This window comes from Myxocyprinus asiaticus, chromosome 23, assembly GCF_019703515.2.
Source record: "Myxocyprinus asiaticus isolate MX2 ecotype Aquarium Trade chromosome 23, UBuf_Myxa_2, whole genome shotgun sequence".
Lineage (NCBI taxonomy): Eukaryota > Metazoa > Chordata > Actinopteri > Cypriniformes > Catostomidae > Myxocyprinus > Myxocyprinus asiaticus.
In genome coordinates, this window is record NC_059366.1 from 36,737,239 (window position 1) to 37,311,553 (window position 574,315).

The window sequence follows — 574,315 nt, forward strand, 5'->3', positions numbered from 1 at the left end:
AGGTCTTTAACTTAAAGAATACAGACAAGTCTTTAACTTGGCTTTCAAAAGGAAGTCTTAAACTGGCATAATCATACTCAAACATAGGCTAATCCAGTCCGGTGAAGACATTTCCTCAATTTCAGAACACAATAACATTCCTTGTACATTAATTGATCATTTGCTAAGCCCCTCCTTAAAAGTGCTTCTGACCAATCCTGTCGTAGCAACTGTTGCCCTGCCGCCATTACTCTGACATGCTTTTGCTATTTTCCAATGACAGCCTATGGAATTTATGTGTGTTTGAGTAATTTTAAGTGGGATTTTATCAAAATAATCAAAAAAAAATAAAATAATTATAAACACGTTGTTGCCAGATCATTTGTAATAGTGACACGAGTTACCCAGAGAGGATACATGCAGTGTTTTCTTTCTTTAAAAAAAAAAAAAAAATTGGGTAGAGCATACTATGGATTAAACTGTGTCAGACCTCATTCCCAAATGGACATATAATATCTGCAACTACACCTACATTTGCTCCAAGGTAAATTAAAGCTAATAACTGAACGTTAATTCATATATGTATTGATTCAAGTCATAGTAAAAGCGACAGTAAAAACAGTTCACAGCATCAAAATGAGCATGTTACGAGACGTTATAAACAGTGCTATTCACTTACGCTAATGTTATTAGATGTGTAATCACTATTCAATGAAGTTTTTCTCTTTTCAAGTACCTGTAATAATCATCTGCCTTGATTCTGATTTACTCTCTCCACAGTTTTTAATCAAATTACTGCATAATTTAACTATTTCTTTTACAAAAACTTAAGATAAATATGCATTACAATGTCACTCTTCATACCAGCTCGCGTAAAAATATGATCTATTCTGTTTATGAGAATATTTTGATAATATAATTCATTACAATGGGGAGTTCTGCAGAGCTTGTCAGAGTGAGCAACCATATCCAAGTGGGGCGGAGCTTAGCTAAGGGTCAATTAGGTGTCATAAGTTTAGTTGCACCTATAAAAGTAATTAATTTCAACACAGGGACCTGCTGACTGGAGGATAGCCACCAAAGTTCCTGCAGCCACACCACCCCCATTGGCTACAGCTGCTGATGACATCATGCTGGCCGCCAGAGAACTTGCTGCGATACCGGCGGAGGTGAATCCAGCCGCAGTGAGCGCCAGTGGAGCCAACGCAACTGCACCAGCTGTAATCAACATAAATAGCGCTGAGCATCCTAGTGAAAAATAATCTGTACCATTTAACATTTAAATCTACAGCACTACTTGATGAAAGAAAAAAGCTAAAACCATGCCTAAGTTGGTTGTTTTAAGCCCTGTACACATATGCAGCGACTTTATCGCTCGATGTTGCTAGTCTCTGTACTATGAAGTCGCTCCTGGGCGTTCCTACATCTGTTGCTCTAATGTTATTGGTGGACTGAACATCTGGCCATATCTTTAAAAATTGTGATCACAGATAAGATATATTTCCGGTAAAACCAAGATATTATATAAGAAATTTGTTCTCTTGTCACTAAAAAATTACTGTGGAGAGTGTTGTTACATAAACTACAGTGGTGCTCAATGCATGAAATCATTAACCAGATTAGCAATCTATCAATGTACAAAATCTACAACTCAAACCCACTCAGACTGCCAATGATTTCTAAAACTTCATTCTAATTTGACAAATAATCAATAATCTTGTCCCTAAAAATGAACATTCTGCAGGGAGAGTGATTTAACATGAACTGCACCAGTGCTCATTGCATCAGATTAATAATGAGATGAACGAACTTCCAATGTACGAATCAAACTCACTCAGACTGCCGACATTTTCCTTTCCATGGATAACTTTTTTTTTATATCCATGTATATGGTTACAGACAAGTCATACAGAACAGTGAAAACACTCATAGAAACTTTTCTCCTCTGTCTTGACTTGCCTGCAAGAGACAGGTGACATGAGCCTCAGTGAACACCTTCTTCACTCCTATTGGTTGTCTTTCCCGAAATTCGCTTCTCATTTGCATAAAGTTAAACTATTCTCAACTTTATCATGTCGCTCGCCACGCCCACATCTATTCGCCAGAAGTCACTGTCACTCATGTCGGTGGAAGTCGCCAGCTCTCATTGAAAATGAATGGGATCGTGTGGCTTTGTCACTGGAAGTCGCTGCATGTGTGTACGGGGCATTAGCTGCTTTTGAGCAGGGTTACAAGCATTTTCTGTATTAAGCGCTTCATTAGACAGAAGCAAATACTGAAAACATCTTACCAGCCCCAACTGTAACCCCAATAATGGTGAACAGTCCTGAAAATAAAAAAATACAAGATGAAACACAGAAAAGATTTTTATGGTGAATCTATAACCATAAACAAAGTACCATAAATATAAAAATAATTTTCTGTTTATTTTCAATTCTGCTCTAGCTTTGGTACTAGTTAAAACCAGTACCAAGGTAAGAATTCTAGTAAGAATTTAATTTCAGAACTCTGCAATTAAACATATCTTTAATTTGATATTTTACTAGTAACAATTCAATTGTAGAGCTCTGTAATTGAAATTTTTACTAGTAAAAATGCAATTATAGAGCTCTATAATTCAAATTCTTACTGGTGAAAAATCAGTTAGAGAGCTCATTAACTGAAATTCTAAGAAGTAAAAATAAAATTATAAGGAGTAACACTTGGAACCTTAAAAGATAATTTGGCCTTCCATATACTCGTACAAATGTCATCAGAGAGCTGTGTAATTGTAATTCTTACTAGTAATGTATATATATATATATATATATATATATATATATATATATATATATATATATATATATATATATATATTTTTTTATTTTTATTTTTTATTTTTTTTTTTTGTGGAACGTGAAGCGCTGTGAATACTTTCCGGATGCACTGTATATCGCTCAAAACCCCTGTAAACACAGACAGGTATTTCATGTACATGTAATTCAGTGGGGACAGATATATCGCTCCAAACCCCTGTAACCGCGGATCTTTATTCCAAGAATTCAAATGGTTTAAATGGCGCGAGTGTGTGATTATTTTAGCGTGTGATTTTGAATTAATCTACTTTGACAAACTGACATATTCAATTTCAACATCTGTTTCTAATAGCAGCAAAAAGAAAACAGTTCAACTGTTAGTGATGTGGGTTATCCATACACTTTTAGTGCGCATGATCGGTGACCTATGCAAATTCTGAATTAGGAGAACGCCTACACTACATGTCACATTTTTACGCTGTACTGAAACCCCTAGAAATAAGTGACTGTCGTTTGTATTCACCGATCTGTGGAAGAATGCTTATGTGCGCAGGCGCGTAGTGTTCCTTTACAAAGTGACAGCCGACTACTGGCCTGGCATGCATAATACAGCATTTTTAGTCGTTTTCGCGGATCCGTGTGAACGGGGATCGTTTTGACAATGTTGTCGTCTGTACGCGAAACTTTTCAAAAACTTAAAGGAAAAATGTTTCCGTTTTTAGTTCGTGTAAACGTACCCTAACTATAAAAAATGGAACATGCAAACATAACAGAGGACTAGTAGGACATCTTTTCGGACTCTGTGAGGAGATAAGCAGATAACATGGTCCTGTTTCTTTAGTTGGTGTTTGCTTTAAGACTATGTACACAGATTGATTCATGTAGTTAAATGGCATGGACAAACCAGCCACTGGATGATAACATGATACTTTTTGTCAAATTTCTGAGAGCTTAATTAGCTAAATTCTAGCAACAACATGGAAAAAGTCCAGCTTTATCATGTGAAGAGCAGAGGGCTCAAATGTACCTTCTAAATAGTAATGTGTCATTAAAGCAATCAGTCAATCAAGTCTGTGTTTAAGAGGTGCCTAAAACCCCCTTTACTGTTGTTAAAATGACTGTCATGCACTTTGAGTGGGTTATCACTTGTGTAAGACAGAGCCAACAGTGATAAATGCACCAGTGTTTGATAAATAATTACATGTATTAATAGTAATAATCACAATAAATAATTCTTCCACAAAGTAAAATAGTTAATTATCCCAACTATAATATATTGCACATGGTGTCAGTGGACTTAGTGCATTACGGTAGAATTAAATTCGGCTTCAAACAAGGCACATCCAACCACACTGTGAGAACACAACAGTCATGTGGGAATCGTGTGATCCAGGCAGGACGAGCTGATGAAATAAACGATAAGACTGCGTAACCTTACGTCAGGGTTATATGCATGCAGGGTATTTGATGTCAGTGTATGTCCATTTTCTAAATGACTGGCGCAAGCAGTACGTTTTTAAAAAAAATTTTTTATGTAGCCACAAGTCTAATGACACCTAAAAACACAGTTCTTACGTGAGCACTTGAACATTTATTTTATCATCTTCACTCATTCATGTAATGGAAGTCTACAAGATTTTATTTTTAAACTTTTCTTTCAATTAATATTTGTCACATGGTTATCTGTCACAAAGTTACATTTCCACAATCTAAGAGAACCTCAGACAATGACTAATTTTAAACTTTAATGACAGAATGCAAACTACTTCAAGCTGCTTTTTATTTTAAAAACAGTCATTATCATTAAGAGTTGTGCACATTATAACATGACATGCAAGGTGCTGCCAAATGCCTTTTGTAACATGTGACTGTGCAGACTTTGTGATAATTTGTTAAAAGAAGATCTTCAACAAATCAGCAGCTCCACCTAATATAGCACCCGTGGCTCCGCCCACAGATGCCGCACCCGTGGCTCCGCCCACAGATGCCGCACCTGCTGTAACCACCGTAGACATCCCAGCAGCACCTGATCAGGGAGAACATGGAAAGTCTTTAACTTAAAGAATACAGACAAGTCTTTAACTTGGCTTTCAAAAGGAAGTCTTAAACTGGCATAATCATACTCAAACATAGGCTAATCCAGTCCGGTGAAGACATTTCCTCAATTTCAGAACACAGTAACAGTCCTTGTATATTAATTGACCATTTGCTAAGCCCCTCCTTAAAAGTGCTTCTGACCAATCCTGTCGTAGCAACTGTTGCCCTGCCGCCATTACTCTGACATGCTTTTGCTATTTTCCAATGACAGCCTATGGAATTTATGTGTGTTTGAGTAATTTTAAGTGGGATTTTATCAAAATAATAAAAAAAAAAAAAAAAAAATTATAAACACATTGTTGCCAGATCATTTGTAATAGTGACACGAGTTACCCAGAGAGGATACATGCAGTGTTTTCTTTCTTTAAAAAAAATAAAAAAATTGGGTAGAGCATACTGTGGATTAAACTGTGTCAGACCTCATTCCCAAATGGACATATAATATCTGCAACTACACCTACATTTGCTCCAAGGTAAATTAAAGCTAATAACTGAACGTTAATTCATATATGTATTGATTCAAGTCATAGTAAAAGCGACAGTAAAAACAGTTCACAGCATCAAAATGAGCATGTTATGAGATGTTATAAACAGTGCTATTCACTTACGCTAATGTTATTAGATGTGTAATCACTATTCAATGAAGTTTTTCTCTTTTCAAGTGCCTGTAATAATCATCTGCCTTGATTCTGATTTACTGTCTCCACAGTTTTTAATCAAATTACTGCATAATTTCTTTTACAAAAACTTAAGATAAATATGCATTACAATGTCACTCTTCATACCAACTCACGTAAAAATGTGATCTATTCTGTTTATGAGAATATTTTGATAATATAATTCATTACAATGGGGAGTTGACAAGTCCAGACAAGTCATACAGAACAGTGAAAACGCTCATAGAAACTTTTCTCCTCTGTCTTGACTTGCCTCCAAGAGACAGGTGACATGAGCCTCAGTGAACACCTTCTTCACTCCTATTGGTTGTCTTTCCCGAAATTCACTTCTCATTTGCATAAAGTTAAACTATTCTCAACTTTATCATGTCGCTCGCCATGCCCACATCTATTCGCCAGAAGTCACTGTCACTCGTGTCGGTGGAAGTTGCCAGCTCTCATTTAAAATGAATGGGATCGTGTGGCTTTGTCACTGGAAGTCGCTGCATGTGTGTACGGGGCATTAGCTGCTTTTGAGCAGGGTTACAAGCATTTTCTGTATTAAGCACTTCATTAGACAGAAGCAAATACTGAAAACATCTTACCAGCCCCAGCTGTATTCCCAGTAATGGTGAACAGTCCTGAAAATAAAAAATACAAGGAGTTTAAAAATGATGAAACTCAGAAAAGATGTTTATGGTGAATCTATAACCATAAACAAAGTACCGTAAATATAAAAATAATTCTCTGTTTATTTTCAATTCTGTTCTAGCTTTGGTACTAGTTAAAACCAGTACCAAGGTAAGAATTCTAGTAAGAATTTAATTTCAGAACTCTGCAATTAAACATATCTTTAATTTGATATTTTACTAGTAAAAATGCAATTATAGAGCTCTATAATTCAAATTCTTACTGGTGAAAAATCAATTAGAGAGCTCATTAACTGAAATTCTAAGAAGTAAAAATAAAATTATAAGGAGTAACACTTGGAACCTTAAAAGATAATTTGGCCTTCCATATACTTGTAAAAATGTCATCAGAGAGCTGTGTAATTGTAATTCTTACTAGTAAAAAAAAAAAAAATATATATATATATATATATATATATATATATATATATATATATATATATATATATATATATATAAATTTTATTTTATTTTTAATTTATTTTTTTATTTTTTTGTGGAACGTGAAGCGCTGTGAATACTTTCCGGATGCACTGTATATCGCTCAAAACCCCTGTAAACACAGACAGGTATTTCATGTACATGTAATTCAGTGGGGACAGATATATCGCTCCAAACCCCTGTAACCGCGGATCTTTATTCCAAGAATTCAAATGGTTTAAATGGCGCGAGTGTGTGATTATTTTAGCGTGTGATTTTGAATTAATCTACTTTGACAAACTGACATATTCAATTTCAACATCTGTTTCTAATAGCAGCAAAAAGAAAACAGTTCAACCGTTAGTGATGTGTGTTATCCATACACTTTTAGTGCGCATGATCAGTGACCTATGCAAATTCTGAATTAGGAGAACGCCTACACTACACGTCACATTTTTACGCTGTACTGAAACCCCTAGAAATAAGTGACTGTCGTTTGTATTCACCGATCTGTGGAAGAATGCTTATGTGCGCAGGCGCATAGTGTTCCTTTACAAAGTGACAGCCGACTACTGGCCTGGCATGCATAATACAGCATTTTTAGTCGTTTTCGCGGATCCGTGTGAACGGGGATCGTTTTGACAATGTTGTCGTCTGTACGCGAAACTTTTCAAAAACTTAAAGGTAAAACTTTTCCATTTTTAGTTCGTGTAAACGTACCCTAACTATAAAAAATGGAACATGCAAACATAACAGAGGACTAGTAGGACATCTTTTCGGACTCTGTGAGGAGATAAGCAGATAACATGGTCCTGTTTCTTTAGTTGGTGTTTGCTTTAAGACTATGTACACAGATTGATTCATGTAGTTAAATGGCAAGGACAAACCAGCCACTGGATGATAACATGATACTTTGTCAAATTTCTGAGAGCTTAATTAGCTAAATTCTAGCAACAACATGGAAAAAGTCCAGCTTTATCATGTGAAGAGCAGAGGGCTCAAATGTACCTTCTAAATAGTAATGTGTCATTAAAGCAATCAGTCAATCAAGTCTGTGTTTAAGAGGTGCCTAAAACCCCCTTTACTGTTGTTAAAATGACTGTCATGCACTTTGAGTGGGTTATCACTTGTGTAAGACAGAGCCAACAGTGATAAATGCACCAGTGTTTGATAAATAATTACATGTATTAATAGTAATAATCACAATAAATAATTCTTCCACAAAGTAAAATAGTTAATTATCCCAACTATAATATATTGCACATGGTGTAAGTGGACTTAGTGCATTACGGTAGAATTCAATTCGGCTTCAAACAAGGCACATCCAACCACACTGTGAGAACACAACAGTAATGTGGGAATCGTGTGATCCAGGCAAGACGAGCTGATGAAATAAACGATAAGACTGCGTAACCTTACGTCAGGGTTATATGCATGCAGGGTATTGGATGTCAGTGTATGTCCATTTTCTAAATGACTGGCGCAAGCAGTACGTTTTTTTTGTTTTGTTTTTTTTTATGTAGCCACAAGTCTAATGACACCTAAAAACACAGTTCTTACGTGAGCACTTGAACATTTATTTTATCATCTTCACTCATTCATGTAATGGAAGTCTACAAGATTTTATTTTTAAACTTTTCTTTCAATTAATATTTGTCACATGGTTATCTGTCACAAAGTTACATTTCCACAATCTAAGAGAACCTCAGACAATGACTAATTTTAAACTTTAATGATAGAATGCAAACTACTTCAAGCTGCTTTTTATTTTAAAAACAGTCATTATCATTAAGAGTTGTGCACATTATAACATGACATGCAAGGTGCTGCCAAATGCCTTTTGTAACATGTGACTGTGCAGACTTTGTGATAATTTGTTAAAAGAAGATCTTCAACAAATCAGCAGCTCCACCTAATATAGCACCCGTGGCTCCGCCCACAGATGCCGCACCTGCTGTAACCACCGTAGACATCCCAGCAGCACCTGATCAGGGAGAACATGGAAAGTCTTTAACTTAAAGAATACAGACAAGTCTTTAACTTGGCTTTCAAAAGGAAGTCTTAAACTGGCATAATCATACTCAAACATAGGCTAATCCAGTCCGGTGAAGACATTTCCTCAATTTCAGAACACAATAACATTCCTTGTACATTAATTGACCATTTGCTAAGCCCCTCCTTAAAAGTGCTTCTGACCAATCCTGTCGTAGCAACTGTTGCCCTGCCGCCATTACTCTGACATGCTTTTGCTATTTTCCAATGACAGCCTATGGAATTTATGTGTGTTTGAGTAGTTTTAAGAGGGATTTTATCAAAATAATCAAAAAAAAAAAAAAAATTATAAACACATTGTTGCCAGATCATTTGTAATAGTGACACGAGTTACCCAGAGAGGATACATGCAGTGTTTTCTTTCTTTAAAAAAAAAAAAGAAAAAAATGGGTAGAGCATACTATGGATTAAACTGTGTCAGACCTCATTCCCAAATGGACATATAATATCTGCAACTACACCTACATTTGCTCCAAGGTAAATTAAAGCTAATAACTGAACGTTAATTCATATATGTATTGATTCAAGTCATAGTAAAAGCGACAGTAAAAACAGTTCACAGCATCAAAATGAGCATGTTATGAGATGTTATAAACAGTGCTATTCACTTACGCTAATGTTATTAGATGTGTAATCACTATTCAATGAAGTTTTTCTCTTTTCAAGTGCCTGTAATAATCGTCTGCCTTGATTCTGATTTACTGTCTCCACAGTATTTAATCAAATTACTGCATAATTTAACTATTTCTTTTACAAAAACTTAAGATAAATATGCATTACAGTGTCACTCTTCATACCAGCTCACGTAAAAATATGATCTATTCTGTTTATGAGAATATTTTGATAATATAATTCATTACAATGGGGAGTTCTGCAGAGCTTGTCAGAGTGAGCAACCATAACCAAGTGGGGCAGAGCTTAGCTAAGGGTCAATTAGGTGTCATAAGTTTAGTTGCACCTATAAAAGTAATTAATTTCAACACAGGGACCTGCTGACTGGAGGACAGCCACCAAACTTCCTGCAGCCACACCACCCCCATTGGCTACAGCTGCTGATGACATCATGCTGGCCGCCAGAGAACTTGCTGCGATACCGGCGGAGGTGGATCCAGCCGCAGTGAGCGCCAGTGGAGCCAACGCAACTGCACCAGCTGTAATCAACATAAATAGCGCTGAGCATCCTAGTGAAAAATAATCTGTACCATTTAACATTTAAATCTACAGCACTACTTGATGAAAGAAAAAAGCTAAAACCATGCCTAAGCTGGTTGGCTGGTTTTAAACCCTGTACACATATGCAGCGACTTTATCGCTCGATGTTGCTAGTCTCTGTACTATGAAGTCGCTCCTGGGCGTTCCTACAGCTGTTGCTCTAATGTTATTGGTGGACTGAACATCTGGCCATATCTTTAAAAATTGTGATCACAGATAAGATATATTTCCGGTAAAACCAAGATATAAAAAATTACTGTGGAGAGTGTTGTTACATAAACTACAGCGGTGCTCAATGCATGAAATCATTAACCAGATTAGCAATCTATCAATGTACAAAATCTACAACTCAAACCCACTCGGACTGCCGATGATTTCTAAAACTTCATTCTAATTTGTCAAATAATCAATAATCTTTTCCATAAAAATGAACATTCTGCAGGGAGAGTGATTTAACATGAACTGCACCAGTGCTCATTGCATCAGATTAATAATGAGATGAACGAACTTTCAATGTACGAATCAAACTCACTCAGACTGCCGACATTTTCCTTACCATGCATAATTTTTTTTATATCCAAGTATATGGTTACAGACAAGTCATACAGAACAGTGAAAACGCTCATAGAAACTTTTCTCCTCTGTCTTGACTTGCCTGCAAGAGACAGGTGACATGAGCCTCAGTGAACACCTTCTTCACTCCTATTGGTTGTCTTTCCCGAAATTCGCTTCTCATTTGCATAAAGTTAAACTATTCTCAACTTTATCATGTCGGTGGAAGTCGCCAGCTCTCATTGAAAATGAATGGGATCGTGTGGCTTTGTCACTGGAAGTCGCTGCATGTGTGTACGGGGCATTAGCTGCTTTTGAGCAGGGTTACAAGCATTTTCTGTATTAAGCGCTTCATTAGACAGAAGCAAATACTGAAAACATCTTACCAGCCCCAGCTGTAACCCCAATAATGGTGAACAGTCATGAAAATAAAAAATACAAGGAGTTTAAAAATGGTGAAACTCAGAAAAGATGTTTATGATGAATATAATTCAAATTCTTACTGGTGAAAAATCAATTAGAGAGCTCATTAACTGAAATTCTAAGAAGTAAAAATAAAATTATAAGGAGTAACACTTGGAACCTTAAAAGATAATTTGGCCTTCCATATACTCGTAAAAAATGTCATCAGAGAGCTCTGTAATTGTAATTCTTACTAGTAAAAAAAACAACAAAAAAAACACACACATATATATATATATATATATATATATATATATATATATATATATATATATATATATATATATACACAGTTATATTTAATGCGTTATAGCTTTATTAAAGTTGAAATAAAAAATATATATATATATATATATATATATATATATATATATATATATATATATATATATATATATATATATGTATACTTGGAACCTTAAAAGATAATTTGGCCTTCCATATACTCGTAAAAAATGTCATCAGAGAGCTCTGTAATTGTAATTCTTACTAGTAAAAAAAACAACAAAAAAAAAACACACACACATATATATATATATATATATATATATATATATATATATATATATATATATATATATACAGTTATATTTAATGCGTTATAGCTTTATTAAAGTTGAAATAAAATATATATATATATACTTGGAACCTTAAAAGATAATTTGGCCTTCCATATACTCGTAAAAAATGTCATCAGAGAGCTCTGTAATTGTAATTCTTTGACTATATTGCCAAAAGTATTCGCTATATATATATATATATATATATATATATATATATATATATATATATATATATATATATATATATATATATATATTTTATTTCAACTTTAATAAAGCTATAACGCATTAAATATAACTGTATTAAAGATGTAACGCCGGGGTGTTTCCTTTTAAGACGCTGGACAGGCAAGTTTTGCTTCAGCAGAGCGGCAGCTCCGGCTCCATTTATTCCACAAGGAGAGTGCTTCTCTATCAAATTCCAACTGGTAAACATTGTGGTACAGTCTGCTCATATTATAATATTGTTGGCTATTGAATGATAAATCGCTTGTAATGTTCTCATTTGTAAGTCTTCGATAAATAATTAAACGTAGATGCAATGTATGTTTATGAAAATTGGATACTTACCGCCCGTCATGATTTCGAAGATTTCGAGTGAGAACAGCCGAAGGATGGGAAAATGTTTTCCTTCACAAGACTGATTTGTGCTGCTAATAAATGTATGCGCTATGCAGCAGGGAATTTAGAGACGGCACCACGCCCCATAATATGAGGTAATGTGTTTTTAAGTATATACGAAATCGAAACCGACTGTTTCCTTGGAATCCAAATGTTGTGAGACAAACAGGCTACCTCCAGGGGGCGCTTGGAAGCATTGACGGTAATCAATAAATTAAAGATTCTACAGTTAGATTAGATGATACAGGGATACATAATAATAATAAAAAATAAAAAAAATCCAGGCTTATCCAGGCTTGGATGCTGTTGAACTGAGCACAGTCTCTGAATGAACCTGAGTTTTAGTTAAAACCTCTGGGGTTGGTCCTTTTTGGGAAACGAAACTGAAACCAATTAAACATATAACATGATAAGGACAGACAAGTTGGACATTTTTTGGGATTTCGTGAGAAGTGCAGAATTACATCCTATATATCTAAAATTGTCCTATTTCATTAGTTGGTGTTTGCTTTAAGACTATGCACACTACAGTTTCAGTCTACAATGAAAGTTAAATGAACTCTTTTGTCAAGATTACACAATTGTTAAACACATATTTGCATAGATTTCACTGATTGATTAATGTAGTTTTTTTTTTTCAATGTTTATCAAGGACAAGTGATCAGATCATAACACGACATGTTTCCTTCAATTTCTGAGAACTTAATCAGCAAAAGGTCCAGGTTTATCCTGTGAAAAACTACGATATTGAGAGATATCATAGATATTGATGGTCACCCTGAATGTGATTATTATTATTATTTTTATTTGGCCCTTATGTAAGCTTGCTAAACTGAATAAATTAAATTCATCTTCATAAATAAAAACTGTGACTGATATTATTTAAAGTTCATTCATTACAATGCTAAATGGTGAGTCAAGTGCATTGCATTGTGGAATACAGTACTTGGCACAATAAGCTTTTTTGTATACTACACATGCAGCAAATGTAGTTGGTTATCCAGGCATTCCGTGCAAACAGAAAATTGTATTACGTACAAAAAATACTTTTGCTGTATGTAAGATTATCTGTGAATGACAACTTAAATTTCAGTCTGTTCCTCACACAAAGCGATGTTATGACTTTGGAATATTTGGAATGTAGTGCAGTATTATAGAATACTTTTGTTGTGCTTTTTTGAGCTCAGCAGTATTAATCATCATCAGAAGGTTACACACTCAGCCTTTTGTGTTTCACAGATGAAATAACACATGGGGGTAAGTACCGGTAAATGACAAATTAATTTTCATGTGAGCCATCTATATGAATCAAAATGGAAACAGGAGAAACATGCAAGAAAAATCAGTCCTAATTAAAACTGGGATGAGAGTTACTTCTGGTGGTGAAAAGGCTCTATTGCATTGGAGATTGTGGCAGGTCCTGCAACAATTTGCCACATACACATCTACATAAAAATGCACAGTGTGTGTATAAGGAAAAACTGGAAAACATTCTGTTTTCATACTCTGAGACACTCGAAGAATACAAAATTTTGATAACAGGGTGTAAACTAATTATTTACAATTAGAAAGTATGTTGGAATATCATCTTCCCAGGACTTGTGCTCTTTCAGTGCTTTTTTGCTTTCATATCGTGAGGTGACTTCGTGATCTTGTTTAAATCAGTGATAAGAGACATCCTTTTTTATTTTATTTTATTATGCTTACAAAATAAGACTGTAAATTGCTGGTCCATACAAACACACACAAAGGTGCCTCTTAGAGCCTTCCATGACAGTTGCGAAGTGCTCATTTTTCAAATTCCTGAAACCTTAACCGTTGTGGACATTGTCATAATTTATTAGCAGAAGGACTTATGGCATAAGCTCTTTGGACTTCAAATAATTCCTCATCTTCCTCCCCTTCCTCATTGTCATCTTCATCCTTAGCTGAAGATGGATTTTTGGAATGCCCAAAAAAAATCTGCAGCTCCACCAAACACAGCACCTACTGCACCACCCACAGATGCCACAGCTGTTGTCAAACCTGCAGACAGACCGACAGCACCTGAGGAATATATATATATATATAAAAAAGAAGAGGATTGTGATAGGGAACAAGGAGTTACGAGGAGAATCACACAGGAGAGAATGAATGGCATTCCAAAAGGATGTTTATTTTGTCCATGAGGAGCAAATGTGCAAATAAATAGGTGTTAAGAGCAAATAAAAACAAGGCAATTTAAAGGTCTAAAAACTAGAACTGTTGGATAATAAAGCAGTACCAACTCCCCTCCTTCAACAATGGAGGCCAGAATCCTCAGCACTCAAGCAGTGCAAACAACCTTGTTTCTCCATGTGCTCCAAACACAATCAATCCATCAGCCATCTTGTCTAGCACCTCTAGTGGAGGCAGGCCTATTTATACACAATGTCCCTGCCTCTGCAAATTGGAACATACCTTTACTTTTACATAAAATTAACTCTCACCTTCCCAATTTGGAATGTCCAATTCCCAATTTGCTCTAAGTCCTCGTGGTGGTGTAATGACTTGCCTCAATCCAGGGGGCGGAGGACAAATCTCAGCTACCTCCACGTCTGAGACCGTCAATCCACACATCTTATCATGTGGCTCATTGAGCGCGTTACAATGGAGACATAGCGCATGTGGAGGCTTCATGCCATCCACTGCGGCATCTACGCACAACTCACCATGCGCCCCACCGAGAGCGCACCACATTATAGCGATCACGAGGAGGATACCCCGTGTGACTCTACCCTCCCTAGCAACTGGGCCAATTTGGTTGCTTGGGAGACCTGGCTGGAGTCACTCAGCATGCCCTGGGATTCGAACTCACGAGCTCCAGGGGTGGTAGCCAGCATCTTTATCACTGAGCTACCCAGGCCCCCTTCACCTCCCCATTCTCTCTCTCTCTCTCACACACACACACAGACACACACACAGACACACACACAGACACACACACACACGTTGGTTTAGCTATCCTTATGAGGACCCTCCATAGACATAATGATTTTATACTGTACAAACTATAGATTCTATCCCCTAACCCTACCCCTAAACCTGACCTTCACAGAAACCTTATTGCATTTTTACATTTAAAAAAAAACATAATTTAATATGACCGCTGGCTGGTCCCCACAATGTAGGTGATCTCAGGTTTTACTATCCTTATGGGGACATTTGGTCCCCACAATGGAGGTTAAATCTACACACACACACACACACACACACACACACACCTCATCTATTCAGATCGTAAAACCTAACTCAGGCCCCCACATAACAAGTCATAAATCTTACAGATTAAAAACCGCGCCAAAATCAAACAAAGGGAGTCGAAAACAGACTACAAATCCCATGAAGCCTTGCTCACTAAAGGATCGAACTCTCAACTCCTATTGGATGAGGCACACGACAGAACGCACCTCAACCATGACATCATCAGGAGTAGAAATACCTCTGAAATGCTTCCGGGATTTGCTTCCAGCAACTTTGCTCGCCGTGCATAGACACAGCTCATCGCTGCTTTCAGGTGTAGCCTCATGGCACAAGGAAGTAACGTACGACTTGAAACTGTGGCCATACATCTCCATCTCGCTGGATGAGTTCAGATTACTCTGTGTTCCACCGAACACTCTAATGGATCCGAAGGAGACTGCCGAGCAATCCGCATCTTCATCCGTTTACCTGCAGAAGTGAAGAGATAAAAGATTTCTCTTCCATCTTCAATCAAGTCGACATTGCTGATTTCTCTGCCAGCCCGCCGAGAATCAGCAGCCGTACCGCCCGCCGACAGAGCGAGGAAACGGCCTCCCGAGCCTCAAGGAACCGAGTCGGAGTTAAAGGACGGATGAACAAACATTCTGCATCCTCATGCGATTCAAGTAAGAGGTTTACGTCTGGGCAGAGATAGAATATTATAGTGTGTAATTCTTGTGTATCAAGATTATTGCTTGTACAGTTTATGGACCACCGAGTCCGCTCATTGCGGCTAACACTCAGGGTATTAATTACCACGAATGAGATTTGCTATATTGTAGTCCAACAACATTGGACTGTTTTGCATTTCCGCCATCACGGGTGAGACCGGCACACTGAGTTTATCCATTAAAGAATCAAAGACCGCGGGACGGTTTACGAGCCGTCCACCGCATCTCTGAGTGATAAACTAACAGCTGCTTTCTCTCCCACAATCGCGAAATCTATAGAGTATATTTATTTGATAGCATCCCACCTACTCTTACCTGGATTGATCTTCCATTAAAAAAATTATTTATCCATTCCTTCATCCTACCTAACACACTTAATTTACTTAACCTGATCCCTACACCTTCCTTCCAAACCATTCGTAAGCCTTCTCAGTGTCAAAGAATATAGCTACCTCTGATTCTTTACTGCTTTGGGCTTCCCTTACTGCTGATTCAAGATTCAGTATTGGGTCCATGGCCCCTCTCCCTTTCTTATATCCACTCTGATATTGTGAAACCAGCCCTCTACTTCTAAATAATATGTTAGCCTCTCTGTAATCATTCTTTCCATGACCTTACACATGTGAGAAGTGAGAGCTATGGGCCTGTAATTATTCGGAATGCTCGGATCCTTCCCTGGTTTTCTAATGGGTATTACCACTGCCTCTTTCCAGCTTTTTGGTAATTTTCCTATTTCCCATATTCTGTTATACAAGTCTTTTCAGAGCTGTCAAGGTTTCCTTTCTTCTTCTTCTACTGTTTATTGAAGTTAGCAAACCAACTTCGGTGCATTACTGCCACCAACTGGACTGGAGTGTCGAGCGTCACAGATAAGAAATAATAATAATATAATAATAATAATAATAATAATAACAACAATAACAATAATTCTATATACATAGAAACATACATATACTGTACATATACACATTAATTACATTAAACCATGCACACCATTAAATTCTCTTGTCCAACCCAGTTGCTTTAAAATATTTTAAAATAGCACTGTATGCTTTTCCTTCCCCTCATGCATTTTTAAGCAGGCTATGTAAATTCAATGTGGTGTCACCCATTTAAATTAATCTTTTAATAAGCTCTGCTCTTTCTGTCCCATATTCACTACACTTTAACAATACATGCTCAACTTTCTCTGCTTGACCACAGTGATAACTCTGCCCATTTCATGTTTTCCTATAATGTAAAGTGAGTGATTTAATCCAGAATGACCTATTCGAAGTCAAGTGATTACTGAATCTTCTTTCCTGTTATTATAATCTATCCTCTCAATTCCTACTTGTTTCTGAATATTATAAAAATATCTGCCCTTAATTTCTCTATTAAATTCTTCTTACCATTTGTTATTAATGTATGCTTTAATTCTTCCTTTGATTTCAGCCTTGCTCAATGATACTTGTTTATCTATTTCTGTGTGTTTTAGGGCTGGTTTTGCCAGTTTGTCAACAATTTAATTGCACTCCACTCCCGCATGAGCTGGAACCCACAAAAAGGATATTAATACCTACATATTATGAATAGACTTGCAAGAATCTCATGGGTAATGTCCTGCCTTACTGAATTTTGTCCACTTGCAATGCTTGTCAACGCTGCAGAGTCTGTGAATACCACTACACTTGGAGGCTGAGCATCTTCAACTCACTGAAGGGCTAAGTGAATAGCAAATAATTCAGCTGAAAACACAGATATATGATCAGTTGTTCTTTCCATAAAACTGTACTGAATTTTGGGAATATACAGTACTTAGTAACAGCTGTGTGACCAAAAGAGGGATCTTTAGATCCATCAGTAAAAATATGCAGCACTGAAGCATACCCCTGGTCTAGGTGTTGTTGGACAATAAGCTCCTTAGGGACACATTTATTATATTTGTTCTTAATTTTATTTAGCAGCTGAAGATTATTGGCATAGGATATAGCCATGGTGACACATTTGGTATTACCACAGATGGGCTGACTGCATACTCTGTAATTCTCATTATCTTGAGCATCAGACTATCCAAAACTTTTAATCTTTCCAATTCCATACTCCCCACATGCTTCCAAGACCCTCTTAACTGGATGATTCTCATTATGTCCTTTTAAATTAACCCAATATGTCACTGACAGTTTATGCCTACGAAGATATAAAGGTACTTCCCCCATTTCCACCTGCAAGGCTGGAATTGGGGATGACTTAAAAGCACCACAGCATATTCTTAGGGCATGGGCCTGCACTGATTCTATCTTTTTAATTATAGATGCTGATGCATACCCATAAATTATACTTCCATAGTCCAGTGATGACCTGATTACTGCACAATATATTCTTCTTAAAGGTGCAGTATGTAAGATTCAGAAACCCTTGTTATTAATGACACCTGTGGCCGTTAAGTGAACTGCAGCCAGCTACCTTTTGCTCGTGCTCGCGCTCGTGCACACACTTCATAGGGATGTGAGCGAGCATCGACCAAAACAATGACGTAACGTACAAAGAGACTGAACGTGATCCATCGGCATCATGCCGACAGATGAGGTAGCATAATTAAAATTACACAGTTATGATTGTTTTACTACAAATTTTGAGACTGTATATTATATTTGACTCTCCAGTGCTGGAACAGTGCTAAAACAAAGTGTGGATATAGGTCTGGCTATGCGAGACTGTAGTTTGAAGGAATCACTTTTCTTTGTATGATACATTGACTGCATTTATACAATAGCCTATGTCGCCATTAGCTAGCTAGCCAGTTTTATCAATAGCTGTTAGCTAAATTTGGTGGATGAGGACAGTAGCTGTTTATAAAATAGTCTGTACATTATAAATATATTGACACAATTCAGTATTGATGTAATTCAGTATTGATGTGATTCCATCACAACTGTCATTTTGATATATCATGCGCTATTGTTTTATAATAATAGAATGTATATGTTTTCAGTATAACCAAGTTACATTACACTAATGAATGGGTCTTTTTGCATTATCTTGAACATTGTCTAGCATTCATTTAATGTGTTATTGTAGTTTAGCTAAAATTACACAGATCAATCCTGATGGCACTATATTTCACATGCTTTGCAGTTATGTAAGCTTACCTGTCCAATAAGAAGAATGCCAATTCAGGGTTCGGTTTTGATCCCCAAAACCGAACAAAGGGCCTTCCAGGAATCAAATGCCTTGCCGATGTTCACTCTAGTTTTCGCTCTACCACGATCACGTTCCCGCTTAGCCAGATGAGATTCAGTAGATAAAAGTTTTGTTTTTTTTTGGTTTTTTTGGCTTACTCTGAGTTTGTGTAGGAGTCGGTGTTGTGCTGGGAGCTGGCCGTTTGCTGGATTCCATCTCTAAGATAACATTACCTAGTGTTGCAGTTTGTTGTCGCTGTTGAATCGCGGAAGAGAAGCACTGAGGCAAGGCTCTCGGGAGCACGCATAAACATCAAATCCTTTGGATTTTCCCGGCAAAAGTGACCCACTCCCTTCGCATGAAAATCAGTCTACAGGCTTAAATAGGCAACCTAGGAAGTCCGGGAAGGGCTCATTTTTAAGTTGCATTACAAGCCGTTTACACATTGGCAAAAAATGGCGAATATTACATGAAAATCGTTAGATATTGCACCTTTAATGATGCCTGTGGCAGCGGGGGCGTGGTCAAGCATCTCTCCGGAGAGAGAGAAAGCGGTAAGGGTGCTTACACCTGAGTTAAATTATGTCTAACACCTGTCTCTAATTTCAGTGAGCACGGGGAGAGCGGCATAAACAGAGCCACACCGCAGGTAGATGAGAGAGAGAGCCTGGGCACCAGAGACCCGATTGTGAAGCCAAGAGTTTATTTTTGCAAAGTTGAGAGTTTATTTTGTGAAGTAGTTTGTGGATTTTTAGAGTGAGTTATTGAACAGCGTAAAAGCCTTGAAAGAGTGTGTTTGTTGCAGTGAGGAAAATAAAACGCTTACCTGAACCAGGAAATCTGCTTCTCGCCTCCTCCTTCCACTGAGAAGTGTTACAATGCCAAACATCTTAATATATTTATGCTTTTTTTTTTTTTTTTTTTTTTACACTTTTCAATAAGTTTTTTAGCATGTATTCTAAATGTTAATCTAGATTCCAACCATATACACTGCTATTTTATTACTGGGACTTGTTCTAGTTCCTGATTATATAATTTCAGTTTAACCTTTGGGACAGTTTCCTTTTATTGTGTGAAGAATATCACTTGAGTTTTAGTCACTGACATGCAGAAACTCCACTTATTAGCCCATTTCTCTACTTCAAACACTGCTGCCTGTATACTCCGTTCCACATGTATTATATTACATCCTCTTTTCCATATTGCCCCGTCATCAGCATACAGTGATCTTCTAATGACCACTTTAACATTATTAAAACCATAATTTATCATTATATTAAATAAAACTGGACTAGAAACACTTCCCTGGGGAGTTCCATTATCTATTGTATAAACCTTGCAATATTCTGATCCTACCCTAACTTGTACCATTCTTTTGAATAAAAAGTCCATAACCCAGTTATACATTTTCCCTCCAATTCCCATATTTTTAAGTTTTATTAATAATCCTTCTTTCCATAACATATCATGTGCCTTTTCTATGTCAAAGAACACACCTACCATAGTCTCTTTATCAGCTTGTGCTTTTTTAATGTCTGCTTCCAAATATAACACAGCATCTATGGTACTGAGACCTGTCCAAAATCCACTCTGATTTGGTGTAATAAGTCCTTTCCGTTCAAGTACATAATTTAACCTGTATATAATCATTCATACATAGTGAATTCTACATCTATTGCATCATCAGAAGGACACCTTTTAATCAGAACATCTGGATTCTGCCTCATCATCTGTTCTCTATTCCTTTTCATATCATCTGGTATATTATCATTACAATGTACTTTCACAAATAATTCTACCAACATTTCTGCTTTTTCAGTGTCTGTCATTAATATTCTTCCTACCTCTTTTAAGACAGGCAAACTCAGATTTTTATTCCTGCCATTTTCCTGATTGCACCCCATACTTAATTGATGTCTAGGTCCCCCCTATATTGCTACACCAGTATCTCCAATATTTCCTTTTATCTGCTCGAATTACCCTTCTTACTTCCACTTGTGCTTTCTTGCATGCAATAAAATCTTCAAATGTATAGGTCTTTCTAATCTTTTTAAATGCTTTATTCTTGTTTTGTACCACATTACTGCACTCATCCGTCCACCATGGCACTGCTTTTTCACTGCTTATAGTTTTTCTTTTTACCTATAACGTCTTCTGTCGCTTTATCACACATATTTTCTCATTAGACTCCTCTATTCCTTCTCCCAACTCCAACTCAAATTCTAGAAGCCTTACCTCACAAAGATACTTATATGCTTCCCAATTTGCCTTTTTAAACCTCCATCTAGGTACTATCTCCTTTATTCTCTCAGAAACATCTAAACCTATTTTACACTGGACTACAAAATTATCGCTACCTATCATATTATCTTCCCAAATATCCCAAACAGACATCCTTGCTATCCATTCAGAAACCAATGACTGTATATCCATGCGACACAAAGTCTAATTGAGGTTTTAACCATGTTTCTTGTATACAAATGAAATGTGGTTTCTGTTCTTTTTCATCCATTATTAATTAATAATTAAAATCAAGCCCATTTGCAATCAGACTCCTTGCATTCCATTGCATAATAATTAACACCATTATATACTTCCACATGGTGCATGAGTGTTTGTAATATGAAACTTGTTGTAACTCCCTCCACGTTCAGGTACCTCTCTGCAGCTTTGATTATCATTTTAATACTCTATAATGTTCAGCTCCTACAGCCAGCACACAAAGAGAAAGAGTTGTGCTTGCTCAGATTGGTAGCAGATTTTAACTCACTGAAACTGATGGGACACACCTGTGTCAGAGATGTGGCACATGTGGCAGTGTCTCATTTGGAAGGCTGCGTCCTTTTTGGGCACTCACAACCCACAATTCTTTGCTTCAACGGAAATGTCTAAAAACAAAATAACGCCAATTTGCCCGTAAATATGATGTTCAGACGCATGGAATGTTAATTCCCAAGATGAAGTACCTCAGTAGATGGGTGCAGAGTATATAATATGTACAATTATATTAATATATAATTAAAATAAAGTATTAGACTAAAAGTACACCTGTAAAATCTATTTTCTTTTCTCTTTACATCATTATAACTCTCCTAAAATGTACCTAATACATTTCCTTCTAAAGGGACTTTGTTCCCTTCTCACTCAAAGCGCTCGTGCTTGTTAAAGAGTGGCGTGCTGTCATAGCAACCATGTTACATTCCGTTTCCGTATGTCCTAGAAGGCTACCTCATTTAAACTAGACTTGTTTAAAGGAGGACGCTCGGTATACTGCAGCTTTCAAAGGATGTGTCCTACATAGCACGCAGCCTTCCAAACGAGACACAGGCTCATCAAAAAAATAAAAAAATCCCTGAGACAAGCAGCTCAACAGACCACCATTGGATAAATGTAAATGAAATTAATTTTATTAAAAATAAATGCATAACGAACATGAAATCAGACATAATGCTGAATGGGAGAGAAAATGACACATTATTTTAAGTTGATTTAATTGCGAGTGTAATACTACTTTTATACAACATTTAAACAAGTAAATAATATTGAATCAGTGGCGTAACTAGGGAGTGCAGGGTTGGCTGCTGCACGGGGTCCTGGGGTGTGAGGGGCAGGGGTGAAAAAGACACACATGTTGTGTGCATGCCTCTTCACGGTTTGACATCAAAAGCAGAGAATAACTCGATTATTTCAAATCTCATGTAAACATGGTTTTCTTTGTCAAATCTTTTAAATAATGGAAGTTAGCAGCATATTGGTTTGCATACTGATGGGCTCAATGATTCAATTACTCATTCATAACATTCAAGATGCTTATATTTCACAACCTACTGGCATAAAGATATAATCTGCCAAAATGGTTATAAAACAAATCAGTCAATATGAACAAAAGAATGAATGTCCCCACCAATATTTGCAAAGCCGTGAACACACACAAGCAGAGTGATACAAACAATGATGCATCCCAGCGGTGTTATACTAAGCAATCTTGGAACACCGCTTGGCCAATCAAATTTGAGGACTGGTGTTGTGCTGATTTCTGACTCCTTAGTATGGTTATGGTTAGGTGTAGGGGTGAGCTTTAGGGATAGGGACCAATGACTCCCTACTCAGTAAAGCATTCTAGAAGGTGATAAATCATTAAAGCAATACGTCACTCAAGGCTGTAATTTCAAGTGATTTTACCAATACTAAGGGGTGCCAAAAAACAAACAAACAAAAGCAAAAAAACTGGTAAAATCACTGTTACAGTTTGAGTGGCTTCACTTGTGTAAGACAGAGCCAACACAGACAAAATGTACGTGTTCGATAAATAAGGACTGGAGCAAGCGCTCTGTTTATTTGTCAGAGTTGTGGCTACATACATTTATTTTAAACTCTAATGACAAATGAAAACACAGCTCTTCCATGAGCACTTGAATATATCTTTTCAGGTATAATTCTAAGGTGTCTTACCTGCACTCATTCATGAAACTGGAGGGGGAAAACATCTACACTTAAGATTTGAACTTTTTTATTTAACTTCGACATGAGTGACAGTCACATTATCACAATCTAAAAGAACCTCGTGACAGGAAATACAAAATACATTGCTTTTATATTTAAACACACTTGTGATCCTTATAGGATGTGCACATTTTATCATGACATTAAGGTGCTGCCAAACTCCTTTTATAACAGTTGACTGTGCAGACTTTGTCTTCATTTTCAACAGATGCTCTTTGGACTCCAGTAAATTCCTTATTTTCTCCACCTTTTCAAAAAATTAACTGCTCCACCTAATACTGCACCTGTGGCTCCACCCACAGATGCCACACCTGCTGTAGCCGCTGTAGACAACCCAGCAGCACCTGATCAGGGAGAACATGGAGTTTTTAACTTAAAGAACACAAAATATCACAGTCTTTAACTTAAAGATTTTCCCAATGATGCCAAGAACCATACAAGTCAATCCAGTCCAGTGAAGTCTGTTCCTCAATCTCAGAACACAATAACATTCCATGTACATTAATCAGGTTCATGTCAATAATGTCTGTTTGATACATGTTTTCCTTTCAAGGCAATTCAAGTCTTCACAGAGAAATAGAGGGTACCTGCTGACTGGAGGGCAGCGACCAAACTTCCTGCAGCCACACCACCCCCATTGGCTATGGCTGCTGATGACATCATGCTGGCCCCAAGAGAACTTGCTGCGATACCGGCGGAGGTGAATCCAGCTGCGGTGAGCGCCCATGGAGCCAACACAACTGCACCAGCTGTAATCAACATAGCACACACAAATAAATAGTGCTAAGCATCCTAGTGAAAAATAGTACTGTTTAACATTTAAATCTAAAGAACTCACTGAAGAAAAAAACCCCAGCTAAAACTACTCTAATCTGGTTTGCCAGACCAACCAAAAAGTGCCCAAAACTAAGATTGAATCTGCTGATTCAATTACTTGACTATTATTTATGCTTACTATACATCTAACAGCACATGCCTTTTTATGGATTTCTCTTTACGGGTCTACTTATTGCTGCTTACCTGTTAACATTATATGTCAGTTTACTGCACTGCAATTCTTGCACAACCCATTTCCTTTTTTTCATTGCAATGTAAACACCTGTCAGTGTTCCTGAACAATGGCACTATTACTATTACCACAGTATCATGTCAGGTTTACATAGATACATGATTCCTCCCTTTTTGCTTATGTACACTAATTTTTTACAACCTGTGTCTTAGGATCTGTGCTGTTTACATATTCCTGTCTGTGTCTGTCTAAAATATGTCTGTACTGTCTATGTCCTATAATCTGAGCCTTGTCACAAGCATTTTAATGCCCAGTGAACCCTGTGTAATCTGTGCAAATGACAAATAAACTTGATTTTGACCCTGGTTTGACTGGTCGAGGTGACCAGCTAAAACCAGCCAACCAGCTTAGGCTGGTTTTAGCTGGGTTTTAATTTTCAACAGGGTGTCAAGCGTTTTCTGTATTAAGAGCTTCATTACACAGAGAAAAATACTGAGATCTTACCAGCCCCAGCTGTAACCCCAATAACGGTGACTAGTACTGAAAATGGAAAACACAGCGAGTTTAAAAACAGAAATGACAAAATTCAGAAATGACATATGTCATGTACAGTAGCTATAACCATAAACAAATGCACTTCCTATAAATACATAAATAAATGCTTCTTAGTGTCCCTTTCCTTTACTGTCATTTCTGCTTTAGCTTTTGTACTACCAATGCTGAGAAAACCAGCTGAAGCCAGACTAAGGTGGTTGGCTGGTCTTAGTGGTTTTAAGATGGTCCAAGCTGGTGCTCAGCTGGAAGGCAAAGTTAGCAGTCTGCCAGCAAAACGGTGCTCAAAACCCCCCTAAAAACAGCCAACTGCGAATATTGTTGGTTCTTTTATGATAAATCGCTTGTGATGTTCCTCATTTGTAGCTTGCTTTAGAAAAAGTGTCTGATAAATGATAAAATGCTAATGCGCTACTTACCACTCGACATTATTTCAAAGAGTTTAAATTAAACAACAGTGAGAACAACCGAAAGACACAAGCAGCCTTTTTCTCCACAAGTCAAGGTTTGTACTGCTATCAAATGTGCTACAGCAGACGTTTTAAAGACGGCACCGCGCCCCGTAGAATTACGTCCTGACAGCGAGCACGAAACCGAAACTAGGAATGGGCGGATAGAGACTAAAGTATAGATACTTCCGATACTGATGTGGTATCAAGAATAGATCCTCACATAAAAATATAGATTCTGAACTAGTGATCTCATTATTTAGATAACATGAATATTAATGCATCTGATAAGCTTCGAAGTGGAAAAAATAATTATATGAGCGAATCGTTGCATGGCATTGGAACTATTTTTCTTCCGCTCATCTTGTCGCACAGAAATGCAAAAATACACCAGCAGACAGCGCTCACCCTTTCAGTCATAGCGCTCGTTAAAAAGGGGAGGAGTGCTTTCCTGAGGTAATGACAGAAAAACAGCATCTGGAGTTATTCACACAAAGTAATGACAAACCTAGACATGACATGTATTATAATGGGCTTGTGTGACCATTTGTACGGGCTTATTTAAATTCAGAGGTGTTAAAACATTGATAATGATCTTTAATCCTCGTTAATAAATGATACCCTTACGAAAACTACCCATGGATTTACTGTAGTAATATTGTATTAACCATGACTGTTGAAACCACGACTGTAGTAACCGTGTTTTTTTTAATTTTATTTGTTTATTTAAATTAATTTATTGGCAGTAACCAAGGTTTTGATACAATTAACCATGGTTTTGCTACAGCATTACTGTAGTATGGTTTTAGAAATAGTAACCATATAATAATATCTTTGGTTAATTTTGTGGTTTTATATATTGCTTATACTTACTAATTTATAAAAGGTAAACAAAGCAGCCTGACAATTTTCTGCTTAGGTCTATAAATATATACAAAATTTAAGTAATAATTTAAATTACTAATTTTATCCAAAGAATTCGTAAAAAATAAAATTTATTAGAGGTATCGGTATAGGTATCGATATCGGCGATACTGGCCTAAAAGTACTTGGTATCGGATCGAAAAGAAAATAAGTGGTATCGCCCATCCCTAACCGAAACCTGCTACTTCTTCTTCTTCTTCTTTCTGTTCAATGGTGGATCGCAAACCAACGTGTATAGGTGCATACCGCCACCTACTGTACCGGAGTGTGTAACATCAGGGATTTACATACTGTATTTCAGGTTACATAAAAGTAAAATAAATAAATAAATAAATAAATAAAAATAAAATACAACAACTATATTTTACAATCTAATCCTGTATTTGTAAGAAAATGAAAGAGAGCTTTGCAGCATTCCCTCATTTTCTCACTCATCCCTAAAATCCCTTTCAAATTCCATTCACGTTCTAGTTCATATATCTTATCACGTAAGATGTTCCTCTCTAAATTATATTTACTACACCACATAATGACATGCTCAACATTTTCAGGAACATTACAAATGTCACATTTATCTGATACGCACTTTGCCATTAAATAAAGAGTTGATTTTAATCCAGTATGTCCAAATCTTAATCTTGAAAAAACCACTTCCTCTCTTCTACACTTCCCTTTATATGCCTTCACCTTAACTGATTTTTGTATGCTATAATAGTGTCTCCCTTTGGTATCTGTGTCCCACTTCTTCTGCCACGAATCCCTCACTGCCTTTTTAATTAATGATTTGGCCTCACCTTTTCCAGAGGGAACTTTCATTATTTCATCCTCATTTAATTTCAATGCTGTCTTTGCAATCTCATCTGCTTTCTCATTACCCTCTACACCAACATGAGCAGGAACCCAACAAAACTGTACATCAGTTCCAACTCTTTATATTCTCAACATTATAGTTCCAACAATAGATCATCTCTTATTGTTTCTTTTGAGTTCAAGCTACTAAGAGCTGCAGTAGAGTCTGAACAAATGACAACTTCAGCTGTAAATACAGATACTCTATCATTAATTCTTTTGCATATAACAACAATAAACTCGGGTATGTATACTCTGCTCCTACATGTTCACTCCCTGGGTCTTTAGATCCATCAGTAAATATTGGCATATAATTAAAATAGTTCCTTTTTACATAATCTTGAACCAAATATCCAGTGTTTTCCACATTCCTTTCAGTCCATTCTCTCTTCTGCTCCACAAGTTGCAAGTCCACCTTGGGCACTGGAAATATCCATGGAGGAACATTACACCATACAATATTTGGTCCATAATCTAACCTATTTAAACCAAATTCCTCAGCTATTGTATGAATATTCCAACCAAATCCTTTACCTTTTCGTTGTTGTGAATATTCCCAACAATCACACAGCACCTTTGTTGCAGGCTGTTCCTCTCCAGATCCTTTTAACTTAACCCAATATGCCAGTGACAACTTTGAACATCTTAAATATAATGGTAGTTCATCAGCTTTCACCAGTAATGCATTAGTAGGAGTTGTTTTAACTGCACCAATACTGAGTCTTAGGGCTCTGAACTGAATTCTGTCAAGTTTTCCCATCACACTCTTCGCTGCTGCTCCATATTCCATACATCCATAATCACTATATGACCGTATTAAGGCCCTATAAATATCCAGTAGTGATTGTTTATCTGCTCCCCATTCATAACCAGAAACCGATCTCATGAGATTCAATACCTTTTTACATTTTGTTCCAACCTGTTTAATATGATTCCTCCATATACATTTCTCATCAAACCATAATCCTAAATATTTGAACTCTGTTACCCTTTCCATACTTTGACCATACAATTTAAGCTGCACATTATCTGGCCTTCCCTTTCTGGTAAAGAGAATGTAGCATGACTTTGTAAATGACAACTTAAATCCCCAGCCATATGACCATCTTTCAACCTTCAATATAGCACTCTGAATGCTATTAGTCACATGTCTAATGTTTTTCCCTCTTTTCCATATAGCCCCATCATCTGCATAAAGCGAGGACCCAATATCTCTACCAACATTCATAAAAATATAATTTATAATAATGTTAAACAGGATAGGGCTGATAGCACTGCCTTTAGGAATACCATTTAAAATATTAAAATTTTCTGAAACAGCATCTCCAACTTTAACACGGAATGTCCGATTAGACAGGAAGTCTAAAACCCAGTTGTATAGCCTTCCTCCAATACCCATTTTAATCATTAGACTTTTTCTCCACATTGAGTCATACGCTTTCTCAATATAAAAAAATACAATAGTCATAACCTCTTTCATACTAATTGCTTTTTCTGCTTCATTACTAACTTTCACTAAGGCATCTACCATAGATCTTCCTTTACGAAATCCACTTTGGCATGGGCTTAACAATTCTCTTTGTTCTAAATAATATGACAGTCTACGAACAATTATCTTTTCCATCCATTTACACAAGTGCGATGTTAATGCTATAGGCCTGTAGTTTCCTACATTGGCTGGGTCTTTACCAGGCTTACCAAAATATAGTGCCAGAGCACCTTTCCAACTACCAGGAATTACGCCTTTTCTCCATATCTTATTAAACAGATTTAATATAATTTTCAATACTTTATCTGGTAATTGTCTAAACATAGCATAACATAGTTGGTCTTGTCCTGGGGCCGTATATCCACTTCCCTCTAAGGCCATATTCAACTCATGTAATGTTAAGTCCATGTCAAGTGCCAATCCATCACTATCCTTTTTCTTTGTTACATCAGTATTTGCTCTTAAAATGTCATCTTTTCATTGTTTATATATTTCTTCTAAATGACATCCACTATGTACACTTGCAAATTTCTTACCCAGTAGATCAGCTTTCTCCTTATTTGTAATTGCCAGATATTCTCCATCTCTCAGTACTGGGATTTTAACAGATTCTTTTTTTCCCACTCATCTTTTTAATCATTAACCAACAATGGCGAATTCTCAGGGCCAGCAAAGCCTTCTCTGCTGGCCTAACATGCCAAATAAATAAATATTTTTTTATCTCAATCACCTTTTTGCCTATGTATTTTTAATCGCTTTCCACTCTTAATTAATCTACAAACAAATAGAGAAAAGTGAAAAGTTTATCCAGTCAGAATTTATTCCTTGATGCTTACAAGCAAAGTGTGACAACTGTTTCACAAATGGCATGCCCGAATAAGCGGGTGAGTCTGAGCTCCACCCCCTCAGGCCTTCAGAATTTCTACAGAATCCCTCAACAGTGCAAATGAATGGGCAACTAAAGACAGATTGTCAGATTCATCAGCCAATCAGATTGACTTATTTGTTCTTGGTGGGTGTGATCTTTAGGATATGTCCCGGTCTTTTTATTTTTATTTTACTTTTTATTAACAGAATATAATATACAACAGTATACAGAAATATACAGAAATATACCAGAGTGTACAGAACATTAATTCCTTAATCAAAAAAGTAGCCACGAAAAATACTACAAGTCTTTTTTGCTTTTTTGTTGACAATATTCTCCAAACAGGTGCTGTAGTTCTTGATCTCCTGGAGAAAATGAATGCAATTTGGCTTGGACCCTGACCATTTCTTCTTATGTATGTGGAGCTTCCCCAAAATAATAAAAAGTTGTACAAGAAAAATAAAATGATTATTATTATTTTCATTGGAATAATATATATGTATCAAAATTATTAAGCTTGAATATCATTTTGGTTTTCCTTCTGATAAAATGTTCCATATCCACCCAAAAAATCTTAGAGTATACACAATTACAAAAAAGATGGACAATAGATTATTTTTCTATTGAACAAAAATCACAGGAATAATCAATATCCAAATGAAATCACTCTAATACACCTTTAGCTGGATATATACCATGTAAAACTTTGAATGTAACCTCTTTTACTTTATTATTTATACAATATTGTTCACAAATATTCCAAGCTTTAGTCCAGTTTCTAAATACATTGTTCCACAATGAACTTTTATGAGTAGCCGTTTCATCTATTATAATATTTCTAATATGTTTATTAGTACAGTGGTGTTTAAGGATATCAATATCTCCTATAAACATGCTGTCTTTAACATATATTGTCTCAGAAATATCACTTCCACAAGCTCTTACAAAATGTGTAACCTGCTGAGGTATGGCGTCAAACACAATAGCATACTCTTTTGGTGTAACTGAAAACCCAAATTTATCCAAGAATTCACTATAAGTTAACAAATTACCATTTGAATTTAAAAGTTGTCTAACTAACACAATATTATTTTCATACCAACTTTTATAGAAGAGAGATCTATTTTTATATTGAATACTTCTATTATTCCAAATAATATATTTATTTGGGGGAAAATTGTGCTTAAACACCAGCATCCAAGCTAATAAAGCTTGTTTGTGAAACTTAGCTAATTTCACAGGTAGTTTATCAATTTTATAATCACATCTCAACAAAAGATCTATGCCACCCAACATATCAAACACATACTTTGGAAATGTGTCCCACATGCTGTCCTTTTCTTTCATGAATTTAATTAACCAATTAACCTTAAATGTATTATTCAAGGTTTCAAAGGTAAGCACAGATAACCCACATTTACTCTTTTGCTTACATAAAATGTCCTTTATCAAATAATGTTGTCTGTTTCTCCATAGAAAATTAAATAACATTTTGTCTAATTCCTTGTATACACTAGATGGCATATCTAAGGCTAAAGACACATAAACAGATCTTGATATCCCTTCTGCTTTAGACAGTAAGACCCTTCCATTCAGGGATAAATCTCTTTGAAGCCATACATTAAATCTCCTTTTAATTTTGTTAATTATAGGTCGGAAGTTAAGCATACTGCGTTCATTCTCATCTTTATCTATGATAACTCCTAAATATGTAACTTTATGCTTAATGGGAATACCATTTAATTCTGTTAAATCACATGTTTTAAGTGAAAACAGTACAGATTTATTAATATTCATTTTTAGACCTGATACTGAAGAAAACTCTTTAATACAATTAACCACCTTTATTACTTCTAAGTCATTTTTAAGAAAAATAGTAGTATCGTCTGCCAGTTGGCACAATTTAAACACTTTTCCTAATACGCTAATACCTTCGAATTCTGCTCTTTTATGTGTAGGGCCATAATTTGAGTAACTAATAAAAACAAGAATGGAGATAATGGGCTACCCTGCTGTATACCTCGATTAATCTCAAATCTACTAGTTGTACCTGTTGTTAATTTGACTGAACTATTACATCCATTGTAAATAGTTTTAATAGCTTTTTGGAGGTATTCTCCAAAACCAAAATATTCAATACATCTAAACAGAAACTCATGACCCACGGTATCAAAGGCTTTGTAAAAGTCTATAAATAAAATGAATGAATCATTTTGTATGTAACAATTGTAATCAATCATATCTAAAATGAACCTAATATTATTACTGATATGTCTCCCAGTCATAAACCCTGATTGTTCTTCATCAGTAATTTCTTCCAGACCTTTCTTTAATCTTCTTGCAAAAATCAGAGAGGATATGTCCTGGTCGAGGCCTTCTAGCTGGCCTTGAGTGATGCAATCATGCTTTAAGTGACGTAATTTGAAAGCGAGCGTGAGATCTTGCTGATGAGTTGACTGTCATTACTGCCACTATCGCCATTGAGAAAGAGATCCTTATGGATTTAAAAACATGAGATGTTCTGCATGACCATGTGATTGCTTAATTTATTAATCAGGAAAGGAGGACTGATTTTCACTTCAAGTAAATTGGTAAGTGCTTTTTGATTGTTATAGCAACATCAGGAGTTTTCTAAGTGTAAATTAGGCTGCTTGAGCATTCAGTGTCGGATCAAGTTTTGAAAAGAAGTGCTGCGTTCCATTCAACTCGGAAAGTCAGATTTTACAACTTCCTGCTATGAAAAGTGCAATGGAATGCATCTTTAAATCAGAATTACAACTTGTAGGCTTGTGCAGAAATTCTCAACTCTGATTTCACCGAGATGCAGGGGCATGATGTCACACAAACATGTCGACACTCAGGGAGATATACAAAGTAAGTGATAAACATTCACTTTATTAAGTAATATCGATAAATGAGTTCATTTACACAATACTTGATATTAAAGCTTGTTTAACAAATGCTATAAAACATTATAATCTCTTTTGATAATCGTACACCTGAAGCACAAATGCTAGCACTGCAGCATTGTTTATCAGTTGGGTTTCTAGGAGACAACTCTAATGAGAGTCAAACCCCTGCTAAGCTAACGGGAGCGTTGCAGTTTTGTTTCCTTAAACGTCATCTTCCGAATATCGGGGAATGTAATGTATTTATGGTCGGAGATATCAAGTAGGAATATCCCTCATCCAACTTGAATGGAACGCAGCATATCCGTGTACCCTGATGAAACGAAATTTATTGCAAGCAACATTTAAATCGCAAATATTGTTAGATAGATTTTTCCAGGTATTATAGACCTCATCTGTAGATTGATATGTCTGTTCGGGAGACATTAATTTCACAAAACAGTCATGCTGCAGTTTAAATTAGACTTGCTTGAGCATTAAGTGTCGTTTCAAGTTCTGGCTTTCGTGCGTGGACGTGTTTTTAAAATGTCAATTGGTATTACTAGTTAGCAGCAACATAATGTATGATGCTCAAAGGCATAGGGTGTCTTATTCATTGTGAAACTGTGTTTTCTTAATGGCATGAATCACGCTGAAGTCCTATACTTTTAATGCACGGCCCGCCACTGTTAACCAAATGTCACCCAATTGTATTTCTCTGCCAATGGAGGAGCAGAATTGCCTCCATGCATTCTTCTTGGATGACTTAATTATTTTCCTTGCCCTTGCTTTCTTCCTTTGATAATCAATCAGATTATGTTGACTCAAATGATTTAATGCATGATTTCTTTCTTTTATAGCATTTTTACATTTATTGTTCCACCATGGAGCCATTTTCTTTTTCCCCTTCATTGTGCTCTTAGGAATACATGTTGATGCAGCACTGACAATCATGGACGTCATTGCTACTGCACAGCTATCAACCACCCTCCATCGATATTCTTTCAGTGGTTTCAATACAATATTCTTTAAATTTTTCCCATTCAGCTTTAGCAAAACACCATCTTTCTATTACATATTTGTCCTGTACATACATATCAAAATTCATAGAGCATAATATCGGAAAGTGATCACCCCCTATGTTAGTATCATTCTTTACATTCCATTCACATAAATTACTGATATTTCCAGAGACTAAAGTAAGATCTAAACATGAAACTGTATTTCTTGTAACATTCACTCTGGTACCTCTTCCATCATTAAGACAAACAAGTGATCTCTCCTCGATTAGTTCTTCAACTATTTCTCCATTTGTGTCTGTATGATCACTTCCCCATAGAGTATTATGAGCATTAAAGTCTCAACACCATATTTCTCTTCTGTCAACACTTTCTGAGATCACATGAAAAATTTGCATTGACAGCTTCTTGCAAGAATTGTAGAAACTGACTAATTTGATATCTCCTCTGAGACTACATATTTCTATTACTATACATTCATACTCATTTGGGACATTTACTCTTCTATATGCTAGAGTATCCTTAATAAATGTTACACATCCTCCACCTTATTTTCCAATTCTGTCACATCTAATAGAGCTGTAACCTGGTATTACAATTCCAAGTGTGGTCTTAACCATGTTTCTTGTAAACAAATAACATCAGGTATAACTTTCATATCAGCTACAACCTTCTTGAACTCTTGTCCATTAACAATTAATCTTCTTGCATTCCATTGGAGGATATGGAAACCCATGAGGAAGCTAATTGCCTTGAGACAGTCCATCATAATTAGAAGGGTTCAACATCTCATGAATCAGTTCAGTTGTAACTTCTTTAATCCCTAGTATCTCTATAGCTGCCTCTACAATTGTCTTGATTCTATCACTTTTTTCTTTTGTTGTATTGCCACATTCTCAGTCTTACATATGAAAGTAACAAAGCTGATTTTATCCACAATCAGTGTATCCTCATTAATCTTCTGTATATATGGATTTGTTTCTGTTTGTCTCTGGTTTGGTGTGAGAGGCAGAACCTATATATGTTGTCTATTCTCAGACTCTCTTGCACTATTTACCATAAATGTAGCACTGGATTTGGCTAGCTCATTTTCCTTCACTTTTTAAACTGCATTGGCATAAGATACCTGGTGTGTTATTTTATATTTCTGCACCTCTCTAGCTTGCCTTTGAAAAGGACATCATCCAAAAGCAGCACTGTGTTCACCGCCACAGTTGCAGCATCTGATTTTTGCTTCTTGACCACATTTTCCATATTCATGTTCACCTCCACATCTTGCACATATTTGCTTTCCTTTACATTGTCCTGCAGTGTGTCCCATTCTTTGACACTTGAAATATCGTAGTGGTGCTGGGATAAATTCTCTGACATCATAATTCAAATATCCCATTCTTACTCTTTTGGGCATAACATTCTCAAACTCAAGGACTACTGACAAGCTATCAGTTTTCACACCATTTCTTTGCGTTTGTAGTTACTACCTTTCCGCCTTTTGCTTCCTGGATTATCTCATCCATCTTCATTGCCAAAGGTACATCATAAATGACACCTCTAAGCTTTGCTGCATACCCTGGGATATGAGCACTGATCCTTTCTCCATTCAGTGTTTTCGCTCTGAAAAACGTATCTCTTTGCAGTTGATCTTTAGCAAAAATCAAAAGCCTCCTGTTACTTAAATATTTAGCGAACCTGATTTTGCCCATTTCTTTCTCAATTGTTTTCATCAGTTTAAGTGGGTGAAAATGCCCTCCTTCTTTTTTAAATGTTATCATCACTTTCCATTCAATTTTTTTTCATCCTCTATCCTCACACTTGTCTTTGTAGCCTTCACTTTTTGGCCATGTCACCCACCTCCAAACTGGAGGTTGAACTTCCAGAACTATCATTCCTATCTTTCCTCTTTCTAGTTACATCCTGCCATGACATACTTTCGCTATCTCCGTCCGTAGCATCACCCATGATAGTTACATTCACGGTACAGTTGTTGCTAATCTGCCAAATCTAACTCCGCTTTCTAAACTCTCTACCACCTGTCGCCACTCAGATTTCGCTCACTACACCGACACAGCCACGCCGCTTCGAACGAAACCTGCTACTGTTTCCTTGGAAGCAAAATGTCAAAAATCTTTGGCTCCCAGAACATTTCCAGAACAGAGATTTAAAAGGATAGTTCACGCAAAAATAAAAATGTTCTCATCATTTACACACCCGCGTGCCATTCCAGATGTGTATGATTTTCTTTCTTCTGCTGAACACAAACAAAGTTTCTTAGAAGAATATCTCAGCTCTGTATGTCCATACACCGCAAGCGAATGGTGGTCAGAACTTAGAAGCTCCAAAAAGGACATAAAAGCAGCATAAAAGTAATCCATATGACTCCAGTGGTTAAATCCATGTCTTCTCAAGTAGTATGATAGGTGTTAGTGAGAAACAGATCAAAATCTAGGATATATTTTATTATTTGCCCATATCAATTGCCTATATATACACTACCAGTCAAAAGTTTTGAAACACTTACTCATTCTTTATTATAATTTTATTTTTCACATTTTAGAATAATAGTAAAGTCATCAAAACTATGGAATAACATAAATGGAACTATGGGAATTATGTTGTGACTAAAAAAGTTTTAATGATTTAAAGATCATGAGAAACATTTCAGTCAAGTGTTTCAAAACTTTTGACCGGTAGTGTGTGTGTATACATATATATATATATATATATATATATATATATATATATATATATATATATATATATATATATATATATATATATATATGTCTTATTCCTACACCATTACAAAATTATCTTTGAGTATATTAAGCATAAACCTAAACTAATTTATGCAATTTAGCTTCTCAGGTAATTTTTTTAATCGTTTTTATGATAATTTTGTAGATCCTTAAAAGTTAGATTTTTTTCTTGGATGAAAAACAAAGATATGCTAGTGAATATGAAAAATATTTTTGCAGTGTAAAAGTCTTTGACATCAGCCTTTTTTTAAATAAATAAAATGTGCAGTATGAAAGCTTATCTGTTGTCTTGGATGGTATTTTCATAATATTTTACAGTACGATGGGATTGTCATTGCATTTTATGAAGGGATTCCTGGCAAATGGGGCAGTCAGCACATTTTATGCCCATTGTGTGCAGTGTTGCTTTGCAGTGGTACATTCGACTACTGAATTAGGGTTGCTCTGATACCAAAATTTTGGCTTTGGTACGATACCAGCCCTTATACCTCGGTATCGATACTAAATTGATAATTAGGCAACAAATAAAAACCTCAGATTTTGGATGAAATTACAAAGAAAATGACTTGATTAAAAGAACTGCATAAAGTCTTACAGATTCTGGGTTTTCCGTTTAACTTTTTCTGGATTCCATGTTAAATGTTTTAATTAAATCTTTTGATCAATACATGCAGCTTTAATCAAATGAAAATATAATAATAAATTTTTAAGAAACTAATTAATGTACAACAAAACATAACAAATGTCATTTTTGGTAAAATAAAGTGCTGCACAACAGAGCTTTACAGTATTGCTGAAAACATTAATGAAAAATAAAATAAGATTACCTCAGGCACACTATGGCTGAATCACAATATGCTGATATTCAGTACACTTTTGTGATATTGCTTATAGATGATAATAACCATAATAATCATAATATAACCGTTTAATATTATACTACTGTTATTATTGCTATTGTATTATTGCTAATTTTTGAATATTCAATTTGTATAAATTATTAAATGAATAATTAATACAATAAATTAAAAAATAATACTTTATAAATGATTTTATTTTTTTTGTCTTCAATTTTAACAGAGCTTTCAGCTTAGCGGGACTTTTATTTTGACAGACGTTTGACTTCTTCCTTTTTTGATGGGTTAATTACATCAAACTTCCCATTAATGCTGTAAACTCCCATCGCGACTCGCGAGCAAAAATCTCGGAGTTGCAGGATGGAGATTTGAGTGTTCACAACCTTTTATACACTAAACACACTGCATGAAAATCAAGCACCAGTAGTGTGTGTGAAGTATAGGTCTCTGTAGAAAAGTAATGGGTGTTTTCAAATCTGTGGGCATTTTCAAACCGGGATGGGCGTTTCTAAACTATCCAATGAAAATAAGGAATCTCAGTGTTTTGAAAATGCCCAATGATTGGGATAAGCAATTTTTGTTCTTCAGAGATATTTTATTTATTTATTTTTTTTAATTAAAAAAAAAAAAAAAAAAAAAAAATATATATATATATATATATATATATATATATATATATATATATATATATATATATATATATATATATATAACAAACAATACAAATACAATACAACATTTCAAATGCTAGGGGAGGTATAAACAATTAAAGAGTGTACATGCTTGTAAAATTCGAATAGTTTTTTGTTTCTTCGAGGGCAATATTGACTCAATATAATGCTTCACTTCATTTTTAAATACTATAAAACATGTTTTTTCCCTGAAAATGTACATTTATGAATGTGAAATTTAGCCATTAAAATAAAAAAATTTAATAAAATAAGTGCAGGTTTGTTTATCTTTGGAGTTTACAATAATACCTTAAAGAACATCTTTCCACTGTAATGTAAAATTTTCATCAACATTTCCCACAATAAAATCAAGTACATTTTGCCAAAAAAAAAAAAAAAAAAAGACACATAAGGGCAGTGCCAAAATAAATGAACAGCTGTCTCTGGCTTCTGCTTGCAAAAGCTACAACTTTCATCTATATCTTTTTTAAACTTGGTTAAATAATGTTTAGCAGGGTATATTCTGTGAAGGAGTTTAAAAGATACTTTTTTAACCTTGTTTGTTAAGAGATAGCGACTGGGCAGAAGCCAGACTTTTTTCCAGTCAACATCACTCACAAACTGACTCCAATATGCAATTACATTTGGTCTCGAAACAACATCCTTCTGGAAAAGAGCTCTTATTGATCTATTATAATTATTACAATGACAGGAGAAACATATTTTACCTACAAGGGAATGATTTGGTGAGAGGGGTGGGAGATGCTGGTAATCTAATCTTTTTTGCTGTTTAAACAACATACATATTTTAGAAGAAATTGCACCAAAGACAGTTGCAAATTCCCTTGGTGGTATGGGAATATTATATTTTGCCATGAATTCCTTATAAGTAAAAAGAAGGCCATCTGAATTAAATAATTGGTCCACCAAAACAATATCATTTCTAAACCAATTTTCAAAGAAAATAGTCTTTTTTTAAAAAATAGAATGTCCTTCTATTCCAGATAAAGTATTGGTGAGGTGAAAAGTTGTTTGTAAAAAAAAACTCCATGCTAGAAAGGCTTGACGATGAAATGCAGAAAGTTTCACAGGTATTTTGTTAATATCAAGATTGCAAACAAGGAAGAAATTTATACCACCAAGACTAGATAAAATATGGAGGGGAATAATATTCCAAAAAGATACTGGATACTTAAGCTGTCTAATCCAGTTGATTTTAAATGTATTGTTTAATGTAGCGAAGTTCAGGAAATTGAGACCACCATTTTCATATGAGTTCATTAAGATCGTTTTTCTTATATAATGTATCCTGTTTTTCCAAACAAAATCAAAGAGCATCTTATCAATCTCCTTTGATATTTTATAATCAACCTGAAGAGCCATAGCTGTATAAGTTAATCGATATATACCTTCTGCTTTGGAAATCAAAACTCTCCCTCTTAATGACAAGTCTCTTAAAAGCCATTGATTAAACTTCCACTGAGTTTTTTGGATAATAAGATTAAAATTTAATGAACTTCTATTCTGTTGATTCTTATTTATTGTAATTCCCAGGTATTTGACTTCTGTTTTGACTGGAAAGTTACAATAAGATGCCACTGAACATTCTTTGACCGCCATAAGTTCACACTTCTTTACATTCAAATAAACACCAGATGCTTTAGAAAACTCTTCTATTACTTTAATTGCGATGGGTATTTGGTTATCATTTTGAAGAAAGAGGGTGGATTCATCTGCTAATTGTGTTATAACTAGTTCTCTATCAATAATAGTCATACCTTTAATCGTACTGGCTTTAATATAATTCGCAAGGAGTTGACTTATTATCAAAAATACATATGGAGAGACAGGGCAACCCTGCCTAATCCCTCTAGACAAATTAAACCTACTAGATGTGCCAAACAACAATTTAATTGAACTGTTGCTGTTCTTATAAAGAGTTTTAATTGCCCTAGTGAAGAAATTTCCAAAACCAAATTTTATAAGTGACTCAAAAATAAACTGATGCTCTACAGAGTCAAAGGCCTTACAGAAATCAAAAAAAAGAATAAACCCATTATCTACATTAAATTCAGGATAATCCAAAATATCTAAAAATAATCTTATGTTGTTTGTAATATGCCTATTCCTCATGAAGCCAGATTGTGTTTCTTCGATAAGTGAATCTAGTACAGCTTTGAGTCTTTTAGCGAATATCAGGGCAAATACTTTATAATCATTGTTCAGTAAACTAATTGGACGCCAGTTATCAAGTTCTTCAGAGATATACATTTCTTTTGTGCTGCGTTTGTGTGTGCGCATGCGTGCGTCTGTCTCTCTCTCTCTCTCTCTCTCTCTCTCTCTCTGGCACTTCTCCTTCATTCAGTATCATGCAGCGAATGGGACTGTACATTATTTATTTAAATGACACCCTTCTGCTTTTTAATAATCACACTTGTCCATTTATTATTATTTTATTTTTTTAATTGTCAATGATTTCATCTCCAAAATTTCACATCTCATCAGACTTTGCTAATGTCAACATACTGTAAAATGGTACCGAAATGAACAAGATAATATAGTACCGTTTTTGGTATCGCAATATTTTCCATCCTTCTTCATTGTGAAGATGACTCAGCTGAGGTTGTACTTCCTTTGCCAGCTGAGGAAGGTCAACTTGCCACAGGAGCTGCTGACCGTCATTCTACTCGGCCGTCATTGAGTCTGTCCTGTGTACATCTATAACTGTCTGGTTTGGTTCAGCAACCAAATCAGACAGAAGGAAACTACAACGGACAGTCGGGACTGCTGAGAGGATTACTGGTGCCCCCCTGCCCACCTTCCAAGACCTGTACGTCTCCAGAGTGAGGAAACATGCAGGTAGAAACACTCTGGACCCCACACACCCTGCCCACTCACTTTTTGAACTGTTGCTCTATGGCCGGCACTACAGAGCACTCAGCGCCAGGACAACCAGGCATAAGAACATTATGGTTTTTACCCTCAGGCCATTTACCACATGAACAATTAAACTGCCTTCAGGACACCCATAGTGCAATAATGTATAAATATAATGTACATATGTAAATTCACTCATATTTAATTCAATAACTGTACATACCCCTACCTATATATATACAGGGTTGGGAGGGTTACTTTTGAAATGTATTCCACTACAGATTTCAGAATACATGCTGTAAAATGTAATTTGTAACGTATTCCGTTTGATTACTCAAGGTCAGTAATGTATTCTAAATACTTTGGATTACTTCTTCAGCACTGGTAGATTTTTTCACTTGTTTTGACAATAAAAACTCTGGCAGTACAGTAAGACAAAATACACACGTTAAAAATACATTCTCTGAAAAACCTAAATATCTTATGCAGTGTTGTTTCTAAAAAAAGATAAATCTAACTGATCTTGTTTGAAGGATTTTTAGATATTTTTACAGGAAAACAATACAATAATTATTATCAAGAATAAGATTTTTGCCCTAATATCAAAGATCTTACTAGAAAAAAAGAAATTATGATCCAACATGAATTTTCTTGATAAAAAGATACGATCGTGCCTGGTAACATGTGCATGTAAAATGGCTAGAAATAGCATTTTAGCTTAGCGTAAAGCTGACAATTTACACAAGGTTTATTTCTATTTCTTCTGCTCCAAACTTACTTCAAACGTACTTCTCTGTCTGCTCGTATGAATGTAACACATCATAAGAAAGTGTTTCACCGCTGTTTAAATGCACTTTGGATCGTATCATTCATATGTATAAATGTTTTCCATCTGAAAGGACTAAATATTTTATGAAATAAATGACAATAAAATGCAAAGTAATCTCTTCAGTAATCAAAACACTTTTTGAATGTAACTGTATTCTAATTACCAGTGATTTAAATTGTAACTGTAGTGGAATACAGTTACTTATATTTTGTATTTTAAATACGTAATCCCGTTACTCCCCAACCTTGTATATATATATATACACACACACACTGGTGGCCAAAAGTTTGGAATAATGTACAGATTTTGCTCTTATGGAAAGAAATTGGTACTTTTATTCACCAAGTCGCATTCAACTGATCACAATGTATAGTCATTAAAATGTAAAAAAAAAAAGAATTCTCATCAAAAAATCCTCCACGTGCAGCAATGACAGCTTTGCAGATCCTTGGCATTCTAGCTGTCAGTTTGTCCAGATACTCAGGTGACATTTCACCCCACGCTTCCTGTAGCACTTGCCATAGATGTGGCTGTCTTGTCAGGCACTTCTCACGCACCTTACAGTCTAGCTGATCCCAAAAGCTCAATTGGGTTAAGATCCATAACACTCTTTACCAATTATCTGCTGTCCAATGTCTGTGTTTCTTTGCCCACTCTAACATTTTCTTTTTGTTTTTCTGTTTCAAAAGTGGCTTTTTCTTTGCAATTCTTCCCATAAGGCCTGAACCCCTGAGTCTTCTCTTTACTGTTGTACATGAAACTGGTGTTGAGCGGGTAGAATTCAATGAAGCTGTCAGCTGAGGACATTTGAGGTGTCTATTTCTCAAACTAGACACTCTGATGTACTTATCCTCCTGTTTAGTTGTACATCTAGCCTTCCACATCTCATTCTGTCCTTGTTAGAGCCAGTTGTCCTTTGTCTTTGAAGACTGTAGTGTATATCTTTGTATGAAATCTTCAGTTTTTTGGCAATTTCAAGCATTGTATAGCCTTCATTCCTCAAAACAATGATTGACTGACGAGTTTCTAGAGAAAGCTGTTTCTTTTTTGCCATTTTTGACCTAATATTGACCTTAAGACATGCCAGTCTATTGCATACTGCGGCAACTCAAAAACAAAGACAATGTTAAGCTTCATTTAATGAACCAAATAGCTTTCAACTGTGTTTGATATAATGGCAAGTGATTTTCTAGTACCAAATTAGCAATTTAGCATGATTACTCAAGGATAAGGTGTTGGAGTGATGGCTGCTGGAAATGGGGCCTGTCTAGATTTGATCAAAAATGACTTTTTTCAAATAGTGATGGTGCTGTTTTTTACATCAGTAATGTCCTGACTATACTTTGTGATCAGCTGAATGTCACTTTGGTGAAATAAAGTACCAATTTCCTTCTGAAACAGCTAAATCTGTACATTATTCCAAACTTTTGGTCGCCAGTGTGTGTGTGTGTGTGTGTGTGTGTGTGTGTGTGTGTATAACAATAAATGGGTGAAATTAATAAAGTCTAATGTACTCAGTATGAGAGTACCTCATGGGTCATCAGGCTCTGCAATGTAAGCGTCATAACGAAGTATATGAGATAAACGACACTGCCCTCTACTGACAACTGTAGCACATTACGGGTTGTTTGCTGGTTCAGAGGGTCAACAGGAAGTACTACTTGTGTGTGTCCCACCGCAGATCCAAAGCGGAAAAGCTGTGGATTTAACGACGGCATTCCGTATGGCGCCTTACCACCGTAACCGATAATACAAGCCGTTCTCCCACTATGCGCAGAATCTTCGTTTACTGTGACACAAACGGTGAGTGTTTTATCTTGCAGCTCGGGCAGAGTGGGCGTGCACGAGCGCCGTCCGTTCAGCGCGAGGCCTTTCAACGCAACTCCAGACTCTAGTTCGTGAATATAAACGCGGGTCAAATATGCCTGCAACTTTATTTACGTTCAGGGGACGGTCTCGGTTGTAATACAAATGAATATTTTTTTCATAAAAGTGAGTTAAATACGTCCCGGTGTGCGCATAAGATGAAGGCAGGCTTGCAAAGGCCCCCAGGGCTCGCGGAAGCGTTTTGTGTGTTTGGGTTTGTTTGTGTGGAGCTATCTTAACGCCGCTTGTTGCTTTAGCGACAAATGCATATTCTACAAACTGTGGAACTGCTTGAAACAGCTGCTTACTCCGTCCAGAATGGGTTAAAGTAAGTGTGTGTTGTCGTTGTGGCTGTACAGGCCCGCATGCGCTAGCTGTCTGCACGTGAGTGGATCTGTAGTCAAAATAAAAACACTCAGTCACTTAGAGCAGTCTACTCTGTATGCATATTAATACGACTTTATTAATGCTTGATTTAAGACAGTGCATGAATACAAGACTGTTCTGCGTTACCCGGACAGTAATTTTGAATATGAAGTCTACTCTACAATGCATTTTGCTTTTGGCACCGAAGTAACGGATGGGCACTTTAACACCTGATGCCGATGTCTTAAAATGTTCGAATTAATTTGAAATCCCTATTCTATTAAGTTATTTCAGACAATTATTTCATGATGCATTGTTTTTGATAAGCAGTTGTGTGGTCGATTATTAATAATGCAAGTATATCTGTGTAAGGTTTGCAATACAGTTGCGTGAAGATCTCTTCATGCCAAACATGCCTCATTTTATACCACTATATATAATATTCTTGACGTTCTTAGATGATGCAATGTTAATTATGTTTATACATTTTGCCTTTTCTTTCAGAGCAAACAGTGCAGTGCAGGTATTCATGGATATAGTTGGTGGTTCATTCAACCATCTGATTCCCAGTGACCAGTTGGATGATTCTTTGCTGCTCGGACAGAATCTGGAATGTGAAGCAAGTGATGAGTTTGATCCAGGTCATAGTCAACCAGAAGATTCACTGAAGAACATGCTCAGTGATAAAGATCCCATGTTTGGATCTGCCAGTGACCAGTTTCATCTTTTAGAAAATGAAGATGTCAATTTCAAACTTGGAAGCTCGGCAGGTATCGTAGTTGTTTTCTTTCTCTTTTTTTTTTTTTTTTTCATTTAAGGATCATCGTATACATTATGTATTTCTTTCCCTATGAAGTCCACCTCTTATGTTTGCAATTTTTTTTGTACACCAAAACTTGTTACATTTTTGCAGCTTAGTTTCAATAAGTGATATTGCTGGACTGTGGAGGAAGTTTTTGTATGTTTTCAGAGTGCATGAAGCTCTCTCATTTGAAATTATCAAGGACAATTTGATTCCTTGATTTTTATTCGATTCCTTTAAGCATAAGCAACAAACTAAGCTTTTAATTAACTCCCTTGACCGATGCATTGCAGATGTCGATCATGACATGACAACAGGTATCAGTCAGAGTCCATCTGATGGAGAACACAGTCAGTCCAGCTTCTCACGGGGCAGGAAGAGACATGCAAGTCATCCACAGAGGAGACAAACAGGTGCACATAACGTGAGGGGAAATGAAGGGGGGCAATTGGGTTAATTAATTTGGATTGCTTTGAATCTGCTGAAGTTGCTTGCAGTCTTTGTCGAGTAAATAAAATGCTGGATATAAAGCGAGTTACTCGGCAGTAACTTTATTAGGAACTGCAACATAATGCATGGATAACATTGCAAGATTTACAGTGCTCAGAATTGCAATACCAAGCATTATTTTAAACATCAAGAATACAAAAGCTGCTTTGTGATGGATGGTTGCACATATATCAAGGTAAAGGGTCCCATCAGAGCTCAGACAGTTCTTAAAATAATAAGCAAAATATCAAATCACTCATGGTGCTTTCTCTATATCATCAGACAGATGATCGATGAAACAAAGACAGATTTTATCATGGACTGACAATCTTAATCAAGACATCATAAAAGACAATAATAAAAATAGGAAAAAAAGCTGTTCTGGAATCGAGAGCCTGCAGGCAAAAGCTCGGGTGTGTATTCTTCATATCCACCCACATAGAGCTGACTGAAGATGTTGAAGCCTGCCAGCGGTCCAGGAGATGTGCCTGTCCTTATCTTCTGCCCATCAACCTACTCGGTCCAACACACATCAGCTGCTAATGTATATACACACACACACATATATACAGTGCATCCGGAAAGTATTCACAGCGCTTCACTTTTTCCACATTTTGTTATGTTACAGACTTATTCCAAAATGGATTAAATTCATTATTTTCCTCAAAATTCTACAAACAATACCCCATAATGACAATGTGAAAGAAGTTTGTTTGAAATCTTTGCACATTTATTAAAAATAAAAAACGAAAAATCACATGTACATAAGTATTCACAGCCTTTGCCATGACACTCAAAATTGAGCTCAGGTGCATTCTGTTTCCACTGATCATCCTTGAGACGTTTCTACAACTTGATTGGAGTCCACCTGTGGTAAATTCAGTTGATTGGACATGATTTGGAAAGGCACACACCTGTCTATATAAGGTCCCACAGTTAACAGTGCATGTCTGAGCACAAACCAAGCTATGTAGTCCAAGGAATTGTCTGTAGACCTCCGACACAGGACTGTATTGAGGCACAGATCTGGGGAAGGGTACAGAAAAATTTCTTCAGCATTGAAGGTCCCAATGAGCACAGTGGCCTCCATCATCCGTAAATGGAGGAAGTTTGGAACCACCAGGACTCTTCCTAGAGCTGGCCGCCTGGCCAAACTGAGTGATCGGGGGAGAAGGGCCTTAGTCAGGGAGGTGACCAAGAACCCGATGATCACTCTGACAGAACTCCAGCGTTTCTCTATGGAGAGAGGAGAAACTTCCAGAAGATCAACCATCTCTGCAGCACTCCACCAATCAGGCCTGTATGGTAGAGTGGCCAGACGGAAGCCACTCCTCAGTAAAAGGCACATGACAGCCTGCCTGGAGTTTGCCAAAAGGCACCTGAAGGACTCTCAGACCATGAGAAACAAAGAGTGAACTCTTTGGCCTGAATGGCAAGCGTCATGTCTGGAGGAAACCAGGCACCGCTCATCACCTGGCCAATACCGTCCCTACAGTGAAGCATGGTGGTGGCAGCATCATGCTGTGGGGATGTTTTTCAGTGGCAGGAATTGGGAGACTAGTCAGGATCGAGGGAAAGATGAATGCAGCAATGTACAGAGACATCCTTGATGAAAACCTGCTCCAGAGCGCTCTGGACCTCAGACTGGGGCGAAGGTTCATCTTCCAACAGGACAACGACCCTAAGCACACAGCCAAGATAACAAAGAAGTGGCTACGGGACAACTCTGTGAACGTCCTTGAGTGGCCCAGCCAGAGCCCAGACTTGAACCCGATTGAACATCTCTGGAGAGATCTGAAAATGACTGTGCACCGACGCTCCCCATCCAACCTGATGGAGCTTGAGAGGTCCTGCAAAGAAGAATGGGAGAAACTGCCCAAAAATAGGTGTGCCAAGCTTGTAGCATCATACTCAAAAAGACTTGAGGCTGTAATTGGTGCCAAAGGTGCTTCAACAAAGTATTGAGCAAAGGCTGTGAATACTTATGTACATGTGATTTTTTTTTATTTATTTTTTTTAAAAAAATTTAAAAAAATTTTTTTTAATTTGCAAAGATTTCAAACAAACTTTTCACTTTGTCATTATGGGGTATTGTTTGTAGAATTTTGAGGAAAAGAATGAATTTAATCCATTTTGGAATAAGGCTGTAACAACAAAATGTGGAAAAACTGAAGCGCTGTGAATACTTTCCGGATGCACTGTATAATCTGATCCTAACTGTTTTTTTTTCTTCTTTTCTATATGACGTAAGTGACGAGTGATTCAAATTAAATGCATACAAACGCTCAATCAAATATTCTTGAAAATGAGGAACAAAAACATGATGTAAATACTGTTTTAGTCAGTTCCACCGGGATTTTGCGGCAGTTTTTCCTGATTATTGCTGCTCAAAATGACTGAATTCATTGCAGCTTTTCTCAAATATTGCGATGCAGTTTGCTGTATTTTTTGTTGTTGTTTTGCAGTAAAAACTCACAAATCATCATTGTATAGGTATAATTTGTGTCAATGATGGTGTAAATGTAATTACATGTAAATATTTTAGTGCACAATAACTGAATCTGCAGTTAGCAAGTAAAAAATAATAAATACAAAAATACTATACATTTTAGGTGAAAACTTTCAAGGCTATTGAAAGACCCTTAATTATTTTTCTTTTAAAGTTTTCTGCCTCAGACAATGCAAGAAGTTTTCTGAATTTAAAATTGACCTCCAATAAATCTGTAAACTAAAACAAAATTGAGGATTCAATAATCAGGCCTGTTGTGATTTATTACATTATCTGATACAGAAATCTGCCATATACAAACATAAATCTATAGTTGATGTTTGAGCATTTTTACATATTCAGATTCCACAAGTATTTGAAAAAAATGTTTCTTACATGAAAATGGTAATTGTTTTAAAAATATTTTGAAATATACTGTATGTTGCATATACAGTATAAACATGTGACATTTTAAAATGAGTGAAAACCACATATGAACATATATTTCATAAGTGTTTACCATATATTGCAATTTATCAGATCTGTACTGTATAAGCACTTCAAATTCTAATCACATTTTACTATCCAACTAAGGGATTTTTAAGTGAATATAGAAATGCCATTAACGCCAGGTTTTTGTGTTTCATTCGCCGCAGTCAGAGTGAAGATTAAAAGCTAGCTGTGATGTACATGTGCTGTCTGCGGTCCCGCGAAAGATTAGACAAGGATTTTGATAGTGAACGCAAAATGTTACGGTTTCGCTTAAATTAAACATTTGTGTAACATTAATTGTTCTTGGCCGTTGCAGGTTCATACATGCAGGGTTAATGACACGGAGTAACACAGAGGAGGAGTTGTGGTGGACATGCTCATACTCTGTTTCTGTGGAGATGATAGAATGGCAGCTGTCTGTGCAGTTGGATATTTCGCAACTGCTTCAAGATTTCGAGCATGTGTTTTGCCGCTGTCAGACATGAAGGAAAGTGATGAGAATACCTCAGATTCACGGGTTATGCAGAAAAATTTTGGAAATTGTATAAAATTGCAAGCTACCACAAATAATGCGGAGATTGCTTGAACCTGCAACAATTCTTGCGACCGCAAATCCTGGCAATGCGTTCAATATACATTATGCTGTGAGTGACTTACGGTTTTAGACCCATATATACGACAGACAGAAACAACTCAAAATTCCTTTGTCATATAGGGACAAAAAAATAATAATGCAAAAACACATTTTCATCATGGCCGGTAAGAACTATTTATGGCTAGTAAGTTTTTTCAATTCACTTGCTATTTGCAGGCATGGCAAAAAGTTATGGGCCCTGCTTGTTGTAATACAGCCAACAGCTTGCCTTTTATGTGTCTTAAAATGTCTGATTTATTTGGATATTAGTACCGCCATAAGGTTTATAGGTTTAAAGTCTGCCTGTAACCACAATTTTTGGCTCGAGTTATTTTGAAACCATATTTTTGCACAATTATCTTTCAGCAAGCCGGGGTAGAATCAAAGGTACACCAGGCAGGCGTCCAGGTCCTGCACGAAGACCAGTAGACAGGAAAGACCAAGAGGCAACATCTAGTGGAAACTCAGATGGAGAAACAGGCTTTGAAAAAAGGGAAGCCCTGCTTAGTCGTCGATTTGGACTCCATGAGGTTGACTCATCGATGAACCCAGTAGTTGTGTTACGCCGGTTAACCGTTACTGTGGGAGGCTTTAAAATTGAACTGCTCCCTGGACCATCACATTCATTTGGATCGTTTAACACAAGTGCCCTTCAGTCCCTGGGCTTCCAAGATGAGTCTATGACTGCTGATGTTATCGGGATAGATTTGGGGAAAAGCCAGGATGATAACACACAAGAGGTTGATAATTCCACACAAGAAGTTGTGGGGGAGGTGATGGTTGGCCAGCCTGGTAGTGACGAAATGCCGATGGATTTCGGACCGTATGTAAACCCAAATGATGTGCAAGACGCCAACAGCACTTCGCCATTCAAGCCCAGCATGGAAAACGCAGCACCAGCCGACACCAAAACGAATGACCAAATCAAGACCCAAAAGCCTAGCATGCAAAAATCTCGCAACAAAAATGGCACGGCGGTGCAGCCTGCAGTCAAACAGCTTTTGGAACACAAACAGACTCTTTCGGCTGTCAAAAACAAGCAGTCTCAACTTAGCAGGCCAGGTCTCTTACAGAAGGTATCCAGACATAACAGAGACAAGAAAATCCACGTGGACCGACCAGAAAAACTTCAAAGCCACAAAGAGAAACCTGCTAATGTCAGCTTGAAACGCCCTGGAGGGCCTCAATTTCCTAAATCACCTGCAAAAATACAGAAGACTCGAGATGGACCTCCTGTGCACTTAAAAGTTAGCCCGTCTGTCCCCGCGACTGTAGGGAAAAAAACATCCTCTGATTCTGGCCCTGGTGTCAAGTCAGTCCAGAATAAATCTCCTCACCATCCAAAAAAGCCACAGAATCCACCAACACCTGTAAATAAAACAAACCCACCAGTGACAAACAGCCAAGGAGATGAGGAGCAGGAGAATATGAAGATCAAGAAGCCAGAGAAGATCCAGCAGAGACACAAGAGTAGAAATTCTCGGAGTATCTCGATAGAGGAACCGCAGCTGTTTATCCCGGATAATGCCCCTGTGGTGAAGAAGGAAAGTGAGGGCGACCCTCCTCCTCCTGAAAGTGAGACTGTTTGGGATCCCAGCAAGCACTGTGGATTATGCAGGAAACCTCACAACAACAGGTATGTGGCTTATTTTTATCCTATAAGAAATCAGGTAGACTTTTTATAAAGGGAGAGTTCACCTAAACATAAAAATTTGCAGAATAATAGACAGAATGTTAGCCTGTCACCATTCACTTTCATTGTATGGAAAAAATATGTAATGAAAGTGAATGATGACTGATCCTAACATTGTACCTGACATCTCATTTTGTGTTCCAAAGTAGAAAGAAACTCATATGGGTTCACAATGACATGAGAGTAAGATTTTTGGGTGAACTATTTCTTTTAAGTTTTTATTTTTATTTCTAGGTTCATGGTTGGCTGTGGGCACTGTGATGACTGGTTTCATGGGGACTGTGTGGGTCTGGATTTGGCTAAAGTTCAACAGATGGAGGAGGAGGACCAGGAGTATGTGTGCTTGAAATGCTGTGCTGAAGAGGATGGGAAACCCGGTGGTCTGGCCACAGAGCAGTCGGACGATAAGTTATCAACTAAACAAAAACAGAGACCCCAGCCGTCACTCACTGCTGGTGGAATACGGCCCTTCAGAAAAGTAAGCAGGTCCTCTAGTACTAATGGACAAAGCAATATAATTACATGCATAGATAATCAAAACATGGACATTAGTCATCATAAATAATAAGAGGTAAAGTACTCACAATAAAGTCTTTAGTATCCTTCTATTTATTTATCAAAAGAGTGTACCTGACATGCATTAAACAAACCATAGACGTTATTTGCGTTATATAATTAGCTCTGCATTAGCCAGCATAACGTTGGTTTATGAATCAGATTATTTAATTCACACTGGAAGCAAAAACGGGATCTGATTTCGTTGATCCATATCAACTTGAATCATCAAATTAAAACATTATAATCTGAAATGTGTTTGGATCATTTGCATATTTGATAATTGCTTGTTTATAAAGTTGTCATATGTTGTACCTTTGCTCTTTCTGATTTAGCTTTTGATTTGTGTGGTAGCCACCAGCTTTCTTTCAAAGGGTTTGTATTTGTCATTTAATGTTTATTTTCCACTTGGGTATGAATGGGTCAGTTAGCCTTCACTCAGTGTAGGTGGATGTTTCCTCACACGTGTTCACACTGAAAGTTATCCACACTCACCTACAAATCTGCAGCTACCACTGATTTTAATTTTAATAAAGGCTCATATGGTAGTTTAATATTATATTCAGAGACAAAATTATTAATTTATATTTTTTATATAGGATATTGGAGAAAGACGACTGTCAGAAGATTCTGCATCAAAAAGTGGTATGAATATTTCCACCAGTTATTTTGTGTACCTGCGTCTAACTAAAATAATTAAAGGTTTAGCCTGTCTTGGCATTTTAAATTTTTTTGTAGGAGCAAATGTGAAGCATGAGACGAAGAAAGTGTCTCATGTGAGCTCAAAGAAACCGTCCACCGGACAAATCAGGCGGAGCGTTAGAGACTCGCTGGAGGAGATTCTTCTGAAACGGTGTGAATGTTTTGTTTTTTTGGTAGATTGCACTAAGATTTTTTAAAGTGAGATTCCTTAGTTGTTAAAATACAGCTTACTTGTTTATCCTCATCTCATCCTCATGTTTTAATGTCTCACCTCACTTGTAGACTGAAGGAATCCGATTTGAAGATTTCATCGGACAGGCCTGCTGAGCTGGCCAGAAAGACGGAGAAAGAGCTTTTTGCTCTCTTTCAGGGTGTTGACAGCAAATACAAAAACAAATACAGAAGTTTAACTTTCAACCTGAAAGATGCAAAAAATAATGTAATTATGTTCATTTTGTTTTTGGAAATATTATCTTGCAAAATAGATTTTATGTACTGCAGAACTTATAAACATTAGCAAAACACAATTCTGTGTTCATGAAAACTTTTCTCTTGCAGGTGCTATTCAAGCGCGTACTCAAGGGAGAAGTTTCCCCTGCTGATTTGGTGCGTATGACTGGAGAAGAGCTGGCCTCTAAGGAACTGGCTGCTTGGAGACAAAGAGAGAATCGACATGTCAGTAAAACCTTGTCATGTTTAGCTGCATTTCATAGTTGTAAATTTTATTTTATTTTTTTTATTTTTTTTAAACAACATGAAATGGCATTTGCAACCAAAAGGTCCATTTTGATTTTCTTGTTGTCCTTAAGGATTCTTATCAAATCGGAGGATTGCAATTGCAGTGATGCAGTTTTTGTTAAACCTAGTGTTGTTTCTGTCGGCAGACAATTGAAATGATCGAGAAAGAACAGAGAGAGGCAGAGAGACGCCCCATCACTAAAATCACCCACAAAGGAGAAATTGAAATTGAGAATCAGGAGCCTACCAAAGCTCCAGAGGCCATTGAAGTTGAGGTAAGATATGAGACTTCGCTACATTCTGAGGATCTCTGCTATGTTTTCCAACAAGGAAAAAGTGAAATGGCATTCTGAATTTTTCTTATATGTCCTCAGCCAGAGCCTGTGCTGAAAGCAGTAGAAGTGCCTGAGGAGAAACCCCCTGAGACTAAAGCAGAGAGTCCCAAGAAATCTGTAGATACAACCAGTCTGCACAAATCTCATCTTTTTGACCTCAACTGCAAAATCTGCACAGGTCCAAAATATAAAAAAGCTCTGCAATTTTTGGCCATGTGAATTTTTGGAAAGTTGTGATTGTGAGTCAATCATAAAATTACATTTTACATATGATTCTCTCAAGGTCGTATGGCCCCACCTTCTGAGGAAGCCGCTTCAAAGGTGGTGAAAGTGGCTACAACGGTTGTGAGGAGGCAGTCCAGTGCTGCTGAAGAATCTCAGTCCTCCACAACTACACCTACATCAGCACTGATTGATGATCTGTCTTTAAGAGCCATGGAGGAAGGTCTCCTAAATTTTTTGCCTGAATCCAGGTGAGATTACTAACGTGTCCTGCTCACCACAAATTTTCTGCAACGGGTCCCACGGTTATGGAAATATCATGGAATTTTAAAAGTGGAAATTAAAGAGAACTAAAAAGTCCTGGAAATTGTAAAATTGAAAGTGTAAATAATAAAACCCTTAAAAGTCATGGAAATTAAAACCCTGAAAAATCATGGAAATAAAATAAAAAAAGCCATGGAAATTTCTGTTGTATCACATTTTCTAATTCTGCTCCGTTCTAAAATATTTAATCCGCTAAAAAACTGCTCTTTGCGAGTGCAAAAGAATTTATGAATGACTGAAAAAGTCATAGAAATATTAGAAATAAAAGGTGTGGGAACACTGAAGCAAATTATTTTCCCAATCTGAGGTTAAGAAAACAAGAATTGACATTTAATTGTTAGAAATTGTTACAGTGGGGAAATACCTTCTGATTTACTTCAGATTTTTTTCCCACAGGTCAGATAGTCTGAGTAGCAAGGAAGATACAGCTACTTTCCTCAGCAACTTGGAGAAACTGTGGGGTGGCTTTGTTGATATGCATGCTGTGGCTAGGTTTTTAACAAAAGCTTATCCTGTCTCTGGAATTCTGGACCATCTAACACTGGTAAATGGCATTATAACAGTTGTAAATGAAACCTAAATGTGCCAGTTGGATATCTGAACTTATTAGAAGTATCTATAATTCTGTCTTCAGGATTTGCCAGACAACATCCAAGTAGGTGGACGTATTTCACCTCAAATAGTCTGGGACTATGTTGAGAAAATTCGTGCCTCTGGGACAAAGGTGGGAATGATTTTTATCCTCTGATTTCTTCCATTCCAAACTTGACTCATTTGTATTTGCTTTTGTGATTTAATTTATGTTTGTTGTTTTCAGGAAATTTGTATAATTCGTTTTGTCCCTGACACAGAAGAAGATGAGATCTCGTATACTTTGCTCTACGCATATTTCAGCAGCCGTAGAAGATATGGAGTTGTTGCCAACAACCGTAAACAGGTTAAAGACATGTATCTCATTCCACTTGGCTCCACGGAAAAAATACCCCACCAGATTGTTCCGTTTGATGGCCCAGGTAAGACTTTCAAATTCTCTGAAGGGTCATTTGTAGGATTTGATAAACTCTATGATATTAACTACCTTCCTCTTGCATTGTAGGACTGGAAACCAATCGTCCAAATCTTCTTCTTGGATTAGTCATTCGCCAGAGACCTAAAAGGGACTTTGGAGTAATCCTGCCAAGTGTTGTTAGTGATGCTCCAAGTTTCTTGGCTGAAAGCAAACCTCAGGTTAATGACAAGCAGAAGGCTTCTATAACACAAGATGTGGACCAAAGTTTTATTGGTGTTCTGGGGACCACACATAAAAAAGACCCTGCAGATCTGATTAAATCAGTTGTTGATGAACCAATATTGGATACGGAGACCGATGAGAATGTTTCTTTGCGTTTTCTTCCTGGTGTGCTGAAGTTGCCTGGAATCACCACATTCACCTCAAGTGACAATGTGAAGAGTGTCTCTACAACACCAGTGCCCAAGATGTCAACCGTTGATGGTGGAAATCATGCAGGAATTCAACCTAAATATACAAGCAGTGCTCCTCGACTTGACCGCTACGTAATCAAGAAAAAAGACCCCAAAACTGTAAAAACGGAAGCACCATCCAACTCAAGTCTGGAGACTAGATCAGAAGGGAACGAGAAAGAAAGCAACCCCCAGAGTGGAGTTGTGCTTTCTCTTAGTGATAAACCTCCAGATGTATCAACAGAGAGTTTCCTTTCCTCTCTCGCAACGGCCAAACCCAAAGAGGATTCCAGCAACACTAATGCAAAGAGTAGCACAGCTGCACCCACTAGTCAAGAAACAAATGAAACTGCTTTGTTAGATGTGTCAAAAGATGCTGTTAGTGACAGTTCAAACTCTGGCCCCAAAAACGAAACTGTTTCGAGTCCCACCAAGACTTTAAAGACACTTCCCCCAGGTATTTTAAAGAAAGGGTCTTCATCATGTGATTCTACTGATTTGAAACCACAACAGTCCGTAAGTAATTCAGAAACATCTCAGCAGAAAATTACACTGCAACCACCTCCTCAACCTGCCCTAGAGTGCAAAGTCATCGATGACATCCAACCCATCACCACCATCTCATCTACGGGCAAAAATGAAGGTCTCAAGCAGTCCAGGTCCTCCTCTTTCAACCCCAACATTTACAGTCCACCAAGCCAAGGTCCTCCACCACCTGTTTTCTCATCTTATCACACTGGTGCACCTGAACACCAATACCACCCTGTGCCGGTACACAATTACCCTCCACCTGCCAATCCTGCCCCATTTTTACCTCTTCAGTCGTCTCCACCTTTCCCATTTTGTCTTGTCCCTCCTCCTCAAGTATTTCCTCAAACTGATCCTCAAAGTCTCATGCTTGCTCCACCTTGGCCTCAAGCTGTACATCCTCCAACGCTACCTGGACCTCCAATGATGTATGAGACCCAAAGGCTGCCTGAGCCAAGCTTGCCGACCCCTTCGCCCTCTAGCAAAGATGAGAAGGGTTCCGACAAGTCATCCAGACGCTCCGAGGAGACCTACAGAAAGGAGGACCAAGACCGCTATGACAGACACCATCACAAAAGCAAGCACTATGACAGGGATAGAGAAAAACACAGGGACAGAAGTCACAGTCACAAAGACCGCCACTCGAAAGATGACAGGTATGAGAGGTCGAGAGAGCGGCACAACAGCAGCAGCAGTAGTAGCAGCAGCCATTACAGACGGGACTCTGATCACGAGAAACACAGGAGAGACTCAAGGGACAGGCGCTCGTGATTTTTATACTCAAAACCACATCCGTTTCTTGCCATGTTCCTTAAAACTCTGTAACACAGTAGATGGAAACTATTTATAAAGGTGCAAAATGATTTTTATATTATGAACCGATGTTAGTACCAGATTTTTAGTGGGTTTGTTTTTTTAAACGTGGAGGATATTTGTTGGTTTTTAAGTTTAATTTTCCCCCCACAGGCTTTCTTAGACTAAGCATGTCTTCACAAGCAGCTTGTCCTAATCAATTACAAGATTTTGGATATGATACTACTGTTACGCGCATAGTGCCATGAGGAAAGACATCCCATGGATCATGAGAACGGCTTCTTTTGCTTCACCATTTGTTCTACCATTTAAATTTTTCTAAATTGGCTTAAGTATTTTCTATGTTTCAGGTGACAAATTTCTTTGTACATTTTGGCTTGTCACACTAAAGAAATGTGCATATTCAGCACATTGTGTTTATGTACAGTTCATAATAAAATGTTTTTATTGTTAGTAAAGAGGCTGAAATGAAAATCTTTGTTTTTTAAAGAGGCTAATTTTTTTATTGGACCCAAGCATTGTAATTTAAAATAAACAAGTTCAAAGAAGAAGGTAATGTTTATTTCAGAATGACAAATAAATTGATTATGCAAACAATTTGATCAGGAGGCATAACATCTGACAATTACATAAAAAATGTTTTCACTGTAAAAGTGTTTAAAAATTATGGAAAAATATTCAACATTGCAACAACAGAGAAAGTACACACGTATGTAAAGTCACATGCTCATGCTGTTTTAAGTTCATGGTGGTTTGTGCATCTGAGGTTTTTTGCAGAACAAACATGCTCAATAACACTACAACACTAAACTTAAGTGTAATAATGGTCCCTCTACAAGAGGGACAGATATAAAAGTCTAGCTATCATGTGTTCATCTTTTCACTGTGTTTCACTTTGAGGTTTTGAGAATTTTACAAATAGTAAATAAATTTAAATTCTTTGCACTGTGATATTGCTACTTTATCTGTATTCGTAAAAAGACCCATTAACACATTTAGGGCACCTACACATTACCGCAGAAGTTCAAGTATGTGGGATTGCTAGGGAGGTGCGGAATACTGCCGTAGTTCTTAAATGTTGACTTGTTCACATTTTGCAACGGTGACAATACTTGATAAAAGTTTGTGCGCTGCCTTCGCTATATGGTCTAAGGTGCGCTCACGTAATCAAAGTTGTTTTAGCGTGTGAGCCAGATTTGACTGGGTGAAGAGGAAGATTTTCAGTGAATGAAAACTTAAATTGTGGTCTGTGCCTGACACAACGCCTGCTTAACTAACAACATGGCGCCAGTCTCAGCTGAGTTTATCTTAGTGAGAAATGTCAACAAAACTACATCTGGTAAGAAATCTTAAGTTTTTACATTGAAACCTGTTTTAGTCAAAAGATTAGAGTCTCTAGTTTCATCTGATATGCCATTTTGACATTTTTTGCGATTTATCGCGAAACGGCATGCTGTTAAACACAATGAATATTTGAGAGGACTATAGGACTTTTTCCCCCTTAGAAATCCTATATCCACTGTGCATTATCACATTGAGAAACAATAGGTTTATCCAAAAGCTGGAAGATGTTGCTTTCAGAGGCTTTATATGAGTTAGGATGAAAATAAGGTGCACTTCGAACTGTTCTGAGACCAGTGCAGACAGACAGCACACTGGAGGTTAAGACATTCACTTAATAGGGAACAAGGAAGGGAGAATCCTATAGCTTTCCTATGCAGCCAAGTACAATCACTCCTAACATAAGACCAAAAGTTCAGTTTCAAGCTGCAGATGATGTTTGCACCACTCAAGATATTCAGCAGACATGGGACAATGGTAATCATTACATAGATTCAGAATTTATAATGCAAAAAAATGTATTTTTTTTAACATGGTGGCCATTCCTTGTATCAGAAGTCTTCTTCTTCAAAAGCCGTATCCAGTGACATTGGCGACCATGTAATGCCACTCCTTCCTATCCTTTGCCAGTTGCATAAGCTTGATCTTATCCACACCTGTCCAGTTTGCAATATTCTGAAGAAATGTTCTCTGCTGCCCTCTGTCTCTCTTTCCCTCAATCTTTCCAGTTAAAAATAAATACTCTAGACCTTCTTTCCTCACACAATGGCCCAAGAACTCAAGTTGTTGTTTCCGGATCTTCCTAAGTAGCACCCTTTGACTGCCTGCTCTATTTAAAACTCTCATTTGTGGTAAGACTTGTCCAAGGAATATGTAACATACATTTGAGGAACCACATTTCTGTTGCATGTAATTGATCTTCCATTTCTTTTGATATCAACTAACTCTCACAGCCATATTTTTGAATTGGCATTACATAGCAGTCTAGTACCCTGATCATTGTTTCCATGGTGATTTTTAAATTACAAAGCAGGCTGTCCATTCTAGAGAAAGTTTCTTTAGCTATTGCAATCCTTCTCTCAATCTGTCTGTTGCACATCCCATCTGATGTTATCCAACTTCCCAAATAGTTAAAGCCTTTCACTTGATTCAGACCTTCTCCAAGGATTTTAATATTGCAGACTGGTGTTTCCTTTTGCTTTGTAACCACAAGGCATACCGTTTTCTTGCAGTTGATAAAGAGCCCTTTCTTCTCATTCTCAGACGTGACTTTATTCACTATTTGTTGGAGGTCCGATTCAGATCTAGCTATCAGGACTATGTCATCTACAGATCTTCGATTGTTTATCTTTATACCACCTTATACCACCACCATCCATCACTATTCCTGGAACTTCATCTAGCTTTCTCAGTATCCTCTCACCATATACATTGAATACATCCAGTGAGATCCGGTATCAGAATTAATTATGCTAATTTCTGATTGGTAAAATGCTTCAGCAATGGCTATCACTTGTTTGCTTGACAGTGCAGAGAGAACATTGAGATTTTGTTGACAAAGTAGAAAAAACATTTTAACATAAAATTAAAATCAAGTCAAATAATTTTTATTTGTATAGTTTTTTTTTATTTGTGTTTTTCCCAACACACATTATACCAAAGCTGCTTTACAGAAAATCAGCTGTAATGTCTGGCATTTCTATTAGGGGCTACTAGTTTCAAATCAAAAAGGGAAAAGAAAATGCTCACAGCAGTCATGCTCGGGTCTCAGGAGGTTATAATGCTTTTAAGTGCTTCTGGAGCTTGACAGTCAGTGGCAGTCAATCACATTCACAATATTTTTAAAGGGATAGTTCACCCAAAAATGAACATTGCCTCATTATTTACTCACCCTCATGAGATCCCAGGTGTGTCTGACTTTCTTCACCAGAACACATTTGAAGAAAAATAGAAAAATATCTTAGCTCAGTAGGTCCTTAAAATGCAAATGAATGGCGATTTCTCTTTTGAAGGTCCAAAAATCACAGACAGTCAGCATAAATGTCATTAATACGACTCCAACTGCTAAATTAATGTCTTCTAAAGCGATACGATCGCTTTTGGTGCGAAAAAAGATAAATATTTAAGTACTTTTTACTATAATCCAATGCTTCAGGAGATGGTGGATTCCAAGCGGTCTCTTGTGTGACGTATTTGCGTTACCATGGATACCGAGGTAATCTTACGTTCTCCAATCGATTGAGACATATAGGATATTCACTCAAATGCATCATTGTGAGTAAAGAAACAGTTAATAACAGATCTAAACCAAAATCAACCAAGCTACTGTACAGCGTTCCTCCTCGACTCTTCCGGCTGTGACACACGTACCTCAATTCTCGAGTGTTTCAAATGCCAATGTGATTATGTCATGCGCATTCAGCTGCCGACCGGAAGCATGATTTAGAGTTAAAAAAAGTACTTAAATATTTATCTTTTTCACACCAAAAGCGTTCGTGTTGCTTTAGAAGACATTAACAGCTGGTGTCATATGGATGAAGTTTATGCTGACTGTCTGTGATTTTTGGACCTTCAAAAGAGAAATCGCAATTCACTTGCATTTTAAGGACCTACTGAGCTAAGATATTTTTCTACAAATGTGTTCTGGTGAAGAAAGAAAATCATACAAATCTGGGATATCATGAGGGTGAGTAAATAATGAGAGAATTTTCACCCCCATCCTTGAGTTCCATAGATGGATAAAGCCACACTAGTTTAGAATGGCTCGAGGATGAGCAATGATGACAGTATTTTTATTTGTGAGTAAGCTTTTTCTCTACCATTGCCCCTGCAAAGTGTATCCCTTTTTATTTATTCTATTTTTGGAAATAATAATAATAAAAAAAAAGTTTACAATTAAAAAGCAATAGATTTTCCAGTTTGAGTGTGCCCAAAAAACAAACAAACAAAAAAAAACTTGAGAACCACTGCATTACAGAAAGCTTTGATTTGAAAGCATTTGATGGACAGGAACGTGCAAGGTCCATATTGAGGAAATGGAAAGAACCAGGCAAGTAAAAAAAAAAGAAAGAATCATAAATACAGTAAATTTGATTTCTGTAAACACAACTGTCAATGAATGCCAAGTGCCATCCAGCAGTTGTCACTTTTGCAAAAAATGTTCCTCTACATCCTTAAAATCAGTGGATTCGCTCTAGTGTGTAGGTGCCCTTATTTTGTTCTAGAAGGGAACATGATACTTAAAGTTTGAGACGACAATTATAAAATATGCACAGTCATTTTTTCTATTCTTCTCCTTGATAGACACCGAAACCTTCACTGCTTTGTAGAAACTGCAGCTGTCTGGTGTCTTGAAACAAGAAGACATCTTTAATGCTTCCAACAAACCCTCTAGTAAATAGACCAGATGTAACTGTTGCTGTATCTCGATTTAATTCAAATCCTCCTAAATAAATCACACCTTCATAATTTATGGCAACATACTGTTCATAGGGGTCAATGTCTTCAAAAATAACTCTTTCCTCATTAACATAAATCTCAATGGTTGTTCGGTTGTGAATAATTGACAGGTAATTCCAGTGATCACAGCAGAAAGTTGTGTTTTGGTAGACCAGAGGTAGACCAGTTCTCTCTCCAAGATTGACTGAAACCTTGAGATAACCATTATGGAGACCAACAGCTAGATGATCATCATCTTCACTCTCTGCTTTCCCCATCCATAAAATCAAACCGTCCCCTGTTGATATGGAGAAATTCAGTGAAACCTCAGTGTACAACAAATTTCTCGAGTTATACTTTGGGTCCTTGTATTTCAAATATGAATTTCCACTAAATTTCATCATCCTCAACGATACTTCTTGGTCACAGTAAGTTCCATTCCACCCCAAAGCACACATGCATGAATATGAAGCAGACATTACGCTATGGACGCAAAGAGAACCGTGTTGACATAGGTTGTCGCTGCAGTAAATGGACTGTTGGCACTGTGGACCGGTCCACAGCGGGGAGCAGATACACATGAATGAGGAAAGTCCCACTGGACGACAGTATCCACCATTCAGACATACCTTGTACCCACAGGCTGTCCCATCCCAGTCACCCACATTGGTTCCGTCAAGTGCACCAGTCTCTGTAAGGTCAATGTCATGCCCGTTGACTATGACTTCTCGAATGCCACCCGTGAATCCCACTGGGTCTTTCTCCATCGCAGTTGGAGATATTGCATTCAGGGAAGGCACGCCGCCAATAAAAATGTTTGTGCTGACATCCAGAGTGGTTGGGCCCTCTGAAGAGTTCCTTGTTATTGCCTCATTGTCTAGAATGAGGAAGCCACGGTTGCCTTCTCTCCCAGCCTTCAATGTGTGCCATCTCATGCCAGTTAAATCTACCTTATTTGTAGACTGTACTACAATGGTTTCATTCCCAAGATTATAGCGGAGCTGCACATATCCAGCTGATAGGGACACACTAAGAAAATCCCCTTAAGAAAAGGCAGAGAATACATGTTAATTCAGAGCATCCAATTTTGGGACTGTAAAAGTCACATATATTATACAGAGATAGACACATATTAAAGGAATAGTTCCCATAAAAACTTACATTTTGTCATCATTTACTCACCCTTATGTTATTATTTTAAGTATTAAGTCAGTCCTTTTTCAATGTTAAACTTTTTTCAAATGAACAAGCGCCAATGAGATTTATGAACTACGGCAGAAGGGATGATTGTGATCAGTGATTATCAGATTACATTTTGGTCTGTTCCTCACACAAAGCTTTAGTATAGCTACAGAACACTTGGTAGAAGCCTTCTGGACTACTTTTATAGTGCTTTTTGTCCTTTTAGGAGCTTGGCAGAATAAATGATCATTCATTTTCATTGTTTGGAAAACAGCGTCTTGAACATTCTGCCTCTGTTTCCTTTTGTGTTTCATAGAGGAGAGAAAATAATATGGAATTAGAATGACCTAAGGATGAGTAAATAATGGAAGTTTCATTTTTGGTGAAATATCCCTTTAAGAACGCCTACCACAAAATTGCATATATGCGAACAAACTCTCATGAACATCTATGTAGACTCGTTTAAATTTGGCTTTGATGAACATCAAGAATAAAGTATTTATTGACCATTTAAAGGAATATTCCAGGTTCATTACAAGTTAAGCTAAGTTGACCACATCAATGGCATAATGTTGATTACCACAAAGAATGATTTCAATTCATCTCTCCTTTTCTTAAAAAAAAAAAAAAAAAAAGCACAAATCGAAGTTACAGTGAGGCACAGACAATGGAATGAATGGGGCCAAATTTTGGAGGGTTAAAAAGGCAGAAATGTGAAGCTTATAATTTTATAAAAGCGCTTGCATTAATTCTTCTGTTAAAACTCATGCATCATATAAGTTGTTTAAATAGTTTTTACGGTCGCTTTAGGGTTTTCGCCGTTACGTCGTCATGGCAACAAATGGACACCACCTTACACAGAAAACGTTAGTGAGTGATTTTATCACATTCAAATCATGTGAGCATGCAGAATGTTTGTGTCTTGTGCCTATACCTTTGAAACATTTAGTATTTTAACGTTTACAGATTGGCCCCATTCACTTCCATTGTACGTGTCTCACTGTTACCCAGATTTTTGCTTATTTTTAAAGAAAAGGAGGGATGACTCGAAATTAATTGTTGTGGTAATCAACATAATGCAACAAATGCTATCGACTGAGATTAACTTGTATTGAACCCGGGAATACTATAATTTGTTGTAAAATACTTAGTATAATGTAGACTTTGAGTTTTCAGTTCAGATACTCTCTTACCAGATCGACTGCTCAGGTAACGTGCTGTGTAGAACAGGATGCCTTCTGGTGACAGTGATTGAAACTGCAGTTGCAGATGTGTTCTATGTCTTATGTTGACTGGAGGAAATGACATCCAGGACGACTGATTTCCACTGAAGAAAGGATCACTGATAGATACAGCTGCAAAATAATTAAAGAGAAAAATTAAAGCAACAAGTCAAAATGCTCCTATCCTTTGATGGTTGGAGAATTGGTTGGAAAATGAAGAGCATATATGATGTTTTGATACTTGTTTGAACTTTTCAAATATCTTAACATATTCAAGGCAACTCTTTACGCTGTCGGTGTTGCATATGTTACATGCTATTCTAAATACTATAATGATAACAACAATAACAATGTGTCAATACAAGCAGCACTAAAAAATAATTAGGCCTACATAATATTTTTTATTTTATTTCTCAGTCCTTATGTAAATACTGTCATGTGTATTTTGTTGGTTCATGTTTTTCATGTCTTTTATTTTGTAATTCTAGTTCCTGTTTCATGTTTTCATGTTTCCCTCCATGTTCTAGTGTCTTGTTTTTCATTGGTTGATTGTCTTGTTATCTTGTTTAGAGTTCTTTGTATTTATTGGTTATCCATGTCATGTGTTCTCCCATATCATGAATTTAACCCTCATGTTTTCCATGGTCCATTGTCAGGTATTGTTTGTGTTTATGTAACGTTGTAGGATAGTTCATGTCAAGTTTATGTTTTATTCACGTTTGTAGTTAGGGTTTATTGGATCTCACGTTTGTTAATAAAACTGCACTTGGATTCTTCACTCCATCGTCATCATCTTTGTCATTGCCAGCGCCATCCAATGTTACAAATTTTTGGATAAAAGCGTCTGCCAAATGCATAAATGTACAAATACACAGAACACTTTAATATAAAATATAACCAATTATTTAAATTAATATAAGCAGTAATGTCTTAATGAAAGCTAAATCAATGTTTTACTATAAAAATGCAGTTAATTTTAAATATTAAGTAAAAGAAAGGAAAGTGCCCGTTAAATCCTTTATCCTTTCATTTTTAATTTTCTAACTAACACCAAGTTATAACCAGGTAGACACAATAAAGTGACAAGCAATAAAAGCTATCTCTTCCATGTAAATCTGAGAGTTTGTCCTAACCAGCTTCGACGAGAGACAGCTGATGAGTTATAGGACGTGTTGTCGGTTGCTTGGTTTCTATTTCTGTGGCATTACGCTGCTAAGCTCCCCCCCTCCACAGTGAAATCTCATTTTCAAAAATCCTACTCCACTCAACTGTCCTACACATCAAATATATTTTGATTGACTATCATTGTGCTGCATCTCGTAGCATTTTTGCTTTTATTGTGGACTGAGAAATTACTTGTCACTAGAAACTTGTCGTGCCTGGCTAAGACAATGTGTAATTTACCTGAATGCACTTTTAACAGTAGGTCAGATTGGGTCTGGTCTAACCTTGCTGGCAGAAGTGTCCAGCAGTGCCTAGGGGACACTGGCATGTATATCCTTCAGGAAAGGGTACACAGGTGGAGCCGCGGGCACAGGAAGGCGGTGGGATGTGTTCAGCATCACAGAACGACACTTTCTCAGAGCACAGAGCACCTTTCCATCCAAACACACACTGGCAGCTGGAATGAACAGACAAATAAAGCAAGTTTTAAAATGTGACAGTCCTTGACTCACACAAAGTAGGGCACAAACAGGTTGTTGTTGAAGTAAAATGGAAGTTTCCAGTGGAGTCTTACTGCACAGAGGATCCAGAGTCCACACAAGTTCCTCCATTCCGGCATCTCACCAGGCTGCACGGATTAACGCCACACTGACCCACATTACGCCCTGATACTGGCCTGCCCTCTGGGCCCCCTGGGACATTAAACTTCCCATTGCGTCTCGTCCGAAACAGTACATCAAAAATGCAGCCTTTAAAAATAAAACATTGAGAAATAGTGTCCATCAATACATTTTCATATAATACTTTCCTCTAAGCCCTGAAAATGGCTCTCTTAAAATTTACAAAACCGTTGACAATGTGTGTAATCATTTTTGGAGCCGTCTAAAGTGTGTGCAAGGTTGGTCAGTGATATTAAAGTTGTTTGTTAATATTAATGCACCTTGAACTAACGATGAACTAACGATGAACAATTGTATTTTTAATAACTAACATTAACTAAGATTAATAAATGCTGTAAAAACATATTGTTCTGTCTTAGTTCATAATACCTTGTGGGTTTACTAATGTTAACTATTCTAAACGTATTATAAAGTGCTACCACTCTGTTTCACTCTCTTGAGCATGATTCACAGCTACGATAAAATACTACGTGTTCATAAGATATGACATTTAAAAGATATACTGAATATTATAATAACATGGACAAAAATCAGATCATATTTTCGGAGCTATTCATCCAAAAAATCAGAAAAAGGCTCAGAATTGCAATACCAAGCATTGTTTTAAACATCAAGAATAAAAAAGCTGCTTTGTGATGGATGGTTGCACATATATCAAGGTAAAGGGTCCCATCAGAGCTCAAACAGTTCTTAAAATAATAAGCAAAATATCAAATCACGCACGGTGCTTTCTCTATATCATCAGACAGATGATCGATGAAACAAAGACAGATTTTATCATGGACTGACAGTCTTAATCAAGACATCATAAAAGACAATAATAAAAATAGGAAAAAACACTACTTGTGAGATACCTTGAAAGCTGTTCTGGAATCGAGAGCCTGCAGGCAAAAGTTCGGGTGTGTATTCTTCATATCCACCCACATAGAGCTGACTGAAGGTGTTGAAGCCTGCCAGCGGTCCAGGAGATGTGCCTGTCCTTATCTTCTGCCCATCAACCTACTCGGACCAACACACATCAGCTGCTAATGTATATACACACACACACACACACACTATATACAGTGCATCCGGAAAGTATTCACAGCGCTTCGCTTTTTCCACAGTTTGTTATGTTACAGCCTTATTCCAAAATGGATTAAATTCATTATTTTCCTCAAAATTCTACAAACAATACCCCATAATGACATCGTGAAAGAAGTTTGTTTGAAATCTTTGCAAATTTATTTATTAAAAAAAAAAAATGAAAAAAAAAAAAAAAAAAAAAAATCACATGTACATGAGTATTCACAGCCTTTGCCACGACACTCAAAATTGAGCTCAGGTGCATCCTGTTTCCACTGATCATCCTTGAGATGTTTCTGCAACTTGATTGGAGTCCACCTGTGGTAAATTCAGTTGATTGGACATGATTTGGAAAGGCACACACCTGTCTTTATAAGGTCCCACAGTTAACCATGCATGTCAGAGCACAAACAAAGCCATGAAGTTCAAGTAATTGTCTGTAGACCTCTGAAACAGGATTGTATCGAGGCACAGATCTGGGGAAGGTTATAGAAACATTTCTGCAGCATTGAAGGTCCCAATGAGCACAGTGGCCTCCATCATCCGTAAATGGAAGAAGTTTGGAACCACCAGGACTGTTCCTAGAGCTGGCCTCCTGGCCAAACTGAGCGATCGGTGGAGAAGGGCCTTAATCAGGGAGGTGACCAAGAACCCGATGGTCACTCTGACAGAGCTCCAGCGTTTATCTGTGGAGAGAGGAGAACCTTCCAGAAGAACAACCATCTCTGCAGCACTCCACCAATCAGGCCTGTATGGTAGAGTGGCCAGACGGAAGCCATTCCTCCGTAGAAGGCACATGGCCTGGAGTTCGCCAAAAGACTCCCAGACCATGAGAAACAAAGACTGAACTCTTTGGCCTGAATGGCAAGCGTCATTTCTGGAGGAAACCAGGCAGCGCTCATCACCTGGCCAATACCATCCCTACAGTGAAGCATGGTGGTGGCAGCATCATGCTGTGGGGTTGTTTTTCAGCGGCAGGAACTGGGAGACTAGTCAGGATCGAGGGAAAGATGAATGCAGCAATGTACAGAGACATCCTTGATGAAAACCTGCTCCAGAGCACTCTGGACCTCAGACTGGGGCGAAGGTTCATCTTCCAACAGAACAACGACCCTAAGCACACAGCCAAGATAACAAAGGAGTGGCTCCGGGACAACTCTGTGAACGTCCTTGAGTGGCCCAGCCAGAGCCCAGACTTGAACCTGATTGAACTTCTCTGGAGAGATCTGAAAATGGCTGTGCCATCCATCCTGATGGAGCTTGAGATGTCCTGCAAAGAAGAATGCGAGAAACTGCCCAAAAATAGGTGTGCCAAGCTTGTAGCATCATACTCAAAAAGATTTGAGGCTGTAATTGGTGCCAAAGGTGCTTCAAAGTACTGAGCAAAGGCTGTGAATACTTATGTACATGTGTGTTTTATTTATTTTTTTATTTTTTTATAAATTTGCAAAGACTTCAAACAAACTTCTTTCACGTTGTCATTATGGGTATTGTTTGTAGAATTGAGGAAAATAATGAATTTAATCAATTTTGGAATAAGGCTGTAACATAACAAAATGTGGAAAAAGTGAAGCGCTGTGAATACTTTCCGGATACACTGTGTATATACACACTGGTGGCCAAAAGTTTGGAATAATGTACAGATTTTGCTCTTATGGAAAGAAATCGCTACTTCTATTCACCAAAGTGGCATTCAACTGATCACAAAGTATAGTCAGGACATTAATAATGTGAAAAATGACTATTACAATTTGAATTTTTCTTAAACTAAAGTGTTCTCATCAAACAATCCTCCACGTGCAGCAATGATAGCTTTGCAGATCCTTGGCATTCTAGCTGTCAGTTTGTCCAGATACTCAGGTGACATTTCACCCCATGCTTCCTGTAGCACTTGCCATAGATGTGGCTGTCTTGTCAGGCACTTCTCACACATCTTACAGTCTAGCTGATCCCACAAATGCTCAGTGGGGTTAAGATCCATAACACTCTTTTCCATTTATCTATTGTCCAATGTCTGTGTTTCTTTTGCCCTTACCTTTTCTTTTTGTTTTTCTGTTTCAAAAGTGGCTTTTTCTTTGCAATTCTTCCCATAAGGCCTACACCCCTGAGTCTTCTCTTTACTGTTGTACATGAAACTGGTGTTGAGTGGGTAGAATTCATTGAAGCTGTCAGCTGATGACATGTGAGGTGTCTATTTCTCAAACTAGAGCCTTCATCTCTTTCTGTCCTTGTTAGAGCCAGTTGTCCTTTGTCTTTGAAGACTGTAGTGTACAGCTTTTTGGCAATTTCAAGCACTGTATAGCCTTCATTTCTCAAAACAATGTTTGACTGATGAGTGTCTAGAGAAAGCTGTTTTGCCATTTTTTTTTTTTTTACCTAATATTGACCTTAAGACATGCCAATCTATTGCATACTGTGGCAACTCAAAAACAAACACAAAGACAATGTTAAGCTTCATTTAATGAACCAAATAGCTTTCAGCTGTGTTTAATATAATGGCAAGTAACTTAGCAATTTAGCATGATTACTCAAGGATAAGGTGTTGGAGTGATGGCTGCTGGAAATGGGGCCTGTCTAGATTTGATCAATAATGACTTTTTTCAAATAGTGATGGTGCAAATTTTTTTTTTTAATCAGTAATGTCCTGACTATACTTTGTGATCAGTTGAATGCCACTTTGGTGAATTGAAGTACCAATTTCCTTCTGAAACAGCAAAATCTGTATATCATTCCAAACTTTTGGCCACCAGTGTATATATATTGTATATATACAGGTCTGACCAATGACAAACAGTCATTATTTTGCACAGAAATTACACAATACACCTTTAACATGGTTACTGTATAAGGATGTGATTCTGCAGGGCACCGCTTTTATATTCCTGCAAATATAAACACACCTTCAGCCATCCATTTTTCAGATATCTTCCAAAGTGCACAGTGTGAATGTTGATCCTTGGATTCAGGCGCTCACTGACAATTGATGCCAAACCTGAGCCGAGATTATACTTATGAACAATTCTGCTGTTCCGCACCCCCAATGCGAAGAAGTCATCCCCACTGATACCTTCATAAAAAACAATAACACACAGAATCCAATTAGCTCATACTCATACATGTGGTTCACCACCGGCCAGCAATCTATAAATGAAACATTGTTTTGGAGCTGATGGATCTAACGCTCCAATTTATCTGCCCAATTATCAGGTGAATAGTTGCTTTCTCATCCTCTCTGATCTCTTTTTTTATTTTGTCCTCCACTGTGCCGCACAGCTCCCTTGACAATTGCTTCATTATTCACAGAGCTGTCTGCTTCTCTCTTTCCATCGATGAATCACCCTAAACTGTAATCCCGAGAGACACTCGCTGAACTGAGGAAGATTCATACCCCCTTACGCTTTTATTCAGCCACCTGACTTTTGATTAAACATGTCCGTAGCAGTGACGTGTCCATTAGCAGCCACTCAAACTGACCTTAAAATAAATCGCCAATTGGTGAAAATGGGATGAAATCATGAGAAAGGTTGACAGAGACGCTGTGCCTCACATAATCACAAGTTTCCTTTTTAAATTGCATTTTGGACTGTAAAGTTGATTTTTGCTAAGGATAAGGATTTCCTAATATGGAAAGAGTGCTTCTATATGAAAATAGATTTTTCTTTGTAATTTATATAATCTTTCCTGTCTTTTTATATGTAGGGAAACTTAGTTGTTGTCACAACAGCTTTATCTCAGTAACTATAAGGTTGAGTCAGCAGTTCAATTACATGTTTGTTTAGCAGTGGCTTTGTATGTGGGCTGAATATGTATTAGAATAGCCTATCATATATATATATATATATATATATATATATATATATATATATATATATATATATATATAGTATTTATAATTATATATATATATATATATATATATATATATATATAGGCACTTGTGAAAAATGTTGCATAGTGAGGATGTCTTCAAAGATAATGATATAAATAGTTTTCATTTATCACTTAATGTCATTTAAAGTCCAGTAAACATAAAAAAGCTAAATTAATATTCGGTGTGACCACCTTTGCCTTTAAAACAGCACCAATTCTCCTAGGTACACCTGGACATAGTTTTTCTTGGTTGTTGGCAAATAGTATGTTCCAAGCTTCTTGGAGAATTCGCCACAGTTCTTCTATCTATTTAGGCTGTCTCAATTGCTTCTGTCTCTTTATGTAATCTCAGACTGACATGATGTTCAGCAGGGGGCTTTGTGGGGGCCATGACATCTGTTGCAGGGCTCCCTGTTCTTCTATTCTAATTTTTTCTATTTGCAAAAGTAATGTTTGGGAGTCTACAATTTATATTTTCAATTGACACACTAAAGCTGAAGATATAAATAACCATCTTAAGACAAATGCTTTTGTGAAACATCTTATGTGACTTTTGCACAGTACTGTGTGTATGTGTGTGTGTGTGTGTGTGTGTGTGTGTGAAATATTCAGGCAAGGTTCAATAATTACACAATGGTGGTAGATTTGAACTGTGTTTTAGGACATTTTTATTTGTTGGCCAAAACAATGGTACACAACCATTTTATATGCTACCTTCTATATTCCTGCTGTTTATGAATGCTTTTGTGTTTCATAATTGTACAGTTGTTTAAAGTCTATACTGTAATAGGCTATTTAAAGGCAGGTTCCATTATGATAACTTATCCCATATAGTGTGACAACATATCTCACTATTGTTACAAAAGGTCAATGTGTGTTCAATTAACTGTATCTTATTTCATGGGCAATAACTGTGTAGTTTTTGGAGCCAAGACTTTAAGGTGCGTGTCTAAACAAAAATTTATTTTGACACATATAGCCCCGGTCTCCCCTATTTTTTTATTCTACAGTTAGTAAGATTGCCCTTCTATCATCTAAAATGCTTAGGGACCTTAGATATTACAGATTTTTCCCATATGCCAGAAAATAAAAGTCATCTCCCTGTTGTGTGCACAGATACATGGTGCTGGTTCTGGTCTTATGATTACAGCACAGTGAACAGGAGCTGCCCCATTAACATCTCCTTGTTGAGTGAAATAACTTTCAAACCTCACTTCCTCTACCATGACCTCTTTTACCCCACTGCTGGTGCTGGAAAAATGTTTACAGCCACACTGCTATGAATCCAGCTTACGTTTCCACACACACAGCTGGTATATAAAGCATTCTATTCTAAATGCTAAGGGACATATTACACAAGATTTCAGAATTAATCAGAATTGCAATTTGTTGACAATTTTAAACAATTAAATGTTAAAAGTGTTGCCTTGCACAAGTTTTCTTCCATTGTTTTCCCCGGACACATGAAAACGTGAGTTACACACACACAAACATACAGCTGGTATATGCAGCATTCTATTCTAAGTGCTATGGGACACATTGCAATCAAAGTGAATAGGCAGAGATAAATGAACAAATATAAGAAGATAGAAGAAAATATTCCCATTTCAACTCACCTTGTCCCTTTTGTCCGGAAAAGAGAATGAGGTTGTTTCTCAAAGCGGAGGCATTATTGGCGAAGGTAAGCTTCAGCTGGAATTCATAAAAATGGCTCATGTTGGGAACAGGGGGATAAGCCACATAGGATGAGTAACCAAATTCATCAAGTCCACTAAACCTGGGCCGAGTGACGTTGACAACTGCAGAGAAATATCAAATAAATACAAAAATGGGCAGTTTACGCATTACATGTCCATGAGTTTTCTTAGTTAAAACAAAAATGCATGTATAATGTAAAGTGCATATTTTAGCTGATCGCTGCCATTTAATAGCTTATTTTAAATGGTCCTGTGTTGTGATATATCATTTTTTTAAAGCAAAAATATTCCATGTAGTCTCTCAATAAAAATGAGCTTATAAAAGTGAGATGCATAATAACAATAATAAAAAAAAATTATAATAAAAAATTTAAAAATGCTATTTAATACATATACATATAAAAATAGTATTAAATGATAAAAAGCAAACAAATCCTCACTGTTACCCCACCAGATTTCTGTTAATCATGTACTATAACATGTATCTGATTCAAAACGAATAAAAATCTGGTGGTTTAGCCTAAAGGTTCCAAGTTCAATCTCGGGTATGGTTGCATTACCATAATTATGCCTGAAAAAATAATTTCAATCCAATGATCTCATCCTTGCTGTTAGTGCACTCCAAGTCACTTTAGATAAAAATAAAAAGCATCTGCAAAATGTCAAGTAACTTTACAAAAAAGTTACCAGCAGCTGTGTGAGAAAGGGCCACAAGATGGTGATATTGCATCATACTTTGTGCTTTTCGAATCCTATGCATTTTATTTAATACAGAGAATATGCTGCAACTAACAATTATTAGTGTAATTTTGTGCCGTCACCCGTTTTACTCTACAAATGAACAAAGTTCCACAGATATTTGCAAAATCTAAGTGCAATCATTCAGAATGTGAGAAATGGCTGTTGCTTTTAAAACATTAAAAGTATTTTAGAGACAGAAAATCAACCTGAAACTTCAACATTTCATCCCCTGGCCTATCAGCCATCACTCTGAGATTCAGCAGCTTAAGTCACATTAAGCATTTACACTCTTTATGCCAAAAATGTGCTAGCCAAAGTCTTTTCTCCACCCTCATTTTATCTTTATGAATTGTGCAGTCTGCAAACTCTCTCTGGAGAATTTCTCTAGGAAGTTCTTTCCTCTGCTCTTCCCTTTAATTATTGATGCCTTTTAAAATTGCACATATATTACATTGTTGCGGTTTATTTGCATATCGCCTAATGAAGGACTAGAATGTGGTTTTATCAGAGATGCTTTGATAGGACTAGCTGTATTCTTTTTTTTCTCTCAGTGTAGCTGATGGCTCTGCGTCAAGCCACAGATGCTTAATTGAGCTTTCTTGTTGGATTTGGAAGTTGTTATTAATAAACTGGTAATTAATAAACATTAATAAAATTCCTCTGAAGTCCAGTGCCATCCCGAACTGCTATCTATCTGTCTGTCTGTCGGTCCGTCCGTCCATCCCTCTGTCCGTCCACCATATATTTCACTTCAGCAATAATAACGACTTGCAGCACCGTAGTTGTATTGTTTCAATATTATCATTTTCTCTAAATGTAAACACTATTTTAATAATGGTTACAATCTAAATGTAATGCTAAATAAATATATACGTAAAACTTACTCAGGAATTAGTCTGGGCTCATTTGAAGAAGTCCAGTACATTCCAAGCTGAGTGCCGAGAGCCACGGAGGCCTTCCTACTAATCAATACCAATTGATGTTACCTGCTGTAATCAGCCTTTAAATTCAAATGTCAGTCCCACTCGGTGTGACACTAGGAGATTAGAACACTCTATTTGGCATCAGGCTCTTTGCTGTCTGATAGAGGGACATCTGGTGGCCCTGCCTGCCTGGCATGCTGTGCCAAGCGGTCTTCAAACCCCGCCACCCAATTAGATTACAGCAAAATAGAGGCAGTTCTTTTCCCTCTAAGCGCAGTGGAGGAGATGAAGAGCTATCTGTGTAAGCAGATATTCGACTTTAGCTGACTTAACACTGCAAGGAAAAGCTGGGTTAGAGAGAACATTAAGTTACACAGTGCTATAGTCTATGTCTTCATAGCTCTGCTAGTTGTGACAATAAAACAAGCCAAACTGCAGTAAGCAAATTCTGTGACTACATTTTGGAAAAAGCAAAAAAAAAACAAAAAAACAAAAAGCAAGTGCTGTGCGCAATAGATTTGAATGTCTTTTCTGATACCTGAAAACACCTGAAAAGGTTAGTGCATAAAGTAGAACAAAGTTAGCAACCTGCAGACTGGCAGTTATCCTTAGATCATTCATGGACAAATTCAACAAACCAATGCAACTTTTTTTTAGTGCAAAAACCAGTGTCTTATTCACACACCACCAATTTAACCAGGTGCTAAATGTCCTGAAACAGCCCTGCACCATCTTTATTTAATGATTCTGTTGTGGAGAATATTAGTTTTGTTCAGTTAAAAAAAGACCCAGTACAGTAAATACCAACATGGTCTCATAGAATGAATGTTACTCTATATACATTTTTGTAACTGACTTGTACGTGCCGCTTTCTATGTTTCGCTGCACTTTCCTGGTGAAATGAACACTAGAGGCGCTACAAGAACTGTGTGGTTTAAACATTGTCACTAGGGGTGGAAAAATACATTGATGCATTGCGATGCATCGATCTATTCAATAAATTTCGATGCATCGATTACGAAATTAAAAAATCTGTTTTCATTATAAATTAATACCCAATGTGTCCGTCTCAAATTACACTAACCTTCTCGTCAATGACATGCGGCAGCCGCGAAAATATATACAGTATATATATATATATATATTTATATATATATTTTATTTTTTCGCAGTGTGTGCCGCAAACAGTCCTACATGAAAATGCGGTTTCATTCTCGTGAACTGGCTTGACAGGCAGAGGCGTCTCCATTTAGCCTCCTGGCGCCTCTTTCCCTATCCCAAAATGAATAGGGAACTCACGGTTACAACATCCCGTGTTACTGCCTTTACATATTTTCAAAAATCAGGCTCTATCTAATACAAGTGAATCTGTGTGAACCCAGACTGTGTGTTTGCTGGAAATATCTGACTCATGGACATAAAAAAGGGTTGACAGGAAAACAAACTGCTGTGAAAAAATTCACAAATCAGATTGGTCAAAATGAGAGTGGTTTCAGTCTTCAACTTTTGGAGCTATTTGGATTAGAAAATTAAGAGTTGTAAAATTTAAACGACCGATTGCGAAGCAGAGGAATGTCATCCGAATTCACAAATCATGAAGAATAAAATGCAACATTAGTTACATGTCTACCACAGCACATAGCGGATTTATAGCCGATTGAAATCTGAATTTCTTTAGTGTGGTCTTTACATGCTACTAATAGAGTTTTTCATTCTATGACCCTGCTCCATTAAAACCTGGATCGTATCTGCCTGCACATGACATTTCATCTGTAATTCCTGGTTTCAGATTTCACAATGTATCGTAATTTTTTGGTAGAGAATCGTAATCTAATCGAATTGTCGTCAGAGCGAATCGTCACACCCCTAATTGTCACACAAATCACAAGTACATTTGCTGATTTTGACTTTATAAAAATGTATTTTTCATTCTATTATTCACCACATGCTATGTTATGATATCAAAACACTTTTATTTTAACGCATGATTTTAAAAAACGAAACATTTTAACACTTGTATTACAGACCCACCTACATATACACACTTATTCCAATACTGTTAGCTTACTTGATTGAGCATTGGACTTTGGGCTAGAAGGCCGTGGATTGAATCCAGCCAGAGATGCAGGAAAGTAAAAGTGTGCCAAATGCCATATCACTCTGTAGCTCAAGACTGGTTGCCCACTGAAGTTAAGCAGGTTTGAGCCTGGTCAGTACCTGGATGGGAGACCTCATGGGGAAACTAAGGTTGCTGCTGGAAGAGGTGTTAGGGAGGCCAGCAGGGGGTACTCACCCCCCAGTACAGTAATGGGGACACTATACTGTAAAAAGACACTGTCCTTCAGATGAGACCTGACTCTCTGTGGTCATTAAAAGTCCTGGCCAAATTGGCCCTTATCTATCATGCCCTCCTAATAATCCCCATCCATTAAAGGTGCAGTATGTAACAATTTTCATGTAATATTTGCCTTTTTTTTTTTTTTTGCCAATGTGTGAACGGCTTGTAACGCAACGTAAAAAATGAGCCCTTCCCGGACTTCCTAGGTCGCCTATTAAAGCCTGTAGACTGATTTTCATGCAAAGGGAGCGGGTTATTTTTGCTGGGAAAATCCAAAGGATGTGACGTTTATGCGTGCTCCGCAGGGCCTTCTACTGAATCCCATCTGGCTAAGTGGGAACGTGATTGTGACCGAGCGAAAACTAGAGTGAACATCGACAGGGCATTTGATTCCTGGAGGGACCTTCATTTGGTTTTGGGGATCAAAACCGACCCTGAATTGGCATTCATCTTATTGGACAGGTAAGCATGTAAAATATAGTGCCATAAGGATTGATCTGTGTAATTTTAGCTAACTTGATCTTGCCTGCTAACGCTGACGTTGAGCTACCTTGCTTCGTAACGTTCAAATAATTTCAACGATCTTCTCTATATATTAAAAGTCAGGTATATAGGATAAATGTAAGCAAATACTCTGGTTTCTTGATTGTAGTACAACATATGACAAACAAAATAAAATACAATAGCGCAACATAACAGTGCAGTGTAACGGTAAACTGTCTGGTATAGTTCGGTAGTATGTAGCTGTATGTGTGTATCAGTATGCTATGTTAGCTGATAAGCATTTTTTGTTTAGTCTCAGAGTTTGTAGTAAAACAATCATAACTGTGTAATTTTAATTATGCTACCTCATCTGTCAACATGATGCCGGTGGATCACGTTCAGTCTCTTTGTACGTTACGTCATTGTTTTGACCGATGCTCACTCACTCGCGTCCCTATGGAGTGTGTGCACGAGCAACAGGTAGCTGGCTGCAGTTCACTTAACGGCCACAGGTGTCATTAATAACAAGGGTTTCTGAATCTTACATACTGCACCTTTAATTGGCTTTATAACTCTCCTCTCTCTCCTCTCCACCAACAGTTGGTGTGTGATGAGTTTACTATGGCTGCCGTCGCATCATCCAGGTGGTTGCTGCACACTGGTGGTGGTTGAGGAGAGTCCCCTGTTCACTATGCACAGCGCTTTGAGTGTAGTGTCAGAAAAGTGCTATATAAATGTAACACTCATTCAAAGTGAAAGAATGAAGTCAGTTAGTGTGTGTTTTCTTTTTTTATTTCGAATTTGCATTTTAAAACACTATTGGTTAGGTTTAGGGTACATTTTTAGGTTAGGGGGGTATGTTTTACTAATTAAAACGTCCATCTAAAATTCACCTTAAAAAACTTTTACCCCATTTCGCTCGATTTTGCCGCCCTCCGCTGGACATTTCACTTGAAAACTGCAGCCAAACGTGTACTGGAGCATGGAATTTCAGTTTTGCAAAATGTTGCAATGCTCATGTAAATTTCATGAGACCAGGCTGGTAAATACAAAGCTCCTCTTTTGATTCTAAAAATGAACATTGCCATAGGCTTGTTTTTCACACTAAACACAAGATTTTTAAAATATTGTAGCATCTAGAAAGAGCGTAAATTTTATATCAATGGTGGTACAGTTCTTTTACAGTAAACCCTTTGAGTAACAAAAAATATATTAATTAGTATACTTACAAATGGTATCTGTTTGAAACAAATACAGAATCATGGATTTATTCAAAAGCATTTTTTTTTAGAATGCCTGGCGGACTAAGAATTTGTAAAAAATTCCCTAGCAACGCCCTAGTCATCACCCAAAACACTCTGACATTGCATAAATAATATAAACTTTAACTTATTATTTTATTGATTGTTGTGGAGAATCCAAAGGCAATTTGATGAAACACAAGAATTAGATTATTCATTAGATTTACAGTTTTTCACAGTTTTTAACTCTTAAAAAGGGTAAAAATAACTCGAACATAACAGCAGGGTTAAATTAAGTAATTTAAACGCGTCTTTTTTACATAATTTGCTCTTTATTCGCAAAGCTCAGGTCTCACATGCTTACATGGGTATTTAAGATATCTCTTAAATACATCTCAGTCAAAATGCACATCTTAGCAAATAAAATACAATGCTTTATAAATGTGAACAGACAGGACAAAACGTCTGATCTGTGTCAAACTATCGGATCTCTGCATTAGATCTGGCAATATAATTGCAGCCTATTTGACCTGCTGATGACTATTATGTGTTAATATTAATCAAACAATATTTACAGAAAAAAATGCTTACTTCATTGAGAAATAATTGAAGATTATATGCCATTGTTTTTATTTAATTTTCTAATATTTAAATTAAAGTTGACCTTTTCAAATAAAGGAGCATGCTTAATAGCATTATTTTTTGTGGTATCGAAACTGGTCTAAAGAATTGTTTTATTATGCTGCTGTCGGTTTCGACTACTGATATTCAGGTACTGAGACAACCCTAGCTGGTGCAGTTTATACTTCGTAGATTGCCTCCTCAGATTTGAAAGCCTCAGATTTCAGTTACTGTTTAGTAAGTTTATAGAGAGCAGTTAGCTGCCCTAATTGGAAAGCATTTCACCTGCTTGCATCAGGCATCAGTTAAACAAAACTAATGTGAATACATCTCAATCTACCACCTATGGGTTGAATCTCAAAGACAGGAGATGAGGAAAACAAACGTCAGATGTAACTATCGGCAAAAATAGAAAACGAAAGCTCGTTGGCTTCTGTTTCTTATATCACATCTCCATGGATACTGTCGTAAACCTCCATCTACACACAAACCTTGATGGGAGACCTACCTTCATCACAGAGGAGACCTTGCCTTCCGTAGGGGCACAGGCACGCTGCTTCAAGCTGCATCTGGGGAACGCATGTGGCACCGAGCGCACACGGGTTTCGCTCACAGGCAGTGAACTGGCACAGCTTACCGATGTAGAGCAAGGGACACACACAGAACCAGTTCTCTGCATCGCTACATGCAAGAAAACCAAAAAACGGGAGAAAAAAGCAAGAGATCATTAGGATACCAATGAAATGTACCCGTACTGCATCGTTAACTTCACTGGAGTTTGTGTAGAAAGCATAAATTGGGTAGGGGCACTGGGGGTGGGGTGGGGGGGAGACTCCAAAAAAGCAGAGCAGAATACAAATGAGAATACAAAGCAGAATACATAGAAGTTCTGCTGCTGAATTCATAGATCACCATCATGAATTTTAGACCAGTGGTTCTCAACTAGTTTTGCGTCAGGACCCAGATTTCACAATACACTTCAAGTAGCGACCCAACACAATATTAAAATGGTTTATTGTACAAAAGTAAATAAATATGTCCTTAAAAAAACAAACACATATTGACACCTATTCATAATTTATGAAAGCCATTTATGAAGGCCATCTGCAAATCCAGAGTTACATTATGCTCATGTTGATCCACCTTCGCTTTGATTAGAAACGTTCAAGCTAATGCCTGACTGCCAAGGTGCGATTCCATGAACGGAAATTTCCTAATTCCAGGCTTGATCCCCAAGTGAGAGGGAGAGGGTAGGCCTGCATGATAAGCAATATTCAGACAAAAACTTCATAAGCTACAGGAAGATGTAAAGGGTTTTCAAAGGTATAATATCAGATACAGGAAGCATTAGAGGAGTTTCAGACCTATAAATTAATAATGTGTTTTGAGCTCCAGCACAGCAGTAGAAATGAAATATTTACATTCTGTCACTTGGATTTGGAACCAGTGCAAGAGACTGATAAAAATACACACACAAACAAACACAAACACACATACCTGTTCGTGACACTGCAGGATATTCTGACATGAAAAGACTAAAGCATGAGAAATGTCTGCAAGGAAAATGTCTGCGTTTTCATATAAAATCACTGCTATGCATATAAATGTCACAAAAATGATTGCGTTATGTAAACAACATTAGATAGGACGGTCTGTAACCTTGCCACTCTGAAAGAAACTAATCAAGTGACCTTGTTTGTAGCATTTGCACCATTCCCAGAGAAAGACAGCGGACGGTTTGTCACTGCCATTCAGGAGAGCAGGGGGTAACACCACGGCAGGCGGTGAGATTATTGCCCCACATTATGTAGAACATGCAAACACATCTGTTTCTGTGACTGATTGCCCTTCACCAGCCATGCGAACTCAGACTGACGCAGAGAACAGTCAGGAGAAACACTCAGGTGGCTGCTGCATATGGTAAGCTCTACACAGCAAACTGAGAAAGATAACAGGGGATGTGTTTACCAATCTTGAAAAAGATCAAATCAGTTTTTTTATACTAAGCACAGGAAAAAAGTCAGATTTTGAATTTTGAAATAGCAGATCATGACACTTTATTTAAGTGTATTTTAAAAATTTTTAAGAAAATTTGAGATTTGTGGCTACTAGCTTTGAGGCCATCTATACGCTAGTGTACTACGCTACACTTGCTCCAATTGTAAATTAAAATGTTTTACTTTTTATGCAGAATTAGGCATTTAATATTTGCAATCTATGGGTAAAAAACAGGAAAAATAAGGGGAAAACCAGCCAACCAGTTTAAATCTTGTTTTAGCTGCTTTTTTATTTTTAAATATGTCAGCACAGGAAAGAAAATTGCATTTGTCAAACCCTTACATGGGTCTTTAAAGTCGTATGTAGGCCTATATGTGTAAGTTCTGTACCACTAGCGCCACCAAACTGACTTGACAAAATAATGACAAATACTGTAGATTCAAATAGATTTTTTTTCGAACACTCCCCCATGTGCCATTGGTCGATCAAACAGATAGTCCCGCCCCAAGCTCACGCCATTGGTTGAGCCAGTTTCGGTATCTTCCAGTTCAGGATGCTCAAACAAACAGAGCAATGTTTTGATAGTACCACAGAGCCACACAGTTTACTCTTTTCAGGGAAAATAACCTAACGCTGGGATAGGAGAAAGTATTTTAACAGCCAAAAAAATACACACTTCAGCTTTGAAGATAAAACTGAAAGTAATGGCAAATGCTGTAAAGCTTTAAAGATACATTGACCGCGTTTACATGCAAAACAGTTTATTCCAGGGTTTTTGCAGAAAGCGGCATTCTGAAACATCATGTAAATGAGAAAGATGTTTTCCTTACACCGTTTAAGGGATTAAGAGAAAGCGGTTTAACACACCAAGGTTTCTTCTGGAGAATGCGGCTTATATGGCCATGTAAAGGGGTAGTTCACCCAAAAATGAAAATTCTCTCATGACTTACTTACCTTCCTGGCATCCCAGATGTGAATTACTTTCTTCTGCAGAACACAAATTAATATTTTTATTATAAATATATAAATATATGAGCAAGGCCCTTAACCCTATCTGCTCCAGGGGCGCCGTATCATGGCTGACCCTGCACTCTGACCCCAGCCTAGCTGGGATATGTGAAAAAGAAGAATTTCACTGTATATGTGCAAAATGTATAATGTGTGATAAATAAAGCAGTAGGGCAGTGGTAGCTCAGCGGTTAAGGCTCTGGGTTACTGATCAGAAGGTCGGGGGTTCAAGCCCCAGCACTGCCAAGATGCCACTGTTGGGCCCTTGAGCAAGGCCCTTAACCCTATCTGCTCCAGGGGCGCCGTATCATGGCTGACCCTGCACTCTGACCCCAGCCTAGCTGGGATATGTGAAAAAGAAGAATTTCACCGTATATGTGCAAAATGTATAATGTGTGATAAATAAAGAAAATTATTAATTATTAATTATTAATATATATATATATATATATATATATATATACATATATACACACACACACACACATATATACACATACATACATATACATACATGCATACATACACACGCACACACATACATATACGTAGTGCAAATCTAAATACAAATCGGTTATGTGCAAGGGAATGTAATGGCAGAAGAGGTAGGATGTGTTGGATAATATAAAAAGCTCTAATAATACACAAGTTTTAACAGAAGAATTAATATAAGTGATTTTATAAAATAATAAACATCAAATTTCTGCCTTCAATAATGTGTATTGCACATTAATTATTGCTCAAAGGGGCAGTTTTAGCTGTTCATGAGTTGGATAGCCTGGGGGAAAAAACTGTTCCTGTGCCTGATGGTTCTGGTGCTCAGAGCTCTGAAGCGTCGGCCAAAAGGCAACAGTTCAAAAAGGTAGTGGGCAGGGTGAGTGGGGTCCAGAGTGATTTTTCCAGCCTTTTTCCTCACTCTGGAAGTGTATAGTTCTTGAAGGGGGGGGGGGGCAACCAATAATCCTCTCAGCAGTCCAAACTGTCCTTTGTAGTCTTCTGATGTCTGATTTCGTAGCTGAACCAAACCAGACAGTTATTGAAGTGCAGAGGATAGACTCAGTGACTGCTGAGCAGAACTGTATCAGCAGCGCCTGTGGCAGGTTGAACTTCCTCAGCTGGCGAATGAAGTACAACCTCTGCTGGGCCTTTTTCGCAATGGAGTCAATGTGGGTCTCCCACTTCAGGTGCTGTGAGATGGTAGTGCCCAGGAACCTGAATGACTCCACTGCTGCCACAGTGCTGTTTAGAATGGTGAGGGGGGACAGTGTTGGGGGGGGGGGGTTCCTCCTAAAGTCCACAATCATTTCCACCGTTTTGAGCATGTTCAGCTCAAGGTTATTTTGACTGCACCAGACAGCCAGCTGTTTAACCTCCCTTCTGTATGCAGACTCATCGTCATCTCGGATGAGGCCGATGACCGTGGTGTCGTCTGCAAACTTCAGGAGCTTGATAGAGGGGTCCTTGGAGATGCAGTCGTTGGTGTAGAGGGAGAAGAGTAGTGGGGAGAGCACACATCCCTTGGGGGCACCAGTGCTGATTGTACAGGTGCTGGAAGTGAATTTTCCCTGTCTCACAAGCTGCTGCCTGTCTGTCAGAAAGCTGGTAATCCACTGACAGATAGACGTGGGAACAGAGAGTTGGTGTAATTTAGTCTGGAGAATAGCTGGGATGATGGTGTTCAAAACCAAACTGAAGTTCACAAAAAGGATCCTTGCATATGTCCCTGGTCTGTCCAGATGTTGCAGTATATGATGCAATCCCATGTTGACAGCATCATCCACAGACCTGTTTGCTTGATAAGCAAATTGAAGGGGACCTAGAAAGGGTCCAGTGATGTCCTTCAGCTGGGCCAACACCAGTCTTTCAAATTATTTCATGACCACAGATGTCAGGGCGACAGGTATGTAGTCATTAAGTCCTTTGATTTTTGGTTTCTTTGGGATGGGGATGATAGTGGAACATTTGAAGCGGCATGGGATTTCACACTGTTCCAGTGATCTATTGAAGATCTGTGTGAAGGTGGGGGCCAGCTGGTTAGCACAGGATCTAAGACATGCAGGTGAAACGCCATCTGGGCCCTGTGCTTTCCTTATCCTTTGTTTTTGAAAGACGCGGCTCACATTATCTTCACAGATCTTAAGTGCAGGTTGAGTAGCAGGAGGTGGGAGGAGGGGGGTTACAGTTATACACTCCAATTTAAAATATGAACTACTGTCCCTCATGTCCGCATAAATGCCACGTACACTGGGAGAATCCCGGAGTTTGACGTAGGAGGGAAACCCCACTATTGCAGCGCAATTCGCTGCAGGTCACGATGGAAAGTTAAGCAAACAAACACAGCAACAATTCTGGACTATCTGGAAATAAGGCCAAGCAACAGAGAATAAAATAGCGAAGTCTTTCTTGGATCCCATGTTTGTTATTTACACAAGCGTCGCAAGAAAAATATGTTACCGTGGTATAGGCTGCTTACTGACCAAGCCACATGTATACGGAAGTAAAGAGAAAGCCGATAACACCATGCATGTAAACGGAAATGCCGCTTTTCAGCCTTAAGCAGCTTTCTCGCAATAAACCGCTTTCTGTTCATGTAAACGAGCTGACTGGTATTGACCAAGCTCTTAGAAAAATATTGTTGTTAAAATGGTTCACGGCTTTCAACCTTTATTCAATTATATAAAGACGCTGATTCAAATGAACTTGATGACCACAGAATATTATGTAAGACAGTCAAGAGACTGAAACCAAGAGCACTCGTCTGTGTTTGGGCAGAATGGAGGTGAATCAGAGATCACAGCTGCAAACCAAGAGACTTTGAAAAAAATCTATGGAAACTTTTCTTTCTAATCCATGTAACAGTCTGAAAGCCTGCTGACAGAAGTCTCCACTAAATTGGGTCAAACGCCTTCCTGACGCACACCTCTCCCAGCAGATATAATGAGCTGCCATCACTACTGACCATTTCTGCTGCAAGGAAAGTGAGCTTCTAGAAGCAAATGCGTATGAAAAATTTAACAAGGAAAGTGTTTGGCATGTCTATTTAAATAAGGGCACACCAAGCAAAGGTAAGCCGACAAAAAGAGACAGATGTCTCTAAACGCTGCTTCTTTGAAAGCAGTAGTCATGCTAGATACACAAGTCTTCATTAAAATACAACAAAAAAATTTTTTTTTTCACAATGCTGGCATTAGTAGCACAAAAATTACACACTTCAGCTTTTAATAGGTTATTTTCTTCATGTTTTGGTCATTTTTATAGAGCTAGCAAGGTAGTACTATTTTGATATTCCAGTTGGAGGTTTGGAGGGCAGTGAAAACAATGATTTACAGCTCTAATAATACACAAGTTTTAACAGAAGAATGAATATAAGTGAATTTATAAAATAATAAACATCAAATTTCTGCCTTCAAACCCTCCAAAAATTGGCCCCATTAACTTCCATTGTAAGTGCCTAACTGTAACCTCGATTTTTGTTTTTTTTGTTTTAAAGAAAAAGTCGAAAAGAGTCGAAATAATTTTTTGTTGTCATCAACATTGTGCCACAAATGCTGTCGATTGAGCTTAACTTGTATTAAACCTGGAATATTCCTTTAAACTTATACAATTCATTCAGCTAAAACTGCTTAATGTACAGACTCTATTCAAGTCTTTGTTTTGTAGATAGTGTAAGCATTAGGGCTACGTTCACTGCAATGTTTTTCAATTGTTTTCTATGTAAACATGCGCTAGACTTTTGTTTAAGCGTCTCGCACAAGAGTACCACATTTTTAGACAAGTGTCAAGTAAAAAATTACTTCAGCTCTTAAAAATGCTTCTCAAAATACCAGCGTTCTGTTTTATTCGTTGTACTGCGTCTAACTTTTTTTTTCAAAAACATTCTTCGGTCTGAACAGCCCGGCCCCTCAAGTGTGCTATATATTTTGGGTTTTTGTAAGCTCAGTAAAACTACTAACCCACATGCAGAGATAAAACAAGACATGCTAAGTGTCATAACAATGTCTAAGAGGATCCGTTGCAGCAGAACCAAAAGCTGGAACCTTCCCTAAAACTAACAATACTGCAATCACTAGTATTTCCTTCAGGAAATGCAAATCTAGTTTTAATATGTCATCATGTAATGCTAGTAACTGAGTGTAAACAAAGGTATTTTAACAGTGCTGACCAAAGAAGGCATTTTAAATCCAAAGACCTCACCTATAAATGTCACATGTGTTCCATGGCTGACAGGAGGCCTAAAATGGAGAGGCCAATCCTCCAAACGTGCTGGATTGCCTGTTTAGTGGGCCAAGCACTCGATTATACACTTGGGCAGGCGTGACACACTCAGTAAAAGAGTTTAGTACTCAGCTCGACAGCGGGGTGAATGATGTCGCTTTACGGGAATGAAATGAACGGCTGATGTACAGCTGTTCACTCCTGCCCTCCGCATGCTCGAGCTGTAACCCGGCGGAGGTGGGTAGAATCTGTCTCAAAGTCGCAGGATTACAAATGTTAAAGCCATGAATCACTGTCAGACCTGAACACTACTGGGGACTTTAAGCAGGAAGCCAGGTACTTCAGTAACAGCATCATGTCCAAGTCCACAGCTATATATGATCCTGGAAAAGTTTAAGTGTGCCAGAGAGAAAACGGATGAAGAGATCTGAGGTAAAACATCAGATGGAAATAGAGAGTAAGAGAATTCTGAAGAAAATGAGTGCTGCTTGCCTGCAGCAAAAGGTTGCCACAAAGGGTGTTATGGCTGTTTTAGTGTATTGCTATGCAGTTTCTAGGGTGCTCTGGTGGTTACTAGGGGGTTGCTGTGTGGTTGCTTACTGGCGAGAGTCAAAAGAGCCCATCATCAAGTCTCTATGATATTCTGGCTCCCTCCTTAAAAGTAAATCTATTTTATTGAGGGTTTGGAACAACACTGGGGTGAGTAAATTTTCATAGAATTTTAATTTTTGAGTGCACTCTCCTTTTAATACTTCGGGTTAGAGGTTTATTCAAATCAGCAATAGTAATAGTGATGCCTGCCTTAGCAAACCCCACAAATGACTCTGAGGAGAAGTGAAAGGCAAGGAATAAGGGAATGTGTTTGAGAACCATCTGTTGAGAAATTCCAGGCCTGCTAGCATCAGCTGCTGCTTCAGAGAAAATGCCAATTCTGAGCATCCGCTCATTTCAGCTAACTGGTATTTCCATCAGGACATCATCCAGGGCTATTATCCGCCTTAAATGAGTGCAGCTAGTTTGATGATTTGAAAGAAAATGTGGACTGTTGTCTACGTGGGACTGTGATTTCATGATGCAGTCTAAGTACTCTGAACATGACGTCAGAAAAGAAAAAGAAAGCTGGTGCTATAGTGGTATAAGTGCATACAAGATATCGACACAGCGTATCAAAGGAACGACATGATATCAAACAGAATGCTTGGAATACTTGTTTACATGAAATGCAGGGGGAACGCGGGGGAGAAGATACAGTAAAAGACGATAGAGGGACAGTCATTACTGCAGACAAAGATTGTTTAAAGAAATAGTTCAGCCAAAAATGAAAATTCTCATCATTTACTCACCTTCATGCCATCCCAGATGTGGATGACTTTCTTACAAAGTAAGAATTTTAGAAGACTATTTCAGCTCTGTAGGTCCTCACAAAGTGAATGGATACCAAAATTCCAAAAGCATGGGGGCCTGGATAGCTCAGCAAGTAAAGATGCTGACTACCACACCTGGAGTCGCGAGTTTGAATCCAGGGCGTGCTGAGTGACTCCAGCCAGGTCCCTTTAGCAACCAAATTGGCCCGGTTGCAAGGGAGGGTAGAGTCACATGGGGTAACCTCCTCGTGGTTGCTATAATGTGGTTCTTGCTCTCGGTGGGGAGTGTGGTGAGTTGTGCGTGAATGCTGCGGAGGCCTCCACACGTGCTATGTCTCCGCAGTATCGCGCTCAACAAGCCACGTGATAAGATGCGCGGATTGACGTCTCAGAGGCAACTGAAATTCGTCCTCCACCACCCAGATTGAGGCAAGTCACTATGCCATCATGAGGACTTAGAGCGTATTGGGAATTGGGCATTCCAAATTGGGGAAAAAAAAAAAAAAAAATTCCAAAAGCACATAAATGCAGCATAAAAGTAATCCATATGACTCCAGTGGTTAGATCCATGTCTTCAGAAGAGATATGATACGTGTGGGTGAGAAACAGATCGATATTTAAACCCTTTTTTACCATCAAAACTTTCACATTCTTCTTCTTTTGCTTTTGCCGATTTGCATTTTTCGTGCCTATCTCCACCTACTGGGCTGAGAGGAGAATTTATTGTAAAAAAGGACTTAAATATTGATCTGTTTCTTACCCATACCTATCATATTACTTCTAAAGACATGGTTTCAACCACTGGAGTCGTATAGGTTACTTTTTGCTGCCTTTATGTGCTTTTTTGAGCTTATACATTTTAGTCACCATTCACTTGCATTGTGAGGACCAACAGAGCTGAAATATTCTTCTAAGAACCTCCGTTTTGTTCAGCAGAAGAAAGAAAGTCATACACATCTGGGATGGCATGAGGGTGAGTAAATGATGAGAGATGTTTCATTTTTGGGTGAACTATCCCTTTAAATGCAAACCAACCATAGAGGCTGGACTCAGGGTCAGTGATGGGGCTAAAGTTAGGTATCGTAAAAAAAAAATTACATTTTCACGTATAATCAATTTATGATCCTTGACCAGAGCACTTGGGTATAAAGGACATCACCAAGGTGACTACAGAGCTAGAACAACAGACACCAGAGTGTACATGCCTGTGTGTTTAAACTGAAATAGGGGACACCGGGGCTAGTTGTCCCATGGGAAATTCTCATAAGGGCTATATCTCAGTAACTATGAGGCTTTGACTCAAAAGTCCAATGACACAACTGTTTGTTTCCTCTAGCAATAGTGTTGTTCGCTTCAAAAACCTAGTTCAAAACCCTCTTAAATTAGACTTTTTGTTAAATCTATCTTCTAAACTAAAATTAAAATCATAGTTTTTTGTTTGTTTTAGCTGTTGGGTTTAAAAGTGAACACAATAAAACCACTCTGAGGTACATTTAGGCAAGGGTCAGTGGTATACAGAAGGTAGACTTTAACTGAAAAGATGAACTGTGTTCTCAGGACAAGGGTATTTTTAATTAATATATACTTGATATCTTGTCATTTTATACAATTTATTAATGACAATTTCTATTGGCAAAAGCAATGGTTTCTTTTTTGTATTTTATCTTTTGCATGATGTCACAAAATGTCAAGACTGGTTGAAATTTGCAATAGTTTTTTTTTTTTTTTTTTTTTTTTGTAGCCAAGACTTTAAGGTATGTTATTATGCAGAAATGGAATTTAAAAAATAAAACTGCCTTGTGAAACACTGATCTCCCCTACGTGCTAAACTTGTACTTCGTTTCAATATTAAACACTTTAGATTCCAAAATGAATCACCAAATCAAAACAGTTACACAGAAAAAAGGTCAATTTAAAAACCTCAAATAATGTGTAATTATAAACTATTGGGTGTAGGCAACACAAAAAGCTGCCTGTGGTTTGCCAAAACATTCATGCACTCACATCCCTGCACTCAGGCTTGTGATTCCTGCTGTTTAAAACTCAAGTGAGCATCTTCACAGAATCTGCCTATCACTGACAATATTTACAAACTCTGTTCCATGTAGAAAATTGTATGTATGCCAAATATTGCAAGCTTCAGGGATGTTCATGAAAGAATGTTGATTGGGGCTGAATGCACTTGAATAGGAACTCCTCAGGTGACATGCTGTCTCCCACTCACCAGAGTCCTTTATCGAGACACATCCAATTAAATTCCTTTTCATTTATGGACTGTTTTATAGACACATTGAAAACATTATTTGCAGAATGCTGCCTATGAAAGTTGAGAAAGCTCTTTCTCCAGTGGAGATTCAAAAAGGAGTGGGGTTACATGGTGTATTGGTAATAAAAGTGTACAGCAGCAATTTATGCAATCATTTTGCAAATTTCTGTACCTGATCTGGGAGACAATGTGCATTTTATTTTTATTTTTTTTAGCACAGGTTGGCAGTTTAGGCAGTATGATGCATAGCATTAATATTAATGCATTGGTGTTAATGTTAATACAAGTTAAAGCATTGATGCATAGTTTTCATTAAATATGTTTTTTTAATGTGTTTATCCAATTAGACATTATCTCTTTGTTTTTCTTTTCTTTCTTTCCTTAAAAAATGTATGCTTTAAAGGAATAGTTTATTCAAAAATGAACATTCTGTCATCATTTACTCATTTTACAAAAGGAAATGTTATAATGCATAATGACAGCCTCAGTTACCATTCACTTTCAAAGTGAATGGTGACTGATGCTAACATCTCTTTTTGTGTTATACAGAAGAAAGTAAGTCATACAGGTTTGGAACAACATGAACGTGAGTAAATGATGACAGGATTTTCATTTTTGGATGGACTATCCCTTTAACTTTAAACAATTTTGACACTGAATTATTAAATCTGTTGACAGATGTAGTTTCATTTCATCAATTGACTGAGGCTGTTTCTGTTATTGATTATCGATTTTGCATCAATACCAAGGTACCAGGTACAAGTGCCAAAGCCAGAAATTCAGTATCGACCTAACCCTAAATAGCAGGTTATAACAGAAGTGACCCCATACCTGACACATGTTCCTCCATTGCGGCAGGGTTGGTGCTGGCAGACTGCTAAGTCACAGTTCTGAATATTTTGGCCTCTGGATGCTACACCCATCACATACAGCTCTTTAGAGTCGATCTGCAGTTCACGGATACAGCCAAAGAAACCAGAGACATTCCCAGTGTTGTGGTGCAGCTCTGAGAGAGATGGAACGCCACCCAGGAATGTGGAGCCGAACACCACCTGAGCGTTGGGAGATAAACAGTATGGTAACAACAATGATGCTTATTTTTGGAATGTTTTAGAATAGTAAAGTATTTGGGGTCAAAATGCTACCCATTGTTATATAATGTTTGCTACAATGCAGTTTATTCCTTAATATACAAATATATGTCATTAAGGCTTAAATAACTGTAGTTCCGGAATTAATGACCCTTAAACCCTGGACATTATACTGTAATTGGAGCTAAAAGCTCTAATTATAATGTCTTTGAAAAGACTTCTACGTTATTTAAACAACAACCTTTTGTTGTTGTATGAAGGCAGCAATCACTGCATGGATATTTAAGTCAAATGAAAAGAAATGACCATTTATTGCTTTGATCAAGACATAACACGTCAGCACAGTCTAGATTAATATTACTGTGTCCGTCTGAGTCAATCTTTGCATCTTAATAAATTGCTGAATTTAAAATTATAGCTATAACTACACCAGTTGAATATACACAAGGTTGTGTGGTGGCATATTCCAACGTAGAAAACATAAAAACCATTATACAACAGTTAGTTTCGGTCCTCGAATCTGATTGGACGAGAGACATTCCAAGTGTCCTGAGGTCTGGGAGCACTGGGACGGTTTACTGTTTGTATCACTCCGCTTGTATTTGTGGCATTCTAAACTAAAGTGTAACACTGGGCATGTCCGTTAATCATTGTTTTTGTATGATTATAGGGGTTGCGGTGTTACATCGTCATGGCAATGAACACTTCGCAGTGGGAGCTTCCAGTGTAGACAACATAATGATTATAATGGGTTCTATTGCTTTTGACAGGGTGTTAAGGAACGTTTCGGTTTAAATATATGTTCGGCACAATTTACATAATTTGTGGCATAATGTTGATTACCAAAAATATTTATTCAGAGAAAAAAAAATCTCGTCCCACCTTTTCTTTAAAAACGGCAAAAATTGAGGTTAGAGTGAATGGGGCCAAATTTTTTAAAGGTTTAAAGGCATAAATTTGAAGCTTATGATTTTATAAAAGCACTTACATTAATCCTTATGCTAAAACGTGTATTATTTCAGCTGTTAAGTTGTTAAAATCATTGTTTTTGCAGGATTATAGGGTTGTACATCGTAATGGCAACGAAGTTGTAAAATTGGATATAATTTTACACAGAAAAGCATATGTAAAAAATTTTAGCACACTAAAATCATGTTAACACATATATTTGTTTACATCTTGTGGCTATACTTTTGAAACTTTTGAGTATTTTAACATCTATGGATTGGCCCCATTCACTTCCATTGTAAGTGCCTCACTGTAACACAGATTTTTAGCTTTTGTTTTTTTAGCTTTTTTTTTTTTTTTTAAAGAAAAGTAGAGAAATATATGTGAAATAAGATGAAATACATTTTTGTAGTAATCAACTTTATGCAACAAATGCTGTCGATTGAGCTCAACTTGTATTGAACCTGGAACATTCCTTTAATTACCATATATTGGCTGTTTTTGTAGAAACTTTTCACTAAACAGAGACCAGCACTTCTACATATAACTCTATTACATTTTTCTCTAAAGTTCTCATCAATAGTGGTGATAATATGAACAAATTATTTGTCATTTAACGAGAGCGACAAAGCTTATTATTTATGGAACAACAATAATAACACAAACTCTCAAAAAGAAAGGCTGAGCATTATTCTTTAAAAAAATCAATGTGGTAATTATCTCCTGACTGATAATGAACAACTATTAATAGGAATATTAGAAGGTAGACTAATTAGTAAACCTTCCTTTGTAATAGCAAGGAATAATATGTGTAAAGGGGGTTCTGGGAAGTAAATAAGATGAATTACAATAATTCACAAGTTCACTGAAATTATTTAATTGATCAAATGTGTAGAAGCAGTTTTACCTCTGACACAGGCTCGTTCATGTATTTCTGCTGCCGATTAACAGTTCCATTAGCAACAGCTATTTCAATTATACAAAGCTGGCCATTGTCATTGGATGGCAATGCATATCTGCAAGACAGAGAGAGAGAGAGAGAGAGAGAGAGAGAGAGAGAGAGAGAGAGAGAGAGAGAGAGAGAGAGAGAGAGAGAGAGAGAGAGAGAGAGGAAGGAATACAGATCAAGAATGAGTAAGACAGAAACAGGGCATGGAATGAGGAAAATCTAATTTGATCATGCAACATTCACAATGAATCCATTTAAGCATGAAAACTACACAGATTGGTGAGGGGAGTTCTGGGCTGGTGAAGAGCTACTGCACTGAAGAAAAACATCTCAACATCCTTCACAAGCAGTGAAAATATACAGAAATGAATATGATCTTTTTGGGTTTCTGTTCCATCTCCATCCTTTTCTATTCTGCTGTTCCAGCAATATATTTCCTCAATCACATAAAAATGTCAGAAGACAAAACAATTCATTTTAGACACCTACTGGAACAGTAAAACTCACTAAATGCTTCAGAAATCTTCCCCACAAGCTTTCAACTGTGAACTTGTCTATATCCTGATCATAATAAAGGGATCTATGAAATATTTTGCTGTAGATGTCACTACCCTGTCTCGAGTTCCACCACCAACACATCATTTTCATGGAAACATACTTGCAACATACAAAAGGCCGGGGGCATTTTGCAGCTATATTTTGAGGGGCACCCGTGGCAGTTCCGCATATCTTGGTGCCCTAAACCTGATAAAATATGTCCAAACATATGTCCATATGTCCCACACACACACATTTTGGTAACTTAGCAATTCATTATTATAAGACATGTTAGTCTAGTGGTATAGTTTTCATTTAGCATGCAGAGGACACAGGTTCAAATCTCGACTAAATATGTATGTATGTATTTATTTATTTATTTTAACTTGACATTTCAACTGAACTTGACAGATCACCATGTAGTTGTATGGAAAAGAAAAGCCTTGACATTTCAATAATAATTTTACTTTCCACAGTTTTAAGTGACATGAAGGGTAGATGAAGCGAGACATTTCGGTTTAAAGCAAAAAATCTGCGTAAAACTGACTGCGTAAAGTGCGACTCAATTGGACTGAACAAATTTAGTCATGTGATTTCTGCCTTAGTATTTTAGAACACATCAAGAAAAATCAAAAGTAATTGGCAGATTATCAGTTCATAAATACTCACTTTTCACCCATTTCATCACACAGTGCTACCTTATGACATCAAAACACTTTTACTATATACAGCACATGACTTGTAAGGCGCTACATTTTTACATCTGCATTACTTAAACAACTTTACAAACTTCTTTGTGTGTGTGATCAAGTTACGCTGTTGCTCAACTGATAGAGCCTGCAGTGCAAAACAGCGTGGTATGAGTCCTGAAGAGCATGTACCACAAAATTTATTTTTCATCTCACATTTGCTTTTATGACACTTTTGGTTGGGTTTAAGTTTAAGGTTTAGGGTAGGAAGGATGGTTTTTTTTTTTATTTTAAAACTTTATACCTTAATAATAATATAACCTTAAAAACCTAATCTGTTTGGGAGATAATTTAACTCCGCGATTGCCCTCATGTTAATTTGCAACAGCCTTGCAGGAGATCTCCCTAAAGGCAATCAAAGCCCTACAACTTCAGGTAGCATTAATTGCAACACTGGGGAAGTTATGAGAGTCGCTCTGCATACATATTGACAAATTAATGCCCAAACGGGCCTTTGAGTAGGAAATTCAATGTGACTGACAGCCCAGTGCTCAACCAGTACATAATGCTGATTCAATTGTTCACAGAGACTCCTGCAACGACTGTAATATCCTGATACTAATCCAAGTAGTGTGATGTTATGAGGTACTAATTATTTTAATCATGGCATAATCACTTTAGGAGCATTGGACAGCTGTATGCATTTACAGGGACTTTTCATCTGGTCCATTGTGTTCTTTATGATGGCAATTTCAGTGTGGGTGGTAAATGCAGAATTCTGGGGTATCACTAGATTATTTGAACTTAATTTCACCTTAAAATTATAGCACGTTATTTTCAAGCAACGTTGTGGGGAATTTAGTTTAAGACCCAATGAATTGGCTGTACAATTGTTGATGTACAGTACTTCTTTTTGAAACAGGAAGTTGGGGCATGGCATATTGAAGGACTTTTTCTTGTTTTTTCTAATACCCTCCAGCCTTTAGTTTACAACAGCTGTGAACCATGATTTGCTACTTGTTTTTGCAGAGGCAGGTGGTAGCCTAATGGGGGAGAGAAAAGATAAGTCATTAATATTTTTGGCTTGTTTGTTTTTGTTTCCTTTCTGAATGTTAAAGAGCACCTATTATGGTTTTTATACATGCCTAATTTTGTTTTAAAGGTCTCATACAATAGATTTACATGCATCCAAGGTCAAAAAACACTTTAATTTGCTCATAATTTAAATTGCAGCATTACCTTTTTTTTCCCAGTGTCAAAAACGACTCGTTCAATGATCCGTTCTAAAGGATTCATTCTAAACTCCTCCTTTCAGAGAGCCTACTATGCTCTGATTGGTCAGATGTCCCAGTCTGTTGTGATTGGTCTACCGCTTAGTGTAGTGTTTGAGGGCGGGTCAAAGCTGTTCGCGAGCAGCCAGTGAAGACCAGAGGTGGGTATTTTGTTTCCAAATTACATAGGTTAGTAAAGGAAGTAAGTCTGGAATTACTAGCGATTCGTTTCAGGTGTTCAGAATCGGTTCTTTCTTTTGGGAGTCAATAACTCCATTTGTCGTGCACTTTGATTTTTGAAACTTTGCAGAATTTTTTACATTCACAAAAAGCTATATAACACACTACATGAAAGGTAATATTTGAAAAACCATAATAGGTGCTCTGTAATGCATTTATAAGCAAAAAATATAAATTTTCATACATTTTTGTAGGATACCAGGCTAGTATATAGAGGGCCTCAAAGCTGAAAGACATGGATTCAAAGCCACAAAACTTTTTTTGATTTCATGGGGTCTAAAAATAGAACTAAATTCTTATTTTCAGTTCTTATTAATGCTACCTCTCTTCACCAGACACAGCAGTTAAGTGCCACTCGCTGACATAGTCAGGAGTTTGTCCTTTTAAAGCAGGGGTCGGCAACCAATTTGATACGGAGTGCCATTTTTTATTTTCCTGGTCAATGGCTGTGCCCCTTCCCCATTTTAACTGTTTGTTTTTCATTACAAATGATATTATCAGCATAACAGTTTGAGTGAAAAACCTGCATGTGAATTTTCACAGAGCATCTTGTGAAAGTGCTTTAATGAAAGAAAACCTGTCCTTTTGTACTAAAAAGAAGCCTTTATTTTGGTCACACATTACATATTTTTTTGCATATATACAGTGAAATTTATTTGTTTTCACATATCCCAGCTAAGGTGGGGTCAGAGTGCAGGGTCAGCCATGATACAGTGCCCCTGGAGCAGATAGGGTCAAGGGCCTTGCTTAAGGGCCCAACAGAAGCATCTTGGTGGTGCTGGGGTTTGAACCCCTGACCTTCTGGTCAGTAACCCAGAGCCGTAACCACTGAGCCAGCGCTGCCCCCTAATGAGTTAACAGAGTTAATGTCACAAATTTGCTTATTTGATTACTGATCACGAAATTGTGAATCTTAAATATTTCTTATATTATGTCATACATTTTTCAAAATCAGACAGAGGAGTAATCACTAGCACGCAATCAACAGCGAGAGAGGAGCAGGCTATTTTATTTATATGAAGTTTTCGCACCTGAACTGCATTCTAATCTACATCTTGATGTCGTTCCTCATGATCATGCAGCATGTTTTATTCAGATGAATGGGAGTGTGACAAGACTCACGCTGCGTGTGCAAACCATTCGCATAACACAAGCCGATTAACTATTCAGCGCTTTTCAGTGAACCGCACCTGCAAAATCCTAAAACTTTATTTCCAGGTTTAATGTATATTTTGAATAGACTCAGATTTTTATCAGTTTTCTTTTTTAATTGTTTAATGTAATTTTGAATGTGACCATGGTTTAAGGACGGTGTACCTGTATGCTGGGTTGGAAATCTCAAGGATTAATAGTGGTGCTTTCCTTATTACATGACGTGTTGTTCTGAAAGCAAAAAGAAACAAAGGGAACACTGAATGTAGGCTGTCATCTGCGCAGCCTGACGGAAGCAAAGCGTGCGCGTTGACTCATGTGATTAACCGAAAGTGAAGCACTGCGCAATCATGAGGAAGGATTACATCAAGATGTAGATTGAAATGCAGGTGTGGAATTTTATATGAATAAAATAGTCTACTTCTCTCTCGCCGTTGCTGGTGTGCCAGTGATTACCCCTCCGCGTGCCATAGGTTGCAAACCCCTGTTTTATAGCGTTCAATCAAATGAACCACTGGCATCAGAGAAAGAGCGAGAGAAAATCAGATTTCACAAACATTTTATACAGTTATAACACATTACAGTTATGCTGTACAATGCAAACATGATGTTAAAAAGGATGGAATGCCACTTAAGATTTTGTCATTGGCCACACTTTATAAAATGGCTGCATACTACCAAACAGCAAGCAAAGCTATAGCAAACACATCTAGGCTCAAATTAAATCTCTAAAGGAACATGTAATACAGCAATCCAGTGTCTGGTGAGGCTGAGCATGTCTGTGATAATAACACAGTGATCTAACTGAGCGCTGGTGTCTTTCTTTCTGATGAGCTCTTGTGGACACATGAATACAGTCCCCAGGGAAGAGAATGAGCACACTAGTTATTTACAAAGAGAGACAGACACAATTCACTCATGTAAGATCTGTTGACATAAAAATTAGCATTTTAGAAATAAAAAGAGGGAAAAACATGTCCACACACAAATACAAACATACGATCAAAGTCAAGAGCTATGCTGTCCATGCTTAAAGACCCTGTGAAATCAAAATGGCAGTTTTGTGGCTTTTAGTCCATGTCTATTAGCTTTGAGGATGTATATATGCTAAAAAATATGCTACTGCGAAAAGTTCCCAAACTTTTAAGAGTCATAGCTAATGCTTCAAAAATGCACAGTCTTTAGCTATGTCCCAAATTATGCACTATAGGTTTTTGAATTTGAATTCTCAAAGTGTAATATCGTCCCAAATGGAACATTTAATGTTTTGTTAATACACGGAAGCATTCGCCGTTTAAAAGCTGACAGAAGTGACATTTCAAATCCATACAATGTGTTGCTGCTAGCCTTAGCATGTTAGCCAACCACAGTTCAACACTTATTATTCAAATAACGTATACAGCATATTCACACAGTGTGATGGTAAAGCATTCAACTCACATTCGTAAGGTGCTGTCTTCATTGAAGTTTCGCTAGTTGCCACATTCTCCATAATTTACAATTGTTTTGTCTAACCAGCAATGCAGTCAGATAACTCCGCCCCTTCCGCTACGTACAGCAAGCTGTGAACACCGACTGTAGTAAGTGTCCAACATTTCACACTCCGTTTTGACGGTTGATGAAGTGCATCATCCGGGTACTTACTTCTTTTTGTTGTATTTTCAGTGTTAACATACTACTTGCACTACTTACACTACAAAATGACATATAGTGATGCATAAATGTGCAGTTTGGGAAGCACCTTTTCTCTTCTGGGAAAATGGACCAAAATATTGATGACTCAACTTAAAATTTTGGTCCAATAATATGCTCTATATATTGAGAATGTTCCTCCCCCTTACACCACCTGCCACCAACCTGCAATAGCAAGTAGCAAATCGTGGTTCATGGCTGTGAAGTATTAGGAATAGGAATAATAGAAATTAGGAAATACATCAATGCAGGAACTACACTTGTCAAGCCATTTCATGGGGTCTTTAAAAACTAAACAGAACTGGATAGAAGTTCATTCTCCATTGAATGACTGTTTAAATGTGGTCAAGTTCATTTGTAAACTGTAAATGCTGAGCGGAGTGATCATAATAAAAAAAAGAAAAAAAAAAAAAAAAAAAAAACAACACCAGGGAAGAGAGCAGAAATGTTGTATTCCTGAGGTTACCTGCAAAGCACATTAGCACAGCATGGGCTTTGTTTCATCTGTGGCACCCTGCCTAATAACAGTCACGACTCTTACATAAAAATACACCTCATAAAAATTTTATCACCCAAAATAAACAGCATTTCCTTTGATTTAGTGCAGTAATCTAATGTGTAAGCTATTGTACATTTTTAAATATTCAGAAGAAATGTGGTGCTTCCCTCTGCAAAACTCACTGCTACAATAATGAATGAATTAATTTACATTTATATAGCACTTTTCTGACACTACACACAAAGCGCTTTACACAGTGAACAGGGAACTCTGCCCAACCACCACCAGTGTGCAGCATCCACCTGGATGATGCGAAGGCAGCCATAATGCGCCAGTATGTTCACCACACACCAGCTATTGGTGCAGAGGAGAGAGTAGAGTTAAGAAGCCAATTAATGGAAGGGATTATTAGGGGGCCTCAATGGGGGAGTTTGGTCAGGACACCGGGGTTGCACCCCTACTCTTTACGAGAAGTGCCCTGGGATTTTTAATGACCATAGAGAGTCAGCACCTCAGTTTAACGTCTCATTCGAAGGACGGTGCCTTTTTACAGTATAGTGTCCCCGTCACTATACTGGGGCATTAGGACCCACACAGACCGCAGGGTGAGCACCCCATGCTGGCCTCCCTAATACCTAACATCTAATACCAAGGTGGTGTGTGTGGTTGCTACTGAGGTATTTTGAGTGGTTCTAAGTATGTTGTTATTTGGTTGCTAGGTGGTTACTAATGTATTTTGAGCAGTTGGGCCAAGTCAGTTGATTCCACCCCCAAGTATCTATGACATTCTGTCCCTAGATGTGGCTCGGCTCCCTTCATCAATACAAGTCTTTGGGATTTTTTACCTGCTTTATTCTTTCAGAGTCTGAATGTTAAAAAAGTAATAGCACATGCATAATTTCAGGTAGTCTATCATTCACATCCATAGCGCAAACTGTGTGTGATAAGTTTAATAATTACATTTATGCATCTGAAAAAGCCTTAGCAAATTTCTCTAACTATTCAAAAAATCTCTAATAAAAGGCAAAACAAGGCAGTTTCTTTATTCCTTAACTTTATATTTAACAGAAATTACTGCCTCCTGCAGATTGTGGATGTAATTTCTGTGCTATTGTGCTCAAACTTGATGTAAATGTGAATTCTAAGAACTCAACAAGAGTTATAAATGCAGTTCGTTCTGTAGTTCACTAGAATGGATGCTGGGAGACGCAGAGCATTGCAGAGACACTGTTTGTCACATTACAAAACATGTATAAAGTGCTGGCAACAGATGGCAGTAAAACATCACGTAGTAGCTGAAGGCCTGCAGTATATACACACACACACACACACACACACACACACACACACACACGTACACACACACACACACACACACACACACACACACACACACACACACACACATGCTGCTGCTGCTGCTTTACTGGTGGATGTGAAAACAAAGCCAGAAATTAGAAAGGACTTTCTGATGGGTAACAGAAATACCATCAACAAAATTCTCTGTTGGTCTATGGATGATATACACATAAACATACATTCACGTATGGCTGGTGATTAAAGGGATAGATAACCCAAAAAAAAAAAAAAAAAACGACAATTCTGTCATCATTAATTCACCTTCATGTTGTTTCAAACCCAAATTACTTTCTTTCTTCCATGGAACACAGAACGAGCTGCTAAGGCGCGGTCACATTTTACCTTTGAATGGCAAAATTCCACAGGTGAAATACAGTCATCTCAATGGGAATCCATGTTATTGTGAATTTCGCACAATGTACTTTTGGTGGTGAAGAATTTCCCCTTGTGGAGTTCAAGTTTGGTGAACTTTGACAGGCAAATTCACCACGTTGACCAAAAGGAAGTTGCTTGGTTTTGTAGTTACCTCTGTGTGGGCTGTGCTTCGTTAACAGCTACACTGAATATTTCCAATAGACAAAGATCTTGCTTTTTTTTTTTTTTTACTTCAGTCTCCCAGAGTATAAAGTGCAGCATTAAATAGAGGCTAATTGGCAATAATTTTTTTGCTGGTTTCACACGCACTCAGCATCTCCCCTCGCCTTCGTTGCCCATGGAATTTTGCCGTGCAAAGGTAAATGTGACCGTGCTTTTAAGCAGATTGTTAGGGACTGACAGCCTCGCTTTGGGTGAGAAACAGATCGATATTGAAGTTCAATTTTTCACTCTAATTGCTTACTTGCTCATCCATGCAGCCTCTCACGTGACGTCAGCACGTTGGCATGTTTACGCAAGAACAGAGGCGATACAACCGGAAGTGCACCTCGATTTGTTTACAAGAGAACGCTTCATTGGTTTTGCTTTCATATGAACATGACAGCGAGCTTACGTCACGTGAGAGGCAGCATGACCAGGATTCCCTTATGGACGCTATTGGAGAGTGACTGGAATTAAGTAATTATAGTGAAAAGGACTTAAATATTGATCTGTTTCTCACCCAAAGCAATCATATTGCTTTAGAAGTTATTAATTTAACAACTGGTGTCATATGGATTACTTTTACACGACAGTCTGTGCTTTCGAGCTTTGAAGTGCTGATAACCATCCACTTGCATTGTATGGACCTACAGAGCGGAGATAATCTTTGTTGGTGTTCTGCTGAATAAAGAAAGTCATACACATCTGGGATGGCATAAGGGTGAGTAAATGAGGAGAAAATGTTCAATTTTGGGTGAACTATCCCTTTAAGAACTGTCAAACAGATCCACAATTCTTACTTTCAGGAGTGCATAAATGCTTGTTTTTACTGCACCTCGCCTAAATCAGAGCCATTACTCACATATTTGCCACCATGTCTCAATTATTGATCATTTTTATCAAAGCATCCAAACCATGTCAATAGTTCAAACTGACTGTGTCGTCAAAGCAATTCCATGGCTGGAATTGAAGAGCTCTCTTCCCATGCACATGCCCTTTCTAGAGCTGCGATAACAACACGTCAAAGGCTGCATTAAGGTTGGTGGAAGATAATGCCAGTTTCCTTGATCACCGCCACCAATAGAACAGAGAAAGACAGACGCTGCCCCTCAGAGTCACTCGACCAGCTGCATTGATTTTCTTGGATGAAGTGTCAAGCCTTTTTTTTGCATAACAAACTGATTTGAATGGCCTCAGTTATTTTGAGCAGCCTGTGCTCTTAGTCATGTCTGCAGCTGATCTTCCAGACCCAAATTAGGGGCGTACCCTACGGCTTTGAGACGCTCCTCCAGATGAGGTATTTCTGGGGTAGTCTATTTTTCTGAATAAAAATAACAATGGTTAGGGGCTGCTAGACACAAATATTACTGAAGAGTTTAGAGAGGACGGGTATATTTTAGACACAGTGCATGAAGGAACATTTTGCGGAACAGTAACTAACCAAAAGTAGCGACACTACTAACTTATGTACATTTTCAGTAGCATGACAGTAGTTCAGCAATTTTTTAAATAGCATAGGTTTTCCAGTAACAAGCTATTTTTTTCCAGCGACAAAATGTGACAAACGATACATTACTGTTGCTGTCACATTCAGTTGAGCTGAGGTCTTGCATTGGAAAATCTGATTCATTTTGGTGAATCAGTTTGTTTGGACGGTTCATGTACATAAACGACCATTTAATACACCGGTTCATTTCAGTCCATACACAACATTTTTGTCTATTGTGTATTTAAATATTTAATTAAACATCTCTGTGTTTTAGGCTCAATTATATAATTCCGCTTTTTTTTTCTAGTTTTATTGGTTGTATTAGTGTAAATTTATAATGCGTCACCCTATTTAAGATTCATTCATTCAAAAACCCTAATAGATTCTGTGCCAGATAACAACCTGATCTCAGAATCAGGTTTCTATATCTACAGTACACTTTTGCTAAATTATTTGTATGTGGCTCGTTGTACATATTGCAGTGTCCTGATGAAATAAACACTAGAGGCAACTCTTAGAACGACTTTTATTCCCTTTCACACAAATCACAAATTAAATGGCACATTATCATTTCATAACCACTTTTTGCTCTAACCAGCTACATTTACTTGCTTAATGGGGCTGTCTGGGTAATAATTTAAATAGCTTTTAGCACCACACAGTGGACATTTCCCCTCAGAACTGCTGCGATACGTGTAAGAAACCACATATCATTGTGCAAAATTTTTGCCACAGTCACATCATTTTCATGAGATCAGGCCTCCAGATAAATATGGCTCTGATTAAATTATCACTAATTCTAAGCACAATTTTCTTGTCTGTGGGTGCATGTGTGCAAAATGTGGGTGTTTTGTATGTTAATGAAGTGGCGCAGCGCAATTTTCTATTTTCCAGAGACGTTTTAAAACCATGTCTGTTTTCAGCGCAAAGTCTAAAGTCAGTTCCTACATTTGCAGTTTGGAGATTCCACCAACAGGTGGTAAAAAGTTCATGTCCAAACTCTGACAGTATAGTGGAACATCAAATTATGTCCCTGACAATCACAGTTGTAACCATTTTATGAAACAAAATTGTATGAGATTTGTATTAAACTATCTATAGGTCATGGTTTATTTTCAATAATTATAATTATTATGTTTATATTTAGAATTGTATTTATGATTCAGTTTGTATTGGTATTTATCCACCTGTTGTTGTAGAGTGATTTTTAAGTCACTGCAAAAGGGGCCGGTGGAAGACATTGGAGAGGGTAAAATGTTTAGATTTGGTATGATTTTTCTGACCACTTCGTTATTCTGATTATATTTTCATTTCATTTGACTTATTTTTTCATTTTCAATAAAATTTTCCAAAATCAAAAATGACCTGTAGAAGTGAAGTGCATGTCGATACAATCACTGTTAAAACTAGCCATGATTTGAGTGTCCTTAGATGAAAATGATCAATAATACTTGCACTCTCTATAAATTAACAGAGCCTACATCACATTTTCTATGTGTATAAAAGGAGCGTGTCACTGTCAGAAATATGCCTGACACATTGTTTGTTAATGTGCAAAAGAATGTAAGTCTACATTTGTATTCTTCCAATTCATTGCATACAGTTTCAATAACCAGAGAAGAACCTCTGAATTAAATTGCACTTGACCTAGCCCATCAGCGCTTTGAGTGTGTGATTTCGCCCAACCCACTTGCGCCTAGACTTAGCGCATGCGTTCACCAAAAAAAAAAAAAAAACCTTCATGGCCATGCCCATTGACTTTGAACGTATGACTTATGGCAGAGCACTGTGCTTAGCGCTAGCGCTCTTCAAATAGGGCCTGTTATATCACCTGAAAAAATATTTACCCCTTGAACAGCTTCAATGTACAGTAGTTAGCCACTTTTTGTTAGTAGCTTAGTGTAGCTCATTCTTTATTTAAAAAAGTAGACTGACTGTATTTTTGAACTACTTTAAATTATGAGTGGCGTGCAGCTTCACAAGTTATAGTTTCACTGGGATTTTTCAATGTTATAAGCACTAAAAAAATTATGCACCAAATTCAACAAATGCTGGACAGAATCTAGAGAAACAAAAATATTGATAGATGAAATTAACTGATCCACAGAGCTGTCACATTAAGATTGCTGCCTTATTTCCCCAGAAAAACAGTAGTTCCACAAGAATAAATGGCATACATTTAAATAATAATATCTGCTAGGAACTAGAAAGTTCATGTGTAATAAAGGAAGGAAAGCGATGCTGTGTAATGCTGTGTCCCACGCTTGTTGACCTTTGCCTGTGTGTGAATACAAATGCACTCACACACATGCACGTCCACATATGCATGTGTGCGTGCACACACGAACACACACACACACACACACACACACACACACACACACACACACACACACATACACACACACACACACACACATGTTGATGCAGCGATCATTATGAGGACTCTCCATAGACATAATGATTTTTATGCTGTACGAACTATAGATTCTATCCCCAAAACCTACCCCTAAACCTAACCCTCACAAAAAACGTTCTGCATTTTTACATTTTCAATAAAACAATTTCAATGTTTATTAAGCGATTTGAATTATGGGGACACTAGAAATGTCCTCATAAACCACATTTATAGCATAATACCCTTGTAATTACCAGTTTGTAACCTAAAAAAAGTCCTCGTAAACCACATAAACCTTCTTTGCTGTAGCGGGTATAACTACCCCAAACAAGACATAAAAGCCCAAATAGATGATTTCTTTGCAACAAGTGTCACCAAATAGAATTGCAAAAATATTAAATGCATACAATCAAGTTTCCTGAACACTAACCCTCTGCAACTGGTCGGACAGATAGTCCCGCCTCAAAGTCTCTCCATTGATTGAGCCAAAGTTGCTATGTCAGGCTGGTCAGGACACTCAAACAAACAGAGTGATGTTTAGATAGCACCACAGAGTCACAATTTAAGCTTGAAGTGTCACCTCCATGTCTTTGCGAGTCAGCAGGGGGCAGTAAGTGCAACTCCAGCTGTACAGCCAATGCTTAGCTGTACAACAAACTGACAGCTGATCAAAGACAGCTGGACGAAGCAGAGTGCAAGGGTCTCGAGATGCATTTTTTAAAGTTTCAAACTACTTGATAGAGTGTCCTAAAAACGCTGCGTTTATGGCTAGAGATGCTAAAAAACATTGTAACGCGGCAACCACAGTGAGACGCTGTCATGATATGGGAAATAAAACCAATTGTAGACAGTAGTCATTTAAATACTTCATAATAAAAAAGGTCACCATCCGATGCATTCTCAATATTTGGCCTGGTCAAGAACACATCTGGGTAATTTTATGCAATCTCTGTACTTGCGTTCTTGAGTAGTGGAATTAAACTTCCGTAGTGGATGATGATGTTGAACAAGTCCACAAGAACGTAAAAACACAAAAGAACGCTCAATGAGAAACAGCGTAACAGAAGCCATGTGCTAGGAAACAGAAAGAAACACAAACACAAAACCAAATAAATGGGTGACAGGATTGCGACACAACAATAAAACCATACAAGTGATGGGATCCAGACAGACGTGCCAAAAGCATCCATGTACATGTGTACAGATGGAATACAAGAATGTGTCCTGTGAGAATGCATTTTTTGTATGTATGGAATACCAGATGATCTGCTACATTTGTCAGAATGTGCAGTATCAGAATTAGAATCAGCTTTATTGCCAAGTATGCTTACACATACAAGGAAATTGTCTTAGTGACAGAAGCTTCCAGTGCACAAACAATACAACTATATATATGTATATGTGCTAGTGAGTGTTTTTATTACTCCACACGCGTGCGTGAATGCAGTGCTGCAACAGCTGGCTGATCATATCACAGACACGGAACAACAATACCCAGACTCACTTATTATTATTCTGGGAGATTTTAATAAAGCTAACCTCACCCGTGAACTGCCAAAATACAGACAGCACATTACATGCCCCACTAGAGACAGAAATATACTGGATCATTGCTACACAACAATAAAGGATGCTTTGGGACTCTCTGATTACTGTTTGGTTCATCTTCTTCCAATCTACAGGCAGAAACTAAAATCAGCTAAACCTGTAGTAAAGACTGTAAAGGGATGGACCAATGAAGCAGAGCTGGAACTACAAGCCTGCTTTGACTGCACTGATTGGAGTGTATTTGAGGCTGCAGACACCAGTCTGGATGAGCTCACAGATACTGTGACATCATATATCAGTTTCTGTGAGGATATGTGCATTCCTACTAGGACTTATTTAACATAAATCAATGACAAACCATAGTTTACAGCAAAACTCTGGCAGCTTCTTCAGGCCAAAGAGGATGCTTACAGAAGTGGGGAAAAAATCTTGTACAATCAGGCCAGGATCACACTGACAAAAGAGATTAGAATGGCCAAAAGAAGTTACTCTGAAAAGCTGAAAAAAAGTTTTCAGCTACGACCCTGCAGCAGTGTGGAGCGGCCTTAAAGAGACCATCCCCCAACACTGTAGGGAACCAACAACTGGCTGATGACTTGAATGTGTTCTACTGTAGATTTGAAAGGCACATTCTCACACCCCACACCTGCTCTGACCTTCACTTCACACAAACATCAACACCTCCTGCAACCCCCCTCTTCCCCCCTCCTGCTACTCTACCTGCATTTAAGATCTGTAAAGAGGAGGTGTGCCGTGTCTTTCAGAATCAAAGGACAAGGAAAGCACAGGGCCCAGACATTGTTTCACCCACTTGTCTAAAATCCTGTGCTGATCAGCTGTCCCCCATCTTCACACAGATCTTCAATGGATCACTGGAGCAGTGTGAAGTTCCATGCTGTTTCAAATGGTCCACCATCATTCCTGTCCCAAAGGAACCCAAAATCACAGGACTCAATGACTACAGACCCGTCGTTTTGACGTCTGTGGTCATGAAGTCATTTGAGAGACTGGTGTTGGCCCACCTGAAGGACATCACTGGACCCTTTCTAGATCCCCTTCAATTTGCCTATCGAGCAAACAGGTCTGTGGATGATGCAGTGAACATGGGATTGCATCATATACTGCAATATCTGGACAGACCAGGGACATATGCAAGGATCCTTTTAGTGGACTTCAGTTCGGCTTTCAACACTATCATCCCAGCTATTCTCTGGACTAAATTACACCAACTCTCTGTTCCCACGTCTATCTGTCAGTGGATCACCAGCTTTCTGATGGACAGGCAGCAGCTTGTGAGACTGGGGGAATTCACTTCCAGCACCTGTACGATCAGCACTGGTGCCCCCCAGGGATGTGTGCTCTCCCCACTACTCTTCTCCCTGTACACAAATGACTGCACCGCAAAGGACTCCTCTGTCAAGCTCCTGAAGTTTGCAGATGACACTACTGTAATTGGCCTCATCCAAGATGACGATGAGTCTGTTTACAGAAGGGAGGTTGAACGGCTGGCTCACTGGTGCAGTCAAAACAACCTGGAACTGAACACGCTCAAAGCAGTGGAGATGATAGTGAACTATAGGAGGATCACCTCAACACTGACCCTGCTCACCATTCTAAACAGCACTGTGACAGCAGTGGAGCCATTCAGGTTCCTGGGCACTACCATCTCACAGGACCTGAAGTGGGACACCCACATTGACTCCATTGTGAAAAAGGCCCAGCAGAGGTTGTATTTCCTTCGCCAGCTGAGGAAGTTCAACCTGCCACAGGCACTGCTGATACAGTTCTACTCAGCAGTCATTGAGTCTGTCCTCTGCACTTCAATAACTGTCTGGTTTGGTTCAGCTATGAAATCAGACATCAGAAGACTACAAAGGACAGTTCGGACTGCTGAGAGGATTATTGGTTGCACCCTGCCCTCCCTTCAACTACTGTACACTTCCAGATTAAGGAAAAGGGCTGGAAAAATCACTCTGGACCCCACTCACCCAGCCCACTACGTTTTTGAACAGTTGCCTTCTGGACGGCGCTACAGAGCACTGAGCACCAGAACCGTCAGGCACAGGAACAGTTTTTTCCCTCAGGCTATCCATCAAATGAACAGTTAAAACTGCCCCACTGAGCAATAATAATGTGCAATACACAGCTTAGTCTATTTATATTCATCCAACATATCCTACCTCTTCTGCCATACATTCCCTTGCATCTGTATATAACAGATTTGTATTTGCACATACGCATCTATCTATCTATCTATCTATCTATCTATCTATCTATCTATCTATCTATCTTTCTATCTATCTATCGTCTTATTGTGTATTTCTATATATACTTATATTTTCTATTCACTTTTTATTTTTATTCTATTTTTTTTAATTATTATCTCTGTCTTGTTGTTGTATTGTTTGTGCACTGGATGCTTCTGTCACCAAGACAAATTCCTTGTATGTGTAAGCATACTTGGCAATAAAACTCATATAGTATACAGCAGAGCGTACTGTGTAGAATACTGTTTTTCACAAAGCATTGCACTCAACTTGACCTTCCACTTTCAGTGTGACGAATGAACCAAAAGTAATATCAGCTACAATTTTAACCATTTAGATTTTAAACTGTTTTGGAACTCGCAGGCTAAACAATATGTCACCACCGCAGGCCTTCAACCTAGTTCAACCTGACCAGTATTAAACCAGATTAAGCAAACTGAACTTTGAAAAGCCTCCAGCAGTATCAAAGATCAACTGACCACATTTCAGTGTTCAGAGAATGTTGACTGCTAATAGCATACATTTTAAAAGCCAACAGCAATATTTGTTGCGTGCCTGATGCAGCGAGTATATTTACCCATAACAAGACATAAAAAGCCCAGGAAAGACATACTCGCAGTCAAACGAGGAGAAGAGGGCTGGACCGCTCCAATGCAGCACAGTCAAACTGCGTTCACAAAGTATGAATTAATAAGATCAACGTATGAATAAAAGATTGCTCTTCAAGTGAATTGAATACATCAAACATCCACAACAGTACATTATTCCCAGAAACGAGAAAAAAGAGGAGAATGAGGGGTGAGCTTCAGACTTTTCTAAAACTCAAAGGCATGCTTTGATGTCTGAAATCTAGATCATCAGTTTAGGATGAATGATCAAAAAGTTTTTGGACTAAAGTATTTCTTCCTTCCTTTCTTGAAGCCATGGAAGGAAGATGTGGTGGTAAGTTTCAGAGTTGGCCCATCCACTTGTCACTTGGTATGAATTTATGTGAGCTGAGTAAGATCAGATGAGATAGAAATGTATTGATCCCCGAGGGGAAATTTGCTTGTCACAGTGGCACTGTGTCACACAGAACTGTGCGTCATGGACTAGTAAACATGATGTCGCAACATAGAACAGTACCGTAACATTTATTTTAAATAAACACTATAATAAAGGAAATTACACTTGTAATACATCAAAAATAAACACCGCATTATCTGCACATGAGTGGATAACAGTTATTTTTATACAGTTATTTTTTATGGTTTGTTGTGGGGATGCTGCTGTTTTGTGCATGAAGTATGCTGCTGTATGCTAGTGTACACGGTACTCTTATTTAGCTAGTAATCAAACATGTACTGTGTATTACACATTATGAAAAGTTCTCAAAAGAATGGAGCAGGTCATGATCTACTGCATTTGACAAAATGTGCAAAAAGACAGAGCACACTGTGTAGGTTACTGTATCTCACAATGCAACATGCTCAACTTGACCTTCCATTTCCAGTGTGAGGAATGAACCAGAATAAATATAACAGTGAAGAACTGTTTTGCTTTTTAACTGTAGTGTTAAAAATATGGTAGCACTTTACCAAAATGTTGTATTCATTAACATTACTTAACGCAGTAGTTAACATGAACTAACAATGAACAATATTTTTTATAGAACCTATTCATCTTAATTAATGTTACAACCCCAATTCCAAAAAAGTTGGGACAGTATGAAAAATGCTAATGAAAACAAAAAGGAGTGATTTGTAAATTACATTCACCCTTTGCTAAATTGAAAACACAACAACTACACATTATATGATGTTTTACCTTGTGAATTTATGTACATTAATTTCAAATCAGAAGATTGCAACATGCTCCAAAAAAGTTGAGACAGGGGCAATTTAAGACTAATAACAATTTGACAAGTTAAAATAACAAGGCAATGTGAAACAGGAGATGTTAAACAGGTGAGGCAATTGTGTCATAGTATATAAGAAGCCTCCAAAAACAGCCTAGTCCTACAACAGCAAGGATCATTCGAGACTTGTCAATTTGCCAACAGATGCTTCAGCAAATAATCCAGCATTTTGAGAACAATGTTCCCCAAAGACAAACTGGAAGGATTTTGGGCATTTCACCCTCTACAGTGCACAATATAGTTAAAAGACTCAAGAAATATGGTCAAATCTTGGTGTGTAAAAGGCAAGACGAAAACCACATCTGAATGCACGTGATCTCTGAAAAAACATCATTCATCCGTAATGGATATAATGAACATGGGCTTGGGATTACTTTAGTAAACCTTTGTTAGTCAACACCATTCACCGCTGCATCCACAGATGCAAGTTAAGACTTTACTATGCAAAGCAGAAGCCCTACATCAACACTGTTCAGAAGCGCTGCCGACTTCTCTGGGCTCGTCTCATCTTAGATGGAAAGTAGAACAGTGGAACCGTGTTATTTGGTCCGATGAGTCCACATTTCAAATAGTAAAGTAGCAAAGGGTGAGTATAATTTACAAATCACTCCTTTTTGTTTTTATTAGCATTTTTCATACTGTCCCAACTTTTTTGGAATTGGGGTTGTAATTACAACATATACTAATATTTCTATAAATTAAAAGTTACATATGTTTACATCAGTTAATGCATTGTGAACTAACATTAACAAATGGTTCTTTAATAAATTAACATTAAGCAAGATTAATAAGTGCTGAAAAAATACTGTTCATTGTTAGTTCATTATACCTAATGCATTTATTTATTAATGTTAACAAATAGAACCTTATTGTAAAGTGTAACCAAAAATAGATTTTCCTTGTGGTCCCTTAAGAGGCGTTCACATATACAGTGACTTGTAACGACAAAGTGACAAGATGCAGCAACTACCAATGGCAGTGCAGACAGTGATCCACCACCCCCTGATGCAGTCAAGTAGGAATGGCCATTTCATTGTTTTAACTGCTGTAAGTGTGAACACCCCTGTAGTGGAAGGCAACCTTACAGAAATCTGCAGGTGCATTGTTATTGGTGCAGTGTTGGCTATATGTATATTCTAAAAAGTGTGATCCCAAGTGAATAAGTGATCCATAAGAAATGGTGCAACACGTCAAATTCAAATTGGCAAATTGGCAATTGACAAAGTTTTCATCACTTTTCGACTGCTGAACAGCTGCATAATTCTCTTAGCCTCATCTATAAACACTGACATCTAAAGTGCCAAAGATTACTAATGATTACTTCTGTTACTTTCAGCAGTTCCTGATTTTTCAAGTGACATTTACACTTTAACTGTGGCAATGCAAAAGCTGAGATGATGGCAATCACCACACAGAGTTTAAGATACTCAACAGCATAATTTCAAATCAAATAAGGTGTTGTACTGTACATGGGGAGGAGAACAGGATCACACAAACTTACATGAATGTCATGCATGGCCCCCAAAATCATGCACTACAATTAATAAGTTGAGCACTTGGTTAGATGATGTCAGTTGTGTCAGTTCCATTCTTTGTTGATGAGACTGCAAATGCCTAAAAAGCCTAATTGTGGCTGCACACACTCTGGGACATGACTGAGGACACTGGAAGAAATCAGTAAATAATTTACAATATCAGTCAAAGGTTTGGACACACCTACTTATTCTTATTATTATTGTTCTATTTTCCACATTTTAGAATAGCAGAAAAAAATAAATCACAAAAATGTTGAAGACTTAAATTATCTGAGAGATTTAAAAGTGCCGTTCTAACGCTCCTCTAACACAAGGTCCCATATTCCTTCCATCTATATTAAAATTCTGCTTAATGCCACTTGGCTGACCTTGATCCAGTTCCACGCAATGCCTGATCTCATCAGATCTTCATGGCTCCATCAGACCCAGAGACATGACCTCAAAATCAAAAGTCAGAATTACTGATATCGACAATGCCAGGTTTATTCACACCATCTGACAGGAGGAGGAGATTAGTGGTTCTGTCATGTGTCAGTATTAAAGGGTCAGGGACAGGGTGCATATGAAAATAAAGCACAGCAGGATATTAAGATCATTATCTACCCAAAGATGTAGGTATTAAGTGTAGATCAGGGGTTTTCAATCTTCACAGACCCAGGGACCCCACACCCAGATTCTCAGCCAATTGAAACACTTTGTATTACCTAAATGCAATTATTCCAAACCAGGGGAACGTGCACCCCAGGGGGTACCTAAACAGGTTCCAGAAGAAATCTAGACTTTGAGATTTAGAAGAGAGGAGATTTAGATTTTGCTTTTTATAAATATATAAAACAGAAATTACAACTTAAAAATATTAGGGCATTCAATAGATTAAACCTACTGATAAAACTACTGTTAAAACTATGACTATATTAAAAAGTAATAAAACTAATTGTGATTAATCTAAAAAAAAAAAAAAAAAAAAAAAAAATCAGCCTATGTTTCACACACAATATAGATTGTTAAATAGTGACATTAATTATATTATTATGAAAAGGAATGCTAACATAAAACATAATAGTTACAAAAATAATAATAATATAATTTATTTATATTATTATGATAATGTTAAATGATAGGGTGTAATATAAAAGGAGTAAAAAGTAACACATTTTTGGAAAAAAATGCATAAGACAAATTGCAAAAAATGCATACATAAGACAAAAAAAAGGTAACACTTAATTCACATTTATATAGTTAGAAATGTGAACAACTTTAATCATATAATTGAACAGGCTACATTGTTATATGTAGTTGTATTGTCATATAGGTACATTTTCTTGATTTTTCCCTGCCTGTTGGATTCTGCTGTTGTTGCGGTGTTAATACTTTATAACTTAATTTAAAAAAGCAATTTACAGTGTATTTGCAATATACTGTACAGTACATCTCTTCATGTGTTCCCAGGCAACATGATCACACGGAGGTCAGCATGCTGTTTCAGAGATCTGAATTTCCAGAACCCTAGGATCAGCCACATTATGCCAGCTCACTGACAAGCGGCATCTCCTATCAGACATTTTTGCTTTAGCTCCAGTGTGTTTACCTTCCCTTGTGGTGCGACCTGATGGGCATTGCGTCAGCAGAGTGTGAGACCCGGGTTCGGATCCCACATTAAAACCAGGAAGTAATCGCGTTCCCATAATCAGTGACGAGCACGAATCTGAGGCTGCATGCTGCCCACTAACATTATATTTATACTCCACTGATAGTTATGTTGAGGTCTGGAGTTTGTGTTGGGAGGTCCAGTTTATAAATAATGCATTCCTCTTCACAATATTACTGCTTGTATAGCTGAAAACAACTCCCTTCGCAGCTCGCTTTTGGCACACCTCCGTAGACATTACATCCGGAAAATGGAGCTCACACATGCCCATAAACCCAACAAAACTTACTGCTTTAGCCATTGGGATCAGTGTTTCTAATTTCCGTAAGCACAGACAGATTTTAGCTAAAGAAAATTCAACATACTGTTCCCGTTTTCACTGTGAGATCAGTTTGAACAAAGGGAATCAAACCAATGATCTTGGCATTGCTAGCACCGTGCCCTAACAGTATAACTACAGTAACACCATTTCTCCTTTCACCATCTGAATCAGGTATTTCTAATGCATTATATGCATAATATTTACAGTCTCTCAACATGTACTGTACTCTGCATCCAAAATATTATTGGACATTAATATGCCAGTGTAAAAGAATATATAATTCTGTGGAATATGCAGATAAAAGCAGGAAATCAGACATAGGGAAAGTGCAGATGGCACATCTGAAAATATCTCCATTCCTTCAGCCAGAGTACTTCATCAGACGACTAACAGAAGGAGATGAACCTTCTCCAAGCCCTTAGTTTTGAGACCACTGAGTCAAATAAGGCAGCATGAATATCTAGAGACAACTGATACAGGCTGGCAGACTGTTAAGTTAGAAGCACTTGGCATCATTAACACATCCCCTATGAGAGAAAAGCTGTTCAAGAGACCCATTAAATCTAGAAGTGAAAACAGCACTCTAATAGCCAAGGTTTGCTGTACACATTGGCAATTCTATTTGCAAAAGGAATATTTAGAACTCTAAAATTGATATTTCCTATTGACACACTAAAGCAGAACTTATAAAATAACCATCTTAGGACAAATGTTTTTGTGAAACATTTAAAGTGCCTACGACTTTTGAACAGTACTATACAGTATATAAAGAGAGAGAGAGAGAGAGAGAGAGAGAGAGAGAGGCTGCATCCAAAAACTGAAAAATGCTGCCTACTGAGGCCGTATACGAAGGTAGAATGAAAATAAGGTGCTTTTCAAACTGTTCTTAAACAAGTTTTTTAAGAGTTCCATTCATTTATAAATGCAGACTGATTAGGCAGCAAGTCAGCTGCCTACATTTTCGGATGCAGCCAGTGTGTGTGTGACAGAAAGAGAGTGAGAGAAAATTAAAGCAGATCAAAGGCCTTTTGTGGGTTTGTTTAGATTTGAATTTTGACAGTTGGAGATTGAATAAATGAGCATTGGCCTATTTCAACATTCCGACAATGTAAGTCTATTGACCTGTTTCAGTGATGTAACTTTTCCCCGCAGCTGCCATATTTGTGACCATCAGCGGGAGGAAACAATGGCGGTGAATGGAAAAAGACCCGAAAAACAATATCAAGAAAAACATAAAACATTTCTTTTGATCCATGCCAAGTCCCAGGAAAAGTTCATACAGGACTGAAGACAGCACAAATTTTACTAAATTGAACTTTCGCGGAAATATCAATATATTTTATCCACACTTCATCCACAGATGCAGGCACATACATACATGCATACAGTGACATCACATGAAACAGGTCAAAAGGATTTTTCTGATTTTTGATTGTTTGTAATTAATTAAAGACATAGCTATTACAGAACAAGCTAAAAGGTCTGTGCCGAGTTTGGTGGAAGTAGCTTAAAACATCTAGGTGTTACAGTCAGATATTTTGGTCTTTGTTTAGAGATTTTGAAAAAACCTAAACAATGTTTGTAGAATAACAGTATGCTGGCATTGTCAAGCCAACGTAATTAATGCAATTGTATTAAACAGCCTCTTGATAGTCAAGACAGCCTCTTGAAATCATATGTAAATTATTTTGGTATTATGTACATGCATGGTCATGAGTGCGTATACATTTTTTTTTTTAATAGTGCCCTGTTTGTGGCCTTACATATATAATCTATTCTGCCGGAGTGGTTCTGTTCTTTTAATTATAATAATTATGGATTTATACACTTATTGTGAAGGATAAAATACCAAACCAAATCAAGACACATTATTATGTGTTGAAAAGAATAAAGACTAATACTAAGCGGCATATTTTGGTGTTGCTGTGTGATTAGTTATAACCCAAGCCATATGTAAATGCAGCTTTGATGCCACTCCCATGACATTTACATGTCAAAACTTAAGACTGCTACAGTGTTCTACAATGATCTACAGAGCACACACTCATCAAATAGAAAGCCTAGAATATACCATGAAAGTGCTGCTGCTATCATTTATAAATGACAAGACACTAAATATTAAAAACCTGTGGCTGTGTTAAGAAGAATTGGTATAGAGAAGAAATAGGTATTTCTTCAACTATGGGCACTTTTAGAAAATGAACTCTCTTAAAAACCTTTCACACTTTCAATAGTTTATTTATTCTCTCCACTAAAAGTGTCTAACAGTGTAAAAACATGCATCACATTTTGTTCTGGAAAAAAAATCTCTTGTGTTTTGCGAAGGCTAATTTCATTGCTAGTATTTTATATAACCTAAATATACACAATTATTTTCATGCTTTTTGCATAATTTGACAAAATTACAGCTTAATACAGCAATATCATACAAGTAAGAGTGCTGTATGTCTGTATATCAGTGGCCCCTTGTGGTGCAGCTAATCAGAACTGTGCTGATATACGGACAAAACAGCATGACTGCAAGTGTGATATTGTTTTTATACAATAGTTCAACTAACAAGATCTTATGGCACAGATCAGGCTCTGCCATTGCTAGTTGAGAGATGCACCTAAGCCTCCTTTAATAATTTGAAAATGTCACTTTGGAACTAGTAACAACAGCTTGGGCTGTTTCTAACAAGTTATTGGAGTAAAAATGACTTGTGTGTGCATGTAAAAGAGAGAGCGACTGAGTGTGTGTGATTGCCTGCGTCTGTCGTGACTCCCATGCGGTGATAATCAGCAATGCTGAAACTCTACACTAGCTGTAGTGTGGTAGAAACCTGCTATCCGAGCGATCGTGGAGTGATGCTGCCTATCAAATATGCAGTCTCTTTGAAGTCGTCAGCAGCTTCATCCATTTCAACATGATTTTGGACTACTCCAGATTTCCACACATGAAGTGCATCGCAAGAAAGAATGATGTATTTGTTATAGGACTGGTATCAGTTTGGATACTTTGCTCATGTTCTTGTTCTCATTCAGATGCCCCAAAACCACAAATCATACAACTGAGTAGTAGAGCTATCATTATTCAGCGCAAGCGGGTTATTTTATTGAGCTAATAATTGATCATTTTGATCAAACTAAAAATGTTTATGCAAACAACAGAACAGAAACTATAATTGAATTACTGAAAAAGATTGAGTAATATCTTACATCAATTCATAACAGGAAAGTGTAATCTGATTCTGATTATTATGATGCATCACACCCAACACTATTCAGTAGCAGCTCTGTGTGCTTTGGAGTGACATCAAAAAGATAAAAAATAAATAAGTGAGTATAGCATTTCATAAAAAACACAGGCCTATGACAAAAAATTAAAAGAAGACACATCACTATTCCATTAGTGTATTCCATCAAGTGTTCTTGTTGAGTGAAATAACCTATCCTTTAGTAACATATAGGGGTGTATACTCAGTTTTTAAGATATCATTTCAAATTACATATCAAAATTCCATTACATTTAATTGAGTAAACTTTAACAAAAGTGAATGAATAAAACTTACATTTGTTCATGTTTTATGAATTTTATTTCGTTAAAGATTTCTCAGTTCAATATGGTGGAATTTTGTTAAGAAATTGAAATGCGTAAATCTTAAAAATAGACTAAAATATATATTTTTTAATGTATGCAAGCATGCCATAGAGCACAAAGTGTGATTAAACACGATGCAATAGTGGCAATCTAGTAGCTTCTAGCCTCTTTCTTTTATTATTATTACAGTAATTCGACTTGTGACACATTTTTTTCTGCATTTTCTTTCCCTGGACAAACCTGATCTATGCTCTTCACCGCCACATTTGTCTCCTTGGTAACCAAGTACACTAACGTTTGATAAAACATTGTTAGCGGCAAAATGTTGGTGCAACTGAGGTTGTAGTTTGAGGAAAAATGTATATTAATGTTTTCACACAATAAATATTGGAATGGTATTTGATTACCTCATTCTTTGTTAAGATTACCATATATTTCAAATGTAATAAATAATATTTTTATGATGGACTTTCACATTTTAACATCGAAAGTTGGAAGTTAACATTTTTTAATTTTGAAGTTAAAGTAAAGGTTGGAGATTTGGTATAAGATTTAATGTGGCCTTAAAGTTTGTAAGCTAAAACCCCTTAGACAATAAAAGGGCCCATAGTTGAAGAAACACCCATATATAGAATTGAAGGTCAAACTGCAATAAAAATCAACATATTTCTGTAAGCGTTTTTGTTTCCTGAAAGTGACAGCTATCTGAAGCTCACTTTAGTGACACCCTGGGGTGCAGATGATTAAAATGGTTTACTGTTGTGTTCTTAAGTTTATCTAAAGTGTCATCTCTGTTACTATCTATTAAGTGTGAGATAACCACAAAGGAACAGAGATAACAACTATTCTTATTGCTGGTCAAAATCACTCTTTTGCTCAAAGTCGTACTGTGAGGCATGTGAAAATTCAAAATCACTTTAGGTAATCTTACATAAATTTGTGATGTTTTTAGTATGAATTTTGTGTTTGACTAAACGCAAACAATAAGAGTACTAAAGACGTTATTAAAAAAAAAAAAGAAAAAAGTTCTGGAATTCTCACCTTACTGTAACAGGCACTAAGCTGTCATTCGCCACATTTTGATAAGCCACTGTACTCAAAACATGACTGGCACTGCAACCCAATCTGGCCACTGGTCTTCCATTCTGGAGGAACACATGGAGGAAGCGGTCTCCGAAATTCTGCTCCCGGGCTGAAAGGGCAGAGGGAATTTAAAGAGATGAGGAAGGTTTCACTCAGTATGAACTTATTATAATGAGATTTAGAGATGACCCGTTTCATATGTGGTCAGACACCCTGTCTCAATTATTATGAATCTCATACTGAAGAAGTCACTGAAACGTTAGTTCTCATCTCGTACTAATATGATGTATAAAAAAACAAAACAAAACAAAGCAAACAAACCCGGCAATCAACATTTTTACTTGTATTACATGTATAAGAGATTACATGCATTCAAACATTCAAAAATGAACATGTACACATTATATACGAATATGAATAAGATTAGCCTGAAAAATAAAATTTCATCCCTGCAACTTCACAACTCCTCTGGCTTCAACTCTGGCATTATACATTATCTCATTCTGATATAATTATGATCTTTAAGTTAGACATGCTTATTGTTTTGTTTGAATTTCTTATACATACAAAACAATAAATTATATATACACTGTGTACACAGCTCAAGCTGTCGCAACTAAATCAATAACTGTCGATTTGATTGCCATTTCCTATCCAAGCTTAAAAATATTGTGCTTAGTTGAGTTTCTCCTTGCTGTGACATATTTTGGAACACATCCAGTGGTTGCAGCTGCACTTGGCAACTGCTGCATCAACAACAGGTGTAGTTCCTCTCCATCCTTCTTATTATATGGTGGGGGGTGTGTGGGTTTGTGAACAAATGACAAAGTACTCCTTATTGTCCCAGTGGCCTTGTTACCCTGTACTGGGTCTAACAGAGTGAACGTCCTCCTGTCAATACCTCTCACCCATTCTGTTCACTCTTCCTCTCCTCGGCTGATGAGTGAAGCGCAGCGGGAGTTTGACGTGGCACTCGGGGGAAGTTTTGTTTAGAGCGGATGAGAGGCAGGTGTAACTCTGAGCGTTCTCCTGCATTCTGACGCATGTAATAGGCTTGTCTTCTGATTAACTTTGATCTCTAGAGTTTTTCTGTTTGTTTCTATTGGGTTTGCGGCTGGTACATATCATAGATTAAAGGCACAGCATCTTCTGCATACTGGTTGAGGGCTGATGCACTCCTGATTGTTATGCTACACATACAAAAAATCATTGGACTTTGGGGAGTTTAAAGGTGAAGTGTGTCATTTCTGTGCCACTAGCTTCATCAAATGGAATTGCAAAAATAATGACTGTTTTCAGACAGTTTCCCCCCACATCTTCCACTGGTTAAAAAAACAGATAGTCCCAACCTAAACTCACACTATTTGCTGAGCCAATGGGGCTCATTCGTGAAACATAAGCAGAACAAATTTCTGTGGATATCAGTCGTAAAACTATTCTTATGTAAAATATTTTACACTATATTGAAAGAGACAATTTCTGAAAGAATGGTTTTATAAAGAATTTACACCGAAATTCATTCTGCTTGTGTTTCATGAATGAGGCCCAATATTGCTGTATTGGGCTATTCGGCTCAAACCAAGACAATTGTTTCAATTGCACAACATAGCCGCTTTTCACTCTTTTCAGGTAAATCAACCCACAAATGGCTTACTTGTAGTTGCCTCTGCACATTAAAGGTGCTGTAAGTTATTTTAGACATTTTGCCATTTACAAAGCATAGAACTTTCACAAAGTATGTTAATAGCACATTATAGAAAGTTTTTCTTCGTTAACATTAGTAAATGCACTGACAATTAACTATATATATATATATATATATATATATATATATATATATATATATATATATATATATATATATATATATATATTTTTTTAATTTATTTTTTTACAGTATTTACAAATTTTAGTTTATGTTGGTTAATAAAAATACACTTCTTCATCGTTAGTTCATGTTAGTTCATAGTGAATTAACAAATGTTAACATATACAACTTTTTATTTAAAAAACATATTAGTAGTATGTTGAAATTAACATTAACCAAGATTAATAAATGCTGTAAAATTATTGTTTATTGTTAGTTTATGCTAACTAATGTAGTTGTTAAAAAATGTAACCTTATTTTCAAGTGTTACCAGTGTATTTTCTCAAGACACATATTTCTGTGTTATTTGTCACACAGTAGGGCAGTGTCACACGGTATTTTATGCATGGAATAAAATAAATAAATAGATTACAGTACTACACTATTTTTTCTCTAATATTATTAGTCATGTACCAGCAGTGTTTTGATTATCCTTTACATTTCACAGAAACATTTGTAAGAATTGGAATTATTCAGATAAAATTGACATTGATCAAAAGATATTTAGCCACAGAATAATAAAGAAGTTCCTAATAGCGTTCAGGCCAGGTTGGGAGAACATTTTAATTAAATCAGTCATTTTTCCTCCTCTAAAATTGATGAATCTGTCACAAGCCAAATGAGCGAGCTTACCCAAATGCTTTTTTCCAGTGTTTTTTTTTTTTTCATTTCATGAGGACCATGACAGGTAGAGACACAAGATAAACATGGTCAGACTGCCCATGTCAGGTGAGCTGCATATTATATGATAATCTGACAGGGTGGAAGAAAAATGAATTTTCTAACTTGACATCAAGAGCAATCTCATTCAAAGATGACAGTCCATCCAGCCCCTCCGCCTTTAGTGCCTACAATTTATAGACATGACTCATCTCACTATAAGGTTATTTAAATGTCAGGAGATTGTTAAGACTGCTGCTACTGATGTAATATGGACTGCATTTTATAAATTTGAACTGAGATTGGTAAAACTTTCAACAATGTTGACTGTAAATGGCCACTCCATGGCTGCAGCTGTAAAACAATCTTATTGAAAAAGCAGTTGACACTCTCTTAAGCAAATGGCGACGATTTTACACCTGTAGTGATGCCTGATGAGCACAATATTCAGCAAGCACATGAACGAAGTCATGTCACATTGAACCAGCATTGGACGCATTGGATCTGTATATGACCTGCTGTATCTGAGGTTTAGAGGTAGTATATGTACATCTAAAAAAATGCAGGTGCACAGCTACAAGTTGAAGTTCATAGAAATGAGTAGAGATGCTGGTGTTCCTTTGTGAATGTTTTTCACTACATCCGGTGATAGTATACTCCACCCACTTTTTATCTCCTCCTATAAAAAACTGTATATAACTTAGCAGGGAAAAGAATATCAGTATGTTTGATCTGACGAAGACCCAATTTGTGTCAAAATGCTGTCAATAAACTGCTAATAAACAGTAAACAGTAAACTCACAATAAACAGTGAGTCACACTGACCCAGAATCACAAAAAAACAATTTTTTTTAATACATACTCATTTAATTATAATATAATGTTAATCAGACTCACTCAATTACAGGTAAAATCCCAAAATACTCATTCATTGGAGTTTTCCCCAGTCAAGGGAGCGTATTGGTTTAGAATAGAGTAATTGAAGAGCATCATCCAGCAGGGTTTGCCAATTAGCTAATGGGATCAACCATCATAACTTGAAAATTCAACCCACAGCACATATCCTTGTCTGGTGTGATTGATTACACCAAGAGACATTTGCTATGTCATTAACATGTCCTGTGAGATGACTTCATTATTGGGTAAAGAGGTAGTTGGTCCGATGTTTTAATTTAGCGCTGAGGCTTACACTTCTGTGCATAGCCTCATAATTCAAGGAACCTTCAGTGTATGTAATCTGCAACAGGCAATGTTGTTGTCAATGGGAAGTCGATTATTCATTAATACACATTGACAGAGTGTGAGTTTATCAAGTCAAACTTTCTGTATCCTTTGGAGGTGATTGCTATTTTTATTTTTGCATGTGTGATCAGTGAATATGTCATGAATGGGATGTCACAATTAATTACTTACCTCTCAAATCAAACTGAAATTATTATTCAGTTTGATTAAATGCTCCATGTATGTATACAGCTGTTCACCTCAATCTTTGAGCAGGTAGCCATAGAAACTAAGAATTTCTAAAGAATATGTCACTGATTCTAAATTAGCACCACTAATAGAGTTCCTCTGTGTTCATGACATTTTTAAAGACCCAAAAAGGTTTCCATGGTAAATTTTAATACACTACACCAGTCTACACCTGAATAAAAAAGAAAACCCAAAATGAATGTATAGAAAATACTAATACACTGTAAGGTAAACCCCACTTGACATTAGCACATTTAATTATTTAAAGGGTTTTGTTGGTTTTAGTCCATGCCTATTAGCTTTGAAGCCATCTATATGCTAGTGTACTCTTAAATTTACAAAATGAAATGGACAAAAATAAACACAGTTACAGTCTTTCTCTTCTGGTAAAACAGACTAATCATCTTGCACTAAGGGGCATATTAAAAGTGTTATCCAGTAAAATGCTCTCTAGAATGAAAATTGCCCCCCTTATACTAATACCAAAAGCCACCAGCTAGTAACAGAAAGTAATAATTCATGGTTGTGACGTTATCTTAAGGCTATTAGCTATCTTCAATATTTCCCCAACTTCATTTTATTCAATAGGAAACATGTCAACACAGAAAAGGAAATGGCTTTTGTCAAGCCATTTCATGGGGTCTTTAAGAGCTGTGTTCTGCGACGAGTTTCAGATACTCACTGTAGAGAATAGTACCATGAAGTGTCTTGCTCGTCATTGTCAAATACACGGTCCTGCTGTCCTCAGAGGATTTACTCGCAAAGTGAGTATCTGACTGCAACAGGGACGTCAGAGGCGGCAACTCCAAGAAAGATGTACCATCAAACTGAGGAAAAAACACTGATGTATCTGAAAAGGAGAAAATAACAAAAAATGTACAGTAGCCTACTTAAATCTAAAATCCATGTAAGCAACATTTGTGTTTTTTTATATAATGGCAGAGTCGACAATTTAAAGGGATTGTTCACCCAAAAATAGAAATTCTGTCACCATTTACTTACCCTGAAATCACATTTTGCCCTCACTAGTTCATTTTAAATGATCTTCCGGTGTGACAAATTAATCTTTAAAAGTACAAGTATTCCATGTAGTCTCTCAATTAACATGAGACCATAAAAGGAGCATGCATAATAATGATAAAATACTGAGCAAAATTCTGTTTAAAAATTATTTTAGATGGAGTATACAGAAGGATGTCACACCGGAGGACACGTCAATTTTCGAAAAGCATTTAATGTCAACTAGCCAGTTACATTTTTTTGCCATCTTCAATTACTAAAATTCATAATATATAACTATGATGTCATAAAAGATGCATAAAATGCTGTTTAAAAGTAGTTTTACTTTCCAAAAGCATTTCATGTCAACTACCCATTACTACCTTTAATGACTAAATTCCATAACCTATAGCTTATTGAATTCTGACTTGAATTTTGACCGTATGTTGTGGTAAGACCTCCAGCTGAATGCACAGTCAAGAGTGGTAGCGTCTGCCAGACTCTGATAAATAGCCTACAAGCAAAGGCAGGAGGATGCTGTCAGGACCTGTACTGGAGCAGTGTTATCTCCCAGAGGGTGACAGACGACAGTGACTTTAGGGGAAGAGGAAGGTGGGTGTTGTCTTCTGTGGTCAGGATCTCTCTGCAGTGGTAATGATCTGTTAGCTTTTACACACAAGGCAATGTGTGCAATGTGACAATGTCAAGAGATATGTGATGATACTTCAACGGGGGCCGTTCACGGTGGATGTGTGTCACGGAGTTGCTCGTACAGCGCTCTATATACAACATACAAGGTTGAATCAGCAATATGCATAGGCACTTCTCGGAGAGTCAGTGTAAAGCAATTTACAATATTTCAAGCCTGTGGCAATGAAAACTAAAATATACCTAATTGACACTTTGATAAGCTCCACCCCCCGTGGTTATGGTTGCTCGCTCTGACAAGCTCTGCAGAACTCCCCACTGGAATAAATGGGAGATTGTCGTGGATGGTGCATTTTTTCATAAACGGAATGGATAATATTTTTACGTGGGCTGGTATGAAGAGTGACATTGTAAAGCATATTTATCTTAAGTGTTTTGTAAAAGAAATAGTTAAATTACACAGTAATTTGGTTAAAAACTGTGGAGACTGTGCATCAGAATCAAGGCAAACTATTATTATAGTCACTTGAAAAAAAAAAAAAACTGAACTATTTAATAGTGATTACACATCTAATAACGTTAGCTTAAGTGAACAGAGCTGTTCATATCATCTCATAACACACTCATTTTGATGCCGTGAACTGTTTATTTACTATCGCTTTTATTGTGACTTGAATCTAAACTGTTGCTCTCTGGCCAGTGCTACAGAGCACTGAGTGCCAGGGCATCCAGGCACAAGAACAGTTTTTACCCTCAAGCCATTTTCCTCATAAACAATTAAACTGCGTCAGGACTACCCCATAGTGCAGTAGGGTAAACACATATGTAAATTCACATATTTAATTCAATAACTGTACATATCCATACCTTGCACATACACGACCACTTGCACATGTACATACGCCATTTTGTTATATGTCCTAATATTTATACAGTATGCCTATTTATACTCTTACCTTGTTTTATATTCTGTGTCTCACTGTAATGTTCTGTGTGCACTTGCTTGTTTCTCCTATCACCAAAAAAATAAAAAATTCCTCGTGTACGTGTGAACAATTGGTAATAAACCTCATTCTGATTCTGAATCAATATATAAATGAATGAATGTTCAGTTATTAGCTCTAATTTACCTTGGAGCAAATGTAGGTGTCATTGCAGATATTATATGCACATTTGGGAATTTGACACAGTTTAATCCATAACATGCTCCTCTGCAGATTTATTTAAAAATTATTTTAAAAAAAGAAAGAAAAACACTGCGGGCATCCTCTCTGGATGTGACTCGTGTCACTATTACAAATAACCCGGCAACAACGTGTTTAAATCTTTTTTTTTTACTATTTTGATAAAACCCCACTTAAAAGAACTCAAACACACATTACTCCCATAGGCTGTCATTGGAAAATAGTAGTGATGGGTCGTTCATGAATGATTCGTTCATTCTGAATAAATCTTATGTGTGACTCAGAAGAATGAGTAGCCTCAGAGAGTGATTATTTCATTTTGTGTTGGCCACACATTGCATTGCGCAACCTCAGTTTGTTTGTTACATGAAAACCGCATAGGAGCTTTACAGGAAACAGAAATGATTAGTTCACCTTTCAACTCTTTTGGTCCGAATCATTCATTTTTTGTCATGTGACAGCTGTATATGCTATGCATTGCTCACACAGGAAACAGAAATGATTAGTTCACCTCTCGAGTCTTCTGGTCTGAGTTGTTCATTCTTTTGTCATGTGACAGCCGTATACGTCACGTGACAAAAGAATGAACGACTTGGACAAGAAGATTCAATACAGAGGTGAACTAATCATTTCTGTTTCTCATAATTTGTCCTTGGCTGCATTATCAATTTTTCCTTATTGGGACTATAATCAAAGTTTGCGTAAGTAGACATGTTGGGGGGATTTGGCTATTGAAAATGTAACATTTTAATTTAATTCAGCTCAAATGAACGAAATGATGAATAAAGATTTGCTCATTTTGCTGAATGAGACTAAAAGATACAAGTCAGTAAAATGATCTGATCTTCACATCACTAGAAAATAGCAAACATGCGTCAGAGTAATGGCGGCAGGGCAACAGTTGCTAAGACAGGATTGGTCAGAAGCACTTTTAAGGTGGGGCTTAGCGAAGGGTCAATTGACCAACTGAATAGACCTTATTCACTCTAGAGCCATCTTTGATTTTTAATGGGAATGACAACGAGGCTGTGTGGGATAGACATACAGTCTCTTCAATGGGCTGTACTGCAGTTTAAGTGTTTTTGGATCGTTCCGTGGACAAAACATTGATAAAATATCTGTCCAAGAACATTCAGTATCCAAAGAACTCTAGAAATCATGAGTTGGGAAAATCAGATGTGATCTAGGAGCTTTATAACACTTTATACAGTTCGTGCCATTGAAGAGATGGTAAGTCTATCCCTCACAACCTCATTATCATTCCCATAAAAAATAAAAAATGGCGCTAGTGATCTCATAATATGAAGTTCCTTACAGTTCTTTGACATTTTAAGTCAAGGGCGTCGAAGACACGAATACTGAAAATGTTTAATGATATAAGGGGAAAATATGCTTAAAAACAGTATTATACAGTATATTCATAATATTCTATTTTTAACTACATCAGGTAGATTTAATATGTTGTGTTGCATGCTATAGCTTGCATTTTATAGCAGTAGAACCATTTTTAATTAAGAGCGACATTGCGCTATCGTGTTTAATGTATTTTTTAATTTAAGTTTAAAGAGTTGCTCACAGCAATAATGGACAGGTAAAAGGAAAAACATTAGAAATTAAAAAAGAATTTCGCAATTGTTTCCAAGTTTTACTGAATGATTATTAGATATGATACTGGTTCAATGCAGGCAGAGTTTGATTGTGAAACAAGTCTGCAATTAAAACAAACCTTTCAGCGTCCAAGGCCTTAGGCATAACTTTGCGTTTGAAATGGCTAAGAGCCAAAGTTATCAAGCCAAGAGCAGTGAGTGAGTTTCCCTTTTCTTTGTCAATATAGTTGCTTGATTGATTTCCCCCAAATTACCTATTTCTTATGTAAATGTGTAATTTAAAGGCCTCTGATGAATGGAATGAGTAAATTCTACATGCTCCCTTTTGCTTCGCCCAAATTCTAGTTATTAGAGAAGCATTAGAGAAGCATTGTGCATGGGCACATCAATGTTTAACAAATGTATAAAACTAGGCCCTTCACGTTTTGTCCAATCCAGCCGTCAAACTAAAATGAGTTTGACACTCTTACTTTAAGTGTTACAGTAAATAGAAATAACAAACAAAATTCATCTTCTTCACTCCCTACAAGCAGTCTGATCTGGTTATTGTTGCAGATACAGAGCTTCGGATAATGATCCATTATGATCAGTATGATAAAGTGTTCGGGTATAACACTGTGTCCTCCTGCTTGTTACAGATGCTGGTTAGGCAAAGTGTTGACTGCTCACCATCCATCTTGAAAATAATGACAGCAAGAAACAGCATTTCCTTCCAAACTTCCAGTAGACAAATGAGTCGCTGATGACCCCTTTGAACTTATGGATTTGCATTTACATGACACAGAGTTCATTTTGTAAATAAACTACAGGTGTGCATCCAAATTCTTTTTAAACATTGTAATTTTTTAGAGATATTTTCACATTTCTCTGAATATTTTTTTTTCTATCCCCTTTTTCTCCCAATTTGGAATGCCCAATTTCCACTACTTAGTAGGTCCTTGTGGTGACACATTTACTCACCTCAATCCGGGTGGCAGGGGACAAGTCTCAGTTGCCTCCACTTCTTAGACGTCAATCTGCACATCTTATCATGTGGCTCACTGTGCACGACACCGCGGAGACTCACAGCACGTAGAGGCTCATGCTACTCTCTGCGATCCATGCACAACTTACCACACGCCCCACTGAGAGCGAGAACCCCTAATCGTGACTACGAGGAGGTTACCCCATGTGACTCTACCCTCCCAAGCAACTGGGCCAATTTGGTTACTTAGGAGACCTGGCTGGAGTCACTCAGCACACCCTGGATTTGAACTTGCGACTCCAGATGTGGTAGTCAGCGTCAATACTCGCTGAGCTACCCAGGACCCCATTTCTCTGAATATTAACTATTTCTCTGATTACCAAGTGTGTATTTTTTGTGTGTGTTTTCCAGTATAACAAAACTATTAGGTTTAATTACAGATTGCAAAGCAGCACTGTACTGACACTCCTCAAACATTCTGGTTTGTTTTCAACCCCTAACCTTAAGTATGAAACTTTCGCAATTATTTCAGATTGAACTACTTAACATACAAACACTTTTCAAACTTTGTTTAGTAGATAATTTCAGCCTTTAATGTTCCATCTATTTCTGTTTTTCATAAACTTTCTATTTTTAAGAAATATAAGATAAAATGTTAAAAATCTCCCATTGACTTACATTGATGGCACCGACCGTGATGATGTCATCGTAATATTTGCATTCTAAACTGCATTTAGTTCATTTTCTTCATCAAAAATGTATTCCTTGCATATATTTAACTATCTATAGTCATATTTACACTGCAAAGACTGTGTCGCATTACAGTATGATACTCTGATGTGGCATTCCATTTATGAAGAACCAAACCCTAAAACTTGAGTTTACCTAAAACTACCAAAACCTAATCTTTTGCTTTAGGAAATGGAAATCATCATGGTTACTTGGGTAACCTCCGTTCCCTGATGGAGGGAATGAGACTTTGTCGATGTAGTGACACTAGGGGTCACTCTTGAGAGCCCGAGACACCTCTGGTCTTTGATAAAGGCCAATGAAAATTGGCAAGTGGTATTTGCATGCCACTCCCCTGGACATACGGGTATAAAAGGAGCTGGTATGCAATCACTCATTCAGGTTTTATGCTGAGGAGCCGAGACAAGGTCCAGCCATTTCAGCGGGTAGTTCAGCGTTGCGGCAGGAGGGACACAACGTCTCGTTCCCTCCATCAGGGAACGGAGGTTACGCAAATAACCATGACGTTCCCTATCTGTCACTCACTCGACGTTGTGTCGATGTAGTGACACTAGGGGTCCCTATACAAAACGCCGCAACTGGCTGAACTGTGTTACGTGAACTGGAGGTGTGTGATGGGCAGACAACTGTGTGCCTCGTAGCCAGCACACCAGGTCGACACGTAACCTCCCCCAACATAGTTATGAGTGTCTGTGGCAGCGGGGGCGTGGTCAAGCATCTCTCCGGAGAGAGAGAAAGCGGTAAGGGCACTTACACCTGAGCTAAATTATGTCTAACACCTGTCTCTAATTTCAGTGAGCACGGGGAGAGTGGCATAAACAGGGCCACGCAGCACTCAGACGAGAGAGAGAGACTGGACACGACAGAGTCGAGCCAGAGCAAGGATTGTTAGTGAAAGTTTATTTGTGAAATCAGTGTGTGATAGGATTTAGCTTAGTGCTTAAAAGGAAAACTGGAAAGTGGTGTGGTGAAGAGGAAAAATAAAGCCTCACCTTAAGAAGGAAAACTGCTTCTCGCCTCATCTTTTACAGTGTCGAACGGCCCTTTGGGGACAAGTCGACTACCCAAAAGATAGAGACAGGCTAGCCCAGTCGTGGACTCTTTTACCTTTCTATTTTTTTCACTCCCTAAAAAAAAGGGGGATTATCCGACTGGGCCGACCAGGTCTAATCGGGGAGTGTCCCTCCCAAGGGGAGAACACCGTGGAGACCACACCTCGCCCAGGGACGGGGGGGATATTTAAGTGGAAAATACATCACATGGTCTTGCCGATCATGTGGAGAATTCTCATGGTAGATCCTACCCAATGGGGAGGAGTTACTACAAACATGGAGACAGTGGCAGAGGGGCTCTGCCCAAGGAAGATGCAGTTTGCCAACAAGGAAACGAATTAGCGGAAGATATACATTGCATGGGGTTACCTTATAGGCAACCGCCACATGTGGAGCACCTACCCCAGAACAGGGCTCTTAGTTAGCACGTGTACTTGGCCGGCAGCGAGTCTCTCCGAAAACTCGACTACCACAGGGCTTGGAGGAAGTCAACCAGGGAACATAGTTTGTGAACACTACTGGGAATTAATGGCGCAAGTCTTCAGCTCAAAGGAGGTGAAAGGTACTTTGTGCAAGTGATACACCCGGCTGGCTATCCCAGGCTTATCCGCTTGTATTGCGTGCCACTACCCGGGACGAAACCGGTTCCACCCGGAGGTTGTAGAACCTCGCAAAGGTGTTGGGTGTTGCCCAGCCCGCTGCTCTGCAAATGTCTGTTAGAGAGGCACCCCTGGCCAGGGCCCAGGAGGCCGCTACACCCCTGGTAGAATGGGCTCGTAGCCCTACCGGGGGCGGCACGTCCTGGGCGAGATATGCCATAGCTATGGCGTCAATGAGCCAGTGGGCGATCCTCTGCTTGGAGACAGCGCTTCCTTTCCGCTGTGCACCAAAGCAGACAAAAAGCTGCTCAGAGATCCTAAAGCTCTGCGTGCGATCCAAATAGATGCGTAAAGTGCACACCGGACACAGCAACGACAGGGCTGGGTCTGCCTCCTCCTGGAGCAGCGCTCGCAGATTCACCACCTGGTCCCTAAAAGGGGTCGTGGGAACCTTGGGCACATAGCCCGGTTGAGGGGCCCCAAGATCACGTGAGAGTAGCCCGGACCGAACTCCAGGCACGTTTCGCTGAGAGAGAACGCTTGCAGGTCTCCTACCCTCTTGATGGAAGTGAGCGCAGTCAGGAGGGCATGCTTCAAGGAGAGTGCCTTAAGCTCAGCTGACTGCAAAGGCTCAAAGGGGGCTCTCTGTAGACCCTGAAGAACTACAGAGAGGTCCCATTCAGGAACGAGGCACGGTCTGGAGGGGTTCAGCCTCCTGGCACCTCTCAGGAACCTGATGTTCAGGTTGTGCTTCCCTAAGGACTTACCGTCCACTGTGTTGTGGTGCGCTGCTAAAGCAGCAACGTACACCTTCAAGGTGGAAGGGGACAACCGCCCTTCCAACCTCTCCTGCAGGAAGGAAAGCACCGATCCGACTGCGTATCTCTGGGGGTCTTCCTATCGGGACACCACTTAGCGAACAGATGCCACTTAAAGGCATACAGGCACCTCGTAGAGGGGGCCCAAGCCTGAGTGATCGTGTCTACCACCGCGGGTGGTAGACCGCTTAGGTCTTCCGCGTCCCATCCAGGGGCCAGACATGGAGATTCCAGAGGTCTCATCACGGGTGCCAGATGGTGCCCCATCCCTGAGAAAGAAGGTCCTTCCTCAGGGGATTTCGCCAGGGGGGGCTGTCGCGAGGAGCATGAGGTCCGAGAACAATGTCTGGGTGGGCCAGTAGGGTGCTACCAGGATGACCTGCTCCTCGTCCTCCCTGACCTTGCACAGAGTCTGTGCAAGTAGGCTCACTGGGGGAAATGCATATTTGCGCAGGCCAGGGGGCCAGCTGTGTGCCAGTGTGTCTATGCCGAGAGGTGCCTCGATCAGGGTGTACCAGAGCGGGCAGTGGGAGGATTCTTGGGAGGCGAACAGGTCTACCTGTGCCTGTCCGAATCAACTCCAGATCAGCTGGACCACCTGAGGGTGGAGTCTCCACTCTCCCCTGAGGGTAACCTGCTGTGGCAGCATGCCCGCTGCAGTGTTGAGGTCAACCAGGATGTGAGTGGCTCGCAGTGACTTGAGGTGCTGCTGACTCCAGAGGAGGAAACAGCGGGCGAATTGTGACATACAACGAGAGCGCAGACCGCCTTGGCGGTTCACAAATGCTACCATTGCCGTGTTGTCTATCCGAACGAACATATACTTGCCCTGGATCAACGGCCGGAACCTCCACAGGGCGAGCAGAATTGCCAACAACTCGAGGCAGTTGATTTGGCAACGCAGCCATGGGCCTGTCCATAAGCCGGCGGCTGCGTGCAAACAGCACCCCAGACCGTTTTGGAGGCATCTGTCATGACCACGACATGCCTGGAGACCTGCTCTAGGGGAACACCTGCCCGTAGAAACATGAGGTTGGTCCAAGGGCTGAAGAGGCAGTAACAGACCGATGTAGTGACCACACGATGTGTCCCGTGGCGCCATGCCCATCTCAGGACTCGAGTCTGAAGCCAGTGCTGAAGCGGTCTCCTATGCATCAACCTGAGTGGGGAGGCCACCGCTGAGGATGCCGTATGCCCCAGGAGCCTCTGAAAGAGTTTCAGTGGAACTGCTGTTTTCTGTTTGAACTCCTTCAAACAGGTCAGCACCGACTGTGCACGCTCGTTCGTGAGGCGTGCTGTCAATGAGACTGAGTCCAACTCCAAACTGAGAAAAGAGATGCTCTGAACCGGGAGGAGCTTGCTCTTTTCCCAGTTGACCTGAAGCCCTAATTGGCTGAGGTGCGAGAGCACCAAGTCCCTGTGTGCACACAACATGTCCCGAGAGTGAGCTAGGATTAGCCAACCATCGGGATAGTTGAGGATGCGAATGCCCACCTCCCTTAGCGGGGCAAGGGCTGCCTCTGCGACCTTCATTAAGACGTGCGGGAACAAGGACAGACTGAAAGGGAGGACCTTGTACTGATACGCCCGACCCTCGAATGCAAACTGCAGGAAGGGTGTGTGTCGAGATAGAATCGAGACGTGGAAGTACGCGTCCTTCAGGTCTACCGCTGCGAACCAATCTTGATGCCAGACACTCGCTAGAGTGTGTCTTTGCATCAGCATCTAGGACAGGAGTCTGTGTAAAGCCCAGTTCAGTACTCGCAGGTCCAAGATTGGCCGCAACTCACTGTCTTTTTTCGGTACAATGAAGTAGGGGCTGTAATACCCCTTCTTCATCACGCCCGGAGGGACAATTTCGTCAGACGTACTGGCAGGTGGGGCCTCATGACGGGGCGGAGCCTGAGGTGCCACACCGTGTCGTGGCCGTGCTGAGTTCAGGGGCATCGAAGTACTTACCTGGCTCCTTGTGACCACCCCCGGAACAGCCTGGGACGGGGGAGAAAGAGGCCTGTCCTCATAACCCGTGGAGACTATCATTTCGGGGGTGGATTTGTGCCACAGCTGGGTGCTCAGTGGCAGGGAGACCGCCGCTGGAGCGCCAAACCTGCCAAATAGAGTGGTGGACAGTGGTCGTGATGACGGCCGTGCACACCGGATATGTGACCCAGGGAACAAGGAAATCGCTCTTGCTGAACTCTTGGGTACTGCAGCCACTTGGGCATGCAGTGCAATTAAATGCAAAGGTAACAAAAGATTCTCCTCCCGGCCCTCAAACGGGGGATGGAGTGGTCTGCTTACCAGCTGCAGAGCAGCAGGTTTCGTCATCCCTGGGTCGCCCATCTCAGGGGCATTTCGAAGCCTTTTGCGGGTTCTTGGCGGCCGCGAGATGGGTGGCGTCTGCTTCCTGCGGTGAGCTCCACACCGGGGCCGGGCCCCAGGGGCGGGCTGTGGCGGAGCTGGTGCAGTCACCGCAGGGGGATACCCTTGGCAACAAGCAGACGGGGTGCGGGATCTTGAGCCGTGCTGGGGCAGGATGTGCCGGATAACCTCCGTCTGCTGCTTCACCACTGAGAACTGCTGGACAAAGTCCTCGGTGTCGCCGGACTGCCAACTCGGGAAATGGGGGCAGCAAGGAACTGTGCCTTGTTGGCCTCTCCCATCTTGACCAGGTTGAGCCAAAGGTGGCGCTCCTGGACCACCAAGGTGGACATCGCCCGCCGAGAGACTGCGTCATGACGTTCGACACCCAGAGAGCGAGGTCGGTCTCCGAGCGCAGCTCCTGCATCAATCCTGGGGCGGAACTACCCTCGTGCAGTTCCTTTAGCACCTTGGCAGATTTGCAGGAGAGCCATGGCGTGCAGGGTGGAGGCGGCTTGTCCAGCGGCACCATAGGCCTTGGCCATCAGAGACGACGTAAACATACAGGCCTTGGACGGGAGCTTTGGGCGCCCGCGTCAGGTGGCGGTGCTCTTCAGGCATAGCTGCACCGCGAGCGCCTTTATCCACCAGAGGGATTGCCGAATAGCCCTTGGCTGCCACACCATCGAGGGTAGTGAGGGTGGGGAAGCTGAAAAATCGGGACCGGGCAGTAAAAAGTGCCTCCCACGACCTTGTCAGCTCTTAATGAAAGGAACGGGGGTGGGGCGTGGCTTTGAGCGGTGCCGCGAACCAATCATCGAGCCGCGAGGGTTCAGGGGAGAGTGGAGGGTTCCACCCTAGCCCGACGCTCGCGGCTGCCCGGGAAAGCATGTCGTCATCTCTGCGTCAGCCTGTGACTGGGCGACTGCAACCGAAGGGAGGAGTGCCCAAACATGAAAGACAGTGATCTTGACCATCAGAAGGCAAGAGATAACGAGCGCAACCAGGAATAACACATAATCGGAAAAGCATCTTTAGAAAGACGCGTCTTTAAAAAGACATTCCGTGTGTGCCGCTCTTTTAGAGAAATATACTCTTTTATTTCTGCTGAAGTGCCCAGGGGCATTCTCTGCAGTGCACCAGTGCAGAGGAGGGAGAAGCCGCTGAAATGCGCTGTCAGATCCAGCAGAGGTGAATGAACAGTCGTGGGAATTCAGCTCAGTGAGCATGACCGTCCGGCTCCGAAGAGAAAATCTGAATGAGTGGTTGCATACCAGCTCCTTTTATACCCGTATGTCCGGGGGAGTGGTATGCAAATACCACTCGCCAAATTTCACTGGCCTTTTATCAAAGACCAGAGGTGTCTCGGGCTCCCAAAAGTGACCCCTAGTGTCACTACATCAACACAACGTCGAGTGAGTGACAGATAGGGAACTAATGTGCTTGGATATATATATTCAAAAGACTATTGTCTACTTTCCTTATACAGTATGAGTATGAATGCAATGTTTCTATAAAACTAAATAGCACAATTTGCTATTTTCACTTCAGAAACAGGGCCTGTAATCATAGATTTTAGGGATGGACGGTAAAGCTGTTTAGTGGAACCAGAAAAATTGTCACACTCGTGTACCAGGATTAATCTATCCTGTTACCCTGGAGAATGTTGCTCCTCCGTTCCCCGCACCAAGTACCAACAGTGACAATAATTGTTGTGCCAAGCGGCAAAGTCTAATTTGACTCAGACTACAGGAAGAGAGGCTCCTCTGTCAAATCTACAGACTTGTTATAATAATTCTCATTGAAAATCTTTCTCAGCAAGTAAACAGCCTTTGGACTCCACCACATGAAGCACTCACTGCCATCACAGAATGAAGTTGGAGGCTCAGTAAATGGCCAAAGCAAATCAAGCATGTCCCAGCGCTCCACACAGGTTGGACTTCAGTCAGAGTGAGGGAGCCTTTCAAACGGCTTCTCGATTCCTTTCACTCAGCAGAAAACATTGCACACTCTCCAGGCTGCTGTTTAAAGGGGAGTTTTACGAGGGTGATGAACCGTGAGATAAGCACAGATACAGTCTTGACGGATAGACGAGGGAAAATAAAAGCAAAGGACTGGCTGAAAGAGGCAACAATGCCTTTTTGTTTGGCATCAGAGAGTAACTTTGATCCTTTAAACAGTAGACAATGCAGCTATTAGTGGTGAGAAAAGGGTAATTGATGTTTAGAATGTTCTTTTGCACACATGCATAGTTAATCAGGGCTCAATTATAAGGATTTTATTTTCTGCTGGCATAGATTTTACTTGCCCTGTCAACACAAAAAATAAAGATTACAAAAATATATAGGTCTATAATATACATTGTTGAAGAAAAACATTTTATGTGCCAAATAGAAAAATATTTGTATTTTTCATTTAAATTGACAAAAAAGCGTAAATTCATAAACATACTTTTGCTTGAAATCAAAGGCATACCAAGCTGATCACACAGGAAATCGACATGTTGCTTCCAAATGGTCATGTACCCTGAAATCGACCCCATTCTGCTGAATTACTGACAAGCGCCATTCCCCATCCAACATTTTGGAATCAATTCAAACATGTTTACCTTTTCCTGTGGTGCTACTGATAGCACATTATGCAAGTAGCCTCAGACACGTGGGTTCTGGTTCAATGGAAAGCAGAAAGTAATCGCGTACACATTAACAATGGTTAGTATGATTCAGAGTTTGCATATTCATTCTAAAATGAAATGTTTAGTCCCTGATGGTTAATTTTAGGGTTTGGGTTAGGGTTTAGAAATGCATTTCTGTTCACTGTATTCTGTTGCATTTCTGTTGACTACACATAATTTACAACTAAAAATACAACTCACTTTTGGCACCACCTTGTGGAAATGTTACCTCAACAACACTTCCAGCTTTGGACACTAAGGTCAGTGGTTCAAATTTTGACAAACACATTACAATTTCAGCATCAGAGCTTTCGACCTCCTTTCGCCAAAAGGGCGAAAATTTAGTCGTGGGTGCCTCATGCTACCCCCCGCAAAATGCCACCCTGGGCAACTGCCCATGTCTCCCATGCCTAAATCCGCCACTTCACCCTCCTTAAACCATAGTCACACTCAAAATTACATTAAACGATTAAAAAAGAAAACACAAACCCACATCGTGTTTTAAAAAAAATCTGTCTATTCAAAATATACATTAAACCTGGAAATAAAGTTTTAGGATTTTGCAGGTGCGATTCACCGAAGAGGGCTAAATAGTTGATCGGCTTGTGATGTGTGAATGGCCTGCACGCGCAGCGTGAGTCTCGTCACACTTTAATAGTGTTTAGCCTCCCATTCAGCTGATGAAAACACACTGCGTGATCATGAGGAAGGATTACATCAAGATGTAGATTGGAATGCAGGTACGAAGAACTTAATATAAATAAAATAGTCTACTCCTCTCTTGCTGTTGCTTGCTTGCGAGTAATTACATGATTACAATGACATAATATAAGAAATATTTAAGATTCCACACAATTTCGTTATCAGTAGTCAAATAAACAAATTTGTGACATTAACTGTGTTAACTCATTTTGTACAAAAGGACAGGTTTTCTTTCATTAAAGCACTTTCACAAGATCTTCTTCTTCTTCTTTCGGCTGCTCCCATTAGGGGTTGCCACAGCGGACCATCCGTGATCCGTATATTTGACTTGGCACAGGTTTTATGCTGGATAACCTTCCTGATGCAACCCCAGTGGCTGGGGGACTCTCAATCACTTTCACAAGATGCTCTGTGAAAATTCACATGCAGGATCATGATTATATCATAATCATCGGGTTTTGCACACATTTTTCACTCAAACTGTTATTTACTTTTCACTTAACTGTTGATAATATTATATGTAATTAAAAATAAACGATTAAACTAGAAAAATGCAAAATAGAAAAATTTCACAAGTGGACTCAAACTTCGGCAAATCACATAACCGACCATGTTTTTAACAGCCATTGACCAGGAAAATAACAAATGGCACTCCATGTCAAAAACGTTGCCGACCCCTGAGCTAGATAATAAATCAGTCGAATTTGCAAGAACAATTTTTAAAACATCACATAAATCCAAATGATTAAGTTTGCAATGCATAAAAACACAAGTACATGTTCAACAAATGAAGACATAGTGACTATGCAGCACTGGCCCTATAGGGCAAGTGACAGCCTATCAACTGACTGACCTGAAACTCTCTTAAACTGGCCCGAGGGGGGGCCTAGGTAGCTCAGCAAGTAAAGACGCTGACTACCACAACTGGAGTCACAAGTTCGAATCCAGGGCATGCTGAGTGACTCCAGTCAGGCTTCCTAAGCAACCATTTGGCCCAGTTGCTAGGGTGGGTAAAGTCATGCTGGGTTAACCTCCTCGTGGTCGCTATAATGTGGTTCTCGCTCTCGGTGGGGCATGTGATGAGTTGTGCGTGGATGCCGCGGAGAATAGCGTGAGCCTCCACACACACTAGGTCTCCGTGGTAACGTGCTCAACAAGCCACGTGATAAGATGCGTGGATTGACTGTCTCAGACGCAGAGGCAACTGAGATTCGTCCTCCGCCACCCGGATTGAGGTGAGTCACTATGCCACCACAAGGACTTAGAGCGCACTGAGAATTGGGCATGCCAAATTGGGGAGAAAAAAAAAAAACTGCCCGAGAAGGGTATAGCTGCAAGCATTGCTCTAAAAAGGGGCAGTTGCTCCAAACCGCCATTGAAGATACACTATATTGCCAAAAGTATTCGCTCATCTGCCTTTAGACGCATATGAACTTAAGTGACATCCCATTCTTAATCCATAGGGTTTAATATGACGTCGGCCCACCCTTTGCAGCTATAACAGCTTCAACTCTTCTGGGAAGGCTTTCCACAAGGTTTAGGAGTGTGTTTATGGGAATTTTTGACCATTCTTCCAGAAGCGCATTTGTGAGGTCAGACACTGATGTTGGACGAGAAGGCCTGGCTCGCAGTCTTCGCTCTAATTCATCCCAAAGGTGCTCTATTAGGTTGAGGTCAGGACTCTGTGCAGGCCAGTCAACTTCTTCCACACCAAACTCGCTCATCCATGTCTTTATGGACCTTGCTTTGTGCACTGGTGCGCAGTCATGTTGGATTAGGAAGGGGCCATCCCCAAACTGTTCCCACAAAGTTGGGAGCATGGAATTGTCCAAAATCTCTTGGTATGCTGAAGCATTCAGAGTTCCTTTCACTGGAACTAAGGGGCCAAGCCCAGCTCCTGAAAAACAACCCCACACCATAATCCCCCCTCCACCAAACTTCACAGTTGGCACAGTGCAGTCAGACAAGTACCGTTCTCCTGGCAACCGCCAAACCCAGACTCATCCATCAGATTGCCAGATGGAGAAGCGTGATTCGTCATTCCAGAGAACATGTCTCCACTGCTCTAGAGTCCAGTGGCGGTATGCTTTACACCACTGCATCTGACGCTTTGCATTGCACTTGGTGATGTATGGCTTGGATGCAGCTGCTCGGCCATGGAAACCCATTCCATGAAGCTCTCTACTCACTGTTCTTGAGCTAATCTGAAGGCCACATGAACTTTGGAGGTCTGTAGTGATTGACTCTGCAGAAAGTTGGCGACATCTGCGCACTATGCGCCTCAGCATCTGCTGACCCCGCTCTGTCATTTTACGTGGCCTACCACTTCGTGGCTGAGTTGCTGTAATTCCCAATCGCTTCCACTTTGTTATAATACCACTGACAGTTGACAGTGGAATATTTAGTAGCGAGGAAATTTCACGACTGGACTTGTTGCACAGGTGTTATCCTATCACAGTACCATGCTGGAATTCACTGAGCTCCTGAGAGCGGCCCATTCTTTCACAAATGTTGGTAGAAGCAGTCTGCATGCCTAGGTGCTTCATTTAATACACCTGTGGCCATGGAAGTGATTGGAACACCTGAATTCAATTATTTGGATGGGTGAGTGAATGCTTTTGGCAATATAGTGTATATGGAGCCCCTTACCTAACCCTTTCCCTAACCTTAACAGTGAGTGGAAGTGACGCCTCCCTTTTGGAGTTGGCACAACCCTCTTTTGGAGTAACCACGCTGCTTTAGGGGTAACCCCGCCCTCTTTTGGAGATTCTGCCCCCATTTGGAGGTTTCCGGCCTGCAGCTATACTTGACTAGCCCCGGCCCATCACAATTTTTGAGCCTGTTTATTGGTTTTACGGCTAGTATATCGCACAGAAACATAGACGCAAACAGTAGCATCTTTCTGTGCCATGTGCACAACCTTACTTGTACCAAGAAAGCTCGGAGGAATTATATAATACAGTGTCTACCTGATTATGTGGGGGGTGGGGGGCTACAAATGAGCCTGCTCTGAATATAGCAACCCCTTTGCTTTGCATAGTGCCCAGAGGGACAAATAACATTTCAGTGGATTACTTAATTATCTGCACATTAGCACTTTGAGAACAAATGGCAGAAGTGCTGTGAAAAGGCCATAAGAGTGCAAAAGTGCTGAGTGAGTTGTTGAGAGAGGTCACCGTTTGCCTGCCTTCCTTTTTTATAGAACTGTACACACTCCTTGCCAAATGTTTTTCAATAAATACATGGAAAAAAAAACAACAACCCGGCAAACTTTTTAAAAAATGTGATGGGTCTCTGCCAAAGGTCTGATCTTAAAAGTGATGTCATACTGCCTATCTAAATGTATAAGCAGATGGACAGCTGTAAATGTCTGAAAAACAGCCATACACCATATGTGCAGAGCAGAGCTCATCCTTCCTTTAGGGACCTTTATGTCTACATTATGCCCCCGCATTTTTATCTAATTAACTAAATTAAAATGGTGATTTAACTGATTTTTTGGGTGACAGCAGGGCTGGGCAATATAGCTAAAAAAGTAGATCTATAATTCTATATTTTTCCAACCTAGTCTCGTAGAATGAACATTACTATAACTACATTTTTGCAAACTGACTTTTGCGTGGTGCGTTCTACGTTTCACTGCAGTTTCCTGGTGAAAATAACACTAGAGACCCTACAACAAATGTGCGTTTTATTAACTTTCACACAAATCAGGAGTATAATGGCTGATTATTACTTTATAAAAATGTATTTATTGCACCATTACGCACACACTGCTATGTTATGATATTGGAACACTTTTACTATAACGCAACATTTGAAAAACTATACATTTTAACGCTTGTATTACAGAATGACCTACATTTACACTTATTCCAGTGTGATTGGCTTCTGCGGTAGCTCAGCTTATAGAGTGTTGGACTTCCAACTCGCAAGACCACGGGTTTAAAACTAGTCAAGCACGAAAGCTGACACGTGAGACGAAAGTTTCATAGAAGCGACTCGAAATGACGTGCTTGCTTCAGGAAATATGCTTTTCATTTCTCATTTTGCTTTTGGATGCTTACGTTTAGGTTTAGGTGTTTGTTTAGGGTAAGGTTGTTTAACTCTCATTTTATTTTAGATCATTATTGGTTAGATTTAGGTTAAAGTTTTAGGTTAGGGAGGTACTGTATGTTTTACTCAGTAAAAACTCCATCTAATATTTACCATAAAACCTTGTTTGATTCCAACACCATTTCACTGGATTTTGGCACTGTACATTTCACTGGGAAACTGCAGTCAAATATGTAATGAAGCATGTAATTTCATTTTTGCAAAAATGTTGCCACGTTCACATAATGTTCATGAGAGCAGGCTGTATTTTTTGCCCTTTTGACAATATTTAACTTATGTATTGAGGGTTTCAATCAGAAAAACACACATTACTTTCATTTACATGCAACAATAAAACAATAAATAGTAATATACAGCAATACTTACAGTTTCTACATATATTTCTTACTTCCGTGAACACTTTTGAGTGATAAAGCAAATTAACCATTGAATCAGTGTTTTTAACCAATTTACTTTGTAGTACTGTACAGATTGTACTGATTTGAATTCAATGAACCAAACTTACAACTCTAAAGCCATTTTTGCTATTTAAGTTAAAAGCAGAAATGCTCTTATAACAGCTCTGTCTGAATGCTCTCATACTCCTAAGTCACGAGACAAGTAAGGATTACTTGGGACATGCTATTTTGAAAACATAATGGCCAAATAAACAGCTCATCAAAATCATTGTAATATTAGCAATAAGGCTTAAATTTATATCACCATCAAAATCATTGCAAATTGTCCACTCAGGCCACATGTACATGGCCACATCCACACTAATACAATTTCGTTTGAAAACACATTGATTTCTCTACGCTTACGCATCTCATCCACAATAGATCAGTGTTTTCATTCACTGAAAAGTCTCATTCACTAAGACATTCGAAATGTAAAAGGATGAGTGTGGATGTTACCTTAAATGTGATTCCTGAGTTTGTAAATTTTCATATGATACAGCAACTCATTACACATATGTATGCTTCTGTCTATGGTCCTTGTTCTAGTCTGGAGTCTATGGCACATGGATAAAACACTATGGCTGCCTACATGCCATGCTGCCACCATTACTCCTTTCTCCTTTCACTACTTACAAAAACATTAGACCTCTAACTATTTTAAAGGAATTGCTACTAGGCTGGTTTATCATCTCTACGGACAGTTGTCCTTAACTTTGACATGCAACACTGAAGAGATTCAGTGTGACCCTATCACTCCCCTACCGTCATGAAGTCATGGACACCCCCTTATCTTCCTCACCCTTTCACCCTTTTGGCTGTTTTGTCTTGGCATGTTTGCTGATGCTAGCTGGTCATCAAGCATAATAATTATGAGTGGACTAAATTAAAGTGACAAGCAAGTCAGTTTATCTACAGCTGATAGCGATAACCTCTTACTGACCTATGATCTATTTTCAGAATCAGAATCAGAATGAGCTATATTGCCAAGTATGCTTACACATACAAGGAATTTGTCTTGGTGACAGAAGCTTCCAATGCACAAACAATACAACAACAAGACAGAGATAATAAAAAAAATAGAATAAAAATAAAAAGCGAATAGAAAATATAAGTATATATAGAAATACACAATGAGAGAATATATATATATATATATATATATATATATATATATATATATTCTACAAATACAAATCTGTTATATACAGATAGTGCAAGGGAATGTAATGGCTGAAGAGGTAGGATATGATGGATGAATATAAACAGACATCTGCGTATTGCACATAATTGCTCAATGGGGCAGTTTTAACTGTTCATGAGATGGATAGTCTGAGGGAAAATACTGTTCTTGTGCCTGACGGTTCTGGTGCTCAGTGCTCTGTAGCGCTGGTCACAAGGCAACAGTTCAAAAAGGTAGTGGGCTTGGGGATTGGGGTCCAGAGTGATTTTTCCAGCCCTTTTCCGCACTCTGGAAGTTCTTGAAGGGAGGGCAGGTGGCAACCAATAATCCGCTCAGCAGTCCGAACTGTCCTTTGTAGTCTTCTGATGTCTGATTTCATAGCTGAACCAAACCAGACAGTTATTAGAGTGCAAAGGATAGACTCAGTGACTGCTGAGTAGAACTGTATCAGCAGCGCCTGTGGCAGGTTGAACTTCCTCAGCTGGTGAAGGAATTACAGCCTCTGCTGAGCCTTTTTCACAATGTCAATGTGGATCTCCCACTTCAGGTCCTGTGAGATTGTAGAGCTCAGGAACCTGAATGACTCCACTGCTACCACAGTGCTGTTCAGAATGGTGAGCGGGTCAATGTTGGGGTGTTCCTCCTATAGTCCACTATCATCTCCACTGTTTTGAACATGTTCAGCTCTAGGTTGTTTTGACTGCACCAGACAGCCAGCTGTTCAATCTTCCTTCTGTATGCAGACTCATTGTCATCCTGGAGGGCACCAGTGCTGATTGTACAGGTTCTGGAAGTGAATTTTCCCAGTCTCACTAACTGCTGCCTATCTGCTAGAAAGCTGGTGATACACTGACAGATAGAGGTTGGCATAAAGAGTTGGTTTAATTTAGTCCGGAGAACAGCTGGGATGATGGTGTTGAAAGCTGAACTGAAGTCCACAAAAAGGATCCTTGCATATGTCCCTGGTCTGTCCAGATGTTGCAGGATATAATGCAATCCCATGTTGACTGCATCATCCACAGACCTGTTTTCTCGATAAGAAAATTTAAGAGTATACAGAAAGGGTCCAGTGATATCCTTCAGGTGGGCCAACACCAGTCTCTCAAAGGACTTCATGACCACAGACGTCAGAGCGACAGGTCTGTAGTCATTGAGTCCTGTGATTTGGGGTTTCCTTGGGACAGGGATGATGGTGGTGTGTTTGAAGCAGCAGGGAACTTCACACTACTCCAGTGATCTGTTGAAGATCTGTGTGAAGATGGGGGCCAGCTGGTCAGCACAGGATTTTATTCAAGTGGGTGAAACACTGTCTGGGCCCTGTGCTTTCCTTGTCTTTTATTTCCGGAAGACCCGGCACACATCCTCTTCACAGATCTTAAGTGCAGGTTGAGTTGCAGGAGGTGTTGATGTTTGTGTGAAGTGAAGGTCAGAGCGGGTGTAGGGTGTGAGACTGGACTTTTCAAATCTACAGTAAAACACATTCAGGTTGTCAGCCAGTTGTTGATTCCCTACAGTTTTGGGGGATGGTGTATTGCTTATTAAGAAGCCACTGCTTGATCCTAGAGAACTGGCTAATTACGGGCCGATTTCAAATCTAACATTTATGGAGTGCCACAGGGATCAGTTTTAGGACCTCTGCTTTTCTCCTTATACATCCTTCCCCTGGGAGACATTATCAGGAATCATGGAATAAATTTCCACTCTTATGCCGATGATACCCAACTTTATATTTCTTCTTAACCCAAAGAAAATTCACAATTCTCTAAATTAGCAGAGTGTTTCAATGAAATCAAAGATTGGATTGCCTGAAATTTCCTTCTACTCAATTCCGACAAAACAGAGGTACTAATGATTGGGACAAAACCTCTAAAAATAAGCTGCTAAAATATAATCTGACTCTCGATGGATGTACTGTTACGTCGTCTTCTTCAGCAAAGAACTTAGGTGCTATATTTGATACAAATCTGTCCTTTGAAAATTTCCAATGTTTGTAGAACAGCATTCTTCCACCTGAGAAATATTGCTAAATTACGACACATGCTCTCTGTTTCTGATGCCAAAAAATTAATTCATGCATTCATGACCAAAAGACTAGATTATTGTAATACATTACTGAGAGGATGTCCAGCAAGTTCAATAAATAAACTTCAAATGGTTCAAAATGCAGCTGCTAGAGTGCTGACAAGAACCAAGAAATATGATCATTTTAGCCCAATTTTATCATCGTTACATTGGCTACCTGTTAAATTTCTTATTAATTTTAAAATTCTGTTAACTACAAACAAAGCTTTGAATGGTCTAGCTCCACAGTACATAAGTGACCTTCTGATACGCCATATTCCATCATGTTCATTATGATCACAAAATTCTGGCTTGTTAATAATTCCAAGAATATCAAAATCCACAAAAGAAGGTAGATCCTTTTCATACTTGGCTCCTAAACTATGGAAAAGTCTCCCAAACACTGTTCGGGATACAGACACACTCACTCAGTCTAGACTAAAGACTTATCTATTTAGCAAGGCATACACGTAAATTATCCTTCAACTCACAATTAGGCTGCTTTAGTTCCCTATCTGTCACTCACTCGACGTTGGTGTCAATGTAGTGACACTAGGACACTAGGACACTAGGGGTCACTCTTGGGAGCCCGAGACACCTCTGGTCTTTGATAAAAGGCCAATGAAAATTGGCGAGTGGTATTTGCATGCCACTCCCCTGGACATACGTGTATAAAAGGAGCTGGCATGCAACCACTCATTCAGATTTTCTCTTTGGAGCCAAACGGTCATGCTCACTGAGCTGAATTCTACTGTTCATTCCCCTCTGCTGGATCTGATGGCGCATTTCAGCGGCTTCTCCCTCCTCTGCACTGGTGCACTGCAGAGAATGCCCCTGGGCACTTTGGCAGAAAACAAGAGAGTATATTTTCTGAAAAAGCTTTTTTCCTCTAAAAGAGTATATATTTCTCCAAAAGAGCGGCACACACGGAACGTCTTTTTAAAGACACGTCTTTTTAAAGATGCCTTTCCGATTGTGTGTTATTCCTGGTTGCGGTCGTTATATCTCAACTTTGGATGGTCATGATCGCTGTCTTTCGTGTCTGGGTGTGACCCACACGGAGGCAGCGTTTGTGGATGGTTCATGTTCTCATTGCGAGAACATGACCATGGCAACTTTGCGGTCGCGGCTTGCTTTCGTAAGAAAGTCGTCATCACGACTACTTTCCATGGGTTTTTTTCTTAAAGGATTGGCGCTCCAGCGGTGGTCTTTCCGCCCCTGAGCGCCCAGCTGTGGCACACAGCCGCCCCGATGTGGCAGTCTCCACGGGTTACAAGGACAGGCCTCTTCCTCCCCCGTCCCAGGCTGTTCCGGGGGTGGTCACAAGGAGCCAGGTAATTGCTTCGATGTCCCTAGACTCAGCACGGCCACGACGTGGTGTGGCACCTCGAGCTCCGCCCCTGCTGGTACGTCCAACAACATTGTCCCCTTGGTCCCCCTTGCGCGGAACTTGGACGCGTGGCTTGCGCTTTCCAATCCGTCGCGATGGCTTATCCGGACCGTCCGACTCGGCTACGCGATTCAGTTCACCAGGCACCTGCCCAGGTTCAGCGGTATTCACTTCAGAACCTGTCCCAACAGCTGAGATGAAGAAGGGGTTTTACAGCCCCTACTTCATCGTAAAGAAAAAAGGCGGTGGGTTGAGGCCAATCTTGGACCTGCGAGTACTGAACCGGGCCTTACACAGACTCCCTTTCAAGATGCTGATGCAAAAACGCATTCTGGCAAGCGTCCAGCATCAGGATTGGTTCGCGGCGGTAGACCTGAAGGATGCGTACTTCCACGTCTTGATCCTTCCTCGACACAGGCCCTTCCTGCGGTTTGCATTCGAGGGTCAGGCGTATCAGTACAAAGTCCTCCCTTTCGGCCTGTCCCTGTCTCCTTGCGTCTTCACGAAGGTCGCAGAGGCTGTCCTTGCCCCGTTAAGGGAGGTGAGTATTCGCATTCTCAACTATCTTGACGACTGGCTAATCCTAGCTCTCTCTCAAGACATGTTGTGTGCACACAGGGACCTGGTGCTCTCACACCTCAGCCGACTAGGGCTTCGGGTCAACTGGAAAACGAGCAAGCTCTTCCCTGTTCAGAGCATCTCTCGGTTTGGAGTTGGACTCAGTCTCCTTGACAGCGCGCCTTACGAACGAGCGCACCCAGTCGGTGCTGTCCTGTTTGAAGGTGTTCAAACAGAAAACAACGGTTCTACTGAAACATTTTCAGAGGCTCCTGGGGCATATGGCATCCTCGGCGGTGGCCACCCCGCTCGGGTTGATGCATATGAGGCCGCTTCAGCACTGGCTCCAGACTCGAGTCCCGAGATGGGCATGGCACCACGGGACACATTGCGTGGTCATCACGCCGGTCTGTCACCGTCTTTTCAGCCCTTGGACTGACCTCTCGTTTCTACGGGCAGGTGTTCCTCTAGAACTGGTCTCCAAGCGTGTCGTAGTCACGACAGATGCCTCCAAAACGGGCTGGGGTACTGTTTGCAATGGGCATGCAACCGCCGGCCTCTGGACGGGCCCGCGACTGCATTGGCACATCAACTGCCTCGAGTTGTTGGCAATTCTGCTCGCCCTGCAGAGGTTTCGGCCATTGATCCAGGGCAAGCACGTGTTAGTTCGGACAGACAACACGGCAACGGTAGCATATGTCAACCGCCAAGGCGGTCTGCGCTCTCGTTGTATGTCACAACTCGCCCGCCGTCTCCTTCTCTGGAGTCAGCAGCACTTCAAGTCGCTGCGAGCCACTCACATCCCAGGCAACCTCAACACTACAGCAGACGCGCTGTCACGGCAGGTTACCCTTAGGGGAGAGTGGAGACTCCACCCTCAGGTGGTCCAGCTGATTTGGAGTCGATTCGGATGGGCACAGGTGGACCTGTTTGCCTCCCAAGAATCCTCCCACTGCCTGCTCTGGTACGCCCTCACCGAGGCTCCCCTCGGCATAGACGCACTGGCACACAGCTGGCCCCCTGGCCTACGCAAATATGCGTTTCCCTCAGTGAGCCTACTTGCACAGACCCTGTGCAAAGTCAGGGAGGATGAGGAGCAGTTCGTCCTGGTAGCACCCTACTGGCCCACCCAGACGTGGTTCTTGGACCTCACGCTCCTCGCGACAGCCCTCCCCCCAGCAAATTCCCCTGAGGAAGGACCTTCTTTCTCCTGTTAACAAATTTTCATTTTTGGGTGAACTTTAACCAGTCGATTTTGCTTCAAAAATTACATTAATTTATTGAAACTTAAAAAAAAATAAATAAATAAAAAGCAAAAAAAAAAAAAAAATCTAAATTCAAATGACATTTCAAACTAAACAAAAATATAACTAAAAAAACAAAGTGGTAAAAAAATAGTATAAAACCACCTCCCCAAATTCAAACATTTTACCCTCTCCAACTTCTTCCACCATCCCCTTTTGCAGTGACTTAAAAATCTCTGTGATAACAGGTGGAAAAATACCAATGCAAATTAGATCATAAATACAAATGTAAATATAAATAATAATAATAATTGTAATAATAATAATAATTGAGAAATAAACCTTGACCTCTAAAAAGTTGAACACAAATCTCAAATTTTTGTTTCATAAAACGACTACAACAGTGATTGTCAAAGATGTCATTTGATGTTCCACAATATTTTCACAGTTTGGACATGAACTTTATTACCACCTGCTGATGGAATCTCCAAACCTTAAATGCAGGAACTGATTTTAGACTTTGCGTTGAGAATAGAGGTGCTACTAAAATGTCTTAGCCCAATGTCCTATTTCTCAGAAAAATAGAAAATTGTGCTTTGCACCATTTCATTAACATAAAATACGTCCACAGATAGTGCAACCACTCCCACCTCCACCCACTTGTGCATTGCATTTGTGCGAAAATGTACCTTAGAATTGGCACTCTCACAAAAATTTGACGTTGGTTATGGTAGTTGCACGTTGCGGTGCATGTAGCAAAGTCATGAAAATAGAGCTCTAAGTGCTCAAATACTTTTCGGGGACACTCTATGTCCCTACCTATGTCAAACTCATCTCTACACTAATGATCAAATATTAGTCCATAATTAGTAATCGTAGAATGTGAAAGTACTGATAGTTTTATCTGAACAAGTTTAGAAATGTCCCTTCACTTCTCCCACAAGAACTAAACTGACCTGTTCACAAACACATCACTCAATGTCTGGCACTGCACAAAAATAGAAATCTGAAAGAGGAATAAATGATTTTTAATTAATTTGAAGCCAGGCATTTAACTGGCAGAGCATCTGAATGTTACATCAATAAAGACAGATGAACTTGTTGCTCAGCAAATTAGCTCTTTATCTGAGCATTGGCTTATTGACATGGGGCAAAACATGGTGAGTCAGCAGGAGTTGGAGTAAAACACAATAAAAAGCCAATTAGCACTATGGAAGAGCACATTACAGTGAATACTGGAATGCTGGATTCACATAAAAATTCTGTTTTCACAGACAAGGTGCTGATTTTGATAAAAGGAAAGCCCATTGTCAGTTCAGAGTTGACTAAATTGTTAAAGTGTGAAATATTCTGCTATGGCAGCTCGAAAGGTTGAATGTCAGTCAATATCAATGGGACTTCTCTGTGTAAAAGACTCTCCCTTCACTAGAATTTAATATCATTCTCGTCTTATCCTGGCATGAGGCAGATGAGGTAAAATGAATCTGGAGAACACAGCTGATAGGTTCACCGTCTCATTTGTAGCAGAACTCAGAGGTGAGCAGATAGAAGGATCTCTGACATAACAAGTTGCTTATATGGATCTTACTTTAATCACATCATGAATAATTTAAAGTGATTCCTGGTCCAAAAGGAAGGCAAGCTTTCAATTTTGCTTCTGAAAACTTACAGTGCACATGCTTCTAACACTGTGCTTCTGTATTTTATTCAGGCAAAATGTTTGGCAGGAGATAATTTTCCACTTTTACCAGGCTGCTATTATGATATAAGAGGGAATCTATAATTCCAAAAGCTCCATTGTAAACTTGACCTCTCAGTAGGGAGAGGCTTTACCAGTTAAGGGATAAGGGAATTGAGCAGGGAATACGGACGTCGATAATACCTGGTAATAGGCATGTTGCCCCAGATGTAGCAATTTTAAATCTGCCATCTTTGCTAATTGGCACTTACTACAGATTAAAAAAAAAAAAAAAAAGAATTTTATTGACTAATAACTCTGGTGCTGTAGGAAAATGACATCCTAACATAATGAAAACACTGAATGGCTGATGGCACCAGAAAAAAAAAGAAAAAAAAAAAGTGACTATCCTAAAATATTAAATATAAGTCAATTTCATGTATTAAATTAGCCAATATGATGATTAATGAAATATTTGTGATTTATATATTGTTTAAAAATAAAAATGCATTAGAATACACGGCAACTTTTGAATGGCCATCAATGGAGAACAATGCTATTTATTCCCAGAATGGTGTAGTTATGGCATTTACCAACAAACATGATCACACAGGAAATTTACATGTTGCTTCCGAAAGTTCATGTACCCTGAAATCAGCCCTATTTTGTCAATTACCGACAAGCACCTTCCGCCATTAGACATTTCTGCATCAGCTCAGATGTGAACATATTTCCCTCTAACGTTACTGATAGCGTGTTGACCTGGCAGCCTTCCAGATATGGGTTCTGGTCCCATGGAAACCAGGAAGTAATTGCGTTCACATAAATGATGGTGAGCACGAGCCGGAGGTTTCATTTTCACTCTAAAATTAGATTTTTACGTCACTAATGGTTAGATTTAGGGTTGGGGTTTGAATCGATTGTCATTATATATTAATACCCGTCTCATATTACACGAACCTTCTCGCAACAGACACGGAGTGGAGCACGCGAGATTAAAGGGAAAGAAAGTGCACTGTGAAATAAAGAAAGTTTATGCAGCTTAGCTTACCCCACGGATGGATGGATGGATGGATACTGCCAAGTTCGGCTTTCTGTGTCATTATTCAAAAATGTTTGCATCTATTTGACCAACGTAAGTTGTTGTTGCCTTCTTCCCTGATTACGAGGTATTATGTTAATAATGCTTTTGTATCTCCATAAAATGTGTCACTTCTACATAAAACAGTTTTACTACGAATAGAACTTGGCTTAAATAAATGTGACTGGTGGCAGACATTGGTTGTGAATGAAATCACTCACTCGTTAATTCATTCTCTTTATATATTGAATGTACAGAATAGGGAGTGATTTCAAACTGTTCTGAAGAGAACTAACCAGTTGATTACAGTCACCTGTGATTAGTCAATGACATGCGGCAGCTGCAAAAATATATATTAAAAAATTATCTTTTGCGGTGTGTGCTGCAAACAGTCCTGCATGACAATGCGATTGAATTCTTGTAAATGAGCTTGACAAGCGGAGGCACGTACCTTAAAACCTGGATCGTATCTGCTTGCACATGACATTTAATCTGTGATGCAATAAATCTTAAAGTTACATGATATGCAAATCTATTACGCTTATTTCCCGTCTGTTTGTGTGTTTGCATTAAGTAATTTTGTTGCATCAGACATTATGTTATCCTTTATATCGGATATCTATTATGCATGTAAGATATCTATTTATACCACATTATGTCTACATATATGTAACATATTCATATCTATAATGCATATCATGGAGGCCTTATGGATTTTTTGTTTATACTGTAAATGCAGCCACACATATACAGTAAGCCAATCCTCCTTGGTCCTAAATACATCTGTGACTCTAGTGTTCAAGTCTGTGCTTTCTAAATTAGGAATATTCAGTAAATAAAATTATGAACCATCCCAAAATAATCAAATCGAATCGAATCGTAACCAAATTTCAGATTTCACGATACATCGTAATCGTTAGGTAGAGAATCATAATAGAATCGTTGTCAGAGCGAATCGTTACAGCCCTAAATTTTGGTAATCACAGACTTATTTCAGCAACTTTTGACCTACTGTCACCAAATTCACAGATACTTGTTAGTAATACACTAACAAGCCTGGCTGTGACAGGTAGGGAAAGAGGAACGAAAAGTCTCACCTTTCTCACAGAGGTGCCCAATGAAGTGTAGAGGGCAGTCGCAGAAGAAAGACGAAGCCCCACTGGGCAGAGAGACTGACCGACACACTCCGCCATTGAGACAGGGCACCGGCTGGCAAACAGGTGATGGCTGGGAAGGTGGTGGAGTGGTGAGCTGAGAAGGGTAATCTGTGGAGTTTACTGGTGGGTTGTGATGCCATGGAGACCTGAATAACGTGTGAGCAAACGAGGTGGCACTGGTTACACTTTCAATTTTTGTCTTGTTCTTTTTTCTTTTTTTTTTCTTTTTCTTTTTTTTTCTTTTTTATATATAAACATCCTTTAAACAAGACACCTTTACTTGTGACATAAGATATTATGTCTTGTTTTCAGAGAGATCGAATAAATTGAATATGCTTTAAAAAAAGACCTATTTGATAACTAAAAAAAAAAAAAAAAAAAAAAAACATTCCATTTGAATTAAGTTTATTTTTCTTACCCCATTTGCAAATCACCTATTCTTTATGTTTTAAGCATAAAACAATTTTATTTTATTTTTTTAAACTTGACAATGCAAAAATATAACCTAGTGATTTAATGATGTATTTAATCAGAAGAGCAAAGGACATATTAACTTCCTTCACATTCCTTAATATTGTAATTACATTCACAAAACACAGACGAGCCCCATTTGTAAAATTAAAACTATAAACCACTCTCACATGATCACAATATCAAGTTTATTGATGTAAAGACATTTAAAACTATATATCTACAATTGTGCTCAAAAGTTTGCATACCCTTGGAGAATTGGTAATATATGTACCATTTTTAAAGAAAACATGAGTGAGCAGGCAAAACACATTTCTTTTATTTCTTATGGGATTCATATTCAGCTGTAGGTTATAACAGAATGGCACAATCATAAAACAAAACATGGCAACAAAGAAAAAAATGAAATGACCCCTGTTCAAAAGTCTGCATACCCTTAGTTCTTAATACTGTGTATTGCCCCCTTTAGCATCAATGACAGCGTGCAGTCTTTTGTAATAGTTGCAGGTGGTATAGCTGCCCATTCGTCTTGGCAAAATGCCTCCAGGTCATGCAAAGTCTTTGGTTGTCTTGCATGAACCGCATGTTTGAGATCTCCCCAGAGTGGCTCGATGATATTAAGGTCAGGAGACTGTGATGGCCACTCCAGAACCTTCACCTTTTTCTGCTGTAACCACTGGAGGGTCAACTTGGCCTTGTGCTTAGGGTAATTGTCATGCTGGAAAGTCCAAGAGTGTCCCATGCGCAGCTTTTGTGCAGAAGAATGCAAATTGTCTGTCAGTATTTTCTGATAACATGCTGCATTCAACTTGATTCACCATGCCTTTAGAGCTCACACCCCCCAAAAATTCAGTGAGCCACCACCATGCTTGACAGTGGGGATGGTATTCTTTTCACTATAGGCCTTGTTGACCCTCTCCAAACATAGCGCTTATGGTTGTGACCATAAAGCTCTATTTTGGTCTCGTCACTCCAAATTACAGTGTGCCAGAAGCTGTGAGGCGTGTCAAGGTGTTGTCGGGCATATTGTAACCGAGCTTTTTTGTGGCATTGGCGCAGTAAAGGCTTCTTTCTGGCAACTCGACCATGCAGCTCATTTTTGTTCAAGTATTGTTGTATTGTGATCCTTGAAACAACCACACCATCTTTTTCCAGAGCAGCCTGTATTTCTCCTGAGGTTACCTGTGGGTTTTTCTTTGTATCCTGAACAATTCTTCTGGCAGTTGTGGCTGAAATCTTTCTTACCGAGATACCCGAATTTTCCACTTCTTAATAAGTGATTGAACAGTACTGACTGGCATTTTCAAGGCTTTGGATATCTTTTTATATCCTTTTCCATCTTTATAAAGTTCCATTACCTTGTTACACAGGTCTTTTGACAGTTCTTTTCTGCTCCCCATGGCTCAGTATCTAGCCTGCTCAGTGCATCCATGTGAGAGCTAACAAACTCACTGACTATTTATACACAGACACTAATTGCAATTTAAAAAGCCACAGGTGTGGGAAATTAACCTTTAAATGCCATTTAAACCTGTGTGTGTCACCTTGTGTGTCTGTAACAAGGCCAAACATTCAAGGGTATGTAAACTTTTGATCAGGGCCATTGTAATTTCTGTTATCATTATGATTTAAAAAAGAGCCAAACAACTATGTGATAATAAATGGCTTCATATGATCACTATCCTTAAATAAAGGACAGTTTTGTTTTTTTGTTGCATGATCAGTCATATTTTCAAAATCAATGCCAAAATTTCACACCTACCTACCTACCTACCTACCCAGTTTTAAATGTCATTATGTCAATAAACTTGATAATGTGATCATGTGAGAGTGGTTTATAGTTTTAATTTTACAAATGGGGCTCGTCTGTGTTTTGTGAGTATAATTACAAGACTAATTAAAAGATATAAAGACATATTCTTTCCATATGGACATGTGCCAAGAAGGTTATAAATTATGTTCTTGCATTTAAATGTGTGAAAGCATAAATTACTTTTCAGAGCTAAGGGGAAAGGCAATATTTTTTGGCAATATATTCTCACTCAAAACCGATCATATCATATGTCATTCAAAATCTTCATTTGTATTTTGCAGAAGAAAGAAATTCATACAAGTTTGAGACGGCATAACGGTGAGTAAATGATGAGAGAATAATAGTTTTTGTTGTGATATAGAACTATTTCTTTAACAGCCTCTGGTCATTATATGCTTCTGTTGTATGGAATAAGCAGCATGAACATTATGCCTAATCCCTTTTGGAATTCCACAAAACAAAAAGGCAAGCGGTTTGGAAAAACATGAGTATGCATAAATGATGACAGAATTTTTTAATCCAGGTTAACTATTCCTAAGTGAAATTTATGTAAACATTCATCATGATAATCATGTAAGAATATATGGGCCAACATCTCTGACTCTCCGACTTCCCTGCTTAACCATGTACAAAAAGTGATTTATTGTTGGACAAATAATAAAATGCACTATATCATGTTAAACAACCATAATATTCAAAACTAAACAAATAAAGCGTTATATAGTATGAGGCACGCCCAAAACAAAGTTGTCATTCTAAACAGTCATGCCTATAATTCACTCACCTCACCAGTCCATGGACACTAAATCAGGGCCCTAACAGCTCACAGAACAACCTGGAAATCTATGGGCTATATCATTCCAATAGCCCTGACTGATGATTCTGTTCTAATCACGAGAAACTGCCATATAAGATCGCACAAACTGACACATTCAATTGGAAACACGTTCATCACCCTTTTCCACTGCAATTCCAGACAGATGACAGAACAGGACAAATAATAAGAATATGAAATGACAGAATGAAAATCTATTTCATGTAAATAAAAACATGCATCTGTGTGGTCACCAATATTATGCTCTGTTCATGATTCATTTCCTACCGCTTTTGTAAAACAGACCTAGACGTTCTCTCCAATGAAACTCAAAATACAGTCAGCATGAATGCTTGCATTTTTTTTTTGGAACAATAAGACACAAACACTGGGGATCGTTAACCCTGCAATGAAAACTCTGCTGTCATTTACTCACCCTCATGTTGTTCACCATATTACTTTCTTTCATCTGTGGAAGACAAAAGGAGATGTTAGGCATAATGACAGTGTCAGTCACCATTCACTTTTATTGTATGGAAAAAAGATGTAATGAAAGTGAATGGTGACTGAGGCTAACATTATGCCTAAAATCTCCTTTTGTGTTCCACGGAAGATAGAGTAAATGATGACAGACTATTAATTTCTGGGTGAACTATTCCTTTAAACATCCCCAAAATCTCTCTCTTGATGAGCAATTTGCACACAGCACAGACTGTCCAGCCCCTGTGCACCCATGTAGTGCAGATTGTACAGACTGTGTTTGAGAGACTGCTGTGTGACACAATGTGGCAGAGCACTTGCTTTAATAGCCATGAACGAAAAATGACAAATAAAATTAAAACGGAAAAAAAATACACTTTTTGTTGAAGAAACAAAGTGAAAGTGAATATAATATTGAAGCCCCAGAACTGTATTAAATCCTGACGGAAAATCAGGTTCAATTACCTGCAGTTGTCAACATTGTTCCTGGTAATGGCATGGGCCATGCTGAATCCTCTGAGCTTATTAATTTCGATTATTTCAATGCAGCCGGTATAGTTGTGGAAAGGCTCGGCTTCCTGAGGCAAGAGAGAACAACAAAGTCTCAACAGAAAAACATTTCAGGCCTGAGGGTGAAAATGAAATACATGTACAAAGCAGCTATTCTGGCAGAGGAAAGCACTATACAACAAAGAGGTTGCATTTAAAGCAATGGTTGTCATTATTTACTCACCCTCAATGTCATTTCAAAACCAAAAGGAAAAGTAGATGGTAATTTATACTGTCAAACTCCAAAAAAAATAAAAAAAAAATAAAAAAATAAACACCAATAAAGCATCATAAAAGTAATTCATATGACTCGTGTGCTATATGAAGCTATAAGATTTTGTATAAGGAACACACCAGAATTTAAGCTGTTATTCAATGGTAATCTTCCCCTCTACTATAGCTCTAGTGTTTGGCATCAATGATGTCAACATGTCTAAAGAAGCATTTTTTATTTATTTAACACAAGCATAAATGAGATTTGTGAGCTTCAGCAGAGGGGAAGATAGTCAGCAATTAACGACTCACATTTTTGTCTGTTTTTAAATAATTAAAATATACAGTAGCACATAAGTTTTATTGACTACTTTTAAAAAGCAGCTTTTGACATTCAGCCTAACATCTATTTTTATGTTTCATGGAAGAAATAAAATAATACAGGCTCAGAACGACCGGAAGATGAATACTGTAAATGATTAAACTGTTCCTTTAACATACATGAACAGAACATACACAAGTACATATGCATTTATCTGACACTTTTCATTGTACAAAATGAAATTTAACACCTCAAATTCAACTGAATAATAATAATAATAATAATAAAAAAAGACAGTAAGATTTCTTTAAATGAAAAAAAAAATGGCCTACACAACATTACCAAATTGGTAAATTGCTTTAACTGTAAAGATGATGATGAATTAAAAATACAGAGTGAATAATTGCACTAGGTGTAAATAGTACCTGCCAAACAGAGTGGCTATTTGCAATCCAAAATCTAGTGGAAACACACACACAAAAAAAGAAGACAAACTGCACCCCTAGTGGCACTGCAGTGGCGTGGGATGTAACCACGGTGTGTATATTTTCATGTGGATGACCCGGGTTCGATTCTGCCTTTTGTCCCACTTTTTCCCATCCTTTTTATAAATCTTTTTTTTTTTTTTTTTGGCGGAAGCCATAGTTTTAATGCAATTAACCATGTTGTTACTAAAGTAATATGGTGTTAATACAGTAACCATGTTAATACAGTAACCATATTTTGTGGTTACTATGATTTTATCACAAAATACTATGGTAATACTATGGTTACTTTGGTAAAACCATAGTTAATTTTTGTAAGGGAAGGTTAGGGTTAGGGTTAGGTTTAGGACTAGGGTTTGGTGTAGGGTTTTTGCAGGACTTTAAATAAACACAATAAATACACTGTAGTGATGCCACTATACTGGATGTTTGTATTTAATTTAATTATCTACCACTATTTGCATTGGGATGTAAATAGCATCTGACCCACTTTGCACTTAGTGCAAATATGCTTTTTGTTGCTTTTTACACTTAGTGCACATAGACTATGCCTTAAAAATAAAACCTGTCTTTCATCAGTAATTCTGTGAAAACAGGAAAAGCATGTGGATCAAAACTTTGTGGTCTAGACTAATACATCTCAACATCTCCTTTTCTCTTGTTCAGTCTTTCAAGTGCCCGTGACTGTGACCTGCTTCAAGCAGCCTGCAGGAGAAATGAAAAGTGTGCCTGCTAGATTCTCAGAGCATTTCACTGTCAATATGGAGACCTTGACAGTTCTTTGAACACACCTGATCCACTTTTTAGTAACCTGAAAAATCTTGGAAAGTTCACATCCATTTCAGTTTAACTTAAGTTGGTGGTGTCTCTGCGGCAAGTGGTTGAGTCAATGTGTAACATGTCAACAAGACAAAACAACAACCTTTGGGTTAATTATTTAGTTGTGGGTTTATCAATAGGGTTGCCAAGCTTTTTGGCCAGTGAATTTCCATGATTTTCTATTACTTATTGTTTGTGAGCATGTTTTATTCTACACAAGCTCTAAACAAAAGCAATTTGTAGCCGATGAAAACTACAAAACTATACACTATATTGCCAAAAGTATCTGGTCACCCCATTCTTATGGACAGTTTAGCTGTTACAGTAATTTCTTTGAGGACAAGTCTTAATGCTACACCATACAGTTACATTCTAGAGAATCAACTCCGGTTTGTTGTGTCCAAATTAAATATGGTGCCTCCAGCACAGTTTAGATGTTATGATATTTGATGGCATAGTCGCCATATTGGATTTGGGTGCTGCAAACAGAAGTTGATCAATCATTTGATTTGAGAGTGAAAAAGGATAAAGGGATGCTCTCAACTGCCATTAACTAGCTATAAGAAATTATTTGAAATTGTTTAAAAATCTAAACTGAAATAAAGTCTAGTGTTTATGAAATCGGATGGAAATCTTTAACTACAGCTGTTAACTTTAGTTCTACTTCCATTACGAAAATAAAATTACAGTATATGTCTTTTCTTTCATTATGTGTCCCTTTAAAAATAATTTCATACAGAATCTGCTCTTACCTTATAAGGTGCGTAATGGAGAGGAAGACCTCCTATGAAGAGATGTTTGGTCCTCTGTAAACTCAAAGGTAATGTGTAATTACTCGGAATACTTCTGACAGTCCTAAAACCAGTAACAGTGACTTCACCCACACATGGAGCAAGATGTTGTCTGGGGGAAAACAAAGATAAAGAGCAAAAAGGTTGTGAAAAAAAAGATTCAATGTGATATATGGACAAATGCTTGGTTTTTGAGGCTACAACCGCTAAACCAAGTACTGGTATCATCTCTGTCTTGTTATAAACCAACATTCAAGGTCATTATTTTATGTATTTCTTCACCTAATGGCTGTAAATACACTAAATGAATCCCACAAATGGATTTTAAGGCAATTTAGTTTATATTAATGAGATGCATTTTCTTTGCCTTAGGAAAACACAATTATTTTAAGAGCTAAGCACCCCTAATGCTTGTTTATCTGTTATTATTTGCAGCTTTTTTAGTATTCAGACCAAAAACAGGTTATGCTGAATGACTCCTAATGACTGTGGCGTATCCATGGATGCGTGAGATACAGGAAGGCACTCAAAGGGAAAAAGGGTCCACCATGAATTCATTAGTCAGTACGGCATTTAAAATATCATGGTTTGCTTTTTAGCTCGAGAGCAAGAGCTAACAATATGCATGTGATTTATGGCCATGCCACGTGTAAGTAGTTTTATCTCTTTTATACATCAGCATATATATAAAAAAATATATATATCTGATACAGCTTTTCCAGATATCAGCATATCATACTGTGCATCTGATACAGCTTTTAAAAACATTTTGTAACAGAGTGCAACAATATCTGTCCACTTTAAAAGTATTTTCCCCATATGTTTTCTCCAAAGAGATTTCAAAGAAAAGGTCTGAGCTGACTCAAAACATTACAAACGCTGTTCGGAAGCATTAAAGTATGAAAATCAGACTGTGTACTTACTGTGTAATTCTTTGGTGAGGAAACTAACTACAGTACTTATGCCATTAAGCATTCAGAATTATATAATTAAGTCAGAAAAAGCACATTATAAAAACACTGACTTATTAGTCATTAATTATAAGTGTAAAAAATACAAAATATATTTAAATATATACTGAAAGTTGGTTGATAGCACAGAGACAGACTCGATTGCCACTGCTTCTGTTTCCATGTCAACAGGGACTTCTTTGATAGGTGGATATCTCTTCAGGATTATGGGTAATGCAGTTCTTTACCGGAAATTTAGTAATTAAGCACTTTTTTTCTTTTAATAGAGCTGAGATCATATTGGCTAATGGCTTAAACATAAAAATATATGTTTGCTTAACCTCAGATTGCTCATACCAAATATGTATTGAAATGTTTATTTGTTATAAAACCATTACTGTTATGTTTACAGTTATTACTGTAAATACTGTACACATATTTTATTGTCAGTTAAATACAAACTAACATGGCAGGCTATTGTACTGACTGTCACAAGTTCAATGTAAATTGTGCTGCAAAAATCTGTCAGCCAAACAAAAAGATTTGTTAGGCTCGAGTGCATCTATCACCTGCGGTTCATCATTTCCTCTTTTCGTTCTTTTAATGAAATCACATGTTTCTTGGACAGCCTGTTCCGGAGATGTACCCAAGTCTTGGGACTTTTCCAAAGCTTACTCTGCCCTTCCAAACAACAGGGGAGGAAAGATAATTACCTCAGTGTGGATTCTGGGCTAACTATGTGCAGCTGGAGAATTGGCCTACAGATGCTCAGCCTATAATGGCAGTACTCCCTCTCCCTCCAGCCCTGATATCCCTCTACCCCTTTTCTGGGGTTCAGAGAAGGCAATCTAGACTGATTTGTTAAGCCTGTAAATCGTGGGCCGTGGACTTTTCTGCTCTACTCCACACCTCAGGAGGACAGACCACCGGAACCCTAAAGTCTCCCTCCCTCTGCAGCAGCCAGGAACACTGTTAATTTAGAGGACCTCTACCAGAGGAGCCTGGCATCTCGCTGGAGAGCCATAGAGTCCTTAAGCAGACAGTTCCCCAGGAAGACACACAGAGATGCAAATTTGACCTTAAAAAAGCTTTAAAAGCTTATCATACAAAAGCTTGCCTTAAAAGCTTATCATACAGCACAGAATGGTCCTTTTCACAGTTTTTGCTTGGTGATACTAGGCATGAATGAGAAAGTAAAACTTAAAAGTGAAGTATGAAATTCCGCCACCATTAGCGTAATCAAATGGAATTGCAAAAATAATGACTGTTTTCAAACAGGTTTCCTGAACACTGTGTCTCTCATTGGTTGGACAAATAGAAAGTTTCAACCCAAATTCACACCATTTGGTTGAGCCAAATTTACAGTGTCAGTCTGGTCAGAATTCTCAAACAAACATGTTTTTATACTATGGGTCAAGTTTCCGAATGCTGACTAGACTGAATTATTGATGTGTAAACAATGATGTGCTTTTGCAGATAAGTTTCAACAGACGATATTTTTGGACTGGGATGGAACTTTTGAGTTCTAAAAGTTGCACTGTTTCCATACAACAGACTATTCTTTTACCAAAGGTGGAAAAAATTAAATTCCTAATGATACAGTATGACTCCTTTAAGAGAGGGTCTTTCAATCCTGCTTTTTCCCTTTTTCAGTCTTGTTTTGACAACTCTCTTTCACATTAAGTCTTTTGATAGTTGGCACAAAAATAATGACTGATTTGTGCAGCTGGTGAATCTTCTTGGAAGCTTTTCAAAATCTGTATAAAACGTACATAAACAGGCTGATGCACTCAAGATTGGGCTGTCTCTCTGGGACTCCGAATCTGATCAAACCTTTCAATGACTGTGTGACCATGCATTTCACTTCATGCTGAATCTCATGAAAAGAAACAACCCTAATGGGTCCATGAAACTGTGAACTGTGCTTCAAAACGTCTTTCAACAATCTTTCAGCTTTCAGTTTAAATACAAATCTATGGTTATATTGCATCCATTACAGGGCTGAAGAAATGTAAGAGCTGGTTGGAAGTACTCCCCCATTATGCAATCTGTAAATATTATTTTAATAGAGTGCACACTTCAGTCAGTGGTGCTTTCTCTGAGGGAAGGATTGAATTATTGGTTGAGAAAATAATTGAAAGCACAAAATTAAAGCATAATAAATAAATAAATAAAAGATAAAAAATGACATCAAAAAGTAAACAGTCCAACAGTGACACCAGCGGATACAGTTTCAGAGGGAGTCAGTGTTGCTTTTGCCTCCCTTGAGATCATTACGCTCTCCTTGAGGTGCATTGCCACCTTGGCAATGGAATAATGCCACCTTTTATGTTTGCAGTCGGTCAAATTGGCCTGAATGGGTCAAAATGGTGTAAATGGATGGACTAATCTCAGAGTAAACAACTAACCCACATGGACATCATCACTTTCGGTCACGTTCGAAACAAAATGAATCAAAAACTCTGAGTCTGCGACCACTATCGTAACAAATACAAAATATGCTCATTATTGTGTTACTGTAGTTATTATTTTTGAAGCGATGACAATGTCAAAAAATGCATAAACGTGATGAGACTTTGACATTACTCTGGTTTAATAAATAGTATAAAATGACAACCAGTAAAAATATTATAGTACTGGTTGCTTGTTGATAGTGTAAGGTAAATGGTGTTCTATATGCCTTCCATCAAATGGAACTGGAACATTTGACAAAAAAATCCCAAACTCAAAAATGTGCCTCTTTATTTAAATCCACAACACGCCACTGACATGAATATACAATTTATAACAATTTATATTGATAGGGCCTGGGTAGCTCAGTGGTAAAAGACGCTGACTACCACCCCTGGAGTTCGCTAGTTCGAATCCCAGGGTGTGCTGTGTGACTCCAGCCAGGTCTCCTAAGCAACCAAATTGGCCCAGTTGCTAGGGAGGGTAGAGTCACATGGGGTAACCTCCTCGTGGTCACTATAATACTATAATGTGGTTCGTTCTCGGTGGGGCACATGGTGAGTTGAGCGCGGATGCTGTGGTGGATGGCGTGAAGCGCTATGTTTCTGTAGCAACACACTCAACAAGCCATGTGATAAGATGCATGGGTTGACGGTCTCAGACGTGGAGGCAACTGGGATTCGTCCTCCGCCACCTTGATTGAGGCGAATCACTATGCGACCATGAGGACTTAAAAGCACACTGGGAATTGGGCATTCCAAATTGGGAGAAAAAGACATATACTGTATATCAATTATACTGATAGACTAATTTTTAACCTACTATCTTTTAAACTGTTTGGATGATGGAGGACAAAATTTCTTACCTCAAAAACGTCACATACTCATTTCCATTAGACACCTGCTGTGCTGTATTTATTCGCTGAACTCCCTCCTTTTGGTTACAAGAAAAGTCATACTGGAGGGAAAAGGGAAAACATGTCACATTTCACATTTATGCATTTGGCAGATGCTTTTATACAAATTGGCTTACAGTGCATTCAAGGTATACATTGTATCACTTTTTGTTCCCTAGAAATCGAACCAATGATCTTGGCATTGCTAGCGCCATGCTCTACCAGTTGAGCTACAGGAACTGTATGTATCAGTATTTTCCATGTTAATACTCTTCCCATGTAAATACAAGGCTTCATATTTTTAAAAAACCTAAAAAGTTATATCCAGTTTTAAAAAAACAAACAGATTTTCTAATGTAGTCTCAGACTTTTTGGACCTGCATATGCATGTACAGTTTTACCTGGAGTGTCCCTTTGGAAATGTAGAGTTTGATGAAAAAGACACCTCTGGGTACAGGGCCCTGATCCGAATAAAGCAGTGTTCCATCCCTGGCATTAGTCTGAAATCTTACTGTGACACTCAAAACAGCACCAAGTTCAATGCCTGCAAACTCCAGAAAGGAATTCCCAGAATATTTCCCAAAGATAATATCTGCAAGAGGGAAATATAGAGTAAGCAGTTATACTTAGTCAGCATGGCTTCACTCAGGTTGAAAAGTTGACACTTCTATGGATGTGTGACAGTATACTGATCCCAAATTTGCATAGCTATAAAAGAATTTGCTCATTATGGAGGTAAGTAAACAAAATCAACATATTTTCAATATTTAATACTATTCAATGATATTTAATACAATAATATTTCATCTTGGGAGCAAGAAAATGTAGCCTCGTGAGAATGAGAACATCAGAGAACATCTGTTGTTGTGTCACTTCAAAAAAAAGAGTGGGAAACTCCAGTAATATTATGAATAGTATTGTGGAAATAAAAAACTATATGAGAACACAAGTCAACAAGAATAGAGAGCTGCCTTTAATCGGAATACACTCTACAGAAAAACAGGGAAAATGAATTAAGTCTCAGATGGATGAGAAACTTTTGTGACAGTTATTTATATTACCTATTTTAATAAATAAACTTTTTTATTATTCAAAGATCCTTATTTCATTCTGTCACTGCATCTCTGTTAAATCAACTTTAGCAGACGTAAACCAACCTGGAGAATACATATGAGTGTCACATTATGCACACAAGAAACCAGCAGAAAATGTATACTCTCCCAAATGAATTCACAACGGTGAGGCAATATTTAGCAATTAGGCGTATATTGTTCTTCATGTTCAAAATAATATTGTTCTTCAAAGAATCACAGAGCTCTCAAACATGACTGTGAAATGTATAAAAATGAAAAATATATTATATTGCTTACATTTTAGAAGAAAAAAACAAGCATTAATAAGTATTATTTAATAGTATACACACTGCGCACAGTATGCAAATATTCGGTGTACATGGAATACATGGATGACCTACTACTTTTACCAAAATGTGAAGTTTACAGCAGGGCACACAGCGTGGGATACTTTATTCCATAATGCAATACACTCAACTTTACCTTTCATATCCAGTGTAATAAGAAGCAATATCTTCCATGATTTATTTAACACCATTTTCATGACTTATTATTTAATTTGATTGCCTAAAATCCAAAATAAACAAAAATTTATTTCTCACATAATAACTGGATGCCACTTGCTGAAGGTAATAAGTTCATAAGATGACAAATATAGTATGCTAACATTTAGTATGTGTTTATGGATAAGCTACACTACCTTTAGCAAAAGGCCACCTTTAGTTTAGTTTTTTGATAGTGACCTTCCATTTGGTGTAATAAGAAGCAATATCTTTCATGATTTTTAACACCTCTTCCTTAACTTATCATTTACTTGGACTGCCTAAAATAAACACATTTATTTCCAAGATAATAACTGGATGCCACTTGCTGAAGGTAATAAGTTCATAAGATGATAAATATAGCATACTAACATTTAAAATAATTATCATTGCATAATTATATTGTTTCACATACTATATTTTATAAGGCAGTATACACTATGCAGAATGCTGTAAGCAGCACAGCATTTCAAACATTTCACAATTTCACATTTTTGTCAATAACAACAAATTGTACCTTGTAAAATTAGCACAAATACTGTAGATTCTAGAACGTGTGCAAAGTAACAAAATTTTAAACATAAATATGCATCTATGAATAAGACCAAGATGTTTTCTTTTATATTAAATATAGCAATGCTAGATGTATATTGAAGTGACCCAGTTTTGTACATTTAACATATATTTGATGAAAATAGCTATTTTATTCTGACTGCCAAAATAGCAGGTTTCCATCTTATTACTGCAAAGAATGGAAAGTAAAAACAATAAACACAATATAAAAGTTTAACGATTTTAAAAAGAATGTTGTCCTTTGATTAAAAAAGTTTTTTACTTTTTATTTTTATGTAAAGACTAGAGTCATGCACTGTACTTTCATTTTACTGTAAGAATAATTTGAGGGGCTGTAAAAATAGGTGGATGCATTATATACAGCATTCAGGGAATTGAATTAAATAAAAAGTTGCACAACCATCTGTATCTTATTCACTAACTAGCAACAATCTAGTTTAACCAGGTGCTACAGCATTGCGCCATGCAAATTTACTCCATTTTGTCTTTCTTTTCTGCAGAAACAAGTGTCAATTTGACTTATTATAGATTGTGCAATATTTAAGTGCTATTTTCAGTCATTGCTATTTGTCTGCCGTAATAACCATTGTGCTATTACCACCTGCAGAAAGCATTTTAAATTGTATTAATCATTTACTAGTGATCACGGCAACAGTAATTCATCAAATGATGATTAAATGATGGAGAAGAGCATTACATCTGGGCATATATTTGGATGTGCAGTATAGCCAAGTGCACTTTCTGCATTTAAAATAGCCGATTCAGTCTGGGCCATGCATATTGCGATCACCAATACTTTTAGGCATGTTTGTGCAGTTTCTTGATTTGCATAACTCAAATGCTATAACACAAGAATTATTAATTCTTAGACAGTATCCCACTTAATGTTTCAAATGATACAGTCATTCAAACATCAAGTCGACAACATGTACAGTTACCATTAATCATATTTACCATAAATCATAAGCTCACAACCAGGATGTGTCTTTTTTTCTGATGGAAAAAAAAGAAGAACCAAGTGCATCATCAATGAGAGAAGCTTGCTTTGGGATGGTCTAAGAAGATTTCTCTACTGCATAAACCTCTTTCTGTCAAACCAGAGGCACCTCGTCCCTGTACCATGATGGGTTTTAGCACAAATGAATACTGTAACCCACATAATATTTGCAGTATAACATGCTTTGCTGTGAATTGCAAGCCATATACAGTACACTCTCCAAAGTGAGAGAAAGTGACTGTCTGAGAAAAATTATACCAGCTTATTACATGCCTCATTTTAAGCCAAGATATCCTTCTCTCTGTCATCCGTATCAGCCGGCAATTATGGGACATTTTCAGAGAGACTTGCACCATCTTTGAGATCATTTAGGGTACTGATGCGGACAAACTTAAAAGAGCGCCTCTGACTTAAGCAATTTAGCCTGAGCATTAGCAGTGGTCTGGAGTTAATGCCCTTCAACAGTTCCAATGAAAGGTCTCTTTTCAGGATATCATGCAATGAAACATACCCCATAATATGGTCCTATCTTCCCAGAGGCGTAGGAAAGATTTAGAAAGTGTGTGTGTTTAAAGGCATGTAAAGACATAATATAAAGTTACAATAAAAACTTCTAAAATAACAATTCAAAGAAACGCTAATGGTAAATATAGCATTTAATAAAATTTGGACATTTTTGTATCACTTTATTATACATGCATATTCTAGACCAGAATTGACCAAACTCAACTTCGTTAGAGAACTGCAGGCGGTTCGTGAGAAGTTCAAATTTTGTATGTCATTTGATAATAAAAAAAACTAGAAAGAACACAACTTAAAACAAGGGTTATATGGTTAAAACCTTCATTGAGGTTTATAGGCCTATACAGCTTAACTGTCTCTCTCCGTGCACTCCCAATCTCATGTAACCAAGGGTGAGAAAAAGGCACTTTATAATGCAAAAGTAAATTGTACTATGTACATTTTTTATACAACGTTATGATGTAACATAGAGTAATTACTGGCAGAGACTTCTGCTGGGTCTTACAACTGTTTTTATGCAGCTGACTACTATTTCCTAGCATGGCGGCCAAAACTCATAATATTTAATGTATAATTTTTTATGAATATAAATGTCCTTGTGTGACCCTGCGTCCTTCTGCGTGGACTGTGTGTTTTGTCTTCGCTATGCGCTATGCGTAATTTCATTTAATTTAAACCAACTGATCTCAGTTCAGAACACTGTGCTGTCAGTAAAGATTTAAACTATTGACACACCGAGATATGTGACAAAACAACATGGCGCCGATCTAAGCAGAGTTTGTCTATGCGAGAAACGCCAACAAAACTACTTCTGGTAAGAAATATTATTACGTTTTTACTTGGAAACCTGTTTGAGTTAAAAGACTACAGTAATTTGAAATGACATTTATCCTATATTTACAGTGCTTTATCACATTGAGAATCAATGGGTTTATCCAAATGATGAAAAATCTTGCTGTCTAAAGCTTTATATGGAGTTAGGATGAAAATAAGGTGCATTCTGAACTGTTCTGAGACCAGTGCAGACAGACAGCAAAGGTTAAGTCATTCACTAAATAGGGAGCAAGGGCGCAAGCTAAGGAGAATCCTATAGCTTTCCTATGCTGCCCAGTGCATTCCCTCCTAACATCCGACCAAAGGTTCAGTTTCAGGCTGCAGATGATGTTTGCACCACTCAACATGTTTGGCAGACATGGGACAATGGTAATCAGCGCTTAGATTCAGAATTCAGACAGTGTAATTTTGTTTTAACATGGTTGGCAGAGATTGGATGATGCTGGCCATTCCTTGTATCTGTTATTAATTATGCTAATTTATGTTTGGTAAAATGCTTCAACACTGGCTATCACTTGTTTGTTTGACAGTGCAAAGAGAGAACATTGAGATTTTGTTGCCAAAGTAGAAAAAAACATTATAACATAAAAGTCAAATCAAGTCAAATACTTTTTATTTGTATAGTTTTTTATTTGTGCTTTTCCCAATACACATTATTCCAAAGCAGCTTTACAGAAAATCAGCTGTAATCTCGGTAACGTCTCAAAAACATGAATAACCAACACTCCTGGAAACATAATAAACAATTTGATTTAAAAAAAAAAAAAAATATCTGACCTTATATAGCTTGGAATTATTAAAAATGTTACACTTTAGTCTCACAGTCCCAATAAGAGGACATACATTTTTAGGAAAACTATTTGCTCTAAAAATGTTTTTTTTTTTTGCATGTTTATTAGGGGCTACTGGTTACAAATCAAAAAGGTAAATGGAAAATTCACACAGCAGTAGTGCTAGGGCCTCAGAAGGCTAAAGAACCCTACTTTAAAAGCGCTAAGCGATACATCATAGGCACAAAGTCAGTGGGCCAAGGTGTTTTGGTATTTTCGTGCAAGCATGCACTAAGTCTAGCCGTAAGTGGGTTTGGTGAAATTGTGAGCGCAAAGTGCTAATGGGCTGGGTCGAGAGCAATTTAATTATGATGTTCTTCTCCGGTTATTGCAGCATCAGCGTCCTTTTATATAGTCCATTCCCTGTCAAGCACCAGTGATAAAAACAATGACAGCACATTCATAAGAAGTTGGTAATGTAAATGGGCAGTATGCAATGAATTAGAAGAATATAATTATTTGTACGTTCTCTTGTGCATTAACAGCATCCTTGTTGAGTGTAACGCATATTTCTAGTAACACGCTCCTTTTATACACATGGAATATGTGGTTCTCGTCAGGATTTGGAGGTAGGCTCCGGTAAATAATAGAGAATGTGAGTATTATTAATCATATTTATCTACTGACACACAAATAATGGCTAGTATTAACAGTGATTGTATCAGCCTTCCAGGTCAGGATGTGGATCGAGGGATGTTTTTTTGGGGGTTTTTTTTGCACACACTTCATTTGCTTTAAAAATGTAACTAATTTATTGAAACACAAAAAAACTTAAAACAAAAAGATTTCCAAATTCAAATAACATTTCAAATGAAACTAAGATATAATAAAAATGATGAAGTGGTTAAAAAAAAAAAAAAAAATCATATAAAACCACCTCCCCAATTCCAAACATTTTATCCTCTCCAACTTCTTCCATCAGCCCCTTTTGGAGCGACTTAAAAATCATTCTACAAAAACAGGTGAAAAAATGCCAATACAAATTAGATCATAAATACAAATGTAAATATAAACATAATAATAACAACAACAACTGAAAAATAAACCATGACCTATAGACAGTTTAACACTAACCTCACAATTTTTTGTTTCATAAAATAGCTACAACTGTGATTTTCAGGGACATAATTTGATGTTCCACTATATTTTCAGAGTTTGGACATAAACTTAGTTTACCACCTGATGGTGGAATTTTTAAACTGAAAATGTAAGAACTGAATTTAAACACTGCACTGAAAACAGACGTGGTTCACAAAAGTCTTATCACAATGACCTATTCCTCCGCAATAGAGCAAACTGAGCTTTGTGCCATTTCATTAACATCCAGTACACCCACATTTTGCATGCATACACCCACAGGCAGGGATGGGGAGTAACGAAATACATGTAACGGGAATACGTATTTAAAATAAAAAATATATGTAACTGTATTCAACTACAGTTACAATTTAAATATTGGTAATTAGAATACAGTTACATTCAAAAGTATTTTGATTACTGAAGAGATTACTTTGCATTTTATTGTCATTTGTTTCATTTAATATTTAGTCCTTTCAGATGGAAAACATTTATCCATATAAATGAAGCGATCCAAAGTGCATTTGAACAGCGCCAAAACTCTTTCTTATGATGTGTTACATTCATACGAGCAGAGAGAAGTAAGTTTGAAGTAAGTCTGGAGTAGAAGAAATAGAAATAAACCTTGTGTAAATTGTCAGCTTTATGCTAAGCTAAAATGCTATTTCTAGCCATTTTACATGCACGTTACCAGGCTCGATCATATTTTTTAATCAATGAAATTCACGTTGGATCGTAATTTCTTTTTTCTAGTAAGACCTTTGATATTAGGGCAAAAATCGTATTCTTGATAATAATTTTTGTATTGTTTTCCTGTAATAATATCTAAAAATCCTTAAAACAAGATCAATTCAAAAATTGTGCTTAGAATTAGCACTCTCTTGGACATTAGATAAGATGTTGTGTTGTGCTTAGTGCAGACATGAAAATAGAGCCCATAATGTTTAAATTATTATTAAAAATCTTTTTTCTTAGAATTAATAGGGGCGTGTTCCCATGTTACTTGATATCATTCCAGGTTATAATGGTGGCTTTATTACTTCTGTGAAAAGTCATTTTAATTGTTGAAAATGTAAGTTTTGGCTATATCATATCAATATATCAAATGTACATAAACAAATGGAATGACATATGTTTGTAAAATTATAAGGGAAATGACAGCATGATGGATAAAAACACATTACATCAGAGTAACAGATAACAATTATTTGTAGCACAGCTTCTGATTGAAATAGAAATACTAATGGTGAATTAAATAATATCAAATATGTACCGGTTTTGATAAAAAAAAATAAAAAAAATAAAATAAAAAAAAAGAACAAGAACAATAAAGGTTATAAAGGTTTGTTAAATTTAACAAGAATCAGAAAAATGAAATGCAAAGATGTAAAATGTATTATTTTACATTACTTATCAGGGGGTTCTTCAAATAAATAATTTAAGTCATAGGGGTTCAGCTGACAAAACTGTTATAGGCTGTTGATACACACATTCCTAAAACTTCTTTATTTTACAAAAACATTTTGAGATCTTTATGATAAAATAGGATTATAGACCTTACTGGATCTTAGAGTACATGAAAAGTTTGAACGTACTGTATAAGCATATAAGAATATATTAGCCTAAAAGCTAGCCTTCTGTTTCAGACAGACATTGTAGTTGTTGCTAAGTGTAAATATTAACAGTATGAGTGATCGACATCTTTATTGTATCAGACTTTGTGAAAATAAAATAGTTTATTGTGCACATTTGTGCTAAATGTAGTCACCAAAGTATACATGGATATAAAGTTGAAAAATGTAGGCCTAGCAAAGTATCAACATTCACACGACAATGTAAATCTCTTGATGTAATGTTAAATAATGGATAGAGGGTTTATTGCCTTTTTGCACAGTGCATCTGTAAGTATATACAGTGAATGCGAGCTTCCATGTTTCTTGCGACTGCACTTTCAGTATAGATTTAGTTTGGAATCAGGGATGGAACACCAGAAAAAGTGCCCAAAAGACACAAGGTATTAAAAAAACCAAAAAAAACAGAGCATGCATTTTGTGACTGCTGTCAAGATAAATGGACCCACAGCAGATAAAACCTTTTTTAATATTTGCTTGACTTTAAATCTTTATAATGCAGGCATCTTTTGATGTTCCACTGAAGGTCTCTGGGGAACTTTGGCAATTAAGTTGCTTGTCGAAAAAAAAAAAAAAACAGTAGGCTGTGCTAGGTCTTGCACTACATAATAGGACACACACACCTTAAAGTGAGAACTGTGACCAAAAGAATGGAGAATTATCGTGAAAAGAGAAGATGTGATCTCCAATTAATGAGGATGAATGCAGGGCAACTATGTAGCGTCTACCTTCTCCCTCCCCCGGTATTTCAGGAAGTTTTACCAGCACTGATGATTAGCCCTCTGAGCCTGAGCCATTCATTAATTTCAGATGCTTGTTTGGACTGATTTAAGGCTTTCATGCAGTCCATGATTGCTGCCGGGAGGCAAACACTTGCCTCATTAGCAGTTAACTCCAGTTCCCTTTTGAAACCTGCATTTCAGCTGCTAGCTTCCCAACCCGTTCTCATTCCCTATGTGTCCAATTTTGACGCTTATGCAGAAGCCATCCGCGTTTGCATGATGACGCCAAAGGTGCCTCCTGGCATCCTTTCCTTGACACAGTAAGAAACCCAGTTGTTTTTAACAAGAAAACTTTGGTGGCCATTATCAATCTTTGAATATTACTTTATGTGCCAAACCTCAATGTTTTATAATACTTATAAATATATTAGTGTGATATTACATTATACAATCATTTATAATATTTTAGATGTCCTAACCTAACCCCATTTCTAAACCTAACCAATTATCAACCATATAAAACGTGAAAGAGACACTTAAGTTTAGTAAAAATAATTTGATATACAGTACATTATACTATTGTATAGATATTTTTATGCACCCAACCACACATTTATGCCTAAACCTAACCAATTCTCAACAATATAAAAGAATTAACAAGTAGTCAAGTACAGTCACGATAATTTATTTTTAAAAATGCACTATAATAATATTCCAAACCATACAATTGCATTGTGTGAATAGCAGATTGAAACTAAAGGTTTTAATCGGCAAAAATATTCCCCTTCCATTAAGGCACTGTCACTCTGATTCTACCAGCACGTCTCATTCAAAACACTAATATAGCCGAATTTGAGCTCATCACAACCGGTCACAAGAAGAGAGCCAATGGTAAAATCGCTGATGAGTTGCTGACGTCAAACCCATGTCATAACGCTTGAGGTGGAAATTTTTCAATGTGTTAGAACGAAACTTGTGCAGGCTATGTTACGGTGGATGCTGAGTGACCGTGATCGGTGACTAAAAACGAACATTTGGGTTTGTTTTTCACATAAAATGATTGTAAGACTCGGAATACACCCAGAATGAAACGGGTCACTTCAGCAGTGTAGGATGTGTACAGAAAGATTAAATAGACAGTATACAGGGAATTAATAGCATCACGGACTTTAAAGGGAATAAAAACTCTGCCTTGAACACTGCTGCCTCTCTCCCGGATGAGCTAAATACTTTTTATGCACGGTTCGAGGGAAATAACACAGCCCTCGCAGAGAGAGCTCTCGTGGCCGAACCTACAGAGGTTAGTTCACTCTCCGTCTCTGTAGCGGATGTAACCCGATCCTTCTGACGGGTGAATATCCGTAAAGTCGCGGGTCCAGACGGCATTCCAGGCTGCGTCATCAGAGTGTGCGCAAACCAACTGGCTGGTGTTTTTACGGACATTTTCAACCTTTCCCTCTCCTTGTCTGTGGTCCCCACATGCTTTAAAATGTCCACCATTGTGCCTGTATCAAAGCAATCCAAAATCACTTGCTTAAATGACTGGCGTCCTGTTGCTCTGACCCCCATCATCAGCAAATGCTTTGAGAGACTAATCAGAGATTACATCTGCTCTGTGCTGCCTCCATCACTGGACCCATTGCAGTTTGCTTACCGCAACAACCGCTCCACTGATGATGCCATTGCATCTACAATACACACTGTTCTCTCCCACCTGGAAAAAAGGAATACATATGTGAGAATGCTGTTTGTAGACTACAGCTCAGCATTCAACACCATAGTGTCCTCCAAGCTTGATGAGAAACTCCGGGCTCTGGGCTTAAACAGCTCACTGTGCAGCTGGATCCTGGACTTCCTGTCAAGCAGACACCAGGTGGTTAGAATGGGCAGTAACATCTCCTCATCACTGACCCTCAACACTGGAGCCCCGCAGGACTGTGTTCTTAGCCCACTCCTGTATTCCCTGTACACACATGACTGTGTGGCAACACATAGCTCCAATGCCATCATTAAGTTTGCTGATGATACGACGGTGGTTGGTCTGATCACTGACAATGATGAAACAGCCTACAGAGAGGAGGTGCACACTCTGACACACTGGTGTCAGGAGCACAACCTCTCCCTCAACGTCAGAAAGACAAAGGAGCTTGTGGTGGACTTCAGGAGAAGAGAAAGAGAACACAGCCCCATCACCATCAATGGAGCACCAGTGGAGAGAGTCAGCAGCTTCAAGTTCCTGGGTGTCCACATCACTGAGGAACTCACATGGTCCGTCCAAACTGAGGCCGTTGTGAAGAAGGCTCATCAGCACCTCTTCTTCCTGAGATGGCTGAGGAAATTTGGAATGAACTGCCACATCCTCACACGGTTCTACACCAGCACTGTAGAGAGCATCCTGACTGGATGCATCTCCACCTGGTACGGCAATAGCACCACCCACAAACTCAAAGCCCTGCAAAGGGTGGTGCGAACTGCCAGACACATCATCGGAGGTGAGCTTGCCTCCCTCCAGGACATATACACCAGGCGGAGTGTGAAAAAAGCTCGGAGGATCATCAGAGACTCCAGCCACCCGAGCCATGGGCTGCTCTCACTGCTACCATCAGGCAGGTGGTATCGCAGCATCAGGACCCACACCAGCCGACTCCATGACAGCTTCTTCCCACAAGCAATCAGACTTTTGAACTCTTGATCTCTCACGATCAATATATACATCAGCACTGCACTTTATTAATCTTATTATCTCACACTGGACTGTCATAAATTATATTCTCTTAACAACACACTGGCAACTGACTATCAACCGACAGCCTGAATGTCAATACAGTACAATACAACCTACTGTACATTTTATATATACTATATATACTATTTTTTTTATTGTATAATGTGTATTATATATTGTGTGTATTGTATAATGTCCATTGTATGTTATTATTTGTATATTGTGTTGTGTGTAATTATGTGTATATTAGATTTTAAACTGTGTTGTGTAAATTTGATGTTTATTGTAGCTTGGTATATGTCTCATCACTGTCACGACTGCTATGTTGCGCAGAACTGCACCCAAGAATTTCACACACTACTGCACTTGTGTATATGGTTGTGTGACAATAAAAGTGATTTGATTTGGTTTGATTTGAGACAAATAAACAACAGATAAATATTAACAACTGTGAATAAATGCTGCTGATTTCAATAAAATGAAAATAATTCCCCCAACATATGTCACGATGAGAACATTTTACCCCAACGTATAATTAAACGATGCTAAAATTCTGATGCCATTCGCGTCAGTCAGCTGACATCTAAGGTTACTCATTGAAAACGCACTTGCCGGTTGCGTTGGAAACTGAGGCCAGAGGGCACTTTTGGCGTCTGTAGATTGACACGCTGGGCTCTTGCACAAGCGTCAGTTTTTGACGCCTTGGCAGTGAGAACGTGTTGAGCTTCCACTTGGAAGCTCTGGTTGGTGTATTCTGCTCTCTCTGGTTCTTCAACATTCAAATAGTTTGGAACTGGTCAATAGGAACAGGTGATTGCGAGCTCATTCAATGGTTATTACCGACAGAGAGCTATGAAAGGCCGGTAAGACACTAATGGGAGGACGTGAGGAAATCTCTAACATAAAGCTCGAATTGCAAAAAATACATCTGCAAATACTTTGAGAGCATTATTGCTTATGTTTTTAAAATGCTGACTCTGCTGGATCACTGCCAGTTGTTCTGATGAGTATTACATTATGGGATCTCTGTAAAGGATAGAGCATGTGAGTGTGTGAGAAAAAGATCAGCATTTTTTTCTTTCTTCTAATGACCATTTAAAAATATGCCCTTACTGTTGTTTTATCTATCAATAGTAAGCTACAGTAATACTATAATGGTAATGTTGCAAACGCCTAACTCCAAGTATTAAACTCTGATGCTTAAGGGACCATTCACACTGAATGCGTTTTGGCCACTGCATCTTTGACATTGAGCAAAACCACATTTGTTAGACACTCAGTCAAGTAAAAAGAACCAATCAAAATGTGTCACGAGACAACTACAGTACATTCTGTTCCATTCTTTGCGCTGAATGTATTCTAGCTGTTTTCTTGTTATACACAAGAACGCATTCACCCGAATGGCCCCTAACTTTCTCGATATTGTTTGCGCTAAGGACGTGAATGATACCTTAAATAATGTGGCTTGTTGAGAAGAGGTGTGCTATTACTTTGCCATCACCTGATTTTAGGGTTCCCACATCTCCAAAATCCCTCTTTAACCCCTGGTTACAGAAAACAAGAATTTTACAGTCATAGATAAATAAAGTCTACATTTCTCATTTCATACATACGTTAAATCAATTCTGAACACACATTTACTCAGCTATGTAAATGGGGACATACCATAAACTTTTATTGTTATATAAATTTAATTAATAATTGCTGTAGACTAACCTACACCCTAACCCTAAAAGAAAACTTTTTGCAATAAATTAAAAAAATTATAATATATATATATATATATATATATATATATATATATATATATATATATATATATATATATATATATACACATTAGGTTTTGCCACATTTAGCTCAAGTCTGGGGTAAAAATCTGTCCTGAAACTATAGCTAAGCATGGGCACACATATGCACAAGCACACCAAAAACATACAAGCAAAAAGAGGCCAACAGAAAATACGACAGACATGACATAAAACTCTCAGATTTATGAGAATCATAACTCATGCTAATGAGATACAGATTGAGCAGATTGAAACCATGATGAATAATGCAAAGCTAGTTATGCAAATAAATTAATGGTCATTTTACTTTATTGTCATATGATTTATGCCTTGTCTGTGTACCACGTTATTCATCAGCTGTACTATATACATCTGAGTTCAAGGCCCAGCCAAGCAGGTCTGTGGGCTCAGAACACTTCAACATGTTTGCAAGAGGACAGACTTTCCGTTTAATACTTAAGGATATCTTGACATCCTTATGAATTATTTATTATGTGGCCAGCAATATAACTAGCCTAACACTTCATAAAAACTAGGGCATGACATTATTATGATGATGAACTCTTTACAATATCATGTTTACTCCATGCACCAAGAGATGTAGCACAAAAACATGGCTCAATTAAAGGTGCTGTAAGCTATTTTTTTGCATGGAAAAGTATGCACAAAATGTTCCTACTCCCTTAAAGATATTAATGAAATAAGCATCCTGAGATATCTCACCGGTCTCTGTGGCAGCTGTAGACTTTGTAAACAGCAAACAAAAATGTGTCAGTGAACCGTGGACATTGACACTTTTCACGTGTCAGTAATTTTGCTTGTTCTCATAGAGTTGTATTTGAAGTGGATCATTGAGGCTATGATTCATAATTTTTGTCAGTTGAGGGCGCTATTGTGCCACTGTTGAATATGACAGCCACAGGAACAAACAATGCTGCTCTTTTGCACGGTTTTGGTCTCAAAATTATATTTGGAGGACGGGGTTTTGGAATGAGGGGGCGTGGCTAATTCAACAGCTCAGTCACGTGAAAGCTTCAGAATGCTAAAATCTTAAATAATTTTTGACAGTGTGTAGGGTAGTGGAAAACATACTGTATTTGTGCTCAATCATACTTTCTTCTGTGGAACACACCAGGAGAAATTTTGAAAACAATTTCCATGCATTTACAATGAATGGGGGCTGATGCTTTGAAGCTTTAAAATGGATGCAAAAGCAGCATAAAAGTATCATAAAAGTGGGCCATTGGACTGGTGCACTATATTTGAAGTCTCCTGAATTCATACAATAGCTTGTGCTAGGAACAGGCCAACATTTTCCCATTCATTGCAAATGTATAGAAAAAAAATCTTGGAAATCCATGGAAGAAAAAATTCACACAGGTTTGGCATGACATGAGGCTGAGTAAATGATGACAGAATTTTCATTTTTGGGTGAAATATCCCTTTAACCACATATGGTTTTACACAATCACATATTTCACAAAAATGTCCAGATGTCATCCTGGACAGCCTCTTTTTTTCACTTTCAAATATGATGGAATTCTAGATGAACTACCATTTGTATCACAGTTTCTTTGCATTACCAATGTGTTAGATCAACCATTTGTCCAGTCGTTGCATTTGGAGAGATGCGTCAAAATCACCGTGACTCTACTGCCATTAACAAGCTTTCAAAGAATTTCAAACTCATCTCTCTTTTGTTTCTCTTTGAAATACATTTTATACCCAGTGTGCTGAACAGGCAGATGAGGAGGAGGAGAGGACAGCAAAGAAAGAGAACGAGCAGAGGTATCATCCAAGTTCCTAGCTATATCTATTTATAGCTGCACCTAGGGCAGAAGATGTTTTTAGATTATGACCTAGATAGACATATTGATGAGATTCCGTTGGTCTATCTGCAACAGTTACAGTATATATTCCTTGTTCTAAAAAAATAAATTTTTACATTTGAATTTGAAAATGTAAGTGGTGCTTGCCTGTACAAAAGTTACCGTCATGATGCGATGGTGTTGTGGGTGGTTGCCAGGGCATTGCTATGCGGTTGCTAAGGTATTTGTGTGGTTTTTAGTGCATTGCTTGGTGGTTGCTAGGGTCTTCTAGGTGGTTGCTAGGTAGTTGCTTACTGGCCCAAATCAAATAAGCTCTATCCCAATCTCTGTGATATTTCGGTCCCTAGAAATGGCTCAGGTCCGAACAGTAAGACTACAGAATTTTTTTGTCCGTTTTTCTTCGTCTGCCAGACAAAACTGTAAATCTGATCGCTTAGAAGTTATAGCACACCACTCTTCAATAAGCCATATGATTTGTTTTCATTCATGTTCTTGTCTTATCAAGTGCCACTAATAAAACCACTGTGTGGAGACATTACTTTCTCAAGTTATTATTTTCTAAGACTAATGTTTGAGGATGTGTTCAGAAAGCAGTCTGACTGCGAGGCAATGAAATGAAAATCGGATCCGACATTAAAGACTCTGTCTGCTCATTAAGGTCTAATATTCTGCTCTCATTTTTTCCATGACAAATATTTTGACTCATCTGAATAAGTCTTCAAACGAATCCGTAGCAGACCTCATTGTGCAATGGGAAGGAAAGGATGGATAATAATGAAACTGAAGGCAGCTGCCTTGCTGCCTTGTCAGTCAGTGACTATATAAAAAGTATTGTATGATGGTTCCTCTTAAAGGAATATTCTGGGTTAAGCTCAATTGACAGCATTTGTAGCATAATAAAAAAAGCCAGAAATGTGAAGCTTATAATTTTAGAAAAGAACTTTAATTCTTTTGTTAAACTTGTGTATTTTTGAGCTGTAAAAATGTATAAATCATTGTTTTTGCAGTTGTTATGTCGTAATGGCAGCAAAGTAGTAAAATTGGCTATAACTTTCTGCAGAAAAGTTTAGAAACTAATATTATCACACTAAAATCATGTTAACACGCATATTGTTTTTGACTTGTGGCTATACTTTTGAAACAGTGAGCATTTTAACGTTTATGGATTGGCCCCCATTCACTTCCGTTGTAAGTGCTTCACTGTAACCCAGAGTTTTTTATTTATTTTTTTAAAAGTAAAGGAAAGACAAGTCAAAATTTATTTTTGTGGTAATCAACTTTATGCCACAAATGCTGTCGACTGAGTTTACTTGTTTTGAACTCGGAATATTCCTTTAAAGGAAACTACTTTCAAACTAACTTTAGAGATAACAAAGCAAATATTTAATGACTACAATGCTTATTTCTTGGTTGAAATGGAATCATATATAGTATATATATATTAAAAAATGGACGTTTATAAATTAATTTATATCTTTGAACCGCTCCATCAGACACCATTTTTATTTATTTATTTATTTATTTATTTTTTGGATTTTCTCCCCAATTTGGAATGCCCAATTCCCAATGCGCTCTAAGTCCTCATGGTGGCATAGTGACTCACTTCAATCTGGGTGGGGGAGGACGAATCTCAGTTGCCTCCGCGTCTGAGACAGTCAGTCTGCGCATCTTATCACGTGGCTTGTTGAGCGCGTTACTGTGGAGACCTAGTGCATGTGGAGGCTCACGCTATTCTCCACAGCATCCACGCACAACACACCACGTGCCCCACCGAGAGCAAGAAGCACATTATAGCGACCACTAGTAGGTTACCCCATGTGACTCTACCCACCCTAGCAACCGGGCCAATTGGTTGCTTAGGAATCCTGACTGAAGTCACTCAGCACACCCTGGATTCGAAATTGCTACTCCATCAGACACCATTTTTATTCTTTCCACCAACCCACCAAATTGGTTTATACTACAACATGATCTCATGAGAATTTGTATGTACTCTTACGTAAAATTTGGTTTGTAGCAAACGAACATTCTCTTACATTTGCATAGACACCGAAACGTACAATACTGACATACTGACAGCATCTAAACCTCATCATTTTGCTTATTAACACCTATAGAAACATACAAATGTTTACATGTACTGTTTGAATGGATTAATATTGAATAATTCATAGATTTATCAGTTAATTACATTTAATTTATAATCAGTGAGATTAGTTAAATGTCATCACATTTATTTAATGCAGCTGACATTATAATATGACATTTTAATGGGTTCATTCAGTTCTGTGTGATTTCTGCTGCCCTATACAACGTTTTAAAGGATTACATCACTTTAACCAAGACTAAACTTTAAAATGTTAAAATGAATAAAAACTCTGTAATCATTTAATCATTTATTAAGCATTTAATTTAATAAAAATTTTTATCGCCATGGGACACAAAAGGAGTTTTCAGAATATTCCAAAAAACAAAATAAACCACAAAAAGCACCACAAAACAATAATAAAATGTATCCATACATTTGTTAGCTATATTCCAAATCTTCAGATTGCTTTCGGTGAAGAACAGACCCAAAATTCAAGCCTTTTATTCAATGATCTCCATCTCCATCTGCCCGCTGTAACCATCAACCCTTGCTGATTTTGTTTTCAAAATTCGAAAACTGCCGCCTCAAGCATAAGGACCAGCGGTTTTATGGCAGTGATGTCAAATGCTCATTGGCTCTCAAGTGTCTGCGATGTATATGTTTGAATGAGATATGACAGCGCCACCATGTAATGCATCAGGAGAAGATTTACAGTGATTAATAATTTAAATTCTACTCGCCACCTCACACAATGCTATTGTATGCCATCAGGGAGCACATCACCCTTTGGACTACTTTTGTACTGAATTTTTCAGAATAAATTATTGTGATTAGATTTATCTGCCTTTTACGTGTTTTATATGCTTAATAAATAGTTAGGTTTAAGAGTAGGTGTGGGATTAGCGGCTGTAAAAAAATAAATAAAAATAATATATTGTAACAAAAATTATTGCTACTGTACATCAGGGGCAGACTGGGAAAAGAAAGCAGCCCTGGATTTTACATAGAAACTGGCCCAAAAGTTGTTGAGCAGGGGTGGGGGTGGTGTTGCTGTCCTTTTCTGCATATCGCGGGCCTCTTCGGCATATTGCAGCGCCGTTTTGCGGCCCTCTTCAGCCTGTCGCGGCCTGTTTGGCATAACGTGGTGGCCTATTTCAGCTTATCGCGGCCCGTTCGACCCCATTTTGCGGCTGTCCCACCGGGAAAAGTCCCAGTTCTCCCTATGGATAGTCTGCCCCTGCCGTATATTAAACTACTTGTTACATGTTTTTATATTTTTGAAATTGGGTTATGTTTAGAGGTTGGGGTAGGGTTAAGCAATCTAAAATATTTATAAAACAGTAAAAATGTACAAATATATTTATAATCGATTAGTGTATTAAAATATAGTTGTAATGGATTCGTCAATATTTTACATTTCTAAAGCTGTAAATATGGAAAACTTTTTATGTTTTAGATGCTTTCAAATGTCGTTATTGTATGTTTTAGTGTCTATCCAAACTTACAAACATGTACATTTAAAAATGTTACAAATATTAACGTACAAATAGCTACGTACATTAATGAGATCAGGCTGTGTACTAAGAAGACCAATGTGAAGTTGATTGTTTACGAACGTTTTTGATTTACTCATGTGAAACATAATAAATTATAAATGTATGAAATAGAAATAAGTTAACAGAGGAACACAGTCATCAGCTTGTTTTGAATGTGTTGTCCATATAAAAAATATGCAATGCAGTCCCACACAAAATAAGTATTTAACGTTCTATTAATTTAAATGAATAATTACTTTTAATTAATAATTATTATAATATAATTATAACATCAAGGGAAATAATTGACAATTGTAATTTTGTCATAATCATGCAACCCTAGTTGTGAATCTGCAAAGGGCCTGTTCAATGAGTCAATGTCTGATGATGTATTCATTCAGCAGTTCTGAGTTTGGAATAGAGTAGCTTCCTTGAGTTTTATCTTCCAAAAAAATGGCCTCAATTCCATCCTGTCTGGACAATCGGAGAGCGATTACTCAGCTCGTGTACCTCTCGGGCACTTGAGCAAAACTCATGTGGACACCCAGGCAAAGCTGTAGCATTTGCCTTCCACATGGCAAATTAATTGATTTCTGTAAAGTGCATGTTTGGAAAATCAACTGCACTGCTCCCCAAGGGCGCTGACTTACACACACTTTGTCTTTCTCAGTGGTGGCAGAAGAAATTAGTGTAGATGGTATATTTTGAGAAAACATACATGCAGTCATATCCAGGCACATTTCTCTAACCTCTAGAGATCTAAATGCAGTTTCTTTGTTTACTGCATTTTTCAAACTGCAGAGAGTTTTAATTCCATTGTGTTGTGCCCCCCAGGGCCACCGTATCTCCTAGCTTAAATGTCAAAATCATTCACACAGCATTTGCCAGAATCACATTTACCTTTATACTAGCCCTGTAACTAGCCTATTGATTTTGGGATCACTCAGAATAGTCGAAATACTGTTATGTTGCAGTACAGCTTTCAAAGATTAACTGTGCGATTCCACATTTTCTGTTATGTTTATTCAATTTGTTGAATGGAATCAATAAAAATTGTTAATAATAATAATAAAAAAAGGATTAACTGTGCAACATAAACTCAGCCAAAGCTGCAAGAATGGCATCTATTTCTCATTCTTTAACACTGCGAAATACATTATTTAGAAAAAAGAAAGATCTTTTGAAAATAGCTGAAGGCAAGAAGCTAATTCCAAATCAGTTGAGAAAGAAAGTGAAAAGTCATGCTTTAGGGAAATCTAAGTGTATTCATGGATTTATAAGTCTAAAATAACTTGCATGGGCTTTGCTTCACTAAATTTTCTTCAATGATTTGACAAACTTAGCCTCCAGAATCCATTTATTAGTCTATTGTCTGGAAATATTTGCCAGGCTTGTTCAATTTCCTAAGTGATGTGGAAATTTAGTGCTCAAGTTCCACATTTTAGCATTTTAAAGCACTGACATTTTAGCACTCTATGACGTATTCATTGTTACAAATGGCCGATTTGTGTCATACTTAATAAACATCATAAACCATAGCGCAGTTTAAGTTCCTAATTAGGCATAATTTTCAGTGAAATCTAATTGAGTTTGCTCAAACTACTGCTTCTTCAGAGAACATTAGTGGAACAAATGCTGAAAAAGCTCTTTTTATCAGACAAACCACAGATGGTGAATGTTTATCTTCCCAAACGTTAAGGGTTCCTAGATAATTTGGGAACATAGTGACACAAAATATAGATTATTAGGGAAATATTAAGGGAACAAACTGAATAAACATGTCAAGGACGGTTTGTTTGACATGATGTTTTGTTTAGTAAGTAATGTATCTGAAACTATTAATTGTCATTGTAACATAATAGTATCTGTTTTTCTTAACAGTGAAGTGTATAATTTCTGCAAATTTAGATGGGATAAGAGAAAGTATTTTAGATTCTATTCTATTCTATTCTATTCTATTCATTAATCATTAATTTGCCTTCATGCTCATCCAAAACTGTTGGTTATGAAAAATGTTTGGCTTTACTGATATCAAACCTAGCATGGTATTTCTTCATGCACCAATTTTTAATATGTAAAAGCATGTTTGAGACAATTTGGAAGAAAAAAAAAATTATACCTGTTTTGAACGTTGACGATTTTGGGTGAAATATTCCTTTAAGACTTGTAGGTGTTATTGGGCTGCTAAAAATGTACAAAAGTATCTACAGTAAAATCCAAAAGCATGTACATTTGATTTTTTTTCTACCAACCAGTTGGCTGCTCAGCATTCTGCAAGTTCTCCTCAGGTGCTGCAGTGGGAGGTGACTCTAGGATGGGGTGGATGGTTCTCCATGGCACGACTGAGATGGATGGAGCAGAGGGTGTGTCTGACTCCACAGGTATACAGCTGACATTGTTGATTCCATCGACACAGGAAAACGCATCAGGGCATGATCGAATCAAGCAGTCATCGTAATTATATTCACAGTTCTTCCCCTGAGATAAAAAAATAATAATACATTATTCTTTGAGAAAAGAAGAGAGACTTTTCTCAGAACATTTAACTCAAATAAACAATTTTCTCTATGTGTTTGAAATGCCTGCTGGGATACAGGATGATTTGAGTCTACGTGCAACAATGTTGCCATTACAATAATAAGAAGCAATGAGGGCTTTTAAAATCATACAACATTATGGTGAAAATGTACAAAGTTTGATGCAATGTGCTGAAATAAACACAGTGTACACAACTGGGTAGAGGACATTAGAATTCAAGCAGGGTGCAAAACTCAAATCCAGCTGATAAAGGGTGTAAATGAGCTTAAGCCCAGCAGCAGGAGCAATTATTACCAAAGCCTTCAGCTATGGCAGCACCTATGTGCACTGCAGTGGTTTAAAGGGATAGTTCTCCCATTTACTCACCCTCATGTCATCCCAGATGTGTACGATTTTCTTCTGCAGAACACAAATGAAGATTTTTAGATGAATATCTCAGCTCTGTTGGTCCATACAATGCAAGTGAATGGTGACCAGAACTCAGAAGGTCCAAACAGCACACAAAGGCAGCATAAAAGTAGTTCAAAAGACTCAAGTGGTTAAATCCATGTCTTCTGAAGTGATATAATATGTGTGGGTGAGAAACAGATCAATATTTAAGTCCTTTTTTAATGTAAATCTACATTTTCACTTATATTCAGTGACCTACTGGTAGGGACTGGTCAAAGGTGGAGATTCATAGTAAAAAAGGACTTAAATATTGACTGATTGATTGATTGATCACATTGCTTCAGAAGACATGGATTAAAGGAATGTTCCGGGTTCAATACAAGTTAAACTCAGTCAACAGCATTTGTGGCATAATGTTGATTACTACAAAAATTTATTTTGACTCATCCTCATTTTCTTTAAAAAAAGCACAAATTGAGGATCCAGTGAGGCACTTACAATGGAAGTCAATGGGGGCCAATTTGTGAAGATTAAAATATTCACTTTTTCAAAAGTATTGCAACAAGACATAAACAATATGCGTGTAAACATGATTTAAGTGTGATAAAATCGCTTGCTAACCTTTTCTGTGTAAAGTTATAGCCAATTTTACAACTTTGTTACCATGATGATGTAATGTCAACAAAGACTAAAATGACTGGAAAAATGACCATTTAAACAACTTTACAGCTCAAATAATACACAAGCTGTAACAGAAGAATTAATGTAAGTGCTTTTATAAAATTATAAGCTTCACATTTCTGCCTTTAAACCCTCCAGAAATTGGCCACATTCACTTCCATTGTAAGTGCCTCACTATAACCCAGATTTTTGCTTTTATTAAAGAAAAGGAGGGATGAGTCGAAATTAATTTTTGTGGTAATCAACATTATGCCACAGATGCTGTCTATTGAGCTTAACTTTTATTGAACCCGGAACATTCCTTTAAACCACTGGACTCTTCTGGATTACTTTTATGCTGCCTTTAAGTGCTGTTTGGACCTTCTGAGTTCTGGTCACCATTCACTTGTATTGTGAGGACGAACAGAGCTGAGATATTCTTCTAAAAAATATATGCTTGTGTTCTGCAAAAGGAAAAAAGTCATACACATCTGGGATGGCATGAGGATGAGTTAATGATGAGAAAATTTTCATTTTTGTGTGAACTATCCCTTTAAGACTACACCAGAATTATGGTGCAGCAAGCATTCTCTGATTGGCTGTTATTTGAATGGGTAAATGTGGGCTGGTCCCCCAACATCAATGGAGACCAGTCACAGAGACCAGTGTGATTTTCAGTAATGTCTGTTAATAGGGGCAATTTATGAAAGATATTTTCAAATACAGCATCTTCAAAATCAGTTAGCACCTTGAATTAGTAAAATTATAAGATTTAATCTGATAATAAGAGTTTAATTTAGTTTTTAGTGAATAATCTTGTCTACTGGCATTTGTAAATATTATAAAAATACAGTTCTGAGCTTTTTCAAAAATTATGTAAGTAATTTCACTCTTTAGAAGTACTTTGAGAAGCTGCTTTTGGGAGCAGTGTTGACTGATCCTAAAAGAAAATAGACAAATAGAGTACACATTTTGTTGTGACATCTCTGCTTCACCACTCTTGAAAATCACCAAACACCACTGGTGTGCTGGATACCATTCTGAGGACGTCAATCATATTAAAAGGCCATTGCAATATTGGAATGGAAACAAGTGGATGGCAAATTCTTGACAGGAGAAAGACAAACAGGATTGTGTCTCTCTCAAATCACCTCAGGGGAAGATGAAGAGCTCAGGGAGGAAGGGGGGTGGGTACTCAGCAAGACTTACCACAAATCCAGGCCGACAGAAGCAGGTGTAGCCATGGCCTGGCTCATTCTGGATGCACATTCCCTGGTTGCATGGTTGCAGTAAACACTCATTAATGTCATCTTCACAGTGCAGGCCTGTCCAACCTGCCAGTAACAAGAAACCAGAGTGCCACAGTGAGCACTCCCGAGTACACCCCCCAACAACCAACTACCACCAACCCCCCTCATATGGCTCTCCTTCTCTCCACCATCTCTGTTCCTCCCTCATTTTCCTGTTCTGGGAAGTATCATTATCCACACACACATGCATGAAGGAGGGAGAGCTGAATACATTTTAATACTATATGAGGTTTGTGTCTGTTTCAGTAGCCTCCAAGAGCAAATTATTCCCAAGAGGAGCATAAGTGATTTTTGCATGGTCATATCAAGATGCACGAGGTCTAGCCCTTTCATCACCCTTTATTTCTCATCTTTAGACAAAAGATAGTCAAGAAGATCACTTAAATAATGGGAAAATTTTAATTTGACAATGCATGACCACATTGCCATGAAATATTCATGAATATTTGCAGCATTCCCTATACAGGTTTCCTGCATCTTTGGACAAATCCTTGACTTATAAAGTCATTCATGATTACTGAAAAAGGATTTTTAAAAATTGTTTACAAAGACTGCACTCACAAAGAGTAATTTCTTGATGATTAAAGATGGGGTTTGTAATGTTTGTGCAACTTAAGCTATCAAACGGAATCACAAAACACTTTTTCAAACACTTTTCCCAAAAACATCCCCTGTCTTCCATTGGTTGGACAAAGAGATAGTCCCACCCCCGACCTCACACCACGAGTTGATCCGACATGCTGTGCCAGGGTGATCGGGATGCTCAAACAAACAGAGCAATGTTTTGAAAGTATGAACTTTTTAGGGAAATCAACCTACAAATGGGTTTCTTATATCATTATTTATTTATTTATTTATTATTTTAACATTGAAAAAAACTGCATCACCTTTAAATATTTTATAGTTGAGCAGAAAAATACTGATACCAGAAATTTAAAACAGATTAATTTCCAGTCCTGTAAATCCCCATTTGAAAATTCTCAGTTATTTCCATGTTTTCCATGATTGTCAGAAGAACCCTGCCTATAGGCCTAAAGCACAAACCTACATGCCATATTGATTGTAACTCATGCAAGAGCAAATGCATATATAGTCAATACAGTACATAACATGCCATGAGAGGTGAACCGGAAGGGGATAAGGTGATAAGGAAGGTGTTAAGATTTTGAATGTAAATACAAAAAAAACCATCATTTTTTTCTAATGTGAAAGCCTCACCTGGTCGACAGTGACATTGGTAGCCATTGATGAGGTCTTGGCAGATGGCACCGTTAAAGCATGGCTCCGAGCAGCATTCATTCATTTCCACCTCACAGAAATCTCCAACAAAACCTGGCAGGCAACTGAATAAAAGCATTACTCTTTTGAACATCATACAGAGAATCAGATTTTTTTTTTTTTTTTTTTTGCTCTAAAACATCTCTCAAAAGAATGGTGCGACTTTTTCTGCCACAGCCTTGAGTGCATCAAAAAAGCATATATTCAATAGGAAAAATATAATTAATGATGGACATATGGTCAGCTATACTTGTGAAAGCACTTGCACACAGATGGTGTGCAAACTGAGAAATGTTTCATTAACGGAGTGTTTGTTGGAATGTAGCGAATTTCCAAATATCTCTTGGAATATTTTTAAGATTGCTTCAATTACTTGACTGCACCTTAAAAACACAAGGAGGCAGTTCTGGACAATTAGACATGGTTAGCATATGGTGATCATACTGTGTATGAATCAGTGTTTTGTAGTCATGGTGATTACTCTACGAACACTGATAACTGCAAACATATTGTTTGGTACACTTGAACTATTTGAGAGATCCACCTCTAAAAAAACATTTCAATAATTAAAGGCAAATTTCAAAGAACATAAATTATTGATTGAACGCAGCTATTTAACAATTGAGCTTATTCATATTGTTTTAATTAATATGAAACTAATGCACATTAATTTTAAAACTAGCTAATTCTGTCAACGCACCAGCAAACCTGCAAATAAAATAAAATATGTGCAAATGAAAACTTGATATTTCAAGTAAGAAACATGGAGAACTACAAGTGTGACTAACATTGAAAAGGCTCAGCAATTAATGTTGCTGCTGGTTATTACAAAACAAAATATGAACAAAAAACAAAACAAAACAAAAATCTAAAGGAGTGAAAGAAACTGCTCTTTTCAAAGTGTCCAAAGCAGAACTTAAATGTAGTTGCTCACACATAAATAAACGTTCTTCAATGGTTTATTGCAGCACTTTAGGTTCAATAATGAACTTATTATGATTTGGCTATATGGTTCTTTGGAGATGTCAAAAGTTACCAATGTTACATTTCAATCTCCTAAATGGACAATTCATCCAAAAACTGGGCAGAACGTTAGGGACTGACAGACTCAGTCAACATTCACTTTCATTGACTGAGGCTAACTTAGGCCAGTTGATATCTACTTTTAAATTCCACAGAAGAAAGAAAGTCATACAGGTTTGGACCTTGATAAGCAAATAATAGGGATGTGAATCGATTAATTAGTTTTTTTCTGTATTAATTGCTACAAGTCGTAGTACCTGGTACATTAAACAAACATTAATATAATCACAAATATATTCAATTTAAACGTTGTCTCAAAGAACTTGCAAGATACTAGATATAATTTGTTTTAATGATTTAAATGTACATGTTAAAATGTTTTGTTTTTTCTACAGATACACTGTAGTAAATTCGACAAATGTTTTGAAGTATATTAATACATGCCATAAAATCAGTTGGTATGCTGTAATTCAAATTTGGGCAAAATCTTCTTCCGTTTTCCAGTGATCTTTTTAAATAGGATAAAATGGGCAGATACAATTCATATCAAGATTTATTGGCAAGAAAAACTTAAGTGTACATGGCCAATGCATTATTAGACACTATACATACAGATCTGAAACCTGAATGCTGACATTTAATTGGCTGAAGTTTAAAATCTCAAAAATAGAATTTTCTCTGTGTACCGCTCAGTCTCTACCGTGCACCTGCTGGGTCTCTCTCACGCGGTTTTGTTTTTGACACTGGTTCAGATGACAGTGACCTACAGTATGTGTCCACTGGCATGTGGTGAGCAAAGCTGAACAGGTGTTTTCAATTCATTCCGACAGGAGCTGAGTGCCACGCTCGTGAGGTGGATTCTCATTGGTTATAATAGTTATGAAAATGTAACTAGTTTTTATTTTTATTTTGTTTTGTGTTTTGGTTTTCAATTTCAGTTTCGCTTTAGTTTTAATGGCGCAGATCTATTTTTTTTTTTTTCCGTTTTTATTTTTTATAAATTGCTCTTAATAGTTTTTATTTAGTTTTAGTAGGCCTCTAGTTTTAGTTTTCATCTGATATAACACCACAAAATATCTGTAACATTTAAATATAATGATGAATTTGTTAACATTAGTTAACTACATTAGTTAACCCTTGTGCGACCTTCGGGACATTTTTGTCTTTCATTTTTGTTTTTTTCGATCATTTTGGCTGTGTTAATACCAACAGCATAAATTTAGCCAAAGGTGTGTATTTTGGGGGGGAATTTTGATATAATACACTGTGTACACTATATAGTTACACTTAGGACCTTAAGGACAAAAATGTCCCTATTAAAACAGCAATATTTGATCCCAGTGCCATTAAAGCATAAAATCATGAATTCTATTATATTATACTTTCATTCCGGAGCCCTGGCTTCAAAATGTAAATTTTTAATATTTTCCACCAGATGGCGCCATTTTTCTCATGTTTAGCCTATGGAGCAAATACATGCTTTTTTCCTATTTTCTGTTTGCTGTATTATAGAGCACTACAGACCAATTGAATAAATGATGCAGCTAAAATTGTGTGGGTGTGTTGGTATGGATGTCAGAGTGTGTTTTGTATTTGAAATTTGTGTGCGTGTGTGTAACAAAAAAAAATAATATTATGTAAACAAACGGGCATTTAAAGGGTTAAAATCCTGAAAGTGAACTTATATTTGGTAGTTTTGATCAGGACTGATCTAAGTCAGTGAAAGTTGAAAAGAATATTAATTTATTATATTTTTATGCAGTTTTTTGGCAAAGACATTTTTGTCCTCTAAGGTACTGAGTGTGATTTTTTATTTTATTTTTTTAAATCTGACACTGCACAAAAAATAATAATGCATCAAAATCAGTGTTGTTGCTAATCATTGACATATCCCAGACTGTGATAATCCCCCCCCCCCTCCCCCCCCAAATAAAAATAAATAAATAAATACATTTCCCCTTAGCATTTAGCATATGGGAAATAATACATTTTTTGTGGTTTTTTTTTTCATAAAAACTTTCACACTTGCAGGTGAAGTCTACATACTCCATGCAGTAAATCCGCTCCCGTATTTATTATGCCTGAGACATGCGTCACGTGTAATGAAGAAGCGTGCGCTGCTTCACACAATCAGTTTCTGTGCTAGAACCTGCAGCGAGACCAGCAAGTACTCCCAGTTTTAGCCTCAAGACGTGGAGAAAAGCTTTAGTGAAGATACAGTAAGTGGAAAAAACAAATACTGCATTAATTACGTACATTTTTTGAACATGTTAAACAGTCAACACTTAATCACACAAATTTAACGTTAAATTTCCCATCCCGAGTAAATAATAACAGATTATTATTATTATTTTTTTTTTTTTTGTGTGAACTTTTTTTACTTCTAATTTTAAGATCAATATATTGGTTCTGGTTCTTCAAAGCACTAGTACCGCTAAAAAAACTAAAACTAATTCATGCTACAAATGTAAGATCTCCATTTAAGATTACACATTCAGCCTACGGCTAAATGAGAGGCATATTTCTTTGTTTTTTTTTGTCATTTTGAGGCAGCCATAATGGCTTTCAAATCAGCATATCACCACTCAATCTGTTCTGAGTCCTTTAACATTATGCAAAAAAGATGGTGGCTGATATAAAACTGATTGAGCTCCAATTTTTTGTCTTTAAAATATGTGCTTTTGTCCATTACCAAATGAGACAGGCTTTAATCCAATCGGTCTGCAAGTGATTTCAAATGAGAGTAAACACAAAATGGGACATGGGCGTTTGTTTTTCATTTGAGAAAATCAATCCAATGAACCCTCATTTGGACACACAATGCTTTCTCATTCCACAGCTGTCTGTCTGTCCATTTATCTGTCCACCTGACATGATAAGAATTGCAAATAGCATTATTGCCCAGCTAATCAGAGCATCTGGAAAGTCACAGGATTTTTTCACATTAGAATATTGTCTTAGGAGGAACAGATAATGAGATATGTTATGTGTTGGATGGGTCCTTTTATGCAAAATGAGTAATACGCCACAATGCAATTTTAGTCCTACAGCTGAACGATAATGTTGTAGCAGCTGCTGCATAATCATCCACTCAGGCAACCTTACAGACCTTTGGAGAGAAACAAGAGGAACCAAAATGTGTATCTGGATAAAGTAAATGCTGTCCACAGGGCCCAAATTATAGTGACACGTGAAACAAAATCGTTAAACATTATAATAAAAAAGACAAGTTAATTCTAATCTATGCAGCATGTGAAGTCTTACTATTAAAAATGTAATTTTAACAGAAAAATAATGTAAAAATGCTACAGTAAAAACCTGTTATTTGTTTGTTTGCAAGATACTTTATCATAGGGTAAAAAATATTTTCATATATAATATTTTATATCATTTAACAGGAATACACAATATGTCATTTCACTGTAAAATACCACAAAACAAACTTTTTTTGGAAGTAAAAAGTGTAAATAGTATAATGTGAAAAGCATGAAAAAGCATTAATAATTTACGATAAAAATCTATTTTTTATTTAGCAAGACAAGGTACAATGTTAAAATTGTATCACCATATTATTTTAATTTATGATGAAAACCTATAACTTATTTGGGAACACTTTATTTTAGGGATCAGAAATTAGACAGTAATTCATGACTAATATTTACACTAGTAATTGACTAGTTATGGACTTGTTTGGCATTATAAAGTATTTATAAAGCTTTTATTGGCTGATTTCTTATTCTTGCTTTATAGCCCATTTATTGTATATTTGTTTTTGTCATAACAATGAATCTCTTAGCTAAAAACAAAACATATCAATAGGTAGTATGATGCAAAATACACAACCTGTTCTCACTCCCGAGGCATCAAATAATACTGCTTGTGCAAGAGCCTAGCACGTCAATCTACAGACGGCAAAAGCACCCTCTGGCATCTGTATCCGACGCACGAAGAGGGCAGTCTAAAATGGGACGTCACTGCCAATATTCGGATAGTACTGTGTGTGTTTAACCGCAATATGCTTTATTATACTTATAAATATATTAGTATGTTTATATTACACGATCATGTTGATTATTTCACGAATGAGGTTTTATGTTTAACATTGTTGATAATTGGTTTGGTTTAGGGATGGGGTTGGATACATTTTGTAACAATTATTTACATTTGCATTACACAATTTTTTAGATATTTTTAAGCACCCTTTACGCCTAAACCTAACCAGTTCTAAACAATATTAAAGACATAACATGCTGCCCCTCCATGAAGGCAGCATGTGGGAGCAGTATTGGATGGTGCTGCCTTCATGGAAGGGGGAGATTTTCAGTGATTAAAATCTTTGGTTTCACTCTGTTCCTCACACAATGCTATCATATGGTTTGGAATTATTTTAGTGCTTTTGTATAATTTTTATTTTAAATAAATGATTGTGACTGTACTTTTATCTGCTTGTTATGTCTTTAATTTTGTTGAGAATTGGTGCTATTGGAATTTTCCTACTTCCCACTTATTAAGTGGTAATTACGAATACGTTGTGTTCAAGTGCTTTGCTGTCAGAAAGAACAGGAAACATGGATGACGCCAGGATCATTCATTCATATTTCTTGAGGAACTTTTATTTTGACACCATAATACATATCACTCAGTTACCTTGCAGATGATAATGGAATTTTGGTTAAATACAAGCTATTTTTATGGTGTTAAAATGTACAACATGCATAGAATGGTTGCTGATATACGTAAATGAATATGACCAAAACGGCAAGCGCTAACAATTAGCTATATTTAGAAAATGAACAAATCCTGTCATTTACTACAGAAATTGTACTCTCCTCCACCATGTAGAAAGTTTAGGACTCCTCCCATCTCGGCAACATGGGTATCATCTAGAATTCCGAGTTTCCCACTTGAACTTTGACTTCGCTAGGTCATTCATGTGCTCTGAACTCACAATTACAATATTTCCAAGACCACCTGAAGGGCACAACACACCTCATTCAAAAGATACATCTGAAATTGTGCTCATCCTAATCGGTCACAAGACACGCGAGAGCCAATGGCGTTCGACGTCGCTCTGACACCTTCTCGTGGCAGCGATTTTTTAATTTGTTACTAGAACGAGTCGAGAGCTGAATGTGTTATGGCGGATGCCAGTGGACTGTGAAATAAAAACTTACATTTGGGTCTGTTCTTCACACAAAATATCGAAATGAATGGAATACATCCGGAACTGAACAGGTCATTTCAGCAGAACAGAATGTGTATATAATATAATGGATTAAACATTAACCACAGTAAAATAATACATGTTGCTGATTAAACATTACCACTGTGAATAAACATGGCTGATTTCAAACATAATAAAAATTCTACCCCAACATACAATTTGACAATGATAAAATTCTGATTCCCTTCGCACCAGTTTTTGACGGCAAACATTTGTCATTGAAAGCAACGCACTTGCCGGATGCGTTGGAAATTGACACCAAAGTGTGCTTTTGGCATCCACCTGTTGACGCGCTGGGCTCTTGCACAAGCGGCAGTATTTGATGCTTCGGGAGTGAGAACGGTTTGAAATACATCCTTTATAGGTTCTCAGTACTCTGTGTGAATGTGTGGCTTAAAGTATGCAATACATGTAGAATGCATTTAGTATTTCAACAAAGCAGGGAAGGTTAGGGTTAGGTTTAGGGGAAGGGGTTGGTGTAAGGTGTTTGTGGGATTCTAAATAAACACAATAAACATGTTGCAGTGATGCTCCTATACTGTATAGTAGTATTTAATCAGGGGTGCAAACAGCACCTATCACTGCATCTAATGCTATTTAGAGCAAAGAGGATTCTTTTTATTGCTTTTTACACTAAGCATCAAAAGTCTCTGCCTTCCATATTTATTTTATACTTACAAGATGCACATTCACATGGTGTAATGAGAACCTATAAAGGATGTATTTTGCACCTTACTAACTATTGGTATCTTTTGTTTTTACCTAATAAGTTAATTGTTAGGAAAAACCAAATATAAAGATGCTATTATGCAAGGCTAAGAAATCAACAAACAAGGGCATAATAAATACCTTATAATGCCAAACAAGTGTAACTAGTCCCTTACAAGTCAAATTATTGGTCATTAATTAATGTCTTATTTCAGATCCCTAAAACAAATATCAGTTTTGTACATTATGTAAATGTAACATTATGTTTTAAGTTACATTTTACAGTATGTTGTTTTGTTAATGTTTATTGTGTGATTTTAGTGTTGTGTGTTACCTGATGGTGTTTTGTCTTTGTTTGGGAAACAATGTATTACCAGGGTTGGGAGGGTTACTTTTGAAATGTATTCCACTACAGATTACAGAATATATGCTGTAAAATGTAATTTGTAACGTATTCCGTTAGATTACTCAAGGTCAGTAATGTATTCTAAATACTTTGGATTACTTCTTCAGCACTTGTAGATTTTTTCACTTGTTTTGACTATAAAAGCTCTGCCAGTACAGTAAGACAAAATACACACGTTAAAAATACATTCTCTGAAAAACCTAAATATCTTATGCAGTGTTGTTTCTAAAACAAGATAAATCAAACTGATCTTGTTTTAAGGATTTTTTTTATATTTTTACAGGAAAACAATACAAAAATTATTATCAAGAATAAGATTTTTGCCCTAATATCAAAGGTCTTACTAGAAAAAAGAAATTATGATCCAACGTGAATTTTCTTGATAAAAAAATATGATCGTGCCTGGTAACATGTGCATGTAAAATGGCTAGAAATAGCATTTTAGCTTAGCATAAAGCTGACAATTTACACAAGGATTATTTCTATTTCTTGTGCTCCAAACTTACTTCAAACTTACTTCTCTGTCTGCTCGTATGAATGTAACACATCATAAGAAAGTGTTTCACCGCTGTTCAAATGCTCTTTGGATCACATCATTTATATGGATAAATGTTTTCCATCTGAAAGAACTAAATATTAAATGAAACAAATGACAATAAAATGCAAAGTAATCTCTTCAGTAATCAAAATACTTTTTGAATGTAACTGTATTCTAATTACCAATGATTTAAATTGTAACTGTAGTGGAATACAGTTACTAATATTTTGTATTTTAAATACATATTCCCCTTACATGTATTTCATTACTCCCCAACCCTGTGTATTACCCACACATGTTCATTAGTCATGGTTGACAGAACAGTCTATTTTGATTAACTTTTGAGTCAAGTTGCTTTCATTTTTCATTTGACCATCTGTGTTATTATAGTGGTTATCAGTTTTGTTAAAGGTATAAAGCAGATTTTAGAAGTTCAAGCAGGTTGGTATATTAACATTTTATCAGTTAATGAAATATATGGTTATGTACAGTAAAATAAACATGCACCAAAAAGACATCCCGTAATACTTAAAACATTGTCAAAGTAATTTTACAGTGGATTCTGACAACAATCATGTCTAGTTGTTGTTTTTTTTTATTTATTTTTTATGTAAATGTAAAATATATATATATATATATTTTTCCATTGTTGTATTCACCTGCATGTAAAGTTAGCCCCTGGTCCATCCACGCACGTGCCTCCATTGAAACACAAGGAGAAATTGCGAGACATCTGCAGACACACATTCTGGTCAATGTCACAGTTCTTCCCGGTGAAACCGTCTGTGCATATGCAGGCATATTTGTCCAGAAGGTCCACACAAGACCCTCCGTTAAGACATGGATGAGTCTCACACTCCTAACATAAAGACAAGATAAATGGAGACCAGCTTTAGGATTAAAGTTCACTAGAATCTACTGCAAGGCTAATGTTGTCTATATACTTAACCAAACTTTAGAGTAAATTCCAAGGATTTGTAGCCAAACGTTTACTATAAATTATATGGTAAGCACTTGTTAATTCCATGATCATACCATTTACTGAGGGCACTAGTACAGTTTTTACAACATATGTCTAAAATTAATTCCATTTATGTGATTTAAAGAGGGTTGGATAAAAAGGATATGTGGTACATTAGTGATACTGTATATGCGATTCCATAAGGAATGGCAAAACCTTTTCAAAAGAGTCATTACAGGAGAACACAGCAGCTAATGATTTATTCCAAACAAGCCTCTGAGGTCCTCATAGCCAGCCAAGTATTTTGTCTCAGGGGTACATTTAAGGCTGTGCTAGGTGTTAAATTAATTAGGGATTGAAGCATTTTAATCAAACATTTGTACACGTGTTTAGATGATTTTTTTTTTTTTTTTTGGTTGTTATTCAGAAGAACAGTCACCACTATATAAAGTTTGTAGAAATTTACAGTATTCCTACATCTGAATACGCATACTTCTCTACAAAATTTTGGCAGTTGTTCTTAGAACATCATAGGTCAATGAACATACAATGCTAACATAGTGAATGTAGTATGTCTAGGGATGTACTGTATTTGTATACACACCTGCATACCCAAAGAATGTACTTCATAAACAATTGATAAGTTCTTCACAGAATTCAGCACAAATTATTAAAGTACCGGAATTCGGGCATGACAAGAGTCTCTCAGATATGTTGGGGATTCTGAGTTGTAGGTAATAAACAAAAAATGGTGGTAATATACAATCCTTAATTACGCTCTTTATGTCTAGAGGTATTTTACTTAAAAAAAATATAAATATACTCTTACAAGCAAATGGCACTGGCATTATTGGTTTCTTCCAGAACAGGATTATAATAGAAATACATAATGTAATAACATTATCACTGTGCCATATGCTGGTTTTTTGCAGTTGTTGAATCACAGTCTTTCGCCTTTCAGTTCTCAATTCTCTTCTCTTCTCAAGAGATTATTGTGCTCCATTTCCCATCTTAAAGCAAAAAAAAAAAAAACTACCATAACCTGACAAATATGTCTGACCTTTTCATCCTATCATCTTTGTTGTCATTGAAAGTTTAGAATATGAAACTAGGCCAGATATTGTATTTCAGGGGTCAGGCAGAATGAAGCTAACTATCTTTCTCTTTCTCTTGTTAAGTAGCTTTTGATGCCCACGTACTGTCATTTCTGACTAATTTGCCTTTGGAAACTGAGCATAATGTTGTAACAGGCACTGTTTTGCAAAGCTTGAAGCTTAAGCAGGAAATATGATCTTCAATATAAAGGTAGAACTGTACAAACTTTTTATTAGTTCCTGTGTTCAATTAATGAGAAAGCTCGTGCCCCTCTCCCCATTTTTAACCCTTCTGCATTGTTCATTTGAGAATCACACTTAAGTTGTTCGTGGGTGACCTGAATATATAATTTTTTTAAAGATACATAATTGACACTGACTACCACCCATGGAGTCGCAAGTTCAACTCCAAGGCATGCTGAGTGACTCCAGCCAGGTTTCCTAAGCAACCAAATTTGCCCGGTTTCTAGGGAGGGTAGAGTCATATGGGGTAACCTCCTCGTGGTCGCGATTAGTGGTTCTCGCTCTCAGTGGGGCACGTGGTAAGCTGTGCGTGAATCTCAGAGAGTAGCATGAGCCTCTACATGCTGGGAGTCTCCGCGGTGTCATGCACAACAAGCCACATGATAAGATGTGCAGACTGACATTCTCAGGAGTGGAGGCAACTGAGACTTGTCCTCCACCACCCAGATTGAAGTGAGTAATCGCGCCACCACGAGGATCTACTAAGTAGTGGGAATTGGGCATTCCAAATTGGGAGAAAAAGGGGATAAATGAAAAAGAAAAACAACAACAACAACAAAAAAAGATACATAATAACACTAATTTTAATAAAGTAAAAACACTAAAGTTATGCATTTTTGGTGGTGGGGGTGGGGGTTATGGTATTAAGACATTAAGGTAGAGTGTCAAAACATCAAAATATGTTATGCTCTGATGACATCTGTTGGAACAAAAATAACAATTATATGAAATTACAACAATGTCCAGTAGATGGTTTCAGTGCTCCATGAATTGGCTGATTTCTATTAGCCAATGTTGAAAAAAAAAAAAAAAAAACACTTAATTTCTAGATAATATCACAAAATATGCATTAGATATATATTTAGATATTATCAAAAACAATTACTTGTCAAATTGTAGCACTTTTTAAAGCACTTATGTTATGTCAGATCTTGATTTTGCAATGATGTTCCAATATGCTGTCAAACCTGACCATGCTATCAAAGAAAAGTAATTTGTAATTTATTTCAAACAACAAACATCAAAATTCTAGCATAATCTTCATATAGGGGCCAGACTCAGACTAAGATGTGTGTGGTATGTTTGGACAGGTTTGTCTACACTTGTGAGGGTCAAATGTCCTCATTTGTAAAAAAATAAAATTATATATATATATATATATATATATATATATATATATATATATATATATATATATATATAATATCCTAAATGGATCAAATGATGTACAGTAGATCTTCAAATCTAGTGATGTGCATGTGTTTGTATGATGGCAAGGTTTAGAGGTAGAGCTGGGAAATAGAAAATATCATTATCCTGATATGAAATCAGTGGAAGTCAATGAGATGTCCTCACTAATACAGTCAAACAAACCTGTGTGTGCATGTGTTTTCTGCATAGTGGATGTTTTATAGTCTCACCCCTTCATTTATGTGTGATTGTTTTCTGCATTGTGTCTGACTGATTGATTTTTTTTTGACAAATAATAATAAAGAAAGCTCTGTGTTGCAGTCTTTCCCATTCATTTTCTATGGCGGGTCAATTTTGACCTGGAACAACATGAGTGTACGTTTTTTTGTCACAAAGCCTCACCTCAATGAATCCAGTCCAACTTTTTTGGTGTGTTCAGATGGAAAATTTTGGAAAAGTAACCAAGTCTTGGACCACTCAGATGAAGGATACCATTTTAATAAAAAATAAATAAATAAAATAAAATGAAAATGGGTCAAAAATGACCCAAACAACAGTGTTATGACCCGAGTGTTAAAATATGTGCTAATGTATCTAATGTTTTTTATAGGGGTCATGACATGAGGAATTACATTTTCTTTGATCTTTTGATATATAGGAGTTCATTGTACTGTAAAAACATACTGTAAGTTTCAGAACTCAAAACTTTCTCCTCACTGCAAAAAGAGCATTTGTTGAAACAAAGCTGCCAAAACGCCTCGTTCTTTACTTCCTCCACATTGTGATGACACACTGTGGTAAACAATTGCATCTGACCGCCTCCACTACAACACATAAATGCCTACTTTACCTTATCACTTCCGAAGCCCTGCCCAGTAGCTGTGAGCAGTGAGATTGCAAGGAGAAAGCAGGTTAGTCAAGAGCACAGGGCCAATCATAACAGTAGGCATTTACTGTCAAGTCTTAAAGGAGAATGTCATGACCCCTTTTAAATTGTTTTGTTTGATTCCATTATTTTAGTTCATTTTTTTTTATGGGGGTCGCTTCAATAAGTGTACTATTTTGTCACATTTTCTTTTTTTAATTTCTACAGAGAAATGAGTGAAACAACAAAATCTGATCTAAACTGACCAAAACAATTTAACTGAAAATGTTGGAAAGTCACACAAATATTGTGTTTTTATAATCGATCATCACTTTCATAAATAAACATAAAAACTACAGATGCTGATGTAAGCAGGTACTTGTGGCAGGACTGGACAACAAAACGTAGAAAATCCTGTCAGTGGTGGGAACAGTGATTCTCAGCCCTTACCAAAGTAAAGTGTGCATCAGTGGTTTTGTAAACGAACTCCAGTTTGTGTGTTGCCGCAGTCTGTCCATATATGACAGTTTCCTGTCTCCAGAATGAAATGGTCCGGCTATGTCGTGGAGACTCACTAACTCTGTTAAACCTTGAACTTTTATTTCAATACAGCCTGAGGCCTCTTTAGACAAACATGGGCCTCTTCAAACTGTTCATTAGAGAAAATGCATATATTAATTTTGATTTATGATTCTATGACTAAATGCATCGCAGAATCTTGATGCATTGCTGCGTTTTACACTCGAAACAGTCATGTCTGCATCTCTACATTTTATTTATTTGTTTCGATATATTAAAAATATTACACCCCAAATAATAACAAACAATTTGTCATCATTTACTAATCCTCCTTTTGTACTGACCCCGTACTATTTTCTTTCCTTTATGAAACACAAAATGAGCTGTATACTGTATAAAAGGAGCACCATAAAAGTAGTCCATAAGACTTGGTTCTTGCATGTTACGAGACTGATTGCAATTTGGCAAGTTCGGATATACATGACCGCAAATGAGATGTGCTTCATTGCAATCATATGGAGTCCTTTTATAATGCTTTCATGGTCCTTTTTGTCTTTTTTGGAGCTTGGAAGAATAAATTTCCATCCATTGTCCTTATATGGAAAACACCAGGTTGTGTTAAACAATGAAATTTTTTTGGGTTAACTATTCCTTTTCCATTTCTAACTAGTATTCAGATAAAGTAAATATGTAATACGTGTTATTTATTGTATAATGATGATACTGAACACATACTAATGCTTCAATAATTCATGCAATAATAATTTACAAGCTACATTGATAACCTGAGATACATTCTCAGATACATTCTACACCAAAGCTCAAATCGAACATGCTCACATTAATGTTGATCTCACATCTGTGACCGGTCCATCCAACCTCACACTGACAGTTGTATGCATCAATTTCATCCAGGCAACTGCAATGAAAAAATAGATTGTTTATATGCTCTGACATCTCCAAACTCTGCATTCATTATATATGATTTATGAAAGATGATTTTACACATCGATGAAGCTCTAGCATAACAATCCCCAAACACATTTACCTGAGCAGTGAATCCTGACAAAAAGGCTTTATATAGCCTACATACACCAGAAAAGCTGGGCATTTAAAACCACAAGCTTTTATCCATGATTTTCATGTGTGACAATCTAGTAAAAAATATATATGGTGAGGTAATATTATAAATGTTACCAATTTACATGTTGTGTATGTCATTACAACTCTCATACAATCCTGCTGTCTTGATAGAGTCACATTGATGGTTAATTAATGTGCAAGTGCAACATTTACTAGACCGGGGGTCGGCAACCTTTTTGACATGGAGTGAATAAAAAATAAATAAATAAAAAATTCAGCTGTTTCATCAGCTGAATGGGAGTGTGACAAGACTCGCACATTCGCGCCATTCGTGCATCACAAGCCGATCAACTTTTTAGCCCTTTTCGGTGAATTGCACCTGCAAAATTCTAAAACTTTATTTCCTGATTTAATGTATATTTTGAATAGACTCGGATTTTTATGTTTTCTCTTTTAATTGTTTAATGTAATTTTGAGTGTGACCATGGTTTAAGGAGGGTGCACCTGTAGGCCATGCTGGGTTGGAAATCTCAAGGATTAATAGTGGTGTTTTCCTCATTACATCACGTAATGTTCTGAAAACAAAAATATACAAATGAAACACGAAATATAGGCTGTCATCCACGCAGCCTGACCGAAGCAAAGCGGGCGCGTTTCAACTTGCGCGATTAACCGAAAGTGAAGCACGAATGGCTTGCACATGCTGCACGAGTCTGTTGAGTATACTGCAGTCTCATCACATTTTAACTTTTTGTTTAGCCTCATGAGGAAGGATTACATCAAGATGTAGACTGGAATGCAGGTGCGGAATTTCATATAAATAAAATAGTCTACTCCTCTCTCGCCGTTGTTTGCGTTCCAGTGATTACCCTTCCGCGTGCCTATGGTGCCATAGGTTGCCGACCCCTGTACTAGACTGTACTTAAACAGCTTATTTCCCAGTTTAACGGCTTATGTCAACGTATCTTTTATCCTAAAACTCATAAAAAGTATTATGACTTTATAAAATGTAAAGATTGCATTTATAAACCTATCCATGTTTATCTTTACGAACTGTTGTCAACTGTGGTGTCTTTTTCATTTTTATGTTGCATCCCTAAGTTGATGATTACCTTGCTGAAAAAGCATCATAAATTGTTTTGCTGGTCTTAGCTGGTTTAAGCTGGTCTCCCTGACTAGTTGAAAAGTGCCGAAAACCCCTCTTTAGCTGTTTTTAGCAGGGTACAACTACTATTTTTACAGGATGCAGTCTACAACACACACTTAAAAATGACAAAACAAGTGTTTTCAGACAAACTGAGATGTCAGATTTCCAGATTTCACCAAAAGGTTTATCTATTATTGAAAGCATTAGCACTTCATTGTAAAATCAAATTATTAACTTGGTTAGATGCTTGAAGTGCAGCAAACAGCTGGTAATGACTAAATTATGTTGTGTTTACTGAGTCTTACTAGATTGCCAAACAGCTAATTGAAAGTAAGCTGGCAAGAAAAACTGTGAGCTCATTTAATTGTTTAAACAAACACACAGGTACCATGTCTCTCAGCATGGCTGTGAAGGCCATTAACAAACCTCTCCATCAAAGAGCTTGAAATAAGTACTGTTACAGCTCAGTAAGGTTAATGTACCTCCCATGAACACAGGGGTTGGTTGAGCACTCATCAATTTTACTCTCACAGTGATTGCCTGTGAAACCTCTGGAGCAAACACACTGGTAACCATTGCAACCGTCAATGCACTTCCCATTGTTCTGGCATGGATTAGATTGGCACTCATCAATGTTCAATTCACACCATATACCTGTGGGGGGAACAAAATCAATGCCATACAGATACATTAACATTGGGGTAGTTGACATAAAATATTATTGGGAAGTTGACAGATCCTGCTGTGTGACTTACCATACTCCATCTAAAACAATTTTAAACAGCATTTTGTTAATTCTATTATAGGGCTGCATGATTATGACAAAAATCGTAATTGCCCATTATTTCCCTTTGTATTGTAATTGTGATTAATTTCAATTTATAGAATTTAAATTACAATACTTATTCTTTATGTAGTCTACACTTCTAAAACAAGCTGAGAAAAGTGTTCCTGAATTACTTTATTGCTGTTTTATACATCAGCAAATCAAGTGCATAAATGGGCAACTTCATATTGGCCCTCTAAGCAGCATGAAAAACCAAACTGTTTTTTTATATTTTATAAAAATTAAGAGCACAGAAAGCAAGCAACTGACGTGGCTGTGATTGGTTTAAAAGCTAAACCGCTGAAATAAAAAAATAAATAATATAAAATAAAAAATGATGCAACAGGAAGAGACCTAAATGGAATGCTGCAATTTACAATTTTCACAATTACTTAATTGTGGCAGGTGTAATTGTAATCTAGATTATTTGTTCAATTTGTAAGTCGGGGTGCCAAGATATTTGCATTAAAAGTGCAGAACTCTCCGGGGAACCAAGAGGGCCTGGGACAATCAACATATAATCTCTGAGAAAATCAGCATAGAAACTTTTTGCAAAGACCATCTCAATCTCAAAAAACCCAACGGAGTGTGAAAAGATTCGTTGTTGTCTTTTCACATTTGTTCTCTCTCCTTTCCCTCGCTCCTTTTCCTCTCAGCTCAGAATCACCTTAAAACACATCTAAGCTTTGTATGTAACAAATATTTAATTATATGTGCACAGTTAAGCTGACTATCCATGTTTCATATCATTTAAAAGGTCTCAGTGCGACAGGTACTATAGTCTCAATCCCACAGCAGTAGACTTGGTCATAACAAAGATTTAGTATTTAGAGAAATTATGTCTCTGCTGTGGAGGTGTGTCTGCTTCAATGTAAATTACCACCTCCTGAGTCACTGAATCCATCTGCTGTGGAGGTGTGTCTGCCTCAATGTAAATTACCACCTCCTGAGTCACTGAATCCATTCATCCCCAAATCCTCATTGTTTACCCTTTTAGCCATTGATGTTTGTTCTTTCTGGATATTTAAGGAAAGCTAGCAAAAGCATTCAGGGAGAGTTCTGTAATTCAGATCTCCCACACAGGTACTGTGTGTTATTCTATTGCCAGGTATGTTTCTCTGACTTGCAACCTTTTGTATGTTCATTCTGATAATTTATGAACTGGCTTTGATTTAATTTGTATCGATTGATTCTCTGACGTAAAGCTTTATTCCTACTTGGCAAATAAATTGTTAAAACTTTGATTTATTCAGGATTTCTTTTGAACCCATTATTACAAATAATTGAGTGACACATGATGTCCTGCCGAATATCAAACACTAAATTATGATGATGATCAGATTTGAGGTTGATAGATTAGAGTCAGATCTATTAATAACTGGAGTCAGATCAAGTCTAAATGAAACCAAAGTTTAAGACGTAAAACCAAATATGCACTTGAAAAGATGATACCTGCGCCATCCAGTTGGAAAACGTCATCGGACCAGTCGATTGGCCTCTTACAAAGTAATTGTGCAACCCTATTCTGTTATTCTTGTATGCATGCAGCTTTTATTTCCTCATACATGTATTAAAGTGATAGTTCACTCAGAAATGAAAATTCTCTCATCATTTACTCATGCCATCCCAGATGTGTATGACTTTCTTTCTTCTGCAGAACACAAATTAAGATATTTAGAGTAATATTTCAGCTCTGTAGGTCCATACAATGCAAGTGAATGGTGGCCAGAATTTTGAATCTTCAAACATCACATAAAGGGATCATAAAAGTAATCCATAAGATTCCAGTAGTTAAATCCATCTAATCTTAAGCAATATGATAGGTGTGGGTGAGAAACAGGTCAATATTTAAGACCTTTTTTACTATAAATCTCCATCGTTGAACAGCACTGACCAGTAGGTGGCAATATGCACTAATAATGTTAATCAGCAAAAAAACAAAAGAAGAATGTGGAAGTGAAAGTGGAGATTTAGAAAAAAGGACTTTGATATTGATCTGTGTCACCTACACCTATCATATTGCTTTAGAAAATATGGATTAAACTACTGTAGTCATATGGATTACTTCTATGTTGTCTTTCTGTGATTTTTGGAGATTCAAAGTTTTGGCAACCATTCACTTGCATTGCATAGACCTACAGAGCTGAGATATTCTTCTAAAAATCTTCGTCTGTGTTCTGCAAAGAAAGAAAGTCATACACACCATGGATGGCATGAGGGTGAGTAAATGATGAGAATATTTTCATTTTTGGGTCTACTAAAAAACTATCCCTTTAATTGATCTACTATCCCATATTAATGCCCATGGTTGTGAAAATAAATGCTCAGCAAGCATATATGGCTGTGGGGTTTGGGTGTCCATATAATTTTGGCCATGTAAATGTTTTCTTAAAGTGGATTTATGACCAAGATGTGACCTAAATCCACTCCAAAAAAGATTCAGTAACAAATACCCTAATAGGTCATAATTTAGCCAGAAACACTGTAAATTCAAGAAGAGCCAGTAAAATCCAGAGGCGAGTAAGACTCTGTAGACACCAAGGGACAGGTTGACAAATGACGGAGATAAAAACACGAGCCAAAGAGCTGCGATACGAAATAGTAGACAGCCATTATTCTTCGCCTCTGTAACTACACAAACAAGCGGAACCATTTCCAAAAGCCCCAAGACATCTAAACAAAGAGCAAATGTGAGTATATAATTCATATGCTGATATTACAGGAACGTAAACCTAATTCATGCCTGACTACACAAATAATTCAGTAACTTCGGGCGACAACAAGGCCATGAGCTGCGGCTCAGGTCATACACTGACAATAAATTAAAGCTTTATTTCAATTACTCCGTGCTCAATACATGGTGAGCGAGAAAAGAAACATGCACTCCTGGTATTTGCTGCTAAAGAAGTTTTCAACCTTTTCTACTTAGCGATGTTCTTCACGCCGAGGTGTTTTGTTGTCTTGAAGACAGTGTAGATGAATAAAGGAAGGAGCTAAAACATAACAATGAGGAAGATCATTAACATCTTCTAATTAAAGTAGTTTTCCCAATTGCTCATTCACAGACCGTTGTTTATTCCCTTCATATTGACCTGCTGGTTAAGCCGTAATTAATTTATTTCCCTGCGGCCAGCCATCCACAAACAAAACATGGAAGTGTCAATGTATTGACTGGGTATGAATTAACTGTAAAAATCGTATTAATCCCAAACATGAATGGACATTTTGATATTCTCTCATGGCATGAACTGGAGTTCTCGGAGACATCCCAATAGTCCGATGGTGCCCTGCGAAGTGGACATTACAGGGTATTTGTGCATTTCAAATGATTCTATGCACACAAAACTGAGCAACAAGACTGTTGCTAAGCTCTTATCATGATCATTGGTCACATTACAGTTAAAATACAAATAAATCTTTTAATTAAACAAATCATATTCATTTTCATATTAAACATGGCAGAATCATTGTATGTCATACCCAAAACTCAAAATCTGCGCCATTCAACTGTTGTTTGTGTTTGATGATGTTGCAGGCTGTTCCCAATACTCAGTGTGCAGGGAGCAGTAAACACTGCGTAGGGGCCATACAAATTGGAAAACAGCTTTTGACACAGTGCTGTTTTAACTCCAACCGTCAATCAACTACTTTATATCTCCCTGCAACAACGCTATCAAGAAGATTGTAGATCATCGGGCAGTACGTGCCAGTCTTACTCGCTTGATAGACAAAACATTTACAGTGTCAGCGCTCCTAATGAGATTATACAAAACCCTCTTAATCAGCATTTCCTTGTCTGATTTGTCAAATAATGCACCGCTCCATCTGACTTTATAGAATATGAGAAGCCATGCAGGGGAGAGATTATAAATCTGTCGGGTTAATCCTAATGTTGGCTTTCTTAAGGGTGCTCACTGTACTTATCGGAGAGGAGAGAAAAGACCATATAATCTTCTCCTCCACTCCTCAATTACTTCTCTCTGCTGGAACTTTTCAAACCCACAGCGACTTATCAGCTTTTCTGTCCAAAAAAAAAAAAAAAGAAGTAGGGCACGTGTGGAAAAAAAAAAAAAAAATAACAAGAAAGATAAAGAAAGAGAAATAACCACCACAGAGAAGATGGAAAAGGAGAGAAAGAGCTCCACATATCAAGAAGACCACAGTCATTGTTTAAAGGAATAGTTCACCCAAAAATGAAAATTCTGTCATCATTTACTCACCCTCGTGTCATTCCAAAATCATACAGTATGACTTTCTTTTTTATACACACAAACACAAAAGGAGATGTTTTAATAAATATATCAGCACATATTTTCAATACAATGGCAGTGGATAGTGCCTCACTTTAAAGATTAAAAAAGTATCCAAAGGTATCACAAAAGTAGCCCATGCAACTTGTGCATCATATTCCAAGTGTTCTGAAACATACAATAGGTTTTGGTGAAAACAACCAAGAATGTAAGTCATGTTTTAGTGTAAATCTTGACGACCATTGTGCTTTCATGAGCACTATGAGAAGCTCGTTAACAGTGGCTCTCATGTTCATGTGAGAACTCGTAAGGATTAGTGCTAAAACTACCTAAATTCCTCATTGTTTCTCACCAAAACCAATTGGATCCTTTCAGAAAACTTGTAACATGAAGCAGTAGTCACATGGACTGATTTTATGATACTTCCGGGTACATTTGTAAGCTCAAAAGTGAAGAATAAGAAAGAATATTACACGGATCTGTGGAATACTCGATTCTGATTGGTCAATGGCACCATCTAGCGCAATACTCGCACATCCGAGTATTGCGAGCCATGTTTACTACTTCTCGGATCACTGTGCGATCTCTACATGTAAGCTAATAAAATAATTTACACTTTGTAAATGCAATGTTTCATGTGCATTTCTTTATTTATTTGGCAAGTAGTCTTCTAATGAGCTGGATGTAGACATAATTTCTGTACTCATAATTAATTACATAATTTCAGCGCAAACCAATGTTTCATGTCCATTTATTTATTTATTTTGCAAGTAGTCTTGTATTAGTCTGGATAATGAGCAGACGGTCATTTGCACAGAATAAACACCAACAGAACTCTGACGCAAACTAAGTGTTCAGCGATTTACTTCTTACATAATTACATTATTTCAATGCAAATCAATATTTTATGTCCATGTATTTATTTACTTGATTAGTAGCCGTGAAATAAGTGGGATACTGTACAGTCAGCCGGTTGTTATCGCAAAATAAGCAATTTGCAATAACACCCGGCTGACTTTATCACACATTATTTACATTATCCCTTACAAGTCATAAGGATTTGGAACAATATGAGGGTAAGTAAATTATGACAAAATGTTTCATTTTGGATAAACTATTCATTGCTCTTGCCAGCAGTAATTCATCAAATGATAATCAAATGATGATGAAGAGTGTTATAACTGTGCATACTGTACATACATCTGTCATTGGTCTGACACATACTGTAGATAGTCCCACCCCAAACTCACACCATTGGTTGTGCCAATGTTGCTGTGTTGGGCTGGTCAGGATGCTCAAACAAACAGAGCAATGTTTTTGAAAACATCACAGAGCCACAATGATTACACTTTTCAGGGGACAAGACACTAAAAAATTGCACATTTCAACTTTTAAAAAACTAAAATGATTGAAACTGAACTGATATGAACAGCAATTGAGTAGGTTTCCGAGCTTTGATGTTACATCATCAAATAGCACATAACAAACAGGCATTACAGTATGTCAATGGTTTTCTCTTCCTTTTTTCATGCAAAGCTCCCGATCGCAATGAAAAACGTTCTTCTGGATCCATGCACAATCACAAATAATGTAATTTCACCGAACGAGGCACATTATATGCCGTGCCTGAGCAACACACTATTTCATTTTAAAAATAATTTCGGCACAGATCAGCCATAGAGACATGACGGCAGGTTGCCGCATATTGCTTTTTTGTATCTTTGATTCTGCCTTCTTGAGAAGTTGCGATGCTGTTTCATGTCTTATTAGGGCAAATATTTCCTGTGAGCCCCAGTTGGTTGAACCAATCCAGAATATATCCTCTGGCCTGAGCTCTCGGGGGACGCCTCGGTTTCCTCAGATGAGCTCCGAGCTGAGAGGAAAGTAATGACTGGTACAAGGCAGAGTGGGGCCTGATAATAAAAGAGGTTTCTGTGGGAGTTAGGGCCTGTGTGTCAGCCCGAGCTCTCCCAGGAGTTTCTGGGCCTTTGAGATTTCCTCCTCTCCCCTCGGCAGGATGAGGATAAATTGATGATACAGTACAAAAGACAAATGAAATTAATCTTCAAGCTGGCTGATGGCGATTGAGATTTCATGTTTTTTTTCTTCTTCTATAGAACAGCATTGATATTGGTTTCTGTGAGAAAGTAAACGAATAAAAGTGGGGTAGAAACTTTCTGTACGCTCAAATACTCACTGAAACGTAAAATATCAAAGTGGTAATATATTGATAGCATCTAAAATGTAAACTTTATCAATTGTACATTTGTATAAATGTTTACAATTCCTTTCAGGTTCATTAAATATTGAATTAATTGGTTGATTTTATTGTATTTATAAAAAATGAGATTAATTAAACAAGATTAACGGCATCACATTTATTTTATGCAGATAACGCATATACCAAATTTGACATGCAACACTCATTCAAATGATTACAAATTTCTTGAGGTCCATCAAATATTGGATTCATGAATTCATTGGTTAATTTTACTGTACTTATAATAAATTAGATTAATAAACATGTTCGGCGCCATCACGTTTATTTTACGCAGTTAATGCATTTACCTAACTTGACATAACAACAGTTTTATTGTGTTCTGTACTGAGAAATTTCTGAAGACTGAAATATATCTACACACATTTAAATTTCATTCATACAAAAATTGCATGTGACTTCATTTTTATTATTTTATTGTCTCACAAATTTCCTCCATCATTTCTCATCAATTGAGAGACCAGCTATGGGATTGTGTCTGAACATTAAATATGATCACCTGCAGCAGTACCATCGCAAAGGTTTCAACGATACTTGTTTCAACCAGTCTTCAGAGGATTCGTTGTAATTTTCATGTCTCTAAAGTTACGTAAAAGGCTTTAAGTTATAGATACTGTCAATATGTATATATTGTACATTTTAATGTCTATTCAAACACACTACAAGGTACAGGTGTGCCTTTTGTAAAAATACATATGAATCCAAATGAGATCACATTGTGGGTAGACAAAAACAGTGGAAGAAACAATGAACGATAATGAAATGAGCAAGCGCTTGATTAAAATGCAGAGAATGATGAGGAGGAGGTGTTCAGTTAACTCAAGGTGAAAGCTGTGTATGCGGGTGTGCGTGGAGATATAGGTGGGAGTGTGCGAACTAATTAATGTGGTAAATGTGCTGATGAGCTATTTGTGTGTTCTTTCCACTGAGAATCTGTCAAGCTCAGGGAACGTGTAGACACGATAAGCCCTAGTTGCTCTCATTGATTTTGTGTCTTCGGCAGAGGAGATCGTACCTGAGAAGCCAGCACGACACACACATACGAAGCCCCCAGGTTTGTTGATGCACCCGCCATCATGGAGGCAGGGGGAAGATTCACACTCGTTAATGTCCAGGTTGCAAAACTTTCCAAAGTATCCGGGCACACAGTTACAATGGAAACTGGAAAAGCAAAAGGCAACAGGGCACATTGATCAAGCTGAGATAAACATTAATATTAATCATATTCTTACTAAAGCACAATTCACGTTACTGGAAAATACCAGGACAAGAAACGGAGAAAAATATCATGCTGATTTTTATGAGCTACAAAAACAAACTGTGGAACATGAAAGTTTGATCATTTCTGTTTAAATAATAATCCAATTTTTATTCCAACACAATTTAAGTCTTGAATACAAATAAGACTGTGCTCAGAAGCTCATATTAAATAAACATTAATATAATAGCTTATAAGCTTATTAAAGGGGTCATTAAATTTTCCATGTTCTTTTGACATATAGAGGTCATTGTTGTGCTATAAAAACATACTGTAAGTTTCAGACCTCAAAACTTCCTCCTCACTGCAAAAAGAGCATTTGTTGAAACCATGCAACCAAAATGACTGATTCTCAATTTCCTCCACATTGTGATGTCACACTGTGGTAGACATTTTCATCTCACATCAAAGCCTACTTTAATTGATCACTTCCGTAGCCCTTCCCAGTAGCGGTGAGCAGTGAGACGGCAAGTCAGTCAAGAGCAGAGAGCCAATCATAACAGTGGCCGTTTACTCTCAAATCTTAAAGGAGAGCAGCACCAAAACCAAGCATTTCTGACATAGGGTCAGTATGAAAAATGATGTTTTACAGCTATATGTGCAAAAAACTTTACTAATGTTATAATAATAAAAAAGGCATGCCAGGACCCCTTTAAGGGAACAATTCACCAACAAATGAAATAATTTACACAAAATTAGATGTTATGCAGAATGTTCGAGATACTCTTTTCCATAAAATGAAATATGAAGTTAATTTACACTTCCAAGCTCCTAAAAGTACACAAAAGCACCATAAAAGTATCATTAGAGCAGTGCATAGAACTCAAGCCTCCTGAAGCAATATAATAACTGTATGTGAGGAAAAGACCAACATTTAAGCCATTATTCACTGATAATCGTCCCCTCCACAAGAGCTCTTTGATCTCATTCATGCTTGTGTTCAATTAAAAATGGTGCCTTGAGACATTGATTCTTGCATGTCACATGGCAGATCACAAAACAGTCATTTGAAAAATTTGATTTTAGTGCCAAGGAACAGAGGAAAATTATCTGTGAACAATGGATAAAATCTCAGTCTGTTACACAAAGCTATTGTATGGATATTATTTTGTCCTTTTGTAACTTGGCAGTTAAAGTCACCATTCAGGTTCCTTTTATGGAAAACAGAAGCTCAGACATTCTGCCTAAAATTTATTTTTGAAAGAAAATAATACGGACATATTGGTCGATAAATGATGATACAATTTTCATGTATGGGTGAACCATTCCTCTAAGTCTCTCCAAAACTTCTGTCTAGCTGCACATTTTAAATCATAAGGTTCGGAAAAAGGGATACAGGAAAAAGAAAACTGAAAGGCAGGAGAAGGTCTGATTGACAGCACAAAGATCTCTAGTTTATCTCTTAATCATGACTTTAGCTGGGCTATCCTTGGACAAAATGATTGACAAGCTGATTTCTGCTTCATATATCCTGTCATCTGTTTAATCATAGAAGACTTGGCCAGTTCAGTGGCTCTCTAGGAATCTCAAGTTGCACATAATTTTACATTAATATGGCACTGTGATTTTTTGCAAGTTTGTTATGTTCGAGTGATTTCTCAACATTTTTTTTCTTCCTTATTCTGTTCGGTTTACTATGTCTTTTAAAGTGGTTTATACTGTATTATGAGAAATAAAATTTTCCTTGGTGGCCTTGATCACACTTTTGCCTGTACTTTCAAAACTCAAAACTTCCTCCCCTGCCCAGAAAGACCATTTAGTGAAATTTGTTGGCTTTTCTCTAGCAAAAGAGAGGCTCGTTATGAACAGCGGATGACTATTCACATTTAATGGAATGGCCCACACAGTCTCCTTTAAGCAGTAGGGACACTTATTCCTCAACACTAAAAGAACTAACAGTAAGTGTATAATAGCAAAAAACGTGTGCTGTTCACGGCTGTATGTAGCACTTGACGCTCTGCATAACCTTCTGTAGGATCCCAGCATTAGGAAAGATTAAAAAAAAAAAAAATTACATGCATCATTTCAGTTTGACTCTAATAGTCTGAGTGGAAAATTTCAGCACAGATTGTTTTATGAACCTATCGCCAGTGGTGTAAAGTAACTATCTTGTTACCAGTGCTGGTCCTCCCTAAACACAATATATGCAAGTTGTATAGAGCCCCTGATCTACAAGGGGGCCCTCATGCTGTCGAAGACGTTATAAGCAGTCAAGTACTGGTATTTGTTGCCATGCAAACAGGAGGGCTGCATCTGAAAACTGGAAAATGCTGCCTTCAGAGGCTGTATATGGAGGCAGGATGAAAATAAGGTTAATAAGGTTTTTTAAATTGTACTGAGACCAGTTTCTTTAAGAGTTCCATTAATTCAAAAACACAGTCAGTTAAGCTGTTAACTGATCGCAGCAAAGCAGCAGAAACATAAGGGTAATTTTTATAATATGTAAATATAAATGTAATGTCAACTATTGAGGAGGGGGTTGGGGGTTATTCTAAGTATTATAATGAATTATTTTGTTTCCATTTCGGACATGCGGTAGGTAAATGAGATGTGTAATGTAGATAGACCTGCCTATGGTTCCTACATGTCAGGAGCTAAAAAAGAAAAAGAAAACGATAGGACAATGAAACGATAAAGCAAGAAGAATGTATGTACTTTTATCATATTTACAATTCGTATTTAATCTTTACATTATCAATAGAAAGCTCATACTCCAGTTCTCCAGCTTTGATATATCTGACCACTGTTTTACGACAGAAATGCCACATTGAAAGTAATTTCTTAATTTGTGTCAATACACATCAAAGCATGCAAAATCAAATGTGACATATGTGATAATTAAAATGTATTAGCACATACCTTTTCAATCATACAAGTTCTGCTAAATAGGCCATCATGTCAACGCTTCAATATAAATATCCATTATCACTTTTAGTCCAAATTGTGCACATTTAGAGAAATATGCTTGTGTTTACTTGAGATTTCTTGAGAATTTATTTTTATTTTTTTTTATCTGTTCAACAATGTCTGAATAAAAAAAACTAAATAAAAACAAAAAACAAAAAACAAAACAAAAAAAACTGAAGTGATCTCCAGTTGCAACCACACAACAGTATCTGCTATTGATGTATATCAGTATCTACTGTTCATGTTCAGTTCAAGGAACTATAGCTTATTTTCTTATTTAAATGCTCTGTTCTTATCCACATGTGACTTAACTTTACTTATTGTACTGCACTGTCACTTACAGTATACAATATTCCCTGTCTGAGACTCAATTATGTGGTTTTAAAAGTGACAAAATGGATGGGTCTGATTTTATAAGATGAATGGATTTGCATTAGTAGTATGTACTTTTACTTTTGACACTTAAGTACTTTTAAAACCATTACTGTTTTATTTTACGTATGCATCATTTCAATGGATGACTGGATGGACCTCAGGCAGATAACAATAAAAAAATTGTTACGACCACTTTAAAGTGCAGAAAAATTGCTGCAAAACATCAGTTCATAGACCCAAATTATGTGTTATTCTTACTAGCCCTAAAGAACACCTTATCTGCTGGAACAAAGGTTTAAAGGGTTATCAAATAATTTCTGTATTTTGTCAGCAAACTACAAACAAACAGACTACCAAAAAAACAACAGAGCAAGGTGAAAGGGTTCCACTCATAAAGACCTCTCTGCTCATAGTCCTCTAAAGCAAGCCCTCCCATGTCAAAAGAGCACTTGAGTGGAAGAGAGTGAGTTGTGCACGAAAGGAAACACCTGAAGCGAAATCCCTTGTACGGAAGCAATTCAGGAGGAACACTGGGAGCAGATGATCACATAGGAGCCCATTCATGATAGTAGACAAAGTGGAGACAAATCATTTAGGACTCAAATTGGCCCAGAGATTCCTCTACCCGTATGTCTGATTGAGCCAAGAGCGGCCCTGGGGCACCAATTAAAGCACAACAAGGAGAAGATCCAGGGGAGGAACGCCAATATACAGACTTGATGTGAACCTGCTGAGCTATACTCTTACTTGTGTTTAGACCAACAGCTTATATATGTCAAGGATGAAAAAAGACCTTTTATATGAGCTAGAGCACTTTAGACAATAACATCAGTACAGTATCTCTCAAACTTGTCACCCCAGTCTCATAAAAACAAATCGTTCGGAGAGGGTACTCAGGCCCCTATATCATAATCAATTTATGGCGGTTGCAGTGCAGAGTTGAGAAAGCGCAAAAACAACTCTGTGTTGCCATGGTACTTGCCCGTTCACAAAGTCTTGGCAGACGCCTTGGTTCTGGCAGGGGTTGGAGGCACATTCATTAATGTCTTCCTCACAGTGCTGGCCTGAGAATCCTGGATTGCAGAAGCAGCTGCAGAGAGATGTCACAAAAGGACCATTTTAGAGTTTGTGAAACTCGCTAGAGTTTCTGAAACTATAATGTGATTTTACATGCACCTCAAGCATACTGTAAAGGTTTTTGTTATTGACACACCAGCCAATTCAGATGTGAGTTTGTTTTGTCATTTGGCAAAAACACATCATAGCTCTGTTCCAAAACCTAGTCATCTGTCTTTGATTTCTACATTTGAAATCATTTTAAGGCATCACGCACCAAGTTCTGAGTTTGATTGTGATGCTTAGGCCTATTGATTTAAATGTGAATGTAATTAATAAAGAAACTCATTTTCAGTGCTACCATAATCTAATAAATGTTTTAATACAAGAATTACACTACTTTATTTAGCATTTGTTTAAAAATGTATAACTGTTTCACAAATGAAGACATTATTCTTGCATATGGACACAGCGATTGGCTGTAGCTACTCAAGCAATGTAAGATGAATTTGGCCACAACAACTGATCTAGAATCAGCTTTTCCCTTCTCATTAGTAATTGTGGTTTGAATTTGAAAACCAGCAGTAATGAACTGGGTTATCTCGGAGCACAATCTAAATTTCCTATTGATACCTTTGTTCAATAAAATCATGCCCATGTCCACAGCCTTATATATGCTCCGCATATGATTTCTATTTTCGTTGCCAATCATAAACTAATATATATATATATATATATATATATATATATATATATATATATATATATATATATATATATATATACAGTACTGTATATATGTACCGATCAGCCACAACATTAAAACTACCTGCCTAATATTGTGTAGGTCCCCTCATAACGCCAAAACAGCGCCAACCCGCTTCTCAGAATGGCATTCTGAGATGATATTCTTCTAACCACAAATGTACAGAGCGGTTATCTGAGTTACCGTAGACTTTGTCAGTTCGAACCAGTCTGGCCATTCTCTGCTGACCTATCTCATCAACAAGGCATTTCCATCCACAGAACTGCCACTCACTGGTTGTTTTGTTTTTTTGTTTTGGCACCAAAATTATAGAGACTTTTGTGTGTGAAAATCCCAGGAGATCAGCAGTTACAGAAATACTCAAACCAGCCCGTCTGGCACCAACAATCATCCATGCAATTATCTAATCAGCCAATCATGTGGCAGCAGTGCAGTGCATAAAAGCACGCAGATATGGGTCAAGAGCTTCAGTTAATGTTCACATCAGCCATCAGAATGGGGAAAAAATGGGATCTCGATGATTTGGACCGTGGCATGATTGTTGGTGCTAGATGGGCTGGTTTGAGTATTTCTGTAACTGCTGATCTCCTGGGATTTTAACTTACCCTCTAGTCGTCATCAATCAGTTTGGACAGATCATTTATATTTATGAGCAATGTAGCCTATGAAAGCCATTCATAAATCAATAATAATTAATGTCCTGGAAATTTTTCTCAACTCTCTACAGAAAAATAACAGCATATGGGTTTGGAAGGACAAAACGTTGAGTCAACAATGACTGAATTTTCATTTTTGTTTGAACTATTCCTTTGACAAATACAATAAATAGGTCAGAGGGCAGCTTACCTGCTCACACACAAATAAACACAACGGAGAACTACAATTAGAAATAAAGGCAAAAACAGACCTGTAACGGTTGACCCCATCCACACAATGGCCTTGGTTCTGACAAGGTCTGGAGACACACTCGTCGCTATCAGTTTCACAGCGAGTTCCCTCGAAGCCTGCAAGACAGATGAGATGGTCACGGATCAGTAAGTCTCAATGCTCCCTGAAAGCATTAGGATCAATGATAACAAAGGCCCTTGGTGAATGCCATCTTAATGGAACCGCGCACCTCCCTATAGCCCATCTCATCTGCCAGGCCTCGCACTGCTGGCGTCTCCTCTGAGGACCAGAGGGGCTCTAATAATACCTCAGTGCCTCCACAGATTAGACTGAGGGCTCACGGTGGAACTGTGGAGAGGATCTCGTTAGGATGAGGGGGAGACTGAGGAGGTAAAGTTCAGGAGCCTCTCTGCTCATGTTCATTATGAGGATAAAGGGGAGGAGGGGGTGTAATCAGCTCAGAGCTCTTGTTGGGGAAAATGCCCTGAGAGACGTGAATATTCAGCTTTGCAATGATGCACTGCTGCTTTAAACCTGTCTTGTGCTTGGAACCTCAAAATAATAATTTGGTGTTTCTCAGCTGGTGGGTCGCATCTCAAAAATGGGTTGCAGCAGGTCTGGTCTGAAAGGGTTGTGAAAGGCAGGTAAAGACAATGCTAAATGCAAACAATAAAATGCAACTAACAAATAATCATGCATAGTTAGGAAAGCAAAAAAAAAAAAAAAAATTAAAGGGAGGAGAAAACGCTTCCCATGTCATGTGTTGTTTTTTGCATAAAAGGCTGTGCGTCCAATCAAATATGAAAGTATTTTGGAGCAACTTTACCTGTCTCTTGGTAATATGTCACGTTTTGCATGTTTTGCATATGCTTTTAATAGTAATATTAAAGGAATATTCCAGGTTATCCCAACTTAATAAGCAGTGAAAACTATAAGTAAGCCTTTAGTTTAATTCCCGTCAGGAAGTGTTAAAACTGTGGCCTGTGCCACTATTAGACATTCCTCTGTTTAAGCATTCCAACTACCCCAACATAGCAACACTGGCTCAGCCAATGACATGAGTTTGGGGCAGAACTATCTGTTTTATAACTAACCAATGGAAGACGGTCATTAACAGTCATACATTTTTGCAATTCCATTTGGTGTCAAAGTGGCACTGACTTCAAAGTCAAATGTGATTTCACAGAAAGGCTTTGACAGTGAATATTTGCCAAAAATGTGATTTGAAGTAGAGTTTTGGGGAACAACACCTAACTCTGTTATACACACAAATCAGGATCTCTCAAAAAAAAATTCCAAAGTGATTTACAGAGTTTTACTGAATCTGAACCTCGATCAACCCCAAATTTCATTCCAGATGTCATTCTTCAGTCATATTCAAGGAAGGTTTTTTTTTTTTTTTTTTTTCTCGGATATATGCCACTATGGTGGACAGTACAACATCTGTTGGCTTATATATGGCTGGCATCGGTCCAAGATGAGCTGTCAGTCACAGCACTGGCTGATCTCTTTTGGACTATTTGGAATGTCAACATCAATGCATCTTCAGCAAGAAAACACAGTGAGACTGGAGGTTCTTCATTGTCAAAGCTTAAAGTGAGATACCTGTGGCTTGCACAAATGTTCCATCATTCTTTTCCAGCATCCTCCATACGCCCAACAAGGTGTGCAGGTAATCCCTGGGACAAATCATCCTTCCAAAGTAAATACAAGACCGCGAATTTTCCTTAACAAACACAGCCATAAGTGCCACTGAAGCCATGATGTTTAAAGTAGACCATTAGCTTTGGGATACTAATAAACAAGTAGGTTTTGAAACAACTAATCCTTTTCTAACCTTTATTAGACATTACATGCATATGCATTGGTCTAAAAACAGTATGTAGTCACTTTTGGACACTTACAGTAAATCAGACTTAATGTATTAATTACATTGCATTAGAAAACACAATTTTTAACTAAGTTTGTCACTGTCTTAATTTTGAACAATATATCTATTGTTTTATAATTTGAAACCTAACAAACTACTACTTCTTTTTTATTTATTTATTTTTTGGCTTGCATTATTTCATTGAAATAATGTGACTTAGTTTTATTTTTTGTTATACTATGCAATCAAATTCATGCAATTCAATGCAATTTCAGTTCACACTGTAATTTTTTACACATTATTTATTATGCAATGTCTGCATCTATATATTAGGAATCTTCGATAAAAGTTCCGGTGTGAATCCTTTAATCACAGTAAATGACCAAGTATTCTGGGATACTGAGTTCACCATGCATGCACACAAGTGTATTCTTTAAACTTTAAACCAATGGGTCATTAAAAAGCCTGATTAATTTATCAAGGTGAACTACAGTCATTCCTATATACTTACTAGCAATCTTTATAAATAACTAAGATTTATGAATGTGTTCTTACAGGAACACCATACTGGTAATTACCCATGGCCCATGATCATCAATCTGAGTGACATAAGCAAAAACAGGGCCAAAGCTAAATATTTCTAATCACTGGTGAACATACTCAAAGAAGAATGCACCAAAGGAGAGATTGCAGCACAAAGGGTAATTGTGATGCAAAGCACAACTTATTGTTGTGAATCTAATTAAACGATAAAGGTGTTTTACTCAGAGAAACTCAATTTAGCCTTTTGCATTGTTTACAGATCTGAAGTTGGCTGTGCTGTTGACAAGTGACAAATTAATTGTAAAGATCCATTGTAATATTTTCACATGCTTATTTTTTTAACTGTTTATTTTAGGTATTAACAGTGTGTTTGAGACAATAATAATGCATTAGTACATGGGTCTTACACATTTTGACCCAAGGATCTACTGATGCAAAGACATAGCCATTGCTCAAGTCCAGCTTATTTTTTCTCTACAATGGAAGCCAGATTTCCAGGCCTTTTGCACTGGTGTCATACATTTAGTATGCTCACTTGACATACATGAACAAAAGTAGCCATATGCACAGCAGAATAAAGAGAAAAACATCTGAGCATGACTCACTACAGCAGGCGAGCAGCGGGAGAAAATCTATTAGGTAAATTTGCTCTTACAAATAACCCATTCTTGCAGATATCCACTTCCCCGGGCTGCGGATTCTTCAGAAACTCCAGCTTTCAGCTATTATAATGTTTATTGAGTGTCAAGCTATCATTTCATAAAGCTTTAATATAATGCTCCTGTGAAAGGCCGATGCTGGTATTGTTGTATCTAGGTCAATATGATGAGACCATTGCTTCAGAGTGTGAGGCAAATCACTGCAGAACTGAATGTCTATGGCTATTGCTAGTGTGTTGCCTAAGCAGGCAGCATTATAAGGCATCATATACGTGATTTCTCCACTCGAAGGCTGTTTAAAAATGCAGCAAACTTAACTGTCTTATTAACTACCTCCAAAGATACCTCGTTTGGCCAAATTCTAAGGCAGCATAGCATGATGTATTCCCCCACAATGCACTGTAAAAACAATGGAGCATCGTTGCTCACTATGTTCCCTTAACGGAAACGTCATCATGTCTTTTGAAGTCTCTCAAGCCATTAGAAGATGGGCACAAGTATAAATATATGATGTCAAAGCCTTATTTTTTCTTTTGAAGAGATGTTGTTTGTTATGTCTTTCATTCATAATGACCATGAAAGGGAAACAATATTTTAAATATTAAAGTTGTTAAAAGTAGGTTTGCAATGCACTTTATTTTTTTTATATCTTTATTTAGTCATTTATCTTTCATAATAACACTGTAAATTTGGATATATTCAACGAAAATGAACGATAGTGTCATTTATACAGCAATGATGCTGATTAATAACAGCTGCACTTGAATGCTCTAGGTTGTTATCGTGTCGCAGGTAAATGAGTCATAAGTGTCCCAATGTTCAGTGGATGAACACCCTTGCCAGTGCCCAAATTCGTGTTCACAGTATACTGATTCATGACATAGGGAGCTATGGAGCTGATTGAGACGCACCCTAAGTCTTTCTAGCAAGTCAGTCCACTGTCGGCCATCTTTGAAATGCTCTCGGGAGGCTATTTCCAGTCATGCCAGTGTACCTTCCAACTTCTTGAATGGGGGAACAACCTCAAAAACGGTTGGTCAAGATTATGATCAAAGAACATATTTCAAATCAGCAATAAAATATGATAATATTGGAATCATAAATTGTGCTTCTTTACCTCAGATTACGTTAAAACACACAATTTTCCCGACTTATATAGCTAATGCGCATGCGCGTTCTCAAGTTGATTGACAGGCGATGTCTGTATCTAAAAAGTGATTGGCTCTTTTACCTGTAAGGTGGGACTTCCTTTCTACATCCGTTTTGGGGTGGGCAATATATCGAATATTAACAATATAATCTAAACAAGTTTGCTGACGATGTAAAATTGACCAATATCGTGAATATCACAATGATTTTAATGTGCTTTTATTTGGCCATTAAGTTTCATAAAAAGCACATCAGTAGACTAATTTCACGATCATTCAGGGCTGCACAATTAATCAAAATAACATAAAAATAGCGAGTTGGTCATATGTGATTATTGATCCACAAAAGGCTGTGACATTAAGACAGATAAACGGTCTATGTGTGATTCAGAACAAACCAGTGACATGCTGATCTTTGTGCACGCGCATGGCAGTGCTCTCAGATCAGTTCACGTGCATTGTGAAATCAAAGTAATGCAGGTTCAAGCAGTCTTACAATTCCAAACATTAGTAACTGCTACAAGATATTATACAAATCTACAAACGCGGCACAGAATAACAGAAAAGAAGGAGATTACAGCATTTCAGGAAATTGGGAACATTGTAAACTGTCAAATATACATTGCCTTTTCTGTGTCAAAATAAAAGTTCCTTGTGAAGTTGAAGTAAATCTGACAGCATTTTCAGTGTCAAAATAAAAGCCCCAGGTGAAGGTGATGTAATCAGGACAGACATACATTACTTTTGTATAATGCAAATCTAAATCAGAATAATATTGATAATTCATCATTATATTATAATAATAAACCTGACGTGTCCCACAGTAATAATGTAGTATTACTTAGCCATTTTAGAGCAAATGCATAATTATCAAAATATATATTGAATATCGTCAATAGGCTGACATTTTATTAGATATTTTTAAGACATATCATCCAGCCCTACATCTGTTGACCGTTGGGTGCTAGAGCTTCTTGGTTGGGTGTTCCATTTTCTCCTTTTCATTTAAATAGAAGTGACCCGTCTCTGCTAAACTGAATTCAATTGTGACTCAAGACTCCAGTGTCATTTGTGTGACACACATATTTGCTGCCTGTGTAGAGAGATCTAAATCAGTCACTAATAAGGTTGTCTTTGAAGACTGCTGTCTTCACTCAAAAAATATTTTAGCCTATTTTAATATTAATGCATTTCAGTTTAATAACAAATTTCCATCAAATTGAATTGTGCACTCTATAAAATTAAATTAATAAAACATAAAATATTTAGGTTTTCATTATTTATTTTGTTAAAGTACTTAATTGAATTTGATGACATTTTGTTATGAAATTGAAATGCATAAATATTTAATGCATTTCAATTTGTAATGAATTTTTGAGTGTATATAGGTAGTAGGCAGCAAGACAGTTGTCAAACAGTAACAGCAATGGCTCAGTAATGATAAGATTAGAACTGTGCAAATGTGCGTTTTCTTTAGCAGTACTTTTATATATTGGTTTCAAACATCTAGTACAAAACCCTAATTAAATTTGAATAATTTTGTGAAATCTACCATCCAAAGTAAATTTCACTATCATAATATTTTTGTTCCCCTTCTGTCACTTACTCGACATTGTGTCGATGAAGTGACACTAGGGGTCGCTCCTGGGAGCCCCAGACATCTCTGAACTTTGAGAAAAGGCTAATGAGAATTGGCGAGTGGAATTTGCATGCCACTCCCCTGGATATACCGGTATAAAAGAAGCTGGAATGCAACCACTCATTCAGATTTCTTCTTCAGAGCCGAGTGGTTGTGTTCATTCATGCTGAACTACTGCTGGTCCATTCATCTCTCTTGCTCTCACGAGCTGTTGGTCTTATGGCGCATTACAGCGTTGTGCAGAGTACATCCCTGGGCGCTTCAACAGTGAGAAAAAAAAGAGTATATTTTCTCTCTAAAACAGAAAATTTCCAACTAAACACGGCCAGCTGCCAAGAACCTGAGGAAGGCTTTGAAGTGCCCCTGAGACAGGCAGCCCAGGAAGTTGGGAACTCACCCTTCAGGAGCTGGTAAAGAGACCACTCCTTCCCCTGACAGAGGGTCAGGTGGAGAATCCTTATTTTCCTTTTCTTTTGATTTTGCCGCACACCCAACAGGCTGCGGTACCCACTTAGTCAAGAAAAGAGCAGTTCCCTCACTTCCTGGGCCTCACAGATAATGTTCACGGCCTTCGTTATCATGACCGCCGGACACCATTTCTCTCTGGCAGGTTCGGTGCCCCGGAGGCGGGACTTCCGCCCCCATGCGCCCAGCTGTGGCACAAGTCTGCTCCCAATGTGATGGTCTCCACGGGTCACGAGGACACACTTCTTCCTCCCCCGTCCCAGGTCGTTCCGGGGGTAGTCACAAGGAGCCAGGTAAGTGCTTTGATGTCCTTAGACTTGGTACGGCCACAAGTGGCACCTCAGGCTCCTCCCTGTCACGAGGCCCCGCCCGCTGGTAGTCCAACACAGTTGTTTCCTTGGTCCCCCTCGCACGGAGCTTGGGGGCGTGGCTCGTGCTCCCCAACCCGTCGCGTTGGTTGATCAGGACTGTCTGACTTGGCTATACGATTCGCCAGGCCTCCGCCCAGGTTCAACAGCGTCCGCTTCACTGCGGTGAAAGGCGAGAATGCCGCTGCTTGCGTGTGGAGATCGCCTCCCTCCTATGGAAGGACGCGATCGAGCCTGTTCCTCCAGCCGAGATGAAGAAGGGGTTTTACAGCCCCTACTGGTTCAAAGCATCTCTTTTCTCGGTATGGAGTTAGACTCGGTCTCAATGACGGCGCGCCTCATGAACGAGCGTGCGCAGTCGGTGCTGAACTGTCTGAGTACGTCCAGACAGATGACGTCGGTCCCACTGAAATCTTTTCAAAGGCTCCTGGGGCATGTGGCATCCTCAGCGGCGGTCACGGCGCTCGGGTTGATGCATATAAGACAGCTTCAGCACTGGCTCCAGACTCGAGTCGCGAGATGGGCATGGCACCACGGCGCACACCGCATGCTCGTCACGCAGGTCTGTCGCTGTCTGTTCAGCCTTTGGTCCGACCTAGCATTGCTATGGGCAGGAGTTCCCCTAGGGCAGGTCTACAGGCACGTCGTGGTTACGGCGGATGCCTCCAAGCGTGGCTGGGGCACCGTGTGCAATGGGCAAGCAGCCGCCGGCCCTTGGACTGGTCCATGATTGTGTTGGCACATCAACTGCCTCAAGTTGCTGGCAGTATTGCTCGCCCTGCGGAGGCTTTTGCCATTGATCCGGGGAAATCACGTGTTGGTCCGGACAGACAACACGTCGACAGTTGCGTACATCAACCACCAAGGCAGTCTACACTCTCATCGAATGTCGCAACTCGCCCGCCTTCTCCTCCTCTGGAGTCAGCAATGGCTCAAGTCGCTGCGAGCCACTCATATCCCAGGCAACCACAACAGCACAGCGGAAGCACTGTTGTGGCAGGTCACACTCAGGGGAGAGTGGAGACTCCACCCTCAGGTGGTCCAGCTGATCTGGAGTCGATTCGGTCAAGCGCAGGTGGACCTGTTCGCTTCCCGGGAATCCTCCCACTGCCCACTCTGGTATTCTCTGACTGATGCTCCCCTAGGCACAGACACGTTGGCACACAGCTGGCCTCTGGGGCTGTGCAAGTATGCGTTTCCCCCAGTGAGCCTACTTGCACAGACGTTGTGCAAGGTCAGGGAGGACGAGGAGCAGGTCATCCTAGTGGCACCTTATTGGCCCACCCGGACTTGGATCTTGGACCTTTTTTCTCAGGGACAGGGCACCATCTGGCACCCACGACCAGACCTCTGGAATCTCCATGTCTGGCCCTTGGACGGGATGTGGAAGACTTAAGTGGCCTACCACTGGCAGTGGTAGACACGATCACTCAGGCCAGGGCTCCCTCGATGAGGCGCCTGTATGACCTGAAGTGGCATCTGTTCACTAAGTGGTGTTCTTCCCGACATAAAGACCCCCAGAGATGCGCAGTCGGATCAGTGTTTTCCTTTCTACAGGAGAGGCTGGAGGGGCGGCTGTCCCCCTCCACCTTGAAGGTGTATGTAGCCACTATATTGGCACATCACGATGCAGTTGACGGTAAGTATTTGGGGAAGCACGACTTGATCATCAGGTTCCTGAGAGGCACGAGAAGGTTAAACCCCCCCAGACCGCACCTCCTTCCCTCGTGGGACCTCTCTGTGGTCCTTCAGGGTCTACGGGGAGCTCCATTTGAGCCCCTATAGTCAGTAGAGTTAAAGGCGCTCTCTTTGAAGACTGCCCTCCTGACGGCGCTCACCTCCATCTCTTCAGCGAACTGTGCCTGGAGTTCGGCCCGGGTGACTCTCACATGATCCTGAGACCCCGACCGGGCTATGTGCCCAAGGTTCCCACGACCCCATTCAGGGATCAGGTAGTGAACCTGCAAGCACTGCCCCAGGAGGAGGCAGACCCAGCCTTGGCGTTGCTGTGTCTGGTGCGTGCTTTGCGCATCTACTTGGATTGCACGCAGAGCTTTAGAAGCTCCGAGCAGCTCTTTGTCTGCTTTGGGGGACAGCGGACTATGGCATATCACGCCAGACGCCATCGCTATGGCATATCATGCCCAGGATGTGCCCCTCCGGGGGGGCTGCACACTCACTCTACCAGGGGTGTAGCAGCCTCCTGGGCTCTGACCAATGGTGCCTCTCTAGTTGACATTTGTAGAGCAGTGGGCTGGGCAACACCTAACACCTTTGCGAGGTTCTTCAACCTCCGGGTTGAGCCGGTTTCGTCCCATGCATTGTCAGGTTCAAACAGGTAAGTCTCAGGACAGCTGGCCGGGTGTACTGCTTGTGCATAGCACCTTTCCCCTCCCTTGAGGCGAAGACATGCGCTCTTTCTCCCAGTTGCGTTCACAAAAGTGTGGACCCTGGATGTCCTTCCTCCTTAGCCCTGTGGTTGGCGAGTTTCCAGAGAAACTCGCCATCGGTCCAGTACATGTGCTAATTAGGCCCTGTACTGGGGTAGGTGCTCCACATGCACTGGTTTCCCCATTGGTAACCCCATGTGATGTATTTTCTGCAAAGTGGTTTCCCCATTGGTAAACCGCATCTTCCTTAGGCAGACGCCCCTCTGCCCCAGGTCACCGTGTCTATAGAAACTCCTCCCCCCTCGGGTAGGATCTACCACCGGACAATTCCACATGATGTGCTTCTGACTAGACTCGGTAAGACCATGTGATGTTTTTCTAATTGAAAGCCCCCTGTCTGGGTGGGGTGTGGTCTCTGCGGTGTCCTCCTCTTTGGAGGGACACCCCCCGACATGGACCTTATATGGTCCCCAGCTGAAAGATTTTGTTCTTTTTGGGGAGAAAAAAAGGCCACGGCTGGGCCGGCTGGTCCTAATTTTTTTGTGCAGTCGATTTGTCCCTGAGGTGTAGGGGACCATTTGACGCCCACAAGAGCATTGGGGGAGGTTACGTGACGGCCGGGTGTGCTGGCTACGAGGCACACAGAGGTCTGCCCGTCTCGCCCTGCTAGTCCATGTAGCACAGTTCAGTAGTCGTGATGTTTTGTATAGGGACCCCTAGTGTCACTTCATCGACACAATGTCGAGTGAGTGACAGAAGGGGAACATCTCGGTTACTATCATAACCTCCGTTCCCTGATGGAGGGAACTAGACATTGTGTCCCTCCTGCCACAACACCGAACTACCCGCTGAATGGGCCGGTACCTTGTCTTGGCTCCTCAGTGCAAAACCTGAATGAGTGGTTGCATTCCAGCTCCTTTTATACCCGTATGTCCGGGGGAGTGGCATGCAAATTCCACTCGCCAATTCTCATTGGCCTTTTCTCAAAGATCAGAGATATCTGGGGCTCCCAGGAGTGACTCCTAGTGTCACTTCATCGACACAACGTCTCGTTCCCTCCATCAGGGAACGGAGGTTACGACAGTAACCGAGACGTTATAGTTCTTGGTAAAAAAACAAACATAATCAATCCATACTGACCTTCATTCACACACACACACACACACACACACACACACACACACACACACACATATATATAATGTGCATACATTATATCAATTGCAATATTTGTTGCACAAAACAACTTTTTGTGTTTTTTCATGAATCATTTTGTGCCGCATTTATTTATTTTTTTATTTTTTTTTACTGAAAAGCCACTAAAATGCTGTTTAATGCAAGTGTAGATTAAAAGAGAGATGTAGAATTTGTTTTGGTGGTGATATTGGTGGGGTGATGGAAGAAAGTGCTTTTCACTTCATCACATCCATCACATCTTTCCAACCCACCACAGCATTGATAACAGGGACAATTTCCTATTGAAATCACCTCATCACATAAAGATTAAAACAACAAAAGAATGTACCTGCAGCCACACGCAAATGTATAGCCACACATACAGTACGTTTTGCAATGCATTGCAATATAGGAGCAGAGATACAATCATTCAGTAGAGAAGATAAGGCCAACTGCAGAGAGAAGCCTTTTCCGACTGGTTTGAATGGGATACAATCTCAATCTAACAAAGATAGGAGGGCAAAATGTTATGTAGGGAGGAGATGAAATGAAAGGAAGGAAAGACTAAGAAAAGAGGCGAAACATACACCAGAAAATGTGGAATACCTCACAGAGTTTTCCCATAAACTGCATGACCAACAGAAATTGCACTGACGCACAAAGATGGAACCATAGGCATCATTTACGGTGGGGACAGCTTTGCAATGGACGATTTTGTCCCCACCACTTTACGAAATAGCTCTCTGCAGGGATGTATCTAATACAGAGGAAGCATCTCCATTTCTTGAGGGTTTTAATTTTGTTTGGGAATATTTTAATGAGAGGTGATCTGACACTGAAGTTTCTTGTTTTTAATGTTTTGCTGAGTGGTTGCTGCAAAAGCAGAAAGCGACAAAGTGCTACAAATATCTAATGCTTTTCCATAGCTTGCTATCCTTTCTAGTGAAATCACAAAACAAAATGCAAAAATACAAACAAAACAATATATGTTATGTGATATACTGTACATAGAACTGCTGATAACTATCCACTGTTGTATAGCTGAAAATTTGGTTTGCTAGATGAGAACCAGACACTTCATATTCTTCACGTGTTCTTTGCGCAATTTTTCCTGTAATTCACCCTCAAACACCCATGAAGCACACACAAAATTTAATTGATTGTACGAGCAAATTAGTACCTCTTATTTGGAATCTTAATAATTAGCACCTAAGTGCATCCAAACTTTTGATACTTTTGGTATGTCAGCAGGGGTTGAGGGAGCCTTTGAAATTATGAGGGATGGGAACCAACTCATGTGTCTCAGTTCATTTTCATCATAATCTTGACATCATTCACATAGCTGTTGTGACTTTTGTGCATTTTTACACTCACTCTCTGTCTGCCATCGCTCATTCGTAACTGCCCTCAGGTGTGCCGTGTTATTGCCGGCCGGTCTTGCTCTTGCTGTAGAACATTTCAAATCAAGCTGCCGTGTAAACACAAGGTTTGTGCCTGCTCAGCTGAACAAGAGCAGAGTGTGATCTTGTGGCTCAGTGCCTGTCTCTCAATAAATGATTCATGAAAGCATAATTTGCATGGAGAGATATATGCTGTTTCCTGTCGTCTCCTATCTCTCCGACTCAGCTGGGGATGCAGTTCATTACTGTGTGTCAAACACTTCTGTTGACCAACCAACCAGCCTAGTTAAAGAGTAAAGCAGTTTAAGCTGTAAATAACAATGGATTGTTTGGATGAAATGATGGTTCCTCTGATAAAAAAAAAAGAAAAAAAAAAAAAAAAAAAAAAAGAAAAAAACACTTTTGAGCCATTTTAGAGCAAATACATAATTATCGAGATATATATTGATTATCATCAATAGGCTGAAAAATCTCGAGATTTTTAGACATATCGCCCAGCCCTACATTCATTGACCGTTGGGCACTAGAGCTTCATGGTTGGGTGTTCCAGTTTCTCCTTTTCATTTAAATAGAAGTGACCCGTCTCTGCTAAACTGAATTCAATTGTGAATCAAGACTCCAGTGCCATTTGTGTGACACACATAGTTGCTGCCTATTTAGAGAGTTCCAAATCAGTCACTAATAAGGTTTTCTTTGAAGACTGCTGTCTTCACTCAAAAAATATTTTAGCCTGTTTTAATATTAATGCATTTCAGTTTAATAACAAACTTCCATCAAATTGAATTGTGCACTCTATAAAACTAAATTAATAAAACTTCAAATATTTAGGTTTTATTTATTTATTTTGTTAAAGTACTCAATTGAATTTGATGACATTTTGTTATGAAATTGAAATATGTAAATATTTAAAAAAAAATTTTTGAGTGCATATAGGTAGTAGGCAGCAAGACAGTTGTCAAACAGGAGTAAAGCAGTTTAAGCTGTAAATAACAATGGATGAAAGCAAGGACACTGTGCTGAATTTACCAACAGAGCATGAAAATAGTGAAAACAGAGGGGTGGGACTAGCCATGTGTTGTAAATTATTTACACAATGTTTAATTTGAAGGAATAGTTCAACCAAAATATGGAAATATAAGGAAAATATAGTCATTATTAGTCAATCTAATGGCATTCTACATTTGGCTGTGGGACACAAAGACATACAAAGACAGTTTATGTTGACAGCAGCTGTTAGGCTCCAAAAAGTACAAATAAACATCGTAAAAGTATCATAAAAAGTAGTCCTTATGACTCATGCTCTATAGTCCAAGTCTTCTGAAGCCAAATGATCTGGGCAGTCAATGAGGAAATTTTCTGGGGAGGCAAATATTTAACACAATATTGATTGATCAAACCAGTATAAGATTTCATTAGGTTTTATTATCTTTTTCTTTTTGCTGATAATTATGCTCCTGTGTAAAGATAATCTCACCCTAATATCTTAAAATAGTCTTCACAATTGACGATGCATTATAATCTTTCCGATCACCAAGAAAGATCCTTCAGCAACTTCAATTTAATTTATATTTTAGCTAAAATTTTAAAGTCTTGCGTCACCTGTCACATTATGTTAACCACAAGCAGGCTTGATGACATGCTAACTACAGTACTGAAAGCTGATTGGCTTGAAAATTTACCTCTGATAATGACTGGTCTTACAGTATATGTGTAAGGAGGCATTTTTGGACAGAAGCAAATTATGTGTCATTTGATTATCCATTCTGATTGGTCAGTTTATTAATGAGAGAAGGCTTTATGCCATCAGCCTCCTCTGGCAATCATACTGATTTAAAGAGTGATTTAATCTTGCCTGGGCTACCGTGCAAGAAAGAAAATAAATAAATAAAACATATTATTTTACAATATATGCATCTGAGTTATGCAGATAAGTCAATTGATTAAACAATTTTTTTTTTTTTTTTTTTTTATAGAATAATTGTTAATTTAATTATTGTTGTTAATTTCATTTTGAAAAATGTTTTGAGGAGACTCAGCCTCCCCTGCCTCCACTGACGGACCGCCACTGCATACGATAGCTTTGTGTCAGGAACAGCTTGAAATGTGCGTTGTTTTTCACAACAAAAAAAAAATATGCTGAAGCTCTAATATTGTATTCTCCATCAGTGACGTCAAACCTGGTATAAGGCTTCAAAAGAAGCCATATTTTAATATAAACATGAGTGTGAATGAGATTTTTTGAGCTCTGTCAGAGAAGAAGATTATTAGTGAATAACAATTTACATTTCAATCTGTTCCTCACAAAAAGCTATCATATTACTTCAGAAGACTTGCAGTGATGGGCAGTATCTTAGCTACAAACAGCAAAGTTATTAGCTTAACTACATTTCCAAGTAACGAGGTGGTAGCTTCGCTAGTTTTCAAATCAAGTAGTTTTTCAGTAGCAAAGCTATATTTTTGATAAGGTAGTGGTGTAGTGTTGACAAAAGCTACACCGCTATATCATGCCATATACTTGGTGTTTACTATCACTGTATTTATACTGTACAAACTATAGATTCTATCCCCTAAACCTAACCCTACCCCTAATCCCAACCCTGACAGAAAACAATCAATTTTCAATAAAACATCGTTTTGTATGTTTTTGAAGCGATTTGAATTATGGGGACACTAGAAATGTCCTCATAAACCACATTTACAGCATAATACCCTTGTAATTACCAGTTTGTAACCTTAAAAAAAATGTCCTCGTAAACCACCCAACACGCGCACACACACACACACACACACACACACACACACACACACACACACACACACACAAAGAATTTGGCCTCTGATCAGAAGCATGTACATACAGAAATACAACAGCTAGACACAGAATTACAGAATTACAGGATAAGATGAATAGTATATGTAAAAAAGTTTTTATACAGGAGTGTGCAAAGGAAATTATGTTCAAATGGACATGGGTTTGTAGAGGTAGTAGTATAATAAATATGAAAAATAAAATGTAAAAATAGTGATTTTTCATTTTGACCACATGGGTTTGTATAGGTAGCATGTATAAATATCAATTTACATGTTTTTTTTACATGCACATACATTTTATATTGCACCATACTGTATACTTGTATACTGTATTGCACTATACTGTACCATGGATTTGATAAACATCATGTGATTAGTATTTTAGATGCTTTGTCTATGACAGTATGCTCTGTGCATCTGGTTGAATAAAAATGGAAGTAGCTTAAATGTAGCAAGCTACTTTTGGCATGTAGCTTGCTACTTTGTCTGAGGTGTAGCTTTTAGCTTAGCTTAACTAATTTTTTGGTTGAGTAGTTGGTAGCTTAGCTAGCTAATTTTTTTTTAGTAGCTTGCCGAACACTGAAGACTTGCAATATTGGGCAGCAGTCATAAAGAGTACTTTTTTGAGCTTGTCGTTGAACGGAAAAGAAGAGTGTGCACATTCTTCAAATTTTTTTAAAATCAAACTGTTTAAATGTAAGACTGTTTAATACCTTTTTCAAGACCTGAACAAATAAAATTAATACTGTATCCCTATACCAAAACAAACCAACACAATCTCATAATAAATCATGTATCACAGACTCTTACCTAAATATTCAGATGCACACATTCAACATGGCCTTAACATTGTTTATCAGTAAGACAGGGTAGGATATCTGCAAGTTTTAAATACTCAAGACATGTTTTCCACATATATATCACATTAAAATTGTGATAGTGAACTGCTCTGCAACAGCTGGTAACATTCACAAGCCCCCACATGCTTGGAGATAATACAACAGTGCCTCGTTTTCACTTAGAAGGATGCAGTGCATGCATTTATTTAATTAAATCATATTCTTTTGAAGTTTGATAATCACATTAGGTCATATCACGATTCCTATCTTTCCGCCCGCAAATTTAAGACCTCTTTAAATAATAATTAAGACTTCTGTTGTATTATTTAAGATATTTAACACTTTTTATGACCTTACATTTTGGAAAACTGAATTTAAGACATTTTAAGACTTTTTAAGTATCCGCGGGAGCCCTCGTCCTACGTTTTTGTAATGACTTAAGTGTGAGTAAATAATGACAGAATTTAATTTTTTTGGCTATTTCTGCAAAAGATATAGCATAGAGAGGAAGACCACATAATGTTTTAGCACATACAAATACAGCAGCTTTGGGGTATATGTCATGTCTGTGGGAATGCTGGCCACATTTCAAACCACGGATTGTGCAATAACACGCAGTGCATCTGCCAGCCGACCCATGTACTTGGATATACAGTATAGTGTAGGCTGTGAACAGCTATGAGTCAGAGTGTTTGGAGAGAGAGAGAGAGAGAGAGAGAGAGAGAGAGAGAGAGAGAGAGAGAGAGAGAGAGAGAGAGAGAGAGAGAGAGAAGGAGGTGCCGTAAGCCTACACACATCTCTAGCTCAGTAATGTATGCAGCGGATGCTAATTTTTCTATTTCTCTCCCAAGAAAAGAAATCCTTGGATTGCCAAATCGCTCTGTTTTTATCCCTCCATAAATTTCTTTTCATTTCCTCGCTGATACTCTTACAACACAGTAATACAAAAAAAAAAAAACTCATTCACTGTCTGGCCCCTGACCTCTCTTATCCCCACAGACTTCATTCATTCAGGATGCCCACTGCAGAAGAACGGATGCCAGGGTAGTTTGATTGCATTTCCCAGGTCACCCAGGTTCTGCTGACAGAGGTCGGATGTACATTACAACAAGGTAAAAAGCATTCGGATGCTTAATATTTCAAGAACAACCAGATGTAATCTAGATAGAGACATGCACACAATCATTTCTTAATTTAAGAGTCATGCCGTACAGGGGCTTTTCTCCATGTGGATTTCGAAAGTGATGAGTCAGACTTTTTCATCTCAACTTCATACAGCAGAAGCATAAAGGACTTCAGGGTAGCCACCAGATTAGGGATGGATATAGTAAGGAACTGAACAATTCTCATTACAATTCCACTATTAACAATGGCTCTATTAACAATGGTTCGATTCCATTTTATGATTTTGGAAGATGCCACTCACCACCACAAAATAATTTGTCATTACTATAACCTGCATTTTAGTCCCTATCTGCATGCTTTAACCAGATGCTAAATGCACTGAAATAGCACAGCATTGTGAGTATTTATATTAATTAATTGTTCAAAATTATTATTATTATTTTTTTTTTTTTTGTAATAATTCAAAATTGGATATAACTTTACACAGAAAAGGTAAGTAAGTGATTTTCATCACACTAAATCATGTTAACATGCATATTGTTTATGTCTTGTGGCTATACTTTTGAAACAGTGAGTTTTTTATTTTAACATTTACATATTCGCCCCATTCACTTTCATGGCAAGTGCCTCACTGTAACCATGATTATTATTATTATTATTATTATTATTATTATTATTATTATTTTAAGAAAAGTCAAGACAAGACAAGTCAAAATAAATTTATGTGGTAACCAACATTATGCACAGTTCACAAATGCAGTCGATTGATTTTTAATTTATTAAATGTGGAATATTATTTTTATTTTATTTATTTATTTTCTCCCCTTTTTCTCCCCAATTTGGAATGCCCAATTCCCAATGCGCTCTAAGTCCTCGTGGTGGCATAGTGACTTGCCTCAATCCGGGTGGCAGAAGACAAATCTCAGTTACCTCTGCATCTGAGACCGTCAATCTTATGACGTGGCTTGTTGAGCGCATTACCGCAGAGATATAGCACGTGTGGAGGCTTCACACTATTCTCCATGGCATCCATGCACAACTCACCACGCGTCCCACAGAGAGCGAACCACATTATAGCGACCACGAGGAGGTTCACCCATGTGACTCTACCCTCCCTAGCAACCGGACCAATTTGGTTGCTTAGGAGGCCTGGCTGGAGTCACTCAGCACTCCCTGGATTCGAACTCGCGACTCCAGGGGTGGTAGTTAGCATCTTTAATTGCTGAGCTACCCAGGCCCCCTGGAATATTAGTTTAAAATAAAAATAAAAAAGTATTATTTGTCTGGCACAATTAAAATTGTGCTTTTATCATTATTGGGTAGATTACTTCTGAAATGTAATTTGATACTGACTACAAATTACACAACTACAACTGTAATTTGTAACAATCTTTTAAATTACACTTTTTAGGTAATCTAATATGATTACTTTTGGTTTTCCTATTGCATGTTTTGATGAAAATCTAATTTTACATGTATTAAGCACCAGAATTATGTAATTGATATGTAATCATGTAATCCATAAAAAATAGATAATCTGATTATGCAAATTACAAGTACTTAATTTTGTGATCTGATTTTGTAATCCAGATTAGAGGTAGTCCATTACTACCCAACACTGTCGATGAAACACTTTGCACTGTTTATTTGCATACCTGATTTGAATAATTCCTTTAGTAAATCAGCAATTAAAATGACCCAGACAGTGAGTACAAATATACTACGCTATCAGTGGGTAAAAACCATTTTTGTTATTGAATTATCCTGCAATAATCATGTTATCATGATCAATCTTTGCTTTAACTTCCGAGTACTTCAATACTAATGCCCATCCCTAGAAGCCACATATTAAAACAGATCTCCACATTATAGAGCTCCACAGCATTGTGGTATTTACTACTGCTGCTGTTTTTGAATACATATGACAGCATCTGCATCATTGTGGAGACACATCAGATTCTCCGTGAAATTGTGGAATGATCAACTGCATACAAATGTGCAAAAATGTAAAGTTTGAGCAATCTGTGCACTGAAATACACCAGGCTTGTATTAGGAGCAGATGATCTGGCCTCAACGACCATAATAATATCAGGAGGAAGGTTTCAAATGACAGATGAGTGTGTGTACATGTGTGAGAGAGTGTGCTTCACTGTGATTAAAGAGATTGTGGAGAAACTTCTTTTCTCCCCCTGTTATATGCATCCATCAGACAGCACTCGTATTCCTTTGATGGAAACCTGCAGCCATAATTTAATGAAACACTTGGAACTTGTACTTTGGCAGAAGTGATGGGGTCTGATCTGTCTCTGCAGAGAGAGTCTCAAAAAATAGGGAGGCAAAGAAAATGGAAAAATCATTGGCAGGGTAAGCCACAGTTTAACAACGTAGAAAGTACCATTCAAGCCATCACAATGACTTCAAATCAGTGTGTGATCCACAATAATTCTCTCCCATGCTGAAGACACTAATGGACAAATACTGCAGGGGAGATATTGCAGAACAAGGCGAGAAGGTCATACATATCCAGGGAGCCGCTGTTTCCTCACAGATGCATAAAGTAATGTGGAGTACTATGGCACATTTAAATTTATAAGCGTAAAGCTTGCCAATTCAAGAGTGAAGATTAAATGTGCATTTAAATTTTTTTTTTTTTTAATTGATACAAATGTAAACACGACTGTCTTTTATCTATAATTTATCCTCTATAAACATTAAATTGAGTTCAATTAAAACACATTAAAGGTGCTATATCGTGAAAACAATAATAATAATAATTGTCCTTGACCTTTTGAAATAAGAGTTAGATGTACTATGTAAACATGCTCTAACTTTAAGATCTAAAGAAGTCCTAAAGACCATTTACTGTATTGAGACTAAGCAGCAAAAACGTCTTGCGGTGCGTTAAGAAATTTTCATGGTTGTGATGTCACATCATGAGCACATTAAAATTTAGCTGCACACATTTACACATAAACAATGCCCACATTGTTTGGCATTTAGAAACTTGGCCTGCCCAGTCACAGTGAAGTAACAAGGAGGAAGTCGGATAGATACTATCGTTCCTAAGCACCAGATGTTGTAGATACTATTATTAGAGTTGGTACTACATGTGGAAAAGATTGCAAACTTTGTGCTGTTCTTGGCTGTGTAGCACCTGCCCCTCTGCATATCCATCTGAAGGATCCCAACATTAGAAACACATGGCTATTTTTCAAAGAGAGGGTGGAAAATGTTTATTCAAAACTTAATGAGGATTGTTTTAGTCCAAGAAACTTTACTATATTGTAGCTATTTATACATTTATAATATATATTATAGCCTTATGTTTAATTGTAATATGATTTTGCTGGATCTGCTTCTCTTTGTTGTTGTTAACAAGGCAATTTTAAAGTGTACACTTGTAGCAAAAAAGATACTGATGTTTTTTACTGAATACATTCTCCCATCTATTGGTCTGGAACATGTTATTGGCAAGTCAAGCACCTACATTCTATATTTATTTTCATTGTACAGGTAGAAGAAGATGTAAGACAGCTTGACCTAAAGGCAATGCATTGACCAGAAATTAATTTTTTGACCAATGATTGTCCATGACTTTTCCATGATATAATCAGTCTTTCATGATAACTAAATAAGGGTTTTTTCATAAATATATATTTTTTAGAGATTTCTGCGCAAATTTCCATTTGTTTGCCAGCTACCAATCTTTTAAATAAATAGATTTAAATAACTCCCAATGTACCAACTGATGTTATTATGCTGGATTGCAGGCAAATCTACTCACAAAGAGCAATATCTAAATAATAATAATAATAATAATAATAATAATAATAATAATAAAAAATGGTATATATTACAGTACAGTCACAAGGGTATATATTCACTATAGAAATATACATGATTTTATTTCCTGATTTATTTCCAAGTTTTACATGAGCGTTGGACCCCTGTTAGGGTTGTAATTTAAATCAAGCAAAGAGGTATTCAATAGAATACCTCTTTGGAAGGCAATGCTTTTAGATTAACAAGCCACAAAAGTGTGAATAAGAAATCAGTGTGCTAGAGGCCCTATGAATGACAGAGACCTCACCCACAGTGAATGGAACAGCAGTTAAGATGCAGCTCGATTGAATATCTCACCATCTGGACAAACACAGAGAGTGGTCCCGTCTGATCTGGCACGGCATACAGAGTTGTGCAGGCAGGGGTTATGCTGCAGGTCACATGGGTTGTAGGGCTGTTCGCAAAGGGGACCTGTGAAGAATGGCGGGCAGGTGCAGGAGAACTCCCCTGGGATGTCAGACTCCACACAATGTGCCCCGTTTAGGCAAGGAGTGGAAGCACATTCCTTTACATCCTCTCCACAATCCAGGCCTGTCCAGCCATGAGGGCATATACACCTGTGGGATAGAAGGGGTGTTTTTGTAAAATTACACTTAAAAAATATATATATATTTTAACTCTGTAATTTTGTCTTGTTTACCAGTAAAAAAGAAAAAAAAAATTCTTATTAAATATTAATTCTTATTTTCACAGAAAATATGCTAAGGGAACAAGGGGAAAAACAAACAAACCAAAAAAAAAAAAAAAAAAACAAACAAACAAAAAAAAAACACTTGCAATGGGGTAAGAAAAACAAACTTAATGCACATGTATTGGCAAATATTTTTTCTACTTTGAACATAAACCTAAAAAAATAAGTTAGATTTCTCTGAAAATAAGACTTAATATTTAATGTAATTTTGCTTCTCAAGAAAACACATCTTGTTTTAAGGATGTTTATGTATTTTACAGGAAAACAAGACAAAATACTATTCAGAATATGTTTTTGCAGTGTAAGATCAGTGTCATGTTTGCAGGCATGTTTGGTTTCTAACCATATAAAAACACAGCATCTTGTCTTACGTGTCCAAACCTTCAAATGTATAAATTAATTAAAGAGTCAATGACGTGACGATCATTTTTTTTTTTTTTTTGTCTGTGTCTAATGAATTATAAAAAAATGCATTACAAATGCAATTCACACAAAACTATTATTTGAATACACCTCTTCAGTGATGAACATGTTTTCAATTACTGAGTTCAAAGTCATTTTGATGTTTTTTTCTGGGGCTTAAAGGCAAAAATGTAATGTGGTGCAACTGTCCGGAGACTGTAAAAAAGTCTCATTAAAAGCAGAAATTCTTAAAAAAAGGAATGTTGGCATGAGTTATGCTGAATATTATATACTGTACATTTTATATTTTATTATTATTTCTTAAAAAAAAATAAAAAAAATAGTTAAACAATTTTATTTTAAAATATGATTAAAATTTGAAATACTTTTGTCCACCAACTCAAAGTCATGTGGTGCAACCAACATGTAGGCCAAAATTTTGTTGTCATGTGACAAACATCATAAAACAGAGAAGATCTCTTTAGACCCACAAGACTGAGTGTGAAGATTTAAAAACAAATCATTATTTTGTCATATCATAAAATATCAATATTTTGACATTTTAATGAAAAAGCACATTTTGTTCAGGTCTTTTGGTGCAACCATGAGAAATATCAAAAATATTGATATTCTTGACTTAAAACTTCCTGATATTTGTAACAAATATTCTTCACCTTGAAACATATGAAAACTTTTTTTTCAAATTAATGATGAAGTGTACACTCATGTGTATTGAAAGTGCAAGGAAACTATTTTAAAACAACATGAACTGAAAGACATGTCTATGAGCTTGACACGTGTTTTAAACCAGGTTTTTAAAATATGAAAAAATGTTATCACCTCAGACAACCTTATTTATCAGTGACCCTTAAACAAATCCTGAATCTGGACAATTAGGGCTGATAATTGTAAGATATACTGTAAGGCACTAAAGCCATACTTAAACCCATCACTTGAATTAGATTTGAATATAATGAAATATATCAAATATAACTGATAAAACAACAGAGGAATTCACAGGTATTTTTGCCCCCTGCATTTTACATATTGGGGGCATTCTTTTTTCAGAGGAACATGATGTCATTCTGTCTAACATCTCTTTTTGTGTTCCACAGAAGAGAGAAAGTCATACAGATTTTAAAACAAGAGGGCGAGTAAATGACGACAGAATTTTCAGTTTTGGGCACACTATCACTTTAACTCAGACTGGAGTTACTTCTTCAGAATTCCATTGGGTGATATGAGAGGAAAACTATATTGGATTAAAATAGTAATGCATGTACACATAGACTGACACTCCTGGCACACAATGACCTTGTAGCATAAAAGCTAATTACCCTGGGGCAGACTCTGATTTAGCCTAGCCCTGTGGCGCTTTTCACTAACAAATCTCTTCCGTCTCTAAAAATCCCCATTGTTCATTTTAGACCAGAACTACACTGCATGCAGTGAACTAAATTCTTATCAACAATGAAACCTTCGACTTCATTTCTGAAGATCTGGCATTTAAAAGAAGGGTATAAAAGAATAGAAATATAAAAATATACACAATGGCTGATTTAAAGAGGTCAGACATGCAGCCATATTGCAGGTGTTATTTAAAAACAAATAAGCAAAGATTCATATGTAGCCAAGTGGAGAAATTTAATGTAATTTAACTCTAATCATAAATTGGACATGACCCCTTTAAGAACCGGAGTTTTGCGATACTGGAATTTTGTGACACCTGCTTTCCGGCACTCTCGTGTTAGATGCGTGAGAACATGCGCTGGGCAAGAGAGCTCCCAGTTTTGTTCATCGTTTGAGAGTTCTTTGGGTAATTATCAAATTTTACACAAAATGCTAATAAATTGCATTTAATACAGTATGTGTTCAGAAGAGTCATATGTTACAGTTTTTTCTGAATTACTAAAACACTAAACCCCATTTCCATTTGTGTTCTCGATTTTCTGATGTAGTGTCTAATGAATGCTCTGTAGTGTTTGTATATTGACTTGCTGTGTGTATGATCTGAAAGCATTGCTTGATTTTGAGCACAGATGAAACAGTTTTGTGGCGATTGTTTGATTTTGCCAAAATAGTCAGGGGTTTTGTAAATGTAGTTTGAAGATTTGGTTTTGTGTTTAAAGTTGTGAAAAAATGGGTGAAGTTTTCAAGAAATGTGTTTTAGCAATTCAGATAAACTGTAAAATTGAGAGTTTGTTATGGGTTATATTTGAAGGATGCATATGGATTGCATGTGTGGGGTTTGACCACGTTTTACACATGTGAGGACTGGGTATGTAACTTTACATAGAATATAATCATATATAATTTAATGATTTATAGCCCAGAGTGTTTTCCAGTTTAGTGAATAAGTGTAATACGTGTAATATGTGAAAATATGTGTAATGAGAATTTTATTGTTTAAACTGTTATACAGGTGCATCTCAATAAATTAGAATGTCGTGGAAAAGTTCATTTATTTCAGTAATTCAACTCAAATTGTGAAACTTGTGTATTAAATAAATTCAATGCACACAGACTGAAGTAGTTTAAGTCTTTGGTTCTTTTAATTGTGATGATTTTGGCTCACATTTAACAAAAACCCACCAATTCACTATCTCAAAAAATTAGAATATGGTGACATGCCAATCAGCTAATCAACTCAAAACACCTGCAAAGGTTTCCTGAGCCTTCAAAATGGTCTCTCAGTTTGGTTCACTAGGCTACACAATCATGGGGAAGACTGCTGATCTGACAGTTGTCCAGAAGACAATCATTGACACCCTTCATAAGGAGGGTAAGCCACAAACATTCATTGCCAAAGAAGCTGGCTGTTCACAGAGTGCTGTATCCAAGCATGTTAACAGAAAGTTGAGTGGAAGGAAAACGTGTGGAAGAAAAAGATGCACAACCAACCAAGAGAACCGCACCCTTATGATTGTCAAGCAAAATCGATTCAAGAATTTGGGTGAACTTCACAAGGAATGGACTGAGGCTGGGGTCAAGGCATCAAGAGCCACCACACACAGACATGTCAAGGAATTTGGCTACAGTTGTCGTATTCCTCTTGTTAAGCCACTCCTGAACCACAGACAATGTCAGAGGCATCTTACCTGGGCTAAGGAGAAGAAGAACTGGACTGTTGCCCAGTATTCCAAAGTCCTCTTTTCAGATGAGAGCAAGTTTTGTATTTCATTTGGAAACCAAGGTCCTAGAGTCTGGAGGAAGGGTGGAGAAGCTCATAGCCCAAGTTGCTTGAAGTCCAGTGTTAAGTTTCCACAGTCTGTGATGATTTGAGGTGCAATGTCATCTGCTGGTGTTGGTCCATTGTGTTTTTTGAAAACCAAAGTCACTGCACCCGTTTACCAAGAAATTTTGGAGCACTTCATGCTTCCTTCTGCTGACCAGCTTTTTAAAGATGCTGATTTCATTTTCCAGCAGGATTTGGCACCTGCCCACACTGCCAAAAGCACCAAAAGTTGGTTAAATGACCATGGTATTGGTGTGCTTGACTGGCCAGCAAACTCACCAGACCTGAACCCCATAGAGAATCTATGGGGTATTGTCAAGATGAAAATGAGAAACAAGAGACCAAAAAATGCAGATGAGCTGAAGGCCACTGTCAAAGAAACCTGAGCTTCCATGCCACCTCAGCAGTGCCACAAACTGATCACCTCCATGCCACGCTGAATTGAGGCAGTAATTAAAGCAAAAGGAGCCCCTACCAAGTATTGAGTACATATACAGTAAATGAACATACTTTCCAGAAGGCCAACAATTCACTAAAAATTGTTTTTTTTATTGGTCTTATGATGTATTCTAATTTTTGAGATAGTGAATTGGTGGGTTTTTGTTAAATGTGAGCCAAAATCATCACAATTAAAAGAACCAAAGACTTAAACTACTTCAGTCTGTGTGCATTGAATTTATTTAATACACGAGTTTCACAATTTGAGTTGAATTACTGAAATAATTGAACTTTTCCACGACATTCTAATTTATAAAGATGCACCTATATATGTCATTAAAGCCTGGTCAGAAATGCATACAATGCTTTGAGTGATTTATGCAAGTACTTAATTGCATAAAATGTTGTGAATTATATAAGCATGTATTAAGGTGATGTCTGCTGAAGCATATGGGTAGGCTAATGCCCTGTTTGTGTTTTCATTTAACATTAGCCTCTACCATATTCATTTGCCATATTTCATTCCTGTTTATTTCATTGTACCATATTTCTTTCTACTGAGTTTCATTGTGCTGAAATTCACTGAATAATTTTTGCTCTCATTTGAGACATTGTTCTTTTTGTGTCACATTTACAATGTTAGCTGTATGGGTCATTTATTTAATACTGTACTCCTAAATCTTGACTAAACTTTTATTTGCATTGATAATTCACTGTCTTTTGTTAAATATTGATAACTCGACTTGCACTCTGCATATCTAAATTTTTGCCTAATAAAATGCTTTCTACCATGAGATTGTCCCTCCCCCTGAAATAGACTGCTTCTGACTAGCAATAGCAAGTAGTAAATCATGACTCATAGCTGTAATGTAAACTTATTTATTTATTTATTTTTTTTAAAGGGAGGAGCCCTTCAATATGGCCCGCCCCAACTTCCTGTTTCAATAGAAAATACGTCTAAAAAAAAAACAAAAAAAAAAAAAACTGCACTCGACAATGCATTTTATGTGGTCTTTAAAACTATGCAGATTAATAATGAAATACAGTTATGCTTTTATTTCAGCATTCGTAGACAAAACAGAATGTCTGTCAGGAGATTTCTAGACAGCTGAGAGGATTTATAAGTCAATTGCACTATTGGTCCGAGAAGCATTAAATCCCAGACAACTGGAAGTAGGACACTAGGAGGTTAGTGCAGTGAGCTGGGATTATATTTAACAGAGTGAGTCCCTGAGAGTGTTGGAAGTGTCTGCATTCCACTTGGTGGCAGTGAGCTTACAGTCATACCGCCAATCCCTGTCTTAAAATCCATTCTCTATTCTCTCACTTGCTCTTTTCCCCCTCCTTTCAGTCTATTTCCCTCCCTCCCTCCTTCTCACTCTCCTCCCTCTGCTGCCCTCAGCAAACGGGAACATTATGTGGAACAGCGGCAACAGCTTTTTCCTCAAGTGAGTCACCGATCGCGAGAAACATCCTTCTGCTGTGCTCCATTGATTGATTTATTTGTTTTACCTGCCATCTGCAATTCATTATCTCTAACATTTGTGAGAGTGCAGAGAAACGTGAGCGACTTCTGTCTCCATGTGACGAGAGCAAAGGTGCCTAAACCCTGGGGGGAATTCACTAAAAATTTGCACCAAAGTCTACGACTAAGCATCCAAAATCCAGTTTAAGCTAGCATAAAATGTGCTGGAATTGTGCTGCACGTGAAGTTTTTAATTTAAGTCATTGTTATTCTTGTCAGTGCAAATATGTCTCTCTTTCTATGTCAATAAGGCTCATTATAGATTGTGCCTTATTTACAAAAGTCAGCACTATTTGCCTGGTGCAATTAATGCTGCATTATAGAGAGCACCAGTCTGGTTGTGGAAGTAAAATTCCCATTTATTTTCTCCATAGGGGAATAGATTTTTAACAAAAATGTATAAACCTTGAAAGACAAACCTACCGTGAGCTCTGAGGTTGTTAATCGATGGTATATGCTTTTATTGAAACCATCAGTTTAATAACAGAATTTCTGGTGAAGAAATTTACTACCCGTGATACTGAGGGGGAAAATGTACCAATCAGAGAATAGTGTACACAAAGAGTGCCAAACAAGCCCCTCTAATCAACAACTTTAAATCAATAGTTTTATATTTTTTCCATTGTTTTTAATTTGATTACGCTATTCACAATACTTAATGGGATTGTAGTTCATTCCCTCATAAGAGACATTAAGTACAGAGTCTTGAAGCTTTATCTTTTTGTCCGATCTTCAAATACTTTTTTGCTTTAAATCAAAATCTGTAGTGTTGTGATTCACCTCAGAGCTGGTTTATTTGGTTCAGGGCTTAAAAATGCTTTTATACAAGATTTTATGAGATCCCTATGGAAAAAATGAATTGGAAAAATACTTTTGGAAACATGATTCTGAAAAAATGGGCAGCCACTGTTGCACTCAATTACAGCCCACTGAAAGCATGAAATGGAATTTAATTTAGATGTTTACATGTTTGTGTACATTTTCTTTTGATCATGACAGTTGGTTAAAACTAATCATGGGTGTGAACTGGATGTGACATTGTTTATTTATTTGTTTTCCTCAACTAACTAATTTTAAAACAACACTGATTTTAGCAGCAGATTTTAGCTTCATTCGCCCAGGGTGCTTTGGTTCATTTTTGGAGAAAATATTCGGCTTCTTCCATTGTACAAATTAGGCTATATTGAATTCCCACTGCTGTGTTGTTTTTTCCTGTCCTTCTTTAGAATGCACCACCGCTCTCATCTGGTCCATCCTTTCATCCATTATCCAGTTTTTCTTCCATCTGGCTGTTTTTGCAACCCACCTGTAACCATTGAGCATGTCTGTACAGGTGGCATTATTTTTACAAGGGTTTGATGAACATTCGTCGGTGTCCTGTTGACAGAACTCCCCCTCCCAGCCTGGCAGACAGAGGCAGTTGTAACTCTGAAATGCAAATGAAGAGAGCGAATGAAACGATAATACACAGGCAGTGTAACTCTTTCATCTAACCCTTGCCTTGACCTAGATATATGCAGCATATTCTGCCACCGATCTCTTGGCACACCTCAAATTGGCATTTTTTGGAACTTTAAGACATCCACTCCAAACTATCAACACAAACAGAAAAAAGTAGAGACAGAAGGAATAACAGAAACAAACAAACACACATAAACAAACATTTATCACATATATGCACATGATCTCATAAGTATTCGCATATACTGTATTCTTCTGTGAAGTGTGGTTTTAATAGACATACACTACCGGTCAAAAGTTTTGAAACACTTACTCATTCTTTATTATGTATATTTATTATATATATATATATATATATATATATATATATATATATATATATATATATATATATATATATATTTTTTTTTTTTTTTTTTTTTCACATTTTAGAATAATAGTAGTCATCAAAACTATGTAATAATAGAAATGGAAATATGGGAATTATGTTGTGACTAAACAAAATCCAAAACAAATCAAAACTGTGTTATATTTTAGCATCTTCAAAGTAGTCACCCTTTGCCTAGAATTTGCAGAAATGTACTCTTGACATTTTCTCAACCAACTTCTTGAGGTATCACCCTGGGATGCTTTTTAAACAGTATTGAAGGAGTTCCCATCTATGTTGAGCACTTATTGGCTGCTTTTCTTTATTATTTGGTCCAAGTCATCATTTTCAAAAACTTAAAAAAAAAAAAAATAAATAATTACATTTTAGTTTTATAATGAAATACATTAATATGGTGGCACAATTATATTTTTGTCTGCAAAACTAATTTCAAACATTTAAGCATACATCGATCAGAGTGTTGGGGAGTAACTAAAAAGTAGCAATACTACTAACTTAACTACATTTTGCATTAGCGGGACAATAGTTCAGCTATTTAACAAGCTTCTTTTTCCAACAATTAGCGAGTTACTGCATCAAAACTCTAAATTTTGTCAATACAGTCAAAAACACAAAAGTCCAATTCATTTTAGTGAATCAGTTCGTTTGGATGGTTCTTTTAAATCAAGTTCAAATAAAGGGTTTGCAGATTCACTTGTGCCCCTATGCAGAAGTCAATGCCTCTTCTTTTTTGAAGCAAATATTTATAAAATATTTTATAAATTTATGTTCAATGTTTAATTTAGTATAAATATATAATATAAGTTGAATAAATATATCTGAATGCTTATTATTACAAAAATATATTAAATAAGATTTTATTTATTTGCTTAAATGTAGTTAGCAACTTTTTGTTTGTAGCTTGTAGTGTAGCTAATTACTTTTTTAAAGAGTAATTTAACTGTAATATAGCTACTTAACAAACTTCCCCTAGTTTTCTTCCATTAGGGTTAATAGAATATGAAAATAAAGGAATTTATAGATTTTATTTATTTATTTCACACTTGTTTAACTTTGACGACAATTAAATTAATCCAGACAAGCAGTGTAGGTAATATATATATATATATATATATATATATATATATATAGAGAGAGAGAGAGAGAGAGAGAGAGAGAGAGAGAGAGATTTTATTCATTTATTTCACACTTGTTTAACTTTGATGACAATTAAATTAATCCAGACAAGCAGTGTAGGTAACGTATATATTAATATATATATATATATATATATATATATATATATAAATGTGAAAAAAAAATATATATATAAATATAAATATATATATATATATATATATATATATATATATATATATATATATATATATATATATATATATATATATATATAAAGTATATAATAATAATAACAAGAAAAACTTTTATTAGTTCCATCTGTATGAAATTTATTAATTTGTCATTAAAAGGACTTTCTGATAAACTGATAATGAGATAGTGTCTAAGTACTGAACTCGGTCACATGCATTTGTACTATACCTTCGCAAAGATTCTGGCAAATCTATCCAAATGTACAAAAATGTATGTGTACACTTTAAGTACGAAAACCTCTAAGAATATGAATGAGTCACCCTGGCACTAGGTGCAAGTATATCTGTGTTTTTGTCAGTGTTTGCACTAACCATCCCTATGGGGATCAATATAAATATCTACAATGCCATCCACTATATCTCTCTTTTTCTGCATATCTGCATACATAACTAAGGTGCATGTTGTACTCTGCATATTTTAACTTGTACTGAGGGCATTCTGTGGACAGCTTCAACTCTCAACCCACTTACTATTAAGGCAAATGTATTTAACATGGTTTTCAAAATTGTGATCTTTATGGATAAACAACCATTGCTATGCAAATGCGCACCCGCAACCACCCACCAGTGCACATCAGATTTTCAGGCATGTCTTTAAAGGCATGCAAACTATTAATTTCTGCATACATTACTTAAGAAATCAGCATGAAGCACACATTTCAAAGAGAAATATTCAGAATTACACCTCATGCACATCTGAAACAAACATCACTTTTGTACATACATATATATTTCTACACCTTTAATGCCTTATAGCAAACATAGCTAAAAATTTCTCGACTCCAAGCACAGGTGGAAATGAGCGCAGGTTTGCACAGTCAAGGGAAGGTTTGAGTTCTTCATCACAGCTGCCCTGAGGGTCGATCCTGTAGTGCATGCTAATCTGTGCTTCATCCAGACACAGACAGTGTTAAGCTCTTCCTAATGTAATTAGAGCACCGCAGGCCTTATTCATAAGACTGGAGAAGCTACGCAGGCCTGGTGTAATAGATCAGATGCCTGCAGAAGTCCTGTTTTTCACCTCTGACTAAGGATAATATAGTCTTATTTAAGATGCGAAATCATCTGCAGCGATTGTAGCTCTCCCAAGAAACTCTGAGTTGTGTGGGGTTTTTTCAATAAATAACTACATAAACACTGCCAGGAAGTAAACAACAATCTGCAAGAGGGATTTCTAAAGCGAGTTCCTGTTTCCACATGGAGTAACAAAAGAAAACGTATTTTTCGAAACTTTTAAGATCATTGTGAGAGAATGAGTTGGTTAGAAATGTTTCTCATCTACTGTATACAAGAAGAATTACTGCATGACAGTGCTGTAAATTGCTGCTTTGAAGAGCCACAATAAAGAGAATAAACAGAGAAAATCTGCTCATCTTTTATTAATAGCACTTGCACACACATTATTTTGTAACAACATGCTGTTTTGCTTGAGTAATAATTAGATACCTTATAAGGTATCATCTTTTGGCCAAATTCTAAATCCTTCATGGAGAAAAATATCAAAGGTAATGTAAGTGCAGTACAGTAAGTAAAAAAAAAAATAAAATAAAAATAAAAAAAGATATCCAAGATTAAGCAAAACTAATGTCAATAATAAATACTTGAAAATAATTCAATACTGAAAAGTATTGAAAAAAGAAAAAAAAAGAAAAAAGAATTCAATCAAATTAAAAATTGACTACCCAATATTTGATCTGGTTGTTTAATTCATTCAGTCGTGTCTGACTCTTGGTGATCCGATGGATAAAGTTCTTCCAACTGTCTCTGTCATTGTTGGAATTCTTTAGGTCTTGGAAACTCCTGTTCCTGTGGTTCTATACAGCATCCAACCACCTTGATCTTGGTCTACTTCTTCAACACCGTCCTTTCATCATCTCAAGTATGATGGCTTTTTCCAAAGAGTCTTCCCTTCTCATTATGTGTCTGAAATATATGAGCTTTAATTTGGTCATAAATGATTCTAGTTAAAGTTTCAGCTTGATTTGATAAATAATTTATTGATTTATTCTTCTGGCAGTCCAAGGAATGTGCAGAAGCCTCCACCAACATCAGTACATTTTTCAGTGATACCCAATATTGATGCTTCATAAAGCAACATGATCACACAGGATATAGACATGTTGTTTCTGAAAGTTCAGGTACCCTAAAATCAACCCAATTCAGCCGAATTACTTAAAAGCACAATACCCCATCAGACATTGTTGCATCAATTTAAGCGAGAACACATTTGCCTCTTGTGGTACTGATTGCTACGTGGTGGTGAATGTGATTGAGGGGTTGCATTGTCCCTTTAAAATTAAATTTTTACTCCACTGACAGTTAGGTTTAGGGTTGGGGTTGGTGGTAGTTAATGAAATATGCTTTCTTTTTGACTGTATTACATCATTTGCGAAAAAAAAAAAAAAAAATTACAACTTGCTTCTAGCACCAAAAGCAAGTTGCCGTTCAACACTTTCAACTTCGGCCACTAGGGGCAGTGATTAAAATGTCTGTAAACAGACTGATTTCTGCAGCAAAACTTTCGACCTACAGTTGCCGAATTTGTAGTGTAATTGGTCTGGTTAGAGTATTGCATCATTACCTTAGCAGCATGCATTTGCAGGGCCTTGCAAATCAGTCGCTTATAAGGTTCCATTTCAATTAAAGTGTAAGCCATGTCCACACTAATATGCTTTTTTTGATATTGATAATGCATTGATTTAGCTATGTTAAAGCCTCTCATCCACAATGTAGCAGTGTTTTTCTCCCAACGAAAACTAAGACTTTAAAAAAAAAAAGAAGAAAAAAAAAATCTTTAGTATCACATACTTTGGAAAGCGATGACGTTAGGAAACATAAAATTTTCTTTCAAAAACGTAATATGGGTGTGGTTGTAGGTACATGAATGTAGCTAACAGACCACAAGGCAGCTCACAAGGTTTTGGAACAGAGCCATTATGTCTTAGGAGAACACAGAGGACATCAGGCCATTAAACACACTTCACAACACCATTTTGATGGTGAAATGTTGCTACAGCACTTCCACTGCTGTCTAGTTTACAGTTTTCAACAAAGACAAGTTCAGAAAAGAGAGCTGTGTTGAGGTTAACACTGTTGGGATGTAAAGTGATGTATGATCTAATGTCTCAAGGTCTTGATCCTGCAGCTTTGACTCCCGTCAAATCAAATCACACTAAAAAACTTGAACGGCAGCTGTAGATTTGGCCCCAACTGTTATGGATATGGAGGATGCCTCAAACACATTTTCAACACCTGAACATCACGGCCGCACCTGAAAAGGCTTTTCACATTGAAAAAGGCCAATTGCCTGACTGTGTCATGTGAGTTTAACTTGTTCAAGCCAGATATCAGCATTAATCCTGCCTCTAATTTGAAGAAACATATCGAGGTAAATTTCATATTTCTGCTTACTAGATTCTGTCTATAACGTAGCCTGTAATTTAGCTATCTATCACTGAGATTATTGGGTTGATGTGAGAGATTAAGACAATGTTATCAGTAGGGCTGGGTGATAAAACAATCTTTATTTTTATCTGAAAAAAAAAAAAAAAAGAGAGAGATGTCTTCGATATCGATGATAAACTTTTGAGTAATTTTCTATACTTAGCCTATGTTCTACATCTAGACCAGGGGTGTTCATTACATCGATTGCCATAGCAAGACAACCACTGGGTGATTGATCTAGATAAAATAAAAAAGATGGACTTTTTATGTCCTGACGTCTGTAGCTGCGTGCTGTTTGATTAAAAGGAGGCTAATGTTTGTGCGCTAATGCTAAACGATCAAATACACTTTATAATTCCGCCAGTGCCCGTCTTGATGAGGCATTAATGTAAACGCAGTCAGTTTGGTCTAAAGTGAATGTAAACAGTGGGACAAAAAGAGTATTTGTATCAAAATGTCAGACTTGAAGTGTACTTGTATCCGAATTGAGCACTGTCTAGTAGGCTATGTCATATAAAGGCTATTAATCAAACAACAATAACAAGGAAATGAGAAAACCACTCAATACTTTTGGCTGAATAACTTGAGTAGCTTTAAAAGTATTAATGTAATAGAATAAAACAGTGACATTTTTAATAACAATAATTTTTTTAATTTTTTCTTTTTTTTATAATACCGACCCCTGATGTAGAGAGTGTTAATTTGTATAATAAATTACCAGAAATGTAGAGATGATAAAATAATTTATTATTATGCTTAGCCTTTATCAAGTTTTTTTTAATGCCTGATAGAAAAGTATCAACCTTTGTAGAGCAATACTTCATGCAGAACATTCCACCAGTCACAAACTTCAGAAAATTGTGCATCATGCATTAGAAGAGAACACAGCTATTTCTGGACTTAAAAAATACAAGAACTAAATCAATGCAGGACATTGTATCTCAAAAGGAGTACAATGTGGCCCCCATGTGCTACTTAAAGAAATAGTTCATTCAAAAATGAAAATTCTCTTATCATTTACTCACCCTCATGCCATCCCAGATGTGTTTGACTTTCTTTCTTCAGCAGAACACAAATTAAGGTTTTTAGAAGAAAATTTCAGCTCTGTTGGCCCATACAATACAAGTGAATGGATGCCAACATGGTGATGCTTCAAAAAGCACATAAAGGCAGCACAAAAGTAATCCAAGTGACATCCATGACTTCAGAAGTGATATGATAGGTGTGGATGAGAAACAGATCAATATTTAAGCTAGAAATTCTTCACCCTGCTCAGTAGATGGTGATATGCATGAAGAATGAGAATCACCAAAAACAAAAGAAGAAGAAAGTGAAAGTTAAAGTGGAGATTGACTGATCAGGGAGGAGCATTTATAGTAAAAAATTACTTAAATATTGATCTATTTCTCACCCAACCTATCATATCTCTTCTGAAGACATGGATTTAACCACTGGAGTCACATAGATTAGGCTACTTTTATGCTGATTTATGTGATTTTTGGAGCTTCAAAATTTTGGCACCCATTAACTTGCATTGTATGGACCAAAAGAGCTGAGATATTCTTCTAAAAATCTTAATTTGTGTTCTGCTGAAGGAAGAAAGTCATACACATCTGAGATGGCATAAGGGTGACCAAATGATGAGAGAATTTTCATTTTTGTTTGAATTATTCCTTTAAAGCCCGATGTGGCCCCTGTACCAAACAATTGCTCTACTGCCTCTATTGTGCGGAAAATGACGCGCCAAGTGACCCTGCTTTTTCAGAGTTTTTTTTTTTTTTTTTTGCATTCCTTGCATTGTTTTGAACATGTTTTATGCGCAACAATAACTCTCTCAGTCAGCATTAAGGGAAATTTAGACCCTACACACAAACTGATTTTAATGTAATTGTTTCATACATTATGATATTGAAAATAACTTTTTCATCTTTTCATTTCTGTAATCATGTCGCCCTTTTATTTATTTTTTAAAATCAGATTCATGTAGTGTTTACAGTATCATAGGTAAGTCATGTGTTTTAAAAGTTGGCAGTCACAAACACCTATAAAATATCTATATTTTTTATTCTTTCTGGCAAACAGCCATAGAAGTGAATGTAAATTACGGTATGTGTGCCTCATTTTTAAATTGCAGCATAGAGTTTTTATTATACTCTATGCTGCAATTTAAAAATTGCAGCAACTCAGTACTCAATACTCACTACTTATGAGTACTTTTAAATGAGCAACTCTTTTACTCTTACTTGAGTAGTTTTTAGGACAGGTACTTTTACTCTACTCAAACTACATTTTTAAAGAAGTAACAGTACTTTTACTTTAGTATTATTTTTCAGCTCTCTTTTCACCCCTGCACGAACATTCAGAGGAGATGATTTGCATCAGATAAGTGTGTTCTAAATCTGATCACATTTATCCTTCCAGAGACCCAAGTGTGGGGCAGGTGGAGACTCCTGTTGGCAAACCAGCATGACAGAATCCACATTTTCACACAGAGAGAGAAAGGTCAATCTAATTTACAGACTGTATGGGAGTAATGCAGTCCCATGTGACTTTTAGCAGCCACCCTCGCTCTCTGTCCCTCGTCCTCTGCTATATAATCAGCACGTGGAAACTGAGCATTTAAGAGCTCAATTACATGGTGGCTAAACCATTTCCCAATCAGTGAGTTTGTACCAGTGACAGCAGAACAATCTTTAAAACCACTCATGCGGTCATCCTACTATAGAGCATATAGAGGCTATAAACACATTGATGCCATTTTTAAAACTATATTGCATGCTGTAAACGTGTCAGATGACAATTGCTCTGTATTTCTTTTAAATTGCTTCGTTTACATTTATAAGCTAGATTAATGTAATGTTTAATGTTAATTAATGTTTTTGTTCATCGCTTTGAACATAAAGTCTTGCATGTATGTATCTTATGACAACAAGAAAAAAGATAATTGAATGTTGAAATGATTTTGTGGTCAAATATATTTCCAAATAAATTTGTGGTTAAATAAATAGTACTTTCTACATTAAGTTAGTTCAAGCACAAATATTAAGCAAATTCTACATATATACTCAATTCAAGCATGGAGAAATTAAACCTGAAAGTACATATTACTAAGGATTCTTTGTTTTAATTACAATGATTCCATAAGTAGTAGAAAAATCTTGTAATATTTCTTTGCACTTTTTTTGATGCCTGGAGTATGATTTTTATTTTATTTATTTTTTTTTTATTTACCTGTTCTTGCACAAAATGATCCATTGATTGATACAATTGTCATGTTTGTGTACCAAGTGTTGAACTCTGTGTGTACAGCACACTACCATATTTGTCTTTAATAAATATTGTACTTTTAAGTGTTACAAAGTTATTTTTAGTACCATCACCACCATTCGATTTGTAAGTAGAAGTTATTTTTGGAAAGTTAAGGAAGATTTTCTCACTTTATTTGATATAGTGTCAAATAAAATTGAATAAAAAGAAAAATCTGTCATTATGTACTCTTTTCTTTTTTTTCTTTTTTTTTTTTTTTCAAATCCATTAGAAGATGATGTTAGGCAGAATGTTAGGGACTGACATCCTCAGTTATCATTCATTTTCATTGTATGGAAAGCAAAATCCAATGAAATTAAATAGTGACTGAGACTAATATTATGCCTATTACTATTTGTGTTTCATGGAAGAAAAACAAAACATATGGGTTTGGAACAACATGTAGGCAGTAGCGGTGTTAACCACCAAGCATACCACACAATTGTGTGAGGTACCGGATGTCTGGGGGGCCACGATCGGAAAGCTGAGCAAAATGCTCAAGGGGTAATGGGTGACGTGATGTTTTTTGTTTACGTGCAGTGATGCTATTTTTAGCCGTCTCGGAATGGTTCACTTGCATTGCAAAGGCAAAGTGCTGCAGGTTCATCCATTCGTGCAATTCGAAACATTTAAACTAGAGGTCTGCATACCTCCGGGACCCAATTCGATTTCTTCGATTTTGGGACTTTAGAAGAATGGCAGAGCAAAGCGTGAGAGCAAAGCGTGTCATCAAAGGATGTGTAACACGGACTAGATAATGTTCAATTTAGTGTTAAGAAAACAACTTCAGGTATGTCAGATGGGCATCATGTCACATGTCATCTGATAATAGCAATAACAGAAAAATTAAATGTTTTTGTGTACATTTCTTGTCTGTTTGTATGGCTTTTGCCCTATGTGGAAAACAATGGGGTTGTGGGAACGGGAGCAGATAATCACTGTGGGCAGAGAGCGTGTGAACGTAGAGTAAAATTCAGAGGGAGGTTTCGAGTGCGGGATAGAAACTTGCGGGAGAGGGCGGGTGCTGGATGGAAAAAACAGTCCCGTGCAGACCTCTAATTTGAACCCGCTTAAAGTTATTATACAAATATAAAAATGCAACACAGTATCAGAGAAATATAGGTGACAGCGTTTCACCAGATTTGTAATGAGGAACATTGTAAACTGTGAAATACAGACACTATCAATGCTCCAGGTGAAGAAGAAGTAAATACGGCAGAAATATATTACTATTGTATAAAACAAATCCTCAAAATAAGAATAATTCCGTGTCATATTATAATTATAAGCTTGACTGAACAATAATAAATTATATTCATCTCGGTTCCAAAATATAATTGTGTGAAGGTGTAGTTTTTGCACACCCTAGTCGTTAAAAAAAAAAAAAAAAAAGAAAAAAAAAATAATATATACAGTATGTAGGTCAATATTAAACATTCTGCTATTAAACAGCATTCTTCCTTGAGTCCATTTAGTGGAAAAACTGTGGAACAGTATCATCTTGTCATGTCTAGATGTGTTTTTGTTCATGTTTTGTGCTAATGTCTTTTATTTTGAAAAGTGTTCCATGTCATGTGATTCCCTGTTTCCATGTCAAGTCATGTGATCATCCTGTTTCTCTCCATGTTCATGTGTCATGTTTTCATTGGTTTATTGTCTTGTTAACTCGTTATCAGTTCTAATTTGTCATTGGTTTAAGTTTATTAGTCTTGTTGTCTTGTTTATAGTTCTGTCTGTTCATTGGTTGTCTTGTTACCCTTGTCCATGTATTTAAGCCCTCATGTTTTCCATTGACTATTGTCAGGTATTGTGTGTTGTAACGTTGTTTGGAAGTCTAGTCAAGTCAGGTCAAGCTATGTCAAGTCCAGTTTAGTGAAGTCATGTCTATGTTTTGTAGTCAAGTTTTTGGTTTTCATGCTTCTTGTAATAAACAGCACTTGGGTTCTACACATCATCATCTGCCTGTCATTGCCAGCATTGCTACATCTTTATCTAGATTTTTATTTCATGAAATATGTTGAATGTATTTGGCTGCAGTGGCTATTAAAAACTGTTTTAAAATGGATATAAAATCATTTATTAAGTTTTTCCCAATTGTACACCAAAAGAAGGCCCCCAACTGAAAATTTGCTTGGGGCCTCAGAAATTGTAACCCCGCAGCTGCATAAAGGTGAGAACACATTGACGTAATTTTCATTTTTGGGAGAACTATCCCTTTAATATTATACTTAATTTGCATGCAAAAACTTAGTAAATCTGAAAGTTTATTTTTTTCAGTGTGCTTTGCTGAACAGTTTGCCAATGCCAAACAAGTCAGAACAACTTTTGACAAGGTTACTCCATATGCTTCTCTGAAATTATCTAATTCCCTCATACAAAATAGCTTTTCAAATCATTAACCCAGCATGCAAGAGAGCTAATATTCCTGCCTGCATCTCTGTCCACAGGACAGGAGCTGACAAACCACCCACCTCTAGGTTTTGAAGGATGGAAGAACAGCCTTATTTATTTTTTTGCTTCCATTCAGAAAGCAGGACCCAGGGTTGCATTATTCAACATGAATAAATGATAAACAATTTTTGCCCTCCTGTTCTGTTCCGAGAGCTCCGGAATAAAAATAGAGGAAGAGCAGAGAAAGTGTGCAATATAAATAAGAACAGGGATGGGAGAAAAAGTGTGAAATGAGAGCATAGAGGCCAGTATTACTCTCTCTGGCTGTATGACAGTAGTGTGGGTTTGCTGAAGGGAGGAAAAGCCAATTTGGGATCACAGCCAAACAACTTCATGTCACACGGGCCTCTGCACCACTGATTGCTCTCATTGCCTCTCTCATTGTTCTCTGAGATTGTGAGGTACATGGTAAAAAAAATTATTTAAAAAAATCCGGTTGTTTAAAAAAAAAAAAAAAAAAAAAACTGGCAGCTGTGGTTGCCAGAATAATTATGTTAAAAAAAATACAGTGAAAATGTAAACAACTTTACAGAACAATCTGTACATTTTACAGTTTAAAACCGTTGTAATTTACATGACCACGATGGCACTATATATATATATATATATATATATATATATATATATATATATATATATATATATATATATACATTTACAGTAAAAAAAAACATAATAAACTTGATATTAACCTTCTGAAACTGTAAAAATCTGCATTTAACTTTATAAGGTATTGTTAATCACTGTAAAAATGACTGAAGAGAACATGATGACATGAAGTTCACCAATAGTGGCTCTTCCAGGAGCAATGACCATTAAACATGTAGAGACAGTGCTCAGTGTCACTCACACAAACACTAAACACCATCAGGGTAACACATGTGAAATTTAAATAATGCAGTAAACATTAACTAAACTACATCAAATATAAAACAGAACACCCCAATGTATGTAACTTATATTAAAAATAAGAGGAAACATAACTATTCCCATAAAATATAATGAAATATGATGGGTCATGCAGGGGATTGTGGGAACACCTGATTATTGTTTTTTTACTGTAATTGTAACAATAATTTACAGTAAAAAGTGCAGGTACTCTCTTGTTAAACATAATGTGAATTTTTACCATTAATTATACAGTAAAATTATAATTTTTACATCTAAATTGATTTTTTTACAACATTTTATTGTAAAAACTACTGTATTGTCTTTAACATTATATATATATGTTTTTTTTTTACTGTATATTTTACAGTTAATATTCGTTAATCAATTAACGTTTTATTTCTGTAGCACTTTTACAATCTTTTACCGTTAAATTTATAGACATTTTTTACAGTGTAACAAAAGCTTACCTACAGAACTAAACTGCAATAGAACACAAACAATGCAGATTCTGGCCTTATTCTTGGACTGATAACGTATAGTAAGTGTCTGTAATGGAAAGTAGAGACCAATAATTTTTCATGCTATAATACTGCATGTTGTCATTTTTAAATACATCATGAAATGACATTTGTTATATATACAGTATTTCTCTTTCATAATGTGATGTATTTTTCAATTTGTGCCTCAGCTGGACTCATTTATTAAATAATATTTTGTCAATTTTGATAAGACTTTCCAGTGTCATGGAAGTCACATCTTTAATATTTACTTCTGGCTATCGCAAGAATAGAAAAGGGGCTCCAAATAGACGTAAGAAAGAAGGTCAATCAGAATTCAAAATGCAAATGCTATTATGACGTCATTGCTGTCTATTCAGTTTTAAGCATCGGTACCAATGTAAGTCAAAGGGTTTTCAAACTGTAATCTTACATTTCTTAAAATAAGTTAACAAAAACAAAAATACATAGCACACCTAAGGTTGAAATGATTGACAAAACAAAGTTTCAATGGAGTCTGCGCATTGAAAGGTTGAGGCTAAGTCCACATCCATACTAATACATTTTCGATTGAAAATGCAGTTTTCCATTTCTAACGTCAACATTTTCCAAAGTATGCAATACTAAAGAGCGTTTTAGAAAGTCTCAGTTTTAGGTTGAGGAAAATGCCATTGCAGTGTGTATAAAAGGCTTAAACTTAGCAAAATCAGTGCATTTTCAATTTTGATTTCATTTTGTCTTTACTGTTAGTCTTCTAAAACATGTTTATAGCAGACTAAGGTAGTCCAAGGTGGGCCATGGACAGATTTAAACTTCATCAGTTGCCTTGCACAGAGAACAATAATCATTTAACAACAGATGTTAAGCAGGTGCGGATTATGACTAGTAAGGGCCCCGGGGCCAATTTTCTTTTAGAGCCGCCCCGGTCCAATTATCTTTTAAAATTGACATCTACACAATCTATTTTATTTGATTTAAGTCTCTTTTAATACCTGTTCTGATAGTTACAGTCAGATTAATTCAAACACAGCACGGATGTGGTAAAGAAACACGTTCGCTGAGCAGTCACTGTGCTTAAAGAGACAGTAGCATTTTAATGTTTGTTATACATAACGCAAACTAAATGTAAATACTACAAAATTATACATATAAAAAAACAAGCATGTAAAAAATTATGTGTTATAAATATGTAAATGTGCATTTAAAGGGGCAATAATACATTATGAAATATTTTAACTTCATCAAACACTTAAGATATTGAAGAATTTAACAAATAGACTCCTGCACCATCTACGCATGGGTTTGGTGAAACTTGGCAAAGGGTTCAGGCAGTTCTGGCTCGCACTGGCATTTCTTTTCTAACTCATCTGAATGATGGGGTGCGTTCCATTCAGAAGTGATCATCCATATACCCTATTTCCTTCAAAGACTTTACCCTCCCTTGAGAGCTTCGATGGGTTGAAAGGTGTGTGGCTCAAAAATAGTGGTCATTTGGTCATTTTATTGGAAATTCTGTTTGGAACAACCCTACAGTTTGGCTACCATTATTATTCTTCCATCAAAAAGCCCTGTGAAAACATCATTTAAGCCAAGATCCCCAAGCCTACATTACATTGAGAGAATGTTTAAATGAGCAACGAGTCTGTTTTTGAATATTCGTGATATCAAACTTCAGCTGTCAAAACTTACACACAAGCCCTTTAATCTGCTTTAAGATGTTCTCGTCTTTCTTTCCTTCCTTCCTTCCTTCCTTCCTTCCTTCCTTCTTTCTGACTCTAAGACCTGTGAAATTTTTAACTTCAAGCATTTTATAATTATTTTAGATTTTCAAACAAGGTTTTGCAAACCAACATTTTAGTTTGTCTCGACAAACTTTATGTATCTAGTTTAATCAGTACTTTTGTCCCACACAAAATAAAATATCAATATCTACTTTTTCCCAACCACCCAAGCCAAGTTCTTTTTTGTAATTTAGGGCAAACATGCAGTTATAGCAATGAATGGTATAATAAACGTTTTTGTTCGACAGCCCTTTTATATATAGAATGAAGCTTAATCATATAATGCCTAACATATTAAACAAAAGTCAGAAAATTCTATATTTTAAACCTGTTTAAACTTTTTTTTTTTTTTTTTTTATAATTAAATTTTAAGCATATGTTGCTTGAATTCAATAAATACTAATTTTGAAATATCAGTAACAATATAAACGCTGTTGTTAATTTTACTTTATCGAAATCAGCAAAGATTTCACATAAAAAGATGAGTGCATCAAAATATGAAGGTTGCTATTTTGGAAATTATATTACAATAAGAAGTATATTACTTCTACTTCCAGAAGTGTTTGGAAACTTTTACCAGGAGACAGTAGACATCTCATACACATTGTGATGATGATGAAGAGGCTTAGATGCATGGTGTTATAGAGTTAAAGAGTGTCTCAAAAATTGTATTTAAAAACCCACATATTTAGGCATATCTAATAAAAATGTCAATGTTGATGGGCCTCTCCCTGGGCCCCTGGTAGTTAAGGGCCCCTGGGCACTGCCCCTATTGGCCCGGTCCATAATTCACCTATGACGTTAAGGCACATTAGTAGTTACTAAGTATCCATATGTATTATTCTTAGAAGCGCTGTTTTTGTCTCATTAGTAACTGAATATGGGAACTAACAGTTAGTGGATGATTAATTGTCCCTACCAGATGGAGGTCCACACAAGTGGAGTTGTTTTCACACATGTTGCTGGCACAGTCATTGATGTCCTGCTCACATCTCATTCCAGCGTAACCAGGGTTACACAAGCAGTAAAAACCATCCACAACTGTGAAAGAGAACACACAAAGAGAGTAAAATTTGCTTTAAGAATATAAAATATTATTTCCTATTAAAGAGACATTTCAAATATTATATATCTTGGCATTATACTACATTGAAAGTAAAATCTTTATCTTGGGTGTCTTTTTTCTGGGCAAGATCATAAGAGGCAAAAGAGCAAGTCAACTCAATGCAACAAAAATCACCCTAAAGATTAGGCAGATTTTACAGACATTAATGTGCAAGGTGTCTTCAGTTTTTATACCTTTTTGTAACACAGGTTTACTTGAAAGAATTATCTCTGGCTACATTTACACTGTTAACCAATTATACAATTTCCATATACTGTATGTGGCACAGATCGGATCTTGTAGCATATATGCAAACAGCAAAAACACATGGATCTGATATGTTTCTGTCATCTCACTCAGGGTACAAATTTGAGAGGGGGCTTGTTCCATAAATGCCACTAAAAGGGACAAAACTTCCCCTCAAATTCAAAATGTGGGGACAAACAAACATTTGCAACATCTGAATTAGTTTTTAACATTCTATTCTAGGCCTACTTATACATATTATCACATAAAATGAGATGTTTATTTAATTTTATGGGTCATTTTAAGGGTTTTCGGTTAAACATTTATGGTAATAAATTGATTAAATTAATTGAATAAAAAATTTAGGTATTTGAGATAAACAGATGTACAGTATATTTTGAAGTTGGTAAGAAAAGATATGCCCTCATAAAGTTTTAAAATGCCCCCCAAAAAAGTTAATTTCTGACAATTATCTCACCTGCATGTAAATGCTTGTATCAGATTCCTCTCTAAATTCTGGATTTTTAGTCAATTGTTACACAACAGATACACTCAGTTACTAAATGCATGGGAATTCCTTCATGGAATGGCAATAAGAGTGAGAGTGATATGTATATTAATATGCATTTATTGAACTGCGCACCAATACCAGTGCAAACACACTGGAAAGCGCAAAACAAATCCATTTATTTGCGCATTACAGTCTGGTATGTCCAAAATGAATGTAAACATATGAGACGAAAAAAAAAAACGTATGTGTCAAAATATCAGTTCTGTGCATTAGGGCTTACAGTGTAAATGCAGCTCTAACTCTGTCTCTGAAGACCAAAAACTCAAAAGAATTAATCTCTATTTCCTTTATAAACCTTTGTTCCTAAAGCTTATCAATAAAATTGGGGTTTTCTCTGCTTGTGTGGTTCCATGGCCATTTATATTCACTCCAGCAGCTGAAAACACAGTGTGTCCAATTAAATGTAAAATGTGTGTTTGTATAGCCGTCTTTTTTACAAATTCTACAAGCGTGTCAATGTCCACTGTCTTGTGTATTCTATCTGACTCACCCAAAGCTAATGACCCACCCACGCTTTAATCATTAACGGTGTTGAGGGGAAATGCATCCCCTGCTTTTCTGCTGCAAAAACAGCAGCCTGTGACAGAGGTAATTGTGGGTACTTACAGGCGCAAATTTATTACAAGGCTTGCGCTGAGTCCCAAGATTCTTCATTATCCCTTAGATTTACCACGTAATCTATGCTGCCACTCTGTCTTTGTACGTGTACCTGAGATTACTCTCATTAAATGCTCAGGGTCTGGAGTGGCACTAGTATTATTCACACCAGCTGCTCGAGAGCTGCACCTTGCTCTCCTGAGCACAACACCCTCTCTGTCTCCCCACATAAACACTGCAGATTCCAGGCCTCCTGTGTGGCAGGTTGGCCCTGTGGGAGTACATGTGTGGGGCTGCTGTTGATAGTACAGTCTGGGGGGAAGTAAACAAGTTTACTTGGTCTGACAGAGCTTGTTGGAATTGGAGATGACCGAGTGGTTGCAGATTTGAATCAAATTAGTGGAGGAATACTTGGTTTCTAAGTTACAAATTTGTCTCTCATCTCTGTCACCAACTTGCCTTTGAGCAAGGCAGGTTGCTCTGGGAGGACAGTGCAATTAGTGAACTACGGTTGTCAGTTTGGATAATCTGCTAAATGGCAAGTAACCAGACAAATAGTAGCCTAAAGCAGTGGTTCTGAACTGGTGGGTTGCAGACCGGAGAGGAGGGAAAAAAAACAATGCTAAATGTAAATGATAAAACACAACTAAACATATCGTTGTGCATTTAGGATAGCAAAATAAGTGTATAAAATTTTTAAAGGGAGTAAAAAACACTTCCCATATGTTTTTTGGTTGACGTTAAAGGCAATGTGTCCAATCAAGCTCTATAGTATTGCAGCACACATAACTGGAAAAGCTGCAGTGTTTACGCTTTTCCGGGAGGTCAACCTGTGAATAGCTATCCTGTCCTGTCCTTTCCTATCCTATACTTTCCTATTCTTTACTATCCTATCCCATCCCATCCCATCCCATTCCATCCTACTCCACAACTATAAGTATCTTACAAGTATAATGGGTTACTAGTGTAGTATAGTGTAATACTATACTATGCTGCACTACACAATTCAGTACTTTACTATAAAGTATTGTAGAACTAAAATGGCTTGCTTATAGTTGGCCTATACTATACTTCATAATACATTTGATACTGCACTACAACTATTACAATACAATTGTATTTCTATAGTACATTTTAAAAACAGTATACTTTGCTATACTATATTATACCCAGGTTTGGCAGGGTTACTTTTTAAATGTATTCCACTCTAGAGAAAGGACTAAATATTAAATGAAACAAATGACAATAAAATGCAAAGTAATCTCTTCAGTAATCAAAATACATTTTGAATGTAACTGTATTCTAATTACCAATTATTTAAATTGTAACTGTAGTGGAATACAGTTACTTATATTTTGTATTTTAAATATGTAATCCTGTTACATGTATTCCGTTACTCCCCAACCCTGATTATACTATACTACAACTATAAGTATAGTATAACTATATTGGCATAATTATAGTTGTACTATACTTTACTATACTATACAATACTATACTATTCTACAACTATAAATATTGCACAACTATAATGACTTATAGTTGTACTATACTTTACAATACTATACTATTCTTTACTACAACTTTAAGTAAAGTATAACTGAAATTGCTTATTTATAGTTGTACTATACTACAGTACACTACAACATCAGTATTGTCCTATCCTGTAATGTCCTGTACTATACTATACTATTCTATTCTATACTATACTATACCTGTAAGAAACCCATTTGTGAGCAGACAAATGTGTAAACACTGTGATTTTCTGCTTGATCAACCAATGGCATGTGGTGCAATTCCGTCAAACTAGTGCAGAAATTACACACTTTTTCTTACATGTGTCTGTTAACATGTGTCTGTTAATTTAGACACATGAAGCACATTCTACCTGATAATCAGCATTTAAAATCCTTGAAACCATCCTTTGTTTAAGATTAGTCTGACTGTCTCAGTAAAAGCTCAAAACAAAGACTGCTGCTATGATTTCAGGACAAAGAAATATATTGTACTTTCAATATGGAGTGGACTGGGATCTGATTAGTTCTGCCTGCTCTGAAAACAGTAAAAACGACAGAACGGAAGCATATCATTCGTGTGTTTATAATGCTGAAACCTAAAGTGAGCTGGTCAGAAAACTGTTATCAATAGAGTTTTTAAACTCTGGACAAATGGATAATGGACAACATGGGTTGAATTAGAAACACTGATTTTGCTACTTGGAGGGAAGAGTTTAGAGCCTCTTAAACAAATAAAAAACAGTACACAGTTTGAAAGTCAAGTCTGAGTGTCATTGCAATGACAACAACCATTTTGTTCATGGAAGTAAAATTTTACTACTCAAATAAATGATTGACAAGCCAACTACATTATGTTTTCTAAAACTGTATTGAATTTAAAACACCTGGTATTAAGATAAGTTTTTGGTGGTCAGCGCTAAATACAGGTCTAAACGTGGTCTAAAACGTTTTGTGATTGGATCATAAAAAACATATGAATGTGGTCAAAAACACATATGACCGCATCGCATTTGAGGTGTAAACGCTAATAAGTCCTGAATGCATCCCGGCAGCAGCAAAGCACCTCCCCTCATATGTCAGCCAACTGCTGTGCTAAAACAAGAGTTTACGATTGGTTTAAAAGGAAATAACCGTCCGATCGGAAAATGAAAAAAGCGGATACATACACAAACATGAGAACTTCACGTATCTTCTTCAGACTTATGAGAAGCACAAACATCTGCAGCTCAGGTTAATACAGGTAATCCACTAAAATAACAGACGATTCTGCTCGAAATGTTGCTTTTGTGCTTAGATAAAATTTCAGATGCATCTGGGAGAAATTGTGTGCCTTTTTATTTTTTTTTTTTGTCTTGACATTGTTGTGCTTTAATATCATGCAGAAACACACTGACATAGTGATTTATGTATGTCATCATGAAACAGAGACCCTCCCCAACAAATCCAATCACAAGTGGTCACAGGAGATGCCTTTAAGCGACCAGGTGTAAACAGCGATGTGTGTCACCCAAGGGCGTAGCCAGGAAATTACTTATGGGTGGGCCTCAATAAAAATGTTTATTATTTTTTTTACCAAATTTTCCTTAACATCAGAGAAGCGACGCATTCAAACAGTTCTTTCACACTTTCAGAAATCAGAATTTATGCATTTTTAAAACTATTTTATGTATATATTTGAAGTCAAAGAATAAATTCTAATATTCAGGGTGGTCCTACGTCTAAGTCGCAAAAATAATGACTGTTGTCAAACAGTTTCCCAAACACTCCCCTTTGACTGGTCCAAACAGACAGTCCCATCCCAAACTCACAGACAGTGTTGCTTGAAATGGATGTAACTTCTGTTCTCTCAGGCTTAGTAAACAACCCTTAGTAAAGAGTCTGTTTATTAAGCATTTTGGAAGGTTATGAGCAATAAATTATAATTTACTTCATCAATTAAACATTTCCCACAAAACTTCTAAAACAGACCCAGATAACAAAACATACACATCAACATCAAGCTATTTAAGCTTAGATTTTTAAAGTTCTTATAAATAATAATAATAATAATAATAATAATATATATATATATATATATATATATATATATATATATATATATATATATATATATATATATATATATATATATATATATATAAAGAAATAAAACATTTCATTTAAAAAAATAAAAAATAAATCTGTAATCTGTAATCCTTAACCGACAACTTTTCTTTTTTTTTTTTTTTTTTTTGATCTATGGCTTTTTTATTTTTTTATGATTTATTCAGGAGATGCAACACAAAAGGGCAAAAACAGCTTATTGGATTGCTGAGGGAGAACAACACCCTGCCTTGGGCTTTGACTGTATTTAACTCTGTCATTTATCATCCATTATTCAAATTACAGAGCAGCATTTATGCCTAACTGATCCGCTCGTACAGCTGGAGCAAGACACTCATCAAGTGCACAGTCAGCACACCAGAGCAATTGTGGCCTGGTCAGAGTGAATGGAGTAACTCTTGTCTCATAAAAATGCTTATTAAACTAAGTCACTGCCTGACGAGGCCAGGACTGTCAAAGAACAAAACTAACAGCACCTTTGCATCACACATAGTGCTCTCTAGTGTACCTGTGTGCTAATGAGGTTGAATGGAAATGTATTGTGCTGTGTGTTCCATTCAAGGCCATTTATGAGTTGATGAGTTGACTTAAACATTGATTGATATCTTGCCTGGTATCAGTGTTGGGCAATATTCAGAATTTAAGAAGTGGCTCCCCTTCAATTCATAAGGTGGAATTTGAATTGAATTGGCCATGCCCCACATTGAATTTGTTGGAATTGGAATTTGAGTGACAGGAAGAGGAATTTACTGAGTAATTTTGACTAATTATGCCTATTTATTCTGTAATATTAAAGAACACATTTTATCTGTTTAGACACTGTAGTATTATTAAAAACTACACTTGCAGCAGTTTTATGACTTTCTTTGAATTTCAATCCATTTTAATTGTACTTCTTTTAAGTCAAATTAAAATTGTAATTCTGTATGCTGTTTGCCCCCTCAAATCAAATTAAGGGAACAAATTGTTTTTTGTTTTTTTTTTCCCAAATTTGGAATGCCCAATTCCCAATGTGCTTTTAAGTCCTCGTGGTCGTGTAGTGATTCGCCTCAGTCCGGGTGGTGGAGGACGAATCCCAGTTGCCTCTGCTTCTGAGACAGTCAACCCGTTCATCTTCTCATGTGGCTTGTTGAGCAAGTTGCCAAGGAGACATGGCACGTGTGGAGGCTTCACGCCATCCACTGCAGCAACCACCGAGGACGAACCACATTATAGCGATCACAAGGAGGTTACCCCATGTGACTCTACCATCCCTAGCAACCGGGCCAATTTGGTTGCTTAGGAGACCTGGCTGGAGTCACTCATCACACCCTGGGATTTGAGCTAGCGAACTCCAGGGGTGGTAGCCAGTGTCTTTACCACTGAGCTACCCAGGCCCCCTTTAAAAGGCATTCTGAATGACATAAATCCCTGCTATCTTGAGATCTTGAGAGTTTTTTTGTGACTTTTGGCCTCAACTTCTCTTATTTTGAGTTTTGCGGTTTAAGGCCAAAAAATAAGTAGTTACCATCGTAACAGAAGCCATGCAAACAGGGGCTGGAGCTGCACTCGTCTATGTTGATCTCACAACGGGGCCCTGTGAACCCCCGACGACACTGACATCGGAATCCCAGAGGGAAGAGGACTGAATCTGCCTCCTCCACACACTCTGCCCCGTTCTCACACGGATTAACAGCCTCACAGGGAAGAAACTCACAGTTCATCCCTGAAATTCCAAATACAGCACAAAACATAAGATTCCATCAACAACGGCAACAAAAAAAAGTAAACTTTCTGTTTTTTACTCTAAACATCCTCAAGACTAATCACTGTAAAGTTCTCTATTTTCACATTAAACCTTAAATGAGGCCCTATCACTTCCATTTTCTGGTTTTTACCCTGATGAAAAAATAAAAATAAACATTGGACTTCAATTCCAAGATGGTTTTAACTGGTGTAGATGGGCATTACTGGTCTGTTACGGAACAAGCTGGTTATTGTTGCATGATCAGTGCAGCAATAATGGTCACTTGCTTGAAATGCCCAAAACACACAAACAACTGGCAACTAAGAAAAACTGGCCATTAATGCTGGTCACCAGCAGGGTATGTAAAATGAATAAAAACATAAACTGGCACAGGATTTGTGTAAATCAAACACAGAAATTAACAAACTGGCACAACAGGTGACAAATAGGTGAGAAAAAATCCAATGAATATAAATGGCATGCTTTGGATTGCATAATTACACACGTGGCATTGTTGGTTAGGTGGTCGCCATGAATTCATTTACAGGATGGCTGTGTAATATACAGGTTAATGTTGTTGTATAGCTTCCGAGCCTCACTGCACATTCTGTACACGCTATGTGTATGTTTTAGCACATGAGGCTATTGATGTGGTGTTCCCTTTTTCCTTGATTTCAAAACAGAATAACCAATATCATCATTATCTCTGACAACCTATTTTGCTTGTCTAATGGAAGTGTGGATCTCGGTTTGAATATAAGTAGCAATGATTAAGCCATCTGATCAATTTTAGATGAGCTGAGTTCTGTGTCTTGAATTGACCAGCTGAGTATCATACATACGCAAAACACAACAGCTCAAAGCCAATAATGGACATTATATAGCAGTGTAAACCAGGCGTGTGTACACACTTGATAGATTTCAGTAGTTTCCTGTTCAGAATAACATGTCCAACAGCGCAGTCGTCTAAAGGGAATCTATCATGACATTAGGGTTTGATTCTACCAGCCAATTATCCTAGAACACTCTATTATAATGAACTGAACCCGAATAATGTGTGCATGAATGCAAGCCCCAATTTTGAAGTCAACGTCATCCTAAAATTGAATGAAATGGGTTATTAACTGGTTTTATCTGACTAAATATTAGTTTTCTGTCTCCAATCATTCCTGACATGTAATTACAAAAGAAAGTATAAAGCAGCCTGCTGAAACCAGATCCCCCATGTGTTTGTAGTTTCCAATTTGTACAATGAGTAAGGGGTGTTCTTAACCGTAATAAAATCACTGTAGCCTCAAGTTGTTAAAAATGTAAAAACAAAATTGTGTTAATTATATTAATGTATTATATTAATAAATGCAGTGCATAACAGTTATATTTCCATGAGTAAGGGGTGTTCTTAACTGTGGAAATTATTTATTATTCTTTAATAAATAAAGAATTCATTATTATTATATTAATAAATTAATTGTATATTATAATACAGTATAATTAATAATATATAATGTAATAATTTATAACTAGCATTAAATTCATAATATTAATTATTATAATTTTGTATAATATAAAATAAAATAAAACATTTTAATAATCCAGTGCATTATAGTGATTTAGGGTTGTTCTTTACCATGGTCAAATCACTGTAATGCGTAGCCTTTTAGTTTTTAAAAAAGTTTTTAAAATGTATTTATTTGTTATTTATCACCTTAATACTGTAAATCTTAATAAATGCAGTGCATTACAGTGAATTTACCATGAGTAAGAGTTGTTATTATCCATGGTAAAATCCATGTAACGTACAGGCTCTTGTGGCTAGTTGCTTTATTATTTAATTATTTTTATTTAATCATTGGTTGTGGTCAATGAAGATGTCTTGATGTGACTGTGCTGGCTGCATGAGTTCAGACAGATGAGAGGAATGCTCTCTTAAGTTAATTAACTTTGCTTTTCTTCACCCCAGTCCCTCAAACTTCATTACCTTTAAATGAAGCCACACATCGGCAGTAGTAATTACCCAGCTGGTCAATGCAGGTGCCTCCATTCTTACAGGGATATGAGACACACTCATCGACATCCAGTGAACAATCAGGACCTTTATACACAATACAAAGAAGAAAAAAAGTTATCATGCATCATGTGAGGTTGCTAAAGTAAGTGTCTCTCCAAAAACATCTGAGACACATGCTCTATTCCAAATCCTAATGAGCTGCCTGTCACCTACTCCTTACTTGGCCTGCTGCCTTCTAAGGGAGCAAGGAAATGGAACCTCATAAGTGACTGATTTGGAGCACTACATAGGTAAAAACTCCATGCACCATACAAATAGCGTACCTTGTGTGAAACACAAGTGACTCGACTTACAGTTGATTTCAACAGAGTTTGGCGTTAGCATGTTGCTAAGCTAATCCCGTGTGTGACTAGGAGGATGTGGCCAGGATGTAAGAATGGACGCCTGCCGCTGAATTACCCCATTCAAGTTCGAGTTCGAGTTCGAGTTCGATCGATCGAGAGAGAGAGAGAGAGAGAGAGAGAGAGAGAGAGAGAGAGTTTTATGTTCTGTCCAAGTGAAAATGTGTGTAATTAAAGTCTTCCGTGAACTGTTCACCAGGAAGATTTTAATTACACACATTTTCACTTGGACAGAACACAAAACTGCTTTTCAGCACACACTCGCCGACACACACACACACACACACATACACAGCTCCGTGTGTCGCTCATACTGTTGGCCTTCCCGGCCCAACGCAGAATGAACACGTTCGTCGGTTGCATGCATCTCTCTCTCTCTCTCAAACTGGCATCTCCGGCTCCTCTTTATCCCTCTCTCGGCTGACTGGGGTAATTCAGTGCCAGGCGTCCATCCTTACGGCCAGGCCACGCCCTCCTCGTCACACTGCAATAGCCTGCTCTAATAATTGTAAAACATACACAAATATTCTTTAAAATAGTTCATTTTAATAGATTAAACTATTTTCTATCAATACTTTTGAATATACTCAAGAATATCTTACATTTATTTATTTTTTCACTGAGCTTGACACAATGCATTAAAGAATTGCCTTCAACAAGAATGCGTGCAAGCTGGCCTACAAATTGGCCAAAGAAAGTATCTTAAAACCTCTGGAACAGCTTTTGCATCTGGAGCCTGCCTACGAATCCTTGAAATGCTGCCTACGTAGGCAGCTCACTAGGTTTTGCAACTGTATAGATGAAACCTAGATTGCAATAACATGACTAGATGGGTCCCTATTTTTACACATGACCCTAAAATAGTTGTAGCTTTTTCTTGAAGAGTGGTGTCCTTTTTTTGCCTTTAAATCCTGTATTACTTTTTTTTTTTTTTATCTTCCCAGAATTTTGCTCTTTTATTGGCTTTCTATGTGCCTTGTTATACAAGTACTAGTTTTACATTTGCATAAAGTGCTACATTGCAATAGAGTTAAACAAATAAACAATATAAAGCTAATGAATTAATAAACAAATGGAAAGCTATTCAGTGTAATAATGTATTAACTATATTTTCATTTCCTGAGGGAAATACAAGTGCTTGCAAGGCAGCAGAAGAGCAATGTTAAAGGGATAGTTCACCCAAAAATGAAATTTCTCTTATAATTTTCTCACCCTCATGCCATCCCAGATGTGTATGACTTTCTTTCTTCTGCTGAACACAAATGAAGATTTTTAGAAGAATATTTCAGCTCTGCTGGTCCATACAATGCAAGTGAATGGTGACCAGAACTCACAAGGTCCAAAAATGGCAAAAAAAGAGGCAAAAGAGTAATCCATATGACTCCAGTGGTTAAATCCATATCTTCAGAAGTGATATGATAGGTGTGGGTGAGAAACAGATCAAAATCATAATACGTCCTTTTTACTAACAATCTGCACCTTTGACCAGCCCCGACCAGTAGGTGGCTGAATGTGAAAGTCAAAGTCACAGAGCTGATATAGTCTTCTAAAAATCTTAATTTGTGTTCAGCAGAAGAAAGTCATACACATATGGGATGGCATGAGGATGAGTAAATGATGAGAGAATTTTCATTTTTGGGTGCACTATTTCTTTAAAGTTGTAAATGAGCTGTTTTCATGACACTAAGAGCCTCTCACACATAAGTAACTGTGCAGTGTAAAGGTGGCCAGAAATGGATCAATGTATGTATATATAAAAAGATAAGACCATTCACAATTCAGTGTGCAAATTTTGTTGTGCCATCATAGTTATTAGAGCAATCAATCAATGTAAACCTCTACATATATATATACAGTATATAGGCTTACATTGATTGATTGCACTAATAACTATGATGGCATTACAAAATACTCTGTGTATATATAGGGCAGGCACAAGGAATTTCAGATTATCCATACAGTGCTACCTTGCAAGCACTGTAATTGCTGTAATGTAAGACATGTCCGATGAGGCCACACACACCGGTGAATCCAGAAGGACAGATGCATTTAAAGCCATCTGAAAGGTCCAAACATGTTCCATTATTCATGCATGGAGATGACTGGCATTCATCTATGTTGATTTCACATAAATTGCCTGAAAATTGAGAAAGATATGGAGACAAAGGAGAGAATAAAATAAGATGTGTCATAGAAATTCCCATGCCAACCAATTATAAGCTAAAGTTTTCGCCGCACAAAGAATTGCAGAATAAAAGTAAAAACAAATCTAAAATCCTTTTTAATCCTTCGAGCAATACATCTCCTGCTTTGAAATGAAAATAGATGAATTTACATTTTGTTGGGCAGGAGATTCCTAAAATATATGCTGAGCTTGAGGAGCTCATACCACCAAATGGGCCTATTTCCTTTCCAATTTGCATGAATATGCAGGAAATAAGTGGAAACAGCTATTGAAATAGACATCTAATGTGGTTGGACAAGATCTAACGCTGCCCCTTGTTTTTAAAAGGTTGTGTGTTAACTTGACAGGAGACAAACTAAATGACCATATCTCCTAATAGGTGAAGTGTGTCACTTTTTCTATATAACAATACTATTTTTCGGTCTCAGTTTAATGTGGAGCAACACCTTTTAGTATCCATTCATAGGTTACTTCCCAAAGAGTGTAAATTGTGTACTGTGACATTTTCAAAATATAACTCTTTTTATTTGATTAGTCCGAAATGTCAACTTCTAGCTCAATAAATGGCGCAAAAGAAACCTGTTTGGAAAACTGTTCGGAAACAGTCATTGTTTTGCAATTACATTTGATAATTTATAGTGGCACAGAAATGATACACTTCACCTTTAAGTTCGTAAAATAGTAGACAAGCTATTAACTGATTTAAACTTTCTGCATAAACTAAAGAAAAACTTGTTTTATTTAATCTGAAGCACATTTTTTGGCTTTTTTCAATTCACTTGAATGAGTATCGTGTGTGTAGTTTTTGTTTGACAGGTCAACATTTCAAAACTACATTAAAAGGGATAGTTCAATCAAAAGTGAAAATTCTGTCATCATTTATCATTACTCACCCTAATGTTGTTTTGTGGAACATTTAAGGATTTGTTAGGCAGAATGAATCATTGCCTCAGTCACCATTCACTTTCATTGCATCTTTTTTTTTCATACAATGAAAGTGAATGGTGACTGAGGCTATCTCCCTCACATTCTTCTTAACACCTCTTTTTGGGTTCCACGTAAGAAATGAAGTCATATGGGATTGAAACAACATGTGGGTGAGTAAATAATGACAGAACAATCATTTTTTTGGGTGAACTAACTACTTGGACTCACTTTATATGCATTTGATGCAATGTACTTATCATGTATTTATGTGTTGTTGCATTGCGTACCTGCTTTTAAGTACATCTCTAGTTACACATTTAACATTACCCCAACCCTTAACCTAACTCTACCCTAACCCTTACCCTAATCCCTAACCCCCACTTCTAGTCCTACTCCTAAATCTACCTGTACCTCAACCTCAGTAACAGCAAATGTGATACAATACAGAAATTTGAATTGCATGTATTTTAATGTTAGTACATAGTAGTTAAAGACACCTAATATAAAGTGAGACCAACTCCTTTAAGCCATAGTCTTTCATGCATGTCAAACCTTACTAAACTCCTGACTCCCAGTAATCATTTTATTCCTTCTAATTTGTGACTCATTACATCATCTTAGACAATTTGTCTCCCAAATTCAGCCTGTGAAACTCTGACAGCAGGGAGGGAATTGTGTACCTGTGGTTCCGGCAGGGCAAAGACAGCTGAAGGAGCTAAGCTCATCAGAGCAGGAGGCTCCATTCTGACAGGGTTGACTAAGACACTCATTTACTTCAATCTCACAGTTATTACCTTGAAAAGAAGGGGAAAGGTTCACTTCATTAAGGATGTGCTCGCTGTTGACATACAGGGGCCTCTGATGTCCCTTCAAATAAAATAACCCACAGCTAATAATGAGGCGGTGTGTAAAAAAAAATCACTCCTCTCTGCTTGTTCAAATGGATGCCAAGATGCGATGGCAAGGTAATGCAGTTTAGGAAATTCCTCTTGATAAGCAGACGGTAAACTAATATCTTACAATACAGGGGCAGAGTTGAGGCCGTAGACCTTTTTAAACGCAGCTGCACAGAGGGGAATTGAATGTTCAAAAACTGGGCAAAGAAAAAATTGCTCTGGAAAATTGCTTGTGGTGGACTTACCGATAAACCCAGGCGCACAGAAACAATCGTAGGCATTGATACCATCTTTACAGATACTGAGCGCACCACAGGGCTTATCCAGACAGTCATCAATGTTTACCTCACAGAATCGCCCTGTTAACCCTAAACAGAGATGAAAACCAGGTGGGGGTTAAATGGAAGCATTAGTTGAGTTGTGGAAAGAAGAACTGGCAAACTGTTAGAAAGGCCATTGTCAAGGCAATCGGGCCTTACCAGGCAAACATTCACATGTGAACCCCTGAGGGCGATCCACACAATTTGATCCATGAAGACACAGTCCTTCTACGCAGTAACTGATGGAAGTTTCACAAAACCGACCCATATAGCCATGGTGACACAGGCACTTGAAACTGCTCCCCTGCTCTTCACACATGGAGGTGCCCTTCGTATCACATGGGTTGGAAGTGCAGCACTTAACCGGCGTGAAGCAGTCATGTCCTGTGAATCCTGCGTGAAACAGGATGAAATTAATGATTGATGTGAAATAGGCTGAATCTAGACACTTCAGCGTTTGGCAACTACTGTGTCTAATCACTTCCTCAAGTGCCACACAAAAGTCATAAAACACAAAACTGATGACAGCCAATTAACATACAATGCAAAAGGGAAATGCTGAGGATGCAGGTTGCATTTCTTTCAAAGCAACAATCCACTATACTCTTCTGTACTGACTGATGTCACTATAAAGTGGCGTTGTATTAAAATAATAAAACGCCCCTTAGAAGGGGGTATATTCATTCTTTTTTTTCTTTGGACATGTCTTCTGGGGCACCAACAGGACATGAAAAGAGAGTGCTGCAGAGAGCAGAGAAGGCCTGTGAATCTTCCAGTGTAATCAATGTGACGTCTAAACTGCCACATTCCTCTTTCAGAGCTTGCGGCCAAGACACTGATGTCTCTGTCATGTCATTGTGCACAATACATATAGAACATTTAAAGAGAAGTTGCTACTGTATGTTGGCACTCTTTAAAGTTTAATGTTTTGCTCTACAGTATGTTGAAAGATTCTCTGATATTCTCTTGTGTGTGTTAATTTGTACTGGAAACAGGGAAAACTACAACCCTGTACATGTACTTGCAGCAAAAGTACAACACTGTACATGTACTTATGTCAAAATTACATTCTTGCAGCATATCCTGTATGATGGTTTAGTACTGAATATTATCCGAATCCTTTTTGAGCAAGCTGAGTCCGTTTAGCGGCCATCTTGGCATTGGCCTCTGGCAGATATTTTCTTGTTATGCAAGCACACCTCTAGAATCTCCTAGAATCTCCAGAACTGTTTGTTTGATGCTTCTGCTTTAAGAACAAAGAGTGTCCCCAAGTTATTTTGACACACACACACACGCGCGCGCGTGCGCGCTGGAGCAGCTATCATTATGAGGACTCTCCATAGACATAATGATTTTTGTTCTGTATGAACTATAGATTCTATCCCCTAACCCTACCCCTAAACCTAATCCTCACCAAAAACTTTCTGCATTTTTACATTTTCAATAAAACATCATTTAGTATGTTTTTTAAGTGATTTGAATTATGGGGACACTAGAAATGTCCTCATAAGCCAAATTTATAGCAAAATACCCTTGTAATTACCAGTTTGTAACCTAAAAAAATTTCCTCGTAAACCACTTAAACCTGCCCACACACACACACACACACACACACACGCACACGCACACACACAAATGTCATTGCATTAGTTCAAATACCATATCAAGTGGAATTTATTAATAGCACAAGCACAAAGACAAGTATATATATATTTTTTAGATACCACTTGGTTCAGTATTTTATCTAATGCAAAGAAATTCATACTGGCATGTAGTGTTGTCACAAAACCAAAATTTCAGTAATTAATTTAAAACACATAGCTCATACAGACTAAGATTGCAGTCTTTTGCGGTTTAATAATTACACTAGGACATATTATGATTTTAATTTGATTAATTGTGCATTTCAGTATAAAAGGAGTAACAGAGCACACACTCAAAATATTTGAGCATTTGAAAGTGGTCGTGTGTCCAGTTTTCAAATGCACGCTGGGTCTGAATTGAGTCAGTGCTTGGTACTACCAGTACTGCAGAAACACTGCATTGTGACGTCTTTTTTATTTTAGTATTGACTTGATACCGAAGTACCGGCACTTTTGACATCACTACATCACTACAGGCATATCGAGTATGCCTTAAGAGGCCAAACACTTTTTGGGACTACTGTATGTCAAATCACCAATAGAATCTGATAAAAATGGGCATTAAAATAATTGATAAAATGTGATAAACATCATAATCTAGGCTTATTTAGGTCAAATTAGGTTAAAACATATCGTTGTAGAATAAGGACTGTTGCAAAGACAAGGTGAAGACTTTGCAAAATAAAGCGATTAGCTTTATTACTTGAAGATGAGAGTTATTTTCTATAGTCGCCATGTCGAACATATCCTCCACATACTCTCTCTGGTACTGTTCTAAATAAAACACACTCTTCAGGTTAAGAAAGTATCTAAAGCTAGTAACTAAACAGATCATAATTAAAACAGCATTATTATTGTGCAACTGGACAAAACAACTCCTTTGCATTCAAATATGTGCATTTCAAATTATTTAATAAAAGATGTAATGAATTCTGAGTGAACATATTTCCCCTGGGAAATAAGCTTATTTTTAGGCCTTTGTTTTGTTAAGATGTTTGTCCATAACTATCAACCAAGCCTAATGCAGTACTGATTAGTTTGGCTAGCTCTAACATTGTTTACAACAGGCACTTAATAGTGAATTCCCCCAAGGCAGATACATGAATAACCCCCTGTTAGTGCAATGCAATTATTGGTGCAGCAGCCAGAATTGTTTTTTTTTTTTTTTTTTTAACCTTAAATTATTATTATTATATTATTATTTATTCCTAAGCCAGAAACACAGTGCTTTTGCTTCACTTCGCTGAAGGTGCTCTCAAAACCTATATTTGAATGACGCAAAGTAAATACATAAGTCCTCTGTAAACTCCACGCCCTGCTGATGCAGTACACTACATGAGCTGAAGTAAATGGACACCCTTTTTAATTAGTGGATTTAGCCTTTCTAGCCCATCCATTGTTATTGTAACGTGAAAATTTAAGCACACAACCATCAAATTTTGCAACAGGGTCAGAATTATTATTGTTATTATTATTGGGCAATATTTTCCCTATAGAATTGATTTTTAGGGGGTATTTTTTTACCCTCAAGAGTTCCTTTTGTGAGGTAAAAAAAATAAATAAAAATATTTTAGATTTTATGGCTCTACTTTCAACTGTAAGGTTACTGTAGATATCATTTTTGATATTTTGATAACTGCTTTGAATTGCTGTTTAACTGCTGTATCAAGTGAGAATGTGCTGTTTTTACCTTGAATAGCTACAGTAATTCTACCTGATCTGACAATTTAAATATATATATATATATATTTTTGTTGTTCTATTCTAATGTATTCAGACTGATTTAGTAATGAAAAATAATGTTTTTTTTTATTTTGACTTTAAATAAATCCACATGGTTAATTATAACAAAAAGCATATTTTTAAGGTTAAAACATTTTTTGGGGGAGTGTTTACATTCGGTGATTACAGTGAACAGATCAATAATCTAGTTTTCTAGTAGCCCTTTGTTGTGCAGTATCTAGTTATAGTAATGTGTAGTATCTAGTGTGTAGTAATGAAACCAGTGAACTAATCTACTAACAATGGATCTTAACAGTGTCTCGAGTGGCAATAAGCCCATAACTAAAAAGGCCTAACAAGGCTAGAACAAAATAAAATGAACTATATCAAATGTTAGACAAGAGATAAAATAAATGTGGTGGTGTAGTGGACTAACGCACATAACTGGTAATCAGAAGGCTGCTGGTTCAATCCCCACAACCACCACCATTGTGTCCTAGAGCAAGGCACTTAACACCATGTTGCTCCAGGGGGATTGTCCCTGTAATAAGTACTCTTGTAAGTCACTTTGGATAAAAGCATCTGTAAGATGTAAATAAATCAGAGGAAAGCACTATGGGGGTTGTTTTGCACCCATAATTTAAATGGGTGGGGCATTTTTCATTTTTTGTGGCTTTTAGCCCTGAGCCCAGTTATTTTCTGGCCCTGCTTTGCACTGTCATAGAATACCTTTCCAACAAGTCAAATTTCTGCCCTGTTAGAGCTTCCCAGGGTTAACTGAAGGTGTTGTTATTGCTAAGGGAGCACCAGTTCAGCTGTGAAGTGGTGAACCACACCAAATCACAGCACATCATCTCTGACTACTCAAACATAAGGAGTCGACACAATGTCAATCTTTGGTTTCATCATTCCATATTGAGATCCAAACAGCTTCCGGAAGCAAAGTCAACAACTATTCAGTGGAAGCTTCATGAAATGGGTTTCAACAGCTGTGCAGCCTCAAACCAGCCCAAGTGTGGACTGGAGAGCTGTGAATTCCACCATCAATGGACTCTAGAGCAGTTAAAATAGATTCTCTGGAGTGATGGATCACTCACATAAAATATCCTTAGTACCTGACAGATATCACTAAAATGATGTCCTGAGAAATCACACCTGTCATTCTGACAGTTCTAGGCTCTGTAAACAGCAAAAAATAGTCAGGGGAGTAGCATACACCTTTTTAGCCTATCATAAAACAAACAAATCAGAATGTGAATCATATTACACATTCAAATTTGCAGACATCGAGTTGGCTGACATGTCTTTGGAGGGCAGGGTTTTGGAGAGGGAGTATGGTTGAAGTTAGCAAAATGGTGAAATTATCAAAATGACTGAAATTGCTCATGAAACCTTTAAGAATTTAAAATGATCTTTATACTGTATGCAACAACCCTTTAACAGTCACTCACAAGTGCAAACAAGAAATTTGACTATGCTGTATAATAACATGCCACTAAAATAGAAATTTGATTGTCTATTAAGCACAACAAAATGCACAACGGTAAAAAATTGTATTAGATGGAACCATATGGATATATTTATAATCAATATTTCCTTGTCTGCATCCACAATCTAGGGTGAAAATTAGCTCTGGGCTTGCTTTATCCATGGAGGATACATGCAACTAGCCATCTTAGGCAGCATAATTTTGTTTCCAACTTTTGGAACAACCTTTAAATCAGGAGTGCACATAAGATGCTTGTGGGGCCGTTCAGAATAAACACATTTTTGCAAGACACAGCGCAACGCATAGAACAGAATGCTGGTGTTCTGAGATCATTTTTAAGGGTTGAGGTTTGTTTTAAATTTATTCTACTTCTTAAAAATGTGTCTGAAAAACAGCAAGATGTGGTGCATGTGGTGGGAAAAAAAATGGAAAAACAGCGCATACAGACACAAAAGTGTCTTGGTGAATGGCCCCTAAGAATGTTGCACATGTAGGTAGCTCTCTAGGCTCTCTAAGCCACTGTTTTCTATCCTGCTATTTTAAAATGGCCTTTTTACAACCTTCTGCCAGCTCTAATATGAACAAAGTAAGTATTTGCTTTATTATTAAGCCGCATGGAAAACAAGCATCTACTGTATGAAATTTACCTGAAACAGATGATTATGGTGTTTTCATCCAGCAAATAACACACACCTTATTCTGAATTATTCTACACATCTATTTAAATGGTAGACAACAGCTAAATGGAATGAAGTGTGGAAAGTGCAGGACTCAAATTTTCTGATATTTTATGCCACTATAAATGCTTTCCAGTGCATGGTCACACTACAAAATGACTATCATTAGCTCTGTCACAGGCCAGGAGTGCAGGACGGCATGACTAATGCTGGACCATCAGCATCAGCGATGTGGGCAAATACTCATCATTCCTCAAACTGACCAAGGAACCAATTTCTACCTCTCCCCATGTCATAAAATCTGACAATTATCCTGACTTCATTAATAATGCATAGCAGTCCTCGCCTGCAATCAAGGTTTAATCAGCAATGTGTCTCACAGGTAGGGCATTGACTGATCCAAGAAATTAACCTAACTAGCTAAATAAATAAAATAATTAGAAACCAATTAAACGACTAAAGCTAAATGGATTACATTATATTAGCACAGGTTTGCACAAATGCTTAAAGGTGAAGTGTGTAGTTTTTGCCATAAATAAATACATTAAAAACTACATCAGATCCCTGGTTAATAAGCAGAAACAACTGGAAGTACGCCACTCATAGGTTGATTTCTCCAAGTGTAAACACTCCAACATTGGTTCAACCAACAGCGTGAGTCTAGGGAGGGACTATCAGTTTTTGACCAATAGGAGGCAAGGGGAATGTTCAGGAAACAATGAGAATTTTAGCTATTCTGTTTGTTTCAGAATGGACAAACTTGACTTACTTGGCTAATACAGTATTTGTAAAATATGTAAAAATTGTTCCTCGGATCAGCAAGAATTAAAAACTGTACACTATAATTATAAAAGGAAGATTCCTTCACAAAACTCATTTCCAATTATATACCTGTGATTCCTTACACATAAACAGCCTTGTCTCATGAAATGTAAGTGAACAGTTGCAACATTTTTGCAAAACTGAAATTACATGCTTCATTACACGTTTGGCTGCAGTTTTCAGGTGAAATGTCCAGTGGGGAGCACCAAAATCGAGCAAAATGAGGTTGTAATCACACGAGGTTTTTAAGGTGATTTTTAGATAGAGGTTATAATAAGTAAAACGTAGTGTTGGGTTCGAGTCCACCTTAGTTGAGTCCGAGTCAAGTACGAGTATTTAAACAATTGAGTCTGAGTTGAGTCCGAGTCCAAAAGGGGCCGAGTCGGACTCAAGACCGAGTCCATAACAGGCCGAGTCCGAGTCGAGTCCGAGTGAATCTGTTCATGAATCTGAGTTAAAATTGTAACCGTAAACTCAACATCAATATTTTAAGCTTATTTTTAAACTTCACAACTAAGAAAAAAAAGTTTGTCAATATAAATGAAACAAAAACACCTCTGTTGCCTTCCATATATATATTTTATGATTAGTATCCTGCTGAACAAACTTTAAAGTATTTTCAGAATGAAAGCATATGCATAAAGCATAGGTGTATGAAGACAAAACTCTCCTTCAACTCAATTCTTATTGCGTTCTGTTGACATTATTTGTTGCTTTTTCATCTCCACTCAAACATAGACTAAAGAAAGTGAAAGCTGCTTTAGTCATTACAACCAAGGTTATTATGTTTCAAATTTTAATTTCATTTTTTATTTCTACTTAATTTTCAATTTGTCAATTCAAAAAAGTTTTATTTAAAATGACCCTATCTAAAGAAATAATAGTCTATACTGAGATTCTGAGATTTCTGAATCATTTTTCTCTATCTGACTGGGAAAATACAGCACATACAAATGAGTCAACACAGTGGTAATTAGCTGAGAAGTTACGTCTCACGATTTGACTGCAAATGCTACATCCAAAAACACTGGAAAAGCCCACTGATAATATTAAGGCCATGCCGTCTCGTCACGGATATGATTTTCTACTTAATTTGTGGGAAACCGCACAATGCAGGGCAGTTCTGCGTGCTGCTCGTGTACCTAAATCCCTGATGCGCCCATGTGCATCTTGCAGAAGCTGCCGTAGAAGATAATAAAAATAATAATAAATGAAATTTGCTTGAGTGGCAGCAGCGCTGGTCTGCAATCAGTCTGAAATCTTTAAATACCAACCAAAGAAAATTTAATTGAGCTCTTCTTTGACCGCAAAAACATGGAGAATAATAATTTTGAGTCATACATTTAACAGAATTGTCCTTCAAAAGTGTCAGAAATATAGGCTAAAAAAGACATGCATAAGTTACCCTTTGGTTTACAATAAAATAAACATTTAAAATGAAAACGTTATAACTAACTAAATTCATCTCGTAACATGAAATTTAGCTTCATACAAAAACTCTGTCATTGAATAATACATTTATTTTATAGTCTATATTAAATTATAAACAAAACATTTCACTGTCCAAAATATCCTAATATTTTATTGTGCATGGTTGAATGTTGTGAATGGGGGACAAATGCTGAAAAAGAATGTATTTTAAGCAGCTTGTCAATGCTTTGAAAATTGTCAGTCAATAATAAATAGGTGCTGTATATCTGTTTAGAGTTGCTGTCTGCTTTAACTATAACCCTCCCCAACTATTTAAAAAAGTTGCAGTTAATTAATCAAGCTATTATGGACCAGTTCAAGCTGACAACACAGCATGGACCACAAGAGACTACAGAAGCCTACATGTGTAGATACATTACACCTAAAAAGGCTTAATATCCAATATTAATACTATTTTTTATGTATTTTAATTTTGATATGCTGTTTTAGTAAACTGTGAGAGACATGATGTGGGTAACTTGACTCAGTGAAGTTCTTGATTTTAAGTTTTTAACCACGATGAAACTGCAATGCGAGCACCGTCTTGGCTGCACAAACGCCACACGCAATTTTACCAGTTGTCAGGTCCTGTGTCGTGTGAAACTGCTTTGTTTAGTTTCTATTACATTGGATACATACCCGTCTTTATGTTTTCGTCATGCCAGGAACCTCGGTAGTCGATTTTATACAGTTGTCCCTGTAGTAACATTCAAGCATGTTGACTGATGAGTGTGCCTGTGCACGTGCGTATGTGTGTGTGCGTGTGTTTGCTTAAACACAGTGAAACAAATCTGGCTACGTCTACAACTTCAGGGGCTAATACAGCTGCATGCAGACAGAGATGTGCTCATTAATTTCTGTTTTGTTATTTATTTATTATTTTTTTCATTGCATCACAAATGTCATGGACTAGGCTGGACTCGTAAAAAAATCCAGAGTCCCAAAGGCTCGAGTCCAAGTCAAATCCGAGTAAAAATGCATCCAAGTCCAAGTCCATTATAATTGGACTCGTGACTCGGACTCGAAACCGAGTCCAAACTTGAGCCCCAACTCTAGTAAAACGTACCTCCCTAACCTAAAACTTTACCCTAAACCTAACCAATAGTGTCCAAAAAAAGATAAATGAGAGTTTAACAAAACAGACATCCTTACCCAACAACTAACCTTAACCAATAGTGTCCGAAAAGATAAATGAGAGTTTAACAAAACAGACATCCTTACTCTTAAACAACAAGTAACCCTAACCGATAGTGTTTTAAAATGAAAAAAAAAAAAAAAAAAAAAAAAAAAGAAAAAAGAAAAGAAAACACATATACTGAAGCATCCACATCACTGTGTCTCACTTTTATGCCACTTTCACTTCTGTGTGTCTTTGGCTGGACTTGAACCGTGGCTGTCAATCTCAAAGTCCAACACTTCAACACTTGAGTTACCAAGTAAGATAATGATGTAGGAATAAGTGTGTATATGTAGGTGGGTCTATAATACAATTGTTAAAATGTTATGGATTAATTATGGATTACTTTAATGCCTTAAAGTAAAAGTGTTTTGATATCATAACATAGCGGGGGGTGAGTAACTGAGTGAAAAATAAGGTTTAATAAAATCAAAATCAGCAATTGTACTCATGATTTGTGTGACAATGATTAAACCACACAGCTGTTGTAGCGCCTCTAGTGTTCATTTCACCAGGAAACTTTCAGCAGTGAAACGTAAAATGCGGCACATACAAGGCAGTTTGCAAAAATGTATATAGAGCAACGTTAATTCTATGAGACCAGGTTGCAAATAAAGCACTTTTGCTAATTCTTTTGCAAGTAATTTTTGAGAGGGAACAATGGTGTCTCTATGTGTTTGCAACAAATACTACATCAAAGATTGAACTTGTTTTTCCCCAGTTCACTTTATTTCTTTGATTGAAAGCGCCCTTATTTCAGTTTGACTGGCAGTGCGCTTCATTCAGCCAATGTTGTATGGCAAGAGAAATGCAACAATGCAATTGTGAAAACGACTCATGTTTAACTGTCATGGCCAAAACAGCACTTTTATGACACTACCTCTGGATCTGCCCCATAATATCCACGTATAAAAGGATCCTACATTTAAAAAAAAACAATGCACTGCATTTGACTTCATGCTTGTTCCCTAGTAAGTGTCACCTGTACATTTTCTGCTTTCCACACACAGTTACACATTGGCAGAACCTGATATACAGTATATCTCTTTTGATCGATCTCACAGAGATGGTTGCCAAAGCGTGCACGGCAGAACAGAGTCATTACTGCAGTCCCCTCAGTTAGTTTAATCCCACAGGCAATTAGGATTTGTAGGACTTTGTTTTCCACTCAAAAGAAGCTTTACAGGGTTGTTATTGATTCTGAAAGCTCCTCGGGCACACGCAGACTCAAACCACTGGATCATTTAATCATGTTTAATAAGAGGCAGTCATTGCCTCTCTGATTTATTGCATTAAGCAAGCCAGTGACAAATCCAGGCACAGCCCAGATCAAAGAGAAATCATCTCTACACTGATATGCATGCATGCACTCATTTTGGACCACACAAACACACACAAAAGCCATTAAAGTCTATTTATCTGGCAGTCAATCTTATCAGGAGTTTAGTTTTTGAACTAGCAGATTATGCATCGTTTTCTTTTTCGTCCATCCAAGTATGGATTAAGAATGCCATTTTCAAGCCTGCTAATCAAACATATCTAATTTATATCAGCAGTGAGCCATGTCGGAGCCAGTGGCCAATCTGGAACCGTTAGGGACATTTTTACTACAGAAAAGGAGGTTCTGGGCTCTGAACATGTTCCTTAAACCTTCTGGTCTTGAAACCAATAACCCTACTAAGAAATCTATTATATGTTAATTTATGTAAAATACATATTATAAATATATTCATATATGGTTTTTACTAATATTATAAAAAGTCACAAAATATATTTCAAAATACACAAAAAAGTCTGTTTTCATAGATTTTTAAATAATTTTCACTAATAATAGCGGAAATTGAATATGCATTCATTGTTGAATATGTATTTGCACTTATATACTATTATATAGTATTTATTTATAAGTTCATATGTGGCTATATACAGTACTGTGCAAAAGTTTTAGGCACTTGGGAAAAATGTTGCATAGTGAGGATGTCTTCAAAAATAATGCCATAAATAGCTTTCATTTATCAATTAACATCATACAAATTCCAGTAAACATAAAAAAAGCTAAATCAATATTTGGTGTGACCACCTTTGCCTTCAAAACAGCACCAATTCTCCTAGGTACACCTGGATACAGTTTTTCTTGGTTGTTGGCAGATAGGATGTACCAAGCTTCTTGGAAAAATTCTTGGTCTCAATTGCTCCGGTCTCTTCTTGTAATCCCAGACTGACTCAATATTCAGTGGGGGGCTCTGCCATCTGTTGCAGGGCTCCCTGTTCTTCTATTCTATTCTATTTGCAAAATAAATGTTTGGGAGTCTAAAATGTATATTTCCTATTGACACACTAAAGCTGAAGATATAAATAACCATCTTAAGACAAATGTTTTTGTGAAGCATCTTGTGTGCCTAAGACTTTTGCACAGTAATGTGTATATATATATATATATATATATATATATATATATATATATATATATATATATATATTATTTATTATTATTTTTAAATGTGACTTCAGTGGCCGGGTTTAAAAAAACAATAAGGTTCCATTTGTTAATATTCGTTTAAATTATTTTATAGTCTAATATTATATACACTACCGGTCAAAAGTTTAGAAACACTTACACATTCTTTATTATAATTGTTTTTTTCTTTCTTTTGTTTTTTTTTTTTTTTTTTCACATTTTAGAATAATAGTAAAGACATCAAAACTATGGAATAACATAAATAGAACTATGGGAATTATGTTGTGACTAAACAAAATCCAAAATAAATCAAAACTGTGTTATATTTTAGCATCTTCAAAGTAGTCACCCTTTGCCTAGAATTTGCAGAAATGTACTCTTGACATTTTCTCAACCAACTTCTTGAGGTATCACCCTGGGATGCTTTTTAAACTATTGAAGGAGTTCCCATCTATGTTGGGCACTTATTGGCTGCTTTTCGTTATTATTTGGTCCAAGTCATCCATTTCAAAAACTTGTTTTTATTTTTTTTTTATTAAATTTTTGTTTTATAATGAAATAAATTATATGGTGGCACAATTATATTTTTTTCTACAAAACTAATTTCAAACATTTAAGCATACGCCTTCAGATCAAAAGATTTTTAAGATCATGAGAAACATTTCAGTCAAGTGTTTCAACATTTTTGACTGGTAGTGTATAATATATATTATATAGTCTTTATATTATAGTCTAACCGTTTATTTATGTTAGACAAATTAAATCTCCAATTACCTTGCATAATGTTAGTGACGTCATCTTCATAGGACTTTTAGTTTGAAGATATGAGTTTGGAGCGAGACTGTGTAACATTCTCTCTAGTTAATTTTTGGTTTTAATACATGTTCTTAAAAGAAGTTACTGGACTACTGGATGTTACTCACGTTCAAAGAAACAGAAGAATTAGATGGAGTGCTACAACATTTCCTCATATAACAAGTCACATTTTCTATTCCTCTGCCCCACCATATTAAATATTAGCCTGTTTTTTACTAGCACTATTTTGATCACGAAGGTCTAATTTTAGTTCCTGTATTTCCTAGACAAAACATGCTTTTCCTATCTACCCCAATGTTCTTCTCCAGTTTTCAAAATAAAACATGTATTGGCTAAATGTATGCTTTACATTGTGCAAAAAATATCAAATATTAGTTAAAAATGCAAACATCCTTGCGCTGACATAGACCGGCTAATTTTGATGAGTTGCTTGCTCGACTCACTCACACACGCCTAATTCTTCATAGAAACCCACACATACTAGATGTGTGCCTAATATTTTCTGCTGTATAAATCGTGCAGCCTGACTGGCCACTACTAAATTATTAAAGGAATAGTTCCCCCAAAAATGTATTAATTTACTCACCCTCATGCCATCTCAGATGTGAATGACTTTCTTTTTTCTGCTGAACACAAATGAAGATTTTTAGAAGAATATTTCAGCTCTGTTGGTCCTCAAAAGTGCAAGTGCATGGTGGCCTGAACTCTGAAGGTCCAAATATCACATAAAGGCATCAAAAAAGTAATCCATACGACATGGTTTTATCAATGTCTTCTGAAGTGATCCAATTGGTTTTGGGTGAGAACAAAACAAAATATAACTTAATTTTACTGTACATCTTGCCATTGCACTCTCTAGGCAGGATCATGATTTCAAGCTCGATTACACTTCCTAGTGCTTGACGCTTGTGCAGAGCACTAGATGGCAGTATAAGAAGTGTAATCGAGCTTGAAATCACAATCACCAAGGAGACTGCTGTTGAGATTTATAGTGAAAAATAAATTACACTTTGGTCTGTTCTCACCCAAAACTGATTGGATCGCTTCAGAAGACATTGACTAAACCACTGGAGACTTGAGGAGTAATTTTAATTATGCCATTGTGATATTTGGACCTTCTGAGTTCTGGCCACTATTCATTTGCATTTAATGGACCTACACAGCTGAGATATTCTTCTAAAAAAATCTTCATTTGTGTTTTGCAGGAGACAAAAAAAAAAAAAAAAAAAAAAAAAAAATATCCCTTTAATTTGGGATGGCAATCAGTTGTCTGTGCAGTTATACAAGAATTTTAAAATCCTGCACCTCTAATCCACCCCCCTACCTGGCACAGTCACTCAAATTCAAAGATGTCTTCCTAAAGAGGGCGCTTACCGCCCGTTAAAAGCAGAATCTTCCATTGGGCTGCATACAAAATTCAGGACATTTTTTGACTTAGTCTTCGATAGGAAACATTTGTACATGAAAAGTATGCTTGTTTAAATCTATTAGTTTAAAGGATTGTACCTAAGATACAAATGGAAATCTGTCTGTGTAATCTTCAGAGAATGATTAAAAAGACCCTTATACTGTAATCAAAAACAACGGTGATTGGTGCATCCTGAACAACGCTGAGAAAAGTAACAGGTCCCACGTGACAACACATTTTATGCGGCACTTCAGAACAAATCAGACAATAATTTACACATTAAAAATTGTGTTCCATTGTGCACTTTGTTATGTTGCATAAAATGATTTTGACAATGATTTTGTTTAGATATCATATGTGGGAATTTATTACTTTAAATTTATTTGTATAACTTCTACCCATTCCATTAAAATCAGCTTGTGATATAATGAATCAAATGACTTTTTGGATATTAAAATATGTTCTCGAAAGACACAGAAACTGAGACCGAAATATGCCATGCATACTTGTGGGTAGGTTATATAGTAAAGTAATCAGTTATGCCATTGTTCAGATCAGTGGAAATGCTTTCCAGCTCTGAGTCATTCACAGTTTGCCTGGCTGAGCACCGACTTCAGCACAGGACCCAGTACCAGTTTGGTGGGAAAAGGGTAATTGAGTGCTTTTTTAGTTAGTTCACCCACAAAATTTTATTCTGTTGTCATTTCTACATAATCATGTCGTTCCAAACCCATGACTTTATTTCATCAGTCGAACACATGCAGAAAAATTTTGAAGAATGCTGCTCTGATTTCCATGAAATTAATTAACAACATGAGCATAAGTAAATGATGACAGAATTTTGCTTTTTGGGTGAACTATCCCTTCAATGTGAGTATATTTTTCCAGCAACTAGTCACAAATATAAAAAATACATACGATTAGTAGTGCCAGTATTAAACCCAACAGAATACAACTACCATACAACCGTAACGATGGGCTCTGCTCACAATTTCATAGCAACAACCATAAGCAAGCCAGGCACAGAAAGCTCATGGTTAAAAACCAAAAGGTATCTTCTTTAACCATGGAGAAATGTGATCCTATTAGGGCTCTGCAGGAAACTCAGCATGCTATACAGGGAGGACTTTGTCAGTTTCACAGAGAGATCTGTTAAAACTGAAAAACACTACAACGCTGCCACCATGGCTCTGGGAATGATACAAGGTATTACTGAACAGTCAGAAGTATTAGTAAACAGTCAGAGAGACACTTCTTTATTGTCTGTGTGTTTTAGCTGACAGCTGTATACTATTGTGCAAGTAGGTTAACCCTCAGGATTATGCCTTAACAGATGAGGATGGATGGTTGTTTTGGAAAACAATTGGATTTAATGTCAGGCAGTGGTTCTAAACTGATTGGCAGTTCTGTTGACAGCGTTTAGGACAGCAGTAAAAACATATGATGCTACATGCAAAAAATAGCAAGTTACTATATACTGTAACCGTGTCTATTTAAAATGGCAAAAATAAATAGGCTTATCTGCCTTTTAAAGGGATGATAAAACACTTACATGTTTTGTTGTTGACGTCAAAAGTCTCTACAGTATTTTGTGTCACTTGGTAATATGGCTTATACTAATACAATATTTAGCCCAATGTTTGTTCCATGTTTTAGGCTGGTAAATCACACTTCTGCTGTTGTTTATGCATTTACAAAATACTCAATTTCCCATGTTTTTAAACGTCATGTTAATAATTTTGGACATTTTTGGGCCTATGCAATTTATGGCTATATTAAAACATTTCAATATTTGATTTTAAGGGCATTTCTGTTAACTGATGTACGATACACAATTTTATGGTGCTCTCTCGGGTCACAATTTGATGTCCAAAGTAAAATATGGGTCCTGAAGCAAAACCAGTTGACGTATGAAAAGGACGACACAACTACAATGGGTTTTAAGTGATTCAAGACGTTTCATAAAAACAAAATAAATCATTGGAATCTACAGTCTGATACATATGATGCCAGCTATGAAATTTGAGGTGAACAGCCTTTAGTTGATATTTTTTGAAGCCAGTGACCATTCTGTGATCAAACCACATATACTGTTTTTATTTTAAATAGGCTTAAAAATAGACCCATCATGCTATGTACTGTAAATGATTTAAAGTGATGGATGAAATGCTGTAAATGTAGCATATGTCATATACAGTATTTATGTCTTCAACCACAACATCATTATCATGGACAGTCTGCTTCTCCAGAAGAAACATATATGAAACGTCTCCAATGCTGTTGTCCTTGAAAAACAAGCATGTGTATAAATGAGCTTCTCATTTACATAGGACATCACTGGCAATCTCTCATATAGACATATGACAAAAATAAATGCAGGTAGACTAATGAAGATGTGGATATTGATATAGTGGCATGAAACAGTGTAAAATCATCAGTCGCAGATGAAATTTTCATTTGCTGTGGTGCTGTGTAGAATAACGATTCAAGGTAGCTCAGCTCATTAATCTCTGGCGCTTGTGGAAAACAACAACAGTCAAGAGGTATAATATGTTTGATACATTTGCTATTAATGTAAAGGAGGTCGGGACATTCTGAGAACAGCTGCTAATAATTTTCTAGCTACAAACATTTATATCTGAGTAGAACAAAGGTAAAAATGAATTTGTGCACATAAAGGGGGTCGCACACCGGACACGTCTGGCGGATGACATGGCACGTTCTAAAATTCGAAACAACTGTTTTCAATGAAGGTACGCACACTGCTGCCACCGCTCGGCGTCTGTTGGCGGCGCCCAGCTACGACTCCGGAGGCTGCTCAAATTTCTGCCGTGCCACAGAGTGCAACTCAAATATTTTCCATCAACTTCGACCCAAATCATTATCAGAGGACATAGATTATTTACTCTAGCATTGTTCATTCTTGAAGAAGGGAAAAACCTTGGTAACTTTTGTATGTACTATCTGCCACCTGAACCACATTGTTGTGCCCTGTGTTTGATATGTGGCACTTCTCGTCCGATGTGTGACCGCCTTAAGCACATGTTGTACACAGCATTTTCAGCACACATAAGTGCAGGTATGAACACTTTGTGAATGAGACCCAACATATTATTCTGAACAGTTAAAGCAATAGTTCACCAAACATGAAAAATCTGTCATAATTTACTCACCCTCATGTTGTTTCAAACCCTTTTATGAGTGTGATGAGAGAAGCTTGTTTTGCACAACAGACGTCAAGACATTCACTGACAAATTACATGAAGTCCGGGTTGTTTCTCACAGAAACCTATTGTATGCCTTCAGAAGACTTGGAATATGATGCACTACTTTTATGATGCTTTTATAATGCTTTTGGGCCCTTTTTTTAAACTTTAAAGTTAAGCACTATCCATTGCAATTGTATTGAAAAGATGGACCGGGATCTTCTTTAAAAAACTCCTTTTGTGTTCTGCATAAGAAATAATGTTAAAAGGGGGCCTGGGTAGCTCAGTGGTAAAGACGCTGGCTACCACCCCTGGAGTTTGCTAAGTGACTCCAGCCAGGTCTCCTAAGCAACCAAATTGGCCCGGTTGCTAGGGAGGTCACATGGGGTAACCTCCTCATGATCGCTATAATGTGGTTCGCTCTCAGTGGGGTGCATGGTGAGTTGTGCGTGGATGCTGCGGTGGATGACGTGAAGCCTCCACACGTGCTATATCTCCGCGGTAACACACTCAACAAGCCACGTTTATAAGATGCACACGTCGACGGTCTCAGACGCGGAAGCAGCTGAGATTCATCCTCCGCCACCCAGATTGAGATGAGTCACTATGCCATCACAAGGACTTAGAGCACATTGAGAACTGGGCATTCCAAATTGGGAGAAAAAGGGGACAAAATAAAAAAATAAAAAATAAATAAATAATAATAATAATGTTATATTGGTTTGAAACGATATGAGGATGAACAAATTATGACATGATTTTCCTTTTCAGGTGAACAATTCCTTTAAAATGACCTTCCTCGCATACGCAGGTGATATTCCTTCTCTCCTCTGTTTCCACACATTTCCGAGACTGTTTCTGGCTCGGCACAAGGTCACAGACATCTATGTCCCCTGAGCAAACCTTCCCTCAGTAGCATGAAATCAGGACAGATTAAGACTCCCAGCGATACATTTCACAATATATATATATTTTTTTCAGCAATGCCAAATAGAAGAGTATTACAAATCTCAACTTCTCCCTCTTTATGCACCACTTTGACAAATGCTTGTTAGTGGAGCTGTAAAAAGGCTCATCTTAATGCCTTTTATGGGTTTTGTGAGCAAAAGACGTCCTCCCTGACTCAGATTTATGAAGGCATTGATTCCTCCTCTGGCAGACTACCTGCTGGCCTGTATGCTAATAGACTGAATCTGCACATAAAGCCTTGTTGTGCTGATCTATATCACATTTGTCTGGCTGCACAGATACACTGTCCATGCGCCACTGATATACGAGCATGTCGATAACTTTTGTTATAAATAAAACACGCCCGCTCGCGGTAACTAATATTTGATCAATACCTGCTGGAAACGAGGCCAGCTGACGCTTGTTGCCAAATAATTAAACAAATTACAGTCTTAATAACCTCCCCTGACAATGGGTATCAATATCTTAAATTCAGCTTCAAGACTAAGAGGTCAATATAATGTTAGACAGAATGACAGCTTTAGTCACAACTTGCTTTCATTTTATGGAAAAAAAAAAGATGCAATGAAAGTGAATTGTGACTGAGGCTGTCATTCTGTCTTACATCTCCTTTTGTGTTCCATGGAAGAGTGAAAACAGCCTTCTAAAATGGCTTTCTGATATTACTTTTTTTGAGATTCAATCTTGAATGTTGAATTTCAAAATCTAACTGAATTTTTTACATTTTAATCTGATCAAGTCTTCCATCACACTGTCTCCCATAAGAATTGTGCCCTTTTATGAGACCTGTACTGACAGAATTGTGGTCTGTTTTCTTTCAACATCATGTTTGAGAGAATTAAGGAGAGGCTGTTTTAATAAACACTAGAAAATTTACACTAATGTATTCTCTTCCCTCTGGCAGGTATATTATAATGAAGATACTGATCATGAGTCACACACAACATGTTTTTTGGGATCCAATAAAGCTTCACATGATCTACAGATCCACATGAGCTTTGTGAAGTGAGACGAGATCACTATAAGAGGTACACCATCCACTGTCAGTGTTCTAACAATCATTATAAATCATAAGAGTATGAATACATAAAACAACCAAATAATCTCTTCAACTGCCACATGTTTGGAAAAGAGTCATGGACAGCTAGCACTTCCACCAAACTACTTAATCGGTATTTAACAACCTTTTTTTTTTTTTTTTTTTTTGCATGCAATGCACGGAGTTAATGTAGCATGAAGGAATGTCACAAGTACAGTGCTGCCTTTTCCAAATGGGATTTCTGACACATTACAGGGCCACAAGCTATTCTCACTCCGAAAAGCATCCAAGTTGTACACACTGAAGTTTTTTTTCTTTCCTTTTCTGAGTTGTAATTTCTTTAAAAAAAAAAACTTAAGGGGCTGTTCACACCCAATATATCTTTGGGTCCATCTGCACTGCTTTTCAATTGTATCTTTTGTAAACATGCGCTAGATGTACGGCTTTGACTGTTGTGACACATCAATTTTTTTTCTGTGTCTCGTGCAGGAGCACCACTTGGTTTTAGAAGTAAAAAAAAAAAGGTCAACAAGGTGTTTTCAAAACCCCCATGTTCTGCTCTATTTGTTACGTGCGCCTAGCTTTTTTTAAGCGCAAGGATGTGTTCAGCGTAGGGATGTTAACGATTAATCGAAAATTAATTAATTGTCGTTAATAATTTGATCGATTAAGCTTATCGATTATCGATTAGTTATTTTTTAAGACAAATGCGTTCAGTAATCATAACAGCAGACCAGTGTTAGGTAAGTTACTAATTACTTCTCTAAAATTATAATCAGATTACTTTACTAACTGCTTCATTGGAAAAGTAATCACATTACTAATTACTTTAATTTTATGTTACATTCTAAAACACATTTCCTCTCAACGAATTCAAAATAATGTCTCTTTTTCCTCTTTGTTCATTGTTGTACATAAGTCATACACAGCACCTCACATTTCTCCCTCACATTACTCATTATGTTATAGACCTCACTCATTACAGGTCTATAATTCATACATTAAAAAATTCTACATAAATAATATTACTTCAAAAACCTGTTTAACGCTAATAATGTACTTAAAAGTAATTAGTTTTTTAAAAGTCAATAACTGTAATTTGATTACAGTAATTGTATATGTAATTAGTTACACTACTTTTTCTGCCATAAAAGTACAGTAATGAATTACTTTGTAATCGCATTACACCCAACACTGCAGCAGACATTGATAAGGCTGTCTATACAGTCATCTGCCGCTAGAGGGTGCTTGCTCTATAAATGAACATTAATGTTTTCTGCACACACCATTATAGTGTGTTAAAGTACAACATGACAACAAGCACTGTTGACCTTGTTTCATCCCAACTTAAAATTATGTCAGCAATTGTCAGGACACCACGAAGGCACATTCAGCTGATATCTCTCCATCACGGTATGTTAAGTACGGTATGTTAAGAAACGGTATGTTAAGTACTGTTTAAGTAGCTTATTATGATTTTACTTAATTTCAAATAAAAATATAAGTCCAAAGGTCTGAAATATCCCATGATCCTAAACGTGAAGTTTTAATGAACTCAAATATGTATACAGGTGATATGATGTACTGTATATTTTATACAAGTTATTTTTAACAGTAGCCTAATTCATTAACAGTAATTAAAATCACAAATTTGTACAAAACATAGCCTAAATGTATTAAAATACACTGAAATAAGATTATTTTAACAGGAAACTGCCAATACTTGCATTCCTTAAGTGTATGAATTTAAATTATATAAAAAAATAGGCTACATGCACATATTATTTTGAGTCCTCTACGTGCGTTTTGCGATATTAACATTAACGGTTAATCGATCTGTAATTTCTACAGTGACCGATTATGAAAATGTCTGAAAATTGACATGCCTAATTCAGTATGAACAGCCCCTAAAAAGATCAGCACAATATAATGATTACAAGACAAATGAAAACAGAACATTAAAGGAATAGTTCACCCAGAATGATAATTCTCTACTGATTTACTCACCCTTATACCCTCTAAAACACGTATGACTTTCTTTCTTCTGCGGAACACAAATTAAGATATTCGATAAAGATATGATGTGAAAATATCCATACAGTGCAAGTCAATAGGGTTCAACACTTCCAAGCTCCATGTGCTATGAGATGCAGGCGAGGGAAGCGAGCTGGCACGCTGGTCAAGCTCCGAATGCGTGGCTTTTGAACAGCGCTGCCGAGTATTCATCTAGTGAATCTCCACTCTCTTCCTAACAAAACAGATAAACTACATCTCCTCACCCATACAAACAAGGACTTTTCAAACTCTGCTGCCTTGTGCTTCACAGAAACTGGCTGAGTGAAGCCATTCCGGACAGCAAGTTACATCTGCCGGGCTTTCAGCTGTTCAGAGTGGATCGCACTGCGGAGTTAACGGGGAAAACAAGAGGCGGTGGAACATGCTTTTACATCAATGAAGGTTGGTATACAGATGTAACAACATTAAAGATGTGCTGTCCTAATTTGGAATTGCTCTTTATCAACTGTAAGCCTTTCTACTCGCTGCGGGAGTTTTCCTTGTTTATTCTGGTGAGTGTTTATATTTCTCTACATGCGTGCGTGAATGCAGCATTGCAACAGCTGGCTGATCAGATCACAGACACGGAACAACAATACCCGGACTCACTTATTATTATTCTGGGAGATTTTAATAACCTCACCCATGAACTGCCAAAATACAGACAGCACATTACATGCCCCACCAGAGACAGAAATACATTGGATCATTGCTACACAACAATAAATGACAAACCATGGTTTACAGCAAAACTCAGGCAGGTTCGTCAGGCCAAAGAGGATGCTTACATATGTGGGGATAAAATCTTGTACAATCAGGCCAGGAACACACTGAATTAGGAAATCAGAGTGGCTAAAAGAAGCTACTCTGATAAACAAGTTTTCAGCTAATGACCCTGCATCAGTGTGGAGAGGCCTAAAAGATTTACTAACTTCAAGACACCATCCCCCAACACTGTAGGGAACCAACAACTGGCTGACGACTTGAATGTGTTTTACTGTAGATTTGAAAGGCCCAGTCTCACAGCCCACACCCACTTTGACCTTCACTTCACACAAACATCAACACCTCATGCAACCCCCCTCCTCCCCCCTCCTGCTACTCAACCTGCACTTAAGAGCTGTGAAGAGGAGGTGTGCCGTGACTTCCGGAAAAAAAAAACAAGGAAACCACAAGGCCCAGACAGTGTTTTACCCACTTGTCTAAAATCCTGTGCTGACCAGCTGGCCCCCATCTTCACACAGATCTTCAATAGATCACTGGAGCAGTGTGAAGTTCCCTGCTGCTTCAAATACTCCACCATCATTTCTGTCTCAAAGACACAAAACCACAGGATTTAATGACTACAGACCTGTCGCTCTGATGTCTGTGGTCATGAAGTAATTTGATTAACTGGTGCTGGCCCAACTGAAGGACAGGCAGCAGCTAGTGAGACAGGGGAAATTCACTTCCAGCACATGTACGATCAGCACTGGTGCCCCCCAGGGATGTGTGCTGTCCCCACAACTGTTCTCCCTGTATACCAATGACTGCATCGCCAAGGACCCCTCTGACAAGCTCCTGAAGTTTGCAGATGGCACTACTGTCAACGGCCTCATCCAAGATGACGATGAGTCTGTATACAGAAGGGAAGTTGAACGACTCACTGGTGCAGTCAAAAAAACCTGGAGCTGAACACACTCAAAACAGTGGAGACGATAGTGGACTTTAGGAAGAACACCCCAACATTGAACCTGCTCACCATTCTAAACAGCACTGTGGCAGCAGTGGAGTCATTCAGGTTCCTGGGCACTGCCATCTCACAGGACCTGAAGTGGGAGACCCACACTGACTCCATTGTGAAAAAGGCCCAGCAGAGGTTGTACTTCTTTCGCCAGCTGAGGAAGTTCAACCTGCCACAGGTGCTGCTGATACAGTTGTACTCAGCAGTCACTGAGTCTGTCCTTTGCACTTCAATAACTGTCTGGTTTGGTTCAGCTATGAAATCAGACATCAGAAGACTACAAAGGAAAGTTCGGACTGCTGAGAGGATTATTGGTTGCCCCTGCCCTCCCTTCAAGAACTGTACATTTCCAGATTGAGGAAAAGGGCTGGAAAAATCACTCTGGACCCCACTCACCCAGCCCACTACCTTTTTGAACAGTTGCCTTCTGGATGGCGCTACAGAGCACTGAGCACCAAAACCGTCAGGCACGGGAACAGTTTTTTTTCCCCCTCAGGCTATCCATCTCATGAATAGTTAAAACTGCCCCATTGAGCAATAATTATGTACAATACACAGCTTAGTTTATTTATATTTATCCAATGCACCCTACCTCTTCTGCCATACATTCCCTTGCTGCTGTATATAACTTATTTGTATTTGTACATACGTATATATATATATATATATATATATATATATATATATATATATATATATATGTATGTATTTGTGTTATTGTGTATTTCTATATATACTTATATTTTCTGTTCACTTTTTATTTTATTGTTTTTTATTATTATTATCTCTGCCTTGTTGTTGTATTGTTTGTGCACTGGAAGCTTCTGTCGCCAAGAGAAATTCCTTGTATGTGTAAGGATACTTGACAATAAAGCTCATTCTGACTCATTCTAATTCTGATATTCTGTATGGATATATTCACATCACATCTCAATCAAAATATCTTCATTTGTGTTCAGCAAAAGAAAAAAAAAAGTAATCAGAGTTTGAGATGGCATAAGGGTAAGTAAATGATCAGAGAATAAGATTTTTTGGGTAAACTGTTCATTTAATGAAATATCCCTGAAAATGAAGAAATCTGCAAAGATATACTGTACCAAAGGCATGCTCATTCTTGATTTAATAAGACATTGCACCATTAAATAGCTTCAATGTAGTTACCGTAGCTACTTTTTGTTAGTAGCTTGCAGTGTGGGAAAAAAGAATGCGTGACAGTTTCAGTGAGATGCAATGTGGTTAGTGACAGAATTCAGTGTGTAGAAACTGACTACAAGCAACATCAGCCAGCAGCTCACCCATCAAGGCAATATTCTGGGAGACCCACTTTTCAAGCCACACTGGATGACAAAGCCCATTAAAAGATAATTACATGCACAGTTCCATACACATACAGCTCTGCTGAAGGATTGTAAGAACAGGTATTTGTATTTATTGGTCTTCTGAACCATGAGGGTAATGAGAACACACTTTCTCTCTGGGGTGAGCTGCATGCCAAGACCTGACATTGCAGTTCACCGAGGATACCAGTAATAAATGTCACTCTGCACTCAGAGGAGAGACAGACACAAAAATTATATGACCATGAATATTCCTATATATAAAGCTATAAATGTATACAATTAAATTACAAATAGACTAAATAGAAAGAAAAATAATTTAACATCCAGCTGGCATGGGGTTATTCAAAGTTTTATATGTGATGCAAGTGCATTTGAGGACAAGATAATAATAACTGCAGCTATTCTGAAATGTATGGGGAAATGCTGAGAGTAATGGTTCAGAAAATGACAAAATGCAAACTGTGCTTTGGTATAATCATACTCCAGTATCATGAACAGGATCTACTCATGTATCCTTGTAGAAAAAATCTATTTGAACATAATGTGTTAATATGAGTATTTGAAGCTCTGTTCTCTGCATTATGTTCATAAAATTCGTTTAATTAAATATTTATCTTTTTCGCACCAAATGCAATCGTGTCACTTTAGAAGACATTCATTTAACAGCTGGTGTTGTATGGATGAAGTTTATGCTGACTGTCTGTGATTTGTGGACTTTCAAAAGAGAAATCGCCATTCACTTGCATTTTAAGGACCTACTGAGCTAAGAAATCTTTCTATTTTTCTTCAAATGTCATGATTCCATACACCCGGCCACACCCTCCGCCCTGCCACAGTGTTCTATTGAAGAAAGAAAGTCATTCACACCTGGGATATCATGAGAGTGAGTAAATAATGAGAAAATTTTCATTTTTGGGTGAACTATCCCTTTAAGCCAAAACACATTGGAAATAAGAACTGGTACAAAGGAAATAAGCCACAAAACAACTTTATTAAGCCACAACACAACTAAATTAAGCCATAACATAATGGAACTCAGTCACAACACAACAGAAATAACTCACAAAATAACAAAATTAAGCCACAACACAGCAAATTTAAGACAAAACACAACAGAAATGAACCAAAAGTTACACAACAAAATTAAGCCAAAATACAATGGAAATAAGTCACAATACAATAGAAATAAGCCACACAATAATATACGTGAGCCACAAAATAACTAAATTAAGCCAAAACACAACATAAATGAGCCAAAACAAAATTAAGACACAAGACAATGAAATTAAGCCAAACCATAAATAAATCAAGCCACAGCATAGCAAAATTAAACCAAAACACAACTTAAATGAGTCAAAACACAAAGAAATTATGCCAAAACACAATTTAAATAAGCCACAACAAAGCAAAACTAAGCCACAACACAACAGAAATGAGCCATAACACAACAAAATAAAGTCTGGAGATTTTCAAGCATTGTTCCTGAGGTTGAGCCTTGTAAATGGCTTATCATCACTTATTTATTTATTTATTGGATTAATTAATTATGTATGAATATCTAAATCTAACTACATTTTTGAGATTTTAACCTGATCAAGTCATCCATCTTCACACCCTCTCCTGTAAGAATCGTGCCCTCTCATGACACCCATCTTGACAAGATAGTGGTCTGTTTTCTTTTACCGTCATGTTTGAGAGTATTAAAGAGAGGCTGTTTTAATAAACAGAAGAAAAGTTACACTGATGGATTTTCTTTGGCTATTCTCCCTTGGGCAAATAGATTATCTTGAAAATATGGAGCATGAGTCAGACACAACATGTTTCGTAGTACCCAATAAACCTTCACATGATCCACTTGAGCTTTGTAGATAAGATCTTTCAAAGTCTAAATAGCTCCTGTGGAATCATTATCTATATGCACCCATGGCTCCTTTCCAAGAGTAACACCATTTTTCAACATAATATTTGCAATATTTTAAGTTCTTTAAATCATACATGGAAACTGTACTCCACTCAGAACGTGTGTTGTTTTGGAAAAGAGTGCTCGACTGTACTTACCAAGTGGACAGATACAAATGTAGTCATTGACCAGATCAATGCAGGTGCCTCCATTAAGACAAGGTCTGGACCAGCACTCATTCATATTCTCTGAGCATGTTCGGCCTGCATAATGGACATACAAAGAGACAGTATGAATAACAAGGTGCTGTATCATTTCAAGTTATACTTCTGTGACAAAAACAAGATTGATAAAGATGTATAATTGTTATTAATTTACTGGATGAGAATAATTCCCACAAAAAAAATGAATGAATATATCATTATAAAGAATCAAGTCTTTTTTTTTTTGTCTTTTTTTTTTTTTGTTTTTTTTGCTACATGACCAGGGGCAGTGGAATGTGTTAAATGAGACCATTTTATTGCCACAAGGGGGTCCTGACCATAAATTGCAGCTATTACAAGAACAGTCCCCCTCTTACTCAACACAATGGTCACAGCTGTGATTATGAGTATACTTTCATATGTTGCAAGTACATTAACCCAGTGACGTAGCAAAGGGTGGGCCGGAGTGGGCCTGTGCCTACCCAAATTAGACCCAGGCCCACCCAGAATATTACAGACTATTCTTTCACTTCAAATATATATTTATAACATAGGGCAACACTTGGCTCACCCATTTTTCAGTGAGGCCCACACAAAAGTAATTTCCTGGCTACACCCTTGCATTGGCCTCAAAAGGTATTTGGACACTTAAGTCTTACTGTATGAATGTCTTTGCATAATATTAAAAAAAAAAAAATCACTAAAAGTGTAAATTATTTTAAAGAAAGATTGTACAAAACACATTATGAGCAAAACATTATATATATATATATATATATATATATATATATATATAGAAAACAATAAATAGTTGGTTTAAATTCATCAAAAAATGGCGCAGAAAAGAGAAGTTCACATAATTTGGTTGCAGATGCCACTTGGTTTAACATTATATCTAATGCAATCCATTTCATAGATTCAAATGTTTATATTTTCAATTTTTTCTTCTTTTTTTCTTTTTCTTTATCTTTTTCTTTTCTTTTATTGTTTCTTAATTTCTTTAAATTAAAATAAGAACTTAATTGATTTCATTCAAATTTTGATTTGTGTGAAAGTACTTTATATAAGCCCTTTTGGGCTTTTTTTTTTTTTTTTTTACTTTCCCAGCAATAATATTGTTTTATTTTGTATTTTCTTTAAATCTGCTTATCTTTCATTTTTGTATGCAAAAAAAAAAAAATGTCCAAATACATTGTAGATCCACTATATAAACATCCTTTCAATTATACATACATTTAAGAGGAATTTATTATCATATCACTTCCAAGACTTTTCTGCATCTCTAATTATTAGTAGAAATGTGATAAGAAATGACATATAAGGGATATTAGAGAGATAGATAGAAATAATAATTTGATCTCATAAACCATGTGAAACATGATTATGCTAATTATAAACATTTCCTCAGTAATCTTGTGAGGAATTCTAAATCATATACAGTATACTGGGAAAACAATTAATATCAAATGGCCAGTGTTCCTCAACAATACAAGGACAAAATCTGTTTCACAGTTGTTTCGCACCTCAGTAATACCTTTGAGTATAACACTGTGCTTACCGTTAAATCCGGGAGTGCACAGGCATTGGTAACTCGCCACCAAGTCAATACAAGTGGCGCCATTGGCGCAGGGGGATCTTTTGCATTCATCTGTCTCAAACTCACACAACATTCCCTCATATCCCAGCATGCAGTGACAGGTGTAGTTGTGCTGTTGATCTATACAGACGCCATGCTCTGAACACTGATGTCCACCGCAGAAGTCAATGTCGAGCTCGCAGTGGACTCCAGTGTATCCGTGACCACAAAGGCATCTTGGGATGTATGAAACAGTATCTCTTAATGGAATCCCAACAAAAAGCCTCCAGACACAGTACCAAAATAAACTGCTGAGTGATGGGGAGGACAATGTAATTTTCTTTGTAACATTTAGCTGTTTAGTAGGTTGTCTGAATGAGGGAGTAAATAGCCACTGAAGCTAAACAGAGTTGTAATTTAAAATTTATACTGGGATAAGCTTCCCATTTATGATGGATCAGGATCAATCCTTCTCAATCACTCTATTTGGAAAAAGGCACCATGATAGGACAAAACATGCTATTATAAACAGGGATCAGTAATAATGATTTTTCTTTTTTCTGCAGGCCAAATCATTTGTTTACTTGACAGAATGTTTTTTATAAATTGCATTGCTTTACAGTAAGTTATAATTGCCAGACAAATATATTTACTTTTAATTAAACAATTTAAATAAGTATAAATGTTTTTTTTGTTTTTTTTCACCCAATTTGGAATGCCAAATTCCAAGTGCGCTTTTAAGTCCTTGTGGTCGCATAGTGATTTGCCTCAATCTGGGTGGTGGAGGATGAATCCCAGCTGTCTCCATGTCTGAGACCATCAACCTGTGCATCTTATCACATGGCTTGTTGAGCGTGTTGCCACGGAGACATAGCGCATGTGGAGGCTTCACACCATCCACCGTGGCATCCGCGCTCAACTCACCACGCGCCCCACCGAGAACAAACCACATTATTGCGACCCCGAGGAGGTTACCCCATGTGACTCTACCCTACCTAGCAACCGGGCCAATTTGGTTGCTTAGGAGACCTGGCTGGAGTCACTTAGCATGCCCTGGGATTCGAACCAGTGAACTAGCAAACTCCAGGGGTGGTAGCCAGCTACCCAGGCCTCCCAATAAGTATAAATGTTAAATTAAAGTAAAATTTATAACACACACACACACACACACACACACAGTTGAAGTCAGAAGTTTACATACACTTAGGTTGAAGCCAATAAAACAAATTGTTTTTTAACCACTCCACAGATTTCATATTAGCAAACTATAGTTTTGGCAAGTCGTTTAGGACATCTACTTGTGCATGACACAAGTAATTTTTCCAACAATTGTTTACCAACAGATTGTTTCACTTTTAACTGACTATATCACAATTCCAGTGGGTCAGAAGTTTACATACACTAGGTTTACTGTATCTTTAAGCAGCTTTGGAAATTCCAGAAAATTATGTCAAGCCTTTAGACAATTAGCCAGTTAGCTTCTAAAAGGAGGTGTACTGAATTAAAGGTGTACCTGTGGATGTATTTTAAGGCCTACCTTCAAACTCAGTGCCTCTTTGCTTGACATCATGGGAAAATCAAAAGAAATCAGCCAAGACCTCAGAAAAAAAATGTGGACCTCCACAAGTCTGGTTAATCCTTGGGAGCAATTTCCATACGCCTGAAGGTACAATGTTCATCTGTTCAAACAATAGTACGCAAGTATAAACACCATGGGACCACACAGCCATCATACTGCTCAGGAAGGAGACGCATTCTGTCTCCTAGAGATGAATGTAGTTTGGTGCGAAAAGGGCAAATCAGTCCCAGAACAACAACAAAGGACCTTGTGAAGATGCTGGAGGAAACAGGTAGACAAGTATATATATCCACAGTAAAACGTCCTGGTTACTTTCGTAAACTCCGTTCCCCGATGGAGGAAACGAGACGTTGTGTCGATGTAGTGACACTAGGAGTCACTCTTGGGAGCCCCAAATACCTCTGCTTTTTGAAAAAAGTGGAATTTGCATGCCACTCCCCCGGACATACGGGTATAAAAGGAGCTGGTATGCAACCACTCATTCAGGTTTTGTGCTGAGGAGCCCAAGGTCCCAGCCATTTTAGTGGGTAGGTCAGTGTTGTAGCAAGAGGGACACAATGTCTTGTTCCCTCCATCAGGGAACGGAGGTTACGAAAGTAACTAGGACATACCCTATCTGTCACTCACTCGACGTTGTGTCAATGTAGTGACACTAGGGGTCCCTATACAAAACGCCACAACTAGCTGAACTGTGTTATGTGGACTGGCGGTGCAAGATGGGCAGACCGTTGTGTACCTTGTAGACAGCGCACCAGGCCGTCACGTAACCTCCCCCAACGCTTTTATGAGCATCGAACGGTCCTTCAGGAACAAGTCGACTGCCCAACAAATAGGGACAGGCTAGCCCAGCCTTGGCCTCTTTTCCTCTTTTTTCTCCACAAAAAGAGTGGAATAAGTTAACCGACTGGGGGCCATAAATGTCTACATCGGGGGGGGGGGGTTGTCAATCCCAAGGGGAAGACACTGTGGAGACCACACCCCACCCAGAGAAGGGGGGGGGGGGGTATTTTGAGTGGAAATATGTCACATGGTCTTTCCAAGTCTTGTTGGAAGTATGTCATGTGGAGAAGTCACGTGGTAGGTCCTACCCAAGGGGGGGAGGAGTTTCTACAAGCATGGTGACTGGGGGCAGAGGGGCCTCTGCCCAAGGAAGGCACAGTTTACCAACAGGGAAACGATTTAGTGGAAGATATATCACATGGGGTCACCTACGGGGAACCAGCGCATGTGGAAAACCTACCCCAGTACAGGGCTTAGTTAGCACATGTACTGGGCCGGCAGCGAGATTCTCCGCAAACTTGTCTGCCACAGGGCTAAGGAGCAAACTTGTGAACACGACTGGGAGTCAAAGGCGCATGTCTTCACCTCATGGGAGGGGAAAGGCGCTTTATGCAAGCGATACACCTGGTCAGCTGTCCTGGAACTTACCTGTTCGGACCTGAAAATGGGACGAAACCGGCTCAACCCGGAGATTATAGAACCTCACAAAGGTGTTGGGTGTCGCCCAGCCCGCTGCTCTGCAGATGTCTGCCAAAGAGGTGCCACTGGTCAGGACCCAGGAGACCGCTACACTCCTAGTAGAGTGGGCTCATAGCGTCATGGGGGGCGACACGTCCTGAGCGTGATATGCCATCAAGATGGCATCAATGACCCAGTGGGCGATCATCTGTTTGGAGACAGCGCTTCCTTTCCGCTGTCCAGCAAAGCAGACAAAGGGCTGCTCGGAGCTTCTACCGTGACCTTCGTCGCCCGGAGAGCGAGGTCGGTCGCCAAGCACAGCTCCTGCATCAATCCCGGGTCAGAAACTACCCTCATGCAGTTCTCTGAGTGCCTTGGCTTGGTGCACTTGCAGGAGAGCCATGGCATGCAGGGCTGAGGTGGCCTGTCCAGCGGCACCACAGGCCTTAGTCACCAGAGATGACATAACCTTACAGGCGATGGATGGGGGTCTCAAGCGGCCCCGCCAGGTGGCGGCGTTTTGCGGGCACAGATGTGCTGCAACCGACTTATCCACCTGGGTGATCGCCGAGTACCCCCTGGCAGCCCCACCATCGAGGGTAGTGAGAGCGGAGGAGCTCAGAGACTGGGTCCAGGCAGTGAAAGGTGCCTTCCACGAACTTGTGAGCTCCTCATGCACCTCCGGGAAGAAAGGGACCTGGGAGGGGCGCAGCCGTGACCAGCGCACCGGGCCCAGGAACCAATCGTCAGGCTGTGAGGGTTCAGGGGGGGTGGAGGGTTCCACTCCAGCCCGACACACGCAGCCACCCGGGCAAGCATGGCTGCCAGCTGCGCGTCAGGCTGCGACTGGGTGACCACACCCAAAGGTAGGAGCCCAGTACAGTCCTCAACATCAGACTGGACAGCCCGCTCTCCGATTCTGCAATCAGAGCTCATCCACTTTGCGAGCGCCGAAACGAGATCGTGAACTCACCCTGAGACGAGCCAGTGGTCTCATCCCAGTGGGGCAAACGAGTGTACTGGGGAATGGGAGGTCCGTGGGGAGTTACCCAGCAGAGTGGCTCCCATTGGGGTCCCCAAATCGCCCCCAGTGCTAACCGACGTGGCCTCAAACCTGTAGGTAGAAGGACCGAGGCGGGGAGCCGCTGGGGTGGTCTTTCCTTCTAACGAAGGAAAAACCACGACCACAACATTGCCATGGTCACGCTCTTGCAGTGAGAACATGACCCGTCCACAATGGCTGTCTCCGCGTGGGCAGCGCTGTGTTTGGGGCTCCCAAGAGTGACCCCTAGTGTCACTACATTGACACAACGTCGAGTGAGTGATAGATAGGGAACGAGTCTTATATCGACACAACCTGAAAGGCTGTTCAGCAAGGAAGAATACAGTGCTCCAAAACCACCAAAAAAAGCCAGACTACAGTTTGTAAGTGTACAGTGGTGCTCAAAAGTTTGCACACCCTGGCAGAAATTGTGAAATTTTGGCTTTGATTTTGAAAATATGACTGGTCATGCAAAAAAACTGTCTTTTATTTAAGGATAGTGATCATATGAAGCCATTTATTATCACGTAGTTGTTTGGTTCCTTTTTAAATCATAATGATAACAGAAATCACCCAAATGGCCCTGATCAAAAGTTTACATACCCTTGAATGTTTGGCCTTGTTACAGACACACAAGGTGACACACACACAGGTTTAAATGGCAATTAAAAGTTCATTTCCCACACCTGTGGCTTTTTAAATTGCAATTAGTGTCTGTGTATAAATAGTGGATGCACTGAGCAGGCTATATACTGAGCCATGGGGAGCAGAAAAGAACTGTCAAAAGACCTGCGTAACAAGGTAATGGAACTTTATAAAGATGGAAAAGGATATAAAAATATATCCAAAGCCTTGAAAATGCCAGTCAGTACTGTTCAATCACTTATTAAAAAGTGGACAATTCAGGGATCTCTTGATACCAAGCCAAGGTCAGGTAGACCAAGAAAGATTTCAGCCACAACTGCCAGAAGAATTGTTTGGGATACAAAGAAAAACCCACAGGTAACCTCGGGAGAAATACAGGTTGCTCTGGAAAAAGACGGTGTGGTTGTTTCAAGGAGCACAATACCATGATACTTGAACAAAAATGAGCTGCATGGTCGAGTTGCCAGAAAGAAGCCTTTTACTGCACCAATGCCACAAAAAAGCCCGGTTACAATATGCCCGACAACACCTTGACATGCCTCAAGGCTTCTGGCACACTGTAATTTGGAGTGACGAGACCAAAATAGAGCTTTATGGTCACAACCATAAGCGCTATGTTTGGAGAGGGGTCAACAAGGCCTATAGTGAAAAGAATACCATACCCACTGTGAAGCATGGTGGTGGCTCACTGATGTTTTGGTCGTGTTTGAGCTCTAAAGGCACGGAGAATCTTGTGAAAATTGATGGCAAGGTGAATGCAGCATGTTATCAGAAAATACTGGCAGATAATTTGCATTCTTCTGCACAAAAGCTGCGCATGGGACGCTCTTGGACTTTCCAGCACGATGACCCTAAGCACAAGGCCAAGTTGACCCTCCAGTGGTTACAGCAGATAAAGGTGAAGGTTCTGGAGTGGCCATCACAGTCTCCTGACCTTAATATCATCAAGCCACTCTGGGGAGTTCTCAAACGTGCGGTTTATGCAAGACGACCAAAGACTTTGCATGACCTGGAGGCATTTTGCCAAGACGAATGGGCAGCTATACCACCTGCAAGAATTTGGGGCCTCATTGTCATTGATGCTAAAGGGGGCAATATTAAGAACTAAGTATTAAGAACTAAGGGTATGCAGACTTTTGAACAGGGGTCATTTCATTTTTTTCTTTGTTGCCATGTTTTGTTTTATGATTGTGCCAATCTGTTATAACCTACAGTTGAATATGAATCCCAAAAGAAATAAAAGAAATGTGTTTTGCCTGCTCACTCATGTTTTCTTTAAAAATGGTACATATATCACCAATTCTCCAAGGGTATGTAACATTTTGAGCACAACTGTACAAGGGAACAAAGATCTTACTTTTTGGAGAAATTTCCTCTGGTCTGATGAAACAAAATTGGAACTTTTTGGCCATAATGACCATCATTATGTTTGGAGGAAAAAAGGGTGAGGCTTGCAAGTCCAAGAACACCATCCCAACCATGAAGCATGAGGGTGTTAGCACCGTGTTGTGGGGGTGCTTTGCTGCAGGAGGGACTGGTGCACTTTAAAGGCAATGCTACCAAATACTAACAAATTGTATGTAAACTTCTGACCCACTGGGAATGTGATCAAAGAAATAAAAGCTGAAATAAATCATTATCTCTTCTATTATTCTATAATTTCACATTCTTAATATAAAGTAGTGATCCTAACTGACCTAAGACAAGGAAAGTTTTCTACGATTAAATGTCAGGAATTGTGAAAAACTGAGTTTAAATGTGTTTTGCTAAGGTGTAAACTTCTGACTTCAACTATATATATATATATATATATATATATATATATATATATATATATATATATATATATATATATATATATATATGTGTGTGTGTGTGTGTGTGTGTGTGTGTGTGTGTGTGTGTGTGTATATAGATAGATAGATAGATAGATAGATAGACAGACACACACACACACTGTATATGTACATTTCTATAACAATAATGAACTATAATGCAATTCCATGACATTTTCTACTGGCCCAATCAGTTGTTTACTTGCCAGAAAAAATTATAAATTGCTTTGTGTTACAATAAATTATGAGTGTCAGACAAATGTATTTACTTTTAATTAAGCATTTTAATTAATAGAAAGGTTTAATAAAAATAAAATTGATAATGTATATATAAAACTATAATAAACTAAATATAATATTAATTATATGATGTAATGCTATCTATCAACATCTATGACATCTATCAACTTCATACAGTAAGCACTTTTGCTGGAACAAGATGGCAATGGAATAAAGTTCAATTTATTTATTTCTTTTTTTTTTTTTTCATTATTTTCAATCCAATTTTAAGGCTTCGTTCACACTGCAGGAAAAACAGATTTTCAAAATCAGAGTGACTGTTCAAACTGCAAGTTATATGTGGCCAGATCAGATTCTTTCTGTTCAGACTACAAACGCAGAAAACGTAAGTATATTCACCATGCATGAGATTTTAGTGATGGATGTTTTACCATTGATTACTTTTCATTAGGGCAGTATCCAAATATGAACAGTGTTCACAGACAACGGCTTAAAAATGGGAGAGCTGGCATATGCAATGTTTGTTGCTGCTAGTATTGTTGTTGCCCATTTTAGCAGGGATGTCCTGTATTTTGGCTGAAATTACGACGTCTCACATGGGACGCCTTTTATCTTGGGATCCTGTATTTTAGCAGAGAGCGAAACATCCCATATTGAAGACTTTGTGTCCCATATTAAATTATAAAAAGGTCAGACGGTGAGATGAGGACCCGTGTCCTGTGATGAAACGTTCAAAATGCTCAAGCGTCCTGTATTCATGTGACATTCTAAACTTTATCGCATTGTGGTTTCTCACAACCGGGATGGGTTACTGCACCTTAGCGCATATCTTTGGGTAAGTTAAGCCAATGTCTGTGTTATTATGAGAGGTTTGCAGTTTACGTGCCTTGTAACATATAAATGACATATGGGTGTATTTCATTCAGAAGTGATGATCTCTATGCCCTGTTTACCTACCACTGTGAGAGTTTTGTAGGGATGAAATGTGTAATAAAACAGGCTGAACTCACTTTTGAAGTAATTGTTTATAGAAAATTCTGTTTATAATGATCGTACTGCATGGCCATCATTATTGTATTAAATTTGAAGTGCCCAGTGATTAATTAAGGCATTAATTATGCCATTCAGAGCGCAGTATGTTTTCTCGTTGCAAAACCTGACATATAACAACCATCTCGCACAACAAATGATGAAAAAAACCACACGAATTCCAATCTGACCATTCAGACTGAGACGCATTAAGAAATATGAGGCTTGTAAAAATCGTATTTAATGTGTTTTTGTCCTGTTCAGACTACAAAAACCTAAACGGATTTGGGTGACTATGTCCAAAAAAATCAGATTTTTTCTGCCTGTGTGAACACAGCCTAAGTGATGCTTTCGAGACTATCACAAATCACGTTCACAATTTCAACAAAAAACATGTCAGCTAGCTAACCTTAGCGGCACATTTTCATCAGCAGAATTGGCTAAATATATAAAAAAAATAAGTTACAAGGCATAAAACACACATACATAATCAACAAATTATAACATAAGTACCTAAGCACTGGCTCACTAGGACAAGCAACATTTTAACTTGTCAACTGGCCTGAAACTCACACTGTCACACATCGCTCAGCCCATATTGTTGAGCCCTGATTACAACTGAGCAGTGCTCAATTTATTTGCATTCAGGTTTGTGGTAATTTACATTCTTTTTAAACATAAACATCAAATTAAATGCAATTCATTTGTTTATTGTTATCTTTGTATAATTAAAACAGAATCCTATTTAAATCCACTTCAAGACAAGCAAGACATTTGGTGAACTATTTGGTAAACAATCCAAGCTGAAGTTAAGAGCGCTTGACAAAACAGCACACATTTCTCACCTAAACTCACCTGTACCCACCAATCCCATCTGCGCAGGTGGCTCCGTTCTGACACCTGTGCTGGACACACTCATTTATGTTGACCAAGCAGGTCGGCCCAGCCCATCCAGGTGCACAAACACAACTGTAACTGGTGACGTTGTTAAGGACACAATGTCCTCCATTGGCACATGGCTATCAAAATGAAAATCAAGCATTATTCCAGAACAATCCTTCATTTAAATATGTGTGTAAAGGTAATTCTGGTCTTTTGTAAACAGACGTGTTTGGTCCTGGTGTTAAATAAAACATGCTGGTTAATGAAGGAAAGCTAATGTATTTTAATTGACAATTATGTTAGTGGTGATTATCAACACGAGTAAAACAAACCCAAATTATCAAGCTTGTTCAAAGGGAAATACAATTTGCCTTTGGTGATACAGCTCAGGGATAAAGCATGTAAACAGCTTCACGTCTTCAGAAGATTACAGCATGCTAAGAACACACACACACACACACACACACACACACACACACACACACACACACACACACACACACACAACCAGCATTTTTTAAGCACTTTAAAATAAATTGGGGGTGGTGTATGCATTTTTAATGAGTTCATGGTGTTAATGGGCATTAAATCCACATGTGTTAATTTACTTCAACAGTTCTGAATGTTTGAAAGCTGATGTCTGTAGTTTTTTTATGTAAAACTTGTATCTGAGTTTGGGCCAGAAATGTAAGTGCAGTGTAGCTCTAGCGGGAAGACTAGCAGCTGGACATAATTGCGCCATTAGCTAGGTAACTCCTAGCCAATCACATGTAAGCCATTGCTTTATTAGGACAAGACGTACTTACAGTGGGAATAGGCCACATCAGCTGTTTTGACCTTTTCTCTTTTTTAAAACAAATGAAAAATTCACTTAGCTGGGACCAAGATACATCCTGCCCGAAGGGGAGGTTAACATGTGGAGAATACATCACATGGACTTACCAACTGGGAAGTACCACATATGGAAAGGAGTTCCTGCAGTAGGTCCTACCTGGAAGGGAGGAGCTCTACAAGTGCAGCGACTGGTGGCAGAGCAGAACTCTGCCCAAAGGAAGACCCAGGTTTACCGTCAGGGAAACCGTACTGTGGGAAATACCTCATATGGGTTTACCGACAAGGAACCACCACATATGGAGCACCTATCCCAAGTACAAGGGCTGACCTGACAGGGCATACTTCACAAGTACTGGGCTTGGCATCAAATTCCTCCACCGAATTCGCCTGCCACAGGGTGCTGGGGGAAGAAAGACATCCAGGGTTCGCCGGTCCCAGGAACTCACGTGGACAAAAAAGTGCACATTATCCCCTCAGGGAGGGGAAAGGCACTGTGTGCAAGCAGTACACCCGGCCAGCTGTTCTTACCTGCTAACACACGGGACAAAACTGGCTCAACCCGAAGATTATAAAATCCCACAAAGGTATTGGGTATCACCCAGCCAGCTGCTCTACAGATGTCTGCTAGAGATGCGCCGTTCGCCAGAGCCCAGGAGGATGCCACACTCCCAGTGGGGTGTGCTCGTACTCCCAGGGGGTACGGCGTGCCCTGGCCTGGTATGCCAAAGCAATGGCATCCACAATCCAGTAGGCAATCCTCTGTTTGGAGACAGCCTTCCCCTTCCGCTGTCCCCAAAACAGACAAAGAGCTGCTCAGAGCATCTAAAGCTCTCTGTGCGGTCTGAGTAAATACGCAAGGCACATACTGGACACAGCAACAAGGCTGGGTCTGCCTTTTCCTGGGGCAGTGCTTGCAAGTTCACCACTTGATCCTTAAAAAGGGTAGTGGGAACTTTGGGCATATAGCCCAGCTGGAGTCTCAGGATCATGTGAGAGTATGCCGGACCGATCTCTAGGCATGTGTCGCTGACAGAGACTGACTCCAGGGGCTCAAACGGGGCTCTCTGTAGGCCCAGCAAGACTACAGAGAGGTCCCATGAGGGAATGAGCCGTTGTCTAGGAGGATTCAACCTCCTGGCACCTCTAAGGAACTTGATGACCAAGTCGTGCTTTCCCAAGGACTTACTGTCTACATACTTACCTGTTCGTACCCACTTTCAAGCAGGCTCACTGGGGGAAACGCATGTTTGCACAGGCCCAGGGGCCAGCTGTGTGCAAACGTGTCCGTGCCGAGCAGAGTCTCGGCCAGGGAGTACCATAGCGGGCAGTGGGAGGATTCCTGGGAAGCAAAAAAATCTACTCCAAATCAGCTGAACCACCTGGGGATGGAGTCTCCACTCTCCTCTGAGCATCACCTGTCACGACAGCGTGTTTGGGCTCGCCTGGGATATGAATGGCCTGCAACGACTTCAGTTACTGCTGACTCCAAAGGAGGAGATGGCGGGCGAGTTGCGACATGCGACATGAGCATAAACCACCTTGGCAATTTATATATGCTACCGTCGCTGTGTTGTCCATCCGGACTAACACGTGCTTGCCCTGCATCAATGAATGAAACCTCAGCAGAGCCAGCAATACCACCATCAACTTGAGGCAGTTGATATGCCAAAGCAGTCGAGGTCTTGTCCCGGAGCTCAAGGCTGCGTGCCAGTTGAAAACGGCGACCAAGCCTGACCTGGACATGTCTGCTGTGACAACGACACACCTATATGCTTGTTCTAGGGTAACCCCTGCCCGTAGAAGTGCAAGGTCCATCCAAGGGCTGATCGTGCGGCAACAGATCGGCGTGGTAACCACGCGATGCGTACTGCTGTGCCATGCCCATCTTGGGACTTGAGTCTGAAGCCAGTGCTGAAGCGGTCTCATATGCATCAACCCAAGCTGAGGATGCCATATGCCCCAGGAGCCTCTGAAATTGTTTCAGTGGGGCCGCTATTCTTCCTCTGAATGACTTCAGGCAATTCAGCACCGACTGAACGCGCTTGCTCCTGAGGCGCACTGTCATTGCGACTGAGTCCAACTCAGTCCCAGGAAAAGAGATGCTCTGCACAGGGCTGAGCTTGCTCTTTTCCCAGTTGACACAAAGCCCCAAACGGCTGAGGTGTCTGAGCACCAGGTCCCTGTGTGCGCACCATAAATCTCGAGAGTGAGCTAGAATCAGCCAATCGTTGAGATAATTGAGGATGCAGACACCCACTTCCCTTAGCGGGGCAAGGGCTGCCTCTGCGACTTTTGAAAAGACGCAAGGTGACAGGGACAGACCGAAGGGGAGGACTTTGTACTGGTATGCCTGACTCCCGAGGCAGAATCAAGACATGAAAGTACGCATCCTTCATGTCTACTGCCACAAACCAATCTTGATGCCAGACGCATAACAGAATGCGCTTCTGTGTCAGCATTTAGAATGGGAGCTTGTGCAGGTCCCGAAAGCTCGCAGGTCTAAGATTGGCCGCAATCCACCGCCTTTCTTTGGTACGATGGAGTAGGGAATGTAGAACCCCTTCTTCATCTCGGCTGGAGGGACAGGCTCTATTGCATTCTCTAGAAGGACTGCGATTCCCGCACACAGAACAGTGGTGTCCTTGCCTACTAGTGAGGCAGAACGGACGCCACTGAACATGGGCGGGCACCTGGCGAACTGAATCGCATAGCTGAGTCAGATCATCCTGAGCCAGCATGAAGGGTTGGAGAGGGCTAGCCATGCCTCCAGACTCCGTGCAAGGGAACCAAGGGGACAATCACCTTTGACATACCTGCGGATGGGGCCTCATGGCAGGGCGGAAACTCGCGTCCCAAATTCGTGGCTGTGCTAAGAGAAATGTTAGAACACTTACCTCACTCCACATACCCACCATAGGACCGGACTGCGACGAGATAGGAGGCTGGGCATCCTTGTGGTGCATCACATACACCTGGTCATGGGTAATTGTGTGTGTCGCAGCTGGGTGTGCGAAGGCGGGGGACTTGCATCCACAGCGCCCCTGCTGCAAATGTTCGGTATACGGCTATCGTGACAACTGCTCTTTTTCTGAAAATGAAAGTGCTGGTGCCCCTTGGGCATGCGGCAACCGAAGATTCTCCTCCCGGCCCTCCACCGGGGGATGGAGTGGCCTGTGTACCACCTCCTGGTTGACAGCGGGTCTCCTCACTTCTGGGTCACCCGTCTCAAGGATGCTTCGAAATCCTCCTGGGGTTCTTAGCACCAGACCAAGGGACGGGGGTTTCAACTTCCTGCGGGAGGCTCTACGCTGAGGCCGAGAAATCAGCTGCCGCAGGTGGACGGCCTCAGCAATGAGCAGATGGGGTACTGGATCTCAGCTGCCTGTAGGTGGCAGAGGAATCACGCCGGGGCAGGATGCTGGATCGCCTCCATATGCTTCTTGACTGCCGAGAACTGCTGGGCAAAATCCTCGGCAGTGTCGCCGAACAGGCCACCTTGAGAGATTGGGGCCTTGTTGGTGTCGCTCATCTCTGCAAGACTGAGCCACCGGTGTTGCTCCTGTACCACCATAGTGGACATTGCCTGCCCAAGAGCCCACGCAGGGCGAAGTCGGTCACCGAGCACAGCTCCTGCATCAATCCTGGGTCAGGACTACCCTCGTGCAGCACTTTCAGAGCCTTGGCCTGGTGGGCCTGCAGGATGGCCATGGCATGCAAGGCGAAGGCAGCACTGTACACTCTGGCCGTCAAAGGCAAAGTGAACTTACAGGCCCTGGACAGGAGCCTAGGATGATACCGCCAGGTTGCGGCGTTTTGCAGGCACAGGTGCACCGCAATCACCTGCTCCACCCAAGGAACCTCCGTGTACCCCCTGGCCACCCCACCATTGAGGGAAGTGAGAGCGGAAGAACTGAAGAAATGGGACCGGGCAGTAAAAGGTGCCCTCCACGACTTCATGAGGTCCTCATGCACCTCTGGGAAGAAAGGAACTGGGGCAGAGTGGCGCTCTGAGCCCAGGAACCAATCGTCCTGCCATGAATGCTCAGGGCGGGGTGGAGGGTTCCACTCCAGCCCGACACCCGCGGCGGCCTGGGCAAGCATGGCCGTCAGCGCCATGTCGGCCTCTGACTGGGCGCACTCTCAGATGCTGTGATCGATACCTCATCCTCATCGCGAGCCCCGAATGAGACATTAAGCCCGTTCTAAGGCTAGCTGCCTGACTCATCTATGAACTCAACAGGTGGAAACGAGCATGCTGGGGAATGGGAAGTCTGTGGGGATTCACGGCGGAAAGGCTCCCGTTAATGCCTCCAAATTGCCCCCAGCGCTAACCACCATGGCCTTGTGCATGTAAGGAGAAGGACCAGGACAGGGAGCGACTGGAGTGGTTTTCTCTCTATGAAAGAAAGAAAGCCGCAATCGCAACATTGCCATGGTCACGTTCTCGCATTGAGAACATGAGCCACCCACGAACGCTGTCTTAGCGTGTCTACGGCCGATACATGTGAGACAGCGATCGTGGCCGTCAAAGGATGAAAGACACTGACCGCAACCAGGAACTGCACGTAGACGGAAAGGCATCTTTAAAAAGATGCTCTCCGTCAGTGCTTACTCTTTTAGAGAAAATATACTCTTTTATTTCTCTCAAGTGTGGCTGCTGAAGGGCCCAAGGGCGCTCTCTGCACTTATCTGTGCGAGAAAGGGAGAACCCGCTGTAATGCGCCACATATCCAACAGCCGTTTTTACACTTTCGCTTTCAGAGGTGAATGGAACGCTAGTGGATTTCTCTACACTGCTCGTCTCCGAAAACAAATCTGAATGAGTGGTTGCAAGCCGTCTCCATTTATACCCGTATGTCTGGGGGAGTGGCATACAAATTCCACTCGCCAATTCTCATTGGCCTTTTCTCAAATATCAGAGGTGTTTGGGGCTCCCAAGTTTGACCCCTAGTGTCACTACATTGACACAACGTCGAGTGAGTGACAGATAGGGAAAAGTGATCATTTCAGCAATTTCATTTGGTGTTGCTAGTGGTGCATAAATAACACACCTCTACTCTAAAAGAGAACTACAATAGAAGCAATACATCAATACATCCTCAATCTCCACCATCTAGCTCAACCAATCACATTAAGTTTTTACCCATTTGAAATAAAATGGGAGGGGCTGAACTCCCTCTGACCCACCGATAGATAGCGAGGACATGGAGTGTGACACATATGAAGCAGGTCACCTTGCAGATCTACACAGAATGTCCCAGGAGGGCAAGTGACATTGGGAAGAGTGCAGGCATCGATGTCAACCTCACAGTCAATGCCAGTGAATCCTGGAAGGGGAGGTGAGAAACACTAACTGATCTGAAGAAAAACTTCCATGGTTGATAAGTAAAAAGAAATCTTGTGCAAAACCAGAATTTTAAAGATTAAACATGATTAAAATGTTCTCACTCTTGTTAATGCTTTTGAGAATGCACTGCATGTATTCTTCATGTCATTGTTTCGAAGAAAAACATTTCATTACAGATCAAACGGTAAATCATGGTACAAGCAAAATCAAAGTCATGGGCTTGATTCTCAAGGAAAACATACATACATACAAAAACAACAACATGCAACAATAACATGCACATACTTTGAAGCTGCATCTGCCAAATGCATACATGTAATGTAAATGTAAAGAAAGGAAGCTAAAATTTAATGTTCTTATGCTTTCTAGGGCACAGTGGAAAAACTCATGGTTCAAGGCTCAGCAGATAGCACACAAACCTCAGCAAATGTGATTTCTATAACATTGTGTTGAGGATTGTTAAATTTTGAGTATATTCATATTTAATAGCTCCATGAAATTAAAGGACAGAAATATTTTTAAATCATTCAACGTGGGAAGGTTCAACTTCAATTTAATTTTATAATGTATTCACTTTGACAATGGCCTAGCCAAGCTTTATATATTTTTAAAAGAGAAAAACAGAGTCATCAACCCTTTTATGAGGAAGTCATTTGAATGATTTTCCTTTTTGTATCTCTTTCTCCAAGTGTAGAGCATGCGTGGGCAGGTTTAGGGAGGGGGCATTTGGGACTCTGGCTCTTCTACTCATCGAGCGGAAGGGAGCAGCTGGCAAAGAAGCGCACTTGTAACCCTGCCAGTTGCCAATCTCTGGGGTGCTCCATCAGGTTGCATCAGTGAATGCAAATCAGGCCTCAGACGGAGTGAGCAGCACCAACAATTACGGGAGGGAACCGTATCAATGCATTGGCCTCAAAATGGAAGAGCATTTCATAACACAATATTGACACAATTCTGCAGTACTAATGACTCTGGCAGACTGAAAACAGGGGTGATTTGCTCAGCTGTCAGTCAAAGTGTCTGGTGCTGGCACGGTGGGGATTCATGACACAGTCAAAAAGCAGAAAAAAAGCTAGTTCTCTTGAGTAAGAGAAAGTTATACCTGAACGACAGGTGCATTTGTAGTATCCAACAAAGTCAGCACATGTTCCCTGGTGCTGACAGGGACTGGAGTCGCACTCATTTATTTCAGCCTCACAGTAGCGTCCTGCAGGAAGACAGAGGTGTGAATGAAATGTTAGTTAAGCTTTTACGCTCTGTCTCCCCTGAAGATATTGACTTCACATATGGGATTTAGAAGCAAATTTGGCAACTTCGTTTTTTTCCCCTATGGCTTAGTGTTTCGTGTATGACAGAGAAAAGCGTGACTAAAGTGAGTATTACACTCTGAAACACCCACAAGAAACTAATTTAGCAATATAACATTTAAAAAGCCATTTTTTGAGAAAGTTCAGACAGTTAACACAGACACAGACTGTAAGCAAAATGATGCATGACGTGCACATCCATTGTGCAGACGGTTCACTAATGAGGATTATAATGCCAGAGAGGAACAGGATATACAGTAAGTGAATTACGTTTCCAGTAAAAAAAAAAAAAGAAAAAAAAAAAAGAAGAAAACAAGAGGTCAATGTGAGATGGAGAAGACTAACCCTTTACAAGAAGAATCACTCTTTTTTTCCCCTCCCCTTTTCTCCCCAATTTGGAATGCCCAATTCCCAATGCTCTCTAAGTCCTTGTGGTGGCGTAGTGACTTGCCTCAATCCAGGTGGCGGAGGACGTATCTCAGTTGCCTCCGCATCTGAGACCATAAATCCACGCATCTTAACATGTGGCTTGTTGAGCGCGTTACCGCGGAGACATAGCGCATGTGGAGTCTCACCAGGCGCCCCACCGAGAGCGTGAACCACATTATAGTGACAACAAGGAGGCTACCCCATGTGACTCTACCCTTCCTAGCAACTGGGCCAATTTGGTTGCTTAGGAGACCTGGCTGGAGTCACTCAGCATGCCCTGGATTTGAACTCATGACTCCAGAGGAAGAAGAATCATTCTTGAAGAATCTTAACCAACTAATTTCAATACACAGATAAAATGACAAAGTATCTTAAAATTTATTAATATGACTTAAGCAATATATTCTGAGTCTTTTGAAGCCATATGATAGCCTTGTGTGAGGAACAGACCACAATTTAAGTTGTTATTCACCAATGATATTTGTCTCCACTGAAGCTTTAAAATCTCATTTGCATCCACCTTCAGATTCAAAAATTACATGCCAAGCTTATATGTGTTAAAACATCAATGTGGCAGTTCAAATATGTGGACTGAAAATAATAACTGAGAGATGCAGTGGAGGGGGAAATTATCAGAGAATAATGACTTAAATTTTGGTCTGTCCCTCACACAAATCTATTGAAGGGTTAGTTCACACAAAAATGAAATTTCTCTCATCATTTCCTCATGCCATCCCAGATGTGTATGACTTTCTTTCTTCTGCTGAACAAAATCGAAGATTTTTAAAAGTATTTCTCAGCTCTCTAGGCCCATACAATGTAAGTGAATGGGTGCCAAAAGTTTGACGCTCCAAAATTCAGGGCAAAAAAAAAGTAATCCAGATGACTCTGGTGGATAAATCCATATATTCTAATGCAATTTGATGTGGTGAGAAACAGATAAATATTTAAGTCCTTTTTTTTTTTTTTTTTTATCTATAAATTCTCCTCCCTGCTCAGTCAATTTCCAATTTACTTTCTCATTCTCCTTCTTCTGTTTTTGGTGATGCACATCCTTCTTGCATATCAACCCCTAATGGAGAATATAAATGACTTAAATATTGATCCGTTTCTAACCCACACCCATCATATCGTGTCTGTACACATGGATTTAACCACTGGAGTAATTTTGATTACATTTATGCTCCCTTTATATAGATTTTGGAGTTTCAAAATCTTGGCACCCATTTACTTGCACTGTGAGGACCTACAGAGCTTAAATATTCTTCTAAATATCTTAATTTCTGTTCTGCAGAAGAAAGAAAGTCATACACATCTGGGATGATATGACGGTGAGTAACTCATGAGAGAATTTTCATTTTTGGGTGAACGTTCCCTTTAAATGGCTTCTGAAGGCTTGGAATTTAGCACACACATTGTGAGGACTACTTTAATGGCACTTTTAGGGTGTTTTGTCCTTTTTTGAGCTTGACAGCTATGGTTGCAATGAATGTTGAATGGAAAAGAGCTAAGTGAAGATTCTTCAAAATTTCTCCTTTTCTGCTACACAGAATAATAAATTAGAACAGCATGATGTTGTACAGAATGTTCATTTTTTGTTAAACGATTTCTTTAAGAAATTAGGTCTAGTAATAAACTGAATGTTCTTGAAGAAGGTTTAGGAGGCAGCACATTATTATTTATGCTGAGCCATAATGTTCAGGTTGACCTCTGGGACCATTAAATATTGGGCTATGGTACTGGATATTACGGCAGTTCGTATGAACAGCAATGATAATCTGCAATTCAATAACGTTTCTGATGGTCGTTTACCCAACTGCTTAGCAGAAGAATCTTATAATGCAGCTAATCTTTCCCATGCAATCAAATCAATCAAAACTTTGAATGAAAAAAGCAAGGCAAGTTGTTGAAAAAGAAGCAAAAGTCTTATCCCGAGCAATATCTGTCTCTCCTACGTTTTTCTCCCTGCTGTGAAAGTAGTTACATTTTCTCCTTCAACATGTCATTTGACTTTTCAGGGCAGATCATAATGTAAGCACTTGACATTTCACATTGGCCTTCTGGCAATATCATTCGTGGTTGAGAAATGGGGTAGGGACGGTCGTTTTTAAGTCTCTGGGGTCATTAATCGATGGAGATATCGTTAGCATCATCCAGATGTCTAAATAAAACATTGAGGTGTGAGCTGTGACATGTTTTCTCCTAAAAGTATTCCAATCCATTATACAGCCTACAGAGAGTCATTGTCAGGTGTCCCTTGTCGCTGGCAATTGGGACATTGAAAGATGGATTTCTTCATCTGTTACGCAGTGAAACAAATTTTTGAGAATCCCATTGACAATATGAATTCTGCTATGTGGTATCACAATAAAAAGATGAATCACTCATTATAGGACACTTAAAAAAATGGCTTCATATAATTTTAGTGTGTAGGTGTCATCACAATACATATAGATTTTAATAATTTATGCAAAGTGTCTATAAAAGACACATTAAATATAATACAGGATATTAAAAACTGTAAACAAAGGAACATTATGAAGGTGAATGAATAAAGAATATTTAAGATTCTGCACTAATTCTAGGTCACTAATCAAACGAGCAAACTTTTATCAATTATCATGTTACAGTAACTTGCTTTCATTTAAGTACACGAGATGCTCTTTGGATAATTTTCAAATCATCCTGGAATAACATCAGGTTTTGCACAAACTTATGGAGCCCATGCTAGCTTGATTGCGTGCTCTCATTAAAGCGAAACTGAAAAAAATATTGCTAATAATATAATTTCTAACAAAAAACATTGCATTAAATTAGTAAAATGCAAAATAGAAGCATTTTCACTAGTGTTCTCAGACTTTTGGACCTCACTGTATTCACCTGAGGTTAACAAGACCAATACTAAGGAAAGCCCATAAACCGTTTCTTGTTTGTTTATTTGTTTCATTTTGGTTAGGCAAACAGTTCTTCCTGTGCTCATGTGTTTGTGGCCAAGCTAATGAAAGATCTTGTTTCTCCTGTTAGATTTACTGTTTAAGTCTCCTCTAACCTCCATTTGCCCTTCATTTAGCAGGCATGATGAAACAAATTATAGAATAATCCAGTTAGGAGGGCAATGTGCAAAAATGAGTTACGGTAAAGAGATGCCTCAGGGAAATAGGACTCATCTCAATGTTATACACACTCTCAGTCGCATTAAAGTGAATGACAAAGACAATGGACATGGAACATGTGGTAGGTTTGTGCCATTCAACTGTCTCATCAGAACACATCATGGGCCAGACAGAAGGCACTTTACATTAATAGAGAACAAAATATGACCTGAAGCTCTTAAAAATAAATAAATTAATTAATTTAAAAAAACTCACAATAAAAATTTCTTTTTTTCTTTTTCAAGAAATGGTTGGGGAAAGTTAACCTTCAAAAATGTTTGATTGTCAACCTAAATTGTAAACTTTTAATTTTGTAATCAATTAACATTAAATATTATATTTAAAATAATTGAAAAAAATCTATAAAATGTACTAAAATAAACTAAAATAATATATGCCAGAATGGGTAACAAAGTTGCAAATTTTGTCTAAATTAAATTAATTACTCAGTAGGGGCTGTCTAGTTTGGGACCAAATGTTGATTTGTAGTTAGTTGTTAATATAGACATTTGATTTATTTATTGATTTTTGATAATACATTTTAGATAATTTAGATGTTAGATAATAGTTTATTAAACATATCTAATAGTTCTCACAAAAAAAAAAATAATAAATAAATAAAAAATAAAAAAAAGATTAATGAGAGGAAATTTGTTCCTCTCATGCTTAAAAAAAATAGATTAAAAAAAATAAAATAAAAAAAAGTTCAGGGGCACCAAAGTGTATCGTATTCATGAAAAGTGCCAAGAACACTTTATGTGCTATATTGAATATTCAACAGATATAGCCTATATAAATGTAAACTTTGAGTGAAAATGTGACAGTGACTCCTCTCTCCAATCCAACTATAGAAAAACAGTCTGCATCCGAGCATGTCTTTAAAAATCTTCTGCAGGCAAACTCTGGTGCAGACTTGAACAACATAAATCAGGATAACACAGTGAGGAGTTTGTTGATATAGTTTTCTTTTAACCTGTGTATCCAGGGAGACAGGTGCACGTATAGTGCGGGGGTGCACTGGGCTGACTCATACTGATGCATGTAGCTCCATTTAAGCATCTGTTTGGATAAGCTAAGCATGCATTATCCACATACTGACAAAATTCCCCCATCCATCCGGGTGCACAGAGACACTAAAGGGAAAAAAGAATATGTAATAATTAACACTAATTATTAGAAATTCAATCAGGCAGCATAACATCTAAAATGATAAATGTAAAAAAAAAAAAAAAAGAGAGAGTACTACAATAAAACACTTGTTTATGTCATCGACTACAAAGTCAGAAAATCATAACTAAGTCATTTTGAGAATAAATATGACTGGGAAGGCATTCAAATTAGTTTTAGATATATAAATAATCGTCTTGGTTACATACATAACCTTGGTTCCCTGAGGGGAGCGAGATGCTGCATATGAACTAAGGGTGTAATGGTTCAAATTTCTCACACTTCGGTTTGTATCATGGTTTTAGGGTCACGGTTTCGGTACTGTTCAGTATTTGTAATGTTCAGGGAAAAAAAATATTACTACCAAATCCAAAGTAAACATATTCTATTTGGTAACAGACCCTTCAAGAGATGTGCCCTCACTACAAATAACCATGGTTTTACAACAATAACCATAGTTTGAACATTTGTAGTAAAATCATAGTAACCACAAAATTAACATGGTTACTGTCATGATTACAATACTATAGTAAAATCAAGGCTACTATATGGAAACTACAGTATTATTGTTGTAAAACAATGATTAATTGTATCAAAACTATGATTTCTGCCAAGAAAACAATGGTCGCAGCAGTCATTGTTACTTCAGTCATGGCTACAATAATATTACTATAGTAAAACCATGGTTACTATATGGCTACTACACTATTACTACATAAAACAATGGTTAATTCTATCAAAACCATGATTTCTGCTAAGAAAACCATGGTGACAACAGTCCTTGTTATTACAGTCACGGTTACTACAATATTACTACAGCAAAACCATGGTTAATTTTCGTTAGGGTCCTTAACTAAAAAACTAAAAAAATAAATAAAAATAAAAACTTTCTCTAACTACCAACTCAATATTTTAACTTAATACCTGCATTATTACGCTACATGCATCAAAATAAAGTGTATTTCAAACTTAACATATATTCAACATTCATAATCTGTACAACACTACAGAAGAAACAAACTTGCTATTAAAAAGAATATGAGAATGGATGTCGTCAGGGACGGGTTTACGATTTCCAAGCAACCGACCAACCCGGGGCCCCATTTAGTAAATTTTGCTTAAAAAATTACATAATATTTATTTTATATCATATTTTTTTTATTTATCCTATCAGCCAAGTACATTCAAAATGTTTAATGAAATTTAAATTCTATTTCAAGATAATTAATGCATGTTTTAAATTTTTTCAACAATACGGTGATAAAAAAGCAATATTTTCTACGTATATTTTTTCATAAATTACAAACCCAAACACAAAGTCCTACTTGAAAGACTGACCCGGACCTGGAGGACCTCTAACGTGAACCGCTTTAAGAGAGCTGATAACATTGCACCCAGAACATCTTGTCACCCCTCAAGCTCACCCTGTTTTTGCTGAGCTTTCCTACCGGGGCAGGGGTTTAAAGGATGCAGGGGCTTCTCTATTGCTGCTTATTTTCTCCGCTTGCCATTTTGCCAACTAACGCGTACGGAACTATGATGTCATCAACTGATTTAACATACTAACAGTTAATAGGACAGCTTCTCTCTGTAGAAAGTTGACCCTTGTGAAACACAGGCAGAGTGTGTCCATCTACAGAGCCATACAGGTGCATTAGCAGAGGTTACAACTGCAATGTCTATTTGGCACTTTATTTTCTTCGCCAAACTGTATGATCCAGATGCGATATTAAACTAGCGCTACCAACCGTGCTTGCTGAACTGTTCATTTTTTTACAGAGAACCATTACACCACTAGTATGATCGCTATGGGGACAACGTCCGAGTGGCATATGGTCTGAAGCCCTTATATTGCCAATTTATTGGCTGACGGTGCTTAAGTGATGCCCCCAAAGTAGCTACGTCACGGGCTCCATAAAGGTGCTCACTTTCATGCCATCAAGTCAGATATTCTGCAAAAGGCACGAGACTATGTAGCTGCTAGAGAGTATGGCCAGCTACTGACCGTCTCGTTCCCCTCAGGGAAACAATGTTATGTACATTACCGAGACGTTTCCTTTTGGAGAATTTGATCTGGGTCCAACAGAGAGAACCTGGGAAGCAGGAGTCAATCCCTCGTCCAGATTATAAAATCTAACAAGTGTTTGTGGAGAAGATCACCCTGCCCATAAGAAAACCCATAAGGCTGCCATGCTCCTCGTAAAATGGGCTCGAATACCCTAAGGCAAAGGTAAACCGAGCGCTTTGTAAGCACTTGAAATTGCATCAATAAGCCAATAAGACAGTCTTTGCTTGGACATCAAAACACCTCTGTTGTGGCCACCAAAGTGCACAAACAACTGTTCTGACTTACGACACTGGCTAGTATGGCCAACATAAACTCGCAGCATCCGAACTGGGCAAAGCATATGTAAACTTTCATGCTCCTCTAACTCAAATGGGGGAGGAGAGAAATCCTGAAAATTAATGGTCTACAAGCGAAACAACAAAACATTATCAGTAACTGTTGTCAAGGGCTCAAACAGAGCACCCGAGAGCACCTCTAAAACAACACATAAATCCCATAAAGGAATGTGGACAATATGAAAAGGTCTAAGCCTGCATACCCCGCACATGAAGCGAGAGATTAGAGAATGTCTACTGACAGAGGCTCCACTTATAAGCATATGTTCAGCCGCTATAGCGGCAACATGGAATTCATAGACCCTGGCCCCGAAACGCTCCTGCAAAAATTACAGCACTGTACTGACAGGGCAGTGAACTGGATTTTCACTTCATGCTGTACACCAAGAAGCAAAAATACGGTACATAAATGCATATAGCCTCCTCGTGATGGAGCTCACAGCGGGGGATAACCCATCATTCAAAAGAGTGCCCTGTTGAGGGGCCACAACCATAACTTCCACAACTCCGGCCGGGGTGTCAAATGCTGCCCCGCGCCTGAGACAACATGTCGCTCTGACTGGAATCTCCCAAGGTGTCTTTTCCAGGAAGGAAACCATACTTGAAATGGCTAATACGGCACCACTAACAGAAGCCGAACCCGATCCTCCTGAACCCTCTGCAGATCGGTGTAAACGTGTAAAGGCGCGCTCTCGGCCACTGGTGCGCCAGTGCATCGATGCCCAGTGGTACCAGGGGCGAGAGAGAAAACCAGAGGGGACAGTACGACATCTTGCTCGAAGCGAAGAGGTCCACTTCTGCTCTGCCGAACCTCCTCCAGATGTGTTGCTTAATCTGAGGATGTAATGTTCATTCTCCGGACATCAGACCCTGTCTGGGCAGGAGATCCACCCCAAGTTCAACTGGCCCAGAACATGTACGGCTCATAGAGATTGTCCCAGCATATAATGGGGGAACAATGTGTAGTACTTGCTTTTGCACACCGGATAGAAAATTTTGTTTAGAACGCTCAACATTATTATTATAAAAATAAATGTAACGTTATTCCTGCGATACGGGGGGGGGGGGCAGTTGCTAACCTCGATTCATAGAAGAAGGCACAAATTCTGTTGTCTATCACCCTCCAAAGAAAAGCATCGCCTTAACCAAATCGAGGGAAAGTCCAAATGGAGCCAGTGAACTCAAAAGCATTCCTTAACACTATGCACGTGGTTGGACTGCAAAACCAATGTGTGTAGATCCAACAGCTGTCTGAAAATATCGACATCCATGGCGCATTGAAAAATCAAGCAGAGATAGCAGGGCGCATCTCTTCTCTCACCAGAACATCCGCGTGATCCACAAAACATGTGAAAGAAAAAACAAGATAAAATATATTGCATCACCTGATAGAATCCCGAGAGAATAATGGCACCGGCAAAGCACTCTGTGTGCTGGTTAGCCATCACTCAGTTGGGGAATATTCTCTTATTCCAGCCCCCTTGTTCTGTGGCCAGGTTCACCGATCTATGCATGATCCCCTCTGCCGCGAGCAGGGAGGGGAGAGAGAGGCCAAGGCCACTCCTTCATTGTCTTATTCATGTGCATTCTCCCAGAACGACACAGAAAAAGACATTCGGGATAAAGAGGCCCATTTTGTTTCCTTATCTTCCAAAGACTAATTCTCTCATATAGCATTTTTTAATGGCGACGGCTCACGACAAGCATGGTCTTTCACACGCGTTGTTTGTCAGAAAATGGCTACCGAGCTAGGCCTCAGAGCATGTCTGACGAGACTCACTCTTTTGATCAGGGAAAGGGTGACAAACACGAGGAGGATTCCGGTGTCCGTTTGCACTCCTATCTTCTCAGACAAAAAGTCGAAATCCCAAATGGCTGCAGCACACAGAGCTCCAAATCTGGAGGCTGTAGAACTGGAACAAGCGGGGATAATGCCTCGTGGTGAGAAATTGCGAGCCTTGACAAAGTGTCATTGTCCTCATCGGTCCCTTGAAATGTTTGGAAAAAAACACATTGAAACTGCTCTGAAATTTACGCTGTGTCAACGACGTCCTTACGTGTTTACCACTCAAAAGGGAGAAAAATAATACTCGCTTCGACGTAAGTCACTAGAAACAAACACGGGCTTAGACAATTCGTGTACTGAACAGAAAATCTGACTCGATGGTGCGACAGCGAGCGCCTTTATGGAGCCCGTGACATAGCTCCCTATGGGAAAATCCCCTTAAGCGCCATCAGCCAATAAATTGGCATGATTGTATAAGGGCTTCAGACCATATGACACTCGGACGGTGTCCCCTTAGCGATCATACGCAGCTCGAGTTCTCTGAAAGGGAACTGTGGGTTTTTAGCAATATTTTGTCACCAATTTGTAAATGAAGAAATAGCAACGGTGTGGTCTGTTTTCTGGACTATATAAAAGTTTTAAAGGCTGACACTAATTAGAAACTAAACAACCAGATGCCTCCAAACAGCACACTTGCCATGGACTCAGCTAAAAAAATAAGATCTTATAATAGCTGATGTTTGCATACATCACAGCAAATTCAGCAGAGAATATATTTCAGAATTCCAATGCACAACAGTTGCCAAGCAGTTTTTAAAGTTTAATTTCAACACATTTATTTTAGGAAAGCCTTATATGTCAGCCTAAATGTCTTGAAGAACACATTTTGAGCTTACTAGAAATGTATCAACTCGCAGTAGCATACAATCTAGGACTTTTACTCCAGTTCACCAGCAAGGACGTTTTGAGCTAACATTTTAAAGCCTATCTGGTAAAGTTTTTGATAATTAAAACATTCTTTTGAGAACAATGTATTTTAGGTATCATTTTGTTTAGAAAAATATTTGCATCTTTCTTATTAACAATCAGGATAAATCATATGTAATCCACTTTATGACATTACTTCAGGCACTTTAAATAGTGTTACAGTACTTCAAAACAGATGTCAGGATGTAAGAAAGACATTTATGTTTATTGGTAGTTGACATGGCACACTTTAGAAGGTTGATGTGCCCTGCAATGTGACATGCTATTCTTCATTCAGCATTTCGTTCATTCTTTTATCATGCATGCAGTTTTTATGACCTTGTATTAATTGAGAGGGTATATGGAATAGGTGATTAAAATTGGTGAAAAGCTAAAATGAAATGGCAACAAGTTACAGGACCAAAGATATACACTTCCTTTATCCATTTAAATACTTTTTAATCTAAAATCTTGATTTTTACAAAAAAAATATCAATGGACAGGTTATGAATTAACCACCCTCACACATGCAAACAACATTGGATTTGCACGCCTATGGCAGATGTACAACCAATTAAACAACCATTTCTGATAGTTTAATAAATAGCACTTGAAGGGAATCAATGCATGTGAAGCTAATATTCTAGAGCACTTTATAATAAAAACAGATGCAACTGCATCAATCGACTGTGTATAACGGTGTCACATCACTCAAAGGGCAAATCTATTGATGGGAGTCACAGAAAGATGATATTGAAATGGAAGAGGGTGGCTGAAACCTTCAGATATGAGCATAAATCACAGCTGCTATTGTGTGACTGCGAGACTGAGAACTCTCATAAATGAATAGATGAATATTGGCCGACAGGGTTGGGAGGCATTTTGGTGGGATGTTTATACATTTCAGTTTACAAAAAAAAAAAAAAAAAAACAAAAACAAAAAAAAACTACACATGGACCAAATAAAGTATGTCCCTACTCCCTAAACATTTCCATTTCCTGAAACACCGCAGCAACTACATCTCTTCTAATCAACATAACAAGCTCTCTCATTTAGCATTTATGTAATGGTGTAATATAACAAATGTAAATAATCATATTTATTTTCCATATCATTTAGTACACAAATCACCATTAGTATTACACAAATTAAGTTACTTACATTATATCCTCCAACTAGGTTGAGACAGAATCCCTCATTCAGGCAGTTAATACTGAACAGCTTGCAGAAGTCAATTACTTCTTCACAGTTCTTTCCAGAAAAACCTTTCCGGCATCTACAAGGATATGACATTAGCATTAGCATTCACACACAAAAGACTTATAAGACTTATAAGAGAGAAGGGGCTCATAGTTACAGTTAAATGAAAATGCCAGGTTCAATAAGTTAAGTTTCATTCATTTTGACATGTCCTTCCTTTTCTTAAAAAAAAAAAAGCACAAATCTGGGTTACAGTGAGGCACTTACAATAGAAGTGAATGGGTCCAATCCGTAAACATTAAAAGAGGCTACTCACTATTTCATAATTATAGCCACAAAACATGAACAATATGTGTGTTTACTTGACTTTAGTGAGATAAAACTGCTTACTAACCTTTTCTGTGTAAAGTTACATTCAATTTTACAAATGTGTTGCCATGACAACGTAATGCCGAAAACCCTAAAACTACCATAAAACAATGATTTAAACAACTTTACAGCACAAATAATACATATAATAATACAAATAATACAAGTTAACATAATTAATATTATTGCTTTTATAAAATTACAAGCTTCACATTTCTGCTTTAAACCCTCCAACAATTGGCCCCACTATCTTCCATTGTAAGTGCCTCACTGTAACCTCGATTTTTGCTTTTTTTTTTTTTTTTTTTAAGAAAAGGAGCAACAAGTTGAAATAATTTTTTGTGGTAATCAACAACTTGTATTGAACCTGTAATATTCCTTTAATGTTAACATCATATAATACAGGCTCTTTACCACAGTGTTTTACTGTATGTCATAGGTGTGTCACGATGACTGCTGTGTGCCTTGGTGACATTTGTGTAATATTTAATGATCCTTTTAAATAAAAATGTATAAGAATTAGGGGTGGGCAGTATGATTAAACGATTAAATGAAAAGTTGTAGAGCATGAGCCACTTTATATCAAGGTAATGGTATATCTTACACTATAATTGTTTTGGCTGGAAATTCAACAAAAATATGGTTTATGTATTTAAACAACTATGTGGTAATTCTTATTTATGGATACTTCAGTGAATTAAATAGGCATAGTTTACAATGAAAGGCATTTCATCTCCTTTGATTATTTTCTCATTTCATTTGGAACTTAATGGATACAAACTAAAAGACATTATTCGTAATAAACGAATAATAAGTCTGGCATCAGCGCAAAATGGCTTCACATTATGTAACACTTCAGTTAAAGAATCAAAAGAGAAAAACTAAAATTAAAACTAAATTCTGACTGGATGAGCCACATTCAAAGTCGTTATACACAGATATCTGTACGTAGACAACACATTCGGCTGGTCGGGATATGAAAATGGTGCCACCATTTTACAATGGTCTACAAGAAGGCCTGTTTGGATGTAAGTCAATGGAGGGGATGCTTCAGAGCGCTGCATAAGCTGCCTTAGTACGGAAACAGTACATCATATCATAGATACACTGCCTGGGCGCTAATCTTCACTATGTTTTCCACAATGTTTTAATTTGTAAGTAACACTACAATAAGGTTCCATTTTGTTAACATTAGTTAACAACATTAGATAACATGAACTAAAAATGAGCAATACTTTTACAGTATTTATTAATCTTAATGTTAAGTTAATAATACTAATAGATCAAAAATTTTATTTATTAACATTAGATAATGCACTATGAACTAACATGAACTAACAAAGAATAATTTTATTTTTGTTAACTAACAGTGACAAAGATTAATAAATGCTTTAAAACATATAATGTTAATTGTTTGTTCATGATGACTAATGCATTAACGAATGTAAAGTGTTAGCAAGAACAGTTTTTGTTTTTCATAAGAGAAGTTTTTTGTTTTTTTTTTCATAAGAGAAGTCATAGGGATTTTTCAACAAGTCGAATTTATTTACAGCACTACCCATAGTAAAGTTGTTTTCATATATATGGTTCTTATCAGGAATAATAAAAAAAATAAAATGGCTAACTTATTGTCAGGGTTGGGAGGGTTACTTTTGAAATGTATTCCACTACAGATTACAGAATATATGCTGTAAAATGTAATTTGTAATGTATTCCGTTAGATTACTCAAGGTCAGTAACGTATTCTAAATACTTTGGATTACTTCTTCAGCACTTGTAGATTTTTTCACTTGTTTTGACTATAAAAACTCTGCCAGTACAGTAAGACAAAAAACACGTGTTAAAAATAAATTCTCTGAAAAACCTAAATATCTTATGCAGTGTTGTTTCTAAAAAAAAAGATAAATCTAACTGATCTTGTTTTAAGGATTTTTAGATATTTTTACAGGAAAACAATACAAAAATTATCATCAAGAATATGATTTTTGCCCTAATATCAAAGGTGTTACTACAAAAAAAGAAATTATGATCCAAAGTGAATTTTCTTTATAAAAAAATATGATTGGGCCTGGTAACGTGCATGTAAAATGGCTAAAAATAGCATTTTAGCTTATAGCGTAAAGGTGACAATTTACACAAGGTTTATTTCTATTTCTTCTGCTCCAAACGAACATTTCTGTCTGCTCATATGAAATTAACACATCATAAGAAAGTGTTTCACCGCTGTTCAAATGCACTTTGGATCACATAATTTATTTGTATATATTTTTCCATCTGAAAGGACTAAATATTAAATGAAACAAATGACAATAAAATACAAAGTAATCTCTTCAGTAATCAAAATATTTTTTGAATGTAACTGTATTCTAATTACCAATGATATAAATAGTAAATGTGGTGGAATACAGTTACTTATATTTTGTATTTTAAATACATAATCCTGCTACATGTATTCCGTTACTCACCAACCCTGCTTATTGTAAATGATGTGTACTGCATCATAATTATTTTGTATCTCTGTTTAATACAAGCTCATTTAATGTTAAGAATTCGGATGTGCATGTATGGCATATATATATCATATATATATATATATATATATATATATATATATATATATATATATATATATATATATATTGCACTGTAAATATTTGTTATCTCAGTTTAATATATGCAAGTTCTAGTTTATACTATACAGCATATGGCTAGAAATTACCATGTGAATGATTACTTTTTATATGGTAAGAATTGATGACAAATATATGATTTAAATAACTATTAAAGATGTATTTGGAGATTAATTTATGGTTATGCAACCTATCCATTGCGTTTCATTTATAATCACTAATCTCACTGCTTTTATTAGAAGCTTTAAACAATTTCTGCCAAATAACATGTTAAAAACAAAAACATCCTTTCTGCTGTGATAAGACCTCAGTGATATTATTCTGCCATACAAAGGCAAGATCACACAATTATTAACACAGACTGCCAGGTGACCAACCACAATTGCTTTGATCTGCCCTTCTTACACACAAACACACACATTTTTTTATTATTATTATCGTCTAGTCATTTTCCTAAATTTTTAATTCATTTTTTCCCTTTCAATCTCCATCTTATCTTCTGTTTGTCATTTAGTCAGAGGGGCCATCAAATGTATTGATTCAAGTTATCTATGCTAATGAAAACCCTGAAGATTAAAAGGAACTAAAGAAGACATAGCTGTAACCACTCCCCACCCCCGACCGTAAGAACAAGCCGACAGTAAGAACTCATAAAGCATCAGAAACCAAGCTTGAATTCCTCATTATCAGCAGGAAGTTAAATAAATGCTGTCACAGGGCGCATATTGAACGTTGGAAACTGGAAATTTAATGAAAATTTCACTCTCAATAGTCTAAAGCGCTATATAACCATAGAAATACACACAAACACAAATGTCACTTGTCAGAGAGCATTATATTAATATGGGCCCAAAAGCATCTTTTCCATTGATGGCCATTTAAACGTAGCAGTGTATCCAAGCAACATATAAATCACAAATATTTCTTTACATCTTCTTTGAGGGCTCTTAAAAGCTTGATATAGGCTTAAAGGGGTAGTTCACCCAAAAATGAAAATTCTCTCATGATTTACTAACCCTCCTGACATTCCAGATGTATGACTTTCTTCTGCAGAACAGAAATGAAGATTTTTAGAAAAATATTTCAGCTTTGTAAGTCCATAGAATGCAAATGAATAGGTGCCAAAACTTTATATTTTATGCATGGTATTAAAAAAAAAAAAAATCGCTTGCAGCACCTTTAAAATAAAAGCATGACTACACATTTCTTAAGGTTGTGAATTGATGGCCATGAACCAAATGATAATAAAAATGCCTTGACCGGAAATGCTAATCCTGTTGGCCCGAGCTGCAGACACCTTGCCACAGCAGTCTTTGTGTATTCTTACCTGCAGTGATACTGACCATTCTGAGCCACACAAATGCCACCATTGAGACAGGGCAACGTGCCACACACCTCTGTCTGCTCACTGCACTCCAGGTCTACACAAATGCATGTGGAATTCTGTGTTAAAAAAAAAAAAAAATCAAACATACCACAAACAAATATTAAGAAGAGTATATGTCATGTTGAGAAACGTGTTTAAATATGTCCCAGCTTTAGCAAGTTGAGCTTGAATGGCCTTATCTTTGCATCACCGAGCCCTTTTCCACCAAAATGGTGCTGTGCTCATGCCAGAGCCAGTGGCTGCCTGGGAAATCTGTGAAGCGGCCCACGTTTCCACTGACTTGAGACCAAAAAGATGACGTATGGATCAAAATATGGTGACATGTCCTTTGACATTTCAGTCATGAAAAATGTTTCAAATAGTCAACAAACCAAATTCCAATAAAGTTATTTTACACTGCGCTCTCTTGTATATTTTGTTTTTTCTTTAAGTTCAAATAGGCACGTAGATCCTATTGGCATACGTCAGATATTGAGGTGATGATCTCATTGTGTTTTATATACACTGAGAAAGGCCAATGTGCTGAAACATCTTTGTTTCCCCCAACATATTATAAAGTGAAAAAAGCACATCATCTGTGTGTGGATCATTACCTCAACAAATAGTGAAAAACTCCATTTAAAAGACATCATTCTATAACTTAACCTTTAATTAAATAAAATGAAATGATTTGTCTGTATTGTTTTACTCATTTTTTAGAAAATATATTTGAATTTGCCAGCTGCCTGAATTAAAACCCCTTTTACCCTTCTCCGCTTCCATGATATTTACAGTTTTTTATGTGTTTATTTCTTACTCATTTTGTTTGCTCAGGTCAAGCATTAGAGCAAGGCCTAACAAGTGTTTAAAAAAATCAAAAGAAAATAAGTAATTAATAATTTGTATAATTTAAAAAGAAAGTGTGTCCCTTGATTTCATGTGATTGGTGTTATCAATGTTAAAAAATTGTATTTAGAAAATACAAAAAGTTGTGGAAAAGAACTTCCAAGGTCAAAGTTCAGAGGAAGATGAGGCTGCTCAAATGTGCATACAATGATTTTATTTATTTACATTTAATGGTAATTTATCACATGGTTCATTTAAATATTTCATTCTTGTTACATTGTTTAATGGCCATGTGAAAGATTTGTATATATATATATATATTTACAGTGATGGTATGACTTATTGATTTTAGTCAGATCAGTGGTGTTTTGAGATGCTATCTCAGAAAATGTATCTTTAAAGAGAATTTGTCACTGATGTTATCATCACTGGAGTTAAAACCCTTGCTTTTTTGTGAAACAAAATAAAATAATAAAATAAAGAACAACAGTCAAGTTGTTCTTTATGATTAAATATAATGTCAAGATGCTATTTTTTTTTTTTTTTTTTTTTTTTACCCTCAGCTATTATAGGCAAAAACTGAACTGAACTTAATTGAAAATAAAAAAATAAAAACTTGCAAGTCAACATTTTTTGTGAATGTCCCATATTTGAGTACAATAATACATAACCTGCCAACAAAGAAAGACGTGTGCATTTTTTACTTCATATACAAGTTTATTCCTAATTTTGAGAATGTATTTTAACATGCAAAGTAATTTAATTAGCTTTTATGCCATCCTGAGCTGGCTTTGACATAAAAATCTGAAATTATTTAAATATATCATGACTAAACATCAAAGCAAACAAATCAAATATGATAACTGTAAATTAAATAATTTTATTTCAGAAGAATGGAGACAATAAAGTGGATGGATAGTGCGACAAAAATAGGAACAGCGTATCTGTCAAGTGAATGCATGTTGCACAGTAGTTCCTGACAAATAACGCCCTAGGCAGGATAAAGTATGAGGCTCCCCTAGAAAAACACATGCGCGCGCACACACACACACACCATAAAATCATAAAAGCAAATGAATACATCGAATAAATAGTTTATAAACTCATATTCAGATCCAATAATTCTATGTAATAAGTAAATAAGATAATAAATAAAGTTATTAAATATTATGTGTAATTAATCTATTATATTATTTTCTTATTATTTTTGCTTAAAAAAAAAAAAAAAAAAACATACAAGAGGCAAATCATTTACCGCTTCTGCATTCATACTTCCACTAACCGATTCTGACATCAGTAAACTTTCTGACTCAGTCGTTCCAAGATGAGTAATAGAAGAACAATCCCAGACGAAAAAAAAATACAGAGACTCCCACTGATATTAGCATTGGTGCAGCTCTGAAACGGCGTGAAGGATTATTTCATTTTCATACAGATGAGCTCTCTTAGGAGGATGTCTCAGACAGACCAAATCAATGTCAAACAAATCAATTTAACATGTCTGAGTGTAGTTTGTATGTGTGAGAGATATTGTAGTCTATCTTTCCTGTCCGTGCTCTCATTTAAACAAGGCATGTGATGAGAATCTGCTATGGTCAGGACGGTGTGCTGAATTTCACTACAGAGTAAACAGAGGTCAAACAAGACATTAGTCTTCCATTGGCCCACTTTCTTCTAAATCCATCTCTGTACATGTTGGGAAGACTACAGCCAGCTGATGCTACAGTACGGAGCACTACAAATGAAACACAATGCAGGTGTCTTGACGCATTTTTAAAAATTATTTTAAATTGGTACAGCGTTTTTAAAAACATGGCGCTCATGCGCAAAGAAAAATGCAAAAGCTCCCTAAGTAAACATAGTCAGTCTTCCCATTATTTTCTCTTTTCCTACAGCACTTGAATATGCAACAGCTTGCCCAATTCCAATCTAAAAACTGTTACATATGCCATACCCATTCTGCTATCATAACAATTGTTAATTGTTATTGTAACCTTCAGCATGACACAGGCTGATCTGCTTCAGGAGTGTCACACAAATTTGCATGTGGCATTTCAAATTAATCACATCCTCCTAGGCAAAATCTGGCATTAGGTGGGGAAAACAAAAATAAAAATAATCCTCACAGGTTTTTCCATAGTACAGGCTTCGTCCAGTTGACATCCGTTGGACTTGCAGTAGCTGTCAACCTCAGTGGTGGTCTCACAGTTGAGGCCTGTGAAGCCCCCTGGGCATGTGCACACATAACCATTAGCAATCTCCTCACAGTGACCGTCATTCCAACACGGGTTTGAATCGCAGAGGAGCCTCTTACGTTCACAGTAAGTGCCTGCAATAGAGGAATTTATTAAGAATTAATATTAAGATATCATAAATTATAATGAGTGAAAATACATCCTTTTGCCAAAGTGTTTTTGATTTAGAACATTTGTCAATTGAGAGCACGTGCCTGTGATTTTAAATGGTTGATTCAATACTGTGGAACTGCAATGGGATTTTATAATACAATTCATTTAGTCATGTTTTGAAGGTCATAAATTACAGGTTTTAGATGCTCTTGTTTTTGTGATGTTCTTAATCATTGTCATTAAAGGGATAGTCCACTCAAAAATAAAAAAATAAAATTGTCTCATCATTTACTCACCCTCAAGTCATCCCAGACACTTCAGTGTTAAAATCCATGTCTTCAGAAGCAATATAATATGTGTAGGTGAGAAAACGAACAATATCTTTGCTCTAAATCTCCATTTTAACTTTCACTTTCAGATGAAAAAGTGAAACTAACAGGCACCACATGTGACTTTCAGATGTAAAAGTGAAATTTTTGGAGATTTAGAGGGAAAAAAGGACTTACATTGGGTGAGAAACAATTACTCTGTTTCTCACCCACACCTACTATATTGCTTCTGAAGACATGGATTTAACCACTGGACTCTTATGGATTACTTCTATGTTTCCTTTATGTGATTTTTGGAGCTTCACCATTCACTTGCTTTGTATGTACCTACAGAGCTTAGATATTCTACTTAAAATCTTTGTGCTCTGCTGAAGAAGAAAGTCATACACATCTGAGATGACATGAGGGTGAGTAAATGATGAGAGAATTTTCATTTTTGGGTGAACTTTCCCTTCAAGAACTTCATTACGAAACACAAAAACAAGATACTTTAAGTAATGTTTCTTTAGAAGTTGTTACTGTAATTTATCTTTTAAACAACAGTTATGTCCAGCAACGCACTCTGGTTGGCTGAAAGGCCTCCAATCCTGTTGTTATTTATAATTTACTTATGATTTTACAAAGAAAAATTTTGGGCTAGACAATTTATGCAATTTAATGCAACATTGTTACTTATTTGCACAGGAACAAGTCACTTGTGGTGGAATTTTTTGGGGCATTGTAGAGGCTAAAAATTACACTTTGGGGTAATTTTAATTTAGGTATTTCTATGTTTTCATGTATTTATTTTTTCCTTTAATGAGTATTTCTGGTTTAATTCTGCCTCTACAACAGTGTTTCAGTGCTAATGTAAAAACAAAAAAAAAAATATATATATATATGTGTGTGTGTGTGTGTGTGTGTGTGTGTGTGTGTGTGTACACGTGTGCACATACTGTAAAATATTTTCATAATTGCCATTGAAAAATCCCATTTTTATATTATCATTCATTAATACAAGGACCGTTAGATTTTTTTTTTGATTTTTTTTTTTAATGTTAACATTTCATTCAAAAATATTTATGATGACATTTTTAAGAAAAAACAATCCTCCCTAATAATTGTAAGCTCCTTGCTGCTCAGTGAGAACAACTGTTTTAACTTTATGACCACAATGAATGCGAACAATTGCTCCAGCATATCAACAGTACTAAGAGTCTCTGAGTTTCTTCCCTTGGCCCTCATTTGGTCCGATAAAAAATTTGAACACAAAGCTCATAGCACATTCACACTCCCACTTTTCTGAATGCTCCACTAGTGTTGAGGTTGAAGAGTACAAATTAAGTCCTCATCTACAATCTGATATCACTGCATCTCACCTGATCTTTGGAACCTGAACCTCTAGGTTACGGGCTTCTGTAAGGCACACTTTATGGCCAAAAGTATGTGGACACTTGAACACCACTCCCGTATGCGCTTGTTCAACATTTAATTTAAAACCATGGGCATTAATAGAGAATTTGTCAAACATTTGCCTTTATAACAGCTTCTGCTCTTCTGGGAAGGCTTTTCACTAGATGTTGGAACATGGCTGCTGGGATTTGCTCCCATTCAGACATAAGAGCTATAGTGAGGAACCAGAAAAGGTACAGAAAGCTGTGCCCCATTCTAAGGAGATTGTCCAAGGAGATTGCATGTCTTTACCCGCTAGTAATTTGTGTATCTGAAATAGCCAAACCTGTTAATTACAATGGGTGTCCACATCGTTATGTCCATGTAGTGTATCTGTGTATTGGAACATCACAGATTTTGCTTATATTTAGACTTGACTATGCAGCACTGTAGGTTCAAGGTGAACATGATTTGATTTTATTCCCTAATGGTGGTCTGTTTGCGTTTTATTTTTTGCCCATGTTCTTCAGCGGGAGCTAACTCATTTATCTTCCTTGTTACTGTGTTTTCCTTTCCTTTTGTCATTCAGTTTTTTAAAGCACATTCCTGTGTGTTAAGCTCATAGAATGATACAAAGGTCATCAGTCCCAGAGGCACCCAGCTGCTTTTGAGAACACTCCATTGGGCATTAGTCTAAGCGTACGTCTCTCTGCAGTGTTTCTCGGGGATCCACAGCAGGAAATTGAATATGAAAAGTTCTTGACATCATAAAGCTTGAAGCTCAACGTTTTCTTTTTCTTTTATTTTTCCACAAGAACTAGATTTGATTAGCCACAGTTTTCCCAGGGGGTCTTTGAAATAACATTGCAACACATAGGTACAAGATTCAATCTTTGATGAAGGTCAGAGGTGGGTAATAACACACAAAATTGACTCTGTTAAATTTACTTGAGCAACTTTTGGGATTTTTTTTTTTTTTACTTTTAAGTGAGTACTTTTTAACTCTCTAAAAAAATTAACTTTTACTTCTTTACAATGGGCGGCGTTCCTGTCATTGCATTACTTGGTATAATTTTAGTTCATGTGTAATTTATTGAGAGATTATTGAATGGGACTTTTACAAAAGCGGAAGTTTACACAGCTGCATGTGCTGTCACTCAAGCCGAGTCTATCACTGCTGCAGCATCAAGTTCTTCAAAGTGAAACACTTTCTTTGCTCCGCACAGTGAAAAAATAATAGTTTCGTTATGCAATACCTTCATTTAACACCAATACAAGCTGATATTTCAAGATTAAAATCTCAGCTTCAACTTAAGTTGTGGCTCTAATGCTAACGTGGGCTTTTCTATGCAATGTGTTGGTCATTTTCAGGGTGATTCTGTAACTGGGCTCTTATGACATCAGTTTTAAGTCTACATTTTTAAATCAGTGCAGCAATATATGAGTGCGCTATGTCCCGCATGTCATGACCAGTATTTACGCATTTACTGGAAACTATCACAGCTACATAGGGCTGATTAACTTTATAAATCCATGTAAACATCCAAGTTAAGTGGAAATGCCTTTTGCTCTGCCGTTCACGTGACTGACAAGTGGAACGCGAACAGACAGCATTTCTGCGCATGCAAAGCCAGGGGTGTGAGGCACGCGCGTGAGAGATGTGCGGGTGCGAGGCGATCGTATGGCGAAGAGAGTGGCTGTGTCCGAAATCGTTCTCTCATTTGCTATTTCCTATATAGTGAATGGCAGTGAGTGCACTATATCTCAGCAGTGTGTGAACGAAATGAGTGAGTGAATTCGGATGCTGTAGCAGAAACAACATCAAATATGAACTTTTAAAATACTTGGGCCTTACTTGTTATTCTAATTAAATAATGTATAAATACAATAAATCTTCATTCTGTTTGTCATTTTGAATATATATGATAATATAAAGAGTAAACACATTTGATCAAACGTACATTATTTTATTTATTTGTTATACTTTAGTATCTTTCCTCCAATACAAGATGGGTAGCGTTTCTGGGCGCATCGCGCCCTCATCCTACCATAAACAGCACCAAAGTTATCATAACCTGCATGTCTTAACTGAATATTTAAATCATCCACAGAATTATCATTTCCACTGTGTGCAGTCTCCTGAGTTATAATATAATATCACCTCAGTGAATTATTTAGTAAATAAAGAATTCTTCAGCACAATGGCAACAATTCTGTATAAATATAAATAGAGAGTACATTTTAAAATGCATCTGTATGTTTTGCCTTTCAATATGTTATGTTAATCAAGTAATGATTTGTCAAAAAGTAATTTAATACATTCAGCGTGAAATAAAACATTGCAAGAGTGAAGGAAGCAGTAAATTCCCAGCTTGTAAGTCTTCCCCGTGGTTGATTATGGGCAATTAATCGTCGTTGAGTGTACGTCAAATGAACTTTTGAAATTAGAGTCCATTGTGGGTAAGAATGAGTGAACAAAAGTAGGGAGCGAGTGGCTCACTCAGAATTCAGACACTCCTACAAAATGGCGGACACCCGAAATAGTGCACTATATAGTGGATAGGGGGCGGTTTCAGACAAAGCGAGTGTTCCGCAACCGGGGTTGGTGCCCTACGCAGGCTGCGTACTCTGCGTTTAGAGAGCGGCAGAACTGCTGTACAGAACTAATGATCTAAATTCTTTCGACACTGAAAACTGTAACTACACTGAAATAAGAATCCACACAGGATTTTAAAAGCTATGAAATAGTGAAAGTAGGCATTAATAAAATAAATAATTAATAAAAAATGCTTTGGTTTATATTTTAGCATTATATATAATGTCCCTGTGGGACATTTTCACGTTTTCACAGTAATAATTACTAGAAAATTTCCAAACCTCTCTTCTTATTGACAAATTCAGCCAGATCTGATAAGAGCCCTTAAAGCGATAGATCACCCAAAAATTTAAATTCTCTCATCATTTACTTACCCTCTTCATGACTTTCTTTCATCTACTGAACACAAATTAAGATTTTTAGAAGAATTTCTCAGCTTTTGGTCCATAAAATGCAAGTGAATGGGTGCCTACATTTTGAAGCTAATTGTTTTTTTTTTTTTATCAAATACCTGTAAATCAGCATAAAAGTAATCCATAAGACTCCAGTGGTTAAATCAATATCTTCAGAAGCGATGTGATATGAGAATGTATGGATGAGAAACAGAGAGACAGGCTGTGTCTCGTTTTGAAGGCTGTGTTCTCCGGAGGTCACATTTGTCGGCCGCTTACTTCATCGAGGCTGTCTCGTTTCAGAAAATCAAGTAGGACACTTCGAATGCAGCCTTCGAATGCGACCTTCTTTCACAGGAATTCGTCAGTTGCATGAGGTGTATCCTTCGTGGGCACTCACAACCCACAATTCTTTGCTTCAACGGAAATGAACATTATTTGTCTAAATAAAATGACGCCAGTTTGCTCGAAATGTGATGTTCAAATGCAAGTACCACAGTAGACGGGTGCAGAGTATATAAAATGTATAATTATAGTAATATATTATTAAAATAAAGTATTACAGACTAAATGTACACCTGTAAAATCTATTTCTTTCTACATCATTATAACTCTCAAAATTTACCTCACACATTCCCTTCCAAAGGTACTTTGTTCCCTTCTCACTCAAAGCGCTCGCGCTTGTTAAAGAGTGGCGTGCTGTCATAGCAACCATGATAAGTTCTGTTTCCGTTTGTCCTATGAAGGCCGTCTCATTTAAATGAGGTTTGTTAAAAGGAGGATGCTCGGTATTCTACAGCCTTCAAAGGACGCATCCTACCTAGTGCACAGCCTTTGAAACGAGACACAGCTACAGATAACTTTCACATTATTCTTCTTGTGTTTTTGGTGATTCGCATTCTTCTCTGCATATCGCCCCCTGCTGGGCAAGGAGAAGAATGTCTAGCAAAAAATGACAAATATTGATCTGTTTCTCACCCACACCGATCATATCACTTCAGAAGATATGGATTTAACTACTGGAGTCTTATGGATTACTTTTATGCTGCCTTTATGTGCTTTTTGGAGCATCAAAATTTTGGTACCCATTCACTTGCATTGTATGGACCTACAGAGCTGAGATATTCTTCTAAAAATCTTAATTTGTGTTCTTCAGAAGAAAGGAAGTCATACACATCTGGCTTGAGGGTGAGTAAATGTTAATTTTTGGGTGAACTATCCCTTTAAAGTGATAGCCATAATTTAATATTCTCATTTCATTTCCCAACCCTCATGTTGTCGCAAACCTGTATGACCTTCTGTGAAACACAAAATATGATAGACAGAAAGTTAGGGACTGACAGTCTCACACCATTCACTTTCAAAATATATATATAAAAAAAACACATTCACTGAAAGTAAATAGTGACTCAGGCAAACATTCTGTCTAATATCTCCTTATTGTGTTACATGGAAGAAAGAAAGTCATACGGGTTTGGAACAACATGATGGTGAGTGATGACAGAATTTCCATTAATAATAATAATAATAATAATAATTCTGTAATACATGTTAAATGTGTATTATGTAATGGAATATAGGGGAGTTAACGTCCATGTCATTTGTGAAAGTAATAAGTTACTCAATATTTGATCACTCTTTTAATTGGATACTTTCTTACTCAAGTAATTATTTATGTTAGTACTTTTACTTCTACTTGAGTAATTATTATTTATTTATTTTAAAGTAATTGTACTTTTACTTGAGTTTTGGCTACTCTACCCACCTCTGATGAAGGTTGATGAAACAGATAACGACACCCTGCTGTGTACTGCCTTGGGTTGTGTTGCTTTTAGTCCATCAGTACGTTTTCATGCACTTTAAAATCATTGATTTTAGTAGGACTAAAACACTAATTTGTCTCTTTAACCCTGTAAAGCCTGGCATATAAAATAATTGTAAGAAATAATTTTTTTTATTATTTATTTATTTTTGTTGACATTACACTGTTTTTAGTACCACTAGACAAATTAAAAAATGTTTGTTTTTTTGTTTTTTTGGCAGATGCTGTTTGCACCCTGGTGCAAATAATGGTATACTGTTTGCTATTTACACCCCAGTGCAAATAGTGGCAGATATTATTTGCACCCCAAATCTGGTGCAAATAATGTTAGATACTAATTGCACCCTGGTGCAAATAGTGTCAGTTACTATTTGCATTCATATTTAAATACTAACATACAGTATGGGCAAGTGTGTTTGTGTTTATTTAGAGTCCCACAGACACACTACATTAACCCATACTCCTAAACCTAACCTTAACCTTAGAAAAAAAAAAAAAACCTTGATTTTACTACATTAATCCTGGTTTCACCATGGTAATTTTTTGTAAATTTACAATAACCACAACATTAAACATGGTTACTATATTACCACCATATTACTGTCCTATCAACACCATGGGTAATAGCATTAAAACTATGGTTTCTGCCAAAGAACATGGTTACTATAATATTAGTAATACAGTGATGCAATGTAAACACAAGTGATGCTGAGCCGTGGGAATGAGTGCAATCGACAGACCCCGCCTCTGAATCAAACCCTTCTCTGCACTCCTCGATATTCGCCGTGACCAAATCACTCTGATGAAATCAACATTTATATTAATTTTTATTTATTATTTTAAGTAGTATTAAAGGAAATATTAAGAGTGGAAACAGGAAATTGGATGGACAAAAGAGTGGGACAAAACGTGGATTCGAACCGCGGTTGCTGGGAAAACAGTACAAATTCACACACCGTCTTTACACCGCACACCACTGATGAAACATCTATTGGTTAGTTTGTTGTATATTTCTGTGGTTCCACCAGACAATTGGAGTGCAAATAGCTGCCTTGTGTGGCAGATGCTTTTTACACATGGGTGCAAATATTCACTCCGTTTTTTTATGTACCATATTTGATACATTAGGCTTTGAAGGTCATTGTCCTCCTGAGGCCCAGCAATTAATTTTTATGTAGGGCATTTGTCATTTAAGCTTTTCTTAGCCCATACATGCTACAGTGGTAAATCTTAGGGTAGTAGCAGAAGACTCCCTGGACTTTTCAGAGATACCAAATGTTTGAGAGTTTAGCCATGACAACTTCCTCTCCTTGGTCTATAAATATGGATTGAAATCATCAGTTCAATTCAGCACATCAAATAAAATATGAATAATATATATATAAAATATGAATAATATATATATATATATATATATATATATATATATATATATATATATATATATATATATATATATATATATATTTTTTTTTTTTTTTATTTTTTTTCAATAAACAATTTTTATCAAATGTATTTTATGCACCAAACACTACATTGACATTCAAAAAAGGAGACTGTAAATCTTTTTTTCACTTGGTCTCAGGACCTTATGATAAGAAGACATCATCATTGCTTTATAATGACAGAGCAGGCTGCATATATGAAAATACAAAGAAAAATTAGTTCACACTTTAAATATATCAAGTATATGTCAGAATTTTCAAAGCTCTGTGATTTTATTTATTTATTTATTTATTTTTATTTTTAAAGTAAGCATGAATGTAATGTAATGGTGATTGAGAGATATACCTCAAAAGCTTGTTGTATCATATTTGATGCATGCAATTTCAACTGGCTTCAATAAAATAATATACAAAATTTTAACCAAGCACAAGTTGCTTAATTCAGCAAATACTCCTTTTAAAATATCAGTAACAATATAAACATTACTGTTATTTTATTAAAATAAACATTTATCCCAAGATATTGTAAGTCACTTTTCCATTTTAAACAGATCGATATAAACATTTAAATCACTTTTTTTTTCACAAATAACCACTAGATGGTGCCATAAACATGTGAAACTTACATACCATATGTTTTTTGCTTTTCAGCTTGAACAGAGAGTGAAACGTGCTGTCAAACGGCGTTAAAGGGTTAAAATGTCAAATAAACGCTTTAGTCAGACTGAAATTGTGCCGATTTTTTCAAAGTCTGACTAACAGACCCATATAATTCAACTGTAGATCGGCTTCATCCAGCAAGTATAGAGGTTAATCAGACCATGGCTTCGGCATTGTGTGCATGCTCCAAAAGACAGCAGTGACGTGTGACATGTATTTAACGCGAAAGTCGAATTCAACACAACAAGACAGAGGTATTACGGTGAAAGCTAAAGCATATATTTATGGATGGATGAGGAGACGGCATTCAGGTTGTTGCAGCTTAAAGGAGCTAAACATTTTTAAATACATGAAAATGAATAAAACACATGAAGAAAAATGTCTACATCAATTCCTCAGCTGACTAGCCTTTTGATATAACCCCGCCCCCAAATTCTGGTTTCAATGGGAAATGTATCAGCACAGAAAACTGCACGGCTCTTTAAAACCATCCAAAAAACAAGACAATTGCAGTATTTGCATTTCCACAAACACCATGGGGCAAGTGAATAGCAAAATTAATCGAGTATCCAATAGGGCATATCCTATTAATTCTGTAACACGCTGATACAAACACCTCTGGCAGTCTGAATACAGTGCACAGGAGAGGGGGATCAAATGAAAATCTCATTTGAAGTGTCCCATGAGTGGGGCTCATTATTATGTGTGTGTATGCTCTGGTCTGTAAGGGCAGCCAGTACCGGGCCAGCCGTTAACTTCACTATGATTAATGGGGTGACAGCTTTGGCAAAGTCAGAGGGCAGCCGGCCCCACAAGGGGCCCAAACGGAGCAGAACTATAGACAAGTTACTTTCAGCAAGGTGCTCCTACAATATGCAATATGCAATGAGAGATTATGCTGATGTACAGACATCATGGTGCAACAGTTCTGGTGATTATCTGCCATTTGATTGAGTTAAATCATTGGTATGTGGCTGTGTTTTTACCAATCTGATGTAAATGTTTTTTTATCAAATCGTTAACACCTTTTACCTCTGCAAATGCCCATGGAATGAGATTTTTTGAAAACTTCAGAAAGAGTTAATATTCTACAGTGACCTTCACACCAACACAAACAAGGAGCCTGAGTACTTGTCACTAAAGTTAAATGATTATAGCAATCAGAGCACAGCCACTAAAACCATTTTGAGAGGGTTTAAGCAAACAGTGATGCATATAGGCTGGCAACCTGCAGAGTTATGTATAAAAATAATCCCTAAGAGCAGGGGGTCTTCTATAGGGGATTAACAATAGTCGTTTTATCTAAAAAAAAAAAAAAAAAAAAAATGCATTAAAAACAAAAATACAATATTTCAGGGGAAGTGCGAAATTGCTGCTCAACGAGCCCAAAATGTTCAATTCTGCCTCAGTTTGAAACCTTATATAATAGGAGGTCCAACATAGTCAGTCTCATGACAACTCATAATATTTTTTTAAGATACACAGTAGTGAATTCCATATTAAAACCATGGTTAGGTTTAGGGTTTGGGTAAGGGTTTAGACTTAATGGTTAGGTTTGGGTTCAAGGTTAAATTTAGGAAAAAAAAAAACATTATTTGTTGCTGTGGTGGTGGGGGCGTGGTTAAGCGCCGGTTTGTGAATGGAGAGCGAGATCAGGAGATAAGAACGGTAAGGATCATCACCTGGCAATGATTGTCTCTAACAGCCGTTTGTCATTGCAGTGAGAGTGGAAACGGGCTTTAAGAGCGAGCCAGACGCCAGTGACAGAGACATGAGCTGGAGAAAGACTATTGTTTTATGTCCGCTGAAAAGCGGAGTTCTGAGTGCGACCGCTGAAAAGCGGAAATATTGAGTTTAAAAGAAAGAAAAACTTGCCGTTGAGTTGGATTTGCCATCTCCCACTTCTTTCTTTTCCCGAACTGTGAACATTGTTACAGTTGCTATTTTAATTTTTGTCTATTGGAGTATATAGCTTGTACGTTTTTGTATAAGCCAACTCATACGATTTCTTACAATTTCTCCATCTCGTACTAATTATTACGACATGAGACTGGGTAGGGGTGTCCCTTCTCTGTCTGAAGCCTGAAAATTTGATTTTCTTTCTTTTTTTTTTCATTTAACCTGATAAACATTTAAATATAGAAGTTGATGGTATTCAGATATTCTGATATTCCCAGATGTGATCTGTGATAGTACTGTAGTTCCCTTGATGCAGACTGCAAGTGTTCCTAGGCCAGTTTACTGTGAGTAGTGAATCTCCAATGCAAATTCATCATAGTTCAGGACATTGCTAAATCTGTGTCAGACAAACAACACATTTTTCTTCAGTACCTTAAAAGCTGTAAGCATGACAGAGGCTGCTGCTATGTGCTTGAACAAATCACAGCTACAAAAAAGCCAATTAATCAACAAGCAAGAGCCACCTGGACTTCACAACGGAGACTCCATCATGACGGTATTATCAGGAACACCCCAGAGACCACCGAACTTTTGTTGCATATTTGTGGGTGAAATGCTCATTAGCCCAGCAATGATTTTATAGAAGCAAATGAGAGTCATTACTTTCAGAAAGCCTGTCACAGTGGTGTCTCATAAACAGACTTGGAAGGACAGAGGAGCATAAATTGTTTGTTTCTATCTGTTTTCTACAGCAAAGGCCCAATTAATGAACCTGTTTAATCAACCTGAGCAAATCACTCAAATGAAGCCATAGTCAAAGCCTTTATTAAATAATTGGCCATTTACGCATCAACAATCTTCTGAAGGCTTTCTTACATGAAGGCTTCAATTGTTCCATTTTTCAAGTCTGCTTTTTCTCAGTTACTTAAGAAGGACAGCTTAATGTGAGAAGAGATAGAAAAAGGCTCCATCAGATGTGACTTTGCATAATTGCACTTCCATTGTGAAGGCACCCCAAATGACCCATCATTAATCACATGACTCATTATCAAAAACATAATGAGTCAAATGAAGCCAAACAGTAAAGAAATTAAACATGCATTAGTGGAACTCTGAAGAAAAATCTCTCTTTTATGAAGTGTATAATTCTTGAGACTCCTAAAACTTATCTTTTGATTTTAATAAAAACAGTGATTTTGTGCATGGCACTTGCCTGTATATCCTGTGAGACATTCACATCTGTAGGATGTTGATGAAACTTGTATACAAGCTCCTTTCTTGCATCCTTTGATGCAGTTTTGGTGTCCAATGATTTCAGAGCAGTTGACACCTATGGTATGAAAATATAGATATTACATTGGATTCATAGATTTATAAAGTACAATATCAAAAACCCTGACTGAAGTCAAGAAGGCATTATGATGTTTCAATTAGTTTAATTTAGAACTTCCTCTGCTTATTTGCAGGCCAATCAATAATGTCCAAGGTACAGTATCTTTGCCATTTGGCCATTATCTGCAGATACAGAAAGAAATAAACTTCCTATCATATTGTGCAATCTGGCTTGAATTTATGGAGTAAAATGTTATGTATCACCAAATTTTACAGTGGTCATATCATAAGCAAACAGGCTACTATTAAAGGATTGGGCACTACAACTGTATTGGGCCTGTTAGCAAACCCGCAACCCGTAAGTATGCATTGTGTCTCATTCACATGCACAGACTTTATCCATAACAGCCGTAAGACTTGAACATACAGCAAAAAAAAAAAAAAAAAAGAAAAGCCTGTTTAATTCTAAGGGTCAGAGAGAGGGTGGAAAATATAATATAAACTATATTTGTGTGTGTGTGTGTGTGTGTGTGTGTGTGTAAAAAAAATTATGAATATTTTTTTTACAGACCTCAGGGAAAATAATAAACTGATAAACAAAGAATGATGATCCACTCTCTCTTCTGCTATGCTATGCATTCCATACAAATAAGCCATGCATTGCATACAATAGACATTACATGTCATGCTAGCTACTGTACAACACTCATGTCAAAACTACATACTAAACAAACAAATATTTAGAAAGTCAACAATCAGTAGGTCTTCACGTCATATTTATAATAAAGTCTCAATAACAGGAATATGCATAATTTGTTTTTACATTGACATGGCAGCCAACATGAATAATGAAGAATATCCACTGCCTTACCAAATGCAACAAAGTTCAACATCTGAACCTGCATCATATATCATCATATGCGGTGGCCAATGACAATGCCAGAGACAACTTGATGTTTTTCAGAAGTTAGGATAAAATTCAGTGGGCAGTGCCAACCTAACATATTCAAGGAATAAGTCTAATGAATAAATGAATATTTTTCACTTAAGTCATATCAGTGCAAGCTTGTTTTGAGTTGATCCACAGTGCGTACTGCAGACAGCCTACTGCTATGTTTCACAAATCACATTTCTTGTTTATTATAAAACAAAATTAAGACATTTTGTCTGCGTACACAAACCATGTAGTATGTTGCTCGCAGCCGCTAATCCAGAGTCAGCTTTTCTCATCCCATTTTCCTAGTTATGGGGAGTTCTAACACAGAGCAGTTTGGCTGTATAAGTCTGTGAACTGAGCAAGTATTTCACCCGGTATATCATGCCGTGGCCAGTGGAAGTTTAGTTTTATAATCCCTCTGCCTAAACGTGTTGACTGATTTTATGCAGCGTGTATTTACACATGAATCAATCGCGTTTCACTCAACTGGATGTTGAATGTTACATGCTATAACACAGAGCAGTTTGGATGCAAACTGATCCTAGAGAAGTTGTTATGGGCAGCTTTAAAGCAAAGCAATGCAGATGCACAAACAGTCAGCGATCATTCCACGTTGTATGTAACTGTATAATCATGCCATGGCCACGGGAAGACTTCTCCGGGCTTATGCTGCCTTCATGTGCTATCGGAATTTTCCTACTTCCCACTTCTGAAGTGGTAATTACAAGTATGTCGTGTACATAAATGATATACATAAATGAATATGACCAAAACGGCAAGTGCTAACAATTAGCTGCATTTAGAAAAATGAACAAAACCTGTCATTCACTACAGAAACTGTAATCTCCTCCGCCATGTTGAAAGTTTAGAACTCTTCATCTAGAATTCAGAGTTTCCCACTTCTGACTTCGCTGGGTTGTTCATGTGCTCGGAACTCGTAATTTTGATTTTTCCGAGTGCATTTGAAAGGCATATTATACCACAAAAATGTGGCTTACACACTTTTAAATACAGCCTACATGAATCATTTGGAGAATCAAAGTTTCACTTACACGAACGTTAAATTTTTGACAAAATGTTGCCTTATGAGGACACATTTCTTACCTCTTGCTGTGATTGTCATTACAACGGCAAAGTTTATGATGGCTGCTCATATAAGCTCCAGTGCACAAAAAAATAAACCGCTGCAAATGATGAGTACAACTGGATTCCACTGAAGCGTTCTGATTTACATTCCTTTACCAGCAATATTTTGCAGTTTTTAAAACATAAATCTCAGGGTGGGCAAAAAGAAGACTTGTGCTCTGCCCATCGCTGATCAGCATGGCTCATACTCTCTAGAACTACAATACCCATCATGCACACACATACTACATCTTCATTGTGCATCTCTGGTAATCAAGCCTCCCACTGTCTCGAATTACAATGCCCATCAGGCACTACGTCTCCTCCCCGAAGTTTGCACACTTTTACTCCTGATTTATTGCAATATGGGGAAAGGAGATGTGTAGCCTACAAAAGCAAAAGCTTATTTAAAAGTAACTCAGATAATAAAAATATTGCGTTACTTTACTTGTTACTAGAAAAAAGTAATCTGATTACGTAACTTGCATTACTTATACTGGTTACCCCCAACACTGGCCTCCAGTGATTCTTACAAAAGCACAATGAATTTAGCAGACATTAAAAAAAAAAAAAAAAAAACACACACAGACAGCATGGCAACATTACACCACTTTGAATACTCTACTCTCCTTGGTGCTCACCGAGAGACTAATGTTTAAACAACTTTTGGATGATGATTTTACTGACAAGATAGACAGGGAAAAGAATATTTAAATCAAAATTAAATGGTAGGAGGAGGAAAACTATAAAATATCAAGCAATTAAGAATGCTTTCAGGTGGCACAAAAAATCTTTGAGAATAATTATCATGATTAGGGAGCGAAAGAGTTGGGGAGAGCGAGAGGAGTGTGGAAAAATAATCTTAAAAAGGCTATTCAAACAAATGGCCCATGGAGGATCCAGTTTTGAAATAATTGCACAGTGCTAAATTTGGAGCATTTGCAATTATGACAGATAAATAAATAAGTGTCTTTGAAGAAACTTTGTTCTCTTTAGGTGGGTGGACGCCCATTAAACCTCCTCCCATCCATGATGATTGAAGGAACAGCATGGATTTATAATGAAATCTCAACATTGAAGGAATAGATCAGCCAAAAATAAAAAAAACCCTGCTAAAAATCAATTTGCAAAACATGTAAACTGACATCATATAATTTTAATTCAACATCTCCCAACAACTGTTTTTTTTTGGGGGGGGGGGAAACATACAATTGTTTTAATTATTTGAACCTCATGCAAACCTGCATCCATATGTGTGGACCTTGTATTTTGGCTTCGCTATATGCAACGCATAATTTAAATGAATTAAAACCGACTGAATACTGTTCACAAGACTCTGCACTGTCATTTAAGGGTTAAACTCCTTGCTCACCACATCACGTGACAAGAGGATGACGTTGATTTCCGTGAAGCACTTCTACTGGCGCATTGCCAACAAAAGTGCCTCTAGTAAGAAACCTCATTAAGTTTTTTGATTGAAACCTATTTGGTTGTAAAGAGCAGCATTTCTAGTTTTGTTTGATATGCCACTTTAAAAAAATCCATTCATTTTTCACGTGTCAGCGCGTTGACACTTTAAACATTAACACATCTGCAGGTCATTTTGCTTCATTATAATATACATTTTGTTATATTTTATTTTGTTATCACTGTATAATACTGTTCTATTCATTAACATTGGTAAATACACTCCTATATATTTACAATGCATGTTCACATTGAGAATAAATATATTTATCCAAAAGCTGAAGATTTTTGCTTTCAGAGGCTTTATATGGAGTTAGGATGAAAATAAGGTGGATTTCAAACTGTTCTGAGACCAGTGCAGACAGACAGCACACTGAAGGTTAAGTCATTCACTAAATACAGAGCAAGGGAACAAGGGGTCATACTATAGCTTTCTATGCAGCTAAGTGCATTTGCTCCTAAAATCTGACCAAAAGTTCAGTTTCAGGCTGCAGATGATGTATGGACCACTCAACATGTTTGGCATACATGGGACAATGATTAGGGGCAGTGATTGGATGATGCTGGCCATTACTTTTAATAATAATTGTTTATTCAGCTTTATAGAAAATCAGCTGTAATATCTATAACGTCTCAACATAAATAACATGAATTTTATTTAAAAAAAAAAAAAAAAAAAAAATTCTATAGCTTGGTATTATTTAAAAATTTACAATGCAGTCTCAATGTCCACATATGTGGACATCAATTCAAAATAAATAAATATTTGCTTTAGAAAATTATTATTATTATTATTATTATTATTATTAATAGTATTATTATTATTGTTTATTGGGTGCTACTAGTTACAAATCAAAAAGGGAAATGGAAAATGCACACAACAGTAAAGCGGGGTCTCAGGAGGTTAATCTATTGACATTCCTGTTTTTTTGTTAATAATATTTGTAAACAAGCAGCTTTGTCCTTATTACAGCCTAAGTACCAGTGTAAAATATCTTCGACTATATGGGGGTGGGAGGTGTGGGGCTTTGAATATTGTCTTGGACAATGGGGCACTTGATGTCAAAAATGTTGAGAACCATTGTACTAAACATCAGACAAATGTTAACTTTGGCAAAGTAAACAAGAGCTCCTCACCTGTGAACGGAGCATGACAAAGACACTCGTAAGGAGGGAGATCTGTGTAGGCAGTTCTCTTGCTCAAGCAGGTGCCTCCGTTTAAGCATGGCTGGTCGTAGCATCCATCAAAGTTCTCGCAATAATGCCCTGAAAAGTGCTTGTGGCACTGACAGCTATATGCATCATCTTTAAATGTAGTTCTGCATTCACCGTTTCCAGAACACAGGCGAAGAAGAGGTGAGCTCTTGCAATGCTGAGTTTTTACAAGAACTGCAATGCGCAGGCCAAGCCTACACAACTGACCACTGCCTCTGTGCACAACTGTAAAGTAATTAATTTTGGACATCAGCCACTTCGGTTCCACCTGCAATGTACCGTTAATACTGTTGGCAAACACCAACTGCTCCTTTTTTGGCTCTAAAATCAAGCAGTTGTCAAACTCTTCTTTGGACACTTTAATTAGATAGACACCATATTGTTCCAGGGTTCTGTCAGTGGATACAAACATCACATCTCCAAGTTGAAGATCCAGTGGGCACAGCTGAGGAAAGTGGTATGATCCAGTTTTCTGGTCCAAGTCTGCCTCTGTTTGTCTGGTCCAGCACTGGGTCAAGCTTCTGCAGGTGTTCTGCATAAGGGTCCACCTAACGCTGATGTCCCTTGCCTGATTGTGCCATTCATGAGACATGGATCTGCGACAGGCTACCTGACCATAGACAGTTCCTTCCGTGAAACAGCTGAGCAGGAAGGCAAATATATGCAGCTCTGGGTTTCTCATGTTTGTTTTTCCTGATGCTTGACTATTTCTTTATTCAGCCACTTAATGCTTTTCTGTAGACAGCAGCTTTTCTTGAACTTTAAAGTGAAGGTCTTGACTGTTCTAAAGTAGGCATGTAGATGTCTGTAAGAAAATACATACAATATTTACAAATACTGTATGTTGGTCAATGATATTGCACTCTTTTTTTCAATCAAGTTATTCAAAAATACATAAAAATGCAATTCACACAATTACTTGAACACACCTCTTCTATGATGAACATGTTTTAAATTTTTGAGTTCAAAGTCATTGGGATATTTTTACTAGGTTTTAAATAATAATAAAAAATACAAAATAAATTTAAAAAATGATGTAAACATCAGTGGCGGAACTAGAGTTTTATACATGGGGTGGCCAGGGGATGGCCAAGGCTAGTTCAGGGGGTTCATAGACATGACAGAAAATTAGTGTGTAACCCTAACCTGGCATCTAAGGAGCATGAATGAATCCCATGTTTGCTGATTAGAGGTAGAAGTGATTATTCACTTAACCCGGAGTTCTTCAATGTGGCAGATAGTGTGGTCCAAAAGGGTTACTTCACTAGAATTCTTTAACATACAATGAATAATCAGTGTCTCTACCTTGGAACTGCAGCTCAATTTATTTTTTTCTCTCTCGCGCGCGCGTGCGCACACACACACACACACACACACACACACACACACACACTGTACTCACTTACTGGAGAGACTTGGGTCACTCTGGTTTCATGAATATATTATCTGGATCTATAAGTGTTGAACATCCAAAATATTTTCAGAAAATAAAGCTTAAGCACCAATGAGATAAGATAGCATCTGTGTGTTACATAAATTGCATAGTTTATTTACAAAAAATAAATTAGCAAAAAAACACACTGCAATTTGACATACCTGGTATCAAGCAGAAATGGACTTGAAAAATATAAATAATTTTGGTGCCCATCAATATTACAAACTTAGAGTATCATATTTATGCTCATATATATATATATATATATATATATATATATTGTTAACCAATATCAAAGAAAAGTTTTGGAAATGGCCTAATCAAGACAAAATTACATCTGTGTGACATGATACTCTTTAGGGCTGATGTAATCGGATATCGACGATGACTTACAAAGATTCCGATGCTGATTGTGAACAGATGATGATCAACAATATTGGGAAATGGCAAAATGTCTCGGTTACTGTCATAACCTCCATTCCCTGATGGAGGGAACGAGACGTTGTGCCGATGTAGTGACACTAGCGTCACTCTTGAGAGCCCCGAACACTTCAGATCTTTGAGAAAAGGCCAATGAGAATTGGCGAGTGGAATTTGCATGCCACTCCCCCGGACATACGGGTATAAAAGGAGCTGGCTCGCAACCACTCATTCAGGTTTTGTGCTGAGGAGCCGAGACAGGATCCCTGCCATTTCAGCAGATAGTTCAGCGTTGTGGCAGGGGGTACACAACGTCTCGTTCCCTCCATCAGGGAACGGAGGTCACGACAGTAACCGAGATGTTCCCCTTCTGTCACTCACTCGACGTTGTGTCGATGTAGTGACACTAGGGGTCCCTATATGAAACGCCACAACTAGCTGAACCGTGTTACTTGGACTGCTGGTGCCGGTGCAAACAAGCTGCTGCGTGCGTAGTAGCAGGTGCACCGGTCTGCACGTAGCCTCCCCCAACGCCCCAAAAAACGCTGTATAGTTCCCCACATCCCTGGGGGGGAAGAGACGTATCTAGTATGGAAGCTTTTCTCTCTATGTTTTCTCTCTGCAGGGTATTCAGTTATTTGGCTGGGGTCATTTTAACGCTTAATATATGCGCTGGGGAAGGTGTTTTTTTCCTATCCTATTCTTTCAGGGGGAAGATCCCACAGAGACCACATCCTGCCCGAGGGGAGGTAACATGTGGCAAGCACGTCATGTGGGCTCAAAGCCGCACATGGAAGAAGGGCGGTGGTAGGTCCTGCCTGAAAGGGGAAGAGCTCTACAAACACGGCAACCAGGACAGAGAGGGCTCTGTCAAAGGGAGATGCAGGTCTGGCGACAGGGAGACCGTACCGCGGAAAATACATCACGGGGGTTACCGGAGTAACCAGCACCTGTGGAGCACCTACCTCAGTAAGGGCATATTAGCACACGTACTGGTTCTGGATGTGAATTCCTCTGCTGAATTCACGAGCCACAGGGCTAGGGAGGAAGGACATCCAGGGTTCATGGGTTCGTGAACTCTTTGGAGGGGAAAGGCGCTATACACAAGGGGACGATACACCTGGCCAGCTGTCAGTATTCCAAAACTTACCTGTTTGTACCTGACAGAACACGGGACGAAACCGGCCCAACACGGAGATTGTAAAATCTTGTGAAGTTATTGGGTGTCGCCGTCAGAAAGGTGCCATGGGCCAGTGCCCATTAGGATGCCAAACTCCTTGTGGAGTGTGCTCGTATTCCCGAAGGGGTGGGCACGGCCTGGGCCTGGTATGCTGTAGCGATAGCATACATGATCCAGTGGGCAAGCCTCTGTTTGGAGACAGCATTCCCTTTCCGCTGTCCGCCAAAGCAGACAAAGAGCTGCTCAGAGCATCTAAAGCTTTGCGTGCAATCCAAGTAGATGCGCAAAGTACACACCGGACACAGCAATGACAAGGCTGGGTCTGCCTCCTCCTGGGGCAGCACTTGCAGGTTCACCACCTGATCCCTGAAGGGGGTTGTGGGAACCTTGAGCACATAGCCCGGCCGGGGTCTGAGAGTCACCCGGACCGAACTCCAGGCAGGTATTGCTGACAGAAAACGCTTGCAGTTCCCCCGACCCTCTTGATGGAGGTGAGCGCAATCAGGAGGGCTATCTTCAAGGAGAGGTCTTTCAACTCAACTGACTCTAGCGGCTCAAAGGGGGCTCCGCCAAGGCCCAGGAGGACCACAGAGAGATCCCATGAGGGGAACAGGCGCGGCCTAGGAGGATTCATCCTCCGAGTGCCTCTCAGGAACCTGATTATCAGGTCGTGCTTCCCTAAGGACTTACCATCCGCTGTATCGTGGTGTGCCGCTATGGCGGCCACATATACCTTCAAGGTGGAGGGGGACAGCCGTTCCTCCAGCCTCTCCTGCAGGAAGGAAAGCACTGACCTGACTGCACATCTCTGAGGGTCTTCTGCTTGGGAAGAACACCAATTCACAAACCGACGCCACTTCAGGGTATAAAGCTGCCTCGCGGAGGGAGCTCTGGTCTGAGTGATCGTGTATACCACTGCTGGTGATAGGCCACTGAGGTCTTCCGCGTCCCATCCAAGGGCCAGACGTGGAGGTTCCAGAGGTCTGGGTGCGGGGGCCAGATGGTGAGAAAGAAGGTCCTTCCTCAGGGAATTCGCCAGGGAGGGGCTGTCGCGAGGAGTGTGAGGTCTGAGAACCAAGTCTGGGTGGGCCAATACGGGGCCACGAGGGTGACCTGCTCCTCGTCCTCCCTGACCTTGCACAGGGTCTGTGCAAGTAGGCTCACTGGGCGGAACGCATACTTGCGCAGCTCCTGGGGCCAGCTGTGTGAAGAAAAATGAATGCTATGAATGAATTTAATCAGTAGGCTATAATCAGCATGTACAGGTCTTGCAAATGGTCACCATTTCCTTTAAGATTCTTTAAAAAAAATTTAAGCACATTTTTAAATTCACTAGTTTATTTTAAATGGTATAGTGTAACAAGTGCATTTTTAAATGCATGTATCCAAATTACCATGAGTTTAAAAAAGTTGCATGCATCGTAATACAATGTGACCAAATAAGATGTTTTTTTTATTTTTTATTATTATATCTTACTAATTTAAGCAAATTGCACTTGTTTTGGCACGTGTGGAAAACAGTAAGTACAATAGTCTACAATCTGCACAATAACTCAATGCATAGCTTGCTGAGTTGATTCTCAGTGAAATTGTCATACTTTTCACAACTTCTAAACATTCTTTCATCGAGTGTGTCATCACATGCAAAATGATCCATTCAGTTATCAAAATCTGTCAGACATACATGTATAAACCATAAATATCTATGATATGGAATGTTTGTGATGTCTGCTTGATCTCTGGCCAGACCAACAAGAGTGACAGGATGTCCACCAAGAAGATGGGAACTTGTAATGTTATGTTCACTACATATGACATTACATGTAAGAAATGTGTAAAAATGGACATGCAAATGTGATTTTTTGTTTTGTTTACATGTAACACATTGCTATAAAATAAATTTACTGTATACATACAAATGTTCATATCCTTTTTCTGTGTACTACAGTATTGTACAGTATTGACTTTTCCCAGTAAACTTTTACCTACTGTTGAAATCGGTATCTAAAAAGATCAGTGTGATACACAATATCATTCAGCTAGACAAAACAGCCATTCTTGTGTAGTACAGTAAGCAGTCAGTGTCAACAAAAAAGTAGTTTTTTTTGAAATTTGTATATAACAAACCTTTCCAGGGTTGACTGCCATGGTGAAAAAACATCTAAACATTCTGACCAGTACGGCTCACACGATGACAAAAAAACTTTTCATTTTGGTGGCATTGGCCAATTTACTGACACAATAACTAGGTTTTGAAGCATGAATTAAATATTTTGGGTGAGTTACTACATTTTGCAGACATGGAATAGAGTTGTGATATCCCATAAAACAGTTGTGACAATTGCACTTACAGTTTAGAGAATGATAAGACAGTTTCCAAAAATGAGCCAAAGCGATTGAGAAAAACTGTAAGCTCAATTCTCCGTTATTGAGCACACATGTGCCAATCCCTTGTGATTGGTGCGCAGCACATTAAGTATTTGATTGATAAATGGTGTTCATAAAGAGGACATTGCGTATGTTATCTTCCCTGTAAACTATTTAATGCTTCTCTTGCATTTCGTTTGCTATAGCAGCAGGATCAATTCTCCAACTTGTTCTCTTCTCTCAAGTTGCGGGTTTGCTTTTTATTGTTGCGCTTGAACCCAACAGTACCAATATTAATCTGTATATATGTAAGGGGGTTCAGTGGAAAGGAGGCGGCGAGAACCGGCTTAATAATATAAATAATAATTTAATAAACAATTTAAACAAAACACACAACCAACAACACACAGTACAGCTGCCTGCAATTCTCTCTCTCTCGAACTGTCGTCTCCGGCCGCCTTTATCCCTCGCGCACCCCATCAGGCTGATTGGGGACCAGGTGTGTCTCATTCCAGCCCGGCCCCGCCCTCCTCGGCTCTACACTCCTCCCGGTGTTGCCTCAGGCCGGGGAGCCCCCGGCATGACGTACATCCCCCACCCTTCCTCTCCGGGGGGGGCGTGCCTTATGCCCCGACTGCCGGCGGGTCATCCCCGCCTTCCTCGACCTGGGAGGAGACAGGAGGGAAAACAAAACAAAATGGCGAGGGAAAGGCCAACACGGAGCGACAGAGAGAGAGAGAGGAGAGAGAGAAAAAAAAGAAACTCATTGGTTCTCTGATGCGCCATCGCGTGGTCCTCGATCACTACTCCACCCCCTCAGGCGGACTGCAGCCGCACCTCCCCGGGCGGACCGGAGTCAGACCTCCGACCCCCAGCGGACAGAACGCCCCTCCGCGTTCCCGCCGTCCCGTAGGGACACTCCTCCGCCCCTGGCAGCGGCCCTACCACTCCAGGTGGTCGGGGAGTTGCTTCCCTCCTCCCCCCCCGGCAGCAGCTCCCTCGCTCCAGGCAGTCGGGAAGTCCCGTCCCCACTCGCTTCGTGGACGGCGGCCATTCCCCGCGTCCGGGTGGTCGGGCTACTCCGTCCCCCGTCGGACGGCAGCGGCACTCCCCTGGGTGGACGGCAGTGTCGAGGACTCTGCGACAGGAATCCCTCCTCCTTCCCGGGTTTCGGCGCCAGTGTAAGGGGGTTCAGTGGAAAGGAGGAGGCGAGAACCGGCTTGACAACTTAAATAATAATTTAATAAACAATTTAAACAAAACATACAACCAAAAACACACAGTACAGCTGCCTGTAATTCTCTCTCTCTCGAACTGTCGTCCCCGGCCACCTTTATCCCTCGTGCGCCCCATCAGGCTGATTGGGGACCAGGTGTGTCTCATTCCAGCCCGGCCCCACCCTCCTCGGCTCTACAATATATTATTAGCTTGAAGTGTGTTGATGTAGTGAGCTTGGTGTATAAGAGCCTTTCTCACTGCAGGTAAGGCATTTATTTGGGCTTTAGTGGGGTGGTTTGTAAGGGTTCCAATTTGATGTTTTAAGTGTATTCATAATAAATATGTCATTGCAGGTGTGGTGTGGACCTGTATAACACTTGCTGCTGTTTCTTCATACCTGTTTTTTTCACTTCTGTTCCTGCGTGCTGTTTCAGAGTCGCTTCATTGATTGTTTTGCCAAACTTGTTGCACTACATTTGTCTTGTTTCTGCATTGTACAGTGCAAAACATTAAAAATAAAATAATAATAATTATAAATAACATAAGTGTGTATTGTATGTTGTTCCAGAAATGAAAACCTGACATATACAAAAAATATTTTATAATGAATGTTTGCCAAATAAGATCGATCTCTAACGAGTTGGGCTCAAGTGCATTCAATAAGGCAGAATATCAGATCCAGATTGTGTTTTGTGATGTGGGAAATTGCACTATAAAAGTAAGTTAGCTTATATTTACACCAGCATGTATAATCTACATTAAGTAGAACTGGAGCTTGCAGGTCTGAAGATGCAAAACTAATGCTGAACTTCTACCTTATTTCCAGAAGTTAGTTATTCACTCGTTATTTGGTATCTCCTACCCTGTACTCTCTGGAACTGACAATTTTACAACAATATCATTAGCACAGTTAGGTTAATGTATATATGACTATATCATACAGGCATAAAACATTGAACTCAAATGGTCAATGCTTGTAGCTGGAGACAACACACTCTCATAGCAAAATCGTAAGGATTTGTACAAATTTTCTAAATTTGGCTAATTTGTATGACATTGTACGACCTTCACTACAGCCAATGACATCATTGGACATAATTTTCATCTAATATGTGACAATTACTTGCTTCTGTCACACACAACAGCTTCCTGTCATGTTTTCACACTCGACTGATTGGTTAGGTTTAGATTAGGTGTCTAGGTCATAATATTAATAAGCATGTCCTTGACACCTCATGCATGGAATTCACGCTTCCACATTACACATCCGGGCATTTGCACGTGATGAAATCGTATGAATTCATACGAACGAAATTGTACAAAATCATAAGAAATGGCCAACTCATAAAATATGTATGAACTTTTGTGAGATCGGCTGCTATTATGCCTAAAAATGCTCCAATGGGCTTTCATTAACTAGCGCTTGTAAGGGACCATTTGAAAATTCCATCCACAACACCAAAAAATCAGAGGTGTCCAAGAATTCATTAATTCAATTAAAGTGTAAGTTATGTATACAATTTACAATCTTTAGAATGTGTAATTTTTATATATATATATATATATATATATATATATATATATATATATATATATATATATATAAAGGTTAATACAGAACATACAAGGCAGTTGCATTGAACACTTGGGCAACAGTGACATTTTAGCATTTTAGTGGACTTTTCAGACAATCTCTTATGAACCATAGCGAATATTTAATAAATATTGAACTTAAATTAAACTTTACTCCACTAAATATTATTATGCAGTCATAATGCATTGAAGTTTTGTTTAAATATAACTTGTTTGGTCCATTTATTATGAGGTGGGGTCACTGAACTCTCTGTGGTGTGGAAAATGAGAACACCACTCCAGTTTAGGGGGGCCACTGGTGACTATACAGAAAATAAAGTGAATTCTGGATTACTACATCTACTTTTTCAGGGATGATGGGTATAAATAATAGATGTTTATCGAGAGTGGGTAATAAACTTTATTATACAATAAATAAATCTAGTTTACATGAGGGAAGTAAGGCATGCTTGTTACTGCGTGGTTAACTTGAATCAAGACGTCTTTAAGTCAATAAGGAGTATTTCAGTACAGTAATTTAAGTTGAGTCATAAAAGCCTTTATTGTAAAAGACCATGTTGATAAATAGATTTATAGTGCATTTTTAACATTGTCCACTAAGTTCAGCGTGTGCAGCGTGATTAAAGAGCACTTTTCGCCACCTCGTCTCATCTCTCACACCGGCTGCAGCACGGAGATTCTGTTTAAACTGTAATCTGAAGACACAGGCAAATGCTGCCTTCGAAGGCTGTATAAGGATGGATGATGGCAGGATGAAATAAGGTGCTTTTTAAACTGTTCAGAGAGTTCCATTCATCCAAAAACACTGTTGTTTAAACCATTAACTGATAAGGTAGCTGCCTATGTTTTCCGATGCAGCCAAAGTTAGTTTAAAACAGCCCTAAACAAACAAAAGTGTAGCTCCGATCCTGGCATCCTCCGTCAGTGTTGTTGATTTTGTTGTTATTGTTGCTATTGAAATGTGTGTAAATAACATCATAATAAAAATGGTCGATCATAGATGACGTCACTACGATGGTATATTTTGAATGCGAATTCAGCCGGGTAAAAGTCTCTTCGAGTGTTCCGTTCCTCGTAAGAGTTCTCATCTAGAAAGTTTCTGAGGAAAAAGTACCAGAACTGTAGGTGGGAAAGGGCCTATAGTGATATAGTGTAGATACCATGGCAATAGTTACAGGGCACAATTTGTCAACTTGTGCAAATACTTTTGAAAGCAAGGTGCTTTCTGAGTCACAAATTAAGATATTGCTTGTTCAAAGTAACCACTTCAAAAAAGGGTGCATCATTTCTTGTTCATTTCAATCACATTTGATATTTCATTACATCTGAAGTATTCTAAACAATTGAATCTCCATTGTGATTGGATCAGTCAATGTGAGGCCACTTTGAACATTCATCATAATCACCTTGAACAAAATTGAAAATTACAAAAAAGTATTTTGTCGTAAAATAAATTTGACAATTTCCAGGATATTCATTTGCTATGTAAATTTGCAACATTTTAGAAATGATTAAATATTAGATCAAATTACCTCAAAATTAAACTTTAGACATTACATGCAATGATCTCATGGATCATGAACATTTTGCAGTGCATAGTGACAAACAGGTGTTTAGGAAAGTCTTGGTAGTTTTTGATGCTATTAAGTTTTTTGGGGAGAAAATAAAGGATAATTTTAACCCGTGGGGCCTTTAGCCCCGTTGTACCCTACATGCATTTTAAACTAGATTTTTTAAAAGATTTCTAATTTTTATCATTATCATTTTTCATTTAATTTTTAACCTTATTTGTCTGAAAGTACAGAAGGTTGAGTAAATAATGACAGAATTTTCATTTCTGTGTGAACTATCTCTTATGGACGACTAGTGAGGACATAAGGTATGCACAAAAGCATAATTTCTTTAACTTTTAATTATAGCCTTCACAATTAATTAGTGAAACAGAAACTCTCTCTCAGTATCATATTGCTTATTTTCTACCATTAACTTATGGATATTGTTCCTGTGGAGCAATAAAAGGCAACCGGATTAGTTATGGAACCCTATAAATAAGATAAACTTGTGCATAGCATTCAAAATGAGAGAACCTCCAGCAAGTATGGCACACATTGAGTTGCTCCAGCTTTAAAAATGGTTTCAGGGCTCTTTCACAAGCCTCCTGTAGCATGGATTTCTCCACAGTCTGGCATCGTTGTGCCCTCGGGGAGTCAACTTCAGTAAAATGGCCAGCTCCCTGCTCTACCTGCCTGCATGAGGCTAGTCAAACTAATGAGCAGTCATATTTGACTCTCCTTTCCTGTGTGCTCTCAATCTTAGGGCGGCTTGCCTGGAAGAAACACTGCCCTCAATTCTTTCACCACGAGTGGCAAGGAGGGCAGTAAATGGCAGCTCCACTTGTCATAGTCACTTAGGGTTCCAACAGACATGTTGCATCCATTTTAGACTTAACTGAAATTGCATTTGCCTATGGTCCCAGGTGAAAATAATGATTTTCCATGCTGGTCAAGCCTGGTCTATGATGTTTTGGTGCTGGTAGTTGCCCAAAAGTTGTTGTTGGGGGGTTCGGCCCCGTTCTGCCCCGTTTCGTGGCCGCCCCACTGGGAAAAGTCCCGGTTCTCCATATTGCCAGTCCGCTACTGATATCTGCTAAAAGTTAACATTGTCAAATTTTAGAGCATATATATAGCCACAAAACTTGGTCATTTCATGGTCATTAAAGCTAATCAAACTTTTACCATGAAACCACCAGCCTGCTGAGGTTTTTCTGATCTATCTGTTGCTTTCTTGCTTACACATTAATATCTCAAATCTGACCTCATGTGATGTTAGCATAGCCTGAGTTTCCCTAAGGTAGAGACAGCAAGTGACTGTGCTATATAAAATATTCCCTCTCTGTCTCAAACACACACTCTCTGCAACCTTATCCCTCCATGTCACACAAAGAGAGGTTAAATCAGATCGACTTTCTCTCTCCCTCAGGTCCTGCTCAGGCTTTTAAGGTAGATAAAGGAAGGGTGCAGATATCTCTCTTCCTCCAAAATTCTCATGTCTTCATCTGTAAACAATGGCAAGAGTAACTGATAGCAATGACTCGTTCTCATTGGACGTGACACATCTCATTAGGTGAGCTGGATAAAAAAGGGAGAGGGGCTGAGAGGTCTATAAAGTAATTTCCTGGGATTACAGGGTTTACGGCATTAGGTCGCCATGGCAACAAAGTTGTAAAACTGGAAATACTGTAACTTTACACAAAAAAGGTTAATAAGCAATTGCATCACACTAAAAATCATGTTAACATGCATACCCCCCACAAAACCCCCCTTCCAGACTGCCCTTGTTTTATGATTTAACATCTAATAAATACTTTTTGTGAAATGTTTTTTTTTCTTTCTTGAAAAGTATGCAGTCTTTCTTGAAAATTAATGCTTCTTGTTATTTAATACAATTGTATTCATAAATTAAGAGTGGCTTAAGTCCAAATATTTCTTGAGACCACTATATATACAGACCATCCAAGGGAGGGCCGATGAACTTTGTAACCGGGTTCATTAGGTGTCAGTAGTGTAGGGCTTTACTGGTTGTTTAGATCAGTGTTACTATCAAAAATAATTAATAATTATTTATTTAGTTATTAATTAATATTTAAATTAATTAATTGAATCTAACTCATTAAAACTTCATATGGGGCTCCAGTAAATGTAGTGCGCTATGTTTAGGAGTGGGTTTGGTTATTAGCAATAATTAATAATTATCAAAGACAATTATTAATTATTAAAATCAATAGAACATTGATGAGAATCAATGTTAGCTTTTTCTAATCCTTTAAATCAACAATTATCAAAGATAATCGTTAATTGTTAACATCGATGAAACATTAATTAAAATTAACACCAGCTTATTGATCATTCAAATTCAACAATCATCAAAGATAATTATCAATTATCAAAAATCAATAGAATATTAATAAGGATTAACATTGACGGGGCACCACCCTGGAATCAGGGACTAACAACCAGATAGTAAAACAGTCTCAATATTAGATTGTTTTCTTAGGAAAATCGACATCCGAAGAATATCGATTTTCGGGAAAAAACAATGAATGAAGGCTTGAATCCAAGCACTGACATCCCGTCAGCATGACACAGGCATATGCAAAACAAACCAAAACACCTCTCTTTGTAATATAAACAAAGTTTATTTATGCAGTAATATCAATTAATAATTAATACAATGCAGTCAATAAACTTCCGACTTACAACTACAAACTAAACAGTGATATGATTATATATTGAAATCAAAATAATCCTATAACCCATGAGGGTGTGTGTGTGTGTGTGTGTGTGTGTGTGTGAGAGAGAGCCTGTGTGTGTGTGTGTGTGTGTGTGTGGTTAGTACGAGAGAGAGAGAGCGAATTAAGTGATGGCCCCAAAGCCGATTTTGCGATCATGGGAGAGAAAGCAGCTGTTAGTTTATCACTCAGAGATGCGTGGATGGCTCGTAAACAGTCCCGCGTTCTTTGATTCTTTAATGGATAAACTGAATTTGCCGGTCTCACCCACGATGGCAGAAATGCACAACAGCCCACTGTGGTTGGACCACAATACAACAAATCTCATTCGTGATAATTAATACCCTGAGTATTAATAATGAGTGGAAATGGCGGTCCGTAAACTGTACAAGCAAAACCTTGAAACACAAGAATAACACACTATAATATTCTATCTCTGCCCAGACGTAAAGCTCTTACTTGAATCGTATGAGGATGTAGAATGTGTATTCATCCGTCCTTTAACTCCGACCCGGTTCCTTGAGGCTCGGGTGATGACGGGAGGCCGTTTCCTCGCTCTGTTGGCGGGCATGGCTGCTGATTCTCGGCGGGCTGGCGGAGAACTCAGAAATGTCGACTTGATTGAAGATGGAAGAGAAATCTTTAACCTCTTCACTTCTGCAGGCAAACGGATGAAGATGCGGGTTGCTCGGTGGTCTCCTTCGGATCCGTTAGAGTGTTCGGTTGAACACAGAGTAATCTCAACTCATCCAGCGAGATGGAGATTGTATGGCCACAGTTTCAAGTTGGACGTTACTTCCTTGTGCCACAAAGCTGCACCTGAGAGCAGTGATGAGCTGCATCTACACCCGGCAAGCAAAGTTGCTGGAAGCAAATCCCAGAAGCATTTCAGAGGTATTTCTACTCCTGATGATGTCATGGTTTGAGGGACGTTCTGTTGTGTGCCTCATCCAATAGGAGTTGAGAGTTCGATCCTTTAGTGAGCAAGGCTTCATGGGATTTGTAGTCTGTTTTGGACTCCCTTTGTTTGATTTTTGCGCGGTTTTTATCAGTAAGATTTACGACTTTGTATGTGGGGGCTGCGTTAGGTTTTACGACTGTGTTAGGCCTGCCATTGTCTTCTATCTGAATACATGAGGCCCAACAGTAGACATTGTTACGAACCCCTGCTCTTTTGCTTTTGTGTTTCCTGTGTGAGTCTCCCAATTAAATGGGGGCGGAGACTCTAATAAGCGACACCTGAAGTCTTGCCTATTTAAGAGGTGCTGGCCGCACATCATGCTGCTGCCCCAGGAAACCCACTCCAGTGTTTGTTTGCTGTTGTTTTGATTTATTTTCTTTTAGACGGACAATGCATTTGTCTCTTGTTTAGTTAAAATAGCAAGCGTAGGTAAGAAAGTGGACCCGGATGATTCATGTTTCTCCCTTCAACAGAGAAGCAATCTTTATCCCAGAGCTGCGTGATCAAAGAATAGATGAAAGGCTGACAGATATGGCGTACTGAGAGTCTTCATGTGCATGGAGCCAGAGGCAAGGCTGTACTATCACCACATCGCCTACTGGCAGATGGATGCCACAGGGACAAGAAAAAGCTCAGATTCAGCAGTTCAAGCCAAGACACCCTGAAAACAGAGTGAACACTTATGGAAAGAAAAGATGACATTATGCTCAAACTCATCCACTACAGCTGAAACAAGGCATTGCACTGAACCAAGACTATAAAGTTATGGATACTGAAAGAAACTGGTTTACTTAGAATCACCAATTATGTTTCTTTAGTTTATGCACCACTATGAATTATTTGCTACTTGCTATTGACAATAGACAGAGGCAGGTGGTATTAGAGGGAGAGGGCACTCTCATTATAAAGAACATTTTATTGGATAAAAAGCTTTTAGTCCATGTCTGTTAACTTTGAGTCATATGTGGTAGTGCAACCTTCTCCTATATTTGACTAAACTAAATTATAGCAGATAGATGCATTTAATGTACGTTCCCATCCAAGAAAATGGACCAAAAATATTGATCTGGCACTCAGGGGTGTATGAATTTTATCAGAATACACAGCTACTTTTGAATGGCTGTAGAAATAGGCTTTTTGCCAACATAAGGGGGTGTTCACACCAAATTTGTTATGTGTCCATCTGCACTGTTTTTAAAATAGTTTTTCTATGCAAACATGTGCTAGATTGATGTTTCCTGACCACCGCATCATGCTGTTTTATCATCACCTCACTTTGTCGTTTTAAAATAACTTCTTTTAAAAACACATCTCCAGACACCTGTTTGATTTGTTGCACTACATCTAGCTATATATTTATTTATTTTTTTAAAGAAAAATGTGTATGGTCTGAATTGCCCCTAATAGTGTAGCTTACAGCATCTGGCATTTAGTAGTTACAGAATCTACCTGGATGGGGCTAATTGCTGAAACTAACCAGCCAAAACCTGACCCCTTGCCTGCCAATTAATAGCATCAATGGCGACAAGCAAAAGCATTATGCTCAAACATAACCACTACAGCTGGAGTGAGGCACTACACAGAGCTAAGACTATAAAGTAATGGACACTAAAAGAAATCGGTCAACTTCCAAGCTCTAATTATGTTCCTCTGAGCTTTTGGCATTTCAGAGTGTATCAGAATTTAACAGCCACTGCTGTGTAATGTAATTATGCAAATATCTCATCTTTTCAGAAAGTATGTGACTTTAATTAGAGTAGAGGGGCTCCCGTTGAAGAGTGGACATGCTCGTTGGACACATCTTTAATCTGTTTGGATAGATATTATCTCATTGTACAGAAAGCATATTTTTCTATGGAGCTCAGGCCAGTCCCACTGGAGGTTGGGCATGTGAATCATAGTGCAATCAGAAGCTAATTATTTCTGCTTCAGAGAAAAAAGGAGACCTGACAGAGGGCACATTTGTGCCAGGAGTGTGAAGTGCTGCTTTACACTAAGAGGCTAAATGCTAAAGGAAACACTTTTCTGGCTCTAAAGTCTATGAAGCTGTTAAAAATAAAACCTGATTGATTAAAGTCCCATTCACACAGCCAGCTACATGCAGTGACAAAGTGACCTGAGTATATTAATTTTCAATGAGAGCTGGCAATTTCCAGTAACATGAGCAACAATGTCAACTGGTGACTAGATGTGGGCATGTCCAGTAACTCGATATATCTGGGGAAGATTTAGATAACTTTATGCAAATGCAGAGTGACTTGACGCACCAATAAGTGTGACAGAGGAGCTCATGTGAACCATCTCATGTCAGCTAGTTGCATTTTGACAAGACAAAGTTCATCTTTGCAGTCTCTGACCATATATATATATAACATTTTCCCTTCAGATTGCTCACATAAAGAAGCATAAACACTGATTTAATGTCAACCTTGAATGCCTCTACTGGTGACTTACCAGTGCAGCAACTGGCAACATGCAGTATGTGGTGGTGTGAACAGGGTTTGGTGCAAAGGGAGTGTTTGGGGTGGCCTAACAAGAGCTTCACAGAAGCCCGATTATGGCACCTTGCCACCTGATTGGCCAATGATGCTTGTTCAGCGGTCAGCCTGGATAACAAGGAAGCTGCTCATGCATGAATAAAACAGACAACAGATCAACAGACAGACACAGCCAGGCAATGGTCAGTGACCCCCGTCACCTACAAGACCATTTATTTGTTGTGAAAGAGAAGCCTCAATTACATCACAATCTTAAGAAAGACAAGAAGATTGTAATGAACAGTAGCTGCATATTCATTCAGGTCAGTGGGTTAATTGTGGTTACATACAAAGGATACAAAATAATAACATGAAATTATGATTTAAAGTAAAATAATAAGTATCTGTTTATATACCTATCAATCTGTCTGTCTATTTTTTCTTTCCGTCTCTGTCCATCAAACCCTTAATTCTGTACATGTATAGATTTGTAAGAATTCAGACTTAACCTTTAAACTTTAAGGCATTCATCACACTTTATTATATTAATTCTTTGGGTCACAATTTGTACAGAGAATACTGTTCTCCTGCCTCCCTTAAAATCTAAAACAGGACAACTTTTCTTTCAGTCTCCTTTTTCTGGATTGTGTTTTAGTCACAACATTGCAAAGCTGGGAAGCTAGTTGGCATTAAACTGGTCTAGCATAGTACGCCTTCCCTTTATTACTGAACCATCAAACTTAAAAATATTTACAAAAGGTTCTTGTCAGAATATCACTCTTCAAATTCAATTCTCATCATTCTGCTCTGAATAGTTCTCAGTGATCCCATTTGTCCAATGATCAAACCAGAAAGAAAAGCCTTGGAAAGTCAGCATCAATCGATGCCACAAAAGTCCAAAAGATAAATCATGATTAACCTGCTATTTGAGCAGCCTGGCAGCACTTTTGAGTCTAAGCCCCTCTCAAGAGCTGAGTAGTAACCTTTATAAAAGAGGCAGTGTCATGAATACTGTGTTTGAAACATCAAAATGAAATCCATTAACTCAATACATGTAATATCTTTTAGTTCATTATGGTGGCACTGTATTTAAATAAGTGCTGAAATTATTAAAACATGCTTTTTGAAAAGTTTTGGCAAAAAGCAAAGAGATTATAGGATGAGAGGTGTCACTCTGCTACATATAGGGATGGAAGTCCCACCTTAAAGTGATTGTTCAACCAAAAATGAACATTTTCTCATCAATTATACACCCTCATGCCACCCCAGATGTATATTACTTTTTTCTTCTGCAGAACACAAATTATGATTTTTAGAAGAATCTCAGCTCTTTAGGACGCTTCAAAGGGCACATAAATGATCATAAAAGTAATCCATACGTCTCCAGTGTTTTAATCCATATTTTCAGAAATGATATGATGGGTGTGGGTGAGAAACTGATCAATATTTCAGTACTTTTTGCTTGACATTCTTCTCCCTGCACAGTAGGGGGTGATATGCATGAAGAATGTGAATCACCAAACACACAAGAAGAAGAATGTAAAATCTGTTTCTCACCCACACCTATCATATCGCTTCTGAAGATGTAGATTTAACCACTAGAGACTTATGGATTACTTTTATAATGACTTATGTGACTTTTGGAGCTTAAAATATTTGGCACCCGTTCACTTGCATTGTGTGGACCAAAAGAGCTGAGAAATTCTTCTAAAAACCTTAATTTGAGTTCAGCAGATGATCAAACACATCTGGGATAACATAAGTGTTAGTAAATTATGAGATAATTTTAATTTTTGGGTGAACTATTCCTTTAAAGTTAAAAGAGACAATAATCTTTTAATAGAGACTGTCAGTTTACTTAAGAACATGCATGATAATGAGCTGGACCAGTCAGAAATTGTTTTGTTTTTTGTTTTTTGGGTGATCTGAGCTAAGGAAGAACAATTTATGATACCATTGTTGGCAGATTTGATTGCTGATTTGAAATATATTATTTGATCGTAATCTTAACCAGTGTTTTGGAGATCAAGTACAGTACATACTTGTATATACTTGACTTACTTGTATTAGAAGAAAATAGCTGTCCGGAGGCATTACGAATATGGATGCCAAGTGACCTAACTTGCCTAAAAGGGACTTTGTGCAAATAAATAACATGCTAGATCTATTCAAATTCCTTATGCAAACCTTGACTGACAGTTTATAAAGAAATTTCTGTCAACATGGTAGCAATTAATTGTTTAATATTTTGGCTCTCTTTTGCCACCTGATGCTCAATTTAGCAGTAATAATCACAATTTCAACCTGCAAAATCCCATCCCACATTAGCATGCAGCCGAATATTGCTTCAGCCCACATTCTCAAGAGACTGATTCAGCAAAATGTTCCTCAGACCTTAAGAATGAAAGAAAGATTGCAGGTTAAAAAGGCACTGAGAAGAACATGATGAAGTAGCTGTTAATGGCTATTCATATGATCGCGCTATTGATTTTTAAATCAATCCAATTATCCAAATGCTTTTATCTATGGTTAATCATTTCTTGAAGCACTCAAAGTTATGAATTTATCGTCTGCCTTTACACTCTGTCTGGAGTAATGTTGAGTATAAGCATACGTTTTAGGACTCCAATCTATGCAATTCTTTGTTTTAAAGAAATGATGGCAGTAAAGCCACTTCCTGCACAAGGAATATAGGCCATCATATTAAATGTTTCACAAAGGTCTAGGCCATGAATATGAGCTCAACTTTAAAGCAATATTTGAATATGATATATGGTATGCACTCAGTATCAGCAAATCTACTATACACTGCAAAATGATGATCAAGACTGTTATTCACAATTTACAAATATGCTTTTAAACAATCAGTAGCCCACAGCCACAGCCATTTAAATGATTTGCAAAAAAAATAAATAAATAAATAATAAAAAAAGATTTTGCCAGGTAACTTAAAAAAAATAAATGTGTTAGCACCTAAATATACTGGTCAGAAATATTATTTAATGTGACTGAAACAACCTGATTACATAAGGTAAATTTTAAGGGTTAAATCAAGAAATAACTCCTTGTAACAACTGCACATATACACTTTTTACAGCAAAGAAGCACGTTCTCTATCAAATGAAATATCTGAATGAACGCTGATTTGTTAATCCATCTGATGCGCATGTCAGAAATACGTCACAAAGAAACCATTTACTTACTTTACGAAGTTCTTCTTCAGACTGGATGGAGGTTGTGTGCGTTTGAAACTCAGTATGCAGCTTTCCGGTGAATTCAAAGCACTGAAACTCGTTCAACATCTTCCCCTGACTGTCACAGTCCCGTCACGGATTTGTGTGCTTAATCTGACTAGTGAAGCGACCATCTGTTCATTACTGTCTGTTCCCAGAGCGACAAGTGTCTGCTCCTTAAGTTCACGCAGCGGACCACAGGCCAACACAATGAGGTTAATACATTTACGTAAAACATTTTATGCAAATTATGCTGTAACAAACCGGAGTGTTTACTGTGATGTGTGTGCATGGGTGGATGTTTTGCAGCATCAGCAGCATAAGGTTAGTCTGTTTCTATGGTTACCTGATGCTCCTGAGCTTGCATCTGCTCAGTGCTTTCAATGGTTCTGCCTACAAGGTGATGCAAGACCTTTAAAACCTGTTTTAAACCTTTAAAAAAAATGCTTTTTTCAACTCCAAAAATATAAAACAACAAAATAACATCTGATTGTAATAATGTATAACAGAAAAATGTAAGTTTTTGAATAATGGATTCCCTTTCTAAAAGTACTGTGTTGGACTCATGATACAGTGATCATATTATCATATTCATGCAACATGGTATTTACAAGGTACTTATGAATAATCTGGTGGTTTAATGGAATCAAGTCCAAAAAACATAGTAGTACCATGGAAATTGTTTTAGTGTTAAAGGGTTAGTTCACTCAAAAAATGAAAATCCTCTCATGATTTACTTACCTTTAAGCCATCCCAGATGTTTATGACTTACCTTCTGCAGCAGAACAGAAGTGAAGATTTTTATGGCAGATTTCAGCTCAGTTTGTCCGTACAATGCATGTAAATGGGTGCCATCAGGCTGCTGGCTGTTTGATGGCCAAAAGGCATATTTAGGCAGCATAAAATTAATCCACATGACTCAATTAATGTCTTCTGAAGCAAATTGATAGTTTGGTGTAAAAAATAAATAGATAATTAAAAGTTTATTAACATTAAAAAATCGCTTCCTGCCAGCAGTCGATGCAACGGTGATGTAAGCGCAATGGCACGTTCACATGAAAAGTCGGAAACGTGCGCTTTGTACACAACAGAGGAACGAATGTCACGCGAGAGTTAGTTAATTACAAACAGCAATACAGCGCTGGGTGGAAGCAAAGATTTAAAGTTCAAAATGTTTTAATTAATGATTTGTTTCTTATACCAACCTATCGGTTTGCTACAGAAGACATTAATTGATCGACTGGAGTTGTGTGGATTACTTTTATGCTGCCTAAATATGCCTTTTGGACATCAAACAGCCAGCAGCCTGATGGCACCCCTTTACATGCATTGTTTGGACAAACTGAGCTGAAATCTGCTTAAAAAAAATCTTCACTTCTGTTCTGCTGAGGAAGAAAAGATTGGACAAAACTTTGGAAATGCTTTTCCATGCCCTGAGTGCATGATGAGTCATCAATATTCCTCCATTTTCCTGGAAGAGAAATTTCATTTTAAAAGTGTATCTCTTCAAAAGTTGATTTTATCAACTTTTAGGACTACACTAGCATATAGATTACCTCAAAGCAAACAGACATAAACTAAAAGCTACAACAATTAAATTTAAGAGCTATGTTGTGTAGAAGCAGAAGAAAGTGATTGATTGTAGCTTGATTACCTAACACAGTCCAAAAGGGGATATTCACAAGGCCTTACACAGTGTCAGAGGTCGTATTTGTTGATTTGTCAAAAGTGATCTTTCATTAGTCCTCATGTTGTGCTTTGAATCTGGAACAGCCTTGCATTTGAGCCTGCAGAAATCTTGTAACAGAGAGATAACCTCGTGCGACCCCAGGTCCACATGTGTGGACATTGTATTTTGGCTTCGCTATATGCAACACATAATTTAAATGAATTTAAACCGACTGAATACTGTTCACAAGACTCTACACTGTCATTTAAGGGTTAAACTTCTGGCGCACCGTGTCGCGTGACACAACAACGTGATGTCGATTTCCATTCCCACGGATGTAGCGCCAACAAAAGTGCCTCTGGTAAGAAACCTCTTTACATTTTTTGACTGAAACCTGTTTGATTGTAAAAAGTAGTGACTCTAGGTTAGTTTGATATGCCACGTTAAAAAATCCATTCATATGTGGAAGTCCATATATGTGGAAAATGGGACCTTATTCCCTCAAAGGTTGAAAAAACATGTTAAGTTATTTTAAATTTAATATATATATATATATATATATATATATATATATATATATATATATATATATATATATATATATATATATATATATTTTTTTTTTTTTTTTTTTTTGGCTTCATTTTAAAATACATTTTGTTATATTTTATTTTATCACTGTACAATACAGTTCTATTCATTAACATTATTAAATGCATTTATATATATTTACTGTGCATTTACATATTGAGAATAAATGTATTCATCCAAAAGCTGAAAAAAAAAAAAAAATAGCTTACAGAGGCTTTATATGGAGTTAGGATGAAAATAAGGTGCATTTCGAACTGTTTTGAAGCCAGTGCAGACAGACAGCACACTGGAGGTTAAGTCATTCTCTAAATAGGGAGCAAGGGTGCATCCTATAGCTTTATATGCAGATAAGGCCTTGTTCAGACTGCCTCTAAAAATCAGATTTTTTGCATATCCAGATTGTATCCAGATGAGTTTTTGATAGTCTAGACAGCAAAAAACCACATGAAATCTGATTTTTCAGAATCTGATTCAAAGCACATTGGGAGGTGGTTTCAAATGCGATTGGAATCTGATTTTTTCAGATGCGTCTCAGTCCGGATGCTCTGGCTGCTCAAATCGGATTTCAAATGGTCTTTTGCATCACTCTTAACGCGACACACAACGATGACGTAAAAAATCAGTGACTGCAGCACGGAACATCACAATATTTACCAGTCTCCTCCGTCGCCGAGTTTTTCTTGTGCGATGGAGGAGTTCTGCACCGTGACTAGTCAGGGCGCTTATTTGGAGAGCGAGATGATGCACCTCCGTTTTTCCCACATCTGTTTTGAAAGCATCGTCACGTGGGTACACCTACGTCCTTACCAAAGCAACCCATGCAGATAGGTTGGTTATGTCTGAACGTGCAAATCTGATTTGATCACTTGCAATTAATGGTGCGGACAGTCTGCCTGAAAAGATCTGATTTTAGAAAAAATCAGATTTGCCTGCAATCTGAACATAGCCTAAGTGCATTCACTCCTAAAATCCGACCAAAAGTTCAGTTTCAGGTTGCAGATGATGTTTGGACCACTCAACATGTTTGGCAGACATGGGACAATGATAATCTGTACATAGATTCAGAATTTTATAATGCAAAATTTTATTTTAACTGATTGGCAGTGATTGGATGATGCTGGCCATTACTTTTAATCACAATTATTTATTCAGCTTTATAGAACATCAGTTGTAATGTCTATGACATCTCAAAAACCAACACTTCTGGACACATAATAAACTATTTGATGAAAAAAAATTGACTCTCTATAGCTTGGTATTACTTAAAATTTCACAACTTTGTCCCGTTGTCCACATATGTGGACATACATTTTTAGGAAAACTTTTTTGCTCTAAATTTGTTTTTGTTTTTGTTTTTTACTTGTTTATTTGGTGCTACTAGTTACAAATCAAAAAGGAAATGGAAAACACACACATCAGTCACGTGGGGGTCTCCGGAGGATAAATACATAATTATAATAAAACAAACCTGTTCTTATGATTGTCAGCATGTTATTTTCATAAGTACAGTTTATTTTTTATTTTTTTTTAATGACATTCACACTTTATATTTGACTTTCAGAATTCTTTAATGCGTAATGCTTTTCAACAAGACATTGCAATAAGATCATGCAGAGGCCATTGTATGAGGCCAGTGTATGAGGCTATTCCCTCTCCTGCGTGAGGTTCGTTTCTGAGAGGAAAATGAAATAGCATTTGTAACAATCAAAATGCATAGGGAGTGCCTTCCCTTTATTATTCCCTCTGCTTGCTGAGATATTTAATTATATTAACACTTGTAAGATTCTTGTGAAAATTCTGTTTATCATGTCTGACATGTCCAGGATGAGCTGCCTCGATTCTAGTCTTTTTAAAATCTCATTCATTTGTGTATGTTCTTCTGAACAACTTCATGGTACCTTAAGCATAACAATGATTATATAATAAAATGAAATTTCATTAAGGTTATGTCTTAATAAAAATGTACATACTTTATGATGGTATGCAAGTTTATTCTTCATTAATGGTAAAAAAAAGAATACAATCTAAATTATATAGTTAAAATCCACAAGTAAAACAGATATTTTATGTTTTATATATGTATTATATTTGCTTGATTATTTTCATGATTCTTTAACTGACATGCCCCACACTCAGAGAACTGGGGCTCCAAGAAAATCCCACTAGTAATTATGACTTAATTGTGGCATTCATTTGTGTTCACCTTGTAAATACAATCATTCATGGCATGAACACACTAGTAATTCATATTGTTTACTTTGCTATTTTACACCAGATGAGTGGTAAATTTATTTGCTGACTGAATTAGTCAGAACAGTTCTTGAATTAATTAATATAGACTCCGGCACGGCACTGCCACTCAACGAAGTTGCCATGGGTATAATTAGCTGTGCCATAACTGATGTTATTTACTTGTACTTTTGATACTTAAAGGAATGTTCCGGGTTCAATACAAGTTCATTTCAGTCGACAGCATTTGTGACATAATATTGATTACCTCAAAAATTTATTTTGACTTGCCCCTCCATTTCTTAAAAAACAAAAAAAAGGAAAAATCTGGTTCTAAAATCTCAGTTCTAAACATAAATATATATTATTGGCATCATATTCATTCATTCATTCATAGCTTAATTTCCTGTACAGCTGCTTTGAAAGAGCATCTGTTGTGAAAAGCGCTATACAAATAAAATTTACTTGGTTTACAGTGAGGCACTTTCAATGGAAGTGAATGGAGGCCATTTGTTGAACGTTAAAATACTCCCTTTTTCAAAAGTATAGCCACAAGATGTAAAAAAGATTTGTGATAATGTCAACAAACCCTAAAACCCTAAAACGACTGTAAAAAGCTCAAATAATACATGAGTTTTAACAGAAAAATTAATGTAAATGCTTTTTAGTGTTGTCACAGTACCAAAATTTCAGTAGTTGGTACAGATACCAGTGACATTTCAAGGTTTTCGATACCAATTTCGATACCACAGCCAAAATATGCTAATATGATCATGTGTAAATGAAAACACCAGTTTAGTTATTTTTAATTATTTACTAAATATTTTAATAATTATAGTTTAATAATTAAAGTTTAATTTAATCTCATCATCAAAATGGTGTCTTATCAATACATTCTTAAATCTTTTAACAAGTGAAAATAGATCTTTTCAACATGTCATTGCATTTTATTTTTATTTATTAATTTTTTTTTTGCCAAACTTTTATTCAACAGCTGTCTTGCTTGTGATATTTTGATTAATTATTATTTTTATTATTACAGTGAATATTACATTTTACTATACAGTTGAAATATATTTTTATTCAATTTCAGGCATCTATATTTAATTTTGAATCGTGCTTTTATTATGACGTGTGTTTTTTGCCGGATGCTTCACTTTTCTGGATAGACAATGTGACCAATGAAGACTTTTAAGTCACCTCTGAAATCTCATCTCTTTACATTGGCCTTTGAGTCTGACAAATGAAATGTAGGACACATTTTCGGAGTGTTTGTGTTTTAGATTACTGGTGTTTGTGTATGTGGTAATTTTGAAATGTTATGTTTTAAATGTTATTACTGTGAAGCACTTGGTCAACTCTGTTGTTTTAAATGGGATATAAATAAAGCTGAGCTGAGATTAAAGCCCAAATGCTGTGATTTTAGTTATATAAATATATAGTTTGCATGTGCTGCTTGGTTCACCATGGATAAGTGCTCTGCTCTGTCATCTGATACAACGTGAATTATTCTCAGTGTCTGTGGAGTTTCTAGTGGATGAGCGGTCGGATTTATTTAAAGTACGCAGCTCATCCACCGTAAGATTGCAGCCTTTAGCGGTTTAATAAATCACACTAGAACGTGTCATGATTTTAATTTGATTAATTGTCCATTTCAGTGTATAAGGAGTAACAGAGCAGGTGTTCATAAAAAGCCTGTGAGCATTTTAAAACAGTCGTGTGTCAGTCATACTGCGCGCTGTACCAGTGTTGTGTCGAACTCTGTTTCCCCATCGGGATCTCTTTCCCCCAGCAGATCTGTATGGTGGGAACAGAATCTGACGTTAACATTCTCCGCTGTCAGAATGCATTCCCCCACGCACAACCCCAGTCCTAACCCTTCCCTACCATACCCTACCTACCCTAACTTACACTACCCTACCTACACTAACCCTCACCATAACCATAACCCCATACCCTATCGGGGCTAGCGGGAAACAGATTCTGACGGGGAACACAATTCGATACAACACCGGATAGAGTCGGTGCTCGGTACTACCGGTACTGCAGAAACACTGGGATCGTTACATCTTTTTTATTTTAGTATCGACTTGGTACCGAAGTACCTGTACTTTTGACAACACTAGTGCTTTTTATAAAATTATAAGCTTTACATTTCTGTTTAAACCCTCCAAAAATTGGCCACATTCACTTTCACTGTAACCTCGATTCTTGCTTTTTTTAAAGAAAAGAAGGGACGAGTCAACATTAATTTTTGTGGTATTCAACATTATGCCACAAATGCTGTCGATTGAGCTTAACTTGTATTGAACCCAGAACATTCCTAAATGTAAATTTAATATCCGTTACTTTATTACTTTTACTTGAGTCAGTTTCCATGAAGGTATCTTTACTTTTGCTTAAGTATGACAGATGGATTCTTTATACAACACTGGCCACTGGTTGACCCAATGTTGCTATATGAGGCTGGTCAGGATCCTAAAAAAAAAAACAGAGAGAATAATGTTTTAACAGTGCCACACAGTTAAACTTTTTTAGGGGAATCAACCTACGAATGGCATCATTATAGTTGTCTCTGCATATTAAGCAGTTAATGGATAAAGCATCATCGAAAAAGTATTTAATTGTGAATACACTTTTCTTTTCGAATGGCAAGTGAAAGTTCAGTCAAAAATTGGTTTCTCAGTTATGTTAGTTATGACTGAAAACTGACACCGACAGCCAAGGAGCAGTTTAGAAAAGCAGGTTAAATGCCTTGCACACAGGCTTGACAGCAGTGATCTAGATCTATAAAGTGACCAAGCTTACTAGTCTCAAAAAATACCAATCTATATAGTGCTCTTACTGTCATGAAAGACAGCCCTGCTGTCTTCCCTGTCATTCTTAACAAGCTGATCCACACACTTGGGCATCCAGGGCTGGACAACTCCATCTACAACTGGATTCCGGACTCGCTAACAAGCAGACCTGTGATGACAGCAACAAACTAACTCCACTGACTGTGAACACTAGGGACCCCAAGTGCTCCAGAGAGTACTCACTGTTCACACATGACTGTTCAACCAGTTATAGCAGTAACTGCGTAATTACATTGTTGTAATTACATTCAGTATGATAGGACTAACAACTGAAAATAATCAAGCTCCATACAGAGTTGAGGTGAAGGTTTTAATGGATTGTGGGCTCAGCAATAACCTGTCCCTGAATGTGAATAAAAACTAGAGGCCTCATGTTCATTTCAGAGTAAATCACCCAATCAGCATCAGTGAGGCAACAGGTGAAACTGTGAGCAGCTTAATTTTCCAAGAGATGTAAATCATTAACGGTGTTGTGTTCTAAAATGTAATCTGGTACTGATTGCAAATGACAAATCTTAAATTGTAATCAGTAACATTATATTTTAGAAAACACTTAGTAGATTACTTTTGGATTACGTAGTGCATTTTTTGATGAAAATCTTATTTTAAGTGTATTTAGTACGAATTTACACTTCTTTACACACTCTAATTAAACATCAGATGCCTAAATATGAAAGTCAAGACTGATAGATCAGAGTTATCAAAGTTACAAATGACTTGCTCGTCACCTGATAGCAGCGGCATTTCTCTTCTAGTGCTTTTAGATTTTATGGCACTTTTCCACTGCACGTTACGGTTCGACTCGTCTCGACGCTACTTTACTTTTCTGAGCTTGCTTTTCCACTGCAGTTTATTGCAGCCTCAATGTGGGTGGGATTACAGGCTGATTGTCATAGTTGTGCCGCCTCTTCACGTCGCCCCATCCAGCTCTCGTTGGATCCTCTCCTCGGCTACTAACGAGAGGAACATCTGCACCTCATTTATTGACCACGTCGCGTGAAAAAATGATACTGCTATCGCTGTTGCTAACTTTAAAACTAGCGGGTTGATGTCCCGTGTTGCAAATCCAGTGATGCTGGTAGTGACGATTCTCTCTGACCAATCAGTGATCTGCAGGGTTTTGACGTCACATTTAGCATCGGCTTGTCTCGCTTGGAACCTTGACCGAGGTGGTACTAAAAAAAGTACCAGGTACCAAGTACTATCCACAGTGGAAAACCCCCAAAAAGCAAGCAGAGTCAAGTCGAGCTGTACCGTGCAGTGAAAAAGCCACATTAGTGCTGCCTTCGACATCATAGATCACAACATTCTCTTGAATAGGCTTGAGAATTATGTTGGCATTTGTGGACTTGCATTAGCATGGTTGAGGTCCTATTAAGCAGACTTCTACCACTTTGTCTGTGTAAACGAGGAATTGTCAAATAAAACAAAAATTTAAGCATGGAGTGCCACAGAGATCAGTTTTAGGACCTCTGCTTTTCTCCTTATATATGCTTCCCCTGAGAGATATTATCAGGAATCGTGGAAAAAGTTTCCACTGTTATGCTGATGATACCCAAATTTATATTTCTTCGAAACCCAACAAAATTTCACAATTCTGAGTATAAATGAAATCAAAGATTGGCTGGCCAGAAATTTCCTTCTACTCAATTCCGACAAAACAGAGGTACTAATTATTGGACCAAAAACCTCTAAAAATAAGGCACTGATATATAATTTGACTCTCGATCGATGTACTGTTACATTGTCGTCTACAGCAAAGAACTTAGATGTTATATTTGATACCAATCTGTCCTTTGAAAATCACATCTTCAATGTTTGGACAGCATTCATCCACCTCAGAAATATTGCTAAGTTACAACACATGCTTTGTGTTGCTGATGCCAAAAAACTAATTCATGCATTCATGACCTCAAGACTAGATTATTGTAATGAGTTACTGGGAGGATGTCCTGCAAGATCAATAAATAAACTTCAATTGGTTCAAAATGCAGCAGCCAGAGTGCTGACTAGAACCAAGAATTATGATCATATTAGCCCAATATTATCGTCGTTACATTGGCTACCTGTTGAGTTTCGTATTAATTTTAAAAAGCTGTTAACTACGTAAAAGCTTTGAATGGTCTAGTTCTGCAGTACTTAAGTGAACTTGTTATATTCTTTCACATTCATTACGATCGCAAAATTCTGGCCTGTTAATAGTACCTAGAATATAAAAATCCACTAAAGGAGGTAGATCCTTTTCCTGTTTGGCTCCTAAACTATGGAATAGTCTCTCTAACACTGTTCTGGACTCATCTATTCAGCCAGGAATACACCTAATTTATCTATCAACTCATAATTAGGCTGCTTTAGTTAGGTCTGTCAGAACCAGAAACACTTATCATAATCTATAACTCTGCAATAAATTGAATTATCACATCCATATCGGACTCCCTCCCTCTCTCACTTCACACTCCGCTCTCTCTCCCTGAATTACTAATCGCTCACACCTGATCCCAATCCATCACTCAATCACATTCCCTCCATAAATACACACCCCGCCACTCCATTAATGTCTAGTCTCCGCAAGGAGCTCTCAGACTTACCTCCCCACAAGGGACCCTCAGACTTACCTGCTTGTCGGAATTCCTAAGTGAAGCTATATTCGTGCCCTTGAATCCCTCGTCCTCGATATCCCAAGGTTTAATCTTCTTCCTTCGTCGTCCTGGAGTGGCGATACTTCAGCATTCTCCCTGGAAACATGAACTCTGTCATTCCAAGTTACCAATACCTTTTATCACTTTTGACTTACCTGAAAAGTATCTTATTCAAAAAAGCTCCAGCGATTGGGATCAACCTGTCATCTGTGTCTGTGTTGTGTCATGACAGAAGACTAGACCACAACCATGAATCCAGTGGGAGCTGATTGGAGCACCTTTAATAATACGATTGACACTCTGGTGAATCAACTACGAAAAACATTGCTCACTGCTGCAGCTACTAATAACGTCCCTGCAATGTCTCAACAAAACCTGAATGAGACTTCAGCAGACATGACCTCCTCAACTTCCGTATCTTCTTCTTTCGACGTACATCCCCACTTCCATGGCACCAGCATCCTTCTCTGGATCGGCGGAGGACTGCAATGATTCCTTCTGCACTGTTCACTGTTTATGGAGATGCAGCCTAGTAGATTCCCCACAGAATGAATGAAGGTGGATTATCTTATCTCATTGCTCTCTGGGTGAGCTCTACAGTGGGCTACGATGATATGGAATCAAAATGGCCCTGTGATCCAGACCTACAGTGCTTTTGTCGCACATCTTAAGGAGGTCATTCCCATCACCACGACCCACAAGATGACTCCTCTCCCAACATTCCCCCTAAATAATTTTTTTTGGGGGGGCTAACCCTCTCCAAGCTCCGGTGGTTGATTCCCCACTGCTGTCAGAGTCAACGGCCATGGAGGTCACTTCCCCATCACGGCTCATGCCTGCCACGGTTAACAAGCCAGCACCCATGCCTGCCACAGTTAACAATCCAGAGCCGATGCCTGCAGCTTTGACCGTCCCAGAGCCAATGCCTGTAGCCTCGACCATCCCAGAGCCAATACTAGTAGCCTCGACCGTTCCCGCAACAGTGCTCCCAGCTGTCTGGAAGAGGAGGAGAAGTAAAAGGACTCCTGCTCCCCAGTCAGTGCAGGTGCTTATGTCCATGGAGGCAGTTCCCCGGTCGCTGCCTGTGCTCTTGACTGTGGAGGTCAGTTCCCAGTCACTACCAGCTCTCTCCAAGCCTTCCGCGACTCTCTGCTCCCAGCCTTCCACGACTCTCTGCTCCCAGCCTTCCACGACTCTCTGCAACCAGCCTTACACGGCTCTCTGCTCCCAGCTTTCCACAGCTCTCTGCCTCCAGCCTTCCATGGTTCCTTCGTCCAAGCCTTCTACGGCTACTTTGTCCAAGACTTCCACGGCTCCACCCCTCAAGCCTCCTAAGGCTCTGCTTCCCATGGCTTCACCCTTCGAGCCTCTCATGGCTCCGCCTCCCATGGCTCTGCTCAGCGAGTCTCTCATGGCTCCACCTTCCATGGCTTCACCCCTCGAGCCTCTCACGGTTCTGCCTTCCATGGTTCCACCCCTCGAGCCTTCCATGGCTCCACCCCTCGAGTGTCTCATGGCCCCGCCTTCATTGGCTCCGCCCCTCAAGCCTTCCCTGGCTCTGCCTTCCTTGGCTCCACCCCTCGAGCCTCCCATGGGTCCACCTTCCATGGCTCCGCCCCTCGAGCCTCCCATGGCTACGCCTTCCATGCTCTGCCTTCCTCCGTCGAGCCTTCCACGGCTCCACCCTCAACCCCAGAATCTCCAGCTCCTACGGTTCAGCCTGCTCCACCACGGTCTCCACTTCCTAAACCTCCTACTCCTGTTGCTCTGCTTCCAGATCTGCCTATGGCTCTGCCCCCTAAGTCTTCACCTCCTGTGACCAAATCACCTCCCAAGCTTGCTGACCCTGTCCCTGCTCTATGGCCGCCTCCCAAGCCTCCTGACCCTGTCCCTGCTCTATGGCCACCTCCCAAGCCTCCTGACCCTGTCCCTGCTCTATGGCCACCTCCCAGGTCTCCTGACCCTCTCCCGGCCCCGTGGCCTCCTCCCAGGCCTCCTGGCCCAGTCCCTGCCCTGTGGTCACCTGGCCTCCTGATCATCCGCAGACACCTCCCTGGCCACCTGATCGTCCGCCAATTCCTCCTTGGCCTTATAATCACCTCCTGGATCCTTCCGTCATCTGTTTCTTCACCAGGAGTTGCCCTTTGGGGTGTGTGTGTGTGTGTGTACACTCCGCTCTCTCTCCCTGAATTACTAATCGCTCACACCTGATCCCAATCCATCACTCAATCAAATTCCCTCCATAAATACACACCCGCCACTCCATTGATGTCTAGTCTCCACAAGGAGCTCTCAGACTTACCTGCCCTCAAGGGACGCTCAGACTTACCTGCTTGTTGAAATTGTTATGTGAAGCTATATTCGTGCCCTTGAATCCCTCGTCCTCGATATCCCAAGGTTTCATCTTCTTCCTTCGTCATCCTGGAGAGGCGATCCTTTAGCATTCTGCCTGGGAACACAAACTCTGTCATTCCAAGCTAAGTTACAAATCCCTCTTATCACTGTTGACTTACCTGAAAAGTATCTTCTTCAATAAAGCTCCCGCGATTGGGTTCAACCTGTCATCTGTGTCTGTGTCTGTGTTGTGTCGTGACATGAATGGCATCTACGCTAATATTATTCTATTTGTTTACCTGTCTCAACCTCAGGATTCATACTACTCATTGGTGTAGAGGACTACACTCTTAAAATGGAATACATAGACTATCAATTATTGCCAACAAAAGCCTACATCAGCCAAATAATAAAGGACAATGCATCTATGTAAACTTCTGCAGTTAATCCAGGATGGACTTGAAAGACATTAATCTTACAGTTCATACAAAATCTTTCTTTAAAAACCGGCCCTTAACACTTACTTAGTTTACTAATTTTATACCATGACTTGCACTACACATAAAAAAAAAAAAAAAAAAAAAAAAATATGGCATTATAACATTCATGATGTTTAGCCAGAGGGGAACTGGCCGCCACAGTGAGCCTCATTTCTCCCATAGGTTATTTTTCTCCATTAATCAACATCTTATGGAGTTTTGTGTTCCTTGCCAGAGTCGCCTTCGGCTTGCTCACTGGGGTTCTAAATACAATTATTATTAATTATTTTTTGTACACAATTTACAATAATATTTTAATCAAAATACACAAGTATGACTCTTAAGACTTTATATATATTATATAGATATCTGTAAAGCTGCATTGAAAAGATGTGTGTTGTGAAAAGTGCTTTACAAATAAAAATGACTTGATAGGTAATGTTATCGATATGTACTGCAATCACGATTACATGAAAAAGTAACTGTAATCTGATTATGCACATTGAAAAATTTAATGTGATCTAATAACAAGTACTTTTCTTATAATGTTATTATGTAATCTAGATTACATGTATTGTACATAAGGACCTTCACTATCCTCTGTGTCTAAAGAAATGTGATACGAGTACAACTTGTGCTGGGTTGTTGAAGGAATAATTCACCCAAAAATGAAAATTTTGTCTGAATTTACTAACCCTCACCCAATCTTCTTTCTTTGATGACACACAAAATGAGATGTTAGGCAGAATGTCTGGGCTGCTCTTTTCTATGCAACAAAAGTGGATGGTGACTTATACAGCAAGTCTCCAAAATGCACCTATAATCACCATTAAAGTATCATAGATATAGTCCAGCATCATATTTCCCCAAACCCCACTGTTATAATTGTGAACCAGTCAACAAAATCCCAGTAAATCCAGTCAACACACTCAAAATAAAAGAAAATGAAAGAAGGAAGTCAGGGTTTGCTGTGGAAAAAGGAAACAAGGTTTGCTGTGGAAAATCAGCCAGCAGACCAGGACAGGCAACAAGCATCAGTTTGTTTCTCTGTGTGATTTCAAGCACTGCTGCACATTTGGGGCCACCTCAAAATATTTAACATCATGAATATGTTTGGGATTCACGCATGGATGAATGAAAGTGATAAATTGACACATAAACTGTGTCAGATTTATTCAGTCACTGATTGGGCAATTAATTTAATGTAACTCAGTTTATTCCTTGGTGTCTTGAAAACACCATCACGGGGCTTATTATGTAAATATTTGTTTTTGAACAAATTGAGATTATGCAGTCTATTTGATCATGTTTTCTGCATATTTGTTTGTTTATTGGAGCACTGGGATAAACAACGTTTCTGATTGAAAACATTACTTTAACCAGCACAGGGGGAGGGATGTTACATGTATAAAATATATAACTTTATTTCTAGGGCGCTTGGCAATGCTCGGCTTTCGTACTATGGGATTTCCTTCAGTTTTAGGCTAGATTAACGAGTTGCCCTTTTAGCTGTGAATGTTACCCATATTTCCAATCCCTGCAGCATGGGGAATCTTCATTAGAAAGAGAAATACTGACCTTCAAGTGTCTTTATGAGAATATATAACTCTGTAAAGTAAACATTTATCCATGTGACTCCTCCAACTAGCATCATCATTCGGACCTTAAAATGCCTCTTACCACCTTTTTCATCATATCAGAGTCCAGGAACCATGGCTGAATGGAGGCACATGCTAAATGTCAGGCCAAGAAAGATGCTTTTTGTACAGTATATTCTCAAGCAGGTTTCATTTCAATACAGCACATAAATTGGAGAAAAACCAAACAGTTCAAGCAGTATATTAACCAATTATTTTGTTTACAGTTTTGATAAATCCAGAAGTGTCTAAACCAGTATACAAATGTCATGTTCATTATCACTTAAAACAAAAGGGACAGACTGAGACATATTCTGGCAAAACAAGGCAGGGATGGATACATCAGGAATGCTGAGAAACACTATTATCTGCAATTGTTCTTGATCAAATAACAGAACGGTTTGTTTAGTTAGATTCAAGATATTACATAAAAAAAAAAATAAATAAATAAATAAAAAAAAGTGTTATTTTCTGATTGTATTATGTGGTATTACTTTAATTAAAGAAATAGTTAATCCAAAAATGAAAATTATGTCATCACTTACTCACTCTTATTTTCTACAAAACTTTGACTCATTTTTGGATGAACTATGCCCGTAAACATTCAGGGTGATCTCATTAATAAAAAAATAAAAATAAAACTTTGTGTACAAAGCATCAAAAAATGTAATTATTTTATGTACAGTCTGAACAACTTAAAGATATAACCAGATATTCGATATATCTTAGGTTACACTTTACAATAAGGTTCCATTTGTTAACATTAGTTAATGCATTAGGTAATTAACAATATTTATTTTACAGCATTTATTAATCTTAGTTGTTCATTGTTAGTTCATGTAAATACATAACGCATTAACTTATGTTAACACATACAATGTTTACATTAATGTTAAAATGTATAAATAACAAAGGACAATACATCTATGTGAGCTATGTGAACTTATTTTAAACCATGACTTGCACTACACATACAAAAAAACAAAACAAAAACTAATATTGGCATTATATTCTGCCAATAACTGGCCCCCACAGTGAGCCTGGTTTCTCCCAAGGTTATTTTTCTCCATTAATCAACATTTTATGGAGTTTTGTGTTCCTTGCCACAGTCGCCTTCGGCTTGCTCACTGGGGTTCTAAATACAATGATTATTTACTTAATTATTTTTTACACAATTTACAACAATATTTTAATCAAAATACACAATTATGATTCCAAGTCTTTATAGATATTACAGTTACATTTTCTGTTAAAGCATGATTTTCTATAAAGCTGCATTGAAACAATGTGTGTTGTGAAAAGTGCTTTACAAACAAAAATGACTTGATAGATTATGTAATTGATATGTACTGCAACCACGATTACATTAAAAAGTAACTAATTACACACATTGAAAAATTTAATGTGATCTAATAACAAGTACTTTTCTAATAATATTATTGTGTAATCTAATTACATTTTTGTATATAAGGGCCTTCATTATCCTCTGTGTCTAAAGAAATGTGATAGGAGTACCCATGCTTAATCTGTGCTGGGTTGTTGAAGGAATAGTTCACCCAAAAAATAACATTTTGTTAATGTTAAAATGTATATGTAAACCCTATTGTAACGTTGCCGCTGGCAATGACAAAGACAATGATGTGTGCTGAACCCAAATGCAGTTTATTATCAATCATGAAATCCAAAACCCGTAACGCCAAACGTGATCAAAATACAAAAAATAAATAAAATAAACTTGCCGTAGCTTGGCTTGGCATGGCATGGCATGGCATGGCATGGCATGACATGACATGACATGACATGACATGACATGACATGACATGACATGGCATGACATGGCATGACATGGCATGACATGGCATGACCAATCCTACAATGTTACATTCACAATATCTGACAACGGACAATGGCAAACATGAGGCTTAAATACATGGACAAGAGAGAAACATGACAATGATAACCAATGACAAGACAGAACTGATAACAAGGTAACAAGACAATAAACCAATGAAAGCAAGACACATGAACATGGAGGGAAACATGAAATCACATGACCAGGGAACCACATGACATGAAACAGGAACAGGAACTAAACTTTCAAAATAAAAGACATGAAAAACATAAACAAACACATACAACCCTAACACCTATATGTTGGAATTAATATCAACCAAGATTAACAATGCTGTAAAAATTTTATTCTTAGTTCATGTTAACTAATGTTAAATAATGCAACCTTATTGTCACAGACTGTCTCCCTCATTTTCTTCAAGGACTCTTATTTTGAAGTTTTCCCCTGCACTACGTTTCCCAGAGTTTACTGCCCTAATCACTTCCATCAGTTCATCATCATCCGCACCTGCCTTCCATTCCCTCATTAGTTTCCCTGTGTATATATATTCCTGTATATATATTCCCTCTAGTGTTGTTCATCATTTGTCAGTCATTGAACTGTTATGTTGAGTTAAGTTTTGGTGTTAAGATTTATTGTTTGTTTCCACTCCAGTGAGTGTAATTAAAAGTTTGAAAGATTCTACTCCTGTGTCTTCTCTCTTCCACTCCTTGGACACCAAATGTTACACTTATTCTAGTGTTTCCATATCTTATGATCAAACCCATATTGACCTTAAAGTCATTAGCATTATAACATTTACTGTAAGTGAAACATCATCAATGTAAAATGCTGTCCAAAAAAAATAAAAAAAAAAAAATAAATACTATCAGTCTATTTAAACGTATGAAAGTGTGGGTGTCACAATTTTCAAACAAATACCTATGAATACTAATGAGAGTTATTTACACCATTTTTTGTTGCTGTGCATCAAGGCAATTATCAAGTGGTAAAATGGAGTGCTAAAGAACTATGAACCAATTAACCATAATATCAGTGACTACTATAAATGATGTTTCAAAAGAAAATATCATCATCCTTTAAAACTGATAAGTCTTAAAGTGAATTCATCCCTGCACTTCCATCATGGAGGAAAGTGTCAGTGATTGTACTGTTCTAAGAACAGCTAATGGCATTGGTCATAATTGCAGAGTGAATTTGAAAGCAGAACAGAATTTCCTTCTTGGCAAATCAAGATTGATCTAATTGTCTCTTGCATTACAGTGTGCAATCAACCCATAAAAGGTTTATTAGTTATATCCCAGCAATAAAATGTTCTGTGTGAACAGTTTTCTCACTAAACATAGACTGTATGAGATATTACACACTCTGCTGGCCTTCTATTGTAACTCATAATTAGTGCAATGCTAAGTTTAATATTATGTTGTCAACACACATGATGATTAAATAGCAAAAGGTTAAACATAACTGGGCTTGACTTTACTATATCAGTGCTAATAAGATTATTTCTTTGTGGCATGATGTTTACTGAGACAATTACATTACCATCTGTCCCTCTAACTATAGTATAAGTCCTGTACAGTATCTAAAGATTCTTTATAGAATGATCATACAACTTAAGATTGTACTTATTATTATTATTATTATTATTATTATTATTAAATTGCATATTTATATTGGGGTGCAAAAGTCTGAAACCACTAATGAAAATAAAAAATTCAGTATTTTTCTAATTTACTTACATTTTTTCCCAATACAAATATCCCAACATGATTTGAGAATGTTTCAAAGAGCATCTTGTGCTTCAATGGAAGCAAAGAAATCTGAGCTTTTTACAAACTTGGTATGGTCAATGTCACAAATTTTGCTTTTCAACATCGTAAAACTTTGATTTCCAGGTTGAAAAGAAAAAAAAAATCCAGACATTAAAAGTGGTCTGACTTTTTGGACCCCATTGTATAGACATATACTGTAGATATACTGTAGCTTTATAAACTATTTACAAACAATTCCAATATTTCTTTGTAAGCTGATTCTTTAAAAATAATGCAAGACTCCTTATCCTCAAGAAACATCAGCACATTTTTAACCAAATGCAATCTAGTGCCAAATTACAGCGTGGCTTAGTGAAGATGCATTGCGCAGGCTGGTTAAAAAAGAAAATGTGAAGGAAAACAGAGTGTTACATCAATGCATCTCTCCAAGCTTCTTACCTGTCACAGAAAGACTCAGAGGAACCCTTGGGGTAAAGAAGCCGTGAAATATTTATCAAGCAGTGCCTGACTGTGTCACTCCAATGGTGGTGACAGAACTGAAGAGAATGTGCTGTCCTTTCTATAAACCCCTGTCTTGCGTAAATTATTCGCACCCGATGATGGCAAGAAATGGATGAACTTATGAGCGGCAGTGAATGCCAGAAAAAAAAATGCAACTCTGCAATTTTTCTAATGAACATTTATGGGCCACTCAAAGCATGTGATGTAGGGCAGACTGGGGCAAATGAAGGGTGTCACTTGGTTTTCTCTCTGCAATAAATAAATAAATAAATAAAATTTGTGTGAACATTTCACCTTGTAAGAAATTTGACAAAAGAAAAAAAAGTCTTTATACCTGTAATGGGTGTATGCCTTTAAGAGAACATAACTACGTTGGGAGTTCATCTAGCTCCATCGGGAGTGGGTGTTGTTGTCTGTTCTCATTGTGAATCAAAGTAAAGTTACTCTGTTCAGACCAGTGGTGTTCATTAAAGATTATTACATGGTGTCAGAAGCACTTGACGAGCACACAGCCTCGAAAGGATGGCTAAATTTAATCCCCTGGAGAGTTTTGCATTCGATCGTCCAAATGAGTGGGCTGACTGGAAGCAACTTTTCAGCGCTTTCGGAGTGCAACAAAATTAGACAAAGAAGAAGGTGATATTCAGGTCAGTTCATTAATATACGCCATGGGAAATGAAGTCGAACACATATTCAGATCATTCACTTTTAATAAGGAGGATGACAAGAAGAAATTCGACATTGTGCTAAGAAAATACGATGAGTATTTCTACCCCAAACAAAATGTGATTAACGAGCAAGTCTGTTTCTATCAATGAGTACAGCGCCCCGGTGAAAAGGCTGAAACCTTTAATAGAGCTCTCTATGACTTATCAGAACACTGTGACTTTGGTGAACACAGAGATGAACACTTTCGGAATCAGACAGTTGCGGGCATACTTGATAGAGAACTGTCATGTAGACTGCAGTTGATGTCCGATCTTACATTGGCCCAAACTATATATTTTCAAACTATCAGAGTGTCCGCCAGTGTGAGGATGTAGCGCTTCACCAGCAGGGGGAGGCGTGCGCTACAGTACAGGAGGTAGCAAAAGGAAAAGCAGCAGACAGAAGGAAACTGAATTGGAAACGTAAAAGAAATAAATACAAGGAGCATGGAGAACCAAAATGTGGAAGATGTGGAAAAATCAAACACAGACAACAGGAAAAATGCCCAGCAATGAAATCCACATGCATAAATGTAAAAAAGTGGGTCACTGGGAAAGAATGTTTCACAGTAAATCAGTGAAAAAGGTGACAGAGACTGTTGCCCAAACACCATATTTCCTGGGTACTGTTACAAATTCACACAGAGATGATGAGCAATGGACTGTACAAATTTCCATTGGAGAAACACCAGTCAATTTTAAAATTGATACTGGTGCTGATGCAAACATCATGTGTGATGAAACATTCAGCATGCTAAATCCTGAGAGAGTGTTAGAGAAGTCAAATGTCACACTACGTAGTCCTGGAGGTCAACTGGATTAGTTGGGAAAGTTTCAAGCAAGCACAAGATACAAAGCAAATTTTTACACATTCCCAGTGTATGTCATCCGTGGACAAAGTGTGAACAATTTGCTAAGCTCTTAAAACAGATCTGTTAAAACCCAGCTAAAGGACAATGCTCAGCCATACATGGTGCACACAGCGCACAGATTTCCCTTGCCTCTCATACAAAAGGTAAAGGAGGAGCTGCAGCACATGGAAGAGAACGGGGTCATTGAGCCAGTGACAGACCCTAAGGACTGGTGTGGGTATGCATCTGTGTGGATCTTAAAAAGTTAAATGAAGCTGTAAAAAGAGAGAGGTATGTTCTTCCAACCATAGAGGAAATAGTTGCAAAGCTGAGTGGTGCAACACTGTTTTCATCTTTGAATGCTGCCTCAGGCTTTTGGCAGATGACTTTACTCCCAGAAAGTAGCAAGTTGACCACATTCATAACACCTTTTGGAAGATACTCCTTTAAACATCTTCCCTTTGGCATCACAAGTGCCCCAGAAATATTTCAACGAAAGATGACAGAAACTCTACAAGGGCTTGATGGAGTATCAGTGTACATGGATGATATATTGGCGTATGGAGACACCTTGGAACAACATGACCAGCAGCTTACCAAGGTATTGGAGAGGATTCAGTCTGTGGGGTTAAAGTTAAACCATGAGAAGTGTCTGCTGAGACAAAGCCAGCTCCACTTCCTTGGTTACTTAATTGACAAATCAGGTGTGAGGCCCGATCCTGAAAAGGTCAAGGCAGTCCGTGAGCTCTCACTGCCACATAATGTTCAGGAGTTAAAACGAGTATTCGGAATGTTTAATTACCTGGGCAAGTACATTCCTAACCTGTCAACAATGGGCAAACCATTATATGACTTGCTGAGGTCGACAACTGTGTGGACATGGGCCCATCCTCAGGAGGAAGCATTTCAGTGCATCAAAGACATTCTTTCCACTTCTCCAGTCTTAAAGTTTTTTAATGTGGCTCTACCTACTGCTGTTTCAGCTGATGCTAGCAGTTATGGCATAGGTGGCATTTTATTACAGCTGCATGAAGGAGACTGGAAACCAGTGGCGTATTGCTCATGTACTCTATCTGAGGCTGAGACCAGATATGCCCAGATTGAAAAGAATGTCTGGCGAGTGTCTGGGCTTGTGAGAAGTTTGAAAAGTACCTGACTGGCCTTGAGAACTTCAAATTAGTCACAGATCACAAACATCTAGTGCCCCTTATGAATAAGAAGGACTTGGACAATGTTCCGTTGCATTGTCAGAGACTACTTATGAGGCTTATGAGATTCAAACTGACCACAGAATATGCTCCAGGCAAGACTTTGCTTGTGGCCGATAATCTATCACGAAGTCCACTAGCATGCAAGGAAAATGACATGAACACACACTCAGATGTTGAGTGTTACATTGTGGCTGTTGTTGATGGTATGCCTGTAAGCTCACCAAGACTCAAAGCCATCAGGGCTGCTACAGCGGCTGACAACAATTTGCAAATTGTGTTGAAGTATATGCAGTCAGGATGGCCGAATTAAGTAGGTAATGTTCCAGTGGCAGTTAGACAGTTGTTCCCTTTCAAGAATGAGCTGTCTGTGCACAACGGAATAGTGACAAGAGGTAGCCGCATGATAATTCCAGATGTCTTAAGAGCAGATATTCTAAATAGAATACATGATGGACATCAAGGTCTGACAAAGTGTAGGGAGCGGGCTAACACATCTGTGTGGTTACCAGGTACCTCTTCTGAAATCAAACAAAAGGTTCAATCCTGTCAGATTTGCCTTGAGATGAAACAATCACAGCAAAAGGAACCTCTCATCTCGACTCTTCTTCCAGACAGACCTTGGAAAAGACTTGCCATTGACCTGTGTGAACATAACAATCACACTTACCTTGTTGTATCAGACTATTTCTCTCGATTCCTTGAGATACTTCACATGCCAACAACCAACACCTCAGAAGTAGTGTTAAAACTGAAAGCACTTTTTGCTAGGTTTGGCTGCCCTGACGAAATCCTTTTTGACAATGGTCGTCAGTTTGTAAGTGCTGAATTCCAAGAATTTTCAAAAGAATTTGACTTTCTGCACATCACCTCTAGTCCACATCATGCTCAAGGAAATGGACATGCAGAGAGAGGGATGCAGATTGCAAAGAAAATTTTGAAACAGAAAGATCCTCTTCTTGCACTAATGAGCTATAGGGTGACACCTTGCATCACCACAGGTGTAAGTCCGGCCGAACTCCTTATGGGCAGGAAGATTAAAATGACACTCCCAATGCCTGAGACAAGTCTTCAGCCCTAATGGCCAAATCTGAAAGATGTAAGGAGAAAAGATACCATGGAAAAGCAAAAACAAGCCTTCAACTTTAATCGACGCCATGGAGCTAGACCCTTACCATCACTGCGGCCTGGTGATACCGTGCTCACAAAGTTGGACCACAAGAAGGCTTGGAGAACAGCTGCTGTTGTCACAGGCGAAAGTGCAACTCCACAATCTTTTGTCATTGAGACGCATCAGGGGTCAACACTGCAATGCAACCGTCGTCACTTGCAGCATATCCCTTTATCAGCTGGAGGTAGCCAATCTCTGGTTCAAAGAGAACAGTCATGTGAGCAGCAGTCTGACACTACAGTGAATACTGACATGACTTTACATGTTTCCCACCCCGCAAAGACACAGACAGGACTGTTAATAACTCGATCCGGCAGAATAAGCAAACCTGTAGACAGATTAGATCTGTGAAATGCAGATGAAGAGAGATAAAGCAAAAGAGAAAAAGTGAAAAGATGAAGAAACATTATGTATGGTTCATGTGGGTTTAATTGATATTAGTAACGATTTTAGTTGTGGGTAGAGAAAGCAGTGAGTTAAATTAGGAAATAAGTTAATGAGTTAAGTAGTTGTTGAATTAATACATGTATTGAATGTTTATCAATACTAAAGAGATATGTTTAAGGTGTACTTAAATGTTCAAAACTGAAAAGGGGAGATGTAATGGGTGTATGCCTTTAAGAGAATGTGATTAATTTGGGAGTTCATCTAGCTCCATCGGGAGTGGGTGTTGTTGTCTGTTCTCCTTCTGAATCAAAGTAAAGTTACTCTGTTCAGACCAGTGGTGTTCATTAAAGATTATTACAATATCCAGTATTTTTTGTATGCTGTCTTAAATGTTGATGCCCCTGTATTCAATCATTTAAAAGTTACTTTAACTGGTAGATTTTATCTTGGCAGTGAGGTTGGGTTTAATAAGACTAAATCGATCTGATAATATTAGGTTAAACCTCCAAAAGTAATTTTAAGGGTTAGATTGATCAAGTAGAAATAGATCCTAAAGGCAACAACTGCATGTTACCACATTTTACAGTGTAAATAAATAAATAAATAAATAAATAAATAAATAAATAAAAATCAGTGTTATCCATTTTATATGTTTGTGCAGTATTGCAGTACCTCAGGAATAACCATATGAAACTAAAATGTCTACAGGGCCATATTGGAAAATGAAATTATACTATATATTCACACACTTAAGAAAATAAAAAGTTAAAAGTGAACTGTGGAAAAACATAAACAAACAATTACATATGTGTGTAAAACCTCCATGTGACTCATCTTTGTCCTAAATGTATCATCTTTTTATTTCCTATCTGAGAGCAAAACACTGAGATATAAGTGCTGTATTTGTGCGAATGCAATTTAAAAGGGTTTGAACTTGGAGGACAGGGATGTTTGCTGACTAAACACCTTCATAATGGAAGTTTCCTCCACAGGGTCCTGGGAGAAATAGCTAATGAACAGATATAATTATGTTGTTGTGAGATATGACACTTGAACAGTAATGACCTCAGTGAACAAAAAAAGTGTGTGATGAATTTGTTAATAATGTTCTGGGTTTATTTTCAGTGTCATTTTAAATCTGAAACCAGAAATCAAATTGGAACCAGAAATCAAATTGGTTATGATTATGATCAGATTAGGTCTCACTTGTACTTATGCTGTTTCATGAATCAATTATTGATTTTTTTTTCTTTTTTCTTTTTTTCTTTTTTCTTTTTTTTAATAATCTATTTTTGTTTTGTTTTAGTATGGAACCACACTGTTTGATCAGTGAGCTGTCATGTGCATTATCATTCACATGAAAACAGCAGCAAATTGCCTAATTGTACATATTTACACTTTTTTATTATACTTGATCATTCACATTCACAGAAGCAAATGGTCAAATATATTATACTATGGTCAAATATATTATTCTGTTGTCAAATTCATTATTCTATGATCAAATGCATTATACAATAATAATATTTAGAAAAACGACACTAAACTAAAATCAACTGTTGTCATCCTAGTCCTCTTTTATAACTCTGCTGTCTATTTTGTCCAACATAATAATAAAAATTAACTCAATATTTTATGTCCATTTATTCATTTATTTGCTAAGAAGTCTGTGATGAGGAGGAGGGGTGGCCGGGGCCGAGAGGATTCACTCCCGGCACTGAGTTGCCCAATCAGTCGGAGAGAGATAAAAGGAAGAACCGGGGATGCCAGAGAGAGGGAGAGAGATGCATGCAGCAGTGTTTTGTGTGTGCACTTTTGTTATGTTTCAGTTCAGTGTTTTATGTTGAATTAAATTGAATTAAATTTGATTGTTAATCCGGTTCCAGCTTCCTCCTTTCCTGATGAACGAGAGGCTTGTCTGCCACATTGGTGCTGAAACCCAAGACTGGAGGAAGACACGCCGTCAGAAAGCCCTCGCCGCTGCCGAAGGATCGCTACACAGAGGAGAGGAGTGGTTCGATGGTACTGGAGCGGTCCGCCTAGAGACGGAGGAGCGGCTGCTGTCCGCCAGGAAGCGGAGGAGCTGTTGCCATCTGCCAGGGGATGGAGGAGTCGTTGCTGTCTGCCGGGATGCGGAGGAACAGCTGCCGTCTGCCAGGAAGATGAGGAGCTATTGCCATCCCTCAGGGGACGAAGGATCCACTGCCATCCACCAGGAGGTGGAGGAACCGCTGCCATCCTCCAGGGGACAGAGGAGCTACTGCCAGTCGCCAGGAGGCAGAATCCAGTGCCATCGCCCAGTGTCGCGGAGGATCGCTGGACAGCTGGCTGAGGAATGAATGGCGGCGTGTTCGGGAACTGGAGTTCCCCTTCTGTCACTCACTCGACGTTGTGTCGATGTAGTCACACTAGGGGTCGCCCTTGGGAGCCCCAAACACCTCAGATCTTTGAGAAAAGGCCAATGAGAATTGGCGAGTGGAATTTGCATGCCACTCCCCCGGACATACGGGTATAAAAGGAGCTGGCTCGCAACCACTCATTCAGATTTTTTCTTCGAAGACGAGCGGTTGTGTGTCAGCAAGCTGTCTTCCAATACCGGTCCATATACGGCACATTCCAGTGGCTTTTCTCTCCTTCTGCACAGATCTGTGCAGATTATGCCCCTGGGTGCTTCGACAGTGCTAAGAAAGTTGATATTCCTGCAAAGAGTATATTTTCTCTATTAGAGCAAACACATTGACGTGAACATCTTTTTAAAGATGCATCTTTTCAAGATGCCTTTCCGTCTTTGTGTGATTCCTGGATGCGGTCGATATCTCTCCACTTCCGACGGCCACGGGCACTGCCTCACGTGTCTGGGTCATAATCACACTGAGGCAGCGTTCGTGGATGGTTCATGTTCTCATTGCGAGAATATGACCATGGCAGCATTGCGGCCGTGGCTTTCCTTCTTCCAGGGGAAAGCCACTCTAGCTGCCCCCCGCGCCGTGCCTTCTACTTCCGGGTATGAGGCCGGCCTGGCTGGCGCTGGAGGCGATTTGGGGGCTTCAATGGGCGTGGCTCTGCCGGGTAAATCCCCGAGGACCTCCCATTCCCCAGCAAGCTCGTTTGCCCACGTCGATTTCTGAGAGGAGACCAGCTCGCCCCAGGGCAAGCTTAGTGTCCCTTTCGGAGCTCCAGAGCGGGATGAGTGCTCGATCGCTGTATCAGAGAGCGTACTGGCGATGTCAGACGCCGAGGACTCGATTGGACTGCCACCTTTGGGTCGGCCCGCCCAGTCTGAGGTTGATGGCGAGATGACTGCCATGCTTGCCTGGGCCGCCGCATGTGTCGGGTTGGAGTGGAACCTTCCACCCACCCCTGAGCCCTTGTGGCTAGATGATTGGTTCCTGGGTTCGGGGCGCCGCTCACAGCCATGCCCCCCCCCTCCCGGAAGTGCACATCGAGCTGACGAGGTTGTGGAGGGCACCTTTTTCTGCCCAAAACTGACCTCCCAGCTCATCTGCTCTCACTACCCTTGATGGCGGAGTGGCCTACGGGTATATGGAGGTCTCTCAGGTGAATAAGGCAGTTGTGGTGCACTTGTGCCCGCAAAGTGCAGCCACCTGACGGGATGGCCCGGCACTTCCTTCCAAGGCCTGTAGGACGACGTCGTCTCTGACGGTCAAAGCCTACAGTGCCGCTGGTCAGGCCGCCTCTGCCCTGCATGCCATGGCCCTCCTGCAAGTACACCAGGCCAAGGCAAAAAAGGAACTGCACGTGGGTAATCCTGATCCTGATGTGATGCAGGAGCTGTGCTCGGTGACCGACCTCACCCTCTGGGTGATGAAGGTCACGGCGCGAGCACTCGGGCAGGCGATGTCCACCCTCGTGGTCCAGGAACGCCACCTATGGCTTAATCTGGTTGAGATGAGGGTTGCGGACAAGGTTCGTTTTCTCAACGCCCCCATCTCCCAGATCGGCCTATTTGGTGACACCGTCGAGGACTTCACCCAGAAGTTCTCGGTGGTGAGGAAGCTGACGGAGGCTATACAACACATCTTACCCCGGCGCGGCTCAAGATCCCGTATCCTGTCTGCTCGCCGAGGGCGTCCCCCTGCGGTGGCAAAAGCCCAGGCGGCTCCGCCTCAGCCTGAGCCCAGTTCTCGGCCCCAGCGTAGAGCCCCCCCACAGGAAGCTGACACCCTCCGCCTCACAGGCCGGCACAAGGACCCGGAAGGCTCCCCTGAGACGGACGACCCAGGGAGCGAGATGTCTATTGCAAACCCGGAGCTGGTATCCAGACCACTCCATTCCCTGGTGGAGGGCCAGGAGGTAAATCCTTGGTTTCCTTTTCTTTTAGGTTCGCCACACCCCAAATGGGCTGTGGTACCACATTCTCAATAAAAAAGCAGCTTCCTCACTCCCTGGGTCACATAGCCAGTGTTTACAACCACCGTTATCATGGCAACCGGGCATTGAGCACCTGCGACTTAGACGCTACGAATGCGGGCCCCCTGCCTTCGCGTGTCCGGTCACACCACACTCACACCCACGGCCAGGTGGTTCTGACGGACTATGAGGACGGTCAAAAAGTCCCTCCTCCCTGTCGCCGACCCCCCGATGCCGGGTACATGGAGCAAGGTAAGTGCTTTGAGGGTCCCCTCAGCGCAGCCACGAGTTCAAGACGAAGCAAAGCTCCTCGACGTGGCATCCCCTGCTCCCTCCCGCCGCGAGGCCCCACACACAGGTACATTAAACGCGATCGTCCCCTTAGTGCCCCTTGTCCGGAGCTTGGATGCGTGGCAAGCACTTTCCAACCATCGTGGTGGTTGGCCAGGACCATCTGACTCGGCTACGTGATTCAGTTCGCCAGGCGCCTGCCCTGGTTCAGCGGCATCCGCTTCACTTTGGTGAAGGGCGAGAACGCCACCACCTTGCTTGCAGAGATCGCGACCCTTCTGCGCAAGGGCGCAATATAGCCTGTCCCTTCAGCTGAGATGAAGAAAGGGTTTTACAGCCCTTACTTCATCGTACCGAAGAAAGGCAGTGGGTTGCGGCCAATCTTGGACCTGTGAGTTCTGAACTGGGCCTTGCACAGACTCCCGTTCAAGATGCTGATGCCAAAGCACATTTTGGCGTGTGTCCGGCATCAAGATTGGTTCGTGGCGATAGACCTGAAGGATGCGTACTTTCACGTCTCAGATCTACCTCGACACAGACCCTTCCTACCATTTGCTTTTAACGGCCGGGCATATCAGTACAAGTTCCTCCCCTTCGGCCTGTCCCTGTCCCTTCGCGTCTTCACGAAAGTTGCAGAAGCAGCTCTTGCAGTTAAGGGAAATGGGCATACGCATACTCAGCTACCTCGATGTCTGGCTGATTCTAGCACTCCCCGGTTCAGAGCATCTCTTTTCTCTGCATGGATTTAGACTCAGTCTCGATGATAGCACGCCTTATGAGCGAGCGCGCTTGGTCGGTGCTGAACTGCCTGAAGTCATTCAAGCAGAGAACAGCGTTTCCACTGAAACACTTTCAGAGGCTCCTGGGGCATATGGCATCCTCGGCACCGGTCACGCTACTAGGGTTGATGCATATGAGACCGCTTCAGCACTGGCTTCAGACTCGAGTCCCGAGATGGGCATGGTGCCACGGCACACATTGCATGGCCATCATACCGATCTGCCGCCACATGTTCAGTCCTTGGACATACCTTGCATTTCTACGGGCAGGAGTTCCCCTACAGCAAGTGTCCAGGCACGTTGTCATTACGACAGATGCCTCCAAGTGAGGCTGGGGTGCCATGTGCAACAGGCAAGCAGCCGCTGGCTCCTGGACAAGACCGCGACTGTGTTGGCACATCAACTGCCTCAAGTTGCTGGCAGTATTGCTCGCCCTGCGGAGGCTTTTGCCATTGATCCGGGGCAGCATGTGTTGGTCCGGATGGACAATACAGCGACAGTAGCGTCTATAAATCACCAAGGCGGCTTACGCTCACGTCACATATCGCAACTCGCCCGCTGTCCCCTCCTATGGAGTCAGCGGTGACTGAGGTCGCTGCGGGCCACTCATATCTTCCCAAGCTGAAGACCCTTTAGAGATGCGCAGTCGGGTCAGTGCTTTCCTTCCTGCAGGAGAGGGTGGAGGAACGGCTGTCCCCCTCCACCTTGAAGGTGTATGTGGCCGCCATAGAGGCACACCACAATACAGTGGATGGTAAGTCCTTAGGGAAGCATGACCTGATCATCAGGTTCCTAAGAGGTGCCCGGAGGCTGTATCCTCCTAGGCCATGCCTGTTGCCCTCATGGGATCTCTCCATGGTCCTCCTGGGCCTTCACAGAGCCCCCTTTGAGCTGCTAGAGTCAGTTGAGTTGAAAGCCCTCTCCTTGAAGACTGCCCTCCTGATTGTGATCACCTCCATCAAGAGGGTCGGGGACCTGCAAGTGTCCTCTGTCAGCAATACCTGCCTGGAGTTTGGTCCGGGTGACTCTCACGTAATCCTGAGACCCCGGCTATGTGCCCAAGGTTCCCACAACCCCCTTCAGGGATAAGGTGGTGAACCTGCAAGTGCTGCCCCAGGAGGAGGCAGACCCAGCCCTGTCGTTGCTGTTTCCGGTGCGTACTTTGTGCATCTACATGGATCGCATGCAGAGCTTTAGATGCTCTGACAGCTCTTTGTTTGCTTTGGCGGACAGTGGAAAGGGAACGCTGTCTTCAAACAGAGGCTTGCCCACTGGATCGTGGATGCCATCTCTATGGCATACCAGGCCCAGGCCGTGCCCGCCCCTTCGGGAATACGAGCACACTCCACAAGGAGTCTGGCATCCTCATGGGTACTGGCCCATGGCACCTCTCTAGCAGACATCTGCAGGGCAGCGGTCTGGGCAACACCCAATACCTTCGTGAGATTTTACAATCTCCGGGTTGATCCTGTTTTGTCCCGTGTTCTGTCAGGTACGAACAGGTAAGTTCGGGAATACGGACAGCTGGCTGGGTGTATCGCTTGCATATAGTGACTTTCTCCTCCAAAGAGGCGAAGATGTGCGCTTCTTTTCCCATGCAAGTTCACGAACCCATGAACCCTGGATGTCCTTCCTCCCTAGCCCTGTGGCTCGTGAATTCAGTGGAGGAATTCACAGCCGGAACCAGTATGTGTGCCAATATGCCCTACTGAGGTAGGTGCTCCAAAGGTGCTGGTTACTCCGGTAACCGCCTGTGATGTATTTTCCGCAGTACGGTCTCCCTGTCGGCAGACCTGCGTCTCCCTTCGACAGAGCCCTCTCTGTCCTGGTCGCTGTTTTTGTAGAGCCCCTCCCCTTTCAGGCAGGACCTACCACCGTGCCCCTTCCATGTGTGGCTCTGAGCCCACATGACGTGCTTGCCACATGTTACCTCCCCTTCGGGCAGGATGTGGTCTCCACAGGATCTTTTCCCCCTGAAAGAATAGGACAGGAAAAGAACACCTTCCCCGGTGCATATATTGAATGTTAAAATGGCCCCAGCCAAATAACTGAATACTCTGTGGAGAGAAAACATAGAGAGAAATGGCCGCGGCTGGGGCTGCCTGCTCCCATACTAGATACGTCTCTTCCCCCCCAGGGATGTGGGGAACTATACGATGTTTTTTTGGGGCATTGGGGGAGGCTACATGCAGACCGGTGCACCTGCTAATTTGCAAGCAGCAGCTTGCTTGCACCTGCACCGGCAGTCCATGTAACACGGTTCAGCTAGTTGTGGCATTTCGTATAGGGACCCCTAGCATCACTACATCGACACAACGTCGAGTGAGTAACAGAAGGGGAACGTTTCAGTTACTGTCGTAACCTCCGTTCCCTGATGGAGGGAACAAGACGTTGTGTCCCCCCTGCCACAACGCTGTACTACCCGCTGAAATTGCCGGGACCCTGTCTCGGCTCCTCAGCACAAAACCTGAATGAGTGGTTGCGAACTAGCTCCTTTTATACCTGTATGTCCGGGGGAGTGGCATGCAAATTCCACTCGCCAATTCTCATTGGCCTTTTCTCAAAGATCTGAGGTGTTTGGGGCTCCCAAGGGCAACCCCTAGGGTCACTACATCGACACAACGTCTTGTTCCCTCCATCAGGGAATGGAGGTTACAACAATAACCAAGACGTTTTTTTCTTTTCTTTCTCTCTCTCTCTCTCTCTCTCTCTCTCTATCTATCTATCTATCTATCTCTCTGTTTCTCCCGCTATCTTTCTCTATCCCCTCCCCTCCCCTGGTCTTACCTAGGTACCCAGAAGGCGGGGAAGACCAGCCGGTGACAGAATGGCCAAAGGGGCAACTCCTCCCTGAGAGGTTTCCTCAGCCTGAATCGGGCGGTGGGGGTATGTGACGAGGAGGAGGGCATGGCCGGGTCAAGAGGATTCACGCCTGGCACTGAGTTGCCCAATCAGTGGGAGAGAGATAAAAGGAGGAGCCGGGGACACCAGAGAGAGAGAGAGAGAGAGAGAGAGAGAGAGAGAGAGAGAGAGAGACGCACGCAGCAGTGTTTTGTGTGTGCGCTTTTGTTATGTTTCAGTTCAATGTTTTATGTTGAATTAATGTCTTATTGATTGTTAATCCAGTTCCTGCTTCCTCCTTTCTTGATGAATGAGAGGCTTGTCTGCCACAAAGTCTTATAATATGAGGAATAATGTACAGTCAGATGGTAATTATCACAAAGCAAGGCCCCTCTACTTTGGGTCCTAATAACTCTTTTGGGGTTTATTTGATAAAAAATTACCAACTTGTTGTACATCATGCCTTACTTCATACTTAATAGGCATTATGATATCAGCATTATGCAGTACACTTTGTATAAATTTGCTGCTTGTACAGTCACGCAAACATTAAAAAGACAGACAGATAGGCCTACTGTCGATGGATAGATAAACCAATTTAAAGGAACATTCTGTTCATTGTTTACTCACCATCATGTTTTTCCATGTCATTTGCATTTTTGAGGAACACAGACAAAGTGTTTTGAGGGTGAATAATTGAAATTTCGATCTGTTCATAATACAACGTGACTGTATGCCTTCAGAAGACATGGTATATGATGCATGAGTCATATGGACCTTTTTTATGATATTGTTGGTGCTTTATTAAGCATTAAACTGATTCACTATGTTCTGCCGTTGTACTGAATTCAGCTAACAAGACATTCATCAAATTGTTTCCTTTTGTGTTTTGCAGAAGAAAGTAAGTCACACAGGTTTAGAATAACATGAGAATGAGGAAATTATGAGGGAATTAAAATATTTGGGTGAACTATTCCTTGAATACACTGAATATAAATTGAGACACTGAGGCTGGGAAATGTTGAATGTTGAATGAACAGAGCTGTCTGACCTTTCTCAGCAGTAAAGCTGCATCTTTGTCTGGTGTGCTTCCCAAGACTTGATGCATGCAATCACAGCAATCCACCAATACAAATAACAGCATCAGCACTGTGCTTAACCAATCAAAGTCTATCCAAATTCAATCGGAAAGGCAAAACAAACAGTTCAACTAAATATTCAACGTTTAATGTTTATATGACTGAGTCTAATTGAATAGATAAGGTAACATCACCAAAAGTAAATTTTTGATCAAATAGATCCTTAAGGAAACCATTTCAGGTTACCACTATTTACAGTATATTGTCCAGTACTATTTGATTGGTAATATTACATTTTTCTTTTTCAAAAGGTTTATCCTTGTTTGTGGCTTTTGTCTTATTCATTCATTTTAATCCTGTTGGGAAACAGAGCGTAGCCGGTGCTTAACGGTGAGTGAAGAGGAGAGAAGAGGATACACAGCAAGGACACATAGCGTGTGCCACTATACACCTCTGGGATTAAGATATTAAATGTGAATTATGGCAGATGAGTACATCCATCACCTTGCCGAAAGCAATGATGTTCCGTTTTTACAGAGCCATAAAAACCTGCTGTGTCAGAGATCAGCATGATTTCAGGTTTTGGTCACACTGCAAAAACAATAGATCACTTTATTCTTGTTCATTTCAGCAATAAAAAAGCATAGAATGAGCCAAACATGCACTGCTAATGTGATATATATATATATATATATATATATATATATATATATATATATATATATATATATATAATTATAATTACAATTTCTGCCAGGGTATGCAAACTTTTAAGCACAACTGTGTGTGTGTATATAAAAAAAAAAAAAAAAAAAAAAAATATATATATATATATATATATATATATATATATATATATATATATATATATATATATATATATATATATATATATATATAAAAATATATATATATATTTTTTTTTTTTTTTTATAAATGTCGAGAAGAGCATACTATGGATTAAACTGTGTCAGTCCTCATTCCAAAATGAACATGAATAACATCAACGAGGACACCTACATTTGCTCCGAGGTAAATTAAAGCTACTAACTAAATGTTAATTCATTTACGTATTGGAATAGGTCATAGTAAAAGATACAGTAAATAAGCAGTTCACATATCAAAATGAGTGTGTTATAAGATGTTATGAGCAGTTCTTTTCACTTACGCTAATGCTATCAGGTGTATAATCACTATCAAATGACGGTTTTCTCTTTTCTAATGACCGTGCTAAACATTTCCCTTTATTCTGATTCACAGTCTCCACAGTTTTCAATCAAATTACTGGGTAATTTAACAATTTCTTTTACAAAAAATGTCAGATAAATATGCCTTATAATGTCACTCTTCATTCCAGGACACTTATGAATATTATCCATTCCCTTTATTAGAATATTTAGCCAAAAACCGCACTGTTCATGGCAATCTCCCATTCATTTCTGATGTAGAGTTCTGCAGAGCTTGTCAGAGCGAGCAACCATAACAAAGGGAGCCGGAGCTTAGCGAAGGGTCAGTTGACAGCAGTGATGTTTCAAATGTACATGATGTGTTGCAGCAGGTTTTAGCATGTTAGCAAACCTCTGTCCAACCCTAATACAGGTGCATCTCAATAAATTAGAATGTCGTGGAAAAGTTCATTTATTTCAGTAATTCAACTCAAATTGTGAAACTCGTGTATTAAATAAATTCAGTGCACACAGACTGAAGTAGTTTAAGTCTTTGGTTCTTTTAATTGTGATGATTTTGGCTCACATTTAACAAAAACCCACCAATTCACTATCTCAAAAAATTAGAATACATCATAAGACCAATAAAAAAAACATTTTTAGTGAATTGTTGGCCTTCTGGAAAGTATGTTCATTTACTGTATATGTACTCAATACTTGGTAGGGGCTCCTTTTGCTTTAATTACTGCCTCAATTCGGCGTGGCATGGAGGTGATCAGTTTGTGGCACTGCTGAGGTGGTATGGAAGCTCAGGTTTCTTTGACAGTGGCCTTCAGCTCATCTGCATTTTTTGGTCTCTTGTTTCTCATTTTCCTCTTGACAATACCCCATAGATTCTCTATGGGGTTCAGGTCTGGTGAGTTTGCTGGCCAGTCAAGCACACCAACACCATGGTCATTTAACCAACTTTTGGTGCTTTTGGCAGTGTGGGCAGGTGCCAAATCCTGCTGGAAAATGAAATCAGCATCTTTAAAAAGCTGGTCAGCAGAAGGAAGCATGAAGTGCTCCAAAATTTCTTGGTAAACGGGTGCAGTGACTTTGGTTTTCAAAAAACACAATGGACCAACACCAGCAGATGACATTGCACCCCAAATCATCACAGACTGTGGAAACTTAACACTGAACTTCAAGCAACTTGGGCTATGAGCTTCTCCACCCTTCCTCCAGACTCTAGGACCTTGGTTTCCAAATGAAATACAAAACTTGATCTCATCTGAAAAGAGGACTTTGGACCACTGGGCAACAGTCCAGTTCTTCTCCTTAGCCCAGGTAAGACGCCTCTGACGTCTGTGGTTCAGGAGTGGCTTAACAAGAGGAATATGACAACTGTAGCCAAATTCCTTGACACGTCTGTGTGTGGTGGCTTTTGATGCCTTGACCCCAGCCTCAGTCCATTTTTGTGAAGTTCACCCAAATTCTTGAATCGATTTTGCTTGACAATCCTCATAAGGCTGCGGTTCTCTCGGTTGTGCATCTTTTTCTTCCACACTTTTTCCTTCCACTCAACTTTCTGTTAACATGCTTGGATACAGCACTCTGTGAACAGCCAGCTTGAATGTTTGTGGCTTACCCTCCTTGTGAAGGGTGTCAATGATTGTCTTCTGGACAACTGTCAGATCAGCAGTCTTCCCCATGATTGTGTAGCCTAGTGAACCAAACTGAGAGACCATTTTGAAGGCTCAGGAAACCTTTGCAGGTGTTTTGAGTTGATTATCTGATTGGCATGTCACCATATTCTAATTTTTTGAGATAGTAAATTGGTGGGTTTTTGTTAAATGTGAGCCAAAATCACCACAATTAAAAGAACCAAAGACTTAAACTACTTCAGTCTGTGTGCATTGAATTTATTTAATACACGAGTTTCACAATTTGAGTTGAATTACTGAAATAAATTTTCCACGACATTCTAATTTATTGAGATGCACCTGTATACCAAATGATGTACATATTCACACAGTGTGGGGTGATGGTAATACATTCAATTCACATATGTAAGGTGCTGTCTTCAGAGAAGTTTAAATGGTTGCCACATTTGCCTTTAATCAAAATTGTTCTGTAAGGCCAGCATTGCATGCATCATCCGGGCACTCGTACTCTTGTTCTCTTTGCATTTTTCAGTGTAAACACTCACACCACTTACATTAAAAAATGTCATAGAATCGTACAGAAGTATTTGATTTGGGACACAGCTACTAAAAAACACAGGGTCCAGCCAGAGGATCAGGGTTTGGTTGGTTAACATGGGCAGTTAACCCCTGCTGCTAGATGCTGAAACTACACTGTGATGTGGGTAAAAAAGCATGTTTATCCATTGACAGCAATTCAAAAGTAGTCATGAATTATGATTAAAAATGTTTTTTGCAAGCTAAATAAAAATCACAAAAAAAGTTATTATATTATAAATTAAAGGTCGACCGATAGTGGATTTTACCGATACAATAACTAAGTTGGGCAGTACGTGCTGATAACAGATTAATCAACCAATAGTTTTTTAAATTGATACTGAATGAAAAAAATAACACTCAAAGTAAAATGGTGCTGAATTATATTACAAAAATAAACAGTACTGACTGATCCATGAAAATGTATTGTACTTTTTTAAATGAAATAAATATATAAATATTAATATATATTAACTAATATTCCAATTTTAAAGTCAGTGGATTTTTAAATTGACATTGTTTCCTTAGTCCACAAGAGGGCGCAATAAATACATAAACCATTCAGCACCGTTATATTATTGCATAGAACATTCCTATCCTGGCTGTTAAAAAAGAGCATTTCATTTTCAACTAATGCGCATTAAAATAAATAAATAAAATGTTTTAGTCAGTCCATATTGCCAAATGATAAGTCAAAAGTGAAATGAGGGGGGAAAACACTTCAGTAGACAGTTCACATGGTGTTACACTGATTCCTATTACTCCAGACTCAAGCTTCATAATAACAGTGGATATTTGCAGTTATATGTAGAGTAGCAATATTCACAGATAGCAGTAATAATTCAGCTGAACTCGATGGTGAAGTGGCTCAGACTATGAGCCCAGGCCAGGGGCTGTTCAAACAGACGGTACACAACAGAATGGAACTGAACGCGAGGATCTCGAGACACACATTTCCAAGTTGAACATCTTTCCTGACAAAGCATTTAAACAACTTATTTCTTAATCTGAGAAACACTTATAAGAGATCCATTTGATTTTCTATGTAAACGCACACTAGACAAATGTTTTTGTTTCCCTTTGTTTTTTTTTTAATTTGGTGTCTCATGCAGGAGTGCTGTTTTTTAGATGATGTGTCTAATTAAAAAGAACTTTAAAAACATAATGAGACACCTGCATTTTTTGTACTGTGTCTAGCCTTTTTTAGCACAAGAATGTGATCGATCTGAAGTCATCGTATTTCTGTGAGGATACAAATATTTTAATTGAAATCAGATGCATTTCTGATTTGCTTATACGTTTCTCTCGGCTACATGAAGATATTAATTTGATTTCTCATATCACTAGCTTTAAATATGCAACTTAGCTTGCTAACGAATTTATAAATGTGACCAGCTGGATATAAACTAATGCAAATAGATGGTAATAGATGGTAACAATCATGACATTTAAACATTTGGGTAGGATTAAGGCTCTGGGTTACTGATCAGAAGGTCGGGGGTTCAAGCCCCAGTACCGCCAAGATGCCACTGTTGGGCCCTTGAGCAAGGCCTATGACCCTATCTGCTCCAGGGGTGCCGTATCATGGCTGACCTTGCACTCTGACCCCAGCTTAGCTGGGATATGTGAAAAAAAGAATTTCACTGTATATGTGCAAATGTATAATGTGTGATAAATATAATTATTATTACATGAGGTTAGCTTTAATGTTAGCGCCCTCTCAGCGTTGTCAGCAAACATACTGCTGTTCTTTATTAATGCAGTGACTAGTCAACAAATTAATTACTTTATAATGATATGACAACGTGTACTGTAGTGTACTGTATACATACCTTTTCGTTGTTGATGTTTTAAATTCGCATCTGAAGTGTTCCGCTCCATGCAGAGTGAAGTCTCATGTGTCAAAACAAACACCACAAGGCATCAGTGAAGTGATAGATTTTTTTTCACCTCTAGAGGCCACTCTCATAATGTATAACGACAGCGGACCCTTCCCAGCCGCTCCAGCACCAGACGCAATGGGAAAAAAACTATCGGTGTGGATTTCTGCCGATAACCGATAGTTCCAGAAATATGTTATCGGTGCGGATTAATCAGCAAAACTGAAATATCGGTCAACCTCTATTATAAGTTACGTATCATCGGATAACAGACATATTGTTTGAAGCTCTCTAATCAGTATGAAATACACTTGTTTTTTCCTTGTCGGCTGCAAAACGTTGTAAAATAGCATTATCAATCACATGGCATTTACAGCTCAGGTGATTATTTCACAAAAACATGAGTGCCAATGAAGCAAAGATGACACGCCAACTAAGCAACTGCCACTGAGATTAATGGAAATGCTAACAGATAGTTCTCAACAGATATTATAGACCTCCATGGGACTAAAGGGCAGCCAGCGAGGTTAAAGGTCCAAAACATGCAAAGAACTGATTAAGTTCATCTGGAAGATCAGGGTCACTAGCTGTAGGCGAAGAGGATTGTGCTTTAATTATAATCATACACTGGAGAAATCATAACACTAGGGAGTCTCTGGGCACTATACGGTAAGTAAAAATAGCCACAAACCATTCTTTGAGAGAAGGTGGTGTGTCAGAACATTTAAAAGGATTGTACACCATGGAAAGAGTTTTGGCATTGCTATTTGCACGCTATTCAGGAAAGCCTAAGTGAATATTTTAGTGAACTCAAAGTTAACTTTTTTTTTTTTTTTTTCAAATGAAATCCCTCTCCTTGTTTATATGGACACTACATAATTCTTTTCCTCACTACTCTGCACAGAGTGCCTCTCATTTGAATGTCATTGTTTTTTACACTTTGCTGAGCAGTTTAAAACATAGAAACACAATCTGAAACAAAATGACTCTTTTTCAGTCATTTCTTGAATAGCATTTGCATAATTGTTAGCAAAATGTTTTATTTAATTTGGCAAGTTAAACTCCCTCAAAACAGTACAGAAATAAAGTTGCATATGATTATTCAGTAGGAATAAATTATAAACCACAAACAGAAAACAACAGCAGAAGAATTGCATTAAACTCTTGGCGAGTACGTCGAATGGAAAGAGTAATGTTAGATACCCCTGCAGAATTCATGATTAGGCAAAACCTCAATACAATGGTTTAAATGGTTAGTGTTGACTTAATTAAATATCCTCAAGGATCTATGTAAGAATATCTTCCTACTTGAACTCTTAGGTCATAGCTGCAGCAATTTGTTTATACTGTATACACCATCCTGGCTGCTGACTCTTGGTTGTGCATACTTCAAGAACTGCATTGCCTCGGGACTGCATATATGTTGCAAAACAGATTATTAAGATTTATTTTTTTACTAAAACAAATTGGTTAAGATACCCCTTAAAATACAACATTTATAATCCCTAATGAAAGGCAGAGATGTGCAAAGCGAGCCCTTAACATGCTAGGAACAGTTCTCTTATTCAATTAGCATATTTTACAGGCCTATCAAGAATGCAAACACCGGGTGCCAAATGTGGAGGAGGAAAATTGAAAACATAAAGAGCAATGTTAAATGGAGGGCGAATATAAAGTCAGCTATGCACTTAACTTGAACCAGTACATCATATACTGACCACTGACATAATAGGACATGAGGTTACAGTGCCTGCTGAAATATATGACTTAAAATAAAACTCTCTTACATAAGCGATCGCAAGGGTCTGCAGGACAAATGAGTCATGCTGTTAGAAATGGATCTGATCGCTAACACATGCAATAGATGCACAGATTTGAACATTAAAGCTTTAATTTGCATTATGTGATGATGCATATATATATTTCAGAAAATACATACATTTTGGTTAAAGGGATAGTTCATGCAAAAATTTAAATTGTGTCATAATTTTTTCACCCTCATATTGTTCCAAGCCCATATGATTGACTTTCGTCCATGGAAGGAAATATTTGTCAGAATGTTGGCCTCTGTCACTTTCATTGCTTTTTTTTTTTTTTTTTTTTCATACAATGAAAGTGAATAGTAACTGAGGATAATGTTTCATTTTGTGTTCCACAGAAGAAAGAAAGTCATACAGATTTGGAACAACATGAGGATGAGTAAATGACAACAGAATTTTAATTTCTGGGTGAACTATTCCTCTAAATCACAAAAATGTCAAAATATATCTCTTTTTGTTATATGTGTCTTTTTATTAGCTCATTTATCTCAAAATATCAAGGTAGATTTGATTCCTTAAGATATGACCCTCTTTTATATAACTATATTTAAAGGGGTATTCAGCAGTTCTCTAGCTAATGTTAGCATTAATCTTCTTCATGTACTTTAAGTACCGATGTTACAGTGGTGTTAGATGATATACTGACATCTTTCGACGTGGATCAGTATGATCGTCTCTGCTGCCCCCTCAGCTTCATAATATCATTTGAAACTGGAAAATGTCTGTGTTGTAGGTCATTTCTAAAGTTATTTATTACTCCTATAATATAATCGCTTTGCCTAAAAACAAACATCAGAAATCATGTGAACATGCTTCTACTGTTAAGGATATATTATTGTCCCTCATATCAATAATCTTTGTCTACGTTTCACGTTATTCCTAAAGACAGGTGTTAGAGAAATGCTTTGTTTAAAATAAACCTCAATTATCTAGCGATACAGAATGTTATGGTAAAGGAAAGATTAGAATTATTTTTGATGATCAAATTTAGCATGTCCACAAATATTGTATTTGAAGAACTCCACAACAATCGCTCTGCCAAGCTACTTTGCACTAAACTAATGAAGACGTAGATGCCTTACCGTTAACATTTTTGTTAACATTTTGCCGGTCTTTCTGTCTTCTTGCTTGAAGCAAGTTGCTTGAGACTTTTTTTTTTTTTTTTTGCTTCATCGGCAGTACAGCTACTGGATGTCCCATTGTCTTCGCTGCTAAAGCATTATAAATATGTTCCATTGTGTTCTGTCACCATGATAAATTAATTGTGTGTGTAAGCACACTTGGCAATAAGGCTCATTCTGATTATTTTCACTCTTTGCGTCACCAAACAACAATGTTCTAAGCATAGCCAAGCGTATCTATATTATCTACACAGGCGGCAGCCAATTAGCGCGAGGATTTTCTTCTTCGAGGTTTAGTGAAACACCGCGGATCATGTGATTTCAACATGGCGAAACACATTGAAGGGGGTGACCCGCACCATGTAGAATAAAACAATTTTATAGAAAACTATTATGAGTAGTCTTCATCTCATGTGAGTGTACACCATTCAGATCAAACTTAACAAAAACACAATTCATTCTATAATGTGTAAAATATTTAAACTGGCTCCAGACTACTGAATGCACATTTAAGCTATATTGCTAACTTTTTTTTTTAACAGTTTAAAGCTCCAAAATATACATTAAACTGTGTAAACACACAAAATATACAAAATAGACATTTGAAATTAATAAGTGATAAGTCTGATAAGTGTTTAATTGCTGGTCTGGCTTGTGGTTGATGTGGATACTTTGCAAAAACTAAATAATTTAGTTTAATTTTAGCAAAATTTACTGCTTTCTTGTATTTACGTGCATTTGGTGTGCATACTCCACATATTTCAGATCCATTTTAAGAATCCAGCTTATGTCTTAAGGGGGAAAAACTCTATAAAAGACTTTGTCCTTTAGAAAGCAGTGACAATCTCTAAAAAAAAAAAAAAAAACAATCCCATAAGCTGTCAGACTACACTCAAAATACTGTCTAAAAAGATCCTGATAATCAATCTCTCCACTGCAGACAATTAAATGCAGCATTCCTACTTTGTACATTACAACTGATCAGCAGAACATCAATTGCAGCAATGTTGCATTAGTGTTTTTATCGGCCATTGTATTTATTACCATTTGTATTTTTCCTTTGCTGTTTCCTTTGACATATTTATGGTCAGATGCCTTTGTGAGCAGTCATCTCTCTTGTATGGCACTGTGATTAACTGAGATCTAGATCTCTTCTTACACTAGGACTGAAATAAGAGGATTGACAATTGGATGAATGAAAATTATATTTACAATCTTTTTTTACTTTCTTTACCATCTACATGGACTGCAAAAGAGATTTTCAGTAGTTGGAAAAAGAAGTCAATAAAAACAATTAAAAGAGGCACATTCACCCCCCCCCCCCCCCCAAAAAGCATTAAAAAAAAAAAAAAAAAAAAAAAAAAAAACTGCCAAGACAACTGAGTGATTGTTGTAGTTAATTACAGCACAAATTCTCAGTGGCTTCCAGCATTCCTTGCAGAGACAAATACACAGACCTAAATTAATAAGTAAAGCTGTTATTTCTATCTTGACAGGAAAATAAAGTTCTAGCAGATACTTATTGTTAGCATTCAATGCAAATCTTTGTGAATTACCCAGGTGAGGCAAAATTAAAAGGCAAAGAGATAAGACAATTACATCAATTGATGAACCTTTTAGTGGTTATTCTTGAAATAGCTTTTAAAATTGTTAATGTTTTACATTGCAAACTTCTTTGAGCAGAAATTCCAGAAATTCACACTGTAAATGACACTTTATTCTAAGATACTATTGTAGAAAAATTATAAGCTTGGTTTTTATTTTTACTTGGTATTGGCTACCTCTTATTACAACCCACATTTTTTAAAGATATTTAGCTACTGTAGCTATAACTATTTTCAAAGCAGCTTTCAATTCAAAAAGTTCACCAAATAAATACAGTGTGGAGATGAATTAATAAAATAAATAAATCATCATGCAAGTGTTTGATTAGTGTTTGATTAGCTGGTCTGCCCTGAGGGTAAAGTTCATTGAGTCCAGACTGCACTGCAGGTGAATGTTTCTCCTTTAAGACAGAAGGTGAAATTAAGCACAGGCCCAGTGTTGACCCAGTTATCTGTAACCCTGCTCTCACCATCTCTCTTGCCCATTATATCAATCCAGAGATCTGAGACACCTGCCACAGCTGCCCAGAAGACACAGGTGTCTGTGAGTCCGTGCGGTAGTCACTTGTGGCAGGCAGGTCCCCTGACGTATTTTGGAATAGTAATTGGATGGGGACCAGACGTGTCTCTGAGAAGCTACTGCATGAATCAACCTGTACAGGGCAGTGCCTTTAACAGGATATAACACCTTGGGTGGTCCCATCTGCCCCAAATGTTCCATTCATCTCTCTCCATCTTTCTCTTTGTCCTCTTTCTCTCTCTCTGTCTGTCTATTTTTCTCTCCTCTACTTTTCCTTTTCATTTCAGTCCACTTATAATACTAACACAGTCTTAGATTTGTTTTTCATGACCATTTTCCACCATCTCTGTCCATGGCAGAATCTGCAAGCACAGACCTCCATAAAGAGCTCAGCTGATTTCCTTAAATTGCAAGATTAGTCATTCACAAATGTTCTACACATTTCACACAGATTGCATGTTGTTTATTAAATATTTGGGCTAAACTGGGCTTCTTCCTGCCACCCCCAGCAGCTGGACACTTGATCCTTTCCACTGCTTCTTGTTCTTGCATTCCCATTAAGACATTCCTCCTTTACAGTTCATATTATGCAGTCAGGGTTTGAGCCAGGAACACCATTAGAGTTGATAGATTTTCCCACACTTTACGCTTAGCATTAGTACTTCTGGTGTTAGGAATAACAATATATAGAAAAAAAGAAATGTCAGAGCATCTGTACTCTGCTCCTAGATCAAGGACAGCCCTCCCAGATGGCCTTCTGCTAAGTTCGGAATAATTAGGCTTAAATACATAAGGAGTTTCCCCTTAAAGGGGCCATGTGTATTTAACTGGGGAATTTTCATAATAGTGGAAAGCTCAAACAGCCGTTTTAGACAAGCAGGATGTGGTAATTATTTTCAAAAGGGAAAAAGAAAATAATTTAAATAAAGCAAGAAATTGGGAACAGTTTCTGCTCAATATTGCATAAGTTCTCTATTACTATAACAGTATGCAGCATACTGGAGTAGTTAAAGATGCAAGTAATTTTTTGCTAATTATAAAAGTTTTACACAAAGACATTAATATTATTTAGTGTATTAGAAATATGTTGAAAATGATGGACACTCACATGTGATGAAGACTCCAGTCATATCAGAAACCCAATAAAAGCGGTTTAATTTTATATGGAGCGGGTCGCCCCCTTATGGGCGCTGCCATGTTAACAGCACATGACACTTTATAATACAATTGCCTGAGTTACTACCACTAATAATGACAATTATAATAACGTGTACTTCATATTGTGCTTTCAGCCATAAAAGTATATGTAAACAAAACAAGCAAACCAAACAATAAAACAATAAACACAATATACTTACTACAAACTACAACGGAGCCCGAGTCAACAGTAAAGTCCACAGTGATGGTTTGGTATTGATTAGCAGGAGTGTGCTCCACCAGACAGCCGAAAAGAATGAGTGCAAGTGGAAAGATAAAATGTCCAAACAAGAGGTTCCTGCTGGAGTCATGAAACAAACCGCTACCACCTGCAGCTCTCACGGCACGGATCAAGGATATACTGCACAACATTAAATGCCATGCGCGAGCACAAGTCGGTGTTTAGCCAGCAGAGTGCTCGAGAGTCACGACTGCCCAGTCACAGTCCAGCGTGCAACAATGGGCGAAATTTTTTTTCAATTGAATCTAAGAATTTCCATGATTGGGATGTGTGTATTATGAGGCACACAATAACACAGACTAAAAGTAACAAAACAGAAGATAAACAAACACATTCAGAGTAAAGCAGCCACACTTTCAGTGCTTCCAGTATCCAGAATGACAGGTGTCAGTATAGAGTCCAAAATGACTACTGGGACAGATGTGAGCCAGCTAAAATCTTACTGAGTGCACCTTTAACATGATATACTTGTAAAATTGACAAACCCTCTGGTTTAACATGCTAATAATCCAAATAAAACTTTATTCAATAACACATTGTGCTCATTCTTATTTAATGCCACGTTTCACCTTGGTGACTCAAGACTCAATGCTTCCTTTCTAGCACTGTCCTTTTGAAACAAGGTCAATAGCAGTTAGCAGCTTTAAATTAAGTTATTGACGGTATCAACTGTCCTATAGATGATTCAAACCTCCCACAAGGCATCCCAAATCAACATGCAACAATACAACATGTCGGTTCATAACTGTAAAAAGGAAAACCCTGGAGATGGGCCATATATTTCAGTAGTCAGTCAAAAAGATTTAGTTGTCATGGTCACAAACCATAAACTGCAATTCCTACATGTGCTGCCCAGTCCATTAAAATGCTTCAGTTCAATTAAAGCCCTTCTCTTGTTTCCATTTTGTGAGAGAACTGTGAACATTCCAAGTGCCAATTAGACAGTACATTTATCTCTTGGAATCTGGCTCTTAACCTGACTGCCTGAATGAATGCCATGTGCACTGGAGTGTGTCGAGACAACGAACTACATGCAATCCATCTACAGCAGCAAATCTGGCTCTGATGTCTACTCGCTGTCCACTGGGGTTTGGCATGTACTAAAAGAAACTGCAGGCACAAGGACCAACGACTCCCTCAACAATCAATATTGACTTCCAGACTCAATCTATTTTAGGGTCATTCATGCTGAAAACTATAGATCTTTAGGTTTGTTAGACTTTATGTTGCACTCTCTGGAAGTACTGTCTATTCTATAGGTGTTTTCACACTAGACCTTTCTGTCATGTCAGAGTTTGGTTTGTTTAAACCATGTGCAAACTTGAAGAGGTGGTCTGTGGTACGCTTCATATTAACTCCTCTCAAAAATGAGATATCTGCCTTATATCTATTGTTTCTCCTGAGAAAAATACCCCAACAATCTCACATGTGTCTCCTAGAGTTTCAGAAAAGATCTCAACAATGTGTCAAACTGCTCTTAGATTTGTCAAGATACCAAATTCTACAATCAAAAGTCAGTGATATTAATATAATGCAGATATCAATATAATGCACTCAAACATTTCTCATCAAATTCTTCCAAGACCACATTATCTAAGCTATGCAGTCCACATTTCTCACTTTTCTTACTAGTTCTATGTCTCCTAAGGAATTTTATGAAAAATATCTGACACAAAGTCAATACTTATATGAAACATGCAATTAAGTCTACTGAGCTATGAAAGAGCTCAGCACAATTTTCCTCTGGGCTAGTACAGTTTACAATTGGTATAACTCGCAGAAGTAAACCGGTATTGATGATGTATAATTTGCATCTTTGCGTGCTCCTGGTCACACTTATTACAGTATATGCATTTCTCAAAGATGCTTATTTCCAAATACATTGCCTTTGGAGACAGGCTTGCATTTTTCACATTTCTTGCAATGCCTCCATTGTAGACAAACATGTATGCTGTTTTGTGTGTGTAAATCCAATGGGGCAAATATTTCAATAACATTACCAAGCTACAGTGGTAAACAGATGCCAATAGTACTCACATTAATGATGCAATTGTACTGCGATTCGGACCCAAACAAAACAATGTGAAAATAGACCTGCAGGGGGAGACTAATGGAATTGATTTTGCATTCAGAGCAAGTAATCAAACCAAGTGTGTAAACAGCTTAAAGGGATAGTTCACCCAAAAATGAAAATTATCTCATCATTTACTCACACTCATGCCATCCTAGATGTGTATGACTTTCTTTCTTCTGCAGAACACAAATTATGATTTTTAGAAGAATATCTCAGCTCTGTAGGTCCATACAATGCAAGTGAATGGGTGCCAGGTTTACGCTACAAAAAGCACAAAAAGGCATTATAAAAGTAATCCATATGACTCCAGTGTTTTAATCCATATTTTCAGAAGTGATATGATAGGTGTGGGTGAAAAACATATCAATATTTAACCTTTTTTGCTTCGAATTCTTCTCCCTGCCCAGTAGAGGGCGGTATGCATGAAGAATGTGAATAACCAAAAACACAAGAAGAAGAATGTAAAAGTGGTCTGTTTCTCACCCACACCTATCATATTACTTCTGAAGATATAGATTTAACCACTGGAGTCTTAAGGATTACTTTTATGCTGATTTATATAATTTTTGAAGCTTCAAAATGTTGGCACCCATTCACTTGCATTGTATGGACCTACAGAGATGAGATATTCTTCTAAAAATCTTAATTTATGCCCTGCAGAAGAAAGAAAGTCATACACATCTGGGATGGCATAAGGGTGAGTAAATGAACTACTAGAATTTAAATTGTTGGGTGAACTATCCCTTTAAGGGGCCTATCATACAGAACACATTTTCGTGTCTGTTTGCGCTGTTTTTAATACGATGTGAAAAGAAACCTGCAGTTGGAGGAGGGTTGAATTAAACTCAAATTAAACTAAACAACCAAACCAATTGTGAAAGCAACCAAAGGGGCAGTTCCCGTAAAAAAGCTTTTTTGCGTCCATCTGCACTGTTTTGCCAGCATCACGTGCAGGAGCACTGCTATAAAAATTGCTGTTTGTTTTGAGCAGCCCGTCCAACCTGTCATTACAACATTGGTTCAACAAATTGTGTGAGTTTGGGGCAGGACTATCTGTTTGTTTGATCAATGGCAGCTGGGGGGTGTTTGGAAAAAAAAAAAATTTGGAAACAATGTTCATATTTGCGATTCTGTTTGGTAACACTAGTTCTGCTGAAATTACACACTTCAGCTTTAAAGGGGTCATGACATGAGGAATAAAATTTTCCTTGATCTTTTCCCTTTGTTTTCTAAAAAAATACTGTAAATTTCAGAACTCAAAACTTCCTCCTCACTGCAAAAAGAGTATTTGTTGAAATTAAGCTGCCAAAATGACTCGTTCTCCCTCCACATCTAACCGCCTCCACTACAACACATCAGTGCCTAAAATAGCTTATAATTTCCGTAGCCCCACCCAGTATTGTTGATCAAGAGAAGATAGATAGTCAGTCGTAACAGTGGGCATTTACTGTCAAGTCTTAAAGGAGAAGCAGCACCTAAACCAAGTGTTTCTGACAGAGGGTCAGAATGAGGGTGGAAAATAAGTGGATAATGTTTTACAAATAAATGACAGTTTTTCATGCAAAACAACAAACAAAAAACAACCTTAACTAATATTATAAATGAACCACAAGTAATACATTAAAATAATCATAACCCCTTTAAAAGAACGTTTAACTTTTAAAAACGCATCTCGAGACACCTGCATTTTTACTTGTGGATCATTTAACACACAGAACACCCCCCTTATTGTATACAGTACTTGCAATGCCTTAAAGCTCTCTCCCTCTTACTGTGTTGTTTGTACAAAGTCAAAGGATATTGATATTGATTTTAAATGCATGTTGGCAGATTGATCCTTTCCCAACCAATTCGCCATTGTTTTGCACATGCATTTCAGCAAGAATAAACATTACTACTTCAGGGCTAAACTGACTATAACACTTTTGCCATATATGCAGAATTTCAACAAGATTCCTGAGAGATTAACTGCCTCCTCCATAAACAATAACAATTTCCCATTAGTTTATGGACAGAGAGGGAAAAAAATGGTTTGGAAAACATTTCCTTCACAGGCTCTCAACAGCTCAGTGAAGCTAAATGATTTTTCTCAAGCACTGCTGGATAGAGTTAAATGTCTTGCTCGCAAACATCAATCCTGTTTATCGCATGGGGGCTTGGAGGTGTTTGTGCACTGCTGTTTAACACATCTCTCCCTCACAGGCCGTGCCTCGGAAAAAGCACAACGGCAGAGTGGCATTTTCCGTCCCTACCCACCACACAGCTGCCTGCTCTCTGCACACATTCAGCTGTGATTGATACGCAACTCTCACCCGATGAGTGAGACCCAGCTATCGTACTGTGTCAGGCCACTATCAACCAATAGCATTAATTTCCCGGGCAGTTTCCAGCACTTTTGCCAATTGCAAGGTTAGCAAGGTATGGTGATGAGTTAAATTCTTTCCAACAACCATTAAGCAGGGTTGTCCTCAGAAAGGTGTTAGTCAGGTTTCCAGAAGCAGAAAAAAAAAAAAGAAAAAAAACTGTTACTAATATAATGTACTATTAAAAGAGCCAATGACTCAAAGCAATTTCAATGTTCAATTAAGCTTTTGCGAAAACAAACAGCTACCTATCCTGAGACACTGAAAGGTAATTTGCAGAATTATTTTCTAAATATTATTATTGCATAATAATTCCAAAACACAGTTCTACAAAAATGAAGTGTTGACGTCTGTAGTCACTTCTCTGGCTTTAAAGATGCACACAAACTCCTCGTAGGTAAGAAAAATCATTATTGAGATCTTTTTAATATCTCAGTTGTTTCTTCTAGACAGCAATTAGACAAGATGGAGTGCAAATTGAGACTTTTGCTGAAGTGTCCTGAAGACCAGTGATCTCACATGTGTCTCCTCTAGAGTTTCAGATGAGATCTCAACAATGTCTCAAATTGTGCTCAAATTAGCCAAGATAGTAAAGTTTAGTAACACAAGTCTGAGATTTCAATAAGAAGTGAAACATTTCTCATCAAATTCTTCCAAAACCTAATTATCGGAGTTGTAGTATCAACATTAATTTTCAACTCAAGATTAATGTCAACAATTGTGATTTTATTGTGTCTATTTTTATTTTTCCTAAGAAATTTTAGGAGAAACATCAGAGACAAATGTGATACCTAAATGAGACATTAGTGAGAACTCCATTAAGTCTCCCGAGTTATTGTAGAGCAACCTCTGAGCAATTAAATTTCTCTCTGGGTCCCTGCATTTCTGTCCAGTAGGCTGAAGTAGCATGGTGAACCATTTTAACCACTTTAAATTCACTCCTTCCAATGGATTGTAACAGTTGTCTCTCTGTAATTTCTGTTGACAACAGTGTGGCATGTTGGGCCACTCCATTCCAATTAAAAGTATGGCATTTTGTGCCAAGCCAATTAAAATGTCTTATGCAGCTGCCTCTTTGATTTTTGGGATGTGTCCCTGGTTACAGTTGGATGTGTTGCGGTTATCTTAAGAATTCTAACTATTACTTTTAATGGCATGTCTTGGTTAAATGTATCTGACTGTAACTGTTTGGACTTCTTTTAAAAGCCTTGGCAATAGTGTAGTGTGGCGGGGTGAGCAAGAGTCAGACACAGTTGGTGTGGCGTCAAGCCTTGGAGTGGCATTTATTGAAAAGAATAAATATAACATTTTCAGAAAAGGAGACAATAAAGTGTCCAGTGGGAATGGTGCTCAAAATAAAGGGCGAATCTGGCATCCTCGTGGTAAGAACGGGCTCCATGAATGGTGGGGATGTGTCCGTGGAATGGCCCAGGCATGAGTGGGTTCCGCCGGCTGCACGCTCTCCCCTTCTGGATCCGTGGCGCGTGGGGCGGCGCATCGTTAGCGGCCTGAATTTCCAGGCCCACGGCAGGTGAGAGGGGAAGGCGGCCCGGCCCCTAGCCTGTCGGCATCTTAGAATAGATGAATACAATAATTGCAAGAATTCATACCAATGAATGAAAATAAGCTTCAGCAGTCTCTATAAATGTTTTTTTTTTTTTTTTTAAATCCTCATCCAGTAATAAATGACTGTGATTGTCGCATCCTAGCCAGCACTGAAAAAAGTAATACGTATCACGTGACAGCGGCGTCTATACGCTGTTTCGGTAGTGGTCAGGACCTCTGGACAATAATTAACACCTGAGTAATGATACTGATAAACTTAAATAAAAACGGACCTGTCCGCCATCATTTACTCACCCTCGACGTTCAAAATCAGAATTACTTTTTTCATCCGTGAAACACAAGATTGAGGGATGAGAGGATCGTGTTTCTGGCTGTCCAAGCTCAGAAAGCACACATAAAAGCGCCATTAAAGTCATCCATAACACTCGTGCCTTAGATCTCAATTCTTCTGAAGTCAATATAGTGTGTTGTGTGAGGAAAAGACTGAAATTTAAGAGTTAATTCACCTTGTCACTCATCTGAAACTGGCGCGCATGCAAGAATGACCTTGTTTACATGAGCGCACCTAACATCAACGCTTTGGGCTGTCAAGAGCTGCGCATGCAGGATGCGCTGCAGTGCCAGGCTAAAGTTTAAAGGCAGAGATTAAATTGCGCACATCGGTTCTTAGGTGTATTTTCACTATTTTTGTTGAACGTGTGAAAGTGAACGAGATTTGAGGACGGGTCAATCTTCCGCGACCCCCGTGCCACCCCTACGGGGCGTGTCCCACACTGAATTAGGCTGTCATTCTGCCTAACATGTCCTTTTGGGGGGGGGGGGGGAAGTAATATACAGGTAGGTTTAGAACAACAAGAGGGTGAGTAAATGATGACACAGTTTTCATTTTTGGGTGAACTATCCATATAAACTTCAATTATTAACAAGTTGTACCTGTTGGAAATGTTTTCTGGTTGTCTTTAGGTAATGTATTACTGAACTGCATAGCTGGAAAAGAACAACTTCATAAGACCACAGCTTTGCAATATGGGAATAATTTACATGTATCTGCATTACTAGCTACATATTGTATGGTAGACTACTAAAAGTCCATAGTGGTAGATTACTAAATATACATTTTTGAAAACAAATAAATAAATAAATAAATACTGTTGCTCCGTTGTGCAACAAGCTATTAAGATTAATTGAGACATTAAGATTTCTCTTGTCGTGCCCCTGTAAAACTGCATCACTAATGGAGATCATAACATTTTCAGTTGCTGCCCAATAGCCAGAGAGGCTGGTAATGGAGGAGGGTTGAATGTGTCTTTTAACATGAGCACTTTGAGCTATTTTCCAAGCACATTTGTGCTGCCCAGACACAGGTGTTATTTGTCCAGCTGGGTGAGAGGGACATCCTTTCAGGTCAAGCCTTTGTTGATGCGGCATCTCAGCGGGTTGGTTACGTTTCAGTGCACACAAGTAATAAATTACACCTTCACCAGCAATACTCACACTGCAGGCTTAACCCTACAGACAATGTCTTCTCCAGCAAATGCTCTGACACATTTATATACTTTTCCGTGAATTACTCTTTAGTGATTATAATACAGATTAGGGATGTGCCCGAAGCCGGAAAGGCACAAATAATGACTTCAAAATGAATAACGGATTCATCCGAAATATATAAACAATATTCGTTTGACTGATTATCCACAAATTACAAGGATAAAATAACATTTTAAATAAACATATCAAAAATTACAAAGAAATGATGAGTCTGTGAAGTCAATATTAGTAGCCTACTAATGTGTAATCCTTATGAATGAAAATGCGCACAGTGTGATTTCTGATCGGATGGGCGCGGTCTCAACTCAGTTTGCGGTTTCTGTTTATTATGGTGCACGTCTGGACACTACATCATATAGGCTACATTTCCCACTCCTTAAAATGTCTATATTAATGTATCACACAATTCAAACATAATGATTTCCATGTATTCATTTATAAACCAACCCAAGTGCAATGTTAAATTCCTGACCTGAAGTGATAATTTCACAGCGAAGCTTATCTATTCACCTCTAAATGTTGACCACATTTATTTTCACATCACTGATTAAGGTAACCAGATGTTAAGACTACATTCCAAAAAAGTTTAAATGCTCCATAAAGGTTTAAATGCTCCATAAAGTGTACATCTATCCAGAATATTCCTGCTCATGTGATACAAAGAAACTGAAACATGCGCAATCTTTTTTCCCTCCCTTTAAACTGTACTAAATTTGATTATAAATATAATTATTATTATTATTATTATTATTATTATTATTATTATTATTATTATTAGACTATTATTATTCTTTTCCCACTATTTCACTAATTCTGTACATGCAATTTAACTAAATAATTATGTCCTCCACATTATTGTTGGAGCAGAATTATATTTCTCTTAAACCAGAAGAAGACAATAGAGGCAGAGGATGAAGAGCTCCAAAGAGTGGCTTTTATTAGAGCTCAAGCAAGCACCATCTGATATACGAATTAAGAGAGATCTGTAAAACAACAGCTGTACTTGTATTTTATACCCTCTGAATGGGTCACGGGTGTGACCACACAAGTCATGAGATATGTCTGTTTGCACACACACACACACACACACTCAAATGTCACGATTTGTCACACTTCATCTCTTCTTGCAGAAACACAAGTTTCCATACCTCACTTATCTCAGGCAAGCACACACATAGAATGTCATAAAAAGGTCAATGCATGAAATGACAGCAAAGTAATAAGAAAACTTTTATCAATATATTGATTATAGGTCTCACATTATGTTAAAATACAGTACTGTGCAAAAGTCTTAGGCACATAAGATGCTTCACAAAAACATTTATCTTAAGATGGTTATTTATATTTTCAGGTTTAGTGTGTCAGTAGGAAATATACATTTTAGACTCCCAAACATTTATTTTGCAAATAGAATAGAATAGAATAGAATAGAATAGAATAGAATAGAAGAACAGGGAGCCCTGCAACAGATGGCATGGTCCCCACAGAGCCCTCTACTGAATATTGAGTCAGTCTTGGATTACAAGAAGAGACAGAAGCAATTGAGACAGCCAAAATAGATAGAAGAACTGTGGCAATTTTTTTCCAAGAAGCTTGGAACATCCTATCTGCCAACAATCAAGAAAAACTGTATCCAGGTGTAACTAGGAGAATTGGTGCTGTCAAAGGTGGTCACACCAAATATTGATTTAGCTTTTTTTATGTTTACTGGACTTTGTATGACATTAATTGATAAGTTAAAACTATTTATGGCATTATTTTTGAAGACATCCTCACTATGCAACATTTTTCCCAATTGTTTAAAACTTTTGCACAATACTGTATGTGTGCACAAATCAACCTCAAGTGTAAAATTCCTGATATATTTATAGGACTTTCACCTATTTGTAGGCTATATTGATTTATTCAAATTATTTTTAATATTTTATTTAATGTTCACTGTAAAATGTGCTTGACATTTCATAATTGCTTGACACCTTGTGCCTCATTTAACAACATATTCTACAGTTCATGTGCTTACATATTCAGCTTCATCTGGTAATAAAAAGATATATTAAATAATAATATAATGAAATAATAATAGCACAATAATAATAATAATAATAATAATAATAATAATTAGTATTATTTTTATTAGGCTATGATTATAAATAGGCATATACAAGCCATTTTTTTATTTATTGAAACTATACATGTAATAGAGTTACATTTTAAAAATGGGTTTTCATTTAGTTTTGTCGCACTTCCAGTTTAACCCCCGCCCACATTCAGTTCTATCCGAATACAGAGACAGATACAGGTAATTTTGCGATAGTAACAGATACAGATACAAATACAGATAATGGCTTCACTGCACACCCCTAATACAGATGTTGAATGGAAACTGCAAAGGCTTGTCTAAAGCTTTCAGTCATTGAATGTCATGTTACATTAATTTCTGGACTTGGTTGAAACAATTCTGCTATAGTGTTCCTATCTGATGGTTGGGAGTCTCCATCATTTAAACATTTTGTATCGTTTTGACATTTAGCTGAAAATACAGTCTGAAGTAACCAGAGGTTAAGAGCTTTGCTCAAGTGTTCAATGGTGATAGGCTCTGTATCGTTCTTTGAAAGGTTTGAACATACAACTTTATGGTTGCTAACCAGATCTTCAATCTTCCTAACTTTAACACCTTACTCAAACACTAAACGTAAATCATGATTCTAATAAGAAAACATCTTGTGTACCACAGAAGAAAGCAAACATCTAGAGGTTTAGAGGGAGACGAGGTACAGTATATTCCAGGTTACTGACAAATATTATTCATCATTTGTATTGCCTTAATAAATATGGAATAAGTAACAAAATTTTTTGACAGTCATTTCCTTTCTTAAAATAAAGTGTTGAATAGGAAGCTAGCAAAAATTGTATGACTGTATTGAAGCGATTTGAAACTCTGTTTGTTCTCATATGAATTATCAGGTGTTGTTATGAGACTTTGTTGGATAAAATCTTGACCAAACACTATACTGTACCACATCCTTTTCAATCAGTGACACTAAGGGAAGACTTCACTAAACAGTTGCACCACTTCTGCATGTGGTATTTCAGTGCAAAAACCTGCGTTTTATGCACTAACCACCTGCAATCTGGTTTAAGCAGGCTAAATCAGTACTGAAATTGCACTGCATCTTGAAGATTTAAATTAAGTCATTATCATTCCTCTCCATGCATGCACGCCTCCATCCTTTCTTTTTTTTTTATCCCCTTTTCTCCACAATTTTGGAATGCCCAATTCCCACTACTTACTAGGTCCTCGTGGTGCTGCGTTTACTCACCTCAATCCGGGTGGATGAGGACAAGTCCCAGTTGCCTCTGCTTCTGAGACCGTCAATCCGCGCATCTTATCACGTGGCTCGCTGTGCATGACACCGCGGAGACTCACCGCATGTGGAGACTCATGCTACTCTCCGCGATCCATGCACAACTTACCATGCACCTCATTGAGAGCGAGAACCACTTAATTGCGACCACAAGGAGGTTCCCCATGTGACTCTACCCTCCCTAGCAACCGGGCCAATTGTGCTAACAAGGTAAAAATGTGGAAACAAAAAAGTAAACGCATAATAGAGACTAAAATCTCTGTACCTGCAACCCATTCATTTTAAATCCAGATAGACACTATAGAAACTTCTCCATTAGGAAAAAAAAAATTTACTCAACAAAAGACGTGTTGTTTGATAATTGAAATAAGCTCACAAATTGGGTAGTCTTTAAAAGTGCTCATAAAGGGAATGAAGGACTAAATGTGATGCAGATTTGAAGATCACTTGTCATTGATAGGATTCAGAAGTCTATTTCCAAGTATATACAGTAACTTACACAGAACTTCTTACATCCTGATCCATAAGTAATGAATTTTTCTTGATGGTGGTCATTTTCAGAGCAGTAAATACTGATTTGCTATAGCTTTAGATTTTATGTCAGATTTCAAACTCATAACTTTAAAAGAAATCTATCAACAAAGGACTGCATTCTCCTTTATATTTGGTGCTTGGAAAGAAAAACTGTTTTCTTAGATGTAACAATATAGACCCTTTGCTACTGAAAACTATTAAAACCTTACATGTATTTTTCTAACAAGCATGAGGGGCATACAGCCATACCACAACATAAAACATTGAAAAAATAAAACAAAAAACTAAATATGGCCTGGAAATGTAGCACATGATTTCACTCATTATTGATTTCACATTAAAAACCTAATGCATAACCACTTGATATAACTATCTGCTCCTCGGAAATTGTAATGCATGCTAATTATGTTGAAATTACTATTCCTTTGAGGAAATTACTATAATCAAAACATTATTATCTTAATAATTACTCAGTGAAAATCATATTTTCTGTAATTACATTAACAGCAGTTGCAATGTGTGACTCAAGAGCCCATGGAAGTAAGATCTGGTATCTAACACTGAAGAATAGGCCACGGTCCTGAAACAAAGAGATTAATTGCAAAGTGATAACTAATTTGTTGTGAAACCATCAGCTTCTGCACATGTAATTGCTCTTCAATTGCTGCCACGTTCTATAATGCTTAATTTGTTCGCTTGCTCACGCTGTCCAACGGCACGCTAATATTAACAGACAGCCATTTCCAAGCACTGCTAATGTAATAAGGTGCTCATGTAGAATAACATTGTAAGTATATGGAAGGTAATCAAGGCTGAACAAATTCTTCAATTCCAGCTTTTCATTTAAAGGAAAGACTGGCTAATTCAGGGAGACTTTTTAATGAGGGCATGTCCTTGGCTTTATTGAAAGACTTATATCCAAGGATGGCTTTTCGCACACACATGCTCAAGCACCAGCCCTTTTGGCCTCTTACTAGATAAGTGCCCTTCCCTATCTGTCACTCACTCGACATTGTGTCGATGTAGTAACACTAGGGGTCACTCTTGGGAGCCCCAAACACCTCTGCTTTTTTGAAAAAAGGCCAATGAGAATTGGCAAGTGGAATTTGCATGCCACTCCCCCGGACATACGGGTAAAAAGGAGCTGGTATGCAACCACTCATTCAGATTTTCTCTTCGGAGCCGAGCAGTTGTATTCAGTGCACTGAATTCAATTCCCTCCAAAGACACACCTCAAAGCTGCTGGATTTACAGCGCATTTCAGCGGCTTCTCCCCCTCTGCACCTGTGGAGTGCAGAGAATGCCCCGGGCGCTTCGGCAGAGCGAAAATTAGAGAGTATATTCTAAAAGAGTAAATTTTCTATCACAAAAAGGGTGGCACAAACGGAACGTCTTTTTAAAGATGCCTTTCCGTTTGTGTGTTATTCCTGGTTGCAGTCATTATCTCTCCGCTTCTGACGGCCATGATCACTGTCTTATATGTCTGGGCACTGCCCACGCGGAGACATCGTTCGTGGATGAGTCATGTCCTCATTGCGAGAACATGACCATGGCAACGTTGCAGTCGTGGCTTGCTTTCGTAAGAAAAAGCAGCTCGGGAAGACAATGAGTTATCGAGTGCAGCATCGGAGAGCGGGCTCGTCCAGTCTGATGCAGAAGCTTCGGCTGGACTTCTTCCTTTGGGAACGGTTGCCCAGTCTCAAGCCGACGCAAAATGACGGACATGCATTCCCGGGCGGCCGCGAGCGTTGGGCTAGAGTGGAACCCTCCACTCTCCCCTGAACTCTCGTGGCTCGACGATTGGTTCTTAGGCTCAGGGCACCGCCCATGGCCATGCCCTGCCCCGCCCCGGTCCCTTTCTTTCCGGAAGTGCCTGAGGAGCTGACAAGATTGTTGGAGGCACCTTTTACTGCTCAGTCCCGGTCTTTCAGCTCCCCCACTCTCACTACCCTCGATGGTGGAGCGGCCAGGGGGTATTCGGTGATCCCCCAGGTGGATAAGGCACTCACGGTGAACAAGTGTCCGCAGAGCGCCGCCACCTTGCGTGGGCGCCCGAGGCTACCGTCCAGGGCCTGTAGGTTTACGTCGTCCCTGACGACTGTGGCCTGCAGTGCCGCTGGACAAGCCGCCTCCGCCCTGCACACCATGGCTCTCCTGCAAGTACACCAAGCAAAGGCGCTAAAATAACTGCACGAGGGTAGTTCTGACCCGGGATTGATGCAGGAACTGCGCTCGGCAACCGACCTCGCTCTCCAGGTGATGAAGGTCACGGCGTGGTCTCTCGGGCAGGCGATGTCCACCCTGGTGGTCCAGGAGCACCACCTTTGGCTCAACTTGGTCGAGATGGGAGAGGCGGACAAGGCATGGTTCCTTGACGCCCCCATTTCCCAGGTTGGCCTGTTTGGCAACACCGTCGATGACTTTTCCCAGCAGTTCTCAGCAATGAAGAAGCAGACAGAGGTCTTACAACATATCCTGCCCCGGCGCAGCTTAAGACCCCGAACCCTGTCTGCTCGTCGCCAAGGGCGTACTCCTGCAGCAACAACACCGGCTCCACTGCAGCCCTCCCCGTGGAGCCCTCCACAGGAAGCAGACACCATCCGTCTTGTGGTCAGCCACTAAGAACCCGAGAAAGGCTTCGAAGCCCCCTCCTGAAATGGGCGAGGAGACCCGCTTTTTTGGAGCTGGTTGACAGACCACTCCATCCCCCGGTGGAGGGCTGGGAGGAGAATCTTTTGTCACCGCATGCCCAGGAGGCTGTGGAACCCAAAAGCTTGACAAAAGAATGGTTTCCTCGTCTCCTGGGTCACATGTCTGGTGCGCATGGCCGTCGTCACGACCACCATCCACCGTCCCATTTTGGCAGGTATGGTGCTCCAGCGGTGGACCCCCCGCCCCTGTGTGCCGAGCTGTGGCACAAACACGCCCACATAGGATTGGTTCCGGTGGACTACGGGGACGAGATTCCTCCTCCCCCATCCTCGGCCTATCTTATGGTGGGTGGCAGGAGCCAGGTAAGTGCTTCGATGTCCCTGGACTCAGCACAGCCACGGGGCTCGAGTCTCCTCGACGTGGCACCTCGAGCTCCACCCCGCCACGAGGCCCCACCCGATTGTACATCCGACGTGATCATTCCCTTGGTCCCCCTTGCCCAGAGTGTGGGCGCATGGCTCGCGCTTTCCAATCCATCGCAATGGCTGACCCAGACCGTCTGACTCTGCTACGTGATTCAGTTTGCCAGGCACCCACCCAGGTTCAGCGCCGTCCGCTTCACCTCGGTGATGGGCAAGAACACCGCTACCTTGCATGTGGAGATCGCTACCCTTCTGTGCAAGGGCGCGATAGATCCTGTCCCTCCACCCGAGATGAAGAAAGGGTTCTACAGTCCTTACTTCATCGTACAGAAGAAAGGCGGTGGTTTGCGACCAATCCTGGACCTGCGAGTACTGAACCGGGCTTTGCACAGACTCCCGTCCAAGATGCTGATGCAAAAACGCATTCTAACGAGCGTCCGGCATCAAGATTGGTTCACGGTGGTAGACCTGAAGGACGCGTACTTCCATGTCTTGGTCTTACCTTGACACAGAGGCCAGGTGTACCAGTACAAGGTCCTCCCCTTTGGCATGTCCTTGTCCCCTCACATCTTCACGAAGGTTGCAGAGGCAGCCCTTGCCCCGCTAAGGGAAGTGGGCATCCGCATCCTCAACTATCTCGATGACTGGTTAATCCTATCTCACTCTCAAGAGTTGCTGTGCGCACATGGGGACCTCATGCTCCGGCACCTCAGCCGACTGGGGCATCGGGTCAACTGGGAAAAGAGCAAGCTCTCCCCGGTACAGAGCATCTCTTTTTTCGATTTGGAGTTCGACTCAGTCTCGATGACAGCGCGCCTCACAAACGAGCACGTGAAGGCGTTCAGATGGAGGACAGCGGTTCCACTGAAACCTTTTCAGAGGCTCCTGGGGAATATGGCATCCTCAGCGGTGGCCACACCACTCGGGTTGATGCATATGAGACCGCTTCAGCACTGGCTTCAGATTCGAGTCCCGAGATGGGCATGGTGCCACGGGACACATCGTGTGGCCATCATGCCGATCTGTCACTGCCTCTTCAGTCCTTGGACCGACCTTGCATTTCTATGGGCAGGGGTTCCCCTAGAGCAGGTCTCCAGGCATAACGTGGTTACAACAGACACCTCCAAGACAGGCTGGGGTGCCATATGCAATGGACTGGGAATGGGTTCTCAGGAAGGACCTTCTTTCTCTGGGACGGGGCACCATCTGGCACCTGTGACCAGACCTCTGGAATTTCCACATCTGGCCCCTGGGAAGACCTAAGTGGCCTACTCCTCGCAGTGGTAGACATGATCACTCGGGCTAGGGCGCCCTCTACGAGGCACCTGTATGCCTTGAAGAGGTGTCTGTTCACTAAGTGGTGTTCTTCCCGACGCGAAGACCCCCAGGGATGCGCAGTCGGATCTGTGCTTTCCTTCCTGCAGGAGAGGCTGGAGGGGCGGCTGTCCTCCTCCACCCTGAAGGTGTATGTAGCTGCTATTTCGGCTCATCACGATGCAGTAGATGGTAAGTACTTGGGGAAGCATGACTTGATCATCAGGTTCCTGAGAGGCACTAGGAGGTTGATTCCCTCCAGACCGCGCCATTGTCCCCTCATGGAACCTCTCCGTAGTCCTTAGGGGTCTAAAGGGAGCTCCCTTTGAGCCCTTGGACTCAGCTGAGCTTAAGGCACTCTCTTTGAAGACTGCCCTCCTGACTGCGCTCACTTCCATCAAAAGGGTAGGGGACCTGCAGACGTTCTCTGTCAGCGAATTGTGCCTGGAGTTCCATCTGGGTTACTCTCACGTGATCCTGGGACCCCGACCGGGCTATGTGCCCAAGGTTCCCACGACCCCTTTTAGGGATCAGGTGGTGAACCTGAAAGCGCTGCCCTAGGAGGAGGCAGACCCAGCCTTGGCGTTGCTGTGTCCGGTGCGAGCTTTACACATCCATTTGAATCGCACGCAGAGCTATAGAAGCTCCGAGCAGCTCTTTGTCTGCTTTGGTGGACAGCGGGAAAAAAAAAAAACAGGAAAGCACTGTATCCAAACAGAGGATCGCCCACTGGGTCATTGATGCCATCGTGATGGCATATAAGGCTCAGGACGTGCCACCCTCTGTGTGGTTACGAGCCCACTCTATCAGGAGTATGGCGACCTCCTGGGCCCTGGCCAGTGGTGCCTCTTTGGCAGACATCTGCAGAGCAGCAGGCTGGGCAACACCCAACACCTTTGCGAGGTTCTACAATCTCCGGGTTGAGCCGGTCTCGTCTCATGTATTGGCAGGCACGAGCAGGTAAGTTCCGGGACAGCTGGCCAGGTGTACCACTTGCGCATAGTGCCTTTCCCTCCCTTGAGGTGAAGACGTGCACTCTTGACTCCCAGTCATGTTCACAGACTGTGATCCCTGGATGACTTTCCTCCTTAGCCCTCTGGCAGTTGAGTTTGCAGAGAAACTCGCTACAGGCCCAGTACATGCGCTAATGAGACCCTGTACTGAGGTAGGTGCTCCACATGTGCTAGTTCCCTGAAGGCGACCCCATGTGGTATCTTCCGCAAAATCATTTCCCTATCGGTAAACAGCGTCTTCCTTGGACAGAGGCCCCTCTGCCCCCAGTCGCCATGCTCTGTAGAAACTCCACCCCCTTCGAGTAGGACCTACCATGGAACCTCTCCACATGACATACTTCCGACAAGACTCAGTAAGACCATGTGATGTATTCCACTCAAAATATGCCCCCCCCCCCCTTTTTGGGCAGGGTGTGGTCTCCGCGGTGTCACCCCCCCGACGCAGACACTTATGGCTCCCAGTTGGTTTACAAATTCCACTCTTTTCGGGGAGAAAAGAGAGGAAAAAAGGCCTTGGCTGGGCTAGCCTGTCCCTATTGTTGGGCAGTCGACTTGTTCCAGTAGGACTGTTCGACGCTCATAAGAGTGTTGGGGGAGGTTACATGATGGCCTGGTGCACTGGCTACGAGGCACACAGCGGTCTGCCCATCACACATCGCCAGTTCACATAACACAGTTCAGATAGTTGTGGCTTTTTGTATGGGGACCCCCAGTGTCACTACATCGACACAACGTCAAGTGAGTGACAGATAGGGAATGTCATGGTTACTTTCGTACCCTCCGTTCCCTACTGGAGGGAATTAGGCATTTTGTCCCTCTTGCCACAAAGCTGAACTACCTGCTGAAATGGCCGGGATCTGGTCTCGGCTCCTCAGCACAAAACCTGAATGAGTGGTTGCATACCAGCTCCTTTTATACTCGTATGTCCAGGGGAGTGGCATGCAAATTCCACTCGCCAATTCTCATTGGCCTTTTTTAAAAAAAGCAGAGGTGTTTGGGGCTCCCAAGAGTGACCTCTAGTGTCACTACATCAACACAACGTCTCGTTCCCTCCATCAGGGAATGGAGGTTACGAAAGTAACCATGACGTTTTTGCAAGAAATTTTGTATTTCTCTATTTCTTTCTCTAATTTTACATTTTTGATTTTAAATTTGGCCCATGGCATCAATTCTCAATTAAAAGTGTGTTGTAATGCCCGACAAATGCATTTGAGTTCTAATTCTGTGAGACCGCACGAGCCCCTGCTCCTCCCTCTTCGACTTCCCTTGTCACAGCCACCACAGTTAATGCATGCAAATTGAGCGCCCTGTGGTGCAGCATCCACGTCTCCCTGACCTCCCTTCATTGGTGACACCCAAGTAACGATAGTGTTTGCCCTAAGCTTCGGCATTTTTTGTCACTGTTGTGAAATTAAACCACTATTAAAACATCTCAATACAGCCAGCCTAACAAAGGCAGTAGCCCTCCATTAAGCTTAATAACAAGCAAGTGTTGGGAACTTTGTTCAGGAGCGGGTTTTGTTATTAGCAATAATTAATAATTATCAAAGATGACGGGAGACCGTTTCCTCACTCTATTGGCAGGCAGTACAGCAGCTGATTCTCGGCGGGTCGGCGGAGAAAACAGCGAAGTCGACTCAGTTGAAGAAGGAAGAGAAATCTTCTTTCTTCACTTCTGCAGGCAAAAGGGTGATGACGAATTGCTCGGCGGTCTCCTTCGGATCCATTAGCGTGCTCGCTGGAATACAGAGAAATCTCAACTCATGCAGCGAGATGGAGATTGTATTGCCAAAGTTTCAAGTACGTATGTTACTTCCTTGGGCAATGAGGCTACACCTGGGAGCAGCAGAGCTGCATCTAGAGGTACATACTGTCGCTGGAAGCAACGCCCAGAAAGATCTCCAAGGTTTTTATACTCCCGATGACGTTATGGTTGAGGGATGCGTTCTGTTGTGCACCTCATCCAATAGGAGTTGAGAGTTTGATCCTTCAGAATTTAACACATAGGTGAAAAGTGAGCAAGGCTTCATGGGATCTGTAGTCTGTTTTGGACTCCCTTTGTTTGATTTTGACATGGTTGTTATAAGGCTGTATGTAGGCCTCAGTCAGGCTTTATGACTGTATGTAGGCCTGCCTTTGTCTCATATCTGAGTACGTGAGACCCAACAAAAGCTAGTCTGGCATTGGCATAAATTAGCGTTGTGACGCCATCGTCAATGAAAAACGAGTGAACTCCGGTAGGCTAGTTCCTTTGTCAGGCAACTGAAACAAATAAATACGTTTTCCAAACTGCATTTTTTTACCCTTGAAGGGCACTTCGCGAAGGGGACGCCACTCAAAAGGTCGTTCCAAACAAAACTAGGAAAGTAAAATTTTTCATAAAGGGCCTTATTAGAAAACTTTTACTGAGGGCTACATTTAAACTGTAATGACGTTCTCTTCAGCATGCCCACATCAAGAGCTCTGTCTTTCGTAGTGAGAAGGGCATAGGGATGATCACTTTTGAATGGAATTCGACTTAAATATGCATTACGTGGTTAAAAGACCTTTTTCTTAGACTGTGATGATGCATTTCCACCTTATTTAGCAGCGTAAATCTAGCAAACTTTTTTAAATTATATATATTTTTTTTTTTATAAAAGTTTTTATACGTTTATAAAATTATGCTTTGTGTAATATTACAGTGGAATTAGTTTTAAAAAATGAATTACCACAGCTGTGAGGGGGTTTCCATTACAGCTGCTGAGAGAATGACAGTAAGTTTATCATCTTCTCCCATCCATCTTAATCCACCACTCTCTATTTTTTAAGTGTACCCTGCAATCGTTTACTTCCGCGTTCCAAAACCCAGAGTGTGAAAAGTGTCTATAGTCAATCATATTTGAATATCAGAAACGTTAGCCGACCTGTTACCCGTCACAAGAAAATTTGCAAATATATGATTCGTCCACTGTTTACATGATCATACTGATTAGCAAAAGCTTTAAGATATAGCCTAGTAAATTATCGATTCTTACTCCTGTGACACAAACTTTACTGGTAGTTGTAGGCAAGCCAACTGATTGTCATTTCAATACAATAGTACAGGGCCTTTAAAGCTCAGATTTGAAAGTCTGTTCACCTAATTTTATTGAAATCTTATTATAGGCCAACAATTTATTTTAACTACACAAAGTGGTTTGGCGATTCTAAATCAGACATGAAGCTACTTTAGCTGAATATTAGTATTTTGTCAGCATTATAGTTGAACTAATCTTATACAAGTTGGGTCTACATTACAACACATGCAGTAATCTATATCATGTATCTACCTTAAATATTATTAAAACATTGCCAAATGACAAATACCCCATTAAAATTTGTCTGCAGAAAAAGTAGCTATGTGTTAGGGTACTTGAAGCTGGGCCACTGTGTTACAGTCTAGTGAGGCTTACTGTTGTAATTCATCAACCAAGCAGTCCTAGCCAAATAAACATTATATCATACTGTAGGCCTATTTTTGGGAGATTAACCCTTAATTATCATGCACAACATTGACTTTGCTCATTTACCAATTGCAGCATAATGCCATCAAAGCAGACGCTAAGGAAACAGAAAGAAAGGGAGCTACAGCAGGCAGCCCAGGGTAGCAGCTCTCTTCTATCCTGGATAAGGCCATTTAGCAGTAAGGTGGATGAGGAAGATTTATTGCCATCTGATACAGAACCCATCACAGATGAAGAAGAAAGGTCAGAGTCCAGAGCAGAGTCATGTTCAGGGACAGCTATAGAAACAATGCTCTCTGACATGTTAGATCAGGACGACGGTGAGGTGGAGGCAGGATCCTCTATAGCACAGGAATGGTATGAGCAAGAACTAGCTGTTAATGAAGGAGAGGAGGTAACTGCAAACATAGCTACTATGCAAAATAGTGAATGCTAAAGACAATGGTCTCTGTATGAATTTATAATTTTGTAGAAATCTGTTGAGTATTAAACATCTGCATGAGTGTATGGGTATTGAAATAAATAAATATGTAAGTAAAAGATGTGAGGGGTGCCCTTTTTTTCCACTTGAGCACCCACCCCCAAAAATGTCTGTGCACGGCCCTGGCTTTTCGTAATTGTCAACAGTTCCAGGAAGCTCTCCAGCAAAAGCTAAACCTCTTTTAGAAAGTTACAAAGGTGTGAAAAATCTCATAACAGCACTCTAAGCTTGCAGCTTAGTAATTATTCCCCTCCATTATACGTTAGAACACGGCAGGTTTTATTTCAGAGAATGGGGAATATTCTGTAATGCTCCATATGGCTTCTAAAAAACAAGAAGTTCTTTCAGTATGGTGGGTCCTGCATGATGATGGCTGGCTGAACATAGGGCCAGCCAGACCTCTTCATGAGCCTTGAGTACACAAGAACAACTGATGTCTTTGCAGCTCAAAATATATAGTGCCTTAAATATGTTGGCAGGTATGAATAAATATATTCATACCTGCCAACACTCTCGATTTTACCGGGTTTCTCCTAATTTTCCACCCCTCCTCCTGCTGTACTCCTGATTTTCTGCATCCACACTTCGCTCATGTGGGATCGTCCATTATTTAAATATGAAATGGTGCGTCCCATTTCGAATCAATATGGGATGCGATTTGTCCCGTAAACTGGTCAGATGGCATCAAGGTGAAATTGTTCCAGATTGTTAATTTAACAATGATATAAATTGGAATTTTTTTGGTGGGTAAGGGGTCATGCTGAACGCATGACAGAATGTGCTTCTGAGTCAGCATCTTGAACGGGAGTCTGTGCAGGGCCTGGTTCAGCACTCGCAGGTCCAAGATTGGCCGCAACCCACCGCCTTTCTTTGGCACAATGAAGTAGGGGCTGTAGAACCCCTTCTTCATCTTGGCTGGAGGGACAGTCTCTATCACAGCCTTCTGCAAAAGGGTCATGATCTCTGCACGCAGGGCAGCAGCATTCTTGCCCTTCACTGCGGTGAACTGAATCACATAGCCGAGTCGGACTGTCCTGGCCAACCAGCATGATGGGTTGGAGAGCGCTATCCACGCCTCCAAACTCCGAGCGAGGGGCACCAAGGGGACGCGTTTGATGTACCTGCAGGTGGGGCCTCGCGGCGGGGAGGAGCAAGAACCGCCACGTCGAGGAGCCTCACATCCCAAGCTCGTGGCTGTGCTGAAGGAAACATAAAAGCACTTACCTTGCTCCGCATACCCACCATAGGACCGGTCAGCAATGGGGGAGGAGGCTGAGCGCCCTCGCGGCTCGTGACCGCCTGGCCGTGGGTGTGCAGTGAAACAAAAACAAAAGGGAACAAAGGATTCTCCTCCCGGCCCTCCATCGGGGGATGGAGTGGTCTGTATACCAGCTTCGGGGTTCCAGCGGGCCTCTTCTGATATACTCTTCTTCCCTTGATGAACATGTTCAACACGTCAGAGTGGTGCTCAACTGCCTTGTTCAACACCAACTGTATGCCAAGATGGAGAAATGTGAGTTTCACAAATCAACCATCTCTTTCCTGGGGTATGTCATCTCCCCAGAGGGAGTCACCATGGACTCTTCTAAGGTGCAAGCCATGCTGAAGTGGCCACCACCCGTGTCTGTCAAAGAACTACAGCGCTTCCTTGGTTTTGCAAATTTCTACCGATGTTTCATCCGAGGTTGCTGCTCCACTCACCTCTTTGCTCCGTGGAAAATCTCTGAAACTGATCTGGACACCTTCTGCTCGTCAAGCTATTGATGATCTTAAAGGACGCTTTACGACTGCACCCATTCTCCATCATCCAGATCCCACTCGACCCTTCGTACTGGAAGTGGATGCCACTGATTCAGGAGTAGGTGCAGTGCTCTCTCAATGACAAGGATCTCCCGCCAAACTCCATCCCTGTGCCTTCTACTTACACAAGTTGTCAGCTGCTGAGAGAAATTACGATGTCGGCAACCGTGAACTTTTGGCCATGAAAGTGGCTTTCAAGGAGTGGAGGCACTGGTTAGAGGGAGCTCGTCATCCTTTCCTGGTTATCACGGATCACCGCAACCTGGAATACATTCAGTCTGCTAAACGACTAAATCCCGTCAAGCTCGATGGTCTCTGTTTTTCTCCAGATTTGATTTCACCATTACCTTTCGACCCAGCTCCAAGAACACAAAAGCAGATGCCCTGTCCCGCATTTATGGGTCTATTAACTGCAACAACCCCATGACCCCAATTATCCCACCAACCCTCATTGTCACTCCCGTACAATGGGACATTATGGCTGAAATCACCCAAGATCAGAATCAAGAACTTAGTCCCATTGACTGCCCTCCTGATAAAGTCTTTGTTCCCAGATCCTTGCACAACAGAGTTCTTCAGTGGGTTCATGACTCGGCCTGCTCTAGGCATCCAGGCTTACAAGCTACTTGCAGGTTAGTGCAAAACCGGTTTTGATGGGAGAACCTAGTGACAGAGGTCGCTGACTATGTTAAAAATTGCAATGTTTGTGCCACCTCTAAATTTGTTCAACAGCTTCCATCTTGTCTCCTTCAGCCCCTGCCAGCCCCTCGTCGTCCTTGGTCTCATATCGCATTGGATTTTGTCACGGATTTACCCAACTCCCAGGGTTTCACTACCATCTTAACTGTGGTGGATCATTTTACTAAGGCCTGTAGATTCATCCCTCTGCCCAAGCTCCCCTCGTCTATGGAATGTGCTGAGAACCTGTTCCAGTATGTCTTCCACTTCTATGGCCTACCAGAAGACATTGTCTCTGACCGTGGTCCTCAATTCACCTCCCAAATCTGGTCTGCATTCTTCACATTGATCAACGTCAATGTGAGTCTAACCACTGGATATCACCCTCAATCTAATGGACAAGCTGAACGCCTTAATCAAGACTTAGGTAAATTCCTCCGAGTGTACTGTCAAATGAATCAGCACGACTGGAGCCGCTTCCTTCCCTGGGCCAAATATGCTCAAAATTCCCTGTTCAAACCAGCCACCGGAACCACTCCTTTCAAGTGCATCTTAGGTTTTCAACCCCCACTTTTTCCTTGGTCCGGGGAACCGTCCGATGTACCTGCAGTCAACGACTGGATGCAGCGCAGTGAGGCTATCTGGGATCAAGCACACGTCCATTTACAACATGCTATTCACCGACAGAGGGAGCAGGCCAGTCTCCATCGGTGGCCTAGCCCCAACTATGCTCCAGGGCAGTGGGTTTGGCTGTCAACCCGAGATCTTTGTCTTTGGCTCCCGTGCAAGAAATTAAGTCCCAGGTATATTGGTCCTTTCAAAATCATTCATCAAATCAATCCTGTGTCCTTCAAGCTACAACTCCCTGCTAATTACCGTGTTTCCCATTCCTTTCATGTCTCCTTGCTCAAACCCGTGGCGTGAAAGGAGGGCTCTCTAGATCCCCAGAGACCCCTTCCATTCCTCATTGATGGAGAGGAGGCCTTTCGGGTACACAAGCTCCTGGACTCTCGACGCCGGGGTCGGACTCTCCAATACCTGGTTGACTGGGAGAGCTATGGCCCTGAGGAGCGTTCTTGGACGAACTCTGAGGACATTCGGGGGGGGGGGTCTGTATGGGGGGGGGCAGCATCTGCTATCTCTCCAGAACTCCACCAGAGGTCTCCACCTCCGGAATTCTAGCTTTCCCTTCACGAACTACATTTCCCATAATTCCCCGCTCAAACTGATTACTCACTCAACTGTTTCATATTATCCCAGGCTATTTAAGTTCTCTGTTTACCTGCATTCAGTGCGAAGTCTTGTTTTGCCTAATCTGCAATTCTGAGCATTATTACCATTCCTGTTCTTCCTGTGTTTTTGACTCCTGCCTGTTTATCGTATTTCCCTGCCTGCTTGTGAGTTTTTAGTCCTTTTGCCTGTTTATTGGATTACCCCTCTGTCTCTCGGATTTGCTTGGTTTGCATTTCTTGGACTAGCTCTTGTGTACCAGACCCTTGCCTGTTTTGTCATTTATCATTTTATTTGCTTCTTTGTTATACTGTTCATACGTTTATTAAACTGCACGTGGATCTTAACACAACTGCCCCACATCTTCACTACACCACCCTCTTGTGAAACCTAACGGAAGCGATGGTTTACAGATAAAAAGTACTTTAATATTGATCTTTTTTCACACCAAAAGAGAGCTTTAGAAGCCATTAATTTAACCACTGGAGTCGTATTGATAACATTAATGCTGATTGTCTGTGAGTTTGGAGCTTCAAAAGAGAAATCTCCATTCACTTGCATTTTAAGGACCTACTGAGATATATTAAAGTCATACACACCTGGGATATCATGAGGGTGAGTAAATAATGAGATAATCTTTGGGTGAACTATCCCTTTAATACAAAGTAAAGGTGGGGAGTACAATGACAACACAGAAGTCAAATGCTTAATTTTTCTAACATGTTGTCTTTATAATATCACACTTACAAATGTCCTCATGTAGCAAACATGGGTGTTTGCATGAAAATATAAAAGCTGCCTTTATATTTTAGGAAGACACATGTCTCATCATATTTGGGGGCCGTGACATCAAAAAGTTTGAAGATCACTGTTCTATGAAACACAAAAGGAGATGTTAAGCAGAATGTTTTCAGTGTAAGTCACCATTCACTTTCATTGTGTAGAAAAAAAAGATGCAATGAAAGTGAATGATGACAGAGGCTAACATTCTGCCTAACATCTCCTTCTGAGTCATATGCGTTTGGATTCGGAACAACATGAGGGTGAGTAAAATTATGACAATAATTTCATTTTTGGGTGAACTATCCTGTTAATTCATTTAACAGATGCTTTTATCAAAACAACTTACATTGGAGATATACATTGTACCAATATGTGTAAATATCAATATATATTGTTGCATAGAAATCAAAAATATGACCTTGATTTTGCTATATAGCACCATGTGGTACCAGATGAGCAACAGGAAAATGTAGCAATGAAATGTCACCAAAGCCAGCTACGGTAAAAAGTATTTTAAGGGACCCATCGTTCATTTGGCTTTGCTGAAGGGTGAATCTGTAACATGACCTTAATTTGAGCATTATATCTTACAATTCGGAGCTCCACTGATATGTCAAAAAGGCTAATAATCACATGGTAAGCTTTGCAAGTAAAGTAGTCATTTATTGTCATGGGCACTGCGAATCACTTTTTTTCTTTTAGAAAATAGGTATTGTTAAGAGGCCAGACACTGAACATTACATTTACAATTTTACAAGTCTAAAAATCTACATATTTTCTGTCATAATTATGCCCTCATAAAAAATAACAGTTTGAATACCCGTAGCATTATAATGATGTAATTTTGCAACAGCGCTGGGCAAGTGTCACTTCTGATTACTGAAACGGACCTGAAATGAAACCCATCCCATTCTACTGGTCATCACAACCTAGAAGTGAAGACACTCAAAGGTTCAAGTTTAACACTGATGAATGCAGCATACAATAATCTAACTAGGGCAGCCAATGATATTAAATTCTTATCTGGCAGAGAACCTATATTTGAGCACAATTGAACAGGGGTCTGGCTGAAGGGGCTATTCAGACTGGGTCACAACGCAATGAGATGTAGACTAATATAAGCTCTCAATGAAAGATGGATCACCGTCGTGAGAAAATTTTTACAATAATTGGGGGAGATATCGGCTCTGTCCCCATTCAAGTAGTGACATTATTCTGACAGAAATTGTCACTTCAACGAATTCATCGGCGGACAAAAAGCGAGATAAATAGCTTGACGCAAAATAGACGAGGCTATCTTCTCAACATCCCATAGCTGATGTGGAGGACTGTTTTATACGTATATCATTATGTTGGAGTGGAAACGGTGTGCTCTATATGAACATCTTTTTCAGTTTAGTGTGTTTCAAATATTAATGGCAACATGATTTGACCTATTCGCGAGGCACAGGCCATGCAATGAGAAAGATGGCTCATTTAGTGAGGAGACCTCTGCCCCTGCCTCGGCTTCCCATATGGTGCGAGATGAACAATGAATGTGAAAAAAATCCAGCTCATGCATTTTAAATTCTCCCTCATCACTCTGTCTGAGCCACAGAGGAGAGTGCAAATCCCTTTTTCCAAATAGTGATACATGTTTGTTAGGCTACTGACTTGTCTCACACTTTTTTGGCAGTGTGGTTCTTCATAGTGATGTTTGCATGATGATAGAAGATGAGAACTAGTAATGCAGCTAATTTTATTAGAAACATATGCTTTGATGTGTATTTCATTTAAAACAACTGGAAAGGGATATAATCTGACTTTAGGTAGGCAGCGTATCTTACAATCTTGACGCAAGAAGTCAAATGCTTCAACTTAAAGTGCATTCAAATGTCATCAAAAGCCAACGCAACCATTATTACACCCACTGTTTTTCTAAAGAAGCTAAGAAAAATGGTTTAAGCTGACATAAAAATAGACCTCCAGCATGGAGATGGCTATGATTTTGAAATTAAATCTCATAAATCGTAATAATAGGCTAGTACACTGAAATTGTAAGAAATCGGATGAGTTGGCTTGGCTAAAACATACAGTATGTTGGTAACATTTTACAATAAGGTTCCAATTGTTAACATTAGTTAACAACATTAGTTAACATTAACTAATTATGAACAATACTTTTACAGCATTTCTTAAAGGAATAGTTCACCCAAAAATGAAAATTTGCCGTCAAAAAATGGAGGGCATTCACTTGCATTGTTTAGAGGAGGAGGCCTGAAATGAAATCCTAAAAGTCTTAAATTCTGTTTTGAAGAAGAAAGAAACTCAGATAAATCTTGGATGGCCTGAGGGTGAGTAAATTATCAGCAAATTTTCATTTTTGGGTAAACTATTCCTTTAATCATGGTTAATGTTCATTTCAACATATACTAATACATTTTTCAAATCCAAAGTTGTATTTGTTAACATTAGTTAACGCACAATTAACTAACATGAAATAACAATGAACAACTGTATTTTTATTAACTAACATTTACAAAGATTAACAACTGCTATAAAAAATATATAGTTCTTTGTTAGTGATACCTTAATGAATCAACTTATTATAACGCATGGAACCATATTGTAAAATCTTACCTATACGGCTTTTACTCTCACTGAGAAAATGGAACTGACTAATGATTTTTTCCAAAGTTTACCCCCTATCCCAAACCTAAACTAAACCATAAAGTCTAACCCCTTACCTAAACCCTAAAGCTAACCATACATTTAAAATGAAAATCACTTTTGTGCACCACGGAAGAAATAAAACATCAAGGTTTGGATCGAGACAAGGAAAGCACATAACATTAAATAAATATAGAATGAGTAACTAAATTTGTTCACTGACATTTCCTTTCTTAAAATAAAGTGTTGGATAGGAGGCTAGCTAAAATTTGATGCCTATATTGTAACGATTTGAAAATCTGTTTGTTGATTGGTTGGGCTCTATGTAAATATTTATAGTTGTTTCTATGAAAAAAGAACCTTATTGTATGAGCCAAGTCGTATGATATCTTGCAATTTCGCCATCTCGTACGAATTGTTATGAGTTGTCATGAGACTATGTTAAACAAGCACAAATGAGATTGGTGAGTTTTGACCATGCAGTGTAAATAGAAAATGTGTTTAGAAAAGGGAAATTTTAAATTGTTTTAGGGTGGTTCAATCATGCTCCTTTTTTCTGGTAAGTTTCAAAATTTTACAATTCTATTAAATTGACTTATTACACTATGTAACACAATGTTTGTTCCTGGGTAGTAAGTGTTATTTCCTAATTGCTTATGCCTCAAAAGTATAGAAAATGGCTATTATTCCCTACAAACTTGGCTTCTGTGAGATTTACGATTATACTGTAAATCACTTTCATGAATCAGCCCCCAAATGTACTTGTCACAAGTTGTGGTAGTGAAGATGAAGAGGCGAGAGGCGATGGATCTAATTGCAGGCTTTAATGAAGATGATGAAGGAGATATAGAACAATGTGGAGTGCCATAAACTAAATAAACAAACTATCACAAGTCTTACATGGACGAGAGAAAACTGGAGGGTATTTATACACATAGAACTAATGAGGGGATGGAAGACAGGTGAGGATGATGAGGAACAGCTGGTAGTGATGAGAGTAGTGTACTGTGGGAGATATAGTCCGGGAGGCAACTTCAAAATAAGAGTCCGAGGTAAACATGAGGGAGACAGAACGTGACAGTACTCATCATACTTCAAGGCGTCCACCAAGGTCTTGATGCTGTTGTAATCCTCAATGAGGTGCACCGAGTGAGCCAGGGTAAGAGACGGGTACTTGATACCATTATGGAGCAGTACAGCATTGAGGCTCCTGGATGAGCTGTGAATGAAGAGGCGCCACTCATTCTGGTTACAGGCGATTCCGATTGCCTCGAATAGACTGGTCACATTGTGGCAGAAGCAGAGCCAATCTTGATGGGTGAAGAAGCTGGAAAAAGTTTGGTGATGCTTCCTCTGATCTGCGACTTCCACACTTTCATCCAACAAGTTCCACTGCTTGAGCCTAGACGTCAAAAGCTTGGCATTGGACTTGGTGAGACCAAGATCTCTAATCAAGTCGTTGAGGTCTTTTTGGTTGGGGTAGTATGGGTTTCTCTCCTCAGCTCCACCTCTGAAATTGTCATCTGGATCTACAACGTCTTCCTCTCTCTCTGACTTGCTGCTCTCTTCTAAAGACGGCTGGTCTCTCTCCAGAGGAGTGGGTATGGGGAGCTCATGGCAGTGTGGCACTGGGGTGATGGATGAAGGAAGGTCCGGATACGTGATAGCAGGTGCATTCTTGCCAATCCGATGTTTGGAAGGGTCCATCATGCAGAAGTAGCAGTTGCTTGAGTGGTCAGTGGGTTCCCGCAAAATTCTTGGGATAGCGAACTTCATGGCTCTCTTTTCCCCTCTGTACCATCCTACAAAAATACATTTATTTCACCCATGACTAATGTGTAAGAGATTCTCACAATATTTTTCGTATATGATATATTTTTTTCAATAACATTGAAAATTATAAAACATTTTAAAATTATAAACTTTTTCAGTTGTAAAAATTAACAAATTTTATAACATAAAGTTCAGAGCAAAAATTGTCCATCTTACCTCCCAGAGTTTTTTTGCAGTGCTCGCAGGTGAAATGAGGTGCCTAGGGATTGTCTTGATCCCTGACAGGCATGCCGAAATATGCCTTGTAGGCCTCACACATCTTAGCAGATGCTTCCACCGAGTACTTTTTCGCTCTTATCTTGATAAATTGGCCGCAGACATAGCAAAATGCGTCTGCCGGATGCTTGCAGCCTCTTGATGCTATCTCAGAAAAATGCAGATATGTATCCACTTAGGCAGCTGGAACTAAACTGAACTGGTGGGCTTAAGGCCCCTGTATTTATACTACTATTTATATTACTGGAAAGTTCTAGAACGTTCTAGAAGTTACTCCAAGTTTACTCAGCACTGAATCTATCTGGAATGTTCTGGAAAATAGGTAAATTTCAAAATATCACTGTTCTGGTCACAAAAGCCAAGTTTGTGGGGAATAATAGCCATTTTCTATACTTTTGAGGCATAAGCAATTAGGAAATAGCACTTACTACCCAGGAACAAAAAAATAAATAAATAAATAAATAAATAATTGTTACATGTGTTATTATTCTCTAGCATCCAGGCCATCTGTGGCTGCGTATCAAGTCACAAACAAGAGGAACACAACAAGAAGGCAAAGATTTTCTTGTGTGGGAGAAATAGGTTGTATTAAACTTGCATAGAAGTGGAGCTCTGCAAAAAGTGAAGGACAGTCCTATAAATTATGCAACAGCCAAACAAACAAGCAAAAATAAGAGGCTCCAGCAAAAGAAAGAAAAATCCATCTGGTTGCTTAAGTTTGAAACAGCATTCCAGTAGTCCCAATATTATTTGTTATGCTGTTAGCTCTTTGAGGCAAGCAGGTAATCCTCAAAAAGAACAAGTCCTTTACCAGTAAAAATGATTGCATGGTCTTTGAAGTATTGTACTATAATACCATAAATAGCGATGCCATTTTGATTGGGTTGTAATGCTATAACTTTTAGGAAATAAAGAAAATAGTTGAGAAATAATTTCCATGCTGAAGCGGATTTTGCCCAGGGCGCCATACGAGCTAGAACCGCTAATACCCCCATTGAATTCACAGACATGGCAGTGAGTGATTTAAGTCTGACCACTCACTCTTTTCCCCTTCTGTTTCACTTTCTTATTTGGCTCTGGTGAGGATGCTGTATATCCAAACACCCTTCCCACCCCCTTCAATTATCAGGCTGAGCTATCTAGGTTGTTGCAGCATCATGGCAAACATGGGATTAATTACTGAGGACACACCAGAACCATGGTACAAGGGCGCCTCACAACCTCTCTGTGCGGGCCGGAGCTTGTTTGTAAAAAAAAAAAAAAAAAAAAAAAAGACAGAATAAAAAAAGAGAGTGGAATCCAGCCGAGACTCTTGTGCAGAGCTTTCTTGAAAACCAGTCATTAATTACACATAGGCACTATCTCTTGAGTAGCCTGCTGTACCCCTATTGCTCCCAGTTTTCGCCCTCTGGTGGGTGTCAGACTCATCTAACATTCAACTTTATATACTAGGACAGGGTTACTATTCAAGCTGACATGCACAAGTTAAAAATAATAGTTCACCCAAATATTGAAAATGCTGTCTATATGTACTTACCATATGAGTTTCTTTCAGGTGGAACACAAAAGTTACATTTTTGCAGAATATCTTGGTCATTCATTTGGCATATAATTAGGGCTGTCACAATTATGAAACTTGGCTGACGATTAATTCTCTTTTAGGGCTTTCACGATTAAATGTCATATTAATTGTCATATTTCATATTTAGCTTAAAATATATAATCAAATAATTAAACGGGGATATATGATTTCCTTTTAAGGCTTTAAAAATGTATAAATGACTTGAAATTATAATGTTTTAAATATCTAAATGTTTCTAAATACTGAAAAATATGTCTCTCTTTTTGGTCAACTTTAGTTGTGGTCAATTTTACATCAACACTGTTGTTTTGGAACTCCTGTATTGTTTCATAAAACATATATATATATATATATATATATATATATTATGCAATAGTAAAATATTTCTGTCCTAATTTCGTCACTTTCACATGTTATTTTACTGATCTTTGATTAAACCCATGATCCCCTTTTTCTCACAAACCTTTGAGATTTTGTTTCATCATTTTATCACTCCACAGTCCACAGAAACAGATTAAGTGTGCGTCTCCTCCTCTGTGTCACTGCGTGTAATTAACACTGTGTATATGAACTCACAATGACCAGAAACATTTGCCATTACATGATTGTTTAAAGTGAAGCTGGAGCGCTTTGCGGTCACGATCAAAGTTTATATTTTTGTGGGAGTTTGGCGTGAGCCTCTGCTGACGGTATGCACATCAGAGTGCTTGAAAAGCGGTTCACACGCTCTTCCGGGCAGGAGTTGCTGGTTTATATCAGCGGTGCGGCTCAGTGATGCTCGGAAATCAACTGAGTGACACACAACCACACTGTTGATGACATTTAGCCTATATATTTGCTTATAATTCCCTTATTTGGCCATTAAAATTTTATTGGAATTTGAAGTGCACAATAATCGCAATTAGATCAAATAACCGCATTCAGACGATTATTTAATAATCACAACAGGCTTACATATAATGAAAGAGAAAGAGGACTGGGCTGCACAGCTCTAAATTGACAAAACGAAAAGTGTTTTATGACACTATGCAAGTGTCACAAAAATAGTCCATATGACTCATACATTATATTCCAAGTCTTCTTAAGCCATTTAATATAGCTTTGTGTGAGGAACAGACTAAAATTTAAGTAACTATTCACAGAAAATCTTGACATCCAACTTAGCTCAGTGTCAGATCTCAAGAGGCAAATCTTTTCAATGAATTGGTTTCCAGTTCATAAAATCGGACTGAATGATTTGTTCACAAATTTGACTGAACCATCCAAGTTATGAAAGCATAGTTACTTATATTTCAGTCTGTTCCTAACACAAAGCTTTCATATAACTTCAGAAGACTTGGAATATACCACACAAATCATATGGACCACTTTTAAAATACTTTAATTATGTTTTTGTATTTTTGTTTTTCTGTAATTTTGTAGCTTGACAGCATCAGTTCTCATTTACTTTCATTAAATGGGGAAATAAAATGTTCAGGGTATCCTTCAAATATTAACTTTCTGTGTTCTAGTGAAGAAGTAATTTGGGTCTGGAACAACATGAGGGTGGATAAACAAAGAAATTTATACTAAACTTTTGTTCTCCTTTTTTTTTGTTTAAAACTCACACCTCTGGTTGAAATGTGTTTTTATTGAGGATGACATTCCACACATGATGACAGAGTGCAGATTATTTGGAGGTAAGGTTTAATTGTTATCCTTGTGGTGCCTGGGGTTGTCTAATTACATGGATTTGTTAGTGGCATTTGCATGGCCGAAAGGTCATTCGTTTCTCATTTTTCAAAAGTAATTTCCCTTGCAGTTATTTATCAGCATTATGAGGAGGCCAGTGACTTGCAAATGATATACTGTAAGGAGCTCTAGGGAAACTAGCATAGGGTCAAAGAAATCGTCAGGGCCGCAGTCAGCTGTAATTTGTGCATCTGGTGTTAACCATAACAGTGGAACTTAAATGACCCGTGTCTGAATGCCAGTTCAGAGTTATGACACACATTCAAAATATTGTGGGCAAATTCAGAAAACAGTTGTGGCACTTTTACAAGCGATATGAGAGTGTAAACAGTTTATTCACTAACCACCTGTGATCCAAGCGTTAAATGAACTGAAATAGCGGTGCAACGAGAGTATTTAAAATTGTGCAAACATGCCTCCTCTCTATGCAGTTTTATACATTGCACCTTATTCACAAAACTTAACATTATTTGCCTGCTGCAATAAACACTGACAGGTAGCCGTCTTCCCCTGCTGGGCATTATTGCCTGCCGCACCTCCACCAGTGCCTTCAGTCGTCCAGCTATGGGGTCATCAGCCAGGAGCCACCCATCACAGATGTTTCGCCCCATTAATCCCAGAACATCTACTGGTGGTGGGGCAGCGGTCATGCAGGGACGTCTCCTTTCCACCCCCCGCAGCTGGACACCAGATCCTTTCCACTGCTTCTCGTCCTTGCATTCTCATCAATACATTACATTAACTTTACAGGTCATATCATGCATGCAGCCAGGGTTTCCCCCACCCTACGTCCAAGGCCTCGTCTCTGTTAGAAATGACAAGCTATCAGACTATGCCTATCATCCCTCTAATGCTTATCCTTAAACCAATCCCCCAGCAGATTAATTAGGAGAGCGACGTAAGTGGGACTGCGTCAGCCACACCTCCGATGCCAAGCCCCTAATCAATTCCTCTCCAGTAACCCCCGGAAAAGGACTGAATGGGTCAGCAGAAATAATTCAGCAGATTTTAGCTTCTTCCTCTCACAGGCTGCCTCTTGTCCCTCTTCCACATGGGACAGTAAGCTCAATCATTATGACTTTTCTAGCTGACACCTACCATAACATTACATCTGGCCTCAAGAAGGTAATGGTTACCTCAGAAGGAAATTTCAGCTAAACATTACAGAACACATGCAATTAAAGGATGGGTGCAATTCATTCTTAGTGAATTCGCCCATCTCCCAACCACTCGCATGTTCCTGTTTTTTTTTTTATTTAATTTTTTTTTATGTTAGACACCTTTGACAGTGTTGTTATTTCTTAGTTTTACTGCTTTCCTGCTGCTTCACAACAAGACATTTCCTTATTTGAAACCCTGGATGCATCTCGACTTTTCAGGTAAAGTAATACCTTTCTACTTTCAGCAAGAGGCAGGCTGTTGGGATGTGACCTCACTCCTTCTTGGCACACCTTCCTTCTGCCTTTATGAAAGTCTTAAACTGGCTAGGTGCCAGCATGCAGTCTCAGTCTCTCTCTCTCTCTCTCTCTCTCTCTCTCTCTCTCTCTCTCTCTCTCTCTCTGCTCATCTCTCTTTTTCTCTTGTTCTGCTTAAAAAGACTGAAATAACGTGTTTTCACACGTTGATAGCAAAGCTTAATTGTTAAAAGAGCAATCAGTAAACTGTAACTGAATGGTAATAAGTGACTTGAATACAAATAACCTCACAAATGCAGCATTTAATGTGAGTGACTGGGTTAAATTCCGAGCAAATTTCTGTTCCAGCATGGGAATTGTTTTAAAAGCTTCACATTAACCACAGAATACACCAATAACTTGAGGCAAAGTTCTCTGTTGGGTGTAAGGAAGACAAAATGAGCTACTTGTACAGCTAAAGTGTCATTTTTTTCCATGTCAAAATACTTTCTCATAACCAAGCTTTACATTCAAAGACAACAATAAGTAAGCCATTTGTAGATTGATTTCCCTGTGGCACTATCAAAACATTGTTTTGGGCCTCGTTTCCCAATAATGATTGATCTTAGCGGTTAAGAGCACTTTCTACGAGCGATTCTACGAACGTTCTTTATTTTTTACGTTCAGTTCCCAAAACTGCACTTAACATCAACAAGCAAGGACACGTTTAAAGGGATAGTTCAACCAAAAATAAAAAATCTCTCATTATTTAATCACCCTCATGATAGCAGGTGTGAATGACTTCCTTTCTTCACTAGAACACATTTGAAGAAAAATATAATTTTTTCTTAGCTCAGTAGGTCCTTAAAATGCAACATAAACTTCATCCATATGACACCAGCTGTTAAATTAATGTCTTCTAAAGTGACACAATCGCTTTTGGTGCTAAAAAGATAAATATTGAAGTATTTTTTTTTTCTTTTTTTTTTACTCTAATCATGCTCAGGGTTGGGGAGTAACGTAACACATGTAATGGGATTACGTATTTAAAATACAAAATATAAGTAACTGTATTCGACTGCAGTTACAATTTAAATCATTGGTAATTAGAATAGTTACATTCAAAAAAGTATTTGATTACTGAAGAGATTACTTTGCATTTTATTGTCATTTGTTTCATTTAATATTCAGTCCTTTCAGATAGAAAACATTTATACATATAAATGATTTGATCCAAACGTGCATTTGAACAGTGGTGAAACACTTTCTTATGATGTGTTACATTCATACGAGCAGACAGAGAAGTAATCTGAAGTAAGTTTGGAGCAGAGAAATAGAAGTAAACCTTGTGTAAATTGTCAGCTTAACGCTAAGCTAAAATGCTATTTCTAGCCATAATACATACACATATTACCAGGCACGATCATATTTTTTTTATCAAGAAAATTCACGTTGGATCATAATTTCTTTTTTTCTAGTAAGACCTTTGATATTAGGGCAAAAATCTTATTCTTGATAAAAAAAATTGTATTGTTTTCCTGTAAAAATATCTAAAAATCCTTAAAATAATATCAATTTGATTTATCTTGTTTTTGAAACAACACTGCATAAGATATTTAGGTTTTTCAGAGAATGTATTTTTAACATCTGTATTTTGTCTTTCTGTACTGGCAGAGTTTTTATAGTCAAAACAAGTGAAAAAATCTACCAGTGCTGAAGAAGTAATCCAAAATATTTAGAATTAATTACTGACCTTGAGTAATCTAATGGAATACATTACAAATGTAAAAAGCATTTATTCTGTAATCTGTAGTAGAATACATTTCAAAAGTAACCCTCCCAACCCTGATCATGCTTCCGGTCGGCAGCGGTACGCGTGTGTGACGTAATCACATTGGCACTTGAAACACGTGAGAACCGAGGCACGTGAGTCACAGCCGGAAGAGCAGTGCTGTTTACAACTGAGAAGGAAGAACGCTACAGTAGCTTGGTTAATTATGGTTTAGATCTGTTATTATCAGTCTCTTTACTCACAATGGTGCATGTGTGTGCTTATTTTGGATCTCTCAACCGAGTGGAGAACGTGAGATTACCTTGTTATCCATGGCAACACGAATACGTCACACAAGAGACCACTTGGACTCCACCCTCTCCTGAGTACTTAAATATTTATATATATTGTTTTGCACCAAAAGCGATCGTATCGCTTTAGAAGACATTTTTGGCTGTTAGCTGGAGTCATATCGATGATGTTTATGCTGACTGTCTGTGATTTTTAGAGCTTCAAAAGAGAAATCTCCATTCACAAAGGACCTACTGAGCTAAGACATTTTTCTGTTTTTCTTCAAATGTGTTCTGGTGAAGAAAGAAAGTCATACATACTTGGGATATCATGAGTGTGAGTAAATAATTAGATAATTTTCATTTTTGGGTGAACTAGCCATTTAATGCTACTTAAGAGAGTCGCAGATTGGAAGGATTTTGGGCATTTCACCCTCTACAGTGCACAATATAGTTAAAAGATTCAAGGAATCTGGTAAAATCTCAGTGTGTAAAGGGCAAGATGAAAACTACTTCTGAATGCTCGTGATCTCTGATCCCTCAGACGTCACTATCTTAAAAAATGTCATTCATCTGTAATGGATATCATGAACATTGGCTTGGGATAACTTTAGTAACCTTTGTTAGTCAACACCACGTGCCGCTGCATCCACAGATGCAAGCTAAGACTTTGCTATGCAAAGCAGAAGCCCTACATCAACACCGTACAGAAGCGCTGCCGACTTCACTGGGCTCGGTCTCATCTTAGATGGAAAATAGAACAGTGGAACTGTGTTTTCTGGTCCGACGAGCCCACATTTCAAATAGTTTTTGAAAAACACAACCGTCGTGTTCTCCGGGTCAAAGAGGAAAAGGACCATCCAAGCTGTTGTCAGCGTCAGGTCCAAAAGCCATTGTCTGTATAAGCCAGGGGTGTGTCAGTGACCATGGCATGAGTAACACGCACATCTGTGAGGGCACCATTAATGCAGACAGATATGTACACATTTTGGAGCAACATACTGCCATCCAGCAATGCCTTTTCCAGGAACGTCCCTGCATTTTCCATCAGGACAACTTTAAACCACATACTGCCAGCGGTGTAAAGTAACGAACGTTACTGTAATTAACTACTTTTCCCAAGAATTGTACTTTAAGTAGTTTAAAAATTTTATACTTTTACTTGAGTACATTTTAAGTGCTGTAACTGTACTTTTACTGCCCTATTTTCCCACCATCTGTGCTTGCTACTTCCCTGTCCTGATTTTATTTTTATCTATTAACATGATTGGCTAGGGAGAGTGACTCCCGTCAAATCAAATCACACATAAAAAACTTGAATGGAAGCTGCAGATCTGGCGCCAACTGTTGAGCTGAACATAACAGGCCGCACCTGAAAGGGCTTTTGGCAGTGAAAAAGGCCAATTGCCTGACTGTGTCATGTGAGTTTAACTTGATCAAGTCAGATATCAGCATTAATCCTGCCTCTAATTTGAAGAAACATATCGAGGTAAATTTCATATTTCTTCTTACTAGATTATGTGTGTCCATAACGTAGCCTGTAATTTAACTATCTATCACTGAGATTATTGGGCTGCTGTGAGAGATTAATGCAATGTTATCAATAGGGCTGGGCAATAAAATGATCTAGATGTTTATCGGGAAAAGAGAGATGTCCTCGATCAAACTTTTGAATAGTTTTCTATATTTAAAATATGTTCTTCATCTAGAACAGGGGTGTTCATTACATCGATCGCGATAGCAAGAGCACCACTGGTTGGTTGATCTAGATGAAATATAAAAGATTGACTTTTTATTTCCTGACGTCTGTTTTATTGATAGGCGGTTAATGTTTGTACCTTTACATGCGCATGTTTTCCGAGAGCACTATTGCGGGTTCGCGCTTAAACGTTCAAATACACTTTATAATTCCGCCAGTGCCCGTCTTGGTGAGGATTTAATGAAAACGCAGTCGTTTATTTCTAAAATGAATTTAAACAGTGGACAAAAAGCGTATTTGCATCAAAATGTTGGACTTGAAGTGTACATGTAACCGAATTGAGCACTGTCTAGTAGGCTATGTCATATAAAGGCTATTAATCAAACAACATTAATAAGGAAACGAGAAAACCACTCAATACTTTTGGCTGAATAACTTGAGTAGCTTTAAAAGTATTAATGTAATAGAATAAAACAGTGATATTTTTAAAAATACTATTAAAAAAAAAAATAATAATAATAATAATAAATATATAATATAATATATAATACTGACCCCTGTTGTAGAGTGTGTTAATTGGTATAATAAATTACCAGGAAAGTAGAGATGATAAAATAATTTATAATTGTGCTTAGCCTTTATAAAGACAGAAAAGTATCAACATTTGCAGAGCAATACTTAAGCAGAATATTCCACCAGTCACAAACTTCAGAAAATTGTGCATCATGCATGAGAATGAGAACACAACTATTTCTGGGCTTAAAAGATACAAGAACTATGTTCTTATGTGCTACTTAAAGAAATTCACACAAAAATGAAATTCTCTTATCATTTACTCACCCTCATGCCATCTGTCTATGACTTTCTTTCTTCAAAACATAAATTAAGATTTTTAGAAGAGTATTTCAGCTCTGTAGGTCCATTCAATATAAGTGAAGGGGTGCCAAAATTTTGACACTCCAAAAAGCACATAAAAGCATCATAAAAGTAATACATACAACTCCAGTGGTTTAATCAATGACTTCAGAATTGATATGACAAGTGTGGGTGAGAAACAGATCAATATTTAAGTCCATTTTTGCTAGAAATTCTTCTCTCGGCCCAGAAGGTGGATATATGCATGAAGAATGTGAATCACTAAAAACACAAGAATGTGAAAGTTAAATTGGCGATTGACTGAGCAGGGAGGAGAATTAATAGTAAAAAAGCAATTAAATATTGATCTGTTTCTCACCACATCCATCATATCGCTTCTGAAGACATGGATTAAACCACTGGAGGCACATGGATTAGACTACTGTTATGCTGATTTATGTGATTTGTGGTGCTTCAATATTTTAGCACTTTCACATTCACTTTCATCGTATGGACCAAAAGAGCTGAGATTCTTCTAAAAATCTTAATTTGTTTTCTGCATAAGAAAGAAAGTCCCCCGCAGGAAGCTGAAAAATTTGGGAAGATATGGGGTGGACATGTTTTTTTTAGTGCTGGCTCAAGTAAGAGCAAGGGAGTCATTATATTGGTAAATAAACATCTACAATTCAAATGTCTCAAACAGATTAAAGATAGGAAGAGTAATTATTGTTTTAGCTGAAATTCAAGGGCAAAGGTTGATTTTGGCTAATATTTACGCACCTAACGCTGATGATCAGGGCTTTTTTATAGACCTTGAAGGGATGCTGCAAACCGCTGGCACCCCTCATGATATAATATTGGGAGGAGACTTTAATCTTTTGATGGACTCAGTCCTTGATCATAGTGAAGCAAAAGTGTGCAAGCCCCCTAGAGCAACATTGACGCTTCACAGGATGTGTAAAAATCTTGGTCTTACAGATATTTGGAGACTTTTGAACCCATCTGGTAGGGACTATACATTTTTTTTTTTCCATCAGTCCATAAGATTTATTCTAAAATAGATTTTTTTTTATTTTCATCTGTTGTTGATTGCTCAGTTGGAAACATTTTAGTCTCAGATCATGCCCTGGTGAGTTTAGAGGTGTTGCCACATATAGAGAAAAATAAATCATATAGTTGGTGCCTTAATGTATCCCTTTTTCAAAATCCTGATTTCCAACAAATGTTAAAGACTGAAATCAATGTTTATATGGAGACCAACTGGTCCTCAGTATCCTCTGTGGGCGTGGCTTGGGAGGCACTTAAGGCGGTTCTTAGGGGTCTGATCATACAGTATGCCTCATTCATCAAAAAATCCAAAGCACAAGAACTTGTGGAGTTGGAAGGAAATATTAAAAGTGCAGAGGCAGAGCTGAAGCGCCGTATGTCAGCTGATGGCCTCAGAGAATTGACCCGATTGATGTATAGATATAATATTATTTTGTCACGGAAAGTGGAGTTTTGGTTAATCAGGGCAAGACAGGCATACTTTGAGTTGGTGACAAAGCAGGGAAGCTTTTGGCTAGATATATAAAGCAGAGAGAGTCTTTTTCTACCATTCCCTCAGTGAAATCTGCTGGTGGTGAAATTTTTACTTCAGCCATTGATATTAATAATGCCTTTAAAGAATTCTATATTGATCTTTATAGTTCCATGTTTTCGTCTACTGATGAAGATATTAGAAACTTTGTGGAACCATTAGATCTTCCTAAACTGACGACTGAGCAAAAAAACTCTCTTGATTCTGAGATAACCTTGGAGGAGCTTGACGAGGTAATTAAGTCCCTACCTACTGGCCATGCTCCGGGGCCAGATGGTTTTGCCGCAGAATTTTTTAGATCCTATGCTACAGAACTGGCTCCACTTTTGTTAGAAGTTTATACTGATTCATTAAAGAATGAAAAGCTTCCTCCAACAATGACACAAGCCCAGATCAGTCTGATTCTTAAAAAGGACAAAGATCCAAGCGAGTGTAAAAGTTACCGTCCAATCTCCCTGATCCAACTAGATGTAAAAATATTGTCAGAAATTTTGGCTAATCGATTAAGTAAAGTTATGACATCACTTATACATATAGATCAAGTGGGATTTATTCGGGGCCGTAGCTCTTCTGATAACATCAGGCATCTCATCAATATCATGTGGTCAGTAGCGAATGATCAATCTCCGATCGCTGCCATCTCACTTGACGCCGAAAAGGCTTTTGATATGGTAGAATGGATTATCTTTTTAAGAATTTGGAAATGTATGGGTTCGGGAGTACATTTATTGTTTGGATTAAGTTACTTTATAGACACCCTGTAGCAGCGGTACAAACAAATGGATTAATTTCAGATAATTTTACTCTGAATAGGGGCACTCGGCAGGGCTGCCCTCTTTCCCCATTATTGTTCTATCTTGCCCTGGAACCATTAGCAGCCGTGATAAGAAAGGAGGATGATTTTCCATAAGTGGTGGCGGGAGGTGTGTCGCATAAGCTTCTGCTTTACGCAGATTAAATTTTATTATTTGTCTCTGAACCTACTAGATCTATGCCTTGCCTCCACAGAATTATTAATTCCTTTTCCAAGTTCTCAGGATACAAAGTCAATTGGGCTAAATCCGAAGCTTTGGCTCTGACAGCGTACTGCCCAGTAACGGCTTTTCAGCCGGGCGCCTTCCAGTGGCCCAAACAGGGCATTAAGTATTTGGGGATTTTATTCCCAGCAAATTTGTCTGATTTAGTTAGTGTCAATTTTGACCCTTTAATAAAAAGGTTTTCAAGCGATGTGAGCAGGTGGGCTTCATTACATTTATCGATGATTTGGAAAGTTAATGTTATTAAAATGAATTGTATTCCAAAATTTAACTACCTGCTACAATCTCTCCCTGTAGATGTCCCCCTCCCTTATTTCAAGGAATTTAGTAGCATAGCGAAGTCCTTCATTTGGAATGGTAAACATCCCAGATTGCATTTTAATAAGTTACATAGGCCGATAGACAAAGGAGGGCTAGGCCTACCCAAGATTTTGTTTTATTTCTATGCGTTCAGTCTCAGACATTTGGCTCATTGGTCACTTCCACCTGAGAGAGCCCCTCCCTGGTTTGTTATTGAACAGGCAGTTCTTGCCCCTATTTCCAGATGCTTTGGGAGAGGTGATTGCGGCTTTTGGAAAAGGTCATGAGGCATCAGTGTACTACTCCCTGTTAATTTAGTGTATGGGGGATGGAGCCTTAACTTCTCAAGAGAGTATGGGACAAAGATTTCAACTTGGCATAGGAGGAAGGAGTTTGGGCTAAGATTCTTAAAAACATTAAGTCTGCAACTAGTGATGCAAGGGTGCATCTTATACAATTCAAAATTTTGCATAGATTTTGTTGAACCCCCTCTAGACTGTATAGGCTTGGTCTTAAAGACACACCCACCTGCTGGAGATGCCAATCGGAGGATGGAGACATGGCCCATGTTTTTTGGTGGTGTGTCGAGATCCAGAAATTCTGGTCGAAGGTTCAGAATTTTGTGTGCGACGTGGTGGGCACTCAGGTTTCGTTTTGCCCCAGACTTTGTGTTCTGGGTGATGGGGCGGTCATCGATCCGGAGTGGTGCATGGAGGTGGGGAGGGTGGCAGCTTATGAGGAGGTGTCATCGGGAAGACGGGGTGGCTTGGATAAGTTTATTTGGAAATGGGGCAAGTATTTGGAGTTTTTGGAGGGCTCTCGGGTGGAGTGTGGAGAGAGTAGTGTATTATAGTTAGTATGATTATTATGTATGTATTTATTTATGTTTGTATATGTATGTATCTATATGTGTGTGATATATATATGTATATGTATATTTTTATATATATATATATATATATATATATATATATATATATATATATATATATATATATATATATGTATATATGTGTGTCGGTTGGATTTTTATTTCTATATATTATCTTATGTTTGACCACAGTGTTGTTTTTTGGGGGGGGGGTCGGGGAGGGGGGGTTGTGGGGTTTAAATGTTGATATATAATGTGTGTGTTTACATTTCATAGCTAGTGTATGATTTAATAAAAAATGTTAATTACAAAAAAAAAAAAAAAAAAAAAGTCATACACATCCAGGATGGCATGAGGTTGAGTAAATGATGAGAGAATTTTAATTTTTGGGTGAATTATTCCTTTTTAAGCGTGATGTTGCCCCTTTACCAAACAACTTTTCCCATGCCTGCTCTACCTCCTCTATTGTGTAGAACATGACATGCCAAGTGATCCTCCTTATTTAGCATTTTTTTTTTTTTTTTTTTTGCATTCCTTGCATTGTTTGACATGTTTTATGCACAACAATAACGATCTGTCAGCATTAAGGGAAATTTAGACCCTACACATAAACTGATTTTAATGTAATTGTTTCATACATTATGATTTAAAATGGTGATCAGTGTATTGAAAATAACTTTTTAATCTTTTCATTTCTGTTATCATGTCTCCCTTTTATTTTTTGGAATCAGATTCATGTAGTGTTTATCATAGATAAGTGATTTGGCATAGAGTGTTCATTATAATGGGGCATAGGTTTTGCAACTCGGTACTCAATACTCACTACTCATGAGAACTTTTAAATGAGCTACTCATTTACTTTAAAAAAATAAATAAATAACAAATGATGAAATTCACAAGGTAAAATATCATATAATGTGTAGTTGTAGTGCTTTCAATATAGCAAAGGGTGAATATAGTGTACAAATATCTCCTTTTTGTTTTTATTAGCATTTTTCATACAGTCCTAACTTTTTCAGAATTGGGGTTGTATTTCGTTTTCACAAATTCTCTCGATATGAAAGTGTCCAGGATTAGCTATAACGGTGGAGGCCCTTTGTATGATCCTGCTAATTACAAGCATTCATTGAATATTACGGGTTCGATGTGTTATCACGCAGCGCAAAATAAAGAGACGTGTAGAAGATACGCTTTAGGGACATTCACCAATAAAGCGGAGGTCTGCTCTTTACTCTCAAAATTGATAATGGTGACAGCAATGCTGCATCTGCAGTTCAACACAACTTTTAGTGCTGGCGAGAGTGCCTTTGGGTTTCAGATAGGAAGTGCAGACAAGGATGATGAGCCATTGTGCATGCCTGCTGTGTGTGTGTGTGTGTGCATATACGTATATACAGTTTGACTGAGTAACTTCCGGTAGAGTGAACGCTGGCGTGTTTGTCTGCTGCTGCTCAATGTTTCAATGTTTTTAGATGCTTTTGTTTAGTGGCCTTTTGTAGGAGCAACCTCAGGAAATCGAGTTTTATGCTTCTCGTTTATGGACAGTATTGACTTTTTAGTTTGTTTGAAATCTACGCTACACATTTTGTTTGACTGGATTACCTCAAAGTAAATAAACAACGCTGTTTTAGACCAATGGTCTTCACCAGGACTGCTATGTGCAGCCTTAAATAGGCTGCTTGATTCCCTGTCCATCTTCCATGTTCAGTGGGGCTGGAGCACGTGAACTTTGAATTCTGGCTGTGACTTTTTAAATTCTCTACGGATTTCAGGGTGAGGAGGTGGCATTGCCACTGTTTTTAGAAACACTTTTAAATGCAGAATGCTGCCTATGGACATGTATTCCAGTTTTGAGGTCCAATTATTAAAGATTGACATCTTGGGTCCTGCTTTTTGTGCGCTTGTGTACAGACCTCCCAGATTTAATAAGGACTTCATCCAACAACTTTCAGACTTTCTCTCTGGACTGGTGTCTCGTGGTGATAGACTCCTGATTCTTGGGGATTTTAATATTCACGTATGCTGTCCATCAGAACCTCTGGTAAATGAATTTCTCTCCCTCACTGAGTCTTTAAATTTTGTATGACATGTCACTGGTCCTACTCACAATATGGGTCATACATTAGATCTTGTGTTATTTTATGGTCTTTCTGTATCCAACTTAGAAGTCTTAGATATTGGTATTTCTGACCATTATTCAATAATATTTGAGTCCGTCTCTACTTGTCCTCTCCCTACTTTTTCTCAGCCCTTACATCACTCCCGGTCCATTCACTTGTCTACTGCCATTTGTTTTTCAGAATTTTATCTAACGCATTTCACAGATGATGTCTTAGCTGGACTTGACACTGAATCATTGTTTGAACCTTTTAATAAATCTTGTACTTTTACACTTGATAATGTCGCTCCTCTTAAGCCAAGGAAAGTTAAGGATGTTTTAAAGGCTAAATTATGTGACCTGTGCTCTCAGACAAGAGTGCAGAAAAGCAGAGTGCTTGTGGAAACAAGACAAGCTTCAGGACTCTTATGACATTTTAATGGTGTGCTTAACTAACTATCAGAGAGCTGTAAAGGAAGCAAATGCTAAGTTTTTCTCTAAATGAATCTCTGATAATGCAAATCAACCAAAAGTATTGTTCAAAACAATTGGTTCTGTTTTAAACTCAACTAGAAATGCTTTTGTGGACGCCACCCAAGAGACCTGTGAAACATTTATTTTTATTTTCTCCCAATTTGGAATGCCCAATTCCCAAAGTCCTCGTGGTCGCATAGTGATTCACCTCGGTCCAGGTGGCAGAGGAAGAATCTCAGTTGCCTCCGCGTCTGAGACTGTCAATCCGTGCATCTTATCACGTGGCTTGTTGAGCGCGTTGCCATGGAGACGTAGCGTGTGGAGGCTTCACGCCATCCACCACGGCAACCACACTCAACTCGCCACGCACCCCACCAAGAACGAACCACATTATAGCGACAATGAGGAGGTTACCCCATGTGACTCTACCCTCCTTAGCAACCTGGCCAATTTGGTTGCTTAGGCGACCTGGCTGGAGTCACTCAGCACGCCTTGGGATTTGAGCTAGCGAACTCTAGGGGTGGTAGCCAGTGTCTTTTACCACTGAGCTACCCAGGCCCCCAATGGAACATTTTTAAAGGTCTTTACTCACAAAATTGAGCAGATTAAAGGTGCTATTGTACCTTCACAATTTGATCAACCTCTAATAACTTCCCCGTCCAGTTCACTGACTCACTTTTAACCAGTTATGTCAGCACAGTTAGCAGATGTAGTCTCCAAGATGAAGTGTTCTATTACAAGCTGGATATTCTTCGCCGTGCCTCCTTAAAGAAGTTTTCATAACTACCAGTTCCTGTGTAACAGCTATAATTAACAGCTCCTTAGCATGTGAAGTTGTTCCAAGTAGTTTTATACAAGCAATTCTACATACTTTGTTAAAAAAAAAAAAAAAAAATCCGGCAATTTTTTGGATCCGGCAATACACAACAATTACAGACCAATCTCCAAACTGCCTTTTATTTCCAAGATTTTGGAGAGAGTTGTTTATTCCCAGCTCTACACCTATCCAAATACATTTAACATTTTAGATACATTTCAGTCTGGTTTCAGACCCTTGCACAGCACTGAATCTGCATTGTTGAAGGTCACTAATGATATTTTTCTCTCCATGGATTCAGGTTCACCTGTCATTTTAGTTTTATTAGATCTCATTGCCGCGTTTGACACGATCGACCATAATATTCTTCTCAATCGTCTTGAGTCTATGGTTGACATCCAGGGTATGGCCCTCCAGTGGTTTTCCTCCTATCTAAAAGAAAGGACATACTCTGTAGATTTAGGTAATTTTTCATCTACGTTGGCTCAATTACAGTGTGGTGTCCTTCAAGGGTCAATTTTAGGACCCTTGTTATTTTCCTTGTATATGCTTCCTGAGCTCTATTTTTTCAGAAGTACAGCATATCATAACACTGTTATGCTGACGATTCACAGTTTTGTCCAGTGAGTGTAGACAACAATTGTTCATTTGAGAATGCCCTAAATTGCTTCAAAGATATTAAACATTAAATGAAATGAAAGCTTTAAATAAAATCAGAACTTCGGTTTTGCTTTCAGGTTCATTCATGTCCTCCTTACCTGGCCTGGTTGCCCAGTTAGGTCCTCTGTTGTAGAATGTACAAGATCATGTAAGGAGTCTTGGAGTGATTTTAGACTCCTCATTACTTTTCAATAAGCAGATCAGTGCTATTGCAAGGGTAGCATTTCCCCCCTGAGATCTATCGCTAAAATAAAAAAATTTCTTTCCCATAAAGACTTGGAAATTGTGACTTATTTCATCAAGGTTAGACTATTGTAACTCATTGTACATTGGTCTCCACCAAACTGCGTTATCCTGCCTATAGCTGGTTCAAAATGCGGCAGCTAGGCTTTTAACAGGGTCAAGAAAGTGGGATCACATTTTCCATTTTAGCATCTCTACACTTACTTCCTGTGAAATTCATGGTCGATTTTAAAATTCTGATATGTCTACAAGGCACTATCTGGTCTCTTGCCCCAGTATATCATTGACCTTCCCCTCCCTTACTCCCCCACCAGAGTGCTCAGGTCTTCTGATCAACTTTTATTGAGGGTTCCTCGTTGCCGCTATAGATCTAAGGGTGACCATACCTTTTCTGTGATAGGTCCTAATCTGTGGAATAGTCTCCCTTTCCAAGTGAGGTCAGCTTCAACATTACGTTTTCAAAGAAGATTTAAAAATGGCTATTTTTATTCTGTAGATTTTGAATAGATCCTTGAATAGTTTGAAATGATAAATACATGATGCTGTATTTAAAGGTTTTTATTTATTTTATTATGTTTTATATTTAACTTTATATCAATCTGTTTTTATATCACTCTTGCATTATTAATTTATTTATTTGTTTGATCTGTAAAGTACTTTGGGTCAACATCTGTTGTTTTTAAATGTGCTCTATAAATAAAGGTTGACTTGACAATATGTACTGATGATTTTCATGCAATTATTGACATTTTTCTTCTCTCTTTGATTCTAATTTATACAGTTGTCTGCATCAATCTGTAGTGAGAATCAGCCTGGCACCAATTGAAATGAACTGGGCCTCCAACAAGACACCAAAATATGTGGTGATTTTTTATCACACTTCACTTAAGGTGTATGTGTGTGATTTATTAATATCAGACTGCCCCTCCCTCCATCCTTGGGGCACCAACTAAGGAGTTTCACCTTAACAGTAAAAGAATGATCCAAATCGGCCATTCAGTAATTTAATATTATGTAAATTGGAGGGAGTTGGTCATCTAATTAATCTGAAGGATTCGTAATATTCGGCCTAACCTTTAGAGCTCTTCTGTATCATCAACACAAGGAACTTACAGTTGTAATAAAACGAGTTTTATTTACAAAAAGAAACAAGAATAAATAACAAAAACTACAAAATGGTACTAATATGCTAAAAAAATTATATAAATGAATAGGTAAATAAAAGGGCATAGGATGGAAAGATGCAAGTGGTTGAATTGGATTTGGCAATGGCAAAATATGACTATAATCTTATGGAAACATAAATGGCTGTTTCTCTGTTAATTAATAAGGTAAAAGCCTTATTTATATTTAAACAAATAACAAATATATTTGCTAGACATTTAAAATACAGGTTATGCAATCTAAAGAACATTAGAAAATCATAAACTGATAGTATACACTATTGCCAAGGTCTCTGGAAAGAGGTTTAGTAGTGATATTTACGTTCTCCTTGATCGATCGATGAGTTGTGACGGTGACTTCTTCCATAGGGCTCAGGGCCACGTTACAGATGGGAAGGAGCTGGATTCCATTTCAATAGCCTTGGACATGAAGGAGCTGAGGAATCCTGATGTCCTGGAAGCACCAAGAGGATTCTTGCAATCTGAAACATGCAGATATACAGCCCTTATGTAGGTGCATGATTTGTCACCTGGAACACGCAGATGCACGAAACTTGAAGAGAGGGTTCGCTTGCCAGAGCTAAACCTTGTCACTGTAGTTGTCTCCCTGGTATAGGGATTCTGAACATGGCGTTGCAATAGACTCTTGTAGTGAGACTTGGTCGATCTTCTTCTGTCTCTCGGATGGATACTAAGATTGTTGGATGATCTGTTATCCTCTCACTCAGAGTGAGACCAGAATGGATAAGTGTTACAGAAGTGTATCCTGTTAATGACCCTCTGGACAGGGACTCGGGACAAAGGTGTGGCCATCTAGAGAATAGTTTTATACCTTCCTGATGAGGAGGAGATTTCAGTTTGGTGCTTCTTGTTTCAGGGTTATGATTGGCTGCTGACATCGGAGGGGGCCCATCCAGTGTGGCTCACCCTCCCTTCTCTGTGTGGAACATTTGCATATTTAAAGTATATAGTTAGAACAATGTCTTTAAAGTCCCATCTGTGCATTGTTCCTTTTCTAAACCTCTTCAAAAATACTCTTGGCATTTTATGAAGGTATAAAGACCAAACATGATATTGAAAGATTAAATATTACACTAGCATTAATTTATACCACCATAGTTCAGTCTGTGTGAACTATTGTGCTAATTGAACAACTGCAATTTACATAAGCAGTTCTGTGAACAAACATGGAGTGGATGTGTTGCAGTTGGTGTCCATGTTAGGAATAAAAGTTTGTGTGTAAAGATTTGTCTTTGTGGCTTCTTTGTTTCAGCTTTTGCCACATGGAAAGTTAATGCTGCTTCAAAAGGTCTTGAAGATATTTATGGTCTTTACCTCAACTCTGGATGTGGGCAAACCTTAGGATGGGGGGTGTGAGAGGTTGCCAAGAAACCACTCATGGACCAATGAGAAGTCTTTTTCAACGTGTTGGAAGGTCTTTCCTGCCTTGTGGGGGGTGTCTGGCAGTTATCCGAGCAGCTTATCTGATGGCTGTGCTTGACATTTGTTTGTGTTGGTCCTGCCACGATCCAATCAAATTGGAGCAACTTTTCTTTACCTTGAAAGTTAGAGAGGGGCTCTGCCATAAACTGGCTCATGGAATGTCATCTAGTCCAATTGTTCACCACAAATCATTCCACCACTTTGCTGTTTCCAACTAGTCCACACAAATAACTTTGTTTACTAATTAATCTATTCATCCATTTATATAGACTATCTATTGTATGCATTTTGTTACTATTATTATTAGACTTGTATGTTAAAATAAAATATAGGTATCCTGATATTAAAGTTTTAGCATAAAGCGAAGATACTGTATAGGTATTTGTGATGAGGAGGAGGGTGTGGCTGGGCCGTGAGGATGCACGCCTGGCGCTGAATTGTTCTAATCAGCCGCATGGGGGATAAAGATGAGCCGGAGGTGGTAGTTCGAGAGAGAGAGAGAGAGACAGACACACAGTGGCCACATGTCTGTCTGTCTGTGTCTGTGTGTTTGTTTGTTTAAGTTGAATTATGTCATTAAAGTTATGTTGACTGTTCTTCCGGTTCCCACTGCCTCCTTGCCCATCTTGTGAACCCCATTACACTGGTGCTGAAAGCCGGGACGGAGGAGGAATGCGCTGTCGTGGAGTCCTCGCCGCTGGAGTAGCAGCTGCCATATGCCGGGAGCCGGAGGAACTGCTGCTGTCTGCCAAGGGTGGAGCGGCTGTCATCTGCCAGGTGCGGAGGAGTGGCTGAGGACCAGGCACAGCGTGTCCGGGGACTGGCGAGCGAGTTTTTCCTGCAGGCAGAAGGACGGCCGGAAGGGCAACCCTTCCCCACCAGGAAGGGAGGGGAGTACGTCAAGCCGGAGGTTTCCCCTGAATCGGGCGGTGGAGGAGTGTGACGAATAGGAGGCCGTGTCGGGCCGTGAGGACACACGCCTGGCGCTGAATTGTTCTAATCAGTTGGGAGGGGGATAAAAAGGAGCCGAAGGCACCAGTTCGAGAGCAAGAGAGACACATGCGGCTGCTGTGTGTGTGTCTGTGTGTATATGTTCGTTTAAGTTGACTTATGTCATTAAAGTTATGTTGACTGTTCTGCCAGTTACCGCCTCCTCCTTGCCCATCTTGTGAACCCCGTTACAGTATTTAAATTGTATCAGGTGTAATTTTGCATTTGTCCTGCAGGTGTGTGCATAAGTCTGTGTGCTTACAATGCTCTTTATGCTGTAAGAGTACTCTAGAGCACTTGTAAATCTACAAGCATTTTGAAGAACTACTTAAGCTATGAGGAAAGGGGCCGCAAAACTAAGATGAATCGTAAGATGGATTCTATGATCTACTTAGGCTTACAATGCTTTTGGGAAATGAGGCCCTGTTTGTTTGACCATCCTGACATGACAAAATTGGTTCAACCATTGGTGCGAGTTTAGGGCAAGACTATCTATTTATCAAAAACACTCTCTTGCAATGAATCATTTCACACATTAAGGTTTGCTGATATTGGGTTTGCGGTAGGGTTGCATGATAATGAAAACTATCATAATTGTTGATTATTTTCCATGACATTGTAATCCCGATTATTAATTTTGAATAATATAATTTACATTAAAATTAAAAAAAATAAAAAATGTAATTTTATATGGGGCTTATGCAATGCAATTTTCCTACATTTCCAAAAACAAGCTGAGGACTTTGTTCCTTACTTCATTGCTGTTAACCTGTATATTGTTATGTCATAACAGGAGCCTTCTAGTTTTGTTGTGCCATTACAGATAGGCTTACTGTACTCAACGGACTGTCATTGGTTGCAATCGTTTGCTTACTACTGAACAAATATTGTAAATACAGAATTGAGGCAACGGGAGTAGATCTAAATGAAATGCTGTAATTGACCATTTTCACGATTTGTTAACTGCAGAAGCTTTAACTGTAATCTTTATTATTTTTTGATTAATTATGATGTTTCTATGGCACTGTGTAATGAACCCATAGCTGAAGGTGGATTAGAATCCATGTTGCAGAGGTTCTTTATTGTCAAAGACAATCAACAGACAAACAATCCAAGGTTCAGGCAGGGTTCTAAACACAGCAAGGCAGGCAAACAGCAAACAAAATCCAAATGAATAGACAAAGGGGTAAATCCAACAAACAGGCTAAAGGGTCAATATATCAGTAACAGGCTTATGCAAAAGAGAACGCTTGGTAAAGCAGGAGAACTGGCAGTACTTTGCAATGTGTTCAGTGAAGCACATAGCTTATAAAGCTACATAGCTTATAAGGAAGTGCCACTAAAACTCAGGTGATGGCTCCCCCTGGTGGAGGGATGAACTGTTCATGGGCTGAGATTCAGCCCCTGTAGGAACACCCCCAGGTGTTCTCCTCCTGGGCCGTCCCCTTGATCTGGGTGCCGGTCGGTCTGGATGATCACGGTTGAAGTCCCTGATGAGTGATTGATCCAAAATGTCTGAGGCTGCTACCCAGGATCTCTCTACAGGACCGTATCCCTACAGTCCACAAGGTAATGTAGTCGATTAGCCCTCCTTCAGGGGTCTAGGATCTCCCGGACGAGATTGGCAGGGGATCCATCGATCTCCAGTGGTGAAGGTGGTGTTGATTCAGTGGTTGCAGGTTTCAGGAGGGATACATGGAAGGAAGGAGAGATACGATAATCAGCAGGAATCTCTAGTCTATAGGTCACCTGGTTGATTTGTCTTAGTATCTTAAAGGGACCTATGTACCTTGGACTGAGCTTCCTGCTAGGTAGCCTCAGATGTAGATCCCTCGTAAAAAGCCATACCATCTGGCCAGGCTGGTAATTAGGGTGGGGATGCCTCCAGCGGCCTGAATCTTCTGTCTCCTGATGGCTCGCTGAAGCCGGACATGGGCGCTGTCCCACACCCTCTCACTCCTCCTAATCCAGTCGTCCACCGCCAGCACCTCTGATGGTTCTCCAGACCAAGGGAACAGTGGTGGTTGATAACCTAGAACACACTGGAAAGGGGTTAGTCCTGTGGATGAATGTGTGAGGGAGTTCTGAGCGTACTCAGCCCATGGCAGGAAAGTGCTCCAATGGTGCTGTTCACGACTACAATAGGAGCGTAAGTAGCATCCAATTTCTTGGTTTACTCTCTCCACTTGACTGTTAGCCTGAGGGTGATAGCCAGAGGTTAAACTGACATTGATATTTAAATGATGACAAAAGGCCTTCCATACCCATGATGTGAACTGTGGTCCCCGGTCTGTGACAATGTCATCTGGGAGTCCATACACCCTGAAAACCTGGTTTAACAGGGCCTCTGCAGTCTCCATATCTGTGGGTAGACCTTTCATGGGGATCAGACGACATGAATTAGAAAAATGATCAACGATGACACAGATGGCAGTGAAACCATTGGAATTAGGGAGATCGGTGATAAAGTCTACTGCTAGGTTTGATCATAGTCATTGAGGGATGAGCAGAGGTTCCAGCAGCCCTGCAGGGAGTTAACGGGGGGTTCTAACTTGTGCACAGACATGGCAGGCATTAACATAAGTAGTCACATCATGGAGAAGAGTGGGCCACCAGAAAGAGTTACGTACCAATGTTGCCGTTCTTTGAATTCCTGGGTGACCAGAGCCTAGGGAAGTGCGCACCCGCTGTAAGACCCTCTGTCTGAGATTTTGGGGTATGTACTGCCTATTGGAAGGACATTCCGATGGTGGTGGTTCATCTTGTTGTCCACGATGGATCTCCTCCATAATGTCCCAACGGATGGGTGCGATGGTGACAGACTGTGGCAGAGTGGGTTCTGGGAGAGGTGATGAATGAACTGGATCATGTCTTCATGACAGGGCATCTGCTTTGCCATTCTTGCTGCCTGGACGATAAGTAACAGTGAAATTGAATCGGGTGAAGAAGAGCACCCACCTGGCTTCATTCTCTTGCCGTTCTTAATATATTCCAAGTTCTTGTGGTCAGTGATGACTTGAAACGGGTGGCTGGATCCCTCCAACCAGTGCCTCCACTCCTCTAGGGCAGATTTGATGGAAAGCAATTCCTTGTTGCCTACATCGTAATTAGTCTCTGCAGAGGTGAGTTTTTTGGAGAAAAAGGCACATGGGTGGAGTTTACCTGGATAACTATGACGCTGGGAGAGTACAGCTCCGATGCCACAGTCTGAAGCATCCACTTCCACTATAAAGGGAAGGTCTGGATCTGGGTTTTTCAAGATGGGAGCAGTGGTGAAACTAGACTTGAGTCTTTTAAAAGCATCTTGTGCACTCTCGGGCCAAGTAAACTTCCTAGGTTTTCCTCTGAGTAATGCAGTGAGAAGGGCTGCAATGATGCTGTAGTTCCTTATGAATCACCTGTAAAAGTTTGAAAACCCAAGAAATCATTGTAGTTCCTTGATGGTTATGGGGGCTGGCCACTCAGTGACTGCCTTGATTTTGGATTCATCCATCTCTACTCCTTTGGGGCTGATGTTATATCCTAAGAAGGTTGTGGTGGTGGTGTGAAACTCACATTTGTCTGCTTTCACATATAGCTGATGGTGGAGTAGACGGTTGAGCACTGTCTTGACTTGTTGAATATGTTCATCCCTGGTCTCCGAGTAAACAAGGATATCATCAATGTAAACAATTACACAGCTGTTGAGAAGGTCTCTGAAAATTTCATTGACATGACTGGAAAACTAAAGGTGTATTGGCAAGGCCATAAGGCATGACCAAGTACTCATAGTGCCCCCTAGTGGTAATAAATGGAGTCTTCCACTCATCCACTTCTTTGATACAGACCAAGTTCTAGGCACTTCTGAGATCCAGCTTAATAAAAATCTTGGCTTCTCTTAGTTGTTCTAAGGCAGATGGGACTAATGGCTGGGAATAACGGTATTTAACTGTGATGGCATTCAGACCCCTGTAGTCTATACATGGCCAGAGACCACCATCCTTCTTTTCCACAAAGAAAAATACAGCTGCGGCTGGTGACATTGAGGGACGGATGAAGCCCGATGCTAGCGCCTACTTGATGTAATCCTGCATAGCCTGCATTTCAGGGAGGGATAGAGGGTAAGCCTTGCTTTTAGAGGGAGATGAATTGGGTAGCAAGTCTATGGCACAGTCCCAAGGTCTGTGGGGTGGTAATTGGGTGTTTTTTTTCTGTACTTAATATGTCTATGCGTTCAGAATATTCCTTGGGGATGTGAGCATGGATGTTAGTCTGGGGGGTCTCCACACTCGTGGTCAGGAATGGTACTATTAACTTGGTGGTTAGACAATGCTCTTGACAGAATGGAGACCAATGCAGCAATTCCCCTTTTCTCCAGGAGATCAATGGGTCATGGAGTGATAGCCATGGGTATCCTAGTATAATGGGGTGGCGAGGAGATGTGATGACACAGTGTTAAGGTCTTGACATGGAAAAGTCCTGATTGAACCTGGATAGGGATGGTTATCTGCCCCGTGCCTATGGGTGCATTATCTACTGCAGTGATTCGGATGGGAGGATTACATGGTATTGTAGGGATATTGAATTTGGTAACTATCTTATGATGAATGAGGTTCAATGCAGCTCCTGAATCCACTAGCGCTGATTGTCGATTTTAACGGCCAAGGTAGTTAACAATTCGTCCTTGCATGCCAGCTCATCTTGCAGAGTGGGATTTAAACCTTCTCGGAATACTGATTTGAGAGCAAGATCACATAATTTCCCCTGGTGTAGATGCAATAACTGCACAGAAATGTCTCTTCCTCCTGCAGGGTATTCAAAAACTTCCTTAATCTGTTGCGAGAAATACGTGAAGGACTTGCAAATTTGTTCATCATTATCCCAAACTGCCGAAGCCCACTCTAATGCTTTTCCGGTAAGCAAGCTCATCATTAAAGCACATTTAGCTGTCTTTTGATTAAAGGAGTTGGGTTGGTGAGTGAAATATATTGAACATTGCCTTAGAAATCCCCTGCATTTGTCAGCAGATCCATCAAACTTTTCAGGCAGTGCCAGTCTTACCGTGTCAGGGCATGGGGAAGGCATCGGCTGATATAGCATGTCAAATGTTCATTAGCAGCTCGAAGATTCACAAGTTGTTCTTGAAATTCCTGTAGTACATCACTTTGATAAGCGATCGTGGCTCTGAGCTGTGTAACCTCCGCTGGATTCTGGTCTGGCGAAGTATTCTGAAATGAACCCATAGCTGGAAGTGGATTAGAATCCATGTTGCAGAGGTTCTTTATTGTCAAAGACAATCAACAGACAAACAATCCAAGGTGAAAGGCAAAAGATGTAACCAAAGTCCAGGCAGGGTTCTAAACACAGCAAGACAGGCAAACAGCAAACAAAATCCAAATGAATAGACAAAGGGGTAAATCCAACAAACAGGCTAAAGGGTCAATATATCAGTAACAGACTTGGGCAAAAGAGAACGCTTGGTAAGGCAGGTGAACTGGCAATACTTCACAACGTGTTCAGTGAAGCATATGGCTTATAAAGCAACAAACAGGAAGTGAGAATACAAACAGGAAGTGCCACTAAAACTCAGGTGATGGCTCCCTCTGGTGGAGGGATTAACTGTTCATGGACTGAGGTATTACACACTGGAGGAAACTGAAGGTGACATTACTGGCATACTGGATGTGCAGAAGCTTGGGTCTTACTGTATAAGAAACTGAACATACAATGGCCAGTTTGGGAATCATAATTATCTCCTTTATTAGTATGCAACTCATTCCTCTATGCCCTACTATTCCTCTATGCCCTACTATTATTCCTCTATGCCCTACTATTAATGTGTTTCCAGCCAAAACACCTCGGAAAAAAAATGTTATAGAAATATTGGTTGTTGATTGGCTGCTGCACTCTGTGCAGAAAGATCTTAGCATAATAATTTAAAAAAAAGGACTTTTTAAAAAGTCTCAATTTTATCTGCATTTAATATTTAATCTCACTGCTGTCTCAGAAAAACAATTGAGATATTTAAATGGATAGTTCACCCAAAAAAAAAAAAAAAAATGTACTCACCCTAATTCTATCCCAGATGAGTATGACTTTTTTTTTAACTATAAATTCTGATTCACATTCTTCATGCATATTGTCCCCTACTGGCAGGGAGAAGAATTTCTAGCAAAAAAAAGGACTGTTTCTCACCCACACTTACCATATCACTTCTGAAGATATAGATTTAACCACTGGAATCATATGGATTACTTTTATGATGCCTTTATGTGCTTATTTTGGCATCCATTCACTTGCATTGTTAGGACCAACAGTCATGTCACTGTGCTTTTTTTAATATTCTTTTAAAAATCATAATTTGTGTTCTTCAGAAAAAAGAAAGTCATACACATTTGGGATTGGCATGAGGGTGAGTAAATGATGAATTTTCATTTTTGGGTGAACTATCCCTTTAAGAGATCTCATATGTATATTTTCATTCCTAGCATGACAAATCTATAGTTCTGCACATTTCACCAACACCAACAAGTTTATCTTATGAAGATAAACACAGAAGCCAATGAGATATGACAAAACATGTCAAAAAATGCCCCCAAAAGGTCATGCCATTAAGTGTTTATGGAGATAAAACTGATAGTTTGCATTTTTGCCCTTTACATGACCTTTTAGTGACTGTATATGTTTAGAGTCAAAGACTCAGTGTCTCATTAGCACTGTTCTCTATTGGACTTGCATTAACTGAATAGGAACTAAACAGAGTTATCTACCATATTTGGCACTCATTAATACAGTACAGCATTATAAAAATATAATTTTCTGAATAACAGAATTTAAAATTGTGGTTGATTTGTAGCAGGTGTATCCTGGACAGAAATCAGCTACCATAGTTGGGTCCAATAATACAACATTACAAAAACTGAATACTCTAAATAACAGAATAGAAAATTGAAGCTGACTAGTAGCAGAAAAAACATAGCGGGACTCTAAAAGTGAAATCTAACCAACCAGCAAGAAATTTAATTTAAATAACTGTGTTATTGCAAGGCAACCAAGACAACACAATGATTTTATTCAAGCCAGAGAATGCTAAACTTTGTGAGATTGAATATTTTAAGGCAAAAGGACAATGTTCTCCTTTCAAAAATGATGTACTGTTTTGCACCCTAAAAATAATCAACATAGAAAACTCAGTACTAAATACTCAGAGAAGTGAACTTTGGGGGGGGGGGGGGGTGCAATTTAGTCAGACAGACATGGCCAATTTATACCAGACCAGCTTCTAAGATTGTCAAAATCACGGTGACTGACTAGTTATTTATCTACATAAATATTAGTTAAAAACAGTCTCCTTACATAGTTCGAATGTTGACGTAATCTAACTAAAGAGATTCAAGTCTGCACAGAGAAAGATTGGCTATACACTTGTCATTTTATTCACAGTTCATACATATCCTACTTTTCATGAGGCAACTGTCTTCGGTTTAAGATACTGCTGGAACACTGTATGGATTCAACTGTGTGTTCTTGTGTATGGGTTCCTCCTTTTTATGTGTCTATTAAATCGTTTGATATTATTTTATTGTTTGTGTCTGCATTCAACAATGTTATTCAACAAGCACAATATGCCCTGTGTTTTATACTGGTTTTAAAGCAGCATGTTGCATTCAACAGTTAAAGATATTTCCTCAACCCCAATAATAGGATACAAAACAATATTTGACTTTATGACTTTTCTTAGATGAATGTGCCATTTTGTCCTTTGCACTATTTAAATGAATGTCAGGTGCTAAAACTACATCGAATTATAGTGCTAGGAATATCCTGTAACGTCTGTTGATGTTTCTGCCTGGGGACTTGCTATTGGCTGTTGTCTTTGCATAATTTATGAGATAGGTCTGTGCAGGTTTTGGGAACTGTTTGGGGGTGTTACTAATTTACACTTGAAAGTAATTGGGGGCTATAGTTATGTTCCAAATTTTGTTTAATGTTAATTATGTAGTGTAAAATATAAATTGGCCATATAAATTGGTAAAGTAACCTGACAAGTGTGGTCAAGAGTTGTTTCTGTTATTTAAGAATGTGAATTTTGTTAAAAGGATGATGCAGCTCAATGGTTTATTCATTTTAGCCTTGTTAAGCTTCATGTGCAAACTCCGTATTTCCAATCAATATTAGGGAGGATCACTAAGCATCATCGCAGTAACATCAAAATACACAGTAAAAACAGTTAAAAGAACAGTTTACCCAAAAATGAAAAGTTGTTTTTCCACGAAACACACACAAAAAATGCAAAATAATCTTTACATATCTCATAGTGACCACTGTCAAGTCTATCAAGCTCCAAAAAAGACAAATATTTTATTTGAAAGCTGTAGTGGCTAACTTAAATTTGGGTATTTTCACATAAAGCTACTGTAGGGCTTCAGATGACTTGGAATATAGGCTTTTAAGATCTTTTTAGAAGTGGTCAGTATGCACTGTAGTAGGGACGTTAATGATTAATCAAATCAATTAATTTTCATTAAAAATTTGATCGATGAAGCTTATCGATTGTCCTGAAATTAATTATTTGACAAATGCACAGTAATCATGACAGCAGACATCTATATAGTCACCCGCCGCTAGAAGGTGCTTGCACACTGCTTGTCACTTCTAATCCAAATCACAGAAGAAGCCACAGCCACACATATGCGAGATGAAGCAGGCTCAGTGTAAACTATGTTCGAGCGTTCTCTATAAATAAAAACACTAATTTTTTATGCACACATCGTGATAGTGTGTTAAAGTACATGACAACAAGCACTGTTGATCTCCTCGTTTCATCCCAATCTATAATTACGTCAGAGATCGCTGGGAAAGCACAAAGGTACATTCAGCTCACATCACACTTTTGCCAGAGAAGCGGTAGCTTATGTTATGTCCTGTGTTTACATGTGTTATTATTTGACTTAATTTCTAATAATAAAAAAAAAATCCAAAGATCAGAAATATCCCATGATCCACAATGTGAAGTTTTATTGAACTCAATTATACAAATTATATATCTTAAGTATCTTATGACAGAAGTTACTACTAACAGTATTTCACTAACAGTAATGAAACAATTCCCAAATTCAAACTAAACATAGCCTAAATGGATTTAAATACATTGAACTAAGAATATTTTAAGAGGAAAATGACAATACTTGCATTTAAGTGTATTAATTTATATTATGCTTAAACAGTAGGCTACATGCACATATTATTTGGAGCCCTCCACGTGCGTTTTGCGATATTAACATTAATGATTAATCGATTAATTGATCGTTAATTTCCATGACGATCAATTATGAAAATGTCTGAAAATTTACATCCCTACACGGTAGTACTGTATACAAAAGAGCTAAGTCAAGACTACATCAATTACTCCTTTTGTGTTCCACAAAAAACATAGGCTACTGCAGCAGCATACAGGTTTGGAACTACAAAAGGCTGAGCTAAGTATTACAGCATTTTCATTTTTTTTTTTTTTATTATATATTCCTTTAGCATTGCAGTAAACGGCATACATTTTGTGACAGACTATAAATGCTTGATTTCTGAATTCCTTCCATTGCATGTAGCCAAGGAATAAATAATGAACAAAATTATCCCAGACAAATAAAAAAAAGATGTAGTTTCATTAAAGCTAAAGAGATGGAACAGTGGCTTTCAGCTGTGAATGTCACTGCTCTGTGCTGCTTTGATAGTAAGCAACTCACTTACCTGTGAGGAAAAGCATGGCACAGCCTCAAATGCACAGAGTGTAAAAAAACAGTCCCTGACCTCTGACACCCCTCCATACACATTGTCAGATTTTGATTAATCATCACTTGCCATCATTTATAGATGAATCAGTTTACATTAAGATTCAAGTCCCCTGGTGCTCAGAGGGTCTCACCTTGGTTCAGGTAGCTGGCTGCGCAGTGGCCTGGGGGAAAGTCTTTTGGCCAGCTAGAGGAAATCCACTGTCCTAGATCCTGGGATAGTGCCACCACACCTGCTGCAATTCACCTCGTGTCCTTGGGTTTGCGAACCCACTGGCCATGTCAACTTCAGCCAGTGTGCAGCCACAATGCAGCAATACTGAAAAAAAAAAAAAAAAAAAAAAAAACTTTTCTGTAATTCATGGTAAATTGTTTATGCTTTGCGATGAGATTCACCAAATGTGAAAGTTCACAGTTCACTAACAGTGCATAATTCACAAAGGCACAGTAGACCCTTGCAGAGGTCTTATGAGTCAGTTATAATCTGCACAGCAATAGGTCGATGAGGATAGAATTATATACTAGAACATTAGAACATTAGGGCCTATTAGGATCAATCCAGTGGTGGGCAAGTTATAAAAAAAAAAAATAAATAAATAAAAAAAAAAATACTGTGGCAAGCTACAAATCAATCTACTCTCAAAATAAAATTTAAATTAAAAAAAGAAAAAAAAAAAGCCGAAGGCTATATACTATTGTTTGGAAATGTGTTTACCTGCAGTAGAACACCTTGGTTACTGATGTAACCTCTGTTCCCTGATGGAGGGAACGAGACTTTGTGTTGATGTAGTGACACTAGGGGTTTGCTCTTGAGTGCCTCAATCACCGTGGAATTTTCATGCCACTCTCCACCTCGGACATACAAGTATAAAAGGAGATGGGATGCACCACTCATACAGAGTTGTGCTGAAGAGCCGAGAGAGAGTCCCGGCCATGTCAGCGGTAGGTTCAGCGCCGCGGCAGGAGGTACACGTCTTGTTCCCTCCATCAGTAACCAAGACATTCCCTGTCTGTCACTCACTCAACATTGTGTCGATGTAGTGACACTAGGGGTTCCTATACGAAACGCCGCAGGTGCTGAACCATGTCACGAGGTATGGAGGAGTGGACATGGGCAGGCTGCTGCGTTCCTCACAGCGAGCACTCGACCACGTCGTGACCTTCCAGCAAGTTAGGTAAGGCGTCTCCCAGGTCCCGATAAGGGTGGGAGGAGGCACTTACCCGAGGAGGCTACAGGCGGTGGCCTTTCCTGATTTTTGTATTAAGCAATTTCCCGCCGAGCACTTGCTAGAATAGCACTTGGGAAGTGCTCTTCCCTCTCCAGGAGGGAGAGCACTATGGAGACCACATCCTCCTGGAGGGAGGTTAACATGTGGAGAATACCTCATATGAACATACCGACGGGGAAGTTCACATATGGAATGATGCCACTGGGGAGGACCCTATCTACGGAGAGGGTACACAGCAACAGTGGCCAAGGCAGAGCAGAGCTCTGACGAGGGGAAACACAGGGTTCACCTGAGGGGAAAACGAACAGTGGAAACGCATCATACGGGATTACCGAGGGGGGAATCACCACATTGTGAGCACTGAGCCCAAGTACACGGGCTCACCTGAAAAGGGGCATTCCATGAGTACTGGGCCTGGCAGCGTTACTCCTCTGCCAGGTTCACCACTGAATAGTGCTTAAAGAATTAGAGAGGCATCCAGTGTTCACCAGTTGCGGGGAACTGTTGTGGACAAGATAGCGCACATTATTAGGGGAAAGGTGCAATGCAAGCGATACACCCGACCGGCTGCCCGGCCTACCTGTTGTCACCCCGTAACACTTGGGTCGAAACCGGTTCTATGCGCAGATTGTAGAACCTCGCAAAGGTATTGGGTGTAGCTCAACCCGCTGCTCTGCATATGTCTGCTAGAGAGGCACCCCTCGCCAGTACCCAGGAGGACGCAACACCTCTGGTGGAGTGCGCCCAGACTCCTAAAAGGCATGGCAGGTCTTGTGATTAGTAAGCCAGAGAAATGGCATCCACAATCCAATGGGACAACCTTTGTTTGGAGATAGCTTTCCCCTTTAGAGGGAGACAGCCGTCTCTCCAGCCCCTCCTGAAGGACAACACAGACCCGACTGCACATCTCTGTGGATCTTCCCCACGGGAAGAACACCAATTTGCGAAGAGATGGCACTTCAGAGCGTACAGCTGCCTCATGGAGTGGGCTCTGGCCTAAATGATCGTGTTTACCACCACTGGCGGAAGGCCTGCTAGGTCTTCCGCATCCCATCCAGGAGCCAGACATGGAGATTCCAGAGGTCTGGTCGCGGGTGCCGGAGCGTGCCCTGCCCCTGAGTGAGAAGGTCCTGCCTCAGGGGAATGCACCAGGGAGAGGCTACTGCCAGGAGCATCAGGTCTGAGAACCAAGTCTGGTTGGGCCAGTATGGTGCAACCATCAGGGCTTGTTGCCCGTCCTCCCTGAATTTGCACAACGTCTGTGCAACGAGGCTCACTGGGGGAAACGTGTACTTGCGCAGCCACCGAGGCCAGCTGTGCGCCAAGGCATCTGTGCCGAGGGGAGCCTCGGACAGGGAGTACCAAAGGGGGCAGTGGGAGGACTCTTGGGAGGTGAACAGGTCCACCTGCGCTTCCCTAAATCTCTCCCAAATTAGCTGGACTGCGCGGGGGTGGAGTCTCCATTCTCAGCGGAGCATTACCTGCCTTGAGAGCGCATCCACAGCATGGTTGAGGACGCCCAGAAGGTGAGTGGCTCGCAGAGACTTCAACGTTTGCTGGCTCCAATGGAGGAGGTGGTGGGCGAGTTGCGACATGCGACGTGAGTGTACGCTGCCCTGGCAGTTTATGTACGCCACAGTCGCTGTATTGTCCGTCTGGAACAACGCGTTCTTACCCTGAATCAACGGCTGAAGCCTCCACAGGGCCAGCGATACCGCCAGCAACTCTAGGCAGTTGACGTGCCATTGCAGGCGGGGCCCTGTCCAGAGCCCTGATACAGCCTGCCCATTGCACATGGTGCCCCAGCCCGAATTTGAGGCAAACGTTGTGACCACGATGTGCCTCGAGATCTGCTCTAAGGGAACCCCTGCCCACAGAAATGCCAGATCTGACCAGTGGGTGAAAGTTTGGCAGCACCATGGTGTGATAGTCACACGATGGGTGCCATGGGACCATGCCCACCTCGGGACTCAAGTCTGTAGCCAGTGCTGGAGCGGTCTCATATGCATCAACTCAAGGAGAAGTACCACCGCCGAGGATGCCATATGCCCCAGAAGCCTCTGAAATTGTTTCACCGGGACTGCTACCTTCTGCCTGAAGGTTCTCAGTGCATGCTAGTTTGTAAGGTGTGCCATCATGAGTCCAACTCTATACCGAGAAAAGAGATGCTCTGCACAGGGGAGAGCTTGCTCTTTTCCCAGTTGACCTGAAGCCTCAGTCGTTCGAGGTGCCGAAGCACAAGGTCCCTGTTTTCCCTTAGCGGGGCCAGGGCCGCCTCTGTGACTTTGGTAAAGATGCAAGGGGACAGGGACAGACCGAAAGGGAGGACCTTTTACTGGTATGCTCGTCCATCGAAGGCAAACCGAAGAAAAGGTTCTGTGTCGAGGAAGGGTCAATATGTGAAAGTTTGCGTCCTTCAGGTCAATGGCCACAAACCAATCCTGATGCCGTACAGACGTTAGGATGTGCTTCTGCATCAACGTCTTGAACGGAAGCCTGTGTAAGGCTCTGTTCAAGGCACGCAGATCCAGGATTGTGTACACGGCTAAGGGGACAGGTTCTATCGCTCTCTCCGCCCGAAGGACTGAGGCGTCCTCGCCTCGCACCACGGTGGAGAGGACGCCATTGAACCTGGGCGGTCGTCTGGCAAACTGGATCGTGTAGCCGAGCCGGATCGTCCTGATGAGCCTTCACAACGGGCTGGAAAGCACTAACAAGGTTTCCAGCCTCAGCACTAACGACACCAGGGGGACGATAGGATTTATCACGCCTGGGGTGGGTGGTTTTGTGCCGAGGCAGAGCAGATGCCTCACTGGGAAGGTCGTCCGCAACGGTGGCCGGTGGCTGGGGCGGGCGAGCGGCCCCAAGAACCACCATACTTACCTGTTTGCCAGCTTTTTTTCCATGGAAACAAGGGAATGCAAGATACTCGCATCCTGCTCGTTGACCGGAAAGACTTCCGGCTCCTGTCCCTCGCAAGCATTGGAGAATGACCCAAGGAATGGGGAAACTGCTCTTTTACTTACAATTTGGGTGCCAGGGCCCAGTAGGCACCCAGCGATGTTATGAGGGTACTCACCTCGTGCTGGCCCAGGGGCGGGAGTGGGGCCTGTGTGCACCCCTGGGTCAGGCAATTCAACGAGAGTTGCCTCATCCCTGGGCCGGCTGACGGGCAGGCAGTGCCGCCATCCTGCTGGAGGATCTTCTCAGAGGCCGCGTACGATGGTGGAAGAGCGGGGCCGACACCGCAGGAGGATGGCCCTGGCGAGAGGCAGATGGGGCGTGGGACTTCGGAGGCCTGTAGGCGGCCGAGTCGCACCGTGGCAAGATATGTTTGATGGCCTCCATCTGCTTCTTCACTGTTGAGAACTGATGGGCGAAGTCCTCGACAGTTTCACCAAAAAGCCCCCCTTGGGAGATGGGCGCATCAAGAAAGCGAACCTTCTCGGCGTCATGCATCTCTGCAAGGTTGAGCCACAGGTGCCACTCTTGGACCACCAAGGTGGACATCGTCCAGCCCAGGGCGCGTGCCGTGACTTTCGTCACCCGTAGAGCGAGGTCGTTCGCGGTACGCAGTTCTGCATAAGCCCTGGGTCAGTCCTACCCTCATGCAGATCTTTAAGCGCCTTCGCCAGGTGGACCTGCAGGATGGCCATGGCGTGCAGGGCGGAGGCGTCCTGACCCGCGGCATTGTAAGGCTTCGCCACGAATGATGAAGAAAACATACACACCTTGGAAGGGAGCCATGGTCGGTTCCTCCTGGTGGCTGTGCCCTGCGGGTATAAATGCACCACTACGGCGCGCTCTACCTGGGGAAGCTCGACGTATCCCTTAGCCGCTCCGCCGTCGTGGGTAGTTAAGGTGGACGAGCCGGCGAAGCGTGTATGGGCAGAGAAAGGTGCATTCCACGACTTTGTGAGCTCCACGTGAACTTCCGGGAAGAAGGGCACCGGGGCGGGGAGTCGTTTTAAACTCACGGAAAATATACTGTTTTAAAATATACTCTTTTAACACCTGTGGACTCAGCCGCCGAAGCGCCCAGGGTAAGCACACCACTCAACCGTGCGAGGGTGACCGCTGATATGTGCTTTAATTCCAGCAGCGAACAAGTCCGAATGAGTGGTGCACGCCGTCTCCTTTTATACCCGTATGTCCGGGGCGGAGAGTGGCATGCAAATTCCACTCTGCAATTTTCATTGGCCTTTTCTGAATAAAGCAAAGGTGATTGGGGCTCTCAAGAGCGAACCCCTAGTGTCACTACATCAACACAATGTCGAGTGAGTGACAGACAGGGAACAAGCTGCACGTGCGGAATAAAGACTTTCTGCATCACTAGCAATCGATAAGATTCATGGTTCTTTTATTTGAGGTAAATATTCCCCTTCATTCAGCACTATTTTTATTCTCTGAGTTCTAACGTATCATTTCTAAGGAGAGAGAACCACTCCAAACTAGTATGCAGCGCATGAGTAAACTGTTTAAATTATTCAAACTGAACTGCAAATCGATTCAGACCGCTTCGCTATTCCATTTCAAAACGACTCAAAATAGTGATTCATTCATCAATCATTTACAGTATATTGCACAGTACATACAGTTTTGCAGCCGAGCGAGCTGATGTGGTGTTAGCAAGTCTGATTCATTTTAGTGAATTGGTTTGTTTGAACAGTTTATGTAAATTAACTGGTTCAAAAACAATGATTTACAAACTTATTAGAGTCTACAGTATATGCTCAAATGCTATGCATTTTTCGACTGTTTCTGGTTATATGCTGCTGTTCACCCTGTTTTCAACTCAAGATAACTGTGGTGTTTAACTAGTTTTATTAGTTGTATTTAGTTCAATTGTATCTGTTCAATTTAATGCTGTCACCCTAATTGATCCTCATTGTTTTGGGGCCAGATAGATACAGCTTTGACAAAAATACAGTCTGATAGTTATACAGTATATTTAAAAAACTAGCTTTAATGTAGTTAGCTTATGTTCAAATTTATTCTCCCCAAAATTTTTTTTACAGAAAACAATACGTTTTCATTTATAAGAAACGAGAAGTCAGTTAACTATAATTAGCCAAATGGACAATGCCCACAATCATGTAATTAGAAAGACATTCAATTTTCAAGTAATGGACAACAAAGTCAGCTCGTTCAAAAACGCTGACTGTTAAAAAGTCTGTACGAGAAGTTCCACCATATATTGGCATTCCCAGTGCAATTTTCAGCGTTGGTTACAAATGAAACAGTCATGCTTTTTGTAGTGATCTGTTCAAGCTGGATTGATTTTACTTCTGGTTTCACTGGTTTCATTCTATGAGGCAAAGCTTCCAATTTCACATCGATTTGATGTCCACATAAAATTAGATGAGGGTAACGAGGGAGAAAATCTGTTTTGACAATGTCTCTCATCAATAAGAGCTGCGAAAATAGAATGAAGAGTTTAAATCATGAAATAAGCAGAAGGTTGTGATCTGTTGACGTTTTTCAGATTAAACAAGAAATGTTCCTGTAATGCCAAGTTTATGGGTTCGGTTCCAAGAGTATAGACATAATAACATGTATGGCTTGAATAGACTTAGTCACTATAAAATACATGTAGTGCACCACACATTTCAACTGCTAACTGTTTCTACTAATAGTTTGTTTGATTTTCAGTTAAATGTATTTTTTTAACTATTAATTTTAATAATTAGCTGTGGTTCCACATTTCACCACTTCAACATGAAATTGGATTATACCATTTTGGCCAGGAAGGAGGGTCCCTCATTCACATATTTATTCTATGAATAATTTGTATATTAGTTTAGTAATGCTTTTATTTGCATGTTTACATAAATATAATGGTTATTATGTTAGGAGTTGATAGTTTATTTAACACTTACCTTACATTGTAGAACCAGGTCTACTTACATGGTCCTTGTAAAAAGTTGTCATTTTTTGGTCTGGGGGGTGGAGGGGGGACTTGAATTCACCTACATTGTGGGGACCCATTAGAAAACATACTAAATAATGTCTTATTGAAAATGTGTGAGGTTTTGGTTCAGGAGATAAAAAGTACAGATAGCTACAGATAGTTTGTGTGTGTGTTTGATTCAAGGGAGTACAATTTTGCATAATCGGAAAAGAGTCACAACCTGAAGTCTCTTAGCAACATGTTTAACCACAACTACTTAACCACAATAACACACTGGAACTTTTTTTTTTTTCATCACACTCTGAGTAGAATCTTTGATTATGTAAAATTGAAATGACCACAGGTCAAACTGCACACAGTCAAATTTAGCATATACGTTGCTATGATAAAGATTTTCAATGGTCTACTTTCATTTTAACATGAACACATCTCTTTGTAGATGACATCAAAGAATTTCAGGATTGTATTTCCTTGCGACACAGGGCATTCAATGTTGTTTCAATCTGATTGTTAGATTAAGGCCTATTATTATGAAAACTACAATGAATTCAGGCTGATCAGCTGTATTTCTATCTTCCAGTGCGCATTCGCATGGATAATGAAAAAGGTTTTCAGACTGTCATTTGTCATGCTGTTGGTATAAACCCATGATCTTTAACTCATTCAAATGGGTCAAGATTTATCCTATGAGTGTACATGTTCGATAGGTGGAGATGTACATTTCTAAATATAGTCTGCGGTTGAAATGCATAATTTCATTTTTGCTACAGATGGAAGGACTATTTCCTCAGACAAAAAAAGTCTCTACCCTCTTCCTTTTTCCTCTTTTTCTCTAACTTCATAATCATTTTTTAACTGAATAAGCAAGGATTTACTTCTATGAGGCAAAACTGAAAAAAAATGCCATAATGCAGAAGTTGTAGCTCTACTGGTTTGGAACTTCTCTACAAATCTGTTCCTCAAAGTAAGAAAGTTTAGCTAACAACATACCATTTTTTGAAAGTGAAATGTCATTTCTCAATAAATTGAAAGGAACAATTGCTTCCCATTTTTCTGTTTTGGTATATGAAGTGTTGACCAGCCTTTCCCTCAATTAAGTGTTACAGTTTACACAGTAAAATTGTTCTTGTTATGTGTTTTAATGTTGAGTATGACCAGAGACAGTTTAGCAGAAACACCACTGGTAACAAAAATAATGAGAAAATTGGAAAGCCCAATGGCAAACGGATGTAGAAAAGGAAGTCCCGCCTTACAGGTGAAAGAGCCAATCACCTTTTAAATACAGACATCGCCTGTCAATCTCAAGAATGTGCATGTACATAGGTGAACCAGCCAGAAATGTTTTGGTTTTTAGCATGATCTGTGCTGAATAAGCACAGTTTTTGATACCATTATTGTCAGACTTTACTGCTGAAATATGTTCTTTAAACTTAATCTAGACCAACCACTTTGGAGATTTCAGTCTTTCCCCATTCCAGCAGATGGGAGCTGTACTTTTATGCCGCTTGTTTACATTGAAAATAGCTGCACAGCCTGCCCAGGAGCATTCCAAAAATGGCCCCTGAGTGGACTGACTTGTCTTGTAAGAAACTTTGGTGTGACTTAGAACTTATTTCATACATCTACTAAAAGTGGCCTTTAGACCAGGTCAGATGTAATGGGTACTCACTCATTTTTTTTATTTTTTTTTTGCGGCCCGTGTAGATTGCTTTTATGTCAATGTTAATTAGTAGTTTTCCTTTTAGGACACTATAATTGGTACTGGTGGAGTTAAAAAAATAAAATTTGGAGAAGTTGCAAATATCAAATATGTTAAGTCCTCAAACACCTCTTTACGCATGCTGAAGGTTTTGTAAATATTCATAAGAACATTTCCAGAGAAAACGAGCTTTTGAGAGTAATTTCAGTGAGATGAATGAGTCTAACCGGGAGCATGATGTAAAGAGAGAGAGAGAAAAAAAATGGTTTCCTATAAATGAGTCAGTAACGTTCCTCACTTCCCAGAATATAGCCTTTACAATTATTGATGTACGTAGACGTCAACTTTAGTAAGACCATAACAATGATGCAGGGTGATGCTGAAAGTTATTGTTTATTTCATAGTTTTATTGTAAACTGATGACTCAAAGGCAACAACTGAAATAAAATATTTAAATAAAAGACTGGATTACTCTATTATGCAGATTGACTTCTCTGCACATTCATAATTCAAAGAAACGTTCAGTGATTTCAAATTTTTATGCATTCAGTCTATACTTAAAAGTATATATATATATATATATATATATATATATATATATATATATATATAGAAAAACAGAATAAAATCAAATAAAGCAAACTAAAATAGGTCACCACCATAAGAAGCCCTAGCAAAGCATATCTATGAAATCGCTATGTCAAAGTCACTGTGAATAAGCCCTTTCCTCTGCAAGCCTTTGCATTTATGTCCTACACACAACGCTGTAAAAAATGAGGCAGAATTCTCAGTGAGCGCATTTTGTCTTGCTGTTTTCCTTAGACCAAATCCCATTGGTTCACTGAGTGCTCATGTATCAACCACAATTTCACCTCTTATGTATTGCATGCAAGCAAACCCTGACAGATGGGACCTCCTGAGGTAGAAACCTTAGAGTTTCAGCCTACAGTTGGACATGAATCACCAGAGCCATTGTGTAAATGCATTAAGATCACCTGCAATGAGTTTATTTAACAGGTCTAGCCATAGACGAATGCTAAACCTTGTCTAAACTGCTTTAATCCATGGAAATTTTATTGTTCAGCATACATTGACACACAGATGACCTTTCACTACAACAGCGAAAAGCAGTCATCATATTGATTTGTTAATTCAAGCAAAAATGCAGTTACCTGCATACTAAATCATTGATGTTTGTTAATTCCATGAGCATGTCTGTTGGGTGAAGCAAATAAAAGCACCATATTATGATATCGTATTATCTCCAGACATCAATGGATTTTTATAAACTCACTGAAAGCTTTGGTATTGATTGAATGGGGGAAACAACTGACAGAAGGACACTGTGCATTGTGATTGTTTCTCTCTTGCTGAGAACATTGAAGATTGCTTTGCTATTTTACTTAAACTGCATTTGGCCAGTCCGGACACTTAAACCAAGCTGTGCATATCAGCAAAGCTGTATCTTGACATATTGCAAGTCTTTTCACAGTAAAAAATAAATAAAAAATAAATAGTTTTATTGAAAGTTCACTCCTCTTAAGGTTATTTTCCATTGCCCATTGATCTGCAGGTGAATGAACTCATAACAAACAAACTAAATGTTTTTAGCCATTTGAAGATTGACCAATTAATTCACAAACTAGTGGTATATGTTTTTTCTCAATATGTTTTCTTGTTTTCCAGGAACAATAAAAAAATTCTTAAAACAAGATGCATTTCCTTTGAGAAACAAAATTACATAAGATATTAAGTTTTGTTTTCAGAAAAATCTGACAATATTTAGTAAGCTTAATGCTTAAAACAAGGGAGAAAAAAACAATGTCAACGGGATCAGAAAATAAACTTGTTTTCCCAGGTTTATTTCCCCTGTGTATTAAAATAATAGTTCACCTGAAAATGAAAATTCTCTTATCATTTACTCACTCTCATGCCATCCCAAATGTGTATGAATTTCTTTCTTCTGCTGAACATGAAGATTTTTATAAGAATATCTCAGCTCTGTAGGTCCTCACAATGCAAGTGAATGGTGACCAAAATTCAGAAGATCCAAAATGCATATAAAGGCAGCATAAAAGTCATCCTTACAACTCTAGTGGTTAAATCCATGTCTTCAGAAGCGATACGACAGGTTTGGATGAGAAACAGATCAATATTTAAGTCCTTTTTTACTATAAATTCTCCTCCCTGCCCAGTAGATTGCGATGTGCAAGAAAAATGTGAATTGCCAAAAACAAAAAAGAATAATGTGAAAGTGAATGTGGAGACCTACAGAGCTAAAATATTCTTCTGAAAATCTTCGATTGAGTTCTGCAGAAGAAAGAAAGTCATACACATCTGGGATGGCATGAGGGTGAGTAAATTATGAGAGGATTTTCATTTTTCCTTGTACTATTTATTTAACTATGTACATCTCCCTGGTACAATTTCATGTTTGTGTGACATTATACCCTACATCTTGTTGAAAATGGAGTTGTAGATTTCCACTAGAGTTTCCAAGATGGAATTCTGACTTTGAGTGGTGTTCTATTGGACTTTTTCCAAGTATGAAGTTGGAAATTCTGACTTTCTAAAATAAATGGAATGCAGCATAATTCCTTAAACAAGAAACAGCATTTTAACAGTAATGTAATGTAATATGAGATCTATACGTGTTACGTTGGTCTTGAAGTTCATGGCAAACACTAGTTTGCTTTATTTGAGTGTGAAAAAGTGTATACCCATTAACAAAGATCCTCTCTATGCATTAGCTATAAACAATAAATGAAAGTAGGAACTTATTCAGCACCTCTGATGGAATACAGTGGAGTAGATATAATACTACTTATTTTGGCACCAAGGTAAAGCTGTCAAGTTTCTATTATGAGACTGAGTGCCAATGGACTGCTCCAAAACAAACAACAAAATGCCACTGGTTATCATTGATGTGCTGTTTGAATGGGCAAGGACATTGGGGTACTGAATTTACAAAAAGGTTATTGGCAGGTGGCATCTCTCAGCTTTAGAGGGGGTTCTACCTACTGCTTTCTAGTACAGTTCTTCTCAAATGTGGCTAATAATGGAGATCCAGAAAAAAAAAAAAAAAAAATGGCATGAACATCTAAGGCAAAACCATTTTCCCTAAAAAGCTCTCACCTCTCAACCAGTCTTACATGTGCAAGGCTTTAATGTACACTTTTCAATCTTCATGTTCATGCCAAGCAGCTTCCCATGAACATTATGCTATTCACTGTCCCACATGACACCACCACTGTAAGGGTCTTCAACTTGACTTTAACCAATTCTCTGACTTAAGAACACAGACAGTCTTCTTCCTGCCAGATAACATATGCCTTTCAAGTCCCCCTTCAGTTTTTCCAAATGCATCTCAAGATCATAATTTTCACACTAATAATAATAATTATTGTTAGTGCTTTCTTAAATGTCACTACATTTAGGGCTCTTTGATGAATACAATTTAAACAATTAATCAATAAATTCAGTGTTGGCATTAAAGGAAAAGTTCACCCAAAAATGGACATTCTGTCATCATTTGCTCACTCTCATGTTGTTCCAAACCTATATGTCTTTATTCTTCCGTGAAACACAAATGGAGATTTTATAGGTATAATATTGCAGTACTGACAGCCTTGGTCACCGAGAGTTGAAGTGAATAGTGACTTATATATATATATATATATATATATATATATATATATATATATATATATATATATATATATATATATATATATACACATACACTGGTGGCCAAATGTTTGGAACAATGTACAGATTTTGCTGTTTCGGAAGGAAATTGGTACTTTAATTCACCAAAGTGGCATTCAACTGATCACATAGTCAGGACATTACTGATGTAAAAAACAGCATCATCACTATTTCTAAAAAGTCATTTTTGAGCAGCCATCACTCCACCTTATCCTTGAGTAATGATGCTAAATTGCTAATTTGGTATTAGAAAATCACTTGCCATTATATCAAACACAGTTGAAAGCTATTTGGTTCGTTAAATGAAGCTTAACATTGTCTTTGTGTTTGTTTTTGAGTTGCCACAGTATGCAATAGACTGGCATGTCTTAAGGTCAATATTAGGTGAAAAAGAAAAGAAGAAACGGCTTTCTCTAGAAACTCGTCAGTCAATCAATGTTTTGAGGAATTTAGGCTATACAATGCTTGAAATTGCCAAAAAACTGAAGATTTCATACAAAGGTGTACATTACAGTCTTCAAAGACAAAGGACAACTGGCTCTAACAAGGACAGAAAGAGATGTGGAAGGCCAGATGTACAACTAAACAAGAGGATAAGTACATCAGAGTTTCTAGTTTGAGAAATAGACGCCTTACATGTTCTCAGCTGACAGCTTCATTGAATTCCACCTGCTCAACACCATTTTCATGTACAACAGTAAAGAGAAGACTCAGGGGTGCAGGCGTTATGGGAAGAATTGCAAAGAAAAAGCCACCTTTGAAACAGAAAATGAAAAAGAAAAGGTCAGAGTGGGCAAAGAACCACTATGACTATACATTGTGATCAGTTGAGTACCAATTTCTTTCCATAAGAGCAAAATCTGTACATTACTCCAAATTTTGGCTGCCAGTGTATAGCCTATATACACCGATTAGCCACAAAAATAAAACCACCTTCCTAATATTGCATAAGACCCCTTGTGCTGCCAAAACAACGGCATTTTTTTATTTTTTTTTATTATTATTATTAGTTGCAAATTGAGCCTATTGCAGCAATTTAATTTGTGTCAAATATGATAATTTTATTTTGTATTTTTTATTTTTTTTCAAAAAGAAACTGGGTGTTGGTTAAGAGTTGGTTAAGCATCTGCAATAAAGTATGCAAATGCTACATCATATCCTGATGATACAATGACTCAATTTCCTCATTTGTGTGATAGACTGGGTTTGTCAAGTGCTAGTTTACAACTGTGGCTGAGCTCATGTACACAGAAATATGCTTACTATATCTTTTTTCTTCTTTTAATTCCTGCAACAAATATGAGATCATGTTTCTGTAAATGAGATCAGCATTTAGTTTGTAAAGCTGAACTTTAAAATTAAAATCAAAAAGGTAAGAAAACTTTTTATTTATTTGAACTTAAGATATCATTCTTAATGCTGGGATAAAAGTATTTGTATATTTACAAAGTTTTATATAGGCTAAATGTTCATTGCCTATGTATAGTATTTCATATACTGTATTTAGTTATGGCAAAAATTGTAATTGCTACATTAGATAAAACATTTGTAAATGTCAAGAATTTTTATTTTGTGAATATGGACTCAAAACCATGTACATAACATGACACCACATATAGATAAGACATATGATGCTGATTAGACAATGAGCACGTTTACATGCACAATCTTACACAATTATGTTCACACCAGTCATGTGAACCCCTTTAACCATGCTCTTTAATCAGGGTAACTTTTGTCCATTACCCCTATTTCGTGTTGCATGTAAACACATTTACCAGCGTTCTTATGGGTATATCCAATGTGCACGAGTGTTGTGCAATTGACCATTTCTGTTTTGACATCAAAAGCAGAGAATAACCAGATGATTTCAAATCTCATGTAATTGTCTGTTTTTTTTTTTTTTTGTTTGTTTGTTTTTTGCCTTGTCAGATTTTGTTTTAATAAGCTGATTTTTGGTAGTTATCAGCATATGTATGAGAGCATCTTCAATGACTGATAATGTAGTAGGGAATTAATCTGACAAAGAGGATTAAACAGAAGTCTTCTCTGTTCAAAGATTAAACAACAAATACAGATTTAAGACCTCAATATACTTCTGTAGAAGTTCTTCTTCGTTCTACGTTTAGGGGTAAAAAGAAGTTCTAAACAGCTGAGCTATGGCATACTGTTTCCAAACATTCAGACACCCGCCACACCGATGTCGGAGGCATTTAGAAGTACATTTAAATATGAAGACACTACATGTAAAACCTTAAAAATGTGCTATCAATGACTTTATGCCTCATTCTGAGTAGAATTCATATGATGTCAGTAAAAGAAGATGTTTTAACCACTCGATGATTTAAAGTAATATATATGCAGTAGAAAATGTTTAATTTTTCTTGTTTACATTATGAATTCATGATGCTAATGCGCTAACATGCTACACGCGGCCATAATATATGCCAGTTACACTCTGTTACTGTAATTTATTATGACTCTGATACCATTGCAAAGATGAGTGTATAAAAGTGTTAATGTGCAGAACAAAGATAAAACAATGATAGAGGCATATCTTTAGACAGATGTGTGAATGGCTTTTGTTGCAGATGGCACACGAGTGAAAACTTGAGAGTATTTGAGAAGATTTGATTCTTTTAGTAGACAAAAAAAATAAATAAATAAAATAAATAAATCACATGACTTGGTCTTGGAAAACGTCTCTAAGCGAATGATCGCACCAGCTCGTTAATAATTCTGCACATTGATGTGTTCATGTCGACTGATTTTGACTCACTGAACAACAAAAACAAAATTAGACATCAGCCTCAAGGTAGGTGGAGCTCCAGGTCACACCTACCGATAACATGGACCAATGGCAGTAAGAAGGTGTTTAGCAGCCGATAAGAATTTTTCCTAAAAGTTTGCCCCAGCGAGCTGTTAACGAACCACCGAAACGAACGCAAAAACACCTTTTTGGACAGATTTTGTTCTCAACGACGTCACACCAGTTCGTTCTTCGATTTTGTATGAAGTATACTGATGCCTTTAGCCTTTAAAAACACATGAAAAAGAGAAACAGATCCTGCAATTACACGCGGAATCACGCTGTCAGGTGGCACAGGAGATACTTGATCAGAAGGGGGCAGTCGTGTCTCATTCTATGAACAAACACTGATTTCTAATGCTTTAGTAGTCTATCTGATAATGCAAGCAAGAGGTCTGAGCCCATTGGTTTTCATGTATAACTTCGGGTTTGTAATTAATACAAGTTTAATGCTGTTAAGGCATTTACTTTGCACTAGCCTTGATTTCTAAGAACTTTGGAACCTTCATAAGAACAGTAGGGTGTACAGTTAACACACACAACAGTCAGACTTGCTCCTGGATCAGTAAATGATCAGAAAATAATAGTAATTTGTACAAACTTTAATGAGAAGTCCATCAGAGAACAGCAGCAGCAAAACATCTGTTACATGCTATATGTAAGAACAACCTACTGTACATCCAAAGGACAATTGTTAGATAATTTAATGCAGATTTGCATTTCTGTGGGTTGCGATGCAGTTGTAGAAATAAGGAATCAGTTTTTTTGTGCAAGTGAGACGGGTAAAGAGCACTGTTTCTGAAATGTACGTCTTGCTGTCTTTACATAAATGTATATTTCACGAGTGCAGCTAAAAGGAATAGCTGAACACAACATATTTGTTTTCTTTGCTTTATAAGGATCTGAATTCATTCACGTGTAAAAAATAAGATTCGTTGTGACTAATTTGTATTCTGTTGACAGCCTTGATGAATTATTATTAATAATAAATATAAAATTTTAATACAGTATTAAAATGTAAGAACAAATGACAATAACTTCTTAATAGCTCATCACATGATTCATGAACCTGGGATGGATGGGGCACTTTTAATACCTATCATCAGAGCTTAATAAAGGAAGAGTTTAAACTTTGCCGGTTACTTGAGAATTTAATGGGAAATAACTATTCAATTGGAAAATAACAAAAGCAAATACACTTACATGCACAAGAATTTTACAAAATTCTTCACTATGTCTGAAATTAACATGCAGGGACACAGATATGAGAAGCATGCACATCAGAAGCTCAATTAATATATATGTATTCCACTGTTACTTTTTGCTGAAACTTGTGACATTACTTGTGTTACCTCAAGTCGCTAAAAGGGTCTGCTAAATAAATAAATGTAAGACCAAATGACAATAACTTGACTAAAATCTCTCTCCCATGAAACGTATAGGCAAAAAAATGGAGAGCAACTTCAATGTTAGTAGCCCCGCAACAGTGGGAAATGCTTGTGGAATAGACTTTACCCAAGATGCTGTCTTCCTTCCTGTCCTGTATGGAATCTTTTTCATCATTGGTGCCCCTCTGAACTTGATGGCACTATTTGGGCTGTACAGGTTAATCAAATCAGAGAACGTTTTACCTGTGTACGTCATAAACCTGTTGATCTCAGATCTTATTCAGCTCCTCACTTTGCCCTTATGGATGGACTACTATGCCAACGGACACCGCTGGCGCTTTGGAACGCAGACCTGTCAGTTTATGGGGCTGTTTTTTTACATCAGTATTTACGCAGGTATCTTCTTCATGTGTATCATTGCCTTGGAACGTTACCTGGCCATCGCCAGACCTCTCAGCTTCAAGCATCTGCGTAACTTGAGGTTTGCTCGCTGGATAGCACTTGGCATTTGGATTCTAATTGCGGTGCCACCTGCCATCGCTTTTGAAAAGCTCTTCCCCAAGCAGAAAAATTACAGTCTTTGTATTGAGAAGTATCCCTCCGAGGAACGTTTCATCACCTACAGGCTGATTACTCTGCTTTTGTCCTTCATCATACCCCTGGGCTTCATTGTTGGTCTCTACAGACAGACTGTCCACACGCTGATGGCAATCAACTCATTTTTATCTGAGGAGAAGAGGAGTATTAGGGGTCTGCTCACCCTTCTGGTGGTCGTGTTCATCACGGTGCTGGGGCCCTATCATTTCATCGGCTGTGTGAAGTACATCGGACTGCTGATTCACAGCAGCGTGTGTGAGTGGGAGAAAGCTGTGTTTGTGCCTTATCAGCTGGGGAGAGGTTTCCTGAGCCTTAACAGCTTGACGGATCCTGTGTTTTACATCTTTCTCCGCAGAGACTTCCGAGCGGTTGCTGGGAACTACCTGCCCTGCCTGAAGAGAGTGAGGACCAGATCATATCAGACGGAGAGGCCAACAAACTCCATGCTAGATTGTAATTAAAGACCCTGTGAAATCACTTGATCAACACAGTTTTATATATATATATATATATATATATATATATATATATATATATAGTCTTTATTGATATATTTCCTATTTAAACAGGAAGTTTGGGCCCATACCTTTTTTAAAATAGCCAAAAGGCTTTAGTTATGCAACAGCCAAGAACCTTGATTTGCTACTTGGCTTGCTATTGCAAGTCGGATGCAGAATTTGTAGTACAAGATGAGTCAACAACATTTTTGGTCCATTTTCACAGAAGAGAGAGACTGTGACTCTTAAATGCAAATATCTGCTAAAAGTAAATTTTGTCAACTTTAGGAGTGCACTAGCATGTAGACAGCCTCAAAGCTAAAAATATATGCACAAGTCGACTTCGGCATGCTCACTGGGGTTATCAATACAATTATAATTTAATTACTTATTTTTAAACAATTCACAATTGTATTTTATCAAACTACACAATGATGACTCTAAGACTTTATAGATATTACACTTTCATTTTCTGTTAATGCATGATCTTCTGTAAAGCTGCTTTGAAACAATGTGTGTTGTGAAAGGCGCTATACAAATAAAAATTACTTGACATGGACTACAAGTCACAAAATTATTTATTTTATTAGGTGTTTGAAGAGCTCTGATTTATTATTATTATTATTATTATTATTATTAAAAAAAAAAAATGTGATAATGTATTTGAAATATAATTTGATCAAAGAACTATAAGAACTATAATTTGAAAAAGCCCGCTTACTTAGATCTACAGGTACAGTGTCTACATCACCGATGCCAGATTTTATAGCATCATTGTTCATTTTATTAAGAGAGAACACATAACTATACTAATAAAAGGGTTTTCAAACTGGGTCCAGGGATCCCTCATGTTTGGGAGAAAAAAAGTGTAAAAAATGTTAGCATTATTTGACATTTTTACCATTTTAGTCTAAAATCATGAGATCATCATGCTTATTTAATTCTGTTGACAGCCATAGTTTTAAACAGTATGGATTTAAAAATAATCTGCATATAATTTCATATATTATGAAAAAAAAAAAAAAAACATTCTTATTTATAAGAATTAACCATTATAATTCAGTTTAACTCTGTAAAGCTGCTTTGAAACTAAAATAAATATTGAAAATAAATATTTATGGTGAAAAGCGCTACAAAAATAAACTTGAATTGAACTGAAAATGTTTCTCTTCGGGTTTATTCTGTACATTACTCTAATAGAAAAAAGATACAGTAAACTTTCAATTTAACAAAAAGTAAATATTTTCAAGATTATATTTTAATAATATATTTTGGCTTAAGCAAGGGCGTAGGTTTGGTTTGAAAGTTGGTAGGGACATATTGCAAGGAGGATATTATTCAAAATGTTAATATTAAGAATGCAATAAAGTATAGTGCCTATAGGCACAATATTCTCTTGTATAAAAAGTCTCATTTTATATTCCTCTGCCACACCATATTAAAAATTAGGCTATTTTTTACTAGCACTAATTTGATCAAAAAGGTCTATTTTATTTCCTATATTTCATTGACAAAACATGCTTTACCTGTCTACCCCGATGTTTTTCTCCATTTGCAAATTAAACACGTATTGGCTAAATGTATGCTATACATTGTGTGCAGACAAATTAAATATTAGTTACAAATGCAAACATCCTTGCCATGACATAGACTGACTTGTTTTGACAAGCTACTTGCTGCACTCTCTCACACATGCCTCTGTCATCATAGAAACACACAAACACTGGCCTAATATTTTCTGCTCTCTGTATCTTTATAAACTTTACGGATGAATGCATTAAATCATACCGCATGTTAATTTGCATACCTAAAAAAATCAAAAGCCCTTAATCACAAATGACTGTGATTGGTGCATCCTGAACAGCGCTGAGAAAAGTAACAGGTGCTATGTGACAACACCTTTTACGCGCTGCTTCAGAAGATGTCGGGCAATAATTTACAGATGAATAATGATACTGATCATTTTTTATAGTCATTAAAATGAAAAAAAAAAAAAACAATATTATAATTTAAAGTATTTTCTAAGTGGTAAAATTGCCCAGATGTTGGTTGGGACATTTTTGATTTTCTGAAAGTTGGTAGGGACATGTCCCTATTATCCCTACCTAAATCTATGCCAATGGGCTTTAGTACAATGACAATATAAAAGCCAATTATTTAATTTTTGCAAACAACTTGTCTTTATAATATCACATTTACTCAAGGGGTGACTCATCTCACAAGGGGTCCCTCCATGGAATCATCATATATAGGGGTCCTTGTTATGAATAGTTTGAAAACCCCCAGTACTAATATGCAATGTTGATGCCACTCTCACACTAACTGAGAGGAGTTATTTGGGAAAAAGAACAGCTGCAACATCAAGTGTTGCTCTCATGAACAAGTGACTAATGTTCACAGGAAGCTGAGGTTCGACTAGTGACCAAAATAGGTCCCCACATAATGATTGGACACATTTGAGTGTATCTGAAGGGTATGTGCATATAAAATGGAAACATATACCTTTCAATCAGTGTCTTTTTGGGAACAAAATCAAGTTGGCAGAATTCAGATCTCCAACAGCAGAAGGTCTCACTGTGAATATTTTGAGCCAGAATTAATAATTACACCCACTGCTATTAACAGAAATCGTGAAAGAGAGAGTGAGAGAGAAAGACATGACTTGCAAAGGGTCACAACTTGCTTTGAGACCATCAGAAACACTTTCAATTAAAACATTATACTGTATATAGATTTTTAGCATTAGCCAACTATGTCAACTCATCCATCAGTTTAAATTTAGTGTGTATTTTGAGGGTATAAAATATCCCGTAACTCTTTTTTTGGTGCAATGAACTGACCTGAGGTTAAAGGCACACTCTGATGGATCATTAACTGGCAGTGAATTCTGTGTTGTGTGATTTTTAGAAACTGTTAACACACTGTTATTTAACACATGGTTTTGCATTTGTTATTTTTGCAGTATTGCATTTTTTTTTTTTTTTTTTTTTTTTTTTTTGTGGCTGTTTCCATGTCAAGACTGCTAGAATACTAACTTTGTGCAAACAGTCACTCCATCAACTAGATTCAATTTCATCATGATTTTTGTAACAGAGTGTTGTTTGTATGTTTAGTAGTAAATTAGTGGCACAGTTTTTAAAGGTAAAGTGTGTAAAAAATGTTCATTGGTAAAATGCTTTTTCTAGCCCAGATTAATATATAGAGACAACTTTAAAGTAATTACAGTAAGCAACTGGTAGGTTGATGTCCTTGAAAAGTATAACACTCTTGTTTTTGGAGCTATCGAAACATTAGCTCAGTCAATGGCATGAGTTTGGGGCGGGATTATCTGTATTGTCCGACCAGTGGAAGACAGGATGAGTGTTCAGGAAACTTTTTGAAAACAGTAATTATTTTTCCAAATCCATTTCGATAAAGCTGGTGGAGCAGAAATTACACACTTCACCTTTAAAACAGCCAGTTTCACACTAGCCAACTTTTTCTTCTTTCCTGTTAGCATTTTCATTTTTCCAATATAGTTTTATTTTTTTCTAGGACTCTTATGTGAAATATTATGTGATATATTTTAGAAAGAGATAATATGCAAAACATCTGTCAATATTTTTGTACTCCCAACAGGAAACACAGAAACCTGACAGAAAATGTATGAGCAGCTTAATTCCATCTTTATCACTGTTATGTAACCAAGGACTACAGCAAAACAGTGACTGTTGTGGCACTCTGAAAGTGTTAATTCATTGGTTGCTTCTCCTCAAACCTCACCTGACCAAAATTCACATTTGAAAAGCATGGCAGCTTAAAGTGAACAACCTGTTTTCATACCAGCCCTATTGTTAATGTGCTTCTTCTCTGACTGCATCTTCAAAAGATGTCAAAGGTTTCCTTTCTACTGAAGTCTGCATTTTATCATATTTCATGCAAAAGTGTAGGCCGGCCAACCAGAACATGACTACCCACATGCTATTCTCTCTGGAAAAGAAAAGAAAATCTGTGGCAGTATTCTACAGATCAAATCTTGTAGCTTTCTTTGTGCTTGGGATGATCAGAGAATTAAAAAGAATAAATAGAATGAATGCATTCATGTTGGGAGCTAAAATGATGAGATGTTAGAGTTTTATTATGAATTCATACCACCTTCTGTTTTTTATTTTTTATTTTTTTTTGTAAAGGCTATAATTAAGAACCTACTGCAGTACACCTAGAGGAAAAATAAACTGCATATGCAATAATACAAAAGGTTCAATATGAAGATCAGTCTTCTTTAAAACACAGATTGTGCTTCTGTGCAAATCATAAATGCATACTAAATGTAAAAATACACAATGGCCCCAAATATATTTGGGCACTTTCACCACATGTAAAAACATATGAATGTCTTTGCATTTGGACACTTTATTGTTGCCAAATGTTAGTTGGACATGTCCATTTTTAATGTGGTAAACAACATCTGCTTAAAACTGATCTGACTTCATACATCCACTAAAAAACACCAGTTGGTTAAAAGTAACTGGGAAAAAAAATGGCTAAGAAAAGTGGAATTGCTTCAGAGAAAAGGTCTAAAATAAATTTTCTTTGCAAATGCCACTTGGTTTGATATTGTGTAGTGTATGACCTAAGTGTCCATGAGTGGTGGTGGTGTAGTGGGCTAAAGCACATAACTGGTAATCTGAAGGTTGCCAGTTCAATCCCCACAGCCACCACCATTGTGTCCTTGAGCAAGACACTTAACTCCAGGTTGCTCTGGGGAGGTTGTCCCTGTAATAAGTGCACTGTAAATTGCTTTGGATAAAAGTGTCTGCAAAAGTGTCCAACTACTTTTTGGACTTTGATTTTAAAGGATACAAGTTAAGCCATGAAAAGAACAAACAGCATTTGTGGCATGATGTCGGTGAGTACCACAAAAAATTATTTTGACTTGTCCCTAATTTTACTTTAAAAGAAGCACAAATCTGGTTTACAGTGAGGCACCTATAATAGAAGTGAATGGGGTCAATCCGTAAACGTTAAAATACTTACAGTTTCAAAAGTATAGCCAAAAGATAAAAGCAATATGCGTGTTAACTTGATTTTAGTGTGAATAAAATTGCTTACATGACTTTTCAGTGTAAAGTCATATCCAATTTTACAATTTCATTGCCATGATGACATACCACCGTAAACTCTAAAACGACTGCAAAAACGTCAATTTTTACAACTTTACATCTCAAATAATGCAAGAGTTCTAAGCTTCACATTTCTGCCTTTAAAGGAATCTTCCAGGTTCAATACAAGTTAAGCTCAATCGACAGCATTTGTGGCATAATATTGATTACCACAAAATTTTATTTTGACTCATCCATCCTTTTCTTTAAAAAAGCAAAAATCTGTGTTACAGTGAGGCACTTGCAATGGAAGGAAATGGGGGACAATTTTTTAACTTTAAAATATTCTCTGTTTCAAAAGTATAGCCACAAGACATAAACAACATGCGTGTAAACATGATTTAAGTGTGATAAAATCACTTAGTTACTTAAAGTTATAGCCAATTTTACTACTTCGTTGCCATGACGATGTAATGTCAACAAACCCTAAAACCCTAAGATGATTGTAAACATGAAAATTTAAACAACATTACAGCTCAAATAATACATGAGTTTTAACAGAAGAATTCATGTAAGTGCTTTTATAAAATTATAAGCTTTACATTTCTGCCTTTAAACCCTCCAAATATTAGCCACATTCACTTCCATTGTAAGTGTCTCACTGTAATCTTGATTTTTGCTTTTTTTAAAGAAAAGGAGGGGTGAGTCCAAATAAATTTTGTCGACTGAGCTTAACTTATATTCAACACAGAATATTCCTTTACAACCTCCAACAATTGGCCCCATTCACTTCCATTGTAAGTGTCTCACTGTAACCCATATTTGTGCTTATTTTTTAAAGAAAAGGAGGGACAGGTCAAAATAAATTTTTGTGGTAATCAACATTATGCCACAATTGCTATTGACTAAGCTTAATTTGTATTCAACCCAAAAAATTCCTTTAAGGGCATTTTTGCTTACCTTTGGTACCGTATTGGGTCGCCACCTGATGTCCAATGAAAATCAGGGTCTTGAAGCAAAACCGGTTGAACACCACTGCTTTAGCGTATTCAAAATGACCTGTGTTCCCACACACACACACACACACACACACACCACACGCACACACATACACACGTGCGCGCGATTGCATTCAGGGGTTTGATTTTTGTATTCACTGTATACATGTATTAACTAAATTAATTCTCCAATATTACATTGATAGCAAGGGCAACCAAACACCATTTCATAAAAACGAAAACAAAAAGCACCCACAAAGATCTTAAATTATTATGTTAGCACCAAATCAGTCTACCTAACAAAGTAAACATGTCGCAAATTGTGGTTGTGCTTTATAGTGAGTGTATCAAGCACTCTAATATTGATTTTGCTAGGTATGTACTAGATTGTCTCACAGAGGAATAGCAGCATTTTGATTTTAGATTAGCACTTTTCTGTTCCCTTAACCTGCTCTGTCACTCACCGGGTCATGCAGACCTAACTTGTCAATGAGCTCATTGTAAAAGTCCTCAGTAATGATGTGGGTGGGCATGACGGGTGTATGCTGGCCCAACACCAGAGTTTATTGATCCCACACCTGAAATGCTCCTCAGATATGTATCACATCAGGCTGGTCTCTTATCAGTGACTAGCAGGCTCATGCATGAAAACATATCTCCAAATTTTAAAGAGACTGGTGAGATCTGGCTCTGTGAATATTTCAGTGAGTGTGGAGATCCTGGCAGATGATTGAAATCAAGCTAACAAGTCACCTTAAAACGCAAACCGAAGTTCCCTTCAGCTTTTTTCTTTATAACATAAATCATGCAGTATTTTATAACAACTTATAAATTCATAATGAATCAAACTATCTTTTGAAAAATGTTGGCTGGTCTGTAGAGTGATTAATGTAGGGCTTTACTGGTTGTTTAGATCAGTACTACTATCAGAAATAATTGGTAATTATTTATTTAGTTATTAATTAATATTTAAATTAATTAATTGAATCTAACTCATTAAAACCTTACATGGGGCTCCAGTAAATGTAGTGCGCTATGTTTAGGAGCGGGTTTGGTTATAAGAAATAATTAATAATCAAAGATAATTATTAATTATTAAAATCAATGGAACATTGATGGAAATCAATGTTAGCTTTTTTTAATCCTTTAAATCAACAATTTTCAAAGATAATCACTAATCATTAACATCGATGAAACATTAATTAAAATTAACACTAGCTTATTGATCATTCAAATTCAACAATCATCAAAGATAATTATCAATTATCAAAAATCAATAGAATATTAATAAGGATAAATATTGAAGGGGCACCACCCTGGAATCAGGGACTAATAACCAGATAGTATAACAGTCTCAATATTAGATCGTTTTCTTAGGAAAATCGACATCCGAAGAATATAGATTTTCGGAGAAAAAAAAACAATGAATGAAGGCTTGAATCTGAGCACTGACATCTCGTCAGCATGACACAGGTGTATGCAAAACAAACCAAAACACTTCTCTTTGTAATATAACAAAGTTTATTTATGCAGTAATATCAATTAATAATTAATACAATGCAGTCAATAAACTGCCGTCTTACAACTACAAACTAAACAGTGATATGATTAGATATGGGAACCAAAATAATCCTATAACACATGAGAGTGTGTGTGTGTGTGTGTGTGTGTGTGTGTGTGTGTAAGGAGGGATGCGCACAAAATGTGGGCGGAGAGAAACCAGTCAATGGTAGCTTAAGGACAAAGCTGAGCTTTATCACAAAGCTATCTACTAGCCAAAAATGTGTGCGAGAATGTTTGCGAGGGGTCGCGCGCGCGCGCGCGTGTGTGTGTGTGGTTAGTACGAGAGAGAGAGAGAGAATAAAGAGACGGCCCCAAAACCGATTTCGTGATCGTGGGAGAGAAAGTAGCTGTTAGTTTATCACTCAGAGACGCAGTGGACGGTTCGTAAACCGTCCCGCGGTCTTTGATTCTTTAATGGATAAACTCAGTGTGCCGGTCTCACCCGCGATGGCGGAAATTCACAACAGTCCAATGTGGTTGGACTACAATACAGCAAATCTCATTCATGGTAATTAATACCCTGAGTGTTAGCCGAAATGAGCGGACTCGGTGGTCCGTAAACTGTACAAGCAATAACCTTGATACACAAGAATAACACACTATAATATTCTATCTCTGCCCAGACGTAAACCTCTTACTTGAATCGCATGAGGATGCAGAATGTGTGTTCATCCGTCCTTTAACTCCGACTCGGTTCCTCGAGGCTCGGGTGATGACGGGAGGCCATTTCCTCACTCTGTCGGTGGGCGGTACAGCTGCTGATTCTCGGCGGGCCGGCGGAGTTGACTTGATTGAAGATGGAAGAGAAATCTTTTATCTCTTCACTTCTGCAGGCAAACGGATGAAGATGCAGATTGCCCCGCGGTCTCCTTCGGATCCGTTAGAGTGTTCGGTGGAACTCGTCCAGCGAGATGGAGATTGTATGGCCACAGTTTCAAGTCGTACGTTACTTCCTTGTGCCATGAGGCTACACCTGAGAGCAGCGATGAGCTGCATCTATGCACGGTGAGCAAAGTTGCTGGAAGCAAATCCCGGAAGCATTTCAGAGGTATTTCTGCTACTGATGATGTCATGGTTGAGGTGCGTTTTGTCGTGTGCCTCATCCAATAGGAGTTGAGAGTTCGATCCTTTAGTGAGCAAGGCTTCATGGGATTTGTAGTCTGTTTTGGACTCCCTTTGTTTGATTTTGGTGTGATTTTATTTTATTTTTATGACTTGGTATGTGGGCCTGAGTTAGGTTTTATGACTGTGTTAGGCCTGCCTTTGTCTTCTATCTGAATACATGAGGCCCAACATTAACATTTTGTTAATCAATTAATTCACAACTTTATTCTGGTTGTTTTCTAATGCAAAACGTGGTGGGAAGCCAGACATAAAGTTACATTTTTATTTATGAATTATTAGTTACATAGATGAAAGAAAAAGGCAGTAAGTTACAGAAGGAGCAACATATGCAAATTTTTATATATATCCAGTTTTATATAATCTTAAAAATCTCTCCACCTGGTTCATTTTAAGAATAATGCATGGTAATGTAATAATAAACAGTCATTGGCCTTGTAATATAGGCCTATATTTTCCAGCAAAGTAAATAAATCACATTCCTAGATTTTGAAAGGATTTACAGTATGTTAAGTGGCATCTACAGTATAGTTAGTGGGGTTTTTTACCATCTCATATGATTTCTCATTTAACAGTAATAATGCAATATTTGGTAATATTGACATGCTCAGTGAAGTATGTAACACAAATAAAACCAACCTGGAAGATTAAAAGGATCATCAGTCTTTATGAACTGGCTGCTATATAAAAGGGAGACCAGGGCTAGATGTCACACTTTTTTACTCCAGTGAATATTTCTTTGGGTAGGTTTATTTTTGAAAGTCAATTTCTGTATAGTCACATGCAATTTGTTTTTAACATATTCACCACTATTGCCCAGGGGAAAAGATACAGTTCACTGAACTGTTCATTGAATGTTGATCTTTTATAACAACATGCCCCAGTAGCGGGGCATCCTGTCACACTATTTGGGATACGTTATCACAATGGAACTTGCCACTAAACCAGTGGCATAGGTTTCATGTGAATGTTGGGGGGTGATTGTGGAATGTAGATGTCACATGATCATGTGACAGCTAGGCATGTTTTGCCCTATATGTTTTTGCTGATCAATATAAATAGATTTTAAATAAGACGATTGCATATACTTTTGTATTTCTTTATCATTGAACACAATTGTGAGCAGTTTTGCACCAGGCAATCAAACACAGTAGAACAAACCAACGAAAAGATCAAATTCAGAAGGATATGTATGCAAAAATGCCACCAAAAAGCACCTGAAATTATCTGAACAATATATACTGTATATATATCAAAGCATTTTATGCATCTAACACATGCTTAAATCACTCACAGTATTTTCTGCATTTTTAACCAGGCTTTAAGGACATGCATAACAGTTTAAAACACAAGAATTCTCATTACACATGCTCACATTACACGTTCACTTAATTGGAAAACACTCTGGGTGTGCATGTGTGCACAGAACGTGGTTGTAACAGTTCACACGATGGGCAAGGAGGAGGCAGGAACCGGCTAAGCAGTCAACGTAAACTTATAATAAACAAATGAACAAAACACAACATAAAACTGCTTTCCAGCATAACACAAAACACACACACACAAGACTGCTGCGTGCATCTCTCTTTCTCTTGAACTGGCATCCCCGGCTCCTCTTTATCCCTCTCCCAGCTGATTGGGCTGATTCAGCACTGGATGTCCATCGTTACAGCCCAGCCACGCCCTCCTCCTCGTCACATACCCCCAACGCCCGATTCAGGGGAAACCTTCAGCATGACTTACTCCCCCCCTCCCTTCCTGGAGGGGAGGTGTTGCTCTTTTGGCTGTTGCTCTTTTGGCTGTCCTTCCGCCGGCTGGTCTTCCCCACCTCTTGGGAATCTGAGTAGGGTGAGGGGAGGGAGAGGGACAGAGAGAGAGAGAGAGAAATCTGGCTTGCCAATCCCCGAACACGCTGTCGACTGGTCCTCAGCCAGCTGTGCAGTGGTCCACCGTGACGCGTGTGATGACACTAGACCTCGCCTCCTGGTAGACGTCAGCGCCTCCTCCGCCTCCTGGCGAACGGCAGTGGCTCCTCTACTTCCTGGTGGACGGCAGTGGCTCCTCCGTCTCCTGGCAGACAGGAGCGGGCTCCTCAGCCTTCTGGCAAACCACTCCAGTACCACCGGACCATACCTCCTCAGTGTTGCGACCCTCCATAAACGGCGAGAGCTCTCCAACAGCTCTCCTTCCTCGGTTTTGGCACCAATGTAACGGTTCATAGGATGGGCAAGGAGGAGGCGGGAAATGGCTGAGCAGTCAATGTAAACTTTTAATGAACAAATGAACAAAACACAACATAAAACTGCTTTCCAGCATAACACAAAACACACACACAAGACTGCTGCATGTATCTCTCTGTCTCTTAAACTGGCGTCCCTGGCTCCTCTTTATCCCTCTCCCAGCTGATTGGGCTGATTCAGTTTTGGGCGTCCATCATTACAGCCCGGCCACGCCCTCCTCCTCGTACAGTGGTCAAACTTCACACATGTAATCCATATGCATCCTTCAAAACTAACCCATAACAAACACAAAATTTTAACATACAACCCGTCTGAACATATTTAATACAATTTATAAGTATCTTGTGTGAAATTTGATATTTACCCAAAGAATTCTCAACCGATGAACAAAACTGGGAGCTCACTTGCGCAATACATGTTCTCATGTTCCTAACATGAGAGGGTGTTGGAAAGCAGGTGTTGCAAAACTCTGGTGTCGCAAAACTCCTGTCCTTAAAGGGGCCATATCCAATTTATGACTAGAGTTTAATTACATGAAATTTCTCCATTTGGCTACATATATATACATACGTATGTTACACATATCAAGATGGTGCCGCAGATGGAAGCCTCGGTGTGGAGCTCTCCAGTTCTTTTGTTTTTGTTTGTTTGTCCTTTGTTTAGTAATTTTTTTACAATCAGTTTTACCAGGGACGAACTGCTGAACATTCAGCAGCACATTCCATACAATCTTTTCCCGGTTTTGGACTATTCTGACGATTTGCTGGACATTTTAGTTGGAGGCGCAGCTGTGTTGTTCAAGCGCTCCTTGAGATGCAAGTGAGGGAAGCGAGGCAGTGTGCTGGTCAAGCTCCATCAGTGTGGCTTTCGAAAAGTGCTGCTGAGTATTCATCTAGCGAATCGTCATGGTTACTTGTGTAACCTCCGTTCCCTGATGGAGGGAACGAGACATTATGTCGATGTAGTGTCACTAGGGGTCACTTTTGGGAGCCCGAGACACCTCTGGTCTTTGATAAAAGGCCAATGAAAATTGGCGAGTGGTATTTGCATGCCACTCCCCCGGACATACGGGTATAAAAGGAGCTGGTATGCAACCACTTATTCAGGTTTTATGCTGAGGAGCCGATATAAGGTCCGGCCATTTCAGCGGGTAGTTCAGCATTGTGGCAGGAGGGACACAACGTCTCATTCCCTCCATCAGGGAATGGAGGTTACACAAGTAACTTTGACGTTCCCTGTCTGTCACTCACTCAACGTTGTGTCAATGTAGTGACACTAGGGGTCCCTATACGAAATGACACAATTGGCTGAATGTTACGTGAACTGGCGGTGTGTGGTGGGCAGACTACTGTGTGCATCATAGCCAGCACACCAGGTCGACACGTAACCTCCCCCAACATAGTTATGAGTGTCGAACGGCCCCTTTTGGGGAACAAGTCCACTACCCAAAAGACAGAGACAGGCTTAACCCAGTCGTGGCTTCTTTTCCCCTTCTTTTTTTCCACTACCTAAAAAAGAAGGGGGATTATCTGACTGGGCCGCCAGGTCTAGTCGGGGGGTGTCCCTCCCAAGGGGAGGACACAGCGGAGACCACACCTCGCCCAAAGAGAGGGGGGGATATTTAAGTGGAAAAATGCGTCACATGGTCTTTCCAAACATGTGGAGTGTCTTCAAGGTAGATCCTGCCCAATAGGGGAGGAGTTACTACAATCATGGAGACTGGGGCAGAGGGGCTCTGCCCAATGCAGATGCAGTTTTCCAACAGGGAAAAGAATTAGCGCAAGATATATAATCGCATGGGGTTAGCCTTACAGGGAACCGCCACATGCGGAGCACCTACTCCAGAACAGGGCTCTTAGTTAGCGTGTGTACTGGGCCTGCAGCGAATCTCTCCGAAAACTCGACTGCCACAGGGCTTGGAGGAAGTCAACCAGGGAACAAAGTTTGTGAACACTACTGGGAATTAATGGCGCATGTCTTCAGCTCCAAGGGAGGTGGAAAGCAATATGTGCAAGTGATACACCCAGCCAGCTATTCCGGGCTTATCCACTTGTGTTGCGTGCCACTACCTGGTTCCGCTGTGCACCAAAGCAGACAAAGAGCTGCTCAGAGATTCTAAAGCTCTGCGTGCGATCCAAATAGATGCGAAAAGTGCGCACCGGACACAGCAATGACAGGGTTGGGTCTGCCTCCTCCTGGGGCAGCGCTTGCAGGTTCACCACCTGGTCCCTAAAGGGGTGGTGGGAACCTTGGGCACATAGCCCGATCAGGGTCTCAGGATCATGTGAGAGTAACCCGGACCGAACTCCAGGCACGTTTCGCTGACAGTGAACGCTTGTAGGTCACCTACCCTCTTGATGGAAGTGAGTGCAGTCAGGAGGGCAGTCTTCAAGGAGAGTGCCTTAAGCATGGCTGACTGCAAAGGCTCAAAGGGGGTTCTCTGTAGACCCTGAAGAACTACAGAGAGGTCCGATGAGGGAACGAGGCGCGGTCTGGAGGGATTCAGCCTCCTGGCGCCTCTTAGGAACCTGACGATCAGGTCGTGCTTCCCTAAGGACTTACCGTCGACTGTATCATGGTGTGCTGCTACGGTGGCAATGTACACCTTCAAGGTGGAAGGGGACAGCCTCCCTTCCAACCTCTCCTGCAGGGAGGAAAGCACTGATCTGACTGTGCATCTCTGGGGGTCTTCTCGATGGGAAGAACACCACTTAGTGAACAGACACCACTTAAAGGCATACAGGCGCCTTGTAGAGGGGGCCCTAGCCTGAGTGATCGTGTCTACCACTGCAGGTCCAGGGGCCAGACATGGAGATTCCAGAGGTCTGGTCGTGGGTGCCAGAGGGTGCCCCGTCCCTGAGAAAGAAGGTCCTTCCTCAGGGGAATTCACCAGGGGGGAGCTGTCATGAGGAGCGTGAGGTCCGAGCACCATGTCTGGGTGGGCCAGTAGGAAGCTACCAGGACGACATGCTCCTCATCATCCCTGACCTTGCACAGAGTCTGTGCAAGCAGGCTCACTGGGGGAAACGCATATTTGCGCATGTCAGGGGGCCAGCTGTGTGCCAGCGCATCTATGCCGAGGGGGGCCTCGGTCAGGACGTACCAGAGCGGGCAGTGGGGAGGATTCTTGGGAGGCGAACAGGTGCACCTGTGCCTGTCGAATCGACTCTAAATCAGCTGGACCAACTGAGGGTGGAGTCTCCACTCTCCCCTGAGGGTAACCTGTCGTGACAGCGTGTCCACTGTAGTGTTGAGATTGCCCGGGATGTGAGTGGCTTGCAGTGACTTGAAGTGCTGCTGACTCCAGAGGAGGAGACGGCGGGCGAGTTGTGACATACAATGAGAGCGCAGACCACCTTGGCAGTTGAAATATGCTACCGTTGTCGTGTTGTCTGTTCAACTAACATGTGCTTGCCCTGGATCAACGGCCGAAACCTCAGCAGGGCGAACAGAATTGCCAACAACTTGAGGCAGTTGATGTGCCAATGTAGTCGCGGACCCGTCCAGAGGCTGGCGGCTGCATGCCCATTGCAAACATTACCTCAGCCCATTTTGGAGGCATCTGTCGTGACCACGACGTGCCTGGAGACCAGTTCCAGAGGAACGCCTGCCCATAGAAATGAGAGGTCGGTCCAAGGGCTGAAAAGACGGTGACAGACCGGCGTGATGACCACGCGATGTGTCCCGTGGCGCCATGCCCATCTCGGGACTCGAGTCTGGAGCCAGTGCTGAAGCGGCCTCATATGCATCAACCCGAGCGGGGTGGCCACCGCCAAGGATGCCATATGCCCCAGAAGCCTCTGAAAAAGTTTCAGTGGAACTGCTGTTTTCTGTTTGAACGCCTTCAAACAGGCCAGCACCGACTGGGCACACTCGTTCATAAGGCATGCCATCAAGGAGACTGAGTCCAACTCCAAACCGAGAAAAGAGATGCTCTGAACCGGGAGGAGCTTGCTCTTTTCCCAGTTGACTTGAAGCCCTAGTCGGCTGAGGTGTGAGAGCACCAGGTCCCTGTGTGCGCACAGCATGTCTCGAGAATGAGCTAGGATTAGCCAGTCATCGAGATAGTTGAGAATGTGAATGCCCACCTCACTTAACGGGGCAAGGGCAGCCTCTGCGACCTTCGTAAAGACGTGAGGAGACAGGGACAGGTCGAAAGGGAGGACTTTGTACTGATACGCCTGACTCTCGGACGCAAACCGCAGGAAGGGTCTGTGTTGAGGAAGGATCGAGACGTGGGAGTATGCATCCTTCAGGTCTACCGCCGCAAACCAATCTTGATGCCGGACGCTCGCCAGAATGCGCTTTTGCATCAGCATCTTGAACGGGAGTCTGTGTAAAGCCTAGTTCAGTACTCACAGGTCCAAGATTGGCCACAACCCACCGCCTTTTTTAGGTACGATGAAGTAGGGGCTGAAAAACCCCTTCTTCATCTTGGCTGGAGGGACAGGTTTTATCGCACCCTTCCGTAGGAGGGTAGCGATCTCTGCGCAAGGTAGCAGCATTTTCGTCCTTCACCAAGGTGATGTTGACACCGCTGAACCTGGGCGGACGCCCGGCAAAGTGAATCGCGTAGCCAAGTCGGACAGTCCAGACCAGCCCTTGCGACAGATTGGAAAGCGCAAGCCATGTGTCCAAATTCCGCGCAAGGGGGACCAAAGGGACAATGTCATCGGATGTACCGGCAGGTGGTGCCTCGCGGCGGGGCGGAGCTCGAGGTGCCACACCACGTTGTGGCCGTGCTGAGTCTAAGGACATCGAAGCACTTACCTGGCTCCTTGTGACCACCCCTGGAACAGCCTGGGACGGGGGAGGAAGAGGCCTGTCCTCTTGACCCGTGGAAACTGTCACATCGGGGGCGGATTTGTACCACAGCTGGGTGCTCAGAGGCGGGAGACCGCCGCTGGAGCACCAAATCTGCCAAATAGAGTGGTGGACGGTGGTCGTGATGACAGCCGTGCACACCGGATATGTGACCTAGGGAACAAGGACTTGCTGAGCTCTTGAGTACTGCAGCCACTTGGGCATGCAGCACAATTAAATGCAAAAGGTAACAAAAAGATGGAGAGATCTGCTTACCAGCTCCAGAGCAGCGGGATTCGTTGTCCTTGGGTTGCCTGTCTCAAGGGCACTTTGAAGCCTTTCACAGGTTCTGGGCGGTCACGAGACAGGTGGTGTCTGCTTCCTGTGGTGGGCTCCACGCCGGGGCCGGGCTGAAGGGGCGGAATGCAGCGGAGCCGCAGGGGGACGCCCTTGGTGATGAGTAGACGGGGTGCGGGATCTTGAGCCGCGCCGGGGAAGGATATGCCGGCTAGCATCCGTCTACTGCTCCACCATCGAGAACTGCTGGGCAAAGTCCTTGATGGTGTTGCCAAATAGGCCCGCCTTGGAAATGGGGGCAGCAAGGAACCGTTTCTTGTCGGCCTCACCCATCTCGACCAGGTTGAGCCAAAGGTGGCGCGCCTGGTCCACTAGTGTGGCCATCGTCCGCCCGAGAGACCGCGCCGTGACCTCCGTCGCTCGGAGAGCAAGGTCGGTCGCCAAGCGCAGTTCCTGCATCAATCCCGGGGCGGAACTACCCTCATGCAGTTCCTTTAGCACCTTGGTGGACTTGCAGGAGAGCCATGGCATGCAGGGCAGAGGCGGCTTGTCCAGTGGCACCGTAGGCCTTGGCCGTCAGAGATGACGTAAACCTACAGGCCTTGGACGGGGGCTTTTATCCACCGGGGGATTGCTGAATAGCCCTTGGCCGCCCCACCATCGAGGGTTGTGAGGGCGGGGAAGCTGAAAAGATGAAAAGAAAGGACTGGGCAGTAAAAAGTGCCTCCCGCAACCTTGTCAGCTCTTCATGCACTTCCGGGAAGAATGGAACGGGGGTGGGGAGCGGCGCCGCGAGCCCAGGAACCAATCACCAAGCCGCGAGGGTTCAGGAAAGAGCAGAGGGTTCCACTCTAGCCGACGCTCGCGGCTGCCCAGGAAAGCATGTCATCATCTCCGCGTCAGCCTGTGACTGGGCAATCGTCCCCGAAGGGAGGAGCCCAGCTGAGGCTTCCGACTGGACGAGCCCACTCTCCGATGCTGCGCTCGAGAGCTCATCACTTTCACGGGCTCCGAATAAGAGGTCGAACTCGCCATGAGATGAGCCGGCGGACTCATCCGGAAGCCCGATCGGGGCAGACGAGCGTGCTGGGGAATGGGAGGTCCGCGGGGGGATACCCGGCGGATGCGGTCCCATTGGGGTCCCCAAATCGCCCCCAGTGCTAGCCACGCTGGCCTCAAACCCGTGGGTAAAACGACCGAGGCGGGGAGCCTCTGGAGTGGTTTGCTTTCTTATGAATGCGAGCCGCGACCGCAACAATGCCATGGACATGTCCTCGCAATGAGAACATGACCATCCACGAATGCTGTCTCCGCGTGAGCAGTGCCCAGATACGAAAGACAGTGATCGTGACTGTCAGAAGGCAAGAGATAACGAGCTCAACCAGGAATAACACACACAATCGGAAAAGCATCTTTAGAAAGACGCGTCTTTAAAAAGACGTTCCGTGTGTGCTGCTCTTTTAGAGAAATATACTCTTTTAGAGAAATATACTCTTTTATTTCTGCCGAAGCACCCAGGGGTATTCTCTGCAGTGCACCAGTGCAGAGGGGGGAGAAGCCGCTGAAATGCGTCGTCAGATCCAGCAGAGGTGAATGAACAATAGTATTCAGCTCAGTGAGCATGACCGTTTGGCTCCGAAGAGAAAATCTGAATGAGTGGTTGCATACTAGCTCCTTTTATACCCGTATGTCCGGGGGAGTGGCATGCAAATACCACTCGCCAATTTTCATTGGCCTTTTATCAAAGACCAGAGGTGTCTCAGGCTCCCAAGAGTGACCCCTAGTGTCACTACATCGACACAACGGCGAGTGAGTGACAGATAGGGAACTCCGCTTTCTCCCTAACAAAACAGATGAGCTACATATCCTTACCCATACAAACAAGGACTTTTCAAACTCTGCTGCCTTGTGCTTCAGAGAAACCTGGCTGAGTGAAGCCATTCAGAACAGCGCGTTTCATCTGCCGGGCTTTCAGCTGTTCAGAGCGGATCACTTTTCGGAGTTAACAGGGAAAACAGAGCTGGAACTACAAGCCTACTTTGACTGCACTGACTGGAGTGTTTTTGAAACTGCATACACCAATCTGGATGAGCTCACAGATACTGTGACATCATATATCAGTTTCTGTGAGGATATGTGCATTCCTTCTAGGACTTATTTAACATACAACAATGACAAACCATGGTTTACAGCAAAACTCAGGCAGCTTCGTCAGGCAAAAGAGGATACTTACAGAAGTAGGGATAAAATCTTGTACAATCAGGCCAGGAACACACGGATTAAGGAAATCAGAGTGGCTAAAAGAAGCTACTCTGATAAGCTGAAAAACAAGTTTTCAGCTAACGACCCAGCATCATTGTGGAGTGTTCTGAAAGAATTTACTAACTTCAAGACACCATCCCCCAACACTGTAGGGAACCAACAACTGGCTAAAGACTTGAATGTGTTTTACTGTAGATTTGAGAGGCCCTCACTTCACACAAACATCAATACCTCCAGCAATTCTGTTTGTCTAAAATCCTGTTCTAACCAGCAGGCCCGCTGGTTCACTGGAGCAGTGTGAAGTTCCAAGCTGCTTCAAATGCTCCATCATCATTCCTGTCCCAAAGAAACCCAAAATCACAGGACTTAATGACTACAGACCCATCGGTCTGAGTCTGTGGTCATGAAATCATTTGAGAGACTGGTGTAGGCCCACCTGAAGGACATCACTGGACCCTTTCTAGATCCCCTTCAATTTGCTTATTGAGCAAACAGGTCTGTGGATGATGCAGTCAACATGAGATTGCATCATATCCTGCAACATCTGGACAGACCAGGGACATGTGCAAGGATCCTTTTTATGGACTTCAGTTTGGCTTTCAACACCATCATTCCAGCTATTTTCCAGACTAAATTACACCAACTCTCTGTTCCCACATCTATATGCCAGTGGATCACAAGCTTTCTGATGGACAGATAGCAGCTAGTGAGACAGGGAAAATTCACTTCCAGCACATGTACAATCAGCACTGGTGCCCCCCAGGGATGTGTTCTCTCCCCACTACTCTTCTTCCTGTATACCAATGACTGCACCTCCAAGGACCCCTCTGTAAAGCTTCTGTAGATTGCAGACGACACTACTGTCATCGTATACAGAAGGGAGGTTGAATGGCTGGCTCACTGGTGCAGTCAAAACAACCTGGAGCTGAACACACTCAAAACAGTAGAGTTGATTGTGGACTTTAAGAGGAACACCCCAACATTGACCCCGCTCACCATTCTAAACAGCACTGTGGCAGCAGTGGAGTCATTAAGGTTCCTGGGCACTACCATCTCACAGGACCTGAAGTGGGAGACCCACGTTGACTCCATTGTTAAAAAGGCCAAGCAGAAGTTGTACTTCCTTCGCCAGCTGAGGAAGTTCAACCTGCCACAGGTGCTGCTGATACAGTTCTACTCAGCAGTCATTGAGTCTGTCCTCTGCACTTCAGTAACTGTCTGGTTTGGTGCAGCTACGAAATTGGACATCAGAAGACTACAAATGACAGTTCGGACTGCTGAGAGGATTATTGGTTGCCCCCTGCTCTCCCTTCAAGAACTGTACACTTCCAGAGTGAGGAAAATGGCTGGAAAAATCACTCTGGACCCCACTCACCCAGCCTACTACCTTTTAAAACGGTTGCCTTCTGGACGGCGCTACAGAGCACTGAGCACCAGAACCTTCATGCACAGAAACAGTTTTTTCCCTCCGACTATTTTTTCCCTCCATCTCATGAACAGTTAAAACTGCCCCATTGAGCAGTAATTATGTGCAATACACAGCTTAGTCTATTTATGTTTATCCAACATACCATAATTCTTTTGCCATACATTCCCTTGAATCTGTATATAACAGATTTGTATTTGTATATTGTACATACATATATATATATATATATATATGTATATATATATATATATATATATATATATATATATATATATATATATATATATATATATATACACACACTACTGTTCAAAAGTTTGGGGTCACTTGACTGAAAAGTTTCTCATGATCTTAAAAACATTTTGATCTGAAGGCGTATGCTTAAATGTTTGAAATTAGTTTTGTACACAAAAATATAATTGTGCCAACATATTAATTTATTTAATTACAAAACTAAAATTTTATAAAAAATAAAATAAAAGTTTTGAAATGGATGACTTGGACCGAATAATTAAGAAAAGCAGCCACTAAGTACCCAGCATATAGATGGGAACTCCTTCAATACTGTTTAAAAAGTATTGGGGGCAGTGGTGGCTCAGCGGTTAAGGCTCTGGGTTACTGATCAGAAGGTCAGGGGTTCAAGCCCCAGCACTGCCAAGATGCCACTGTTGGGCCCCTGAGCAAGGCCCTTGACACTAGCTGCTCCAGGGGTGCTGTATCATGGCTGACCCTGCACTCTGACCCCAGCTTAGCTGGGATATGTGAAAAAAAAAAAAAAAGACTTTCACTGTATATGTGCAAATGTATATGTGTGATAAATAAATGTAATTATTATAATAAATTATAAAGCATCCCAGGGTGATACCTCAAGAAGTTGGTTGAGAAAATGCCAAGAGTACATTTCTGCAAAATCTAGGCAAAGGGTAGCCACTTTGAAGATGCTAAAATTAACAGTTTTGATATATTTTGGATTTTTTTAGTCACAACATAATTCCCATATTTCCATTTCTATTATTCCATAGTTGTGACGACTTTACTGTTGTTCTAAAATGTGAAGAAAAATTAAAAAAAAAATAAATAAATAAAAATAAAGAATAAGTGACCCTAAACATTTGAACAGTAGTGCATATATATATATATATATATATATTGTCTTATTGTGTATTTCTATATATACTTATATTTTCTATTCACTCTTTATTTTTATTATTATCTCTGTCTTGTTGCTGTATTGTTTGTGCACTGGAAGATTCTGTCACCAAGACAAATTCCTTGTATGTGTAAGCATACTTGGCAATAAAGCTAATTCTGATTCTCTGATTCTGAAATATACAGTATATATATATATATACATAAAAAGTCTACACACCCCTGTTAAAACAGCATGTTTTTGTGATGTAAAAAAAATAAATAAACAAAGATAAATCATATCAGAATTTTTGCACCTTTAATGTAAAATTACAACCTATGCAATGCCACTGAAAACCAAAGTGATACATTTCAGAGAAAAAAAATAAAAATAAAAAATTTAGAATAACCTAACTGCATAAGTGTGCACATCCCTGAACTAATACTTAGTTGAAGCACCCTTTGAATTTATTACAGCACTCAGTCTGTTTGGATAAGAGTCTATTAGCTTGGCGTTAACGGCGTTTAAAAAAAATAGTGGCGTAAAAGGAATGTTAACTTGGCTCTAATATATATATATATATATATATATATATATATATATATATATATATATATATATATATATATATATAATTTTGGAACAGAGGCTAAATGTTCATACGAAATTAACATGAAATGTTTCTGTCATAAATGGGAAAAGTACATCTTATGCAATGCTGTTTAAACTTAACACTTTCAACATGTGTGACAGTTTCAACATCAGCAGCACAGGTTGATGGGCAACAATGTTGACCTTCTCTGGACAGTAGAAGCAAAAACATTGAAGTGAATGTACATATTTTGTTGTGGTGCTGGCAACATTGGCTGGATCAGCCTGACATTTGTGACTGCCAGTATAATTCACTTACTGAGCTTCAATCAGCAGGTGGTCTTGATGTTTCTAGGCCAAAAACCCTTTGTCCATGACTCAACACTTTTCTCGCTTTTTCCTCTAGATATTTGTATTTTTTTTTTCTATTTGGATTTCTCATTCTTTTATTTACTCCATTTAACCAGCAACCTCATGTTTTATTCATTTCCCACAAAACTGCAAATAATGACTTAAATATAAATATTAATATATTGTCACTGTAAAACTCATTACATTTTGAGATATGCATTGCGTAAAAGGACCAAGTGTTTGCTAGCAATTATTTGACCTCCTACAAGGCGGAAAATGAATTTAGAATGTTGCAAAATGTATGTACAGTATTTTGAACACAAATGCAATATAGTATAAATAAAGTACTGTATGAATGATGGCCCTTACTCATGGGTATTGTCAGTTACAGTATTATGCCTTGTGTATTGTGAAGCAGCATATATATTCTCAGTTTCAGAGACTGAAATGTATATATTAAAGCATTAAGCTACATGATACCGTCCATATAATTATTTTACGTAATCGTTGTTCTTTGACATGATGTGAAATGTTGTGCCTAAAACCCCTAATAAAACAAAGGCAATAGCATTCTGATTAAAGACATCAATTTAAAAAAAAACAGTTACATTTATTATTAATAATTATAAGAATAAACAATTATTCTGCCAAGTAACATAATTCATTATCCCAGCTGTACACTGTTTATGGTTGCCAAGCAGTATGGCATTGTAATTTTACAAATGTTGCTCGTTCAATCAGAATTTATAATGGACAATTTCTGTTTTCATAAGTATTTGTTTTGCAAATATCTGCCTCTGCTGTTACATAGTGTGGATGTCCAAACTATTATTGATTCAACAGTTGTGAGCAATGTTTTGGTTTCTTCAAGTAATGCATAAAGTACTGTGACTCTCATTGCTACCATGATGTGATGAAATTGAAAGATATCAATACCTTTAACACAGTATGTGTAATACTTTGCAATACTAATATCACTATTCAATCAATTCTTAATTAGCAACTGTATGTCAACATTACTAAGAAACACACACTAGGGAATCTAGAACAGGGTTGACTTTTCATTTTCCATTTCTCAAAACAATGATTTGGAGAAGAAGCTGTACAGTTTATTGCAACTTTAATGTGTTGAGGAGTAACAAAGAAAACTGTTCAGCGCTGACTAGATAATTGGCAGGTTTTTAAAAATTAGCAGCAGCCAAACACCTCAACACCAAGACTCTCCTGAAAATAAATACAAAAATGATTCACTGTCATCATGCAAGTATGAAGAAAATAACCATTTCTGGAACAGGAAAGATGAATGGATTTAGATTTCAGAATGTTAGCCATGCTCACATGTAAAAGCAATAACAAGACAGGACAAGACAAGACAGGATACATTATTTTGTATTTTGAGGTGAAATTGGGGTAACAAAGTATATTAAGCCAAAATGTTCCATATACTTTTTGTATTACAGTCTAGACAGAAATATGCAATCTCTTGGTCAAGTTAAGACAAGGAATCATTGCTTTTGATGGCTGTTTAGACATTTTTTATGGAGGGTGGAAGTGTGGCTGGTTGGATGATGGAAATGCCAGTGTGAGTAATGAATTCACACTGTCGTCAGTGGAAATATGGCTGACTGCCTAAATCCATTATGAAAATGATGATGGATGAATCAACAGACTAGCATGTGCTTGCTTTTGTTGTGCATACAGCTGTTGCATAATACCCTTTGTAACCTAATCAAGGATCTTCTGAACCTTCCCTACACGTGGCTCTGAATTTTTAAAACATGGGCAAAATAAAACCAAAAAGATATATGTTAAAAAAAAATAAAAAAATAAAAAAAATAAAAAAAAAAAGGAAAAAAGAAAAGGCATAGATCATGCTGCTACCATACCTCAATCACTGCAAAAAAAAAAAAAAAAAAATAAAAAAAAATAAATCAGGTTCAAAATTGAATAAATAAATGTTTAAATAAATATTTTAAAAAGCATTAAAATATATATATTTTTTTAATTATTAATTTATTTAGCAGTGTTATTGGCTTGTTTTCCAGTGCACACATCTAGTCATCCTTAAATCAAGATAAATGTTTTATTTTTATTTGTGTTATTAATATTGAATTAACTTTATTTTTCTAATGTCATTGCCAAATAGTTTATTTATTTATTTTATTATTGTTTTAAGCATAAATCTAATTTCATAAATCTAAATTAGTCATGTTTATTCTCAACATATATATATATATATAATTTTTTTTTTGTTTTTTTTTTTTTACAAAATGTTAAATTTTTCTGAAAACATTCAGAATTTTGTTCAGCTTAGTCCTCTGGTTTGTGGGATTTTGCTGTTAATTGCATGAATTGTATTTCCATGATCAGAATGAAGAATTTGCATATGACAATATTTCTTTCTATGCATTGAAACAACTTCAGAACAATATAGTTGCATATATAATAAGCTGTAAAGCCAAATGTTATCTCGAACCCCAACCTCATTTATTTTTGGACTATATATTAAGATATCATTCTGTCCTGTCTTTGTTGTCCTTTATCAGAAGAGATAATTTGGGAATTGGCTGAGAGAAGAAAACATCTGCTGATCTATTCTACCACTGTGGTGATACATTCTCATTCAGAGGCACACCGTGGTTCCCATGGCAATGTCAGCTTTCATTTTCTCCCAAACTTATGCCTGTTTGCGTGCATTCTGGCTCCATTTCTTCTCCCTGGACAGCTCTCGATTTTATGACTGATTAGCCAAACTGATTTCCTATTCTGTCTTGTGTCTGAGACGTTCAGACATCCCATCAACTGCAATCAAACCGAGAGGTAGAAGTGATGGACAGGAAAGATACGCATAGACCTTAAGGATTTAAATGTTCTGCCCTCTTCTAAACTGATCAGATACTTGCAGTGCAAATAGGCAAATGTATTCATAGTCATCTATATTTCAGCACTGTACAAAAGCATTCAGGAGATGCTCTCAGGAAACCTGGAAATCTGGCCTTTGTATTTGAGGACATGTTCCATTATTCCTTTTAACTCTACAACCACTATGAGCTTCTGTAGGGGAAACTCATACCTCATCTTCCCAGCGTTTCTGTTGTCAATCAAAAGAAAAACGTGTAGTGAGGTCTAGATATTTATTTTTCTATTTTAATTTTTCTATTGCTGTTACTGTGCTGTTGTTATTTTCTATTTCCAAAGCATTTTTTGAGTTTTTCCCTTTTTCTCATGTGTTTTCTATGCTTGATCTATTCCCATTATGTTTATTCATGTTTCGATCATATTGACTAATTGATATTTATTGTATAATCAATACTGAGCAAACTGCACACTTACAACTGTAAGATTCATTGCTAATAGTTAGGAATAGTTAACCCAAAAATGAAAGTTCTCTTATCATTTACTCATCCTTATGCCAACTCAGATGTGAATGACTTCCTTTCATCTGCTGAATTCAAATAAAGATTTTTAGAAGAATATCTCAGCTGTTTTCATCCATACAATGCAAGTGAATGGGTGCCAAAATGTTGAAGCTCCAAAAACCACATTTGATTTATCTTGTTTTAGGAACAACAGTGCATAAGATAGTTAGGTTTTTCTGAGAATGTATTTTTAACGTGTATTTTGTCTTACTGAACTGGCAGAGTTTTTATAGTCAAAACAAGTGAAAAAATCTACCAGTGCTGAAGAAGTAATCCAATTTATTTAGAATATGTTACTGACCTTGAGTAATCTAACTGATTATGTTACAAATTACATTTTACAGCATGTATTCTGTAATCTGTAGTGGAATACATTTAAAAAGTAACCCTCCCAACCCTGTCTGTGGGTTGTCAAGAAACAACACAGGATACATAAATATCGTTTGGGGTTTTATTCTGATGGCAGTTTATAAAAAAAATATCCAAAAAAAAAAAAAAAAAAAGCAGTGGGTGCTTTTTTTTTTATGTATTTAAAAAAAAAAAGAATAAAAAAAATACAGAAACTGAAATATGGTAGAGGCTAATGTTAAATGTATACACAAACAGGGCATTAGCCTACCCATGTGCCTCAACACATACTTAATGCATGCTTACTGTATATCATTCACAGCATTTTCTACATTCAAGTACTTGCTTAAATCACTCAAAGCATTCTATGCATTTAACACACACTTAAACACTTACAATATTTTATGAAGTTAACACATGCTTAAATCACTTTTTAAAGAGGCTTTAAAGACATGAATAACAGTTTAAACAATAAAATTATCTTTCTTTCTTTCTTTCTTTCTTTCAATCTATCTATCTATCTATCTATGAAATACAGCAGAGTGTGTTTCATTGATTGCATCATATTCAGAAATACAGTACAGTATTTTTAATTGATTGCTGCATATTTGTAAAAATGCATATGGCATTCTCTCAATATTATAATGTTCAATGCATAATTTTAGAGTGATTCTCATATATTCTGTCCTATAACACAAAAAGACAGATTTACCACTTTCTGCAGAGGTTTTATTATGAGTGTAACAGTTTAGCACAGATGACATGGCTTATAAGAAACTGGTTCAGTGCACAAATACATTGACTCTCTATCCCCTCCAGTTATTCTGATGAGTGCACTTGTGTAGCATGTTGTCCTCCATGGGACCATATCTATTTTCTCTCAGCACATTGAAACCAATCTGGAGCGAGGGATATCGAAAACACTGGCCCTGCCACGCACCCTAGGGAGACCTGGCAAGCATGTCCTCCTCAGACTGACAGCCAAAAGTAAATTTAGCTGTCTTTGATGTTAGACTTGGTGCCACTATATGCTAGTACCCTCAAGATGTGCCCCCAATTGAAAAGAAGTGTCCCTTTTTTATACAGTTGTGTTGATGACAATAAGTCAACTGATTTAGTTTAAAAAGAGAAATGTAGTAAAGCAAGGGTACAGACACAAAAACAATGATCATATTGCCACATTTGTACTACATGCTAGATAGCTAATGAATATGGAAAAAAAGTAAAATTATATTAATATTCATTTATGCTGTCCATCTTTACTTGCCTTCTGTGCAATATGACAGAACATGGATTTCATCTTATCAACTTAGGTTAAAATGTTTATCAAACTATATGGGAAAATGAATAAAGTCCTGGTAACTGGTCACCATTTTTAAACAAATGTTTTTCTTCTTCACTAGTTCATTTTAAATGGTCCAGCAGTGTGACAAATTAATTTTTAAAAGTACAAATATTCCATGTAGTCTCTCAATTATTATGAGGTAATAAAACTGCATGCATAATAATTATGAAATTATTTAGTTTTAGATGGAGTGTAGGATGTCACACAACAGGGCATACCAACTTTCCAAAAGTATTTCATGCCAACTACCCTCATGTAGAGTCTGAAAAAAATTAGTCATTACTCTCGCAGCTACAGTTCCAAACAATTGCTCGAATCTCCCCATATCCCGATTATTCCATAATGTCACATTACTTTTATTTGTTCATTGGGAAGAAAGGTAGAAGTCTGTTTCCCAGCCATTGCTTGGAGCCTCGTATTTAACATTGAACATGTCTTCAATGGTCTTTCAGGTCCAGCCATCTTTACTTTCACCTTAAACCCCATATCAAACAGCCACAGCTGTAGCAAAGCCCCAAGCCACATCCTCCTAATTCAATTCTGCTGCTTGTCACTGTGGGCAATGCTGGATGGAACATTCTGTGATAGGATAAACCCTTTCTCTCTGCATTTGAAGAAAGGTTTTATCATGTAATTTTGACTTTACCGGGAAAATAAATTAATCAAACCCTCCCAGCATTATTTTCACAACTGCGGAAGCTTTCCACTTATCCATTTAATAATCCAGTAATGTTTCATCAGACGCAGACAAGACAATTAATAATAATAATAATAATAATAATAATAATAATAAAGGAAATGCAATGAGCAGAGACAGATTAATTTTTTTGCCATTTAGAGTGTTCCTCTTGGAAACATACACTCTATTCCAATACCTATTTATTTTAAAAGAATGGTTCACCATAAAATGAAAATTTTATCATAATTTACTCACCCTCATTTCGTTCCAAATTGTATGACTTCTTCCATTGAACACAAAAGGAGATGTTAGGCAGAATGTTGAACTGACAGCCTCAGTCACCACTCACTTTCATTGTGTAGAAAAAAGAGCAGAGTCAGCGTTCTTAAACATTTCACCTCTTGTGTTCCATGGAAGAAAGAAAGTCATATGGTTTTGGAATGACATTCGGATGAGTTAATCATTTTTGGGCAAATTAAATTCTGGATTGTTAAAAAATAAATGTTAATAAAAAAATAAAAAAAAAATATATATATATATATATATATATATATATATATATATATATATATATATATATATATATATATATTTGTGTGAGCTATATGCATTATTATTGTATGCAGAGTATTGTGGCGTTATCTTAGAAACAAGCTGGACAGAAATAAATTGTGAGTCGAGTATCCCATGCTTTTCACTACTTGTAAGTTGTTGCCAATCTAGATATTTCCAAATCAGTCATTTATGGGGTTCCATTTTAGTTAGGATGATGCCTTAGATGGCATTTGCATATGTAGGCAGTGAAAGCAAGGCAGCTCAGAAGGTTTTTGAACAACTTTACATTATTTGTTTGTTAGCGATAACAATCAACAGCATGAGATCACTGCTGTATAACAGCACATACCCAGTCCTTAAGGAATTATCTGCTGGGAAATGTGTTTGAGTCACTTATGCTGTACATCACAAGCTGCATATGGTTGTGGGAGCATTCAATCTACTGTGATAATGGGACTCTTCAGCCAGAGAGGAGGCTGGAATTATGATTTGGCAAATCCATGCCAGCATATCAAATCTGTCACTATGAGTGGCCACCTGACATGCTGGGAGCTGGTCCTGGCAGCATCTCTAGCAGATATACCAAAATGTCTTGTACATGCACGACTTGCCACTAAATTTAACCTCGACCTCTTGTGACGAACCGTAGATCAGCCAAGACTTTTATTAAGTTTAGTTAAAACATATTGGCTTGCAAAACTCACTGTGAGAAACAAATTGGAGCAACCCTGTTATGCATGTCTTTTTTATATCTATTGTCTAAAAATAGATAATTAGTGGCAAACTTTATTGGTTGTGTCCTCAGCTCCCCCTCTTCTTCTTCTTCTTCTTCTTCTTCTTCTTCTTCTTTTTTTTTTATTATTATTTTTTTTTTTTGTAAACTAGTTTTTATTGATTTTCATTCATATAACAAAACAGATTCATACAGAACAAAAATTAAGAAGAGAGGCACATAACACACAGTTAAGAACAACACACACACACACACACACACACACACACAGAGAGAGAGAGAGAAACTTGTTTTTATATCATTGTGGGGACTCTCCATAGACTTCCATGCATTTTATGGATTTTATACAGATCTAACGATAATTTCTATCCGCTAACCCTAACCCTCACAGAAACCTTTTTGCATTTTTACATTTTCAAAAAAACATCATTTAGTATGTTTACCAAGCCATTTCTCTCATGGGGACCGCTGGCTGGGCCCCACAATGTAGGTGATCTCAGGTTTTACTACACTTGTGGGGACATTTGGTCCTCACTATGTAGCATATACATGTACACACACATACACATACACACACACATACAAACACACACACACACATACAAAGGGTCTTAACCCATTCTTAACAAAGTTTTCCCAAATATCTATATGTTTAGAATTTCTGTTCACATTTGTTTAAATTTTTTTCATAAGGCAATCTCAATCATTGAAATGAGAATTGAGATTGGGCAGGAATCTTTCCAACATCTAAGAATCTGTTGGGCTGCTATTACTAATCCAACAATTACAATGGAGAAATCCTTATTTCTAATATGAGGAATTTCAGTATTATCGCTTAAAAGACACAACCTTGGTGAAAGTGGAAGTTCACATTTAAACAATTTCCCAAGACATTTCGATACTCTTTCCCAAAAAGGCAGGATATTTGTACATTCCTAAAGAGCTTGAAAGTATGTACCAATTTCTTGTTCACACTTCCAGCAGTTATTGTCATTCAACCTACCTATTTTTTGGAGACAAGCTGGAGTATAATAATACCTGTGTAATACCTTATATTGAATAAATTTGCCTCTTGCTTCCTTTATGTACCTCCCATTGTTAGAGAAAATTTTATTCCATGTGTCTTCATCTATTTAACATTTTTGTCTCTTTGCCAAACCAGTCTTAGGTTTTCACAGTTCTTTTCTTTAATCCTCATATACTTTTGATAAAAAACAAACAAACAGATGCCTTCTGAAGAAACCTTGGTAACTCACAAAACTTTCCTGCTCTTTTTAAAAGGTTAACTTATTGAAATTATTCCCAAAGGAATAATTAACAAATAATTGACCTAAATAATTGACAGTAAATATGGCAACACTGAAAAATGTCTTCACTGAAATACACTGAAATATGTATTGTAAAACAGTTTTATATAGAGAGCATTTACATGCATGTTCTTAGACCTATTATGCTTAATAAACCAACAAGATGTAAGATAATTTAAATGCCTTGCCTTACAAAAATCAAGAGTTCATGGGAAATTTGCTGCAAATTCACTACTAATAATCTTCACATGCAAATGAGCTTTGCGGCAAATTGTTCATTGTTGCCAAAGGTTTGCTGCAGGTTCACCACTAGCGGTGAAGAGTTGCAAACTTCTGGCAAACATATGGCAAATCACAAGCTCATTCGAATGTGAAAATAATTAGCGCCAAATTTGCGGCAAGTTTTCAGCTAGTTAAAATTTTTTGTAAGGGTTAAATGGATTTCCTTCATCCAGGTAAGATCATAAATGGTGACCATCCACCAGAAACTAGGAGTATCAATAGACTGAAAGAAATAATGTTTGATTTCAAGATTCCAGAAGTATCAGGAACTGTTGTACTGTATTATACGTTTAGTTTTACAACATATAAACTGATTTTGATTTTAGTTATTTGATTTAGCTTCATTTGTTTAATATAACTTATTTTAAATAATTTTAAGTTATCTCGTGGTCCCCTTGGAAGTTTTCTGAGGCCCCCTAGTGGGCCTCAGCCCCCTGGACAACCTGATTTAGGTCACAACTTTTTGACAAAATATTTAGTTACTGCATTCTGCCTTTGCTTGGCAGTATAGTCATTGAACCAATATTGTGGTCTTTTAATGGGTATCTGAAACCGACAGTCCTGTGTTGGCCTGGGAAAGGTGGTATGTTTGAACTGTGCATGGAGCAAGTTCACTTTCCTTATCTTTTACTCTCCACCTCCACACTGACACTCTGTTGTCAGATTTCCAGCCACACCTCCAAACTCCCAAATTATTTTGACAGTTGGAGGAATGCGAGAACGCTGCAGCCCAATCACTAAGGTGAATAGAGTCCATTACTGGCAATTTGGCAGGTCATTCAAGTTTTGGGGCACATTTTCAGTGGCAGAGCACTGGGTTGAGGTGTGGACAGTGACAGCATTGGAAATGTCTCATTCTAAAATCTCGGGGCCTAGACGCAGGTAGAGCTTTTGAAGACTAGGGTAGCACAAACAATTTTTTATATTTTTTTATATTTGTGTTTGCAATGTTGCTCCCAAAAGCTGCTTCTCAAAGTACTCTTGAACAGTGATATCACGTAAATAATCGTTTCAACTATTGGCCATTTGTGACGAAGTCCCGCTCCTTTGAGAGCTTGCCGAATCATCATATAGAGAAGCCAGGCTACCAGGCAGGACATAAATACACTGATTGAAAGGACATTGTCCAATAGACAATCAGATGATTTTTCTAACACAAATAACACTCATGAAGCTCTCTTAGGGGCCATTTTTGTCTGACAGACATCTTCACGTCACATTGTTTTTCATCGTCTCACGCAGGAATGCCACGTTTAAAGGCATTGTTTCAAGTTAAACAGAACTTCAACTGAAAAAATATACATTATACTCACCAGCTTTTTTTAAAGCACATGGACAAGTTTGTCATGAAGTGAACAGCCTCTTAAGGAAGAAACTAGGCTCTTTCCCACTGCAGGAACTAAACCCTGGTTTACAAACTACTCAAGGAACTTCTCAGTTTTCGTCGTATTTGCACATCAGGAACTATAGTTCCTCTAAAGTTCTTCTTAACTGTTTAGAGAAACCGTTTAAGCTACTATGAGCTACAGTAGCTAAAACAGTTCCTCTAAACATGTTTGACCAATCACAGACTGCATGCCTTCCACAGTTCCTCTTCTTTATAGAAATGTAAAAGTTAGGTATCTGTAGAGTCCCATTAAATCACTGCTTCAATGGTCCATGCGTCCCTGACTTCTGTGGACATAAGACCATAAGGCCCATTAAATCAATATTTTACACTTATTTCCCATATTAAAAAATATATTGAAATAAATAAACAGATAAACCTTGTAAATGATTATAAGATTGAAGAGGGCCCTGACAACCTTATTCTTGGTACACTACCTAAATTACTATTAAATAAAATACAGCAATACACTTTCAGTGTAATTAGAATTACAGCTTTAAAGCAAATTACAAAGACAAATCAGAGTCCCCACGAATGCAAGGATATAGTGGAGAGAAATATATTAGATGTGGTCATGGGGAGATCAATAACATAAAAGATTTAGAACCTAAAATATGAACAGAGATGGGAACTGCTTAAAGATATAATGATATAATATTAAATTATTATTCTTTCTCTTTGACTTTTCAGGTTAATTGGTTAAATGGAAATGTAATTAGCAATTATACTGCCCTACAAAGGCAAAACGCAAAACTGATTTATGACTGAAATCAGGTCTTGTGTAAGGCTCTTATGCTAAAATTCAGAGAACAAATGATGTAAAAATGCAGCCACAACAAAATCAGAATAATTAACAGTTTCACTGTTATTTATTGAGTTTGGCCTTTGTAGGATAGCATTTTAACCATTGAAACTAAACATGTGTAAAGTAATTTAGGTACATATACAGGAATTTTGTTGGATGGATGGATGGATGGAAAGTAAACCATGTCAGCACCAAGGGTTAAAACAGAGTAGCTTAAAGTGCAGTGACAAACAATAAACAACAAACTACCACAGCACTGTAAAAAGTTAAATAAAAAAGACGAAAGATGTGAGATGAAGACAGCATCTCTCAGCAACACCAAACTTTCAACAAGGGAAACAGAAGCACACATCCCATAAAACACTATACAAGCCAAGATCGCGAACAGTACCATCAGCTAATATTGGCTGGGATGGTACTTTACAATTCAGGTCCACTATTTTGCTAACAACTGCACCGTGATTTTGGGCAGCTAAGGTGGAGGGAGAGGGAGAGGGAGATATTTGATGAGCATTACTAAAAACCTATGCATTGCTCTCTTTTACCTCACATGACCGTCTTTGGTCTATAGCAGAGTGAAGCCAATTTCCTCTTAAATGCAAAAGTCTCATTGCTTTCAGCAAATGTCAAAAACAGAAAAATACTATACATTTCTGGTGCTATTTTGTGATTGGTTGGGTCGGTGTACAGCCTACCCTCTATGTTTGCAACACACAGCCTGCCATCAAATTGATTTTAACCAATGCACAGATAGTAAAAATATTTTATTTAATATGTGTTTGCCAAATGTTTGATTGGGTGGGAAAGACTCGCGTTTGGGTGGGCTCAGCCCAACCCTGCCCATGCCTAAATCCGGCCCTGACCCATATAAAAAGGCAATAAAGAAAAATGGGGGGGGGGGGGATTAGTTAAAAAAACAGAAGTGATTTAATGTGCAGGAACACAAAAAGCTTTGGCACCCTCTGGTGTTAACTTCATTCTTTATGTTGATCCTGTTTCTGCAGAGCCCTGCACAGCGAACAAAGACTCCCTGGTGTTGTATAGATATTACTTGATTAAAAGCACAACAAGTAACACCCAGCAGCCAACATCCAAGTCTTGGACTTCACAGAGAATATGAAGACATGCTCTAGATATGAACAAGAATGAGAGTCTTTGTTAAAAAGAAATGCAAAACCTCTGCAGTATAATGCCTAACAACTATTAAAAACTGCAAGCCTATGTGTATGCTGCGCCTTTATGCATGCCCTGAAACAGTATTTTGGCAGGGTTATAAAAAAGGAGGAACAATCTATAGTTACAGCACATTGTGTTGTCAACCAGTTATGTAAATAGTAATTTCAATGAGTATTACTGTAATGTCAGTGTCTCCAGTCTCCCTTCCTGCTTACATGACTCTCATCTGTGGTCTCATGCTCTCACAGACTGGGGCTAATTATTATTTGTCAAAACACAGCAAGCTTGTACAGACCACTGCCCTGTGTACATCCAAGATGATCGTAGGCTGCGTTTAATTGGTGGCGGTGAGCTTGTATCTGGACCCTCTGCTGAGAGCAGCATGGGATGTGGGTCTGCTGCATTTACCCTATCAGCCGTGCCATCCAAAACGTTCCCTGACAGTTCAAAGTTTTTATCTTTCAGTGCGGCCACTGAGTTCCTGGGTTGCATTCATCACCTTCTAAATGAGGCGATGTGACACAGGGCTGACTGATGTGGCATCTCATGCTGTGATTGTGGGCTGGACAAAACCCTGCAGGCAGGCAGGCAGGGAGGGAGGGATGGATGGATGGATAGATAGATAGAGAGATAGATAGATAGATTGATTCTCTACTGGAATAACAGGTCTTAAATAAATAAATATTTTTGAAAAATCTGTTTAATTATCTTTATTTTTCAAAAAAATGTCATCGATTTTTACTCATCATTTTGTATATTTTCAAACTTCATCAATGTACAAAAAAAAAAAAAAAAAAAATGAACAGTTTATTAAAACAGTTAATTCAATTAGTTTTCCTTCCTTGACAAAGAAAAGCATGAGTCTCTGAGCTCCACCGCAACAGCACAAATGAATTGACGTCTAATATAAGATTGACAGATTCATCAGCCAATCAAATTATTACATTTTTACCTGATGGGTGTAGTCTTTCTCATATGTCCCTGCCAAGGCCTTCCAGCGGGCCTTGAGTACAGTAGGTATAGCTGTAGGCCGGAGACCTCCATATGGGGGCGTAATCTCCAAAAGAGGGTGTGGTTACTATAAAATAGGGTGTGATTACTCCAAAAGTGGGTTGTGACAACTCCAAAAGGGGGTGTCACTTCCACTTATGGTTAGGTCCAGGGCTCCCTATTGACCTGTTTCATGTGATGTCACTGTATGACCAATATTTGTGAACAATATTCTTTTTTTAATTATATTTATTTATCACACATTTGCACATATACAGTGAAATTCTTTTTTTTTCACATATCCCAGCTAAGCTGGGGTCAGAGTGCAGGGTCAGCCATGATACAGCACCCCTGGAGCAGATATGGTCAAGGGCCTTGCTCAAGGGCCCAACAGTGGCATCTTGGCAGTGCTGGGGCTTGAACCCCTGACCTTCTGATCAGTAACCCAGAGCCTTAACTGCTGAGCCACCACTGCCCCTTTATTTTTTTCCATGTACTTTTAATGTGCTACAAAAACCTTCTTCAGCTCCTACATTCATACAGAAGGGATCATCATAGACATTTTAAATACTGTGACTAAATCATACCAAAAAACAACACAAAACATTTGTAACTTCTGAATGAGAGATGTTTGCGGTGATCTACCGAAGGATGTGTGTACTCGCCGGTCACACATCAGACTTGCCGGCATACGGAAATGAATCGTGGATAAAATATGTTTAAATGTCTGCGAAAGTTCAATTTGCCAATATTTGTGCTGTCTTCAGTCCTGTATGAACATTTCCTGGGACTGGGCATGGACCAAAAGCCATTTTTTATTATTTTTCTTGATATCCATTCACCGCAATTGTTTCCTCCCGCTGATGGTCACAAATATGCCGGCTGCGCTGAAAGTGACGTCACTGAAACAAGTCAATATCTTCAATGGTGGTTTGGAGCGGCCGCCACTTTTCGGAGCAATGCCTGCAGCTATACCCTTCTCCTTGAGTTACGTAATCACGCGATCAACTTAAGAAAGTGAAGAGCACGTCAGGTATGTGCTTTTTTGAGTTTTCATGTGTTTCGATTGCTAAAAATGGCTGAATAAATGTTTTATTGAATTTAAGCCAGACTGGCTAATTCAGTGTCATGTCATGTTTTTGTTAGTGGCTTTCATGTCTGTTTGTGTCTATGTACAGTATGTTTATCTTCATAGACTTATGTTTTTACCCTTCCTATTCCTTTGCACTGTGTATATACTGTGAGTATATTGTGAGTATTATGTGTTTATTGTGTATATTTTAAATCTGTCTGTCTGTCTGTCTAGACAGATTTAAAATATACACACTAAACACATTATACTCATAATATACTCACAGTATATACACAGTGCAAAGGAATAGGAAGAGCAAAAATATACGTCTAGGAAGAGAAACTTAAAGGTTAAGTGTTTTCTATACTACAGGGATGACAGAGGAGGCATTATACAATCTGATAGCAGTGGGCAGAAAAAATGCCCAGTACTGCACCTTGGTGGGATGTGCTGATGGCTGAAAGTGTTCCAAGAAAGACTGTTGTAGACAGGTATGATTTGGCTTTAATGGACTTCGGTTTTACAAAAATGGGGCCTAATCTGTAAAAGTTAAAATACTCACAAAAGTATAGCCACAAGACATAAACAATACTGTATGTGTGTTAATATGATTTAAGTGTAATAAAATCACTTACTAACCTTTTCTGTGTAAAGTTATATCCAACTGTATGACTTTGTTGCCATAGCGACTAAACACTGTAAACCCTGTAATCCCCGTAAATAACAATTTAAACAACTTTACAGCTCAAATAATTCACAAATTTTAACAGAAGAATTAATGTAAGTACTTCTATAATATTAGAAACTTCACATTTCTGCCTTTAAGCCCTCCAAAAATTGGCCCCATTTTTAGTGCCTCACTGTAACTTTGATTGTTCCTTTTTATATGAAAAGGAGAGAGAATTCAGTTTTTTGTGTGTGTGTTAACATAATGCCACAAATGCTGTCAACTGAGCCTAACTTGTATTGAACCCGCAATATTCTTATAACTTAGCAAAACTAATTGTATCTATACTTTTCTCTGTTGAATGATATATGTTTGTTTATTATTGGCATTTCTCTCACTTTTTTTACTGAGCTCATAGTAATGCATTAAGCCAAGGGATTGCCTTATCTGCATGGGATACATGTATTGCTGACTTTTAATTTGGCCAAAACAAGGTATCTTAGGTAAACCTATATGCTGTATATTTAAGCTGCCTTTTGGAACAGCCTTCATTCTGCGAAAGTGCCTATGATACCTTAAAATGCTGCCTCAAAAGACCTCTGTGTTTTGGAACAGAACATTGCTAGACTGGCTGAACATCTCTAAAACTGTGCTGCACATTGTTGAAAGACCTGAGGCTCCTTTAGAAAGGCTAAAGTAGGCATTTGTTTCTTGTGCAATGCTGCTGTTTTGTCTGTCCAGGTATAATGGGTGAAGTTTTAGTCCAGCTGCATAAGGCCCAAAACTGAGAAATGAAACCTCCTGGAAATCTCCCATAAAACTACCCTAGAGACACAGCACAAATTACCCCATTAATATCTCCAAAGTATTCACTTAGGGATTGGAAGGAAATAATCCTTACTAGAGCATACTATATTTACCCCAGGTGAGCAACATGAGGTATTCAAAATGTTCCCCCATCTGGTTCTATTAGCTCTCATGTGCAGCATCTGCAGGGCTGTAAGTGGAGAGGGAGAGACCTGTCATTTTGTCAATAAAGACGCCAGGGCAATTGATCTGCCCTCACTAGGGATGCGGTCCAACGTGTCTTGTCAGAACACTGCATAGGGAGAGAAAAAGAAGCATGCCAATGTTACTACCGCTCATTTAGGGCTGCACTCAATATTTTTTTTTTCCCTCATTAAATAGTTTTACACCTAAGAAATGAATAGTATATTATGAATAGTATGTGTAATATTCTACAGTTCTCCTTTTGTGCTCTATAGAAAAAAGAAAAAAAGTTACGGATTTGAAATGCCATGATGGTGAATTAATAATGATTTTTTTCTCTTTTATTTTTTGGTGAGCTATACTTTTAATGAGTATTGACCATAAATAAATACATTCTTTGAAAACCATTAATATTAATAGAATTGGCATAATTATACAGCCCACTGTTGCCACTTGACTGTGTGCACTCATTTATCTGTGATCATTACAGCGCTATTGTAGAAGTTTATTCAGAAGTATGTGACTCTCCTGTTTTCCTCTCAGATATGCAGAACGTCATGTCTCTGCTGTTAGAGGGACCCTACAAAAAAAAAAAAACAAACAAAAAAAAAGCATACAGGACCATTTGCTCTCATGGTTTTATCATACTAGGCAGTTGCTTAACAAATTTGTACCAGTAAGGCATTGACACAGAGCCCCACCCATAAGCAGTGACATCATGCATTAAATTTTGCAGTATGCTAAAACAGTGGAACTTTTTTCATCAACTTAGCCCTCTCTTCTGTAGCTTTCTCTTTTGCCTTTTTGGTGTTCAGCTTAGATGTTTTCTTTTCTTCTTTCAGAATTTCTGTCATTTGGAATGTATACATCAGTCTACAGTAGGTTTGCCTGAAGGCTGGATGGAGATTTGAATTTTGGATCAATCAGTGGCATAAATGTGAAGCAAGCAACTTTACAGTAAATATATCAAAATGGAGTTTAATTAATTGGTAAAACTTTATAATAACAGTACATGAATAACCATGAATTAATACCTGAATTAATAGTTACTTCTGCATAAATTAATGATGAGTTAAGGAATGGACTAATCAGGAACTAATGAAGAGCTAACATTAACTACAACATGACTCATATGAATTCATACTTTAATAACAGCCACCTTAATTACATGTTAGTACATGTTTGATAGTTAATGCATTAATTAACATTAGCGATTAAACTAAATCAAACAACCTTTATAAGAAAGAATGTGAAGTACTTTAACCTAAATATTTAAATATTTTATCCTTTTAGCTGTCTGCATTTTTTAAAAATCCTGACATACGTAGAAAACACAAAAATAATACTGATCAACAATAATTTGATCTCAATCATACTCACCCTACCACTCAATTCGCTTGTCATCCAGATAATAGAAATTTGAAAGATTGTCTTTATGTTGCTGGATCAATGTTATATATATATATATATATATATATATATATATATATATATATATATATATATATATATATATATATATGTATATATATATATATATATATATATATATATATATATATATATATATATATATATATATTTCTCAATATTTTCTAAGCAGGCACTTAGAAGCGGCTATAGGCACTTAGAAGCGGCGCTCTCTTGGTGTTGGCTGGCTGCTTACCGCTATTTCCTATGGTAATGCTGACATTTTTAATCTAAAAATATTGGTTGTTTTGTTGGACTGAATTAAGGATTGAAATCAGTGATTTCATAATATTAATTTTGACAATGTTATGTGCAATATTTTAATTAATTTTGTTATTTGAATTGAACGTATTAAATACTAACATTAGCATTTTTAGCATTTACGATTTGACATCAGGCGATATTGAGAGAGACAAAACACACCCTATAAATAATTTTAAAGTGTCTTGTATGTCTAAACAGGTATGTTTGGATTTTCTTTTGAGTCTGTATATGTTTCAAAAGAGATTTCACTCATTTAAAGCATATCGGTGGAAGATTGACACTTGTCTTTCAGTATTGTTTTTTTTTCACATTAAATGTGTTTTTCCTTTTAAATGTTGTATTTTTCAATGTCATATATGCTGATGGATTTGTATTTTCAAATAAGCAGATCTTTAAAAAAACATCTTGGTCTTTATTTCACTGGTTTAAAATGGTAAGGATCACTTTAGTGTATGTTTATCATTACTAACTAATTATTAACTGGCCATGAATCCATGACTTGTTAATGCATCATCATGTCATGACTTTACTTGGTGGGGCACATCATTATTAATTCATTGTTAACTACTCATGAAATATCATCAACTGCTGGCTTGTTAATGAATCATCATGTCATGATTTTACTTGGTGGGGCACATCATTATTAACTCATTGTTAACTATTCATGAACTATCATCAATTGCTAGCGTGTTAATGAATCAACATGTCATGACTACTTGGTGGGGCACAACATATTTAACTCATTGTTAACTACTCATGAACTATCATCAGTTGATGACTTGTTAATGTAGCATCATGTCATGACTTTACTTGGTGGGGCACATCATTATTAACTTATTGTTAACTACTCATGAACTATCATCAACTGATGACTTGTTAATACATCATCATGTCATGACTTTACTTGGTGGGGCACATCATTATAAACTCATTGTTAACTACTCATGAAATATCATCAACTGCTGGCTTGTTAATGAATCATCATGTCATGACTTTACTTGGTGGGGCACATCATTATAAACTTACTATCAACTCCACACGTACTACACTAGTATTCATCCCAGTTAAATCACATTTTGTTTGGCATCATTTGGTTTGTCATGAGGTAAAAGCTGAGATGCAGACATGGCCTGTGTATGGATGACGAGTGAAGTGAGTGGTAGGACAGACAGTGGAACAGCGAGTATGAAGGGAAAGGAATGGAGAATCACACAGAATGGGTTGAGATCCATTATTATTAATAATAATAATTATTGATGGGGGGGTTGATTTGTGGCAATGTGTTTCGCTGTCCTCTTCTGTATATTGCAGCCCCCCTCATCATATTGGGGCCAACTTTGGCATATCGCGGCCCTGTTAAGCGGCCACTGGGGGCAGTGTTTCGAATTTCGTAAGCACAGACCGATTTTAGCTAAAGAAAAGTCAACCTACTGTTTCCGATTTCACTGTGAGATCAGTCTGTGTAGTATGAGAAGTGGCTTTGATGTGGCTTTGGCTCTCTGTATATTAAAAGAGGTCAATCATTCAGCATGTTTGGTTGTTGGTTTTGGAACATGTGGTATTGTTTCCTTTTATTGTGATTCCTGTGTAAATACATTTATGCCACCTTGTTGCTTTTTAAAAAAAAACTACATGAACACACCTTTCCTTCGTATTTATCTATATGCCAATACATATGGGGAGGCTACCCCAACCCCATAATCCATTGATAATTGGATAAATTCATTTACATTTATGAAGCTATCTGTATGCATATTTGCATTGGTTTAATGATTCTCTTGCTTTAATTGACATAAAATATTTTGTGTATTGTTGTTTTAGTGATTAGCGAGTGTGTTTTGCCCAGTTTGAATGTACAAGAATGTGCAGTCCACATTCTCCATTTACATGGTCTGAATCATCCAAAAATTGTCTATCTCTCTTAAATAAATATTTGCTATTATTTGTTAGGCTGGAATGCTGGTTTAATGTTCATTCCAATAAGAATATGAAGAGAGAGAGAGAGAGATCAGTCCAAGAATAAAACGGGGGATATTACCCAGTGACACTTATGCTGCCTTCAAGTCATCCTGGAATGATGGAATTAATGAGCTGTATGCCATCACAATGTTGTTAGCCTAGTAGTAAGCACCAGTGGGAAACTGACTTGAGTTTGTTGATTTCAGGAATATCAGTTTAAGATTTATGGCAGAAACTAAGTGGTATTTATAATAATTGTGAATGCTGACTGTACAGTTTAGTTTATGTGCATTTGTGTAATGTTGATAAAGAATAGCAAATCTCAGAAGAACATTTCTTGCTTCAAAGCCTTAAACAATCTGACATTTGTTGCCCTTTTGATTTACATATCAGTACGACTGTGCTTATGTTGACTGACACATTTATGCCTCTACTGGTATTGTTTAGCTAGTCAGTAAACCACAGTTGACTAGTGGCATCTAGTGTATTGTACTAGGTGAACATTACATGCTTTCTTTTTAGAAGTTGTTTACATAATAAGACCTTTTGTGAAATTCTAAATCAGTGTTTTAGTGTACATATAGAAAAAATACACAATGCTGCATTTAATTCATTAAGCTTAAAAATATTAGCGTGTTTTTTTACTTAGACATGTTTGTGTGTTTTATGTTCATTACATAGACAGTATCGCCATTAGTGTACTGTAAATAAGGATTCACTTATTAATCAGGGGCATTTTTTAATTGAATAACTCGGGTAATTTTTATAGACTAATCTAGAATCTTTTCAGTTAACTAAAAGGCAGGCTCATAATTCTTGTTTTATAGAAAAGGTTAACTGCCTGATGCAATTTTAAAATGTTAGGTGTCTTCAAACTCATTGTTAAGATTTTGGCTGGCCAGTCTCAGATGGGTTGTTGTAAAAAACAGAAAAATGAGCACAAGGTTGTTCATTTTTCTTTTATGAAATAGCAATACTACTCTCTTTCCAGCAATTGATAACATGGCTCCGATGGTTTAACAATGGCCACTTCTAGATGCCCAATGTGGCTAGTCCTATTTTCAATAAGGTATCCACTTGTTCCTATTGGATTTTATGCAGCTAAAACAATCATGATACAAATTTGAATGGTAATGTCTCTCATTAAACATTAGATGTTAGTGTTTTATTCTTAATTAATTATTATATTAATAACATTGTCAAAGCACAAGAACCATGTGTGATATTGAGTTATTTGTACAGACAATGCAAAAATGTCTTTCCAAATTTCACATGGAAACAGCATCAGTTTTTTCTGTTGGTTGTTTGGTTTCATGATGTATACACAGTGAAAGTGCAGGCCAGGAAAATAAATTAAAATGCTTTTATACATTTACAGAATTTATTGGGATGTTGGGCCTCATGTATTCAGATAGAAGACAAAGGCAGGCCTAACACAGTCATAAAGCCTGACTGATGCCTACACACTTAGTCATAAATCTTACTGATAAAAACCACACCAAAATCAAACAAAGGGAGTCCAAAACAGACTACAAATCCCATGAAGCCTTGCTCACTAAAGAATTGAACACTCAACTCCTATTGGATGAGGCACACGACAGAACGCCCCTCAGCCATGACGTCATCAGGAGTAGAAATACCTCTGAGATCCTTCTGGGCATTGCTTCCAGCAACTTTGCTTGCTGTGTGTAGACACAGCTCATCGCTGCTCTCAGTTGTAGCCTTGTGGCACAAGGAAGTAACATACGATTTGAAACTGTGGTCATACAATCTCCATCTTGCTGGACGAGTTCAGATTACTCTGTGTTCCACCGAACACTCTAACAGATCCGAAGGAGACCACCTAGCAATCCGCATCTTCATCCATTTGCCTGCAGAAGTGAAGAAAGAAGATTTCTCTTCCCTCTTCAACCAAGTCGACATTGCTGATTTTTCCGCCAGCCCGCCGAGAATCAGCAGCCATACCGCCTGCCGACAGAGCGAGGAAATGGCCTCTCGTCATCACCCGAGCCTCGAGGAACTGAGTCGGAGTCAAACGACGGATGAACACACATTCTACCTGCATCCTCATGCGATTCAAGTAAGAGGTTTACGTCTGGGCAGAGATAGAATATTATAGTGTGTTATTCTTGTGTATCAAGGTTATTGCTTGTACAGTTTATGGACCGCCGAGTCCGCTCATTGCTGCTAATAATACTTAAGGTATTACTGTAACATACTGTTATCACGAATTAGATATTTGCTGTGTTGTAGTCCAACCACGTTGGACTGTTGTGTATTTCCACCATCACGGGTGAGACCAGCACACTGAGTTTATCCATTAAAGAACCAAAGACCGCGGGACGGTTTACGAGCCATTCACCTCGTCTCTGAGTGGTAAACTAACAGTTTACTTTCTCTCCCACCATCGTGAAACCGGCTTTGGTGCCGCCACTTTATTCTCTCTCTCGTACTAACCACACACACATGCAACCCCTCACAAACATTCCCGCACACACTTTTGGCTAGTAGATAACTTAGTGATAAAGCTCAGCTTTGTCCCGAAGTTATCGTACAAGCGGAGACAAGCAGTAAACAGGCAGATGCCATAAACCGGCTTCTCTCCGCCCACATTTGCGGCCATATTCTCTGACTGGAAATCTCGCGTGACGTACTCTCCACGAGAGTCACGTCCGCCATTTTGTGCGAGTCACTCCTTACACACACACACCCATTCACACAAACAAACAAACACACACACACACACACACACACACACACACACACACACACACACACACACATACCTTCCTCTCATGTGTTATAGGCTTATTTTGGTTACCATATCTAATCATGTCACTATTTAGTTTGTAGTTGTAAGTCGGACGTTTATTGACTGCATTGTATTGATTATTAATTGATATTATTGCATCAATAAACTTGTTATATTTCAGAGAGAAGTGATTTGGCTTGTTTTGCATACACCTGTGTCAAAGGCTGGCAGGGGATGTCAGTGCTCGGATTCAAGCCTTCACTGTTTCTTATTGAAGGTCGATCTTCTCCGGACGTCGATTTTCCTAAGAGAACGATCTAATATTGAGACTGTTATACTGTCTGGTTATTAGTCCCTGATTCCAGGGTGGTGCCCCGGCGATATTAATCCTTATTAATATTCTATTGATTTTTGATAATTGATAATTATAAGTTTCTGATGATTGTTGAATTTGAAGGATCAATAAGCTAGTGTTAATTCTAATCAATGTTTCATTGATTTTAATAATTAATGATTATCTTTGATAATAATTAATATTCTGTTGAATTTGATAATTGATGGTTATCTTTGATGATTGTTGATTTAAAGGATTAAAAAGCTAACATTGATTCTCATCAATGTTCTATTGATTTTAATAATTAATAATTATATTTGATAATTATTGATTATTGATAATAACCAAACCCACTCCTGAAAGTAGCACACAACATTAATGGTGCCCCGTGTGAGGCTTTAATGAGTTAGATTCTATTATTTAATTTAAATATTAATTAATAATTAATAAGAAATAATTATTAATTATTTCTGATAGTAACACTGATCTAAACAACTAGCAGCACCTACAGGGAAATGCAATGAATGCGCTGCTATATTAAAAATTTTGAATTACCCTAACCTAACCTAACCCTAACTCCACAAGGAGGTATGCAGCCTGCAGCTTCCTGTGTGTTTAACACCACTATTTATTTCTTTATTTTTAAATTTAGGGTCTCAAAATAACCACTGTTCAAGGCAGATCCTGAATGTGATTTCATGCCTAATTTGACACTAATTAGTCTAGTACTGGCTGATGAATTGCACGGTATCAGGACATCATCATAAGCAGACATTAGCCTAAACAAAACCAAAAACATTTTGTGCTAAATAAGATATTGTTTTACATTTTGGTGAGGCTAACGCAATGGATGATTATTTTGAAATGCCACGGTATTGACAATTTTAATGTTTTTTTTTAATTTTTTTATATTCTTATAATATAATCACATTTTGAAATATTTTAAGGTATTGTCTATTAGGGGTGTGCAGCCAAGCCATTATCTGTATCTGTATTTGTATTTGTTCATATGACAAAATTATCTGTATCTGTGTGGGCGGGGCTTAAATCAGAAGTATGTTAAAACTAAATGAAAAGACAATTTTTAAATGTTACTCTTACGTTTATAGTTTCTATTAATAAAATATGCCTTGTGTATGCCTTTTCATAATAATAATAATAATAATAATTATTATTATTATTATTATTATTATTATTATTATACAATTATTATTTAAAGTATTTTTTTCCCTTACCAGATGAAGCTGAATTTTGTGGCCACTGTGGAATATGTTGGTAACTTTGGATTCTCCTGGTATTTCTGATATTAATATCTGCCTGAAACAGAATTTTCGTTCATCTGTATGTGAATAATAACATTATTCTGGAGGCAGGAGGTGTCAAGCAAAATGTGAAATGTCAAGCAGACATTTTGCAGTGAATAATAAATGCAAATTCAAGCATTAAAAGAAATATAATCAATATAACCTACAAACAGGTGAAAGTCCCATAAATCTATCAGGATTTTTTAAAATAGGACACCATTATTTAGTTAAATAATAATAATAATAATAATAATAATAATAATGTTAAATTTATACAGCATCTTTTCAAAGCTCAAGAACACAACATTCTCAAATTTAGCACAGTTTAAAGAAGAACAAGAAGAAAAAAGACAGAACAAGTTTCAGTTAATTTGTTTTAAATAAGCAAGAATATTTCAGATAGATGAATACTATATGGAGCATTTAAACCTATATGGAGCATTTCAACTTTTTTCTGAATAAAGTCTTAACCAGATAATTACCTTAATATAAATGTGGTCAACTTTAAGATATGGCTAGATGAGCTCCAATGTGAAATCATCACTTCAGGTCAGGTATTTAACATCACGCTCAGGTTTAGGCTATAAATAAATACATGGGAATCACGTGTGAATTTTGTGATACATTAACATAGAAATTTCAAGAAGTGGAAAGTGGAAATGATGCCATATCTTAGTTAATATTACACTTGACAAGCTCCAGATGCATACAATTTACAGAGACCGCGGCCATTCGATCTGAAATCACACCGTGCACATTTTCATTCATAAGGTTTACACCTTAGAAAAATTGGCTGCACAGATTCAGAAATTCATTGTAATTCAGAATAGGTTAATTTTTAAATGTCGCTTTATGCTTGTGTTTTTTGGATTATCAGTCAAACAAATATTTTTTTATATTATTCGGATGAATGCATTGTTCGTTTTGAAGTCATTATTCGTGCCTTTCCGAATAGGGTATTCGGCTTCAGACACAGCCCTATTGTCTATATATTATCATGTAAATTAGCCTAATTTTTTACATAAAAAACATTTTCATATGTGCGCTTCTGCTCTAGTGATGTATTGCTGTAGCGTGGTACTTTGGTATAGTAGCATTACAGTACATATGGAACGAAATATGTGCCATTGGGACTTGAACTTTAATTTTAAGACTTGAATTTGAACATGTTTACATGAAATTGTATTGCAGTTTTGAACTTGAATTACATCAAACTTCAAATGTATCTTGCACGAATTCTGGTTGTTAAATTCAGATTCAATATTTTTAATACTCTGATTCAGGTTTTATGTTCAGATTTGGGTAAATTTGACGAAGACATCATCCGGGGTACTCAGACAGCCTGATATGATCGAACTCATTCTTTACCAATCACAACATAGCTCACAGTTCACATTTGGAAGAGGAAGGGTCCGCTTTGAAATAGTGCCAACATGGGATCATGGTTGAATGAGAGCCACCACCTCTCTCTAGCAAAAGTTACTTGTTCTGCCCTGATGCAAACTCCAGACGTAATTAGTGTGATTGGTAAACAGGCTGTTTGATGCATTCTGAGTATGCATACTGAAGCTTCTGTGTACCCCAGATGTCTTTGTCAAATTTACCAGAATCTGAATATAAAAAGAGTTTAACAATCTGAATTCATGCCACGTATATTTGAATTTCAAGTCTGATTGAATTCAAGTTCAAAACTGCAAATTCAGTTTCAAGTAAACATGTTCAAATTCAAGTCCTAAAATTCTAGTTCAAGCTCCAATGGCACACATTTCATTGCATAATTACATGTATTGTGCTGTGACTTGGATTAATTGCTTCTGCTTGTAATACTCTTATTTGAAAATCACTTTTGATAAAAGTGTCTGCTAAATAATAAATGTAAACACTGGTTACCCATTCTTAGCACATACTTGTTCTGCTTTTGTCATCTAAGAAGAGTAACATGTATCTTGTTTGCCTCCTAATATGGCACTAACATTTTTCAAAGGTCTTCTGCTAACTTAAAGGAATAGTTCACCCAAAAATGTAAATTCTCTCATCATTTACTCACCTTTATGCCATCCCAGATGTATATGACTTTCTTTCATCCGCTGATCTCAAATGAAGATTTTTTGAAGAATTTTTCAGCTCTTTTGGTATATACAATGCAAGTGAATTGGTGGCAAATTTTTTATGCTCCAAAAATCACATAAGTCAGCATTAAAGTAATCCATAAGACTCCAGTGGTTATATCAATGTTTTCAGAAGCGAAATGATAGGTGTGGGTAAGAAACAGATAAACATCCTTTCAGTTAATCCCCACTTTAACTTTGACTTTCACATTCTTCTTCTTGTGTTTTTAGTGATTCACATTCTTCATGCATACCACCCCTTACTGGACAGGGAGAAGAATTTCTAGCAAAAAAAAAAAATATTGATCTGTTTCTCACCTACACCTATCATATCTGAGTATATTGATTAAAACCCTGGAGTTGTATGTATTACTTTTTATGATGCCTTTTCTATGCTTTTTGGAGAGTCAAAATTTTGCACCCATTCTCTTCCATTGTATGGACCCACAGAGCTGAAATATTCTTCTAAAAATCTTCATTTGTGTTCTGCAGAAGGAAGTCATAAACATCTGGGATGAAATGAGGGTGAGTAAATGATGAGAGAATTTTCATTTTGGGTGAACTATTCCTTTAATCTAAACAGCATCTTAGACATAGACACCTAGTTCCACAGACACAGAGGATACACAAGTACAGATAAAACCCCTGTTGTTGCAATCAAGCTAAATTGTTATCTAGAAACAGAACCCATGTAATTTTGAAAGCTTTTAGTTGAGACTGGCATCAGATTGTATGAGAAAAATCAAGCTGTGTAATGTATTGCTTATATCACTTTATAGTTCCATATAATTTAGCTATATAACCACATGAGTAGCATACTATGACTTTAGAGAGCCCTAAACGTGTTTCACAGCTGCATGTGTGTACATGCAGTCTGTGGGTTACAGACATAACCACCTTTAAATCATGACCTGAAGAAATGGTATATGTTTTTTAGTGTCAGACAGCACCGGAAGACCTTTCTCAGCACTGCTCCAGATCTTAAAATATCTCGCAAAACCCGGTGTTAACAAAGGCGTACAAAGACACACAGCTTAATTTACATGCCGCAGCCGCCTGCCTCAAGCTCACAAAACAACCAGGCCCACTGAAAAGGATTTTGGTAAATATGAGGCTGGCATAGAGTCTATCAAAATGCTTCTGAATAGAAGATCTCTCTCTTTCCCTCTCTTGATCAATTACATGCACACACCCCATGAGAAGATTTCTGTGCCCAATAGTGGTGCATTACTTTGAATGCAATGTTCGCAAAGTAGCCATTATGCTTTGAGTTGAGCTGTGTGGCTTTTTGTTTTAATTGCATGGCTTTTATGCTCATCCGATTTGAACAATAAGCAATATAGGACATCTAAGCTTGCCACACTGTGGTCTGCACTTTGAATAATCAGAGATGAAAACTGCTCATTTGTAACTGTTAGCCTATTACCCAGCGTGTTTCATTAACATTATCACAATCCATTTGAAAACATTCCCTTTGTATTGTCAAGCCTGAATTAACCCCAAACCTGGAACTCTGTGGATTTAAAGAATTAAACAATATTTCAAGCCAAACACCTTTCATATCTATAAACACAGGAATGCAGACTCAGTAGGAGGTATAGATGTGAACAAAAACTTTGTAGCCACTTTTTACACATATTCCCTAAAGGGAATAAATACAAAACCAATTGAGATTCTTACTCTTTAAAGTATAGCTTTGTTAAAGAGATAAGATAAATTAAGCCTTATTCCTTATTCTCTCGCCTAAAAATCTCTTTTTTAAGAAGCTTTAAAATAATGGCAGCCTGAAATGATTGTGAGGTATCGCAAAAATCCACATGATGATCTGGAGGTGATCCAAACAACTTTTCTAATTCGTTTAAGGAGTTATTTGTTCCAGGGTCATTTTGACATAAGATTAATTTAAAAAGATGTTTTTATTCCTTTACTCCATTAAACTAAAAAAGAGCCTGTTCATTTTAAAAAGAGATGGTATTTTTTTGTTTGTTTTGCTGGTGCATGAATTTTCCAATGGGAACCTTTCAGTGTTTCAAAACATTCACTTTTTTTTTTTTCTGTCTGAAAATAGCAGTTATAGCAAATGCGTTCCAACAGCTACTGAGCACACATATGCCTCTGTTCAGACACTACACTGTTTAAGCTAGAGTACTGATTTCAGTTAAATTTTTCAGTAGCAAGTTGACAATGGACAAAATGTTAAACACTCGACCAGCCCAACTCAGAAACATTGGCTAAACCAATGGCATGAGTTTGGGGAGGGCTATCTGTTTTTGGTCGGCCCATGCTAGACCTGTTTGAAAGCATTATTATTTATTTTTTTTTCAATTCAGTTTGGTGACACTTGTGGCTAAGAAATAACACTTTCCAGCTTTAATAAGTTTGAACACATTCTTTGGGGGAAATGTTAAATTGTAAAAACAGATCGCAGGAACAGGAACTTATTATGAAAAAAAAAGAAAGAAAAAAGAAATTTATTTGCCTTGTTCAAAATTTTTGGAGATAAAAAGAACAGAGAAACACTCCAAGGATTTCCCAAAGAGAGTAATGAGAAACTCTCTTGCCTTTACGTAATTACTATGTCTTATGTCTCTCTCTCTCTCTCTCTCTCTCTTTTTTTTTTTTTATTTATTTTTTTGTTTTTTTTTGCAACAATGTTCTCTTCAAGTAATTATCAGAGCTGCAGAAATAAGCGTGTTCTTATCATAACACTCCCTTCCTCACAATTTTCTTGGTCTTGATAGAATTAAGCAATGAATTTCAAGAGGAAATTATATGTCAGTGTTGAAAAGAGTGAGGCGTCATGGAGCCAAAACACAATAATATGGCAAGAAGAGACAATATATAAATCATGGATAATTAAAAGAACATTTTGCATTGAATTATGACCATCTTTGGCAGATAGTACATCATTCTAAGACTGCTTGCATAGGTCATAAAATTTCACAGCATGGAAACATGAGATGTTTAGTGGGTGCTGGGTTAGGCTCGTTTTTGACCCAAACTGGCATTTAAAGTTGACCGAAGATAAATGCTTGCTTTTAAAAGAACAATATTGAATTTGAACCCATTGTAGTCATTTTGATGTGCATACATACTGTATTCCTTGTTGTGACATTCTCCAAATTCTTTGTATTCCATATTTGTCATATATATACCATTTTGTTAAAGAAACCCCACAGAGCTAACATGTTATTTTTCTTAGAAAACTGCGCATCAGATTTGACAAAACGACTTTTTTTTTTCTTCTTTTTTCAGAAGACTGAATGCTCCTGTTCTAAAGGAAATGCTGTGTTTGTTTTCCTACAAAAAATCTGTTAGAGAGGGCATGGGTCTCACCTTGAATACCATTGTAGGGGACCCATAATGCAACTGAATCACATCAAATCTTTCGAATCCTTTTTTCAAGCTGCCTCAGTACATGCCACCCCTTTGATTATTTTTTATAAATTCTTGTGAATCATATATCAGTGTTTATCATGTATTTATACATGTATACATTTCTCATTGACACATATTGTTACAAAATATTTATGTCAAACGTGCTCATCGTTGTACCTGAAATGAATTGAAGCAGCTCTCCCCACACAGTCTTCAGATTTTCCCACTGTCTTATCTTCCCATTTTAATTATTAGGAAGAGGGATTTTCCAGCCTATTGTCTGCAAGTAAGGCTAATTATTTTATCACAAAAATGTTAATTAGCTGCATTTAGAGCAGTGCTTAGTAATGAAAGTATTTTACACAAGTGTTGATGGATGTCACTTGTGACATACTCAGAATAATTTATTCATTACCCGTAGGTTAGTTGATGGAGAGATACTTTCCAAATACAGAACAGATGCCTTGTGATCGAACATTGACAACCTGTGCAGATGGCTAAATAAATGTTACTGTGCACCAGTGAATTGTTTTCTGGTCTTCTTTTTCACATTAGAAAATGGTGCACTCATTCATTTATAATACAAGATGTTATGATTGGAAGATGTTGTCGGCAATCCTTAATGTCCAATTGTTAAGGTAATATTGAATCAAATAACATGTTATCAATGCCATGAACAATCTGTTGCCATTGTGTGTCAAATAAATCAGATAAATGGCCATATATGATCATAAAATATAAATGTATAGTTCATATGTGCACATATACAGTAATGTAGTCCAGGAAGGCATCGGGAAGCAGTATTCAGAGTCCATATCTTGTTTTATTGACTAAATTTTTGACAACTATATACACATTTCTGGCCACAAATTTATATACAAAAAGAACTGTTTAAGTTTTTAGCCTCTAATCCTCATCACAGAGGTCCCAGTTCAGAACTGAGGATTTTAAATGTAAATAATTAGTTTAAGAATCTTGGCCGCATTCGACCACCAAAATAATGTAGGGAAATATATGCAAGATAAATGACAAATGAGCAGATTAGAAATCTGACTAAAATTCTCCACCATTAAATATGTTAATACAACAGGCTTGTTGTATCTGCTCACAATTTATATGCCAGGGATTTAGCTCCAAAGTTGAATTAATGACTGATTTGGGGAATATTAAAATAATCAATGTTTACATCCGATCAAAGTCTTCGCCAGCGATGAGTTGGTCAGAACATAAGATTAATTCTTACAGTACTACTTTCATGGCCATTAAAAATAATATCACAAATAAATGAAATACTGTTTTTGAGCATGTAGCATTTAGGATTGACAGACTTCAAAGGACCAATATGATTTAATCAAATACACAGTCAACTTCTCTTTGAATATAAACAAGACTTTATAAACTAATCTACAACAAACAACTAAACTAACGTAGACACAAATAAACAGTTTGGTAAGTGAGCTTTGACAGAAGATGAATGGAAAATTATGGAGTCTATAGACCATGCCTTGAACAAACCCTTGAGATCGGGTTACTCAAATGTAGGGCTTTACTGGTTGTTTAGATCAGTGTTACTATCAGAAATAATTGATAATTATTTATTTAGTTATTAATTAATATTTAAATTAATTAATTGAATCTTAACTCATTAAAACCTCATATGGGGCTCCAGTAAATGTAGTGCGCTACGTTTAGGAGCGGGTTTGGTTATTAGCAATAATTAATTAATGAATTATTAAAATCAATAGAACATTGATGAGAATCAATGTTAGCTTTTTCTAATCCTTTAAATCAACAATTATCAAAGATAATCGTTAATTGTTAACATTGATGAAACATTAATTAATATTAACACAAGCTTATTGATCATTCAAATTAAACAATCATCAAAGATAATTATCAAAAATCAATAGAATATTAATAAGGATTAATATTGACGGGGTACCACCCTGGAATTAGGGACTAATAACCAGATAGTATAACAGTCTCAATATTAGATTGTTTTCTTAGGAAAATCGACATCCGAAGAATATTGATTTTCGGGAAAAAAAACAATGAATGAAGGCTTGAATCCAAGCACTGACATCCCGTCAGCCTGACACAGGTGTATGTACAAACCAAAACACCTCTCTTTGTAATATAACAAAGTTTATTTATGCAGTAATATCAATTAATAATTAATACAATGCAGTCAATAAACTTCAGACTTACAACTACAAACTAAACAGTGATATGATTAGATATGGAAATCAAAATAATCCTATAATACATGAGGGGGTGTGTGTGTGAGAGCGTGTGTGTGTGTGTGTGTGTGTGTGTGTGTGTGTGTGTGTGTAAGGAGGGACGCACACAATATGGCAGACGTGACTCTCGTGGAGAGTATGTCACACGAGACTTCCGGCCAGAGAATATGGCCGCGAATGTGGGCGGAGAGAAACCAGTCAATGGTGTCTACCAGTTACCGAGTGTATCAGCTTGTACGATAGCTTAGGGACAAAGCTGAGCTTTATCACGAAGCTATCTACTAGCCAAATATGTGTGCGAGAATGTTTGTGAGGGGTTGCGTGTGTGTGTGTGTGGTTAGTACGAGAGAAAGAGAGAATTAAGTGAGGGCCCCAAAGCCGGTTTCGCGATCATGGGAGAGAAAGCAGCTGTTAGTTTATCACTCAGAGACGCGGTGGACGGCTCGTAAACCGTCCCGCGGTCTTTGATTCTTTAATGGATAAACTCAGTTTGCCGGTCTCACCCGCGATGGCAGAAATGCACAACAGTCCAATGTGGTTGGACTACAATACAGCAAATCAAATTCGTGATAATTAATACCCTGAGTATTAATAATGAGCGGACATGGTGGTCCGTAAACTGTACAAGCAATAACCTTGATACACAAGAATAACACACTATAATATTCTATCTCTGCCCAGACGTAAACCTCTTACTTGAATCGCATGAGGATGCAGAATGTGCGTTCATCCGTCCTTTAACTCAGACTCGGTTCCTCAAGGCTCGGGTGATGACGGGAGGCCGTTTCCTCACTCTGTCGGCGGGCGGTATGGCTTATGATTCTCGGTGGGCTTTTCAGAGGTATTTCTACTCCTGATGATGTCATGGTTGAGGTGCGTTCTGTTGTGTGCCTCATCCAGTAGTAGTTGAGAGTTCGATCCTTTAGTGAACAAGGCTTTGTGGGATTTATAGTCTGTTTTGGACTCCCTTTGTTTGATTTTGGCACGGTTTTTATCAGTAAGATTTATGACTTGTTATGTGGGGGCCTGAGTTAGGTTTTACAACTGTGTTAGGCCTGCCTTTGTCTTCTATCTGAATACATGAGGCCCAACACAAATTATATTAAAGAAAGCATCAGATTTCAGCAAAAGTCTGTAGGTCTGTACTTGCGTTGCATGCATTGTTTGGCATGTGGATTACTTTGAAGTCCTTTGGCTTGGTTTAGTTCCAGGTGGCCTTTGTTTGGTTCGATGGATGGGTAATGGAATGACCAGGCAGAGCCCCGGAGGTGAGGACTCCCTCAAGGGAGATCTCGGGACTTCCCAGAACAGAGATCAAAGTGTGTGAAGGCCGTAGAGCAGAGAAGAGAGAGAGGGGTTGTCCAGGCTGATCTTTTAACCCCTTCGATTTGTTTACACCCCAAAGATTCTCTTTGGGTCTCTTTGTCATTTTCCCACTCAAAAAGTGAATATTTTAATCATTATAATTGCAGATGACCTGAATAAACTTCACACCATCGTTCTGGAATTTAAGAGACAATCAATTACATACCAAAACTTGTACTTTCTTCTTAACATCTTAATTACTGTTATAATTCAGTTATAATGCATGATAAAACTTTCTACTAAAAACCTCCGCTTTTAATTCAGGGAACGCGGAGGAGCATAAACCAGCCAGTTATGCCCTCCACAAAACTATCAGCGAAGCAAAACGCCAGTACAGGTACAAGATTGAAGGACAGTTTAACACCACCAACTCTAGAAGCATGTGGCAGGGAATTAATATCATCACGGACTTTAAAGGGAATAAAAACTCCGCCGTGAAAACCGCTGCCTCTCTTCCGGATGAGCTAAATACTTTTTATGCTCGTTTCAAGGGAAATAACACCGCCCTCATGGAGAGAGCTCTCACGGCCGAAGCTACAGAGGTTAGTTCACTCTCCGTCTCTGTAGTGGATGTAACCCGATCCTTCCGACGGGTGAATATCCGTAAAGCCGTGGGCCCAGACGGCATTCCGGGCCACGTCATCAGAGCGTGCGTGAACCAACTGGCTGGTGTTTTTACGGACATTTTCAACCTTTCCCTCTCCTTGTCTGTGGTCCCCACATGCTTTAAAATGTCCACCATTGTGCCTGTTCCAAAGCAATCAAAACGTACTTGCTTAAATGATTGGCATCCTGTTGCTCTGATCCCCATCATCAGCAAATGCTTTGAGAGGCTAATCAGAGATTACATCTGCTCTGTGCTGCCTGCCTCACTGGACCAATTGCAGTTTGCTTACCGCAACAACCGCTCCACTGATGATGCCATTGCATCTACACAACACACTGCTCTCTCCCACCTGGAAAAAAGGAACACTTATGTGAGAATGCTGTTTGTAGACTACAGCTCAGCATTCAACACCATAGTGCCCTCCAAGCTTGATGTGAAACTCCGGGCTCTGGGCTTAAACAGCTCACTATGCAGCTGGATCCTGGACTTCCTGTCAAGCAGACACAAGGTGGTTAGGATGGGCAGCAACATCTCCTCATCACTGATTCTCAACACTGGAGCTCCGCAGGGCTGTGTTCTCAGCCCACTCTTGTATTCCCTGTACACACATGACTGTGTGGCAACACATAGCTCCAATGCCAGCATTAAGTTTGCTGATGATACGATGGTGGAACGTCTGATCACTGACAATGATGAAACAACCTACAGAGAGGAGGTGCACACTCTGACACACTGGTGTCAGGAGCACAACCTCTCCCTCAACGTCAGCAAGACAAAGGAGCTTGTGGTGGAATTCAGGAGAAAAGACAGAGAACACAGCCCCATCACCATCAATGGAGCACCAGTGGAGAGAGTCAGCAGCTTCAAGTTCCTCAGTGTCCACATCACTGAGGAACTCACATGGTCCGTCCACACTGAGGCCGTTGTGAAGAAGGCTCATCAGCGCCTCTTCTTCCTGAGATGGCTGAGGAAGTTTGGAATGAACCGCCACATACTCACACGGTTCTACACCAGCACTGTAGAGAGCATCCTGACTGGCTTCATCACTGCCTGGTACGACAATAGCACTGCCCACAACCGCAAAGCACTGCAAAGGGTGGTGCGAACTGCCAGACACATCATCGGAGGAGAGCTTCCCTCCCGTCAGGACATATATACCAGGCGGAGTGTGAAAAAAGCTTGGAGGATCATCAGAGACTCCAGCCACCCGAGCCATGGGCTGCTCTCACTGCTACCATCAGGCAGGCAGTATCACAGCATCAGGACCCGCACCAGCCGACTCCATGACAGCTTCTTCCCCCAAGCAAAAGACTTTTGAACTCTTGATCTCTCACGATCTAATACATCAGCACTGCACTTTATTAATCTTACACTGGACTGTCATAAATTATATTCTCTCTTGACAACACACTGGCAACTGACTATCAACCCGACAGCCTGAATGTCAATACATGACAATACAACCTACTTTATATTTTATATATACTATATATACTATTTTTATTGTATAATGTGTATTCTATATTGTGTGTATGTGTATTCTATATTGTTTGTATTGTATACTGTACATTGTATATTATTATTTGTATATTGTGTTGTGCATAATTATGTGTATATTAGATATGTAAATTGTGTTGTGTAAATCTGATGTTTATTGTAAATTGGTATATGTCTCATCATTGTCATGACTGCTATGTTGCTCAGAACTGCACCCAGGACTTTCACCCACTATTGCACTTGTGTATATGGCTGTGTGACAATAAAAGTGATTTGATTTGATTGCCCACTGCAGCCTTCTCAGCTTTCTATTCTTGTATGACAGAAGTGGAACCTGATGTGATTCGGCACTTGTAGCCCATCCGCCTCAAGGTTCAACATGTTGTGCATTCTGAAATGCTACTCTACTCACTACAATAGTACAGAGTGGTTATCTGAGTTACCGTAGCCTTTCTGTCAGCTCGAACAAGTCTGGCCATTCTCCGTTGACCTCTCTCATCAACAAGGTGTTTCTGACCATAGAACTTCCGCTCACTGAATGTTTTTTGTTTTTGGCACCATTCGTAGTAAGTTCTAGAGACTGTTGTGTGTGAAAATCCCAGGAGATCAGAAGTTACAGAAATACTCAAACCAGCCCGTCTGGCACCAAAAATCATGCCACTGTCGAAATCACTGAGATCACATTTTTTTCCCATTCTGATGGTTGATTTGAACATTAACTGAAGCTCCCATACACTGGCGGCCAAAAGTTTGGAATAATGTACAGATTTTGCTGTTTCGGAAGGAAATTGGTACTTTAATTCACCAAAGTGGCATTCAACTGATCACAAAGTATAGTCAGGACATTACTGATGTAAAAAACAGAACCATCACTGTTTGAAAAAAGTCATTTTTGATCAAATCTAGACAGGCCCCATTTCCAGCAGCCATCACTCCAACACCTTATCCTTGAGTAATCATGCTAAACTTGTGCTTCAGCTGACAGCTTCAATGAATTCTACCCGCTTAACACCAGTTTCATGTACAACAGTAAAGAGAAGACTCAGGGGTGCAGGCCTTATGGTAAGAAATGCAAAGAAAAGGCCACTTTTGAAACAGAAAAACAAAAAGAAAAGGTTAGAGTGCGCATTGGACAACAGATAATTGGAAAAGAGTGTTATGGATCTTAACCCCATTGAGCTTTTGTGGGATCAGCTAGACTGTAGATCAGCACGTGAGAAGTGCCCGAAAAGACAGCCACATCTATGGCAAGTGCTACAGGAAGCGTGAGGTGAAATGTCACCTGAGTATCTGGACAAACTGACAGCTAGAATGCCAAGGATCTGCAAAGCTGTCATTGCTGCACGTGGAGGATTTTTTGATGAGAACTCTTTGAAGTAGCTTAAGAATATATATATACACTGGCGGCCAAAAGTTTGGAATAATGTACAGATTTTGATCTTATGGAAATAAATTTTTACTTTTATTCACCAAAGTGGCATCCAACTGATCACAATATATAGTCAGGACATTAATAATGTGAAAAATTACTGTTACAATTTAAAAATGTTCAGAACTTCTTAAAATACTTCAAAGAGTTCTCATCAAAAAATAAACTACGGTTTATTAAAAGGGTCATATTACGCATTAACAGCGTTAAAAACATTTGTGGCATTAAAAGAAATTTGCGTTAACGCGTTGTTAACATATTAACTTTGACAGCACTAGTTCAAATATGTTGCCTGGATTATTGTAAAAGTGTTTTGAGGTCATAAGGGAACACTGTGCGTGGAACAAGGGAAAAGTGTTTACTACATGATAATGTGCCCTTTTGTAGGGATAGTCACCTCTTTCTATGTAATCCATTAGTATGTTGTTTTATTTCACTTGTTTCAGCCATTCATTACACTTCCTTCAAAAGTCGATCTGATGGAGGCATCTCAGTAGACAGGATGATATGCCAACAGTGAATTTAGATGTGCCTTGATGCCTTCCTACCTGCATGTATTACCTGATAGAGCTGCATTGCCAAGGTTTCGGACACATCAGCATTGAAGGTTCAGCAGCAGTACTATTTCATCATCTTTGTCATTGTTAGTTAGAAAATAGATGAACTTGTGTAATTATTGAATCATACATCCACTCTCTTAAAACTGACCTCCAAACAACCACATCTGCCGCAGCCATATACCCTTTCATGGCAGCATTTCATCCTCTCTTGAGGAACGCCGATACTTTCAGATGCATCTGGTCTCTTATCCGTACGACGAGGACAGTTGCTTGTGGGATATTTATATAGAAAGAGATAACGGCCTAGAGCAGCTGATGGCCCAGCGGTTGGAGCAGTGTTCAAAGGAAATGAACGAACAGCCCAGAGGATTCATGTGGTGTTGGAGCATTGTCTCTGAAAAACAGAAGCACTGTTGGGGAAGAAACGCCTTGATTTAAAATTCGCTTACAAATCCAACCATGGCACAGGCGAACACCACAAGAGCACTGAGAAGCAGAGAGGGGAATAAAATGAAACATGCTTGTAAAATCTCATTTAAAGGGATAATTCCTCCAAAAATGAATATTATGTCATCATTTACTCACCCTTATGTTGTATCAAACTTGTATGACTTTCTTCAGTGGAACACAAAAGACAAGCCTCAGTCCCCATTCACTTTCTTTGCATCTTGTTTAAATACAATGAAAGTGAATGGTGACTGAAGCTGCCATTCTGCCTAACATCTCTTTTTGTGTTCTGTGAAAGAAATTAAGTTATAAGGGTTTGGAATGATATAAGGGTGAGTAACGTGATGACAGAATTTTCATTTTTGGGTTAGCAATCTCTTTAATATCTTTCTTTCTGCATATGTTTCAATTTTAAAGTGCTAAATTTAGCAAGATGAGGGTGGTGTTAGGTAAGAGGTAGGAGGGTTAAACAACAAGATATCTCCAGAAGATATCATGTTATGATTATAGGTGCATGTTATTTGCTGTGGGCATTTGGGACTAACATAATAAGAAAAAAAAGAACATGTGGAAAACTAAATCAATTTTCACAGGATACAGCAAAACAACCCAGTTATTTATTTACATATTTATGGAGTCAAAATTTGTTTTCTGTATGTTTCATTCAAACACAAATAGAATACATTTCACAATACATACCAATAAATTCTTCCTTGGAGTAAAAAATTACACGATTAGTTCAGCAATGTTTGTATTGCATAATCAGTTCTTACAGATTAAGGCACTGTGAATAAACCCTAGGTGCTCCAGAGATTATTCTCACTTTCAGAAATTGACCTATTTGGCATGAACCCACATTTTGAGAAAGCGATTTGCTTACAAGAATGCCAAATACAAAGAAATCCCTTCTGCATAAAAAGCGTATTATAACATTTGAAAGGAGATATGTCTACAAAGAAAAACAATGAAACATCTACAAAGAAAGATGCTGTTTATTCTGAGTAATAATTAACAACTATACAGTATTCCTAAACTCAACATAATCACTGTTTTGGGTAGAATATGGAGAGTATTTGTTCTTCATGAGAGCTTAACTCTCATGTTAGGGTGAGATTTAGTGCTGCTGTTTTTTTTTATGTTTGGGGTCTAAGAGACCCTAATGTATGTCTTAAAAGTGTTTTTTAAATGTTTTTTATTTTTTATTAACCCCACATTTTACCGTTTAGATTTGTTTAAAGGGTTAGTTCACGCAAAAATGAAAATTCTCTCATCATTTACTATCATACCAGCCTAGGTGTTTATGACTTTCCTTCTTCAGCTGAACACATCTAAAGAAAAAAATGGAAAAAATATCTCAGCTCAGTAAGTCCTTAAAATGCGGACGGCAAAGTGGATGGCAATCAGACTTTTGAAGCTCCAAAATCACAGACAGTCAGCATAAACATCATCCATACTACTTCAGCGGTTAAATTAAAGTCTTTTAAAGCAATATGATCGCTTTTGGTGCGAAACAGATAAATATTTAAGCACACAAATTTACCATTGTGAAAAACATACAGATACAAATATAGATCTAAACCAAACCAAAGCCAGCAAAGCTTCTGTACTTTTGTACCATTCTATACTATTAGTAGATTTGGCTTAGATTTTGTGGGCTGTGAAATGGTCCTTGATATGCTTGAAGGGACTGCGATGCCTCAGGTGTGAGTGGGTGAAGCAGAACAGAGACGCCACATGACAGAATCGCTCATGGGCACCATGGCATCTTGACAGAGAAAATTAAGCTGCATCACTGCTGCCCTAATGCTGCCGCCAGACGACAAACATGTAAATGTCAACTCTTCAAAAGACGTGAAAAAGATCCTGTCAGTTTATTTTTTTCAGGGAAAGCTCCAAGTGTTGCAGAATAGAATGATTGCTATAATTCAGCGCAGAGGTAGGTAGTAATGCGCTACATTTACTCCATTACATTTACTTGAGTAACTTTTTGAAAAAAAAAAGGTTAGGTTTAAAAGTGGGTACATTTTACTCTCACTCAAGTAAATTTAGAATTACATTTTTTTTACTTTTACTTTGTTACAATGGGTGGCGAACCTGTTGTTACATTACAGGGTCTCATTTTAATCAATGCGTAATTTATTGAGAGATTATTGAATGGGACTTTTACGACAGCAGATGTTCACAGCTGCACGTGCTGTCACAGACTGTCACTCAAGCTGAGTCTATCACTGCTGCAGCATCATGCTCTTCAAACATAGTGAAACAATTTCTTCACTCCGCACAGTAAAAAAATAATAATAGTTTTGTCATGCAATGCCTTCATTTAACACCAAGACAAGCAGATATTTCAAGATTAAAATTGCAGCTCCAATTTAAGGCAGCACATTGAGGTAAGTTGTGGCTCTAATGATAATGCAGGCTTTTCTGTCATGGTGATGGTCATTTTCAGGGTGATTCTCTAAAAATGGGTTCTTATGACATCGGTTTTTAAGTGTACATTTTTAAATCAGTGCATCCCATGTCCCGCATCCCGCATGTCATAAGCAGTATTTATGCATTTACAACACTGGAAATTATCGCAGCTACTTTGGGCTGATTAAGGCAGGGAAACATGCTTAACAGGTGGATTAAACTGCCTACTGTATACACCATGTAAACATCCATGTTAAGTGTAAATGCCTTTTGCTCTGCCGATCACATGATTGAAAATTGGAGCGCAAACGGACAGCATTTGTGGGCATTCACAGTGAGGTGCGCATGTGAGAGATGTGTGGACAATCATATGGCAAAGAGAGTTTAGGCTGCTTACTCTGTATTTAGGGAGCGGCATAACTGTTGCACAGAACTAATGATCTAAATTCTTTCGACACTGAAAACTGTAACTACAATGAACTAAGAATCCACGCAGGACTTTAAAAGCTATAAAATAGTGAAAGTAGGCATTAATAAAGCATGATCTTGCTTTGGTTTATATTTCAGCATTATATATTATATCCCTGTGGGACATTGTTCATGTTTTCACTGTAATAATTATTGAAAGGTTTCTAAACCTCTCTTCTTATTGACAAATTAATCCAGATCTGACAAGAGCCCTTAAAGTGATAGTTCAGCCATAATTTAATATTATGTCATCATTTCCCTACCCTCATGTTGTTTCAAACCTGTGAGACCTTCTGTATTCTGTGGAACACAAAAGATGTTAGACAGAATGTTAGGGACTGACAGACTCAGTCACCATTCACTTTCAAAATATGGAGAAAAAAAAACACATTCACTGGAAGTAAATGGTGACTGAGGCAAACATTCTGTCTAATATCTCACTGTGTTGCATGGAAGAAAGAAAGTCATATGGGTTTGGAACAACATGATGGTGAATGATGACAGAATTTCCTTTAATAATAATAATAATAATTCTGTAAAACATGTTATATGTGTATTATGTTATGGAATATAGGGGAGTTAACATCCATTATGTCATTTGTGAAAGTAACGAGTTACTACTTGAGTACTCTTTTAATTGGATACTTTCTTACTCTTTCTCAAGTAATTATTTACGTTAGTACTTTTAATTCTACTTGAGTAATATTTTTTTTTAAAGTAATTGTACTTTTACTTGAGTACAGTTTTGGGCTACTCTACCCACCTATGATTTAGCGACACATTTACTGTGATGTTGGTGATGTGCCTTGGCAAGAAAAGCTTAAGTTTCACAGCAAACAAGTGCCATGCAATGAGTTGTTCATGCATGTTTTTTTTTTTTTTTTTTACATGAAGCTTTAACAAAGTGTAAAAATAAAACATTATGTGTGTGTTTAAGAACATAGTTGCTTGAGTACTTGTGTATTGCCTTCTTTCATAGAACATACTGTATTTATAGTACAGTAATTGCAGTTTAGTTTTAAAAAAACTTTCCTCAACAATTAACCTCTTCATACAATTGCCTCATTTCACAGTATATGATTTTCACTGCGGAATTTATCTTGGATGTACTGTATGTGAGTCATATCCTGAGTAACCAAGCTTATGAGCAGCAACACTAAATTACAGATTCATTCTTAAGCAAGCCAATAAAATGAGAGGGAAAAGCACATTTAAAAAAAAAAGTCTTGCAACATTTTAGTATCTAACAAAGTGACAGGAAACACAACAACAGTACAACACAACTGCAACAAAAAATGATTATCACTTTCAGTCAGTCTTCTAAACAGTAACTGGCAAGGTAAGATACATCCACATGACACCAGCTCAACCATCTGCCAGAATTGTATCAGTCATGATATTTCATTTGCAGCCAGAGGAGACTGCTCACTGATGCTCAGTGGGCCTCCAGTAATGTGGAGCAATATTCCACTCCTAGTTTTGGAGAGGAGGGCAAACAGTCACTCTAGTCCATAAAGTTTGCCTCATACTAAATTCTGATACAACACTTCTCGTTCTAAGCCTGTGCTTCCGACAGTTCAGCCTTTGTCATGAAACAGACAAAGTTTTTCTTGGCAGCCTCCCACACTGTGTAATTGATTATGTAGATCTATTCCTGTCTCAAAAGCATGTGAGGGATTCGCCAATTAATTCAACCGCACTGAATAATAGCTGCTGGTTCATCACGGGGAAAGCAGTGGGCTGAAACAATAACATTGGCATATATGAAGCAAAGTAATAGAGCAAAATATACAGGTTGCATAGTGACAATAGGTGCATCCCAAATCACAAACTTCTGCACTATTCTACATCATTTTGTAGTGCAAGTACGAGTAGTATGTTCTGAAAATGCTACAAAAAGAAGCATACTTTGAGTACCCGGATGATGCACTTCTTCAGTTGAAATAACAGAGTGTGGAATGCTGGACACTTCGTGTTCTTAACATTCGAGGCTTGCATTATGTAGCGGAAGGGACAGGGTTACCTGGCTGAGATGCTGGCCTGACAAAACAATTGTAATAAATGGTGAAAGTGGTAAATATGACACTTCTGTCAACAGGGCTAAATGCACACCTTGAGGAAATGTAACTTTTTTCTGGTCAAAAATGTATCAAGGTATAAAAAAATATATATTATTTTTTTAATATTGATGGAGCAACATATTTTGTATGAAAAGAAATAATATTGGAAGTTTGTTTAAATTAAAATTCAGTTTTTAATAAAAGGTGGTTAGGGAGCCTTTTACACCACACTTGGGGTAAAAGGCTCCCTCACTTGGGTTAAAAGGCCCCTAGGGGGTTTAAAGTGATATTGCGTAGATATAGGGGCAATAGTAAAAAATTTGTCAATTAATGCAACTAATTTTGAGACACCAAGATGCTTTTTTGAGTAACAAATTAAGATGATGCTTACTCAAAATAACTACAGAAAAAAATCAACCAATTCCTGTTAATTTCAAACACATTTGACATTTTATTACATCTCAAGTATTCTATAAACAAACTAATGTTTGGATGAGTCAATGTGAGCCCATTTTGAAAAATTTTCATAAAAAATCCATTTGCCCCACTGGCCAATTATTGAAAATGTTTGATTATATGACCTTAAGCAAAACTGAAAATGATAAATAATTATTTAATTATTCCAGTATATTCATTAGCTACATACATTTGCAACATAGAAAAAATAATTAAAAAAAAAATTAAAAAAATATATCTGTATAATATTAAAGATTATGTCTGGTACCATAGACTGTACTGTACTGTTACCAGGGTTGGGGAGTAACGGAATGCATGTAACGGGATTACGTATTTAAAATACAAAATATTAGTAACTGTATTCCACTACAGTAACAATTTAAATAATTGGTAATTAGAATATAGTTACATTCAAAAAGTATTTTGATTACTGAAGAGATTACTTTGCATTTTATTTTCATTTGTTTCATTTAATATTTAGTCCTTTCAGATGGAAAACATTTATACATATAATTGATGTGATCCAAAGTGCATTTGAACAGCGGTGAAACACTTTCTTATGATGTGTTACATTTATACGAGCAGACAGAGAAGTAAGTTTGAAGTAAGTTTGGAGCAGAAGAAATAGAAATAAACCTTGTGTAAATTGTCAGCTTTATGCTAAGCTAAAATGCTATTTCTAGCCATTTTACATGCAAATGTTACCAGGCATGATCATATTTTTTATCAAGAAAATCTGGATCATAATTTTTTTTTTTGTTGTTTTTTAGTAAGACCTTTGATATTAGGGCAAAAAATCTTATTCTTGATAATAAATTTTGTATTGTTTTCCTGTAAAAATATCTAAAAATCCTTAAAACAAGATCAGTCAGATTCATCTTGTTTTAGAAACAACACTGCATAAGATATTTATGTTTTTCAGAGAATGTATTGTATGTGTATTTTGTCTTACTGTACTGGCAGAGTTTTTTATAGTCAAAACAATTGAAAAAATCTACAAGTGCTGAAGAAGTAATCCAAAGTATTTCAAATATGTAACTGACCTCAAGTAATTTAACGGAATACATTACAAATTACATTTTACAGCATGTAATCTGTAGTGGAATACATTTCAAAAGTAACCCAACCAACCCTGACTTTTAGTGTAGACTGTGTAATCTGCATATAGAAAGCGACGGAACTGAAACTATACATATCATAAATACTAGGTCATTCCTACAATTCGGTTTTTCAAAAAAACTTTAGAAAAAAAAAACAACATACAGTACTTTCACAAGTTTCTTCATGTTTCATCATTACAGGGACATATTAAAGATTGTATTAGTCATACTGGTCAAGCTAAATTACTAAAAAATTCAGATGTCCATACAGTTAAATGGGCAGTGTCAGGGTGAGAGAAAAAAAAAAACAAAAAAAAAACAGAGTGGACATTCTATCAATAAATCAGCCACTACATGGTCTGTGATTGATATCTAGGAAACATATTTGTAAACTAATATTTATGATTTTATTTTTGTTAACATAAATACTGTATATTGAAGTTTTTAAATTATATAAATTTCCCATATATCTTCCCATCACAGGGTGGACATGTTATGCTTGACCTCATATGACTAACACCACAAAATAAAGGAATACATAAATAAAACAATAGCTTTACAAACTTCAAATAACTCAAAGTAATTTTGTAGAATGGCTGATGTCCTCCTCCAGTGTGTGATGTCATTTCCTAGCATATATCTTCAATGAAAGGTCATAGTATGACATAACAGGGTGGACAATAAATCAAGGGACACACAAAAACCTCCACTATCAGTGTTAAAATTAAAGATTTACCACAAACGAATACCTGTTAGTGAGATAATGTAATACAAAACTCTTAATTGTATGGGGAACAAAAATCCAATGATTTAGCAATTATTTTGACGTGCAGTTTTGGGGACATGAGGAAATGACATGATATTTCAATTATTTAAAATTTAACTTTTAAGCCAAAAGAAGTGTTTAACATTATAAAAAGTATTTATTCTTTTTAACAAGCCTATCAGAATTGTAACTTAATTTATTCAAAGTGAAATTAAACAATAAATATAACACAATTGTAATGGGGACTTAGATGTCACAGAATTGTAAGGATGTCCCATATTTACAGGCATTCCTGCATGAGACGCTACTTTATACTGAAAAACAGAGCAGACGGACGCAAAAACGTGTTCAGTGCGAAAAACTTAAAATGATAAACGCCTTTATCCAAGACCAGGAGAGAGAAAGGGAGAGAAAAGGCTTAACATGAAAATAGTGTATTTCTCTTTGGATTAGTGTCATTGTTTTGGCAGTCAATTGTGATTATCATAAGGGAAATGTAAGAAAATCACGTTAATTGTTTTAAATAAACCTGTACTACTGTACTTTTATTTTGAATTAATGCAGTAATGCAGTTCCCTATCTGTCACTCACTCGAAGTTGTGTTGATGTAGTGACATTAGGGGTCACTCTTGGGAGCCCAAGACACCTCTGGTCTTTGATAAAAGGCCAATGAAAATTGGCGAGTGGTATTTGCATGCCACTCCCCCGGACATACGGGTATAAAAGCAGCTGGTATGCAACCACTCATTCAGATTTTCTCTTCGGAGCCGAAGGTATGGTATGCAACCACACATTCACCTCTGCTGGATCTGACGGTGCATTTCAGCGGCTTCTCCCTCCTCTGCACTGGTGCACTTTAGAGAACGCCCCTGGGCGCTTCGGCAGAAAAACAAGAGAGCATATTTTCTGAAAGAGCTTTTCCTCCTCAAAAAAAGAGTATATATTTCTCTAAAAGAGCGGCACACACGGAACATCTTTTTAAAGACGCGTCTTTTTAAAAATGCCTTTCCGATTGTTTGTTATTCCTGGTTGCGGTCGTTATCTCTCAACTTCGGATGGTCATGATCGCTGTCTTTCGTGTCTGGGAGACAGCGTTTGTGGATGATTCCTGTTCTCACTGCGAGAACATGACCATGGCAACGTTGCGGTCGCGGCTTGCGGCCTCGGTCCTTCTACCTACGGGTATGAGGCCAGCGCGGCTAGCACTGGGGGCGATTTTGGGACCCCAATGGGATCGTCTCCGCCGGGTATCCCCCCGTGGACCTCCCATTCCCCAGCATGCTCGTCTGCCCCAATTGGGCTTCCGGATGAGTTCGCCGGCTCGTCTCACGGCGAGTCTGGCTTCTTGCTCAGAGCCCGCGAAGATGATGAGCTCTCGAGCGCAGCAACGGAGAGCAGGCTTGTCCAGTCGGACGCAGAAGCCTCAGCTGGGCTTCCCCCTTCGGGGACGATTGCCCAGTCACAGGCCGATGCCGAAATGATGGACAAGCTTTCCCTGGCAGCCGCGAGAGTCGGGTTAGAGTGGAACCCTCCGCTCTCCCCTGAACCGCTCCAGGTGCACCGCTCAAAGCAGCCACGCACCGCTCCAGTGCCATTCTTCCCGGAAGTGCACGAGGAGCTGACGAAGTCGTAGGAGGCACCTTTTACTGCCCGGCCCCGATTCCGCAGTTCCCCTACTCTCACTACCCTCAATGGCGGGGCGGCCAGGGGCTATACGGCAATTCCCCCGGTGGATAAGGTGCTCGCGGTGCACCTATGCCCGCAGAGCGCCGCCACCTGGCGCGGACGCCCTAAGCTCCCGTCCAAGCCCTGTAGGCTCACGTCATCCCTGACGGCTAAATCCTAAAGCGCTGCTGGACAAGCCGCCTCTGCCCTGCACGCCATGGCTCTCCTGCAGGTCCACCAAGCCAAGGCATTGAAGAACTGCACGAGGGTAGTTCCGCCCCAGATTTGATGCAGGAACTGCGCTCTGCGACCGACCTCGCTCTCTGAGTGACGAAGGTCACGCCGCGGTCTCTCGGGCAGATGATGGCCACACTAGTGGTCCAGGAGCGCCACCTTTGTCTCAACCTGGTCGAGATGGGCGAGGCCGACAAGACACGGTTCCTTGCTGCCCCCATTTCCCAGGCGGGCCTATTCGGCGACACCGTCGAGGACTTTGCCCAGCAGTTCTCGGCGGTGAAGCAGCAGACAGAGGCAATCCGGCACATCCTGCCCCGGCATGGCTCAAGATCCCGCACCCCGTCTGCTCGTCGACAAGGGCGTCCCCCTGCGGTGACTGCACCAGCTCCGCCGCAGCCCGCCCCTTCGGCCCGGCCCTGGCGTGGAGCCCACCGCAGGAAGCAGACGCCACCCGTCTCACAGCCGGCGCCTAAGAACTCACGGAGGTCCTCAAAGCGCCCCTGAGACGGGCGACCCAGGGACAAGGGAACCCACTCACATGGAGCTGGTAAAAAGACCACTCCATCCCCCGGTGGAGAGCCGGGAGGAAAATCTTTTGTTGCCTTTTTGTTTGATTTCGCCGCATGACCAAGGGGCTGCGGTACCCAACAGTTCAGCAAAAGAGCGGCTTCCTTCCTCCCTGGGTCACATACCCGGTGTGTACAGTCGTCACCACGACTACCGTCCACGGGTTTTTTCTTGCAGGATTGGCACTCCAGTGGTGGCCTTTCCGCCCCATAGCGCCCAGCTGTGGCAGTCTCCACGGGTTACGAGGACAGGCTGTTCCAGGCTGTTCCGGGGGTGGTCACAAGGAGCCAGGTAAGTGCTTCGATGTCCCGAGACTCAGCATGGCCACGACTTGGTGTGGCACCTCACGCTCCGCTCCGCCGCGAGGCCCCACCTGCCGGTACGTCCGACGACGTTGTCCCCTTGGTCCCCCTCACACGGAACTTGGACGCGTGGCTCGCGCTTTCCAATCCATCGCGGTGGCTGATCCGGACCGTCTGACTCAGCTATGCGATTCAGTTCGCCAGGCGCCCGCCCAGGTTCAGCTGTATTCACTTCACCTTGGTCAAGAGCGAAAACGCTGCCACCTTGCGCGCAGAGATCACTACCCTCCTACGGAAGGGCGTGATAGAACCTGTCCCTCCAGCCGAGATGAAGAAAAGGTTTTACAGCCCCTATTTCACCATACCGAAAAAAGGCGGTGGGTTGCGGCCAATCTTGGACCTGCGAGTGCTGATTTGGGCTTTACACAGACTCCCGTTCAAGATGCTGACGCAAAAACGCATTCTGGCGAGCGTCCGGCATCAAGATTGGTTCGCGGCAGATCTGAAGGATGCGTACTTCCACGTCTCGATCCTTCCACGACACAGACCCTTCCTGCGATTTGCATTCGAGGGTCAGGCGTATCAGAACAAAGTCCTCCCTTTCGGCCTGTCCCTGTCTCCTCGCATCTTTATGAAGATCGCAGTGGCTGCCCTTGCCTGCCCTTCGCATTCTCAACTATCTCGACGACTGGCTAATCCTAGCTCACTCTTGAGACATGTTGTGAGCACACAGGGACCTGGTGCTCTCACACCTCAGCCGACTAGGGCTTTGGGTCTACTGGGAAAAGAGCAAGCTCCTCCCGGTTCAGAGCATCTCCTTTCTCGGTTTGGAGTTGGACTCTGTCTCCTTGACGGCGCGTCTTACGAACGAGCGCGCCCAGTCGGTGCTGGCCTGTTTGAAGGCGTTCAAACAGAAAACAGCTGTTCCACTGAAACTTTTTCAGAGGCTCCTGGGGCATATGGCGTCCTTGGCGGTGGCTCCAGACTCAAGTCCCGAGATGGGCATGGCACCACGGAACACATTGCGTGGCCATCACGCCGGTCTGTCACCATCTTTTCAGCCCTTGGACCGACCTCTCATTTCTACGGGCAGGTGTTCCTTTAGAACTGGTCTCCAGACGCGTCGTGGTCATGACAGATGCCTCCAAAACGGGCTGGGGCGCTGTTTGCAATGGGCATGCAGCCGCCGGCCTCTGGACAGGTCCGTGACTGCATTGACACATCAACTGCCTCGAGTTGTTGGCAATTCTGCTCACCCTGCGGAGGTTCCGGCCATTGATCCAGGGCAAGCACGTGTTAGTTCGGACAGACAACACGGCAACGGTAGCATATGTCAACCGCCAAGCGGTCTGCACTCTCGTTGTATGTCACAACTCGCCCGCCGTCTCCTCCTCTGGAGTCAGCAGCACTTCAAGTCGCTGTGAGCCACTCACATCCCGGGCAACCTCAACACTACAGCGGACGCACTGTCATGGCAGGTTACCCTCAGGGGAGAGTGGAGACTCCACCCCCAGGTGGTCCAGCTGATTTGGAGTCGATTCAGACAGGCACAGGTGGACCTGTTCGCCTCCCAAGAATCCTCCCACTGCCCGCTCTGGTACGCCCTCACCGAGGCTCCCCTCGGCATAGATGCACTGGCACACAGCTGGTCCCCTGGCATTCGCAAATATGCGTTTCCCCCAGTGAGCCTGCTTGCACAGACCCTGTGCAAGGTCAGGGAGAACGAGGAGCAGGTCGTCCTGGTAGCACCCTTACTGGCCTACCTAGACATGGTTCTCGGACCTCACGCTCCTCGCAACAGCTCCCCCCTGGCAAATTCCCCTGAGGAAGGACCTTCTTTCTCAGGGACGGGGCACCCTCTGGCACCCGCGCCCAGACCTCTGGAATCTACATGTCTTGCCCCTGGACAGGACGCGGCAGACCTAAGTGGTCTACCACCCGTGGTGGTAGACACGATCACTCAGGCTAGGGCCCCCTCTACGAGGCGCCTGTATGCCTTTAAGTGGCGTCTGTTCAGTAAATGGTTCTCTTCCCAACGCGAAGACCCCCAGAGATGCGCAGTCAGATCAGTGCTTTCCTTCCTGCAGGAGAGGTTGGAAGGGAGGCTGTCCCCTTCCACCTTGAAGGTGTACATTGCTGCCATAGCAGCACACCACGACGCAGTCGCCAGACGGTAAGTCCTTAGGGAAGCACGACCTGATCATCAGGTTCCTAAGAGGCACCAGGAGGCTGAATCCCGCCAGACCGCGCCTCGTTCCCTCATCGGACCTCTGTAGTTCTTCAGGGTCTACAGAGAGCCCCCTTTGAGCCTTTGCAGTCAGCCGAGCTTAAGGCACTCTCCTTGAAGACTGCCCTCCTGACGGCGCTCACTTCCATCAAGAGGGTAGGTGACCTGCAAGCGTTCTCTGTCAGCGAAACATGCCTGGAGTTCAGTCCGGGTTACACTCACGTGATCCTGAGACCCCAACCGGGCTATATGCCCAAGGTTCCCACCACCCCTTTTAGGGACCAGGTGGTGAACCTGCAAGCTCTGCCCCAGGAGGAGGCAGACCCAGCCCTGTCGTTGCTGTGTCCGGTGCGTGCTTTACGTATCTATTGGATCGCACGCAGAGCTTTAGAATCTCTGAGCAGCTCTTTGTCTGCTTTGGTGTACAGCAGAAAGGAACTGCTGTCTCCAAGCAGAGAATTGCCCACTGGCTCATTGACGCCATAACTATGGCATATCTCGCCCAGGACATGCCGCCCCGGTAGGGCTACGAGCCCATTCTACCCATTGTGCCCTGGACAGAGGTGCCTCTCTAACAGACATTTGCAGAGCATCAGGCTGGGCAACACCCAACACCTTTGCAAGGTTCTACAACCAATATGTGATTACTTAGAGTCCTGTTCTGGGGTAGGTGCTCCGTATGTGGCGGTTCCCTGTAAGGCTAACCCCATGCGATATCTTTCGCTAGTTCGTTTTCCCTGTTGGCAAACTGCGTCTTCATAGGGCAGAGCCCCTCTGCCCCAGTCTCCATGTTTGTAGTAACTCCTCCCCCGTTGGGTAGGATCTACCTTGAAGACTCTCCACATGGTCGGAAAGACCATGTGACATATTTTTCCACTTAAATATCCCCCCCCTTTGGGCGAGGTGGGGTCTCCGCGGTGTCTTCACCTTGGGAGGGACATCCCCCGACTAGACCTGGCGGCCCAGTCAGATAATCCCCCTTCTTTTTCAGGGAGTGGAAAAAGAGAAGGGGAAAAGAGGCCATGACTGGGTTAAGCCTGTATCTATCTTTTGGGTAGTCGACTTGTCCCCAAAGGGCCGTTCAACACTCATAACAATGTTGGGGGAGGTTACGTGTCGACCTGGTGTGCTGACTATGAGGCACACAGTAGTCTGCCCACCACACACCGCCAGTTCACGTAACAGTTCAGCCAATTGTGGCGTTTCGTATAGGGACCCCTAGTGTCACTACATCGACACAACGTCAAGTGAGTGACAGAAAGGGAACGTCATGGTTACTTGTGTAACCTCCGTTCCCTGATGGAAGGAATGAGACGTTGTGTCCCTCCTGCCACAATATTGAACTACCCGCTGAAATGGCTGGACCTTATATCGGCTCCTCAGCATAAAACCTGAATGAGTGGTTGCATATCAGCTCCTTTTATACCCGTATGTCCGGGGGAGTGGCATGCAAATACCACTCGCCAATTTTCATTGGCCTTTTATCAAGGACCAAAGGTGTCTCGGGCTCCCAAAAGTGACCACTAGTGTCACTACATCAACACAATGTCTCGTTCCCTCCATCAGGGAACGGAGGTTACACAAGTAACCATGATGTTTTTCTTACCTCTCTCTCTTCCAGAACGTGCTCTGACATATGCAATAAAATGTAATGGCATGTCATGAATAGGTGCGTTTAGTGGTGTTTTAAAATCCCAGTAGTTAAACAATTAACATGCACTCGAATGCTATATATTTTTGACAAAATTATCTTGCTTCTGACAGAAAACATGACAGAAGACGTGCGCTGATTTTCACTGATCTTTCCTCCAGCCGTTTCTGTCAAGTGTAGCGTCCGTGTAAAGCAACAGTCGATATCTCATACAACTCATGTGAAAGGTGTATGTGTTTCAGGTGCATTTCTCTCGATTTATGAAACATTCTCAGCAGTTTGGGTGTGTGACGCTAAATTACGGGACAAATGGCTTCGTGGATGGATTTCATACGGAATGCAATTTTTTTCCCTTAATTACGAGACGATTCCTTATTTTACAGGATGTTTGGCATATTTTGTTAACTAAATTTACCTGATACTGCTTTAGCATGAGGGTGACTCTTTTTCCACTCATTGTCATGAATTCCCTCTTGTATTACCGTTTTATCAACATATGAAGATGATCCAGTCTACAGCTCTTGAGTCAACAGTACATTGAGTTGTTTGCATCGGTTTTCAAGTCAACGTTACACCGATCCGAGAACAGCAGCTCTCGTGTCAGCAGTACATTGAGTCGATCACAGCTGTTCGTGAGTCACCATAACACTGAACTGAGAATCGGCCCTTTTGGACATAATACTGAGGACTGCTGATCAGTGAGCAGCTGATGAGCATGCGTGAACCGAGGACTTGAATGGGGGATGAAACGTTTCAGTCAAGAGGTGTAAACAAATTTTATTATTGAGTTTTGTGCATGCAGATTATACCTGAAGTTGTGATGAGCTGGATCATAGTTTCTGTAAAAAAGTGTGAGTTGATTAAGACTAGTTTAATCACTGTATATGCTTTAGACGTGTAGAACATCCGCGTTTGTATATCAATGTCACTACTGGGTGCTTTACACATGACTGTTTACACATCTGTGTAACAGTCATGAAGGCAATGCTATTCGTACTTCTTAATTTTGGACTGGACTTCTCTGCATTTTACGATAAACTCTTAACAGAGAAGCGCACTGAGAAAAATTGCAGCCAGCAAAAAGTACAAGGTGACAACAGTTACAGATGCGGATGCACCCTCTACTTCGCATTGATCTGCGCCTAGGTAAGGATATGTCAGTTTCATTTTTACTGGGAGGGGGCTGTCCCATTTTCCTCAAGCAGGAATCTGGTCACCCTAATTGTGACGTCATTACACGATGACATAAATGAACTGGTGAATCGTTTTTTTTTAACCGGTTCATTGAAATGAACCTTCCGAAAGAACCGGTTTGTGGAAAAGAATTGGACTTCCTATCACTAGTGCACAGTGTGTTTCCTCCCTATATATAGTGTTTCATGGCTGGGTTGTGCTATGGAAGAGATGGTTGTTTGTGAGCTGTGTCATGTTGTTCATGGGCTCTCAGGCGCATATTTGTATTTTTATTTTTATTTTTTCTGGGTTCCTGCTGCTGGAGCGGAGAGTTTGTGGTTGTCTCTGTCTGAATTTTGGAGTTTGCTGTTTTTTCATATACAGAACTGTCAATAAATATGTCTGTGTTTTTGCTACTCTTGTCTCCCCTCTCACATCTTTTATTGCATTTTATTTTTAACCACCCATGCACTGATGTACAGATGCAATCTTGTTTTATTTAAGTAAAAAGTTATATTTGGGCGAATTGGAATCCAAAACCTCTAAAAACTAAAGGCAAAAATGTACTACTCAATCAGTCATGTTTTTAATCAAAGTGCTGATCTATGTATTCATCTACTGACTAACAAAATCCCAAGACAGATAGTGGCAGATGTAGAAATGAAATTACCATATTATGTTAAATATTTATTTGGGTGCTTGGATTGGTCATTAAGAATGACTGTTGATCAAAACAGGTAATTTAAAATAATCTTTTACTGTGCATAACATAATTAATATTCATGAGTTTTGCAGCATTGCCCCCCACAGTACAATTTTCTGTACAGTTTACTTTTATTTAGACCTAACTTTGTGTTAATCTTCGCTTTCAAATGGATTATTCCAGCTGTTACAAAGGTAAAAGGCCTTCAGGACATTATTATCAGAATAACATGGCATATGCATGCATTTTCCATCCATGGGTACACTTAACAAAGGTACTGAAGTTTAGTCCAGATTGCCAGTTCTAAATGTCAAGCTAAGGAACATTTATTGACGTGTTTAATAGACAATGTCTTGGTTCCCTGGAGATATACATTTTGTTATTTAATTTTTATTTTGCAACAAATAAAATAATAATAATAATAATAATTTTTACTTTTTTTTCATGTTGGCAAATCAGTAGCAAAATGGTTACTATGTGGTTCCTGTGGAAATGCAGTTGTGTCGCAAATTCATGGACATTTGCAATTTGATATTGACTCCAGTTAATGAACTAGTACTTGTTGCAATGAAGCTTGGTACCTTAATCCATAAGAACTATGCATGGGCACTTGCTTTGGTGTTGCCTCTCCTCATAGTCTGCATGCCACCTCCTTGCCACCCCATAAAAAATTTCTAGATCCGCCCCTGTGTGCGTATGACCCCGACTACACCACTGAACTGAAGTTGGCTAAAGTGCTAAAGCTAGCGGCAACACACTGTGCGCGTTTGAAACGTCACCACCGTCAGCTGAAAAAATAGCAAATGGTTCCATGTAGTCAAAAAAGGCTATTTTCCCACTTGAGACAATATTACACTTGAAAATTCATACACTAGATGGAAAAGTACATATAGTGTAAGTGCACAGTGCATAGTGCGTCATTTGGGACACAACTAATAATTTAGCAGGCTAACTGCGGCTTTTGTTAGTGGTTGATTCCAAGCTTACAAAAGCAACAGCATTTGTTGTGGTATTTTGGCCACAGAAGACTTTCCTATTGTTGTTGTTGTTTGTATGATCGCTGATATGGGATTTCTGTGGGGGAGGGACAAAATGTCCATTAAAATACTGTTTGTTTGCCACAACTGTAATCAAGCCATGAACTTAAATTGATTTTAAATATTAATGTACTAAAAATAGGAAATTAAGAGGCTTGTTTTCTCATTAGGAGTTGTGTTTTTGAATTTAATGTCATCTCAATTTCTCCCCTGACTCATTTGGTTCAAGATGTCTTGTGGGAGGAATTTACTGTCTCATGTAAACAATATTCAGAGGCAAAGCATTTCCGTTGATGTGTGTGTGTGTGTGTGTGTGTGTGTGTGTGTGTGTTAATCTTGTTAGGGTAGTAGGGGAAGTGTAGATTGGAGATCATAGTCATACATTTGGATATTCATATGACGTTTGTAAACCGTGCTGAAAATGTATAAAACACAATACTTCTATCAATGCTTTCTCACAAAGACATCATAAAGATTTCACATTCCCTTTGCAAGGGCAAATACAGCCATTGGGGAGGAGAGTACATGAGCGTGACATAGCTGAGAAAGACGCCGCTACTCTTGCAGCCTGATATTTGGCCCCTGTTCTGTACAGGAGACATCCCTCTTAGTGAATTCGTCTTTCAATAAGGCTTTGAATAGATCTCCCCCATCACAGCTCACTGAGCTGAAAGCTCCCAAAGCTCCTAGCTCTTCATTTTGGCCACTGTATGTGGGACGCCTCCGGGTCACTCCTGATGTTCCTCTGGCCGCCTGAGGAGGATTTTTGATGCAGTACTCATAAAACCATGCCAGAGCAACCAAAGGCAGGGGAATGCAATCTATGAAGCAAGATCACTGATTTTTAATGAACGAGAAGTGGTGATTGAGATTAGAGACTTTTTTGGGGGGTGGGATTGAAAGATCTTCCATTACATTTGCAGTTTGATTGAAGACCGCCAGTGTAGCCTCCTTCCATTTGTTTGAGCAATTAATATTTTTCATTCTTATGTCTGATGCACATGCAAAAGGCTTTTTGGTAATGGAATAGAAGTTCTTTTGTTAAACTTCAGGACCTTGGAGCACAATGTGACATTCAGTTGAGTAAAGTTTGTGTTGGAGTTCTTACAACAAACAGCCAGAAAGAGAGAAAGAAAGTCTATTTGAGGTGTCATGAGTGGCGCTCAAGGCATTAAATCTTCTTGTATTACTTTGAGGTCAAGTTTTATCATGACTACATATCTGAAAGGGAAGAATTGAAGCTCTGCATATCAAAACAATGTGTTATTTATCTACAAAGGTCAGATGAGGAAGGGTGCCACCAATATAATGTACATGGACGTAAGCAACCTGAACACACATACATATATGTACCTTATTATTAATTAACGCTACTATTTTGTAGGCTTGTGATCAATGCATTTTTCAAAAATGAGAAACAATTACTTTCTATGAAAGTATGCACACCGCTGCCACCACTTTGCATCTGTTATCAAAGGACATAGATTATTTGCTCTAGCCATCACTGGACAATATATTGTGTAGATGTATCTTTCATATGGCCTACACAGTGTATTTTTAGTTACAAGTAATTTTTTGGGTTGATAGCTTGAATGAAATCTATTCAAGGCTACATACAAAGAAATTGCATAATAAAAATCGCCATATCTAATCGTAGAGTTTGCGCAATTACACCAGTTTCATACACTAACCTGCAAACTCATCAATGTCATTATTTAATTCTTAAAGAAATACAAAAACCTTTGTAACTTTTGTTTGTATGGTGACTAGATTCACAACTTTGGACTACCACTTGCACAGCCTCGATGTGTCCTGTGTGCGAAACCTGTGCTTTGTCCAGGCGTGACGCTTCTCATCTGGTGTGTGGCTTCAGTAAATGTTATATCACCCCCTTGTGGTCTCCCAAAGCTGTTATGCCAGACTACATTAAACGGAAGGCCAACTGATAGTTGGAAAGCACAAAAAGTAGGCTTGTCATTTAAAGTTCGGCTAATGTTAATTTATCTATTCCTCAAAAATAAATCAAGAAAATAACATGCCTATCTATAATCAATGTATCAATATTTTATGACATTCCTACTATTTTGTTTTTAATGATTGCATTAGTAATAGTCAAAATATAAGACATAGTATTATGTTTAACCATGAAAATGCTGTCTGTGCTGCTATTTCTTAAAATTCAACAGGCATTAATGGCTTCCTTTAACCATTTTGCCATTGTTCTTCAATTCAATAGAAATTAGTCAATTCACCATTTCAAAACATTTGTTACATGCTCTTGCATGATCTTGGTTACTTGTTACTTGAGTTGTAGTCTTTGGGGATGGATGAGACTTGATGAAATTAAGGGTTCAATTTTAAAATCTATTAAGTATACTGTATACTGCATGAAAAGATTCATTAAGAATAATTGCTTACATTTAAGATATGCATATCAGAATAAAATCATAGCTGACAGTGAATTTAGATGTTTGCTTGGGTTGTTGAATGGGTTGTAGCCAGGTGTTTAGTTCTTAGCTTTTTAAGTCATCCTGTACAGTACACGGCCAGTTTTATTTCAGTACTGGTTCTTATTGAGTGCACTCCTTGACAGATTGCTACTGCCAAATGTCTTCGTATGAACTTTATAAATGACAGCAGTAACTGTGTCCTCTCTGTAAATGTGTTGTACACCTCCCGGTGGTTTTGAAAACACTTCAGCTTACTGTCAATTATCCAGTTTGGTGCTTATAAAACAAGTATGTTGCATGCTGTGTGGGAAACCTCACTCATTTAACCGAACAAACGAGACCCTCTCATTGAAAGGTTTATGTAACTAATAATTTTTTCCTAAAACATTTTTTTTGGTTTTGTTAATAAGCTTTTAGATGTCAATCATCACTGGCATTTACATCAATAGTTTTAGGTATTTTATTAAAATATTTTTATTAGTGATTCTTTGCTGTTGAATGTCAAATGAAGGACTTTCACAGCATTGCATAACAAGAGATGTTTTTTTTTTTAAATACATTGTAAGGTCTGTTGCCATTTTGCATGTAGATATACCCCTGCAAATAACCTACTTAATTTGAAAAATTTTGCATTTGGATCCACTAATGGATAATATTCATAAGTAAGCAGGGCATAGCAACAATTATAACTGAGGCGCACATGCCCTCTTCATGTTTAGAAACCCAATGTTTTTTATTTCATAATTTCTTTAATTTGTGTAACCGCATCTGTGACACGTTAAACCTCAGAATGATGTAACAAATCAAAGAATTACTACAACACAAAACCACTTGCCACTGGATTAACCCTGTGCCCTGTTAGATTTGTTCACTCATTGTGGGGACATAAATAGAGCAGATCTTTGGACACTTTCTTTGAAATTAAAAGACGTTCAGGTCTTTTACTTTCAACACAATAAATCAGATTTACACAACAATATAAGGACAGTTCCCAAGGTAAAGCCCATAAAGCCCATAATAATGGAATCTACTCCTCGAGGTCAAAGGGACGATGGATGTGCCAGCATCATCCAAGTCATTTTACATTTAAGCCATGCTGCTTTGGTTTATCGGGCTGAAATAAAGACTAAAGCCTCTAGAGATCAAAGCTGAGCTGTGGTCAGCTTCCCACTAAATAAGTTAGTTTGATGTTGTAATGACCTTGTTGTAGGCTAAATACACACGACAAAGCCTTGATTAGTGTTCATGAGATGGAGCCATTGTACCTCCGG

General features: G+C 38.5%; 5 protein-coding genes across 15 annotated transcripts in view; 2 read left to right on the plus strand and 3 right to left on the minus strand.

The window, feature by feature from the left end:
- Positions 1 to 12,247, minus strand: part of LOC127414078 (interferon alpha-inducible protein 27-like protein 2B) — a 12,503-nt gene extending 256 nt beyond the window's left edge. The window contains exons 1-7 of one of the 6 annotated variants that reach the window (XM_051651805.1): positions 12,048 to 12,240; positions 9,678 to 9,839; positions 8,549 to 8,620; positions 6,133 to 6,168; positions 4,702 to 4,800; positions 2,270 to 2,305; positions 1,036 to 1,197 (exon numbers count right to left, since the gene is read on the minus strand). In XM_051651805.1, coding sequence (XP_051507765.1) covers positions 1,036 to 1,197; positions 2,270 to 2,305; positions 4,702 to 4,800; positions 6,133 to 6,168; positions 8,549 to 8,620; positions 9,678 to 9,839; positions 12,048 to 12,057 — 577 coding nt within the window. In that variant the 5' untranslated portion in view covers positions 12,058 to 12,240. Of the gene's footprint in view, positions 1 to 1,035; positions 1,198 to 2,269; positions 2,306 to 4,701; positions 4,801 to 6,132; positions 6,169 to 8,548; positions 8,621 to 9,677; positions 9,840 to 12,047 lie in introns of all 6 variants that reach the window. The other 5 variants (XM_051651806.1, XM_051651807.1, XM_051651808.1 and 2 more) reach the window with 5 other exon arrangements.
- Positions 12,248 to 22,577: 10,330 nt separating this feature from the next.
- Positions 22,578 to 26,090, minus strand: ifi27.7 (interferon alpha inducible protein 27.7). 2 transcript variants are annotated; one of them, XM_051651814.1, is made up of 4 exons: positions 25,676 to 26,088; positions 25,209 to 25,244; positions 24,283 to 24,444; positions 22,578 to 24,039 (listed from the first exon to the last, which is right to left on the minus strand). In XM_051651814.1, the coding sequence occupies exons 1-4, from the start codon at positions 25,683 to 25,685 to the stop codon at positions 23,930 to 23,932; spliced, it is 318 nt and encodes a 105-aa protein (XP_051507774.1). In that variant the 5' UTR covers positions 25,686 to 26,088; the 3' UTR covers positions 22,578 to 23,929. The 2 variants fall into 2 exon arrangements, with proteins under 2 accessions (XP_051507774.1, XP_051507775.1); XM_051651815.1 differs by lacking the exon at positions 25,209 to 25,244 and having other exon boundaries at positions 25,676 to 26,090.
- Positions 26,091 to 43,372: 17,282 nt separating this feature from the next.
- Positions 43,373 to 58,907, plus strand: LOC127414058 (PHD finger protein 3-like). Of its 5 annotated transcripts, none has more exons than XM_051651754.1 (16): positions 43,373 to 43,535; positions 44,469 to 44,734; positions 45,060 to 45,179; positions 49,236 to 50,505; positions 50,797 to 51,040; positions 51,717 to 51,762; positions 51,856 to 51,970; positions 52,102 to 52,258; positions 52,378 to 52,494; positions 52,704 to 52,832; positions 52,932 to 53,070; positions 53,176 to 53,365; positions 53,835 to 53,982; positions 54,073 to 54,162; positions 54,256 to 54,451; positions 54,535 to 58,905. In XM_051651754.1, exons 2-16 carry the CDS (start codon positions 44,494 to 44,496, stop codon positions 56,196 to 56,198), a joined length of 4,866 nt encoding a protein of 1,621 aa, XP_051507714.1. In that variant the 5' UTR covers positions 43,373 to 43,535; positions 44,469 to 44,493; the 3' UTR covers positions 56,199 to 58,905. The 5 variants fall into 5 exon arrangements, with proteins under 5 accessions (XP_051507714.1, XP_051507713.1, XP_051507715.1 ...); XM_051651753.1 differs by lacking the exon at positions 43,373 to 43,535 and adding an exon at positions 43,769 to 43,926 and having other exon boundaries at positions 54,535 to 58,907; XM_051651755.1 differs by lacking the exons at positions 43,373 to 43,535; positions 45,060 to 45,179 and adding an exon at positions 43,769 to 43,926 and having other exon boundaries at positions 54,535 to 58,907.
- A 1,287-nt stretch (positions 58,908 to 60,194) lies between these two features.
- On the minus strand, positions 60,195 to 353,317 carry eys (eyes shut homolog). The gene is made up of 46 exons (XM_051651752.1): positions 352,558 to 353,317; positions 347,773 to 347,889; positions 335,824 to 336,026; positions 332,813 to 332,928; positions 328,448 to 328,562; positions 321,937 to 322,096; positions 317,178 to 317,282; positions 315,916 to 316,055; positions 309,868 to 310,031; positions 301,167 to 301,420; positions 299,564 to 299,668; positions 273,651 to 273,884; positions 273,417 to 273,539; positions 272,956 to 273,069; positions 271,187 to 271,300; positions 268,733 to 268,846; positions 266,536 to 266,733; positions 259,809 to 259,930; positions 244,607 to 244,728; positions 237,307 to 237,566; positions 216,752 to 216,848; positions 215,005 to 215,112; positions 210,498 to 210,643; positions 202,611 to 202,782; positions 200,739 to 200,817; positions 195,685 to 195,884; positions 187,067 to 187,191; positions 185,748 to 185,872; positions 183,203 to 183,428; positions 162,583 to 162,773; positions 162,152 to 162,243; positions 157,847 to 157,997; positions 155,172 to 155,284; positions 151,069 to 151,274; positions 122,548 to 122,715; positions 117,827 to 117,977; positions 92,045 to 92,153; positions 89,930 to 90,150; positions 78,756 to 78,928; positions 71,820 to 72,002; positions 69,234 to 69,400; positions 66,123 to 66,267; positions 65,163 to 65,337; positions 64,873 to 65,045; positions 63,395 to 63,556; positions 60,195 to 62,061 (listed from the first exon to the last, which is right to left on the minus strand). The coding sequence occupies exons 1-46, from the start codon at positions 353,315 to 353,317 to the stop codon at positions 60,866 to 60,868; spliced, it is 8,694 nt and encodes a 2,897-aa protein (XP_051507712.1). The 3' UTR covers positions 60,195 to 60,865.
- A 137,031-nt stretch (positions 353,318 to 490,348) lies between these two features.
- On the plus strand, positions 490,349 to 496,435 carry LOC127414075 (G-protein coupled receptor 4-like). The gene is made up of 2 exons (XM_051651796.1): positions 490,349 to 490,516; positions 493,396 to 496,435. Exon 2 carries the CDS (start codon positions 493,404 to 493,406, stop codon positions 494,397 to 494,399), a length of 996 nt encoding a protein of 331 aa, XP_051507756.1. The 5' UTR covers positions 490,349 to 490,516; positions 493,396 to 493,403; the 3' UTR covers positions 494,400 to 496,435.
- The last annotated feature ends 77,880 nt before the right edge of the window (positions 496,436 to 574,315 follow it).

Bases quoted from the DNA above. Each gene is read 5' to 3' on its own strand.
- ifi27.7 (XM_051651814.1), bottom strand. The intron at 24,445-25,208 runs GTAAGATCTCAG...TGTTGATTACAG, and splicing joins TGGGGTTACAGCTGGGGCTG to CTGGTGCAGTTGTGTTGGCT. The intron at 24,040-24,282 runs GTACCCTCTATT...CTCCCTGATCAG, and splicing joins CGCTGCCCTCCAGTCAGCAG to GTGCTGCTGGGTTGTCTACA.
- LOC127414058 (XM_051651753.1), top strand. From the start codon at position 43,862: ATGCATATTCTACAAACTGTGGAACTGCTTGAAACAGCTGCTTACTCC. The intron at 53,071-53,175 runs GTCCAAAATATA...GATTCTCTCAAG, and splicing joins CAACTGCAAAATCTGCACAG to GTCGTATGGCCCCACCTTCT. The intron at 53,983-54,072 runs GTAAATGGCATT...TTCTGTCTTCAG, and splicing joins TTCTGGACCATCTAACACTG to GATTTGCCAGACAACATCCA.
- eys (XM_051651752.1), bottom strand. From the start codon at position 353,317: ATGAGAAACCCAGAGCTGCATATATTTGCCTTCCTGCTCAGCTGTTTC. The intron at 336,027-347,772 runs GCAAGTGCCATG...CCTCTATTGCAG, and splicing joins ATGTCTCACAGGATATACAG to GCACTTACTGTGAACGTAAG. The intron at 328,563-332,812 runs GTAAGAATACAC...ATATCCTTGTAG, and splicing joins AATGGTCAGTATCACTGCAG to ATGCCGGAAAGGTTTTTCTG.
- LOC127414075 (XM_051651796.1), top strand. From the start codon at position 493,404: ATGGAGAGCAACTTCAATGTTAGTAGCCCCGCAACAGTGGGAAATGCT.